The following is a 511,643-nucleotide window of genomic DNA, read 5'->3' on the forward strand; positions in this document are numbered from 1 at the left end:
GCAAGGCCTGGTGAGGGCTCGAGGCTCCCTCAGTGGCTCTAGCCGCTCAGAACTGAGGCTCCGGGACGTGGGGTTTCCCCTCACTCCGGGGTTGGAGGCTCCTCTCTGCAGCCGCTCGCCTCGGCACCTCCGTGCCTGGCAAGGTCCTGGAGCACATTCTCCAGGAAAGCTTGCTGAGGCACATGGGAAACAACGGCGTGGATGGTGACAGCCAGCACGGCCTCACTAAGGAGAAACCCTGTCTGACCAATTTGGTGGCCTTCTGTGATGGGGCTGTAGAATATAGTTCTGCATGGCAAGCTCTGATGTAGGTCTGAGGGGCTGTCTGCAGTCCCAAGGGAGGCCAGTCCCCCCCAGTAGACCACTCCAGCCTATGGGAGAGCGACCAGCAGTCATTCTGCATTTCAAGGATATGAACTAATGTGCTGGGGGTACTTGTTGCCAATCTCTAAATCTCTGCCAGTCTCTATACAGTACCCTTACGTGATACATAACCCGAGGGTTTTAAAACTGTTCTACACAACTGAGTCAGTTACTTGGTTTTCCTGACTGCTGCAGGGGAGAACTGCGCAGTCCACAAGGTTTAAACTGACTTGAGATCAAATATTGAACTACCAGGAGCATGGAATTAGGCAGCAGTCAGTGAAGTGTTGCATTCAAGTAGTAATACAAGAGGTAAACCCCCAAACTAGACACGTGAATGTTAATAAACACAAGCAAGTGTCTAAACACCCGGTGAAACAAACGCAGAGGAGATTTCTGAAATTCGCCTTTCCAAGATGAAGACCCCACCAGAAGCAGCGCAGCAGCAATCGCCACTTGGTGCATTGGTAAGGAATGGTGAGGAAATCCTGTATGCTGTCTACATTTCTGCAAAGTTCATGCAGAGGGAACCAACCCCCCTTTCTTTCACCTCTGGTTTTGACACAGGCTGTACGTGGTATAAAAGCCTTTACTGATACAGTACGAACATACAGATTAATTAATATGGACACCCCGCAGCAGTGCTCGGCCTGTGGCCGCCATGGGCAGGGCCATCCTCGTGGGCACAAGCACTGCCTCAGAGCCAGCATCCCAAAGGCCTTTCTCTAAGGGATGGAGCACAAAGGGGCAGCAGCAGGGCTGCGGTGGGCAGGGCTGTGGAGGCCCCATCACCCCCGTGTCATAATGCCACCACCTGCCAACACAGCATCACAATGCTCTGGGGCAGTATAAGGCAGCATCCTCCCGTGTCCCACTGCCAGAGTGACCGGCTTTGCCACCAGGACAGAGCTGGCAGCCCGCAGGCAGCCGAGAGGAATTCCTTGAGGCACCAGTGGAATTACTTGGAGGGGCAGAGAAGGGAAGACTGCCCGAAGCTGCTGGAGGCTCTCTGCTGCAATTGCGGCTCTTGGAGAGGCCACACTCACAGCTTATCAGATGGATGGATGGATGGATGGATGGATGGATGGATGGATGGATGGATAGATGGATGGATGGATGGATGGATGGATGGATGGATGGATGGATGGATGGAAATCCTGCGTCAGCCTTTGGGGAGATTGCCATTCTCATCTTTTGTAGAGATAGTGGGAGTAGCCAGAAGAAATGGGATCCGCTTATGGCCCAGTGCCCTCCCCCGGTGCTTTGGAGCTCCTACTGCCAGGCACAGGAAGGGTTCTTGTCCCTAGGGCTGATGGGGCCAGCGGCATTTTGCTGTTGTTGGAAGCCCCTGAGATGGCTCCAGGTGGAGGCAGAAAAGGCAGTGCCAGAGTCCCCTTGTCCCCTTGGAGGCATAACCAGCCCGAGGACCAGGAGCCGGTCTTGCTCACATGCTCAGGGAGTAGCCGATCGCCAGCGCTGGGGTCAGGAAGGAATTTTCCCCCGGGGCAGATTGGCACTGGTCCCCGGGGGTTTTTTGCCTTCCTCTGAGCACTGAGCATGACCCCTTGGCAGGGCTCCTCTGGTCCTGGTGCTCTGCGTTATGGCCTGGTGCTCATGCTCCACGACGGTGGCCCTCGTGTCCTGCAGCTGGGGGGGGAAGGGCTTTTTTCTCCCCAGGGTGGACCAGCAAGTGTCCCTGGGGTTTTTTGCCTCCTCCGCAGCCGAGCACAGCCCCTTCATGGGGCTCCTTTGGGCTACTGTAGCCCAAAGGCAGTGGCTCGTGCTCCACGCAGCTGGCCCTCATGCCCCGCATCCGGGGGGAGGCAGCCTTCTACGCTCCCAGGGTGGCCCCCAGCGTGGCCCCGGGACTCGCTGCTGTCCTCTGTAGCATTGAGCACCACCCCCTGTCAGGTCTTCCCTGGCCCATTCTGGCTGGCTTCTTGCACTGCTCTTGTGCTACCGCGGCACCGCTCTGAAAGATTTAGAAAAAGAAAATATAATCTAAACTAAACTAGACTAAAATGAACTAAACTAAGCTAAACTAAACTATTTTTATTTATAAATAAATAAAATACACTTTACACCTGTAAGCTTTCTGATTTGTGTCTTTGAAAGTGGTTTTGGTGCTGAAAACCCCTTGGCTTTTCAGGTAAATTGTCTCATTGTTATACAATTGATTGTGAGTGCAGGGACTGGACTAGACTGGCCTGGAATGCCTTGGAATGGAATGGAACAGAAGAGAATGGACTTGAATGGAATGGAACAGAATAGACCAGAACAGCTATGATATGTTATGCATATATTTCTGCATGACAAGCTCTAATGTAGGTGCGAGGGACTATCTGCAGTGCGGGTCCTAAGGGAGGCCAGTCCCAGGCAGGTATTCAGGCCTATCAGAGCTGAGTCTCGTGTACGCTGCTTTTCACTTTACTCCAGTGTTGAAGGCTCCTCTCTGGAGCTACTCACCTCAATAAATAATTTAGAGGAGGCAATATTACTAAATATTATTAAAAACCTTACACAACAAACCCCAGTTGTTTATAGTGGGTGCTCAGACATTTGAGATATCAGGCTAAGTTTAAGGTTTGAAGAGTTTGTTAACTTGGTCTTAACAAACATTGCCCCAGAGAGTGTGAAATGGATTTTGTAAGTGGGGAGCCGGCAGGTGCAGAGCTCCCTATTGCCAGTGGTTAACACTGCAGGTGCTGCAGGCAAGATGATTAACAGGACTTTGGCTTTAGGAATGACAGGTATTAGTAAAAGCCAAACTAGAGACCATGCACAGCCAACCTCTCATCAACTATTTTAGAACAAAAGTTCCCACATTCTCCACTCTCAGTAACACACATTTGAAATTAAGCAAATATAATTGATTTGGGGGAGAGCTGGGAAAATCACATACATTCAGTGGTAATCAAAAGACCCATATTGTAAAAAGCTGGTTCTTACAGGGCACAGAGCACTGAAATGTGTGAGTGGTTTCAGCTATTCCAGTGGGACATCTTTATATTTTAAAAAATTATTTGTACAACTCTAGCAAATCAAAGCTAATTTTCATGATGTACCAGCTTTCCAAGGTTGTCAGGTATTGTGTCAGTGCCAGCAGCTGGGCATTACCTGTCCGCATTGGTTTGGCCTAAGTATAAAGAGCCCCTAAGGCCATTTCTGCTGTTCCTGAATTCACTTGTATTTGGCTCCTTGCTTTGATAAGACTGCCAGGAACAATATCACAAAAAATATTTAACATGAACTGCAAATGTGCATAAAAATTAGAAACTGCTCTCAAAATCACTTGAATCCAGCAAAGCAGATGTACAAACAGGCATGACTTTTATACAAGAAAAATCAGAACAAAACCCATTTTATGTTGCTAAATTCAGCAGCCCAATAGCATGGAGGAGGCAGCTGCAGTTCTGTGGTTCCAGGGTCAGCCAGCAGCATGTGTTTGCAGTAGGCATAGACATGTACACATACATATACAGCCCCTATACACATAAATATACATGCCAGCCAGCCAGCTCAACCAAGGCAGAAAACACAGCATGCACACAAGTACTAACAGCCTCTTTCTGTTCCCCTCTGTGGCTGACCCAGATGAAGTGGGTATATGTGTATATATATATGTAAAGTGGGAATCTCTCCAGTAGCTGAGCACAGTCCAGCAAATAACCTCTGATTCTGTGCTGGCACTGCGGCACACCAGCAGCCCTTGAGGCCTAGGGCCCATGCTACTGGCTGGTACAGACTCCCCTAATACAAATAAGTACACACACAGAGAAACACAGCTCTCACTCCCATCTCCAAACCCTACTTTCCTCTGGCTCCCAAGCCACTTGCCCTGCTGGCACCCACATGGCCCTATGACCCATGGTTCCACTCTAGCTGCTGGCACTTAGACCCCCATACACACAAACACAGAGGAAGATAATTAGAAATGGAGCTGAATGAGAAGCCAGGACTGAATGGACTGATTCAGTGCAGGGCATGGTCAGCGTACAAATGTACTGACCAGCAGCTTGCTTATGTGCGACCTTTTACACCCTTAAGCCCTGTATTTTCCCACCCTTGTTCCTCTCCAAACCACCTTGATTTCCCCCTTTCCCCATCTTTGGTTTCACTTCTAAACATCTTATATTAAAGTCTTGTACTTGGCTATTGCCCTGCTTTCTGTAGTGAGTCCCATACAGTCTCCTCTCAGTCTGTAAGGTGCTCCAGGGAGCCTCTCATGTCAACTCATGTGGTGGATGTCACGCCCAGCTCAAGGGGTGGTTGCCCTTCTGCAATGCCTTGGGGGGCTCTAGGCAGGACCCCATTTCTCTGGTGGGTTGTTGGGGTGCCCTGCTGGTGCTGGACATCTGTGATTTCTCAGTAGGAAACCAGTTGTAAATGGGCTGATGGCTCTCCTGTAATGTGCCTGGAAATACCCTGGGCTTTTCCCACCCACCATAGCTCCTCTGTGCTCCAAAAAACTCCACATGTGTGCAAAGAGCAGCTTTTTATGACACAGTCTAACAAAACCAATTATCTTAGGTGCAGTGAAAGAACTATATATGCATTTGTTTGAAACTGAAATCCAAATCAGGAATGTTACTGACCTCTCGCATGTTGTCATAGGAGGCCCCATCTCTGCTAGCACCTAGACTGGTAAATGATAACCACTGGTCTGGTCTCCCAAATGCTCTGGAGGAGATTTTTCAGTTTGCTATGCAATGCCAAGTGCAGAGAAAAATAATTTGCCATGTAGAAAGCCATTCCTGTCCTAGTGTGGAAGATTATCACAATATAATCATGGACCACTGGTAATAAGGGAATCCTGTTGGAGATTCAATCCTCAGTAGAATCTTGGCTTGCAAATATTCCTTTTGCTTCATCCAACTTTCAGTATTGAAGATTAAGAAAAGCTGCTGAAAAATGCATGTACTCAGAGAAGGTAGCATCTGAGCCTGTTCTTCCCATACTGAAAGAACAAAGATCACAAACCTCTCCTTACCACACTTCCATTTCTGAGTTACTGCATTCTTCATAAAGAGCTTATTGGGACTTCCATGTTGCCGATGTCCTGTGGGAGTCTTCAGGTAGCATTCAGTTTGGCCACTCCATCTCCTACCACTATGTCCTGGGTTTAGCAGTAGCAGTCAAATTTTCTCCTTCTTAGTAGCTGATGCAGCACTGTGTTTTGACTTTCAGACTGGGAACAGAGCTGATAACACTGATGTTTTTATTGTTGCTAAGTAATATTTACTCTGACCAAGGACTTTCTGAGTCTCATGCTCTGCCAGGGAGGAGGGGAGGCCGGGAGGAAGCAGAGACAGGACACCTGACCCAAGCTAGCCAAAGAGGTATTCCATACCACAGCACGTCATGTCCAGGGAGGTAACTGGGAGTTACCCAGAAGGGCACGCTCTCTTCTGGGTTGGGCTTGTTTCGGCGAGCGGTATCGTATTCTGTTCCCTTGTTATTTCTCTTATTATTATAGGTGGTAGCAGCAGTGGATTTGTGTTATAACTTAGTTACTGGACTGTTCTTATCTCAACCTGTGGGAGTTACATTCTTTCGATTCTCCTCTCCATCCCTCCGTGAGGGAGAGAGAGACTGTGTGGTTGGGTTTAAACCACAGCACACCAACAGAGTGAAAGTCAAGCCAGACATGGAAACCTGCAAAAGCCAAAGTAGCCATGACTCTTCATGCACGTTTGGTGTCAGCAGCACTGAGACCCACAACTCCCCACATACAAAAGCCCCTGCTTGCTCCCCCAGGAGGGTGGCCAGGAACCCACTATAGGAGAACATGCCTGAAAAGCAGTGGTCAGCTAATTCAGAAGAATGGACAAGGGGCAAAACAGATAATTTTGAAAGCTTTTTCCAGTAATATTTTTTCTACCCTGCTGGTGAGTACACATTTGCATCACTTACTGGTTTTCAGGAAGCTAATAAATTGTTTCAAGTTTCCAAATAAATCAGTTCTGACACTATAAAGGTTTGTGATTTTTTTTAAGCTCAGATCATTCTCCAGATAAATGCAACCACTGAGCTGGTTGAAGGGAGTCTTTAAAAGGACCCTGTAAATACAAAACCAGGCATTAGTATTATTTCTGGAAGGCATGCTAAGGCACATGAAAAACAACAAGGGGGTTGGTGACAGCCAGCACGGCTTCATTAAGGGGAAATCCTGGGAAGGAATGCCATCCAGAGGGACCTTGACACACTTGTGAGGTGGGCTGATGCCAACCTCATGAAGTTTAACCATGCCAAATACAAGGTCCTGCACCTGGGTCAGAGCAATCCCAGGCACAGCTACAGGTTGGGCAAAGAAGAGATTCAGAGCAGCCCTGCAGAGAAGGATTTGGGGGTGTTGGTTGATGAGAAAATCAACATGAGCCAGCAGTGTGTGCTCGCAGCCCAGAAAGCCAACTGTATCCTGGGTTGCATCAAAAGGAGCATGACCAGCAGGTCAAAGGAGGTGATCCTGCCCCTCTACTCTGCTCTTGTGAGACCTCACCTGGAGTATTGTGTGCAGTTCTGGTGTCCTCAACATAAAGGACATGCAACTGTTGGAACAATTCCAGAGCAGGGCCACGAGGATGATCAGGGGACTGGAGCGCCTTCAAAAGGAAGACAGGCTGAGAAAGTTGGGGCTGTTCAGCCTGGAGAAGAGAAGGCTGCATGGAGACCTCATAGCAGCCTTCCAGTATCTGAAGGGGTCTATAGGGATGCTGAGGAGGGACTCTTCATTAGGGACTGTAGTGACAGGACAAGGGGTAACAGGTTCAAACTTAAACAGGGGAAGTTTAGATTGGATATAAGGAAGAAATGCTTTACTGTGAGGATGGTGAGGCACTGGAATGGGTTGCCCAGGGAAGTTGTGAATGCTCCATCCCTGGCAATGTTCAAGGCCAGGTTGGATGGAGTCTTGGGTAGCATGGTTTAGTGTGGGGTGTCCCTGCCCATGGCAGAGAGGTTGGAACTAGATGATTTTAAGGTCCTTTCCATCCCTAACTATTCTATGATTTTATGATTTTGTCTAGAGGCAGATATGCCCTGTTTACTGAGCTTATGCAAAGGAAATGTATTTGATACCTGAGCTGGCAGAACTCTAACTCCAAAGAGGAATTTGCTTTGGGAAAACTGAGAACAGGTAAGCCCTGTGAGGGAAGTGTGAGTGAGGTTTGTATTGAATGGTTATCTTTTGAATCAAACGCAGGATACAGCAGGAAGTTCAATACACTTACGCCTTTTTTTTCCAATGTAAGGTGGAAATTCCACCTGTCATTAAAAATACAGTCAGATTTAACTGTAGAGAATCCTTCCTGACACAGGTGCATTGAGCCATGAAATAATCTCCAAAGGGAAGAAGTGGAAACCTGGGGTGCTTGGCCTTGGATAAATATAGGACTGTAGCACACTATCAAGAGCAATTCTGACAAAAAAGAAGATAGGTCATCTGTTCCTATAGTGCTCAACTGTAGTGTCACCCTTTATTTTTAGGAATCTACTGGATCATTAGCTAAGTCAAGTGAATAGTATTATACTGAAAAAGCTCCAGAGGTGAACCAAGCATGAAAAGAAGCCACAGTGTCTCCGGGAGCTGGGGTCTTCCCCTCCTGCCAGTCAGCACCAGTCCTGGTAGCATCACTCAGGTTCTGTACAACCCACCCAAGAAGCACCTGGCACTCAACAAGCAAACATGGCTTTTCAGTGCCCCGTGAGATGGAAACTGATGGCCTCTGCAGCTTGAACAAGCTGTCCCCGTCATAAGCAAAAAATACAGCCCCTGCAGTAGCACCCCTGAATTTGTCCCAGAGACAGGGACTGAATTGTTAAAGACCTAATAGAAACAATGTAAATTGGTTTAACATGAGTTACAACATGATGTATGAACCTTTCTGTACAAGCTTTTTCTACTTCTTCTGCATGTATACATACAGGATGGGATCAGTTGCCCAGTAAAGCCACTGAAATCATTCTTACCAAGGAAATGTAGCATTTTTAGCTTAAGTTTTATCTAACTTATCCTCCAGAACCTGCAACAATTGCTTCTAACTTCACCTGAAAGCATAAAAGATTTATTGAACAACAGATTTCAATGACACTTCCCTGCCCCCCAAAATATGGGTTTTTTATTAACATCCCTACTTCCATGGGTAGTCTCTGCTCATACTTCTTATAGGATAAGGACTTTTTAATCCTGCAGAGGCGTAGCAAGATTGTGCTGAAATCTGAAATAAGGAGCTGTGTTTAAAAGGCTGATTACTCACAGAAATTTATACTATTTCACTATCAGCTGAAGCCCATAGATAAAGATAAGACCTACTCTTCTAAAGATATTACCTTGCTCTTCTCTAGCATTTAGGGGTTGGTACAAAAATGATTGGGTTGAAAATCCTAACACCTTCACAAAACAGGCAGTCACCCCAGTGAGCTGTGATGGCTCCTGGCTTTAAAATCCTGGAGCATTTTAATGCCCTGTGGTTATATTGTGAACTTCCCTTTATGCTTTCAAGAACTAAGTTTTGGGCTCTTTGTCATTTCTTTCAGCTTGGCAGAAAGATCTTAGATGTGCTCTTCATATGAAATTTAAATGGCTTAGCAGGTGTGAACAAAAGGCTGTTAGTAAAAGCTTCTGAGCCCAGAGGGTTGTTTGCCAGTGTTTGGCTCCAGTGAACAGTTTATTGAAGAACCAGGATCCCCGAGTGCTTTTAAAAGAACAGGAGCACATGTACACACATTACACTTTGAAAAATAGTAAGTTTTTGCCTGAGTGTTTTTATGGACTGAACAATAATAACCTGTAGGTATTTTCTACATTTTATTGAGCAGTTCTGTACCTACTGGAGTCAGAAAGGTCTTTTCATTGATTTTAGTAGAGGTTGGGGTTAATTCTTAGTAAGGAAGAGTTACGGCTTTTGGTTGGTTGTGGCTTCACATAAAAACACCTTGCTGACAATGGCATTTTAAGTTACAGTGTTGCAAAGAATATTGACATGCATTTTTGCAAAGTGTCTTCAACAAAGAAAAATAACTTTGCATACACCAGTAGCGTATAGGAAATATATCTTCAGAACTCTCTCTCCAACTGTCAGTAAGTGTGATCAGCACCATGGTCTTAATAAACACATGTAGATTTTCAGCTCTGTGTATGAATTGGACACTCAAAACCCTGAAAAGTTTAGGTGCTGCATAGATAGACAGCTCTACTAGTGTTTTTTTCAGCCACAGAGAAAAGGACATGACTGGAGGTTTCTAAGCTCTGCACTCTCTATGCTCTGGACTCAAAATCTCAAGCTAAAAATTTCCCCATCTATTAACTGGCATTAATTAATGCTATCTGTTTTTATAAATATATTCAGATGGTTGATTTTTGAGTATTTATAAAGCATTTTGAAGACAAAGCAGTATGCAAATGTTTAATAGAGTAGGATTTCTGGGCCTTTCCTATGCAAAGAGGAACCTGTCAAAACTGGTGTTTATACAAAAGAGGCCATCCAGGTGATCCCCAAATAGTGTTACCACTTTTTATTTAGCAGCACAGAACATGAACTCTGTCTTCTCATGAGAATATTAATATCTCCGTACAAGGCGTCACACATAACATCCACACAGGCACTTGACCAACCCTCAGTGTTCCAGTAGCTAAGCAAAAATTAAGCATTTTTGGTCTTTATTTTCCATACTCAGTTTGGGGCAGTGCTGGACACAAAACAGAGAATTTGAAACTTATTCGTGGATTCATGGAAAATCTATGGCAGAGCCATTGCTGGTACAGATCTCCAATGCCTAACCTGAGCAGTCTACAAAAAAACAGCCAACCAAAAAAAAAAAAAAAAGGAAAAAGTGCCAATTCCAGCCACCTCTGCAGATTTTATTAAATATCTGGTTTCTGGGGGTCGCTGTGGTATTTTTTGCCCTTTTTTTTGGGGGGGGGGTTGCTTAGAGAGGGTTAAAAAAAAGGCACCTTACAGATTTGGAGAGAAGTACAGGCCTATTGAAGATTTATTTTTTGAGTAAAAATTACTTGAGATATCTTCAAATTACAGAAAGTGTTTTGAAATATGTTTGGCATATCTTCAATACATTTTTGACAGCTGGAGACATGTCGGATAAATTTTTTGTATCAATTTTAAATATGACTCCTTCCCTTTGTGGTTTCCTGAGCAGGGCGTACTGTAATTTATTTTTAAATAGGTGATTTAGGTTTCTAGATGCTGCTAAAGGAATCTGAAATAATTTTTTGCACCCTGCTGCTGTTCAAAGAAAAGGACACCGAATGCATTTAAATATATTTGTGAAAGATTGATTCCCCCAATGGAATTAAACATCTTTCATTAATTATTCCTGAAGTTTCACCTACCAACAGACCATTTTCTGTTGAAAGGAAGCAAAACAGTTTGACTTTCCCTGACAGCAAAAAGCTTTAACAGAACTAGATTGAAAACAGACATCTCACACTCCTTACCCCCCCAACGTCTACATTACCAGAAGAGCGAGTGCTAATAACCGCTTTTAATGTGAACATTAGAACCCGGAGTTTCGTTTAAACAGCTGGGAAAAGAAATCAACAAAACATTTATTTTAATAATGGTTACCTTGAATTTTTTGTCATACTTAATATTTATTGTAAGTGACAGACTTGTTGTCTGAATTTCGAATTAATAATAAAGCAGTGGCACTGAATCTATTTGCCTGTTTTTATTGGAACTGGAATATCAGCTGTCATGTAAAATTACATACAAAAACAAGCATTCCCTTTTTCTTAAAAAAACAACAAAAAAACCCAAATATCAGCTATCAATGGGAACCTCTCTGAAAGGACAGTCTATTAAGCATAAAATTTTATTGGCCTGATTTTGGAAACAGCTTCAGAAAGCTGGTGAACAAACTTAATTGCAATTACTTCCACTCTGTGTATGAAGTAGAATCTAAAAGCAAAGTGTTTCTTCAGGAAAATTGGGTTTCATCAAAGAATAAAGGGTCCATATAAAATGCAGTTAACACTTGCCAACATATCAGTTAAATTGATTCTAATTTCCTACCTTTTTCAGAGCATTGTAGTTATCATTATTATTTTACTGTATGAAAACGTAGATGTATTTATTTGCTGCCTAAGTGATCTGCATCTATTCGGGCTCCAGGTGTTCCTTGCCATTTCTAAAGAAGCAGTATAAAGATTTCAGTAATTGGTGGACCTCTTTTCTTGGAGGGATTTATTTGTGGGGTTTTTTTGTTTGGGGTTTTCTTCTGGGTTTTTTTGTTTATTTTTGTGTGGGTTTTTTTTGGGGGGGGGTTTATTTATTTTTTTGATTGGTTGGGTTTTGTTGTTATTTTGGTTGCGTTTTGTTGGGGTTTTTTTTGGCTTTTTTTTAATGCACAGGAGATGAAGGCATCTGGAAAAGTCTAACAAAGCTGTGGGGAAAGTAAGATCTGAAATAAAAAAAGGCTAAAGGGTCATTTTATTAGAAGAGGCAGCCAGAGTTGGGCTGATACCTGTCACAGTTTCGTCCTGTGGGAGAAGAGGATACCCAGGGAGTTCTCAGTCTGCCCTCAAGACTTGTCACCTCTAAGGATGATCAGGAGGCCAGGCCTGGTTGGAGGCCAGAATTCACCTGCATTACAGCACAGGCACAGATAGAGCTAATGCTCTATTCCATGTATGTGTCGTTCAGGCTTTGTTTTTTTTTTACTTACTGGCCATAAAGTTATTTGATTTCACAAAAGGGTCCCAGTGCTCTTCTTCAGAACAACCTATAAAAAGACTGGAGAAACCCTTTTTTTTTTTTTTTAAGAACCCATAGGTTGCATTTAATCTAACTTTTATAGTGTGTATATTATCCCTTTCCTATTAAAATACTCAATCCAGAATCTAAATTATGGGTCTTCTTTCCTATTTTGTCTCTTTTTCCAAAGCTAGGTAAATCTCATTACTTCTCATGTAGAGGTAACCTACTGAGCAGCACACACTACATCCATTTCTTCCTGTAGGCAGACTTGCAATATGGAACATATGTTATGATCCAGCCAAGGTCCTTTCACCTTGTCCTTCTCCACAGACTTCATTTGAATTATCTAAGATTTCAAACAGCCTGTAAGGAAACATCCTGGGGCTCTCACTTTGGAGTTTAAGTCCTTCTGCCAGCCTTTCATCTTGTTTTCAGTTTGTTGCATCTACATTTATTTGACATCCAAGAGCATTTGTGACCCTTGGGCATCTCCTTCAATGTGTTCCTAGCACATGTTCTCATGGGTGAAGCGTGGCAGTTGGACCCTTATTCTTCCTTCTCGTCATCATACTGCTAGCGACCCCAAACACAGGGTGCTGAGAGCCTGTGGGGCACTACAGCATCCTGGACCTTCTGGTGCTGAGCATGTTGTGATGTCTATCAAATAAACAGCCAGCATGAATAGATAATTACATTTTGAAAAATGGAAGTCTACAGTTCCATTCACATCTCTCTGAGAAATGTATTTATAAGTGCTCTTGTAGAATTATGTCAACAAATTAATGCAAACAGACTTGCCATGGCTAAAGGATGAAATCTGAAATCTGCAAAGCCATCACTTACACCAAAGTCCATTTTACAAACAACATATCTTGCTGCACTCTACTCGTCTACAAAATCCACCAACACAGTATGGCTGAAGAAAAACTTGCCAAGGAAGATTTACTACATTATATGAGAGAAGGGGAAAAAAGCGTCATCAAACTTCTCACAGAAGAGAGAGTAAAACAATATCAAAACAAGCAGAGTTACAGCAAAAAAACTGCCCAGAGACTGAAGAAGAGTGCTGAAGAAAATTTGCTGATTCCTGTTTTAACACACAGCTGAGAATGCTGTCTGGTTTCCTGAAACTAGCAGATAACCAGAATCCCTTGCTCATCCAAGTCTATCTAATGATAGGCACTCATCACAATGCTGCTCCCTGGGTTTGGCCTCTCTCCTTGCTTGGACAGGAGCAAAAAAGAGTAATCAGCACAAGAGATACTTGTAATTTGAGATTTGAAGTGCCTCACCTTATTTTGGGCAGTTATAGATTTCCCAAATGTGCTGGGTTCAGCAGTAGCAGTCATTTTTCTCCTTCTTAGTAGCTGGTGCAGTGCTGTGGTTTTGACTTTCATCCTGGGAACAGCGCTGTTAACAACAACGTTTTTAGTTGTTGCTAAATAATGTTTACTCTGACCATGGACTTTTCTGCCTCTCATGCTCTCCCAGGGAGGATGGGAAGCTGGGAGGAAGCAGAAACAGGACACCTGACCCAAACTAACCAAAGAGGTATTCCATACCATGGCATGTCATGCCCACTATTTAAACTGGGAGCAGTTACCCAGAAGCGTTAGATCACTGCTCGGGACAGGCTGGGCATTGGTTGGTGGGTGGTGAGCGGTTGTATTGTCTTCCCTTGTTATTTCCCTTATCATTATTATTGGTGGTAGCAGTAGTGGTTTTTGTTATACCTTAGTTACTGGACTGTTCTTATCTCAGTCTGTGTCAGTTGCATTCTTTCAATTCTCTTCCCCATCCTTTCAGGAGCAGGGGAGGAAAAGGGAGTGAGTGAGCGGCTGCCTAGTTCTGGGTTGCCAGCTGGATTTAAACCATGACACCAAAACACTGTATTTCTGAATTCTGTCTCCAGGCCACGTGTTTTAACCCAGCACCTTGGCAAAGAGACAACGCCTCTCCACTTTCATCTGGACACCAGGTATGGGAATGTTACTAGAAGCTGGGTGTGGGAAAACTTTTTCTTCCACACCCCCTTCACTAATTAATATTTAAGCCTCATTCCCAAATCACTTCACAGTAGAAAATTTCAGGAACTGACACAACCAAGTCAGTTACACCATACAAACTGGAGTACATATGCCCAGATATTTCTATTTCCCTTCCCTGAACACCTAGGATCTCCTACTGAGTTAACCGACCCCTCGCATACACTGTTGGGTTGATCCTTTTCAAATCAAACACACCTAGATACATGACTAATCAAACTTCTTCCTGTACTGTTTCACATTGCTTTTAAAGCCTACAGACCCTTAAAGAATTGGAAGGGAGCAGGTTTTTCACTTCCTCCCCATCTGAGGGAAGCACTGAAAGGAACAATAAAGCGGCTGCAGGCTTTTCACTTTATAACTAAGTCATTGCCATCCTGCTTAACACACTCAGCAGACTTCAGCGAAGGACAAGAAGTTTGCTTTTAGAGGCGCAGCTGATCCTGGCCTAGGTGAGATCAGAGGGTGGGATTGTGTTGGTCCAGACGTTTAGTGTAAATTTGAAACTACTCCTTGAATTTTCTGCTGAAAAGTTGAAATGTGTTATGGAAATAATACCATGTCCAATGTCTGCTTAGCTTCAGCCTATGCTAAGATGTAGGATGACTTAAAAAAAAAATAAATCAGTGAAAACAAGAATTAAAAAGCTGAAACCAAACCAGCAAAACTGAGTAACCTAAACTACATTTTGAAAAGGGCAATATATAATATCCATTTGCTTGGATCCCAGTAATGTACAAAGACCACTGGAAGAAAAGGAAAACCAAACAGGTTAGTACATGGAGTCTAGTCTGAAAAGCACACTGTCTTGAAAAGATATGAATAACTTTCTTTGTTAAAAGTTTGTGTGTCCTGTGACAAGTCCAGAATTGAGACCTTACCATCAAACCCAAAGTAAAGAGCAAGATCAGGATATCGTGATACTGTGATGAGTCTTTGCATGGTTAAGTGTGTGTGTTACTTAAAGATGTGGAAAATGCAGGCTTGCATATCTATACCATCAAAGTAATTGTCATGATAGTCTCTGTTTTTCCCAGGGCCATCCGCTAGTTCAATTTTTATTTTGCCACGCTGGACTGTAAACACAGAAAACAACTTGCAAGGCATGTGCTCCTGCCCTACCCAAGTTTTGCAATTTCTCCCAAATGCTAAATGATATATGGCTCTGAAGCTGTTTAATTTATCTAGCTGGCTTATGCTTTCAAGACACTCAGCATTCTTCTCAGTCTTGTAAAGCTTCGTTTACAGTGGCCTCCCTGAGGCCATAGTTAAGCAGCTGCCTCTCAGAGTGCTCTTCCAAAATGCTTCTCCTCCCACCCCCCAGTCTCTAATGTTGCTTCTCACAGTACAAATTTTCTTCTTCTAAGAAAGCAAAACCAAACCCAAACAGTAATTATGTTAAAAAACAAGCATCAGAAAGAAGCCTGCTGTGTAGCATTTGGCTCTAGTGGAGCAGGAGCTGAGATCATGCCTGTGAAATCACACTTAAACTATAATTTACTGTCATATTTACTTCTCATTTGTTGCTCGCCCTCAAAACTAGGATAAGGATGATCTGAACAATAATGTCCAACAGTGTTGTTGTCCTCCTTTTCTTGATTAGCAATGACAAATATGTTATCACAAAACCTTCACCTTGTGGGTTTCAAGGCAGCTAACTGCAGGAGTGCAAAAATCAGGTGGAGTTCATAGGTCATAAAATGAGGTGTGTAAATTGATTCTCAAGTTTCTTGCCTGTGCTAAGCCTGTTTTTGGGAAATTATTATCTTTTAAATCTTTCATGATGCCTACTCAGATCTATCCTTTATGGAAGGAGCTGCTCACATAAACTATTTCTTTCCATGATACTCTCCCTTGCTCAGTATTTTTCATCTTCAGTGGCCTAAACTACCTGTTCAGCCTTGCTTGAGTACTAGGATGACATACACACAATATTTGAAACTTTTTCACTGACTGGGAATTCAGGATTTTTCCTTCCTTCCACATATTTTATAACCACATACTTTTTAGGAAGTTCCCATCTCATCTAGATCTTTATAGTCTCCATCCTGCCTATTCTTTACATCCAAAACCGGTGCTTTCTGTGTTGTTGCCTATATAACTAAGGAACAAGATTCCTATCTCATTCTGGTCCTAGCCAGTTCATTGATTATTTTATTCTCTTTCTCCTGCACAAATTTAATGAATTCCGATGTACAAAAGAAAAAGGCCTGTTCCTGAACCTCTGCGCATTGTAGCTCCCCCCAAACGCATTATAGCATCCCTCATACCAGTACCTGCTACCTTTAATCCACATACCAACAATTTACTTGTATTTAAGGACAGAGACTGCTGCAGGCTGTGACTACTTAAAGGACTGTAATCTCAGAAAGGGTATATGTTAGGCAAGGGTCTTACCTGAAGTAAACAAATTCCTGAAAGGAAGGCACACTGAAGTAGAAACAAAGCCTGTACTTCTTCCGTGCTTTTTTATAAGAAACTTTTAAAAGCCTTTGCCACAGACAAAACCACACAGCTATTTTCTCACAGCTGTAATTACAGCTCACTGTCACACTAGCTGAACCAGCTCATCTCGCTGGAGGAGAAATATTAGAAGAACCTATACTATGTTTAGTGCTTTTATGCTCCATTTTTATTCTCATTCCTGAAGTTGACCTGTGAGAACTGCTCAAACACTGCTGTATTTCTTAATGCAAGGTAAGCTGGAAACCTTGATCATTTCAGAAGATGAAACTAAGCAGCAACCTATTTATACAGTTTAAACTGCTTCAACCAATACGGTTTTTTGCAACAGAGAAGGTTGCAGCAGTGAAACAGAACTTCCTAAGCCTGTGCTTTCTACCTAACTCAAAATGAAGGCATACACCCATTCAGCAGGTGGCTTCAAGCATTTACAATAAATATAGGAAATGTTGTGTTGCTAATCTGTATTATCAGCAAGTTCCATAACGTTATCCTGAAAACAGGAAAAAAGGCTATAGTACCAGGTAGATAGTTCAGAGTGTGTGTCCAGATGGGCTATTTACTGTGCCCGCTCATGGATACAGCAAGTGGATCAGAAAGACTAACAAAGCCTAAGCAGTGAGACTTAATGTCCTTGACTGGAAATTAACTGGGATTTCACCTGCTGGAATTAAGAAAAACAAATGTCTTTCAAAACTTTTCTGAAACTTAACATAGTTCAGCACTATGGCTGCCACAAAAATCAACCCACTCTGGTTACCTCAGGAGAGACACTCTAAAGACACTGTAATCTCTGGTTTCATGGTTGTTATTGAGGTGCAAAAAAGACAGTTATCTTTAAAATATCAGGACTTGGCAAATCATTGTATTGGTTCAGTTACTATTCTACAAAAGATTAGACACACAGAAGAAAGACAAAAGTTTTCCACCATGAACTGGAAAGAGCTCACACCGGTTTGCACCTGGCAGGAAAAGACATACACTTATCACAATCTCGAGCTACTGTGTTTTGCCAGATGCCGTTTTTGGTGATGGTTACCAAAAACCTCTAGCGTATTCCAAAGCTTGCAGAAAGATCATGTTTTGGTTCCATGTCCAGAAAAGGTTTGCTGCTGTTTGTTGGTTTTGTTTTTTTTTCTTTTCTTTTTAAACACAGACTTCATTTTTCTGTTTAATTAGTGGAGATCTGAAGTATCGTTGAGCATATGGGGATTGCAAAATTTTCTTGATATAATTTGTGAAGTCAGGACTATATTCTGATCCAGATGGAAGCTAGAGCAGGCTACACAAGATTATTGAAACCAAGCTGTTGTATTTCAACAAGGCCCAAAAACATCTGTTCTTTGTTGGCCAAGACACTGTTAATAAACATTATTATTATTAAGCAAGCATCCTATTGTGCCTGCCATCATACATGTCAATTTCTGCATAAATTAGGACCCTAAACCAAACAGCAGGGAAAGAATTAATTTCTGAGAAGTGTGGGGCAAAATAATGTCTGTCAACCACAATCTCATATCATTCCTTTACTCAGTCTTAAAGAGAAAGCACCCATCAAGCTTAAAATAATTTAGAAACACTTCTATATTGTCAGCACCTCAAATTTTGTTCAAAGCCTCTAGTTAAAAACTTAATAAAGACAAGGTTTTGCTGCATAAAGGGAAATTTATGGGACTAAGCCTCTGAATAGTCTGAGTCTCATCCTCAGTACACATAATCTGTTTCTAGCAGATTATTCAACCCCAGAAAGTAAAGACTTAAGTGAATATTCACAGATACCCTTGACTATTCTGGATCTGCAGAGGTTACAAGACCTTTGACTGTTTAACAAAGGAAGAACACTAGCAATAAACCACCACAAAGGTTCTTTTGTGAGATTAGGATCACTTAAACTCAATTCAGACCTCAACACCGCAGAGGAAAGTACAGCAGAAAATGAGTTACTTTTCAGTACAGAGCAGTGCACTACAAAAGCAGCTTTTACATTTATTTCACTATCTCAGGGTTTCTTCTGACACAGCAGCAGAATGAAGCTTAAAAGAAACCCTTTATACAGTCATTTGTCAGCCCAGGTGGCCTGGCCATGCAATGATCCTGCAACATTTTTTCTCAGGCTCCCCCTTCCTCATCCTTTAACATATCAATTAACTTTGGAGGCTCAATGACATAGCACTTACCTACCATTGCTGCCTCAGTTTGCTGCTTTAGACCATTGATTTTGGAGTTGTTAACCCTTTTGAAAGAGCATACTCCTGCAGTAGCTTTTGTTTTCATATTTGTCTAAGGAATATTGTGTCTCTTAATGTAGTACCTTGAGCAAGACAAGAATGTACCATAAAATACATAACCCTCTTATCAGAGTGACTTCCTGAATGAAATAAATCCCAGTATCTGCTTGCATATACTGAGGATGTTAAGTTTCAAGCTTCAAACTCATGCCTGTGACTAGTTTCCAGGAAAGCAAAGCCTCCCTCAAAACTATTGCTTCCTGATGGCAGCATTTACTCAGGAAGCAGGAAATGTAAATTCCAGGATCTCGTTGATGAGCTGTTAAAAAACGGGCTCTCTTCACACCTCTTTCTGCTGGAGCAGGGTCACTATGAACAGGGAAGGCAGATTCAGAGTGCTAAAATATACAGACCAAAGAGAGAAGCCTCTCTCCAATACAGGCTGCTGAGGTTTCCTAGCTCTTGTTTTTGCAAACTTTAATCTACATGATACTACTTTACACACTTCCAAGGATTTTGGGTACTCAATGCCTGATATAGTCCTTCAGTGCTGGATCCTAGGATCTGGTTATTTAAAGAAAATTCACATAGTTTGAACACATCCTTAAGCTACCTCTTTGACTACTGTTATATAGAAAATTAACCAAAGCCATCAAAGTGACACTCAGAACTCCTTCTACTAGCAAGTACAGACACGAGGACACTGGAGTCATCTCAGTTTGAGAGCAATGAATACTTTCTGACACAGAGCAACTATGTTTTGGGGAACTTGTACACTTCTTTGGTTCCTTTCTTGATGTGACATTAGATCAGTTTCAACTTCTTTCATTCCAAATTTGAATCGTCTCACACTCCTCCACGAATGAAGTCTTTCATGCCTTTTCTTTGCTTTCTGACTTGATGCCCATTTGCTCTGTCTGTATTTATGGCTTGAATTGGTCCAGTCTTCATTTTATGCTGCTGAGGAAAGCAACTGAATGCCATGGCCTCATAGAGAAAGCTGGGAATGTTGCAATACTGACCCAGTGAACATCTTCAAACCTGATCTGTTTACCTTGTTATTCATATGTAGGAACTAACAATGGGCAACAAAAGGAAAAGACTTTTTTTATATATCTGGAAGAGGTGGAGCTATGCAATACAGATGGAAACATTGAAAAGAAATCCAAATTTCTCTGAACATTTTGTTGCCATTTGTAGTGTTGGTTGGGTAACTCCATGTGTCTGAAATAAAGGACGAAGCTTAGGGCATAGAGATGACATGGAGTCTTCTCAAATACTGAAACACTGGAGTGAAAAATAACATAATTTCCTTTTGAGGTTTTCCTTATCCAAATATGTCAGTCTTCCAAGACAAGAATGATTCCTTAACAAAAACAGTAAGCGAGAGGGTATCAAAATAGGAAATAAATTAATCTTTAAATAAAAGTTTAATTCACTCTAACTTTACAGAATATTTCAAAGCACCATATTATTTTACTGTCAGTTCTAAAAAAGACAACCAGAGACTGGAATGATCTTAGCTGGTAAAATATAGGAAACCTTGTGAACAAATGGATACAAGCTAGGTGAAAGCACAGTCATATTTTTGTACACAACAACTATAATCAGAATCTGGCATTGGTTTATTCAAATTTTGCTTTCTTGGAAGCAAAGCTTACATGTTCGTAAACATCAAATTAGACATTGCTTAATTTTACAATTTGCTGAACAAATACTTTCTTACCCTGAAGAGCATATATAAAGCCATCTATCTGTCTTACAGTTCTCCTGTTGACCTCTGCTTCAATATTGTTTTAAACAATTGGTTCATTTACAATTCTAATGGTGCTTAAAAATTTCCTCCAATATTGTGCAAGTCATAGGCAAGTCCATTTTGATGAGTGCCCTTCCTTACATAGTTTTCTGATCAGTACTTCACTAATGCAACTGTGAAAAACTATACATTTTCAGGAAAATGTTTTGATTTTGGTCCTGTAATTAAAGACCTTCTATAACCGAGTTGTTACATGGATTCGGATCACAAGCATGTACACAACAAAACCACTATACCAATATTTCTTGGTCTATGCATAAAAAGTATGTCTTCTACTTACACTAAAACATACAAAAAATAAACTACAAAAATTGTTTACACTTGATTTTCAGCAAAAAAAGCTTTCTTCAAGAAAAATGATTCTTCTTTTTCCAGCCATCAAAAAAGGAATGCAAGTAAACAATAAATACATGTGCTTTCTCCATATAGACATATTTACACTTGAGTCTTTGGCTTATGTTTAAGTTTCTTTATAAAGATCTTTATGTGATCCAGCCATCATTGCACATTAAAACAAAATAAGCCAGTTTTTTTTTACTATATATAATATATATATGCAACACTTGAAACGTATAAAGAATGAACCTTACTATCAATTTGCACTGTTATTGTACTTTAACATTGTATCAAAAGAAAAAAAAGGAAAAATAATACCATATAGGAAATATTGATACATGCAACAGATGGTCGCTCTACTGTAATTGAGAGACGGCTGCATATACAAACACTGAAAGTCCTAATTTGGGCAAATCTCTTCTGACTCTGGTTTTCATTAAATAGTATTTATGTGGCACTAAATGTTGATACTGTATACAAGCATAGAAACAGATTGAGTTCTTTTATTAAGATACACAACTTCATAAGAAAAATACTTTGCATTTAAAATTTCAAATCCCTCCCCCCTTCCCCCCAAATCTTTCTTCACAGGATCAAGAACTGTTGTCAAAACAGCTTAATGAGATTCATGTATTTGGTGAACTTTGTCACATCCATTCTGACTATGAGGATTCCAGGTACTCCAGTGCAACATCGTAGCAGAAGCGATACTGCTCCTTTAAGTGGAAAGAGAGCAAAAAAAAGAGAAATTAAAATTCTAAAGTTTTAGCAGGAATATCTACAAACAATAGTCTTTGCTAACTACTATGCAATTTTAACTTGAAGCCTGACATATGTGTTGGTATTTTTTCCCCTGCTACACAAGTGAATTATATTTCCAGCTCCAACTTAAAATCTCTCCCTAACCAACAAACTGGAAAAAACCTGACCATGAAATGCAGTGATTTGCTTCTCTGATTTTTAGAGCTTCTGAACTAGTTTATCAAACATGAAAAGTTCTCCTGTCAGTCAGAGCATTCTTGCAGTAAAAGCACCTCAACTCTGACATACCATTTATACCCAAGTTAGCTGATATTGAGCAGTTAACTAGTGCCTGCTGCTTGTGCAGCCAGCAAATGGTTGGGGAATACTGAGCTGTGATGTGGGGCCCACAGCCTGTTCATACAGTCATGACGATGTCAGATACACATTCAAGAGAGAAGTTAAAGCTCAGAATTTCATTGTGGTTAGTCTTTCTCCTTAACAAGGCTGCTGTTCAGAGTTGAAGGGGGGGAGAGGGAGGAGGAAGGCGAGAGGAGAGGGTCTGAAGAAGAAAAAAAAAGGGAAATTAATAAAATCTCTATTGTCCTTGTGACCTAACAAAGCAAACTGCTTTCGTGATTTATTTTTGTTTGCAAAGGAGGCTAGCACAATGCATTTGCAGGAAGTGGTGAGGATATCTTAAAGGCTTTATTGCGCTGCTCGTTTTTGTTATCTGATTGTGTTGCTGAATGTAGGGCACACAACAGTGTTATATATTGGCTTTCCTGGTTTGTTTTCTAACTAAAAACTCAACAGCTGCCACTCTTCAAGAGTACTGAGTAAAAACCCACACAACAGAAACACATAACTACGGAAATTCAGTAACTGCAGACTAAAGCTGCAATGGAATTCAGGACTATTTTGAAATGAAATATAAGTTTACAGACCATTTATAAGAAACACACACAATCTACCTTCGACTCCCTTTACAGTGACACAAGTAATTTTCCATTGATCTGACCTGTTTTCCTCACAGCAGTGAACTGAAATTCAGGCAGCAATTCGCTCTGTTGTATCTCAGATGTCTATGGTACAGCAGACTGCAAAACATTTGCGGCAAACCCAGCAATACCTAGACCAATGTCACTGCTGCTACAGGATGCTCTATCTCTTCACATTTTAACCATCTTCTTAATTTATGTGCTGGCAAGGGCTGGAAGCGATGCACAATAACTAAGCAAATAATGCCACAGAAGCTACTTGATACTAAGCAAATAATAACACCTGGAAAAAAGGGCAATATGGGAAGATATAGCTACCTCCATTTTGCTCAATATGCAAGTTCACAAGGTCAGAAGCAAATTTCACTATGCATAAACTGCAAAATGTTTGTAATTTCAATTGGCATCCGTGATTTTTATGCTGTAGGCAGCCATATGGCTGAAAAATGACACTGGCTGCTAGCAGTGCGAGAGGCAAATGGCAGAATCTCCCAAACACTAACCTGCTTGCACATACAAATGCAGGAAAGAAAAAAATCCATTTGGAAGAATTTTTTTAAGGACTTTCCAAAATGTTCAGTTTTCATGACTGAAGGATTGATCACTTGGGTAGATATTTATTCATACTGTATGCATAAAGACTGACCAGAAGAGTGAAGGTTATTTTGAGTTCTGGCAATGCACACAGAAATATTTAATCTTGTGGTTTTGCTAATTCAGGCTTATACTGTTTATTAGTTTACTGTTTATACTATTTATTTTTTAGGTTAACTATTGGACTCAATCATCTTAACAGTCTTTTCCAACCTAAATGATTCTATGATTCTATATATTCATTTGCAACATACTATATCCAAGTCTTTGATTTTAAAGTTCTGAGGTAACATTTTGACTACTACAGATCTGAGTAACAAATATTATCATTATTCAATACAGCTTCCAAAGCAGCAGTTGTCATTAAGAAGCAAAATATTCACATCTCTAACTACTAATCTAGACTTTACAGCTCATTCGTACCCAGAAGAAATGCCGTAATGTGCGAAATTTCAAGATGCTTTGTGTGAGCACAATCCACTGCAAGGTCTCTTCAAATAGATTGGGTTACTTTGGGAGATTAACATGCATTCTGTTAACTCAGAATGTTTTCAGTGAAAAGCATGGTACCATTACAAAAGGAGTAAAATGCTTAGCCTGGCTGCTCATGATACTGACGTGTTTACACTCAATAAATGTCGCCTTCTTCTTGTGGTACAAACAGGTTTTCTTGGGTTTTGTGGGTGCAGGACTGAGAACACAGCTCACACAATAAGAGAGCCTCTGGCTCCCTGGCTGTTTGCAGTAACCCCGATGGGCTGGTGCTTACCGGAGTTTCTACCATGTTGGGCTTACTATTCCGTAAAGTCTTCACAGCATGGAAAACGTCCACCACATTCTGTCTTTTTACCATCTCAACCACAATGCCGATGGCACAGAACATCCCACTCCGGCCACCACCGTTTCTGTACACAAGGAAAACAGCTGGTTAAATGTCACTATGGTGCAAGAGAGCATCCAAACCGCACTTCTGTTCTTTGCTCTGTAAGCATGAATGATTTGTGAAGCCCCCACAGGGAGACTGGGCTTTAGCAATCTCCTTGCGGCTCCAGTGGGTTTGGTCTGAAACATTTGCTGCCTCTGACCTTCCTCTCAATTACTTTAGCTTAATTCTCCCCTTACAGCCCACCATGCTGCCCAGCTATGCTATAGCCAAATTTGCATAGACATTAGAAATAAAAACCCAAGTTCAATGACGAGTACATTTTCCACTTATATCTCATTTAAATTATCCTATCGTATGAGGATTATCTAGCCAGAGTAATGCCAAGGCATCACTGATTTGATATCTTCTTGACCTTTGGGGATACTTCTGAACTATTTTAGTTGTAATTTCAAAGAAATTAAGGTAGGTATTTCTTCTTGTTAAGTTTAAATTAGACAAAAGGTTCTGCAGATAATGAGCAGAGGAGGGCAGAAAGGGGACACAAGTTAATTCTGAACGTTGAAACAGCCTTTTCAAAAAAGTAAGGAGAAATTCAATTTCTAAGTAAGTTTTAAACTCTATATTTAAGTAAGGTAGGAGAGATATTGGTCATTCTCTGCTTAGGGAGGAAAAAGATGTCACCTTTTCAAAACTCCCAACCCAGCTGCCATTTAAGTATCAGACTCAGATAAACAGCCAACAGTCATTTACCAGCAGTAGTTTTAGCATCATATACTGTTCTATAAAACTTTTCTCTGATTTTGTGCATCCATAGTTTTCAGACTAAAACCCTCAAAATATAGTGTGCCTTCCAGAAAAAATTCAATACACAATATGCAAGAGATACACACACAATAACTATTTGGCATTTAGAATAAAAGACTTCCTTATTGAAACTGTACAGGAGAAACTGATCTGTACACATTTTGTACTTGAAAAACATTCCAGTGTGTACAGGAGACAATACACAGTATCATTGCAGTATTATGTCCAAAATACTCATTCACATGGTACCTTAAACTAACAGACAAATCTGAAAGTTGACCAAAAGCCAGCCTACAGTAGCACTTTTTTTTTAAAATAAAATAAACAAGGGCATGTGCAGAAGAATGTAACCATAACAACACCACTTGAGCTAATTTAGAAACATTTATTTGAAGAGTAATTTGACTTTGTCCCAGTTACTCACAGGCAATGAATGATGGTCCGGCCTTCCCCTTCTTCACATTCCTCTTGCCATTTTTCAACCTGGAGAATTAACTTTAAGAATGATCTCTTGGAAGCTGGCACATCTCTGTGAGAAGCCCATCCCAAATACTGGAATTGCTGCACCATCAGATAGCCCTCTTGTGGCTGAAGAGAAACCAAAGAGCTTTAGGTCAATATGGCATCTTTATATCTTGGTTTAAAAAACCAAAATATAAACCTGACATGAAACCTAAGTGTTTATATTATTGTGTGCATATATATGTGTGTGTGTGTGTGCTAGTGAGCAAGCGTTGTCTGGTACTTAATTACCGACTTAAATCACAACAATTAAGGACAGATTCCAAAACGTATGTACATTTCATGGTAGGGTTTTTATTAATTTGTATCACTTGAGCTCAAGGAAGGTGTCAGAAAAAGGAAAAATAGAAACTACACTGAAGGCAACATCACAGTTTATCAATTGCTAATGTAATTTATGATTATTCTAAATGGAAAACATTCCCTAGATTCTAAGTGTCAAGGGGTTTTATCCTTAACATCAATAGTCAATTAAAAACATCACTGTTAAATTCCTAGACCTACAAAAATTAATAGATATACCTTTTGGTTCTTATGCATGAATTGACCGCATTATAAATAAAGAACAAGTAATACTGGTGAAAAAAATATTACTCTTTTCCTTGAAATCTTCCCTTTTTTTTGCCAGACTATGATAATCATGACAGTCTTGCTGCCAGTCTCTGAGCCTTCCATGTGCTAGATGCTACACAGGGGGAGCTTTGAATAGAATTACAATGTCACAAGAAAGGCCTCAATAATTGGAACAATAAATAGTCTATTCAGTTCCTTGGAGCTGAAGAAGACAAAGAGGAGTAGGAATATGGATTTTAAAAAGGAAGAGCAGAGCAGAGAGATATTCAGAAGCAAGACAAAAAGGTGAAAAGGTACGTAAGACAAAGTAGAGGAGTAGAAAAGCAAAACATGGTAAAAAGAAGAAATGGAAAAAGTGAAAATAAGAATTGGTACTCCACTCCCCCCTCTCCCCCCCACAAAAGAAACCCAAAACCAAAAAAAAAAAAAAAAAAAAAAAACAACCCAAAAGAGGAAGTCTCAAAATATAACAAAAAAAAATGCTATGGAGTAATATTTGCCAGTGTTCCTACACGATAGTTTCCTGCAATTTCCAAACAAGGTATGAAGAGCCAAAACTGTTTTTCTTAGCTCTGAATATAAGCAAAATAATTTTGGCTAAAATGCTGGCTACACAAAAACTTATCTCTGAACTTGAAAAATCAAAATTTGACCAAAAGAAAAAAATCCCCTGTGCTTTGTATACATATCAGTTTTCCCCATAGCTATTCTTCTACACTAATGAAAGTTAAATGTATACTCCAGGTAGCAGTTGGTGATGGGCAAGTTCAATACGGGATGATTGAAAGTAGTTTTGGTAAGTAAAATGAGGATTGCTGGTTAACTATACATAAAAAGGTGGCATGAGCATCTGTAACTCTTTTCGTGTAGGCAACATAAGTGATTTATCATGGTGATCTAAAGGAGAAGATGCTGTGTAGCAAACAAGGCTTGAGAAGATACTGCAATAGTGTGATACACTAAGTGACAGCAAAAAACCAAGATGGTGCAAAGTGTGAAAGAGCTGACAAGAATCCAAGACTGGCACTGTAAATAGAGTTGAAAAAGAGATGATAGGTGTAGGTCAAGGCACAGTGGTGCAGAGCCCTTGAGAGGCAGAGATGCTTTCAGAGTTTTTTCACACCCTACTTTGCAGGGTGCCACAATCCTCCTTTTATGTTATGGTTCTCACATTTGAGGCTGAGAAGGTGCTGTCTGCATAATCAGCCTCAGCCCTCCTGTCCCTGATTCTGCATGGAAAACATCTTACAGAAGCTGTGTATGCCTGTCACTACATGTTCATTACAGAGATACTTCCATTTCTTAGACACTAGTACTTATTTTTGATATCTGTGATGTTTGACTGACTCTTTGGGGTAATGCCTTAAGAACATGAGTATTTTACTATTATTCAAAATTAAAAACCACAACAGCCTAGACAGTGCTGAAAATACATATATTTTTTCCATTATATATTGTTATGATAATGCTTACTCTTGTTAGATTGCATATCCTGAAAATTCGGCTTATGACGTCGCAGTCCATTGAACATGACATGCATTCAACTTGGATGGGACCGTACCGCAGTATCCCTTCCTCAGGCCAGTACTGTGGGCAGCCCTGTGCCAGGCATAATTAAAAGGTAAGTTACAACTTGAGTGCTGCCTTATTCCATTGCAGACATCTCATCTAACCTCTACTGAGCAACTAGTTTTAATTGCCTTAGAGCACAGAATAACTGTAAAGTCACTGCAGTACTCTGCATTTTGATCATGTAGTGGATCCAGAGTGATTAAAGCATGCAATGGTACATGGAAAACTTTAGCCACAAACTAACCTGTGCTAAGTCGACTTCATTTAACATCACGAGAGACGTACAGCCGTAGTCATACACTAATCTCCAGAAATCTTTCACAGTGTTTGGTAGAGGATGTTGTGTGACAATAAAAGCTGCTGGCTGCCTGTAGCTCTGTAAAGGCAAATGATTTTATTAGCACTGGTAGAGGAAGCACTTAATTACTTCTACTCTAACACTGAAACAGAAAAAAACATATAAATAGAACAAAGCTGCAACATCAATTACACCAGACTTCACCAAAGCTGTTAAAAATACATTACTGTATCCAGTAAGAAGAAAGAAGTTACTCTGTTTAGATCTGCCTTCTGTTCATATATGCATGGGCACTGAAGATGTTCTTCAGGGCCCTGCTGAGCTGGGGCTCAGACAACTCTGCTCCAGGCACTGCACCTAGGAAAGGGAGCAGGAAACCTTCTCCCTGTGTTACAAAGAGGGGCACAGAGGTCTCAAAAGGTCACCCCATCCACAGCAGGTTACACATGAGGTCTGTGACTAAACCGGGTACTAAGTTCAATTCCAAATTCTATTTTGGCACCAGAGCCACAAGGTCTAAACTTCATGATTACTGGGGCCCATTTGCATCAGAAAACATAAGGTAAACAGCAAAATACTATTTCCTGTCATGACGGCAGATTTTATTCTCTGTATGTTGCATTACACACAACTGCAAATAAGGATTTCCAGCCGTGCATTAGCTGAGCAGAAGGGCTAATTCCCTGGAGCACACATATTACAAGCAACAAGCAGAAGAGTAGAGAACAGTTTTTTGCAGGCAATTTTCAGCTAGGCACGGAAGAGTTTTTGTGTAAAGGAATATAGATATGAACTGGCAAGGAAACACCGACAGGTTAATCAGAAACAGAATAAGATGGTGAATATTCTTGTAGGCAGATGGGACTGTAAGTCACCGGTTTGAAGATGAAGTGCTGGGACTACAGTATGAGATGCAGAGATCCCTGTGTTTAGCACCCATGCTAGTACCAAAAGCAGTTTGGCTGTTTTTTGACTGAAATGAATAGACTAAATTAACCTAGGAGAAAGATATGACAGTACAACTAAACCATATGGAAACTTGCTTGTCTGAAAACTGATGTGAGAGATCTTCATGTGCAAAGTATTGAGACTTTCTAAAAGAACGTAGCATGAGGCCCAGAAGAAAATAAATACAATTATTTTCACTCTTCTATTTGCTCTAAATTGTGAAGATAACAAAGTAATGTCTTTCAATCATAGAATCATAGAATAGTTAGGCTTGGAAAGGACCGTAAGATCATCTAGTTCCAAACTCTCTGCCATGGGCAGGGGACCACGTCACCCAAGGCTCTGTCCAACCTGGCCTTAAACATTGCCAGGGATGGAGCATTCACAGCTTCCTTGGGCAACTCATTCCAGTGCCTCACCATCCTCACAGTAAGGAACTTCTTCCTTATATCCAATCTAAACTTCACCTGTTTAAGTTTGAACCTGTTACTCCTTGTCCTATCACTACAGTTCCTAACAAAGAGTCCCTCTCCAGCATCCTTATAGCCCTCCTTAGATACTGGAAAGCTGCTATGAGGTCTCCACGCAGCCTTCTCTTCTCCAGGCTGAACAGCCCCAACTTTCTCAGCCTGTCTTCCTATTGAAGGCACTCCAGTCCCCTGATCATCCTCGTGGCCCTCCTCTGGAATTGTTTCAACAGTTCCATGTCCTTTTTATGTTGAGGACACCAGAACTGCACCCAATACTCCAAGTGAGGTCTCACAAGAGAAGAGCAGAGGGGCAGGATCATCTCCTTTGACTTGCTGGTCATGCTCCTTTTGATGCAACCCAGGATACAGTTGGCTTTCTGGGCTGTGAGCACACACTGAAGCTGGCTCATTTTCTCATCGACCAACACCCCCAAGTCCTTCTCTGCAGGGCTGCTCTGAATCTCTTCTTTGCCCAACCTGTAGCTGTGCCTGTGATTGCTCCAACCCAGGTGTAGGACCTTGCACTTGGCATGGTTAAACTTCATGAGGCTGGCATCAGCCCACCTCACAAGTGTGTCTTTAACATCAATACTTATTTGACATCAGAAAAAGGAGCCTGACAATTTTTTTCTCTTTGTTTGCTAAACTTTCCTAGTGCAGGAAGCCTACTGGTGTAGTAGCATCTGTGTTTTACTTCCTAGATCTGCCTCGGGAGCAAAGAGGAACAACCAATATTGATTCTTCCCTTGTATTTTTTTAAGAAATAAAACATGTACTAACTGATGGTTTTCTATCCTTAATCCCTATAATTTCTAATCATTCGCAAAATGAGAGAATGCACTGAGATGATCAGGTTTTAAAAAAAAATAGGCAGGAGATCTGCTGTCACAGTGGAAAGTAGACACCTTCTTGTGGGAACACAGGTACAAGCACATTGTGGAAAGGGAAAAAGCTTCCATTTCGGTTTTGCTATTGAAAGTCTCCTTTCTTCGCCTAGCAGAAGGGTCCCTCTCTCTGAATAAATCAGTCATAAAGAAACAGAAGAAAAATGGCAAGAAAAAGCATTTATTGCCTGAAGTTTTAACCCTGTACTTATAGCCTTGTTATATGCCTGCACTGTAATATATTACTTTTTTCCCCTGCTGCTTTTCTCCTTTTGTTACTACCATTTCTCTTTCCTTACTTGTCTCTGATTGCATATAGCATTGCTAGGTTCCTGTTCCTGCCTGCCACACACTGTTACATGTTCAGGGTCCTCCTGCCACCCACACATTCAGCCTGAGCTGTCTTCTTTTCTCCCCAAACCACACTTGTCTCTGTACCTGCATTGGTTGGTCCATAGCACATCAATTTTATCCAGGTGCTTAATGTAATTTTAACCGCAATTGCAAACAATTTTGGTTGCTACCAAAATTCTGCCCACTGCTTTAATTCATTCATTCAGCCCCAGTGACTCCCCAATAGATTGGTCTCACACATGCTACTCCTCTATTTTTCTGGCACAGTAGCTAATTGTGAGATTAGGCACTGCATTTTTCTAGCAGTTCAAATGTTTCCTGAACTCGCTCAGGCAGAACTCCAGGATGAATACACCATTCAGTCCTGATGATTTCTGCTGCTTGTCATTTTATTTCATCATCTCTTCTTGACACTGCAGTTTGTGACAGCACTTCATTTCTGGGGAAGAGGAGATGATCCTGGAAATCAGCCCATTTAAGTATATACTGTTAAGGTGGCTTTGGGGACCTAACTTTGGAAAAGCTAGTAGCAGGCACAGGCAGGCATCTGGCAGCACATGCAATGAACTGCCTTATCGATCAGTCACCTACAAGCAGGTTCACCTCCACTTTTCCTATTAATTCACCTTTTCCCCTGACAATACTTTTGTCACTCAGACTTCAGCTCTATAGAGCTGCAACTCAAATTACGAACAACAAAAATCCCAACTCTATCCCCAGACATGCCAAGGAAACATTTTCTTCCCCTATCCTGCCTCAATAAACATAGTCTTTTTGATAAAATAGCAGTAGTAAACTCCTGCTCACGGAGGTAATATTTACTTCCCAACAAACAGCAGATTCCTAAGATCCTGTTGAGATGTGGAGGACTGTGGACTAGAACTTTATATAATGGTGTTGAAAAAGGGAGATTTCTTGTAGGTCCCACGAGGATGCAAAAGACTAACAAACCTTCTGATCAAGCAACAAAAACTGGTGGTGCTTCTTACGTATTCCCCCCATCCTTCTTCATTAGGACTGTTTTAGCGGGCACTACAGTAAGAAAGAATCACCCTTTCTTAAACCAGCAAGTGCTCTCTCTCATATTACATAGCCTTTCATGGCACACTACACAGACAAAGAAGATAGTCTCTTACGTCCATAAGAGCAGCATTGATGTAGTTACTGCTCTCCCCATCAATAGTAATTAAGAAAGGCAGACATCTGTCAGGTGGCAGCATATCCATGAAGCGATTCTTGTCATGGTTCCTTGGCAAGCAGGCTATGCTGCAGTCCTCCGCTTGCAGGCGAGGGGTCACAGAATTCAGGGTCTAAGGGAGAGAGGATGCTCACTTTACCACTTTGAACTAACACAATGGACTCGAGGGTCCCCAAGTTTCAATATAAAATATTGCAATATCAGAAAAAGTGAGGTATTACTAAGAAAATATTAGCAAATAAGAGCTCCTATCTTTTTTTTGGATGTGTTGGGGCTTTTCAAGCAGGCGTTAAGCCGCAGGTGTAAAAGGCAATCTGCATACCACTGAACCGATTCCGCATGACACCATCCTTTCTGAGAGGAACAGAACAAAGAGGATTCTTTGGAGCCCTAAAGAGTTATGCCTTAGCTGTGCAAATGTAAGCCAAAACTCTCTGTGGTTCCTAATCAGTGCTCTTCATTCCAGACCAATACTTACTGCAATTTTATTCAAAGGAGGATAGTTTATTCAAAGGAGGATAGTTCACATTTAAACAACTTTGCAAAGCACATAAATATAGGCGCTTTATTTTGTGGACTAAAAGTAAGAGACTAAATGCTATAAACATTATATAAAACCCCTCTCCCTTAAAATAAATTAAATGCATCTAGAGGCAAAAAAATTGTTGTCACATGAAGAGTTAGCAGGAACTGTGAATACCTGAAACTCATCTTTGAGATGCGAAGAGTTTGTCTGAGAGTCTATTCTAATCATATCAAAATAAGCAGCTTTGAATTCGCAGACAGGAATGGCAGTTTCTCCACACAGGCAAGCTTCTAGAATGGCATCATGAATAAAGATGTACTGCTCCTACCAAATTAGGCAAGGAAACAAAAATTATAGCCGTTTAAAACCAACAGATCATTCCTTCTTTTAGGATAAACAGATGTCCCACACACTCATTCAACATAGTGTCCACCAATTAATAATTAAATAATACTTCACTAGAAACACAATCTTGTCCTAATTGGGATGCAGTCAACAAGGATGTTTGCATGACCAATCTAAATTCAGTAAAACTTAACAGAACAGCCATAGCAATATACTTGAGTTTTTCAGTTTTCTTGTGATGCCTGTGGGATTCTGCATATCTGACAGTGGCATGTTGGCTTTATTTATTTATTTTTTTAATAGCTTTCAGTCTTATTGTACTAGCAGAAAGTGTAAATTGCTTCAGGCATTAGTAGTGTGATTAGCAATTATTTGGCACACTGCATTCTCCTAGGTGTGTGCAATCTAGTACACTATTTGTCTGATAGCTGGCTATAGGCCGGTAATAAATTCAAGCATGTTCCAGCAGAAACAGCATTTTGACACTTTTTTTCCCCAACTTGTCTTCAGATATCTTGAGTCCCGAACACTTGCATTACTGTTTCAATCAGATCTCCTGTCAATTCTTACACAATGTCTATTATATTTACTCGCTTTGAGAGTAATAGGTGTAAATCATGTCTGTGCAGCACATTGCTAGAACTGCACTGGCTTCATCTAACTGTTGTGGATGCCAATAGGTTATTAACAGCACAAACTTAAATATGTGCCTGTAACAAGAGCACCTGTCTAGGGACCATGGCCATATTCTGGCCTTACAGCTTCAGCTCTTTTACCCACATAGCTGTGGACCTACTGCTATCACTGTTGTATAAATAACCATCACAAGAACTTGCTGCAATTACAGCTTTATTTTGCTGTGTAAGTAGGAACCTCTGAGAGAAAACAAGAGGTAAGAGGCAAAAGGGAGGGAAAGAAATAGAAGTAGGGGTGTTAATTCACATACAAAAGTAGATTAATCTGGGATGGTTAAAGCAGTCACACTGAAACACTCCACTCCATGCACTTCCCAAAGGTTAATAGCCCTATAGCAGAGGTAGTTGATAAGGAACATTTATTCAGTTGCCACAGGTTGTAACATTGAATAAAAACTGCACCAAATTACTTCAATATGCCTGGCTGCCAGCTGCAGAGATTTCCACGTGGTCACAAATGAAATAACTCCTCAGGTAGATGCCCATATGGAGGACAGAAGTGGCAAACCACTTGTCTTAATTAAAAACCTATGTTTCTGTGGAGGACCAGTGATATGCAGGTGGCAGAATGGGAGCTGTTATAGCTTCATCACTAAGGCAGTGGTTTTACTGTGGAGTTGCTGAAGGCACGACAAAAGACAAAAGGGTAGAAAAGGAAAAAGGCTTGGCAATGAGGTCTAGTAGTAAAACCAGACAGCATGTAGAACATGTAATGGTGATTACCTGAAATATCAGATAACGGTGATTGACAAAGAAAAAGGTTTGGCAATGAGGTTTATTAATAAAAACAGACAGCAAATAAAAACAGAGGTGAAAAGGGAGACTGAAGTGGACATAAAGTTTCACAGGTAAGTCAAATTATGGACAAAGTGATTGAAGAGAGTCTAAAACTAGCAGCAATGTGCTGAAATTCCAACTTTGAGTTCTTGGAATTGCTGATACCAGAGCTAGAGAGAGGTAACAGACAGGCTTACTGTAGGGTCCTCCCTAAAAATATCCTCCTTGCTTGCTTTTTGTCACAAAGTTAGGTAGGCATTTCTTGGTGTGGAGACTCAAGGAGCTGGCACCATCCTGATTCTGGGTGCTGTTTGTATTAAGCAATGCTCCCCAGTGAAGAAAACCCCTCAACAGGGCCACTACTTGCTCTTTGCAGAGTAACAGTTAAATTTGATGTATTTCAGAAAGCATCAGTTGCTTTGAAGGTAAACTACTGTACCTCTGTCTGTACCATGTTGATGCGACGAGACCGCAAGGCTTTGACACAGTTGTAGATATCCACAACACCTTCTCTTTCTGCCATGTCTAACATGATATCAATCACAATATAACAACCTGTCCGTCCAGCACCAGCACTAAAAAGAATCAGTAAATACTGTTAGGAATAGCCCCAGGAAAGCACCCACAAACTTTATAAACCCATCACTGAGAGCATTTTTATTAAGTCATTCAATTCTTTCATCAAACCACTATCTAATTTTTATCTTCTCCTTCCTTGCATATTGCCTTTAAATCTTTTGATGTGCCCCAAACAACCTATTTCCATCAGATTTGATCCACTAAGAAAAGACTGTTTCCTTCTTTTATCACCCAGATCAATACTTAACGTAAAAAAGAAAAGTTATTTAAACAAAAATCTGGAGGATGATTAAACTCACACTGTTCAAAATATCACAGATCTTGTTTTCATTTAGTAAGACTAAGGAGGATTTTGACGTGATATACTAGAATAAGAAACGCAAGTCTACGTTTTAATTTTACACATTTAACAGTATCCAGAAGAATCTTTCTTGATTTGTTTTGGTTTTATATACAGCTACTGACAGGTTTTGCACAATGAATTTTTGAAATCTTTAAAGGCTGCATAACTTTATCCAGTGAATGTAATTAAACATTTGACAGTGCTAAAGAAAATTCTATTTGTCAAAGAAAAACAGAATTCTTTTTTTGTCCCAACAACACAAATCTTGCAAAACTTTCACAGAAAGAAAACATTCTGTATCTGTTGCCATTAACCTCATTCCATCTTCCTTCACCTACTTGTTTACTTCAATTTAACTTAATAATCTGTTCAGACATTATGTGCAATACCAAGCTATCAAAGCATCTGAAATTCTTGAACACTGTCACAAAATTGTTGTAGGGTGCCTAATATTATAGCCTGAAGAATAAAGAAAATCTCTAGAATCTGGTTATTTCCAAACATTGCTGTAGACAGCCAAATCCTACTGCAGGGTGAACTAGGCAATTTGAAAAGGGACCAACAAAAACAAAACACTTCAAAATGACGGATGCTTCACAAGAGACTACTATCAATAATCACATACACAGCTGTGGAAAAAAAATCAATCTACTTCTTCTGTACACACCTGCAATGGACAACAATAGGCCCTGCACTAGGAGGGTTGGATAATTTGACTCTCCGTATAAAGGAAAGGAGGCCTGTGGCATTGTAAGGAACTCCATGATCTGGCCAGCCAGTGAAATGAAACTGTTTAACTTCACGGATTTCATTGTAGCCCCTCTGTAAAGGAAAAAAAAAAAAAGAAATTCAAATTATTTCACAGACTAAATGTTGCCTGACTCAAATAATGATAACACACACTGATAGAATCTACATGCTGTTTCGTTTCACCACTTATTTAAGGCAAAGACCATACAAAGCTTAAAAAATACAATTGTACCATATACACTGCATTAACAGGGTTTGTTCTTTGATTAAAGTGAGATAGACTCAGCAGCATTCAGAGCAGAGTGAATGGAGATGAATGACAGGTGTGACTCATAACCCAGTACTAGAGATCAGCTCAGAAGTGTGTCAGAGGGGAGGGTAGCAGTCAACGTTTCTGGGCAAATCTGAAACCCCACAGCGCGATGCGTGTTTGGATAGTGCTGGTGTAGTGTATTACATCCACGGTGAGGTAAGGTTGCCTCCACTGTAGACCTGCTAACCAGACAGAGGAATTTGATACTATACAGGCACATGCACAAGCATACCCTCCTTCATATTCTTTGCTACCAGGAAACAGTATTTTGCCAAGCCCTTCCAGAATGCACTTACCCTTCCCAGAGTGAAGGTCCTGACGACATACTCCGCAAGTGGCTCCATCTCCACACAAGTCACTTTGAAGTCCCCATAAACTTCTGTGTCATCAGGCCAGTACTTGTAACACTTGACCTAAATACAAAATGGGAGCATATTTTACAAAAGAGGAAAAATAAAAGCTTGAGGATACATTACTGCATGTACTGCATTACACTGCATTTATTTCCAAAATGACCATGCACTCATGTGGCTTGTCATGGCTAATGGCTGTTCTGTTAAGTTAAGCATTTGCTACAAGGAGTTTCCACTGCTTTACACAGCAGTACTTAGACGCCAAATTAATTTCTAAATGAGCACTTATATCTTTTTTAGTGCTGAGCTATGGAATACATTTCCACTTATCTTAAACTGGGATGCATTTCATATCAGTAATCAAACTGTTGCACGTAATCCCAGGTACTTTATATTACTCCCTGTGGGATGTGTTACTGCTAAACTGTGAATAATTTCCTGATTTCTAGCCACTGATACAGAAGCACATTTGCTCACCAGTCCACTTACTCTGCTCATCTGAGTGGCAATATACAAATCTATTTTGCTGAAATATGATTTTTGGATTTTTCACCACTCATGAAAGCATCTTCTTTAGAAACTGGCTCTGGTTTTACACAACACCATAACTGCAACAATGTCTGTGCCCCTTCCCGTCCTCTCAGGATGCAGGGCTGTCCTTCACAAGACTCTTCTACATTCTGCTGACAGTATATCTTGTCGGCAGGCTTTTCTTTAGGCTTGTAGCATTAAAACGAAACTAAAACTTACTCTCCCAACTTCCACTAAATTTGTGACCATCACAACACAAGCTGATTGCTCCTGCCATATCATTCTCCAAAAGTCATACACAGTCTCATGAACTGGACCTGTAAGATAAAAAAATCCAGGTAATACTCTGCAAAAAAAGAAAAAAAGAACTGCAGTCAAAGTAAATGCTAAAAATAAAATTCAGTGCTTTTCAGAGCTGATATATATGAACACCCTTGCTCAAAGATGAAACCTTCAGGAAACCACATCATCACACCATCACACCAGTTTCCAGACTATATTGTTATTTATAACCAAAGCTGAATCTTCTCCGTTTAACTGAATTACCACTTGAAAGAAATTAATAGCAGTGTTCCACATAGCAAAACACCAGAAGTTGCAAGTAGCTTGAAAACGACAAGGACACAGCAACATATCACTACCTCTAAATTGCATTTCTAGCTTTCATAGAATCATAGAATAGTTAGGGTTGGAAAGGACCTCAAGATCATCTAGTTCCAACCCCCCTGCCATGGGCAGGGACACCTCACACTAAACCATATCACCCAAGGCTTCATCCAACCTGGTCTTGAACACTGCCAGGGATGGAGCATTCCCTACCTCCCTGGGCAACCCATTCCAGTGCCTCACCACCCTAACAGTAAAGCATTTCTTCCTTATATCCAATCTAAACCTCTGCTGTTTAAGTTTCAACCCGTTGCCCCTTGTCCTATCACTACAGTCCCTAATGAATAGTCCCTCCCCAGCATCCCTGTAGGCCCCCTTTATTTATTTTACACTTGTTAAATATAATGTGTTGAGTGTGAGTTTCTTCAGATGTTCACTGAGAAGAGGCCCACCAGAGTGAAGGAGGTCAGGAGGATGTGTGCTACAGATTGTGTGCACTCACCATCAAGCTCCTGGCAAAGTGGCAACCACGAGTAGGTGCTGAGCCATAAACTTCCCACTGAAGGGTGTTCAAATTAACTGCCTTTCTGTGAAGCAAATTTTTAAGCTTTGCCTCCTGCTGTGCTGCACAAAGAAGACACAGCCAGTTGAGTGACAAAGGCTTTTACCCTGTTACATTCATCTCAGAAACAGCTTCCTGACCACAGTCCAGCAGTAGTATAAACACTGCTGTATATAAGATGTCTGAAGACTCAACCATATTTCTCCACATGCCAGATCGAAGGGGCTGCATGCAAAACCAGCAATATATTTTATGTCCTTTACACAGTATTATATAAGGATATAAGGAAGAAATTCTTTACTGTTAGGGTGGTGAGGCACTGGAATGGGTTGCCCAGGGAGGCAGTGAATGCTCCATCCCTGGTAGTGTTCAAGGCCAGGTCGGATGAAGCCTTGGGTGATACGGTTTAGTGTGAGGTGTCCCTGCCCATGGCAGGGGGGTTGGAACTAGATGATCTTGAGGTCCTTTCCAACCCTAACTATTCTATGATTCTATGATTCTACGATTATGTGCAGATTTACGAATATAGACTTAACTGTCACAGACCTGTTTAGACAGCACTTACTGTCTGTGCTCTTACTTTTATGTTCACATTAACAAAAAATGTGGACAGAAATTTGAGCATCTTACTTTAAAATAAGCTTTTAATTTGTCTTTCTTGTGTGGAGCTACAATCAGCTGAGGGCACAAATAACAGGATATTTCCAACCAACTATCTGATTATACCCACAATTCAAATAATGACACATCTAAGTCTAATTATTTTCACTTTAATTCATAGCCTCTGATATTTTAGTGCAATCTTAGACTTACCTATTTGTTTTCCCTCATTGTTAGGAATTTTATCAGAAATACAAAATGAGTAATTTCCATAAATTCAATTTTTTCCTTTAACTCCTCTTTTTATTCGCAGGATGTTATATGATAAAGGTTTCGCTCACTTCTTCCTACAAAGAGGATTTGTCCTTCTCTGGCCTTACTTCACCCAGATTTTCTGAGATAGTGTTTAATTTATCATGACTATCTATCTTCACTGTCTGTGTCCTGGACTAAATCTTAGATAGTAAAATAATATACTGTAATACGGAAAGAAGAATGCCTCAAGGCAGGCTGAAACTGTTCTCTTCCCTGTCCGCATGCTTTTTTCTCTATTCATCTTCATAATTGGGAATCATAGTAGTAGTTTCTGACTTTATCAGCTGAATTTATCACTGAAGGATTTGTTCAATAGCTAATTAACATGATAAATTAGTGCAATTTTAGCATTTATTCACAATCCACCTGAATATGCTATGTTAATCATACCACAAGATGACAGCTCACAATATTGGATATGCTTTATTTTCATCTTACTTCCATTTTACCAAAACACAACTTCACACTATAGAGAACACTTGTTCAGTTTGATTAATGCTGGCAGATTCTTACCTTGGGTTGCAATGTAGTGACTTGGTCTCTGATATCCCTAAAACAGCAATATAAATTGGTTTAAGTACCATATTACTAACAAAGGGGGGAATATAAAAGCATAAGTCTACTACAGAATTCTTATCTCTAGACAACATTTTCAGAACAAATCAATATTTAAGAGCAGCATGAAGCTCAAAACCTAAAAAACTGGTTAATACTGAAAAGGTTCAAATGACAACAGATAAGATGGAAATAAGAATATCTGACTTGAACAGACATTGTAGCATAACTAGGAGTACTCTAGATGGGTCCCTTTGGCCTAAAAATTCGTCCTCTATTGACATTATCTCCCCAGATGAACACATCGGGGCATCTATTTAAAATTTAGTAAAAATTGTCATAAGATTATCTCAGTAGTTGATCTGTGTTCCCAGCTTATCCAATATGAAAAAATACACACCTTTTGTCTTATTTTAAATAGAGATTTTAAGACACAAAGTGGTATGTACCAGAGTCATAACTAATGGGGACAGAGCTGGACACTGTGCTGTGTGCACAGAACCAAGCTCCTACTGCCGTGGAATCTTCCGCAAAATATTTTGCACTACTGCACAAAATGGCCATCAATTAGACTGGACATAATACACACAAGTATATACACATACATATATATATGTGGATAGATAGATAACCTTACACACCTAAGCCTTTCCAGTTAGCTGGGTCTATGCCAATGCAAACAGTACTCTACAGCACTAATTGGCTGCATATAAACTACAAGACAAAGAGCTGCTGCTCTGGAGGAAATAACCCAGAATACATTTTGACCAGCAACATTAGCTACAAAAAAGATACTGTAGTTTAGCTGGTGAGAAGACAGCCCAGAATTTTACAATGTGCAAATGTTAAAGAAATAATTCCAATTATTTTCTAGGTTACAGTTTTATTAGGTCACTTGTTTTAAGTATTGCATTACACAGGGGCACAAGTCCTTGGATTCTTGGTACTCATAAGATGCTACTAATGCGAAGGATTTCAATGTACCCAAAGATTTTATATTTTTTTCTATGGATTGCTTCATTATCCTGTCCAGAGTGAGAGCACCTTCCCCTGATGCTTACAAAAAAACTTTTGAGTATCTTACCCTTGGCTTTACAAGAGACCAAGATTACATGAGACGACTAAAAAAATTTCTCCTTGAGTCCTTCATATCAAGCGCTATTTTCAAATTATGAAAATGAAACCTGTGTTATACTGTTTTACACTCAGCAATGCTTTCAAGAAGAAGGTAAAAGTTTCACTTTACAATTGCAAAGTGTCAGTTTTAACTTGTTGCTTTCCTGTCTGGTTATAATAAGATTCAATGAATTTCTAAACAAGAAAAACAACATCCTCAAGGAACTATAGAATTATTACCAATCTGGGAGAATTTTCTTGTTTAAGGCTCCAAGCAAAATATCACGAGCCTAACACTTCACAGAAACTGCCATGTTAAAATACCTAAAGCAAAAGACAGCAATATACCTGGAGCTAAATCTTTGTATCACGGAAAGTTAAGAGAGTCTATCAACTAACACTGGACAGGAAAAATTAGTAAGGTGCAATAGTAAAAAAAAGCAGCCAAAGCCATGTATTTTAAAAACACTTTTACTAGCTTTTCCAGTATCTTTTGATTTACTTTGGAATGACTTTGAATACAGCAAATTGTTTATTGCTAAGGCATTCATCAAATGAAGTTATATTTTGTTAATCAAAACACCTGGCAGAATTTGTTTAAATTCCCTGTTTGTATTTTTTTTCATTTATAATTTAATTTGTATTTTAATCAAAGTGTGAAATTTCAAACTTTAGAGGTTTTCTGCAGAAGCAAGTAAATTTCTACGTTAACATAGTTTTATATATATGTTTGTGTATATACTCTGTAATACCTAAATTGCTGCTACAAACAACCAAACAAGCAAACCCCCACAAAAGGCCATCATCCCTCCCTTTTTGCCAAACATATATTACGACTACTTCACAGGTACATTTTCAGACGAGTACAGTACAGCATACAATCCAGCTTCTCACATACAAATGGGAAGGGGAAAATAAAAACTAGTGGCTAAAACCACCATTGAAAAAAAGAGTGAACAGCAAACTCTCTTTAACAGAGATTCACCTGACTTATCAGTATTTAATAAAATACAGAGCTATGTTACAAGGCTAAATTATCTTTTCAAAACAGGTACAAAAAATATTCACACAAAAGGAAATCTTTTAAAGGAACAGATGAGACAAAGTAGATGAGGCATGCATAGTTATCGACTGATAATAGAAGAGGAAAGTAATTAATAACAATATCTATATTAAATATTTACAATAGGATGCCGTTATTCACATATAGTGGTACTTACATCCCTGTACAGCCAAATCTACAGCCCAAACCAAAGTCAGATGTGAAAGAAAGCACAACAATGTCAGTGAGTACTAGGACGTAGAACAAGGAAAGTGTACATTTTGTTCTTAATAAAAGAAAGCTTTCAATAAATTTGTAGGCATTACATGCAATAATTTCACATAGAGAAGCTGGCAAGTTGAGAGGGAGAAAGCTGTGCAATCCACTCACATCTATGTAGTTGGCATTAATGTAATCTGAAGATGGATCATCTTCAACAGGTTGCAAAATCACCCTGGAGTGGTCATCTGTAAAAACCAAGTGGTTACAGTGCCTTTTTGAAGTGTGATTTTTAAGTAAGATATTACAGTCAGTCATCAAGAAAACCAAAATCAGCTGGCATAAGTGTCTCACAATTTACAACCCTTAAATAGTGTTTACAGAGAAATACTAAGAACCATTTTGTCTGAGGTCTCCAATTACTTCAAAAACATTCACTAATCTTCATTAAGTGTAGCTGAAAGGTATCACGCTGTTACATGTGGTTAAAAAGACACAAAGAAACCAGGTTACTTGCTCAAAGTCCCTTTCAACATCAGCTCCACTGATGGTAATCTAGAAAACCAGAAGTCCTGATTACTGTTTCCTTACGTCCGACCCTAGATGGCTTCAGTTCATACTGAGACATTAAAGGTAAGGAAGTTACAACATAGGGGTTAGCAATGCACTTGGGATTCCATGAAGAAGTAACTCTACGCGTTCAGGGACTTCTCCAGTAGCTTCACTCCTGTGTGTTCAATTACATTTGTAAAATAGTAACAAATTGCCAATTAATAGAATTAACATCCAAATGAGTACTAGCTTGTCACTGTAATATGCTTACCACAGCTTTCACAAGAGAGATGCAAATGCGAAATTCAGCCTGAGTTATAAAAGGAAGCAAGTTGGAACTGTGAAGGACAAAACAAAACAAAACAAAACAAAAAAAGCTGGAAAAACCACCTGTCCTCCTTCTCCGCTTGGAGTATTAAGCAGCTATGCCACCGGAGACTTGTGAAGAGAGAGAGAACATGACACAAGTAACACACGACTACAGCTATCGCTCAAACCAAATTCACCGATACTCACATGCTATAATGTTTCCATAGCGGTTCTTTGTTCTGTTTTGATCCTTCTTAGCGACATCCCAAGAAGCTGACTGCCCCTCAAAGAAACTCTATAAATAAAAATGTTCCGAAAGAAAACATTCTGACCATTAATTTATCTCCAAAAATAGCAGTTTAAAAGACCTGCCCTACCATAAAGTAAGTTCAGCTTTGCCTGTCCGCTCTGGTCACCCAGGCAGTACCATGGTACAGAAATAAATTTAAAGTAGACAGGAGTCTCTGGAGTCTCTCTCCCTCTGATTGCTACAGGTCAATGGGCAATTCACTAAGGGACTCCAAAGGGATTTCAAATCCTGGCATCGCTGGAGAGCTAAACTTGCTCAGACATCCTTGCTAGGGAGGAACAACAGCAAGCTGAGAAAGCACAGGAAGACCGATCACCGTTCTTACAAGACACAGTAATATATAACATTACACTACTTTCCTCATATTGCTCAGTACAATGGCTTTTCTACCTACAGAGCCATTAGGAAACCTCCTCTGCCAATATTCATTGTTTATGCTGTTTTTCTTCATATCCCTCCTTCTAGCCACTAGCAAAATTATTCTACATTTTTGAACTCGTAAGAAAAGTTTGATCTCTCAGTAGTGATAGAAGCAGCTTTATTCCTCCTTGGCTTTTTCTTCATTGCCCGTAGATATTTTACAGCTGTTGCAGGTTTATGCTATTTTTTCCTTCCAGATGTTCTGTTATCCTGATCTGGGTAAGTTACTTTCAGAAAGTACACAGTAGCCATGGAAACGAAACTTGAATGCATGCTCAGAAGCCCAGGCCAGAGCAAAGATGCTATGTATGGTAACAGAAGAAGTAGTAAGTAGGAAAACACCTGATGTGGCATCAGGGACCACCCTCCCCCCCAGCAGTGGTTTACACTTGGTCTTAGCCCTGAAGTTAGGCAGAGCATAACGAAGCGTATTTAAGTAAAAGAGAGGAAAAGAGAATAATATTCTTTTAAAAACCAGACATTTATTTATTCCAGTTTTTATGTTACAGTAGAGACAGCTGCAGAAAGGAGAGAAGGTTGAAAACTGAGTCAGAAGAGGTTACTTACTCAGAGAAAACTCATTTTAAACCTAGCTCTATTGTGAGTGACCTTGACAGTACAATTCCCATCTTTACTGTGTGCCCTGCCTGATATTCTAATCCCAAAGAATCACAATAGATTCAGAGATCAGAAGCAAAAGGAATCTGTACTCGTCTTCTATACCTAGTGCTGGGATTTTTTTTCTTCTGCTTTGGCATTAAAGTTGTAAGTAGACATGCTCAAGTCTAATTGGAACTTCAAGACATTATTAACGTGACATGTCTTTACTGCTTCTCAGCTGGAGTTTATTCCCAGTACTGCCCTCCTGAGATGCTACAATAAATCATGACAGTGCTTCCAGTCAGTGCTTCTTGCAAAACGAACCAGGTTAAATCTTTAACATAATACAGATTTGCACTGAAGATGGCTCAGAAACCTCACATAAACTAATTACAAAATTTCAACTAGAGAGCAGCAATAAAAGGGTGTCAACTTCTTACAATATGTCAAAAAGATTCAGCAGGCCATGTCTTCTTATACCCTAAGGAATACACGTTCTTTTCTCCAGCTACTTGTAAAGGCTCAAACCATTGGACTCCATTCATTATTTCACTTTTGGGTTATAAGTACAGGAACTTTATGCATGCTTATCCTTATCTCTTTTTCCCTTAAACCCATGACATTTAGTTGTATCCTTTTGCAATGCAATGCAAACAAAAGGATCTCCTTTTCCAGGGAATTTTTTCCTAGCAAAACCCCACTACTGAAGATCTCACCTCATACTCCTCTTTAAAGCCATAGCTGTCAGAGGTCTTCATTAGGTTAATATGTTGCAGGAGATCAGCCACCCTGATGGCAGGATGCAGCTGCCCGGTCTGGTACGGGGATTCTGTGCCTTCGCAGAGGTAACGAGGGACATCCAGGAGCCGGCTGGACTCTGCTGTCACACTGTGATTTTCATCTGTATTTATAAGAAACCAATGCATTAGGTACCTGCGGAGCAATAACACCTGCTGCCATACATATCACATCTATTTTCAGCCTCTTCCTTCAAAAACATGTCTGATTTCTGAAAGCGCAAAGCGCTTACTCTCCAGCACATAAATACCTTGAAGTACATAACAGAATTTAACTGCAAACACATACAAAAGTTTGCAATTCTTCATCCTGCAATAAAGATGTCTGAAGGGCATTTTATTTGAAGCTACAAAACTTTATGACATTAATGTACTTGGGAACTCCAGCCTCTATCACTCAAAGTAACTTTTTTAATGGCTAACATGTATCAACAGAAATACTACACCTTGAGCAATAAATTAGAATAAGTCTGTAGTGGTATCAGCACATCATTTGTCTAAAGCCAAGAAACAGTAAATTGATATCCCAGTAAAAAAGAGAAGCAATTATTCTACCACTTCAGAACACCACCTCTATTTGGGAAGACGAATCAGCAGTTCAGAGCAGTCATTTTAACTGAGGTCTTTTAGCAGAGAAATGAAACTTGAGTATGCTAATTTCTGCCCCTTTTTTTGCTCTGTACAGACAAAGTCCTTTCTAGTGCCCTGTGCTACACACCAATTCTCTTATCAAAACCAAAGGTAAAACCTGCATGAAGTGATCACATTTTGTCAATCCCTCTTATTGAAATAGCTTTTTTAAACAATTAGGAACAAGAATTTCAAATGTATTTACTGGGAAAGAAAAATCGTAATTGAAACCTTTTGGGGAAAGTAGCTACTGAAACGAGAAGTGGGGAGCTGACTACTCATTTTCTTTGCAAAGGATCAATATTAAGAAGTAAAATACTTCAGGAAAAAGAGCACCCCCAAGGACTGGATTTTCTAAAATTCCACCAAAATGCAAACCCCATTAATGCCTTCTGAAATGAGGTCTCCTAGTAAGAAACCCAATTCTTTGAACTGTCACACAAGTTGATAATTTCAGTACATTTATGTCCCACTAAATCGCCTAATAATGTGAGTGACATGCAGCAGTCACTTTTTATTGTAGTGCTACCCTTATTAAATCATACACATTTCAAACCACCTCAGAATTTGCAGTCTCCCCCATTCCTCACAGTATACTTACCAGTAATAGGCACTTTAACCCATTGAAGCAGCAAAAAACAATGAGTGAAAAGAACATGAGAAGTTTATTTCAGGACTATATTAGAAAATGACTAAAAAAAATGACATTAAAAGTTGTTAAAGCTTCACAATAGGTAACAATGAGAGCCATTTTAAAAATATTATTATGCCATCAATGTAATGATAGGAACTTGAGAAAAGTAAAATTGTCATACTAACTTAGTGCTAATGTACACAGAATGAAGAGTAGCATTAATAATCTATACATGAAGAAAAAGAAAACTAGTAGAGCTACAAAGTAATAAGAGCTTCACATAAAATAACATGTTCTATAATTTATAGGCTATAAAATTTTGCTAATCTCTACATAAAACAGAGAAAACTGTTCTGTGATGCTGGGCTAAGCAAAGGCTATATGAGGGTAAAGTAAGCCAAATGATCTAGTTCCAAAGGAACATGCTTAGAGGTACACAACCCATTCTACATGGTATGCCAAAAGCTTGTCTACTTCCTTCTGCTATTTCAGTCCATGCAATTAAAAATCATTACCTCTTCCAACTAGTATTTCTTTCTCTATACCAGGAGGCTATCATGCTCCGAACACCATTACTAGTTTATGGAAATGCAGACAAGAACTATTAAACTGTTCTTCAGCTCATTCCTTGTCCTTACTGATCACAGCTGCTCATATCTGTGTCTGCCACAATGTAGTGGCAATACACTGATCTTTGGAATATACTTACAGACTAAGTGAGCTATTAGGAATAGCTTTACAAGTATCACCAGAGAGCACCTATATAGCTTGTAGGTGTTTGAAATAAGGCTAAAAGAGACAAGAAGATCAAGAATATCTCAGAAGAATTTCAGGAAAAGCCTAATTTTCTGTAAGGCCACTAATATAATTTCAGTAAGTATTCAGATTTACTGAGTTTAACCCTTTGATCTTTCAGGCAATGGTGCTGTTTCACTCATAAACTTCTAAAACCCCATGGTTAGATTTCCTTGGGCTCAAAGTGGTAGGCTCCAGCATCCAACTTCTCTGATACACTATAAACTGTCTAGGACATTACTGTAGTCAAGACAATGATACCTGCAATGTTATCAAAAGGAAATTGGCAGAATACGGCTTGACAAATTTCCCCATGGTGAGTATACCCAGCTTGACAAAGACCAAAGACTACTCACAAGTAGGTATTTGTTCTCAGTCCCACAGGACTTCTTTACACGAAGATTTACTATACTTTCTACCAACATTTTTACCCACTATTTGCATAATAGGATAGAAAATACCCAGATAGCATAGGCAGAGGCCACAGATAAGGCATCACAAGCACGTCACAAGTACAGGATCATATTTCAAAGTGATCTTGATTATTTGGGAGACAATGCAAAAATCAACACAGTGAATTAAACAGGGAATGCAATATGCTGTGTGTAGAAAATATATCAAATAAATATCTACAAAATGGAGTAATGGACTGGGTAATGATAAGCAGGATTTTAACAGGTAACTGAATGCAGGTCAGCAACATAAGCACAATAAAAAAAAAGGACAAAATACAGTTCAGGTAGCAGGAGAACTACAAGTAGGGCATAAGGGTACCTATTCCACTCAGCTCAGCATTGAGACTTCTGAGAACTGTACCTGATTTGGGGTACCACAATTTAAAAATTTGTCCTATGAACTGGAAAGTGTTCAGAGGAAAAGAATGGTAAAGTTAGAAAACATGAGCTGCAAGAAGATGAGAGAAAGATCTGGGCTTAACTATATGAGAGACAACCAAGTACATGTGAGCCTTTCAGTGGGTAAAAGACTGTTCTAAAAGGATAGGAGTGTGTCAGTTCTATCTATAAGTCTCTCAAAATAAAATGGCTCAATCCACAGCAATGAAGATTTAGTCTAGATGAGTCTAGTTTGGAAAAACTAGGTGTGAGCAGTAATAACACTCAGTAGTAACACTCAAGACAGTAGTAACTAATACTGAAAAAATGGATCTTTGAGTCCCAAATAATACTCATATGGAATGGAATTTTATTTTTATATCAATTGTCATAAAGAGTCTATATGATACCTATAATGTTGGTTTGCAAAACCAGAGGAAGGATTAGATTATCTCTAGGTCCCTTTAAGATTTACTTCTAGGAATCTAATTTTCAACCTTAGTTTATAATGTCCACTTCCTGATGTTTGGTTTTTATCAGATGAGGCACAGAAATCAGCACATGGCCACATCTGCTGTTCTTTTTAAGTAAGTACAAAGTTGAAAAGCTGATAGGTTAAAATAAATCGAAATACATACTTAATGTAGGTATACAGGAATATTTGTACAGAGCCTACAAATGAAGTTGTTGTTTCTTCTTTGGTATTATGGAAGTTTTTCCCTTTTCAGTTTCTATTTTCATTCTTGTTAGTTAGAAAATTGAGCTTTGGGTGCCAAATAATGCTAATATGGATCTGAATTTTATTTTTATGTTATCTCTCAATAGAGTTCTAGTTTCACATGTCACTTCATTGGAACCCAGTTTGAATGCTCTGGGGAGAAAAATTTTATCATTTTCCATTTACCTATTTCCTCATTTCCTCTTCCATTAGCAGTGACTAGGAATAACTTTCTAATGAGAAAATAACATAATTTTTATTCTAAGAGCAGTGTCAGTTTAATTCTGAATTGCTAATCTGAATGTAGAGTTATATTCTGACAACAGCATAGTATCTTTCACATAAAACAAGCTGTTTCAACGTTCAGTCATGCAAGGAGGTGAAACTCATGCAGGAATGGATAATGAAGGACTAGGGTCCTCACCTAACACAGCTGTCGGCACAAGTGGATCATTGGGCACTGTAGGAAAACAAAGCTCATGAAGAAATACATTACCCTCAATTTGTGTATGTTTAAGAATAAAAACAATACACTTCAGAGTATAACCAAGTGATAACTAAACCCCATTAATTTTACTATAACAGAAAAACAGAATGAATACACAGTTCCAGAATAGAAAAAGGAATGAAAGGCAGTAATTTTGGACTTCAGAAATGCAATGATAAAGGCAAAGAGATTCTTACTGAAAGGAGAAAAAGAAGACATTACATGCAATTTAGTTTCTGAAAGGGTTCCTCCTTCACTATTGTTCTTTTGCTTCACAATAAAGGTTCGCTTTCATAGAATCAACTCCTTTTCTTTTAAACCCATCCTCTCATGTAATACCTGAATAGCTCATCTCAAAATAAAATGGTATTTCTTTAAAACCTTCCAAGTAATTTAGAAAAATTATACACATATTTACAGTTAATAGCTTTTTTATGTGCAATGCCAAAAGATATTACTCTTAAGGAGCACAGGAAAATCGAAGATACTTAGGTGCAGATATTGGAATAAAATTCATAGATTTTTATCATTTGTTATCACAACAAATGATAGAACTGTGCAGAGACAAAAGTGTAATTTTGGACAGAAATGTCTAGAAGCCACAGTGTGATTTTGTTCCAATTTGGAAACAAATTTAAAATACCAACATCTCTGTGGCAAAATTGAGACCCAGTACTCAAGTAAATTGCCTAAAATCCTGCAAGCTTAGAGAGTTCTTTGCCTCAGCACAGATGATAGTGAGGAGAACTGAACCCTCCAACACCCAAAAAATTACATATTTTAAACACTGGAAAACAGTGATGCCAAAATTCTTTGCCAATCAACCAAGACGGCTGTGGTGGCTGTGACTCATAGGCTCTTAGTGTCATGTCAGCCCATCTAGAAGACTTCCCAAGTGCCTGGCAGCCCTGGTTCTCTAATAGCCATGAAGGCTCCTGATGGGTACTTTGCCTGGGATCCATTATAACTTAATCCAAATCAAACTGTCTTCGCAAACCTGTCTCCATAAATTTTCATGACAATAAGACATCAAACTTTGGAGAATTTTCAAACAGTTCCAGCCAAAACTGTATAGAAAGACTCGTAGGCTGATGCTGAACTCCTATTTGTAGCTTGTTATGAGACACTTACAATGTTATTAGCACTGTGCAGTTTGGTAGGCTTCAATAAACTGAGCAACAGTCCCTCTGCCAAAACCTACTTCCCTTACAACAATCAGGAAAGAACTGACAAGCCTTAAGGGATGTATTTTGCTTAAGCATGATAGGCAAGAGAAGGGAGATGGAGTGCCCTTCCCAAAAGACGGCAATTCAAAAGCAGCTCAGGCTGCCCAGATCTGTTTAAAGCTGAGCCACAAGTCCACATGGCTGGGAGAAGGTCATGTTCCCACCAGCTCAGTGGCAGAATTGCAACTCTTTGGTAACTTATACACTTGTTTTGAGGTATCCACTAAGTCTGCCAGTGGAGTATCTTGCTTTTGCGCAAGGCACAGTGCAGAAGCTGGGAGTTATATCCAGCAAGCAAGCATGCTGGGTATTGTAGTAGCTATAACCCAGACACTTAACAGTCAGAAATTCAAACTGCCAAACTTTGTCAAAATGAGACAGTTGTCAAGTCTATAAAAAAGGAGTACAAATACAGGAAATTTGTAGATATATTAACAAGCTTGTTCCTAAACTTCACAAACAGTGTCGACAATTGTCAATGTTTCCTTCTAATGTCCTTACTGTCAAAAGAAATAAATTAATTTGGACCTCATATTATTATTCATGACAGACATGGCATTATGCAGTAATATTTAACATGTTGGTATTAAACATCCCCATGAGGGAAAATTCAATTTCAGATTTTAATTGAGATATTCTAGAAGTATAATATTTTTCCTAGAGCAAGTATCAACACATACTGAAGGTACACATAAATATCTTAATAATTGGCCACAGACCAATAACAATAACATTTGAACAGCCCTACTCAACCTTTGGATTTACCAGTATTCCTAGAAAACCTGGAGCTTACAACACTTTTCCTTAAAAGGTAGAACTGTTACCCATATTTCTTATGTTCACCTGTCCTTCTGATTATCTATCACTGTTGTACTTACATCTGGGGCTGAAGTTATGAGAGTCCATAAACGTGATTGAAAGGGGATCCTCTGCATGCAGGGTGCTCTGGTCAGCATAACTCCTATCCATCGCATTCACCATGTGTGTCATCTCCTGGCGAGTGGTCCCCATGGCATCCTTGCGCTTCTTCGCGAGTTTGCTGCCCAGCCAAAAAAAAAACAAACCCAAGCCACCTTAATATTTCATGAACACTCATGTCTACAGCAGTCATTACATATAATCCTGAGTGACTGAAAAGTTTGGCTGATTTTCCCAAGTACAACTTTTCCAGCATGAAGTTGATAAAACTATGCACACTGATATGAAAGAGTCACAACTGTGTGTTTTCTATACACACACAAATGCAGTAATGGAAGTGTCAACTTCTGTACCCTGGTAATATTTTATTTTCCTGTGGAGTAATTACACTAATATAAACAAATTAGAGAATATAATTACATTTTAACTGAAATGATAAATAAGAAGCATCTGTGCATGCAGTTTTATCAACCATCTCCATTTAAATCGGTGGTTTGATTTTATAAATGGATAATTCATTCCCCTTGCTTGCCTTGTTGGGAAGAAATTATTTAGCCTTCTAAATTACTTTGTTAGTAAAAGCCCCTATGAAATAACAAAAAAGACATAATTATTCAATATGGATTCATATTACCTTTTATTTTAAAGGTTGTTCTTCCCATTCAGTACACAAGATACAGCATGATAACAAGCTTCATTCCTCATACTGAACACTGGTTCTTTAAAAACCAAAAAAAATCCCCTCATCACTCTACCCTTTCATGAAGTTTGGGAACATCTTAAATTTTTGACATTAGCAGTCTTACACTCTGAATTTGTCACCATTAAGCAGCAACCAAACCTGTACAACTAAGCCCCCCAAATTAATAGCCAATGCCTTAAAGTGCATGCTTCAGAAATATCTCTCAATTCTTATCTTTTGAGGAAGAACTGGAAGTGATTTTCACTGTCTTCAGAAGTCAGACAGAAGCAGGTGATATAAGTTAATTATCACTTAAAGCCTACTACTTTTAAAGCATAAGTAAGAAGTACACAGAGCAGCATGAAATAACACCTTGGTTCTGCAGGAACCTTTGACATACATTAGACTGTTCTGAAACCTCCCTATTTTCACCTGAAGCTCTGTCTGCAATATAATAGGTAGACAACCTGCTTATTTGGATAAATCTGACACCAGGTGGGAGAGAGACAATCACTGAAAATACTGGGTTCTTGAAAATGTATGTTTAAAACAGCTTAGCTTCACAAGCTTTTCCTGCATAAAATATCACCAAATACCCTGTTAACTCTTTAGACAGTGCTTGTCTTACATTTATCAAACTAAAAAACCTTCTTGATCTTCCTCTATTCTCCAACAACTTTTAATATTCTGGGCCGCACTCTAACAAAAGACAAAAAGAATATTAGTGTAAACTATCCATCCATTTACTTCTCAAGTCCTGGGAACCATCCACCAGAAAAGACCTACACCACTCTCCAAGACAGGAAGCACTTCATGTTTTTGCATATTTAAGAAAATGCCTAATAGATGTTTGTTTCTTAACTTAATACCATTCATTCACAATAAGGGGCCACAAAGTAGGATATAAATGGAAAAAACATTCATGAGAATAACAAAAATTCTTTCACTCATCAGACTCATCTCCTTATTTTGTTCTCTCTTTCCCCTCCCCACGTTCTTTTCCTCATTTACAGATAGACTAGTTGGAAAATTACTACTCAGTAACCACATTGCTACAAAAATCCAAAAGATGGTCTCTAAACCTATCACTTTTTTCATCAAACCCTTGAGGTGTATATGAGGTGCACATGTGTGTATCAGTTTTCCGTGAAAGCTAAAAAAAAAAACCCCAACAATGACATTTGGATGCTCCCTCTAAATTTCTTGATTTTATACATTTGCTCCACACATTCCTATTAACTTAAGAGAAGTTGATTTCAGTGATACTCTGGTCGAACAAATGAAGACCATTAGAATCTCCATAAGTGAAACTGCTTGAGGTTTATAATTGGCTCCCAGTACTACCAAAGCTTTCACAAAATTGGCATTTCCAGTTCAGACTGTTTGTTCAAGTTTCAAAGCCTTGCAGATAGTCTCTGTATACTGAAGATCGCCTTTTTCTAATGCCGTCTCAGAAATGTAACAAAAAGACTATTACATCTCATCTCTAGACTATATTAAGCCCTTCTTTGAAGCAACACTTTTTAACAAAATTTTCTAGCTATGCTAAATAAATCAACAGCTATTAAGGCTTTCAAGTTATTAGCTTATTACAGTAGCTGCTTTCTAATACTTATGCTCTGCTTTAACTCCTAAAAAGGCCTATTGTGTTGCAGCACCACAACACAAAGCTGCTGGGAAATGAGAGGGGGCAGCTTTATTGTTCAACTGCTCCTGGCTCCCTCGGGTTTGAATTCTTCCTCCTTTCCTTTTTTACCTTCCCTCAACTCAGCTAAAGACACATGTAATCTATGCTTGAGTTAAGCTAATCGTTAGGTTAAAGTACTTGAGGCTGGCAGAAAGTGTAAATGAGTCTCATTGTCTGCTAAAGGATCCAGTTGGGTGAAACTGTGAAGGTGGGTGTTTCAGTGGGAGCTGGAGGGGAAAAGTGCTCCATCATAGGATGAAACTGTGTGGCAAATTATCTTGAGCTGAAGCAACTGTTATTTAACTAGGAAATGATAATTTGTCACAATAAACTGGAGAAGGGCAGCTGGCTAAACCAGCTTAGTGGTGGGGGTTTCAATTTATTTCTTTTTCTTTTTAATTTTTAAGGTTTTTTAAAGAATTTAACTAAGCTGTTAAAAAATGTGGAAGTGCATAATTATGAGACACCACCAGTTCATCAAAGCACTTGAGTGCACTTTTAGATCACCTCTTAACTCAAGGGCATTTATTTAAAATTAAGAATGGGTGCAGCTGCTTTGCTCAATCACAGCCAAAACTGCCGCAGCACTTAAAAAAACTCATTTGGCAAACATGTATTAGAAAAAGCCAATTTTGCTTCAGTGAAGCAAAACTTTATGCAAACCAATGTCATAAAGTGAGATCCACACTTGAAAATGTGTATGCAAAGCAACTCACAAGCAATAAATGCATATCACTTCACAAAAAAAGTATTTCTGTAAAGCAAGAAAAGAGTTTGGTACCGCAGAGGCAGACATATTGTTGTGCCATTGGCAGGGCAGAGACCTATTTAGAAAAGTTTAGCATCTGCCTATGATCTGTGTAGGCAAATTGGTGCACAGGATCACTACTCATCTGACATGTTAAGAATGAACGATTTTTGATTTACAAGCAGAGTTCTCTCGCTGGGAAATGGGAAAAGAGTTTTTTTTCTTTAGTGTTATGTGTCGCTGTGAATCATAATGCAAATTAAATTATGATTACAATAAACTAAGATGATAGTTATGGGAAAAACTGTAGCAAAATGTGAAAGTCTCAATATACAGTTAGAAATACAATATCCCTTTAAAAAAAAAAACAACAGGTAAGAATAACAGGAACTATACAAGAAGTCTTTCAATCCTGAGAATAAAGAAAAGTAGCTTTGAATAAAACTTTAGGAAAATTATAGGGACTGTTTTTCTTTTTTAAAAAGGGATACTGCATCTTTAAAACATGTAAAATAGTAAGCCACCCATGTTCTACTTACAGATAGTAGGAGTAAGAATAGTAGCTCCTCCTGGCAAGCAAATCACAGACAGTGGAAAAAGAGAAGCAATGGTGAATGAAAAGCGTGACTCTGTCACATTCAATAAAGCAGAGAAATGTGCGTTAAAAAAAAAATTGGAAAATTCATGTTTCTTTGGTTAGCATTTCAACTTGCTCATGCACAAACTAGCCTTACTTTGCCATGCAAGTAAAAAAAAAAACAACACACTAGCGTATAAAAATGTTTTGTTTTTAGAAAGATCACTTGAGAAAATTACATGCTGAAATTTCATCTATTGCCAAAAAAATTTGAAAATTAAATGGGTTGTGTATTTTCAACATGCAGTTCAGCATAATATAATGATTACCACCTAGATGCCATGACAAATGAACAGCTGTGTACGAATCTTGTGCAGTAAATAGGCTTTTTACTTTTCAGTTACAAAAATTAAAGATTCCATTAATAAATACATTTAATCAGAAAACAAATTTCATATCATTCATTTTAACATCTTTATGAGTACACAGGTGTGTATACATATATGTTTGTATGCATACTGTATGTAGCTATATGAGTACACACATGTTAAAGAATGCACGTTCACAACAGATATGTGTGTACTGACATATACACCACACATTTCCTGAATGCAAACATATGCTTCTGTTTTAAAATCTTAACAGTTGGAAATGCTGATGTAGTCATGCTAAGCATTAAAAACATAGAAGGTAAACAAATGGAAGGAAATGAAGGACATTTGGAAATAGTCCAACAATGACTGAAAATAAAAATGGCATTGCTTGTTAAAGATGCAGTATCCCTTTTCTTAGCTGGTTTGATTACTCCAGTAAAACTCTTTAAGAGCTGTTAAGAGATTCCGGAAAACTTCAAACCAATTTGTACAGAATGATCAGGCAAAGCCTAAAACATCTCAAGCTCATGAACAAAACTGCTTAGTACTCCATTTTTCAATAAAATGTAATGCTGCATTTAACCAGTTTGAGATAGTGATGGCTGTGTATACGACTTAGGAAACCAATGAAAATGCTGAAACCATTGTTTTATTGGCTTTTCAGTGTAATAAGTTGCAGTCAATTCAGGTACCAAAAGGGATACTACATAATGGATCACTGGATATGTACACTACAGAAGATGATTCAAATGGATTTGGTTTTCAGTCCCACCACAGCTAAGTGTGTTGATGTATGTGTGAATGCATCGGGGTTTTTACATCTGTTCCTGGCTTCATGATATGAATGGCCCTGATTCACTAGATGGACTGAATTAACTCAAATATACAAAGGTTTTCTATGCTTTTTGTAAAAGAACTTGACTAAAGCTGGTATTAAAAAAACCCTGTCCACTTTCCCTTGGGCTTGGGGGAAGGGGTGAATGGCACACCTATAACATACACAATACACAACCAATTAAACTATCATGATGAAAAATTGCCAAATACAAAATGTTCATTAAACAGGTTAATTTTGCACCTATTTTGAATACAAAATAGTACAGAAGTTTATAAATGTTGTGTGCTTTAGAATGATAATCAAGTATCATTCCTAAAAAGGTACTGCCTTTACAGGTTCAGAGGAAGGAAGGGGAGAAAAGGGGAAACTTTAAACTATTGTTTCACAGACATAGTTGAATTGCTTTCATCAAAAAACTCAACAGTGAAAGTAAAAGTCTGAAAGGACTCTGAATGCAAGAGGTAAAAAGGATAGGAAAAATACACACATTGAATTTTAGGCCTTTTTGCTTGTTTGTTTTTCGTTACTTGAAAAACTAGCCAATCCCGTCTGGAAGTGACTGACATCATAAAGTGGTACACAGTCTCTCTCCCTCTCTCTCACACACACACATGCACACACAGTTTTCTATTAGGCATAAGGGGACCACTGCATCATGCACTGAGAAGGTGATCCTCCCAGCACATACCCCGCAATAAAGCTATAAAACATATTTTTTTTCCTAGAAGCTGAAAACCAACATTTTTGTTTGTTTGTTTTAAAAAAGTTGAAGTTGTGTAAATAAAGTAAATTGTCTGACTGTATGTCATTTTTGCATAGGATGAGTTGGACCTTTTGCGTATGTGTTAATTCTCAACCACAGAGGTAAACAACAGAGAAAAGTAAAAGCACTTTTGGGAGAAATCACATATGTAGCTAACTAACACAGAACACTATAAGCATACCTAATGTTTCTAATGCAGACGTTTCTTCTCCAAGTTATATATCTCCAGGGATAATTGTAAAGAGGCAATAAATTAAAAAAATCTAAGGCAAACCAGTAATTATAACATATAGAATGATCTTAGGTACAATTTTGATTTTTTTTTCTTAATCTTTATAAATAATAGCAAGCTGCATTTCAGAAGAACAGTCACAACATTTACAAATATACTTTTCATTAAGACTTCTGCAAAAGGTAAGGGAACACAATGCACACACCACTGGAAAACAAAGCTCTTGTTCCACCCAAGAGAAACCAGCTTGTGTCCTGTGAAGGGGACCCACCAGGGAGGGTGTACACAGAAAAAGAGGAATTGTTTCGATGCTAAAACTATGGATTTATAGAGCCATGTTATGAACTTTTATGCCAGGTTAAATGAGTTGCAACTACTGGGAAGTTGAGACTTTAAATACTGACCGAGCAACAGGGTAGCACAATTTACTATAGGTAGGAGCATTTGATGTGGAGTTAGCATTGTACAATGCCAGAAGATGGCGATATTGCTTACTAAGAAAGCACTGAAAAAATGAGAATTCATTCAAATTAATACACTTTAAAACAATTTCATGCACTAAGGACTCACTAGATAATTTTACAGTGATGTGCTATGACTTTTAAGAAAAACTCCAGGTTTACAAGAGCATAAATAGAGGTATAAAATTACATTATTTTGCAAGTTGGATAACCTACAGATACAAACAACTCATTAGAGCTGCATATAGAAAATAAAATTCTATTAGGTGATTATAACATGAAAACCACAGTAAGTTATTCTTTTTTCATTTGATTAGGAAAAAAAAGGTTCTATGAATTTCAATTCCACCTATTCTAATATTTTGTACATTCCTCCAACTGCAACTTAAAACTAGTTGGAAATAATTAAGTATGAAAAAATGTATCATTATTGGATCCCAAATATAAAGATATACTCTCTTTAAATCCATCATAAAAATCACAGCAAACCCAACAGGAAACACAAAGAACTTATCAAAAAGATGATGTGAGCTACTGGTCCTGAAAATCCTTTTTTTATATTTTTTAAGACCTATATAGTTATTGTTTGAGTTAGAGGAAAAAAAGGAAGAATCAGCACAGACAATTTTCTTACCTTTTTTTGACGATCAATATGACAACAAGGAGAAGTAGGATGAATACCAGAATTCCAGCACTTATTCCTGCTATTTTCACCACTCGATCCGTTTGTTTAGCTGGATCTGGAATCACCTCAGGTTCTTCTGTTGCTGCTGCTAAATGAATTAAAAAAGAAGTTGCTTAAATGTGTAAGCACTAGGGACAAGATCATCATCATTGGTGATAATTTCCAAATATGTGTTTTAATACAGTAGCCAAAATATAGATACATGCATCATGTCTTTATATGTCTACACATATGTATATAGGCATACTATAAATTTCAATCTACATGCCATACATCTGCAACAACAAGAATATGACTATGTATGTGTATACAGCTGCATATATATATATATATATATATATAACTTCATGGATCCAGAAGTGTATATGCATCTGGATTTCCAAAAAAGTTATTGTATTACAAAGCTGAAGACAAAGCAGAAATAATCTATCAACTAAATCACTGTTACTTCCTTTAATGTTCTTTTTGTCAGGTATTAAATGTGGAATATTTAACACTGACTACGGAGATTACATTAACTCACAAGCAGTAAATTAAACTCTCTTTTCCAAGCTGCAATCAGCACCCTAACTCCAGTCCTCTCCTTCACCCAATTTCAGCCCACCGTTGCATATTAATTCACCTTACAGCATCTGGCCTGCAATCTGCATTCTACTGGGAATTTTGATTCTCCAAATAAGGTCACCCATAAAACCAAGCCTAAATTCAGCAGCAGTTTTATTTCTGTTTATAGGCTCTGAGAAAAGAAAAATTGCTGTTCTACACAGAGATGAAACCACTCCGTAACACAGCTGAGCTTGGTGAGGCCACAGGTTACAGCATAGAGGAAAACAGAATATATGTGAAAGTGCACAGCCATTCAGTCTGCACTTCTTTGCATCAGAGCCTGGTGTACAAAGGATCAGGAACATAGCGTTTTCCAGCCTGGCAAAAGTATCAAAAAATATAAATAGGTTTCAGCCAGGGGTAAAACCCCATGAGGTGTTTACTTGTAAAATAGGACACAGCTCTTCAGCTCTCTAGTTCTTACTTTCTAAGGCTGTGGCTCAGCACTTCGCCTCTCCCCTGCTCACAAGCACAGATGGGTACATGTGCTCTTTCTCTTTCTGACCCTCCTTTTGCTCTCCACCCAGCATGCAGCAGGTGCCACTTAACCTCTCCCCCCTCACAGCAGCTGCAAATGGAGTGGTTACAAGCTGTTGGTTGGTATCATCATGCCTATGCCATTACACAGAAAATGTCCTTCACTCTGAAACCAGGATCTGTCTCAACAGACCACCAAAACAAGCAGAATGAAAAATAAGGTAAAGCCCCACCACAGGAAAACTACTGCTCCACAGGCCCTTTAGAAAGCCAGCAAAGTCAGTACGAGGGATTACTGGTATCTAATACTTTCTAATTTTAACCATTACTCTGACCATTTCTGTTCAGGTTCCATATGCAGGATGGATCATGCTGTTGTTTAAAATCACTCTATTACTTGTTTCTGTAACCTTTATCTCAGCAGTATCTGACCCACTTACAAACAACTTACCCTCGAAACAACCTTCTGAGTTAGGAACGTGCTCTCTCTCAGACACCTCTGTGAGAGCTAGGCAGACAGTGAGAGATCTGGCAGTGCTTTAATCATAAAACATAATCATCATCATAAGACTTCATCATCATAATCATCTCTCTCCCCTACAGCTTGAACTCTCTGCTAGAAAATACTAGATGCTTCCTACTTTGTGTAAATATATGCTTGTATCCATACTTGCATATATAACATGTGTGGACTTAATACTGTATTTTGTTTGTATTATGTGTATTGTTGAGGTGTCTATGGGTAAGAGTCAGGATCAGGTAAGTGGTGTCCGCATGAGTAGCTGCATGCATACAACACATACACGCAAGCTAGAATTAATGCTGGACACACATATGATGCTGTCTAATGGAGGAAATGAGGGGCATGACTTTTGAGGTGAAACTGAAAGAAGGTGTTTGAAATTCTCAATTGTTAAAATGAATCAGCTCCCAGTCAACTATTATCTGGGGTTGGATATGACAAATAAGAATGAACATTTGATGAGAAGTAGAGCCAAAAGGCCAATCAGTAGAGTCAAAAGACCAATCAAAGCTAAAATGTAGATAGCTGTATATGCCAAGGGGAAAACAGCTCATGTTTGCTGTATATGGTACTGAAAACCAGCAAGGATGTGGGAAGGGCAGAGAGGGAAGCATGCTGGAGTAGAATAGTCAGTGTCTGGAATTGCCATGAGTACAACGCAGGTGCACCTGTGTAGCTTGCACCTTGCAAAGGTAAGAACTATTCAAGCTGCAAAATAACTAAAGCTTGAGCAAGAGATTTAGTTCTGTGGATGGAGATTTAAGGCCAGGTCTTTGAGAAATTTCAAAATATGAATCAGAAGAATTCATATGACCTGAAGACACACTTCAAAGCTGAAGGCTCAAAAATACATCCGAAAGCTTTGAGCTTTCATCTCACTCTTCCCTGCAGAAAGACAGAGCAAGACTCATTGACAGAGCAAACTTCAGTATAGGTGCTTCCTACTGTTTGGCCACTTATAATGTTATTTCATTCAGAACAGCTACTTTAGAAAAACAACTATACATTTCTCAGAAAATCTGAAGGAAAGGTTACTGATGGAGTTTACCTATTCGCCTAACTTTGGCACTGGTGTTTTACTATATATATATATATATATATATATATATATATATATATTCTATAAGAAATGACTGAGTTTGGATTATCAGTAACTGTTCAAAACTGACCAAATTTTTCACTGTTGTTTTTCCAATAACAGTGGAAAGCCAGGATGATATCAACTGCTTGCCCATTTATTCTGGTTTCCTTAGATTAAGGGGTTTGAAGTAAGGGACAGTAACTCATTCCATGAACTTTAATGCTGATTATGAGACAAAGCTGGTGCCCACTAGAAACATATCACAAAGTCCTAAATTAGTGGAGAAAAACTATATTGTATGGAGATAGACTAAGTATAACAAGTGGTTGAGCATCCTGTATCCAAACTGCTAAAAGCTGTAGGCATCAGCTGTATCAACAGGAAAATTTGATAGAGGATTTCCTGTATCAACAGGAAAATAGTTTTTGATGTAAATGAAGCCAGGATTATTATAAGTATGCTTTTCAGCACCAGATGATATATACATTCTCTAGACTGAATGTTACATTTGAGGACTATATGAAAGCAATTACAGATATAAATCACACTGTAATCTATTATTTATGTGTATGTGCATTGCATACAATAAGGATATTATTTTGAGGAAGCTACTGAATGTAGAATAAAATAATCTAAGGAAATGTAGGAATTTTAAGGTAATTCATATTATTTGTGCTTTAATTTTGATAAAATGTATTGTAATAAGCACGTGTGGCTTACGCATACACAACCAAAGGACAAAACTACAGAAACCTTGTGCTTACCTGTTAAACTTACGGATATAAGTCAGTGTCTCCTGGTTACTGACTGCAAAAGGACTACAGCAGGAAGAGAATTTTTGCTGACTGAGAATTTGCTCCCTCTATTGTCTATAGGACTGTCAGGATTTTTCTTTCTCTGAAGTGGCTTTTCTACAGACTGAACTACTCGTTTTGCCAAACAAATCAACACAACTAACCAGGGCATCACCAAGGGCAAATCATGCCTAACCAAACTAGTGGCCTTCCATGCTGGCGTGACTACATCACTGGACAAGGAAAGTACTACTGATGTCATCTATCTTAAATTCTGTAAGCTTTTGACGTGGTTCCCCCACAACATCCTTATCTCTAAATCAGAGATACAGCTGCTGAAAATTGAATTATTGTGATGGAGTTAAATACTGTTTATTTCTAAAGAAGGTAAAAATGGTCTGAAATTATAAAGCCAAATGCTTTACTAATTCCTATCATTCCTTTTCAGTAATCTAGTCTTGCAGTCTTTTCTTATATCTTGAATAGCAGACTGTATTAAAGGTAATTTACCAGTATTAAAAGGTAATTAAAAGGTATTTTATTATTTTGAGAAAGAACCTTGTGTGTTAACAGAATGATGATTGTACAAAAATGGACACTGTTGGCTATTAATTCCTTTAGCCAGCCTGACTGCAATACACCTTAAATTAAGTGTTAATTTTTACAGTATCCTTGCATACTACTGTCTTTCATAATTTGACCCTGTCAGTCTAAGAAGGGATAATCCTTATGTTTTCAACCAGTGCAAACTCATCTTGCATAAAATTTGCAAAAGCACCTGATCTGAAACAGAGTTAACTATATTCCACCTCCCCCACCTCCATATGAATAGCTGCCTACACAGATTTATGAGCTAGACTGGGAGGAGAACACTAGGTTTAGCAACTTATCCACTCACCTTTCTTCTGAACTAATGAACAGTAACAGCAATCATATTCCACAGTGCCATTCACAAAGTTCATAAAATAACTCAACCCAGTGATTCTGGCTCTGCACATTGCAAATAGTCACCATATAAGAAGTAGTTCTTGTTTTCATAGATGCTGAAGGACAATATTAAATCAGTTGACTTCCATGATCAATAGCATGAAGTTCAACTGTGAATAGCACTAAATTAGACTGGGGTTGCTAACACTTTCAGGGACAGTAAAATTCTAAACAGTTGGTGAGGTAGAGTACATCTTATTCTCACAATTTCCCAATGTACTAAATTCCTCTAAATTCTTTCATCATGTCTTTAATCAAATATACCTAAAAATCCAACACCCACTTCTAAAATTGAGCATGCATAATATTTATACTTAATTCTTAAGGTCTACTGTGGCATAAGGAATCCAGTCACAGCACATATTGCTTTCCTGTCTTCTCCTTCCCTTCTGTGGGTCAGAATTTACACACAACTTTGCAAAATTGTCAGAGAATTTTAGACTCAGCACAAAATCTGTTAACCTATACCTTCCCAAAGAAATGGCACTGGAATCAATATAATGATGCTCTACTTGCTCATCCAAACAAAATTATTCAAGAAGAAACTTCTGGTAGGATTTTGAAGAGTTGCTTGTATGGTACCTTTTAAAAAACAGACAGCCTTCTGAAAGACAGCTTTTAAATCAGAGGTTTTGAACAAGATTTTATGCATCACATTCTTACCATTTCATTTGACTCTCTTAACATTCACAGCATTTTATGCTGGGTTTCTTTTGTGTAAGCAAGGGAAGAAACTCTGTTTTATGCATGATTAAAGCTGCTATTTTATTACACTGCATTTTCTTTGAATGTTAATTTCTGTTTATGGCAGATCTTTGAATTCTCACAAACTGGTGTTATTGCTGCATAGCTTGATATTCAAAATAGCTCTGCTTGAGATAATCTGTTCTGCACCTTTGTTATGTGGCATTCAAAAACTTTTAATTAAATCCAGGAATGACGTCTGAATGAGTTCAACAAGGTAACATCAGGATAACATCAAGTGAAACTGGAGTTCTATAGCCAGCTCTGGAGATATGACAGTCTACTACCTGAGAAAAGGGCTCTTTGAAAAACTAAGTGAGATTCTCTGATGAATATTTTCTTTTAGACTTGTCTGCCTGTGTTTTAATCATCCATCTAGAAAGACCGTTCCATCTCGAGTTTTGTTTTGTTACTGCTTTGCTAGAATGATAATCATTGTGCAATTAAGGAAATTTTTAGAAGCCTGAAAGTTAATTAATAAATTCAAGTTCAGAGAGACAAGATCTGTAACCCCTGTTAGCTTAATTACATAAAAAAATAAAAAAAGTCTCAGCTGATTCTATTTGATGAAAACACTTGAATGGGCTTTTGCAGGGATGGGGGAGATGGGATGTGCAACTTGTTCACACATTTCCCCATGTGAGTCAGCTTGGTACACCGCTGGCCTCCCTTCAAGATTTTTCTTTTTCAAGTTGAAAGCTGGAGATACGTTTACTGGGAAAGGAATCCCCACAATTCTCCCTTCTCTATGTCTTCTAAAGAGCTTCTCTCTTGGAGTACAGCTTCTGGGAGATGAAGGCATGACAGAAATTCACTAGGACATGGGTAAATCTAAGCTGTTGCTTCCAGGACTCTAAATTACAGCTTTTTAGGGTAGCATTGTTAAAAAGAAAAATTGTATTTGATTATGAACCAAAACTGATTCCCCAAGCTGTGCTTTGAAGTGTCAAGTTCATCCCTGTCACCATGGTAACCAGGGTCCATGGCTGACCCAAGAAGAAGAGTTTTAACAGGCTCTGCTGGTGAAAAGAGGGGTATCTGGCACCACCAACCTCTTTTCCACACCCATCCTGAAGGAGGAGGGTAGTGAGGTGATGCTTAGGTAAAATCTGCTGCCTCACTTTGTGTTGCAACATACTGTGCCCATCTTTGTCCCCACATGTGTCTCTCGCTGGGAGAAAAAGGGAGGTGTCACAGAAGCTACCAGCTATGGTTAACAAAGGGAGGTCCTCAAGGGCCCAAAGCTTTGTGATATTATAAGTTAAGCCCTCATACAAACAAAATTAGATACCACTGTTCTCTATATAAAAGGTCATTGCTGCAGAAATGGATAGACACTGTTTCATGGGCCCTATAGCTCCTTCTGAAAGAGCTTTTTGATCCCTCTCAGAGGATGGCTTATGTGCAGAAATTAAATAAATACAGCTTCAGGCTGGCTAACCTCTAGTCAGATTTAGGGTGGTACAGGATGCGACAGACATTAAGCACAGGAAGTCTCACAGATGATTCTGCATAAAAATACGGTACCAGGTAAACAGGTGACCACCTCTTTACACACCCTGGTTCCAAATAATGCAGAAAAATATCCTGAGCTTATGCTACTGGATGCTTTTTAACTTACAAACATGCAGTTCATAAATATTTATATGCATTTTAATTGATTAAACAAACTAGCACAGCATATCTATACAATAATGAGGATGTTACCTGGAAACTTCAGTATAGTATATACATTTATATATAAAAGACCAGTTCCTGGCCAGTATTGTTATGCTTTCACTATATGTTGTTTTGATAAGTCAAACACAGTAATAATAATAATCATAATACTAGTACTACTACTACTACTAATAAAACCCGCAACAATCCCATCTTCACTACTCTCCAGGACTTTTGGTTCAGTCAATTTACTGGTACTACTTTGGTAGGAAATAACAAAGAAAACAATCAGGTGAACTAAGTGTCTGCTGCTACTATGGTCTGAAATAAAATTAATGAGAACTTACTCCTGCAATGTTACACTGAGAAGCAATTTAAATTCATGACTACTCTGAAAACACTAATGTTCATGAATTTATAACCAATTAGGAAAGAGTTGATCTTAAAAGGTTCAGAAGTATCAAGTGAAGAAAGTGCTGAATCTGTTTGCCTCACTAGCTGTCAACCCTTGGACATGTGCAGATGACCAGAGCCAAGGCAGGAACAACGCTGAGGAGACAATGTACCAGCAGCACTCTGCCTTCCTGCCCACAGGTCACACTGAAAGAGTAGATTAGTGCCTTCAGGGCATTTCTACTACATCTGCCACTGAGACATACTATTTGTGTGTGTACTTTGTAAGCACTTTCCTATCTTTCAAGTATGCAAGGGTAGGATTCTGTTACAGGGAATGAAAATGTTCAGTTCATCTTACAATGTACAGATTGTACAGCTTTTGATTTGGAAGTTACTATCCTCATGCATGAAACAGCTGTTTATGTAGACATAACTATGATAGTTTTAAACGAGCTGGCTCAGTGATGCAGCTGTGTCCCCAGGACACAGAAAGCTCTGGGTGAATGCAGATGTCAACTGTGATGAGGTATTATACATCAGGGTGTAAGTTGAAGTTACACTACCGTCTTTGGGTTCAGTTATTTTGACTGAGCAGGACACAAGATAAAAATGTGGGTTGAGGATTCTGAAATGTCTCCTCTCAAGGGAAAAAGCAAACTCCAAGGTTAGAGAAACACATCTCTTCCCTCTCTTGCAGCAGCACCACCCAAGAGAGGGGAGAGTCCTCCTGGCTGGAGCCCATGACAAAACCCAGGTGGCACAGCTATACCTCTGGAATTGTCAGGTCCAAAACATACAGTACAAGTGACATCAACACTGTTGAAATCTACCCCAGGGATAAATTAGAGTCTATTCATTATTCTATTTGACACCTGAAAATCCAAGACACAAGTTTTTTTCTCCCTTCCCCTTCTGGCATGCCTTACCCCCAAATCAAATGAGAACAAATATTTGAAATTAATCAGAATACAGTATTTCAGGGGCTTGGTACTGTGTTTTTTCAATCTTTGAAGTTCCCTCTCAGGTCATCCATTCAAAATTGTCACAAACAGTGAAAAGGCTACAGATTTAGCCTGAAAAAATCTGAATCTGTGTGGAAACATAGATTTTCAGAAGGCTACAGGGTCTCCTAAAATATGAGGTCCCATAACAGCTGCATGTTGGAAATCCCTAATGCAATCTTCTTTTAATTTGTAATCTGGTTAATTTCCTGTGTCTTGGAAAAAAATCAGTTTTCAGAATAAGACTTTCTTGAGCCACTAGATGTGCTTCTTTCAGTAGCCAATATGGAAGCAGAGATCTAAAGACTCAAACCAAATGCTTATTACACATTAATGCTTTCTACACATGTAGAAAAACAGTTGTATAAATACATAACATGCATGCTGTAAAGTATTGCAGTGAAACAATGCAATCTATACAACTATTTCTCTCTGATTTTCTAGAAAAGGGCATTGGTTGGGAATAGCCCCCTAACACTGACCCAACTGATCACAACCATTTAGCAACAACTTGTTGAATGGATTGTTATCATTTCTTAAGGTCACTGTGGGCACTTCCTAAGTACAAAGGGTCTGTTGTTAGATCTGTTGTAGCATTTTTTCCTGAGAACCTACAAAAGCAGTCAGCCTTCTGGTAATGAGATAATTTATGAGGCATTTTAAGGGGAAGAAAAAAAAAGTGTTAGCATTTGGCCATGCTACAAATGAATCAACTTTCAAGTTCTAGCCTGATCAAACAGCCTGCTTTCAAAACCATGTGTTTTTAAAAATAAATTCTCACTTGATATTAGTTACAAAATTTCAACTATGCAAAACACCGCATTAAGAAATTATCTGGCTTTGACAATGACTCCTGTATGGCTTGTTAGCTCAGAATTGAACCTGAAAAGGGAATTACTGCAAAAGCAATGTTTGGTAACAAATACACAAAATGCCTCATCTTTATGTGCCTTTCCACCAGGTAATATTTAGGAAGGTTAGCAGAAGAAGTACATTATAATGATTGTTATAATTTATATAGGCATACAACATGGTCTATGGGAAAAATATTACTCTCAAATGTCAAGTTCCATTTTGCTATATTTATTGAAAATAACATTCTATGAATAACTTATGCTAATTAAAGCAACCATAAAATAGTGAGAATTTACTGGTAGTGTAGGAGTTGCAGACTTATTGCAGACCTGTGCAATTACATTGAAGGAAGCAAGGACAGCTTAACTCTCCTCCACCACAAAACTGCAAACTCTCAACCCAAACTATACACATACTAGCTCAAAAAGCAGAAGTTGCCAAGATGAAAAGTTATCTTAGATCAAAGGCAGTCAAATACATGGAGAATGGAATCAAAAGACAAAGGCAATGAGGAGGAAAAGAAATTGTGTTTCCTTCATCCTTTCAAAAAACCCCAAATCCACACGTGTTAAAGTTTTTACAGTGCTAAAACTAGTCTTTAATAGTCTGATAATTTATCTTTAAAATCTTCCCATTTGAAGAGCATCTACTTTCAGAGAGTTACACAGGTCAAACTCTAGAGGTTCTCCTGAATTCCTTAGCACTATGAGGTGTTCAAGAAGCTTGGGGTCTGGGAGTACCAAGGAAAGGCAAATACCCTCTTTCAGAACAACTGGGTATCACCCAGCTGCACACTTCAGTGGGTTGAAAGTACTGTCTCATCCATTACTCTAATTATGCAGTTGTTCCTAAATCTGCTTATCCAGATACATCTGAAAGGTCTTCTGTCACCGCTTTAAGCTAGACCACCTGATTTTGCACTGAAACATTAAAGCAGTGGTGCTTATCCACATTAGTCTACCAGCTGCAACGTGAGGGCAACAGTCTGGCTGACTGAAAGCTTTGACATCTTCCGCTACACCAATCATTTACAACATATATATGTTACCTAAGCCTTAAACCCTGTGTAAGAAGTCACAAGCCTGTTTATAGGCTTGTTTACCACATTTGTCATCTAGAAATGCAGCTGTAATGGCACTGCAACAACATATAGTGTTGAAAAGAACACATTGATGTTTGCAGCTCTGGGTTGATTGACATTGACGACTGAGTTCAGATGAGGACCTGTAATGACATTAAAAGCCTTTTGTATCATGTCATTGGCTGTCTTTCTACATATCCCTATGTCACTAATATTTTAAAGAAACTTGCAAGCAGGAGGAAGAGGTGGGAGTCCTGCAGACCACAGGAAACACATGCCTGCAAACAAGGGGACTGTTGCTGTGTACTGCCACTTTCTGAACCTTTGGCTTTACTTTTTCACATTTTTGTCCTTTCATACAGAAATCTTGCTTCCTTCAAACCTTGAACTCTAATCAATTTCTCTTTCTGAAAGAAGTAAAAGACTTTTCGTTGTTTCCATTATTCAAGTAAATACACAAAACTGTGATGGGGGAAACAGATGTAATACAGAGCCTTCAAGATTCAAGTTAGATAAACTTTCTATATCTGTTACTACACTGGTTCATAAACAGTAAAGAAGGAACAGTTTTGAACTGCACAAAGCTTACTCTGTCAGAAGGCAGCCAGGCTATAGGAAAATCAGTTCTAGATTGTATAGTATGCAGAACTAAAACAAATTAGTTTGGAAGTAGATCTGTGGCCCTCTTGGCTGCATGTTTTTGTGGGTTGTAGAGCATTTAGTTGTTTTTATCCAGAGGATGAAATTAGCTCTCTGTATTGGATATGCCTTGGGCTGTTGCTTTCCCAGCTAGCTTCTCCAGGAAAATAAAACTGCATCAAAGGAAAAAAAAAGAATGTCTAACAAAAGCTTCAAATTCACATGGAAGTCAAAATAAATAAAGCCAACTATAACATGCAGATATTGTATTACAATTTATGTAATGGGTTGCTGACAAAGAAGATTACTGTACTGGTATTTATGATTTAAATCTGGTTTTAGGGTTTTCAGCCAGTTGTGATCTGATTAAAATATGACTGATTTGGAGAAAATCACCTGAAACTGAAGTAGTGCCAAGAACTCTTGCAGATGAGATGGCAAAAATATCGATAATGAGGCACCGAACTTTGCCTAACAATTACCAAAATGAAATTTGTATTTTAAAATAAGAACAAAAATTGAAATAAACTGACATGAAACCAATGTGCTCTAGTGATCAGAGCCACAGGCTAAGACACACCTGTATCTATCTCATGTAAATTGTCCTTTTGGCAAAATGTGACTTGTGATTTGAAACACACAGGCCACTTCACAGTGTGAGCAATGTAAGTGGATATTCCTGACCATCCACAGCAAAAATGGCCTTTCTTCTCTTCAAGGAAGTGAAAAATGGCTTTACTCGGTGCCTAACTTGATATGACTTTGATGAATGACTCACTTCAACTTCTTATTCCTTAAAACCCAGGCAGTGTTTTCTATCAGCTTTTTTAAGAGACAACTAGCCAAATTTTCACTTTGGTAGACAAAGTCACCCTGACATATTCAGACAGTATCAACGTAAGAGATGACTTTCAGATGGCTTAACACCTGTTATAAATCAGGTACACCATCACATTTTAACTAATCTTTGAAAAGAAATGTATATCTGGGGAAACGTATTAGCTCGTAGATGCAATCACAGTATCTCCAGGTAAGACCTCCTCTTGTCTGATTCTGGTGTAATAATAAGACTACTACTACATGCAAACATTACACAATCCAGTAGGATCATGTCTGCTAATTACAGAATATCCAAAAAGTAAAATGAAATACAAAACTGTTTGCATACCTCAAGTATTTAAAAAATAAAGTGGAGAACAATAACATATTTCTGAATCAAATGCTAAATAACTTGGTAGTACATTAAACTTTGTGAGAAAACAATAAAAGCATTTTTTGATCACTAGAACACTTTAGAAGGTAATTTTTTTTTTTACAGCAGGACAAAATGCTGAAAATGAAAAGCAAGAAATAAGCCTGTAACTGGATCTAAAATCACATATAAAACTAACTTGTTTCCTCTGTACAAGAAATACAATTCTTTGTAATTCTACAGCGGTTGAAGGTCAACTGTCTTTTTAATCCCACTGACTGTTTAGGGGTAAATATACCTACCATTACTCCACTAAGAAAGGAGAAATGATCTAGTAATCCTTTAGTTTTGTAGACCTAAGAATTTTACTCAATGTAACCAGTAAAAATAAATGTTCAACTCCGGGCTCCCCATCTTGCACCAGGGTTGCCATGTTTCCTCTCAGCTACACATGTTATTCTCTGTGGAAAATATTTCCATCTGTTTTCGCATATAAAGGCAAGTGCAACACCCTGTACTTTGGATGGTAACACCACACCATTGTACAGCATAGGATAGAAAGCACCTTTGGAGAAAACAAGGAAGGAGAAAATTGATCTTGTTGCCATCTTCAGCTGCCTTATGGGTGAATGGATGCAGAGTAGATACAGTTAGACTCTGCTCAGAGAGATGGACAGCAAAGGGACTAGGTGCAACTGACATGACATATAACGAGGGAAATCCCAAAGCAGACAGAAATCCCCCTCCCCAAAACATGAGGGTGGTCAAACACTGGGACAGGTGCCCAAAGAGAGACAATCTTGGAGACATTCAAAAAGCAGCTTGACAAGTGTCTGAGCAACCTAATTTAACTTCCAATTTAGATCCAGTTAAGCTGCACATGCTTGGAGTAAGGGTTTGACTAGACAACTTCCAGATGTCCCTTCCAACTGGAATTATTCCACGATTCATACTTCATACATGAAGACACCAACTAAGACTGTTCATCTCATTGCTCTCAGTAGTCATTATTGCCTTGTTTTCATAAATAAATAAATACATGAAACAGTATTCTCTGAAATGCAGGGAACGAAAATTTAACTTTGTATGACTTCCAGTTTCAGTATTTCACTTATATTCACATTTCAGGCTGTTTTTTTGAGGCTGCTGGAATTCCAAAAACAATCTTCTAAGATTCAGAGCTGGCTCTTAGGCACTTTTTAAAGTTGACTGGAGCTGTAAGCATCTGGCCCTGAGTATTTAAGAAAAAGCTCATGCTCTGCTTTGCTAAGAGATTCTCAGTGGCCACTGATTGCCTGTAGACTGCTCTTCAGGTCCTGCCTCTCAACCCAGCAGAGAAGATACATTAGATGAGTTAGTCCTTGCTTACCAGAAAGCATCTTGATCAGATGAAGTTTCTTTAACTGAGAAATGGGATAAAAAGCACCCTTTCAAGCTGCTATTAATATGGCTACATACTGGGCAAAAGAGCTTACTGTCTATAGCATATGATTGCTATCCTCCCTGAAACACTCTCCTCATTTGCTTGTGGACCTCCCCCTAGGGGCCCCCCAGGGCTCGAGAAACCCTGCTATAAGAGAGAGCGTGGAGATAAAAGAAAGCCGATTCGGGGTTTAGTGGCAGAAAAGACAGCTTGTGGTTAAAGGAGCTGCCCTAGGTCTGACAGGAGAATGAAAATACAGAGACATGGCTAGGGAAATGAGATAGGACAAGACAGAGAGCTTGGAAGACAGATATGCAGAACAAAGAAAACACAATGAAAAAAGAATTGGACTATTAGGAAAACAGAAAAACAGAACAGAAAAAAACCCCAACACCCAGCAAAAATAAGGGAGCGCAAAACACACACACACAAAAGAATGAGTAATCGCTGACACAAAAAATGTTGACTTAAATCTGAGTGATACATATGAACGAAAAGCTGAGCAAACCCATCATGGATCTCAGGGAGCAAAATAGGTGGCTTCTTCCTTTCCATCTTTCCAAAGGCACAATCCCAGACCTGTTACAAACATTACTTTGCACATTCTAGGAAGATTCTCCCCTGCGCTGGTTAGCAATGGAACTCCAGATGGTACTACACATGCTGCCACCGCACAAAACTACAATGTATCTCTGCATAAATTGTCTGCCTTTCTGTGAGATGGGCAGAACAAGAGCATAAGTAGTGTTTAAGAACATAAATAGTGTGACAGATCCTGATTGAAATGCACTGTCAGATCTGCACAAAGTGATTTAGAGGTCAACCTCCTTGTGATACATATTACCTTGGGTCATTGCTACTAAGTCTTCAACTTTAGCTGTAGCAAATAAGGTCCCGTTTCTTACCCTGCAGGTAAAAACAAATCAACTAACCAAAGTCACTGAAATGAGTACAGTAGTGTTACCTTCTCCATAACAGAAAAATATTAATGCAGACGTTATAATTTAACCTTTCTCCTCCTCAAAATCAAACAACTACTGCCTCAAACTATTGCACTGTTTCTACACTCGATGCTACCTATAAGGTTTCTAAGTCTGTATTTTTCTAAGTTTAAAGAAATTATTTCTCAAGTAATCTTTACTAACAAAACAAATGAATAAAAATCAGATTAAGCCCAAATATAAGCAAAGCAAGGACCATGTGACCACATCACTCTTAAAATTTTTTTGCTATTAGTATTGTAAGCACAGAGCCATTTTTTTAAAAAGAGTGAACATTTTTTTTTAACTAAGAATGTTCCAGTTTGCTTCAAATATTTTCTACATTCAGTTGTTCTCTTAAGACCTGGGAATAAAACAACTCTGCATGCATCTGAGAGCAGACCTTCAGATGAAATCAGTGGGCCTATGCCAGGATGGGCAAAGGGAGAAGTGGTTCAACCATGCTTAATAAAAACTACTAAAAGAAAAGCCATATTTCAAATCATCTTCTGCTTCACCAAATGTAGTGAATAAAGATGACAATTTAAGGACTTTCAGTTTACATAAAGCAATACCTACTGAAAATTTTTTCAACAATTTGTTAGATATATTGGCTTTAAACTCCCAACAGTATCACACACACACACACACACACACACAAAACCTTATTTTCATTCATTTACAGCAAAATGTATTTATGCTCACAAACAAAAAAAAATAAAATTAAATTATTAAGCTTTCATAAATACTGCAGGTATTTATTAAATAACTTTCATCACCAGAATATTTTTCTTACAGCATATCAGTTTTCTATCTGTTTACTGAATGCTTGTAAAGTCTTTTTCAAAAAACAGTAAAATACATGAAATGTTTTACTGCATAGCAATACAGTAACTAAAGTTAATTCTCACTCAGCTCATTGACTTAACAATGTTTACTTAGTGGATGTGAGCTCAAAACAAGTTTCATTGCATTGAACCAGCTTACACTGATCTTTACTTTTGGCAAGGGTAAAAAGTACCATTAATATTTAAGAAACTTTAATTACAGTTGCTGAGTGAAATCCCAGTAACAGCCAAATTCATACTTCTGAAGCAGCCAAACATTCCTTATCCTGTAAATCCTAGAAGAATTAGTTTTTTATACTGGCAGGTACTCGCTCATCAAAGCCAAATATCCTTCTCCCATAGCATTGCCACCATACATGTGACCCCAGCTGACCAAAGAGATATTCCTTAATATATGATGTTGTGCTCAGAAATAAAATCTGGGAGTTTCATTTTTCAAATTAAGCTTGGAGACTGTCTGAGCATTTGACTGTCTGTGGGAGGACATGAGTGACTGCTTTTGTATCACTTTTTGAAAAATAAATAAACCTTTTCCTTCACGTCTAAACTATCTTTAACTTGGCCCACAAGTTTTCTTGCTTTTGCTTTTCTGACTCTCTTCCCCATTCTGCTGGTGGGCAATGAATGAACAGCTGGGTTGGTGATAAGTTGCTGACTGTGGCCAACTTCCTCCAAAAAGTAAAAAAAAAAAAAGAGCAAAAGTGAAAATAATTTGAAATCCTAAAAAACAAGAGGAAACAAAACCCCTTAGTACCATTGGCCATTTATATTCAGGTTGGCCATCTAAAGCCAAGGAAGTTATTTCTTCTTCTCCAATTAACATATTTATGAAGCTTCATGCAGTTAATTACTACATTGTAAATTGCATGACACCTCTCTTTCTAGTTGAACCTTTAAGAGTCTTTTCAGGTATTAACTTGAGACAGAGCACTCCTATTTAATAGCTGAAAGAGCTGAAACAGAAAATAAACAAGCCTGGGGTTAACAAGAATCTCACACTTGAGCTATAAATGTTCACAGATAAAGGTAATGTTTGGCATAACTCTTACTTTTGACAGCATCTTTTTCCCCCTCCTCATTCTGGTGCTTTTACACTAAGGTAAGGTAAGGTCATACTAGATTTAGCAACCAAAAAAACAAGCAACCTCCACTTACTGGCACTTTTTCACACCATTCTTTTTGCTATACCTATCGTTCCTCCTCCCCCAGTTTTTACACAGTATTTCAGACATCTTAAGATTAAATGATTTGAATCACAGACTTGAAAGGTAAAGCACTCCAGTGTACCACTACTTTTTTTTTCTCTATAGCAACAGAGGATGAATGAAACGGGAATGACACAGTACTCCTTTCATACACCCTTCTTCTTCCAAGAGCATTCTTTTTTTATTCCCCTTGCTTTCAATTCACCCCATTCACAAAGGATTAGCATAACACATCTTTCTATGCTTGTAAGGGTTACAGCTGTAATCGCTTCGCCTCATCACTTTACTTAGAAACCCTGTCTCCAGAGGAGTAATTCGATTACTCATGACAATCCAACTTTTGCCTAACTAAATAGAAATCCATTATAATGCTGTGCTGGTGCATCAGTTTACTATGAGTGGATGGCGAAAAAAAACCAACCCAGCAACATGAATAGCTGGTGTGAAAGGAAGAAAGCAATTGTTGGCTAACAAAAGGCTACCAACAAAAGATAGGATGACTAGCAGAAATTCTTAGACCCATGGGCAGGGCAGCCTTCAAACCTGCAATGACCTATAACTTTTAAAAGTCTTGGGTTTCAAATGGGTGCTGAAAGTGTAAAGTTGATGAGAGCATCCAATTGCTTCCATCTGACTAGTCTTTGGCAGGTACTGGGCAGGTGGGTGTAAAAACCTGACACAGAGCTTTTACAGACTGAGAAGTCAACACCATCTTCTGCTAGAGGAAAATACCTCTATACACACACGTTAGTACTTACAATGGCTTCTTTTGCTCTCTGCTTTTGAAATTTGGAATGTACATGAAGAAATCTGACTGCATGCTGCTTCAGAATAAAACTAGTACCATCCTTAGAGACTGACAGTGGATAAGGATAAAAGAAGAAAAAACAAAAATGAGGACAACTGGCATCTCCAAAAGACTTCCAGTTGTCCATATGCCCACAAGCATAAATCTAAGAAAAGATCATGCTGATTGTGGCACAGAAGGACAGCACTTGGGGCAGAAGCACAGATGCCAGGATCATGCCTTCTATTTAGAAGTACATCATTTTCTTTTATTTTATATTATTTCTGTAGAGTGATTTAAGATGCCCAGATGTAATGAGATAAGTTCTCAAAGGCAACATTTGTTATGCCAAAGGTTTAGGAGCATTAGGATCTAGCTGACAAATCTTTAGCTGTTAGACTGGCTTAGGTCTGTTTTCAGCTTTCAGAGCCCATAACTATCCTCTTGATTTTTATTTTTACAGATTCCTAAGGATTGCAGCACAACATATGGGTGGCATTAAGGGCATTAAGGATTTATGAATTTGTATTTTTATTATAAAACCACATGAAGACTGAAATATATTTGGGGTTAACTGCAATAAATATACTACTTGTGGTCAAATTAAACATTGATGTGTTCATGTCTGCGTTAAGTAGAAAAAGAGGAAACATCCTGTTTACAGTAGCTGAAGAAAACATTCTACACTCATGAAGAAAGCCATTCACTGTGTTTACTTTAGTCTGCTTTCTTTTTAATCTGGAATTTCTTTTTATTTCAAGTCGTTGCTCTTTTACATTCTTCTAGGCACTGAGCCTTTATTGTGATGTGTATGTACTTTACAGTGACTGGAAATCAATAATAAATCTGATACTGAGTCTTTTCATCTTGAAAAACTTAAAATATCCCTAAGACAACATCTTTCTTCAATACTACTCATTGGAATTTACTAATAATCACATTGTTGGATGAGAGTGAAGAATTTGAGTATGTGGAATAAAACCAGACATTAAAGTGAAAGTCCTGAGAGCACAATAAAAACCCAGTGGGTTATTGTTATTTTCCAAATTACTGTTCAACATAAACATAGCTACAATAACTATGCTCACTCTATACAGGCAGACTATCTGTATTTGTTACATTTATTCCATAGTTAAAAATGCTCTGATCCTAATAAGATGTCCAGTTTGAAGAGAGAAATCTACAGCTGCACAGAGAAATGTGGCAAGATCCAGCATCCAGTTTTGAATCTATAACATATACCCAGAAATGCAGCAAATTGTTCAGGTACAGAACATACATTCACTCTTGCCTCCTGAGAATTGTGATTTGTCGTTTTTTGATTGCTAAATATGAAGTTACAATATTATTTTTTATGTGAGTGTGCTGTTAAAGAAATGAACTATTTTTTTAAGAAAAATAGTTCTGATACACTGCACAGAGAGCACAGGCATGGCTGGGAAAGCCAATGCTGTATATCACAATGGAAACAAGACCTTTCTCCTTAATAAAGAACTCCCACCGGAAAGGCTGAAATACCACGTACTAAACTGGACAGTAACAATAATAAAATGGAAGCAGCAGTGGAAAGGCCTCAGCACAAACATGAAAGCAGACATTCGTATTTCATAGGTCCTACCCCAAATCAGAAGAAAGTCCTCAAAGCTGTTTAACAAAGCTAAGTAAATGTTGTGGGACTGTAAATACAAAAAACTAGCTATCATGCTTATAGATAAGGTAAACATTTTTTAGTGTTATGAGAATATCTTTTTTCACTTTACTGCATCTAGTTAGACATTCAAGCAGGAGACAAAGACTATATAGTTCTCAAAATTAATGTTACACAAACATCATCAGGACAGAAAAATGGCTTAGAGTATCTGTTCTCATAAAAAACTGATTTAAAACACAGTAGTCAGTTTCAAAGCTGGCATAAGAAACATACTTTACATCTGTGCTTAGCTTCCTGTTTAAAGATGTTTCATTTATGTTTCTGTCTCAAACATTTATATACCACAGTATAAATTGGTTCAAACTACCTAGCCATGTTCAAATAAGGACAGAAAACCACAAATATTTACAATCAGCTTATCCTGCATGATTATATTTCCCCTTTAGCCTAACAAATGTTAAGACAATTTGCTGCAAGTCTTGCATTTCTTATTATGCCGTGGCCAGCAATGGCAATGACAAAATTTGGCTTGAAATACTTCTGTATTGGGAAGGGTTCAAGAAGCCTCCATAAATGGCTGAGTATGCTGTAGAGCTGACATGTTTTGCTTTGAAGAGAGGTTGAGCAAGGAGCTGAAACACAGAAGGAGTAATATTTTAACAAATGTTATCACTTGATAAAAATCAGCTCTCAGTTGGTCTTATAGTTTCGAAAAACTAGCCTAGTGTCTTGTTCAGCTTACGGACACATTCTAATTTCCCATGATCTCAGCATGAGTATCATGGGATAAAGGCTTGGTGGGAAGAGGGGCTCAAGAAAGCTGGGTAATATTTAAGGATCACGTCCTCTAAGCTCAGGAGTGATGCATCCCAGTAAAGAGGAAGTCGGGCAAAAACTCCAAGAGTCCTCTGTGTGTGTGAAGAAGGAGCTCTTGGACAAAGTTCAGCACAATAAGGAAGCCTACACAGCATAGAAGTAAGGTCAGGGAGCCTGGGAGGAATGCGGGGAAATTGTCTGAGCAGCCAGGGATTAGGCTAGGAAAGCCAAAGCTCCAACTGAATTAGATCTGGCCAGGGATGTCAAGGACAACAAGAAAAGCTTCTATAAGTATGTCAAGGATAAAAAGAAGACTAAGGAAAATGTGAGCCCTCTTTGGAATGAAACAGGAGACCTGGTTATTCAGAACATGGAGAAGGCAGCAGCTTTTTTGCCTCAGTTTTCACCAAAAAGTGCTCCAGCCACACTGCCTAAGTGTCAGAAAACAAAGCAGGGAGTGGGAGAATGAAGAACCACCTGCTGTAGTAGATCAGGTTCAATACCATCTAAGGAACGTGAAGGAGTACAAGTCAATGAGACCCAGTGAGATGTATCTGCAGGTCCTGAGGGAACTGGTAGATGAACTGGCTAAGCCACTATCCCATTGTATTTGAGAAGTCGTAACAGTTCAAATTCTACTGAGTGGGAAAGGTGAAACATAACTCCCATGTTTAAAAAGTCAAAAAAGGGAGACCTGGGGAACTACAGGCAGTCAGACTCACCTCGGTGCCTGCAGAGATCATGAAGCAGATCCTCCTGAAAGCTAATGAAGCAAATCCAGAGGAGGTCCACAAGATGATCAGAGGGCTGGAGCACCTCTCCTGTGAAGACAGGCTGAGAGAGCTGGGGCTCTTTGGCCTGGAGAAGAGAAGGCTCAGGAGAAACCTTAGAGAAGCCTTTCAGTACACAGAAGGAGGCCTGAAGAGGTGCTTCATACAAGGGCATACAGGGCTAGGACAAGAGCTTGAAACTGAGAGTATGAATTTAGATTAGATATTAAGAAGAAATTCTTTACCGTGAGAGCGGTAAGGCACTGTAACAGGCTGTCCTGAGATGCTGTGGTTGTCCCATCCGTGGAAATAAGACCAGGCTGGATGGGTCTTTGAGCAACCTGGTCTACTGGAAGGTGACCCTGCCCATGGCAGGGAGGTTCAACTAGGTGATCTTTAAGGTCCCATCCAACCCAAAGCATTCTATGATAATATGAATAATTATAGCAACCAGGTTTCTACTGTTCTGGCAGCATAACCCCACCTCAGCAGTGCCAGGGGCTACATCCTGTGGTTGGGACCCTGATGTTTTTGTTTGAGTAGGCCCAGCTATGCATAATGTGCTACGTATCAGCCCAAACAGCTTACCACCTCTATCTGTTGGCTGGTGGCAGATGAGGCAGTACGCAGTTGCTATAGGATCAGGCAGCAATGGTACCCAGGTGACTGTTCGTCTTCTCCTCTAAACTATAGGCATTCATTCATACAAAAGTGTATCAGGTCCAACAGCTAGGTCACCAATCAGCCATTAAATCTTGAAGTCCTGCATTCTCAGACTATACTTGAAATACAATGCAGCTATGCTGTCTCTTTAGAAGAAGGGCTCTTGTCTTGGGTTCAGCTGGTCAGGTAGGGCTGGGTATTGGTCAGTGGGTGATAAGTGGTTTTATTCTCTTCCCTTGTTATTTCCCTTATCATTATTATTATTGGTGGTAGCAGTAGTGGTTTGTGTTATACCTTAGTTACTGGACTGTTCTTATCTCAACCTGGAAGATTCACATTCTTTCAATTTGTGGAGCAAACAGGGCGGGGAGTGAGTAGGCAGTTGCGTGGTTCTGAGTCACTGGCTGGGCTTAAACCATGACAGCTCTGCTGATCTTTTCTTATCACAAACACAAGATGAATCAGAAAGCTTGCCATGAACAAGTCTTTCTGCAGCTGAACTTCTACAAGTCGACTGTCCTCCAGATGCTGCAGCACTGTGTGCGTACAATTTATCACACTACATTATGATCTATCCAAGCACTACAGACATCCTCAAGCAAACCAGATTGTTTTACCTAAGTAATTGCTTGCATTTATCCAAAACAATTCCTTGAATAGGTTATTTAAAAAAAAAACAAACATAAAAGACTTGCACTTCCCCAAATGATTTGGAAAAATACTTTCAGCTGGTTCTGTTACATGAGTATAAAATTTCACTGTCTAAATTTCACCAGTAGCACAAAAAAGGGACACCCAGGAAGTTACAATTTCTGTTACTCAATTATCTGCACACACAAATTGATTACACTTTTTGAGTCTGAGAAAACTCTTCAATTCCATTGAATTTAATCTATATTAGTAAAGTTATTTGATTTGGCTAAGTAACATCATGCTTCAGAGCTTGTAGTGAGTGAGCAGTACCTTTTTATACAAAGACAACCAGATTACCAGCTTTCATATTTGGACAAGCATATGATGAGATTCAGTTTGCCATCTTTCAGCCCCTAAACTGCCAGCTACTTATGTAGAATGAGGATTACTAAATTCTGTTCAGAAGCAAAATACTATCTTGGCAAATTTATAAATAGGTAGTGACTGCTCCAAATACCCACCAGTCTTTCCCATCTTAGTGTGCAGCATGGTCTAGGCTGAAACACAGAAGTGGTTGGTGACAGCATCAGCATGCTCAACAGTTCAATTTACTGACCAAAACCCCAATTTAACCCTGATGGTTAATACCTGATGGCTATTTATGGGGACATGTGACTTACATTCCTCAATAGACAGAGTAGACCTTTTCAGTATTTTACAAACCTTTACACCATAGCAAGGAATAGTAACCCTTTCCATTAGGTGTACAAAAGGAAGTATTATGAAAGATGAACACATGAATGAAAATCCCTGTGTAAACATTATGGCTCAGTGATTCAAAGCAGAATGGGAATTAGCTGACAATCTTTCTAAATTTTGGAATAATATCAGATACTAAGCCCTTCAGGATTAAATCTTTATGAACTACCAGAAGCAAGAAACTCTAAAACACTGTGAGAAAATCTGTTTACATCTGCAGAAAAGGACAGCATGTTAAATTACCAGGCCTTATAAAATTTGTTACAAAATTTTAGGGAATGCAGCACTGTCACTTCAAAACACAAATGACAGTCTCAATTCAATAAACTGGGAAATCAGAAACAGACCAAGGATTAATTTGAGATTTGCTTGACTACGTATTTTCTATTGTAATGGGTCAACAAAACAAGCAGACACTTCAGACAATCTGGACAGAGTCAGTGTACACAAAAATTAACGTTCATGTTACAAAATGCCTCCACTTGTGCAAACAAACTGCCTTCCATATGTTAAGGAAATTTTGATGCCAGTTACATAACTGTAGAATCCTACCCTCTCTCTCATATGGAAGGAAACTCACCCTTTCACTGTCACCTTTTCACTGTCATTAAAAACACGGCTGTAATAGCAAGAATCAACTACTTCAACAGCTCCATCAAATAGTCAACAAGTTGTTTTTCCTGTCATTGTCTAATGGTCCCAACAAGAAGATATACATTCAGAAAATGTTTTTAAAAATGTATCTTCATATCCTAGAATCATAGAATAGTTTGAATTGGAAGGACCCCTAAAGATCAACTTGTCTAACACTCATACAGAGACATCATGAACCAGATCATGTTGATCAGAGCCTTGACCGATCAGAGCCTTGACCTATGGGACCTTGGAGTTTCCAGGGATGTGCCACCCCTCTGGGAAACCTGTACCACTGTTTAAAAAAATATGTTTTATGTCTTCCATAAGTAGCCACTTGGAATGGCAAAATCAGAAATGCAGTAACACCAGTGATGGAAAGAGAGTGTTTATGATGTTTGTTTTCCATCAATACGTAAGCAGCATCATACACTGTTGCGGAAAGAGGCCCATTTTTATGATACTGTGAAGTGCACAGATATAATCTGTTTCACTACCATATTCATCATACAGAACCATTCAAATTTTATTTGCATGTTATGATGGCATAAGTACCTACACTGCCAGTGCAGAAAATCTTCACATGTAGTTTCCCACACTGATGACACATAACTGAGGATTTGCCTTAAACTTGCCCATTAACTACCTCATTATGCTACCTCTGAGATTTTCTCTGCATTTCAACCCATAGAAACTGGCTTTGGACAATCTGTTGTCTAACAAGAGAACTAGGTCCGGCATAACTGGACATCCTGTAATCTTGCTCCAGTGTTGACGACATGACAGAAATTTAAGAGTGTAGCATTTAATCCTGCAGTTTTATGGCAGCATAAGAATGAAAGCAGTGCACTGGAAATGGCTTGAATGCTTGATGCAGAGACTATATACGGTCCAAGTTTTGTAGCCATACAGAGTGGCAACAACTAATGCACAACAGATGTTTACTTTTATTTGAAGTCAGATGTCTCTTATTTCAGACATGCTGCTTTAATGTCCTAAATACTATACTGGCTTTTGCTATTCCCTACATAACTTTGTTATTAACTGTGGTGTTCTGAAAAAAGTATGTTGCTGAAGTAGCACCACTGTTCTCACAAATTTCAGTAGTGTATTGTCAGTACAGTAGTAATGCCTCAGGATATTTTCCACCACAGGAAGGTTAGAGCAGGACCTCTTTTTCCTCTATGCTAATGGCCTGGCCAAACCACTCAGCAGAGAGACTAAAACAGTCAATAACATGTACTTTTCTTACATACGTGTGAATAACCAACAGTCATCAGCAAAGAGCAAGTAACAAGTCTGCTGATACGGGACCTCTGATTTAATGTTCAGGTTAAATATTCTGGCATCTGTATCGTATTGAATGTAGTTACCTTTCCCATTGACTCAATGAAGCAAATGTTAATCAGAAGTGGCAAAGGATGCAATCTGTTTTGTGACTTCCTTGACAGTAAAGGGTTCTGGAAATCCATTCTGATCAAGAATCCTAATCACTGTGAAGTATACAGAGAATATTCACAGTGCTTTCCAGACTGCTGAATTGTCACAAAAGCCTCCATACATTTCCAAAGTCAACAGCATTGAAAACCACATGCAAAGGTTGTCATTCTGTTCCCTATGCTTAGAATTTACCTGGCTACAAAAATCTCCCAAGATTAATCTCTTTAATGCCTGTAACTGCATCCCTCTCTGACAGACAGATGTGAGATAACCACATGATTTCTAGAAAGACTATCCTTCCTGCGATGTCCATTTGCGTAACTTTCTGGTCAGGGTCCTTCCAGAAGTAGTGTGGTTAGTACAAAACTTCCCATTAGAGCAGAAAGCAGTTTGCGCTCCTGAACTTCAGAGCCATTGTCCCAAACAGCTGACAAAGCATCAATCTCTGTATCCAAGTAATTTGGCAGCAGTGCCAATCAACCATACCAACTTGCTCTGTAACACTTCTAACAGTGTTTAGGAAGTGCTACTACACTTGGCAATGCTGCTCCCTGTTTCTAGATGACTAGCTGTAGAACTTAGCACTCTGTCAGAGCTGACAAGCAAATAATTTAATAAATCCTTGTATTGTTCATGACAACAAGGTGGAACTTCTTATCTAGTTAAGTGTTTGATTAGATATAGAGAAGCACAGTGATGCTGATTTTAGGGCTGTAAACCATTTTCATAAAAATTCAATAAGTATTTTTCTGGTTTAGATGTTGCTGAAGTTCTGCATTCTCTGGGCATCATTCTTTTCTGAGACAAAGTCCTGTTTGTCCTTTCTATCCAGATGCACAGTGGGCAGCTTTATTGCTCAAAAATACTTTGTCTTCTATTCAAAATATCTCTCTATTAGGCGGCTGCTAATGCAAAGATGGATAATTGCAAGGATTATCACCTCTGTGCTAAGGTGTTACACACTGATGTTAACATTTTGCTTTTTGTAGTTGGACTGAAGCAGTTTTGACCTTATCAATTTTTCTAGCAGTTTTAAACATGACCTCAAGAACCTTTGGCTGCATGTGAAGATGGTGAAGCCTACTTCCCATTTACTTTTCACCAGTCCTCCAGCATGTACTGTCTTTTCTACCCTGCTTTCAGAACTGCTCATGCAATTGTTCTAACCTAGGAAACATTCAAAATTATTTTGATTATGTAAAGTTAGTTTGTTCTGGTGAATATAAGTGAGACCAATCATTTGTAACAGGGATAGCAATGAGCTGCTGACAGGCATTTTTTCTACCAGTTCTGTGACCACTAGCTGTACATACTCTTCAAGAATTTAATTTTCTATCTGTGTTGCCTTATGTGTGATCTACCGACATCACCTCCTCATTATAAACTATCAATAACATCATCAATCTGCTGCATAAATGATTTCTACTTCATCAGCGCCAAGTTGTAGCGTAGGGTGGAAGCTGCTACTATTTTAACACTGAATGAGTCCATGATGTCTTCTGTAATGACAATGCATCAGAAGTACAGGAGAGTGATGAGTAGCCAGGGCTCAGAGCAAACCACCAGCTACTGGAGTGACATTCAAGTTTTCATTACCACTTCCAAAACAAGCTGGGACTTTATTTACAAAATTCCAAATCTAATAAATGTGTGCATATTAAAATCTCCCAAACTGATGCACCATTTCATGCATGACTGTATGTGACCTCATTGGTTTGAACTGTAATTTCTGTCCAGACACTAACAATGGTAGCAAGATACCAGTATGTAGGGATATTTCTAGCATCGGCAACTGTTTGTTTTATCAGGTATAGAATTCAACCTACAAGCCAGTGATATGTATGGCAAAACCTACCCTGTCATTCTGTTTGAAAACTACTGACTGGATGTAGACATAATTAGTAATTCCTAGAGATTGCTTTCTCCTCCTTTCTTTGAAAAGATGAAACAGCACTGTCCCTTAACAGGGCTGCTCTAAAGCTCCACTGCTGCACAGAGAAGCCAGATTCTTGTTGTTCCTGGGCCAAACATGCACACGAGATCGCCTGTAACAGACTGTTGGAGGCAGCAATCTCTGCCTGTTCTATCTCATGCACTCTTCTACACCAGGCACTGCAAGGGGCCATTTTATCCAATACTACAGTTAATAAAAATTGAAAGTAGACATAGGCAGTTTGTGTGAAAACGAGCGCAGCCCTATCAGGTGATGATAGGATTTATTTTCTTTAAACACTTGTAATTTCGTAATAAAAAAAAAGAAAGTAAAGACATAAGAAAAAGCAAGTAAGAAGTGATGAAACAGAAAAAAAAAGAGAAGCTAACATAAAAACCCCAACCCAAGACACTGCAGTATTAGCAAGTGAACAGCTTAATTCTTAAACTATTATAAAGGGAATTAAGGATTTTTCTGTTGATTTAGATGTATAGTGGGTTTTGTAAAACCAGTAGATTTCTACATTTATGTTTCAATATTCTCTAACAATGAATGAAAAGCATTTGACACAATATTCATAATAGCTGAAGAGACCGAAGAAACCAAGCACCTACTAAACCAGCATATATGTTAAGATGTTGATCAGGGAATGTATCAACATTCATTCTCTAATATTTAAATATAAACTAGAATCCTCCACCTGAATTCTTACTTTTAAGATTCTTATTCTTTAGGAAACCTTTAAGGTTCTCAAGATTTCAATTGCTTACAGCAGCTGCACAAGGTAATTTATTAAGTATCTAGACCAAAAGAAATACCAAAACATTTCAAAACTCAAGGAAAGATAATATATATTATACCTTTGGATGCAAAATTTCTTCATTCAATGACTGATTAAAAAAAAACAAACCCAAAGCAACATTGAAGTGTCTCATTAGGGTTTCCTCTTGCAAACTTACCAATTTAAAAAAAGTTAAGTTTCAAAACTAAAATAAATTTAATAAAAGAATAAAATACAAAATAAAAGAATGTTTGCATGTAATAAATTTATTGCCTAAGAAATGTATCTAAAAACAAAGCTTTCTAGTAAAGCAATTAGATTTATTAATTGTACTTACTAGATTTACTCCTCCATGAAAAACCAGTCCTTTTCAAAACATAGTACTAAACCTATATTCCTGGCGGCTTAGGAAAAGGGTTGGAAATGTAAAAATACTTCTGATCATAATTATTTTCAAATACAGTTAAAGTAAATAGTTCAGCTCAGGCAATGTCATAAGCATATCCTTTGTTTCTTAGAGATATCAAGTAACAAGGAGAAAAGGGTATTTCTCTTTGGTGCCTTATAATCAAGATTGGGAAACACATTCTCATGCATATCAATCATATAGCTTACCAAATAAACGCTGTTGTTACATTATATTCTATTTTACTAAAATAAAATTTTGGCCATTGAATTCCATGATTTTGCTATTATCTGCACATATATGAAAATACCCACATTATAACTTTTGTGTCTGGAAATCTGGAGGCATCCCTCAGTTTAGTACCTTTTTTATAACTACCATCAAATATTCCATCAAAGGATCATTCAATTTTTTATTTACAACTAAAGGCATCACTTATCAGAACTACCATATGTGGTTACTCAGTGAGCCACTGCAATTTCACATACAAAAGAGGAAAATATGCCATACTAATATTATTCTTCCATCTTTGGAAAGCTCAGCAAATCAGTTAAAACCTCCTCTTTGTGAGATAGAAGACATTATGCAAAAGACCACTGAAGTTTAAACTTATTAAATAAATAGCTTCTTTCTATAAATTACTAGAAAAAAAGATGTGATTTAGGCAACATCTGCATCCGTCTCTAAATTCATATTGCCAGTTAGGTCTCAAGTGGCTATTATGATGGTACAGCTAAAGTCATTGTAGGAACATTGATCCAACCGTAACAACAGTGAGAGAAGTTTTGTTTCATATACATTTAGCATCTGACATCTTCCCTTTGTTTGGGCATTAATCAGTAACAGACAATATTTGAGCATCCTGCCAGGAGGTGATTTAACTTTCACAAATTTCCCTAAGAGAAGAAACATCATCAAGAACAATTTCAAGGAAATAATTATGGTCTAGACAGATTTATGACTTCTAAAGACCTAATCCAAAGCACATTAATGTCAGTGGAAGGACTCCCATTGACATCAAAGGCCTTTGGATCAATCCCCAACTGCTGTGGGAATGAATTCAGAGCAATAATGATGGTGGACTAAATGCACACTTGCAGTTGAAATGCTACCACCCAGACCTTTTTATTCCTCAAATCAGATTAAAAAGTCATTTTCTGCTATTTCACAATTACTTCCAGATGCTCATCATCTCAAACGGCATTTTCATCCATCTGTATGAACCAAACGTGCACAGAGACAGAGAGGTTCTTCTACGCTGCCTGAACTAATACTACAAATTAAAACCACAAGGGAAAATAATTTTGGAGGTGATAAAGTTCATGTTATAAATGAGAATGAGAAATTTTGGGCTTCTTTTATTCCTTCTAACTGGAGCTGCCAGGCCCACCACCTCTTTATTTACTGCCAAAGTACATTCTTTCTGATTCATTTTTCAATATTTTTCTCTAGTCTCCTAAACAAAACAAAAGAATACATGTAATCAGTGTAACTCTCAAACCTGGCAGCCTACAAACTGTCAGATATGTCAGCTTCATATACTCACTGCTTGGTAACAGCTCTGTTGTCCCTTCTGTCCTTTAAATGCCGAATAATTTGAAGCATCCTTCTTTTCTACATTAATCTAGTTTCATTCTCTTAGCAGTTGGTAACATTTTAGACTGTAAAATGAAATGATGTCATGTGCAAGTAAAAACCCATTCAAAGTTTCACACAGCCCAAGATGTGACTGATCAGTCATAAACATCGTGTTTTACTCAGAAGTGCATGCTTCGAGAGTCACACATCTTTTATTCGCACCTCTATCGATGCTTTGGTTGAGTTACCACACATTCACTGTGCTATGAGCATGCTATGGACCAGTTGAACTTTGCCTTACCAAATTAGTTTTAGAACTTTTGTTAGAAAATTATATATAACACTTTTTTTGTCAAATAATGCACATTTCTCAGCATAATTCTATCATCTTTCCATACCTAATGAATATCTGAACTATTACCTATTACCTATCAGTCTCTCCACCCTTTTCTGCACTTAGAAAACAGGAGTTTTTAAATTCTTTTTTCCTTCTTCAGTTACTATGTGTGGGATTATTAGTGACTGGGTAATGCTCATAGCTAGCTTCAAAAAGTAACAAGTCGGAGAACAATTTTTTTTGTGGGTTTGTTTTGTTATGGCTTTGGTTTTGTGGTTTGTTTTTTTTTTTTCCTTTTAATTGATGCTGATAACTTGTTACTGAGAGGATCTGAATGGGAATGGAATTCAGGTTAACCTCCTTGGCCAATTCAGTCCAGTCTGCAGAAGGGCAAAAGTCATAAAATCATTAAGGTCTTGCAAACTTTGTGGAAATAGGTGTCCAGATAAAGGGGGAATCCTATTATCCTAAATCATGGCCATCAAAGAATCATTCTGGCATTCATACTTCATCTGCAAGTACACAGGAACTGCTCAAGAGACTACTTTTTAATCTGGTGCTGTTCCAATATTTTCTTCCATGAAAAATTAACCCAATGTATTTTGATACATCAGACACTAGTAAGTCTCTCAGCTTACTCTAGAAACATTTTTTCAAGACACACCAAAAGCAGCAACATCCTTCAGTCATGGCTTGGCACCATCTTTTAGATGAGTTCACACTTCAGTGCATTTTGTTATCAGAAGCGCATGAGAACACTGCACCTGGAATATATGGACTAAAAAAGTCTGAGCACTTCAATTTAAATTTGCTGACTTACATTAGCTTGACACCAATAAAAAACTATTTTGTCAGTTCTCAAAGGTAGGGAATGGGAATCCATGGGAAGGGTACATGCAAAACCCTTATATATTAAAATCTACGTAAATTATATTAATAGGAACTGCCTAAGCAAACAGAAAATTACTCAGGGAAAAAACACTATAAGGAAGTTAAATTAACAAGATCAGAATTTCAGGGACATGAACTGATCCCGCACCAAATCATGACATTACTACTGTATTTTTTCCCATCTTTACATCTCATCAGTGTGAATATACACAGTAAATTACACCCGATGTTTGACTGACGTAAAACGAAAAAGTACCTTTGCAGCTAATACTGAACTTCACCATCAGGGAAATTTTGTCTTGCTTTTACATGCACCTTTAATGTTATTTCTCCCTTCCCCAGCTCTTTATGATTTTTAACACCTTTTCAAAATGTTCAAAGCAAAATTCACTGTATCCAGCTGTAGGCTGCTTCAATCATGGGAAATGAAACAGATCTACAGAATGACACACTGCTTTTATAACTGAATACAAACTTTAGACAATTTTATGTATTTTAAAAGGGTATGTTAGCTTTAATGGGGTGTATTAGGTAAGGTGAGGTAGTCCTCTTTTCCCTATAAATATATAACAAACGTAAGCTGACATCTCTCAGGTCAGTGACTCAAAGAAAACTTACATGCTATGAAAAAAAAACAGCACAACCAGATGAACATATACATACACAAATATGTTAAGTATACTTTTCTTTAAGTAAAACAAATCATGGTATTATTTTTACAATGAAAATATGGGAAAAAAAATTCAGTGTTAACTTTTAAAACATGGTTTAGAATACCAGTGTAACTCATTTGAGAGGTATGAATGTATGTAACTTTGAAGCTATGATGCCCTATTAAATGCCTTCCTTCAGAGCAAGAAAAAGCCTCTGCTCCTGAAGTTGCCTCCTCCCACATTTCACATTGACTAAAATAAATTCAGAGAAAGCATTTTGGGTTTTAGTTCCACATTCAAAGAATATAGTACTGATATATAAGGCATTACTTCAGGAAAACCTGTCCTTAGCCAGAGTGGCAAAGGCAAGATTTATGTCCGGATGGTAAGAAACCTGCTGCTCATTTACCTCTTCCTTCAGACTACAGCCATTGGCGTGAATGTGACTGTTACGGCAGAGGGAGGCATAAAAGCAACCACCAACAGGACTATTGCTCTTGAGAACATTGCTTTGAGATCGGTGGGCAGAGTACAGTTAAGTAAAGAGTAATTTCCTCATAAGACAGGTGAATTCTTTTCCTCTTTTGTTCTTACTATCCAGAAAATTCATGAGGAAAGTTCACTGTTTTGCCCTTCCTCAGTCCTGCAATAATTTATTTTTTTCTGAGCATTTCAAGACTATCCTTTGACTCACATCCTAGCAATACATGTTTGTGGTACATAAATACTTCTTTATACAAATGTATCTTAATTCAAACATTTAATCTTGCCAGGTGAACATAAGAAAGAAAATGCCGATGTACTTTTCACGGAAGACTTAGCTCAGAGTTCTAATTTCCTGTTTTTATTAGCTTACCTCACTAGATGAAAATTTAACACGTGTTGAGAAGTACATTTTATTTGCTGATTTCTCAAGAAAATGCTTGGTTGCTACACCTCATTAGAGGCATCAGCTTTTAATTGGAACAAGTTTTAAATTGAAAGAAGTGATTAATAAAATGGTGCTGATGTGCTGCTACAGTACTTTAAATGCCTGCTTGCTCGTATCTAAGGTTGTTTTTATGCTGAGTATCAATATGCAATTAGAAAAGATAATATAAGTAGTGCTGGGCCTCTGCAGAGTACTCCTTCAGCACTTGTAAAGTCCTCTCTTGTTTATGCTGCCGAGGTCTATCAAGAAACTCTTATGTTGACACAATCAAGCAACCAGAATGAATGGCTATAAATACAGTCAAAGCAAGATATAACAATAAGCAGAACAACTAAGTCCTCATTTGAAGATGAAACAGCAATTTTGAGTGAGCAGTATGTGATTAACCCACTGCATGTGGGGTCAATATGATTTATTCTCACAGTTATGCATTCAGTCTTAGCCCTGGGCCTCACTTGCCATCAAAAACACAGGCCTTCCTCAAATCAACCCTCCCCTATGCCTAGCTAACATTCAGAGCTCTCTCTTAGGAACATTAACTATCATGTCCTTCATTTAAATTATTTCCACCCACCCCTGTTTAGAAATAATTGTTAGCATAACAAACAGTTCAATCAAGTGCCCTTGCTAGTCTCCAGTCCATCTATCTGCCACTTGCAATGCTCCAGCAGCCTAAAAGCAAACCTCAAAAACCACAGAGGAAAAAAAAAACCAAACCCCCAAACCAAAGGGGTGCTTATTTTTTTTAAATCATGAGTATTGCTAGAACATTATTCTTTTGGTCCAAGGCCAAAGAAAAAGAATCAGTAGACCCTTACATTTTAAGAAAATCAAGTGGCTCAAAATAGAGGAACAGTTATGGCCTTGGTTCAAACATTTAATACAAATGTCACATTTCATTAAAAAAGCTACTTTGAGGAGGGACAAACCTCTTACCTTTGGTAGCTATTCGCACACATTGAGTTTTGGTTTCCTGTTGAGGAGGGAAAAGTAAAGAAAACCATTAGATCCAAGTTACTTTTTCTTGCCCTCCCTGCTCCATAAATTCATCTTAAGATCTGATGATCAGCTGGGGCAACCCAACAAGGTGGCTCAGGGCTCTGGTCTTAGCAGGAGAGGAAGGTGGGAGATTTTGCCTTTGAAAACTAGATGAAACTGGGACATAGGTCTGTATTATTCAGGATAATGATGGGAAGAAAAGGTGCAAGACAGACCAAATGTAGCAAAATTTACGAGTATTAAAATCTAATGGAAATCATGCCATAAGAATACAGAGAGAGGGTACAGTGAAATAAAAAAGAAGGATTGGTGCTCCTGTTTATGTCATGGCATAGAAAACCTGAGCCAGTGTTGACCTCTGAGAGTAACATGCAGTAAAGAAGGTACATTTGTTCAGCTCTGTGTTCAAACTTGTCTTACTGCATCCTGACAGTCTTGAACAGAGGCACCTGATGCACATTGAAACATACTCCCTTATGCTTCTGAGTATGGAATGAGCACAGAAACAGCCCAGGTACTCCTTAACATGACACAGTTAATCTACAACCTATATAACCTGCCCAGGAAAGACAGTGATTTGACAGTGAAGTGCTTCAGAAGTTGCACATGCAAAGACAATTTATGTTTCCTACTTTCCCCCTCCTCCTTCAGAAGTTTGGTCAGCAATTGAAATAAAGAAACGGAGAAATGACTTGCTTATGCACAGTTTGGACAACTTGAAAAGATGAGGGTCAGTCACAAATGGGCTTTCTGACCTTTTTTATAAAATGTACAGTCAGTTTAAAGGCAAACATACTGAAATAGCATAAGGTTGAGTGAGAGGATGCAGGTGCTGTTGTATTAAATAACTCTAAACAATATTATGTAATTAGAAAATATAATAATGACAGTTTCATTCTATAAAACATGCTCCCTCAGTCCTGCAGTCCCCAGCACTCCATCCCTGAGTTCATCTCCTGGGATTCTCTCTCTTGAAGATTCTTGCACAACAGGCAAAATATGTTGGTGCTATTTTGCAAACACAGCCCATAAAGCACAAGCAAAGCTGTGAGTTGAGGCTTCCCATAAGTGCTCCATAGAGACAATTTTTCAATCTAAATGAAAGCCCAGAAAATTTTATCAAAATAATCTTACCTAATTAGCACTCTTCCCAATTACTGGATTTACTTGTCCACTTTTGGTCAAAATGTCTGTGAAGATCACAGCATAACCCTCATCACAATCCTACAGCATATTTCAGAGCATAATTTACTTTCCCTTCATGATTTAGGTGCTCCCAATAGTTTATAGTAAAGCAACCGTTTAAACTTTCTGCAGCTTAGAGGTTATCTTACAATAACTAGATCCCTGTCCTGGAAGAATGCAGTGCAAAGCTTCTCAAACCTCCTCCCAAATCCCTGTAGAAACAGAAATCTGATCCAAAGTTGTAAATCATACCAGAGAAAAACATTTGAGAATTAAGCTTGATCACAACTTGAAATCAAGTTAAAGTAAAAAACTGTATGTTCTTCCCTTATCTTCTACTTATCTGTCAAAATCTAAAAGCCAAAATAAAGATTTTTTTTTGTATTTAATATTTTTATTTTACTCTTCCCTCTCATTTATTTCTTCAGGAATGAAACAAATTCCCTCACAATTTAGTCTGCTGGAAGCCAACAAAAGCAAAGGGAATTATTTCTAGCAGGTAAGGGAAATATAAATGAGTATGGAGCAGTTACCTTTTAGTTTGTTTTCTTTGCTTCATACAGGTCTATAGCTAAGAACTAAAAAGAAGGTATTGTCTCTTCTGTCAGAAAAAAAGCATACAGTTCTCAAGCAGCTCCAGTACAATTTAATTACCTCCTCCTTTGTCTCCATTCGACTTGATGCATACGCAGTTTTCGTAACTATAGGTAGAAGGGGAGATTTTCTTTGAAAGACGCCAAGGCAAGGTTGCCTATTAGCCAGGATTTGTTCGATCACTGCCACGACCCAAATGTAAGGACGCTTCTCCTTTCTGATGGGTCTGGTGTGAAATAGCAGCTATCAGTCTGGCTGTCCTTTCCAGTTCCTTTCTGACCTGCCTGGACACTTCATATAGAGATTTCTATGGACAAATGACTGCAATTTGCTATAGTTTTCTAAACTATAAATAAAAAAAAATCACACAAGGACCGTGTGAAATGTGAATGGCACGCTGGCATGCTGTCACAGCATGGAAGGGATTACAGCCATGTCACTGCCAACACCTACGACATCCAACTCCAACAGTCCTCTAACTGTCACCATGGCCATGTCTTTGACTCCTTGCAGGAGAAAGGTGTGATTGGCGCTTACCTTCTCGACGCTGCTCATGGCCTGGAAATAGATGTTGTAGCCTTTCCGAGGAGCCAGCGGTGGGTTCCAGAAACCCTGGTAAGTCCTGTTGTCACCCACGGTAAAAGGGACTGGCTCTGGCAGGTTTCCAGGGGGCAGCTCAGCAGCAAAGTAATACGGTGACCCTCCGCTAAGAGCAGTCTGATAGGTGACAGGGATTTGGTAGCACTCCATGGCACCCGTTTCTCGCTTTGTTCGGTGTGGGTGCAGCTCCTCAACAACAATCTGGTAGGCACTGGTGAGACAGGAAAATCAGCATAACCTTAAGGTCACCTGCTAGGGTCAAATTTGTAGTCTCCAAAAAGACTTATTATTCATAATTAATTAATAATATTTAACTCAATTGCTTTCTGTAAACTTAAAAAAAAAACAAAGAAAAAAGAAAAAGACAGCAGATGTGTGGATGAAGAGAAGAAACAAAGGCTTGAAATATAACAGAGCTATTTAATTGAGCCATTGGAAAGAAGCAACATTTTTTTTTTCAGGAGAAACAACAATGCAAATCCATACAACAGTAAAAACAATAATCCTTCTAATAACAATATCTATTTTTCTTTTTTCTAATGAAGAAACTCAGTAGTGAATCTGATTTTAATCCACACTAGATTAAACTCTTGGTTAATCAGAAGCAACTGAAGTTAGCATCTTCTTTTGAAACAATATTAGATAAAGCTGAGCTTCAAGGTCCAACATAATGACTACCTCCAGGTTGTGCCTGAAGCACCAATTTGCAGTTGTCATATCATTACAGACAGAATATGCTGACAGGCTTCTCGACCTCTTGACCTTGCTGTGGCTTCTATCTTGGCTCAGAGCTATGCAGATCTAAAGTACAAGTGACATGCTGCGATACAAGCACAGATGGACAGAAATCTGTCCATTTCACCAGAATAGACTGCCTCACTCCTCTACAGTTGTCAGTGATAAAACATTACAAATTGCTGAAGCAGATGGCATTTCGCCCATTAAAATGCCATCCCAAATTCCCAATACCTCTCTTGAAATGGTCCATGGTTTGGTCACTTTTCAAAATCACCTGCTTAAAATGGAACAGGTAATTATAAATATTCTTTTTCTTTAGGGAAACTACATAACTGCAGGTTGTTACCGACTCATTATCAGCTTCCTCTGCTGTGCAGAAGTACAGAACTTACATATTGAGAGCAAGAGGCAATTCTACAGTTCATATTTAAAAAAAAAGGAGATAAAAAAGAGGGGTTTGGGTTTTAAGAACTATACGTACATGTATGCACATATGCACAGATGTATATACATGCAAACAATTTCTCATTTTTACGCAAATACATCTGAAGACCTTATAAAGATTAGTATGAAAATATGCCTCAGCAGGTAGACAAGACCTGTCAATCCAGACAAGACCTGTATTCAATACAGTCAGCAGAACTGCCTGTCTTGTTTTTTTTAACACTGTCTAAACAAAAATAGTAAAATGGACCAGAGTTCTCGTAGTGCCAGTGCTTTGCTGCAGGGACTCCGAAAGGCACAGAAAAAGACAATCCTCCTTCTTTCAGAACTTATGGGGCAGCATTAAATTATTTTGTCAATTTTCTTTGCTGCTACTGCCCAGAAAACCCAATAACTGTAGTGGCAGAGATGAAGTATGATACTGGAGAATGGAAGAGAGGAGAGAAGAAAAAAATTGGAAATTAGTTTCATGTCTTTGTTGAGCTAAAAGAAGAAGTTAGCATTCCCTTTTCCTAGCACCTAAAACATTAAGGAGGAAAACCTCTTTTTTCCCTTTCAAAGTGTTTAAAAGGAATATACAAAGTCACCTCATTTTTGAAACTCCAGGTAAAAAGAAGATAAACAAAAAAAAAGATGAATTAGTTCCATGGATCTCTATTTCTCATAAACTGTCTGTGAACTGAGCCTGGTTGTAAATCACCTACTGTGGGAAACTCTATGTATTAACCATGTCTAATTAATGTGGCCTGTACCACAATTCACTTCCACAAGACCCCTGAACACCCAGAATATTTCTATGCTTCAAAATTTATGTACTAACAAAATCCCCTGAAAGCATCAATATTTCACAAACTTGTCAGGATATAAAATATTAAAAATAACTTTTGTTTATAACATCCAAAGGGAAGAAATGACTACTGGCACTGTCATTCCCTCCCTGGCCTGACTGTGGACCCAGGCAGGGTTAAAACTCCCAAACTGGGCAGCCAACCAACTGGTGAGTCCTGGGAACACAGACACTGCATCTCTGCTCCCTCCATTCTGCAGTCGTCTCTCATGAACTGCCAAAGGACTGGGACAGACACAAATTCTGCTCTGTGAAGTGCCAGGGGAGCAGGAAACTTGTCATCTGTGACACCTGCCAACTTCAGAGGAGAAAGCCAGCAGGGAGAGCAGAAAGGCAGGCAATGCCTGTGCATGACAGAGGCAACTGTCCCCTGGAATAGCCCAGTTTGTCACACCTCTGAGAAGCAGAGCTCCACCACAGCTACCAAATTAAACAACATCCACTCTGCCCTTCCATCCTCCCTACCACATTTTATAGAATAAGGGGTAAATGAGGTGTCTTTTCCTTAAGGGTCAAGTCTCTTTGGAGACAAAAACAAACCAAAAATCATAGATGAAGGGCATGACTGTTATATATCAGGAAAGTCTCTTTCAATAGCATTCTTTAAAAACATGCAGCAGTTTTCAGTGTGATAGAAAAGGTATTACAAAATCTTAAGCACGAAATGATAAAATGTGAAGGTTCTGAAAAAATTTCAAATGAAAGCAATTTACATAAAATGTTTAAAAAAATAATGCTTTTGGTGTCCCTCCATCTGAAAAGCTACAAAATGTGGAAAATAAGAAGTAGATGTACACATTGTAGCCTTCTACATTTATACAGTTACTTCAAGTTAACACAGTCTTCAGAGGCTTTACAGTCTCCACAAAGTCTGCAAGGCTTAAAGTTTTTGTTTGGGGAGGTTTTATTGTTTATTTTATTTTAGTTATTTATTTTTGTTTATTATTATTATTATTATTATTTTGACAAAGCCTTTTTAAAAATAAAAGATGTGCCTATTGTTGTTGGAAAGGGGATCTGGCTGTATTTTTTATGCAACACTACAGGCTAACAAGACACGGAGGAATACAGTCATTTACCTCTGAGCCCTTTATGATGCCATCTGTTTAAACCCATTTACTAAATGCTATAGGGCCCCAAAGCAGCACTGTTACTCTGTGTACTCTTAGTAGTGCTCAGACACCCTGCTGTAAGATGTGAAGACAGAAGCTAAAGTTAAATTTGTAACTTCAAAAGCAGGGTATTCACTGTCTGCAAATGTGGTCTGATGTCAGCCTATAAGTGAAAGTTTAACAACTATGTACTCCCTATTTTTACATATTAATAATTCTAGCTTCAATGATCTTACATTTTCTACACACTTTTTGTGTAATGGTGGGAATTCAATTATTGAGAAAGCTTTCTTATGACTGGTGCTGGGGGAATTCCTACAACAGCATTTTTTTTTTCTGGTCTTTCCGTACAGCAAGGTAAAAATAAGAGAGAAATAAAGAGGGAGAAGAGAAAAACTTAGATGACAATATTCCTTCACCCTGGTGACTAAAATAAATTCTAAGCTATTATGAAGAGTAATACAAATTTCAAAACCTGCTACATAAGTTATTGGGATCATAAAGGCCAAACAGTCACCTAAGGCAGCCATGTACGCAGAGAAAGACATAGCAGGTAAAGAGCTCCTCAGATGAGATTTTGCATGAAGAATTTCTTTTACATGTCAAAATCAACCCTTTTTTTTTTTTTACTCAAGAAAACCTTCACAGTACCTCCCTATTGACCAAACCCATTACAGACAGCTGAAGGAAGCCCCTTTCAACAGATCTTCCTTTTCACCTCTCACTAAAAATTCAGGCTTCCACAGGGGTGTAGCAGTGAAAATGTTGTTTGTACTTCAGGCCTAGTGGTGACAAAGCATCTTCTCCTTTGACAGGTACCAGGCTGACTGAAAGCCCAAGTTACAATCCCAGTTCTTGGGATCCTGACTGACAACTAAGTTTTAGCTGCTTCCTGCCATGGTCCACTTAATTAGTCTTGTTGCAAAAGGAAAACAATCTGATTTTGCATATTGAGGTGTCACAAAAAAAACCTTTACCAATCAAATAAAACTAATTTCATAATTAAAAAGTTGTCTATCCTGATTCTGATATACACTGTAACCTGCATCTGCAGTAGGATTTGAAAACAAAATATTGCTGTTCTGGTGCTCAATTAGAATCCTTCAGAAGAACTACAACGACAAATCACATCTTCAGATGAATCAGTGAAGCACCATTGATTCTACTGACTGGTATCTCATCCACAAGATTGATGGTGAAACAGTATGTGCTTCAGAGTGAGCCTGAGCCATACAGCCCCGTCTCCCTTTGCATTTCTAGTTTGTAACTTGGTTTAAAACTCCAGGAAGCCATAAAAAAATGCTAGACATTACATGGTAACACTTGACAGGGAAGATATGATTAGAGTCATGTTTAAACTGCAATGACTATGGCATCTAGTGTCTTAAATAAATGATAGACAGCTGCATATAGATTACACTTGAGTTAACGAAAATCCCTTTCCTGGGGGGCTGTACTGATGGAAAGGCTGAAGTACAACAAAATCTGATCATAGCATTTTGTTTGTCAAAGAGAAAGAGCATGAGACTAAGCTTTATTATTATTACTATTATTATTTATTTTTTTCTTAAAACATGGACATACTGCTATTATATAAAATGATCTTTTGACCATCTACAGCTCCAGGGATTAGAGCACTGGGTGCAAACAAACCTTTTCAAAAAGCCAACTGTATTATTCAGTGTCAGGCTGAAAAAGAGCATTTGAGTCCCTTTCACTCAATCACAGCTGCAGGCATGGTGATGCATTTTTTCCCACCTACCTACTAGCACTCATTATGGCAGCAAGCCAGTTTGTAGTGGAAATACAACCGCAGTGTGGATGGAGTAAAGCTTCACTAAAATGCATCATAAAGTTTAGCGAAATGCATTTAATCAATTTAGAATTACAGTGTGCTACATTTATCTTCCTTATTAAGAAGCTGCTGAAAAATACCTGACTGCAGCATGTGTTAACTTCAGGAAAGGGAATGGGACCATGTCTTCTACATTCCCCTGAAGAATGCTTCTTATTCCAAGTGAAAAATGAAACACCTGATTTGCTTTAAGAAAAAAAAAAAAAAACCAACCCAGCTCTCCGGTTATGGTAAAGGACAAATTTCCTTTGCCATTTGATGTTAGAAATTACATGTAATCTCTTAGGTTTTAGAAATTAATTAAAGTGGAGAAAAAAGATGGGAGACAGGAAGAGGAATGTATGCTTTTTTGAGAGCATACTCAAACAGTTATTAATACTCTAGTAAACTATCTATTAACATTCAGTACATAGATCCTTTTTGCCACCTTCACAAGTGCCGTAGCTCATGCCATAGTACTGAGGACACTGCAAGGAAAATTGAGAGAATATACATGAGGTGGTGTGCTGTAGGTTTACTCTGCAGTGAGTTACCTGCCTGCCAGCACAGTGCATGGAAAGCAGAACTCTTCAAGCTAGGTATGAGCAATCCTCTAGCCACATCCCATCATGCTACCAGTTCACAAAAGAAAACCCCCAGGAGAGAAAAGTGGGTTGCGAGACTGACCCCCCTCAAAGTGAGTGGTGGGACGGAAGGTGGGTGCCTGCTGCTGTCTGCATAAATATGCCATACACCAATTGCTGTAAAGAAGATGTGCGCCACTGTCAACAGATCCCCATGGTGTCTGGCAGGCGTGCTCTGGGAAAGCCTATGCACCAGCCTCCTCGGGAGACAACGTACAAGACTGAAAGGATTTGGTATGGTATAGATGAGAGACAGATACCACATTTCTCAAATAGGGACAGTTTTGGTTACAGCCAGCAGCAGGACACCTGGAAGGCTTTAAAAGCACCTACAAAGGTGTACAGTGAGTTTAAGCACCTGTATTACTTGGGAGTATTTTCAGATCACAGGATTGGTTTCTACTGTATCAATCCAACAAACCCCTATTTTAGCAATCCAAGTTCTATACTGGCTGTAGTCCCATCCATTTTATCATTCCTCACACCCCCAAAAATCCTAGGTTTGGTCCAAGTAAATCTTCCAGAAACTATGTATTTCAGAAATGTTTGGGGTTACTATTTATGGATATAAACCCCACCAGTATCTCCTAGAAAAGGGGTGACTTTAGATTATCTTCTATAACAGAATATAAATAAATAACTTGAGCATATCAATCATAAGGGTGACTATATGACAACCATATAAAAATGCTTATAGGTACTTGACTCATCCCTATAACATCCATGTAAAACATACATTTCTGTTAATGGAAACAAACTTAAGAAACAGTTTATTTTCCTATTAGGGGATATTAGGGCTCAGGCACATTACTTGACAGCAGCTGAGCCACAGTAACTGACTTAATGTAACACAGAATGAAATGCATTAGCTCGCATTTCTCTAAAATGTCACAAGGGTAAGAGCATGAAAAGGTTCTGATGTTCAGTAGCTAATTAACCTCCAATTAGTCAACCCTGTCCCTGAACATTGCTGATGCAGCCACATCAGTAAAACACAAATGCAACCAAATAATATCACAAAATTTCTGCACTAACAAGTAGAAGCAAAGAGCAGGATGCGGACTAATCTTTGCAAACAGAATTAAATTATCTCTCAATAGAGTTCAGAAAGGGAAAGACCCCTCAAAGTTAACATAAATGAAACACTTTAATATGATTATAGGACACGGCAAATAAAATTTAATAGCTTGCTACATGATTTCTAGTAAGAAGCATTCTGAGAGGAAAAAGGTCAAATAGTTTGTATTCATCACTATTATTCTCTCATTTCCTCTGAGCTTCCAATTTTGCAATCATACACATATGCTATAGAATAGCTGATGTGAAGCACTGGAGAGGAAGTGTTATTTTCAAATCCACTTTCTGACAAACACCTTTCAACCTCATATTTCAGAGACACTGCGAGAAAGTAAAATGAAATGATAATGGATAGGAGATTGGTCCTGGGGACCCTAAATCAAACAGGACTGCCAGCAGGATGATTCAGGTCATGACTATTAAAAAAAGAAAAAATTCTTTTTCATTACAGATCTATTGGCAAGCTCAGCCTAGCTAAGAAAAACAACAGTAATGTCAAATGAATGTCACTTGGAAATGAACAGCTCTATCAGCTTCCATACAGCATATAATTAACCCCAAAAATTATCTTGATTATTCGGGGTTTTTAATTTCTTTTTCTTACCTGATGGGTGCACCTTTGGCCTGTGCTGGTCTCAAGAGTACAGTTATTGTAGTAGCAGTTTCATTGAGAGATGCATCGACTCCTTCGTAGTCCGGTAAAGTGGGAGCTGATTAATATTGAATGGGAAGGAAAAGAACAAGAAAAAAATCAGTGGAAGCATTTTGAATTTTCATGAGATTATGGCTGTTTGCAATATAGTACAAAGCCACAATCTTCAACAGCCACATGAGTCTCTTTTAATGATTTTCTAGTCAGGCTCAATCTTTTACTACAGCATGAATGGGGACTTCACCAATAACTGGCAACTTTACTGCTCCCCCTCAAATCATGGTACCTATCAAGTCAAACAGGTTTATTCAAGGATAGAACTAGAGGGAGACAGTGACTGCCAAGAAACCCCGAGACTACAAAATCTCATTTTGGCTTCACTATTTCTACCTTACAAAGAACTATAATCACCGTCTTGAAGACCCAGTCTCTGACACCTCTCTTTTTCCTCCCCCAACAATTTAAGAACCTTTTACATATCCTTTTATAGGTCAAAGGAGACCATGCCAATACCAACCCAAGTGCAGGAAAATTGGGCTTGGATAGACATGCATCTGAGGACTAAAACTGTACAGTGGAGTATATTAGCTTGCCAATTTCCCTATCCATTTCTAACAACGCATGGTCAAGCTGCTTATTAATCAGCTTCTGAACCACCACATTCTTCAGCCCAGTATATTAGGAAAAAACAAGATCAAAGTCAAAACTAAAAGCAGTTCAGGAACTGATTCACTAATGAACTGGCTGTCAAGCCTTCATGGCAGCAACCCCCATGTTGTGGGTTGGATGGCTGGTGCTGGTGATTACTTCAACCATCCAACTTTATTCTGCTGCCACAAACCTGTTACAGTCCTTAGTGGTAATACTGTTGCTGACTCCAGCTCTAGCGCAAGGAAAGAAAGAGGTTTTTCTGTGATTCAGAAAATAATAGATATATATTAACTATTAATCATTAACAAGCTTGAAAACTATCTGCAGAGGTGGGTTCTTTTTATGTATCTTTATATCGTTAATGATGCCTGTGTATTTCAAAATTAATTTTCACAAAAAATGTGTTTCCTTGCCGGATAGCAATCATTTCAGTCATAATAATTTTACAATAATGTATCAATAGATAGAAGAGCTACTGAGAGATTGAAAGCTTTGCTTCATTAGTCCCAGATCTGAGACAAACATAAATATTACTCTTATTTCAGGAAATATTATTTTCTAGAAACAGTGTTCATTTAATGTTCATTTATAAAATACCGTTTACACCATGTTCACTAGGATCACAGCAACGACTTGTAAGCTTGTTTAAAATCAGTAATTTCACTCCTCATTAAAATAAAGCTACCATTTCCTGAAACACATTGCTTCCTAAAAAGTGCCAGCTATGCAGAGTGAAACTAGACAACATTTCAGCATAAAGAAAGATGAAAAATACAACAGGCTGAAATTCAGATACAAAGGGTGTCACAGCCTGCCTTTAAGATTTTCTTGTATTAATCATGTTTTGCCGACTAACAGATGCATACTGTGTATAGAAAGCATCGTTGATGGTATTCTGGACAAAATTCCTGAAATTTCTGGGCGGAAAACAATCCAAATGTGTTAGGGTGCCTTATTTCTCAAAATACTGAAATGTCTGGGGGACAGACACGCAAGCAAGCTATTACATAGTTACACCTTTCTTTTTCTTTTTTTTTTTTCCCTCCAACAAAGTGGTTAGAAGACAAGTATGCAAGTACTACACCACCCTTACCCATGAAAATTTATGAAGTGGGATTTACTGTGAAGAAACACAAGGACCAGAAAGTAACCTGGGTAAAATATTAGACTTCAAAACAACCCAGTAGCTAGATAAACAGAAAATAACATTTTCTTTGATTATCTTTTTTGGTGATTTGATGGTTGGAGGTTTTTTCTTTTGGGTTTGGGGTAAGGAGAGTGCTAGTGCTTATGGGTTGGGATGGAATTCAACAAATCGTTCCATTTGACTAAGACATCTACAGCGTTTTACTTGCTACATAAATTCAAGGAGCCTGATTTTTCTCACATTTTGATTTATGCACATGTTTTTGGGAACTGGGTGAAGAGACTATGTGAGTAGATTCCCACAGAAATGGTAAGTGCATTCCAATACATTATTAACTTCACTTTATAGGGCAATAGAAGTTTCATTATGGCAGATATTAAGGAAAATAGCCTACTTTGTGCTGCTTAAATTTTTAAATGACCGAATTCTTTGATCTCTTCCAAGCTCCAAAGTTGTAATGTCATAAAATCAACTCTTTAGTTATAACAATTGACTTATCTTGTGCTACCAACTTCATAAGTGACTATCTTTTTTTTTCTTTTTTTGAGAATACTGAAATTGAAAAAAAAAAAAGCTAAGGCATGGCATTTGACATCACTTTCTTCTAGAGTTCGCAGTGTATTATTTAGACAAATAGTGCCAATCTTGGTGCACTGAAGTAAGTGAATAAAGGCACAAGGAAGCAGACCTATATGAAACTGGCAAAAGAAAATTCACACTTCCCCCTAACCGCCCCAGTTCTGTTATAGCTGCATGCTACTAAGTGGTGTCACCTTGAGTAAGTCAGCATCTGACTTCACTAATCTGCAAAACAAATACAGTACTTAATGACCTATGGAGTGCTGTAAGGCTTAATTAGTTAAGGTTTGTACAGCACTTCATAATCTTTAGATGAAAGTAGAAGATTACAAAAATCAAACAGTTAACCACTACAGGTGTGCAATTTTCATGTCATGCAAGGATTTATCCCTGAACTAATGCTACTCTGGCAAATAAGCTCAAAAAAAATTTCAGTCCTACACTTTCACAACATGACAGGCTTTTTTTTTAGGGGTTTTCTTTTCCGTTCCACACCAGGGCATGATTTTTCCAGTAAAAAAAAAAAAAAAAAAATTCAAGAACATTACCCTTTTTTTTTTCCTGCTCTTGTTTTTTTGTTTTTACCTGAGATGTTGGTTGTCACATTGATTGTAGTCGCTGGTCCAAACCCTTTCACAGTGCTTGCACGTATGAAGAACTGATAAGTAGTACCAGGATGCAAGTGTGAGAAGACATGGTGCGTGCTGTTCCACAGCTTTGAGACAGTCTGCGGAGGTCCTGCAACTGGAACTGCAGGGTCAAATGACCTTATACTGCTATAGCTGACCTGTGAAAAGAATTAATTTTGTAACAATTGCTGCAGTTTTTGGCACAAGCAGATTAGGTTAGTTTAGCTGGAAAGGAAAAAAAGACACATGCTACCCATGGGGGTATCTCGGGGATAGCATGGGGACTTGTAGAGACTGCTTCACTTGAAAAGCCTATGCAGGAGCCCTTCAACTCTCTTTGTTCGTGATTTTAGTTCATGTGTGTGAAATTTCACTGTTACATTGCAGTTACGACATCCCCACCATCCTCCCCACTAAACCCACAACCTTCCCACTAAACCTCTTTATTTTTCCTTTAATACATTTCCCTCTCCTTTTCTAATAATCACATTGAAATGCTGTCCAAACCAAGCTAATAAATTTCAAGTCAGCATTGATATCTTAATGTACTGGCTTTGACTGGAACAGATTTAATTTTCTTCCTAGCACCTTGTAAGATGCTGGTTTTGGATGTGATTAAAACACAGAAGCTTGTACTTTTGCCCTTCTGATTTTCACCCTATCCCACTGTGGAGAAGTGAGTGAGCAGCTGAGCGGGCTGAGTTGCCCACCAGGGTTAACCCACACTATTTAAGGAACTGTGTTAGCAATAATAGATAAATAGATCTAAAGGGTTTTGTTTGCTTAGTTAGTTTCTCTTCCTCCTGTAATTCATTACTTCACAAAATTTTGTCCTCTGGTCCTTTAAAAAAGTGGTGCTGAAGATGATGGTGTTTGTTTCTCAAATCAGCTGTGTTTCCTGCCAACCTCCTGTGGAGGTCCCCAGAAGGCTCATATACTAAAGACACTCTAAATAGAGTATATATGGAGGTTTCCTTGCAGGGTGATACTTAAAGGTTTGACAAAGCTAAAAAAACATTGCTCCAAATCTAATAACCATCTTGCTTTTCATGTAACTTTCTTTTCCAAGAAAGAAGATTTCACAGATCATGGCTGTCATGGCTTTGGAAGACTATATAGTAATGATACAAGATTTTAAAAACTAGCACCTCCCATGTGGATTGTAATATTGTTATAGTCATATAGCCACTTGACAGAGACAGCCAGGCAACAACAAATGCACAATAATTATGATTTTTGAGTATCTGATCACTACACAAAATCCCATAATCTGTAAATGAAAGCAGCATATAATTGAATAGCTGCCTACAGAGCAAACAGCTACCTCTCTTGCTGCTCTTTCCTAGCCCTATCCAATGCTTGTTAGCTGTTTAATGATTACCTCGTACTGAGTAATGATGCCATTTGGATCCACAGGTTCCTTCCAGTTGAGGAAGATCTTATCTTCAAAAGGAGTTCCTTTCACAGACTTAGCAGGTATAGGGCCTGGCACTACAAATAAAATAAAATTTTTACAAACAAGAAATTCAAGAGACAGAAGAATTAGAGAGGTGACAGAACATCCTATTAAAAACAAAAGTGAGCGCAGGTCTATTTTTATTAATATTCATTCACATGCAAAAGGCAGTGGTAGGGAGTATGAAAAAACACTTCAAAGTGGATTTTGTCATTCGTGGTGCAGAGAGAGCATGAAGTTGAAACGTTATCCCCACATATGGTTTTCAAAACTTCGTGCAAAGTCAAATCATCGTGTTGTATAGCTGGGGGAAACAGTTCAAGCTAGATTGTGACTTCAGGGAACATCACTGAATTCTGTAACGAGCGTGTCTTAGGACAAGGACTACATGGTTTTGAAATCCTTTTAAAAAGAAAAATCAAAGGCAAGGAAGAGCCTCTGTTACACAGCATCTTCTAAACAAGAGAACTACTTACAAAATAGTTTTCAGTCACCCCTTCTTATGATTTGTTGTTTTAAAAGAAATCCTGGTTTAAAGAGGGGGCTGGGCACAGGGCAAGCACACCAGCTCAAGCTGCCACTTCTTTCAGCCACCGACATGCTTGTGCTGCAGAAGGACTAAAACTGCTTACTTTAAATCTTTCCAACAGGCATTTTCAAAGCTTTGAACTGAACCACACTAAGATGACCCTACTTTCTTACTTTAAATGGAACCAATATCCCTGGTGTAATAACAAGTCTGAAGTGTCACCTAAGGCCTCTCTGCCCGAGTGATTCACAGGACCTGGTAATCCCATCAGCAGCAGGCAGGAGTGCCTAGTTATCTCTCATTTCAGCTTACAAGATACTTTTGCCTGCAAGTATGGATCCTTTTTAACCACAGCAGCTCACCTAGATTTGAACACATACACGTTGAAAGAAGGCGACGAGGATAAAAGAGTGCCTGAAGAAACCCTGAACCTGTAGAAAAAATTCCCCCCCACCCAAACAAAAAAAAAAAGCCAACATTGCCCAAATCTGCAGTCCTTCAAGCTAAAATGTTACTTCTATTAATATATTGACATATATTTCTCTCCTCATCTTAATCGGCCTATTTTCTTCAATGCAACTGTCAGTGAGCCTCACACATGACATTTCTTGGGCATTAATTATCAAAGCAGTCTGAAGTTTTACAAAGAGCAAAAATAAATTAAAACCCGCTGGATCAAAGGAAGCACCAGGCACTGTGCTAGCAGCACAAGGGAGTGAATGGTCTGTCCCAACAGTGGGATTTATTTCAGTCTACACAGAAGCTATAAATGATGATCTGACCCTCAGTACAAACAACGTAATCTGGCACATTAATAATAAATTCATGGAGTCAAAAAAGCCCATGAGTAAACAGATGAGAGCTTCACAGAAATTGCTCATCCATCTGTCAGAGGAAAACTTAGAAAAAGTTAACTAAAATCATAGGCTGCTGCTTTGCTTCAGTCCCAATACAGACTGGGCAGTGAATGAAGGCTGACACGCTATGACAGCCCCTGTGTGCTGTTCATGGCATTGAGAGACTTGCTGTAGGCAACATTTTGTTTTTCATGGGAATATTCTACTGCTTTGCTTGTCTATATGTCAGACGAGGTATGAACATACTCTCATGCACATATTTTCCCTGGACGTTTTGTGCACGTATGTGTGTGTGTATGTGTGCACATGCATGTGCATGTACATCTGTGTTTGGGAGAAAAAACAGGAACACACCAGGGCACGTACAAAGAATACAAAATGCGATATTAAAGCACATTAAAACATGTGAGGTAAAATGAAACAGACAAATTGCTCAGAACCCTGAAAAAATACTTTTTGTGTGGTGCTTTTAAAGGACGTGTTTCATATTCAATTGAAAGTTTGTGCATTTGAAACTGGCTCTACATTTGGGGGTTGCATAAAGCCTTCTACATTTTCTGTTTAAACACCCAAGTGGGAGAAGCCTCTAGGCTCATCACATCACATGAGTGCGTTTTCTTCTCCTACAATATAAAATTTGATGATTGTGGCAGTGGCAGCAATGTTAAACTGACTGGAAATACTGAATTATCCCAGTTAGTTTCATGCTATTCTTGCCACTGACACGGGAAAGGCACAAGAACACAAGTTAGCACAGTGATGAGCAGCTCACTGCAATCACAGTAAAAATAAAGTCAGAAAGCAAAAGAGAGCAAGCGTTTAAAAAAAAAAGAGAAGAGTGATTCCCCACAAACCTCACCCATCCCTGCAAATGCACAAAAAAATTAAGCCTGGGAGTAGTTTACATTATTTCAGAGCTCAACTGGAATTAAAGAAACAAATAAAGGTTCAAATGCCTAAAAAAAGATAAATAATTGGAGCTTGACGGACATGTTTTCATAGATCTGAAGTTATTTTTTCCCTTTCATTTTTCAGTTCAGCCACAGCAAGAATATCTTTTAATTGCAAAGGGGCAAAAGGAAATGAAGAAAGAGAAAAGCAGTAGCAAAGGAATTTGAATAAGGAACAGAGTATCTGTGAGCAGGCCCATAGATTCATCAGCAAGGTTAGTCAAAATAATGCCTGAACATCCACATTTGTGATTTTATGTCTTCATACTCAGATCAGTATTAATTACAAACAGAAGTTTAAAAAAAAGCTCAAATTAGTAAAAAGACCCCAAACACAGAAAAGAACAACAGCAAAGTAACCTGTTGGTAATACTATCTTGAAGACTTAAACCGTATCTCTCCATCTAGGCAGCCATTGCTGTCTATTCCCTATGACTCCCAGCAGGCCTCCAAGGACTTAAGAAATAATCTTAAATTCCATCTTTCCAAAGCGGTGTTAAAATCCTTCCCTTTTATAACATATTTAGTGAGGACTCAGGTGAAAAAACAGCCAGGTAAACATCATCCTTGAGCTGATAATAGCTTTTGGAAACCTCCTCACAAACAGCCCAAAAGGCTTTCTTCAGACTTGCATTTCCAGAAGCCACATCGCTCACCACATAGCCTCTCTGCCGCCTTTTCAACTCCCATTATTCTTCCTGCTCAAGCTCTTGCTCTTCTCCTTGTACTTATGGACAGTCTATGCTAAATCAAAACATTCAAGACTATTTCAAGTGTATACTAAGGTGAAGTATGTGACTTAAGATTCCCTATCAAGCTAGGTATCTGAATGATTCGAAAAGTATAAGTAGCTGCTAGAGGAAATAGAATCGGACCTTCTGACCTCTGCACTTCCCTTTAAAGAGATTCTGGTCCCACTGATTTTCTTTCAATCTCCTGACCTTGTGAAGTGTGACACCACCATCTGACAGGGACAACAACAGTAAACACTCCTTCTTTCACATGTATTATTCTATGATCAACCTCTAAGTCAAGATTTACACTTATCTGAAGAAGTGAAATCATTTAAGTAGGTTTAACTATATGGGTTTCAGAAGAGCAGGGGGGTTTTGAACTTAAGCAAAGAAATAAACAAAATATTTTTCCCATAAAAAAGTATACAAACATAAAATTCACATGTATACAAAAGGAACATAAAAAAATTCAAAGGGAATTTCAGCACGATTTTCTAGTGGAAACATCACAAGTTTTTCTTTCATGATTTACATGTATCTCCAGAGCCCTTTTAAAGAAGTTATATATCAGTACAGTAAATAGCTGATAATCTTTTCTTTACATACATGTAAGATGGACTTTTATAAATACTATGCATAATACAAGTATAAACCATCAATCTGATATTAGACCAACTCATTTTAGAGCAATATATTTGCATTAAATTATGTCATAGTTACAGATAAATTGTTATTCACAACTAGTGTCACCTAAACCTTGTTCTACACTAACTTAATAGGAAATTTATACTACAATATGTTACTTCTGGTAAAACAATGTATTAACTGACACCAACAACTATAAAAATGAATTTATATTACTTCAGTTCTTCTGCTAGAAAATGAAAGTGCATGTAAACAGAGTATTTTATTAATATTATACACTGTGAAAGCCGTGCAGAGCATTATTATGCGATATGGTAAAGGCTATGTGCAGATATATGCATGGTTACACTGGGAAAAATTCCTCTGTGGTAGTCAAAAAGCAAAGGTATATCAGCAGGAAACTTTGAGCCTTTCTCTGAAGGTACATAATGGTTTTCAGGAGATGGTGACAGTCAATCTCTTCTATTGTTTAAATGTTACAAGCAATTAAAATGGCCCACCTTTCCATTGGCTTTTTCTGAGGGATTTACCATTTGAACTTTATGCTTTGCTACAACTCGAGACTAAGGCTTAAATAGGAGCAAATTTTATGTAATAAAATAGGGGGAAATACCAGAATTACTATTTCTAGTCTTTACTGTAAAAGCATTTTCACCAAAGGTAGGGACAGAAATTACTTTGGAAATTGCTCAAGCTGCTTCATTTACAGCAAAGAACAAAGTACTATTGAGAAGAAAACTGATTGCCTGTTAATAGTCTCCTTTGGTGCACATGCCCTTTGGTTAATGATCTCTCCTCCTGGAGAAGCTGGGCTGGGCTGGGCTGGGCACCCCGAGGGGCAATGGAGCAATGGGGCTGCACCCACAGCCCAGCATGGGTGTGCATCAGCTAGCTGGAGCCACTGCCAGACTGCACAGGCACTGCCCTGTTCACACCTGTGATGGTTCCCAACTCCTTCCAGTCTATATAAAATTACTAATGTAACAAACATAAATGCTCACAATCAAGCTACTAAGTAAGCTGACAGAGACTAATCAGTCTCAGTGAAGGCAGCAATCACTATAGATATTGGTGCAAATATCAACGGAGGTTAAGTCCACAAGTTCTGCATTTGCTGAATTAAGGGATCTAACAGTATTTTAAGTCTTTTTGTACCACATGCTGACTTCAGCACTCCTAATTTCTGGGATTTGGATGTGTTTCTCCATGTCAGGGTGAAATAACCTCACATACTTTACAGCTTTCTAAAAATATGCAAATCAGTATTTGGAAAGTGTTTTCAGATAGTGCATGACTTTGGAATAATGGGAACTTGTGGGACCAGGTGTAAGCCCTCATTCCACTGCAAACTGCTGAATAGCTGCTAATTCTGGCCTATTTGCAGGCATCGTTATGTCAAACACACCATTTCAACAAAGAATCTCATATGCAATCACTTCTTTCAGCTATAAAGCTTCTAATATAGGTACCTAAAGGAAATGAAAGTAGGAAGTTGTTTCAGCCAGAGTACATAATTCTGCGCTTCAGGGCCAATTTTTCCTTAGCTATTAATGTAAAACTTAGCTTGTATTTCTAGTCTCTGCAATACTTTAAAACAGCTTCCTTCGTTTTGTTGTTTGTTCAGTGTAAGCTTAAAATAAATCTCTGCTAATATTTTCAACATTTTTCTTACTTTCTCATTTTTTCTGATGCCTTTAAGAGAAACTGCTCATGTGTCTTTTTACAACTACTGTTTCTTGCTCTCAATGATAATGCCAATAACAAATCTTACCTACCACCTTAAAAAAGAATTGGGGTTATTTTCACAAGCTGAAGGACAAATAGGTTATCCCAGGCTATCCAGGCTACTTTTATCAATGGCAGTAGGTTGGGTATAATCAGTTTTGGTTCACTCCTGCTGAACACATAAAAATTCTTCCCTTATTTGACTACATTAATATTAAATTTTGCCACTGCTAATGAGACATATGTCACTAGTCTTCTGTTTAGATCAAGGACTGAGGTCAATAACTTTAGCAGTGGCATTTATGGACAACTTCAGATTGAAACTGTCATCTCTTAGTCATGGATTTCTCTTTATTAACTGAAATCATTTGCTGATTTTTTTCACCAAGTAGCATTAGTATACTGGGTTCACCTCACATCCTCACAACCTTGTTTAGTCACAAGGCTACGTATGTTACACATTTTTTGAGACAGTTTGCCATTTCAAGCAATCTTTGTCTGCTCAACTCACTGCATTAACTTTTCCCCCAGATGGGCTGGTTTTGTTACTTTTAAAATGCTACCAGTAGAGTTTTAAGTCTTTATTTTTTTCAGAGCTTCTTGAAGCATTGTTCATTTGTTCATTTCCTTTGATCAAAGCATGTTTTCTACATTTTTCCCCTCTTCCCTATCCTCTCTTCTCTTGTATTTTCCTTGGGTGCCAGAGGATTTGAAAAAGCACAAAGAAAAAAGTGTTTTTTGTAGCAAATATTTGTAGTAAATAATAGGGGGAAAGGAGGTGCAGAGAATGGGTTGTGGGCTTTTTTGATGTTTTGTTTGGTTGTTTTTTTTTTTTAAGGCAACTTACAAAGCTTACAATGCTCAATCACAGAAAAAATATTAAATGTCAACTACTTTCATAAAATTCTCCTTCTCAAAGCTGGTGGAAGATATTTCCTCTTTATACATATTGTCAGTATATAAAGTATTACACCTTTTAATTTTAAAAAATAAAACCTAAACATTTCCCCCTTTTTCTGCTGTTGCCCAGAATAGTAAGCCTGCTGGATCTTGCATGAGCAATGGTTAGACAGTTGGTGTCTTAACCCTGCACTGTAGCTCTAGATATCTCTGTATGGAGCTGAATGAGCCATACTCAGAAAGACCAGGGGACCTCATTTGTATTCAATGAGTATGTCCTGTGGTTCAGACCAAAGCACTAGTATACTTTAAGCCCTGAAATGGGTACTTACCCTCCACCAAGAGACCTTTTTAAATTAGTTGTCTGCCTGCTGTTAGCTGACACACTTCCTTACTAGTTATAAAATCACCATTGAACACTTTAACCTTCACAATTTGCTTTCTCCATAGCTGCTCTCTCAGACCTAATGTCACTATTCCTGTTAATCCACTGCTTTCTGCATCTGTTTCCAATTAAAAATTTAGGAAGCATTTATTTGCTTTAATTCCATTCACTGTCTGTTGCTCTTACAAAAGGTCCCCTTGAGTTTGCCGTGTCCTTGTCAATAGGCACCTCCAAGAACATGTGAATGTTGCTGATTTACGCCAAGTGATAAACTTACTGCTGGTTCTTGTACTTTGCTTCGAAATGCCAAACATCACCTTTGCACAGCATGTATTCACCCCCAGATTGCGCAAACCTTTTTCTTCTTCCTTTATCCAATCTTCAAACATTATACATCTGCTGTACAAGCCAGATGAAGCAGCAAGTATAGATAATACTGTGTGCCTGGTTACTTAGATTTCTTCCAAACCTTAAAAACAGTGTGATCTCTCCCCAGAGTTAGACAGGTGTTTCACCTCTAAAACACTCACAAACTTCCTTGTTTTCACCTTCTTTGTGCACAACTTGTTTAAGTGTATCACTCAAGGGCTTTTTATTTTAGTGTGATACAGTTTTCTGCAAATTACTGATATGCTTTAAAGATTAATTCCATCTACCCAAGTTAAACAAATATTTAAACAACCAAGTATTCAGATCTAGCTCTGCTCAAAAAGGAGGCTATTTTCAGACTGGTATTCCTGGACTTTGCTTTCCTGCAGATACTGAATTATAAGCTATTAAAAACCTCTTTATTTCTCAGTCATTGTTACAAAGGTCTAAAGCACAGCTTTTGAATCTTAACCTGTTCTAATTATTTCTTGAACTAGTTCTTCTTGTTGTGTCATACATGGCTCACTTACCACTCGGCACTCTCACAGGTCTGAACATTTTTGGGAGACCTCAACTCAGCTGTGCAGTCTTAAAAAAATGTGAACCTGTGTGAAAAACAACCAGGGATCCTCACTGTCTCACACCAGAGCTTCGCAGAAGTCCAAATTCCTCTGCACTTGAGGAATCCCAGAAGTTCAAAAATGTTAAAAACTCCTGGCAGAAGGCAAGATGATAGAAGTAGAGAAATGAAAGGAAAAATGTAAACAAAATAACAACAACAGCAAAAGGACAGACAGGTGGAAGCATGGGGAAAATGGCTAAAGCAACAGAAGTTTAGGGGAAAATGGTAGAAAGGAAGAGAGACAAGAAAACCTCTTCTTCCAATAGTCTACAAAGTTTTTACTTCATCAGCAGATTTTTGTAAGAAAGAATAGCATTGGAAAGAATACTACATTACAGAAGAGCTAACAAAAGTTTAAGTATCTGTTGCCATCAGGGATTTTAAAAGTTTCTATTTATGACAGGTCCATGACGCAAGTGCACAGCTTCAGATAATCATGTAATACATGGCTATTTCTAATTAATGTTAGTTGCAAAAATGTGGGAAGATAGTGTGATACTTCTATTTCTTTCTCCTAAATTAATCACTGATAATGCCCTCAAATTGCAATTAAAACCATGTTTATTCTGTGAAACTGGCGAAAAAATGAAAGACAGTGAGGCTACATCTGACTACATGTGCAAAGTGCAGGGCACATAATCATTTATCAGACAGATATTTGATTGCTTAGACGTGGGTCTAAACTAGCATCATACACATAAGCAGTCAACCACAGCACTTAAATTTATTACTGCTATACTCTGTCAAGGAAAGATTAAGGTATGAATACACCTTTGATCCTCCAACACAGCTGAAAGCCCTGCACATTGCCTGCATCGCCTGTACTTAGAAATGCATGACAAAATGGACATAAACTTCCAAGTCAACCAGTAGGAAGCAATTAAAAATCTGCATTTTTATGCCTGAGAGTACCACTGAGTAGAGCTCACAAGAAGCTATTTTCAGACCACAAGAATTATTACCACCAATGCCTCTAAATATAGGTACCTCTTAGAATGTATTAATCCCACCAAAAAAACAACTTCTGCTTGAAATAGTTTACCTTAGCAACTTCTGCCCAGTAGGTGAGGCTTCTACACTATTATACCTCTGACACCAACGGTAAGTCTAAACAAGTTCACTGACAGCACACTGGTCTATTAGCCTGAGACCAAAACCTGCCTTGTGTGCATCATTTCCTAATAACAGTCCACAACAAAACCAGAAGACATAATATGTGCACTTGACCCTGCTCTGGGCAAGTACCCCTATAGTGATCAGCCACCGTCTCCACACATCTAACTAGATCAAAGCTATCAGAAACAGTAACCTTTCTTGAAAACTCGGTTAAAAAGAAATTCCATATTCTGTGGATGTAGCATAATTTTTTATTTGTTTTTTTTAAACTTCAAGGAAGATAGCAACCACAAAAACCTGTAATGTAAACACAGATACACAAACAGTTCCTCATGGATTATATTTACCATTCACCTCAAAAAAAGAATAATGCTAAAATTTGAATTGCATGAAATATTCTAATTCTGTGCTTGTCAGTGATCTTCACATGATGCATCTATGTCTCTATAGTTTTCTACAGCTTCTCATAATCTACCTATTTAAAAATACTGTTTCCCTTCTTTATTGCAACAGTAAATATATTCCTCACCTATTTCTTATAAAATTGAAAATAGATGGCAAAAAGTGCCATCAGATTCTAACCTTGACTGCTCTCCATATATAAAGCTATACTCCCCAATCCTTCATCTTACAGGTAAGCAAACACGCTATCTTTTTTAATTTTACCTTTTTATGTCTCTTCAGTCTTACATTAATCTAAGTGGTTTTTTTTGTCATAGCAGCATGTATTTGAATAATATTGTTATATTTAAATTTCATTAAAATATTGACAAGAAAAGCAAACTTAAGTTGCTCTTTACAACTATATTTTAAATGTTATTAGGGAAAAATATCTATTTTAATTTCTTTCATACCAAGATTCATAGCCTAACCACTGAATGCCACCATTAACACATCTACATCTCTGCTTTATTTCTTCCCAACTATGGTAAGTTCAACTGTCCTGTCAATGAAATTTCATTGAAAGCATTTTAAAGAGGAATCATAGAGTATCTTGAGTTGGAAGGGGCCCGAAAGGATCACTGAGTCCCAGGTTGTCAAAATAATAATTTAATATGATAGGTGCCTTTCAAATACTTAACAGACACTATATGCTGTAACCTGCAACATGAAGTATTTGCTGAAGTGGTTTTAAATCCTAAATAGAGTCTTTAAGCACTGAATTAAATATCTATATATAATTTACAGAATTAAATTAATTTTTAAATACTACACCTAATACTGTGAAGACAACCTCACCTAACACCACCATCTGTTTCTCATCATCTGCATTAAGGCATTTTCGGGATTACTTGGAAGCCATCCTCCTTTTTCTTGAAAGAGGGAGACTCAGTTTGACTTGTGCTACATGGACGGTTTCAGCTATATATGCAGGGTGACAGATATAATAATTATATACAGCTACCATTTTGGGGCTAATTAATACATTAATAGAAGAGAACTTCCATCCTTCAGGACACATATTGTAACACAAACAGTCATTTCCTTTCACCTGTCTAGACTGGACTTGGATTTAATTTCCATAACAGTATTTAGACATACCATCTTCATCTGTCTGGATAATGGTCTCTTCACTTTCCTTCCTCCCTTCTGGGTTGGTTAAGATCATTTTAAGGCTGACATTCGTGTAGGGAGGCAGGTGATCCACAACATGCTGAGGTGCTTTAGGGTCCATGTCCAAGCAGTCCGCCTTGCTTTCATTGTGTCCGCAGAAGTAGTGGTAGCATATAGTGACATTGAAAGTGTGGCAGCGAGTGATGTTGTAACCCAGAGATTCCCAATCCACAGCAATGTGTCTGGCCTGTATCTCAGCAATCTTCAAAGTTTTCGGCGTTCTCATAGGTTCTAGAAAAGAGAGTATAATAAAGAAAATCATCATTAAAATTGTTCATCCTTGCACTGAACCATTAGGTAGATGATACCTCTGGGAACATGAAAGTAACAGAGGTACCCAACAAACACGGACTCATTACTAGAAATACCATCCTTTGTACAGGTACCCAGAAGTGAAAAGAAACTGACAGTCTTTTTTCATTTCATTCTTCTTTGGCCTCTCTTTGCAGGCTTCAATCAGTGATTAAGACTTAGCAACAGTGAGAAAAAAACCTGTTAATTAGCAGATGCAAGAAAAGTGACCAAAAGGCCACCCAGCTGTCACTGCTGGCTTGCCTTCTTGAATACCCCCTTACCAGTTTTTTCTTCACCTGTGTAAATTACATAATACATCACAGTGGTAGAGTCAACATTCACCATACTCTGAGCTATCATGTCATCAAGCAATGCTGTATACTAATTATACTAATTACCTTACTGAGCTAGCAGTTACAAAAGTAATGCAGATATTAATTATTGTTTATTATGTAGTAATTAAGTTGTTCATTCAAGCAAACCCATTAGAAATAGTACAAAAAGTGCTTCTGGATATGTATTTGTATCCTGCTTCTTTCAGATCCCCAAAACTTTGCCTCTACATTGTTCTGAACAGGTATCTCTGACCTGCTACCCAAACTCAACTGCTCTACACACATGCAGTTCCACCAGCAGAGTGTGAGATGCTCCCCAAGCTGTCATCAATCTTTCATTATCTCCCTAGTGCATTCATTCCTCATGCAAGGCTAACTTTTATCATTAAACTTAATTAAAATTATTACACAATGAAAATCACGACCATGACCATATATACTAGAATTTCACTAGAAATATATCAAGGGTTCTTTATACCCTGCTAATATATCCTTCTTCAAAGAAGAAAATAAAATGAAGCTCTAGGTACAGCTTCAGTCTTGTGTTCTTGCTGGTGTAAGGTAGAGTCAAGATTGTTCAAGGAAATGAAATATAAGATTTCTTTTTCTGGGCATAACAGTTCTTTGTAACTTGCATTTATGCAACTACAGTCCCAAACAGGCTAACAACCTGCCAAAAGAACAGATGGTATATTGAAATAAGGAAATATGAATCAGTGTAATCTATTCAGCATGCAGTTTGCCAGACAAACTGCAAACATTTAGTTTCAAACATCAAAACAATCAAATTCTAAATATAACATAAAGGTATTCCTAGTAACATGATGAGTGTTGAGGATTAAAAAAAGTGCCTATTTGTTTCCATGATCTACCATTCCCTTTCTGGATTTTGAAAAAGCATGTTCTCTTTGCCCTTAAATGCCGATTTATCATTTATCATATACATGGTGAAAATTACAAATGAATAAGTAGAATTCCTGGACAGTAGCTTTCTCAACATATTCTACACTGTAACAACAGAGGTGTGAACCTGAAAGATGGCAGTGTAAAGGTCCTGGAGAGATAAGACACTTGAAGAAGGAAAAAAATATAAGGGGGTTTATAGAGTAAACAATGGCTGGTGCTTTAGCAAGTACAAACAAGTGTGAGGCAGTCAAAAAAGACAAAAAAGGGGGGCAGCAATGCAGCAGAGCTACTGAAGTTGTTGTTAGGAGTCTCCAAGGAATCAGCATTTTCATTTTAACAATTTCCTCTTTATTTTATTAATCCAGGTTGTGTCTTCAGCAGAGATGAAATGCAAACCTGAATTTAAAATTTACTGGAGCCTCTAATATAAACACAACATAATACATGTTGTCTAGTCATGAAGGCTGAACCTGTTAATGTCTGAAGCTGAGTAATCAGTAACAGAAAATGCACTCAATTTTCATCTTGCTTCTTTAATGACAAGACTTAAACTGCATTCACACTATTCACTTTCAAAAGAGAAAAAAATAAAAGCTTTGTTAATCTTAAAGATTATTTTACAATTCTATGAGAATTTTACAAGTGTGTTACAGTATCAGAAGAGATACTGAAAAGCATCCTTTATTCACCTGTCAAAAAGGAAAGAATGAAAGACAGAGTGCGATCTCACTTTCTCACAACTATTCCGTTCTTTGGCAGAAATTAAACTTCTGCAATATTGAGATGGTAATTAAAGTCTGCAGAGTCTCTCAACAGCTTTGGTAAACTCTGCCAACAGTCCCACTGCTCCTAAAATAATGCTTTAAAAACACAATTTTACTCTTGCTTCTGGGCAACATTCATCTTGGGCTCTCCAGAGGTAAAGACCAATTGTTTTAAACTAGCACACCACAAAACGTCCATCTGTAACGCCTTAGTAGAAAGCAATCTTAAAATAATTATTTTTCTCAGATAAAGCACTGTTGAAATTTTGAATAGGCTTCCCAAAAATCTCTGCATTTCATTAAGAGCAACTGTCTTGATGAGGGCAAAAAGAAATGTTCATCTTCCATTTCTCCCTTTTCCCATTACACATTAAGATCTGTGCTTCACTAAAACACTTCCTTAATGCTACTGGGATTTCATTTCAATTTATGCATTCACTTCTGACCTCTAGATACTTTTTCAGTGCTACTAATCCTGGGAAATCAATTCACATCTTGTCTTTCCAGTTGCAGTTTTCCCACCTTTTTTCTTCAGTCACATCTAGAAGTTTTACTCGAAACGCACGGACATTCAAGCACATGACTCTCACTTCTTTGTTGAATTACTCATGTCAAATTTGTACTCTATTTCAAAGAGGGCAGAAATAAGGGTCTCAAAATATCTGTTCGTTTCTTATCCTATCAGCTGGAGTTTCAATAATAATGGCAGAAAGCACTTAATAGTTTCCAAACATAAATCTACTAATTACCCCTATGAGACAGGTAAATGGTGTTAATCCTTTTCTGCAAGGAGAAAAAGACACAAAAAGGTTAATAGCTTGTTCAAAGCTAAAAAGTGATTTACTGCTAGGGCCATAAGAAAACTGAACTCTACTCAGCTTCCAGGTCACCAGTGCTCTGGCCATCACACTGCATCAGCCAGCAGCAGCAGCAGCAGCAGCAGTTTATTTGCCAATATTAACACCAAGACGCTAATTCCACTCCTCACCTCTAGGGGGGGCTTTCATTTTTTTTTTGGGGGGGGGAGAGGGAGGGGGGTGAGTTTGGTTGCCGGTGGGTTTTTTTTTTTCTTTAGAGCAACTTTGAAAAAGCAGAACATGGCCAGACACTATGTGAATAGCTGAGCATAAGGACAAGTTATTTAAAAAACCTTATGGCTTATGAATTTTGAAAGATTTCTTGATTGAGAGCTTCAAATTTGAGTGAACTGCATATTATTTTACATGAGATCTTGTATTTAAGATTAAAATTTTAGGGAGGAGGTATTCATAATTTATTTTTTCAAGCCTTTTTCTCCAGCAGAAAATATGTCTGAGATGGGAGAAAGTTCCTTTTGGTGATAGCAGAAAGTACTCCGGGCTTCTGCTGTTACAGGAAATTCAATACCCTGTGACTGTATCAAGCTCTTAGACAGCTTCTGCCAGTCAGGATATTCATTTGGTGGTGGTGGCAGCAGGGTGGCTTTAGACCTTCCCAGGCCCCTCTGCTGATGGCAGGCTCCCTTCTGTCAGACCCTTCCTGCATATAGGCTGCTACCACAACCTCTGCTCCGTTCCCACCTCTGCTTATGGTCAGCTTCTCTCTCTTCCCTTTGCCTTCAACGCCTGGCAATACCCAGCTCTGTTATCTTCCTCCTCCTCACCTTCCCTTTATCTCTGGCAAACAAACACTACCAAGCGCCTACTGCCTCATCATAATACGATCGGACTGTTTTTATGCTAACTGAATCAACTAAAACCAGAGGCACTGGGAGACTACCAAAAAAATAAAAAACCCATAATAATAAAAGAGATCTCTACACTAGCACAGATTACTAAGCCTTCATTCCTTATCCAGGAACTGTGTTAAATAAAAGAATTACAAGCACATGGAACTCACTCGAAACAATTTATAGATCACTAAGATTTAACGCAACTTCATGGGATAAAATAAAGAACAGCTTTAGTAATTCTCCAAAGGTTAATAATCCACGGGTAGACAGCAAAAGAGACAGAACCTGTTGACCCCATACCACCTCTCAACTGCAGGATGATTTAATAAGACACTCCAGATAACGGATAAAATTAAATTCAATTTCTTTAGTGTTTGATAAGCAACATGTGATCTGACAGGTCAATATCAGAGCCTCTTTGTAGAGATTATCTTCATTTATACAGAGGTGAGAGTGAAAACAAAAGCCTTCACAGTTTCAAAAGCAGCAACTTTGGGATCTCTATCCTGCTCCCACCTGAACTCCTCGTATGGCATTACACTGACTTTAAATTTCTGTTTTAACCACACTGACTGAAATTCATATTCAGTTTAAGAGTGACCCAGGTTGCCTTCATTGGTGACACAGGAGGCAAAAAGTAATCGGACTTGAAGGGTGAGATAATGCAGAAATTTGGATAAGGTTTGAGGATACTGCAGAGAGATGTGCTGTCTATATTAAATAGAAACTCTGACATTCAGAAGCAAATGTATGATAATTATTAAAGTAGTAGAGTAACTTTGGCTTAAGGTAGTATCCTCATAATTTAAAACATGGTGATTCTTGCAGAGGCTCTCTTAATTATCTTGCCTTGCAGTTTTGCAAAGCAAAAAACAAACCAAACAAAAATGCCATAGAATTATCAATCTGAGCAGCCATTGAACAGCCCCAGACTTTTCATCTATGAGAACATGAGTTCCTCTATCTTGGCTTCTGACCTTTCCAAGACAGGTCTCTTCTTGGCATGTGGAAAATAAAAAGAGGATTATTCTAAGATGTCATTGTGGCTCCTGCTGCTTCCTTGGTTCATATAAGGTGCTACAAACTAAAATGTTTCCAAAACTAAATTAAAACAAAGAAAAAAAATCTATGTTACAGTCCTGCTGCTGTAAAGAATTTTTCAATTCTAAATCCAATTTTAAAAAGACTCCTGATAAGAGCATGGAAAAACGACATGAGTGAAAAACACTGGAGGAAGTGCAACCCAAACCAGAATAGAGCTGTCAAATATGCAGTAAGAAATTTATAAACAATGGTTCCTCACTTGCTCATTTCAGTAGCATTATTCTCAATAATTACATTTTTCATTAGCAAACAATGAATCACATAGAAAGGTTTTATATAAAGAATCATAGAATAATTCGGGTTGGAAAGGACCTTAAGATCATTTAGTTTCAAGCCCTCTGCCATGGGCAGGGACACCTCACACTAAACCATGTCACACAAGGCTCTGTCCAACCTGGCCTTGAACACTGCCAGGGATGGAACATTCACAACTTTCTTGGGCAACCCATTCCAGTGCCTCACCACCCGTACAGTAAAGAATTTCTTCCTTATATCCAATCTAAACTTCACCTGTTTAACCTGTTACCCCTTGTCCTAGCACTACAGTCCCTAATGAATAGTCCCTCCCCAGCATCCCTATAGGACCCCTTCAGATACTGGAAGGCTGCTATGAGGTCTCCACACAGCCTTCTCTTCTCCAGGCTGAACAGCCCCAAGTTCCTCAGCCTGTCTTCATATGGGAGATGCTTCAGTCCCCTGATCATCCTCGTGGCCCTCCTCTGGACTTGTTCCAACAGTATCATGTCCTTTTTATGTTGAGGACACCAGAACTGTACACAATACTTCAAGTGAGGTCTCACAAGAGCAGAGTAGAGGGGCAGGATCACCTCCTTTGACCTGCTGGTCACGCTTCTTTTGATAAAGCCCAGCATACAGTTGGCTTTCTGGGCTGTAAGCGCACACTGAAGCTGGCCCATGATCATTTTCTCATTGACCAACACCCCCAAGTCCTTCTCCACAGGGCTGCTTTGAATCTCTTCTTTGCCCAACCTGTAGCTGTGCCTGGGATTGCTCTGACCCGGGTGCATGACCTTGCACTTGTCATGGTTAAACTCATAAGGTTGGCATCAGCCCACCTCACAAGCATGTGAAGGTCCCTCTGGATGGCATTCCTTCCCTCCAGCGTATCAACTGAACCACACAGCTTGGTGTCATCGGCAAACTTGCTGAGGGTGCACTCAATCCCACTGTCCATGGCACTGACAAAGATGTTGAACAAGACTGATCCCAACACCGATCCCTGAGGGACACCACTCGTTACTGGTCTCCAGACAGACATTGAACCATTGACCACAACTCTTTGCATGCAGCCATTCATCCAGTTCTTTATCCACCGAGTGGTCCACCTATCAGATTGATGTCTCTCCAATTTAGAGACAAGGATGTCATATGGGACAGTGTCAAAAGCTTTGCACAAGTCCAGGTAGATGACATCAGCTGCTCCACCTCTGTCCATCACTTCCATAGCCCTGTCATAGGAGGCCAGGATTTCCCTTAGTGAAGCCATGCTGGCTGTCACCAAGCACCTTGTTGTTTTTCATGTGCCTTAGTATGTCTTCCAGGAGAAACTGCTCCAAAATTTTGCCAGGCACAGAGGTGAGACAGACTGGTCTGTAATTCCCCAGATCATCCATTTTCCCCTTCTTGAAAATGGGGGTTATGTTTCCCTTTTTCCAGTCGTTGGGAACTTCACCTGACTGCCATGATTTTTCAAATATAATGGAGAGTGGCTTAGCAACTTCATTCGCCAGCTCCTTCAGGACCCATGGATGGATTTTGTCAGGTCCCATGGACTTGTGTACATTCAGGTTATTAAGATGGTCTCGAACCAGATCCTATCCTACAGTGGGCCCAAAGTCTTCATTCTCACAGTTCCTGTGTCTGCCTTCCAAGACTTGGGTGGTGTGGTCAGAGCATTTACCAGTGAAGATTGAGGCAAAGAAGTCATTAAGAACCTGAGCCTTCTCCAAATCCAGGGTAGCCACTTCTGATAGCTTCCTGAGAGGGCCCATGTTGTCCCTAGTCTGTGTTTTATTTGCAATGTAACTATAGAATCCTTTCCTGTTGTCTTTCACATCGCTGTTAATATACAGATACTAGGTTCCCTCACATCATAAAATTGGCTAAGATTGCTATATATACAAGCGTATTACTCATTGAAAAGGATTTAAGTTACACATTTCAACACACAAACAAAGTCTGAGCAAGAACTATTTGCATTGACTATGATCACTTCTGCGCTTCTGTGGGTGATATGCTACATGTCCAAGGAGCATCCTATAATTATGTTATGAGCAAAGCTAACAAAAATCCTTAGATACCATGAGCTGTTTTAGAATACCCATTATGAAATCCTTGTGTTTTGAGGATTATTAATCTACAATTCCCAAAGAATTTAGTTCAAACTAACTCCCATTATTTAACTCCATTAACTCCATTATTTAACAATATGCTGGTAATTCAGGAAGACCTGATTTATTCAGACATCCTAAGAATGCCATGAATTCCATTCTCATTTCCCTTATGACAGAGTAATTATTGTAAATTCTATTCAAGCTTTTTGTTTTTCAAATTCGTGTAGTTCATGAACTGCCTAACTTTAGCCAGGGTCTCTTTCCTACCTTTTTATGTGTATTTCAAGTCAAGCACACACAACATCATATTACTAACTGGATCGATACAGACTTTTCATATATTATTGGAATAAGTTATTATCCTGGGTATTCCAAGTGTTGTAGTATCTACATTCCATCGTACTCAGAATGCATAAAAGCCAGGCTGCCTTGTATGTAAATACAGGTTTTGGGTTTTTTTGTTTTTTTTTTTTTGTTCATATCTTGTTCCATGTCATCAGTGTAGAGGCCTGACTTTAGGCAGCCAAATCTGAAAACTTGGGGACTTAATTTTTTTAAACTTAGAAGCATGAAGAGAGTGTGGTAATGAAGAAAAATCAAATTAAGTTGGCAGAATTTGTACAATTTGAAGTAATTTCAGCAGTCTGACATAAAATGAAATATTAACAGTTACATATTTCCATGATAAAAATCTAAGGCATTACTGGGCATCTCCTTTCTCAGATGTGTTACACATAAAGAATACAAAACAAATACAGATGCAAGCATAAAAAGAGTCCACTTTATGTGTACTACTATGTCCATCTTCTCACTATATGAAACAATGGCAGTTATACTGTACCAGCACTACGGATTTATTATATTGCAAATGAAGGTTAAAATACAATTGCATGAAAATCTATGAGCTTTTCCTCTTCTCATTTTATGTAGCGACTGACTTATTAAGCCAGCTTACAAATTTCTTATTGACCACATACCTCAGGGAGCTGAAGAAAACATCTGAATTATTACCTAGATAATCAGTTGTATTACGCTGGTTTCAGTAGCAATGAGGGGATATTCTATATATTTTAGGACGTGCCTTTTTGGATGCAAAGTATAGCTGTCCTTGCTTCAGAGTAGAGATGAATAAAACTCCACTATTGACAATTATTTGTTGATTCCCTCTTGATAGTATGTTTATCCTGTTGCCTCCATGCATGATCAACAGTTTGTGCATCCTTAGCATGTAATCAATAGCTGTGAAGTCTCGTATTAGCTTTAGAGATTAGACATCCCTTGATAATAAATTCTGTTGAATCGATTTCTTCAGTTTCACTTAGCTGCAGAAATCCACTTTTTTTCTGCTCTCCTCCTGTCCCCCTCCCCCAAGTCTAAATTAAAAGGAGACATATAGTGTAGGAGGAGAGCAAAAGCTGGCATGACCTTTTTAAGCTCATTCCTCTGGATGAACAAAATGTGGTGACGTAAAACATGAATCAGAAGGTCAACAAGAATCAGACTGCAAGAGTAAGCACAGGCAAAGCCTAGCATTACAAAATTCCTAGGAAATCTGTCCAGGACTGCAGTGGTGAAATTTGCATAAAGTACATTACATAATTAATAGTGATGGGGACAGAAAGTTAACTTATGACTTACATATTAGTGGCATGAATATATTAAATCAGAATGGAAGACTAATAATCTAAAAATCATATTACGAATATATTAAAAAAGAATATATAAATATATTTTAAGCATAGACATATATACATTTTACCTACCTCAACACTGAACCTAACCATTCAATATCTTGAAGAAAGCATTTATAAACATTTATTTGAATATAAACCACTAGTTTGCTCAAATGACACATTTTTCATTTTTCTCCAATGCACATTCATAAATATCTTTTTATGGTTTTGTTTACAAACAATATATGTAGGTACTTAAGATGTTATGAGTATTATGCAAAATGCCTACGTTGGAGTAGACTGAATAAACAAAATAAGAGTTTTCTGTGGATATCATTAAAGATCCAGTTCCTTTGTCTTGTATATAAAAATTGCAGTCCTCCAAGCCAGCAGACATAAATATCAGCATACAAAATAAAATGACCCAATGTAGAGCACAGTATATAAAAAATAAATAGTAAGAGCAAAAGAGAAACTCAAACTTTGAATAAAGTTAGGGCAACATTCACCTTGTATGACTAAGAACTGAAAACTGCAAGTAGTAATTATAATGCCTACTTAAAACTATATGTGTTATATATATACACAGATACATAGATATTTGCACATACACAGATATTTGTTCACATACGTGTTTCCTCACATACAGATAAAACAACCACCAAAACACATTCTCTCTCTCTCTGCACACCTACTGAAATGTCCTTAACGTGATTTGGCCTTGCTCCCATTTCACCCCATGTGGTTCCTGTAGCCCCTGGGTTACTGCATGAAACCATTTACCTTCCAGCCCACTTCCTGCTACCAGCAAAGCCTCAAATTTCAATCTGGGTCACAGCCCACAGACTTGCTCTTCCAGGGCTGTTTGTATGGTAAAACAGAGCAGTAACTGTATGTTTCATATTGCTGTGGCTCTGCCCCTTTCACAAAATCAATATATACCATTATTTATCATATAATGTATATATTGTATAGCGATACATATCTGTCATGTAATGTATATGATAAACCTTAGCTGAAACATGGAAACACAAATTCATTAAGTGGCTTAAAACCAAAAATGACACTCTGGTCTTAACAGTGAAAAAATCCTGGTGTTTATATCTTTTTCATTCCAAATGACCAAACTTGTAGCTCCTGTTGTACAGAAAAAATTTCCTTAAACACCTGTAAATTTATGTAGTGAATTAGCTTATTTTTTTTTCCATTGATTAATGCATTCATTCATTGACTCAAAATAAAAGCAAACTTGTTCTCATCATAAACACTGACAAAAAAAAAACCCCAGGTGAGCAAAGAAGAATTCATCTGACATTAAAATCTTGAAGAAAATCAGAAACTATTTGCAAAGATGCTCAGAACTCTAAAAATGCTGGTAAGGTACCAAGAGGCAAATTATTTTTTTTTAAATTAGATACCTGATTACGGTAATCTCTTATCACCTTTGGATTTTGATGAACTTTTATTACTTAAGTCACTCAGCCACGTGTGAAAACTCTTCTCAATCTATTGGTCAATGATCAATGCCAAGTAACTACTGAATTGTCATACTTGTCCCAGGGTAAAAAATCCTTTTTGCTTATGCCTCCAGCACACCTTAAAAGCTGATATTTCTTTACAGATATTTTATAAAACAAAAAACTTCCTGTGCATTTTACACAACCCAATTTCATCCCTTGATGTAACTGAGAAAAAAGAATGTATTCTTGAGTAAACAGTCAAAGCACTGTTTACGATTTGCTAATGGAACAGTAGTGAAATTCTCAATAGAAAATACAATCCAAAGTTGTTAAATTCCAGAGGAGTTCTGTTCCCCCTCCTCCCACAGAATTTCTTTAAAATGTTTGTTTTCAGAAAGGAAAAGGATGATAAGGAATATTTGCTTTTTATGTCAACTTGCTGTGCCTAGGCAAAACTCACATGGTATCAGTTCTCTTTCCTGCCATCATCTGGCTATGAAGGTTTGTAAGGCCATTTTGGGAACTGGGACCTAATGCTGCAAACCTTTTGTTCTTGGACTGCCTTCACTCAAAAGTAGCACGGCTCTGCAGAAATGAGCTCATGAGCAACTCTCCTCTACCATGAAACAGGGTCCTTACCACAAAGGATGCAAAAGCAACAAAAAAGCCTCTGCTGTGAACAGACACTAGCAAGTTGGGGAAATGCTCTCTAAAAGAGACCATGAAATCTAAATAATACATTTCCATTTAACATTTAGTTGAATTAAACGCTCTAAAGTAATTGCCCTGCTGCTTTACTTTCAGACAGATAGTGTTTTGCAAAGCTATTACTTCCTGTCTAAGCAGAAACTTGGAAAACGTAAAATAACTCACCCTACGGTAAAAGAAGGTAATTTATTTTAGAAACAATTTTCTCTTTGAAAACTTACTCTGAAGTCTTGTGGTTTATCCCATGATCCCAAGACATAAAAATGCTCCTGAAAAATTATCCCAGAGTATTTTCACTTGACAGTAAAGCTGGATGAGCGATAACAGAAAAAGATGGCAAACCCAGCAGCTTACTGGAAGCAGCAAAAGAAAAACAATTTTAGATGCTGTTGATAATAACTTATCCTCCTTTCAAAAGAAGGTGTTTTTATAAAAATTAAGTAATGAACAATTGATCCTACTTTATACAGAACAGATGGTGTTGCCAAATACAAGCCTACCTTTCATTCACATGCAAATGTAATGGATTAGTTCTTCACTTGCAGGAGTCACCTCTTTTTACTATCTGTTCTCTTATGCTAGATACCCACGTATCTATAATCACTAATTTTACCATGTTCTGACTTTCAGAAAGATATTGTACTAGCACAGTTGTCTTGGCTTTACTGTCACCACAAAGCAACTGTCAATGTTCTCCTCCCACCAGCAGTACTGTAAGTCACCCAAGAGAGTGTCAATCATACCTGCTGAAGTAAATTAAATTATTTTTTTATGCCTATGCTCTACATGCTGAATCACTGTCATCATACAGTCACAACAGAATGCAAAAAGGAAAGGCAGCCAATTAGTCAAGTCAAGGCCATACAGGCAAACACAGTATTAATTTGGAAGTGCAGACTAATTGTTGGACACCAGCATTATGTCTGTCACTTAAATAAGATTTACTGCAGAGTGCAACAAATGCTTGAGAATAAAAAGAACAACAATCTCTTCCTCCTAACTTATACTGAAAGGCTTTAAAATCATGCTGAATGTCTGTTAGGCAATTATAGGGCTAACTTTTCTCTTTTGTTTTGGGTTTTTTTTCATTATTATTATTTTATTTTTCCCCCATTTGTTAAACCCCAATCAAACCATCAGCTCATAGTATTTGAAGGGGGCTAGCCTGGAGAAGAGAAGGCTGCGTGGAGACCTCATAGCAGCCTTCCAGTATCTAAAGGGGGCCTACAGGGATGCTGGTGAGGGACTACATGAGGGACTGTAGTGATAGGACAAGGGGTAAAGGGTTCAAACTTAAACAGGAGAGGTTTAGATTGGATATAAGGAAGAAATTCTTTACTGTACGGATGGTGAGGCACTGGAATGGGTTGCCCAAGGAAGCTGTGAATGCTCCATCCCTGGTGGTGTACAAGGCCAGGTTGGATGGAGTCTTGGATAGCATGGTTTAGTGTGAGGTGTCCCTGCCCATGGCAGGGGGCTTGGAACTAGATTATCTTAAGGTCCTTTCCAACATTAACTATTCTATGATTCTAACCACAATAATTTGCAGGGATTAAGAAACTGCTGTAGAATATCAAGAAATTCCTCAGTGTTGAAGACTATGACTGGTAATGATATTTTTTTACTTATATTCCAAATATAACCGTGTCTTGACAGTTTTTGCATTCCCTATTATGGTCATAGCATTCATATTCATATCCATATCCATTCATATCAACTAGCTATGCTATTCTTTATCTCACACTGGCCACACTCTTCATAACCATCTTCTTTTTCTCTTTCTCCTTGATTTGAACCTTGCAATGATAGCTGCTCTTGCCCTCTCATAGGTACTGACTACTTCAATATTTAGGCAAAATTATAATCTAATTATTAATTTGAGTTGTAATAATTACATGTGCTAACAGACAAAACACAGCAACCAAAAACCTCTAAACGCATGTTTGCCTTTACCAGTAGCCTTCACTTGTTACTTTTGACTTGAATAGCTGGAAGACAGACTGAATCATGACATAACAGAACATTTCAGAAGAATCCAAACCAAAGTCTCTTTTATATCTCCTATAGCACTAAGGTAATACACTGCTCTTTTCAGCATTGCAACAAAATGAGTGATCTGTATTAACTGGTTTTCAGCAAAGGGTGAAAATTCTACGGCAATTGAAGAGGCTGATAGAATATATTATTTTCACAGCTAAGCATTTAAATCAAACCAGTTATTAAGAGGGTGAACTAGTTTATTTAATAATGAGGTCTATACACCAGATATGTCTTCCAGGGCTGTAGAACTGGCTTATATAAGTCACATATAGTCTGCAGGAAAAGGGCACATATACTCTAGAGCACAGGCTGCAATTCAAATATAACACATGAAGGGCTTCAGAGAAAGAGTCACCACAGCCACAGAAGTATCTAAGCAAAGAATGTAATCCATGCTCTACTTGCAGTTTGGCTCCAGGAGTGTGTCCCTCAAGAAACACATCTAGTAGGAATTCATTCCAAAAGGTCAACTACCTAATTAAGCAGGGCATATGAAATGAAGCTGCTGAGGAGCTTGCTGATTGTTTTTTTTGTTTTGGTTCAGTTTTTTTTTTGTTTGTTTTGTTTTATTCTACTCTCCATTTAAAATCAGATTTTTTTTTTCCTAGACACAAAAATCTTCAAGGAGATTTATCTGAAATGTCTGGTTGGTTTCTTTGTTTTTGCTGGCTCTGAAGTCTCATTCTTACTTGTCTGTTTTGATCAGGCTATGACTGAGTAGTGTGATACAAAAACTCCTATTATCTTAGAACGGAACTGAAATACTCTGAGTTATATTTAATTATTTTATCATGATTAACAGATCCAACATAAATTTGAACTTACATAAACATAAAATATCAGAACAGTAAGTTATTCATAGACTTATAAGAAGTTAATTAAATTAAAAAGCCCACAAATGAAACAGCTTTGTCTTTAACAGAACTGGCTGGAGACAGTTTTACACAGCCTGCTGATGACACAGTGGTTTAAAAGCATGATCATAACAATCAGCATTTGGCATTTGAGAAGGGCATGTAATAAAGTCAAAAGATACCATATTTTATTTACAACAAAATGATACTGACTCACTGCAAAGGTGAGGTTGCAAAATTTGTGTTACCTTCATCTCCATTTGAGTATGAAAATTCAACAACTTTCACCTCTTTAACATTCCTTACAAAAGGACAAGAGGATCAGATTTTTTTTTTAATTGTATGAAGTAAAAACAAATGACAGAGCTGTAGCTACAACTATGCTTTGGTACCCCACAGCTGATAATATCCTAGTGTTATGTGGCTCGTGCTACTGCTTGAGCTCAATTTCCCTCAGATAATGTATCTGGATTCCACAATATGCTTCTTTGGTGAAACCAATAACTGAAAACAGTGGTAATTCCTCAGAGAGATATAATTTATGGCAATTGTCTGTTCCCACCACTTTTCTCAGTAATTTGTTCCAGTGATTAATAGCCTCACTGTTAAAGATAAATAATTGTGCCTTACTTCTAATTTAAATGAGCCTGACCTCAGCATGCAGTCATTTGAGGTTCTTGCATTTTATCTTCTCTAGAGAAAAAAGGCCTTTTGTACCTAGTATTGTTTTCCTCATACACATACATACATACTGTATATTCAACTCTCACCTTCTCTTTGATAGACGTAAATGATAGACACCTTTAAGTCAATTTCTGTAAGGCTACGTCTTAAACTGCGACTCTTTTTGTGGTTCTTTTCTCCATTTCTCCCAAATCTTCATCAGCGCAGTGAAAGCACAAACACCAGATATGCGTGCAGTAAACCACTACTGGTTATATTCATAAAATCACATCTTTCCTCCTAGCTATGATCCTGCTTTTATCATAGCACTATGAAAGAAACACTGCTGACTTCTGACCTATGTCCCTCACAATTCTTTTTGTGTTTCTGTACTACTTCTAAATACATGCATTTATTTACATTTGTGTGTACACAGTAAGACATATTATCTATACTATCGTTACTTTATAAACTATGAGAGGAGGGGAAAAAAAGTAAAAATTAAACTCCAAATTTAAATCTCAAAGCAAGTGCAAAATATCAACAACTGTAATGTCATAAATTTAGACTGTGAGCTATCTTGCCTTTGCAGATTCTCACTTAGCAGCCCAAAATGCAAATTTGATTGCAATTTGCAATCAAAAGATGTAAAGGATTAAAAGTAAGCACAACAAGCTAAAGTGAAGAGCAGTAAACCTTATCTACAAGCATCTTTACTAATTTACTAATTTACTTTGGTTGTTGCCCAAAATGAAGACTACGTATACACACATTTGTCTAAATTAAAATATGACAATTAGGGCATTTTATCAACTGCAAAGAAAAATAAAACAAAAGCAGAATAGAATGTCAATGCATTGGAAAAGGGGTTACACCATCTTCCTATATAAACAACACAAAAAGAGAAGTCATGCTTCACTGCAAAGAACATTCATGCAATTTTTTTCTTAAAGACTAGTGTCTCACTGAAAGTCACTGAAGCTTCCCCAAGGACAATGTGAATTAGAGTCAGAGGCCAAATGTAAACATACTTCTCTGAAACCTAATCCTTCCCACTTAATATGCTCCTGCTGCTTCTGACCAGGAAAACCACTGTGAGTGCACTGGTAGTTTTGCCTGGTTTTCTTTTGTGTTTTCAAAACCAAGTAACTCAAATCTGAACAGGCATCAACACAATTAAAATAAAAACAGCCAATCTCCTCCTTTTGCTACTCTATATAAGATTTTTTTTTCATTTTAAAATACCATCTTCTGGCATTATCAACATTAAAGTGTTCTTCACTTTCTCCTTGAACACTCCACTCTTTCCCCGCCTCAACTGGCTCCCTTAACGCTTATACTCCAAAAATGCTCCATCTTGAAGGCTCAGTTGGATTCTCCTACCACAGTTAGAAAAATATTTCCCTGCTCTTGATTTGATCTAACAATGTATTGTGGTTTAACCCAGGACACAATGACATCAGCAACTCCAAACAGAGACACAGCAATTCAAGATAACTCTCTTCCCACACCGAGACATAAATCTAAGGTGTTCTGCATTTTATTACTTGCAAACAAGAAATGCAGTACTGAGATATTGATACATTCACTGTGAACATGTCACAAATGTGTTTATAGTCTTCACAACAATATGAAAAGCATTTAAAAAATCATTATTAATATACTCCAGATTCTCTACCTTCTCTCTGCCAGTGCCAGGATCTCTTCTAATTTCTCAGGGCTTTGAACTGAATGGAGCAACTCTGAAGAGCTCATGTCTTTTACAGAAAACTCAGAAGGGACACAACACACAAAATTATAACTGGGATGCCAGTCTCTCATTCCCTTCAGCCCACCTCCCTTCCACATCGAAATGAGAGGAAATATCTCAGGTCCAGACAGTCTTAGGCTTATGTTGTGTGAAGGAGTGGACTGCCTTCTCATCCATTTTCCTTTAGTCTTGCTGTGTATACTATAAATCAATAAACAAGCTGTTAAATTGATTTTTTATCAAGACATTAGATGCTGAATTAACTAAGCCTTAAACAAAACAGAATTCCAGCAGAGGAAATTTCACAGTCTGAATTGAATTAACACTATCAAAAAACACACCAAGTTTTCACCCTCTTCTATTTAATACTAGGAGCTGAAGTCTAGGTAAATTAAGACAAAATCTCTAATAACAACACACTACAAACTTTCCAAACACCTGAAGGAAAATCTCATGAGTTATGTTACAACTAATTCATAACATAGTATGCAATTACTTTAAATTGTTCTATGTACTTTATCCCCTTCCCCAAATTTCATTGTTGATATATGGGTAGATAACTAACCTTTAAAGAACAGCTTTTACAATTTCTCTGTAGATCATCGGTATACTGAACACTTATTATCACATTTATTAATTATCAGATTTCAGAATCAACCTCTTTTCATATGAAGGTGAGGTATGTATTTCCATCTGTATCTTTCAGTTTAACAGTCACAGTTATCAAATGTCCTGGGAAGCCTCCTTCAACACACTTTCGTATTTGTCACTGGTAATATCAACTCCCCATTTTGTGTGCAAATACTGCAGTTACCCTGTGTGTAGCACACCTGAGAAAAAAGCTAATGCAGTAAATAAGGAAAGCCTCAGAATTACTTCCCTCCCTACCCTAAACAAAAGAATACTTCATAAAAACAATGTTTTGATGAGAAAAATCTAGAGATTTCTTAGCAAATGCAAGCAGGTTGGAAGTTATGTAATAGCAACAATACACAGCATAGATATAGCAATCCATATATTATTATACAAAACTAATTGATTTCCTGCAACAGTGCCAGAATTAATAAATCACTGTTAAAGACGTAATACTGTATTTCTAAAACTGGTATCTTTCGCTGCCAATTCTGTCTCTGAATACAAAAGTAGCAAAAGGCTATTTTCCATTGCAAGGAATCTCTACCTGAACTTTTTTATTTTTTTTAAATAATTACTGGATTTATGAAAGAAACAAAACTACAACCCATATAAGGCAAATACTCCAGTTCAGAATACACAGGATGCAAAACTAGTAAAGTGCTTCCTAACCCTAAAGGAGGGTTCAGCAGACTGACCCAGTGCTAAACCAGTAGGAAACAATTGTCACTTAGCACTGAATTACACAGCAATCCAAATTCTTAAGTCAAGCTTTAATAGGCTAGCTCTATTACGTACCCACTGCATAATGAACCAGCTGCCCTCAACAGTTTATTATCACTTATGATAATAAATGAATAAATTTAAAAAACACCAAATATCTAATTTCATAATCTCTTAGCAGAAAACAATAACAAAATAAAAACCTTACTTGTTTGTTTTACTTTGGAACGCACCTAGCAAATTTTATTTTAAATTTATTTATTCATTCAAATTTTCCTTTTATTTCATATTGCCCTATACTTTCAGGCTTTGTAGTACATAACACACAATTCCTTCCCTTCCCTCAACCACATGAGATCAAATCCACAGCATCACTTCATTTTCACATATATGACACATATGTAAGAAAATAGCAAACTATCAACATTCCTGTTTTGCCTCTAATACACAACTGGGAAATCAAGCAGCATTTGTTAAAACTGTTCCAAGAAGATCTAATTCTGTATGTTTAGGACAGCCTTTCAGTTTGGAAGTATGTCATGTTAAATAAAATCACTTTCAGTATGTACCTTTTTTTGTTGAAATGGTAAATTTCCATGCTCCTTAGTCCAAATAAAAATTGAAATATAAATTTGAAAGTTATAAAAGAAATAAATTATAATATACTCAGCTCACATGTTCAGAGATATCAAAACTGTAAAAAATACATAATCAGAGATGAAGGAGATGAAACATCTGCTGTGACGACAGAGGGACTCAAAATGACTGAGTAAGCAAGAGCAACAAACACACAAAGTGAAAAAAAGAAATCTCTTGCATTCCTTTCACATAGCATTTGTTTTGTTTTTGATATTTACTTCCCAGCTACTCCATGTGAACTATTATTAAATAAAAGCCTTCACATTTGATGTGCCATGAAGCTGCTACAATTACTCTCTGATAATCTTGACAGCTACTGTTGACCTTTTGCCATTTGCCATGATTTTGCATAACAAGAATAATACATATGACATTTTTACTACAGAAAAACTTAGGAAAGAGATAAACATTTTAATGATTAGGAAGGTTTATTTATGCTCCAGGACTTGAGATTTTAATTCCCACTGAGAAAGACATGACTCTGCCAGTGAAACCCTTGCCCAGCACAGGCAGCAGAGGCGTAACTTAAGTACTCCACAGTACCCAGGCCCTCCCAGTTCTTAATAAGCACTGCATCGGGCTTTTATACTGCACAAATGTATGTAACCTGTGCTACAGCATTTACCTGGTACTGCTTACAAACATAGAATCATAGAACAGTTAGGGCTGGAAAGAACCTTAAGATCATCTAGTTCCAACCCCCCTGCCATGGGCAGGGACACAGGTTTCCTACTATATTTCAGCTTATATCAGAGAGACTTGTTTCCCTCCTCCCTTCAACACAATTTCTGATCCCTTCTGATCTCCAGGCCTTCCCTTCTCCAAGTTTTGATAGTTTTAGGTACCAAATATCAAGATAGGTGAATAATAAGGATCAGCCTTTGCTCTTGATTGTTTACCTTATCCCTTCTATCTGTGGAAATGGTAAGATTTTAATAGCTTCTTATTTACCTGCCAATGAAATACATTCCATTTTCCATAGATTCTTTTAGTTCTTTTTGTTTAATGAAAATGATAAAGGCATAAACCAAAGAACCTTCAAAAAATATTGTGTATTGCTTTTGTGTTCCGTGTATGCAACATATCATCTTTGACAAACTTTATTGTGTAAAGCTTACAGTGAATTAACACTTTCTGGTTCTATTAAAAAACCCAGTTACAAAACGAGCATAAACTTACAACCTCTTACTCATTTTTGCTCTTCTGGCCACAAATCATCACAATCCGTACTGGAACCCAAATCAAATTATATGCAATCTACTCTTCTACAAATTAACAACAACAAAAAGAAAGTGATTACAAAAAATAAAAAAAAAAATTAAAGGAGTTCTTCCTACCAGCTGCCTCTTCCTCCCTGCACGCCTGCCTATTTGGAGTTTGCATCTCCTCTGAAACGTCAAAGTGAATTTTAAACCCATTGTAACGTTTGGTGGCTTTTTCTAGAAATCAGATTACACAACACCTGCTCATCTCTTTCCCTCCACTTTCTTAAGTTGGTATCAGGCTGAGGAGCTGAATTTAGCTTTCCAACATCACATGCAAAAGGAAAGTCGTTAACCTCCTTGCAAGTTCATAACTGCCAGTCACTTTGCAGACTACCTCTAGTGTTTAGAGATACCTCATTTCATAATAAAGGGCACTTAACACCTGTAAAGCAATTATATCTACCAAATGTTGTTGGCCTGAAATATGAATATATAATTGCTTCTGCCATCTGTTAATTATACTAGTTGAATCACTTATTTAATCATATACATTTACTTGACATCTACAAACTTTTTAATAGCTTTCACAAATGCTATCCTGGCACTCAGGCAGAACTAAGTCATTGTTTATGCGTCCCACAAGGAAACAACACAGATACGTGAGGCTAGATATTGCAGCAGCTCCACAAGATGAGAAGGTAGCTAGTGCTAGACATCTCCTCAGCTTGTCTGCGTCAGCTAACAGCCAGAAGAACCAACAGGGGTTTCCAGTAGAGGCAGGGGCATTGTTTGTCAGCAATAAGAATGTCTGAAGACCCAAGGGAGAAGAGAGGAAGCTGGCAGAATGGGATGTGGAGGGAGTGACAGTACAACCTGGCTTACTAAGAAAGCTGTCCAAGTATTCCTCAGGTTAATGATTGATGCTGCTGAACATCTACAGGTAAGGAATCCATGCAAAACATTGAGCATTTTGTCTACCATACACAAACCATATCACAGCTTTGGCACTGAGCTTGCATTGTCCTATCTACTCTTTTTAAAGCTCCTACCAGTGTCCAGCTGAGGCTGCTTTAAAACAATGAGGAACTGCTGTGCTTGCGTATTTTGGAGATCAGCAGCCCCAGTTACTCTGAAACTTTTGATGCAGATTTCAGTATCTCTAAGACTACTTCTCTGAGCCATTACAATGCAAATCAGAGTATTGCTGCTAACACAGCACTGCAAGAACAGGTGTCCCTAGTTTAAAAAGAAAAAAAAAAAGCATCAAAGTTGAAGGCAGGTTCTTATCATTTCCACATTGAAATAATTTTTTTAACAGGTAATATTTTCACACATACAGACATATCCTCACTTCTTTCTACCTTGGAGAAAAAAATTAACTTCAACTTTTTCAAAAATCTCCTTTCTATCAGTATATCATTAAAACTAACAGTAGGTAAGAAACATGCATAAAAATTCTTGCAAGCGTCAGGATAGCTGTCATCCCACAGAAATCAATTTATAACCTGGTACAATGAAGTTAGCCCCATCTTATCTCTTCATCTTCCCAGCTGGTTATATTCTACACTACTCAAAACTGCTGACCTTTCCTACAGCTACCTAAAAATTTCCTCTGGTGCTTGAACATTAATCCAGAACTCACAGTTGAACTTTGCTGGCTGTCAAGTTCAAATAGCTGGGACATTTCCAGCCTGGTGTGCCAGTGGTGGGGCAGCAGCACAGGGAATATAACCTGATGGTGCCAGAAGCCTGGGAAACACTGGGACAGGTACAACTCATGGTCATCTCTACCCTACAAGGCAGCAGATCTGCCTGAAAGGGAAATAATGGTATTTTTGATGTGACAAATGCAAATGTAGCTTGCAGAAAATCAACAGCACCCTTATGCTCGTACACAAGTCGAGACATTCTTGTAACAGAAAAGTATTTTTTTTTAACAATTCAATTAAAACCCCAAAGAAATTAATTCAGATGAATCTACTTATTCTACTTTGCAGCTACTTTGCATATCCCCTGATTGATAAATAATATCTATTGAATCCTCTATACAGAAACTGCAGTGATTTATTTTATTGCCCATAACACCCAGAAACTGGCTACAAAAAACAGAACTTTGCCTGGAGCAGGACTACAAATGTGTATTTTGCTTGGAAAGGCAAAAGGCATGCAGTCTCTCCTTCATTTTTAGTGGATATCCTAAATTTCTCAAGCTTCCCCACTTTTCCTGGGAAGTAGCTGCAATACACCATCACACTCACCATGCAGTAAGGCAACGCATGGGGCTGGAGTCAAGCATCAGTTGAAACACATATCCATCCTTCTTCTGAAAGAAGGAGGAAAGGGATTAGAAAAGGCAAGATGAAGGATGCTGTCTTTGAAAAAGTCAACAAGAAGGTACCAGTGGTGCCACTGAGGTGTTAGGGGGCTTGTGAGCAGTGGGGAGCCCCCAGGGAGGGCTGCGCAAGGACTCAGCTTGGGCCCCAAAGTACACAGATGCTATCTTTCTGTGCACGCCACAGAGACCTCAGACACCTCCAAAACCTTTGAACATGCAAGTGATGTCTTTACAGAAATTAGGAGAAAGTTAAGTACACTTTATTGGAATCAATTATGACTATTAACTCACATACTGCAATTAATAAGAGATTAGTAAGTAACTTAAAAAAATGTTGAAAGGATATCTGGGTATAAAACAAAGCCTTAGGCCGTAATTGCCTCTCCCTATTGCTCAGAAGTTCCCCATGTGAAGATGACTTGCTAAACCATCAAACTTTCTCTAGAAAATGAGGAATAAATTGAAGTCACATGCTGTGCCTTTTTCAGCAAGGATTTAAAAAAGTAAGAAGATTTCATGAGGTATCACAAATATATCACCAAGAGCTATGGGCTCAAGATCTAACATTCTAACTATGCCTGTATTGATTTTACCATTTATTTTGATACTAGTTTTCCCTTTTTCTCAAGCAAGTGTCACTTTAAAAGCATGTGAACAGTATTTGGTGAGGACAAGCACAGCTAAGCACTCTGCCAAGGACTATGAATGCTCAGAGGCAGCTGAGAAAGAGAAAAAGGCAATAATCTGAATGGTGGTTCAAAAGGATTAAGATGAAAACTAGCCCAAGGTTGGAGATTCAGGGAAGACATTGGCAAAAATCCGTGCATCACACTAGATAAAGGCAAAGGATCCATTTAAGTACACTTACAGTACACACAAGAAGCTTAAATGAAAGCAGACAAGTTTTCATTACCAATCACCATAGGAATCTTTCATATTGTTAAAGACAATAAAACTGTAAACGAATTCAGGAAAAGTTATCGAGCTCAGAATTGAACTATATTCTCTGCTTAGACATCTTGGTAATTGATAACTGAATTTAATGCTAAACTACTTATTGCCTATTATTTCTTTCCATACACCAAAGCAGATAACTATGCATTATTTTCACATTTGCAAGTCACGCAGGAACATAACTAACCATATCAATAGTGTCTTATACATGCTAGAGCAAAATTATTGATTTTCTACACTGAGTACTCCTTTTTTCCCCAGTATATGCCCCCTCACCCCTTGGCATGGGCTAAGCCATGCTTCTTGTCTGGCCTGGAAAGCTACACACAGTCCAGAGGCTGTTCTGCAGAGAGCCATTAATTCTTAGCATGGGCCTGGATGCCCTGAAGTCTATCTGTTTGACTTTTTGGTTTTTGTTTTTTGGTTTGTTTTTTCCTTTTTTTTCCTGGGTGTACCACTGGGTGTAATGAATTCTATAATTTCCCACCATACAGCTACCTGCCCATAGCACTGGCCATCACAAACACAACAGTGCTACTATTCCTAAATATTTTGTATGGTGAGGTTCCCACTGACTCCACTTGTAGCTAAGAAAAATGAGCAGTTCTGTAGATTGCTCCCCAGGACCCCAGTGCAGGGGCCCAGATGAAATGCTATCAATGGGTGCCTGTGACATACTTCGTTTAATACGACCTGCCTAGAATCACTCTGCAATTTCCAAACAATCCAGGGTTTTGAGAGCAGAGCTCATTTTCTTTCATGAAAAAGGGATTCTCTCTCTTCCCCAAGTCTTTTCCCTTCTTTGCCAAGGAGTCTCAACTTTCTGCAAATCCAGTAAGGGTCTTGCTGCCAAGACACCCCTTTATTAAGTAACTGATTCTTTACGAGACACCCCAGAGCACAATCATCCTCTTCACTGAATGAGCTAAAGATTACCGCTAATGAGACAATTGCACATTATCTCAGCATGTATCCTGAAGAGGAACAAGTAAAAGATTGCACTGGCAATCAAAATCTGGCATTTCTTAACTAACAAAGGCTTGACTTTGACACCTGTGTACAACGAGCTGTGCCATCATGCAGATATTCACAGAATCATAAATAGCTTTTGAGCTTTCAAGTCCCCAGCAGAGACACCTGTAGCTTTGAGGCAATGGGGCAACAGGGAGGGACTAATAACCTAATGCAGATATATGGAACATCAATTTGGAGGGATGTCATACATTATACATCAGTTTTGCAGTTTTATGCTGGCATTTCAGAAACAGTGACACACAGCAATCCTGGACACATTTCAGGCTCACTTCTCAGCTTTCTCTAAATCTGATCCTTTCTTATCTCTCCTCTAGGCTGTCTATGACCCACATCTAATTTTTCCCTTATTTCACTCCTCTTGCCATTATTACTTCTTCAACATAGACTCTTTTGTTTTGACTCCAGGCTTCTCATCACAGTGCTTGCTTTTCTGCCTGCCCTACTTGCAGAATCACACAATGTCTGAGGTCAAAAGGCACCTTGGAGACTGTCTAGACCAACCTCTATGGCTAAAGTGGGGTCAACTGGAGCAGGCTGCTCAGGGCCCTGTCCAGTCAGGTGTTGAGTATCTCCATGGATGGTGTCCCCAGAACCCTTCTGGACAACCTTTATCCACTGAGCACAAACTACAATAAAGAAAATGCGTAAGAAGAAACTTTACTGTTGCGTGAGTTTGTGCCCACTGCCTCTTCCACTTTCAGTGCATACCACTGAAAAAAACCTAGCTCCATCTTTATTCCCCCAATCAAGTATTTCTACACAAGCATAAGAATCCTCTCAACCTTTCTTCTTCAGACTAAACAGTGTCACCTTTCTCAGCCTTTCCTCTCGGGGGACAGACCAGTCTTTGTGGCCGTAGACAACCCATAACCATCCGCTTTCTAGTACCATCTTTGCTGTCTGTCCTAGCTCTATGACTTTTTCTCCTCTCTTAGAAGATCTGTTTCCCTTGGCTCTTGTCCAGCTATTTCCAGCCCTACCCTTGGCTTCTCTGCATTGCTGCTTTCCAGATCCTATTCAACCTACGGTCTGTTAAACTGACCTTCAGTCTCCATTCACTCCCTCATAGAGAGTTTCTGCCAAGTTCTTTTCCCTTTTTGCAGGTTCATCTCTTTTTTCCTTTTTTCACTCCCTTCCCAGGATGTCCAGAAACTACCAGACTATGAAGATCACAGAAGGACACACACATGTCCTAATCTGTTCCAGTGTCTAGATGGAATCTGCTTTCAACAGTCCAGAATGACAGTAGGAAAGATCTGCTCAGCCTCCTACGGTACTGGTCAGCAATGTGTCAATGTAGATGGAATCCACAGGGAATTAGCCTTCGCGTTCTTAACAAGACTGCTAAGATGTGATATTTCAAAAGCTTGCCACTTCAACAGGATTCTCACAGGAATAGGGAAAGCCACTCTCTTGAGACAAATTCCTTGTGATGAGTCAAGTCTTTGCTTGAAAGCTTAGGGACATCATGCTGCTTATGCATTTTGATAAAGACAAAACACATATCCCTCATTCACTGCTTTCAGATATCTCTAAAACCCTTTTAGCTTATTTTCTTTTTTTTTCTATGCAAAAGACAATTAAAATTCTAAACACCTGCTATTAAAAGCGTCAACACAATGTTATACACAACTCAAAACAGGGCAAACAATAAACATTTATGTAAGTAACTGGCAGTAGCAGCCAGCTTGATAAACATAGCCAATCCCACAGAATAGTTCCTGCACACTTGTAGTCTTAAAAAAATGGTTTCCATCTATAAAATTGAGTTTTATCAAGTTTAATCAAGACCTACAGACTTCTCAAGCAGAGATACTACCAACCACAATCCTAAATTGAATGTCATGATCTTTAGCAAAATCCAGGAATGCTAGGAAAGGTCTGCATATTTTTTAGGATGTCTTGTTTCTCTTTTGTCCACGCCTTGGTTCCCTTTAGTCTTTATGCTCTCTGATGTAGGACAAGTTAGTTGAGTACATTAATCACATTTACACTCTGAAAGAAAAAAAAACCCTCTATCACACAAAGGAACCAATGAAGCTTTTCTTCACATCTTTTTATGTGTAAGAGTTTACTGAGTGTCATCAGATAATGACACATCCAGACAATCGTCTTGCCAATCCTGAAAATATAGTTCCACACCAGCTGCGCTGTAAGAGGCTATAATAGTTCAGTACTTCTTTTTCAACACAGTGCAGTTTTTAACTTTACATGATAAGTTTCTGGAGTATATTTGGGAGCACAGAAACTTATCTGTCTGTTTTTCATCAACAGGGAGGAACCATTTCTAACTTACATCACAACCCAGAATATACTCTTTATGAGTATAATTTGATCAGGGGAAAGATAATTTCCAATATCACCATTACAAAGGTGTAGAATGGACTATTCCACACATTACCTTCTTAATTTACTGTCACAATAAACTGCAAGAAAAAAGAAAAAGAAGAAATTCAGAAGCATGAGAATATGTACCTAAGAAATAACGAGGTAACTATTGCTGTTTTCTGTCTTACATAATCTTACAGATTCATAAATCAGTGGTATTCATGGGATTGCAGGTGTTGCACTGACATTCAGTTTTTATCTTTCTTCAAACTTGTATAAGTAAACCCATTTATACTTTTGCCTAAAAATAGACCCCACTAGAATCTTACTCGAGCCACATTTTGGAGAATTCAGTTCTACAATTAATGAAAGAGCAGGAGTAATGCACCAGGAAATATACTGTTCTCACTGGACAAATGTAGCATAGCTTTAAATTCCTAAAAAAGTATGTAGCATGGTTTGGAAGATCCAGAAAGTCTTACAATAATGGGATCTTTCATGTCAGTCATGTACTGTTAAATCTTTGCTCAGTGGTAAGGACAGATTGTTGCTCTACACAGACAAAACAGGAAATACAGTGATGAATAAGACCTACTCCTCTTTGAAGAAAGTGTATGCTACTTTAAAGTAGAAATCTACAATGGATATGTTATGCAAAAGATCAAGTAATCACAGCAGCCATTGTATAATTAAAAGCAGTTCTAATTCTGGCATTCTTTCAAGCAGTGGTAGACAAGCACGTGTCTGTAATGATGGCCATTTTCCAAATCTGAGATGTGCCTGACTGGAATAATTCCTTACCTTGGTAACTAAACATGAACTACTAATGGTAGGGGTTTGAAAGGAAACCTGACCTAATAGAGACCAATAGGAAACTTTGGCAGACTAGGTATGAATTGTGCTCTGTGTACAGGATGGAGAGCATTTAGAAGCACCTAATCAATTAATTAAGCATCACTGTTGAAATCCACTGATTTTCTCCTGAAAGCTGCTCTCACCACTGACCTCTGTACTAGATAACAGCATTCCTATCTCATTGAAGTTGTACCTGAAGAGCTTTCAGTTACTGGGGATAAAAAAATAAAAAAGAAATTTGGCACAAAGCACAATGTCATCCCTTAGGTACCACAGCACAATTTTGTGATGAATAAAACCCCTTATATAGTGCATACATAAGCACACAAGTAACTGAATTTTGTAGAAAGGAGATAATTTCCTTCCTTTTCTCTTACAAAAAACATATAGGTAACTATTTAAATATAAAGAATGTATTTCTACCAGTTCTTGATCATGCCAAATTAGTAACAACTAATGCTGCGATGTTTCATAATAGGATTCAGAAGTTGCAAGTGGTGTTATGAGCAGCTCTATTTTACTCTGATCTTTTCCCCAAAGTAGACAAATACCTTGTGTAGTTTGTACAAAAAATACTTAAATAAATTACTCATTTATGCATATGCATCCTTTCTTTACAGATAAAAATAGGGCTTTGCTCCATTCAAAAATGATAAAGTATTTCTGTTGTTACAATTTACTATGGTAGTTTAAAGCAATGAAAAAAAAAAAAAGAAACAGTAAAACCCTACAACAGAAATTGTGCGTAATTAAAGGACAATTTTACAGATGTTTAAAATCCTACAGTCTTAAAGTGTATTTTTCAAAGGTATATTTCCCATGGAACTTGAAAAAACTAAGGAAAAATAAATCATGACTACTTGGATAGGGGTAAGGAAGGACAGAGAACAATGACGGCTAGTATTTAAGTTTACCCACTGGTTAAACTCTATGTGGTTTTCCTGAAAGTTAATGTTTGACACCAGACTGCTCTGAGTTTTAACATGGATTTATTTTCAGTGTCACTGAATGGCTAATGACAAAGAAACAGGTCTATAACCAGAGGCAGTCAACACAAAAGTGTACAGAGAAATAACTGAGAAATTCTCAGTTGATATTTACAGTGCAACTCTAATGAGTCTAGGGTTGATAGATCTGTACAAATATTTGTAATTATCCTGACCACAGCAGAATTTCTACTTCCTTACCTCAATGCTTTTGAGGAAAAAAGACAATATTTTTAAAAGGGAAACTTAATTTTTCACCTTGGAGTTCCACCAATCAGCCAAAGCATTTTACTGCTAAAATAATGAAGAGCTAGGAAACAGTGATATTAAACAAAGGTCTGTAAAAAAGATGATAAGATTTGATCCCCTCCTTTGGCCTGCTGTTTTAAGTCAAGTATAGCATGTGACATTTGAAGTGCCTGTGGAGCTTTCCCTGTTGACAGAAAATATCATCAAACTACATAGTTCTACATTTTGAGCAAACAAAATGCTGCCTTCAAAGGTCTTGTTACAAAATGATATAAAGACAGTTGTTTTTAATAAAGATGTGACCTACGGAAAAAAAGAAACAGTGTTTCCTTTGTCAATTTTCTTCTCCCTTTCTACTCATCAGGCAGGAAGAACTCTTCCAATATAAAACTGACTCATCACAAGACCAACCACAAAAATCTAGATAACTGCTAGGCTTCTAAAAAATCTAATGCCATATAGTCCAAGAACTAACACATCATCTTCATATTAATGTATGGTATTAAAGGTAACTGGTAGCCAGCAGCTGAAAGGCAAGTAGGAGAGAAATGAAAGTATCAGTGAAGGCATATCATGACTGCGAACAGCTGGGAAGGTCACAATGCTGCCCATTTGATTTATTTAAACTTTAGAGAGTGTTTCCTTTGAAAAACTTGTGTCAATGCAGAGTGCATAGCTATACCCACACTCTATAACCTCTCTGCTTTTATTTCAGGCATGCTATGGTTCTGTCTAATCAAGATAAACAATTCACTCTAATGAAACTTAAGTACATTAGTGACAGTTGAACATGTTTTGCATTACATAACTAGGAAAATTACATATCTCCCCCAGATAGAAATTAACTTCAGTAACCCATGAACAATAATTACAATCAAATAACACTAAAACACAACATGACAAAATGCACCCTGCAATTTAGCTCCTCAACAAAATTACACTGCACCAAAGGGAAGGTATTGCATCACTTAACTCAGTACCAAAGCACCTACAGGCTAACAATGTTCCTTTACTTACTGTAGATTCTTTCAAAATATTAGCCATTTAAGATGGAACAGATGTCATACACATACCCTCCTTTAGGAATTAATATTAATGTAATCCACCTGATCTCTTTACTCTTCTGAAATCTTGTACTGAAACCCAGTACAAGAGAGTCATTTATAGAATCATAGAATAGTTAAGGTTGGAAAAGACCTCAAGATCATTTAGTTCCAAGCCCCCTGCCATGGGCAGGGACACCTCACACTAAACCATGTCACCCAAGCCTTTGTCCAACCTGGCCTTGAACACCACCAGGGATGGAGCATTTGCGGATTCCCTGGGCAACCCATTCCAGTGCCTCACCACCCTTACAGTAAAGAACTTCTTCCTTAAATCCAATCTAAACGTCTGCTGTTTAAGTTTTAACCCGTTACCCCTTGCCTTATCACTTTCAGTTCACAGAAAAGGATGACCCAAATAGACAGCACTATTTGACTGACACTCACTCACTCAGTGAGGATCAGTGTTATAGCAAACCGTGAACTGAAGAAAATGCTTACAGCTCAGTTATTATATTGTAGATGTTGAAGAATAGCAAACATTTTTGTAGCAGACTTATCTCTCCCTTGCTTAGTGCATATTGACTGGAGTGGGAAACCCCTTCATGAGCATTAGAGCATTTAGCCAAGTGGAAAAGCAAATACCAGTTTCTGGTATTTGCTTAAGGATACAAACCCGACTTCTGGACAACTAACTAGCGAGTTAGATTCCTCTGGAAAACAAACAAAAAAACCCACCCCAAAACCACCACCAAGACCTCAAGAACAGGCACCTGCCTTCTATTACTGTCTTTGTAGCATTAAACACATGGAGGATAAATTATCAGCATTTTCTTAGAATATACATACTAAAAAAAAACAATGCAGCTCCTTCATAAGGACAGTGTAACATATATATTATTTTCAGGGCAAAGAACAAATGTCTTATAAGTACAATTAAGTTATATACTTTACATACAATTAGATTAGGCAGAGAAAATTGTCATACTAAAAAATTGTACATACTGGTTTGATTAATTATCCCTTTCTTGAAACAGCTGCTTTACAAGGGAAGGTGCTTCTCTGCTATATGCTGTAGAACGCTACAATAGATACAATCCCTAAAAGACTTTAATGATGCTTAGCTTGAGTGGATTATGGTACACTGGTAAGTTAAAAAAATCACATCCATAAATTGAGTTTGACTTTATTTTAAAATCTTAAAATATTATCATAATATTAGGTGCGCCTTTGAAGGTGCAGAAACTGAGGCTACGAATAAGAAATTCCAATGATGTTTAGCAACTTCTGAAATACTTGCCTTTCTTGGAAGCCAAGCATGCATTAATATTTGTCTTATGGGATAATGAAGTGAATGATTTACATGAACATTATTTGTACACTCAGGCCTGGACTTTGAGTCTGTCTAAAATTAAAAGTACCAATTGCTCTTGCTCTTCCTGATGTCTTTATCCTAGCCAACAAACCTCAGATTTTCTCATAACGGGAAAGAGGTGGGGGAGTGCATAGAAAAGCATAGTAGAAGTACCTGCTGATCAGAATGAAATCATAAAACCTTCAGCCAAAATCAACAACAACCTGCAAGCTTGATATCCTCCAGTTATCACACCAATAGGAGGGTGCAAGAGTAGCTCTCTGCAGAAGCTCAAGAAGCAGCACAAATTCATTCATTTTCAGTTTTAAAATTCAAATTGAGCTGCCTGCAGAGAAGCTGATAAGCTCTCTAGTAGAGTATAAAGTGTACACAGACCTTAAGATCTAGCACAGGTGGATTATGTGTAATGAAGTAAAGGAATAAATATCATCTAGGGTGAACAAATCCATCACAACTCTCACCCATGCAAGCAAAACAAAGCACAAAATGCAGCCAGTTATGAATATAAATATCTGAAAGATTAGATACATATTACATTTACAAGAATGCGCCTTAGAGTTCTGTGTGAAATGGAGTTCTATGGTACACATTATATTTTTAAGAGAACACAAAGCAGAAGGTAAGGAGTTTCCTTCTTCAATTGTTGGGTTAACAAAGAGTGACCAGAAGCAGGAAGGAAATTTTAAGGAGGTGGTTAGCCAATCAGCCATATCACTAAGCACTCCTGTAACTTCTGCACAGCATTTATCTTCAGACCTGTCAGTAAGATCAGTCAATCTTCTTCATTTCACAAGAGTGGAATTCCTCAGAATTAGTGTTAACATCCCCATTTTATACATGACTTCAATGAAAAAAAAATGGGGATTTTTTTTTGGTGGGCTTTGTTTTCTTTTGCTTTATAGGCAAGCCCACAGCAGTCAACAAAGAAGAAATATCAGTATTCATTATATACAATTACTATGTATATGTGTACATGATAACCTGTCAATGTCCTAAACTTCTTTGCACCATGAAAATATCATTTTCATACCAGTATCTGAGACATATGTATCCTATCACATGTATCTAAGAAAATTTTTTAAACTGGACAAAGACCTGCTTCTGCATTTGTATTTCCATATATTTATTTTCAGCAATAAACTACATTTACATAATAGGAAAATATGTAATGTAAAAACCGCAAAAATTCTGGGGGAATTCTGATTAATCAAGTAATGCCAGGAACATACAACAGGTTGTAACCAGCACTGTCAAAGCCAAAACTAAGGGCACCTGACATGACATTTTTCAAGAGGAAAATGATAGGTTTTTTTCAGAAAGGCTTATGGGGCAAGAGAGGGCTGCCTGGGTGGCCTCACTTTGGTTGGAGAAGTCCCATCTCAGTGCTTGTTGGTCTGCACCTCTTCTAGGATAACTCCAAACTAACAAAAGATGCCATCCCATTCTGGGCTGCTTGAATAAATGCTTATTTTCTGCAACTCATACACACATTCAAGGTTGTCATGCACTATCTTTCACATAACACTTCCATCCCTGACAGGGCCACAGCTGTGAAGCAGGTAATAGAGTTAGCAAAGTTCCTGGGTGCTTTGTCCTCTTGGCTTTGCTCCAGTCCCTCCTGAAGAAATACAAAGCTCCTTTTCCTTATCTAAAACCTTTCCTGACCACAATGCCTCCCCCAAAACCATCAACCATTAAACTAAGGTGGCTAAGTCAACAGTGCCCCATGTTTCCTCGTATTTTGACCTCTCTTTCTCAGTCCCTTGCTTTAATCTTACCTTCTAAATTATTTACAGCAAGTAATGTTTGGGTTTTTTTTTTCCCTCCTCATACTTGTACTGGGTACTGCAGAGAGGAGTCCTATGCTGCTTCAGAGGAAAACTGATGATTTTCTGCAAAATGGAGGAGACAATTTCTAAATCTCCTAACACTGGAAGCAAATAAGTTAAAAAGGAAAAAAAAAACATGTACAATTAGTTAGAATAAACATTAGCAAATGTTTTTCACTGTGATAATTCACAGCATATTAGCAAATATTCTAAAGTACTGTCATACTCTCAAACCATTTTTAAAATAGGAATACATTTCAGGAAAAAATTATATGGTAAGTGAGCTGGAGTGTAAATTAGCATTGGCTGTAATACTGTTCCATTAAATCTGTTATTTCAGACTTAATACATACGGGAAAGTTCTCAAAAAACTGGTGCTTCTTTACTGCTACATTTGCAAATGTGTGCTGGGGCAATGACAAGTTAATGACAAGAATTAATACTTTAATACTGTTTCTTGAGCAGAGAAACCAGTTTCATATCGTGTTTACAAAATCTACACACAACGTGCAATTACTTCAAACATGAACATTTTTCAGTACAAATGAACAGCTTGAAAAACATCCACCGGAGGGGCAAAATGGAAACATTCTTCCTGTTTTGTTAAAATTAGCAAATCATTTACTTCAGCTCAGTACCACTGCTATCTTTTGAGATATAGCTCCTGTATGCCTTCAATTTAAGCTGAATTTTAACTCTTGCATACAAATGAGCAAACACACCAGAAGTTCACTGAAAAGGCAGATTGGGCTTTCAGATTCTCAGCTCTGAAGCAGTTACATTTTAGCATATATTAACAATTTTCATTCCCCACATCGATTGCCCTTTTCCCCCCTTCAAATTAGACATAGTTTAATGGAAAGATATTGGCAATACTTAAAAATACCTGTTCTAACATCAAAGTTACTAGATTAAAAGCATCTGATTTTAAATTCTAGAACACCCAAGGAGTAAAAAAAACCCACAGACATAAAAATCCCAAAGAGTTTCAGGATTTGGAGCTGTGGATGGGAGAACTAAGATTGCAAAATTTCTTTTAGGGACTCAAGTTAACTTAGTAGTTTTCATGTAAAGCATTAATAACAACTTATTTTTATTTGAACGCTCAGAAGATATCCATGTCACAGTAAAACATACTGCTGCTTGGCCACATCCTTTTTTTATGCTAGGATCAAAAGTGAGGCAGCACTGAGCTCCCTGTCCAGGTACCCAGCAAGGTTTTCAGCTTTTGCTTCTTTAACAATACTCCTACCACTATGGAGAGTGGCTAGTTTAAAACCTGGCTTGGATTTACACAACTTTTAACAAGATTATGTATGTCTGCCAGGCAGATATAACCTGAATAGTAAGTTGATGACAAATTCCCTGAAGGGATGATAATCATACTTAAGTAGGTATATTACTTAATCATACTTAAGTAAAACACTCATTTTAGCATGTTAGTTTCCTTTAATATGTAGGTTAAGAACTTCTCTCTTCTTAACAGTCAAGCATTCACAGGCTTTCTCAAGTTACCCTGATATATGATGGTCAATAAGAGCATATACCATCTTTATGTTTTGTATCCAGCCTTATCCTTTCTCTTCTCTCCCAGTGAGGCTGTTGTTCTAATATACTTTTTCCACAGGATTTTGGATTAACTAACAGCTCTGCAGCTCAATCAGCAAGAGCATTTGGCAAAGCAAATTATTTGCAGGTGCCTGTATTCTACAGAGGGGCACAGGGGTTGTGCTAACAACCTGGCAGCATTTCTCCCTGATTTCTGAGAGCTGAAATCCCTCATGTCCTTTCCTTGCAGGACAACTCTGGAATCCTACCTCCACGTCTTACATGGGGGCAGAATATCCAAAATACTATTTAAAGACATAGGCTCTGCTTGGCACCAGTTTCCTACCATACAGGAAAGGTAATACACCTTTCCTACCGTACAGGAAAGGTAATATACATACCATACAGGAAATATGACCTCAGCCTTTGATTCTGCTTTCCCTTAAAAGCCCAGGTCAGATGATATTGATAGAACAATTTAAATTGTAAATCCATGAACTAGGTGACCCAAAACTAGGGGACTCATTACCCCTGGTTGAGATAGCAAGGCAAGACAAGTATTTCAGAGACTGATGAGATCAGAAATCTGTGACGGCCAACAGCAACAGACTGTGGAATATTTGGCCAAAGTTGGATTATGTGGTGGTCTGATCTACCATGCATAACTAGTTAAGATTAGTTATGCACTGCCATATAGAAAACTATTACTTAAAATATATGAAGGAAAAAGAAAGAATGCTAGACATCATGAAGCAATTTAGCAACTCCGCAAATACTATAAATGTAACAAAATAGAAGGATATAGGCTGCGGTGGGAAGGGTGTATTTTGCAAAGCATAATGAAGGCAAAAAGGAGACCCTACCCTATCTTAGACATTTTTGTAGTAATCATCAAGAAAACCATCAACACTTCTGAACAAAGACTATGCCTGATTTGTCCCCATGGACCTATTTGCAACTACAGAATCCAAAGAATGACCATAAATTGTATTCCAAAATAACAAAAAGTGGAGAAGACAAGATGGGCTTAAATTACAGATCTCTGATTAAGACAGAGAAAATTCTCAGCAGTCAACCAACACAATAGGTTAAATAGCCTATATATTCATTAAGCTCCACAGTTCTTCCCTTAAATCTCATTCTTTTTACTCTTTAAGCAGACAAATTGGGAAACTCAATGTGAAAATCCTTTGTATAATGCCTTTTCCCATGCCCAGTGGTATATGCATTTATGCAAATGCCATATTCAGTAACAACTGTATATATTAAAAAGGTAGCTTAGGTTTTATGCCCAGAAAACTATAATTCTATCCTTTATGGATCATCCAACCTCCATAACACACAATTTTATTCTGTTTTCAAACTCTACTGGACCAGAAACTATGAAGCCTGCTGAACCTTAAGCCTGATCTGCAGGACCGTTAAACTAGAACATGTAATCCAAGTCAGGCATGATTCCAGCACAGGAAGCTTAGCCTTCCTTTGGGTCTCATTTCCTCCTCTCTTGCCACAACAGAAGCAGATTGCTCATTCTCCTGACTCTCACTTCACAGACTCATTAGCCTATTAACCAGCTGGATCTGATAAGCGGGCTCCAAAACCATGAAAAAGCCAAGGGCATTCTGAAGCAGGGAGGCATGTTTCACCATGTCCCTGGCAGTAGCCCTGAAGCTCAGCTTTTCCCACTATCCGGTGGAAAGGACAAGAGGTGTTGCACAATTGATGCAGGACAGGCAGGGCAGACCAGAGGGGAGTTTTTCTTGCAGCACTACACTCTATACCATCCTGCCAAAGTCTGACATTGATGCTTCAAGTTTATGGGCTACTTCAAACAATTTAGGAATAACAGTTCAAAAGACATTTTAAAGCAACAGTGAGCTGTGCAATTTGAGGCAGAGAGAAAAGAAGTAAGCAGCTCTAGGTGTTAATTTTTGGCAAACTAGGTACAATTACATTTTACTTCTCATATTTTGTACTTTCATAATTGTATTTTATCCTTTTGAAGGTTGAAAGAAAATACTGAAATATCATGAAAATAAAATGAATACCATGAAAATATTGACAAGTCCAAAGAAGACCACTCATCTCTTCCTTTTCCCATGAAAACATCAGTACAGATGTTCTCTGGTAGTAGTGCATGAAGAAAAGCAAGGGAAAAGTCCTGTGGGCATCACCTGAACCCCTGGGTCAGGCTGTATGTCTCTCAAATACCACCCACTGTCTTCAGAAGGTAATGACTGTTAGGATATTTTAAGCAACTAATGTGACAAAATATAGATCTCATGGAACACACTCCTAGTGAGTCATCATTTTAGGTTACTTCAGTCACCATTTCATATTCAAAGTAGAACTGTGATAAACTTTGTCAGTTTGGCATATATAAGGATGGCCAAGGACTAGGACAACATCAGTTCTAAGGCATGAAAACAGATTAGGAGCTAATAGATGCTATTAGCATGTACCTCCTTTTATTAAGTGTGTCTGTATATTCTTCTTTATCCAGGTTGTCATCCAGACAACCCTGACTGGATCCAAAACGAAGGTTTATCCTTTCAGAATCCATTTCTCAGTCCATAAAATACTCCCTTCAACATCTTAAATCTCTTTGATCTTAACCTTGCATGAAAACACAGTTCAGCTGAATTGCTGCAATTCTGCTGGGACTACTCAAATGAACAGGTACAGACATTTTTACTTGCAAAGCTAGGAGGTAACAATAATGCCACCTGAATTTTTAGCATTATCAGAGCCATTGCTAGAGAAATTCTGACAAATGTGTGAAAAAACATTTCAAAAGCAGTTCAGACACTTGGGGCTTTGGAGTCACTCAGGTGCTTTTTCAGCTATCCTACAGCATTTGTATCAAATTCTATACTTTTGTTTTATATGACAAAGACCACATCAAAGTTGCCTGTACCGTGAAAAATAAGATCAGTTAGTAAAGGCTGAGATATTCAATAACAAACAACACAAAAGAGTTTCATATCACTGTAGTCTGTACCACAGTCAAACAGGGGCTTTGAAATTACTTTTCTTCAATATTCTTCTGAAGGTTGTCAAAAACACAGCCCACACAAACTAACAATGCATAATTGAGAAACATACAGGAAAATAGCCTGTGGAATAGATCAGCTAGACTAGTTTCTCTGTTATTAGCAAATACTCAAGCTGCACTGTTGGGTAGCCTTAGAAGTAGCCTGTAAGTGCCAAGTAAATGACTAAGAAATTACTAAACCGTATTCAAAATCCTGCTAAAGGCATTTTGATTCTCAACACTCAAGTGAAAGGTTTTTAGGTTTATTTGGTTTTGGGTTTTCTTGATTGGGTTTTCATTATGTGTGGGGTTTTTTGTTTTGTTTTTAACAGAAAGTATTTATGCATTTTGCCTTCATGTCATGGTTTTTCAAAACCTCCTCAAATGATTTGACAGAGGAGATATTACACATTTTTGCACCTCAGAGTCTGCTCAGCCAGAGGGGAAACAAGAAGAAAGTATAGGGCAATTGCCCTTAATAAAGTTAGAGATGGAAAGATAACGGAAGCATGTTGGAAACAGTCACAGAAAGATTTGTAATTGAATTTGTTTGGGGATTTTAAGGGTTTGAAATAGCTGACAAAAAACTCAACCATTTTTTAATTTTTACAAGGGCAAAATGAAGAAAGTGAAAGAGCAGCCCATACTCACATGCTAACAAAATCTGAAGATTAATAAAGATGAAGAACACATTACAATTTTGAAAGACCATTTCTTTCCAGGATCAGGCTGCATGTATTGTAAATCACCCAACAGGATATAATTAAACAATAACACATGTCAGGCATTAGTTTCTGAGCAGTTGGAAAACACTATAGATTTCAGTCAAAAAAAACAAACCAAAACACAAAACCCCCATGGTTTACTTGTTACTTATCACAGTTTGTACAGCTTTCCTATGACTATGCTCAGCATGCACAATATGTATTCACTTTGCTGTACAGTTGCATGAAACTCTGTGCAATCATATCCTGTAAATCCTTAATTACTTCTTGTGCATAAATCAAGGCCAGTTCTGAAGATGATCCAAAAGACAGAATCTTCTCTGTTGAGATTCCTGTAATCCTTTTATTAAGTTAAGCACTATGGGTGATAAAGTAAACCTCAGCATTCACTAAACATGCACTGACACATTTTTATGGTTGAGAAGTTCCCTGTCCCATACTGTAATCACTTTGCAATTCTCCCAACAGCAGATGGCCAGCCAACCACACTGCACACAGGAAAAAAGACAACAGTGTTTTCTCCATGAGTCCAACCAAGAATGAAAACAATGGGAAGATATTTTCTCCTTAAAATATGCTCAATGCTATGCTTTGGAGTTCCATTTGTCAGAAGTGAGCAGCCATTATTTATTGTAACTCAACCAATTCATATTCTACCACAAAGTTATTACTTTGTATGTTGCAATTTATATGTAAGCTTCCATAGCTCTAGTAAGCTCCTGAAGAAAAGTAACTTCTAAGCAGATTAAGACCATGCAGCGCCATTATTGCAACAGCAACAGTTGAACATGTGCTCTTAAATAAGATCACAGTCCTCTCAGAAAAAGGGACCTCTGAATAAAACAAATATAGTTTTTTATACTGTGAAATACAGGTTGACTGTGCATTTTGGTGAATGATCACTCTGCAGGGATATACTAACAGTTCATTGTTAGCTCAGCTCTGAAATCTTCACTAACCTGAGGAAGGCATGAGATTTTCTTCCATGTAATAAGCACCACTTCTGAAATACTAAGCAGGGTTTTTTAAAAAAAGCTTGTGCTACACAGAACAACTTCTAAAAGCTAGTGGTGAAAACTGCAAATAAACTCTTAAAACACTTTTCCCAGTCAGCTCGTTTCAGCTCCTCCCTGCCCAATAATTCCCCCTGCTCATCAGCAACATTGTTTTACTTCCAGAAAGGGTTTTGTAATATTAACTGAGATTATGCTTACTCAGGTTGTTCCTAAAACAGAATATGTCTCCCCACTTCTCTTTCCCCATGGGAATTTGTAGAGGTCTGCTCTTGTTACATCCCTCCACCTTTGGGTGAAATGCTGCATTGGCCTCCAACCTGATACAAGTCTATCTATGAGGCCACCTACCACAGCTCCTGCATTTCAGAAATTACCCTCACAGAGGTGCTGATGTAACTGTGCTCATGTTGTGTTGCAAACCCAGTCAAACAAACTCATTTGGCTTTCAAAAACGAGTAAGACCTCCACTCCTATACCTTAAATATTACTGACACCAAACTTGGCTAAGAAACTCCACCACCAGGCTGCCTTCTGCATATTTGTCCTTCAATTAACTTTTGCTAAGATGTGTATGATTACTGAACACAAGGGTAAGTTTTATGCCTTCCAATTTACGAGCTTCCAAGATACGATTTTTGAAGCCAGCATATGCATGGGACATTCAAATCCCTGCACAAATCCAGAACTTGGGTGATCTTCACTTTTACCTCTCTCTCCAAAAGCAGCAACATGCAGAAGCTGGATTTCATCACAGTTCATACAACAGCATCCAAGTATTCTTTGCTTTATTGCTCCTAGAGTAGGAGACGGTCTCCTTAAAATACAACAGCCAACACAATCAGAACAACCTGTAGCTGAAGAACTGATTATTTGCTCACTAGAAAGACCTATCTACTGAATTATAGCTCCCCACTGACTGCCTATTCTACAACAGAAATACAGAGCTTCATTTTGGTCTTGGGACAGAGCATACAGTAGTGATAATGGAGAAAAGGCTTTAGTTCCTCTGGGCAGAAATTCACACATATATCACAAGGGTCTGGAGGCAATACTAGTTTTACCTCCTGCCTGCCTGTCTTATTCCTATTGCTTCAGCCTTCAGCCCCTGAGCACCTCTACAACAGAATTTACCTACATTTGTAGATTGGCTTACAGGCTTAAAAAATGCTCCACAACAATGCTTCACTGTCTAATGGGAATAAAGGCTTGCAATTATAAAAGATTTAAAAAAAAAAAAAAAAAAAGCTTCATGGACTAGGTATACCAGAACTGCTGCAGCACTCGGCACTCAATTATGCTACAGCCAGCACAACTGATACTGCACAATACAGGCTGAAAAAGTCTGCAGAAATAATACTTTTATGATGTTGCCAGCCAAGATAGTATTTAAATCACTGTCTGGCTCCTAAATACTGATCCTGGGAAATGTTTCCTCCTGAAAAACACAATGCCATCAAAATTTTGCAGACTTGTCAATGAACACTTGGATCAGTGTATCAGAGAATAATAATTTCAGATGCAACTGTAATGTACAGTCAAGGAAGTAATTTTCTTCTACTGATTTCTTCAGCAGTTTGCACCAATATACTGTGTGTATCAACTGAAGCCCCTCTGAAAGGGGCAGAATTCCAACACAATATATATAGTGACAATACAATGCATGTAGTGACAAACACCAAATAGACTGTGTTGACAACTTTAAAATATTAACTCTTTAGCTACGCTATAACTGGTCCCAGTACATGCTACTAACACAATGTAGTTTCAGAAGATTTCATTCATATACCAAGAAACTCACTGTACAGGCAGACCTCCATTTCCCTTCAGAGGAGTGATGAGCCCTGGCAGACCTCAAGACAGCTCAACTTGGATGAGCATATGTAGACCTAAGCAACTGACCTGCCTTTGATCCCAGCTTATGCCCAGGCCAAGTTACTTTTTCCTCCTCCCTGCTGAAGGTCGAGAGATTTGTGGAGCAAATACCTAGGGAGGGGACAACTAATGGACCATTCAAGGAACATCTTCATCTAAGAAATCTGTTGGAAAGATAAGCTAAAACATTCAGAACGATCAGTTAAAAGAACAGCATATTTAAAAATTACAAAGCCACTTTAAAAAAATATGTCTGGAAGCCAGGAACTAAGCACAAGTTTTTCTTTGCTTGGCTCAACATCAACGGCCTTCCGAATAATAAGATACATGCTCAGCATACTGGGGTAGTTAATAAACCTCAGAGTTTCACAAGGGAAACCTCAGTACCAAAACCATAAAGCTACATAAAAGCCCCGTCCAGAAATGTGGGTTACAGTAACTGCTGTATGGCAAACAGTATAGGGTGATGCTAGCTATAAAGCAGTTTTAATAGTGGCATTTTGGTTGTAACTGATGTAAAAAACCAGCAGCTTGTTGCTGCTACATCAAATACATTGTATGTACATAAAACATACAGTGTGCCTAATGTTCAGGGCAGGACTAGGAAAGTGGATTCTTTGTCTGCCTGATACACATTTCCTTTCAGTGCCCTTTTTTCCCTTCAAGAAAAAAGTTTAAAGTTTGCACAAGTTTCCTTTGGTCAAAAGCAATCACTCCAATGAGGAATTTATTTATTTATTTAAAAAGAAGAAAGGCAGAGAACTCCAAATCCCCCTGTCCGGCCAGGCACAGCTGCAATCCCCACAGTACACACTGTAGATTGTGATTTCTGGACAAAAGATAACATCCACTTGCCAAGTTCTATCATGAATCTGTGGTTTTGTGTTTGAAACTTGCTTCTGCTACATTTAGCCTTTATGCATAATCTTCATTGAATAGGGAAAAAGAGGCAGGAAACATATACTTGAGATTACGAAAGAAAAGCAGCAGATTTCTACACTGTACTGTCTCTGATCTTGCAAGTTCCCCATGTTTTTCTTGTTCCTCAGGAAAACATATATGATAGGGCTCTGAAACAATACATTCAATTCTGGAAAGAAAAAGTACCAGCATAATCGAAACAGCACTTTTCCAGTGCTTAATAAGAACAGATTACAAAAGCATTATGTTCCAGTCCTTCTGACTTTTAGAACAAAAAATCTGAGGGAGCCTCAGTATTCCGTATGGCACCCCTGCCTTCTTACAGAAGGAAAAGAAGATTAGTCACTGTCACAAAATTCTCTTTCAAATACCCGTTGTGCCTCCACCCATGAGTCATTCACATTAACTTTTCAGGACAGAAGGTAGTTTTCCATTATCTCTCTTTATTTACACAGAGCATCTCTTGTGGCCAGAGCAAATTAGGTTTTCTTCTCTTATGACCCTTTATTCACAGCAATTCCCTGGCTGGACAGCAAAAGAAACACACAATGACAAAAAGAACAGGGAGAGAAAGAGATCTCTCAAACACCACAAGACATGCATCCTCTATGAATGAAGCTGCTTGCCAGATGGTCTGCTTGGGAACAAGTGCTGAAACCACCTAGGTTTCTTCCTCACACGACTAATATCTCAGTATTTATCTGTCTCTTTAGAAGATAGTTCCAACGCACATCTTATGAGGCCATCACCCTGAAAGCAGCTTCCCACAATGTACAGATTACTCCAGAAGTTCTTGACTGTGGGCATGGCATGAGGAAATAGCAACGCTGAGAGAAATCATGGCCTTTCCAAATTTATTCAAATAGCTCTATATCTTTGTGCCATTTAGCACCAGATTTCACATTTGTGTATTTTTATCAACTGCTTGAGACTAGGAGAGATTTTCTGATAAGATTACCCAAAAAATCCCCTGGATTTTTGCAAGGAAGTGATAGGGAAAAGCCTAGAGACTGCTTTGCACAGTGATGCTGCAAGGACTTCTATTCATTCTGAAATATAAAGCCAGCTAACCCTTGGATATTACTGCTATTTTCTACTTCGGGGTTTTGTTTGCTAGCCTGTGTATGAGGCAGCATCTATGTTTATATATGGTCTTGTTTCCCTCTTCTGTTTTCCTGTTAATGTCTGGAGTACTTTTTGCAGTATCCCACAGTCCACCAGTGCCCTGAAGGGCATTTCTCCCACTGGGTGGGAGAAATGTTTGAGAATGCCTTCACAACCACAGCTCTGGTCTACAACCATATTTACAGGGAACACCACTGTCCTTGCTATTTTGTGAGACTGGACAGAAGAGCTTGCCTACCTTTCTTTCTCAAGCGTGTAACTACTTCAGTTTTTCTCTATCACTTATCAGCAGAGGTTTATTATCCACAAGTTTTGGTCTACCCACAGCATTGTATTTTGACATATTTGCTGCTTTAGTTAGGGTGAATTGTGCTAACTGGCCATGGTCTGTGGTTTCTATCTAGTCAAAGCCCTTTTTCAACCTGTGACATCCCGCTCCACAATGAAAAATGAAAAAAAGTAGACAGGCAAGTATAGACAAATTCTCCATGCTTCTGCCTTCCTCCTGACCTCTCTTTTGGAGATGCAGCACTTCCTGTGTGAGTTTTCTCCATAATTTAATAGCTTCTTTATGACTGTTTTCTACTGTTACTCTTTGCTGCAGTTGAAGAACAAGGTACTTGAAGTGCTAGCTGTTTCCATTCTCATTAGCTTTCACCTGGGCTGGACTTCTAAGATCTCAATTCTTCTCCTCCTAATATTGGCTTAGTTAATTCATGATTTCTCATTCTATTCAGGATCTGATTGTAACCAAGGATTTTGGGAGAAACAGGCATAATTTAATGATGAAGTTTAACTGAAATCCTGCCTAACATATAACATGACTAGTTCTAGCTAGTTATCTTAAAAGCCAAATATTACTACAAATCAGTAATATTTCTGCTGACTCAGATGCTGACTAGTACTCAAATGCACTAGCAAAGTAGTTAATAATGTATTAAAAGTCACAAATGAATTCACAATTAATGCTGAAATTCCACTATAAGCTGCTGTTAAAAAAATAAAAATAAATAGTTGGAATTGAAATTTCTACATGGCACTAAAAATCACACGTGGCAATTAAATACAGTCAAGTTTTTCAGAATAGAAAAGTGTCACCCTAACATAATATTTCCAACAATCTCTTTTTCCCCCTTCATCAAAGATATTCTGGGTTTGTTTGCTTCTGTTTTTTTTTCTTTCTATCTTTTCTCCCTTCTGAATCAGTCAAAAATGCAGAAAACAAGAACTTCTGTAATACCCTTCATTTACATAGCAATAGCCTGAGAGACTGAACACAAGATTTTCAATTACCAGCTAAATTTATACAGTATGACAGACCAGGGTACTAAAAAACCCCAACTCAAAACCTAATAATAATAACAACAATAATAATACACAAGCTCCCTTACCCACATAACGAGATCCATCATTTGGGAATAACAGGATAAAAACCAAAGACTATCTTATCAATGTCTGATTTCCTTTTCTATGTGTGTGAGCAGTATGTCTTATGATTAAAGCCTTATTTTGAAGGCTGACAATAGTATGACAGATTCTAGAAATCCCCAGTTTGTACACAAATAAAAGAGAAAAATGTTTTTCCCAGTTCTCCCCCACCCTACTTCTCCAGATATGCCTACTAGATAATTATGTGTTTTATAATCGTAACAGGAAGCAATTTAAAATACTACTACATTTTGCTTTGTATTTAAAATGATATAGTATCCTCATTGCTTGCTGGGGTATGTTATAATTATTTAGCTTAGTAACAGCCATTTTAAAAAGTGGATCCATTACTTATTCAGTGACATAAGACACATTGTTCGTTTGTTAAATAATGTTTCTTTTTCTAACTCCCTTTTTTGTTTTGCTTTGGTTTTGTCTTCACTGTCATATTGTTCTTAAAAACTAATGCATTTGTCTAAGTGCGAAACAATACAGGCTCATGAGCCTGGCATTACAATTTGCATTAATCCTGTATAGTAACCAGATTTCCCCACACTTTCATAACTTCATCTAACAAATAATTTTAAAATTACCATAACACAAAGAACTTTCCAAAAGGCCATTACAATCTCTCAAGAACTGATCAATAAAATTATATGCACTGTTTAAAAATACTGATTTCTTTTCAACATATGCAGGGCAATTTTTGAAGAAATCAAAGACTAGGTGAAAGCAGATTTGACATTCATGACATATATTTCCTTTCTGATGACTACCACTTTGAAAATAGGTTTTCACTGTTCTTGGTTTACAGGACTTTTCTTTTAGTAGCCGTTAAAATACTTGCACATAAAGCCATGGCTTCTTCTTAGTAAGCAGAAGTCCTTCACAACAATTTAAAGTTCTAAGACTTCAAATAGCATGATTTGACCAAAAGGGCTATAAAATCATAATCATTACCCAGATGGTCTTAAGATCTCTACAGAGAAAAGCTGCAAATGTTAAGACCAAATTTCTTTTTGGTCAGACCCCCTTCTTACTTGCCAGGCTCTCCATACCGGAGTAATAAAATATCCTCTGAGACATGTCACATTAATGAACCAATTAACTATCAGCCAGAAAGTGACTGTAGATCTATGGAAGCACTGACTTTACTAGTTGACCACTGTTTTGGTGGTCACAGACCAGTGTTTTGGTGGTCATAGACCACTGATGGAGCATCTCCAATGAGTTAAACCAGCATGCAATCTCTGCAACTGCAATAAGGTTTACAAAGAGAGCTATGAGGAAAATGATCTAGTTGGCTAACATTTCAAATGCTGAGGCCAAATGCTTCTTTTCCCCAGGTACATGACTTCTGCTGCTGAAAACCCCCTTAAACTTTACCCTAAATTCCCTCTCCTGCTGTCCCACAATCTCCTTTTTCCCACAGCCAGCCTTGAAATCCAGGTTCACACAGGTACAAGCAATCCCCTAAAGCACACGGCAACAGCACAAGCAAACAGCACAATTTTGCAGGCAAGCTCAAGAGTTCAACACCAAATCACAACTTCCCAGCCACAAAACTTGTTGGAGAGGGACTGACCAAGTGGGAGAGCTGCTCAGCACTGGCATGGTTCCCTGGGGAGAATAAACCTTGCAGAGCTCATGGCAAAAATATCCAGGCCCAAGTGAAATGCTGAATTTGGCAGGGAAGACAGCAGAAACATAAATATTCTTTTTGGATATATATATAAGGCTTTTCATAGCATGCGGCAGGTTAAATCTTCAATCAGAAACATGGAGAGACATGGTCCTGAGTCACAGGAGAAGGCTTCCCCCTGGAAAAGAGCTCATTCTCCTCCTCTGTGTCTCCAGGTCCTCTGAAAATTAGCAGTGTCAGTGAACTACTTCCTGGCTGTGAAACAGGCGATGTAAACAAGGTAGAGTAAAATGAAACAAATCTCTGTACAGCCCCAAGGAATGCTCACACACAGCACTGTGAGGTATTTTCAGTTCAAAAGACAGAAGAAAAAAAAATAAAGAGGGGAACAAAAGAAGGAAAAATTAGTCTCAGTAAAATTGAAGTAAAACTTTTTCTCTGGATGTCTCAATATAATTGTTGCCAGGTAGGTTTTTTTTTTCTCCTTTAAAAAATTTAGCTTAGCTCAATTTCAAAACAAAACATAGTGTCAAAATCAAAGAAGTGGAACCATTTCATTTTGAAATCCCTGAAATAAAATATTTAGTCTCCCAATATTTCTTCTCAGCTAAAACTACTGGATGAATTGCATCAAAACAAAAAAACAGCTTTGATCAATACAGTGCTGTGTCTTTCAGTTAGTACAGTATTTGCATAAACAATTTCATCAAGCCTTACTATGAGTGCAATTGAGACCACAGAAATCAGTCAGTCTGCCTTCTTGGTAATTTGCTGGAGGATGCAAAATGCACCATTGCTTAAACTCAAGGACAAGAAATTGAGTGGCCAAAGAAAAAGTGACATTCCCACTGGTCCCCCCTGCTCTCCCCTGACCCGCCAATGTGGCACCGCTACCGGTGTCTGCTTTAACTAGCTAAAACAAAAGGATGGAGAGTTTTTATGAGGAAAATATTTGAAATGTTCTGCTTTTCCTTCTGAGAGAAGGACAGAACCAGAGCCATCACATATAGTTGTCCTGCTACTGAAGACTGCCGGATGAGCCATGAGGATCAAGGCTAGGAAAGCATCCTCTCCTAGGAAAGATTGAAAAGGTGCAAAGTCACAAAGGATGCAATTCCCTGGAAGCATAACACAACCTAAAACTACACTGACACACTCCAGCCTATGGCCAGTTTCACGTTCTTTCCCTTGGGTCATGTATTAATCCCAAGAGACCAGGTAAATCCAGCTGAAGCCTGGTGAGACAGCAAGGCTAGCCTTTAAGCTGAATGGCCCAAGTTGAATTTCTGCAGCCAGCCAGCCAATCTTAATGGACACAAATGTCAGCATGGATCAATGTGACCATCTGTAAGGAGGACCAGTTGCCTGTTTTGGATAGAAGGCAACTTTGCTCAGAAGCACAAAATGAGCGTATGCTCCCTGCAGACAAATAAGCTGAATCTGCACACCCGTCTCACACAGGTAAGTTAGCAGCACAGCTTCTCGGGTGCCCAAATCCTTGAAACAAAGCAAAGGCATTTTGAAGCAATTGGTTTCTGGCATGAAACTTCTGCAGAATAACAAATGGCATTTGGCTTCATAATTAACAGTTTCAGGGGCCTTCTAGAATATGAATCAGAAGGAAACAAAATTTGAATAATGCATTAGTGAGAGTTCATGTTCTAGTAGCCCTATGTGGATTGTCAGTATGTGTTCCAGTAGCTCGTTATGATTTATCTTCATCAGCCATGGGCTGAAATTACCAGACTCCAATTACTTTGCTTCCCGTGTTCAAGAGAGAAAAAAAAAATATTGTCAGGCCTACCACAGGAGATGGTTTAAAATGCCCGAGGTAAGGAAAGTAATCTACTGTTCTCTGACATTCACTGCCTGAAAGTCATTCACATTAACAACCATTCAAACTTGTTTAGTGCAAACCAATTGCTTCTATTTTCCTCTTGTCAGTAACATTAGCTTCAATTCAAATTTAACTCTTCGAAGATTTAAAAATGTAAAATGAAATTTAGCGAGGCTTGACAGGGACATGCAAGGGTCTTGACAGAACACACTGTTACGAGATCTATCTTCCTTAATCTGTTAATTTTGAAATTTCTATTTTCAAGGGAAAAAAAAACCTGGTGATCTGCACTTCTCTCACTGTTTCAGGAAAGCCAAGAGATTTATGCTGATATTTACCAGACTCGCATCTTAATACTACTCCTAACACAACAAGGACTACAGAGGCAGAAAAATAGATGCACTCAATTTAAACTAACTAATTAAGCAATTATTTATGAGCACAACTTGAGGTTTAGTTATGCAGCAAAATACATTTAATAACTTAATATCCCATTGCCATGAATACTTAGACTTGTATAACAGGCCATTAACTTCTAAGCACTTTGGGCTTATAAGGTTAATGTCTACAATGAGAAGGGGAAGTAGGTTAGATGGTTGAACAACAGTAGCTGTCACAGGCTGCTCAGATACACACCAAGGAGCCTGGTTTTCATCAACACTCTTTTTCCATGTGACTCCTACCAGAAAAATGCTTGTATAGTTGCTCTTATGGTTAAATAAAATAAACAACCTCCCTCCCCCCGCAAGACACCCACCCAGCCTCACTGTTTAAGTATAATGTATCTAAAACCAAAACACACAGTAGTAGCATTACTAATGTCAATTCAGAACAGGCTCCAAAAGACAACTTTTCATACGAGTTGAGGAGAGAAGAACCACAAGAACAGAGGGGGAAAATTAATTTTTGTTTTCTTTGGTATTGGTGAAATCAGAAAGGAAAGAAAATGTATACAAGCTTGTGCTGGCTGTGATAAATTCAACCACATTTCAAGCAAATTAGTACTGTTATAGTCCTTTGTGTTACAAATAATTCAACCCAAGAAAAAGCCAAATTATCTCCCACATGCTGCAGAAATGAAAGTTGTAAATCTCGGTATTACACAGTTAATTGTTTCTAAGCACTGTACATTCATTATTTTTAAACTAGCAGTAGAAAAAATTACAGACAATAATTAACTTTGAACAGTTTGGGGGGTAGTAGCTGGTTTACAGGCTAAATCAGATGGGTTGATATGAGCCTGATGTCTACAGCTTACATATCACAGCTTGTTACACAAACATGACATTTCTTTACCCAGCCAAACAACCCTCTAGTTTTGGCAGCTCATGTCAAGACAACAGCTCCCTTGGGAAGACTCACACTTACCTTAATGCAGGAGGCTTGGCATCACCATAACATGTCAAAAATGCAACAGGGTAGTTCAAAGTTACAAAAGAATTTGACCTATTGCCTTATATTAACATTAATATTACTATTTTACTGGTGGATTCAGCATACAGCTGGAAATTAGAACCTGGACTTATAATTTCAGTTTTAGCATTTATTCCCGTTGGCCTCTACAGCTCTCTCCAGGCAGTTTCATCAGAGGTAATTTTATCATGGAATTTCACATTTCATGACCTAGCCAGAATATACTTTGCAGATATATGTTCAAGGTAAGGAAAGATAATCAAAACCTTGGCACTGCCCTGAATGTACTAGAGCTCCAGCAGTTAGTTAATTAATGCCTGTCAGCCAGCAGTTCTCTCCCCCAAAATCTCCACCAGTAGAATGAGCAGATCTCATTTTCTTTAGTGAAAAAGTCAAGCAGCTTGGATTAAATTGCCAACAAGGGGGATTTCAGTTAATATGCATGGATGGCTTTGCACAGAAGTAAGCAAAGAGGCCTTGTGTGATGTTTTTCACTCTCCTGTCTGAAAGGAAGCCTGGGGAAGGCAAGGTGGTATCATTCATGATAGATGCAATGGTAAGTAGTTGAAGGACAATAATACTTTATGTGTTATCTACATGTAAAGCAAAGTTTGCAGTCAGCATACAGCAACAAAATAAAATTGTTGGAAGAACGTTATGTAATGTGAAACCTTGTTTGGTTTTAAGGAAAAAAACTCACCAGTATTTGGTAAAATATTATGAAATAAAATTCTAATTAGTCTATACAATTGATATACCTCCACACTTCTGAAAAATAAATGCTTCGGAGGCTCCTGGACTGAGGGCTGTTCTAAGTTAGGCTGTCTCAAGCACTTATACAGGAAATCCCACATTACTTCTTGCATTACAGAACTCTGGGACCATTTTCTGTTGATCATAGATCACATTGCTGTCATAAAACTTTGCAAGCATTCTAGCTCTTTGGGACTGGAAATGGAGAAAATGGAAAGAAAATATTTTTGATTAAAAAGCATGAAGTATTAGAGTATTTAAATTCTCACTCATCAGATACATTGGTATAATAATATTGTACAGTACTTCATTGCTGATTTTCTACTCTTTCTAGGCATCAAATATTATTACTTGTTACTGGTACTGGTAAGTTGATTATTCCAACTATTTTTATGATACTTGGGAATATGACTCAAAGGTATTATTTAATTTTTATTTTATTTTGGTTTTAGTTTGCTATTTTTCAAAGAAAGTTTTGTCTTTCAAAAGTTAGGCTTCTAGCACGGAAAATGACAGCACTCATTTATTATCTATATCACATTTGCAGTAATTCAATCTGTTCTTTTTCAATCAATCTGCATTGTTAGTTTCTTGAGATAACTGAACTTTGATGTTATTCTATACCCTTGTTTCAGCCCTTATTTTCTGCGGAAATTGCACTGTGGCAATAGGAACTTTAGGAAAAACAAATTAGTTATCTTTATGACTTTCTTCCAACTGCCTGAACTAAGTTATTTAGAATGACAGCAAATGAGGTTTTGGAACTTATCAACCTGACATGGAATTTTTACAATTATAAGTAGTGGAACCAATGGTTTTTCAGGAGCATACTGAGGCAAACTTCATCATTGCATATATATGAAAACAACACAGAAATAAAATTCATACCATTATAGAGTATCTTCTTCCTAACAGGAAACATAGGATAATACCCCTCAAGAATAATCCTAGTGGTGCAGTTTCTATGTTTTGAGAATGCATGCAATTTCCTGACCCAAGGTTTGCATGCCAAAAGCTGAAATGCTGCACATTTTTTAATATTAATAATAAATCTGAACATTCTACCCAAGGAATGCAATATTCTCTAAATACTAAGTCTTCTGGCTAGTCCAAATATAATGGTATTTCCAAATAAAATTTCAAACTAGCAGATCATACCTCATGGCACTGTTCTGCAGTGAGGTTATCCCCATTAGCTATGGTTATATCAAGAATTCTGTTACCATTGCAGAGCATAAAGTGTCTTGACAGGCTTATGTCAGATTTTAAGCTAATCATGCGGTTTCATTCTATTAATGCTTAAAGCAAGACAAAAATAAGAAAAATCATGTTACTGAAAACTCAGTAAGTTGTGCCTTGAGAAGCCTCTTCTCATTATTTTAAAGAAGTGATGAACACATAACTCAGAAATCAGGCACAACTTAAGATACTCTGACTGAATAATGAACCAAAACAGTCAATTACTGTTGAATATTTTAATTTGAATATGGTCATTTCCTTATTTCTTTTGCAATAGAAGTTTATTAAACAAGAAACTAAAAGGTTGGCCTTCCATCTTCTTGTAGTAATTCGTTTTTTTCTGACTTATCACTAGAGGACAAAAAAACCCATATAGAAACAAGAAAAACACAACCATAAAATTACAGGTATTGCTAAGACACTTTGTGGCAAATGATACATAGAAGAATACAAGGGGAATAAAAGTAGACACTGATACTGGTAGGACAGAACTACAGTCTTCATTTGCTTCACAGTAGTCCATATCCACACCTGTACTTCAATTTCCAGGTTCAGTATCAGATACTTAACTGGAAATTGAAATACTGATACAACAGAAAGGTGGAAAGTGAATACCTGAGGGCTAGACAGCTGATGTGAAGTGGCAAAGCACATCCAAATTCATTGCCATTGGCACTAGGGAAAAATCGCTGAAAGGGAGAAAATAAAGTACAACAGCCTTGCATCTTCTGCTTTGTGTTTTTCTTTTGAAAATACAAAAAACAAAAATACAATGTCCCAGAAAAAACACTAACCCTTTCATCATAAAACTTTACCTTAACTTTTATCTTTCAGAAAAAGGAGACAAAGGATCGGGAGCTTGGGATAAGACCTTCCCAAAGACATACTTCCTTCTAAAAGCTGGAAATTAAATATTTGAAGTGAATAAAAGACTCTTAAAAGAAAAAAAATATAAGAAGGCAAGGAATGTTGAGTAAAAGGGAAAGACTGTGTGCTAACATACATGCTTGAGAGGAATATAGGATAAAACAAAGTGCAGATGGTTTTATCTAGCATTCCACTTAGGACCAAATATAGCTGAGTAATACTCAAAATGTGGAATATTCTCAATATTGTAATTAAAATTACAGCAACAAGGAAACAAAGGTATACAGAATTCCTTCTATTTAATAATGAAATATAGAAAGCCAAATGATTTTAGTGCCAATTACATTAACATACTTGATAGCAAACATTTTTCAATGTGTTTTTCAACTTAAACACTAACTGAAAGAGTGTGAAAAAACACAGCCTTATAGGCTGTCATAAGAAATAGCTTGAAGTTAGCACTTTTACTTTATTACAAAAAAGCATAATATGAAATCCATTCATTGTGTCCTGTATTAGTGCTTTGCTTATTAAAAAATACTTTTGTATTTCCTTTGTCAACATAAATTAGACTTGCACATCTTTTCTAACAAAACCGTTAAATTAAATTTAAAGTAATGCAAAATTGGTATTACGCTTGTGTGCTTTGCAAGTATAATGCTAAACTGATGGAGCTTCTACACGCCATTAAAGCACCGTATTTCCTTTTTATTTTATAATGAAACTTTAAAAATCAAAATAGCTCTTAAAAGATGTTTTCAATAATCTGCAGTAAGAGCAACTGAGCTATCAATTTGAAATAAAAAAGAGCAAATTTGCATCCTGTCTATAAAAACCTGAAAACCTGCAGCCACCCTTTATTCATTAAAAATCAAACAGCAGAGAGAATGCTACCAGCAATTAATTTTGAGCATGGCTTACATTATCATTTCAAGGTCAGGTTTCACTGCCCATGCCTCAGTGGGAGCTTGGTTTTGAGGAGATCACTAAACACTACTCGCAAGGGAAACATCATTAAACATGTGGTTGGAAAACTGAAATTACATGCAATAGCAACAACCGAAAAACTCTGCTAGCCTGGCTCGACCTATTTACCCTTCAGACAGAAGCAGGTAGGTGCCTTTCAGTAAGCTTTCACAAGCCACTAGATACCACCAATGGAATACCTGACTCTACCCTTAATAACAGTTTGACCATCTGACCAGAGATCAGAAGACTGGTTCAGTCCTGACAATGCCAGATGGGAACACAAAAGAAGTGACCAATACTTCTGGGAAAGATTAAAAGCAGAACACTCAGAAGGCAAATTATTGCACCAATGGGGATGAGGGGGAAGAGAAAGTACAAGCAGTCTTGGCCTCAGCAGAGATCAGCAGTGATCTTGACACAAGGAAATCCAATCTCTTTGATATCAGTGGCCAGGATATCGAAACACTCACTCATGCCACAGGCATAATTTACTATCTGTAGCAGTTATTTTAGGTCTTCTCCAAAATCCTCTCCATAGACTTAAAAATGATGAAATAAAGTAAAAAATAAAAATAAAAAGGTAAATTCTTTCCCTCCCCATCTTTAATTTTCAAACTGCATTTATTTATAATCTAGAAATCTAGACGACTTTTTTTTTGTTTGTTTTATTTTTGCTCCTAATGTAATCCTTTGACACAACTGTTGAGAATAAGTAGTTCTTTCTCTCACCATATCCTCTCCTTACAATGCAGGGGTTTCTAAATAGTAAGGTGAATTCAGGTTGCTGGTCTAATTTATATACCCCTCTCCCATGACCGATTGAGACTAAGACGTGACTATGATGCGGCGATGACAATTTGGAAAAATGCACTGAAAAGAAGCGGCCATTTCTTTGCAAATGATACCTGGCAGGAACATTGACCTCCTTTGTCTATTTTTCCAAATTCATAAAATATTGCAGGAAAAGATTTCTTTTCTCCTTCAAATCTATCATAATACACTGGGGGAGAGAAAACAGTTCTAACTATCTGACTAGTTATTAAATATGTTATAACGTACAGAAAAATGTTTCAATAAGCTGAAACATTATTTTTTTTACAAAGCTATCAGAATATTTTCTTGAAATCAGTATATAAATCTCCACACATTTATGTGTGTGTTTGTGTGCATACACATGGTTTTAAATCTCAAACAAAGATTTCTCTATTTTGGTCAAAAATTTTTTTAAGAAAACATTGCCACCAACACCTGTGAATGTTGCTGGACATTTGCAAGCAATTGCTGGAAGCAGTTAGGGACTGCAAGTTTTCAATTCAACACCAATGAAGGCCAAAAAAGCTAAATCTTTTTCATGTCCTTCAACGCAGCAGAGAATATGGGTCTGCTTTTCTTTCTTTTTTTTTTTTAATTTATAAACAGCTAAGCAAGAAACACGTATTTCACCATGACTCTGTCAGGAACTGTTCATGTTGGTTTTTCCCTTTATGCCTCAGACAACTTCCATACAAAAGGTAGATGAGAAAACATACTACTCCTCACTGCCACATGCTGTTTCCTGACTCCAGCTTTCAAGGAGGAGCTGCTCCTTGTCTCCTCCTGCCATTCAGTTACAGCAGTGAACTTCAGACTCTCAACAGCACAAGAGCAGCAAGGATTTGCAAGGACAGGCTAGTTCTCACGTCATGCAGTGCTTTGATCTCTTCCCCAGCTTTCCCCCACAAATGATCTTAGCTGCTAAATCTGGGTCTCACCACCTTCATCTCTTCTTGTCCCTTCAGCCCATGTGAGCTTTTACTCTACGCATCCTTCCCTGAAGGACCCTGGAAGCCAGGAACTACTTCCTCTGGTTACTGACCTCATGGAGAAGGAAAACACAGTCGGCCACCTTGCCTGAAAACATGAGCTGAACTATGTGGCAGAGAAGCAGCTGGGAGATGAAAGCTTCAGTTGCTGTGTGATGGCAAAGTCTATCAATTACTTTATTCTTAAGAAAATCTAACATAGCAGTGAGCATTTCAAGACCTCTCTTGCTCTTCCCTCCATTTAATTTTTAAATACAGGATACATTTAATAGAAAATGCTGTACTCTTCTGCAAGGACTTCAGATGATGCTGGCATAGAAGAGGGTGGGGAAGAAGTGTTTTGGTAAGCAAATGCTGGCCTCACCACTGCTGAGATTTGCTCTGTCAGAGTGTAACTGTCAAGGGAGCAGAAGGATCCTTCAAAGTGAAAGGCCTGAGGGCCAGCAGCTACAGAAGATGCAGTCTGTTAATACTCAGCATACACACAGCAGTACTACCAATACAAATGCAGAGGTTACCGACTGCTACAAAGAACATGATTTACAGATGCTCCAAGAACACTACAAAAACAGCAAAAAAAAAAAAAAAAAAACAACAAAGTAGGGATCAACCAGGTGGGTAGTGACTTCACAAGTCCAAAAGATAAAAAGTCACAGGGAAACAGACTTGATCGTGTCTGGTCTCACATCTAAGAGGACAATAGAATTGGGAAAGACATGTTGATAATAACAAAAAATAATTCTGTAGCTTTCTTAGAGTTGGAAGGCTAGTTCTCCTAATACAATTTATCTTATGAAAAAAGGTGAAGCTTGCTACATCGAAAACTGGTACACATGCTTTAACTTAGCTAACAAACGTCAGAGTAATGCTCCAAAATGTGCAGACTCAAGCAATTTAAGCGTTTGCATGCTTTATGCATTTTTAGGCAAATAATTCTCTTTTAAATGTCAAAACACATTTTTTATTAATTTTATTTTTCTCTAACTGCCAGCCAAAACTTTCAAGTTAAAGAATTTGAAGGATATTCTTGTCTGTTTTTGTTTATAGGAAATTATATGCACAAAAGCTATCTTACAGAAAGAGATCAAAATGAAGTATTCCAAAGTTAAGCAATACTATCTTTGAGATATCAGTAACAAATTTAATTCAATTTACTTATCCATATGCATTATCATGCTTAACCACATGATTTTCCTTAAGGCAACATGGAAAGATCTATACAGAAATATACGTCAACTAAAGTAGGTAGCATAGGCTGAAAAAAGCGATAAATACAACTGTATAATTTTCTGGTACTCCTTGTATACTCCTTGTATTTTGCTATATTGCAAAAAGGTGTATGAGAGAACACACATTAGTAACAGCTGTAGAAGAAACAAGTGCAGCCGCGTCGGTGTCTTACTGCATAAGCCCTCACACACAGGTTGTACTTAGAAGTGCACAGTCAACTAGAAACTCATCAGAGAGCATCCTGAGAGGTTTGCCTGTTAAGCTTCTAGTGCTTATCACAGTATTAACGTCATAATCTATCATTTGATTCAGCACATGCTAGGGTAATTTATTTGTCACTTTTCTAAACTCATGAAGTCCTATATAGAAAAAGTGTCCTCAATTTGCTCAGTAATTCTAAAAAACAAGCCAGTTACCCTAACTCTAACAACTGGTCTTGTGGTTGCAGCTAGAAAAGCCTACACTACTGATTTAAAATGAAAAGAATAGGAACACAGGTATACTAAACACATATTAAGTTATTAGAAAATTATTCTGATTATGCATAAGATATTAATTTAATAAACATTTTCCTCTATCTGATTCAGGTCAAGTATTTTAAATTTTCAAATCCCTGAAACTTGATAATCATGAGTTGTTCCACCACACCACAGGTTAAGAAAAAGCAGGAAGTTCCAGGATGGCACAGCCTATTATGGGATGATGCCTTTTGTTTTCCTTATTTTTATAGATGATGACTTAGTTACATATACAGAAACGTAACAGTTGCAAAAGTAGTATGTAATTGTTCAGAATTAAAGCAAGTTTGCTATAAAATGTATTTCATCAATATGCAGAATATCATAATGACAGTGAATATTGTTCAAAGACAGGACTTGACTGATACAGATTGTGCACTGTGTAGAAATTCTCTATCAGCTATTGCAAAAATAAGTTCCCACAGAGAAGGGAAAAATAAAAAAAAACCCCAACACACAAAATTCTGTTCTGCCATAAACCCCAGCATACACACACACTGCTGGAAAGACAGCAGAAAAAGAACCATTGACTCTCTCCAAGCTTTTATGGCAATAGTACAAAGCTAACAGGCTACTCGGTTCAGTCTGGAGAATGGACTCAAAAGAGGAGGCAGTCTGAGGTATAGCTTAAGGTTTCACAGGCTTCCTAACCAACAATAACTTATAGGCTACCAGAAACAAAGCCTCACTCTTCTAGCATATTCCAGGCACCTCTGCAGCCAGCTTCAAAGGAAACTGGATAACTATTTCCCCATTTCAGTCAGTATACAAAGCCCATTCACTATATATTAGCTGAGCTCCAGCAGAGAAACAACTTGACAAGTCAGAAGCTGAAGCAATATGTGTCAAAGAGATTGAATTCCACTTTTATATTAGTACAGAAAAAGACAGTGCATGATTATTGCTTGGAGCATGTGGTTGTTTAGGGGATAATGCTAGCACCTTAACACTGAGAAGTAATGGAAATTGTCTGTCTTGTTCTCATTCTTTCTGAGACAGTCACTTGTGATATGTCTTGTTACACTGCCAGGTCATTTCTCTCTTCAGGCTCCTTAAATATCACCTGTCCAAGTTGACAATACATCTCTCCAATGATGACATTATGCTTTGTCCCTTGCTATATAGCTAGACACTCACTTTACCAAGGATGAAAAGTTACACTTTACTTGCAGAAATTAAAACATTAGAGGCTGGCCACTATGTTAGAGCTTTGCTTCCCAATGCTGCCTATCTGCAAGGACACTCAGCCCCCCAGCATCAAGGCATCTTACTCTGCAGCAGCCCAGGCTCCTGTCATCTTTTATGTTCTTGTTTCTCATAGATACAGATTACTCCTAACACGTTAAATTCAGAAAGATGGATTCTATTGATAAAACTTTAAACAAACCAACAAAAAAGCATACACAATGACTTCGATGTTCTTTTAAATGCCACCACATCCACTGAAAGGAAACTCTATTACAGAAGTTGCACTGCTTTGAGTACCCCATTTTCTCTCACCACCAACTATTCTATGCAGAAAACATCTCAGCAAACACCACCCTAAAAAGACAGAACTTCAGAACCAGAGAAAATGGTTTCTTCATGAGCTGCAAAGCTGTATGATACTTAATTCCCACTACAAGTCAACACCAGCTGGAGTAAAGCATATGATGAAACACAAAAAGGATGGTGAGAGTAATGATAGGATACTTAAAACCAGATTTTTGCAACCTGAGGCTGACAAAACTATATTGTAAAGGCTACAAGTTTATTGTTGATGTTCCTTACTATAATTGCTACATATTTGTTTTCAGGCCTGAGTTACTGTCTAGACTGGCAGAAGAAAGCATGCCCATCATCCTGAGAGCTTTCCACGGAACTGCTGAGGCAGAATACCAGCTCTCCAGAGGCTAGAAAAAAGCCACACATGGGCACATGTGTGTTCACTGAGAAAATATGTAAATTATCTAAGAGATCAGTTTTAGGAAAACAGCATCTGTAATAGAAGCATCTGACATTTTCTAATTTAAGTCTGTCCACAAGGCAGACTTTCAGAGTGAGCTGAAAGAGTACGACTTCCACAGAATCTGTTCATTGTGAAGCACAGCAGCCCAGCCGAAGCCTCAACCTTTGGAACTCTATAGCATACCTATTTCCAAGAGATCTTTAAATCACACAGAGCTGTCACAGAAATCGCTGTACAGATTCAGAATTCCCACTTTAGATTTGTAAATCCTTTCTTAAACATGGAGACAGAAAGCTGATTTGTGAAGGCAATATTGAAGAGTTGTAGCACTTTTGTTTCCACTGTTGAAATCAGATCAAATTAACACAGGGGGGAAAAAAGCAAGTTAACGAACTGCCTTTATTTAAAGCACACAGCAACTAGGAAATTCAGGACTAAATAATTCACAGTAAGAAATAAAGATCATGGTTATACAAGTTTGTTGAATTCTATACAGAATTACTGTTCTATGTATTTTTTTTCCTCATTGTATAAACTATGGGTATATATGCTCTGAATACGTCCAACACTAAAGTGACAATGAAAAATACCTACCATGTTAATTTTCTTTCAAATATGTGTTCACCACCTTTCCACTTGCCAGTAGGCAAGATAAATCATATCTATAAAACTTTATTTGTTTCTCTTCTATATAGGTTGTCGTGGTTTAATCCCAGCTGACAACTAAATACCATGCAGCCACTTGCTCACTACCTGCCCCACCCCAGAGTGATGGGGAGGAGAACTGGAAAAGACAAACCCCACCAGTTGAGATAAGAACAGTTTAATAATTAAAATAAAGTAAAATATATTATCATCATTGTAATGAAAAGGGAGGTAATAAGAAGAGAGAGAGGAATAACACCCAAGAGAACCAAGCGATGTACGATACAATTGCTCACCACCTGCTGATCGATACCCAGTCTGATGCACACAGCAATTTTGCACACAGCAAATTCCATGCTGCGTTATGGAATACCCCTTTGGCTAGTTTGGGTCAGGTGATCTGTCTCTGCTTCCTCCCAGCTTCCCATGGCCCTACTCACTGGTAGAGCATGAGAGACTGAAAAGTCCTAGATCAGACTAAGCGCCACTTGGCAACAGCTAAAACATTGGTGTGTTATCAGCACTGTTCTCAGACTAAAGCCAAAACATAGCACTGCACCAGCTACCAGATGAACCCAGGACAAGGTTCTTATGCTATATTCATCACTCTATAATCTGTGAGACTTCTAAAAGCATATTACCCAATGTGAATAATTTCTACAGCATATTATATGTTCATCCACTGTTTAGAAAGAAGCATCTGTACTTTTGCATCTAAGCTTTAAATTGTGTTTCATGGCTGAAGGGAAGGCATAGATGGGGTTAGAGGGTGGGTACTGTTGTGTTTAAAAAAAAAAACACAAAAAGCTGAGCAACAGTAAAAGAAAACTTGGTAATGGCGATGTAAAAAATCTTAAGGGTGAAGTGGCACACACACACAAAAGAAACATGTTCAAGTAGCATGATCCTTAATTATGGCTATTCAGAGAATAAGAGACAAGTGCTAAGACAGTAATAAAAAAACCAAGTTCAGGAATAAATTGGTCTCCACTGATTTCTATGCAGTATGATTGTTGCACTCCCCCTACATTCCCCAGCCCAGTAAGCATCAAGTGAACACCAAAAGTAGACTCTGTAAGGACAGACACAAAGAAATGTTGGTCACGCTAACAGCTGAAAGCAGAGCAGTTGCTCTTTATTTTCAAGTGGGTGTGTGTGTCTGACCACTGGACCACAAAAAATTACATCAGTAAGAAAATTTGTCAGTCAATAAAAATTTATTCTCTAGCATGATCTTCATTGTACTAAATTCTAATTACAAACTACTTAGCTGTGGAAAGCATTCAGTCAGATAAAGCAAAGATCTCATTGCAGCCAGCACAACAAGAGAAGTGTTAGCTCTGAAAAGAAAATAAATTTTAAAAGTCACCAGGTAAATGAACATGAGAGAAAACACACACATTAACCCTGTTTTCCAAATGGCATCAAGATGTGAACTGATCTGTCAAGGTGATAAAACAGCCACAAACAAAGCATTTTTTCGAACTGCCGTTCAGTGCTGTCTTTGAATGTCACTACTTTAAGGAAGTGCAGGGCAACTGAACTAGTTTGCTTATTTGTAATCATCTTAGCAGCTACAAGTTGTAAACTGTAAATGCAGCACATTCTATTCCCAGTAGGTGTCCATGCTCTGACATTTCAGCCTAATTGGTAGAGTTCATTTTGCAGACAAAAGAAAGTATGCTGTCAAATATAGTTTCACCAGTCCTTCACATCGAGCATAATTCTCTAAAATAAAGCTAATAAACTGCAAAATGTGTGCTTATGGCACTCTTAGTATTTGAAATGTTTAATTATCTGGATGATAATTAAACATGTTGCCATTTCCAAGAGTAATGAAATAGCATTCAGCAATTAATGACCCGGGGGGTGGGAAAAAGGCATAAAATGAAATAGTTTTAAAAGGTAATATGAAATGAAAAATATCACTATACAAATGAAATGATGGACTGATTATGCACTGTCATTGGAGATGTGAAACAAGGAAAGTAAGTTTCAACCACATGAGAAATCATTGTCTAAATCACGTCTGCATCTCTAAAAACAGTATTAATTCTGGACATCTTAACAACAAGATCTTGCTTCCAGATTTTAAATTTCTGCCAAGATTCTTTTATTTTTGTTTCCTAAATCCAACAACAATCTATTCCACAACACCATCTTTTTAATTCTATAGAACAGAATGCTACACAGATTTGGGGAGTGGTTGGAGAGACAGGAATAAAAGGCTTAGGTCAGAATGAAAATAATTTGATAAGCAATTTCAAATATGCACTTTCAAAGCTTTAAAACATTCTGTAATACTAAGGAAAGAGAAAGAAATTTTGCTCTGATTTACACAGCCATGGACTACAAAAGCACTTTTCATTCCAGCACCCAAGTGACACCCCTAATAATCAGTTTTCCCCACACAGTGTCAGCCCATGCCTAGGGCCAGAGCCCCTCATTTTCCCACTCTGTATGGACTATTATATAATATAGTATGGACTATTTTGTTTTCATTATACTGCAGCTGGCCTATGTGAAACACAGATTACCATCGCTCAATTCAAAGTACTTTAAATTAGTAATCTAGTTCTTTCTGGGAGTGTTTTTTACCTACCACTTTCATGATATTTCGCAATTTGCCAGCTTTGTCATAGTTACATTTTCTTTATAAATTATGTGGAACTGTTCCTGATAGGACCCAAACAGAAATGTTTATTTAATTAATTAATAAGACTGGTTTTAAATATATCAGCCAGTTCTTCTCCATTTGAGTTGATTTTATTCTGGTTTCTTAATCAAAATGTTTTATATCAAATCAAATGCATTAGAGAAGAACAATATTGCCTTTATTAACAAAATACGTAATCTGATTTTTAAAAATCAAGTTACTCTGACAAGATCAGTATTCCATAAACCTGTTGACTGTCTTTAATTGCATTACTTTCTTAATTTCTCATTAATCAGCCCTTGTATTGGCTGTTCCGTTATTCTGTTTGGAATTAAAGTCAAGATGACGAGCTTTTAATTAATTGGTTGATCCTGATGCTTCATGTCAGTATTTTTAATGTTTGTTTTTAAGTCATGTGGAACAGATTTTTTTTCTTTTTTTTTTTTTTTTTTAACCAGCAAACAAAACTATGTAACAGCAAGAGTCTTGACAAGCCATTTTAGGATTTTTGACCTACTGATTACCTGAGGTGCAACTTGACATCAGCTGCCACTTAATATGATCCTCAATTTATTGTTATAATGGAAGCTATTTCATTAGCCTACCATACAAAAGCATCACCTGGAACATTCCCCATCTCAGCACCAGCAGGAGGATTTACTGAGAAATAAAATGAAGAAAGTGAAATTCACACAGTTCTACCTCATACAGTCTAGGTTCAAATTAGGAGGAAAGAATTAAGCTGCCCATTTTAAAAATTAAACAATATTGAGAAAACAAAAATCAAACAAGGATTAAATGAAAAACAAGGATTCATGTAACAGAATAAAGCCCAAAGAATCAATACCAGTGAGAACAGGGAAACCTGTCCTAAACTTGGGGGGATGTTAATCTCAAATTTATCCAAATCTCACAGCAGCATGAATAACATGACATTTCCCTGTAATGGCTTTGGAGGAGAAAGATGTGGAGGAAAAAGAATAATGAATGCATTTGGGAAATCTCATCAGTATCCGTCGCCTCAGCACAGGCTGCTGGTACTGCATTCCTCTTCCACATCACCACTCATGCTTCTCACACAGCCCTCCCTCCCTACTCCATGCTACTCCAACAATAGTGCCAAAACAATAGCAAAAAATCAGCGTGCTTCTAAAACTGCACATCCACATCCTGCAATGACCCTAGTAACTTTCAAAACCTGACTAAAATTTTCCCTGCCTAATTCTTAATAGTGAAAAATGCAAGTACAATAAATAAAAGCCAGTCCTATAAAAGTATGTTTTATTCCTGTACTTACTATTTCCCATACACTATGAAAGTGATATTACGCTACTAAACAGTTGAGAGACCTTAATTATGAAAGCAAACTAAAGTATCAAGCACACTAATGAATTATACTAAAAAATATTTAATGCAGTTGAAATTGAAAATAGAAGTTGCAGTTGAAAAATTATCTCCAGTCTTCTGAAAGGATAAGATTTTCTCAACTTACAGTCATGTTCTTCAGAAGTGAACACAGACCAAAAATCCGTGTATATCAGTCCCCAAACCCTGGAGAAGGCATAATCAGGCTCTGAGTTATCTGGCCCAGGTGCACCCGTAGCATTTTCAAGTGCTGCAATATGAATTATTGCCCATGTCCATTCTTTTACAGCTGGAATGGTCTCCATCGATTAATGTACTACAATACATTTTCCTGCCACAGACAGTGCTCCTCTTAGAAGTGTGATCTATTGACTAGTTACATGCATTTTGCTTATATCCAGTGGTCTCAGTGCTTTGGTGTGCTCTGCCCTGGGAAAAGTTGCTCAACAAGCTTAGGTGAGACAGGAGATAGAGGGATCGCTTGTAAGACAGGGGGGCTCTGGGTGGTGTTGGCAGCTGCTTCTTTTCCTCCCCCAGCCTCTGTCCCACAGGTGAAGTGATATCCTAACCTAATGTCTTTTACCAGAAAGACAGCTATCATCTTTGACTCAAGGACTTCCCTCAACTTCATGGACTTTGCACTGAAGGCCTGACTGACCAGTATGTTAGGTGCCAGTGACCATAACCACATCTCGCTGTAGGTAACTTGTCCCTCCCTGCCCACAGGTAAAGACTTCAGAAAGAAGGCAAAGAAAGACGTGCACACAACAGAGGCTTTGTGAAGTGGGCAGGCCGCTAGAAAAAACTATCTAGGTCTGCTACCTTAACTCTCAGTGAGCAGTGTGATTTACTGCTGAGCTCATCACTATACAATAAAGAACTAGCCTTGAACAAAGCTTATCCCAAAAATGAAGCACAAGAAAATTCAGGAAATCCACATCTCATTGTATAACACAGCACTTATATAACACAGCACTTGCAATGTCATAGGATGAAAGTTTCCACTTAGCACAGAGGCAGCTTGCAGCTGCAAACACAAAAAAAAAAAAAGATTATAGTAAGCAAGGCTGAATATGGTGAACAAAAAAAAGTTGAAAACTAATTTAGTGGAGGTCAGTGTCTGAACTTGCAGTTTACTGCCAATTCAACTGAGTCATCTGCATTGTGCTCCTTTGAAAAAGAGGATAACATGCTTAATTTATGCAATCTGACAAAAACTTGGCTTAGACAGTCTTCCTGGTCTCCTGCTAGGTGAGTCAGCTGTGCTACGGTCCTTTCTTATGGATATAACCATCATTAGGATTCTATATGTGGTATGGGTATCCGAACAGTGGCAAGCAGCACAATAAGCAGAATATGCTTGTGTGTGCCAGCCTATAGTCCAAATCGGATAGCTCTTCTACAGGATGCTTTCTCAATAACAACTCTGGTATTCAGCCCTAAAGGGAATATGATGAAGTTCATTAGTCCAGACTTTCTCCATTGTTTAAATACCTTTTCAATTTTTCTTTCTTCGTATCGTAGCCAACTAGTAAGCCTATATGGAACAAGAGCGGTGCATTTGCTATCTGATAGCGAGCTCTTAAATGTTTCCAATTACTACTTGGCCAAAAGCCCAGAAACAGTCATGAATGCCAAACACATTTGTAAAAACAACAGCAACTTATAAATATTGGCATAATGTGAGCCTTTCTGCAATGACAAATGTAAAATAATTTTTAAAAGTACCACATTCATTTAGTTTCAAGTCGTTAATTTTTAGTTTATTCTAAGAAAGTGTTCAACTTGTAAAGAACAAAACCATGAATAATAAAAACATGTAATTTAAGCACTCAAAATGTACTTAAGCTCTTCTTGAAGCTATATTTTAAATATCTAATAGCATCTACTTGGAGGAGAATAAAAGGTAAAGATAACTATTTTGCCATAAAGATAAATATTTTGTCTCTGTCCACTTTAAAAAAATATTGAAAATTACACATATATCTCTATTTTTATTACTATTTATTATCTATTTAAATAATGATTTCAGATTCACTACTGCAAGAGACACAAAGAGCACAGTTTATCCATTCAGTGTCATATTTTCCAGAACCCTTCTGGGATGTTGACTGTACCCAATTTTACAAGCCCCTTGCCTCACATACCAACATCCTAAATTCTCACGTAGAGCACACAGCAAAGCCTATAAATCCACTTCTCCACCTTGAACTCCCCACCTCCATTCTTTAAGTGTAAAAGGCAAACACCAACCAAAGACGCACTATATGCATCCCTCATTGGCACAGACAGATTCTATACTGCACCATGCCTTTCACCCCATTCATTTTAAAAATCAGTTCAATTTTTATGTAACTAGAACAACATCTTAGTTCTCCAGATGGGCATGCAAAGTCACTTTCTCAATGGCAACATTGCCAAGGTCCCTTTGTTAAAAATCTCAAGAAAATGAAAAGCCAAAACCCAACCTTAAGCTTGCTTTTCTTTTTCAATATTTCTCCATGCTTTGTCTTCCCTTTTTTTTTTCTCTGTTTTTCTAGAGATGAATTCAGCAGTATCCTGTATTCTGTGTATATTGATTTAAAAATTAATAAATGTGCAAATTGTAAACAAACATTCTGCACTTGAAAAAGGCAGGCAGAAAGCTGCTGAGCTCCCAGGCCTTCAACTGCAGGCAATCACATGCCAGCACTGCACTGCACCGCTGAAACAGCATCTTTACTGTAATGCCTTGAGGCTGGCTGTTACAGTTAGGTCTCTGTGACAGATAATGATTCTGAACAAATTAATGTTATTGTTATTAACAATAACAACAATAACAATAATAACAGTAATCATAAACCCAATAACTATTGTTCTGTTCTCAGCTTTGGTAAAGCTATAAAGCTTTCCCTTCTCTCATTATCAAAACCAAATAATACAGGCAGAAGTTTCCTAAAATCAAGTCATTTTGAAAAAAACTAAAATCACATAGGGCTCTTTCTCCAACTGCTCTATAATTCTCCAGGTTTTACAGAAGAAAAAAATAAATAAAGAAAAAAAAAAATCACACCCTTGCACTCAACTTCAGTAAAGCAGGAGCAAGCAATTCCACTGTGTACATATATTAAGCTCTGGACAGGCTGAACTATTGACCTCCTTTGGCACTAAAATATCAGTTAATCATAAAACTGAGCTGTAAGCTGTTACTCAGAAGCAGAAGCCAATATAAGAAAATAACTTCTAACTTACAGTTGATAAAGCAGGCTAAGTGGACAATCTTATATTACCACATATTTTCTATACTCCCCACACAATCTCCAGTTGCAGAAGATATGCTCAGAAGGACAACACACTCCAAAGCCACAGAAGCAACCATAAGGAGTACTTCTGATTAAACTACTACCTTCTGCCTTTCATTTTGGTTTTAAAGTCCTTGAGAAGTCAATAATTTGAGCAATGACACCAGGCAAGAGATGTAGTCATACTGAAATAAAGCCCAGGTGCCCCATGAGGACTGATGGGGAGGAAGGAGCTTTCAGTATCAGCAGCTTGAAATTATTTGTATTTAACCACACACAGGCAGAAAGACCACCCCACACTCAGCACTGACTTGCAGTTGTGCTTAGAAATGGAATTACAAAGCATACATCTGGCTATTAAGGAGGATAATATCAGAATATAATGTCTTGCTTCACATGCTTTAGTCTTTTAGTCTTAAAATGACTTAAAAGCTGTTTAAAAACATTCAGTGGTTTCATATAGTTGACTGCTGAGCACTACCTTTAACTGCAGATTGGTAAAACAACACACAAGTTTTCTAGCAAATGATGTAACTCAGCTTCAGCGTAGGACACCTTACCTGGGAAATGCCGGGTACACAAATAGGCTGCCAGAGGACTTTTAACTAGTGGAAGAATTATCTCTTCATTAGAAAGCAATTTTGTTTCATGTTAGTGGAAACATTTACTAAATGAGTCACCAGACACTGGTTTTGCTATAAGGAAGGAAGAAAATTATCTAAATACTTAATAATAAAAGCGCATGTCTGATACCAAGATAAGGACAATCATTGCTCAAGTCATTCAGAAGTAGGATGTATCTCCAGCAAAGCACAGGCCAACTGATCAATAATATGTTATTAAGAAATGTCGCAAAATTATAAATACTGAATGAGTTATGGAAAAAAAATCATTTTGAATCTTCATTTGAAAACAATGCTAATATTTGCTTAGATATTAAATAAACAAAGAGCAGAATGCCAAGCTATTCTTATTGATGTATCAGTGAGTTTGCTCTTGCTGCTACTTGGAATGTAAACATTAAAAAACTCATCAGATCAATGTTCATTAATGTGTGGGTTTTAATCTGTATGAAGCACGGTCAAACTTCAAGCTGAAAATTCATTTATTTCCCACCATTCCTTTTGACACTGAGCAGATAATCAATTATAACTTATTTCAGAATTTGAACTAATACGTACAAAACCCATGGAAAGACAAAATTGACAAAGAACATTGACACAAAAGAGTGTCTGTCTGAAAAAATAAGTGATCTTGTCAGAAACAAGAATTAGGAATAATTGAAGAATCTCCAGAAAGAAGATATTGCTGCAGAGATGTCATCTAATATAGCACAGTAAATCACCTGCCAGTCACTCGTACAATACCAGCCACAGCAGAGACTGCACGGTGAGCTATTCCATTATTATCTTTATCTTTTCTTATAAATCTTCTCTTCAGAATAAACTAATTTTTATGTACATAGTTTGCCTTCTATGAGCAAAATATGAATAAAAATATATATAAAAACATATATACATTCATATTGACTTTGGCTTGCAGTTATCTTACAGAAACCCTGGGATAACATTGTGGAAAAGGATCTGCTTCATTTTCCAGACAGGTGAGGAGGCAGCAGGGCAACTTGGTGCTCAACCTAGTGCCTTCTCTGCCTCTTCACTGGTGTTGAGCACAATCCTTTGGTCTCCACAAAGTCTTGCTGATACACCTTTTTCTAATTGAAATCACTTAATAGTAACATTTATTTGCCTTCGCTTTCGTGGAATAAGAAGAACTAGTCTTGCTGCAAGATAAACATCTGAAAATTTTATTAATGTTAAAATAATGCTGGTCTGGAAATTCAGATTTGTCAAGTATTTTTTTTATCTGGTTCACTTCATAGTGGATTAAATTAAATTGAAAAGTTGTCCCAAGCCAGACTAGATTTTGGCACCTTATATGTGAGGTTCAGGTTAAAAACAAAAATAAAATCATATGGACCATAACTTTGTTTCCCACAAGTATCTCCTAAAACTACATCACATAAATCATGAGTTCCTTTCTTTTCTTTTCCCAATAAAAAAGCTTTAGTTTCTCACAACCTGGGTAAGTTAAATTATTTTTTTTTCCCAGTGCTTGAAAAAATAACCTAAACATTTGGGTTTTAGAATCATAGAATCATAGAATAGTTAGGGTTGGAAAGGACCTTAAGATCAACTAGTTCCAACCCCCCTGCCATGGGCAGGGACACCTCACACTAAACCATATCACCCAAGGCTACATCCAGCCTGACCTTGAACACTGCCAGGGATGGAGCATTCACAGCTTCCCTGGGTAACCCATTCCAGTGCCTCACCACCCTAACAGTAAAGAATATCTTCCTTATAACCAAACTAAACCTCTCCTGTTTAAGTTTGAACCCATTATCCCTTGTCCTATCACTACAGTCCCTAATGAAGAGTCCTTCACCAGCATCACTGTAGGCCCCATTCAGATACTGGAAGGCTGTTATGAGGTCTCCACGCAGCCTTCTCTTCTCCAGGCTGAACAGCCCCAACCTTCCCAGCCTGTCTTCATACAGGAGGTGCTCCAGTCCCCTGATCATCCTCGTGGCCCTCCTCTGGACTTGTTCTAACAGTTCCATGTCCTTTTTATGTTGAGGACACCAGAACTGCACACAGTACTCCAAGTGAGGTCTCACGAGAACAGAGCAGAGGGGCAGGATCACCTCCTTTGTCCTGCCAGTCACGCTCCTTTTGATGCAGCCCAGGATACGGTTGGCTTTCTGGGCTGTAAGCGCACACTGCCGGCTCATGTTCATTTTCTCATTGACCAACACCCCCAAGTCCTTAGCTCAGCCTTTTTAAAACAGAAGCTGTTTTCAAATTTCCACTTTCTCAGAACAAATCCTAAACCAATTCAGTAGAATAAAGCAATGCAATGCTTAAAATTAGATCACAACAACTGCCATCTTAACTGAGATGGACACATGGATCTTTTTACCTCACAGGAAAGACAGACTAAATAATAAATAAGTTCACAAATTCCAAAAAAAGTGCCTTAAGTTTAGTCTTGATTCAGCTGTATCTCAGCTTCTGACAGTACTACACCCAATCTCAAAAAAGACTGCCTAGTGCTGAGATTTATACCTACTGACCCAGTTCGCATGAAGTCCTGGCTTCTGATGCAAACCCTGACACTGTACCTGGAGTAAACAAAATGAGTGGTCATCCACGCTTAGATGAGAACTTGAACAGTTGTCCTACTGAGGTCTGTCACGAAGTTGGGAGAATATATTTGATTTATATTTGTTTTATATACGTGCACATATACATGACACATGAAAATTTGCAGCTGCAGCTCCTCTTACTACTTTGATGCAGCTTTGACTAGATGGCTATTAGCACTCTTTCCTAAATCCAGTTATAGTGCAAATTTTAAGATACTATCAGGCCCTAAAAATCATGAGATTAGGAGGAAAAAAAATGAAACCCTCAAATTAAACAACACCCACAATTTAATTTCTGCTTATTTGCCTCCCAGTCTGATGTTCAAATCTACATTTATTCCCCCCCCTCCCCCCCGCAAGAAGAAGATGTAGGTATTATCTTTCTTCTTATGAAAGCTGTTATTAAAATAACTTCCTATACTTTTAGCAGGAACATCATACAACACAAATTTGGAAGAGCTTAACCTTCTATTGGCCATTCAGGGGCACTCCAAAAAACACAGGAGGCAGAAGGATTTAGCACAACATGATTGTAATGGTGATAGTCAAAATGGAATAAAAGTCTACTCACATTTGCAATTATATTTTAGGAGTTAGAGATGTTTTTAATTGTATTTTAGTTCTTTGGGATTCTGTCAGGCCATGCATATCCTCTTGGAAAACAAAAAATTACTCAGAAGTACACTATATTTTTTTTGTTAATAAAATTCTATTTCTTAAACAGATGTCTTTTCCCCCATGCAAGTATCTTTATGTGCAAGTTTACTTAAAATGTAAGTGAAAATATCCATACATAATCATATTTTCACTGAAAGAAACCCAAATTTTCATTGTGAAAAAAAACAGACGGTTTGTCCATTCCTAGAAGGATGAGGTCTCCTTCCTTGCATGAGAAGAATAAAAATATTTTCTTACCTTTCTAACATCCCACTTCTTAACCTACCCTCCCAAGCTTAGCAAACAGCAACCTAGACAGTGACCAGGCAAAGAAGGGGACAGAGCAAATCCTCACTGATGCAGAAACTTGGGGATCCTGGGGCTGCCAAAAGAACCCATTAAGTTCTGCTACAGGTTGGTTAAAGCCAACAAACCTGTTAACTAGTTAAATCATCAGAGTTTTGTTTGTTTGTTTGTTTTTTCCAAAGCAGCACTCACCAGCACATTTGGTCCTGGTGATGAGTGGTGGTCCCGGCTGCCCAGTCCCACCTTCTCCTGGTCTGGTGAGCAGGACCCTGATCTCATACTCAGTGTCAGGATCCAGGTGCCATAGCTTGTAAGTCGGTGCATTGACAGCATGGGTTTCAGTCCAGGTCCCAGATGTCATTCGGTACTCCACTTCTTTCAGGATAATGGGTCCATCCCCAATAATTGAATTGGCATTCAGCTGAATGAGCAAATATGTGGGCCCAACGCCCAGCAGCTGTGGGGGTGCGATTGGCCGAGGCGGCTCTGTAGGGAGATAAAGAAGCCAGTGATAAAACAAAAGCTGTAAAACCCATTAAGAAAAGGGCTCTTTCCACAGAAAGTTGTCATGTTTTGGTCAGCATCAATTTCAAAACTCAAAATCAAAATCAAACTGACATCAGTGAAGAAGAGCTGAGGAAAATTTCCACAGCTGGAAGTGAATGGTGCACCACTGGCATCTGCCCAATGCTATTTTTTCCATTTAAAAATCTCAGCTAGGGACCACAAAATCCTATCTGATGGATATATTGCTAGTTCTTAACATTTTTTTCTGAAAAAAAAAAAGAAAAAATCTGGGTTCATGCTCATTTATCTAATTTACTATGGCAATAACTTGAGATTTTCAGATATATAACTGATTTTCTTTTATTCACAGAAGCAACATATGTACTTTCCTTAAAGAAACAGTTTCAATAGTTGATACACTAGCCCCCCACAGGATAATCTAAAAAATAAGTATCACTGCAGTTCATCTGAAACCCACCAGATGCAGGTAGGGTAAAAGATACAGATTCCTATTACAGGCACACAGAATAATAAGAACTGAGCAAAACTGGCATGAGAATTACAAAATACAGACATGTAGTAATGACATATAATATTTTGTTCTTTGGTAATTTGCTACTGATTTAGAAACTTAAACAATAGGGTGTACGGTGCCTTTTGTCTTCCTCTGTTCTTATCATCATCTGACTGCCTAAATATTTCAACACAGTTGCAAAGTAAAAAGGTAACAACAGACCAAACAGGAAGATGAAGTCTCCCTTACCCTGAAAAACGTTTGCGTGGAGAATCAGCACATTGCCTTAGTGTGATTTATTTTAAGAAACAAATCACAAGCAACATCTACTTTTCTAATAAAATGAATCCAGTGATAAACACGGAAGGTTCATTTTCATTCCAGATGGCTCATATTTCAACTAATTTGTTGCAGTTAATTAGGTAACAATGCTAAATTCAATGCACACAGGGGTTTCACGCAGCAGTGATGCAGAACTAACAACGCAGCAACTCTAAGCAGGTAGAAGGGATCTGATGGTCAGCACACTAAAAATATATTTAAGCCCAGATCACAGAATTTCCCTAGAGTGGGGTCCTTTCTGATCACCACTTCCACCACCTCTCTATGAAAAAGAAATTAAGATGCTGAGGCACTGAACATATTCTGCCTCTTGGGAATGACCTCGCCAGTGCCATGGACAGAGCCCATGGGGGGTGGGGGAAGTGATGATGATGGGGCTTGCAGCAGGCCTCCAGACCTCCTCTGCCATCCCACCCTCTGCATGGTGAAGTCTGGCTAACAACTCTCTAGTTCTACATATCCAACAGTAAAGTTTCCCCTCCAGATGCTAGAGCTGGCTCCCAACAGTGTATTTACCAGTTCTGTAAGCACCTGAGTTTTCACATATTTTAGCAAAAAGAGTTTCTTGCAGATTTTTTCCTGGATTACCTGTCATGCAATTCAGTTTGGAGACCTGGGAAGCCATAAATGTGCCATAGTGGCTGCAAGCAGAGCTGATTTTCTCTTCCCAGAGTGAAAAGGTAAACACTCTCAGTTGTATAGACCCCAAAGCAGAAATAGGAGCAAAACTCTACAAAGTATCTCAATTAATTATTAACATGTTTTACCCATTTTTGCCAAGAAATACGCATATGAGCTAATTTAGATCCCTACCTGCATCAAAGCTCAGAAATGCATCCAGCCTTAATAAGGGCCATTTATTTGCTGTGAAACTAACACATTAAATGTCAAACTAATGAATTTTAAGGTCAGTGGATATTACGGCAGAAAACATAAATGTTGATGAGCATGATGCACTACCAAGTCTGAGTTATAAGCCTCTAAAACATAAGGCTATGTTTAGAAGTATACACTTTGATTAAAAGCACGATTATCTCAAATAAAACCTCACATTAATGAGACTAATATACCATTGCATATTCAATTTTTGTATTAAGAAGTAAAGCACATTCTTATATTAGCATATGCATTTTGGTTTTAAGCTCTTGAGGACAAGGAGACTTATTTATAAAGTCTCTCCAAGTTCCAATAAATTATGCATGAATTTTAATCAGTTAGCAAATGAACAAGTAATTGTTCTGCAGCATTATTAATATTCTTCATAATACAATACACTATCAGAACCAGAGGTGAGGTGCAACCAGAAATCCCAAAAGTACACTAAGTATCAACTGAAGCATGTAATCCCAATATACCAGGATAAACTTTTCTGATGTTACCCAATTAACTTTCTATTATTCTCATTCGTTATTTTATAACCACATATATCAAATATTCCCCAATTATAATTTGAAATCACATGACTTCTTTTTATATATACAGCAACCTGAATATTTTACAGTTTAAAATTTGCCATTGGTATCTAAAAGACAACACAAAGCCTTTATTGATGTTTCGGTTGCCATTCTCACATCAAATACCACACATATGAACAATACTCCTTTTCCAGTGCATTTTTAAATACAATTTATATCCCTCAAAGAACTAATGTTGCTGGCTGTCCACTCTAGGACTCTGGATCCAACTAGTAGTATATAATAGTATTAGTGTCCTGAGAAGACAGTCTGCCAAAAATGAAAAACCTCTTACATGAGGTCTGAGGGGGAAAAGAAAAAAAAAGAGGATGTGTGAAAGGGAGCCCCAGACAAAATCACCCCTATCAGAAGTTTGGTCTGGTTTATAAACAATATAAACACTCAATTTCAGCTAAGTCAAGCTTGGAGTTCAGAGGCAGCATTGCAGGTAGCTGAGGCTCACCAGTCATCCATCTCAGCAGCTTCCCTCCTGCCTGGTCCTACCAAGGCACTCTATCTGCTGATGGCCACAACTGAAACACGTTTTGTGGCTTTTTGTCACCCATACCCTGCATGACGAGTTTCATTTCTTCCTTTGCTAAGCACAAAACTTACAATTCCTATTCCAGTGCAACTAATTTAATTACCAACTAGTTTTTCTCTCTGTTTTTTCACCACTGCTTAAAGGTGTTAAATCTGATGAAATCTCCTCTAGTATGCACGAACACTAACATCTCAGGAAGACTATATAAAAGGACCACTTATACATCTGCAAGACATTCCATTAAAGAAACTAATGTATTTTCATGCACAGCATTTTGCAATATTTGGTCAGTTCTGGTTTTGACATAAAATGCCCACAGCTAAGTTAATAAAAAAATTAAGACTGACATTTCATCAGCACAAAGTTCCCATTCTGCTGAGCTCCTAGCAGTACATTGCACTCACATCAGTATGTATATGACACTATATATTAAATGTTCTGTGATATTTAGGCCCCAATGACTAGAATAAGCATGCAGCATCAACCCCAGCTATAAGTCTTCCTGCAGTTAAGCAGTTGTGTCATATTCTTAATATTAAATATTGGATGCAAATAATTATTTGTTCATAGACAGAATAAACAACCAGGAAAGGTCACTACTGTTATCAGTACAGTAACTAGTAAGAGTAAAACTTCCTATATTCCCAAGAAACATGCATACTATGTTGCTTAGCACTATTTACCCAGCCTGGATGAGAATAGCCATATGACAATTAGCCTTCAAAACTAAACACCTCCTGAATTTAAAATTAAGGAAGGGTATTTTGTTAGCATCTTAGTGGTAATTGTGCACAGTTAATTATCAGCTCAAAGCAAATTAAAAAAGACCTAAATACAAGCACAAACCAAACCAGAATCCTGTAAGTTGCTCCACTTAGGAGGAAACCCTGATAGTCATGTTTTGCTGAGCATAAAATGTACCAGTCACAGAAGACTGTTGCTTTACTTACAGCAGAAGGGAGGAGAGGGCTTGGTCACCAGAAAGCCTGAACATGGAAGACAGGTGCATACCTTCATTCTTGTCAATTTGCATCCCACCTCATTTCCTCTTCTAGGGAAATTTCTTGCAAAGCTGTTTAAGTATGCCTGCACATCACTTGCAAGGACTCTGGGTTTCTAGCTGAGGTTCAGCGCCTGACCTATGCTGGCTGTGCATAGTTACAGTACAGCTTTTGTCATATGAAGCCCTCTGGGACCAGGGGCCCTAGGGAATGCAGCCTGAGGCACATAGGCCAAGAGGAAAACTCTTACTTGCCAGGAGCTATACATCTGCAGAAACATACTGGTGCTTCTGTGTCAGGCATCAGATTGCATACACAGTTGCTGTGGCAAAGCTGTGTCAGAAAACCTACGACATGGAGCCAGAAGAGTGTGGGGAAGCAATGCAATACTGCTTTGGTACTCTTCCTGTACTGAAGATTACATATGGCTCTAGAGACTCACGTGTTTTAAGAAAAACATTGAAAAACTGAAGAAGCAGGAATATTTGTTTAAAAGTTGGAGGAAATACATGAGATTTAGCAGAAAAAAAACAAATACTAGCAGGGAAACAAAATTCTCAGTCTTAAAAAAGCTGAAATTCAAATATGGTATTAAGCCACAAATTTAACAATGAGAATAGTAATTGAAGAACAATAACTGGTATTACAGTAAAAAATTCTGCATTCTGTATCTAAGTTTTATCAGTCACGGCTGGATGCCTTCTTACAAATTATATCTTAGGGGGAAAAAAAATGGAAGACTGCAACAATATATATGGCTCCAAAGAAGTACAACTGAAACAAATTACGTGGCTCTGAAGGTGGTCACAAAATGGGCTATGAAAAGTTTGAGGATAAAAACACCATAGAGACTTTCAGCACAAGCACTGGGTTCCTTTTATTTTTAGAAAAAAAATAATTCCACATGTGGCATATATTTAATGTAAACCAGAAACATTATTTTCACTAGTTGTCCAAAACGGTTAGGAAGTACTGCTCTGCTAGGGAAAAAAAAAAAAATAAATCAGAATTTAAGACAAAAAGGTTTATTTTGGACTTGCGCCTGCCTGAAAGGACACCTGGCTGTCTTCTATGCTGACAGCAGCCTGACAAGACCTGTCACCCTCAGTGCCAACAAAAGCTGTATTAACACAAACAGGCGGCTTTGCCAAGGAAGGGAGGAAGCATTACAGAAAGCAGTACTTGGGAAATTCCTCTATTCTGTTAAAAAAGCAGGTTAATGCAGAGGATTAAGAGATCCCAAGCTGAAAGCACAGATCTGAGGTATCACAAACTTTAAGAGTCACAGAAAGATTCTGCAGTTTATTTTTAAACTTCCAACAAGATCTCAAGTTTTCACTTTCTCTGCTTAACAGACTACACTCACAGCTCAGTCTGTCACCCTATACGTGTCATCTCTAGTGAGTAGTTCGGTCCTTAATGGTTTTGTTGTATAACACACAGAAGACAAATAAAAACCCCACAGCCCATGTATCAAAGAGATTGCTCAAAACACTGAGGATAGTTTATTAGTATAAGCTGAGTACTCTGCAGGGCTTCTGATAGGAAAGAAAAAAAAACCCCAACAACAAAACAACACACTCTTCTTCCATTTTACTTTTCTGCATTCTTAAAAGCATACCTCTAGATGTACATTGCTCTGAGACCTTCTAACCATTAGCTAAGACTTCACATGAGAAGTCCAATAAACAAGAGTTACATCAGGACAACCTTAACTAACCAATTCAAAGATGTAAACACACACACATCCTTAAGTAGAACAATGCTGCTGTTATGGGCTCAGCTCATGGGATTCTTGCTTGCACACCATATACTGGTATTTCATTCTCTCACCTGGACAGCCTGCATTATTCTTGTGGCAAAGGAGGAGAGTAAGGGTAATCTTATTCTCATCTAGATTTACTATGCATCAGCTATAGAGATTACTCCTGCCCAAGACGCGATGCATCTGAAAAATGACAGAATAATGAAGCAGGTGCACAAGCAAGTCTTCAATTGTTGTAGGGTTGCTTGTGGAAAAGGGAGGGATTGAAGTGAGAGGCAGCTGTCACAACAGCCTCTTTTTTTCCCAAAAGTTACACTTTTTAATACCACCTCCCTGCTCCCCTCAGTTGGGTAGAGTGTACTGGTTTGGCATGTACCAGCTAGGCATGAGCCACCACCACCCAACTCATGCTTGGTCCTGTATCTCACCTCCAGGTGAAAGATACCCAGGCACAGTGGCAGTCAAAACCAGTCTTGCACAGTAGAAGCCCACCTGCAGGCAGTGCATGTTGCAGAAGCTGCAGGAGGGCACAATTGCTTAAATCAGCTGTAACACACAAAATAACACACAAAGACTTCGGAGGAGCTTGAGAGTCAACTCTTCTGCTCCAAAACCAAATGCTGGTTGCAGATTCATACAATAAAACTCCCATCAGCTGCAAGACCTTTGGAGTTCTCAAGGCTTGGCCATTCTTCAAGTTTATTTCCCTAAGCCACTGCTTTGTTCATAAACTTATTTACCATTTTTAAAAGAAATTTTGTTTGTTTGTTTGCTTGTTTGTTTTCCCCAATGGTCAAACACTTGTCTCTGTTCATCAAGTTTAACCCTTTTTAAAGGCTGCTTTATTTTTTTACATTGTTATCTTCTTCCTGATAGAAAAGTTTCTACTGCTCCCAACTTTGCCTTCTGCAGGTAACTTGGAGGAAACATTTGTGGGTTATGGCTGATTGTGCAAGTTAACATCTGGCCCTGAAAGTATACTGATGAGAAGGCAGCAAAATCTTGTCAGCAAATAACTGACTTTAACATATTACACCATGTTATGATTTCACATAGAAAATTATGTAGGAAATGGTAGGTTTTAGTTAGGGTTCCAAATAGCCACAAGCCTCCCTTTACAATTTTTTCAAAAACAATGAAAAGCTAGTTCAGACTTAGCTGCCATCCTGTGACCATAAGCGATAGTGGTTGCTTGGAGAAGCTCATACAGTTGTGATCCAGTATTCTGCCACAAAATTTTTTCTCCAGCTTTTTTTTTAATTTTCTTTTTAATGATACTTGTGCAGACTTAATTCTTGTGGCTCCAGAAACATTCTCTCTGTGATTTTAAAAAACTGCTCAGTATCTGGCACTAGTTGTTAGTCCTCAAGTTGAGACACAATACATAGAAAAATATTACATTTTAATTAAGAGACTTAGTTGTCTGGAACTAAAGAACTCATTCTAAGCAGTAGCTTAGTGACCAGGTCATATCAAATGAATTATCCAATTCACTTCAGAGAGTCTGCAAGACCATTTTCATTGCCTTTTATTACTTAGAATAAAAACCCTGAAAGAATGCATTTTAAACAAACATTCAAAATAAATATCCATAACATAGGGAGATTCGGGTTATTACCTAAAGAATCAGTTACTGGAGAAAAACCAGCAACAAACAGAAACACCAATTTGAACAGTGAGCTCACAATGTTGGCATAGGTAGCATACACACATATTTCACTATAATATCACCCCTGAGTCTGCAAGCAGATATACTATGTCACAAGTTCACCTCAAATTACTGATTTGCCTTTGAGCACCTGCCTAATATATTAAGTTTGTGTGGTAAGTACAAAGTTTGCAAGCTCATGCAGCTAAAACATACATAATTTAAGTGACATTGCAGTCACTGACCACTTGAAGTGCTGAAATAAGAATTATTTCAACAGTGAAAACTGCTAACTTCTGCATAGTGATTTTATATCCTATGCATCACTGTGGCATTTTATTCACCTTGAATTGAAACTCCACTGCATTCATTTTATTATGTTCCTTTAAATAAAAGGAAGAGTGTGCTGCTTCAGCATTGTCAGAGGAAACTGTATACAAGGTTAATCTCATGCCCAAATTACATGTAAAAAAGGTCTTTCTAAAAACTGGAGCATGTCATCCCTCTACACAATTTATGAGCAGAAAGCATGTCTATTTATTGAATGATGGTAGGGCGTGCTACTCTGGGAATCAATTAGAGGAGTATGACATATTTTGTCAAAAAGATTGCATTGTGTTAAAAACATGTATGCAGTACACTCCTACAGGAGAAATGAATAAATGCAAGAAAAAGAGGTGCCTGTAATGAGAAGACATTCAAATCCTTAAAAAAAAAAAGAAGCAAAGCTAGTATAAATGACTCAGCTATAGAAACATCTCAGGCAAAGATTTGATCACAATGACTTCATTATTCAAAGGTATCAGTAATTCCCTTGAGATCTCAACATTGAGATTATTGTTGGAAAGAAATATTTTAGCTGCTTCATTGTCAAGAACTAGCAGGTTAAGAACAAAATTTGATGCTTTCTTCAGAAACTGTTATTTCCTACGAAATAATTACTCTTAAGTCTAAAGGCTTTGCAATGGGATATTGGACAATACTCCATTCTGCATGTACATCCACATGCTGTAAATGATGAAAAGGAATAAAGCTAGAGATTAGGGAAAAAGTGTCCAAAGGACAAAATATTATTTTAGGGACTCCAGGATTTTCTTTTACATAGTTATGTAACGGGAATATAATTTTGTTTTCCTTCCTGCTTCAAGTATATGGATTTATTTATTTTTCCTTTCAAGTTTGAACTGGCCCAATAAACTAAAATTGCAAAGAGTTTTGCATTGATGTTATACCTTTGATACCATAGTCACAATCACAGTTTACTGCCTAAACAAACTAAGCACAAAAGCTTTCTCTTGGACAAATGGTACAGTGGCAAGTTTTTAATCAAACTCAAGTATTTCAAACATCCTGCAACAAAACTAGAACATTTCTGTAGAAGCCAGGGGGAAAAACAAAAAGAAAAAAGAAAACAATCACAGATTTATGCATTATTACCTGTACATTTCTATAAAACTTGAAAGCTAAACCAACACATATCCACCCAGCACTCCTGAAGTTTGGTGAAAGCCATCCATCTTTCCTGCATGAGACTGTTGATAACAACTTGGAATGACCTGCATGCAGCCCATCTCTGTTTCTTCAGTAACGTGGAGCTCTCTTCAACTGACAACATGACTGTGACACCTGGGAGATACACACTTTCCTGTGCACCAACTGACTCTCCTGCTGGGGTGTCTTCTTGTTCTGGAACACTCCTGTATGTCTTACTTTGGAGGTCATGTTATACCTGGCCAGGACTAATCCAAATTTTTATCATCAGCTTTTCTGCATGCCTTTTAAATGACACAGAAAAATGTTTCATGCACTGCTATGACAGTATCATGGCTAGGCTGAATTCAAAATTCTGTCATGCTCTTTAAGTCCAATGGTACACATTGCTGCATCAGAAGGGTACTGAAATACCTGTAGCTGAGAGGAATGGTTGGCATGGCTTCAGCTTCCAAGCATTAACAGTTTTAATTAATAATAATTACAGAAACTTGAAATATTTAACTGGTAAGTCATGCACATATCACCTTCCTAGCCCTCCCCATCATCTGTAATATACCAGCTCACCTTGCACCTGAGACACTATTAATATTCCAGAACTGCTCACTGTCATGCAGCACCTGTGCAGGTTTTTAAATATAACAGCCAAGCACCCACAAGCTGTTTGCACACCTACAGGGCTACATGCCAAGTCACTTGGTACTCCTATCCCACTACCTTGCACTGTTCTCCCTCAGCTTTACCTGGTCAGCAGCACCCTGGAATTCACCTAGGCAGCCCCAACTCCTCCACCTGTGTCTATTTCTTTCATTTATTATTGAGGCAAGGCTGTTTCAAATGCACAGGAGACAGAGGTGAACTTGAAACCTTCCCCTTAATACTGGCAGGACATCCAGGAATGCCTGTAGAACAGGATAAATGTCCCCTTCTCTGAAGTTCTTCCTCAGGTACCCCATTTCATTGAAATTAAAAGTGTTCTGACAGTATTTCTATACTACCATCTGTCCTGGGTTCAGCAGTAGCAGTCATTTTTCTCCTTCTTAGTAGCTGGTGCAATGCTGTGTTTTTGACTTTCAGCCTGGGAACAGCACTGATAACACTGATGTTTTTAGTTGCTGCTCAGTAATGTTTACTCTGACCAAGGACTTTCTGAGTCTCATGCTCTGCCAGGGAGGAGGGGAAGCTGGGAGGCAGCAGAGACAGGACACCTGACTTAAACTAGCCAAAGAGGTATTCCATACCTCAGCACGTTATACCCAGTATGTAAACTGGGGGCAGTTACCCAGAAGGGCTAGATCACTGGGTCAGGCTCAGGTCAGGCTGGGTATCGGTCGGTGAGTGGTGAGTGGTTGTATTCTTTTCCTTTGTTAATTCCCTTATCATTATTATTACTGGTGATAGCAGTAGTGGTTTTGTGTTATACCTCAGTTATTGGGCTGTTCTTATCTCAACCCATGGGAGTTACATTCTTTAGATTCTCTTCCCCACCATCCGGGAGCACGGTGATGAAGAAAGCGTGAAAGTGAGTGAGCGGCTGCGTGGTTCTGGGTTGCCAGCTGGGCTTAAACCACAACATCATCAAAGGGAAAATGGATACAATTTAGTATATGAGTTACACACTCATGATTATATAGAGATTTGGTGTGTGCTCAGACTATTTAAGTCTATGGGGAAAATGACAGAATCCAGCAATTCTGAGCAAACTTATTTTCTGAGGGACTGTTTCCTTGCTCAAATCCTTCTATTTCTATTCATAACCTTTTCCAAGGCACATTTAATGTTCCCACCAGCAATACCTTCACATTTTTATTACAGCATGCCCAAATATTTCTTGCCAAAAGTGCCAGAAGGCAGCCCACTGGAATGACAGATAAGAGGCTAATTTTGGGAGGCACTGAGACACTTCTCTCAATCTATGCAATGAACCAACAGAAACCGAAATGGAAACCCACTTGATTAATTTTTACACCACAATCTTACATCACAGATGTGAAGTACACATCACCTAATGGCTACCAGAAAGGAGAACCCTGCTCCTCTACTTCCCATCATCAGTGTCGCTTGCAGTGGCACACATCTACTCTACATCCAAGGCAGTTTTCATTTAGAACTGATTTTGGTGGGGGTGTACATGGAGGTTTCCTGCCTTTATGGGTCCCTGAAGTAGCTCTCAGTGGCTTCAGACAGGAGTCACTGTATGCACAGAAGAAAAAGCATAAGTCCAGGTTCTTGACAGAGAGGAAAAGGGAGGGCAAAGATTGAGACTGCCTTTCAGCAGGAGCTGGACACTGCATCTGTTTTGCTTTACCATGAAACCAACTTCAGAAAAGGGCAGCAGTGATAGGGGTAGCCAAAAGGAACCAACATTCTTGCCATAGCATCTTGACTGATGGCAAGAAATACATATAAAATTAAGGGAATAGGTAACAAAGCAGCTGCCTACTTTCTTGTTGCTGAACGGATTTTAACTGTGCTGAAAAACCTGGAAGAACTTTAAAAAAACCCAACAAAACCATGAACAAAAATCCTCACACTTCTCCATGCTAGTAACAATTATGATATTGTTATTATGTTTTATTATGTTATATATTTCTTCAAAAGAATGAACAGAACATAATGATTTCTTAAGAGTTTTGACAACACAGTGTTGTGAAGTAGAAATGGAAGAGTGAATGGGGATGAAATTTTTACATAGTCAGTGGAGAGGGGTGATAATTTCATTTATATTAAAAGATCATATTCATATAATCACTCCTGAGAGTTCACATTGATTTAAGGGCTTTTTTTTTTAGCTGGTGCAACAAAAATGGGAAATGAGAATATTTGCCTTTGTGAGAAAGCAGCACACTAAACAAATGGAAAATAGGGTAACTTTTGGCCCTAAAAGGCATTAGACTAGTTTTATGAGAGTATTTTCATAATCTACTTTTCAGGTAGAGCTGTTTTGATGAAGAGTTTGAAAATGTGTATATTCTCAAGTATGACAGCGTTGCTGTGAAGAGGGTTTTCTTGTAATTAAATTGACACTCAGTGCATTGAATTCTAAATTCAGTAAAGGGCATAAAAGCATAGACAGCTTAAAAAAAAGAAAAGAAAAGAGTATGTGGGTTAGATGATTTGGATTACAAAATATGTTCTTAGGAATAGCTTGTAAAAGGTTTTTAGGAGTTGATAATACCCTACTATCTTCGTTGTGTTGCAACAAAGATTTAAAGTATCAATATGACAAAAACCTACCAAACATTTACTCTGGAACTGCAACTCCCTAAGTACAGGGACAGAGTCTAAATTTTGCATCTTATTTCTATTGACAAACATTTGATTTTCTGTAGCAATATTTATGTGATTAGTGTGACTGCTCAAACTGAGAAAAAATCTGACTAGGAAGCCTTTCTTGTCTCAAGATAAATGGACCCATTCAAGTGCAACCTAACTGGACAATCAATAAGAGCCAGCTCAAGTGTCTGTAGATCTACAGCACAACTAATCCGCAGTGCTTGATGTTCAGTCATTAACAATTAAGAGCTAACCATACCTTAAGATACGGTTGTACACCACATCTATACCACTCATCTGAGAGTCAGAAGCTCTTCCACTCAAGTTTGTAGAAATGTTCCCTCACAACAGATGGACAACAGGATGGCAGACCACTGAAGAAGCTTGCCTTTGAAATCCAGTCAGCACTGGGTGGGAGGATAGGGCAACACTGTTGTTAAATACTGTGCTTGTCACCTAAAGAGTATCACCCCTAACAACCCTCCAGATCTGCCAGTTTATGTCAAGACATCTGCCTATTTATGACTAGGTTTCAGCAAAGGGCAACACTGGTGACTGAAATCAGGGAACATCCTCATATGAGAAACAGCTTGAGGAGGGAAGGGATCTTCACATTGGAAAAGAGATGATCTAGGGGTAATATTGTGACAAAACTGTTTAAAAATCACACACCAGAAAGATGTTAGGATTCGTTAATCTTCACTTTTTCCAAAATAGCAACTATAGGCCATCCAGTGAAGCTAGCAGAAGGCAGGCTAAAAGAGACAGACTGGCAGAAAGAAAGGGTCTTCATGACAAAAAAAGGTGAAAGTGTCATTGCCAAATGATTTTGTGGGCAAATGAAGGTTACCCTGCATTAATCAGACAACTGCCAGGATGAGCACCATTGTTGAAAGGAATCAGATGCTGAGAGGGTATGAGGGGAAATGTCACATATGTTTGTTAAGCATTTTCTCCTCCCAGGAACTCCTCCTCTGGCCACTGCTTAAGAATCCTGATTTAGCTGGTTCCTTTGTTGGAACACGTGTGATTGTCCCTTGTTGCGCTCTTGTATTCTGTTAATTTCTCTTTACTTTAATTCAGGAACTTTGACACTGAATGGCTAAACTGAAGACAGGGCTATCAATTATGGGGTAAGATAATTGATAATTTTTATATGCTGCCCTAACTCAGGCAACTGAGCTGATTCCCACCTTATCACAGCTTTATACCTAAAATAAAATTTGTTTCTACAACAGTCACATTGAAAGAAAAAAAATCATTCTTTCTGCTACCTTATTTTAATCACTGTAAGTTATTTTATTAATTTTTTGATGATCAAACCTGAGAATGTTCAGTTTATTCTACTACTGCATGTTTTAATTCTTGAAAATTATGCTAATCAACATCTTTCAGGCTGAACTAGCACACTGAAAGTTCAGTAACTAGTGTTGTGTATTCATGTAAGAAAGGCAAACAAAATCAACAATGCTACAGAAATAATGAGGTCAGAAGAAATTACTAAGGCAGAAATTGGATGGTACAGCTTTTCTTTCCAAATAAAAGTTACACTGCTGATAATATAGTTTATAATAATATACACCATTATGGAGATTGCTACCTTCAAAGATTACATAAATAAGCTATGTTATTTATTAAATTCAGATCGCTTGTGCACATGGGCATTTTCTCTAAGGCTATGTTTGCTTGTTCTGCAGGTTGAACCAAGCTGTTAAGAGCACATTGCAATAGTACTGGTTGACAAAAATAAATCAGATTGTCACCATATTGCCAGTTAAACAAATAGGAATAGTGCCTTAAGAAACCTTTAGATTTTACATAAGCATTGATAACAAAAGCATGTAACCATGGGGAACAAATGTTGCATAATTTTATCAGCAAGCTCTGTTGGCATCAATACATAAAGCTAGTAGCACTTTTTCAGGAATTTTAAATACCACTTTTCACGAAGAGAAGTGAAATCATGACACTTCCTGACAGATCCCAAAGTCCTGCCTCAAACTTCTGATGTGTGACCATTCTTTGAAGGGCTTGTTTGTTTGCTTTTAAATTATTGCAAGGACTAGGAAACCACTCTTGTGGGACTTCCTACTCTTTTGATAAATGTGATTTCACAAAAAAAACCCATGAACAGTTCTGTCAGCTCAATCAGAGGACTGGTAAATCTGCCCCATTAAACTCTATTTAGGCTTCTGCCTCTGGATCCAAATAATTATCTTGCCTGCTTTCAAGAAAGCCATTGCCTATTTTTCACCTTCCTTACCCACCCTTTAATGGGAAAGACAAACTGGGCTTACAGAAACATTCAAAATAGGTACACATACCTTTTCCCCTAGCATAACAAGACACAACGCAGCATTTTGACATTTAAAAAAAATCCCCTAAACCTTTCCCTTTTTATTTAAAATAGTTTTTCTTTCCAAAATTCACTGGAGTTTTACTTCAAGAAGTTAAATGGTTTGGCCACTGAACTGAGAAGTCAGAGATCATCTAGATATGCATCTCTAAGCTCTCCCCACTGACATGCTGGCTCAGCCTCTTTTCCTACCTTCTGAGCATGTTTCTGGATACAAATCCTTCTGCTTAGTGCCTACATCCAGCCAGTGAAAATTCAGGGGCTTGGTGACCCCTGAGCACGAACCTAATTCTGGCTTTTTCTCCAGTCCTCAAAACAATCCTTCTCTCAGGGCCGCACAAGTGCAGGAAACCCATTTTATTGTTAACTTCAGTTAAAGCCGAGAATATAGAGGCACCACAAACCAATCTCACAGACACATATTTTATGCCTTTCTCAGTGAAGAGGCTTAGAAATTGAAAACAGAGCAACTCCACATAAAGGAAAGTGGAAACCCTTTATGAAATGGGTTAGATAGGCTTAGGTTGGGATTGGGGTTTTGTGGAGGAGGAGAAGATGGGGGTGTGCATGGAGCAAAACACTCAATACAAGTTGAAGAGGTTAAGATAAAAAAATTGAACAATTAATTCAAATTCAGCTGCAATAAAAAAACATTTACAGTGGTATTTTCAAAATTATATGTTTTGGCTTTTCACCCTCCTTGTACGTGAAGCATTAGATAGTAACATGGGGCACTGAGAGCATATTTCAGGACTGTGTCTATAGAGAAGTGGCTTATTCTGATTTAGTCTATCTCTCAGCATAAGGACATTCCACAACCATTCTTGTCTGACTGAACTGGGACAATGATTTGATCAGAGACTTCCCATTTCCCCGTACATCTCCTTACCCTACAGGTTCAGGGATTCTTAAAAGAGTTGCTTATCATGTTCTCCAGAGGAAAAAAACCCTAGCAGCTGTAAAATTATTGTTTGAATGTTGGATGAAGAGACAAACACAGGCTTCAATCCACCTTGGTGAGCGCCCTCTACACAAAACCGCAAATACTCCCAACTCACCTTTTCTTTCGGGGTGTGAAAGGCTGCATGGCCACATTTCCTTCTCATTTTACTATGAATGATCAAGTTTCTTTTTTTCTGATGCTTGAATAAAAAGCACTTGGATTTAAAACAAAAACTACTCTGCAGTGAGTTAAATTAGTATAAGCTAACTGACTGAAAAAAGAGATTTTCTGTTACTTACATCCCTAAATGGTTAACATAATACAGATGTAGTAAGAGCAGCGTAATTATGTTGGACCTGCATTGAGTCATCCCATGTACATATTATCTTATGAAAAACTTCCTCCCGTCCCATCGTCCCTTTAATGTATGAGGGAAAATAAACAGTCAGCAAGTAAAATAGCTTGGTGGAACTCCTTTAACTTCCTCTTACCACATGCCAATCCATGAGTGTTGCTGGGGCTTACAACTGTTAAATACCTTAAAAGAAGATAAAATTACCGGTTGTCTATGCAGCCTTTCCTGTCAAGCCAAAATGTTTTGCCCTGCTGCCTGCCTTTGTTTCACAGTCAGTATAAACAGTTCCCCTACTGGTAAGTATTCTAACCCTGTGGTGTTTATACTGTCTTTAGCCTGAATTATTTATCATTTCTTTCTCTACAATATATAAAAGAAAAAACAGGTAATGGAAAGGGGCCAGTAACATTGCTGAAGCTCAAACTACTCTTTGAAAACACTAAAGCGACCTAGATATCTTCCCTTTGATACGTTGTCTAATTTTTCTCAAGTTATTACATAAGTGCTTTTGCTCATGCCCTATATCATTTACACCATATATTAACTGTTTAAAAAAAAAATCAAAACAAAACAACCCACTTGTAATTCCACCTAAGTGTCTTTAGTAGCACTTTCCTCATCCAGGTTCATAATGCTTCGCTCTTCAGTGTACTACTTTTGCCTTTGTGTTGTATTCTTTCTTGTCTGAATTAATTACACCTTAACAGTGCTCTCTGGTTGCCCCTCTCCTTTTAAATGTCATTTTGAGCAACATGAATCACTTCTAATATTGGAATCAGCCACTTCTTCTTCAGCAGAAGTATATTTTTAATTTAAACTTGAGAAATCATTGGACAAGAGCGCATTTTTTCCCTAGTTTTGTGGGCTTTTTTTTCCCCTTCTTTTTAAGACTTTATTGTAGGTATAAAAAAAATTCAAATACACTCTATAGCAGTGTACTGATGGGTGTATAGCTGTTTGTCTTATTACTCATTTAGCTACTACTGGTACAGATACACAGATGTTCGTTTTCCCGCACTTTAATTACATACAAATAGTACTAGCACATGGCATTAGGATACCATAGAAAAACCACTCCAAGTATTATTGTATTTATGTTTTTAAATGTCATGATTACTATTCAAAACCTGAATTGGACACAAGACATTTTGCTTACTTTCCATAGCCTTCCTTTTCCTTTTTTACTTCCTTTTCTTTTTGGTAGATTCTCTCCTTTTCCATGCCAAGTCCAATTGTTCTTTTTCTTAACAATCCAAAGATGAGGTTTACTGGAGATTTTTCTATTCAGTGCTATTACATTAAGGCACATCATTCTGGTATCTAGTTATCTCCTCTACTATGACAAGATAATGTGGGCTTGAGGGAACATACTAGTATCTCCTGTCAGCCCCCTCCTGCTACATCAACTCCTCTAAGGGCATGTTCATACAAGGAAGCTGCTATAGAAAAAAACCCCAAGACAACGGGTATTTATCTCAGGAACCATTCCACACCACATTTCCCTGTAGGCACAAAGATTTCTGCAGTACAGTGTAACACACTTTCAAAACAGACTGAAGATGCTGTTTCACATTATAGCTAAGCCAACCTAAAATAACCAAATCATCGTGGAGAGTGAATTATCACCTATACCCTGGTCTTTCCATCTTTTCCAGACTACTGGTTCTACTATTAGAAAGCTACCATGACATAAAAATACACACTTCTTTCTACAGTGTCTATTTTTTGTCAGTTTAGACGCCAGTCAGCTCACTGCAGAGTGGGGCAAGTACAGTTTTGGTAGAAAAGTAGCAGGAATAACACACTGTTGGGAGTGGGAAAGGGAACAGAAAAATAGAACTACATCTTTTGGGGCACCTGCTGTATCATCAGACACTGTTCCACATATACAGCCCTTGAAAAAGCCCTACCTACATATATTTCAGAAGGGGTCCAACAAATAAACAATTCATGTATGAACCTGCTCATGAGGCACAGAATCAGTCAAAAACAGACAGTGCAAAATATTCCTTCACAGATCAGGAAGCTTCATGAATTACGGCAGTGTGGACATGCATCTTTCAGAAATCAGGTTGAAGCCAGACCAGATCATTACTTTTGGCTTCAGCTCCTTACTGAGGGCAAGATCCTCCGGAAGATCTCCTCTGTACCCCAATGCTGAGAGTCAAAACAGGACTCTTGCCATCAAATGATCGCTTCAATGACTCACTTTCAATCACCTAAAATTCCAGAATCCTGTGAAATTTTTAATCCCCCACAGGAATCCTGTGAGTTCTGCTGAGCAGGTGATAAATCCCAGCAAATTTCAATATGGAAACCTCAGGTGACAAACCCCTGGAAGTCAGCAGTAGAACTGGAAGTGCAAAAAGTGCAAAGACACTGAACTGACACTCACAGGAAACAGATTGTAGGTACCTGGTCCATTAATATCTGTTAAGTGCCTGAGAGCTCAACTTAGTCTCATTTGCTTCCACTTGGCATCTGCTTAGTCAGTTGGCCAGAAGGCTGTCTTCTTGCTGAAACATAGTTCATCTTAATTATCAGAAGTCCTAATGGTGCAAATGTCTTAGGGGACAGTCTCCTTAATAAGGTGACAGTTTGTGCATACCATCTACTGTTTGGCAGACACTTCCCCCTGTCCTCCCCGCCTCCTTTCTTTTTTTTTTTTCCATATGCAAGCAATAACAGCTCTACAAAACACTCAGCTTCAAAGCACGAACACTCTCCTCGTTTCATTACATATTTTTAACAAATTATTTGTTCCAGCCTGGAAGCACTGACATATGATTAAATCCCTATTTTGGGGTTTGTTTTTACATAAAGGGCAATAAAATTTGGTCAAAACAAAACATGAATTAAAGTGCTCTTATCTGTCTGCAACTGCAGAAAGTTGCTTAGTGAACTTCTTGAATCAGCCACTTGGCATGGCCTGAATAAAAAGCAAACCTGTGCTCTCTCTCTCTCAATCAATTCTTTAACCTTTCACATTATTCAAAGAATAGGCTAAAGCTGCTCCTGAAACAACTCAAAATAAAACAGAAGGATCACTCAGTTTCTAACTGTGAAAATGTCACTGACAACAAGTGTAATTTGGAGGGAAAAGAGATGTCACTCGGGCACAATTCCTTCTGTTGCAAAGTCCACATACTTAGAGTTCAAGTACTGGAGGTGCTCCCAGGAAAAATAAAACTCATTAAATATTTCTTTAGGCAGCCATGTTGAATGAAAAATGCAGGAGGAAGGTCAAACAGATCCCTGAAACAGCATTAATAAATAGCTGAAGTTAAAGAACTTAAGCGGTAAAAAGAGAAAAATGAAAAGGTGGAGGCAGGCTCTCACATAAAGACAAATCTCAGGAAAGAAATCTGTAAGCCTAAAGTCAAAATATATGTTCAACATGCCTGCAGCCAGCCAGAAGGTTGACATGGTCCAATCTTCTTCTTGAAGTATTCAACTATATTGCTTTCACAAAGCCCTTTAGTAAGAGTTACTCTTTCTAGTAAAAGAGACTTTTTAATCACCTTTCAATAACCTCTTTGCCATTTGCTGCTGCATTCAACCTGACAGCATTTTCTAGCAACCAGCAAGTAGGGCACAAAAAGATGGAGGAATTGAATCACATTGTAGATAGTCCAACAGAAGGCCTACTGGTGCAAAACTGAAAAAAATATAAAAAGAGGCAGTGGCAGAAGCGAGGACTAAAGCATGCCATACTTGTGAGAACTAGCAGAGAAGGGTATTAATGGCAACTCGTGAACATGCGTCATATCACTTTGTTAACTTGCTGAAGGAGAGCCAACACAAGGAGTGAAGAGGCATGAGAAAACTCGTGAGGCAAGTCCCTCCCCTGCAGAACTAGAAATGAGATGCTGAATTAATATGATTCCAACCGAAAATTAGCATCAAAGCTGATTCAGTTGCACTTTCTTGAGTGGAAGGCTTGGTTTGAGAGGATGACAAACGGGACTCTGCAGGTAGCAATGAGCTGGCAGAGTCGTCACTGGAGTAAGATTTGAGTCCCTTGCTTCAGGCAACAGACTAAAGCTGTTCCTGGAACAGCAGGAAGAGAAGTATCTTTGCAGAAATACTGATACCAAGTTTGAAGCATGGCTTTTTTCCTTCACAGTTGTCTACTTTACCAACTTGTTTGAACATACACCATGTTTCACATAACTAAAAGCAAAATGGAGGATAAGCACCACAGATAAGGACTCTGGCTTATCCAGTATGAAAATGCCAAGCAACACTGATTTCAACTAAGCTGCTTTAACTTATTAAAGAGCTGAGCAGGAGTTGTTGCTTCCACCATTATTATACTTGGAAAAATTGTGCTGGGTTCCCTAACTCTTTTGTCTTCAGACACCGCAGAGATCAGAAGTTGGTCCGAGGGCAACCTCTGGTCTGCAGATCACCCTTAGACTAATTGAGGGTATCTGGAAATAGATGCTATTTTCCTTCTGCCTATATTTTGAACTCATGTATTTCCCCTTGTTGTGCGGCAGGGGCAGACTAGAACGAGGCAAAAAGACACAGAAACGCTAGAGGATGTTTCTGGCTGGCTTTCAACAGGAAAACTCTTATACTGTAAGATGACACAAGCTTTCAGCTACAGGAAAATGAGAGACCTCTTCTCCTCTTCAGTCCACTAAGGTGACCAAGAGCTATGCTGCATATGCCCAAAGGAAGAAACTGTGCCACAACCCCACATATTAACAAAAAACAAGCAAGACCCACTCTACAACTGTACCCTGGAAGTATCTGGCACAAAGCACAACACAAAGCAGTGCTTCACAGAATGCCGGACAGCTGCTCCTTTATATCCCCAAGAAAGAGAAGAGGAAAATATTCACATGGCTGGTAATGTAACCCATAGATCACAAGCTTGATCACACTAAATGTATCTTGTTTCCTCTAGAACATGCAAGTCACCCAGTCCAAGACAAGTGAAAAGTCAAAGAATAAATCATTAGTCAAGACATTTCCAACTGCTGTCAACACATTTCAAAGTCAGAGTGAAGATCAAAGCATTAAAAATCATGAGACTACAATCTCAGTTTTTAAGCCAAAGGAAAACATTTGGTTTACGCATATCTCCCTTCAGAAGCAGTAGCCTTCACATCTCCAGTTATTAAAAACCACAACTTATGTTACCATGAGGATGTCAATGTAAGAATAAGAATAAAACCGAGAGTTAAACATAAACTGTGAACTGCAACTTCAGGTTTAAAAAAAAGAAAAACACCCCAACAACAAAACCCAAAATAAACAAATCTCCGACAAAGCACTAATCACACTAATCTTGATTTTCCAGGAAATGAGTAAGCTGGTCTACAGACAGCTTTAAAAAAAACATGTATGGCATTAACACTTTAATATTCTTCCTCATGTCCACAAACAGGTAAAGGTTCATATGGCTTACAGGATCTACTGCAAAACAGACACGAGGAGTAAAACGCTAACACAAATACTTGAAAACTTGACTAAAACTTTCCACCAGGTTACAGAAATTATCCTAAAATGCTTGGCAATTTCAAATGGAGCTTGAATTCAGTTAAGCTATAATCTATTTATTTAGGGGAAAATCTAAACAAAACCTCTAATTTGACCAAAGCATTTTTACTGTTATTTATTCAAATTAAGTAATTCACACAAAATTAGGACTATCATTCTTAGTAATGCCAGAACTCCTCATCAGATGCTGACCTTACTTTATAAGCCTTGAACCAACACCATGCAATATCTAAGCCTTTCAGATCACATTGGTTAAGAACATACTTTGTGCTCAAATCCTCCTTTCTTGGAGGATAAAGGTAATGCATGTAAGTTCACCATTGAGAGATTTTCCCCACCATCCTTACTAATCCTCTTTATTAGACTGTAAGGTTTCTAATAAGTCAATTCTAGGTAATTTTTGATTCCTAAGAAGGTATTCTTACTTTTTCCTAACACACTTCACTGAGTTTTCTCTCTGTTTAGTCCACAAGCTCATGAGTGGAAAATTTCTTTCATTTACTAGTAAAGAATCCAGGAAGTGAAAAATCACACTTATTACCATGTATAGATATCAACTGGAATGGTAAACTTGAAATGTTTGACAGTACAAGTTCCGCTACAAGATTTAAGAGTTAAATGACTAAGAAAATAACTACACCGAGTAACTACATCCAGTGCTACAAAGCATTTAAAAATAAGTAAGTAAAATAAATAAAAAAAAAATCACACAAGTTTAGGGAAGAGTTGAAAATTCAAACTTCAGTCCAACACCACAGTGTCATCCTTCCTCTCAGAAGAGGTAGGGCACAGATTCTGCCCTTAGCAACATGCACATACCTGGGGAGCAGGGGAGAGAAACACTGATTTTCCTTGTAACACTCCTTAAATCCTCTCTAAGACATGCCAGTTTGCAGTTCCATATCAGTTTCAATGACAAGCTCTCTAGCAGACCAGCACATCCAAATTCAACACTGCAACTCAGCAGGAAGAAATCTTCCCTTCTATACGTAGCTAGGCTCCCCTCTTCTTCAGGAGAGGGTGATATATTTCTCACTATTTTTTATATAATTCTGAAAATATGCTTTCTTCAGCAGTTAAAATTCAGGGTAATCCTTCAATATGAATTATTAAACAAGTAAATATTTCAAACTCTTTAAGAAAGAAAAAAAAATTCTATCCAAACTATTCTAGGTAAACTTTAAGTACTCTCTTTAAAATCATCCTAAAATAACTCCCCAACCAAGATGATAAAGGTCACTAGTACATTACAAAGCATATTTTTATGAGATAAATTCCATTATAATTGCAACAACTATTCCAGCCACAATTTAGACATAGAATCCAATTATCCATTTCATTTTCATTTACACCTCATGGGCTAGATCATTTATCACGTTTCATGATAATGATCAGAAGGCACATGGAAAGTGATTTCTGGAGGTAACAAATTACCTACCATATTAGCATAGCTTACAAGATCCTGTCAACAAGTACTATGCATAAATATGAGGTAATTAAATTTACAATGTGCAGGAGCATTTGATATGCCACTTGCTCTTCTAGCAGCTGCCAAAAAATATGGGTTACTAAATTCAACATACCAGTTTAGTTACTTAAGTACAGTAATTTAGCTCTTCATAACACATCAGGAATCATTATGCCACTAGAACACCAACAGGTAGAGAACATGCTGTGGGCTTAAGATCTGGAGATGAATCTCTCATCTTCTGGTATTATTAATTCTTGCCACTGAACCATCCATCACGTCTCCAAGACAGCTTGGAATGATAGTGCCGGACCCTCACATTACTACTCCTTGAACTCTGTGTCATCCATCTTTTACATCATTCCCCATTTGCAGGTAAGTATCATCTCCCTGCTACAAAACTGAGTGTGAACCTGCAATGCCTTTAACCTGCAGTGCCACTCTAGCAGTAATTGATTTCTTTTTATTGCGGAGATGGTGCTCAGTAAAACTACGTATGGCTGCTCAAACTGGGAGACGGTCAGGACAGTACTACAATGCAAGTGTCTTATGCCTTTAGGAATATGACCCATTTGCAAGGAAATATTGCTATATTTTCATTGCTAGCTATTTTATAGTGCATGTATATTTATCAATATATAAAATTGGTATAGGATATGCAGTTTGTGTTCCTGCAGTTCATCTACAATTTAATAGCAAGATCCACTCAAATGCAGCTGAAAATTAATGTCAGGGGTGGCTTCACTTTGTATTTTTGCTAGGTGATTCAGTATTAGAACACTATTAGGTCTTTAAATACATACTAAAGCACACAGGAGCACCTGCATTCAAAAAAGAACTCAGATTAACTCTACATTGATCATGGCACGACTTCACGAGCATGATGAGTTGTGTACCATAAACCAGCCAAGACTAAGCGTTTTAATTCAGCTTCATCTGAATGCTGTTATAAAAGTTTAATAAATCAAAATGATCAAAATGCCCCCAGTGGCAGGTTGGGATTCAGTTTCCAATTCAAATTCCCTTTAATATATGGCTTCTCTGACATCCTGCATTTTCTGCCGTCTATGTTGAATTCCAAATGCACTTCTCATCATTACCATGCATCTACTCATCGGCACACTTTTTAACAACCCTGAACAATACACAGAAACATCAAACCTAGAGAGGTTTTCCTCTCCCCCAAACTGGAAAATGATGGCAGATAAGGGAACTTTGTATACCCTTAAGTAAATATTTTCTTAACCTCCACGCTAATGTCAATGGCATTTAAACTGAGACAGACCATCCTGAGCTTCAGTATTCAAATACAGCATTTGATTTAAACAAATGTAGAGACAGACCAGATACTGGAAAGGAAATTATCCAAGTGAAATACAACAGTGGGGCAGGTTGGGCAAATCTCTTAAATGAGAAAAATCACATCTCTGCAAATGATCTTCACATCATTGTACTTGGATAAAATGCACATATAAGAAACAATTAAAACCCCTTATTTCCTCCCTGAAGTGAAACCTGCCGAGAGCTTTTTCTTTGCCTCTTTCTTATTTTTGCACTGCCTCCCATCAAGCCGAAAGGCAAACAGGGATCCCACTATTCAGTTATTATATTCTAATTTCCCAAATGCTATATTTACTGTTTGGATTCACCTATCTACTTTCCCAATAGGGAGCCACATGAGAAAACGAGAGAGGTATACAACACCTAAAAGGCAAGACCATGCTCAGTTATTATTATGCAGTCAGTTATTAATGCCACATCTGTGGTAACACTGGCAACACAATTTTGAACTGGGCTGAATGAAGCTGCATCATATCTTGGCTTTGGCAGAGCAGGTGATACCCAGCTTATGCTGCCTGTAAGGGAGCCGATTATACCTGGTTTGCCACAGAGGCAGAAGACCTCAGAGGACCATTACCTAAACACAGGACTATGCTGTCTGGCACAGAGGTAATTCTACAACTGTGAGCAGCCTGGTCAAGTTCATTGCAGGTCACTGATTCCCATTATGGTCTTCCACTGATTTTGACTGACCCTATTTTACTGCCAAATCATGAAGTCTCCACAAGACCTGACAAGAACAAGTAGCAGCCCATTGCCGTTCAAGCAGGGGATGGCCTTTTTCCTGCCATCCTCTGAGCTCCAGAGTCCCAGCCTTTCAGCCAGCTCTGATGAGCTGACTGCAGTCCCCAGTAAGGCAAAGGTGTCCCAGCCAGGCTGAGATGGAGCAGCTAGATGCCCATTTTCTTTGTTGAACCATCTCACAGAAGTGACAGATCCCTAGAGACAAGAGAAGAATAGTGTGAAGCTAGGAGCATGGGAGAGGAGCAAAGCCTCCCTTCCTGCCAACAGCTGCCTGACCACCATCACTTTACCTGAACACTAAACACAGTAATTCCTTAGAGAAGTTAAAAGGACTTCCACAGGGTTTGCTGTCCCATGTGCTCTTATACAGGTGGGATGAAGCCTTTCAGAAAACACAACAGGAACTGCTGGCTGCTTGGACTCGCTAACCAAAAGTACCACAGAGCATCAGCATCCACCACAGATATCAGGAAAAAGTATACAGCATGCAAAGAAAATGGCAAATAGATGTTGTACCTGGCACTGAATTAATTAGTTAATAATGGGTTATTTTTAAGCTATGATCCTTATATAAAGATATTTGGCAGTTATGTAAAACTCTATTGAGAATATAAATCTATGCTTTGATACAAGAAGGTATCCATTATCCACTTTTACCAGTGAATGATAACAGGATTGAGTTTGGTTAAGAGAGGATCTCATAAGAATAAAGATTAAAAAAATGCATTATACCAGCTCAATCAGCTTGTACAGTCACTTCTTTGATGTAGCCATCAATTTTGTATATTGTTAGTACCCGATAAACTCTTTTGATAGGGTCTGTGGTTTCCTGTGTAGAATAAACAGCATACTTTTGATAAGAAGCAAGTTAAGATGACCAGTATCCTCTCACTGACTCTGTATACTTTGCTCATCTGTGCTACACTCATACATCTTTCTGAAGGAAAAAAACTAAGGAATCACAGAATCCCAAGGGTTGGAAGGGACCTTGAAAGATCATCTAGTCCAACCCCCCTGCAAGAGCAGGGTAACCTAGAGTACATCACACAGGAACTTGTCCAGGCAAGCCTTGAATATCTCCAACGTAGGAGACTCCACAACCTCCCTGGGCAACCTGTTCCAGTGCTCTGTCACTCCTACAGCAAAGAAGTTCTTCCTCATGTTAACGTGGAACCTCCTATGCTCCAGTTTACACCCATTGTCCCTTGTCCTACCACTGGATATCACTGAAAAAAGCCTAGCTCCATCATCCTGACACCAACCCTTTACATATTTGTAAACACTGATGAGGTCACCCCTCAGTCTCCTCTTCTCCAAGCTAAAGAGACCCAGCTCCCTCAGCCTCTCCTTATAAGGGAGGTGTTCCACTCCTTTAATCATCTTTGTGGCTTTGCGCTGGACTCTTTCAAGCAATTCCCTGTCCTTCTTGGACTGAGGGGCCCAGAACTGAATGCAATATTCCAGATGCGGCCTCACCAAGGCAGAGTAGAGGGGGAGGAGAACCTCTCTTGCCCTACTAACCACACCCTTTCTAATGCACCCTAGGATACCATTTGCCTTCTTGGCCACAAGGGCACATTGCTGGCTCATGGTCATCCTCCTATCCACCAGGACCCCCAGGTCCCTTTCCCCTTCACTCCTTTCCAGCAGGTCAACCCCCAACCTGTACTGGTACATGGGGTTGTTCTTCCCCACATGCAAGACTCTACACTTGCCCTTGTTGAATTTCATCAAGTTTCTCCCTGCCCAACTCTCCAGCCTGTCCAGGTCTCGCTGAATGGCAACACAGCCTTCTGGTGTGTCAGCCACTCCTCCCAGTTTAGTGTCATCAGCGAACTTGCTGAGGGTACACTCGGTTCCCTCTTCCAGGCCGTTGATGAAAATATTAAACAGCAGTGGTCCCAGCACCGACCCCTGAGGGACTCCACTAGTCACAGACCTCCAGCTAGATTCTGTGCCATTGACCACAACTCTCTGCCTTCTTCCTTTCAACCAGTTCTTGATCCACCTCACTACCTGATCATCAAGCCCACACTTCCTTAGCTTATCTATGAGAATGCTGTGGGAGACAGTATCAAATGCCTTACTGAAATCAAGAAAAACCACATCTACCACTCTACCATCATCCCTCCACCTAGTCACTTCCTCATAGAAGGATGTAAGATTGGTCAAACATGACTTACCCCTGGTAAAACCATGTTGGCTGTTCTTAATGACCCCTCACTAATACCCAAACTGAGACTGTATTGCCCCCTACTTAATAGACATCTGAACCACAGATTCCATGGAAGCTAAAATCCTATGCTAACACAAGATACCTCTACATCCACTCTTCCCTGATACTCTGCCCCAGATATCAGCTTCTGAGCACAGTCATAGGCAGGACATGGGGCTACAAGAGCTTAGCTTTTGTTCTGATCCAGCTCAGACACTTTAAAGTTCAGGGAATGCAGTAGGAAGATGCACATCAGCACTGAAAATGCTAGCTTCTGCTAATGAGAATATTATTTTAGACTATATGAAGCAATACAAAAGTCACGTCTTATGAGATAAAATTAAACATGTGCTTTACCTGACATGTTACAGATCTTCCTGAAGAACAAATCACAGAACTACCACAAAACAACAGTTCATGTTAAGGACTTCAAGAGGTTTACAAAGGAGGTAGAAATGCTCTCCATCCAAACTAAGCCAACACTGCAGTGTAAAGAGTCCATCACACCGAACAGGAGACTGATCTGTCAATAACTGGAAGGTTTTACTTTTAGTGAAAAACCCAAACATATACACATGAAAAGACTTCAAAATGAAAGCACCTTGCCCCTCCCTTGGAAAAAATAAACAATCAAACTGACTGCTACAAAGCATTGTAGCATTTCATGTTTAACATGTCCATTAAAGATATAGATGATGGGACAGAGGACCCTCAGCAACTTTGCTGATGACATCAAAGTGGGAGGAGTGGCTGATAATGCCAGAGTGCATGCTGCCATCCAGATGGATCTCAGCAGGCTAGACAAATGGACTGACAAGAGCCTCAAAGTTCAGCAAGTGCAAAGTCCTGCACCTCTTATGCTGCCCCAGGCATCAATATATTTCAGGAACCACACGACTGGAAAGCAGCTACCAGAAAAGGACTTAGGTGTCCTAGTAGACACCAAGTTGAACATGAGCCAGCAATGTGCCCCTGTGGAAAAAAAAAAAAAACAACACAACAACAACAGAAACACCCAAAAAACACACACAAAAACCCCAAACAAACAAAAAACAACAAAAATAAAATAAATAAATAAAAAATCCACCAAAACCAAATAAATCCCAAACCAAAAAACACCAAACAACCAACTAAAAACCCCAAAACCAAACCAATCAAACAAAACCCACTAATGGTATCCTGGGCTGCATTAGAGAAAGTATTGACAGCTGGTCAAATGGTCAATTGAGATGATTCTTCTGCCCAGCACTGCTGGGTCCAGTACTGAGTTCCTTGGTACAAGAGAGACATGGACATACTGGACAGGGTCCAATGAAGGGGCATCCAAAGATGAAGAAGGAACTGGAGAATTTCTTTTATGAGCAAAGAAAGGTTGAGCAAGCTGGGACTGGTCAGTCTAGGGAAGGCTTAGGGGGATCTTACCAGTGTATGTTAATACTGGAGGGAGGGTGCAAAGAGGATGGAGCCAGGCTCTTTTCAGTGGTGCCCACTGACAGGATCAGAGGCAATGGACAAAACCTGAAACTTGAAGGGTCATCTGAACATCAGTACATGGCTGTTTGCTATGAGGGTGACTGATCACTGGCACAGGCTATCCATGGAGATTGTGGAGTCTCCATGAATGAAGACATTCACAAGCCACCTGGACATAGTCCTGGGCAACCAGCCATAGGTTGTTCTGTTTGAGCGGGAAGGGTTCGACCAGATGACCTCCAGAGGTCCATTCTAATCTCAACCATTCTGTGATCCTGTCTCTTCAAATGTAATCCTGGACAGCTACGACTGTTCAATACAGAAAAATGCAATTGAGTCTATTCCAAAAAACTGTTACCTACTGCAAACCTAAGTCACTTGGCTTCTCTTAAAAATTCAGTCAAAACTATTTTTTTCCTGCATCTCTAGGAGAAGCGACCTTCCTCCACTTTCAAAACAAAATAAACAATGCACCCATTAATTACACAACGTTGGCTTAGTTAGCAAAGGAGATGAGCAGACCTTGTTTGAACAGAAAGAGACAGAAGAGCTGTCTGAGGAGGAAGCAAGGCTGCTGGTAGATGTATGAAGTGCTCAGGACTCATATCCAGTTCAATTAATTATTTATGAACATACAGACCTACTAAGGTCTTTTCCTATATTCTTGTTTCCTTCTTCTTACGTAAACAGATTTGACTTCAGGGTGACATCCCCTCTTTACCTACTCTAAGAAACAGGATTGAAAACTGGAAGATTCCTATGTTAAACCTGCTTAAAGAGGGTAAGATCTTAATATGGTAGAGAAATTAAAAAGCAGAGGATGCTACAAAAAGATAAAGTTAGTTGAATCCTGGACTCTCTGAAGAATGCTTACACCTAAACATACCCCAAAATATAACTTCGTGAGGTTTAGAAAAACCTCACAAAATCCTATCATCTTTCCAATTGGTGCAAAGTCAGTAAGACATTGTCACTGCTTCTCCTACAGGGATCCAACCATTAGAGAATTAGGCTTCAACTAGTGGGATACAGAGTACTTTTGAAGGTGGTCTGAGTGTCCAAAAGACTAACAATATTAATATCTGTACTGCAGGAATGCACCTTATGAACCAGGCATAGCAGCCACATGGGCATTCTGACTCACAGCTAAAATGTTTGCATACTCCTGTAGAAATCTGGCAATGGTCCAAAGGGGCACTTAACCAAGACAAAGATATAAAGCCCACAGATTTCAACAACGTGGACTGTGGAATCTCTCTCTCCAGTTTCTCCTCTGCTCTGAAATTCAGAGAATTCAGAGAAACACGCAAAGACCCGGCTCAAGACTCTTCAAATATACAGTCCAAAGCCCTATTACAGATTACCACTGTTTTATGGAGACTGAATTTCTGAACACATTACAAAGTATTACTAATAGCTGACTTGTCTAGCATTTCTGATGTGGGCGATACGAGCGGAGGTGAAAAAAAGCAAAATCTATTATTCATCAGATAGAGAACTTAGTAAAGGACAAATATATGGTAATTTTGCAAAAAGAATTAACTTATTTACAAGTAGGGAGTATATATTCAGACTACCTGATGCATCTACTTCTACCTGCCACCTATTGCTCTCCTTGGCTTATTTCTAAGTCTGCTATTATACTGAGCAAAAAAAACAGGTAGCAAAGTCGAGGACAAGCATCCGGAGCAAATCCAGAGATTTTGTTTTTTTCCCAGACAAAACAAGTATTAGTGAAATTCAGAAAGTGAATTTCAGTCCACAACTTTCTGAAATGAAATATTGCAGAGTTTTCTTGCAAGAGGTAAAAAGAATGATATTACTACAAGAAGTACTTGCCAGGGGCAAACTCCATCTTCACAGTATTCTGGCATCACCAGAGACCAGATGAATTGCTGGTTTTTCCTATATAAAATCCCTAAAATGATTTCAGACAAGAAAGGCAGAAATATCAGTGCCAGACTTAATAACAAGTGCTCCTCATGGCAAACAAAATCCAGTAAGGGAAACAAAGAAGAATACGATCAAAACCCCTCCAAAATCCAAACCTAATGACTTCAAGAAGAGACTGGTTGCTATGTCTAAGTAAATTCTAGAAATAAAATAGCTTCTTTCATATTCACAAACTCTTACACATAGGTCAGTTTACCAAAACTTGTGATTTCTGGAATAACAGCCAGAGACAGTAGTGAAAAACATGCGGAAGAAAACTGTCTTTCTGTTCTTTTCTGTTATCTTGGATTTACCAGGGTCATGAAGACAATTCCATATTGGAACTATAAATCAAGGTGTAGGTCTCCCCCAGCTTTGACCCCACCACAGAAGAACTGTTTGGGTTGGATGAAGAAATATTAAAGAAAAACTGCATTCACTTAGTAAAAACATTAAAATAATGTCATACTTTATGACTCAAAATGCAGAAAGTTATCAGTAGAACCAGACATATGGCAGAGCTATTTGCAGATTATTAACAAACACTACAATTGATTCATACATTTTGAGGGTTTTTTTCCCCTTAGTTTTCTCTATCTTTAACACTAGCCTACATAACCAACTAATCTATGTAAGATCCACTACAAAACATAGCACACACCACATTTCCTGCTGATTTTGCAGTATTTAATAGCATATTATTATGTTCTGTTACTCTGCTAACAACATGTAGCTACTTCAAAGGAAAACAAACTTGGGAAAGCATACAAACACTTTACATAAAGTATTTTTTATTATAGCATTTGACAGAGTGTTTTTTTTCTGACAATCAGAGCAACAAACTGCTGTTTCATGAAAACAAAAAGACAGACTTATCACTCACATGGATCTTCCAGGTACATTGCAACCAAAGAAAGTGGTAATTTTATTCCTGCAGGACAACCTGAGTACAAGACATTTCAAACAGGTATAAACTGAATTTGTATTAAGAAGTTTTGCTAACAGACCACATAAGAATGCAACTTCAGTTTCATCTTCTCCTGACAGCTACTTTTAACCAAGTTGATCACAACTGCTGTGATAAAAATGACCTTGTTTCTTGATGCACAAGATCACTTCTCTTATAAATATTGCCAATTTCAGACAAATATTCCAGTAGGCATTTTTAAGAGCTCTGAACAATGACACAGTACAAGAACTGATTACAGGGTGAAGTCTTTACTGATTGAAGAGCAGTCTGTTTGGTACTTGAAAAATCTACACAACTGTACATATCAAGTACACACAAGTCAGGGCACAGGTGATTTCTTTGGGCACTTAATTTCTACTATTCCATGTTAAGTAACAAAAGGAGAAGAAAAGACTTGAGAGCATGATACACTTGTTGTCAAAAGCAATAAAGAAACAAATAAAAAGAAACTGTCAGTGTCTTCTTGTTCACCCTTACAGATCACAAATACTGTTCATCCCAGCATCTCCCTCAAGTTCCAGAGCAGACAGCTCTGAAGGCTTCAAGACATTACTTTCCCAGAAATTGCCAATTTACTGGCCACCAAGGGAAAATATAAATAGAAAATTAAACTGATGGACCTATTCAGGATAAGTCAACTAACAGTAATGACAGTACCAGGCTTCCTGTAAAAGGAAGGGGAAAGGGAGAGCTCCTTCTACACATATCCAAGAATGACAGTAATGCCCTAGAAACCATGTAAAAAAATCAATACAATGAAGCCACTGAGCTGGGAATTGAAGACCAGCTCTAAGCAAAGGTGAGACATTAAATCATTGGCTGAAACTACTTTTGGTAAAATATCATAACTGAATTACAAATTCTATCCTAGTCTGATTTTTCTTAAAGAAATTAGTCAGAGTAACTGAGTTATCCCTTTCAGGGTCTTCAAATGTATACCATCCCTTTGTAATAAACATCTGCAATAATGTTTAGAACTCCACTGACAGTAATTCTTCTTTTAAAGCTCAAAATGAAATAATAATATGCATTATACCACCATAAACTTCCATTGTCAAGACTACCTTAAGTACTATTGTCAAGACTACCTTGAGTACTGCCAACCAGAAAAGTGTCACATGCCTTTGCATCCATATTATGTTACCACGTCTGTACAGATGTAGAATATGTAACGAACTCATCCAGGTACCTGAACACCCAGGTTTTCAGTTACAGGGCAACAACTCCTGCTCCTCATCCCTCTCTCTCTAATAACCAGTGTTGTCAATAAAGTTTGGCTTCTACAAACTGAAGACCTTATCATTACTCAAAATGATCTGGAAGCAATACTAAAGCCATGACAAAGTAAATTGTGTTTCATCGTTTTTTTCCCCCCTCCTCTGGCTGTGAGAACACACAGATCAATACTCTTCAGCATGAGAATTCTGCTGAGAAATTTTCATTTGTTACAAACAGCAACAAAAGGGCCCCAAGCATGCCCTGTCACTTTCAGTTTAGAAGGAAATGCACTAATAAACTCATCCCCCAGGGTCCTCTTTGACAATGGGCAATACTATGCCAGCTCTTATTAAAGGCAATTCGTATCAGTGGCCCAAAAATTTCCTTTAAAATTATCATCTTTTGTATCCATGTAGCAGGATGTCAGCTTTAAAGTGCCACTGAGATATAGGACCTGTCATTATGGTTAATTTTCAGTACAGTTTTAACACCAGGGTAGCTTATCCCTAAGGGTATGGGTATGCTTTTTTGGCTAACAAGATTTATTTAGTGATAATCCAGACAAACAAGAAAATATATTACTATATATTGCTTTTCAAAGATAACAGCAAGCAATAAATCATACTATAAAAACATAAATCTTTAATCTTTACCATGATGAATATATTTGATATATAGATGAATATATTTTTACGAGATTAATTTTTTCTTTAATTTAGCATTCTAAAAGATTTTTATATAAAAACACACACAGTTATACATATATATATATATATATAAGGAGATAGGGAAGGGAAGGAGGGAAGGAGGGAAGGGGGGAAGAGGGGAAAAGGGAAGGAAGGAAAGGAAAAAAGAAAAAGAAGGAAAGGAAATGAAAAAAAAAAGGGAAAGGAAAATAAAAAAAAGGAAGGAAAGGAAAGAAAAAAAAAAGAAGGAAAGAAAGGAAGGAAAAATTTGGGGCTCCTGATCCTAAAAGCACATAAAAAGTAAAATTAACTGTAGAATATGAAACCTATATAGCTCTTATGTATATATATATAGATAGATAGATAGATACATATAGATAGATCAAGTTTATGTTTAAAGCCATAAAGATGCTATTCTCTATCAAATGGCCTAAGCTTCACAGCAAGACAATATGCTGCATTTAAAAAGAGAGAATTATGAAGTTTGATACTGTTACCTCTTTTTTTTCAGAGAAACTGTTTTAAACACCATTTTATTGCTCTATTATACTAGGAAAAAATTAGAAAATTTATTGGATAAATACATCAATTTTCCCTGCTTTTCTAACAAAAATAAAAGTCTGCTTTCATGCTATAACAGAACTAATTTAATTTGTTAGGATAAAGACTATCTTGTACTTTGCTAGACAAAAGGTACATCTAACAAAATAAAAGAAGAAGCTGTTAACATTGTCTAAATCTTCATACAGCCAGCAAAGCCCATTTTTATTGATTTTATATAGAAGGAATAAAATCTAGTTGACCTCAATCAACTTGTCTCTCAGGGAAAAGACCTCTGCCAGCAAATGCCAGATACCAAATGCCTTAGAGCATTTCCTATGCTACTTTAATTTCTACAAGTGGACACTTGCTTTCCCTGTCCTAGATCCAGATGCAGTGGCTGACTCCAGATGCTGTGGCTGATTCCAGATGCCAACTGCCCAAACAGCCCATTGCTGGACCAATGAGTCAAGCAAAAGCCCATTCTACACCTTAATTCTTTGTCTTCCTTGGCCAAAACGTCCTCCACCCTAGGCACAGCAGCACCACAGACAGATTTTGTACGCTTTTTTTTCCCCCAGCTAAAATAACATAAAGCCTCGTAACAACTAAGAGGAAATGGGCAGTTTTGCAGGTGACACAGTTAGGCAAGGAGAGGCTTAATAACTTATTCCAGGCCAAACACAGCAAGTAACTTTTGGAAGTGAAAACTGAACTCTGATATTCAAACATATCCTTTGCCAGTCAAGACTACATGCTTCCAAAACACAAAATGCATAAATAAAATAAATCACCAACCCATCATCACAATGCACAAGCTATGGCTGCATCATGAAGCAGGCTTCAGAATGAATACAGAAAAAAAAAAAAACCCACCCAGTATTTCAAGTATAAAAGACATATTTCTCTTTTTCTTTTTTCTATTTCAGAGGTTAGAAATCATCACAGAACATCTCTATAATGCACAGTCCTTGGGAAGGTAAAAGTTTACAACTATTTTTATATATGTGTCTCCCAGGTAACAGAACAATGTATTATTTGCTGTACTACCAGTCTGCTCAAGGTGACAGATTTTAAAAGGCAACGTTAACTAAGTACAGTGGAATCTCTCTTACCTGTAGAAGTACTTATGAAAAGCAGTTTTCACCTTAATTTAACAAATAGCATCCACAGAAAAGCATATTGGCATGTTACATTTGCATTGCAGGATCAGGGGTTTTACACACATTCTACATAAAGCAATTGTAAGAAGTTTTGCAAACCAGTCTCTCATTTTACAATAATTTCAGAAGCTTCACAAGGGTATATTTGCATGATCGTTTCAGATGAAGGCATCTGTAGGATACACAAATGTTCTTAATAGTGCTATTAAGAACATTTAACCAGATAAAAAGAAAGCAATAAGAAGTTTACCTCGAACAATAAGTTGAGCAAAATTTGACACTCCAGAACCTCTCTCCGACTGAGTTACACAGCGGTATAAATCCTGGTCAGTTTTTGTCACCTCTTGCAACTTAAATGTAGCAGCAAATCTTCTGTGATTGATATTTTTAGTTTGAGCAACTGGAATGTCTTCTCCATTTCTTCTCTGAAAATAAGAGTAACCAAGGTAGAGTTATCTCATAAGAATTAAGAAAAGACATTTATCATGATCATCGTACAAAGAATACATTTAAAAAATTAACAAACAACAATGCATTTATCTCACGCTGCATTTCTGTGGTAGAAGAGCTCAGTGTTGAGGTCCAATCAAGAAACAGGCAGTACTCAAAACCATATCAGAATCACATTTCAGAATCAAGTTTGAAGATGAAAAGCACCATCAAGCTTTCACACTTTCACAAAACGTAACTATGACATACTCAAGTGCCACTGCATCATAAGTGAAACCTTCCTAGGAGAGCCCAGCAGTAGCCATTGTACTCCTAAGAAAATTCATTCAACTTCAAATAAGACTATAACAGATTTAACACATATTGTAAGAAATACTTAAGCCTGGCATTGAGGGATTTCACAGGTTTTCAACAGCTCTTTATCAGCAACCAGCCAATGTTTTCTTTTTAATGCTACCTTTTATCTGTCCAAATTCAATACCTTCTAAATTTGTACCTTTGCTATACACCAACTACCACCTATCTACCTGCAACTAGTAGAAATAGAAAGGGGAGGGAAGGAAGCTTCTAAAGGAGTATTAATACATATCTCATGTAACGAAAGCAGCTTAAAGAGTTCTGAAAATATCACAGCTACCACGAATCACTGAAAGTATTAATCTGTCTGGAGCTCTAGGGGCAGGGTGAGAGGTCAGTAAGGCAGAAACAGTTTGAGCTTCTTTCTGACCTTATTACCATTCACATTAAATGATCAGTTTTGATTTTAATTGAAAACCAGAGCCTCCATCAAAAGTTAGCATTAAGAAAAAAATAAAAGTAAATCCAGAAGCATGCACCAAGTAAACAAATGTTTTTACTGTTCTCTCCCATGGATCAACCACATGTTATTCCCTGACCAGAATACAGTTTCTCAGCTTTGCTCAGTCACCAGAAAGATATCATAATTTCCTTCTAACTGCATTGCCTGCTCTGCTTGATACGTAGCCAAATGTGACCTCCAAGGACTTTTTTTAACTCTAATCAACCCCTGGAATGAGAAACTTCATTGAGGTATTAAACTCTGAGCTTTCTGTCTAATACAACAAGTGCTACTGCTGAGACACAGAATTTAATAATCTGAAAGCCTGTGGCAAAATACATAGGGGAGAAAAAGGAGATGAGTTAATGCTGCATGTGTATATTAGCTGGCCTCCTGTCACAGGCAGGAGTACTTCATAATACTCAAACACTTCATTTTACATCTGCCCTCTGTGATCTTAGCATGAGTTAGTCACTCTCTAAACAGTTTTGCAGTAGATTAGCCAGGGGTTCAGCACTACTTCAAACTCACTGAAACAAATATTCATTTTAATAGTTAAAAAGTTTAAACAGATGAATTTCAGATTCTATTGTCTTTTCTTGCAGGAGTTCAAAGCACCCACCCATACATCACTGGAAGCCTTGGGGGAAAAAGTTCATTTATAAGAACCTGTCAGATTCCAGTCATGAGTATCCACTACAAAAACCACCCCATCACCTTTACCAGCAGCAAGCTGTGAGAGTATTACTTCCTCATTTCATGAAGACTCCACCCAGTTTTTTCTCCCATAGCCACCCTTTTTGCCATTACACCAGAAACAGCAGGAAGCCATTACGCAAGGGTAAGCTCAGCCTGTAGAGCTGTATTGGTGAGATGCAGAGAATGAAAATAGATCTCCAGAAGAAGATGGTGCATGAGATCCTTCCAAAAAGTACTTTCACAGCTTCTCCCTCAGTCACCATTCTGTAACGACAGAAGCTGGAAGCTATTTGACAGGGTGTTCACAGGGCAAAAGCAGTGGAAGTTGGGCACTTGGAAACCTGGATCCACTGTAGTGCAGCCAAGTCGTCCTGACAGGCACTGGCTCTCTACTCAGCTCTATGAATATCTGCCTCCTATTTGGAATTAAGGAAGTTTGCTGATGCCCGCAAAGACACCTATAAATGAGAGCCCTTACTGAACTTCAGGGATCAATGAAATTATTAAAATACCACACAAATGAGGTGTGATGTTAAAGGCTTTATTTCAGTGCTGCTTAAGCTGCAACAAAATTATTTTGGGGGTAATGCACCTCTCCCTCCTGTTAACTGGCAGCTTCTCATAGGAAAAGCTAAATCTGAAAGCAGGATTTAAAAGCTACTTTCCCTCTTTCCTCCCAGTTTTGACCAAAGGCTTGAACTCTCTGGAATGGTAACTTGATATAAAACTTGAATCTAGTGCCTTGAGCTAAGCAAAAAAAATAAAGCTTATGGTACTTCCTTCCTCTTGTCCATGCCTCCCACAGCATGTGCTCTCATGTGTACCTCAACCAGACAGCAAATGGGTGTCAATCTCACCCACTAAACACAAACTTGACGCATAATTGTTAAAATTACCAAGCATCATATAATAAACAGAAAGCAAAAACGATATGACAGTAGACTTGACAACTAACCCATGTAATGTAGTGATTCTTGACCATCTATGGAAAGAAAAACAAATAGTAGAGGGTTTTCTGAAATGAAAGACAGCCTTCACTAAGTCATGTTTTAAATTTCAATGCCAGGTGCTTACTTTTCAGCGGAGAATCACATCCAAGCTTGCTGTGCAAAATAATTTACACTCTGAAGCTCAGAACTTGCTTACTTAAGCTCATCTGTACTCTTCATGTTGAGAAACAAAGTGAATTGGGCTCCTACTTAAAATGAAATATTAATGCACTTTCAGAGCACTTGATCAAAACGAAATTTAACAAGCTTTACAGCTCTACTCCAAAACAAAACCTAGGATTTTCTTTTCTATTTACATCAGTAATTTCCTAACACTTTATCTTAGAAGGCTTAAAGTAGTTGCTCAGATTTCTCTGCATTAGGATTTGTTTCTTGGACTCCAAATGCACAATTACATTTTCAAAGTCTATCTTCATGTACAGCTTATCAATTATTTTTTTTGCACTAAAATGATGAAATGCTCAAACAGAAGAGACTTTTCACTTTAATGTTGAAGAAAATAACTTGCATTCATTTCAGTTCATATTCCTTACACTGGTAAGCCGTTAGCCAGTCAGAGTTCAGCTGCACTGCTACGATCTCTTAATTAAATTCTTCTTTTTAATGTCAAGGCATTACCACTGATTTTAAAGGAGAGGGAAGAAAGGCAGCAGTGCTCTTTGCTTATTAGAGGTTTCTGGTACCTACTATTTCAATTTATGTCCTGCTCACACTGAACAGAGCTTCGAAATGCTGCTCAATTAGGTTTTAAAAATTCAATTTAAAATTAATGTGGAGTTATACTAATAGGTAATGGCTGTACCCCGTGTGATCCTTGGTTTCTCCAGTCCCTTGCTGTCTGATTTGATAACCCTGAATTGCTCATTTAGGAGAGGTCACCACCAGGCAATTCTCCTTTTGTGGAAATAACTCTGGGCTTCACAAAGAACTACTCTCTATAAACACTTCATTAAAAGAAATATAAGCATGTGGAAAAACCTCTTTAATTCTGGCATTTCAGGCATTTAAAATTATGACCTTAAATAAATCTGTGTGACTTCAAGGTTATTTTTAATTTGATAGGAACATTATTTTTTTTTTCTTCCATGCAGTGAAATAAGATCATCTATATTTTAAACAAAGTCAACAGTAAAGTCTATGCCACTTAAAAAACAATCACAGGCAAATTAACCATTAGCCTTAAATTTCTCTCTTCTGTCTTAGGAAAGAAGACAGGCATTTCATAAACATGAAACGAAATTTTAATGGATTTTCTAGTACCTGAATGGAACCAGCAGCATCTAAAGCCAAATGTCTTATCTTATTGGCAAGATTTATTTGCGTTTCTAATTTCTTAATACAAATTTAAAACTTATCTGCATTTCTCTCTCAATTCTTCAGGTTGAAAAGTGGTGGGCCTTGCTTTTTTGTTTTAACAGAAGTAAGACACCATACCTTTCTGTGGTGGTGTTCCCGCTAAATTTTCCTGAACTCTACTTTTTCATACTAGTGATTTTTATCAGCCTGGACAGCTCAACCTTACACATCCTCATCCCTTTCTTAGTGTAAACACCTTAAAATAAGTCCTCTCCAGTGCTAACAATTACAGTCAACTCTGGTTGCCTTCTCAGGGTCTCAGCTAGATGCCAGGATGCCTCCAGAGACAAGAAGATGTCAACACTTCGGCTGCAGTGACACACACGTTACTTTGGCAGCAGCGTCCATTTCAGCTGTCTCCCACTGTCTTCCCTCCTCGCCTTCACTCCAGTGCTCATGCAGAAAACTGACCCAGAATAAAAAAAATACCTTCCTGGAAAACATATTCCCTCCCCATCTATTATCATCAGCAAACGAGTTAGTTCGTGATCAGATTCACTGCACTGCCACAAAGAGTGGAGAGGGCAGGATCCATGCTGAGAGCAGGGCAAAAGCTGAAAGTCTGTCTAAGCAACTCAGTCCCTCAAGGTGCAATCAAAACTTCATTGGACAGCAGAAGGGCTGGAAGGAGGATGCCCCAAGCAGCCCACGGAATTACGCCTCTGCTGCCCCTGAGGAAAAGGGAATTTGTAAATAACATGCTCAAAAACATTCCTGGTTTTACTCATTGTTTTAAGGAAGAAATATCTTTTTTTTTTTTTTTTGCAAGAGGGAAGATGGTTGAATGTGGACAGTCTGAATGCCAGCAAAAAAATGATATCTGCCAAAGATGTTTTTTAAAAATAAGACAATGTGAGGGGCATAAACAACACAAATAACTATACTTTTAAAATTTTACATACATGTAGCTGTCTGACACTTTTCAGCACACACAACGTATGGTTTTACAGCACTTCAGACATAACTTCCAAATGGAGAAAAATCTATATTTTATAAAAATATATTTATTATTTTTATTTCATTCTGTCACACAAATGTATCAATAAATCCTGGGGCTTTAATTAAACATACCAAAACCATGATAAAGCATGGCAGGTATTTATCATAAGAAATGATAAATAAAATTTTATTTTTTTCCCCACCTACAAAAGAGTAAAAGACTGAACAAGTGGGATTATTTTCTCCAGTCAATCTTATTTACAAATGGTTTAAGCCTAACAATTTTTTTTCAAGCAGAACATGAATTGGAACTATAGCTTAAATAATACACCTAGACAGTCTTTTCTTCTTGGTACACAAAAAGGTGAAATAGCAATTTCTTCTGTTTGATCAATTTCTAAAGAGAAAGCATGCAGTTGGAGTTTAAGGGGTTTTTTTTTGGGGTAGGAAATTAATATAGCGTGCTTTAACTTGCTGGTCTCCCTACATGCACAGCAGACCAGACTAAGACTCCACTTTCCAATGAAATACACATTCATTTATTAGCAAGACCCACAGCACAGATTTTCCCACACAAACATATACTGAAGATCTTGAATAAATGTGACAGGCCAAATTTTATCCTGCATTGCACTGCAATACAGAAAAATCCATGATTACATTATATGTCCTGGTTACATGCACTGCTGCTACTCAAACTTGTCCACTTTGAAGCAGTTCAGTTTCCCTCGCCCTGCACTGAACCTCCTACTGAAGAAAACAAGGTTGCTCATGAAATAATCTAATTGAGAGCCATCTGGCCCTTCATAGGTGACATTCCTAATTTATTTTATTATAATAGAATCTACCGGAGGCAAAATAGCAAAAGTCATGCAACAGTGATCCTCACCATTCCACTACACAAACAAAAACGACACTTGCTTTTTCTGGATATTTTAAAGCCTCTTATTTTGAGCCTAATCTAATGTATGCCACAAAAAATCTCTATTAAAAATTATAATAATAAAGAAGTTTTTCAGAAAGCTATAGTTCTTCAATGCAGTGTTGTTGATTTAAAAAAGAAACCAAACAAACAAAAAAACCCAACCAACACAAAAAAAACCCAAACATAATTCATAGAATTCTGGACACAGTGATTAAAGTTCTATACCACCTTAAGTGGTGTATGCTGAGCTACAATGTTCATGCTGCAGCTCAAAACCAAAAAGACAACAATGAAGGAAAAAAGTTACAAAAACACCCCACTACTGAAGGCTAACACTACATGAGACGGTTCCTCAAACAATTCGTAGCAGATGATTTCACCCTTTTCTAAAAGCAGCCAAGTATACCAGCCACTCAAATTCTGTAGTTCATTAAGTCCTGCAGCTATTTGAGGAAATCAGGCCTGGCATATCAATCACCCATCACACAGCTACCAAGGAGACACCTTGAATGCAGGTGTTAACAGACAATTTTCACAGAATTCAGTGGTCAAGTAATTGATACCACCACATGTTTTTATAATCATCTTTATTTCAGGTGTTTTGTTTACATGGGTTTAAGCCACTGGCTGGCTGAGGAAATATTACCAGGACTACATAGAGTGTAGTCCAACACAGCTGGTCTACCTGTAAGCTACAAAACAGCAGCCTGAAAAGGTAGTGCCTGGTATTAGAGGCAGTGAGCTCCCCCCTGTCACCACCACAGGCACAGGCAGTGGTATCAGCAGAGCACCCAGCACCAGATGGTCCAGACACCATGGGAGCAGCAATGTCCTGAGGGAAGACCCACAAGGATGACGACCCCAAAAGCTGCCGTGTAAACTACATGACTGGTAGCAACACAGGCTGGAGGACTTAGTTAACTGGGGCAGAATTAAATTAAAACCAGGAGGATTACAGTATTTCATGTTGCTGAAACCTAAGATGACCGGTCATCTAGGGAGAACTGCCATATTTATCCAAGAAGCTGATAAACTGAGGAGGTAGAGAAAGTTCATTCAGGGTTAAATAACATAGATAGCATCAAAGGTGAATATAGAGTGAAAAAAACAGAAGGGGGAAAAACACCTTTGTGAAACAAACAAAAAGGAGAATCTCAAATATGAAGTTATGACTACTGTATTTTTCATTGGTGAATAATCTTTATAACCATGTCAAAGTCAGCAGTGGGCGATACAGAATAAACTACAAGTTATTTATAAGGAGCTTGATATATCACTTTGAGGCAGCTTTTCATAAATCTTTAAAAAAAAAAAGTGTTTGGAAAACCAGAATGCCTATCACGGAACATAAATATGATAAGGTGCAAATGCAGGTAAAATAGACAAGTCATAGCAAAAGAGGAGCCCTGTCCTCTATGCTTCCCTACTTTGTTACTCACCTTGAAAAAAACACATTTTCTGTAAATAAAAAAGAAAAAAAAACAAACAACAAACAAACCAATGACGAGACAAATAAGGGAAGTGAAATTTCTGTGCAAGCCTCAAATGCAACAGAAAAAGAACTTACACGCTGCTTGGCCATTGTCAGTAATCAAGCTAAAGGTAGGATGATGTATACTTGATCAGCATTTTACCAGCTGAGGAAAGGTTTGGTATAAACAGCCCAATTAGCTGTACTTGTTTTGGGCAGATGATGCTGATAACCAAGAAGTCTGCCATCTGCACTGCAGAAGGCACCTCAGAGGTTCACACACCACTCCCGCAATCTGGGGATAAGAGCAAAACCAAAGCTATTGGTCCTCTCTGCTCCTGCTGCCTCCCCAGAACAACATAGATATGACTCTTCCTTAAGGCAAACAGACCTGACTTAGTTCAGCACCAAGAAACACCAAACTTCAAAGCTGACTAAAAACAAAAAAGGGACAAAAACTCCCCATCACAGTTCCACAGCTGAAACCCCATGGGTGCTAACAAGGCACCTTCTCTGAAATTTCTCTAGGCCCCACAAAAGAAAAAGCAAAATAACTAAACTCTAACATTCAGGGTGTGTTCAGCTTCCTTTAATTTTCAGGGGCCATAAAATTTGCTTAAATGAACAAAAAACATTCTGCAATGTAATGACAGTTGCAAATAGGCAGGTGCACTGTAACAGCATTTTATCATCAAACTAAAGAAACAGTATCTCAAGAGTTAATAGACTGTATCAACATGCAATGGGATCTCAAAAGGCAGTTACTTTAGAAAACTAAGAAAACTTCAAAGTAGAAAAAAACCTTGCAAACTAAGTAAAACAAAGTTAAATTAGATATGACTCCTATTACATATTTTTTTCTGAGACCATGAGTGAGCCTCCCAACACTTCACTGCAGCAAAATGGTTTAGCTCAAAGGCCCACAGCCCATACTTAAACCCTCCTCCTGAATACTGATCAATGCCTTCACCTTCTGGGTACAATGGGAAGAAAGGAATCATATGGCACAACTTCCTTCCTCTGAGGGGAAATAGCGTCCTTCCAAAAAGCAAGTCAAACCATTTGATGTGTCCTCAACCCACTGCCACAGACACATATTCTCCTATAGACTCTCCAGTCTAAATTCTTGAAATATTACATTGGTCCTGCAAAATGCATCATCTTAGGATACCATCTGCGTGTGCCCAGTCCAAAGACTTGTTAAAGACTACACATACACAGCATTTAGCAAGAAAAAATGAATGCTAAATATCAAATCACACTCTGGGGCAACCAGCACCAAACCCAAGATGCTGGTAAATAGGACATGAAAGGTTATGGCAGTTCCCTGAACAAAGCATGCAGGACACAGCCAGTTGTTTGAGCCCGAAGAGACAACTGCGCAGATGCTTGTTCATCCTCTGGTAACAGTTGGTACCGCTGGGAGGTCAGCCCAGGTTTTTACAGCAATTTGCATTTTATTTTCCATAATGCTGTTTAATTTCACTTTTTCAATTATTACTCTCAGGCAATTGCTTTAATCGTCTGTTATCCCACAAGGAACGACATTTTCCTCTGGCGGAGATACGGGCTGCATCAGACTGCATTAGCTGACGAGCCTCTCCACGGGCAAGAGCAGGGCTTCCTTGCCAGGCTTGGCAGCCCAAGTGGAGCGGCCGTTAGCCAGCACCCACAGCTACTGCTGACAGATTGGCCCACTCACCACCACTCTGATGGCAATCTGCACAGGATTACCATGCATGTGGTACCCCTTTGAATTTCAGATTCGCCAAAGCAAATGGTATCGCTGCAAAACCATGGTAAAACACATCCAACTGCAAAGCCAGAACAAGCCGCTTTTCCTAATCCAATGCTATGTTAATGCAAAGCTCAGCAATGATGGATGGACTCATTAGTGCCGCAGTTATCGCCATCTGAACCAGGTGCCAAGACATATGGTTTAACAGATGTTCCAGCAAAAAGCCCTGTTCTCCACACTGTGCAAGTGTCCAGTTAAACCGGACATCGATAAGACACTGAAAATCGCATTGGGCTTCTGGGAGCCACAATTGTTCCCAGCTCAGGAAGCTGTTAAACACAGCCTGATTATGCACAAAACCCTATTGCTCTGATATCCCAATTAGATTCACAGAACAAATGCTAGACAATACGTACATTGCTTTCTGGAGTCTTTGTGTACCCTAAAGTTATTATATTCATCCAATCCTATTTCTCCACTTTTATAGTAAGAAACAAAGCTTAAAACTGTGGAAGCTTTCTGCACACAGAAATTTCCAAATCAAGTGGGGAAACAGACCATCTTACAGCCCACTCCTGCATTTTCATGTTTAGCATGTCGTGTGCATGCTATCCTTTCAAATATTTAATACTAAACATATCCACCCCAAGCAGAGGATTAACGTGCAGAACTTGTTTGCCAGGTTATTTGTTGACGTAGTTCTATTGGAATGAATGGCATTTCACAGGGGAGAAAACAAACAAACAAACCAACACAGAATAAAAAGGGGGTCCTACTTATATTAATTCAGCAAATCAATGTGCACAATGCAGCAAGATGCACTAAATGCTAATAAACAAAAGAACATTTATTCTTTAAGTGTCTTTTCAAGAAAAGATAATTCATAGGCTTTAATAAAAAGACCAGCAGATGTGGGTAACAACTGATGAGTTAGGATGTCTACACATTCTATATTCAATCTTTTAAGATTGCATACACACTTATGTTTACCTCCAACAGAAAAGATTTTTTTCAGCAAGAACTCCTGCTAACTCCTGATGCTCCTAAGAGAGTAAACTAAAGCATGACTAGTGAAAAAAGGCTGGGTTACCACCTAGGTTTTGGGGACTCCTACCATACAATCTAATTGCTTCAGTGTGTAGTGGCAGAAAACTGCAGCTGTTGGTGTGTGACATATTACAGTGGAAATTTTAAGAGCAAGTGAAAAATATGGAGAAAAAACCTCTACACCATTACATTCAGAAGTGGATGGCAGGGAAAAGAATACTACACACCAAGACCGAATGTATTTCAGAAACAACATCAATGCTCACTTTAAAACAAAACTAAGGACTTTGAAATGTTTACAGAATTTGCTAATACTTGCAGATCATAAGGAGAATCCTTCAGCTCACAATTGTAAGAGATTCAATATTAGATTAGAATGAAAAGGTAAGCAACAACAAAAAAAACAATTCAAGTGCTGCAATTCTTGCTCCCATACCTACTATTAACATTGTCACAAAAGGTGTGTTTCAGATCATCTTGTTCAACCAGTTAAATCTCCTTATCTGTGCAAATATTTGCTTCATATTAATGCAGCTGCAACTTTTAAAGACTTCTGTTATCTTTCCTGCTTATCTTTCAATGCCAGAGCTCTGACTGTCCCAGACCTTGGTCCAGTGGGGTTGCAAAATGCAGGGGTGGGAGGGAAGGGGTATGAAAGAAGACAAGAGACCAGATGCAATCTGAAAACAAACAAGAGCAGAATCTGCAGGCATGAAAGTCGGGAGAAGTTCAATCCAATGTTAATTCCAATTTGTCTGAAAGGTTCACAGGCATACATTCGTAGAAAATGGAGTTGATGAAAATACTATCAGTGCAGTAGTAAACAGGAAAAAGAGTGTTGAAATGCTGTGCCTATTTTTATACATTTATATTTTCAGACAGACAAAGATATGTGCATTTTTATATATATATATACTGAGAAAAAGGTAAGCATAGAAATAAGCACGCACATAGAACATTTTGTATATGATCCATGCCTTTTCCCAGTAACTATATAAAAAAAAACCCCAACAAAATAATTAAAGCTTATATTTGACCTTATAATGAGACAGGCTACCAAGATCAACTTTTACTTAAGTACAGGCTGTTACCATTTTTCCCTCTTCCCTCTTTCTAACCAAACATCCACATCTTTTTCCACCTGCTAGCACTATTTATACAGCTAATTCAGACATAAATCAAGCTAAAAAAACCCAACAAAAATCAAGAAATCAAAACACTACCAAACAATCCTCCCCACCCCAACAACAACAAAAAACCAATTTGGGACATCTTTCAGGCAGATAACTCTCCTACACTGACTTACTGGCTGCAAAAGCTCCAGCATCAGTGCAGAGAACCTCGCTGAAGCAGCTGTGGGACTGCATGACTGAACACAGGATAGGGTTGCTGCTATATTTTTTTCCTTCTACTGTTGCTGAATTCACTTAGCCCTTCAGTGAAACAAAAGGCTCAAGAGCCAGAGAGCACTGGTAGAGTCTGTGATGAATCTGTGCCTGCACATCTCTATTACTTCAACGCAATAAACGAGATCTTAGATTATTTCAGATACAAAAAAGCTCTAGTGTCCCAGATTGCACCTCAGATCTTTCCTTACCAAAGAAAGTGTTTTAATAGCAAATTGTTCACCGCATTTTCTTTTTATCTTTCTTTTTTTTTCTCCAAAGAAATGTATTTTCTCTTTCAATAAGGACATAACCAAAAGCTATTTTCTCTAACACAGTCTACTTGGAAAACGTAATCTTCCCCACCCCACCCCCTTCATTTTTCATTTTTGCACTTTTTTCTTCTTTTTTTTTTTTCTTATTTTATTTTCCAGTGGCCTTTTATGTTATGAGAAAAATTCATTCCTGGAATGTTTCAGCTCAGAGCTCTCAAAAACAATTACTTAGGCATTTGATTTGATCTGCCAGTTCTTCCTTCCTGGGTATTTCGGGCATTATGAGTCTCTGGTTCGGTCAAAGGTTAAAGCGAACCTTTCCCAAGTCACACTCCTGAGTCTCATGAGGCCCATACATATCCACCCCTGGTTTTAAGGAAAAGGAGTAAATTCACTATTACCTGTACACAACAGCAGTAACTTGCTGTGTTATCTAAGGAAGAGAATTCAGAGAGGGAAGATTGCCGATTCACCCTTATGTTGGGCAAATAGAATGGAGTGCAATAAGGAGATGGGAAGAAAAAAAAGGCTCATCTTTAAATTGGTGACAATTTGGCACTGTTTAAGGGAAAACAAAAAGGAGAACAGAAGTTCAAATACATACTTTTATCAGCAAGGCACTTAATAAGCACAAGCAAGCAAGAGCTACAATTTCAAAGGTACCAAACCATCCACACCAAGAAGTCAACCACATCTGTGATACACAAAACAGACCCAACAAACCACCTATGAAGTATAGGGAGGGACAAAACATACGTTTTCTGAGATTTTCTGGCTGCTAACTGGGCTTCTCAGGGGAGTGAAAGTTAGACAGAGCTATCTGTCAGAGTTATCTGACTCTGAGCAGCGAGCAATAGGGAAGATTTCCAGCTGACTGTCTCCACTGAGTCTTTCCAACCCATGATCAACTGATGGTGGTGCTTCACGAGTTTGCTTGGTATGCTCCTATTGCTGTTGTCCTACCTTTGATATAGTAAAACCCAGTTCAGCTTCATTTTGTGTTCATTTTGTACTCTGTTTGACAAGTCTCTGAAATCAAGCTCCTCTTCCTCCGTGAATGCATTATATGGATTCATATTATATTTAAACAAATTACTACTCAAAGATGTGGAGTACAAAATCATTCCTACTGCTATGATAACTTTACACTAAACACAATGCAGTTACTACTAGATTTACATTCCTTTTTTTAATGTTGCAGCGTATTTGTCCAATAATACATACTGCATATTGGATTTTTCTAATCTCATTCTATGAAAAACATCTCTTCAGAATGTTGTTTCTCACATGCCTATATGCACTCTCTATTGAAGGAAAAATCAAACAGATTGAAGTAACTGATTATAATTAATTTCAAAGTACAATGCTTCCCCAAAAAGTATATACTTTACAGTCCTGAAAACACACAGATAGACACATTTAAAAAAAAAAGAAATTTTGAAGGGCATATTTAGATATCATTTGAAAGGAGTGTTGGTGCTTAATGTTTATACATAAAATTAAAGCAAACACATAAAGGTACACATACAACTAAAGTGAGGTTTTAATCTTTTTTAAGTGGCAAAATTTGATTTTTTTAAGGAGTAACTGTGAAACTTTGCTATTCTTCTACATAACTGATGGTCTTAACTGTAAGCAACCCCATTCTCGCACAAAGGAAAGTAGCTTGTTGGGGGGGTGGTGGTGTTTTCTTTATTTTTCAGTGAGAATGGCTATTTTCTGGTTTTAGCTATCTCTTAGATTCTATCATATAACATACTACTCACAACTACACACAGATAAAAGTTGAAGTCCCTCCTATTATGGAGACAAAAGACATGCAACTGTCCTTTTATGTTGTTCCATTAAATATGCTGCTGAGTAGAACTGATACGCACATAGAAATACAAGCCACATCCCTCCAGCCACCTGCTTGGACAAAGAATTAGTCATAATTTATAGGATAAAATAATCCTCAGAATTTATGACAGCTGTGTTACATCTGCATTTTGCTAGATTCCAAATGCCAATTATTTATATGTAATGATAATAAATTTTGATAGAAAAAAAAGATGATTTCCAAGCAGAGAAGGCCCACAATGCCTTAAACACCAACCCTTCCCCCACCTTACACATCACTTGTTCTAATTTTCAATCCAAGCTTTTTAACATTATTAAATTGATTACAAGTTTCTCCATTTAACAGAGATAAAATTTAATTTAAACTACATACATGCAGAAGAAGAAAAGGTGTAGAAATTTAAATATTTCACCTCCAGAAAGCATCTTGTCCTAAATAGATTTGCTTGAGTTAGCCTTACCTGGAGCCATAATTTGTTATTCACTGCATCTCTCCCCGTAGCAATGCATTGAAATGTAGCATTCTGCCCTGCATTGACCTCTACATCCCCCAGCCTCAAGAAATGTGGAGATTTATCTGCAAAGGGGTAAAACAAAAATTACAAACAATGCCTGTTGCTAAAAAAAGGTGCCTGCAACATTATTGTCTCCCTGAAGATGCATATTATAATGACCTTTAGCTAAAAAACAGAAACAGAGGAGAGAAAATTATTTGTTTTATCTCTGCTCGAGAAGAAAGATTGCTTTCAGTCCTTGCCCTTCTCCCCCCTGGTGATTCTACTAACTTTATGTTATACATGAGTTTTAATAAAATCTTTTAATAATAAAAGCCAGGAGAAGGAAAACAAATGCCAAAATGTCAGCAGCACTTTACAAAAATTATCCAAAGACTTTGAATTCTAAGAAACCCAGCATACTGAGAGGAACCCAATTAACAGGACTCTACTCAGGCAAAATATGACTGTACTGTCTGAATATGTTATTCAGATTGTTTGCAATGTAACTTGGAGCTCTGTTGGTTTACTAAATTAAATCATCTGTGCCACTAAATATAGTATTTCAGGAGCTGAAAAATCTGTTTCTCACATTGACAAAGCCCCTAGACAAGCTCAGTGGCACTACCACCGGAAGGATTTATTAGATGTAGGAAAGCTGACAGACATATTTGAGGAGTGAGCATGTTACACAGGTCTCACCTATCCCTCTCTCAAGAACTGCGTATGAAAATTGTAGCTGAACTGTTATTTTTTTTTCTGCTTACTAAAAGCCAAACAAAATAAAAAACCACACAGACACACACACACAAAAACCAAACACATACTGAAAAGAAGACCCAGCACATTGGAACACACAGGATTTAAAAATCAGTAACAAAAAAAATCTGAATATTGTGTCATGCTGATAGTCCGCCGTCATGGCTGTACTCAAGTGCCTTTCGTTTTGGCACTTAAAAAAAAAATACAGAAAGGAAAAACAAAAAAAATGAAAAAGAAAAAGGAAGGGGGAGGGGAACCAAAGTAAAAACATCACACACCAGGGTAAAAAAAGCAAAAAAAAAAAAAAAAAAAAAGCTGAGATGGCTGAAATATAAAGAGGTAGCTCACTCAAATTGGGGTGCTTGGTAGTTTCTGAGAGCTATGGTCTTAAAAGGTTTGGGGTAGAAAAAAAAAGCAAAATTTGAAGTTGTCAATGCAATTTTACTATTTGTCATCATTTTGCAAATTTGGGTTGGGGTTGTTAGATCTTGATAATTTCAGAGAGTACTTAAATAACCAGCCATGAGGTACATCATAATGAAATCCTGTTTTAGAAAAGGGATAGACGTCTAAGATAAGATCGGAAGAGTGGAACAGAACCAAATTACCAAAAAAAAAATGTGATAAGTGATAAGAGATGCACAGTAATAATTTCTTCCTCACAATTTCTTATTTATAGAATATTCTCACTATTGCAACTTGTGTTTCTGTGTGCAGTTTTTCCCCAGGACAAAGCAGGAAAAGGCAAACATAAATGCCTGAAGTCTGTCCACAAAAACAAAGCAACAAAACCCAACTAGTTCAATAGCCAGAAGCCTTTTTTTAATAAACATCTGTTGTGTCCATTTGGAAGGAAAATCAAAAAAGAACAAGAGCATGAAATCTGATAAACCTGCTACCTCCTACATGCATCTGCCAATTCAGTTTTCTTTAACCAGTGAGTATATACATTAAAACTCATCTTGATTATGCACACCAACTCTGGCATGAGTAAAAAGACACTCAAGAATTTCTGATTTTGCATTCCCATATAATTCTGGCAGACAAAGATTTTATCTAGGTAGATCACTGTTGCAACACTACATTTTCTTCTGGAAGCTGCAACTAAAATACTATTGAAAAAACAAAGAGTATCAGTGATCGAGTGATGAAAACTCACCAGTCTACAGCAATATCAAATATGTCCTGAAAAGACAGAGAAAAATGCAGCTCTTAATCATTACTTACCACAAGGGTAACTCAGAACCTGGATGTCATCAATGGCAATGTAGCCATTTCTCCCATCTGAGACTTCAGCTTCAAATATTACCTGTCAAAATGAAAGAAAAAATGTTTACAACACTCATTTCTACAGAATTCCCACAGTGGCAAGCGTGTAGATATAAGACACATTGCCTTTTTCATTTAGTTGAAGTTCCTGAAAGGTTTGACGACTGAACGGAATATTTATTACTCAATGTATTGCAGTTCCATACTATTCATATACACGACTTGCTTTGGATTTGCTGCTTACAGCACACCAGAAGAGCATGTTTATTACCTCAATTAACAGCATACTGCTTTCACTCCACTAAACATATAAACATGATTCAACCCTGAAAAAAATGCCATCACTTTCAGATAGGTTCGACACTGCAGCACACAACTGATCAACCAATTTTAACAAAATTTATATTCTTGTCAGGGGTCACCGTATAGTCCACAGTCTTCTGTAACCTTCTGCAGCATAATTGTACAGGAAAACACAGTAGCACAGAAATAGTGCAGCACTCCCCAGTGGCAATGAAAAGAACAGCTGTAGCATGAGATTTATGTAGTAGCTGTTAACTTCATTGTTGCAAGGCAATGGGGAAAAGTGCTGTGTGTGAAGGGAAAGAAGAGGCTGTCTTCACATCCAGCTTTTTGTCCTACCCCATATGGACAGTAACAACAAAGAATTGCTCTTGAACTTCTCCAGAGCACAGAGCTGTCTTTTACTACATATGTGGCAAAACACCACCAACTGACAAGAACAAATTTATTGTCAAGATTCATGTATGCATGGGTGAAAAAAAGTAGAATGTAAAAGGAAAATTATTAAAAGGAAAAAAAAAAAAAAGATGAAGCACAGATGCCTAAAAGGAAGATGTGAAAGAGGAAAGGACACCAGTAGAGAGTGAGCTAAGAGATATTATATAAACTTGCAGCCATGATTACCCAAAAATAAGTATTTGTTGGGGTCTTCTTTGAGCAAGGCAACTGCTCTATATAAAATCTTTTCACCTGCTTTACATATCTCATTCTAAGGGACAATGTAAACAATCAGCCTGTAAGTGAGGAGGAGAATGAAAGCTGTTCACATCAAGTTATCTTATTGGGAAATCTTTATGTCACCTTGCTAGGAAGTAATGATGACTATACTCTTCAGTCTCCTTTTGGACCTCTGATTCACAAAAAACGACCCTCTTCAGCAAGATACCTGGCATTTACACAGTTTAGCTCAGAGTATTGCATCAGGAACACTTCTGTACGCTTATGATCCACTGACTACATTTCCTCATCCTTACCTCCCACCTAGATATGAAATGCAGCTTATCTCCCACCAAAAGTGGCAGGGACCCCAGGTGACCTGTTTATACTCAGAACTAATTTCACAATCTCAAAGGGAAAACAGGAAAACTTCAAAAGAAAGGTGGATATGGGCACATTCATACAGTTCACAAGGTCCCCCAACTTGTGCTTTGACTGCAATAGGACAAAACCTGTGAGGGACATATACTTTGATAGTGTCAGGCTACAATCCCTCTTCCAGCTTCTCTGGAAGTTCTTTCTGAGTTTCTGGCTGCACTGCTCTTCACTTTTTCTTTTTTTTTTCTCTCTTTTAATTTTATTTGCACTCCAATGCTCTTAAATTACAGAAACAGTTTCATTCTCTGCTGCCTCCTGCCCCTTGGCCAAAAACAGCTTAATGGAAAGCAATTTAGTGTCTGGGATTCCTACTTTTATTCCCTTGTCCAATGACCTTTCTGACTATTTCACCATGCCCACCTTCAGAGAGCTGGCATTTGTTTCCAGTAAGGAATTTCAACATGAATATCTTTAACTATTTAATAATTTGGATAACCCCTCTTTCTTTTTTTTTTATTATTATTGCTTATGTGGTGTGGAAGACAACCCAGAAAGAAATATTATAATTAAAGTCCTTCTGATAGACCAATTTCTTTAAAACAAAGTACAGTTCTATTACATACACAAGGTCTGAAATCACATTGTTTCTCAAACACCATTTAAGAAATTTGAGCATCATTGTTAAGAACTGGCCTAAATATATACCTCGATTTAAACTGGATTGTTATTAATTCATTTAGAAGCAACTTAGGTCCAGTCCAGTGCCCAGGGAAACTTGGCTTCATGTGCGTCCTTCCCCTCTGTGTTCATATGCTTCTCAACTGGGGGGAGAAAGTTACCTTTCATGGGACAGAGATGGCAATTAATTTTTTCTACCTTTTCCAGAATAATTTCATTAACACGCACACTCCAAAAGTAGGAAGTTACCAAAAAAAAAGAGAAGTTTACATGAAAGAGTAAGATTAACACACGAAGATCCATGAGAAGGGAAAAAAAAAAATCATGAAGAAACATGGAAATGCCAGAAGCCTACACAATGTTAAAGAGAGTAATGCTTATGAGGTAAGTAAAAAGAAAAAGTTATTGAAAAGACATAGATTAATAACTGGTAAAAATACAGCTATGAAGCATTAATAACTATAGACACTGCACAGCAAAAGGTGCAGATCAGTTGAAAAATTCTTATCATTCTTTAACTTGATAACATCTGTTCACACTTAAAATGGGAAACTGACAAAGGAAGTTGTATATACAGGGGAAAACAGCACTTTAAAATGCTGGCAAGTCAGACCAGAACACAAGGTAGTCCTTTTCCTCACATACGCACACACTACTTGAGAAAAATAAGACCTGAGTTCTTCCTTTCACTAGAGAGGTTTATCTTAATAAGACTCCAGTGCTTTGGGATTGAATCCTCTATTTAGCCTGCACTGCTGTTCAGTTTACAGTCCTAGAAAGGATGGCCTACACTTTAATTTTAGCCAGAAAACATTAGTTGCCTGTGCAACTATAAATGTCCTTCTACTTATCACAGTTTAATTGCATGCTCATCTAGTGCACTTCTGAGAGTTGTTCACTTCCTTTAATGCAGAGGAGAGACTGTTTTTTGGAGGATGAATTGGACTTCCACAGAGCAGGGCAGTGGAGACAGCTATCCTGTCTCTTTGTACCAGCATCAACACAATGGGAAGTGTTGAAAAGCTCAGGTAAATCAAATGTTATGCAAGGGAATTAGATTTGATCCCTGATTTTTTTACACAGTTCCAAGGTAATACTCAAATAGTTCACTACTTCTCCAGATAAAATGGCATGTCCTTTTTTATGAAATGCCTGCAACTGAAGACACAGTGTCAGAATCTCCTCAACTGGAAATGCTACTGCATACTTAGCCATCCCTAATGCAACTCTTGTCCATATACTGGTCCATTTTCCTTCTAATACAATGCAAGCTTTTAGTGAACACCCCTCCCCATTCTGGGAAATACATGGGTTTACTGCTGACAGCATTAAGAGACATTTCTCTTTGTCTGTTTTCTACCTGGCTTCTTTTAATGACCCAAATCAGTGAGAAATTGATCCGAACCATCCTGCTATATTATTCAAAATTTTGTAGACCTCTACGTCCCAAGTGATGTTATCTCAAATTTAAAGAGTCACAGATTATTCAGTCAATCTTATATAGAAACCATACCATTTTCTCTGATTATCCTTCTCATCCTTCTCTAAGCTTTAACTGCACTATATTCTTTGAAGATAATGAGAGCAGAGCCGGCACACAGTAATCAAGATGTGGATGAGTCATAACTTATACAACAGCATAATAACATTATCTAATTTGTCCTGAACTTTCTTAACCATTCTTAAAACTTCATTTACTTTTTTTGACCACCACTAGGCTTTAAGATGACATTTTTATGAACCCCCTGATCTTGCTGAAATGTGCCAATGGCAAGCTTTGAGTCCATCATTCTGTGTGAGAAATTAGAGGTTTTTGCAGTATTCGTTATTTTGTATCTCGTTATCTACACTAAAACACTCCTGCCATTTTATTGCCTTATCATTCACGGCTGGCAATACTGTGATGGTCCTTCTACAGGTCCTCGTAATCACATACTGTCCTTCGCTATTACAAAGTAGCTTTCACCTACAGCCTTTTGACTTCACATTGTTCTCTGGCCCTCACTGTGGTCCTTTATGAAAGCCTGTGGAAAAGCACAAATTTTTACAGCATGCCTTGGTGACTATTTCTGGGCATACTGACAATTTATTCATACCTTCTCTTTTTCCTCTTAATCAATTAACTGTCTATGGAAGTATTTGTCTTGTCATACAATAGCAGCTTAGTTTTACTACAAGCTTTTGCAGAGGGACATAGTCAAGCACCTTTTGAAAACCTAAGTAGCCTGTATCAATCAGATCACACCCATCTATATGCTTGCTGACCCCTCTAAAGGATTCCTAGGTTAAAAATTAAGTATATGACATGCAAAATACAGCAAAAAAGAGGAAAAAAGAGGAAATTCTAGTAGTTTTGTGTCAAGCACTGCAAAATAGCACATACTTTGTTTTCGCATCCCAGTTCTAAAATGCAGATGATGACAATCATTCCTCACCTAATATTATTCCAGAAATAAATGTTTGTGGACAACTCTAAGTACTCGACAGTTCTTAAATGAAATGGAAAAAGTAGTAACTATTAGAGCAGAGACCCCTAAAAGGATTTAGTTGCCTAAGTTTGATGCTTAAGAAATACTCAAACTTTCACATTCATACACTGCTCTAACAATGTTATCACCATGAAGACTAAGCCCACAGTTGCAGTAATATACAAAATAGACAAAATATATAAAATATACAAATAATATACAAAATAATATACAAAATAGGACTAGCCTCACTAAATTTTTTAATTTTGTCAGGACCCAAAAATTTCAGTATTCTTATCATTAGCTCATTTGCAGCAATAATCAAAATTAGCATTCCCAAAGCATGAATAGCCAATTCAGTATAAAATGCAGTCAAGAAAGAGGGAGAACAACTCTGTAGCCCAAAGCCTCCCCCTAGAACATAATTATCCCTTTTTCCTAAAGTTTTTCTAACAGTTGTTTTCTTTTGAACTATACACCACTGTCACCAAACAGGGTATTTTAAGAACAGTTTGAGACTTTGCTTGTCCTTCCTCCACTTGACTAGTTCTGACTACTTGCGATACTGAAAAAACCAAGAATCTCCCACAGTTTTGACAGCAGTTCTGTCAGACCATCATATATATGAAGCAATCATCCATACATCAGTCAGATAAACTGAGTATTAAAAGGTTTAGTTACAACAGAAATGTAGTGTTTTATTGACTATTTTTTCCTGCTAAGCTATAATACACATCACACATACAACTCTAACATAGAGAGAGCACTGACAAGGAATTCGAGATGGAGGAAAAAAAACCCAAACCAATTAAGTAGTTAGATCTTGTAATTGCCACAGAGCATTCAGTTTGCAACATTTTGTTCAGCTATAGGAGGGCTTCTACTAGCTAAATTATCTGAAATCAAATTTGTAAACAGATCAGTTTCAATGCTTTGGTGGAAGTGTATATTAAAGAGCTGTAAGTAAACAGGAAGTATCATGTTTGTGGTAAATAGGAGTACAACAAACCAAAACCCAAGCAAACAAAGCAAAAAATGAACCAACAAAGAAGCCCACAACCCAAACTTCACCTAGAGTATAGAACTGCTAGAAACCTTAGGCTCTTTTCTCAATGGTCCTGATGGTGTGCATTTGATTTTTTTTTTGGCATATGCCACATCATTTCTATTCATCTTGTGAATAAAACAAAAGAAGAATAAGTTACTTAAATCCAAAAGAAGCAGTGGAGTTATACTGATATATACTATGTATTTATATACTTCATACACACATACTTCATTGATTAATTTTATGTTTTGTCAAAGCACAGTAGGGTTGAATCCAGATATACCTGAACCTAGTACTTATATTAGAAGTGGTTAAGGCTGAACGACACACAGGAGCAAGTTTGTTTTGTAGTAAAGACTTTCTGCAGATGAAAAACCAGGAACAGCAAGACCAACTATAGACAAGATAAAATACTAACAAATCCTGTTCATTGACAAGCTTCTAGTTCTATCCAATAAATATGAAAATAGTATCATGTTACAAAAGAAATACCGACTGTAAGCTAACTGAGGGAAAGGGACAGGTAACCGAATTTTTACCTAACGTAAAAATTTTGTTGACATTATAAAAAGCATTTGCCTTGTGAAAGTTATATATAATTTTGCTGAACTAATTTAGAAATCATAAAAACATAATTACTTCCATTTGCATACTTAAGTAATGTTATGAAGCAAACTTTGCTGCTGACAGGGCCCAGGAGAATTTCCAACACAGCAAAATCAAACATTTGGGTGAAAACTTTGTGAACTCAATTCTGCCAAGCTAGCTAACACCCTATTACTTCTTTTTTCCTCAATAACGTATCTCCTGCTATTGCAAGTCAAAGGAGTTAAGGGTATCTTCTCAGTAATATCTTTACCAGCAGAGTTGATCAACACAGACTCTTTGACCACCACAGAACCACCCAAAAGGAGCCCTGAAATACAGCCCAGCCCACCCATCAACAAATTCAGATATAAGTTCTATATTTCCAAGATTCATCTCAGTTCACGCTCTCTGGTGAGGTACTACCCAGAAAACACTCCTACCAAAGGTCCCAAAGACCCTTTTTACCTTTAGGTAAAAAAAAAAAAAAAAAAAAAAAAAATCTAACTAAATCACACTCATCTCGCTCCCCCTAAAAAAAACCCAAACCAATCCAAACAAACAAAAAATACCCAAACCTAAAATCTTTTCTTTACATGTAAGCAAGAACTCTAGGTGAGCTTTAGGCGAGCTAAGTACTTTGACATACATGTTACAGGAAAACACATAATTAAGGCAAAGCATAATAAATCTTTGAAAAGGACTGTATGAGAGTTAGCTGATGCAGAGAAAGCTAGAGATTTGACTCAGCAACCCTGAAGACCCCTATGTTAGTTAGGAACACCAGGAAAAACCTCATACCCTTCCATTTATCCACGCTTACTTAAGTTGCTTATGCCAAATGTTTCTAGGCTCATGCCTAGAAAATGTCTGGATGAACTACCACACACAGATGAGTTACAGCTGCTCTGGTCTTGGAGCAGTAATAGTTTATCATCTGGGAATACTTACAGTCTTACAAAAACCCACTCTGCTCTTGATTGACTGAAGAAGTTGAAGAAAAAACATCCTTACATAGTCTGTAAACACCAGATCTTCAACAAACCAAAATATTTGTTTAAGAGTGAAAGTTCTTAAATTATTTCAGATTTAAAAATAGTATCAACAGTACATGCAAAGTCATGACTTTTAGCCATGGGAAACAAAAAACCTTGATAGCACTGTAAATCATGACATTTAAAGGCTAAAACTCGAACAGCAGCAGCAAGAGACAAGTTAAGAATCAATATGAAACACTTGATATTTATTTTTCTGATAGACAAAAACTTTAAGAAAATACTTTCCAGTATGACAGCAGCAGTCTCTTTAAGCATAGAAATCTGCTAGGAAAAGTAGCAGTAAAAGTCTGACATGATGCCATTGTACTTGTGGAAACCTAGAGCAAAGGTCAGTCCTTTTTGACTTTCAGTGACCTTTGGGAATCCCCTATCATGTGGGGAATTGGGGCTTTTTTGTTTGTTTGTTGGTTTTGAGTTTCTTTTATGTTTCTGTTTGATTTTTTTTTTTTTTTTTCCTTTTTTAATTGATGCTCCATCTCAAACCATATATATTCACAGTGAAATTACTGGTACATCTGAAGACACTCAGTAATCATAACAATTAACCCTTAAAGTAATGTCTGCATGAATACTATACAGATAAATAAATACTATACAGATAAATAAAATTCTCAGTTTAGCAACCATGGGATCTTTTCCATACTCAATTAAGACGAAAAACCCAAAGCAAAACAAAACAAACAAACAAAAAAACCCACAAAAAAAAACCAACCCAAAACAACACAAAACCAAAAAAACCTAACCAACCAAGAAGACACTTCATAGAATAAAGTCTGTGAAGAACTGCAAAAAACAAGCTATGCAGACAGACTAAAACCAGCAGACAATATTCATAGGTTCATTGTTGCATCCTACATATTCCTTGGTAGAACAACTTTTTCCAGTTCATCTCAGAGAAAAATATCTAACCCTGCTTATTTTCAGAACAGCAGCCAAAACAATTTGAAGCACCTATGCTGAGTCAAATCCATATCCATGCATTTGCTTGATCTAGAAAAAGATGCTGTAAAAACCACTTTTTTAATTCCAGCAATCGACAACCAAAGTGTCAACAAGTGCCATGCTTTCTTTTCCCTCCCTTTCCTGCTCCTCCGTAATAAAACTCACATCAGCTATAACTGAAACTATTACTCTCTGTGACTTCCTCCAAAAGGGTTAATACTCAACCTGCTTGAAGAACAACCCCTCCCAGAAAGGAATTAAAGTGTAAAAATACACAGTGAAAGGACACAATTTTGAATGAACACTCATTCTTGTAAGGGATCCATTCACAGTAGAGTGCAGAAAGATTATGAGCTTTTTCAAGGAATAAGAACAGCACCTGGCGTATTTCAGAGACATATCCTGACAAAAATACTTTAAATAAATATTTCTTTTTAAAGCCCCGAGCATGGGTTCTTGTTCATAAGAGAACAAAGAACTGTTGCAACTCAGCAGCCAAAGCTATTCAGCTATTCTAGATTATGACAGCGCTAAATTAGTATGTCAGGAAGAAAGCAAACACCAAAAAAAAAACAAACTCAAGCAAAACTGCACAGTAACCCCATATCCTCTGTCACTGTGGACAGCATGGAACAACATCAACATGTCTTAACTCAGAAAAGTTTGGATAAAATATGTTCCAATATAAACAGAGAGCAGTTTAATGTACACAGTTTAACAGATATTTAATGTATAGAGATCAAATACTGCCAAAAAAAACCAAAAAAAACCAAAAAAACCCCAACTTAATAAAAAAGAAAAAGTAATTCAAAGCAATGGACAACTTGTGTCAATGGTACAGTGGAGTACAGTGGAGATACTCATTGCATCAGTACCTACCTACATTAATACTGGAACTAACACTGTTTGTGAAGGAAATTATTCTGACACATTCTCTCCAAAATATCCTTCAAGATGCAATAGTTCTACCTGCAAATTCTGTATCATCTTATCTTCTCTAGTCTGTATTCATCACAATACACTGGTGCTGGACAAACACAGAAGAGCCATCTGTACAAACAGCTTAGGTCTAAGGATACAAGACTATGATGTCAAAACATTTCCTTGCTCTAAGCCTTGCAAAATATCCAATAAGCTGAACTGAATTTTGCAGATTTCAATTTAGCAGGGGATGTCAAGGGCAACAAAAAGGACTTTTCTAAGTATATGAGTAACAAAAGGACGACTGAGGAAAATGTTAGCCTGCTGCTGAATATGACAAGGAACTGGGTGACAAAGGACATGGAAAAAAATAGGAAAAAAATGAGGTACTGATTGCCTTAATCTTCAGTCTTTTCTCGTAAGATTGACCTGAAACGCAAGGACCCACAAGCCAGGAGGAAAGTATAAAGCAAAGAAGACATGCCCAACGAGCAGTATATAGTGAAAGTCACCCAGATGGAAAGCAGTTGCATAAAAGGACCTAGGTGTCCTAGTAGACACCAAGTTGAACACAAGTGACACATGCCCCTGTGGCAAATGCAGCTAATAGTATCCTGGGATGCGTAAGATAATGTTGCCAGTGGGTTGAGGGAGGTGATCCTTCCTCCCTACCCAGCACTGGTAAGGCCTCACCTGATGTTCTGGGTCCACAGCTGTACACCTCAGTACAAGAGAGACATGGACATACTGAAGTGCATCCAACGAAAGGACATACAAAGACAATGAAGGAACTGGAATGTTTCTTCTACTAGGAAAGGACAGACAGAGAGAGCTGGGACTGGTCAGCTTAGGGAAGAGAAGGCTCAGGGGAGATCTCACCAATATGCAGAAATAGGTGAAGGGAGGGCGCAAAGATGATGGAGGATGCAGCCAGGCTCGTTTCATTGGTGCCCAGTGACGGGATCAGTAGCAACAGACACAAACTGAACAGGGGAGGGTCACCTGAACATCAGGAAATACTTTTTCACGGTGAAAGAGAACAAGTACCGACATAGGCTGCCCACAGAGGTTGTGAAAACTTCATCCTTAATGGAGATATTCAGGAGCCATTTGGACACAGTTCTGGACGAGTGGATCTTCGTAGCTCTGCTTGAGCAGCAGGGTTCAAATAATTAAATCCCCGAAGTGCCTTCCAACCTCAACCACTCTGTGAAGTGCTATTTGTGTAAGTCACCTGGACTACCTGACTCAGAAAGGTTTGCTAGTCCCTTCCACTAGCACCTAATAAAATGCAACCTATAGAAAAGTTTTGAGCTATAAAAGATTCTCCAGCAACCATTTTTAGCCATGACAAGCGGCATCCAAAACCACTGAAACTTAATAGTTGAAGTCCATGGAGAAGGAGAGACACTTTCGAGGGACAATGCAATATATCTCAAACCATCTTGCCCTATCCTCTGTGCTTGTAGTGCGAGCTCACAGAGACTTGGTTGCCAAATGCCGACCTCTGAATAGCCATAATATGGAACATTTTTCAAACCCAAAGCCCCAGATCTATTGAATTAATTCCCATTTGTTTCCATGTGAGAATCCAGGTCTAAAGGATCATGATGTCCTGGATTATGGAACCGATACAGTAATTCCTAAATTATGTTGTATGCTCTTTTTGATACTTTCTTGCTTGTTTATTGCACCTCAAAGCTCTTCTGTGTTTTGGTTTAATGAACCAGAAGTTTAAGAGAGCAGTCATTACTACCTTTTCTGTGATAAATGTATGTTTATCAGTAATGACTACAGACCCAAGAAAGCCACATATATATATGAAGGATAATCATAAACCCATAACTTACATGGAACAACTGCATGAAGGCAGCACATGCAAGTTCTCTAGAAGCACATTACAGGAAAGAAATTAATTATAAAATGCTTTTTCTCACAATAAAGTAATAGAATGCAAGCATGTCCACATTAATTCATTGTTCCATACAAGTTTTGCATAGATCAGTTTGACAAACAACAGTTTTACTTCAGTGTAAGTAGCATAATTCCCACATCGGCTAGGATTGTAGAATAATGCCAAGCCATGCCTAATAACTGGTCTGACCTTTTTTCTGTTCCTACCACAACTGAAAAAAATAAATAGCTCATGGTTAGCAAAGTGACAGCAAAGCCTATCAAATTCACATTTGTGAATGAAAAAGCAAAGCATGTGGTTCTCAAGAGCATTATGCATTGAAAATAAGAGAACCTGAAGAAGAAAGAACTTAAACCAATTTGTGCTTCAGTATATATAAGCTAATATCTCTCAAAATATTAGAATACATCTCCATGGATACAGGATTGTGCCAACCACTTTTTTTTTTCTTTGCAAGAACATGTTAATTAAAGAGAAAACAAAAAATAAAACAAAACAACCAACAAAAAAAAAACAACCAAACAAACAAAAACAACCCAAACTCCACAGAAAAACAGAATCACCAACCGAATTAACCGAGTTAACTGATATCCTCATACCTGTCATGTCTAGGGTGTGCATTTGGGACCAAGTTCTGGCAATTTTGCTTTGAGAGGATCTATGAAGATAAAAAGACCTTAAGAATGCCTCTACATATACCAGATACACCAGGCCACCAGATACTCAGATTCAACTTCAAAAACTCTCTGAAAATTCTGAAAACATTAGACCAGTAACTCTGAAACTATTTAAACTTTCACTATTGCTTTGTTAGATGCAATACCACATGCTGTACTTAATGAAACCAGACAACTCAGATTAATTTCCTAATTTCCTACTTAAAGCAGAAACTTGCATTTAAGATCATGAGTGAAATATTTCTTTTCCAAAGTATTTCTGCATCAGAAATTAGTAGTAAAGATGATGAAGCACCAAAAGTAATGGCTATAGAATCTGTCTGCAATATCTAGAAGATAAGCATCAGTCAGGAATGATACAGATCTGGTTTACCCCACCACTAGACAAGGCTAATACATTCTATTAACTCAGAAGTTTTCCAGATACATTTTTCTGGGATATTTTCAGAGCTGTCAGGCATTCTATCATTAATAATAATTAAATACAGAATCTTCGTAGTTTCTCCTACTTATTTGGAGCAGAAAGCTATAGCTCTTCAGTAGTTTGAAGTGAGAAGTACAAAAGAGCTAGGTGCTATTAAGTAGCTGAACAAATAACATCAGATAAGAGTGGAGAAGACAAGTTACTAACAAGCCAAGTCAGGCACATCACAGAAAGATACAAACAAACAAGACGGCGACTTGGGAGCAAAGAACCTTCTCTGTCCCCCTAAACGCCTTACCTCGAACATACCTACTAAAATCTTATTAGCCCTTTTCCCTTCTACCTTCCCTCTATTGATCAATCTGCAAAGAAATCTGATACATCAACTGGCCTTTGAGCAAACAAACTGAAATGAAAAGTCAAAGAAAGGAATGCTAAATCCTAAATTCAAGAGAAAAGGGTCTTTTCATTCTGAAACAAATTATTTTTAAGTATTGAAGATTTATTCTAATTCTTTGCTCCTTCTATAGGTGTATACCACATAAACTATTTCAGCAATTTTGGCTACCAAAACGAATGATGCTTATCGTCTCTGGTACTGCACATAAATTTACCACGCTTCACAGAAAGAGGTAAGCAAAAATAGACACTGCCAGAATGAGTATTGTCTCTTGAAAGACAGAAATAACCAAGAACCATTTCATGCTCACATCTTTTGCACTTTTTCAGGGTAAAGCACCAACCTCTTTGGAAATTGTTCAGAAAAATAGCTATGAAGCACCAAGTAATTACTATCTTGAAATAGCTTAAGCTTTATAACTAGCATAACAAACGTCCTACCATAAGCTTCTTTTAATTTGAGACATATTTTTAACATTCCTATAAAAAATTCTAACTGATGGATTATTAAATGGCAGAAAAAGATTGCATAGATGAATACAAAACTTCCACTTACAAAATTACAATTTTTGTCTATAATAAGCAGATGAGAGAAGGACATCCTTACTAGTAACTTTCTGAAGATAAAACTTAAATCCTCAAACATATTTTACAATCTCTGCTCTCAAGGTTCATCGTTCATTATTGTAAGCCATGGTAAGTTATTAAATGCTGTGCTACTGGCCATTAGAGAGAAGTACCTGTATTTAAGCTGGCCTTCTTGCCAACAGGGGCTGGGGGCACTGCTCCACCAGTGGATCCAATTACATTTGCATCATAGCACACTGCATTAAGTTCAACATGGCACTGATCGCTTACATGATATTTTATAAGAAATGGAAATTATGATTCTTAAGTGGGAGGAAATTAAGGGTTGCAATTGAAATGGCAATTCCCTGCTCACCAGATAAAGGTTTCTGGTGTGATCAGATCTTCAGTGTCAAAAGTGGTGTAGTATTTCAGACAGGCTCAGTCAGTCATGTGTCAGCTAAAGCAGCAAACCTTTACTACTTCCGTCAGGCAATCTAGGACCACAGAATCACAGAATCATAGAACAGTTAGGGTTGGAAAAGACCTTAAGATCATCTAGTTCCAACCCCCCTGCCATGGGCAGGGACACCTTGCACTAAACCATGTCACCTAAGGCCTGATCTGGCCTTGCACACTTACAGTGGGTGGAGCACTCACAGCTTCCCCGGGCAAACCATTCCAGTGCCTCACCACCCCCACAGTAAAGAACTTCTTTCTTATATATAACCTAAACTTCCCGTTTAAGTTTGAACCCATTACCCCTTGTCCTATCACTATAGTCCCTAATGAAGAGTCCCTCCCCAGCATCCTTGTAAACTTGTACAGCAGATTTAGCTCATTGACCAGATTTACTTTAGACCTCAAATCCTGACATTTGAGCACAGAAGTTCTACCTAGATTTAATTCTCTTAAAACAAACACCACACCCAGCTTATGTCTTTTAATTAATTCCATGACATTTGCTAAAACTACTTTTGCACCTTTTGCATAGAGATCAATAAATATGATACAATAACTGCTATGGCCTGCTCCTTTACAGATGGTAAAGAGAAAATGTTTCATTAACTAAGACTAATGTCCCAAAACACTACAAAGTATTCAAAGATTACCTTTATAAGCATTTGTTGTGGGAAATTAGAGGTGTACCTTGGCAAAGCTGACTTTCATTTCGATCATGGCAATCAGTGATAGGACAGGGCTACTCAAAGCATGTCTATTCCCTTCCCCTCCCCTCCCAGTGACTACTGTTCAATAATGGCAAACACGACAAATTGAGTAATACTCATTTTGTCCTTTGGCACATACAGTTATCCTTGGCTTAAGTTTAGTCAATCCAGTTGTCCTGGTTTGAGCAGTAGCAGTCATTTTTCTCCTTCTTGGTAGCTGGTGCAGTGTTGTGTTTTGATTTTCGGGCTGGGAACTGTTGCTGATAGCAAGTATGTTTTGAGTTACTGCTCAAATGTTTGGTTTGTCCAAGGCCTTTTCTGAGCCTCATGCTCTGCCAGGGAGGAGGGGAGGCCGGGAAGAAGGAGGGACAGGACACCTGACCCAGGCTAGCCAAAGAGGTATTCCATACCATAGCACATCATACCCAGGATGTAACCGGGAGAGACCCGGAAGGGCTGGAGCTCTGGGGGGATGGAGGAGGTATCGGTCAGTGCTCGGCTGGGCAGGGTGGAGTGAGTTATGGGTCGGTGGCTGGTGAGGTGTTGTATTCTCTTCACTTGTTATTTGCTTTATCATTATTGTTTGTAATAGTAGTGGCAGTAATGATTTGTGTTATACCTTAGCTATTAAACCGCTCTTATCTCAGCTCGTGGGGGCTACATTCTTTGGATTCTCCTTCCTAACTCTCCAGGAGCTGGGGGGGTGAGAAGGGGCAGCCTGCACGGGCTGTGTGTGGACTTAATTTAAACCACAACACCAGTGCAAAAAACAGAAGTCAAACATCACAGTTCTGATAAAAACAAGTGATGAATAAGGACAATACAAACTAAAAGAATGGAAAACTGTGATCCATCTCTGCTGTAAAAAGGTCTTTGGATGGGAAAAAAATCAATGTATTTGTGGAACAATAGATTCAGTGGATGTCAGAATATCTAGGTAACTCAGGTGCTATTTATCTTGTGCCTGAAAGATGTGCAGAACAATCCCTTACTAACAGTCATGACTTCTTTACCTCCTTCCTCTTTAGCTTTTACTACATTACTGTAAGTCATTGAATGCCTCGATTCTTAAATTCAGAATACAGTTCTGAGCTTGTTACAATGCTTTCACTGTAAGCTCAGCAATTTATTATGGACATGTCCAGGTAATAACACACGTGTGCATGAGCACACAGAGGATTTTTACCCTTACGATCCTATTGCTACTCTCTCTGATAACACAGAGGGTTTCAAGACACGGTAAGACATTTTCAAGAAAGATTTATGAGTTTGTCCTAAAAACTTCATCCACACACTAAATGAAGATCTAGAGAAGTATTCTGTTCTTATCACTGTTCATGTTTTCTTATATTCAGAAAGTTAACATGTAGCATATAACATTTGGGAACAATTAATTTATAGTGGGACATTTCAGAAATGTCTGATTTCAACCCACAAAACTCTTTACATCTTACATCCAAAGAAAACTTCTCATGAGCACTAGAAGGTAAGACTGAGGTAAACAAAAAATCATCAAGAAGTTCCAGGGCTTTAAAGCACACTTGGACAAACTTCAAAGCCCAGAGATCTATTAGCACCTCTTATATGGCCTCAAATACTATCTAGCCACTATTATAAGTTAAAGAAATACAAAAATAGATAAATGGGACATATTTTACAATGCTATTTTTGATCCTTGTGAAAGAAACTAAATACATACTTATCAGGTACCAAAACCAGACAACTGGTATTGTAGAACAGTACTTAAGTGCAATGGAAACACATAAGAAATATAAAATAGCTGCTTTGTAATTACTACACATTTTAATTTAAAAGGAGAAAACCCAGAAGTACCATGAAAGTGAATGCTCCCAGCACGGACACAGCATGCCTATTTCTATGTAGCTTTCCTTCAGCACACCTTGTGCCTCTGTGTGATTCAGTTACTACAGCATCTCATGCTTTTACTAGTTTACAGAGCTGTAATGTAAATCATTTCACTAAGTAGCATGCAAAACACCAGTTCATTCATCCTGAACATATAAATATTTACTAGGTAGTCTCAGTTGTTTAATTTTTATTTAGTTTCAAAACTTTCTTCAGTGAACAGAGGAGCAGCCAATCAAAAGATAAACCATTAAAAAAAAGGGGGGGGATTTTTGGTTTGGGGGATTTTTGAAGGGTTTGGGTTGGGTTGGATTTTTTTTTTCTTTTGGGGGATTTTTGGTGGGTTTGTTATTTTGTTTTTTTTTCCTATTCCACCTCCTCCCATTTCCAGCAGTGCTTTTACTGAAAAAGAAAATAATTATATAAAAATGAGGGGATTGGATAAAAATATAAAAATTGTCATTGCAGCAACAGTTCTTAAAATTCATGCAATGTGAAATCAAGCTCATTCAGCAGTTAGCTGAAATTAAGTTTCTCAGTGCACATGGCCTCAAGAAAGGCATTAACGAATAGCTGTGGCAATAAAATAAGGCCAGTTCACTTGATAATTTATTATAGGCAAACCAAAGGGTCATACCCCTTTTCACAAGTTGGTTAGTGGCCAAACCTGTTATACTAAGTCACTTCATGAGAAAGATATTCCATAAAAAAAGAAAAACAACCATTATATTCAAGATGATGCCTTCATATGCAAGTCTTCTCAGCTCATCAAGTCAAAGTATTATTAACATACCCCAAAACATCTCCCCCACCAAGCTTTCCGGATTCTCTCCCCTTTTTCTCTTTCTTCCCCTTTCAGCGAAGGATAAAGTATCTTTTGCTATCCTCTGAAAAGTTCTCCAAGGATAGGAATTTTGATTACTTCCATTTAAAATGTTCCACTTAATTAATGAAAAGCTGTGAAACTTCTATCCAAGGCTACTGACATATTTTTCAAACAGATACAGGAAATCTTATTACATAGACAATATCTTCATTTGTAAGACAGTACAGTAAAAATAAAGCCAGAAGCTGAAAGTGTCCCACACCTGAAGCAGAAGTCTGAAATAGAAACTTTTCAATTACTTCAGGAGAAAAAAAAAAAAAAAAAAAAAACCACAAAAAAACAAAACCAAAACCACCCCCCCCAAAAAATACACCAACAAAACAAACAAAAACAACCCCCCCCCCCCAGCAAAACAATATTCTTAAGTCACATAAAAAAAGCCCATCCTGTTTTACTGCCCCTTTAATTCACTGAGGCTGCAGCCTGTGTATAAACATTAAGCATTTTTATTAAAAAAAGAAAGCATGAAATCCTGCTTCTTAACTACTGCACAATATTTTCTCCTTGGAAGGCAGAGAAGTCTTGTAATTCATCATGTGTGGCTGTCCCTGCCAGCAAAGTGGATACTTTGTCTGGTCTAGCCAATAAGAACAATTTACCTCAACAACATGTATCTTTGAAAAGTGTTTCTAAATACTTCAGTGAAATAAAGTCTTTAGTGTTCACTGGGCAACTTTCTGACTGCTTGAGCTACCAATTCACTAAGTGACTTCAAAAAATCCGGTAATTACACACATCTCAAAGAACAAAACACTCCACTTCTAAAAGACAAAATAAAACATATACAAAACAAAAAGCCATGTGTGCACTGTATGTTTGAACAGCAGGCAAGGGTTTATTGGCCATTTCACTGTGCTGTTAATAAAAGCCTCTTGCTAAGCATAACAAACTTGGACAACTACAGCAAAACTTCAAAGCATTTGAAGACTTTTTCCCTTCTCCTACATTGTCTTTTGCATCACCTGTTGACACATCATAAGGATGACCACATTCTCAACTTCTTTCTCAGTGCTGCACAGTTGCTTATCCAACACCTCCATTTACAAACAAATCTTAGGACCCTTTGCCCTTGTCTTGGATAAGTTTGCAACAATTGCTGGTTTGTTTTCTAGTCCTATCTTCCCAAACTACACAATTTTGTACAGAGGATCTTTCACTTGGAATCATGAGATTCATTGTATTGTGGACCATTAAGCCTTCCTTGTCCTTTTACTAATCCTCATTCACTCGAGATTTGAATTACAAGTTACACAAAGACTCTTTTCATCTCCTCAAATATTCCACCTGCAAATCAGAAAAAAGTGAGATTATTTAACATACTTTTTAAAGAAACCTATGATATCACATATATATATAATTGTTAGGAATGCACTTAAGTCTTGTTATGACAATTGAGCAGCTCTTAAAAAAAGATTTCTGTCTGTGTTTCAAAAATAAGCACTAAACTACAGGTAAAGCAATAGTCTTTCTTAGCCTAGATCTAGCACACTTTGACAATTTGAGATAAATGCACTGAACTTAGCTGTGGCACTAACTCTATATTGATTTTTTTAAAAACTTTGCTATATACAGATAAAAAAACCAAAACAACAAACAAACAGAAAACAACCAAACAAACAAAACCACACCAACAAATAAACAAAAAAAAAAAAACCCACACAAAACCATATCAGGAATGCAGAGGAAGTGATCAGATGGTGCTACTGTACCAGCAAAGAATCCAAAAAGTGCTAAATTTCTCCCTTTTAAAATGAACGCCAATCTGCCAGAGTTATTGGGTTCAACACTAGTATGAGTAAAATTGTACAGACTGAAAAGATTTATAGAACCTCTACAGAAAAACAGCTAGAAAAGATAACAAAAAGGAAAGCAATCACATTGATGTGAACCCTTTCAAAAGTAAGGCTCAAGTAAAAATCTTTAAATAAATTCATGCTTGATGCACCAGATCACTTATGTTACCAGAAGTGCATAATTATTCTTGAAAATTAAGAGTATTTTTAACATAAAAGAATTCACAGGCCTGTATCTAAGACAGCAATTATTTTATCTGGTAACATTTACCTGTAAGTGATACAGTTTTTACACTGCTATATATATATATATATATATATATACATATGCATATTAATGACCACGTTATCAGTTAAGTGACTGAAGTCTGTTCAGTTGTTGAGATTTAAAAGCAAGAGCAAAACCAGAATCTTATTCTTTAAAGAATAATACTCTGTCTGGAGTACCACCTACCCAGAATTATTCCTCCTTACCTAAGAAGGTCCAATGGGTACACTTCAGAATACACTCCAGCAAACAAACTAGTGTTTATTTTACTACCATTCTTTTGTTTGCTTCAGTCTTTACTTGGCAATATCAGGCTGTGCACATTTCTGTACACTTCTTTTAATTCACTGTCATTTACATTACATATTTTCCCTTTGTAAATAAGCTACTTGCTGCTATAACAACATGCCTGCTATGAATCAATAAAATATAAATCTATTTTATACAAATCAAAGAGCCATCACACATCAATTACTGTGAAGAGCACTGCCTAGCATTTCCATTTTCAGCCCACCCATGAAGATCACACACAGCTTGTACTCTGTAACCTCATATGATGCTCAATTCAAACACATTTGTTACAAATACTGATTTTTAGGAGTCAGCCAGTGCTTTGCACCTTTTTCAAGTTTTATATTCCATGCATAAAGAGTTTTTTGGGGGCTTCATTATTTCCTCTTGTCTATTTTTCACTTTTTCATGCAAGAGAATAATTAGTTAATTTTTTCTTCCCTGAAAGCTCAGAGTCCTTCTCCTACAGGTAAGAGCAATTGGCTTTGTCCAGGTATTGAGAGCTGGATACAGGACAAGCTGTGCTTGCAAAATATGTCCCAGGCATGATATACTGCATCCATACTGTCAGGATGCTATGCAAAGTGGAGACTGGGAAATTAACAAAGTTAAATGCACAAATGTTGGCATAAATGTAACACAGCCCATAACTGAATATCCATCTGATACTAACACAGTCGCACAAAGAAATGAATGGAATTATTTCTGTAAGTAATCATTTCAGAAAGATTTCCTCCACTGCTTTGTCTCATACAACCTTATATAGGCATCCGGTTCACTCAAAATCATTCACCCAAAATTTTCAGCAGCAAATAGTTGCCCTTGGGTGACTCCAGTAGCAGTGCATGAGACGCCACACATGGAATGCTGGGACAGTACAGGCTTTTACCATTCCACCTACAAACTTTGCCCATGAAAGGGAGGAAGAGAGACAACATTACCTTCCAAAAGCTTTCAAATCCACATAGTTGCTTTTGAATATCCAAGACCTTAGTCCAACCATCCACTTAAAGCAAGATAACTTCAAAGTTAAGGCCACAAGCAACCCGATTATGCATTCAAGTTTGGGAGATATTCCACCACTCCAGGCCACCCACTTCACTGCTTAACTACTCTTTTTTCACCACTACATCCAGTCAGAAACTTCTAACTGCTACCTCTTATCCTTTTAGCATGCACTTCTCAGAAGTATTCAGCTTCATCTTCTCGTTAACATCCTTCAGGAAGTAGCTCCAAGGTCAACTCTAGGAACATTAGATATTTGTATTTATTTGGCTTGCAGCTTGCTTTTTCACAAACTTTTGGAAAGTATGCTACGCATCTATATGCTTATCCACATGCACACATACTTCATGAAAGCCAGTCACAGAAAAAGAGGGAGAACACAAAAACAAAGGAAGCCTGTCATCCAGAGATTTCTGATTATTAGGAGGAGAGATCCTAAGCTCTATTAATTTTTTAATAACATGTGCCCTTTTAAGCAGCAGCTTGGTGGTTTCCATCTTACAGCTAATGAGATCTACATTTCCTTAGACAGAAAATGCTGACAACAAGATGACAGTGAGAAAAGCTAACGATACTTCTACTTTTTTTTTCCCCTTCTTGGTACTATTATTTATGGAACGCTAAATGATGAGAATCCCCATTCTATTGCATGCCCTTTCACAGTCAAAGATTGTTAAAACAGAAATCCAAAAACTATAATCCTCAAAAAGACATCTTCTTTAATGTGATAGAGGAAAACTTTAGGAACATAGGATGACACTTGCCAACATGGATAGCGTTTGACACCTGAAAAACCCTTTAGAACTTAGTCTGAAGTATTTGAAAGTTTAATAGGTTGAGAGCAGACAACTTTGCCTTTACTCTACATTTGCCTAACTTAAAACCAAAAAAAGTACGCTAAGTTACACTCACTTCAATACCTATGGCATTGGTCTCTCTTACCTCTCTAAGAATGTCATAAATTTATAAAAGATGGTATTCTGTGTCGTGGTTTAAACCAAGCCACACAGAGCTCGTGCACTCACTCCCCCCTCTTGCAATTTTAACATTGCTATTCACAATTTGACCAACATTAAATTTATTCATAAACCTATGAGTCAAACAACTGTTATTAAAGTTACCAAATATAAAACAGTCAACAATAACCATAATGAAATTGTTCCATATTGCATACTAAAAATCTTGATATGAAACTTTATGTACTATAAATGGTTAGAAAATCCTCTTTTCTCCAACTATTGTGAAATAAGCATTCAGCAAAGCTACATATTCACCATTTTTCCTGCTCTTTAAGGAACTTTTGCTATCCTGAAAGCTTATGAAGTTGTTTTCCTTTGTTCAGTTGTCTCTTGTTTTTATTTTTATTTTTTTCAAACCACTTTGCATAGCTGTATGGCAGGCACCATTTCAGAACAGTCTAAAACCTGATGCTATTAGAACTATTCCCATGATGCTTTCTGCTTCATTATTTATGTATTATTCCTCTCTTAGCAATTCTTAATTGTTCTATTTTTCTTTATGATTACCTTTTTGAGTAATGAGATTTCACAGAACTATCCAATGACACCAATATCTCTTTCCTCCTGGCAACAGTTTCTTTGCCATCATCTGTGATCATCATGAGGTACAAATTATTAGTTGGAATTCCCCCTCAAAGCCATCATTCATTCTGTAATATATTTGTTATTAAGTTTGTCTGGCTTACTCTTGTCCTGGAAGAGACACACTGCTTCAAAGATAATTTTAGTTTTGAGTATCTAAAATAATTTTATCTGAAAAAGATTACCCCTTGCTTAACCATCCATTTTCTATTTTATTGTGAAGATGCTGAACTGCCTGGCTTCCAGAAGGGACCTTTTCATAAGTCCAGTATCCGCTTTTCCCTCACTTTCCTAATCTATGACCACAAATTTCATTCCTACAAACAATTTCCTATTTTATAGGCCACTGACCTGTAAGTTGTCCTTTTGACATATTTCATAAGCAAATTTAAGACTTGGCTAAGAAACTTTAGTAAAAACTTTCCATTTTAAATCCCTGAAAATATCAACTGAATCATCCTTACACATTTCCTCACACAATTCATTCCTGAGAACTCATGGATCTATGAAGAATAACTTATTTCCAGAAAGTGGATGAAGACTTCAGTATACTCTGTTTTTGTAATCCTAACTCTTGTTTTAGCTACTTCTACTGGCTCATAAGGTGCTGCATTTTGGATTTGTAAACAAAACAGTGTTGATAACGCAGGGATCTTTTAGCTATTGCTGAGCAGTACTTGCACAGCATCAAGGCTCTCTGTTTCTCGTGCTGCCCCTCCAGCGAGTCGGCTGGGAAGGGGAAAGAGGTGTGGAGGGGGCACAACCAGATCAGCTGACTCCAGCTGACCAAAAGGATATCCCATGTCATATGACATCATGCTCAGCAACAAAAGCTGGGGGAAAGACAGAGGAACGGAGGGTGGGAGGAAGGGAAAAAAGGAAAGAGGAAAAGAGGAGGGGGAAGAGGTGGTTTTATTTTAGTTATGACTGTTTTGGCTCTGGTGTATTACTGGTTTACATTCTCACTCCCTTTTATATTACTGTCATTAGGACATGACTTGCACAGTGTAAAAATTGCCTTCTTCTTTATAATATTCACTTATTAAGCCTCTGGTCTTAAATCACAACAGGTTTTGGCTTTAATGGTGCCGGGATATTTTCAGTCCTCTTAGATTTATTCTTCCTGACTCCTCTTACACAAGAGTGTTGTTCCATGTTATCTGCAACTACTTTAACCTTTCAGCTGCTCCTCTCAATGTATTTTTTTTGTTTTGCTATAGAAAGGACTCACACGTGTGAGACAGCTCCTATGGCCTGCAACAGGATTACCCCTGTGAAACAGCTATGAAGAGAAACATAATTGCAATTTTCCTCTGCTAGACAGAGATTTCTCTTTGGTAGATTTCCTAACTAATTGCCTCAAGAAATAACTATTTATAGATGTGAAACATTGCTCTTCACATTGCACCTTAATATTTCCCCACCAATTAGTATTACTGGCTTAGTATATCCCATTAACAATAACCATCCTGGCCAGTAGAGTCCTAGCTAATATTTCTCCTAATCAGGTTCACAGTGTCTTCCACTTTGAGTGGGTTCCCTGAAGAAAAAAAAAAAAAAAGAAAGAAAATCTCAATTTTCATGCTTTTATGGGGCTGACTCAACTTTAAGAGCCTGATGTTGCCCTGTGAATGAACTGGTATAGAACTTTTCTGTACTCCTCTGATGAGTTATTTGCTTAGGAGCAAAGATTCTTTCAATATCTCCGTAAGGAAAGACAGAATATTACTGGGATCTTTCTTAAAGAGATTTACCTTTTTCCTTTTCTGCATATCTCACTTCTTATTCATTTTTTTCCAAAGGAAATTAAAAGCAGAAATGAACCTACACATTCAGCAGAACAGAAGATTCTGAATGTAACCTGTCAGAAGACTTGGGGGAAAAAAAAAAAAGACACTCATCTAAAGTCACACTAATTAAAAAAAAAAATCCCCAATTTCGTGAACTTTGTCTTCATTTTAACAAAAACAAAACCAAAAACCACCAAAAAAAAAACAAGCTATCCCCAATTAAGTATTCTTTTTCTTGGTTTTAACAAAGCACTTATCAACCAAACACTGCAAGTCCTGGTTGCTATGACAAAGATTATAATAATTAATGTGGTTGGAAGCAAAATAAAAACTGCTGTACACTGGAGAAGGTATTATAACAGGCCACAACGATAAAAGGTCAGAAGATACTGTAGTGAATAATAATTAACCTCTCTTAAAGGTCCCAAGAGTATCTGTTTTCCAGTTTCTGTATTCTCTAATGTTCCTTGAATCACAACTGAAGCTTAAACTACGGACTTGACATCTCATCTACCACAAGCAAGACAAAACAACTGTCTAGTGCAAAACTCTGGTTTTCAATCCTTCAAGTATTCTTCGAAGAATGCAATTTCCCCATATTTAGCAAATTGGCTTCATCAATAGGAGTTGTCCCTTTACATTCTGACATGAAAAACTTACTTAAAGCTTTTGAAAACTTATAGAAGCAGCCTTTAATTACAGCTTATTCCATATCAGCTTTCCCATCTTTCCTATGTAGTATGTGCTAGTTCCAAATACCTTTAAAGGTTTTAAGGTTTTTACAAATAATTTAAGCAATTAAATGTTTGGGGTTTTTTTTAATAGCCATATTTATATAATAGTGGCTACTATTAGGGTAGTTACTAGAGGGTAGTGATAATTTGAGCATCAAAGTAGAAAGTGAAGACTACATTTAGAAACAAACAGCAAATTATTTTTCCAGACCAATATACACAATCTAGTATTAATTTGACCCAACAATTTTTAGAGTAACCAGACTGCACTGAGAGGCTTATTGAAACAGTGAGCAAGGTTTTGAAAGTGAGCACTCTTAAGATAAGCAATGACTGACACTGATTAAAGGAATCTCTGTGACACAGCACACATAAGAGGTGGGCTGGTTTTAAGTTAACACAGAATGATCAGTTTTTAATAAGTAAATCCATGAAATCAAGTTTTTATTTTCAGTACCTCAAGAACAGATCCCTGCTTATTCCAAAACCACTGTGAAGAAATACCAAAAAAATACAGATGCTATTCTTACAGTTATTTTCAGATCCCTCATACATATGGCTTTTAACAAGTGTCTCTATTGCAACGATCTGTAGTTTTCAAGCTTTTGATCATGTTAACAAACACTCGGGATTCATGGATATGTAAACCTAAGTGTTTTAATTGGGCTAATTAATTGTAACACACAAACTTCAAAGGCAAATAATAAACCCCCAACTTCCCTGAAATTTGGGTATCTGCCAACATTTTACCAAGCAGCTGACACTATTACCACCTTCCCATCAGCAAGGGCATGTTTCCCTCTTATTCTCCCTGATCCTGCCCACAGATTCCATGGCCTGCCTTCTGCCAGCATCATAGCTCATCAGGTGTTCCCAGAAGCCAAAGCAACTCTGCTCCACTGATTTTTATTGCAGTGCTAGGTTTTTCTGCCAGGTTGATGGTTTAAACCAGCTGGTTGATCCAAGAAGTCCCAAAGTGTGCAGAATGCAAGCAGTGGCCTTACACAGCCACAAACAGGACAGATCCTCACCAGGCTCCAGGGCAAAAGTGCCCTTTCCTCTTCTCCAGCCCTGTTTTCTTTCATGTAACCTGTGTTCATGCAACACAGGTCTACACATGAAGACAACAACTGTGTTAAATAAACTAGAATTGTAACAAGCTTACCTTTTCAGGGCCACAATAAAACTGAACTCACAGATGAAGAGGCTTCATGCTTCCTTATGACCAAGTAGCATTTCCCCTACTACTAAACACCAGGAAGTTTTCAAGGATCAAGGAGATCCCGGCTGACCCACACTGGGCGTGGTGATGAGGGGAATATGTTCATAAACTCACGTGAAACCACAGGCAGACTTGACTGCCTCATTTTACAACCATGCCCCAAGGGCATTCTTGCTCCTTCAGCAGTGAAATTATTTTGTTTTCTCCAGTTCAAACTGCAGTTCCTGAAACCTGCAAATGTCAGTCTTCTGACAGTTTAAATCTGTGTGTACTGCTCTCCTGTAGATGTTCCCCACAAGGCTTCCTGCTCTTCAGATGAGAAAAGTGGATGAATGAAGTCCTCCAACGGAAAAAATGAAGCATTACTTCTCTGAAGATGTGCTGTAACTCATGCAAGAAGCTGAGCAGAGAAATCACTGAATGTTTCCCATCCTTTTCATCCAGTATCATATACTAAGCCCACTGTTAACCCTAACTTCAAATGAAAGAAAGAGTTCTTATCGGGAGAGAATAATAAGGTAATATAAAACTGAAACACTTCAGAAAAAGCAAATACCTAGTGAAATAGAAAAATATTGAGAAAAAAAAACCCAAACACGGAAGCCATAGGGTTCCCAAACCTCACCTCTGGGAGCTAACCCTACTCAACTTGCTTAAGAGTAACTCCAGCTCAAACTAACCTAACCTAACAAGATAGCAATAAACATCAGAATTATTTGTCCTTTCGTGTTACTGTTACCCTCAATACCTCCCAAATGTTTCTTACTAAAAAAGCACTTATACTTCCAAATTACTAACGGTCTTAGATATACTTTCAAAACAACAGCAACAAACAAACAAACAAATAAATAAAATAATCCCTAGTTCTTTGCTGGAACAGATGTAAAAAAAAAAAAAAACCCAAGCACACACACGCACACACACACACAAAAATAAAACCAAACCCAAAAACAACAACAAAAAGAAACCTAGCCAAAACAAGAAACCACAATCAACAATCAAAACCAAAACACAAAACCCTCCAAGAATCTTCCAAAATTGCATAGAATTTCATCCTGCAATGTACAGAGGTACAGAAAAATGACCCTTTGGGTACAGTAACTGAGGAAGAGATTACTTGCTCAATACATTAAGGAAGGTTTTCCTTCATATTATTACAAAAATAATTAAGGGTTCAAGGTTCTGTAACTCCCTCAAAATTGTTTAAAAAATACTGTTGTGCAGTTAGTTAAGTATTTTAAGGTCTTCACAACATCAAACTAAGAGCTTCTCAAATGGACAAAGAAAAAAAATCACTTAAAATCCTGATTGACGTTCTGTTATTTAACATTTTCCAACTCTGCAAAGGCATGAGAATACTAAAACTTCTGTTGGAAGCAGAGTGCTTGAAAGCTCATTGGCAGAGCAGTTACATCCACTTTTCAAGAACACATGATAACTCTCTCTGGTTTCCCCAAATAGAGGAGGGAAGAATGCAGAAAGAAGGAGCAGCACACACAATATGTTTTTACTTCCATGTGCCATCTGTTAACAGTTTCAGCTACTTGGATAAACATGTATTTATAATCATCAGGAAAGATTACAGTCTTGTCTACATGCAGTTACAGCTGTCCACAAACAAGTCCAAGGTGAGGGCATTCTTACAGAGCCTTTAGTTAAAGAGTGCACAGACATACGATATTTTGAAATTATAATACCCAAATAAAAAACTATTCAGTAGTGGGTGCTTATGAAATAAGCTAAATATAAAACAATCCACACGATTCATCACGATAGGGTCTACCTATATGCTGGCCACTATCTACACAACGCAGAATCTGCCAGCACAGCCTTGTTCTTCAGAAACTGGAGGGAGAAGAAATTAAATGTCTAACAAGCGTATCTATGTAGACAGATACAGAACCTTTTTGCTGTTACGTTTCAAGTTAATTTAGGAAGTTGGATTAAAGCACATCTCTATCAAAAGGTTCTTTTATCTTGAGAAAGTAATTTCTTTTTTACTGTAGTTCAGCTGCCTCTTTGGCAGACAAACTGTAAAACCTTCGCAGCTTCAATGAGCTCAGTTTAGCACCACTGTCATCTTGGATCCTTCCCGCCTTGGCCTCTTGAATAAGTGAAAATAATCTGACCTAAAATGACATGATAGCAGACTACCTGTAACTACACACTGGGAGTAAAGATCTTTCATTTCTGGTGGAAGTGATTTTAAGATGAAAAATGGCAATTGCAGCCTTCTGAGAATTTTTTAGTTTTCTCCTGAAATTGCTGTTCAGCAGGAATGGCAACAAACCTCACAATGCACAGGGCACTGAAAGGGTAGGCTTATCCCTAGTAGGAGGAAGTCAATATGGCCCCGACTTGCAAAGTCAGCTTCTACTGAAAACAGCTGAGAAATGCCCTGTCTGGACCAGGATACTATTTTTAACATGTACATGTTCAAAAGGAATGCAAAAATACCTGACATACCTGACTACATAGTAGTTTAAAGCATATACCTCCTAAGTATAAATTAAGTTTACTTCAAATGTTCATAATTGGGGGAATTACAGTACTAGGTTAATACAAGTATAATTGATTTTTTTTTATTTTTGTATGACAAATAATCACTGAAGACACCAAAAAAGTTAAGCCTCAGTGCTGCTGACATTACATGTGGCAGTATTAGCCTTGTTCCACAGACTTCAGTTCCATGTAGCAGCTGGACATACAAATCATACTCATTTTATTATCAAGTAAAACATCTCATTAATTCTCATTGTTTACTGTCTAAAAATGCATGCTAAATTAACAAAAATCTTCAGCATAAAGGTTGCTATAGTATTACAAGTAACCCTTTTATTCTGCACTCACTACATTTGTAAGTGACTTCTTGGACGGACTAAGATGTGCACAGCACAGACTGTGTCTCCACAGTGATGCTAAGCAAGCCAGAACTGCTGGCCATGTTATGAATGTGAATACAAGAGGCTGAACACAGTGAGCACAGAGGACATTGGGAACTTCTTGAACTTGCAGTTCCACAGTAGGACAGTAGTTGTCTGTCAGTGGTCACCTGTTCTGCATTTTGTCTGTGTCTTATTGCTGACTTGGGTTTATGTACACCTAAGTTGTCAGATTTGATTTCACTGAGAAGGTGCCAGTAGACCACTTTTAACACATTGCATACAAATATTCTGGTAACTTAACTTAATCTTTTCTGTGTAACACTAACAATCTAGAGCTGCTACAGTGACACATTCAGATACTGAATTTGTGTTACCAAACACTCTAAACAGGATGATATCAATGACAGATACAAAGCTGCAAGACATGACAAAGATTAATGGTGCACGAAATATCAAAATGAGCTATCATGCATTAGTTTGTAAAAACTGTTCACATTTCACTTCAGGAAATGCATGTCCTGGGATCCTGCAGCTAACCAGAAGAGACAGACCAATTCATGTTCAAACTGAGTTTCTGTTACTTGTTTTCAGAACCACTGTTTTCCTTGGTCTGCACCAGCCATACCATGTTGGCTCAATATCAATCATCCTTAGAAAAGACATTAACAACCAACACAATACCAACAGCTTGTTTACAGGAAAGGAAACAAGTCCAAAAGAACAAGTTACTCCTTTGAGAAAAATAGCAGACTCATTTGTAAAATTAAAATACTGAATGCTGTAACACGGGTGATGAATTTGCACATTAGGTAGATGATGTCCAGGACAACAAAGTAGAAGAAAGTTGCCTGAAGTCTGAATCTTCCATAATTCCATGAGGTGACTCATGCTGCCTACAAAGCTTCCACTAAGCTTGGTGGAAGAGGTAACATAGCAACTCACAATCCAGGGGTGGAGGTTTTCATTTTAATTAGCTTGGGAAAGAAAACATGAACGAAAAACTAACATACCATCTTTAAAGTTGCCTGTAATTACTGCTACCTGCCATGGCAATAAGGGTAAGCAAAGAGGAAACGCTATTACCACTGCTATGTGAGAGCTTTCATTGTGGAAGTCACTGGATATGTCTTCCTAATGCTAAGAAAATCAAAGCTTAAGAACATTTGCTAGCACAAAAGGCAACAAGTGAAAGCATAAAGCCCACTAATAATAATATCTGTATTTTCTCATAAAGCCTGGAAATCCTAGCTTTATTTTAAATAGGGTATGCAACAATTCTCCCCGAAGAACATCAGAAGAGTATCAATCCTTTCCTGAAAAACACCAGAACACTATCTAGACTACACACTCATTCAGCACCCTTTTGTCACAATTTACTTGAAAATACTATACACAAAAAAACTACATAACTTTATTTCCTGAATAATGAGTATATTTCTGCAGGCAATCTCTATCAGTTTTGCAAGCAAATTTTATGCCTATGCTCTAAACAGCCAACTTCATTTTGTAACTATATTACAGAAGAGATAAAACAGCTCCTACAGCTCTAAACTTCAAACTTTAATTATATCTTAAATATCATCACTGTGGAAGTAAAGGAGGTAACACCTGGAAAACCTTCAATATTAAATAACATAGGTAAAATTACTTACCAACTTGAATCACAATATTTATATGCGACTAAAAGCTCCTTTGTACATGATGAAAATTTACTACACTGAAAATTACAGTAATTGAACTAATAAAGATGAAGCAGTCAAAGCCACATTTTAACAACACAAACTGTGTCAGCTTTAATAAACTGATTTTAAACTGTATGAGTGATACCAATGGAAAATCAGAAGTCCTTCTGTGGTTGCAAAGTTTTCTTGGCTCATTTTTCAGATGTTGAACTCCAGCTTCACCTAGCACTTTTAGAGAAGTGCTAGGGGAAAAAAAAGAAAATAATTTTTACACAGTCAAGTTCTATTTGCAGGTGCACGCCTTCCCTATGTGATCTTTGGAGGCATAAAGTATCTGACCCTATTCTTGGTCTGGAATAAATTTACCCTACCAAACAATCCTCAAATTATTCAGCTTCCCAATTCATATAGTTTGACTTTGATCTAATTTTCCATTTTTATGAAAACAGTACTTGATTTTATTACATTTTAAACAAACATTAGTTACAAATTCTTTTTCTGGTTTTGCTGGTTTTTTTCAAGCAAACACGATAAACCTATTAACTACACTTAAGGAGGCAGATTCTGCTTTGATTTTCACATAAATATTTTGAAGGCAAATACCTAATTATTAATTTTCTTTTGCCAAACATGGATTCTTCCTAGAAATACTCATGTCTTGACTTCCTGTCACTGTCAGTGCTCCAGAGTTAACTAGCAATTAAACAACGCCTCGAGAAATATCTGTTGCCTATTCATGTCTCAGCTACAGCAAGTTGCCACTGAAGTATCATCCCTGCCTTTGGCTTCTGCTGCCAACGAATCCAGCAGCTCCTCTTCTGCTGATCCTCACATTTGGAGCCTTCACTCCAACTTATGCCTTATCCCTTCCAAGCCCCTACAGCATTTTGCATTTGTTATAGGTTCAGAAAATTCCCTGAACACAAATGCCAGAGAGCTGCCTGAAGTGAAGTCAAGCCTCCAAACAGCACTGGCACTAGGTTTTCACCCAAACACCTCTGTGAAAACAGCCTTTCAGATCTTAAATGAAAGTACAGCTTTTTTTTTCCCCACAAACCAACAGGACTGGTCCACTGAGTGCAGCATCAAGGCAGAAGTCCCAGGCAGTTTTGCTGCAGCCCTAGTTGAGCAGGTGCAGGTCACAGCATCAAAAGCAGCACCATGCTGACCTACAGACTAAAAAGTGCTGACGTATCTATTAGCTAAAAAGCACTGGAGCCTCCTGGTTCCCCAAACCACTCCCTTGCCTCCCCTTTATTTTTGCTGTATGGTTTGGGTAGGCTTTCTTCTGAGTGCTTGCAATTTTTTAGTTTTTAATTATTTCTCCCCCCCCCTTACTGATAAAAGCAAGAACCTGCTCAGGGAGGAAGCCAAGGAGCACTAAGGGGAAGAAGCAGCATTTGCAAAATGACACCATTATTTTTCATGTGCTGTGCTTTACCCCCATCATAGCCCAAAGTATTTTTGACTTAAACTTATCAGAAAAGATTGCTGTGAAAGTACATGGATTTGGAATACATTAAACAAATATTGCCTGTTACATGGAGCTACAAATGTTTTTCCACGTATTTTGTGTCAGAGGTGTTCTGTAGCAGGGACACTGCTCTGCAATCTGAGACATACACAGCACTTGCAGAACCAGTTTTAACACTACAATAAACTTACTGTAGCAAAATTACTATGGATTCAAAAATAGACAGGCTAGTTTTCCCAATTTAATTAACAGTCTAATTAAACTGGAGAAGAAAATTACTTACCTTCATTGTGACTTTGAGTAATATTATAACCCTCTCTGTTTATTAAGAGTATCTGTATCTGGATTACACTGACATTTTCAGATTCACAGAAAAAGAAAGTAAGCTTATTGAATGTATTACTGATCCTGCCACTTCTTTTTGAGAATGAGCAAGACATATATGTGCTCAAAATAAAACACTAACTTTAGAAGCAGAAACATGTGGCCTGCTATGATGGGGCTATGGAACTGATGAACAGGGGTAGGGCAGTTGATGTCATCTACCTGGACTTGAGCAAAGCGTTCGACACTGGCCCATATGACATCCTTGTCTCTAAATTGTAGAGACATCAATTTGATAGGTGGACCACTCAGTGGATAAAGAACTGGCTGGCTGGCCTCACCAAAAGAGTTGTGGTCAATAGCTCAATGTCTGGCTGGAAATCAGTAACGAGTGGTGTCCCTCAGGGACTGGTGTTGGGATCAGTCTTGTTCAACATCTTTGTTGGTGATATAGACAGTGGGATTGATTGCAACCTCAGCAAGTTTGCCAATGACACCAAGTTGTGTGGTTCTGTTGATACGCTGGAGGGAAGGAATGCCATTCAGAGGGACCTTCACATGCTTGTGAGGTGGGCTGATGCCAACCTTATGAAGTCTAACCATGACAAGTGCAAGGTCCTACACCTAGGTCGGAGCAATCCCAGGCACAGCTACAGGTTGGGCAGAGAAGAGATTCAGAGCAGGTCTGTGGAGAAGGACTTGGGGGTGTTGGTTGATGAGAAATTTAACGTGAGCTGCCTTCGGTGTGCGCTTGCAGCCCAGAAAGCCAACCGTATCCTGGGCTGCATCAAAAGGAGCATGACCAGTAGGCTGAAGGAGGTGATCCTGCCCCTCTACTCTGCTCTCGTGAGACCTCACTTGGAGTACTGGGTGCAGTTCCGGTGTCCTCAACATAAAAAGGACATGGAACTGTTAGAATAAGTCCAGAGGAGGGCCATGAGGATGCTCAGGGGACTGGAGCACCTCCCGTATGAAGACAGGCTGAGAAAGTTGGGGCTGTTCAGCCTGGAGAAGAGAAGGCTGCATGGAGACCTCATAGCAGCCTTCCAGTATCTGAAGGAAGCCTACAGGGATGCTGGGGAGGTACTATTCATTAGAGACTGTAGTGATTCATTAGGGACTGTAGTGATAGGACAAGGGGTAATGGGTTGAAACACAAACAGCAGAGGTTTAGATTGGATATCAGGAAGAAATTCATTACTGTTAGGGTGGTGAGGTACTGGAATGGGTTGCCCAGGGAGGTTGTGAATGCTCCATCCCTGGCAGTGTTCAAGGCCAGGTTGGACAAAGCCTTGCGTGGCATGCTTTAGTGGAAGGTGTCCTTGCCCATGGCAGGGGGATTGGAACTTGATGATCTTAAGGTCCTTTCCAACCCTAACTATTCTATGATTCTATGTATTTCAGCACACATTCTCATTACAGATCTGACCACAGCCAACAAGGTCCTCAAGCATGAGTATTTTTCAGTACACTCTGACCACACATAATATCCTTAATAAGAGGGGGAAGAAAATAAAGAAATAAATAAATACAATCTACGAAATGAAAGCTGTACTGTTTGAATTTCGAAAAAAGAAATGTAAAACCACCAAACAACCCCTTTCTAATCCGGGGGGCAGTTCTTCAATCAAAAATGTTCAACCTAACTGATGTTTCCGTAAAGCTGCAGCCAAAGAAAGTGTATGTGTCTGGTTTAACTCTTTTGTTGTGAAAGAATATCCACTTAACACATTTTTTTTGTTTCAACAGGCTATGCAGTATTTATCTAACATACGTAAACAAATAATATATTAAAATGCATGCCATGTTCTATTTCACTGAGGTTTCTGAATCAAGAGAAACATAAACCTGAAACTATTCACATAACTTCTTGAAAAATATTGTTTATGCTACATGTTATACTTTGGGAAATTAATAATAAATCAACAGTTGAGTAACATAATTCAGACCGAATTCAATGCTACCAAGATAAGCACATCTGATATTACAGCCCCTTACAGAAAAACAGACAACTGCAGCTAAACTCCATTCCCTTTCATTGTTCAACTATATATGTTGTTAAGATCTCATAACTAAGTCCAGGACCAACTGTTTTGGTTTAAACCAAGTCCCCCAACTCCCAGAGAGTTAGGAAGGAAAATCCAAAGAATGTAGCCCCCACGGATTGAGATAAGCACAGTTTAATAGCTAAGGCATAACACAAATCACCACTGCCATTAGCACTACAAATAATAATGATAAAGCCAATAACAAGTGAAAAGAATACAACACCCCACCAGCCACCGACCCATAACTCACTCCACCCTGCCTGGCCGAGCACCGCGTGCTCCCTCCTCCATTTTCCTCCAGAGCTCCACCGCTCCAGCTCTCTCCCAGTTGCATCCTGGGCATCACGTGCTATGGTATGGAATACCTCATTGGCCAGCCTGGGTCAGGTGTCCTGTCTCTCCTTACTCCCGGACTCCCCTCCTCCACCTGGCTGGAGCACGTGCTCAGAAAAGGCCCTGAACAAAAACACCCGAGCAGTACCTCAAAATATGCTCGCTATCAAGCAACTGTTCCCAGCCTAGAAGTCAAAACACAGCACTGCACCAGCTACAAGAAGGAGAAAAATGACTGCTACGGCTGAACCCATGACACCAAAGATGACACTTTAAGGTTAATTTTTAATCTTACAAAAACAAAAGCAAAAGAATCTGGGCACATGCAAACATGTTCATTTACATACACAAACTCCATCCCACCTATGCCCACTGTCAGATCTGTTCACCATTGTTGGTTAAAATTGAAATGTGCCAACCATGAAAATTCCAGCTTCATTCTGATTTCTGTGTGAAGTTGCTGAAAAAGCAAACTTATATCCTGTCAAGACCTATGCTAGAAAGTAACCTGCAAATGCATTGCATGCTGCTTGATATTTTAACCTGCATCAAAAAAAACCCAACCCAAACAAACTAATGTAATCTGATAACTTACCACAGTTTTTAGCACATCACAAAATGGTTTAGTATTTTAGTTTATATAGGAGAGAGAAAGAGGTGGTGGGGGTGGGACGGGAGTAGTGGTATTATTACTCATTATTATTAATCATTGTTTTATTTATGTTGAACAAACACAAGTTTCTTTGGGTTTGTCTGTTCTTCACAAGTACAAGCACAGAGTAAAAGGCAGCACATATGCACTCTGCCAAAGGACCAAAGGAGAAAACCAAACACCACACCCTGTTCTGCTGCCCTCCCTGCCCTTCTGAAGGCAAATCTGAGATTAAGGGAGGACCTCACTGCTCCTTGGCTACCTCTCCAGACACACAGCACGGTGGCTGTGCTGTACTGAACCAGAATTAGAGAAATGCCAAAGTTCAGTTCACCAGCACTCCACATGGCAATTCAAGTGCATCACTGTCTGAAACCGATTTTTTTCTTTTCTTTTTTTTGAGACACAAAATCTGTGAAAGAGTAAACCAATTGGAAATGCAGGTCCACAAGGGTCAATTTATATTTAATACAAAATAATTCAAAAGAAAAAAGGGGAAAAGAGAGACTTAATGCAGGTTGCAACTGCATTAATTTTATTATGGTTAGAAAGTTTACAGTAATCACCCAATCATAGCAGAGAAGATGAGGGTGAGAAACAGAGGTTCACTCACTTGTGAGAGGAGTATGAACATGAGCATGTGTGACTTTAGATTCACAAAAGAGAGAAAAAAATCATCAAAAGAAAGGTTATCTGTTTCCATTCCCACGTTAAAATCCACAAAGTTAGTGCACTTCAGGTTTGAGTGTGTCCCTTTTTTTTTCTGGGGGAAGGGTAGGGAGGGGAGCTGCATTTTCACAACTTGCAATTCTGAAGTTAACCAGTCAATCCCAAAACTTGAAGCTAGTCAGGTCCAACCAAGTCAACTAATGATTAAAGCTATCAAAGATGCTGGTGAGGGACTATTCATTAGGGACTGTAGTGACAGGACAAGGGGTAATGGATTCAAACACAAACAGCAGAGGTTTAGATTGGATATCAGGAAGAAATTCTTTACTGTTAGGGTGGTGAGGCACTGGAATGGGTTGCCCAGGGAGGTTGTGAATGCTCCATCCCTGGCAGTGTCCAAGGCCAGGTTGTACGAAGGCTTGCATGGCATGCTTTAGTGGAAGGTGTCCTTGCCCATGGCAGGGGGTTGGAACTAGATGCTCTTAAGGTCCTTGCCAACACTAACCTATGATTCTATGATTCTATAAAGTTACATGATACAAGTGTAATGCATGCCCAAAGGACAGCTACATACGTTCTAGGTAGAAAGTACTTTATTATAGGTATTGCTTGTTCATTTCTCCTTCTCTTCAACTGCTGGCCAAGCAAGCTAAAAATGCTCAAGCAAGCAGCTCCTTTAGGTATCTGCTGCTGCTGAATCTGGCACAACCACTGTGTTGCCTCCCTTTCCTAAAAACCAGTGACAGAAACCAGCATCTTTTTTTTTTTTACTTTTTACTTTTATTTAATTTTTTAAGACTTCTCATAAAATCATTCAAATTGAACAAGTGAAACTATTCTATAATGCTATTCTAAATGTGTTTTCCTTGCTTGTAAACAATTTCATTCCATAAACAGCAGCAAACTTCTACTCCTTCCAGGTGGCCTATGTATGTGTGTCATATTTGGAGAACTAAAAGCCTGCAGCATTTGAATTAAAATAAAATACAGCACAATAATTACAAAAAAAAAGTTCCACTGTTTAAAGATGAAAATTGCCAAGTTACTTTCCTCAAGCAGATAACGCCTGCTGAGGAATGCACAACCTGTGAGATACATTCACTGTCTGGCAAGCATAGCAAAGACTATGGCTTGCTGTAACTTTCAATTTTCTTATCCAAGCCAAAAAGTTGACTCAAGACTGAAAATTAACCTCATGAATTTTCAATAGGTCACTCACACCCAGGCATCAAAGAGGTGCATACAACCACCACAATAAATACAATGTTCACACTGAAGGACAGTAAAGTTACACCACCATAACTGCATGAATTCCTCTGTTCTGCAATAGCAGGGATGCCCCCTCCATCAATATAGAAAATGCGTCTTCACTCTGCCTTGCAGTTGTCAAGCACTATTGTACTGGCCCAGCCATGGCATGGGTTTCCATTTGCTGTTGCTTGTTTGAGAGACAGGCAGAGAAGTAGTAATCCCAGTGTGTGCATCAAAGAAACCTCTGCAAGCAACTTTAAACCCTAAAACCAAAAAAGTTTCTAGCTACAGAACCTATTACAGTAAATGAATGGTATATGAAAAGGTTTCATGGACCACATGCAAAATACTCTAGAAGACCCTGAGGCCACACAACAAAGCAAACAAAACCAACAAAACCCACACACACACAAGAAAAAAAAACCAAAAGGCACACAAACAACAACAACCACCAAGAAAAAAAAACACTTAAACAACACACACCAGAAAAAAAATCCAGCTTGGCTCACAGGATTGCACAGGGTTTCTTCTAGGTAGCCAAGGTACTTTGCTGATGTCATCTGCTCCAACAAGTTTATACAAATTCTTTATTCTTTTAAACCTCTGGGAGTTACACATCAAGACATTTAAAGAAAGTAGCAAAGGAGCTCCACAACCAAGAGAGAGGGCTCTCAAAGAAGAAAATTAACATATCTGCAAGAACTACAACACAACAGTTCCTAGCTTTGAGCCTGGAGCACTATCTGCCTGATTGCTCCACCACCCTGCATCCCATAAAGCAATTACTAGTTTGCAAACTTACCATTACTTCCTTAGAGACAGAAAATTATTCTAGTTCAGATGGTGCTTCAAAATATCTATAACAGGGGTACAATTTATTTCTGGCAGAAAGAGGGACAAGGAGGGTGGGGGTGTCTATAAAATGCTTTACAATATCTTTAGACAAAGGAGAAAATTCGACAATACAATATTATTTTGTTTGCTTATTTGTTTAAATACATGGAAATGCATAGTTAATCAGAATGTAATCCTAGTGCAAAGTGATCGATACATATCTTCCCCCATCTTTGAATTTTGAATGTTTTTTCATTCACATCAACCATCTCAGGTGTTTTCTCAATGTCACCATAAACTAAGTCTAAACTAAAAAGTACCACCTAGAGGGTAGAGAGAACTATAAAGATACAAGGCATTTATTTCCCTATGAGGAGGTTATATCATCAGTCAACATGGAATTCCTACTACATGCTGCTCTGGATGAAGGAAACCTTTTGACTTTACTCCATGCCTCAGGCTTGATCACCATTTAGTATTAGAAAAAGACATACTACAAGAAAAGAGAAAAACTGTAAAAAAAAAAAGAAAAATCAAAACAACCAACACGCATTATAGTGTGCACAGACTCAAAAAAAACCCCAAATTCTTTTACAGCGTTTCATCTTGACCTAAATAATGAAAGGCAGGGAATAACAGGAAAAAAAAAAGGGGGGGGGGGGGGGGGGGGGGGGGTGTTTAGAAATTCAAGTGCCTGCATAATTCTCATTATTGGGTGGGAGAGGAATGCAGACATCTAGCAGCATACAATGCTTCACATGAAAAATTACAAAACAATACATCTTATCAGTGATGAACTGATGAGTTCAGACTTGTAAGTCAAGGTTGCTGACTCTTCAAAGCCTATAAATTTGGAGGCTGATTGGTTTCCAATTCTTGAATTGCAGAGATTTTAGTGAGCTTCTTGATAAATGATTCAATACTGCAGTATTATACTTTTATTTACTTTCACTTGGGATAGTCTGGAAAACCCTAGAAGAGCACCATTCATTACACAATCTTTTCAGACCCTGTATAATGAAATAAAGTATTATCAATTTCTGCTTTCCTTTAACCATCTACTTCAGGCATCTATCACTGATTACCGCCATAACACTCTTTCATTCATTTCACTTTTCACGTGAATAAAAATGTATTTTAAGAAGAGTCAAGAGGAAGAGTATATCATTCCTAGGTCCTCAATAGTTTGATGTTCACAATTTTTCCTCAAAAGGAATAGGATCTTGCAGAAGGCAATAAAAATACAACAAAATCTAAGCTTCTTACATAAAAGTAATTTAGTTTTCCAACTAAAAAAAACCCCAAAATCCTAAAAAAGAAAAATCTCAACAAAAAGAATAATTCCGAACTTCTTTATTTACACAACATGACTTAAGTCAAGCTTGTATTTCTAAAGAATTGAATCAGCCACTCTGAGGTGGTTGATTAGCAATAACGTGTTTTCCACTTCACTACCTGACAGCGCCTGCGCTATGATGGGGAGGAGAATGCTACAGGCATTTCATAATCTTGGTAATCAAGGTTAATATAAAATTTGCATACTACCTTGCTGATGAGGGAATGTGGAATGTTTCCTGGAAGAGCCGTGAGCTTAAAGTCACATATATTTCATCAGAAATTAAGCACTGGCTAAAAATATTACATATTTATCTCAAAGTAAGTCTTCATGAGTTTACAGCAGACAGTTTTCCACCCAAGACTTCTGGGTAATTAAAGATCATTTATAACATGGACTCATGCATTAAATTAACCTCCTAATCTTTCATTGCCTTTGGAAATGCCAACTTTCTTCTAAAACTTTGTCAACTTACCCTGAAGATAACCACTACCTGGTGAGAAATAGTGAAAAAAGTCAAAATGCTCATCAGCTTCATTGACACTACATTATTCAATGGGGAGAGAATTGTATGTCTTGTATGTATAGCCACACAATTCCTTATAATACTCCAGTGTTTCAAGTATGACGTTTCTAATCTATTTTTAAGTTCAGATCATACATTTAACCAAAGGAAATACAGAACATGGTAGGAAAAAAAAAACTACTCACAGATTGTAATATAACAGAAAGCAAGAGTAGAAAAGACAGCATTGAAAAATTAAACAAAGGAAAAGGGAAACTTAGAAATGTGTGCTATTTTCTGAAGATCTGCACTGTTGCTAAAATTTCCTTTCTAGATATACAAACACTTTATCTTCAAAATTGTGCAAATTCATTTTTTGTCTTCAGCACAGGACTAAGGATAGAGCAATGTAAGCAATTTCTCAGACTCCAGAGTTCTTTAGCCTGTAAAAACCAAGGTGCCCAAAGTAACTGCTTTTAGGCCGCTGCTGGAATGGAATTCTTGGTGTTTTGGGATGCCCCTGCTTGCAATGGAGAAGTATAGCCTGCGTCACCAACTTGGGCAAGGCTGGCAGTTTTAACCTTATTAACAATAATCTCTGCTATTTTTAATTGTAAAAATTCTTTGATATTAATTTGTCATACTTGCCCTTCTTTTATTGTATCAGACCCCAAAACAAATTAGCTATCTCCAAAATATGCTAATAAAAATTAAATCCACCAAGCTAGGAAAGCTATTCTATACATCTCCATATGATAATTTAAAAGATACTAAGAAAAAAAAGAAGGAGAAAAAAAAGAGGGGGGCAGAGGGGGAGACCCAACATAACATAACAGCATATATCACCAACATTTACTTGCTTTCCCACTATCATGATTCACTTATCCCTCAGGAAATTCCTGTGCTCACAATGAACTCTGGATGGAAAAAAAAAAAGGCACATTGTGGCTAACCTGAAGAACATTGCTGAAATGATGCCACAGACCTGAACTAACAGTCAAAACAAGCATTATCATTTAGAAGAAAAAAAGAAAGAGCTTCCATGAAATATCCAGTACTTATGGTGGGACTGAAAACCTGGAGGCTGGGAGCTCCCTTCTACTCTGCACACTATGATTTTCCAGTTTGAAGACTGGAATGAGACCATATTTGTAGAAGTCCTTTGAGAGCTGTAAGTGCTTTGTGATCTACAAAACTAATTATTAAAACACTGCTGGTAATCACCCTGCTGGAACTCAATCTTTCTTTGTCCTCACCAAATTGATAAGCATCTTGGAAGAAATGAGACAGAAATGTGACAGATATGCTTGCACACTTTCATGTTTATCCTAACAGTTAAAAAAGATGGTGTTTTGTTTGTACTAACAAGTCTTGGAGAAGCAGAAAGAAGTTCATTATAAAAAAAGCACTTCTCTGTAACTCTTTAATAAACTGTATAAAGAAAGTCAGTCTTTTGATTAAGCACTGTCTAGCAAGCAACAGTCAGGAAAATGCTTCCCGGTTTACAAAGGACTTCTGACAAGAAAGTAACATTGTTCCTATTTGGAGATATTTCCAAAGGGGTCCAAGTTTTCAATCATTAGTGACAGCAGTAAGCAGTGAGACAGTTAAAAGTGCTTTTAACTAATGGAAGATACAGAGAACAGAAGGAAAAGGAAAGAATCAGATTTATAAACCATTTCATTGTATTTTAATGAACTAGGAACAAAACTGTTTATAGACTTCACCTCAAATTCTTTAAAGCCATGAAGTATTCTCAAAAGAGTTATTTCACAAATGATATGCTAAAGAGTGATGAACTTGTACAAGGAGCATTTTGGTGATTTATACTACTTACCAAACACAAGCTGTTGCAAATTTAAGGGCTAAGGGAGGTATCTGTCTCAGTTTAATATTAAGTTGGTTTCTTTAACTAAAAAGTTAGCCAACCTTTTACTAAATAATCTTTATATCTCTGCTAGAGCAAAATTCCAGCCACACACCAAAGCAAAGTTCTAATTCACATTTTATTTCTGAGAATGCTTATAAACTCAAAGAATTTAAATGGCTTAATTTGTAAATTTTACTTTAAAAATATACCTAAAAATATCTACTACCCCAAGTTAGACTGAAAGGAAATGAGAAGGGGAGAAGAGCCAAGAGAAATAGGTTTAGAGCTGGTACTGGCAGATGAAGTTAGTTTTCAGTTCTACAGCCAGAACAAACTCTTTCACAAAATACAACTAGACTGGGTGGGTAAACACAGAATATAAACATTGCATTTAGTCAGTTTAGGAATACAGAAACAAATTAAGTACACATCTACTGGGTGAAGCAGGAAAGAGGCCTTTGGCCTTTGGATAAAACTTCATAAGTTAGCTGCTCAGGCCAAAATTCTACTTGCCAAAACATCTTTTCCTGGTCACAAGGAAAGGTAAGAACAGGGCAAGCATGCACATCACTTGTGTGTGCCCCCCCAAAACAATTCTCTGCTCCTCCAGCTGCTTTCAGCTCATGAGACTTACTAGACTTCTTAGCCTAATTACAAGAACTTGCCCAGCATCTCCTCAAGCCTACATTCTACTCTGGTATCCAAACAGTTAATTCTGAGAGACTTTAATGGGTCTAGAGCCTGCTGTGTGACCTATCTCCATTTGCTTCTTTTCAGTCTTCTTCCCCCACCAGAGCAAAAAGGCCCCTAATTCTTGAACTGGAAGAGGATTCCCCCTCATGATGGTGACAATTTTGCAGAACTCTATTATATCCCCCTGAACTGTGTCTTTTTTCCACGTCAGAGAAACTTGACCTACTGAGCACTGCCTCTGATGTACACCTACAGACCACTCCTCTGGCTCTGAACTCTTGCTTGTGCTGGGCTAAGTCATCTTGTGGAAATCCTTCTCATAACTTAATATTCAAGACTTACACAGCAAGTTTTAACATTAACTCATTTGACTGCTTTGTCAAATTACAGTTCTAAAAGTTTTCGAATGTAACACTTTCTACAACTTAAACTAGTCCCAAATTTTATTCATCAAGTATGTCTTTGGTATTGTTTTCTGTATTCCAATAAATAAAATCCTGTGAAAGTATCAGTCCTTTGAAATGCTTTGGGTTTTTTTTTAAAGAGCTTCTTTGAATTTGCTTGATGCTACATACTGTTTCAAGGTTAGAGAACATATAAAATCAAGGACATCTGTCTTATAAACTGCAAGTGGGAGTTTGGGAGAGTGGGTTTCTTCTTAAATTGGCCAGTAACTCAGTTCTACACAGTTCACACAGGCTGTATGTACTTCTGTTCCTTCCACTAGCATTTCTGCACACAGCAGAAAATGTCTACAGGTCAACAAATTTATGATAGTGATCTGATATCCAAAAAGGCAATAAATTATTGTATTTCACAAAAATTCTGCTCCCTACTTTATCTGGCACATGGCCCAATTGTACACAGCATTAGAGAAAAAGTTAAAAAAAAAAGAAAATTTTCCAAGATCTTTGAGCAATTTAAACTTTTATAAATCCTATGAATCTTCAACATTAAAATAAAGATTCATTATCCAAATCAGAATTCACAATTCAGCAAGAAAATTATTTTGCTTCTAGAATTTTTCTGCACTTTTTAGAATGGTCACTCATTGTTAGCCCTCCTGAACTGATAGAAGAACTTCTTCTTGGTATGGTTCAGTATTTTTATTTTGCTATCTATATACCCAAGTGTAACCATCACTTTATCAAGCTGGTATCCTAGCCAGCCTCTTTGTGAAACTACAGAGCACCATTACTGTATAACAAAGTTTTAAAGAACCATAAAGAAACAAATAATTCATTTTTTACAAGTTTGAGATTTATGGTTCCATTTCTATCAGTTTCTGATCAAAGGTTACAAAAAACAGAGAGCTGTAATATAAAACCAAAACCAGAAAGCCCATAGTTCACTTTGTCAAGCAGACCTCATCACGTAATCAAGGAAGGACGTGACCCTGGGAGAGCAAAACAAATTTACTGGGTGGGCGGAATGACAGAAAAAGTAGGAAACAACAAAATAGGAAAGCAACTTCTGGGAGACCATGTTTGAAAACCAAACAAAAAAACAAAAACAAAACAGAAAATATGAACCCAGATTCAAAAAGCATGACACAGGTAGCAAGTGAAATGGAAAATGACTGTGACAAAAGCAAAAATGAAGACACAGCCCTTAGTTGATGGATAATTCCTACTGTCCAAAACAAGAGAGAACTTGGGGAAATGAACAAAAATATTAGTCAAAACAACACACCCAGACAGGAGTAAACAGCTCAACTAAAACGTGTTACACTAGTAACAAACACAGATAACAGAGAGACAAAACTCCCAGACAAAGTTTAAACAATCAAAATCCCAAAATATTTTTTCTTTGAAGCAAACTTGAGGCAGGTCAAAGGTGGCATATTTCCAACTGAGTGATAAAAAAAGGACTCCAGAACCAAGACGGATAGCTATTAAACTATACCCTCAATCCCAAGGGATTCCCTAATCAAACATTTTTTCCTCAACAGTTTATCCACATATTAAAAAAGCAGAATAGAAAATGTGGGTGCCTTGTTAGCAGGCAAGAGAAGACAGACCATATCATTACAGGACTGCCCAAACTCCCCTGAGTACAAAACATGATAGCTGAAGCACTGCAGGCCCCATGCTTGGAGAAACCCACATGAACAGCTCTAACATGGAATTAACATTAGAGTTTCATGTCATATACAGCATAGACACTAAAAGTTAAACCACGGCAAAACCATGGACTATATGGACTAACAGCAATATTGAAAAGCACTTCTTTGGTTTTTCAGCTTGAAGTTCTTGAACAACAAATAGGCTCAAGATTGGAAGTGTATTCTGGGGGAGGTATAATCATGATTTTGTCCTGCTTGTGAACTCTTCTACAAGCTTCCACTTTTACCTACCATCATAGACAGAATATGAAGCTAAGCAAAAATTCAGTTTGATCTAGTAAGGCTGTTATAATAAATGTCACTTTTTTCCCAGAAAATAAAACAACAGAATACAGTTAAAGAAAGGCAAGTAAATGGATTATTAAAATAATAATAAGAAGAATCCCCTAAGTGAAAGGAAATGTTAAATTCATCAAAAAATGCATAAACTGTATCTATACTGTGTACTAGAGTGGTATGCAAAAAACACTTAGTTTTTCACAGGAAGCAATAAAGGCATAGCAGAGCACAGAAATGCTGTTTAAGAGCTCATGAGCCTAGGTGCAGCACTTCATTAGTAGTATTAACATGGCCATCCAGTAACTTCCAAGTCACCATATGAAACTTCCTTATAATGTAGCCTGTGCTATTCAGCCTACTAATCTCTAATCTCTTTCCTCACTTAAAGTGAAGGAAATGGTGATGAACTTGACCTGATTAACAAAGTACATGCAAACAGTTATGCTCCAGTCATCTTTAGCAGTGACCTTGCTTGTACAGGCAGTGATCCAATTCCCAGTTTAGTAAAGAACCATTTACATCACGTTATAAAAAACAGTGCATAACTCCCTAAGTGCTAGCTAAACTGGTCAACCAGCAGGAAGATCAAAGTGCCAAAATCACAAACTAGAGCTCTACAGCAAAAAACTCTATGAAAAAAAGATTTCCATGCTGAAGAATAACTCAAGTCAAAACTTACACCGAAAAACAAAAACAAAGAAGAGTGATGTTGACTTTGAGACCTCAACGGACCACTGAAAACCACAAAAATACCAACCCTGTTTATACAAACAAGCAGATGTGCAAAGACAGCATGCAGATTTCCCCTCTGATTCATAAAAGCAATTGGGCAAGTAATGCACAAATCATGATAGGTTGCATTAACAGTTCTCCAGTCCTACCCCAGATGAATTTTTAATTTAAAAATAAAACTGTGTTACACGATTTCAATATTCTGCTGGATGACCAAGCAAGGAGAAGAATGAATTTAAGCACAGCCTATAGAGAGATAATGTGAAGGCTGTAACATAAGTGAAAAATGGCCATGTTGCTAAGATAAGGCCCCAACCACCAATCTCGCTGTCAAGCCTGGCCATCTGTCAGCAGAAACCTGATTTACTGCATATAATACTGCTATACTTGATTTCTACTATACTGTTATAAAAGGCTCCTGGTTTTTTTAAGCACACCAAAAGCTAATTTCTAGCAACAGTAAAGGGTTAATAAAACTCATCCTCAGCAGCCAAGCCCTATGGAGCCAGGTTTCAGAACTTTAAATCAAATTTCACCCAGTTTCAATGTCACTGACAGATTTAATTCTTTTATAAATAAAATATTAAAACCAGGGAAACAAAATCCAAAGAAAACCATAAAATGACAGTGAATTACACCGGTTTTACCACTTAAGTAAGGCTGCTTGTATTGATGGAGTTTTTTTTATGGAGATTATTTTGATGGCAGACATTTGGAAAGACCTTTAGAAAAGGCACTTTAAGAAACATTCCTAAAATACCGCTATTCAAGAAAACCATACAAACAAATAAACAAAAAACCAAACAAACCAAGCCATTTGCTTCATTTGGTAACTAGTCTGGACATCCAAACTGTTTGCAAGAGCACTAATGACCTGAACAATCCTTAGACAGGGGCCTATAAGCCCTATGTATAATGATGATATAACACCTCATGGTGTAACAACTCAGATGAGTGCATCTAATCCAACTCTTCCTCCTCCTTCATGCCAGGACAAAAATGCCTGTGTATGAGATTCATCCTTCACATCAAATACCCACTGAGCAAAACAGCTGCAGGTACTTTCTCAGGTTAATCAAACAAATCAAATAACAACATCTAGTAACAACAAGACAATTTTTCTCTCTAAACAACAGCCCTACACTGCAGGTGGTTTTGTCCCATAGCAAGCAAACAGGAGAAAAGCACATCCTGAGCAGCTGCTCATTAGGTGAGTACCATTCTGCTTGTACAGCAAATGAAGTAAATGTCACATGGAAAAAAAACAAAAAGCACAGTTTACGGTCATGTAATTAGGTAACATAGGCATATCCAAAAGAGGAGGGAAGACAGATACAAATTGCAGTTCCACAGGCAATTTATTTCTGGGAGTTTATAATTTTTGATGTTCCTGGATTTATAACCTTACCATTTCTTTTAATGAGGCTTTTTTCCAGCCTATTTTTTTCCTATTATACAATAACAGCTTTGAATGATTGACTTCTATAAAAAGGACCCATACCCCAAGTAATTATTTATTCTAAGCAGAAGACTATTTAAGGAGACTGGAAAATACTCTATCAGAACAGACCAAAATGAACACAAACTGTACAGGGCCTCACCAAAAATATAATAAAGTGGTGAGAATTTATTACAAGCTTACCTGATATTCATTGGGCCAGAAAGTGCTGACAGCCAGCTCTGCTCTAAGCCAGTCTTTGCCAGTGGAACCAGTAACATTCCAGATGGGATTAGCCAGCGGCCCTTTGTTCACCCTAACCAGGATGTTCAAAGCACCCGGGTTTACGCCATTCTTGCTGTACAAAAGGTAGCTGAAATCGATGCAGTGAGTATCGTTTTCTTTCATTGTTGGAAGCTGGAGTCGAGTCTTTTCTCCGGGGTCATGGTCTGAGGAAATCACTATCATATACGATCCTAAAGAACAGGGGAGTGGGAAAGGAAAAAAAAGAAAAAACAACAGAACAGTAGTAAGACAAAAGATAAATGCTAGGAAACTGATTGTTCACTATGAGAAAAGGATGGAATGTATATGTTTTCATATCCCAAAATCTAAAAATTCAAGTAGCAAGAAATCCAGCAAGTTATAAAATGCATAGAAGCATCACTGAAGTAGAATCTACAGAAGGCATCTATCCAGATGCTTGCAGCTACAAAACTTTACTCTTTCCTGGTTTTATGGATCAGATCAGATAATTGGAAATACGATCACAGACACACTGAATACAAATAAGGGGAGGAGCAAAGGATCATCATTATTCTGAGGTCACTGAGGCAAAAATTCTCTCAACTTGCTCTACAGGTTCCCCAAAACTGACTAATATTGAATAATAAGGTCAACATTCCTCAATGCAGCTTTATCACACCTTTTCCTTCCCAGAAACAGAGGCAGACTTCAATTTCAGATACATTAGCATACCTCACTTAGGACACCAACATCTGTCCTGAAAAGCTGGGTTTGCTGCTCCGTTTGCCAACGGATTTGAGGGGATAACAGAACCTTCTATAGCTGGAAGAGAGCCCATTTGCAAATTTATTTTACAAATATACAGAAGGCAGAACAAGCTGAGCCTGTCTGGCTACAAAAGCAGAAAGCAGAAATCAGATGTTTAAACAGGTTATACAGGACGTAATGGAACAGTCTGTTCTGCTGTTGTGCAGTAAGGACTTTAAAAACAGGGTACCATCTATCCTAGACCTAGAGCAGCCCCATTTCTAAAAGAGTGAAAACTCCATATCACGTACTACCTCATGAATGAGTCCAACAGAACAAAGCTTCTGAGACACAGCATGCCAGGCAAAACTTTACAACTGGGAAATCCAACTCGGTACACAATCTGAATCCTTCCAGCAGGAAAGTTTCCTAACATGAACTTAACTACCCTCCTCCTTAATGATTCCAGAAGCTTCATGTTGACAGATTTTTCCTTCTACTTTCAGTCCTAAACAGCACCACAATAAGGAGCCCTCCCTCCTGAAAAAGAATCAGGTGAAATCCATCAAAAACACAGTTAAAATAGCCTAAATTTAAAAGATCAGATTTGTGAGTGTTTGCCCAAGTGAGTAGTCTCACACTAGTTCAGAGTATGTACATGGAGTGAGCATTTACTGGTGAAAACGTTTCTCTGAAGTATATATTTGTATAAATTATTATTATTATGTATGTCAACTTTTGTGCCTTTTTTAGGCAACAAGGAACTCTTGTGTTTTAGTATGTCCTCAACAGCTCTATTAACCATTCTGAAAACTGTTGACAAGCTGTTGCTCAGTAAAAGATGAAAAGTTATGTGTATGGATTAAGTCGTCTGTGTAACGTGGTAATTGACTAGCCTCTAAGCAATTCTATACTAAAAAAAATAACAAAAGAAAGAGCAATACTATATAATGAAAGCAGCTCTTAAAGTACAATGCCAATATCTTTATTTTTAGTATTAATTTTATTATTACTAGTACTATTTTTAGTACTCATCTTTAAAAAAAGAAGTTTAAACAAAATTCTATTGTAATGTAACATAAACAACTAATTCATATTTAGAATTACATGCGGAATCTGTCATCAGATTTATTTTTAGTAGAGAATTTTGCAAAGTATTTGTTTCTGACAATCTCTTCATTACTACCCATCATCATTAATACATATTATTATGATTCCTTTGTGCTTATGGTTATTTGAGGTTTGTGCTTATTAGAAGTCTTAAATGATTATGGTCTAGTCTGCAATCAATTAACAATTGCATGAGAGCTGCTCAAAACAAAGTGTTTGTAAACCAATTTTATTTATGCCCTTGATGCTAGAAAAAAATCTTAGAATATGTATGTTTAAATCATATGCTCTTGTAAGCACCCGATTAATTGTGGTTGGCACACCAAAATAATATTTTTAAAGCTATGTTTATAAACACCATGCACATGGCAGGGGAGATTGTGCATCAACAATTTGTGGGGTTTTTCCACCCTAGAGTTAGAACAATGAAAAGGATCAGGGGAAAATGACAGATTGCTTTCCACATTGTTAGCACTGATTCTCCATAGCCATTTACATTGCTTCTTCACCTTTGTTACATTTATCTTGCAAATATTGTTAAAGCAATACACAAAAGGAACTGAATTTTTACTACACAAAACAAACATTTATTTTTAACATAACTTAAGCTGAGATCAGGAAGCAGATAAACTCTCCAACTTTTCCTGAAGGGAATCTGAGAGGGGAAGGAAGGAACAGAATATAAGAACTGACCTTTGCAGAATTTTTGAAATGCTTCTTTCAATTTATCTCAAGATAAAACCATTGGGGAGGAAAGAAATATTGTGATCAAAGTATAACAAATAAACTAGAAGTATTTCAAGGTATTATTCCTATAAAGGTAACATGGTATAGTCTTTGGAATCTCCAACATCTATTTTTCTGCATATCAACACATTTTATAGTACTTCACTTTTTCAGCCTCATTTTTCATAATTTAAAAATACTTAGCAGTAAATTTGCATATATCTATCTACATGTGTTATTGCCACAGCATTTCATGAAATTCTCAAAACATTCATAAGCCATTTATCACAAAGCAGAAGTATCTGGTATCTCGCAAACTACTTCCACTCCAATTTTTAAACTTCAGAGGTAATATGTCATCAAGGTACACAACCTTGCTCCTTCCTCAGTTGTCTATGTACTTCAGGAAAATCAGAAACCAACAGCGAAAAAACAAAAATATATATAAAATTTATACTTTGAAAACATGAAATTATTTTCTTACATCTCTTATTAAAAAGTCATTCTATTTGCAAATAAATGCTGTAGGAGTGACAGCTGTATTTTTCGCCCCCATTCATACATACTTGTAATATCTTAAATCAAAACTTAAAAACTTTAAGCAAATCTTACGCCCTAGATAAACTCCCTCTACAGTTTCTACAGGGTCTTTTAGAAAAGTATTTCCTTTAATATTGAAAACTGTATTCAGTGGGCAGACAACATTTATGTTTACGTACAAATGATGAAACACAGGCTTAACTTCATATGGAAAAATAGAAGTAACACACAGAGGAAATAAATCTGTAATACTGTATTATTACCAAATCAAAAGTTTTCAATTAATTGATGTCCATGAGAAAATGAATATGAGCCGGCTTCCGTGTGCGCTTACAGCCCAGAAAGCCAACCGTATCCTGGGCTGCATCAAAAGAAGCGTGACCAGCAGGTCGAAGGAGGTGATCCTGCCCCTCTACTCTGCTCTCATGAGACCTAACCTGGAGTACTGGGTGCAGTTCTGGTGTCCTCAACATAAAAAGGACATGGAACTGTTGGAACAAGTCCAGAGGATGGCCACAAGGATGATCAGGGGACTGGAGCACCTCCCATATGAAGACAGGCTGAGAAAGTTGGAGCTGTTCAGCCTGGAGAAGGCTGCGTGGAGACCTCATAGCAGCCTTCCAATATCTGAAGGGGGCCTACAGGGATGCTGGGGAGGGGGACTATTCATTAGGACTGTAGTGACAGGACAAGGGGTAATGGGTTGAAACTTAAACAGCAGATGTTTAGATTGGATCTAAGGAAGAAATTCTTTACTGTTAGGGTGGTGAGGCACTGGAATGGGCTGCCCAGGGAAGTTGTGAATGCTCCATCCCTGGCAGTGTTCAAGGCCAGGCTGGATGAAGTCTTGAGTGATATGGTTTAGTGTGAGGTGTCCCTGCCCATGGCAGGGGGGTTGGAACTAGATGATCTTAAGGTCCTTTCCAACCCTAACTATTCTATGATTCTATGTATTTAATAAAGAGATGACAAACCAGCAAAGAGGCCACTTCGCAGAGGTAACAAACAATTTGGCTTACTATTATTAGTAATACTGGCAAGCTACAAAATCAAGTTGGTATGCAAACCTCAGCAAACTTCTTCAAGCAACAGGGAACAATTGCCTAGATATTTAATGTTAACACAGTGAGAAATAACAAGAGGACAGGCAATTACATGCTAGATGGTATGTTATTACTGGACTTGGCAGAAATGCTAAGTACAAATGAGGGAAATGTTCAACAATCTTATTAATACTTAAGATTAACTAACTACTTGAGAATTTCAATGAGAGTTTAGAGCAAATGTTAAAGCTAACTGTTCAAAATGGTGCTTCAGGCTGGAGCAGGGAATGGATGAGAAGGAGCAGCAGAGATCAAGTGCAATGGATTGACCCAGTCTCCATCTCCTTGTGCTGGAGGGTGGGGTGGAAAGGAAGTTATTTTTTCACAGAGTTCAGTCTGTGTTGCCTGTGACAGTAACTGGTGATTTATTAAAGAAGTGATCTCCCCATCTTTGTCTTAACCCATGTTCTTTTCCACTTTTTTATTCCCCTTGTGCTGTTGCAGGGAGTGAATAAGGAGTGGGACAGGGCCCTGGCCCAGGTCAACCCACTACAGTTGCTGAAAACCTAGAGTAGCAGTTTAGACAGTGTTAACTAACTGCAGCTAGACAATGCATATACTGTTTTATTAAATCCCTGTGGAGATAGGGTCTGTGATTTCCTCCATCTTTACTAGCTTAACAGATCAAGCATGAGCAAATTTCAAACACTACATACACATATTCTTCCTTTGCAAACAAGAAAGAAAAAACAAACAACTGACCTGTGCTCTATTTCCCACTAAACTTTACAAGATGAAAGTCAGTGAAAGTGAGTTACCTCATTAAAACCCCAAATGGTTTATAAATAAATAGCATCCATATTTTGTGGACTGAACGAGAAACTTCACATGAAAGAGCAAAACTTTGCATTTTTCTTCTTTTTAAAAGACAGAAAGGATTAATTCTATCTGTATATGATGCTGTAAGAAATTAGAGTTGCAAAGAATCCGAAGTCATGATTTACACCTTGACAAACAGCCATTGCTATTAACTACTCCTTTTACTGCTTATTTTTTAACATGCCCAAGCACAGTTTTTATTTACTCTGGTAGTAGGGCAGTTACAAAATGCATCACAGCTCATCAGTAATGTTTTTCTTGAAACATGTAGTTTGACGTTGATTCTACTTCACCGTCTCCATAATTCCCGACAGAATATTCCCTATCCTTGCAAGTTTACGATGTTTAAAATTCATAAAGCACATTCGCTTTCCCTCAACACACTTGTGTTTTTTTCTACTTACACATAGCTTACATTTCTCTAAATCAAACTGCACCCTTTCATTTTTGCTTTTCTTTTCTTAATAGTCTTCTATTTATTTGACAGTTAATAGCTCCTAATGTTATTCCTGTTGTAAAGGCCAACTGAATTCTCTCCTGTACAGAATAGAAACATCAGAGTATGAAAGAGCTAAATAGCACAGCCTCCTAAGTCTTTACCCAGCTCACACAAAGAGTAACACATTAGGATCTGACTTTCAGGAAGATTTTCATGCGTATTCAGCACTTATTCATGAACTCTCTTAAAAGTCATCTACACAGATATGTAATAAGAGACAGACTTTTCCACAGCTTTATTATTAAATATATCTGTATATTCCTTGTAGCTTTCAGTGTTTTATTTTGATAAGCATTGAAATTGATGTCCTAGCTCAGTGACAAGGACAGATCACTTCAGAATAAGTGAATTCCTTAACTAATTAGTTGTGAAAAGCCTTAGTTTTTATCCCCTAATGAAAACCAAGCTTTCTTATCATCTAGCAGTTAATTGCAGGTAAGGAATCATGCTAAGATTAAAAAAAAATAGTAATAATCCTTAAATAAAATATGCCTGCTGTAACATATCAATGTGGCAAGATCATTTTCCTGAGCAAATTATTTTCTCTCACTTCCTTGCTCCCTGAAAAACTGGCTTCTATCTGAAGTGTGAAACTTGCAATTTTCAGCAGGCATGTCTCTGACTCCTGCAAATCCTCTTTCCTCAAAACAAGTATTAACCATCAAAACATCTCCATTTTGAGGGCACACTGCAGTAACTTCCCTGCGTGCAAGGGTGCCCCTTCAGTTATTAGGACATAATTATGTGATCTTTGGGTGAAAAGTTCTGAATTTCATATTCAGTGAGATTTATGTGCACAGAGGTGGATTCAACTTCGTGGTTTGCTGATAAGGAAGCGGTGGACTGATATATACCCCACCATAGTAGGGATCAAGAGAAGATGTTTACGTAGATTCACAGAAGATCAGGTGAAAAGAAGTCTTCCTCATAAAGTTAAAGCAATGGGTTACTTTTACTTCACCGCAATGTCAATGACATGAGGTAGGTAGTCGACGTACTTGCATGCATTAGCCTTAAGCTCACGACTAGGTGATCTTTTTTTTATTTTTTAATAATGCCTCTATAACCTTACAGTCCCCAGTTAGATTTCAGGCAATCTTTATGAAACAGTGGACAATGAAAATGAAGAAATAGGCTTACAGCTGGAAGTAGACTCCAAATAGAAGTTCTGAATCGCCCATATTAATTCACAGAAAACGTACATCCCCCACACTCCAGTATTTATGCTTATTTTGTTCTTCATATTCCTGTCATTATTATACAGGGGGCCCTTTACACGTATTTCTTTAATTAGCAAGAATGAAAATAGAGGAGGCTAATGATAAAACCTCAAAAGGTTGCAAGAACAATCTTCTTTTCAAAAGAAAAAAAAAACAACCAATGAATAAATTAAATATACTCCAGGTAAACCTCCATCTGCCTGGGAGTTTTAAAAAGAATCCTCAAGCCATTATAGCCTACTCTTCCTCTTTCTCCTTACATTACCCAACACAGTTAATATCTGCCACCCTAGGACAGAGAAAAAGCAGTATGAAAGAAATTAAGATGAATTGGAGACAATATTAAGTTTTATAATTTTAATGCTTGCACCACCAGTTCAGTTTCATGCCTTAAGTGGTGTATCTAGACTTAAATGTAAAGACACTATAATCCCGTTTAAAATGCATTGCTTGATACACACACAAAATATGCAGTATCATTATATCCTGATTTGCCTATCAGTCAGCTGCTTTCATTCACAAGAATTAAAAAACAATGTTACACAAGAGTTCTCAAAAATTTCTTTAAAAGGCTACACTTCAGAGTATCGTTACACACACTACAGCTGCTGTATTATTCCCCTTCAAATTTTTGAAGGCTTGTTTCAATTCCTTTACAGAATGTCAAAATGAAAGGCGAAAAAAAAATCAGGACAACCAATTTCAACTTGGCTGCATATCTCACTGTCAATGTACCACAACTCAAATGAAAGTCAAGACAAGACTCTGAATTTACCACAAAAATTAGAAACAACAGAAAAAAAAATCAGCATGAAGACATGAGAATTTTTTCTGGGGAAGGAAACCTTTTTTCTTCCCCTCCCCCCCCTTCCAATAAAGATGAAGACTTATTAAAATAACCATATAAACTACACCATGTAAATAAAGGCAGAATACACACTCATTTGAACAGAAACTCAGATTAACAGACTGCAATATCTCTTCAATTTTGCACAGACACTGGAAATTCGTATGACGAGAAAATGTGTCTTGCCCTCCAGCCTGTACTTGACAATGCCAAAAGCACTGTTCGACAGCCATGTCATGAAACTGGGATTCTCCCATTTTCCACACCCATGGAGGCCAAGTAACAGGGAGACATCTTGACAAGGCAGTACAGAATAAGGCCAATTCAGGCAAGATAAATAAAAACAGTACTAGGTCAGAGATAGAATTAGCATCAAAGGTAACAAACACATTACCAATATTCACACCTAGTATCCTACTTGCATGATACTAAGGTTACTCATGACTCATTCCATAGCAACAAGAAATGCTTGTCAATTAAAATAAAAACAAAACAAACAACAAAAAGAAAATAAGAAAAAAGTTTCAAAGGTATACTGGTATTTAGAGCAAAGTTTATGAAGAAGTTTTGACTGAAAATCATTCCTCAGGCTAGAAGCAGCTACAAAAATTCTGTTCCCCGTACTAACATTTTACATATGAATAAACATGAAAAACATACACTTCAGAGGTGTTTGAATTTCTAGTTTTCTCATACATAACACCAGCTCTCTGTGGATTTGTGTTTGTACTGATGAAGAGAAAGAAAACATGACGATACACCAGTTTCTGAGGTATGATAATTTAAGTCTTTTCTTCGCTTTTTCTTGTGATGGATCTTTAGCAAATACATAGGCTTTAAGCACTCCAAAATCTAAGACAAGAAAATGTCAGCAACTGAAATTTGTAATGCAAGCTTGCAGCACCTGTACAAAAGAGTGTTTATCTTACGACATGCTCCTTTGAACAGTCTCTTCGAACAAAACATTCAGAAAATGACATTTGATATGGTGCATCAGGCAAGCTTATGAAAGGACAATGTCACTGAGTAGTAAGCTGCATTTAAGTAACCAAAGGGCACATGGAATAATTTCATATTTGCTTGGGAATTAAACAAGGTACTTGGTCACGAATTTGTAACATCAGTGTGTATGAATGGATGGCTAAGACAGAAGTAACAACAGCTCCGAGTTGTCTGAAATTTTATTGCAAACCCATAAACATCCCATGGGTGGTGGCATGGTGACTGCAAGAATACTTCTCAGTCACCCAGAGGCTGATCTGGCTGCTCAAGGAGCAGCATACATCGGTCAGCTATCCATCTGGAATAAAATGCAAAATTTCCATGAAACTTCCAACTCTAGAATAATATCAATTCAGTATGATGCTATCCGATTGGGATAGCAGATAACTGGGTACTATTCATGCCTGCATAGCCTAAAGGCAGTAAGATGTTCTAACACACAGCTGTTTCCAGAGGGGCAGCTGACACTGCCAAAGCTCCTGGGAAAAATCAGTTCCATGGAGATATAGACATCTTACACAAACACAACTTCACTGTATGAAATACAGGTGTAAAAAAGAATTGAAATTCATTTTGCTTCACCATTGCTATAAACTGCTCTGATATTACTTGGCTGGATAAGATGACCATTAATGCACAGACTTTTCTCTGTACATTCATTTTGTTCCTCTCACTTTTGTGGAAGACCTTTCAGGATGGTAAACCAATGCTGGCCATCTGTGTCAACCTACTGGACTACGATGACACCATATCAACACTACTACTGAACTAAACTAAACACTAAAACAGACCCTCAAGCCAAGGGACATTTAGATTTTTTCAAATACTGATTAAAGCGACACACTTTACTGAGGTTACAAGCAGACACAGGTGATGCTAATGTCCTCTATGGGGTACTATTTATTTGAAAAGAAATCAAAGCTAGATTTGAAAATACTAAATTATTCTAAGACAGACAGTCTTATAGAAAATGTGAGCACTGAGTATTTGTGTAAGTATTCAGTGTACCGGGCATTTGCTGTGGTGAACAAAAGTGAGTCCACAGAGAATTCACAAATGTCAGCCACGGCAACCTGAAAGCTCACTGCTGTTCAAACACACAATGCTTTTCCTCCCACCACATAGATACACCTCTTGTCCTCCTCCATCTGTGCTCATCAATCCTGCATGAGCCAAATCTACACCAAACCCAGCAAAAAACGACCCAGATCTCCTGTCCTGCTCTTAGAGGGGCAAGGGGACAGAAAAGTTTCATTTCTTCCCAGGTAACGGAAATGAACTGACTCCTGGAATGGCCCAACAAGCACCAAAACCAGTTTAAGATATAAAAGGAAACTGAAGCTATAGTACATATATAGACAAGGTTTATTTCCCCAAGGTGGGAAAGGTAGTTAAAAGTAACTTCTTTCAAGTATCTGGAAAGTCTTTAAAGACAGCTCAAAAAAATAGCTATAGAATTATTTTTGTTGTCAACTAAAATAAAAACCCCAACAAACCAAAAAATAAAAAACAAAACAAAACAAAAAACACCACATAAAAAAAAAATACCGGGGGGGGGGGGGGGAGGGATGGGAAGAGAAGGAAAAAAGGAAAAAAAAGAAAGAAAAAAACAAGCCAAAAACCCGAATACAAACAAAACCTGAAGTCTCAAACTCTTTTAGGGGTTTTTCTAGCTTTATATTTTAACTGAGAAGGAAAATATTTCTGAAGCAGCATTCATCTTCAGAGTGTCTTTAACTCACTAATCATTCTCCCAAAAGCAACAGTATTTAAAGGACATTGAGAAGATACTTATTCCTATCAGCTTAAGACACTGAAATTTAAAACAGAAATTAAAACAGTCATTCCCTGGATGTGCACGTGACAGCAGAAAAAAAGAAGTAACAATCTGCTGAGAACACCACACCCAAGGATAACCAACAGTTAAATAAAGGCTCAAAAGCCATAATCATTATTGTATGTGACAGCAGATTACAATTCCTATTACAGACCTTTCAGAAGAGGAAATTATATGCCCTGTATTTCTTGAAAGTAATCTTGGAATTTATTTAAAGCATGGGAGCTTATAAAATAGCTTCATTAGATTTTAATTTTTTTTGGTAACTGGAAGAATAATCATTCCTGTATTTTAGACTACTTCTTGGCACCAAATAATTTTTCTGGCTCTGAAAATAATTTTCCTCAGAACACTGCTTTATCCAAGAGCAACCTGAAGAATCATCATCTTTTTTTCAGATTTTATTCCTCTTATAGATGTAGGATGTACATGTAAGAAGCTGTAGATCCCTTGATTAAATGCTCAACACAAATTAAGAATCAACTACGGATAACAGTTACCACAGAGGAGAGTTCTGAAGAATATAGAATGATCTCTAAATAATGGAAATAATACCTACTATATGCTCAGAAGATAGGTCTACTAGCAAATTGCTACTTATTCTTCAAAACATCACACAGTCTCTCCTCTGAAGTACATACCTTACTTTGTAGTGATTCAGACTCCAGCTGAAAACCAGGAGTCATGTCTTCAGCAATACATCTGCAGTGCTATACAGTGGATTTAAGTACTTGCTTAAGAGGAAAAAAAAACCCACCAAAACCAACCCCCAAGCTTGAAGTTTATTATTTCTAAGGGAGTCTTTAATCTGTCTTCAGACCATCAACTACACATGGTTATATTTGTAAAATAACATCTTAAGCAACGTAACAAGTGTGGTACATTAACACTGAATGCCCCATAAAGCTCTGAATTTTATATGGAAAGAAAAAGGCTGAAAAAAAGGAACATCTACAGACAGCTACTTCTGGAATTCTTTGGATTTTCCAGTTAATGTGATGTTGATCTTACAAGCACAAGCAGCTCTATAATGCATCTCTATGATAACAATAATAAATAACGCAACACCACCTAAAGAGAACAGTCAAAATGCATGGATCCTACATATAAAAAAAATACACTGAATAATCCTATCCAAGAATAGGATGATTCATAATCCATCATATTAAAAACCATGGAAACAAGATTAAAATCCCTAAATATCAGCTGTGCACCAGAAAGAATTCATACAGGCAATAAAAACAACAAAAATCTATGAAAAATCCACCCAAAACACAAAGTTTTCATACTCTAGGGAGGCTTAAAAAACACATTAGAAACTTGAGTTCAGAAATTAGAATTCTTTCCCTCCTAGATGCTAGAGTTCACAGTTAAAACAGACAAATGGAGTTTATGGTGTGTGACAACTCTGGTCATGCTTCGCCTCTTGCTAACAGCCCCATTCCACAGGCATCAACTGCTCTTCTCTCCCAAATACTTAGACTGATTAGCATTAATACATGAGATCCAGAGTAATGGTTATAACCTGTACTTAGTTTGATGTCTGATTCATCTCCATCGACCATGATGGAGACTAGGATGCCTAAGAGGTCACCATATTTTCCATGTGAATTAGTTATTTTAAAATAAATTAATAGATAAATAAGCAAGCTCTCCCTATAAACCCTTGTTTCTCAAATTATATTAGAAGCTCAATTGGTTTTACACTCTAATACACACCATCTTTCTTCCACAGGGAAATACTTTTGAGATGGATGGAAACAACCCTATCTATTATAAAAATCACTCATGCTAACTTACTAGCATTTTTTATAGAGTTTTGAAAGAAATAATTGGTCTCACTACTCAGCAATGAGAAGAACAGCAAGGAAAAAGGGTGCATGTAAATAAGGACTGCTGTTCTAGATAAAATCTTAAGTTCACACCTATTAATGGGGTTTGGTGATTTTTCTTGTTTTTGGGGGGATTTTTAATTTGTTCACAGAAAACATCTCAGTTTATGAAGATCAGCATCTTCCCTCTTGACACCACATTTTTCAAGTAATAAAAATTTGAAGCAGCTTTTTGCTTCCAAACAGCTAGTTTATACATGGTAATGCTATTTAAATCCTCTATTTTGAATACTTAAGTTCAAACTGCCAACAAAATACACTAGAGAAATTTATCCAAACCCATAAAACATTCCTCTATCTGACTGAGATTACCAGGTAATGCTTGACACCAACTAATGTGATTAACCTAAAATTATAAAAACCTCAAAATTTAGAAATCTATCAGAAGATGTACCATATGACAGATTAGAACCTAGTCTCCATTTCAGGCAACTTGTAAACTTCTAACACTAATATTTATTAGTTGAACAGTGCACTTAATTAGACCTAGGAACTGAACCTATGTTCCAAACGCAATTTCACGCAAATTTCTTGTGTGATTATTTCACATTTTGGTTCCTCCAGTGCCACAGTACAGACACCAGAGTACAAAGTCATGAAAGCAGCTATTTAATTTTCTGTTTTGGTTTTTTTTTGTTTTTAAACTACAATTAAGCTTTTACATAAAGGCTTTGTGCTTGTACTTCCTAAACGAGCACATAATTTATCCTGAGCTAAGAATATCATTTCAGTCTCTAAAACTTCTTTTCCAAAATTAGAATTTTCTGAAACCATAAAGGAAAACTGAAGTTGTTAACACGTGTGAATTATAGTACTGCCTTCAAATGTTCTGAATGTCCAAATAAGGTACACAAAGTAGTAAGAAGTAGCTGAGAAAATTAAGATTAATCATATAGTATTGTCTTCCAATACTAAACTTTTTTTAAAACATCTCTATGAAGGAAATATTAAAAAAAATAAGAAAATGAGCACAATTGTTCAGCATTACATAGTAGTTTAAAAAAAAAAAAAGATAAAATATTTATTTCCACTTATGTTTTACCTGCCAATCCTCCTGGGATTAATCAAGGGCTAACCAGAATGCATTCCCTATACAGAATGCAAACCCATGGCAAACAGGGGAAGAAAAAGAAATTTAAACTCTTTAAAAAAAAAAAAGATAGAAATAGACCATAAAGTCTGTGTATTGCTAACTAACAGGTTCCTTTCTCACATACAAAAGACACACAACTTTGCCTGGCATTTATGTACATAGAGGTATCTCAGAGGGGAAGACCATGATAGTAGCTCCCAGAACACTTATGGTTCTGCTAAGAGATGGTTATTAAGAACTCAGTTCCAGAACTCACTTAACATTTTTGCTATCCCCAAGCTCAATCTCTCTTACTACAATTCAAGATTATTACTACTTAACCTACCACCAGCTAACATGAAGATTAGGTTACCAACTTCTTTGTGCCAACCTTTTAATTTCTGAAAATTTCAATTTCCTCTTTCTCTCCTGTAGGAAAGATGATCCTAATTTCTTCAGTATTTCCAAAGACGATATGATGCTATCTAGCGTCCTGTCACTTCTGTTGCTTTCCTCTGAGCTTTCCCAGAATGGGTATTCTCCTTCTATGCTCTAAAGTGACTACAAGTTCCTTGTTCCTATTCTTCTAACCACACTAAGAAAAACATAAGAACAGCCGCCTTTTCTACAACACTGTAATAATGTGGATTCACATTTAATTAGCAATTCACAGGAACCACAAAAAACATTTGTGCATATCTACTGCTTCATCTTGCCCTCATGCTGCTAATCATTCCACCCAAGTGTAGTTGCAAGCCTGAACACTTTCACCAAATAACTTATTTTCCATGGTTTTTCAATTCTTCTTGATTAGTTGTACCCCAATTCATCATAATCTCTTTGAACCCCAGTCTACCTTCAAATAGGCTGGGAGGCTCAGTAACCTGGATACCCTCAGCAAGTTAAAAGGACATTTCTGTTCCATCATCCACAGCACTGATGAAAATGTTAGGAATGGCTAGACTCTGCCAGTATTTTCCAAGCAGCTTTTTGTCTACTGTAAGCAGTTTCAGTTTCATTGGGCTGTTTCTTCCCTAACCTTAACAGAGTAAGCATCAGTAAGCTTAGGTTAAGATCTATGGTATTCAGTGCTTCACTCGCTTTTCCTTATACAGAGAAATTAATTTGCACTTAATTAATTGTTACAGAACTTCCTTCACCATACTCCTCAGAATGAGTATTTTTGCTCACTACCACATAAAACATACTGTAATTTTGAGAGGTAAGGAGCTAAAGTTCATCAGCTATGCTAGACAGAAAACACCTTTCAATGCCTAGCCCTGCACTGTCCAGGTCAGCAGAAGGAGTAGCTACTCCCTGGACTCCAGGGGTCAGCAAGGACACCTGCCCCCAGGGCGCACACAACTCCATCCAGGCCACCAAGACTGGCCAGGCAGCCATTCCAGCCACCCAGACTGGCTGGATTGCTCACCCCTGAACCTTGTATCACCTCCACAGCTCTGAGACACAACCCTCCTAGTACACCTTTGCAGTATGAAATGCTGGTGCTGGAAAAGGGGGCTGCACTTCAGCAGCATTTGCAACAGGATGCTGAGGTTATGGCTGCATGCCTCAGGCCTACACGCCTATCCTTTCTTTTTGGAAGGAGAAATCTTGCTGATATGATGGCAGATAACATAAGGCACGACCTGAGAAAGAGTGCAGCACCCACACTGCCAGCTGAGTAGTACTCAGAACTGCACCTCAAGGAGTTTGGGGAATGAGATCAGCTGACAGCACAAATATATCAGGTTTTCTTTAGGTGCATCTTATTAAACTACAGACTATGGTATGCAGGGGAAGAAATCCACAGCTCTGGAAAATTTTTGCCTCTATTAAATAAATATTTACTGCTACACAGCTGTTTCCATTATGAGTGGAATTGATTGATTGGTCCATCAAGAAAAAAAACACCTAACAATAGAAATTAGTTACATATAGTCTACTGTACATAAGAATCAATCCTTTGGGTTTGAGGGGCTTTGGTTGGCTTTTTTGGGCAAGCTGCTAGTAACCAAGTGTGTGACTGCATGTGGAGAGAGGCAAGGTGGAAAAGGATTTCAGTGCAAAAAAGCCATTCTATCTACAGCTGCAATCTCCATTTCCCTCATTCCCTTCTCCAATGCTCTCATTTCTGTATGTATGTTTAATATAATTATAAATAAATGCCTAGAGATTTAGGGACCCACATCAACAATTAGGCTGTAGAGCTTGGGTTGGTGTAACTGCTTTGTCTGAACAAAAAGCAAAACAATAACAGTAACAAACAAACAAAACCACAGGAAAAAAACAAACCCAAACAAAACAAAAAACTCCAACCCAACTTAGATACCTTCTAAAGCTAAAAATATTTTTTTAATTCTATACAGCTCGTAAAAACCATTAATTTCTTTCAAAGTCAGGTACTAAATACCATTTTAGTTGTAAATCTACTACAAAACTGATAGGAAAAAAATTATACATTGAGAGGTGCAAGATATATTTTGAAAGAAGCACTTATTTTTTTTAATATAATTAAGCATTTTTGTAATATGCAACATGGCTAGGGTGAGGCAAAGCTTGCAGCAACCATATGGCTCAGTCATTTAACAAAACAGGAATTAAGATAGTGCAGGTGGCTATGGAAGTATTCAGTGATGTTTAATTTTAATGAACTGATTTGAACAATGTGTGATAAAAATCAGCATATAAATGATGCATATTGCTAGAATTATCAAGAGATATGTGTCTCTCCTGCAAGGCTAAATAGTTCCACATAAAAGGCACCTTCAAAGATTTTGGGTGTACAGGGATATAGGAGGACGAAGAAAACAGAAGGAAATGAATGCATACATTGATTGCACCTAATATCTATACCTACGATAATACCAGACAGCTGTACTGTACCTAAAACAATTACTCCAAACTCTGTCCTTAACGTTACGCTTCTCTTCTGCCAGGACTTACTCAGTTCTGTGTGTCTCATAGCAACTAATCATCCTAGTGTATTTTTGTAGTTTATATTCAGAGAATATATTAATTTTTAGTAAATTAGCATTTGCTTTAAAATGCTAACACTTTCATATTACGTGATATCCAATGAATCAGTACTTTCCATGAAAAAAGGAATGATAGTGTCATCTAAACCATGCTACTCCAGTTCAAAATCACAGCTAGGCATAACTTTCTGGAAGGAAGACTACCAACAGACCATAATTTCTAATATCTGCCACAATTTCTCCTTTAATTCAAAGGTCAGCAAGAGCATTTGCGACTCTGAGTGATCAGTGCCTTATTGTCTTTATAAAGCACAATTACCTGGACAGCTATTTATCATCTCTAACAATTAAAAAAAATTGCTCTCATCTTAAAAGCAGCAAAGGTTATAAAGTTTCACCTCCAGTCAAAGCCTTAAAAATTTGATTACTTACTCCAGACTGACAGGAGAATCACATTGGTATGATAAGAGGATTCTACACTGATAAATCATAACACTACTGAAAGTGCCTTGCTGCCAGAGAGACTCACTTTAAGCAGAAATTTCCACTCGATGTAATAGTGAGTCATATAAAAAGGCTCTTACTGTTACCCTTTCATTTCAAACCAAACACACACCAACCTGCAGTACCCAAAGTAATGAAAAGGGCTGGAGCAATCCTACATCGCCTCCAAACACATAATAGTCCCATCAGATTCAACAGAAACAATCTTCATCTTTCATGAATCATTTTGAATGCTGTGTAATTAAGCTGAGGAAGGAACAAGACAATAACATACATACCTACAACACAATTACATAGGCAGACACTACTTCAACATGGCTCTGAATTATTTCTGAGAGTTAGCCAATTTAGTAGGCAAATTTAATACTACACATTTCTCTGACAGGTTTATTCATTTCTATTAAGGACAACTCATCACTGTGAGATGAGTAGGCAAAAAATCCTTCTTCCCATTTAAGCCCTTTCCAGCTAACTAGTTCACACTCCTATGGCAAGAACCTTATTGCCCAGAACAAAATAAATGCTGAGGGGGAGGAAATAAAATAAATAAGATCAAATAAAATAGAACAGAATAAAATGGAATAAAATAGAATGATTATGAACAAAAGGCAAATTCAGTAGAAGCTACCATATAAATACGGCTTTCATCACCCTGAAACTCTCTATTAAAAAAAAACCCAACCAAACAAACAAAAAAAAAACCCACATCAAACATGCTGGTGGAAAAAAAAGTATCACAAAATCAGACGGGAAAGCAGAGATGAAAATTTTTATAAACATGTGAAAGAAAAACATAGCTAGACACACACACACAAAAATAAAAATCCAACGACACTTTGTTAAAAGGGCAGCCATCAGGCAGCAGAAGGTTAGCCACCGAGTTCTACAGGACCAGCCCTAGAATGCATTATAGTACAAAAAAGCAGTAGTACTCTGCAAGACTGCTTGTGGTAGAATGCTGGGAGACATCTCAAAGTAATGGAGAACAAGAGCATTACAAAGAAAGGAAAGGAAAGTAACAGGTGAAATACAGTTGTAAACCAGGTAATGTGAGGAATTAGACTTCAGATGCAAGACTCCAACAGCTGAAAAGACAGAGGAGGAGGAGGAGGAGCGAGGTTCAAGAGAGAAAGCAAGCTACAGTTCAAACAGTGCTAAGCAGCATACAACTTCACAAAGTGCAGCTACACATTACGGTTAGCTGAAAGATTATGCCACATGATCATAAATTCCTCTTAAAATAGATCTTTAACTGAATTATTTTGCACATTAAGCCTAGGAGGATCTTTTTCCCCAAACAACATGTACTTGGAACATTATTTCAAGAGTGCCAGGATATGCATTTCTTATACATAAATCTTGCCCATGTTTAAAAAGCAAAACCTTCCACTTTCAGGCTCCCAATTCAATAACAGTATTGTTGCTGTTGCAAATATCTGGCAATATAAACCTTTCAAATACAGCATCAATTTAGTGACTTCAATACACTTAAGACCAATATCTGCCTCACAAAAAACACTCTCTATTACTTTAATTTCAGTAGAGATGTCATTAAGTGAATAAGCAATAAAAACAAAGTACTTAAGGGGGTTTGTTCCACATAAGTAGGCACACAAGCAACACATAGAAGACTAGACTGGGAACAACTCTTCCAGTCCTTGTCTGTGGATAGCTAGATAATTAGGCCTCCAGACTATGAAAAGCTTCATATATTTCATAAACAGTGAAAATAGCCTTAAAAACCCCAAATGAGCCCCACTCAGGGCTCTCCTTGACCTTCCCTGCTGAAGTACTGAATGGAAGAGAATACACCCATTAATGATGCAGACTTTCTAAAGCTCCCTGTCCCTCTCCTGTACTTGTGGAAAGGCTGTGAAAGTAACTACTGAAGGGCCACCAAGCTTGCTTTGCATTGTATTATTTGAAGATTAACATGACATCTGGAGATTTTCTTTTATTATTTCCCTCTCACTAAACTTGTTTTTAGCTCTCCTACAAATCTCTAATCTGCTTGTTCAGATTCAGATAAGCAACGCCTGTAACATTCTTGTAGATGTATTTCAAAGGTACATAGGCAATTGAAAAGTTTCATTTCTTATTCCACTTCCAGCTCCATTAAAAAAAAGAAAAAAAAAGAAAACAAAAAAAACCCTCAACACATGTATATCTGTAATGGGCTTAGCTGTAGAGAATATATAAATGGAGGGTATGGATATCCTACAGAGGAGAAGGGGGGTATATAAAGTGATTAAAGCTCTTGAAATAAAATCACAAGGACTCCCAGTTTGCCTTTCCAGTGTCTTACGTCTCTTATATTCTTATATCATGATTTGACAATCATACCAAATAAAACTACAAATCCAAAATGTGAAGGGGCAGAGAAAAGAAAACAGTGTCTAGTAAGTAGAAAAGGCCAGAACAGAGGCCAGAAAACAGGAGCTAACTGGACAGGTGGGAGAAACTGGCATTTCACTCAGAAACAATTCTGAGTATTAGGGGTTTTAATAATACTTCTGAGGTTTTAGAAAGACTATTCACTCTTTTAAGTGCCAAGGGAAAATAACAACACAAAGATGACCCTTTTCTTACACATTCGATGCAATCATGATGTGTAGTATTAAATGAATGCTATGAAGCAAACTAGCATGCTACTGCGTTATGACTGTTTTCCTTTAAAATGTGCAATTTTAAAATTGTTATTTAAGCCAGATTTTGAGGAACTGACATTGTTTTCTGGGATTGAGGAGGGGGAAGGTGCACAATGAGGGTGGCTGTTCATTGTAGGTTTTTCAAATAAAATATGCTTTATACTCAACCCACATTCACAAGAAATCCCCATATCAGTCTTTGGATGGTAGGTGGGGGTGACAAAAACTAATTTTTCATTCCTCCAACCTCAACCAATGATACTAAAACACTACCAATCCTTTAAAAAATGCTATCACCCACCTTTTACCAAGAAAAAAAATAAAAAAATCAGCGGCTGTGAGAACACTAATAACAAAATACCTGAGAACTGCAGTTGGAAAAATGGACAGCACAGCACAGTAAACACAGCCCTGGCACCCTTAATACTCTTTGTTACTGGACCTTCGGCTATTAAAGTGACCTTTCCCACTTACTCCTAGACTCCCTTTTGGTGAGGCAAAGATAAACACCTCTTCTACCACTGACAAAACATCAGTTTTATCTTCTATTTTCTTCCTGCTCTCCAGAATGTATGTTCTGCTGCCACTTTTGCCAAGCAATGTTTCGCCATGCTGCTGAAGTGATTCAGTCTGCCACAGATCCCTCCTGGCTTACACAAATCGCACCAGGTCTCTCACAAAAAGATTTTGTTCATGCATACTACTTCTCTAATTCAGCCTGCCCCATACAGTGTTTTTCTTGTGAAGGAAAATGCAACATAGCACTGAACTGGGCCCCATGTATTAACCTTGAACTAATCAAATTATTAAGAGCTCTGGTAATTTAATAGGAAAGTAGACAAATAATAGGCCATATCCATCCAGCCATACAATGCGTAAAAGACTGCTCACATAAAATTTTAAGATATTTTGCCAAACCTGGACTCCCTGCTTAATTTAAACTCCTGAAAAATATCCAAGATTTTGCCCTTTCACGAATATCTAAGAAACTGCGCCCCCTGGGAAGCAGGGGCAGAACAACACCAGCAAGGGGTGGCAACAATTCACTGAAAGCAACTTCAACATGCATTTCATGGCACACCCCATTGATCAAGTCTATAAAAACTTTGAATCTGAAAGAAGAGCTGATAACAACTTTATCACTGGTTAATGTCTTTTTGCAAAAACAGCAGAACTAAGAACCTGTGAAATGATCACTTGTAAAAAAACCAATTACTATCTAGCATGAACACCCTCTAGTCTACTACAAATGACAAGTAAGTATAAAGCTTAAGTTTTTCAAGTACTCACTGAATACAAAAAGCTATGTATTTTTTTTAATTACTTTTTCATACAATTTAGTACTTCCAATTGACCAATCAATATGTTTTAATACGATAAGAAACAAGACAAATCCTTCAAAGCACACACACACATATATCTAAAAGCAATGACTTGCCTGAGCTCATATATTTCTAAGCAAACTTACTAGAGAATTATCTCCAGTGTGTTACTGTTCTGCTTGTTAGTTCTATGTTTAAGATGGTTGCTAACAGTTTCCCACATTTTAACCAGACACTTTCCCTAGTCCATGAAACTCATCTTAAAAACATTTATTTAGAAAATGAATTACAGGAGAATCTGAGGGGATATGCAATTTCCATACATATAAAGTTGCTCCTTAATCTAAAGAAACAACAGTCTCAACTTCGGGAAAAACACAGTATGGGGAAAAACAAGTAAGGAAACTAAGAGATAAAAGACGCTCTTTAGGAAGATCATAAAACTTACAAAGGAAAGACACTACTTTTTGTTCGCTTATTTATTTTCTCAGTGCAATCGAAGAGGCTGTATATACACAAAAAACTTCACCATTTTTGAAAGTCTGTAGAGGGAGATGCCTAAGATATGCCTAAAATCTACTATGCACAGCTCCAGCTACCAGACTTCACTCTACAGTTAACAATGCTGAGATTGAAGATGCGCCTCTCTGGCATTCCTAATTTCAGGATGTGTCTGGTGCTACCTAAATTTTCAATAAGATGGAGAACATACTCATAGACAGAAAAACAGTATCCAGAGAATTTTTCCCTATAAGCTCTTAATGCGATTATCAAACCAAATAGTCTGTGTAGCAAAAGGGAGACGTAGAAGTGTAGAAAGGGTTGCAAAACCACAGTTGTCTGTTCACAGCTAGATAGCTTGCTAATACCTTTTTGTAATTTTTTCATAAAATATTTTTGTCTGAATCAAAATTTACACCTTAAAAGAATGAAAAACAAAGCTGAATGTTGCTTTCCAGTGCAGAAAGAAGAAGAAAAGGTAAAAAGAGAATGTTTTTAAAAGTACTTTAAAAAATAATGATGTTTTGTTTCAATTACATCCTGTTACCATAAAAAAGTATGTTTTAATCAATTCTAGACAGAAAACAGTACTCTTGACTATATAAAGATGCTAATCAGTGATCCATACTTTTTTGATTACTCAACAAGATTTCTTCTAATTCAAAGACACCACAGAACTATGTAACGTACCACTCAGAAAATAAATGACAGGCTCTTTCATTAAATTAAAACAGCCTCAGTTTCCTTCTGAACTTCTACTTCAAGAATCCCTAACCCAAGATCCTGATGGTCTTATGCAAATCAATGATCACTAAGCAAAAAAGGCTCTATACCTTTTAGAAGGCATATCCAAACAGTCCTGTAATAACCCATGTTTCCTCTAAAGAGCAGAATATGAATCAGTTCTCATTGTTTAACTGTAACTTCAGCTATAACTGTTTAACTGTACAGTTAAACTATACAGTTTAACTGTAATTTCAGCTATATCTGCTAGTTCCTAGCCTACCAACTGCCACTAAGCCATGCAGCATGAAACAGAGAATATTCAGGTCCTGTTATTACCCACCACAGAAACCATCACAGTTTTATAGTAATTTACATCCCTATTGTTTGGAAAAGAGCAGAACTTGGAGGAAGCTACTTAGAGAAGCAGCTTCGCAAACCATTTTAAAACTATTTTTAATATTAATAACCTTGATCAATTTATGGGCCACTCCACACCAGATCCACCTCCTGGTAAAATTGAAAGTTGAATACTAATTTATCATGCCAGCACCTCTGCTTCCCATAGGTAGTTTAGAACCAGCCACTTTCTTTCAAAGTCATTATAGGCTAGAGCAGGAGAGAGCAACAGGCAGCAGCTTCTGAAATAATCTCTTACTTTCATGAAGCATTAAAAGAACATAGCAATTGTGACACTGGCTGTTTGGATGTTTAAGGAACAGCATAAGAAAATGACTAATCTTTTCCCAGGTTCATTATTTCAGATAGCAGATCAGAAATTCATGAGCCACACTTTATAATCAAACTCTTGTGCTAAGAGTCCTATCATTCATTAATTCATCCAGAACTTCCATCTGTCAAAAAAAAACCCCTTATTACCTGCCAACATACATATCATCCTTCATTATGATATGTTTTCACTGTCCCATCCCTTTACTAGTATTTTAAGAAAAACTATTCTGTATTCATATATACTGTTTTCTCATGGTTGTATGTAATGTCTAACATATGCTCTCTCACGTCTCTTGTCCAAGGGACTGTACATTACTTAAACACGTAATACATCTCCTGCATACTCACAATAATGGGGTAAACTACGGAAAGCAAATGCTATGCAAGAAGGTTTACAAACTTCTACAAAGCTAAGGCTCTTTCAAGAAGCAATATTTCTGTGTCATAGAAGCATGTCTGCAAAGCTAATTCTACTAAAATTGAGTTGTACTGGAAGATCACACCACATATGCAAACACTGACCATGTATATACTGACACGAGTAGAAGAGCAACTCAAAATTGCCTAACAAAAAGGAGCAGTAGCAATTGTTGGAGTTCCCCCCCCCCCCCATTCAGCAAAATAAGTTCTAATAAAACCAGTCTATATACCCTGCACTGCGTAAGGTCCACATGCAGCACAAGACTGCAATTTATTTGAAGTCTACAAATGCTTTCCATTTTCTCATCCAGCAACTTTCACAGGCACTTTTTACAGTGAACAAAGACTTACTCCATAGTTTGGATAACTAAATTTATACATTGTGTTTCAACACACTTTAAATACTTTCTTTGTATTTTCCAGCCAATGAGATTCTTCTACAACACTCTGGAATAACCTAGAGATTTAAACATCCTAAGTAACTGTATTCAACATGGGAATTATTTAGTTCCAGAATCCACTCCATTTAACAAAACATTTCTAGTGTAGAACAGCAAAGGTCACAGGATATACTTTGGAAATCCTACTGATAACTTTCCCCACTGTGAGACTGGCTGGTTTTCCTTCTTCCTGCTCCAGTCCTTTTCAATGTCTAGCACCAGACTTGATATCTTCCAGTGTCAGTAACGGTCAGGATATGAGCTGATACTTGCACAGTTTCACACCACAGTTTCTTTTGAATGTCTGGAACATTATTTACTGCTGCCAGTGATCCCTTGCAATGGACATTATCTGCTATGAGGACTTCGTACCTATAAACACAGCCATAGATATTCTTATACAAAAAAGTTCCTCTACTGTGTATGGACGATTCAAATAACATATTCAGCTCCCCTGTGATAAGGTGGTCTGTTAATCCTTCAATATCTGTTTTCCCCAACAGCCCCATCTCCAAGCTCTTAGTTTGTGACATCTCACAAAAAGTTAAGGGTTTAATTAAATTCTAAGCTTTTAGCAAGTTCCTACTAAAAATCTGTCTTGTACAGCTGCATGAAAACATTACATTTAATGTTCCAGGATTTGTACTCTTTCGTGTTTTCTCACTGATACATAATTTACACTCCTAATACATTTGACAAAAAAAGAAGACCTTGAGCATTACCTATAAATTCATTCTTTAGTTATGGCTAACAAAACTTGGAGTCACAACTCAAGCCCTCTCTTAGGTCGTCAGTTTTCTTTCCAGCTTTATTCCCTACTTTTCAAATTACCAGAAAATCTGATGACACCATTTTATGCATGCATACCTATGATATATTAAACATCACACCAATAGCAATTTTCTTCATCTTACTGTAAATACATTCTTATTAGGAATACAGGAGACCAAATAGTTTTCATTACATTATACAAAATAACACTTAATGAATCTGGACTCTGGAACATTAAGCATTTGCTTGTCCTTGCCATGGCAGGAACAAATATGAATTCAACAGTTCAGTGACATCAGTAATAGCATGCACAAATCACAAAAGAACATAATTCTGTTTTCTTCAATACTACAAGAATTTTACGCAAGACTTGAAAAATTTGAAGTCCACTGCTTTTCCAAGAAACTTACACAGCTCAGTCCTTACACACATGTGGAAAAATGAAGGGTTAAAGAACTGAAGACACACCACTATGGAGTAATCTGAGCTGCAAAAAGAATTAACTACACCTGTTTCTTAGTTTCTTAGTCAAGAAAAACTTGCCAGCCAGTGAGCAAGGCAGTGCTCCAAGTGTCACAAAAGTATTAATTCAGCGGGGGTAACAATTTCTCAATTTCTGAGATGGGCAGAATGACACTTCTCCCATAATATCCAGGGTTTTGCACAGCTCCTCCTGAAGAAATGTAGAGGGCCTAACCTAAGCATATCTTTGGAGCAGTTTACTTGTGTGGTCTTCAGTACCTTCACAGTCTTTCCAAATAACTGAAGTTTCATCTTGCTTAAGCCCATTTAATAAAAAAAATGAAAAGTTCTGGATTACAGCAACTACCTTCCCTTACTTGTCTCTTCCCTCTTGCACAAATGATGCAGGAAGTTCTTTGTATTACATCACGTATGAAAAGGTAGAACTCTGCTTGAACAAATGAAAAATAAAGCCTAAAAGGAGAATAGCCTCAAGGCAGACTATGCATATGTCACATTATGATCACTTCAAGGTGGTTTCTAAATAGTAAATGTGCATGACACTATTACTTTTATTATTATTTAAGAAAACTTAGTAATATTTATACCAAATCTTAAAACAATGCTTTGGCACACTAAGTTCTTAAGACACAAGGAACAGTGAAATCCTGCTATGAAAAAAGCTCATTCTGAAAATTTTTCTTCACTCTTGGAAGAGCTGCATCTCTAGTATATTTAATTTCTCATATAAGCCGTTACACAGACTTTCTGAAAAAAATGGTTTCAAGAGGTGGTGGGAAAAAAATAGATCTATTCTCCCTTTTGGGACAATTACGCCAAATAACTACATGATGCACTCTGGTTATTATTTCTGAGCATTTCCAAAGTCTTTCCTAAAAATTGTCCCAAGAGAGTTAACAGCATTGAGTTTGAAAAGTTAGAAAACTCAATTATTTAAGTCTAAGCTAACAAATAGGAGTAGGATTGATATCTTTGTATCTGTTCTAGGTTTTAGGGAAAAAAAACAACTAACAATAAAAATTGCTTGGGTACCAAAATCACACAGATTCTACCTGTATTTTATGCTTTAGGTTTTTTCCATTCAGTTTTATTTTGTTGTTTGGCATAGTTTTACAGAAATTAAAATATACAGACTTTACATTGACAGAGAATTTCAAATACTAAATATTTCAGGAAATATTTCAAGACTTTAAAAAATATTGAAGAAAAACAGATAACAAAAATGCAATCTATTTAGGATTGGCAGCACTGTTATTATGTAATTATGGATCTAAAATGTTAGTTGCCATAACAACTTGGAACAGTTGTGCATCCATTATAAATCTTTTGCTCTCTTTTCATATGTATGCTTATTTTTAACCCTGATTTCCTCCTGATGCACTTTTTGCTAGGCAACTTCATTAGCTCAACTCCTACTGTGTCAGATTGGCAGATACAATTGCAGGCATTCCCACAGCAAAACAAACATACTATCTTCACACAAGCTGCCAGATGTGCCATATATCTTATAAATGTGGGTTTGCACCTCCTTTAATTATGGTCTCGTCTCTTGAATAGCAAAAATATTCTCCAATTTCTCCATCCTTTAATAAAGTGCTTAAAGATTTGAAATTACTATATCATGCCAGTTAAAGGCACAATGCATTGCAATTTATGCATATACCTAATACAATATGGCACATCATAAACCTGAAACTTCAAAAACACTAAAATTAAATACCTACACCTTCTGTAATTTTACAGACTTGCACTATCTCAGAGTAGATTAAATCTTTGAAAACTATTTTACAGCTATATGAAAAAAAAAAAGTCAGGCAAAGATTGAAGAAAATGTGAACAAATCTACTCTTCCCTCCTCTCTCTCATAAATCTCAAACATTGGCATGCATGCTACCGATTTCTACAATGTTCATTATAATGAAATGCTGTAGCAGTAATAAATGTGCCTGTGTTGCCCCCAGAAACTATAAAATTAACACTGCCAACATGAGAAATCCATCAGATCATGCTAAAGTTGTGATTATTAAAAAAAAAAAAAAAGTAGTGGTGTAAGTAATGTGTTTTGCTTGAGTTATACTTACTGTGAGCAATACTGCCTATACGAATTGGGAAAATATGAGAATCCTCATAGCTGTGCAACACTTAAGAAGGGAAAAGTTTTTCCAATGATCTTCTAGTTTCACTCCCAATAAAAGTGTAGAAAAGAAAAAGTCTGCTTCCATATATACAGACCACAACAAGAAAAGAGCTGGAGAATACTTTCAGAGCTGGAATATTCCTTTTTCTTGTTGTTCTTAAGCAGTAAATCTTATTTTAAAAGTATTCCTCAGTTACAGAAAATCAAATTCAAAGATTTCACAGAATAAGAGAAGGTTGAGACTGGAAGGGACCTCTAGAATCTAGTCCGACCTTTTTTTTATCACAGCAAAAGATGTTTCCTGATATTCACACAGAACCTTCTGTGGTCCACATTGTGCCTGCTGCTTCCTGCCTGTCTTACCATTAGGCATCACTGGAAAGAGCCTGGCTCAGTCTTCCTTACACATTCCCTGCACATATTTGTATATATTGGTAACATTCCCCAGTTTCCTAACTCATTCATGCACAAGACTATACATTTGGCCAGGTTTTTCAAAGGTGTTAACTCAGTACTAGTGTTAGGCATTCCCAACAAAAAATCTAGAAAAAAACATATCTGCTTCCAGATTTGGTTCAAGACTAAACTACCAGACGAAAGAAAGCCCATAACCCAAAACAAAGCATCATATAATGATTGTATATTTAAGCAGGCTGTAAAGAGAAAACCCTTGGGTAGAGGAACTTTTAAAAGCAGTATTTGCTTTTGGTAAAAGCATCTGATTATTTTCATTGGTGATCTAGCCTTTTTTTTCATTCAGCTGTAGAAGACCAGCTGTGATTTTACAAAGCTCAAAGCATCAGGAGACTCGGCCTTCATTGCACCAGTTTTACCAGAACAAAACCTTAGCCAGAAAGCCATGCAGGGTCTCTGTTCTCCCTCATTACAATAGGGCCCTGAATTTCAAATCACACATATTTGACCTAAATTTTGTCATGTACCATGGAAACATTAACTCTCCTGACGCTCTGGCTTGAAAGCAACAGGAGCAATTCTTCATCATTATACATTGTCAGTCTTCTGTAAATAAAAAGCAAACAAATAATCCTACAAACCTACATACTCCTTATTTACATTATGTTCCAATGTGCTCACCTACTCATGGGAAGTTTCATCTTCAGGACTTCCTTTCTGAACAATTAATTTGGTGAACAATTTCTCGACTTATATTTCAAAGGTCAATTAAGAATTTTGTAAATGCTGGCATTTCATCAAGTTGAGAAAATATTAAAACTTCAGTCATTACTTTTTTGTTTTGTTTTTATAAGCGATGAAAGCATATACAAAAAATGCTTGTTCTTTTGCCTCAGGCTTCCTTAGTGTATCACTTAGGCTCATTTAGCACAAAGGAAGGTACCTGTAGGTGGGAAAGAAATGAAAGGAATAGTAGAATCCTTCAGATCTTGTATATATGCAATAATGCAAAGCAAACAAACTGTTTGTAAAGCAATGAGGTCACATGGCTGCAGCTTTGGGTGTCCTTTTATTGTATGACCTTGTATATTCACTGTAACGGTATGTAAGGTAAGTGAAAGCATTTCATGAGAGGATGAGAGGGAGGGGGAAGAGCCCGAGTAAAAAGGGAAGGGGATGGCTAGCAAATGACAAAGTACAAAATCAACATTTTTCATCATTTAGGTGATGAAAGAGAACTAGAGATAGTTACCATTTTAATTAACATAGAAGGTCAATGACAAACATCATTATATGTAATTTTTCTTCCTATTATAAATTTCAATCAAGTACAGAGGCATTAGAGAAGCATGCAAATTACCATAGGTTTTTTAAAATATTAAAATTAACTTGCTTATTTAATGCCAAAAATATTCAATATCCTATCAGCTCCAAACATGGGAAGCATTAATGTATGTATTTCAAGTTCAGATCTTCGATCAAAGTTGTCAGATCTTACAGAAAACTAGCATGCTGATGGTATTGCAGAATGAAGACTTCATTGCAGTGAATGATGAATTAAAAGCAACTTTTGGTTAATGCTTAGCATAAAGCACTCCCTAATATTCTTGGAAGCTACCTGAAAGCAGACTGGTATAGCAGCTGAATTAAGTAATGGAACATACAAAAGTGTAGTGTTCCACAATGAAAAATACTTTTAGTTTAGATCATGCCTTTGTTTTATTTCTCAAACTTTATTTCAAAATAAAAAGTTTTAAACAAAACAGTATTTATGAAACCTGCCAAATAATTTATGCATTCAGTCCATCAGCTTTAGATCTTGTAATCCTGTCAATAAAATTCTTTCACTACTACTTCCAGTTTTATATTAACTCTGGACTTTCTTTTTCTACATAACTGTCCAAGCTCAATTAGAATTTGAAAGAGAAGTAGATCACCAGATAAGGAGTTTTTAGTCCCAGGTTTACAATATGTTTGGATGAAGGGATAGAAGTACACAATAGAACTTATTTTCAGTTGATTCTTAGACTTCAGTTCCTTTAAGTCAATTTTCTCCATTGTAACTCCCACATACCCTCAACAGATTTCAGTACATTTCTAACCAGTCATCCTAAGTCTTGAAGTGAAGGAAGACAAACAGATTGTAGAGATGTAGCATTCTCACATCCTTAACAAAGCTTTTATACCACTAACTTAGGGACATTTCTTTTCATTATTTGTTCATCTTTAACAGTACTAACACAGTGACCAAAGAGAATCACATTCTAAAGTCTACATGATCTCTTCTGCAAATATGCTGCAGTATCCTGATCAGTTATCTATAAGATTGTGAACAGGTAAGTTATAAAAACCCTTACATAAATCTTCAAAGCAATTATCATTTTCTAGACTATTCTTAAAGTTTGGGTTTAAGTTCTACAAGATTCTGGCTTCCAGAATCTTATGTGCTTTCCCTCCAAGAAACAAAGGATTTACTTCATTATTTTTACAACATCTTTTTTGTTTTACTTCACTTTCAAAATAAAAAAAAAATCAATGCAGTACACCTGAAGAAAGTATAAAATAATGTAACCTACTTCACACTTGAAGAGCATAAGGATTTGTAATAACCAAATTTCATTCAAGTGTTAGATTCAGTAACCTATTCATTATGGCAGCGATGCACCACACTACATTTCCTTCCTGTTCAGTAAACCACTGCTGAATAAAAGATGAATATTGAATAAATACTTTCCTATTCCCCACTCTCACCAAAACACACAATTGCCACAACTATCATGATGGCAAAGAAAACACTTGGTTTGCTACTCTATCTTAAAAAGATTGAAATTGCAAATTATTACTAGCTCTAAAACAGACCCTATATTTTACATGAAAGCTCCAGAACCAAGAAGCTAACAGTACTGCTTGAGCAGCTTTGTATAGTTTAATAAGCAGTTTCAGATTATGTTTATTAAAATCTTATCAAAACATACCTTAAATATTTACAAGTTATAAAATAATATATCTTGACATAAATATTGCAGGTCCTTCAAGGAGGTATGCATGACTCTCCAGCACTGCTGTGACCTCCCACATCTGGGGAATCACACCTGTAATGGCCAACTACACTGAATCAAGGAGAGTGGCTGAAGCTGTATAAATTTTCAAGATGTGTATGGCTCCAAGAGTGATCACTGCTAGAGCATTAGGTCCTGATGTCACTCCTAGCACCTACTTGCACACACATGACTGAGCAGATGGGGTCATCCCCTGAGATCTCAAACTAGAAGGAGACTTGGAGTATACAGAACCTGTCTCAGTGTAGCTGGGAAGGAATATGGAGGGGACAGTTTGTTTTAGGAGACAAAAGGGACAAGTTGGCCGAGTGGAGGAATATTGGGCTGCTAAGGAGTGATCCTGGCCTAGGGAGATGGTGCTGAACTCTTGGCCATGCCACAATTGTCTAGGTTACTAATGTGAAAGTTTTGGGCGTCCTTTACAGACTTTAAAATGCTGCCACACTGTTAATATATAAAAATAAATAAATGAATAAATACATAAATCTTTCCACCAAGCAACTTCCTGGAAACTGAATAAACTAAATTCTTCCCAGTCAGACAAGGAAAGGCCTAGCTGCCTTCAGGCTTTTGCATTGCAGCTCATTACTCAGCTTGCACCTTCACAGCACATACCCATGCAATCACTTCTCCAGACTGAACAGATAGTTGTTTTCAGATTGCACATGTGGAAACTAATAAATATGTAAACAGACTACAAAAACAAGGTCTGAAGTAGGCCAATTACAGTCAGTGAAAACCAAAAAGTGACAAAACTAGCAATAACAACCAAAAAAAAAAATCTAAACCTAACCAAAATTGTTTAAATGTTAGCTTCCCTCGCTGTGGAAAGAACTGTTTAAAATTGGGCTGAGAAAAATTCATGGAACTTCTGCTTACAATCATTAGATACTACAATGCCTTTGTTGGGCGAGTTTAATAGCTATCACCAATTAAACCTTTTCCTCATGCAGGCACTTTCTAGCCATTCTCACAAAAGCTGAAATGTTTTTCAGATTGACTGAAGAGACCACCACTCCTCAGTCTCATCAAGAGGCACTTTCTGAATCTTTAACCTTGCTCACTGCTCTGTTCCCTGTTCTTTTCTGTATATCAGCATTTGGGTTTGAAATAGGCAATTGCAAGGGCAAACACTCACTGCAAACATAACTGCTTCTGCCCACCATCAATACACACTGCAACAGTATTTACATCCATGCTTGGCTGTAAGACTGCCTGTGATCCCCACAGTCTTCTGAGTCATTGCTTTTCAAGCTGCAGTCCCACAAATACATTTAGTCATAAACGGCTGACTGAACACAGGTACCAAAACAAGGAATATCCTGTGAATAAAACACTACCTTCATAGTTACCTTCATAAAACAAACACAACAAAACAAACAAAAAAATCTACTTATGCTACCAACCTTTAAACTTCATTCACCCCATGATACTTCTCTGCTGACACCATATCAACTGCCTCCCAAGCAGCTTATTTTTAATGGCACCAGAAGTTTTGCCATGTTTCTAATCTTCAAAAAAATGACAACGTCTCATACAATGACACCATCACATCAACAAGCTCATAATCAGATTTAAAAAAATTAAGCATAAAAACTTGGAATAATCTATAATCTTAAAAAAAAGAAAAAAACAACTATCTGATCTTAAAAAGATAGCTACAAATGGTTTGGAAAAGTCTTGAATCAAGAGTTTGATACAAAGGGTCCTGCATACAAATTATACTGTTCCACAGATTTAACATGTATTTATTTTTCAGCAGTTGCCATATGATATCCCAGTTAGTAGTGGGATAAGAAAGTATGTTACTACCTGAGTTAAGGAGTACTGTACCCTGCCTATTCTTGAGCAGAACTCTCAATGCACTCAGATCTGTACTATCATTATCCAATACTGATTTGAGACAGGCAGAAACCCACATAATTTTCCCTGTATGTTGTTCAACTTGCTAGCCTATTTTTTTCCTGTTTAATTTTATTCATCTTAATTTTCTAATCATTGATTTATGCTCGTTCTTAATCAGCATCCTGGTATACCTGCTTTCATGGAGTCACAGAGTAGTTCAGGTCTGAAAGGATCTTTGAAGGTCATTCTAGTCCAGCCCACTGCTCAAATCAGTCTAAACTTCATGGCAGACCTATCAGGTCTTTAACATCTCCAAGGATGAAGATCCCACACTATCTGTAGGCACCTGCTCCACTTGTCCATTGAGATAGTAGAAAATATTTCCTAATATCTAACCAGAATTTCCCACATTCCAGCTTGCACACATCACCCTTCATCCCGCCACCATTAGAAGAGTATAGCTCTACCTTCTCCATATCTTCCAATAAGCCAGTTCTAGACAAAGTCTCCCTTCACTTTTCCAGGCTGAACAGGCCAAACTCTCTCAGCCTCTCCTTGGATGCCCTGTGTTCCACTCCCTGATGAGCTTGGTAGCCCTTTGCTAGAATTACTCCATTATGTCCATGTCCCTCTCATACTTGGGAGCCCAGAACCAGACACAGCACTACACCTGTATCTTACCAGTGCTGAGCAGTGAGGAAGGATCACCTGCTGCCCACTGCAGCCCAAGAGGCTGTTAGCCACCTCTGAAGCAAAAATGAATTGCTGGCTCATGGCCCACCAGGACTCCCAGGTTCTCCAAAGCTGCTTTCCATGTAAGTAGCCTCAGCATGTGCTGGTGCATGAGGTTATTGCTCCTCCCCAGGGTAAGAACTTTCCATCTCCCTTTATTAAATTTCACAAAGTTCCCATCAGGGCATTTCTTCAAGCTGCTGTTTCTGCAACCTGTCCATGATCCTCCAAGCACAGCCCTCCCCTCCAGCATACTGATGTTAAACTGACAACCAGCTGGACTCTGCACCTTGGATCATAACTTTTGAGCCTGGGATTCCAGTGACTTCTTCATTCATCATCTTTCAGAGACCATATCTCACCAATTCAGTGATAACTAAATTATGAGAGACTGTGTCAAAGGCCTAGATAAAGCCAAAGCATACAACACATACTACTTTTTTCTTGTCCAGCTCATACCACAGAAAGCAGTGAGGTTGATCAGGTATGAGTCACCCTTTTTGAACCCATGTTGGCTGCTCCCACCAACCCTCTTCTTGTCTTTAGCATGTTTTGAAACTGTTTCTACAATGATCTGTTCCATCATTTTCCCAGAAGGCTACAGACCAGCCTGTAGTTCCCAGTACCCTTCCTCTCATCCTCCTTGAGGATGGGTGTGATACTGACATTTTCCAGTCCTGAGAAGCCTCCCCCAGGTGCCATGACCTTTTGAAAATAACAAAGGGCAGCCTCACAATGACATAAGCTACCTCTTGGATGCATCCTAGCTGGTCCCACAGATTTGTACATGTACAAGTGATTAAGTCATCCTCATCTCCTGCAGGTGCATCCTCCCTCCCACAGACTCTGCCAGGTTATAAAACCTTTGAAAGCCTCTAACTTTGACAGCTGAGGCAAACAACGCATCAAGTACATCCCCTTTTCCCTTCACACTAGGTCCAAAATCTCACCAGGCAATGTGCCCAATCTTTCCTTAGCCTTCCTCTTGCTGCCAGTGTATTTACAGAGGAAGCCTCTCTTGTTGTCCTCCATGCTCCTTCCTTGCTTCAATTTCAGATGAGCTTTGGGTGTCCTGACTCCATCCCTGCTTAAGTAGGCAATGTATCCCAAATAGCCTGTCCCTGCTTCTGTCTCTGTGTGCTCTTTTTTTGTGCCCAGATTCAGTCAGGATCACCATGTTCATCCATGATGACTTTCTGCCATGCCTGCTCAACTGTCTGCACAAGGCCAGCAGTCCATCCCTCTGCTCCAAGAGGCTGTCCTTGATTAACCAGCTCTCGTGGGCCCCTTTGCCCTTCAGGGCACCTCCTAATGGGATCCTGTCAAGCAAGTCCCTAAACTCTTCAGAAGTCTAAGGCTGTAATTCTGCTGTTCATCTCGGTGACTCCTCTCAGGATCTTAAACTGAAGTCTCATGGTCATTTCAGCTGCCCCCAACCATACTCCAACAGTTTTTCCCTGTTTGTGAAGGCAGCACTTCTCAAAGTCTATGACTGTGAGGCCTTCACTAGCTGCATAATGAGGGCTTCAGCTACCTCCTGCTCCTGATAGGCTGTAGCAGACACTCACTGCAATATCACCTGTGCTGACTTACCCTCTGATCCTTACCCATAAGATATCTACTGTTTCGTAGCTTTGCTTCTTTCACTCTTCTTAATCAAAATTTTATATAATTTCTTCATATTATATGGATATAATTTTATATAAGTATAAATTATACATGTAAATTAGTTTGTATAGATTATGAGTAATATGATTTTTTTAGAAATGTAAGTAAATTTGTATGGTAAATTTAAAAAGGTTTTTTTCCTTTACACGCTAGGTCAACTGATTAAATTGCAAAATCTATTTATTCTGGAAGAAATAATCTGATTTTGTTTTCTTTTATCTAAAATATTTCTTTTACACTTTTGCCTATGATTGCTTTAAGCTATGGTAACCCAACCTTATTATTGACTAGGCTACATTTTCTTCATGCAGCAGTTCTCTTTGTGCAGTCACCTGCTCCTAGGTAACCCATCACTTTTTAATTGGTGATAACCTCATCTTCCTTATATGCTTAATGAAATACAGTGGAGAACCTTTTACAGCTATGCAAAACAAAACACTCAGAGGGTCTGAACCACATGCCTGAATGAAGCCTCCAAGGAAGCTGTTTACAAGGTTCTCCACATTTGGTTAGGGCAGTTATATGCAACTGCGTATTTGTCTGACTCACAAGATAAACAGACTCATCTCTGAGAGTACTGACAGGCCCATGCAATGAAAAACTTGGGGCTGACAGGGTGGAAATTAGATTATATTTATCACAAAAGTCAAAGCACAAGCTGCCATTTACAGCTTACAGGTGTCATGACCTAACAGCTCCCTGCCTGCCTCTCTTCTCAAGTTTATGCCTCTCCTCCTTCCAGCTCCTTCATTCCCTGGTGCTGCTTGCTCTGTTGCTTGTCAGACCTTTCCATGAGTCAACACAATTCACTAAACCAGCTGAATTTAGAAAGACAACAGCTACATTTTCCCTGTGATAATGAGTTATATCAGCTCTCAGTAAGCTCTGATGAGTAAAGCTAGCTAGGGAAGATAGCTGAAGCATGAAGGCAAGAGAGGAGAGTAAAAAGGAGCACAATAATCCCTTTACTCAACATTAAGGAACCAGGTTGGCTCACTGTGACCTGTGATGCCGCAGCCTAATTGGAAAGTTATATTGGCTTAATAAGTACCTGCAACTGCAGTCTAATTAGAAAGCAGAGCTGTTGCTGCCAGTCTGGAGGAAAGTGATAAGAGCCCACCTAGAAAATCTGGAGCCAGAGCAACCTGCTCTCAAGTGACTGTAACCAAAAGTCACAAAGAGCATGGGAAGCCATCTCTACTGACTGTACAAGGGACACTCACTACTAGCACTGCAGATGTCACTCAGCTGCATGTTTCCTTTAAAAAGTCCACTAATTCAGAGATCTCAAAGCAATCCATAAGCTTGGCAGAAACACACACACAGTAGAAGAAGCCAGTAGAATGTAAAAGCTGGGTTACCAGATGTCAGCTATACCAAAGAGGAAACATCAACAACAATAGTCTCTTGTGTTTGAATGCCACATGCTTGCTGATCATTCATAGCAGTTAGTTAAGAGAAACCAAATGCACAAGAGAAATGCTCAGTTCATACTGTTTATTGACTTTCTCTAAAATAATATGGTATGTCTGATTCGTGTTTATACATGGCTAGGCTTTCTTCCTCAAGGGAGTTAAATATGGTTTGATCCAAAATAGAACAAATAGCTGTTACATCCTGACAACTGCTTTTCAGAAAGACAAAAGGAGGAAGTTGGTTTTTTGGTGGGGTTTTTTTGCGGGGTTTGTTTAATTGGGGTTTTTTTTGTGGTTTTGAGGGTTTTTTTGCTTTGTGTGTATGCGTGTTTTGTTAGTCTTTTGGGGGGAGTTGTTGTATAAATCAGACATCACCTTCATCAGAGGACCATATAACTTTTGATATCTGGGCTATCTGAGCCTGTGACAGCTCTAGTGAATCGCTTCTTGAATGAGATAAGAGCCCTTTAAGGGGTGTTGGCAGGGGGAGTGTTATTTTTTTTTCTTCTCCAAAATAGACACTATGTAAAACAGATATCAAAGTTTAAAATGTGTTATCTAATTCAAGTTTTCTTGTTTGCTAATTTTAACTATGGTTTAAATCTAATAAGAATCCACCCATCTCTGGACAGAAGCAATATATTTTGGAATGAAAAAAATGCACTACATTGTAAGAGTAATATTTTTTTCTTAGTTGGTCATGTTCTTCATGGATTTAGTTTATGAATAACATTCTAACATCTACACTAAAACATATTTAAAGGAGTTTTTACACTTTTAAGTCCAAGAGGAGATAGGAAGAAAGGAAGAAAGCTTTGGATGTCACTATATCTGTGTCAGCAACATTACCCATGCTAATGATTAAGCAAGATTCAGAAACAAATGCAAACATCATATACAAGGGAAAGCAACACAACTGAATCTTCTTTCACAAATGACATAAACCTGCTTCTTCTCTGATATATCCACCTAAGGAATTGTTCTTCACAACCAACATACTTGCAAATGAGGTTTGTCACCCCCCAGTGATAGATCTGAGTTTTCAAATATGTCTATATGAAGAGGTGAGAAAGGGAACAAAATAATCCCAGAAAGTACTGGGGGAGAGGGAAGACAAGATATGAAATACGTCTTACTGGTCATAATCGCCTTGATAACAGCAATCCATGCAAGTAATGACAGAAATGCTCAAACTGAAAATCTTACTTTTTCTCTGAATACATTTGCTTTTTTTTAGTTCACTGCACCCTAAGAAAGTTTGAATTTTCTAAGTCAACTCAAAATCTCTTCTGTAAAATACAGTTTTATTATTACAGAAGCTTTTGCCACTATTAACAAACATCAGTGATTGCTGCATCAGCATGGACCTGCAGCAAAAGCACAAGGGAACATAAATTACTGAGCAGCAAAATTGTTAGACCTCAAAAATCAATACTTAAGCAGAAACAAAAATCTCAGGCACTGTACATGAAAAAAAAAATGTGCAGGAAAGCATTATCTCCCTTTGTTTTCTTGCTATTACGTGGCTTACTGAATTTCACTTGTTCATACTTCTAGGTTTTTTGTTTGTTTTTACAGATATTGCTACTTGCATTGTTGGGGTTGTCATTGCTCAGGTTATAGATACATAGATAATTCAAATACAGGATTTATTAAGAAACTGGAAACTAGTATTAAAAGTGGGATTGGGAATACCCTTACTCTGCAGTGAGGAGGAGGGGGAGAGGGCCACCTACACTTACAACAAATTAAAGTGGCCATGCAAACATAAAATTGGTTCACATACACTGTCTGCCTTTTATCTTCCCTGTTAAAGCATGCAGCCAAAGGCTACAATGTCACCAGGTGTGCTGACCCCACACCATGGTCTGGAGGCAGGAACACATGAGCTGTGCCCTGAGCTCTGAGACAAACAAAGCCAGGTGAGAAGCAGCAGTGTATCAGCTTGGGTCTGGCCACGCACTACACCCAAAAGATAGCCAGAAAACTGAAGCAAGGCAGTTATCTGATATCTTCAGAAGGGGAAACAAATAAATAAATACACACACAAGCAGGCTGAGAGTGAAAAACATGGTGAAACAATGGCACAACAGGCAGATATACTCAAAAGCAGGTCTGGCTTGCTCTTCTCCATGCAGGGAAGCAGCAAGGCATCAAACAAGCACTAACTCCACTGCATTTCAGGCCTCCAGCTTTCCACACTCTAAACACTAAACACCTCAACCTGGAACAGGCTACCAGGGTGTTATTTAAACCCTGTTTTCCCTGTGACTCTGAAAGACTAGCACAGCACCATTCTGCTTTTTGTTCACCCTTTATAATGCTATCAAAATAGCAGCTTCAGGAAAGCCTCCTACTGACATTCACAGTTCCCCAAACCGCAGATGACTTCATATAAGCAATGAAATACTTCCACTTGGAGTCTGGGCTCCTAACAGTGGTAAGAGATGAAAAGAACTGAAGAACTGGACATTTCTTGCCCTCACCGACAGCGTTGCAGTGATTGCCGATACCATTCGAACACCTTGTGATATATATATTGTAAGCTAGAAAGCTGCACCATGCAATAGAAGGCTGCATCAACAGCAAGAATACTATTATGAATGCTCTGATGGTACTCAGCACCGCAAAGGTGTATTTGCCTAAGACTAACCTACTACTTTAGAACTCCTACCTAGAGCTAACAGATTTCTTCCCTTGCTTTAATTTATTACTCCAGATTCAGAGTAATAAACTAGTGCTTGAAATACTGAACTAGGGAAAAAAAAATATAAGAAACTAAGGAAGAGATGGAACAGTTTCTCAGAAGGCAGCATTTTATACAGTTTCCACTAGAGTTTGGTTACACTACACTCAAAATAACAATCTGACAGATTTCCTAGAATAGAATTGAGATAAGCAAAATGTACTCATTTGACACACACAAGCCAGTAAAAAGAGAAGCTATTCAAGACCAAAAGAACTTTTTTGGTGTCTGTATTGCATGGAAGAGGTATGGCTGAACAACAGCATTATGATTTTAAAGAATAAAAAGAATTAAAAAAAAAAAAATTCAATGTCCAAAATATCACTCTGCAGACGCAGGTATAGCAGCAGCTGACCTGGAAGGTGAAGTTTATTTTATGCAAATACAGCCCAAATCTTTTTAAATATTCTTTCACAATGCAAATTAAAAAGAAAAAAGCCATCTGTGTCAGTGAATGAAAAAAACACATAGATGTTACAAACCATTTCACTTGCTACAAAAAGGTTACTTTTTTTAACCCAGTGCCTAAATTTCCTGATTTTAAAAAGATGGTTTTTTAAAATGTACAGAAGCACTGCTACACTGTGCACTATCTATAAAGTCTTCCCTGTGCCCCTCCTTTCTCCACTTCATACCAAGTGAAGTGTGCTTGAGAACAACAGGGAATCCTTGGAATTAGTCAATAGATTGATTAGTACACTGTACTGAGCAAGCCAAATAGGATGAGGATGTTAACAGGTGTTCCTTAGGTAGACATTAATTGCACTGCACTAATAAGTTAGGCTCCTTTCTGTTAAAGACATCAACAAATAATACAGACAAGAAACAAACCATAAGGCTTACTAAATAAGAAAAGCAGTAAAATACATTTTTCTGATCAAGGAAATATAAAATTCAGTGTAAGTCCAGCTCTGTATTATATTGACAAGTTAAATGTAAAACAAGTATCACAATTTTGGGGGCCAAGGAGTGTTCAAAGACTGAAATATCTAAGAAATAAAATTAAAAAAAAAAATCTCCCAGTCACCTTAAATAAATCATATCCACCCAATCACATAAAGAAATGTAAAAGAAACAGAGACAATCAGAATTTCTTAGCAGCCCCAAACACAGATCCAGGCTTTTCCAATTTATTTCGTAATGTAATGATCCAAATAAGCTTTCAATGATCAAACTTCAAACCTTCCTGAACTGCATTTGCCAATTCATGGACTAGTCAATAAATCCCCTTGTGAACAGTTTCTCTGATCTATTGCCTTTATACTGGCAATGCAAACCACACAGCAGCACAACCATGAAAAGTCACCTCTCAACTGCTCAGTGGACTGGTGAACATTGTTAGCCTGTCTGAGCCCCACAAAGCATTCTGTTTGAACTTCACACTTCTGTAGTGCAAAACAGCAAGCCGGTGCATCCTATGTGGAGCAGCATCTCCATGGAAGAACTCAGAAACCTGGGACATATTGTCAGTTCATTGAGATCCTGTCTTCTCAATGCCTCGAGAAACACACAGCTTTCAGCAGACACGGCTTCACAGTTAACTTTTGTCCAACTGTACCCATACATATAATTTAAATTTATTCATGGGTTGGTGGCTTCACTTTTAAAGGAGAAAAATGCAAGTTTAAGTGAAGTAAAAGGCCAAAAGTCTCATCTATATGACCTCTACATTATAGCTTTTCTTCCTGAGCCACATTCACATAAGATCTATATTAAAACACAAATTTCACGACCTTCAGGCTCCCCTCTCTCATCTACACACATCATAAAAACTTAGGCTGGTCCTGTGCTGAAATTCATTTTGGGTCACACAGATGACACAAGCTATTTCCTTTCTGTACAGGGCAGAACTTAAATAGTGCACAACTGACCTTCCGGATCACAACAAATACTCAGTGGTATTTGTACAGGAAAATTCAACTTACACACAAAACCAAGGGTGTAATTTTCATATTTCTTTCAGACATCTCAGCTCCCATGGTCCTCATCCGTCTCACCAGTGCAACAGCTCTTTTTACAGCTGCACAATGAACTGGGTTAACTGACCCATGCTGTACACTACCCTCTCCACCCCCATCCCCTGGGTTATTATTTTCAACCCACACCACTTCACAAACACATGCACATAAGAGCAAATGGAATGAGGCAGCAATGTGAGAATGCCTCCAGGAACCACAAGACATGGGAATGTGCAGCCAAAGACATTCAGCCTAAACACATATAAAAGAAATTACTATGAGAGTGTGGCTTAAGATTACTTGTCAACACACATCCTCCCATCTCCATTGCCTTTCACCATGTATGTAATGGTGTATTTTTCAGGACTGTTTTCTCTTGGGCTTTTTTTTTTGTTTCTTTTCTTTCTTTTTTTTTTTCAATTGGAGTAATAAATTTAGTTTTATTCTTTAAAATGAAGCAACATGTAATGTCATATATAATTTCTGCAAAGTTAAAATTCATTTCCACACTGCTTTTCACTGCAAAAGATTTGCAAAACATGCTCTAATACAAAGGAACATCTTTAGAATCTTCATCTCTTCTCCTTTAGTCATGCTAGATGAAAAGCATAACTAAGGACTTCCCCCACTACTGTTAATACATTTTTCTTAGATTTCTAGAAATCCAATTAAAAAAAAATTAGCATAGGTCCAATCCAGGCACATTATCCATCTGAGAGATTGGGAACAAGATGTCCATCTCAGCACGTCACTATTGTCCACTATAATTTAGCCATTTTTCAAATTGCATTTGTATCCAGGACGGTAATAGCCCTTACATTAAAAAAGCCCTTCATTAAGTGACTCCCTGTCACGCAGACAATTACAGCCTCTCATGCCCTGACCCTGCACAGCCTCACAATAATGCAGCTTTCAACAGACAAACCAAACAGGGTAAATACACCATCTTCTCTATCTAAAAGTAAAAACATCAGTAAATATATTATTAACATGGGTAAAATCACCTCTTTGCACATCCCCAGCAATATAAGAAAGTGCTATCATTTATCTTCTGCAAAACAAAGTTTTCCACACAATGAACAGTTCCCTAAAATAACTGGGAAAAATCTATAGCCAAAATTGGATTTCATCTTATTAGCATTCTCTAATTTCTATCTTGTACAATATAATGTAGAAAAATCATATACCTGAAAACAAAATGCAGGCACTAAAGCATTTACTTCAACATACAGATGCCTTTTTTCAGAAGTACAGAGACCATCAGGTAAATAACTTCGACTTTATTTTTTGTCACCATGTCTACAAAAACATAATACTTGGTTACCAGCCTTGCCTCACACAAAATGCAAATCCACAGTTGTGGAACTATTTCTACATAAGGAACAACTCAATAGTCTTGGGACTTTTGTGCGTGTATGTGTGTGTGTTTAAAAGGCATTTAAAAAACCTGAATGAGTTGGAGAAGGTGACTAGGAATCACTTTTCCTCACTACCTGTACAAAAGGCCAGCATATGTCAAACAGAAGTCACATTCATGTACAAAATAAGGAAGAGCAACTATGTCTTCCCAACAAAAGCTGGCACTCTGTTATAGGACATAGCAGAACACTAGAAGTCTTCAAGGAGCCCGCACAGAGTAAGACAAAGCCAACAGGGCAAAAACATTAATTCATTGAGAACATTGCCAATAAGGACCATTTCTAGTTGAAGAAATACGTAAATGTCAAACCGCTGGAAACTGGGAAAGCATTCAGGCCATGATCTCCACTCATTTGTTCTACCTATACATTCTTTCCTGGGCACATGTTACTGGCTACTCTCAAAACCACCAGATCTTCAGCTTGATCTAGCACAGTCACTTTTACATGCTCCTAGGAACCTAATGTTGGATGTCAGGTGCTTTCCAAGGTTTTAATACGTAATCCAAAGGTTTTACCATGTAAGTTGCAGTTCAACTATTTACAAGTTGGCATTTAAAGCTATACACAAGCACCTGCTCTCAGCATTGATTCCAAAATTAATCATTATGCGCTGCATTTATTTTTTCCCCATACAGAAGATAAGTGGCTTTTGCCTCTGCTCATAATTTGAGAAATAGAGTGTAGGTCAGTATATTAAAAAAAACCCTGAAGTTGCATTAATTACTCAGAAGTAATTACACTTGCCTTACCAGTAGTGTTTACTATTCCCATACCTGCAAAGCGCTTTCCGTTAGGATAAGTTTTCACATTTTCAAAGCACTCCAAAGCACATGCCATTAGGTCTCAAATTTCCCATTATTTATCCTTCACCAAAGCATAGCATGGAATTAAATCCCTCCTTTGAATCAGAAGTAAAATATGAAGTTAATTGTCAAATTTTTCTCCTATTTTTCCTGTGTCCTTTTCTCTCTCTTTCATTTTATTTTTTTTTTTAAATAAGACTTTCCAAAGCTATTGAAGACTAAAAACTGACATTTGAAAATTGAGTATGATCCTTTATGACTACAATGGTTCTGGGTGAGTCTGTTTGAGCCCTGAAAACCACATATTCAGCATAAGGGCGTTATCTTTCTAACATGCAGGTAAAAGAGCTCTCCTTCCAAGTCAATATGTACATATGGAATATGTATTTCTTTCACTAAGGTCAAGGCCAGGACATTGTATTGGATTCCAGAGAGATGTAAGAGACAAAGGCTCCAAACAGAACAAAGGTGTCCATGAAGAAGACTTCAACACATGCATTAAGGAGCTTTGTGCTTAGCTGAAGGATTATAGAGCCTGAGAAGATTTAAAAAAAAGAGAAAACAGTCCCTACTATACCACTTCAGTTACTGTGACGCTCAATTTTTCTGGGTACCACTTCCCTCCTCTCATTCTCTGACTGAGCAGGAAGAAGTAGGCTGATTCTGATTCCTAGGAGATCCCTGGCTTCTACAGATTAGAAACCCCAGCAGTTTTCAAAGTGAAAACAGCAGTATTTTAATTTTACCTATTCCTTCGTTACCACATCTTATTCAACTTGGATAACTTCCTCATGAGCAGTGAACTGCTTTCTAATCTACGGTCTCAATAGTAATCAGGTATGGTCAGCAATGTTAGAAAAACTGCACAGCAGATGATTGCACTTTGTTACTTCCCATTCTGCTTTTGCCTGAACCTCTTTCTGGTCCACTTCCTGCAGACCTGCCAGAGGAATTTAGCACTCGTTTTAGAGCTGTTATATTCTTAGACTTAATTTATAAGTGTGCTAATTTCAAACCACAAAAGGGCTTAAGTATTTAGATACAGCATAGAACTTCAGGATTTGAAGATTCTGAACTTTTTAAGTGCAGCTCATCAGATGGAGACTGCACACCTTTAGTCTGGACCTCAATTACCAAGCATCCAACTTTTAAACCGTGGTCCAAGAAGCTTAGAATTCTAACCAGATGAAAGAAAAACAATAAACAGAGATTTTTCTGTATTTGTTTTGGACTATCTTGAAAGCATTCTTTTATTCTGCTAGTTTTTATTGAGCAGCCACAATTTGACATACATATGTGAACTTCCTCCAAAATACATAGAGCTTCCTCCAAAAGAGTCCATGTGCTACCCACATCAACAGAAATGAGTCTCTAGCAGAACTGAATGGAAATCAATTGCCAACAGAGAGTGCTGTAGCCCATTTAACTCTGAAAACTGCATGACAGGTGTGTTATTTGGGAGAAGCAAGAAGCAGCTATCTTTTCATATCAATTCATTTGAAACAATTCCTCAAACTGCTGTTCTTCCTATACGAAGTGTGCCTGAGGTCTGAGAACACCAAATTTTCTCATAAAATGGTAAATCATCAAGATCATCACAATTAAGGTATCTCCAACCACTTTAACAAGCCACATAGAATCTTAAAAACACAATCTGGAAAGTAACTAATTTCAGCCTTCCTAGCGGAGATACTAGTTTAAATTTGTTAATGCAAGATCATCATGAATGCCGAAGCTTCAGGGCTTAAATATACTCTTCCACATGCAAAACTGAAGTACTAGGCAGTCCATTAAATAGTGTCTATCTTGCATAATTAACCAATTTTGTAAAATATGGGACATGATGACAGGGGCTCATATCAGTGACTCCAAAGCAGGAAAAACCCAGATAGTTAGCAGTGAAGAAGTAAAATTACATACACTTACCACCATTAATAATGCACACCAAAATACAAAAAGCAGAAGGAACGGTGCAGAGGTTAGGTTACTCCTGTGTGGCAACATTTCCCACTCCTTCTCCATACGTACCTCAATTCTCAAAAACTTTTAGATACAAATAAAATAGCCATGACCTTTTTTCCTCCTCTGCATGATTAATTACTTAATGTATTATTAATTGGAAAATGTAGCTGAATTTCAAATGCTTTCATTTTCACAGCATATCATGCTGTCTGGGAAGCGCCGATTAAGCTGTTCATCAAAGGTGAGCAAGCAAGGTCATGTAGGCTGTACCTCTTTAGTTATTCATTACCTGTCCTAAATAGTAATTAACAACTGCAATATTTCCATAAATCAAAGCTTTTCTGATTACTTTCAGATGATGAGCAATTGCAGGGAGGGGAAGGAAAGAATCAGTGTATGGTGGTTTTGCATGTATCATTCTTTTAATGCATACCTGAATAATGGAATCAAAGAGGTTATGGCTTCCCTTTCTCCCTTCCCTATGTCCCTAAACTTTAAAGTGGGATTTGATCTAAGAAAGTTATTCAGTTACCAGGATTGTTATTTTTATAATCTTTGTTTCTTTTTATAACCTCTGTTATCAAGATTAAAGTGGAGATCACAGGGTATGACCTTGCGGCCATATTCAGTGGGGCTCTGAGTTTCGTAATAAGCTTATCCATTTAGTATCTATGGAGTTTCTCACCTTGAGGCATCTCAGGCGGTAAATAGTGAGGCTCTTGAGCACTGACATGCACCCAGTCAAAGTCATCATACAAGTCTTGGTGGTAGTCACAGGGTCCAGGACCATCATCAAAGGTACATCCTCCTAGGGAAGAAACTTGTTATTAGTTTATTTAAAAGCAGACCCCTTCTAAGAATCAAGCAGAGGTATTTCTTCTGGGCACACAACACAACTATGGAGCCCGTGCAGCCTGTGGTACAGTTCACAAGCAGCTGACCCATCAGCATTCCCCTCTCTTCTTTGCAGTGTCTCTGCTTCATATAACCATTTTCCCTAAAAAGCACCTTCTGTCAGAGCATGAGATTACAGGCTGAGTCACTCAGTCCAAGTGAAACCTGGGCCACTCTCTGTGTGACAAAAAGTAACATGCTTTTAAACCAAGAGGGAAACAGAAAATAATGGACTGATCTCAAAAAGTGAAGTGGAAAATCAACAACTCTGATGCACTGCACGCATAAGTAGTCCAAATACCAACAACAAGGATAAATACTGTGCCCAAAATAAAAACAGTGAGACGAAATAATTAAAATTACTTAGAAATGAAATAATTGCTGCAGAATTAATTGGATAATCTTGCTTTATTAAATCAATCTAGCATAACAGAATACAAATTAAAAACACTTTTTCAGGGTCACACAAACAACGGATAAGAAAACCTTGCAACTAAAGTTGTGAGGAGAAGTAACAGGAAGAAAGAAGAACGGGAGAAATGTAAAGGATGGGCAGAAGGAGAAAAATAAAACACCCAAATTCCCGTATAACACAGTAATGCCTGCCCTGTCTCATTCAGTAATTGTTTTAATTAGATTCTTAACTAAGGACAATTAACTAGGCTGTAGAAAACAGAGCACAAAACATGATGATCATGGAAAGAGATCAAGGTTTGAGAGAGAAGAAACAAAGGAATCAAAAGAGCCCAGACAAAGAAGAAGTAGAGCATAAACACAAGAAAATAAAGATGTCATGCATACAACTCTGTGGCATGTGTTATCAAAATCATGGCACACAGTTGTCCTGACCAAAAATAAAGGCAATACCAGGACAGAGTGAAAGAGAAATACAGTGCATTCATCTTTATTTAGGCAGTATCTTCTTAATTGAGAGAAGTTATGTAAAAACGCAAGAATTAGCTTATAAACAACTATTGGAAATCAGGTGAGATACTTGTACCCTTTTCTTGTTCTCAGTAGTTACAGCATAACAATACAATTAACAGCTGTTGTTACAAAAAAAATTCTTGTTAAGAAGACACTTCTAGAGTAACAGGAGCATTTGTGTTCACCTTATTATCTTTCTGAATACAAAGTATGGGATGAGTGCTGCGAGGCCCAAGAGCAAACAAAACCCCTTATTATGATAAATTCTAGAGTGTCACCATGAGTCACTGCCACTGCACCAACTGCAAACACCCTCCTTTGCCTGCCAGGCTCTCACCAGCCCACAGGATACCCCACACGATGGGCTGGATGTGGGAAAAGGACTGAAGACTGAAGAACTACAGCCTGTGCTCATTTCTGCTCTCTACACAAGACATACACAACCTAAAACTAGGACAGGCCAAAGAATAAGGACAGGAGGAATAGGAATGTATGTCACCAAACCGAGGATAAAAATACTTTTTACCTGCCCAAAATGTAATATTCAAATGTCACATAACAGGAAGAAAGTTTGTAAAAACAGTGCTCATATCTGGGGAAGTGGATGTCCCTTTCACTAAATTTCATCAGCAAATCTAGACTGTGTCCCAAACTGAGATTATATTTCACCTTTAATTAGAAACAATTCCCACAGTTCTACATCAGAATCTGTTATTTTGAATAAATGACAAAACCCAAGTTTTAGCTAATTCTACTTAAGCAAAAAACATTGCCAAACTCTCTGTCACTGCCAGAACCACTTGTAAACCAGTGTTTTAGCTGGCAAGGACAACACCAGGAGAGAAAGAAAACTATACACTGTAGCAACATTTCTGCTAAACACTTGTGCCATAAAACCTGAAGACTTCATATGCAGCGGATCTTAGCAAAACTTTCTCAAATGTTGCCCTTTGATAACACAAGCACAATGTCAACAACAAAAAAAGCCCCAACATGTCAGTCACTAAGCCAGTTACTACATCAGTATCACTGTCAAAGACTGCATGACACAAGAAGAGAAATACTTGTGCATCAAAGAAACACATATGCCTTTAAGAAGTCCCAACTCCAATGCCCTGTTACCACCGAGACTTCTCTAATTAACATCTATTATGATCAAGCCAGAAAGGCTTAGAACATAAATCTTGAGGTTTGACTTAACTTAGAATACACTGCTATGATCACTCTACAGCAAAAATGAACATTTCCCTCGACACTTAATTGATAAATGAATAGCAGTTTCCCTTAAAGGGAAGTTATCACTGTCTGCTGTCCCAGCACCAAAATGACATATGGCTTTGAAGCACATGCCTGTGGGGCACCCATTACCCTTTTTAATGGTTTAAGTGCCCTCAGTATATAAATTTAAACTACCAATGAATCTTCCAGACTCATTTGGAAGATGAATGTGTTTAATTGCTCATCTTCATGCCCACTATTAATTTTAGTTATCAGGCTTCTGATTAGCAATAATAATGTGCCTATTAATACACAGCAAGCAACCAGAATCTGCTTGTGTGTAGCAGCACATCATGTCTGCGCCTAGAGAACAAGCAAGTGTCCATCTATTGCATGGACTTGAGCAAAGTTTATCAGATTATTGACTCATTACAAAATCCACCATGTAACTGCTTAAACAAATGGCTTCCTCTCATGAAGCACACCACCTCCTCTCAGCAACATATCATGACATTTCAAGGCAAGACAAGTCATTTACACACCAATGCCGTAGTGATTTATCCAGCATAACACAATGAGACAGACTAAGCATTTTAAATCCCTGCAGACTACTTATGACTTAAAACAGGAGCAAATTTGGATCTCCCCTTCTCTGTTTAACAGCTGACCTCCTGCACACTATTTTGGTAACTCTGGGTACTAAGAGGCAAACCTAAGTGTAACATGCAGTGTGGGAAACTCAAAGAAAGGAGATGGTGGGTGGGTGAAACCTGCAGTGATGTATTTTGTTCCCAGTCATTTGTTCAAAACTATACACATTTTAAATTAACCCTTAACCACTCAAACATAAACCATCTGACAGAAGTACACTGTAAGTCAGGAGCTGGTAGCACCCAGTCAGCTACTGGGTCACTCTCCACAGTAACGTAATAATGTTCAGGGAAGAAACTGGATTGGGCTTCATAAACTTTTAGTACCTTCAAATCATGATCAGTAGCTGAACAGAAATACAGATTCCTATCTTGTCATCCAACATTTTGACAACAGCCTGGTAACATCTTACAAATGACAAGCTAGAAATCTCCAACTCAGCCATTTCTAACTTCCTCCAAAACTCAAAAGGTACTTCACCTAACTTGACTTAAGTGGTTGGTAGTATCAGCAGCATGTTCCTTTAGCTAGCTACAGCTGATGGATGCAATTTATCTTCGATACTATGCTGCTCCTGGAATTTATGCATACCTACCAACACACATACCATGCCGCAAACAGCAATTTGTGCACCTCTGCTCAACCTGTCAGCTGGAAGCACAGAGCACTGACATTCAAATGCTCTTGGCCATTGCAGTACCTAAATCCATGTCTACCTTAAATTTCTAATCTCATGTTTCAGAAAAAAAAAAGGTGGCAGAGCAGCAAAGCAACAAATCAGACTGGTCTGACCTCAATAGCCTGATGTGGGCTTGGAGACCAGCATGCAAGGCAGCCATTACCTCCTCCCTTCAAATGATGCTGCCATCAGGACATGGCCCAGAAGGGCTGGATGGAGACAAGCAGCATGCTCTGCTGAGGGGCAGCACCAACCAGAGCCATGACCTGCCACACCTCTGGTGGTGGCGTTACCCACAATTAGTTTAAAAAGAAATATCAGGTAGTCCATCAAAATTAAACATCCTATCAACAGCTGGAATTGTAAGGTAGAAGGACAAAAGGGATTTTAAGCCTGTACGATCATTTTGTCAAACTGTTAACTGTATCTTGGGTCAATCAAGTTTGTTCAGTTGCTGGGGAAGTATTTGGGAAACATTTACATTCAACAAAAACCAAGCAAATTAGCAATTCACTGTTTCCATTTCCTTTCCCCATAAGCTTCACTATGTTATTAACTTCAACTTAAACACACATAGAACTCACACACATTCCACTTGATATTCTGCTAAAAGATAAGTGATAAATCATGCTAGCCTCAAAAATTGCCTACATGTCCATTTTCATTTATGAAAGATAAAGAATCTTAAATGTTCATTATAAAAAGAAAGATATTAACATCCAACACTGAACTCTCGGAAATTAAAGCTCCACTAAATAAGGTCATTAAGTTTAAACTAAATTTATTCTTGAAATTAATCTTAAATGCCAAAGATTAATAAACTTAATAAAGATCTTGTAGTCGAGGTTTACACATCACCTGTTGTGGTGGCTTGACCCTGGCTGAATGCCAGGTGCCTGCCAAAGCTGCTCTACCACTCCCTTCCTCAGCTGGACAGGGAAAGAGGATATATGAAAGGTCCATGGATTGAGATAAGGATAGGAAGATAATCCACCAATTACTGTCACTGGCAGCACAGACTTGACTTGGGGAAATTAACTTAATACAAATCAAATCAGAGTAGGATAATGAGAAATAAAAAGTAATTTTCAAACACCTTCTCCCCACCCCTCCCCTTCTTTCCAGGCTCAACTTCACTCCCAAATTCTCTACCTCCTCCTCCCAAGCAGTACAGGAGGACAGGAAATTAAGGTTTCAGTCAGTTATCACACATAGCCTCTCTTGTTCCTTCCCCCCCCCCCCCAGAGGAAAGACTCTTCACACTCTTCCCCTGCTCCAGCATGGGGTCCCTCCCGCAGGAGACAGTCCTCCACTAACTTCTCCAACATAAGTCCTTCCCACAGGCTGCAGTTCTTCATGAACTGTGGGCCACAGGTTCTGCCAGCAAACCTGCTCCAGTGTGGGCTCCCCTTGGAGTCACAACCTCCTTTGGGCATCCCCCCTACTCTAGCACGGGGGATGCCCAAATGTGATGCCTGCCCATCTGTGGAACCTCTATGGGCTGCAGGGGTACAGCTGCCTCACCATGGGCTGCACCATAGACTTCAGGGTCATCTCAGCTTTGCTGCCTGGAGCACCTCCTGCCCTCCTTCTGCACTGACCTTGGGTTGTGCAGAGCTGTTTCTCACATACTCTACTCCTGACTCTGGTTGGAGTTGTACAGTTTTGGGTTTTTTCACCTTCTTAAATATGTTATCCCAGAGGTGCTACCACCATGGCTGATGGCTCAGCCTTGGCCAGCAGCAGGTCTGCCTTGGAGCCATCTGGTGTTGGCTCCATTGGACAGAGAGAAAGCCTCTAGCAGCATCTCATAGAAGCCACTCCTGTATCCCCTCTCTATCATCTCTCCCCCCCTCCCTGAACCATCAAAACCTTCCCATGCAAACCCAGTAACACCTCTGAAAAGCTATTTGAAGATGATTGAATTTAAAGACAGATTACATTTTTAAAAATCTTACCATGATATTTCTTCAGCAGCAACATTCAGAACTGACACTGCTCTGTGACTTCAATTTACCCTATATCCTTTCATACCAACCCAGAAATTAAGAGCTAAACAGATTTTCCCCCATCAGGTTAAATTATAAAAAAGCTTAAGACTAAGAGAAGCATGTCAGCAACTCCCAGTTATAATTGGATGTATACTACAACTTTATGCTGGACTCTCATCAGCTCAGGACAGACAGGAAAACTGATTCAGATTTTGAACAAATTATCCTTAACAATTAATGTGTTCTCACACTTACTATTTAAAATAGAAACAGTTGCAAACCAGTATTACATGAAATTTAAGGCATCCATAACATTTATTACGAATGCCATTATAGGGATGATATACTGGAGTTCTACTGTCTTGTAGATAACAGACACTACTCACATCACCTAAAATATCTGTATGTCACTTTTCTTATTTGATTAGACCTTAACAACTCCAGTGCTCTTTCAAAAACACCCCAAAAAAGTAACAATATCTTAAAAAAAAAAACAAAAACCAAACAAACAAAACAAACAAACAAAAAAAACTATTAAAGGCATTCAGAAAACTACTAAATTGTAGTAAATTAATCACCTATTGATAAAAGTAGCTGATGAAGAAATAGCACACATTTACTGGCCACACTTTATAACACCTTTACAAGAAAAAAAATAGCACATTACTTTTAGCATCAGGGTAGGAGAAGGGAATGGCTAGCATTCTCTTTTCTGAATCCATAGAATATATTTCTTTGGCTTCTGGCACACTTTCTACAGAATTAATAATACAGAAAAAATAGTATCAAGAAAAAAATAGTATACCAAATTATATGCAGCAACAGGAACAAGGCACTTATTTTTAAGTCTCCAACAGTATCTATCCACTAGAACTCCCACAAAGTTTCAGAAACTAATAAGGGAAAGCAATGATAGAAAACTGCATCTTCTGGATTTGGGGTAGGGGTAGAGAGAGAGAAGGGAAACTCTAGTACCTTCTTAGGTTTCTGAAACAAATTGATTTTAGAAGTTTTTGTCTTTGCTTATTTTTATAAAATGTAACATTGCAAAGAATATTTTTATCCATAGAATGGCATGTATAGAAGAACAGTTGAAAGAACACAATCTTTCAGTTTATTTCCAAGATTTGTTCTTGCATCCGATTACTTTCACTGTTATGTAAAAGGCACTAGTGACATCTTAAATTTTACACTCCTTAATTTTAAGGAGCTGGTTATAAGCCCAGAAATTTGTTTGCTAAGAACAAACAGATCACCAATACAGGAGAAAAAACATTCAGCATGAGAGAAGAACTACCACCACACAACAAAACTTTCTACATCACAACTTTTTCCTTACACAAGGCTCAGTTACCAATGGTTACTTTAGACCTCATATGCATGAAGGTGTCATACCAGGAACAAAACACTCTTTTTCTCATTCAGCTGAAATGACTAGTTGGAACAATCTGCTCCTTTTATTCAACAGCATGCTTTTATTTTTCTCCACCACCTGCTGTAAAAGCATAATGACTAGCTCTAAATCTATCAAAGTAGATAGCTCCATAGTAAGAACGCAGTACAAAATTACATTTACCTGGAATGTCAGGTAAAAGTCCTGTGAAAATTTAATTTTTCTCCTCACACTGATTGGTGAATTCAAAGCTTGGAGAGCATAAAGGTGCCATAGCAGGTCTCTTGTCAGTCATATATCCAGAACAGGTCCTGCTTTTAAAATTGCCCACCTACTACATTAATTTACCTGTTTCTATCACAGCATGCCTCAAAGCACAAGCTGTGTTCATCTTCTAAAGGTACTGCAGTATTTTTGTTATGAGCATTTTAATGCTCTGTTATCAAGGTGTTTTAAGATGCCTATAAAGAATATGCTACGAGTTGGTGTTAATGCATTTGGAGAATAAATTTTAATGACCTATGTTAAAATGCTTATGTTCAGTGATACCAGTTGAAATGTAACTCTGAAATAACCTTACTTAACCTACAGCATCCAAAGAGGCAGAAGGTCAGAGACAGTTTGTGGCGGGTTTTTGTTTGGGTTTTTCTGTTGGATTTTTTTTTAAATAACCACAAAAACAGCTCCACTTCAGGAAAATGACAGATTCTCCTTCATTATGGGGAGAATTCATACTAAAACTAAAAATACACTATCTTCCTCGCAGTGGCATCTTATTTTGTAGTACTAGGATTCAAAACTCAACTGATTATAGTTAAGAGCAATAAAAGCCAAGCAAACTCAATTACCTAGAAATACCTTTTAATTTTTTTTTAGCCCTGTTCCCACTATTAGCATGTTTTAACAACTGCTTTTGAGTATTAACCTGAACATGGAACTTCAAATCTCATCGAAAACACCAATGGTCTGTAACACCAACAGCTTAATAGAAAATATAGCTGATTATTCCCATATTAGCTTTATTTTGTTTTCATTGCAGGGCTTTTGTTGGTGCTGGTAGAACACCTGAATACTCTAAATATCCCTATAAATGTAAACATTTCAGAAAAAGAAGGAGACAAAACCACTCCTATTTTGGGAAAGCATGAAGATTCACAATTAGATGTGAATGGCCATGCAATTTATTAGATTTCTCTATTAAATTAGGTTCCTTCCTTCTATGCCAGGCTTGAAAAAGGCTTCTTCATCTCTGATTTCACTAATCTTCATATTGACAGGCAACAGGAAATGTTTCAATACTTCATTTAAGCACAAAGAGATTCAACAATTTCACAAAATTATTAATAGATCTTCATTACTATACATGTGTCAACATCCAGAAAACACCAAAGCTATTTCATATTTCAACTCATAGGCTGCAAGCTTTATTATTCCTTCAGCGCACTGAGCAGAATTCTGACCAGTTGCACCAGTGATAAGGAGTTACACCATTTGAATACAAATAACTGGGGGGATGAGAAGAGAAATCATGTACTCAAGATTAACAAATAATTTCATGACTATACCAATAGTGACTAAAACACTGGCAAGCAAATTCTCTGACTTCAAGGACATGATTGAGAGCTCCAAAATGAAATTAATCATCACTTTGAATATTTATGGATATGTGGTTTACAATGCTGCTTCTGAAAACAACACCTTTTTCCAAGACACTGTTAGTGCTTATTTATAGAAAATGTTATGTAGATATCACAGTCTCTGGCATTTCTCCTAAACATTCTCACAATATGCTGTTAAAAGTTAATGGATAAAAATGTGATTAAACTCCGCAGGAGTGCAGAAGACAGTTCTACAACCACTACATTAAATCTCAGTTTTCTACAGATTGAGAGTGCTATGTTATTTTGTAACCTACAACAAAAAACAAAACCAAAACAACAACAAAAAACACACAAAAAAACACCAAAAAAAACACACAAAACAAATGGAATAAGAAAATTTATAGCTAAACTTTTATATGTACTAATCATATCATCAATTCAAAGACAAAGCCAGGCCTCCTAACAACTATTACAGCTACCCTATAAAGCTACCCTATTACAATTTTGACAGCTTAAACATATAACAAGGGAAAAAGCAAGTTATTTAAAATTTGTTCTAAGGCCTGTCAAAAGCAAGAATTTCCAGCTGGACAGTAAGAGCAACCATTCTGAAAATAAAAGGGAGTCTCATTTAAGGGCAGCAAATAATCCAGTTTACCACAGCATAACTACAGAAGCCGCACAAATGAGGAAATGAGGGAACTGCGTTTAAATTATATAGACTCAACTATAAAAAAAACTTAAGGAACAGGGAAACAAAGAGCTCAAAAAAATATGTCAAACGTAAAAGCTGAGGACTTCCTAGGGGGAGGTGAGCATAAGACTGTGCATAAAATTTTAAATGGTCATGTAAAAGGAGGATCAAATTAAATGCAAGGAAATGGAAATTGCTCTGATGTCAAAAATGACAAGCTGTTACAAAAGGTCACTTCTGAAGCCACAGAAAGAAATAAGTCCTATAAGGCGGAGAGATGACTGAAGAGTTCGGTCATGGTGTATAAATCCAGAGTCATAGGAGGATGACAAGAACCTCGCAGAAGGGATCTTTCAAGAAACAACATCAAGGTACAAGAAGAATTAAGCTACCAGTGAATCGCAGAATTCAGGCACATGAATGAGAAGGGTAACATGCAATACTGAGTGCAAAAATACATCTTCACACACAAGCATTGCTGAACTAAAAGCCTAATCCTTTTGTATCAGAAGTGCAGCTACTGCTCTAGTTTCCCGTTTCATAGTAAGAAAATAATCATTAGCATTTTAATATCTGCCATATCTTTTTATGCAATCCAGTAATATTCCGATGAAAGGAAGGCTAAACCCACAGGAAACAGGCAAGCTACCCAATTTAAAAGAAGATCTTTTGAGATACAGACCAACAAATAACAGACTGCAGATGTACTGGCCTACATCTGCAGATCAGAGAATAGTTGAGTTTTGAGGGGACCTGCTCAGGACATCTGGTCCAACCCATCTGGCTCAGGCCACCTACAGACAGTTGTGCAAGACCATGGCCAGACAGATTTTTAGTATCTCCAAGGATGGAAATTCCACAACCAACTTGGATAACCCACGCCAGTGCTCAGTCACCCACACTGATGTTGAAACCATTAAATGTTTTGATGTGCACAAATCATGCATGTAAGCAAATAATGTGTCTTCTCTCCCATCACATTTAGTCCTCAACAAGACCTCAGATGAATAAACAATACAAGTCATCACAACATTTTGGACAAAGCCTACTGATATGTCATCAAATTTAGTTTTATTCGAGCAATAAAGAAACAAAAAAAACCCAAAACCAAAAACAAAACTAAAAACAAAACAAAAAAAACAAAACCAGAAAACAAACAACAAAAAAAAACCTCTCCAGAAAAATTGCAATAGGCCTGTAAAATTCTAGTAAGAAATCACTTGTTTAGAATAGGCATATTTACAATAAGAACTGTATTTCTACTACAATTTAACAAAGAAAATGTTATTTTGTGTCTCCCCAGGGAACTGAACTTGAGGACTTGAAACTTGTATTTTTTATTTGCAAATCTGCACTCGAGTTTCAATAGAGGTTACTACTACAAGAATACTTACCTGTATTACAGTATTTTTCTAACAGATTCAAGTTGTATGTAATCTCTCCACTTCTTAAATAGAGAAACACTCTCATTGGGGTGACTTTGTGAAATGGTGTAATAGATAAGCTTGAAAGTTAGATCAATCCTACATTACACTGTGAAGTTTTAGTATTTTGAGGCCAACCTCCTGCACATGTCCTGAAGGCACACTGTGCCCAAAGTGCAGGAAGAAAACTATAGAGAAGCATGATTCATACAATCTTACCATTTCAGCACACAAGTGAACTTTTATCCCTTTATGTTATACACTGCACAGAAATCAAGTACAAAAAAAAATTACAGCTGCAAACTGTCCTGACAGCATACCACTAATAGTCTCTGAGCACATATTTGCCAGTAAGTCTTAAGATTTTAAGAATAAATTGGCATTTTCATTAAAACATCCGTTTCATGCTAAATAGTAGTTATAATTCAACGGTCAGATGTTATCAGGAAAAAAATTTAGACAAGAATCCTGAACATTTCTTTGCAGCATTATAAGTTACATCCAGACATTATGCGTGGTTTTGGTTTTCCATTTCCTACGGATATAGAAGAAAAAAGGCTTAGAGAACATCCAATAAAGATGATCACAGGATGCTAAAAGTATCAGAGATAACTTAAAAGAGAGAAATTTTCAGCCAGAGATGACACAAGTATATTTAGTAGCATGACATCCACTTTTTGTGTTTGTAAAAACATTACAGGGCATTGTATGTCATGATCAAATTAAACAGCAGTGTTAAGCTATGGAACTCCTTGCCACAGGATTCTATGGCTGCTACAGATATTTGGTGTATAAGCAGAGAGAACAGAGGATGGACAGGATCACTGGTACCAGCTGAAAAACACTAATGAGCAACTTTGGCTCAGGTATGCCACATGCCACTAAGACAGTATTTTGGGAAAGCAGACCTACAGACTTGCCAGTGAATAGAAAAGAGTATAAAATCAAGGTCTTGGATTGACACATTGTACTGAATAAGATGAACATGTATAAGATCCACAGCAAAATTAAGACATGACTATTTGTTGTTATTAAATTATCTCAGAGAGCAAAAAATGGGACACTGCAAATATTATATTGAATGGAAGAGAATAAGACAGAATGAGTAACAGGAGGACTAGAAGGCAAATCAGTAGTGAAGAAGTCTAAAGAAACAATGTCCTGAATACACATTGTTGTAAGTAGCCTATCTGAAGGCTTGTACTGGTAACTCCCCATCACCCTACCACATGAAATCGCTGACTGACAAGTTCAGGGAAGCACATATTGCTCTCTGTGAGGAAACAGCTATACACAGCTCTGAGAATGAGTCAACGATGCACATATACTCCTGATGTGATAAAACAAAAAGATATAAATGCCCTAGTTTACTTGGTCATTGTCAACCACAAATGCATATACTCCCTAGTAACTATGCTTTTTTCCTTAAGCAGGACTTCAGAGCTTGGCAACTGAAGCTGCAATCAAGCTAGACTCTAGGAAAGATGCTGCATTTGATAATTCACTTTTCAGAGGACTGAAGTATGTTTTGTGCTCCTCATATCTAAGGGGGAAAAAAAGGAAGAAGAAAAAAAAAACTCTTACACTTGCACTAGCTTCTCTTTTCAAACTAGACAAGGCATTTACACATTCAGCTAGAACTTGCGCAAATATTACATGCCCATGTTTTCACTACATCTTCTCAGTCATCCTTTGCTAGTGTATTCACAAAAATGTGTATATGATAAAGTATTCATTTTTTGGCATACTACTATCCTACAAAGGAGCGGTTTGCAACTGAAAGGAGAGAGACAAAAGCAGGGCAAGCTTCTATAAAATATCAGTCAAGTTAAAATTCAGACTATATCTCATCTGAAAACAAAAACCTCATGGAAGGAGGAAACATCTGAAGAGTTCATGTTTTTTAAAGCCAGGAGAATCAATTAGAATTGTTTCAGTGGGCAGTGTGTGTTCTGATGTTTGCATTAATTATTACTATACATACACAAAAAAGAAAAAACAACACACCCAACCATTCTACAGAAAGAAGCATTCTTCTCTGACCATTTCTTATTTTTCTGTATTATCAAAGCAAGCTACAAACTGGCTCCGCACTACCAACTTATCTTGAAGTTCAAATACAGAACACAGAGCAACAGTCAGAAGAAAATACTTCAAAGACCAAAAGCCAAGAAAGGCATAGAAATGTTTAATACTATATAAAAATCAATATTTAATAACCAACACATAATCTGGATGCACTGAATAAAGCAACAAGCATAATGAAAAAACTGCTGATTTTGAATTCAAACACTTGAGTACCATAGGATATTCAGAATTTATAACAACCTCAAGGTGTGACCAAAGTTCCCCACCATCCCCCAACTTTTGCCGTATCACAGTCCACTCCACAAAAGTATGAGACAGTGGAAAAAGAGAAATACTTTGTTCCAACCACAGATCAGTAGGTCAACCACAATTTCATAAGGAGCATGAAGTGACAGGTATAGACTGTTGAGAATTGCTGGTTTAAGGTCATATACAAACTTATGTCCCTTACTGGCATGGCTAAGTTCTGTCCTCCTTTGATCCCTGTAATTGTGAATATTTGCATACACTTCAAAGGAAGAAAGTTGGACTCCAGGTCTTCTCATCTGCACCTCATCTCTGGGCATCCTCATCTACAAATGCATTTGCAAACATTTTCTCCGCAGGACTGACTGATCTAAAGTGGTCTTCTGCCTAAACTGAACCTGCCTGCCCTTCTGACAACATTTGGCTTTCATAAGCAGTGCAACACAGTCAGAACCCTTTTACTCTTTCACTCCAACCCTGATCTCAATTCAGCACCTCTTTTCTCAAGTATTACCGACACCATCATCCATCGTTCACATCTGCATTCAAGCCTCTTCTTGTGTCTTTCACTCCACCTATGCCTGAGTTTTGAAGAGTAACTAAAAAGCTTCTCTGAGATAGACGTTCTGTATAACTCTCTTCCAGCTTTTATCTCCCCTTAACCCAAATACTTCAGCATTTCCTCTCTGCCCTCGACAAATGTGTCTTCTCCCACTCTTATCTATTCACAGTACTGCTGAAAAGACTCTTTACAGCCCATTGCTTTGGCTGCTGTCCACTTCCACTTCCTTTCTCTCTTTTTCACAGAACAAAACTTATTTTTGTAACCATTCACTCTTCATGGCCACTTATGGAAAGCTAGCCAATTCAACTTAACAGAACTCATGGCAGTGACTGTTAGAACCCTATTCCTTTGTGGTTGGATTTGTTCTCCTGTGGTTAAGATGGTTAAAACAACCCAGAGGGTTAACAGTCAAGAAGACTGAGCAGTCAAAGAAGCACAAAAAAAAAAGACCGTAAGAGTCTACTTCTAGAATAAGGAATAAGGCAGATGTGGGCAAAGGGAGACAAGAAAGCTCTGAGTGTCAAGCATGGCCAAGCTGGCTGGCTAGTTTCCTGCTTTTGACTGCCCATAGGTCATTAAAAATATTAATAATAATAATGATTAACACATTAAATAAATAAAAAAATAAAGCAACCCACTCACACTCTATCCCACTTGTCTAAGTTGCCAGCAACTACTTAGACTCAGAATGACTGACCTGGCAAAGGCACAAGTGTTTTAAGTAGCTAGAAAGCTGCAACTGCTCTTTAGAGAGAGATTTTAAGTATAGCTTACCCTGATACTATCTGAGTCTGAGCACAAAGAGCCTACTCAAAACCCGTAGCCAAATTGAAAGGCCAACAAGCTTTATTCTGCAGTCTTACACTGCTTGCATCTCCTACCAGATACAGATCAAAGGGAATGGAAACAGACCAACTTCAGCATGTTTTTGATTAGCTGAAAAACAGAGAAACACATTGTCATCACCTTCTCATACAAGATAACTCATGGTAATGTTTACATATGTTTAATGCCCACGTATCAGATTTCACAGAAGGTACATAACTCAATAGTGACCAGTGTGTCCTTGGGTGGCAAATCTTAGAGCAGATTCTCCTGGAAGGCATGCTAAGGCGCATGAAAAACAAGGTGCTTGGTGACAGCCAGGATGGGTTCATTAAGGGGAAATCCTGCCTGACCAATTTGGTGGCCTTCTATGATGGGGCTATGGAACTGATGGACAAGGGTAGTGCAGTTGACATCATCTACCTGGACTTCTGCAAAGCTTTCGACACTGTCCCACATGACATCCTTGTCTCTAAACTGGAGAGACATCAGTTTGATAGGTGGACCACTCAGTGGATAAAGAACTGGTCGGATGGCCGCACACAAAGAGTTATGGTCAATGCCTGAATGTCTGGCTGGAGACCAATAATGAGTGGTGTGCCTCAGGGATTGGTGTTGGGACCCGTCTTGTTTAACATCTTTGTTGGTGACATAGATAGTGGGATTAAGTGCACCCTCAGCAAGTTTGCCAATGACACCAAGCTGTGTGCTTCAGCTGATACACTGGAGGGAAGGAATGCCATTCAGAGGGACCTTGACACACTTGTGAGGTGGGCTGATGCCAACCTCATGAAGTTTAACCATGTCAAGTGCCAGGTCCTACAACTGGGTCGGAGCAATCTGTCGTGGTTTAAAACCAAACCCGCACAGCTTGTTCACTCCTCCCTCCCTTGCTCCCCCAACCCCTGGAGAGTTGGGAAGGAGAATCCAAAGAATGTAGCCCCCATGGGTTGAGATAAGCACAGTTTAATATCTAAGGTATAACACAAATCACTACTGCCACTACTACTCCAAACAATAATGATAAAGCAAATAACAAGTGAAGAGAATACAACACCTCACCACCCATAACTCACCCCACCCTGCCCGACCGAGCACCAACTTGATACCTCCTCCATCCCCCCAGAGCTCCAGCCCTTCAGGGTCTCTCCCGGTTACATCCTGGGTATGACGTGCTATGGTATGGAATACCTCTTTGGCTAGCCTGGGTCAGGTGTCCTGTCTCTGCTTCCTCCCGGCCTCCCCTCCTCCCTGGCAGAGCATGAGGCTCAAAAAAGGCCTTGGACAAACCAAACATTTGAGCAGTAACTCAAAACATACTTGCTATCAGCAACGGTTCCCAGCCCGAAAGTCAAAACACACACTGCACCAGCTAACAAGAAGGAGAAAAATGACTGCTACTGCTCAAACCAGGACAGAATCCCAGGCACAGCTACAGGTTGGGCAGAGAAGAAAGAGATTCAGAGCAGCCCTGTGCAGAAGGACTTGGGGATGTTGGTTCATGAGAAAATTAACATGAGCCAGCTTCAGTGTGTGCTTGCAACCCAGAAAGTCAATCATATCCTGGGCTGCATCAAAAGGAGCGTGACCAGCAGGTTGAAGGAGGTGATCCTGCCCCTCTACTCTGCTCTCGTGAGACCTCACTTGGAGTATTGTGTGCGGTTCTGGTGCACTCAACATAAAAAGGACATGGAACTGTTGGAACATGTCCAGAGGAGGGCCACGAGGCTGATCGGGGACTGGAGCACCTCCCATATGAAGACAGGCTGAGACAGCTGGGGCTGTTCAGCCTGCAGAAGAGAAGGCTGCGTGGAGACCTCATGGCAGCCTTCCAATATCTAAAGGGAGACTATGAGGATGCTGGGGAGGGACTCTTCATTAGGGACTGTAGTGACAGGACAAGGGGTAATGGATGCAAACTTAAACAGGGGAAGTTTAGATTGGATATAAGGAGAAAGTTCTTTACTGTAAGGGTGGTGAGGCACTGGAATGGGTTGCCGAAGGAAGTTGTGAATGCTCCATCCCTGGCAGTGTTCAAGGCCAGGCTGGACAGTCTTGGATGAAATGCTTTAGTGTGAGGTGTCCCTGCCCATGGCAGCGGGGGTTGAACTAGATGATCTTAAGGTCCTTTCCAACCCTAACTATTCTACGATTCTATGATCTTAAAGTCCTTTCCAACCCTAACTACTCTATGATTCTAATATGGCTTTTCTGTCTAGGACTGACTGTGGTGCCCATGCACCACCACACCTTGGTCTTGTTCTTTATATAGTTCAGTTATATGCAAAACACTTATCTTCCAGTGCAAATCAGCTTCACTCAGTTAATTTGGCAGACAGCATTACATATGCAAGCTCTAAGAGACAGCCGTTGTTTCTGCAATTTATGAAAGGCTGACTACTGCAAAAAGGCATGGAAAAGTTGAGTCATGCCATCACCATTTTGATTCCATTAGCTCAAATTCTTGCTTGTCCATAGCCCTCTCACTAAGGTGAACAATCCCTTTCTGGTGACAGAAATAATCACCTTTAAATGAGGATAAAGATCAATAATATTTTGTAAAACTAGACCTGTTTCTACAGTGCAATGCCTTTGTAACCAGCCACTGTGTTCAGTGTCTACAGGAACAGCTCAACTGAATTTAACAGTCAGTATGAGTACTAGCCCTCCGCATTTTTTAAAGCTCTTATCAGTGGCACCCTTCAGTCCATACAGTACGGTTATCTATGCTGACAGTATCTGCCTGAGTACCTAATCTCAATCCTTTTCTAATCCTGAGGGAACCAGGAATTGCAAACTGGCAGTTACAGCAGACTCTTACTGCAACTGGCATATTTTCCATCTCTAGTAATGCTTTTGTGACTTCGTAGCAGAGCATTTCCAAAAGAAAGCTGTACCAAAAGAATCTACATCTGCTCTCTCTCAGCATCACTCTCAATAGGTCTCTCTGACTTACCATGGCCATCTGATAAAATTGGATGCAACACCCTCCCCCCTCCAAGCCCCAAAACCACTATAATAGTCTACACAGCAGCAATATTGGATCTACCCTGGAATCACTTGTGCTCTCTGGACATCTGCTCTTGAGTGCTTATACTCCACAGCCTGAATATCACATACCACTCTGGGCCCACCTACCTTACATGTAGTTAGCTGTCATGCAACTCAGCACTACTATGAATGTCATTTCAGACTACAGATGGCATCTCTACCCCAGCTGCCACTGCTGAGTCATACTGCTTTGCCATTTGCTCACTTTGAATACGCATTTGCTAAAATTGTCATAAAGATTGAAAGCTCGTTGACTTATTGTACCCAGATCTGTTTTGGTATCAAGCCTCAACTTTTTTCTTACTGCCAGCTTTGTCACATTGCTGTTTGTGATAGGCAACTCACTAGAAGAGCATAAGAAATCACTCAGTAACCAGGTTTTTCTCTGCCTCACTACTTCAGGATGCTCCCAAAAAGCCTTTGTGCCAGACAGAAAGGCCCTTCATCCAAGGAGGTATCATGAGACCCAGCTGGGTTCAGCTGAGTGGAGAGGCTGGCACATCTGCATGCAGGTATGGGGAGCAGCAGGCTCACAGAAGACAGGCTTCATCCAAGAGCAGTCATGGGCTAATGCAAGAAGTCAGATTTCCAAAACTGCTGTGGCTTGGTTTTTGTACATACATCACCAGTACTAATAAAATTTGAAATGTGATTACCAGAAATATTTTGCTACCTCCGTCAATCCACTCAATACTACTCAATTCAATCCATCAACTGAAGAACGAGAAAATCCCAAAGAGGAAAAGTGCTAGAAATAAAAAGTATTAATTTGTTAGTTAACAGGGAACACAAAAAGAAAACTGACTGACAGGAAATATTTTAATACCTTCAGCATTCAGTCAGAAAAAGACCCAAATGCCCAAACGCATCATGGTACTTTGTAAAGAAAACGTTTGGCAAGGCAAGTGTTCTCAAATATTATTCAAGACAAGTGACTATCACATTATAGTTATGGAATTAATAGTACAAAAATCAACAAGAGAGAGTCTTCACTGACTCTGAATCGAACAGCAAATAACCTCTAAAATTAGGATCCCATCTAATCCTGCAAACTCTTCTTTCACAGAAGTGAAAACGCTACTATGATACAGTAGGTTTTATGAAAAGCAACTTTCACCAGGTTAAGGCAAGGCAATTCCCCATCCTCTTTATGTTTGTACACTGTACAGGGGAAATGTAAAAGTATATAATAGCTCTACACCAACAAAACCAATCATACTTTTTGGAAATACTGAAAGACAATCAGAAACAGGAAACAAGCAGCAGCTAAGGACATTTTTCCTTAGGCCAAATAATTTTCAGTATCAATGCGACTCTAAAGAAGATTCCAAATTTGTGGTTTCTTACCCTTGAGAACAAGCAGATATCATCATCCTTTGCTGCTTTTAGGTCTAGCAAACAGAAATTGACAACTCCAGCTTCAGAAAGTAAGCACAGAAGGATCCAATTTGAATTGGTTATATATTATAGATACATTAATTATTTATGTTTATTCAATCACCATTTTAAGATCACCTTTAAACCTCCTGCTACGGATTCATATACTATACTAATTGCTTCAGTTTCATCTTTCTTTCCTCTGAAGAGGAAATTCCTATTAGTAGCTGTAGACCTTGAAGAGCAGAAGGCATATGAACTTGTTTGTTTGGTTCTTTTCAAGTCTCAACATTCGTTTTGCACTACTATAAAACCAAACAAGCCCAACAACCAAAAAACAAAACCTTAGACCTTAAGTTTCCAATTTTTCCATTTAATCTGCAATTTGCAATTCAGAAACTTATGGTAAATTTATACTTTTAGGCACTTTAAAATACCATATCAGAGAAGCTGAGCACCAGAAATCTAATGGGAAGACAAAAAGCTATTAAAGAGCCTGTAATTTAGAAATTGCAAACAACATCATCATCTTCAAAACTCACACAGTAAGCAGCGATGATAAATTATTCCATCTGGCCAGTGACTTATGACCCAAAACTTCCACCTCACTGACATCCAAAACTCATCAACGAATTACCATGCAGCAGTCACAGTCTGAGGTGACCACAGGAATACCTCTGGTTTAGACCTTTACACTGACATTTCAAAACGTTATTTCATCATGAAAATTAAATGCTCTTACACTTCTATAAAATGCAAGCACCAGTGCTCTACTCAGTAAGCAGCTACCTGACAGCAAGAAACTAGTATAAATTTTGAACAAATATACTACTTGGCCTATGGGAGGGAGCACTGAGCATTGCTGATGATGCAAACAATTCAAGGAGGAAGTGTCAGCTCAAGAAGAGTAAAAAACGAAGGAGCAACACTGGAGTGACACATTTCTGCCCCAGGACAGAACACTGTCACAGAGTCCTCTCATCAGCTGTGCCTGAAATATGCAAAAGCAACATGAAGTAAGCTTTAGCTGTTACTCAGGATTAAATACAGTAGGAATACGTAAGTGCAGACTGATGCTAAATTTACAAGAACTTTTTAACACAGTTTTTCCTTTTGGTTTTTGGTTGTTTGGTTGGTTTTTTTTTTTTACTTAAGATGTTATTTATACAGGGACTATTTACACACACATTAATGCTTCTAATGCACAGCTTTTTTCAACTCCAGCTGCTAAAAATAGACATGAATGGGTAGGAGGGAGGTGCTCCTCTAGCTTACTTTAAAAGGATAGGATTAAAGGAAAATTAAGAATAAGTATTAAAATGTGAAAGAGAAGGACAGCAATGAATAAGTATCAGATGTTATACTACTTCTTTTTTTTTCCCCAGGAAAAGAAAATTTTATACTGAATTCTTTTTATATAAGCCACCAACACAAATGAAACAGAAGGAATACTCAGAAAAAAAAAATCAATAAGAAATATTTCTAGTTAGAACCACTGCTAATTACTTCATGACAAATTATCATTATAAAATATTAAACTTCCAATTTAGGGAGCAAGTTTTAAGTTATTCAGTGCCTAAGACACAAGTTACAAAAGTAATAAATAGACTTAGTTAAGTTTAGGCCAACTCATTCATATGAAGAATTCTTCCAAGTACTGCTCGGCAGAAAACACATTTTATAAACCCTCCTAATATACATGGAGTATCAAGTAGTTGTAAAAATCCTGTATTTCCTTTGTTAATCAAATATATAATATTTGAATTAACACAAATATTCAGAAATACTGCTACAATTATATTTCAATAAAATAGAATACACCTGGGACATTGGAATAAGACACTTTTCGTAGCACTGACAAATGCCGCTGCTCAACATTTCACTCCCCTTACTCTGTTGCATAGGGGGATGGAACATCTACTGCTTTCCTAACTGATTTTTAGTGTAGAATGGCATTACTCTCTTCTTTGGGCTTTACTGCAAAAGCCATGAAAATATTCACCTACCTTATTTGAAATACTCTGTTCCAATTCTTTCTACTCAATTTTATTTTCATGAGAACCAAGTACAGTAAAAACTAGAACAGTTCCAGTTTTATTAAGCACTAACTGTACACAGTTGACTGTCTTCAGTAATACAGCATTGTTTTTAAAAGACAAATTTCTTCTTACAGATCCATTTGTTTTCAAAATCTCTCAAGACTGGTAGACAGGATCTGCTTTCTGAGGAAGCTATAAAATAGGGTGTATTAACAATTTCTGAACAATTAAGAGTTCTGTCTCACAGTTCACCTCTGAGCCCTTGATTCACATCATGAGGTTTGCTGCCTTCAACTAATGCAACAGCTCCTTGCTGGGCCACTGCTGTTACAAATCAATTTTTCTGGAGTGTCAGAACATTAAATTTCCAGTGACTATGGTCCCTGCCACATTTTCGCCTATGCATCAGCCATTAATAAATGGATTCTGATTTTGCTAGCTGAGAAAATGATTGCTTGAAATTGACAGAAAAACATGACCTTTTTGTTTTGTTTGTATTTTTAAGGTACTATGTAATATTTATGTATTCTTATACAATTAGGATATTTGCATATCCTGTCAGAAGTACAAAACCTTCCTGAAAGAAAGTGAGAAAAGGAAGTTTCCACAACATACAGGAGCATGAATATAATCACCAACTTCACCACACACTCTTCTGGTTGGTAAATCAAAGCAACCGACTTGTAATTAAAGGACTCAAATCCAACTTACTCTACACTTAGCACTTCCTTCTTGCCTACTAAGCAGAGAGAAAACAGCACAAATTTGGAAAGGAAATGAGCACCAAGGAGTAATCATTCCTTTCTATTAAAGTTCCAGAATTTCTCTTTCATAATATATGAGTTGACAAGGGATTTAAAAGCTTCAATAGCACACATGCCCCTCTTACAGATCTCCCCAATTTGACTTTATCTTCCAAACGCAGTACTTGCAATTCCCTTTCATCTTATGTGTCTGTATGCTAAGAATTGTAATTTTCCTTCTATACTTTATTCTTTAAATAGCAGCAAATGAAGTGCAAAAATACAATAGAGACTACCTATGGTATATTCTGTCCTACAAGCCAAACATGGACATCCAGAACAACAATTTCCCATCCTAGAGCATGTTAGCAGCTAACATTAGCTTTTGATTAAAAAGATTAGTACAGATTTGGCCTAGAAGTGAAGATACATTGACCTACTGCTCACATATAGCAAGGAGCAAGGAAGAGTTTTCACGTATGGCAAAAGAGATCTTATCTACATGTTTTGAAGACATTTTGAGAACTATAAGTGTTTGATATTTATTATCTCCTCTCCAAAAGATATTTTTGTGTTTTGAACTGTGATGAAAAGCAAGCTCAAGTCTCTCAGCAACTCTACATTAGTACTTTTCCAATTGTAAAAGTAAAGTTTCAAAACTTCAGAGTTTTAAGAAATGAGGGGGGGTGTTGCTTGGCAGAGAGGGAGGGGTCTAAAAATTAGCTAGAAAAAAAAATAAATAAAATTCTAAATCTAAAACCTAGAAGCAACAAGAATAAAAGTGTCCAATACAAGACCTATAGCTACGACTTATTACAAGTTTTACTCTGACAGTCAGTGTTTGAGGAATGAGACCATAGAACAGCTTAGTCATTTTGGTTTCCAAGGCAAGAACTTGGCTAATAAAGAACACTGAGCCTAATTATGGCCTTTATAAATTAAAATGCATATGGCTAAAAAAGTTTTGTCACCATTACCTGAAAAATGTCTACTTTTCCATCAATGTGCAAATCCCACTAATTACTGAAGTCTACAGTCTTTGGGTTTTTTTTTAAAAAACAAAGCTAAGTCCAGGAAGGCCAGTGAAATCTTTCCCTAACAAGAACAAACATAAAAGACTCCCTTTTGAATATGAAGAAAAAACTTCCTATCATCAAGTAAGTGTTCCAGTTACTGCATCCTAAGTAACACATACAAAATTAATCCCTGCTTCTCCAAAAGCAGGTGGGCTCCTCATTAGCTACTTATTAGAGGGATGAAACTGCCTCTGTCACTTCAGCCACTTGCCCACAGCCTTAATGCCTCCCTGTAGGCTCTCCTTCAGCTTCTGCTGTTTGGTGCAATCACAGAACATCAAGGTTATGGAAAGCAGTGATTTGTCAGGCTCACTAAACACAGTCAGCCCATCCACACTGGGCAGACCGGGATTCGCTCTACCCCGGCTCCACAGGAGATGCGAGTTTTCCCTGCCAGCACCCTAAGCTGCTGGAAAGCTTTGTAACTGTGTTAATATGGAGGCCAGCCTGAATTAAAAAGCCCTGTTTGGAAAGAAATTGTATTAGCCTAACCCCAGTACTGCGCTTGGTTAGCATAGAACCTTGGCAAGATCTAACATGAAGCTCCACCTGCACAAAGCATGCTCCACCATCTTGCTGCAAAGTTTTCTGTGGGCATACTCAGTATTAGTTATCTGCATACAAAAAACTGCAGCAGAGAGCTGTTGTCACTTCTCAAAAAATGTAACATCTTATACTAGAAATTAAAGCAGGAAAAAAAGAAAAAAAAAAAAGGAAAACCAACCACATTCAGTTGGGATGCAATATGTTAAACACTCCTGTCAAAATAAGACATAATTTTAAATGCTTAAGATGAAACTATAAGGCCAGTAAACAACCATAGTTTTACAGCAGAGCCTAGCCAAAAATATTTCAAGCCACAGTGACTTTTTGGGTTTGTTTTTCGTTGAGAAGTAATTGAGAAAAAGCCTCAAAAGTAGTGATGCATCCTTGCCATAAGGACTTGCCATAAGTATCCTTTCCTGTCTCACCAGAGCAAAAGGCCAATGTAACACAGAAAACTGGCCAGATTTACATGAGCAATGACAGTGGAGAGAAGTGAACCCTGACCTGCCAATACAGAGTACTGTGCTACCAATTAAATATCAGATTTATGAACAAATCTTTCATCAGAACAGTTTTGCAGGTCTGACCTAAATTCATATGCAATTCAAGGCAACTGAAACTATATTTAGTAGCAGATAAATGTATCAAATAGACATCTTCTACATTGGTTTACCAAATTACAACTCTCAAATTTGTGCTCACACCTACAAATCATTTTGACCTTTAAGAAGGCAAGCTTGACAACAACATACTGTACTGAAACAAGAAGATATAAATGCAAAGTGATATTAAATCTAGAGTTGCATATGAACAGCTTTAAGTAGAACAAGAAATTCCTAATACATTTGAAGAGCAATAAGCAGTGTATTAATACTGCAGTCTGGGGATATTTTACTAAGCTATTTCAACAGAAAACAGGTCAGACAAACCAGTGCTATTTGAAGAAAAGAGAGCATAATCTACACTACTGCCCCAACCAGTTTCAAAACTGGTTAGAAAATTCTCAATGTATACAGTCCCAAAGGCAAAATAATCCATCTCAAATGCCCCGAGAAGAAATTAAATTGCTGATATTCAAGCTGCTGCTTCTACTGGCACCAGCCAGAGACTCCCAAATCCAGCCCTGCTGATACATGTCATGAAAATAGACAAAAGGTTCTAATGACTAACAACAAAATAATGATGCAACCATTGGAAAAAAAACATCAGAAAAGTCACTATATAACAGATTAAGCATAAAGAAATAAAACTGCACAGGAGCACCTTATTTCAATTTTATAAATGTAATATCTATGCCTCAAAATAAGCTTTCATTCTTGGAAGGGAGGGGGAAAAGGCAAGGCAGGAGATGACTGACAGCTTTCCACATGGAAGAATTCAATTAAAAAATTAGTAATGCCCTATTGACAACCATAAAATTTAAACTGTACAATTTTTGGACTTCATCATGGTTTTCAAAAATAGCCTTTCTGGTAATATTTCTTAAATAACATGTCTAGAACTGCAGCACATAAGAAACAGTTATTAAACTGGCATCTGCACAGCTGACAGTCTCTTGTCCAATGTACTGTCACTACACATATGGCAGCAGATTTTTTCAAAGAAAAGACCACTTTTACAGCAAATAATCAAATTTCAGGGAGCTGAAGTATTTTGATAGCCACGACACCGCTTGAAGAACACAGGGAAATGAAAAAAAAAGAACCCATCACATAAAAGATCTTTATTTTATTTATTTATTTAAACTTTTGCTCTATATCAAAACACACTTCAAATATTCAATCGGTACAGTAGGCCTTAATCGAAGTCCACTACATCTTTGTCTTCATAGTTATGTAACTAAACCTTTCCAACTATAATTACATTTCCTTCCACGAGATGGTTCTAATCATGTTGGATGAAGAAGCCTTTCTTTGACATTCCATCTTTGAGTAAACCAGACTTACTACACAAAAGTGAATCTGATGGTAAGGATTCAGATTAACCCATGGAAAAGACTATAAAAGGAAGCCTACACAGGTTTAATAATATACTGAAATTATAATCACCTTAGCATGGCAAGTCTCAACATTATAGCTGTGCTATAGCTTTGTGGTTTTAACATCTGGTATATAGCTGTTGGTATACAAGGCTACCTTATCTCACACAAACTACTTCCAAAAGCAGCTGGAAAACACAGAGTTAAGTGATCACACAACAGCACCGCCTATAACACAAGTGTAAAATTTAGGAGCATTCATTGCAGCAGAAGTCATAAGATATGCAAAGAGGCTCACAAATGGAAATGCCCACCTGGAATCACAACAGATTTCTGCTACAGTCCTGCCAAACACTGCTTCATCTTGGCATCATTTTCTGTATTCCCATCAAAAGTTTACCTCCTTCTACAAAATTCTTCTGGAATAAACCTGCTTACTTTACATATACATAAATGTTTTTCAACTTTATACCCATGTTTCACATTACATGAATGTTATTTTTCATTTATATGAAGTCCAAAAGTTCGATTTACTACATATTTTCTCCAACAGATTTTCAAATGACTAAGTAGCTTTTACAACAGTTTCAACTTCTCAGTGCGGATCTGCTTGTTTCATATACACAAGCTCTTGATTTTGGAATGACAAGAAAAGCTGGTGAACCAATAACTGATTACTCAATGCAACACTGATATTTTTTTCACTTTTATTCAGCATATGCATCATCTTCTCAGTCTGTAATTTTACATGATTTTTTTAAACTATCCTATCAAAAGCACTGAAAGTGGTTACCACATTCATTTAAGGGTACAGCAATGTAACTTGTCAATAATATTAAGAGATATCAATCAGTGTCAACAGTGCTATTGGTAGATACTCCTGTTTCAAAAGGAAAACCTCCAATATGGAAAAACACTGAAAATATCAACATTAATGTCTTCCTTAAAATAAAGCTGAGGATTGTTGATAGATGCATCTACTCTACCTATGGCCATGGTATGTATAGTCATTTTCGAGAACAGACTCAACAAAGAGTACATAAGATCCAAGCACTGAAAACACTTCATTTCTAAAACCAACAGTCTTTGAAACCTGCTTGTGAAACACTAGCATGCTTACTTCTTCTAAATTCAAAGGCTTGCCTAAAAAGTAAAATGTAAAAATATGACTTTAGTAACAAAAAATTATTAAATTGCAAAGGTCATTTTCTCCTTCCTAGTGGCAGGGGACAGCAGGGATTCAAGGAGACAGGTTGCCTGGAGGGGTAAAAATGCACTCCAATCTACCATTAGCATTTTTGCAAAGCCTGCACTCTTATCAGCATCTCTTGATACTGGCTGTCTCCAAGGCCTCAAAATAATTGACTGCAAGCTATGTTGTAAGAATCATGTTGTGTCAGCTCTGTGATAAACTGGCTAAAGGGAGAAAGAGGGCTATGCACACACTACACAGCTTGGGCTGCAACCTATGACTCATTAAGAAGCTATTCAGCACTTCTAGAGCAATTCACATGAGAGGCAAAGAAAATGGTTGTCTTTTGAAAGCTAGGATTATACTACCTTACCACACTATTGTCAATCCAGTCTTGCACTATAGCAAGCAATCTTCTTTCAAGTCTATTTGACCTGGAATTGTTGGGTTTTTTGGTAACTCTTAGCAACTATTCATAACATTCTTAGCAATGACAAAAAAAAAAGACAGAAAGCGAGTTCAGCAACTTAAAGCACAGCCCTCTACACAAACCCCATGCCTCTTTAGCTACCTGTGTAGCTGCTGGCTCACCAATGAGGCCCCCAGGTGAAAACAAGGTTTATCAGCTCCCAGTTTTTCACCAGCAAGTTCATTACATTCACATTCTCTCACCAAATGATTTAATCTTAAAACAGATTTTACTTCCTTTGATCCAGTTCAGCACACTGGGATTTTACCACCAGACACCTGACCTAGAAGACTAACGAGCCGAATGGGTTCACTGCAGGCAGTGTACAGACAATCACCTCCCACTGCCCAAACCTTGGGATGGGCCAAGAGCATTCAGAAACTACAACAGCTTTGGTACACAAAGCCCAAAGTTGCTGAAGCAGCACACTACTAAGCCTCATATTCAAGTTCTTCATTCACTTTCCTAGATGCAGTTCCTGGAAATTGAAAATTTTCAGCCTGATCTCCAGAGTATATCCTAAGAATTTAGGAGAAGACCCGCACTCAGAACAATAGTCCTGATCATGTATTTTTGCTACTGTTTCTAGCATGCATCTTTTGTTTGGGTTCAATAAAATAAACAACTATTCTGCAGCTCAAACCTTAAATATAACACATTATTGCTAAGTTGCATATCTTGAGTTTAGAGTAAGGGATTTACATTAATGCAGGATAAGAACAATGACGCCCAGAATATTACACATGTATAAGTATAGATACGAGTGCATTTATATGTATCTAATTGTCAGATAGATATCTATACACACAGATTCACACATTTCCAACTTGCACTTTACCTTCAATAACAGAATATTAAGAGCTATGAGGCAGGACAAAACAAGACTCTAATCATTTACCAAAAAAATCACTGTCAAAAAGAACAGTTAACAGCAACAAATTAGCAGTGACATTGAGTTGATTGACAGAATGTTTACAATTGGTATTATCTATAGATCATTGAGGTGTGACTGAAATTCAGAAGACTGATTCCCTGGATATCACTGTTCTAAACAACCAGGCTAGTTCTGTGAAAAAGAGTTCAAGATCCAGCACACACATTGTCATTGATTGACTAGTGCATTTGCAGGGCACTCATTTTAGTAATTAGGGTGGGAAGTCCATTAATATACTATCCATTAAATAATGATCTGTAAGCCTAATGGCTAATTAGGAGTGGGGGGAAAGGGAGGAAGATTTATTGTGGAGGGCATTCAGGTACAAGTGAGCATCTATAGGAAAAATACTGAACATGCTACATAGCCAAGGTCTATTTTATCATATAGAGTTTAATATATAATCATTTTGCCTTACTTTTCTTTTCTCTCTCAAACACATGCCTACTGAGAAGAAAAAACTAAAACAAAAAAACAACAAAACCACCCAACACCCCATACAAAATAATCCAGCAAAAACATGCATTTCAAACACAAGAGTTCAACTAACACGAGATAAAACTATTGTCAAAGCCCAAAATTGTCTTCATATATTTAGGAGAAGTTTTATAAAGCATTGTAAGATCAGAAGATTCCTTTGTGGGTATTTTAAATAGCCAGCATTTCAAACACTCTTACCAAAAAAGTGCTCAAAAGCACTCTGTACAGATGTTCAGTATTCATTACGCATTTTTATGTCTTTATGCATGGTCTATTATAGATGAGAATTGGCACAAACCAACCAAGTAAAGACAAAGCCGACAAACATTAACACTGTTTCCCATGCTATGGGCAATTATACATCAATAATCCTGTACCAGTATGATTTGGGACACAAAGGGTAGTGAGGATTTGCAGCACTGCCCAGCTGTATGCAGCACTGCTCCCTCAAACTCTTGCCTCTCTGGCCCCAGGGCATGACCATGTCCTTTCTCTTTCCAGCCCAAAGGAGGACACAGTCTTGTGTAAGGGATGTTCGCTGTCCACCTCAATGGAAAAAGCAAAGCACAGCCACCACACCTATGATCACAACAGCAACATCGGCCGTGTGAGGGGCCTGAAGATTACACTGCAATGGAAAAATAAAGGGAAGGAGGGGGACGGCACAGGGTCCCCAGATTACACGTGGCACCTGTCCTTAACCCAATTCCTGTTGCCTACTCACCCAGCAGGGATGGCAGCACCTCAGCAGCATATTTGGTATTGGTATCATGGAATAATCTAACTCAAAACTGTGATGGTGCACCACCACTTCACAAACTTGTGTAAGCCTGACAATGGCAACTTGACCTGGAAGCCAATTAACCACATCATCTGTTTCTGTGGTTGAATAATCAACCTTCTACATTAAAATTTTACTCTGAAGAGTAATGCAGGAAAACAAAGGTGTACTTAAGCCAGACTATCATCTCTGAGCAAATTAACTCTCATCAGCTAAAAATTCACTCAAAGCCTACCTCCCATCCCCTTAAAAGCATGGAAAACTTTCCAACAATTTCTGTCTATGAACAAGTTCTCACACACTAGGCTGTCTCTTTGCAATAGACTAGCAAAAAGAGCTGTGACAAAGGACTCCATTCAGTACAATTCTAACAAAAAAAATGTTTAAGTTTAAAAAACAAACAAACACACAAAAAAAACCCAAAAACAAAACCCCAACCCACAGGAGAGGAGAACCTGTTAATGGGGAGAAAAAAAAAAGAAAAATAAAGAAAAAAAAGATAACAATTGCTGCTTTGCTTACTGAAGAAGGCTCCACGATTTTCAACTAAATAGAATAAATTTTAACTAAGAATGAAAAGAAAAACAAGTCCCAAAGTCCCATGTCAGTCTCCTGCTGCTAAGAGCAAAGGGAAACTAGAAGCATATCTAGAAAAATATCATTCTTATTTCAATAATAAGAGGTACAAAACCGATTTTATCTCTGACGTGACAGACTACTTTTTCTAGTTAAACATCCAAGTCCATGTGACTGTGAAATACAGTCCTATATTTTGGATGAAATTACAATAGATAGTATTAACTACAAATCAGACTTGACCAACTCTGTGTATATGCCTTCCGTATTGCAATTAGTAGATCACAGAACAGCAAACAAAATAAGCTAGTTAAAATCTGCTGTGCTCACATTAACTGTAACAGCAAATAACAGATTTCTCAAGGGCCTATACGAGCCTTTCCCAAGCTGAAATATGAATTAAGGGCTTATAGCATCATATATATTTCTTCATCTTTCATATGTATAGGATTACCATTCATTAAACACCTACATATTCAAACCTGAGAAGAAAGTCCTTTAAGTCAGAAGGGTCAAGTCATAAGCTGCATATGAGGACACACAGCTCTGGCATGTGTCCCTCCCAAATCCAAACAAGAGAGAGAATCCTTGGAGTGCTTCTTTTTATATATATACTCACATACATATTAACACTTCATATTAAATGACAAGCATAACTGTTTAATACAGAACACAGAGTGGTTTGTTTTATAAATGAAGTGAAGTATTAGAAGTTTCTACACTGACAAAGAAGGAAATGCAGAGGAAAGGTACAAAGTACTAAAAAGAGTATCTTTGTCACAAGGGACAGAGTAAAGCAATCAACTGCCAGTGTGGACAAAGGGAGAGAGAAAGGGAGAAATAAAGGCTTTTAGTCTGTATAAAATCAGAACTGTTGTTTAGTCCAAGTCTGCTTTAAAATACTCAATTAAAAAAAAAAGTGCATATTGTAACTCCCAAGCTAAGCCCAGGTAAGGCATGGTTTTGTATGGGGGAAAAAACATAAAAGTATTTTTAACAGTATTAATTTATACTGATATCAGTATAAATTCATACCAACAGGGTACACATGAACACTGGCATTTTTAGAGAAGATGACTAGCCACCCAAAATTGTTTTAAAAGCTCACCATAGCCTCAAGTATTTTAGAAAATACTGCAAGCATACAGTATATATCACAGAGGCAGCACAGATATTTTCCACAATTCTAGCAAACTCTAATATTAAGCTAGCAGGCATCAGAATTATTTTCCATCCTGATTTTTAATATATTTCTTATTAAAAAGATTTTTTTTAGTCCAAAAATCAGCTGGAAGGAACCAGAAACTGGCAAAGTGCAATACAGAAAAGTGTTCTTGAGAGAACATTAAGTATAAGAAAAAAAAATTAATTTTTTTCCTATACTAAGAAATTCAAATAGCATATTTCTTCATTTAGAGAATCAGCTGTGTTTTGAAACTGTCCTCTATTTATCTTTATACAGTAAGTGATTAAACTTGTGAAGATGTAGCTCTGAAACAAGGATAAAGAAAAGGATTTAAGAAAACCTGTGATGAGCTACTTCTTTCCCCTGTAGCAGGTAAGCAACTCTATCACTTTTGTGTACACAAAAGTCATCCAGGGTAGCATTTGTTTCACATTTCCTACCTAATATGCCTGAAGCTATAATGAGGGCAAGCACCAATACACATCGGCCACTTGCAATTTTTAAGAGGGCATCATGGGTGAAACACCCTTGTCTACACTAAGGTTGCAAGCACTGGAGCTCTGCCAACAGAAACTTCTGCAGAAATGCTAGTACAGTTGCAGAGCCTCCATCATCTTGCCACATAACCAGACGAGACTTGATCCAAGAAGAGGAATCCACATGCAATTCCTGACAACCCAACAAAGCAGAAGTCTCCAACAGCCTTTTCTGCTACTGCAATTTACAATCTGGACTTCCCAAAGATCCCTCTGTGCCAGGAGGGCGGCTGTGGGTGCACAATGTCCCTCTGTCCCTGGACTCTCCTCAGCAATCCCCTCCAGTATCCATAGCTTGTACCCTCCCCTTCACATAGAATTGCCATTGCACAAAGTGACAGAGGAAGCAAAACACGCACAGGCCTGAATTTTATCTATGATGATTAACGTGACAGAAGCAAAGTACCAAGTTACTGAACAAGCATAGAATACTTTACATAGCTGCATAAGGAAGAAAGGCTTGTAACCAAGCAATTTTGCACTATGCCAATTATGTGCAAGCTGTCAAACTCAAGTACTGAGAAAGCTTTAATACAGACAATAAATAGCAGAAGGCTGGTATAGCTTGTGATAGAAAATAAACTGGCAACCCATCTACTTAAATGCAGTTAAATTTCACTTTAAATTAAAAGGTTTGAAATTAGCCACATTTCACAACCCTGAAATTACTCCTTCCTTTCTCCACATCAACTTTAATACCTGGCCTAGCTTGTAAATAAGCAAATGCAAACCAAGAGTAAAAAGTCCAGTAAGAACTTTCAGAGGAGTCTTGTTCTACTTAAAAAACAGGAATCTAATCTACACTTGGACAGTGACGAAATCATACAAAACCGGCAAAGATTTTCCAGGTGAGCTCAAATAACCAGGTTTACAAATTCTATCACCCACAGTCACTATTACATTAAGTTTTATTTCAGGTATACTCATTCCACAAGGGGAAGTCTGTGCAATATAAGTGCTTTCTAAACAGAGCTCTGTAAAATCTATCTTAAACCAGACAGAACGGATCAAACTACATGAAGAGCATCAACAAGACTGGCAGAGAGAGAGAGGGAGAGCAGGGGTTTCATCTTCACTGAATGCTCATCTCCACTCAGATTGCTCAGCCTGTTAAAAAACATGCTCTATGAAGAGAATGCCAAACTGAAGGGATTGACCACACTCACATTGTCCTAATCCAAAGTTTGTGAGAGCAGAGTCATAGGCATAGACCTGCTCTACTTCCACAATCTGTGTACTGCATTGCAAACTGTGACCTGACCTGAATAGGTCCTTCTCCATATCCTAGATATTGTTACTTCACAAGCACCACCCTACTAGTCTCTTATATTGTCTTTGTATTTCAAAAATATGCAAGAAAGAAAAAGCATGAACCAAAACTTTAGGGAGAGGGGGATATGAAGACATTTAACTACATCTTCATAATTTGACAGTTATCTTTCCAGTGCAACAAGACATACTGTTTCAGCAGCTTCTGGCCAATAATCAAGGACTGAACTGAACAGGTAGTAATTCAGAAAACACATGAAGACATCCAAATTGAATTACACAAAGGTCAAGAAATAATAAGGAAACTTGTATTATCATGACTTTATCACAACAAAACAGGCTGTGCCTGATTCTGCATTAGGGTAGGGGTTATCCTGGTGCCAGAATGGATACCAGCTGGAGCAGGAACATCTTGGTGGGCTCAGCCCCTTCAAACAAGACACTGACACATAGAGAACATGGAAGAATCCCTCACCTAACAAGCAACTTTCCTCTCTCACAAAAGCTGCCCTCCATCACCACAGGAATTGTCACAAAAAAGAGCCAAAAGTCTTCTATCATTGCTATTAATGTGAAGGATTCTGCAGAGCACCTTCCAGGAAAGAATTGTAAATTTCTGTGACACAACCTTCTCACTTTAACTCTGAGTAGCCTCTCCCCACTCTACCTCCGAGGTGTGCTGTTCAAACCTGGGGACAGGAAGGAAGGATAATTTAAATTCACCCTCTGACAGCAGCACATGTAAAGGTTTCATCACCAGTTTGTAGAGTGACATGTAATTTCTAACTCACTGTATCTCAAGTATTTTGACTAAAAGCAAGTCATTGGAAAAACAAAACATGCCCAACTACACACTCCACAACACTTGACACCTTTACATCAACATTCCCAGGCATCAGCTAAAAGCAGTATGACACTACAATTTTTAAGCATCTCCAAGAATAAAATGTGATTTCCCAAATCCTCCCGTTTACCTATATTTATTACATTTTTTTTCTTAATGTAAGGATTTCAGTTCATACATGCTGCTTGACAAGCAACATATATGCTATACTTTCAGTAACTAGCTTTCAGTAACCAAAGATAAAAGGTCTGGCTTGACTACATGTTGTTTAACTCAAAGCAGTCCTCCACCTCCACACACACAGTCCTGCTAAATCATCACACTGCTTCTAAGTAATATCCCTTGCCTACAGTTTCACTAGCCCAAAAGCAGGCTATGCAATTTCTGACAAGGAACACAGCAGAAGAGGTGGGGAGAAAGGCTAACCCACTGCCACCCACCAAAGGAAAAATAAAGCTCTTGCTGCAAACCATTTCCCCTCACTTTCTGTCAAGAAATTAGATTCCCGGACCACCCCCTGTTTTTTTCAACTTCACTAAAAATAAACAAATATATTGACTGACAAATATCCCAGGAAATGGTGGTGACCAGATAGCCTGGATAACTATTTCTTCCTCCAGGGAAGCAAAATCAGTGCACAAGGGTAAACCATAAGAGGCACTGTGATGGAGCACTGAGAAAACTCCCATACATCAGGCAAGCAGGAAATCCTTGCTCACCATTAATTCAAATTTAAAACAAGGCTGAAGCAGCTGAATGTCATACTACTCAATGAAATTAGAGTAACTTAATGAAGTCCATCACTACACAGAATTGTTAAAAAAAAACAAATACTGCTTCCTCCTTGTATGCATATGCATATTGGCCTAAGATGCTGAGAAATCAATATTAGCAAATTTTAGCTGGAAAGGTTTAGTGACTTCCCTTAGTTCTAAAATTCTCCCAGAAAATACCTAGAGGTGAACTTTCAGCATGTTTGCTATTAACTCAATATAAATTGTTATGAAATGTTGTCTAAAAGAATTACTTCTTTTTTGTTTGTTTTTTAAGAAAAATCCCAAAAAAATAGGAACAATCTTGTTTCCATGTTCACCACGGAGAAAGAGAGGGGAGGAAGAATCACCAGTAGGGTAGTCTCACCTCTTGTGAAAGTAAGTCAAGACTGGACTGATGTACTTAAGACAATTTTAGGCTCTTCAAAACAGAGAGAAGCTTTTGTTTAAGTGAATTTTATATGAAGTAGCTATGTACAGATAAAAGTTTTCCTATTTGTTGAGCTGAATTCAATACCAGCTTGCACTGCAGTATCTCTTTCCACCTCCTTCACTGTCTCTCTTCTCTGTTAATAAGAGAAACCAACAGATGGAAAATAAGTTTTAAAAATAGTTTTTCTACGTACTCTGAAAAAGAGTGAAAGCATTTGGTTTTGCAAGATAGAGGATGATATAAAAAGAATATGAAAAATGCAAACAGCATTCAAAATGTGAACATGTGCAATGTTGTGCTTTTAAGCCACTCTAACAGAAATCTGCCTCCAGCCAAAAATAGCAAGAGCATCACTATAAACTACAGCCATTCAAACCAAGATTACTATGCTCTACCCACCCATCAAGCTGCTTCGACACAAGATATTTGGAAAATGAAATGCAAATTCCCAACACAAATCTTACATAAATTAAATCTGTACAGATTCTTCTACAGGTTTAAAGTGGCTTTAATTCAACTATTAAACACTTGCCTAAATTAAGTTTAGGAAAGCCTTTTAGCAGCAAATGAGTACATGCAAGGTTAAAGTACTCTATTGTTTGCTCAGCCTGAAGCTAACACACAGAAATTAAATTACAAACTTCCCTTTGTTATGCCCTGAGAATACTTTTAAAATTTCCATAAATAGGTATATCTACTTTCAAAACACTATGAAATCGCTACTAAAGCCCCTAAGGAAATTCTGACATCCTGCCAGTTACTAAGAATGACTGTAAGACCAGTGCACTATCTGCAAAGACAACAGATGCATACACAGGAACAGAAGGAGAAGGTAAGGGAGAAGTGCTTGTTTTTCTGTGTTAGAAAGGTAGGCAGTACTTTACCAAAATGCTTGCAAGGCCAGATTATTCTTTTATAGTTTCTCTTGGTAAAGCTAATGGTATATACCTGGCTTGCATATTACCTCTTCTCCCTCCCAGCCCAAACTTCCATGTAATACCTTTCACATTCACTCTAAAACACTGTGATCTCTGTAAACCCAATTGCTTTTCTTTCTCTTGTTGATTCATCCATTTCATTCTCTATTCCAGACACCCTCCCATATGAATCATCCTCTTCTGATTTCTGTCTCAAAAATATCTTGTTGCCCCAATTGTCTGCATTTCTGAAGTCCTCCCAAAATATAACATCCTTATTGCCTTCCCTCAAGAAACAAAAAAGTATATGTACTCTCACACTCTCTACATCACCATCAGTTGGTTTTAATTTACAAAATTCAGTGTAACGACATTTTTAAATCTAATTAGAATGAGGGCTTGTGATATACAGGTGTCCTGTGGCACAATCACTCACTCCAACCCACTCCCTCAGCACCGCTGCTCAACATGTCATTCACAAAGCAAAGGGGCAAGAAGGAAGAGATCAACAGTCTCATGAAGAGCCCCTCCCAACTGTTTTCTGTGCATGCAGAGATGGAAACCACATTGTCATCATAATTGTAATTGGAATTGTTATAAACTATGAATAAGAAGGAAGTTTTTACCCCACAGCTGGTCCATCACATGTTTTAAACCAGCAGACGTTGTACAGAAAGGCTATGTTACATTTGTGCCAATGTCAAGAATGGAAGATTGGCATCGACATTCCTGGCTTGGTCTTCCATTTTTTGAAGGCTTAAACTGGCTATAGGGTAAAGGGTGTCTGATGGGACAAACATTTTATTCAGAAAACATTAATTGCTTCTGAAACAGAAAAACATTTACAAGTATTTCATGTTTTAAAACCAAAAGAATTCAAATGAGTCAGACCATGTGTAATTTGAAGAAGTCTGACTTCTACCCAGGATCACAGCCAGCTGGCCTTTCCCATATTTTGGAAGAACTCTTTTACCCTTTCCCAGTCTCTCAGGAAAGGGTGACAGTGCACTGCTGCAGGTCCCCAGACATGAAAACAGTGACAGCCCAATAAAAATGAGAGCTATTGCACTGCTTTACATAAAACGGAGTAGTCCTAGACTAACACAATCCCACCCCTGTTATCCTCTTGATATATGATAATCTCAGATTACAAGCACAATATATTTACTGAATCAAAAGCTGTCTACTCAAAATTCCTAAAACATTTTGGCAGGGGAAGGACAGAAAGCAGAGTGTTCTACCTATTTGATGCACAATCATCGAAAAGCTTCATTGTTTTCCCTTTGAGATACACCTTTAACAGAAAATGAGAACAAAAGATATATAGCACAAAAGATCAGCACTCACTTTAAATCTGAACTAAAGTTTAAAGATACTAGAGATTTATCACCAACTGATGTGAAATCCCTTAAAAGGGCCTTAAATAATCTGTCCTATAGTTATGTCCCAGCCTGTTGGAGAATTCCTGGCAAAATGGAAAATCCCGGTCCATTTCTAAAGTGAGGAATGTTTGTAAATTTAAACCTCCTAAACATTTTCTGCTGTCCATATGCTGATGTAAAGATGCTGTATAATACTGGTAAAAGCAAGTCTACACCTGCTAGCTGCAGTAGATGACCTCTATTTTTCTGGGGCCACCCTGGCTTCCAAGCACAGCTTTGCTAACTTGAGCAAAGCTGCACAGGGACAGAGTAATTTTTTGTGAAACAAGCTAAGCATTTTATGATGGACATTTATCACACAATTTAAATCACTTCCTCTGCAGGCAAACATATTTAACTATGAAGTTGCTACTGTGACGGTAATTTTGTCCTCATGTTAAGGGAGTAGGAGTAAGTAAGCAGATAAACTAAGCAAGGTAAATATATCTAAACAGTAACTAAATGGAAACATTTGTTCCAACCATCTAGTACACATAAAGAGCAAGCAATAGCTACTAAAAAGGAAATACATTGTCTTCAACTATGCCCTAATAAAGGCCTTCAATGAGTGCTTCCATTGCAGTCACAGTTTTCCTCCTCAACCGCCCAAATAATATCTTTTAAGATAAAAAGACATCAAATAAAAGTGACTCTGGAATTGCCCTTCAGTACCTCCAAACTCATGTATTATTTGCAAAGCAGCATGTTTGTCTTTTGAAAGAGACAGCCAGGGTATTTGTTCCCCAAATGGTGACAGTTAGTTTCAGCTTGTGCCATGGCAAAGGGCATGGCACAACAAAACACAAATCAAGGGCAGGACAGTTCTTCAACCTTGAAAGTTTGCCTGATTTTTTTTCAGTCTGTCAAAAAAGACATCTGGTTCCCTCACTGAATTAATAATATAGAGTGTTTAAATCAAGAGATTAAACCAAGTTCAAATATGTTTGCAAGATGCATTTAATTAATAAAAGATTAGCTAAGGATTAATCCTGATCACTCCAGCCTATTCATTTTACTCCTAAATGAGTTCATCAATACAAGCAACAACTTACATAACCCTGTTCAAAAAGGCATGGTGAAGAAAGCACCAGAATCCTAAGAAAAAAAGTAGCAGTGCTGTTCAGTTACTGCAGAGGACTTACTCTGGTCCACAAAGTATCTGTTGTCTGCAATCAGACGATTCTATTCTTTGCACAGAGAATACAGCTAATCAAACAGGTTTCCTTTTTTACTATAAGCCTTTAGTCCATACACCTTCAAGCAAGAAAAGTAAGGTCACTGAGTATTTTCCTGTAGGTTTGAATAGTGGAGAATTCTAAGGTGGTTTTTTTTTTTTCATTTTTTGGGTTTTTTTTTGATCTAGGTGAGTTTCAAAGCCAGTCTTTCCAATTAAACATATTTTTTATTCATAAAAGTCTTCATTTGAAACAACTACATAGATAAAGCAGTAGAAAATTTAATAGCTAAAGCAGGAGCAAAATTCTTTAACCTAACACATATCCAGTCAAAAACTGGGCACTTTGGATTTGTACAGTAGTTTGAGATCTGCAGGTTCAGCAATAAGAAAACAGAGTATTTGCAATACTGAGATCAAACAGAGGGAACTGATTCCTTTCCTGAAACTCTCTGTAACGTGTTATGGTAATACCTGCTGGGAAAACCCCTCCTAGAACATCAGGACTAGCAGGAAGACACTCAAACACCTCTGCTTTTCATGCTTCTCAATGCCAGAAAAGGATGCAAAATATATTTCTTTAAATCTTCCAATAGACTTATACAAGTAAAAGTGAATATAATCACTATTTCTCACGTTTCTATCCTTGCAAAAGAGGAAAAGTAAAAAGAAGAATTGCATATCCTCCCACACCTGACTTGCATTTATACATAACTGGTTTTCTATATAATTGGGTTTATTTATATGTACACTGAGTGCATGTGTATATTAATTAAAATGTGCACGTACAAATATGCATTTATACACACATTTTGTTAAACCAAAAGAGGAGCTAACTTGGAATGATGTTTAACCTAAATCCAACTATCCTGACTAAAACTAGGTACATAAACAACAGCTAGTATTAAAACCTTTTCACATAATTCTTACTTTTTGAACTTTCAAAAATCTCAACAGCATATTTTTAAACTATATAACTCCTTAAAAATTAACAATATTTCATGGAAGGAAAACTACATTCTTACTCTTTCTCCCCTTGTCCTATTTAACCCTTAGTCCTTCATGAAGGACTAATGAAGTCAATAAAGCAGAGTGGTAGACTTTAACATGTTCCTCCATTACCCTCAAGTGCTCTAACCTGCCATGCCCACCCAGGAGCAAGGTGTTCAAAGACTACAACCAAGCTAAAGAAAACAGGCAGCTGCCACCAGCTGCAGCAAGGGACGACAGTTCAACCTTAAGGCTGCTGCTTGCATCCTTGGACTCCCTTGCCTGTTTGGGAGCACTCAAAAGTGGATGATATTTTCTCAGTAAGTGGTGCCAAGAGACTGCATCCACTCACGCCTGCCCATTTCCCATGGCTGCAAGAAGAAAATGGATTATTAAACTAGGAGGTTGTGTAACACTGGTAATCTCTCAAAAGAAGCTATGACACACACACATTCATGATGGAGGGACAAAAACCTACCACATTCCCTCAGCCAGTTTTAATAGAAAGGCTACCTAAAAGGCAACTTTAGAAAATGCTACCCCGCAAAAAAAAGTATAAACTGGTGTCCTAATGGTGTTCATTTACAGCTAAATCTTTATTAGGTTAAGTCTTTTACATTTCTTAATTATTTTTATTCCCTCTCCTTTGGTTGCTTTCATGCAAGGAAACATGCAGGTACATTCTTTGGAGAAGGAAGTTTGTAAGTCACATTGTGAACTATCATCTGGTGTCATTTAGACTACAAGCTGAGGGAAAAGAGGGAAAAAAATTACAGTGAACATTCCTGAAGCAGAATTTTAAGTTTTAATACAGAGCACCACCAAAATACAGCCTTCCTCACCCACTTCCTCTCCCAGGAAAGAGGGGGCAAAAAGGAGACTTGTGAAATAAGGCTTAAATTTAGATCAGAGGGTTATTTTGGTTTGGGGTTCATTTTGCTGAAAAGAAAAACCCAGCATACTGAGAGACTTTATACACTCTCAAGCGGATAAAGAAGGGCACAGATTCCTGCAAGTAAACAGGAGAAACTAAATCCTCTGAAGACAGGCAGGAGCTGCCACTGCACAACAGAAAGCAGCTTCTATCAGCAAAGGTAAATAAAACCAATGTACCCAACCTCACTGCTTCCTGGGAAAAAGGACAGAAAAATCTTAGTGGAAAAAAACCCTGCAAAGCAATTACTTTTGCTACATTTTCTACTCACCAATACTGTCTTTTATGAAATATATCTGAGAAGCCATTTTAAACTAAACCAACCAAAAACCTGAATTACTAACTCACTGATAGACCAGATACTACTGATTTAGGACAAAAACATGAACAGCTGGGCTTGAAAAGCAAGCATACCTGTTATCTTTTCACAAGGAAGTAAAAGTGATTCAAAGGACTGGGAAACAAATGAACAAAAATTGAACCTTGATGCAATTATAGATGTACTTTCTTCCAATATAACCCTTTTTTTCCTCCCTTCTTGTTGCCATTGCCTTCCACTGTTTTAATTTTTCAACCAGGTCAAGCCAAATATAATCTAATTTATTGCTTGTAATTTTTATGTGTAATTGCTCCTATCCTTTTTAAAATATCCCAACCAAAATAGGTTGGAGAGCCATAAACAGAGATGAAAAGTGAACGAGTTCAAAACCCAGAACACATGGGGTCAGTCAAGAAGAGACCTTCTACAGACCCTCACCATCCTCCAACAGCCTCCCAATGTGTATGACAGGAAGACACAAAAGGAAGGGGGATCTCTTTCCCACTCACTCCCCAAGTTATAGGATTGCTGATAGCCAGGAAAATAGAATGCCTGGTTTTGATTCCTTCACTCTTCCAGATGAGCTTAGTACAAGTGTTGAGAAATAATTCAATAAAATATTTTTTTCTTTACAAGCTACTCAATAAACAAAAATATAAATAAAAAAGTACTGCAATTGGAAAGGAACTATAATACCCATACACTTCATGCTTTTGCATAAATACATTATGAGCCCTGCCAATTTAAAAGACTATTCTTCCACCCCCCACAACTACTTCCTTTTATCTTATCAGAAAAATAGCTCTTCACTGCTGTAGGCTAATTACACCATCTGTTTAGCCCCAGTACAGTAACACTAAGACATGGCACATTAATTCCTTAACCTTCCCACATGGAACTGCCTTGTGTTGCCCTCATACTCACAAAAACAAGGGGCTGGGCAGAAGGAAGGGGGAGGGAGGTTTACAGGGAAAAAATGTCCTCATATTATTTGTATTCCCTCTTCCTCCACCACAGCTCTGCTGCCAGGCTTCACAGGGATTTAAGCAATCTGACAATTTCTCTCTACCTCACCTCAGTACAATAGTGCCAGTTGTCAGGATCAGCAATGAAAAACATCAATCACAGCAGCACACAAAGGAGGAGGCAGTGTCTATGCAAGTTTGCACTGCTTGTCCTACCAAGCAAGCTGCCTCTCTCCACAGTGGTCAAAGACGGCTGAATCCAAAGTTAGAGCCTTCTTCAGAAAACAGAAGAAACAGAACCTTGCATTAAAAAGCAGGATTTCTTCAGCTTTTTGAAATTAAGACCCACACACACATAACTCTTCCACCTCTCCAAAGCAAACACATCTTGGACCATCCACCAGGAGTAGGCACAGCAAACTGCTGACTGTCACTGGGGTGGGAGACACTACCCACTATGCACCACACATTCTGCTGTGCTGAGAGAGGTCTTCACAAGATCCCTAAACCATTTTTTTCCTCCATTTCCCCAACCTCTCCTCCTTCTTACCCCAACTCTTTAAGTAAGCTAAAACATTAAGGATATTACCACTCTGAATGCCTTATTTAAGTTATTCCCAACTGAAAATAAAACAGCAGCTTTAGGGTGGGAACCACTGCAAACTCAGGCAGACAGTGCAGGACTTTGTCCAAGCCCTGCACTATCTTGATCAATGTCAACAGCCTTTTTTCATTAGTTTATCCCTTTCTTTTGGAGACCCCCCCCTCCCCAGATCATAGAATCACAGATTTATACAGTTGGAAATCACCTTAAGACCATCTAGCTCCAACCCCCTGACATGGGCAGGGATGCCGCACCCTAGACCATGCTGCCCAAGGCTCTGTCCAGCCCAACCTTGAACACTGCCAGGGATGGAACATTTACCACTTCTTTGGCCAGCCTGTTCCAAGTGCCTCACCACCCTGATAGTCCATCAAGCGATAAGGTTATTTAACCTCTATCTTCCAGATAAAATTGCATAGGAAACCATTTACCCAGCTGAACACATAAAAAGAAAGGGGAGACAAAAGACATGAGAGGGCTGTCACCTCTGCACAACAGCAATTACAAGCAGCTACATAGAGCAACCTCTTCGGCCAGCAAAACCTCAGCAAGGAGGGAACACTTGTCTGCATCCTTGCAACTTGTAAGTTTTCTTCTACAGCTCTAAATGTTAGAAAACTTTCTTCCCTTCCCTCTTGCCCCGTAGAAGCACGCCTGCATTGATAGTGTGATGATACAAAACCCTTCCTACAAAAACACATTCCAGTCCAGGAATTGTTTTCATTAGAAAAAAATACTTGCTACTGATAACCATTAAGATTACACCAAAGGTGAAAGGAAAAATTCTTAGACATTTAACACCACTTTGCATTGCTCAGCCAGAGAGTTTTATTAACAGTTATTTATAGATTCCCATTTCTGCTGTATGTTACATGCTTGGGCTTTGGTTTGGATTTGGGGGGGGGGGGGATATTTTTTGTTATTGTTTGTTGGGGTTTTTTAGCTTTGTGGTTTTTCGGGTTTTTTTGTAAATAAGGCATGGTGGAGGCTGAAATGAGAGAAATAAGAGGATACTTCACCTTAGAGAGCTTGCTCAAGGACATATTTACATTCATCTATAGAACAGCGAGGGTACAGGTCACAGGGAACAAACTGGGACACAGAGGAGAAAAAAAAAGCAAAGGTGAACTGAGGCAAATTATGGTCGATCTCCCTGCCCTCAGGTCCCATCAACAGTAATCATGAGGAAGTGTGGATAGGATAGGGACAAAAATAAAACTATTCTTTCTTTGCTGAAGTATTACACTTGTATCTTTACTTATTTCAAATTTAAAAACAAAGTACAAAGCTATTCTTAGCATTGTATACAGAAATTAGAAACATTTTCATCACTATTTCTCCTGAGCTTTTTAGTGACAAAACTACTCAAAATGAAATCAAGAATAAAAAAGCAGTAAGTTACTTCATTAGTTAATTGCAAGTCGAGAAATTATAAACACTTGGCCAAAACCATCCAGAATTCATCCCACTCTTTAGTAGTACCCCGCCTATACAGAAGAAACCTTAATGCAGTGACAGCTCAGTGAAACTACCCAAGGAGCAGACTGGCTCAGATTCAGGGACTCCTACACAGAAGGTCAGGGATACACTGTGCAAGACACACTTCATGTAGCACTGTACTTGTTTCTATTCTCTGAGGCACTTTTCCTATCATGGAGATAAAAATGTAGAGCCAAGCATTCAGTGCTATGACAGCCGTATCTGCCCTTCCAGCTAATGGAAAAGTACCAAACATCAACACTAGGCCACAGAGACGAGGATCTCACAAAACTGCTGACATTTAAAGTGTTCCTTTCCCACTCATGGCCAACAGCAATTCCAGGGTAAGTCACTGAATAACTTTATTAATCAGGTAATCCATTAACTTTAATTGTAGGCCAGAAAGTATGTAATTCCTATTTATCAATTCTGAAAACATATTCTGCAGACTCTCTTCATTTTCAAAGTTGTTTTGATACCGTAAGCCCGAAAATTCTGCCAGATGATCCTCAACTGAAAGCCAGTAAGTGTTGCAAAAATAAGTGTGCTCCATAATGTAAAAGAAATTCTACTAACCAGTCTATCATCTTCTCTTACCTCAATTTACACCACAAATCTTTATGCTTAACACACAAATGTAAACAACAATATTTATATTTTACCAGGAAAATAACAGTTGCGTTTGTTGTAGGGACATGCCTCTAAAGCAATGTGCCTTTCCTAGATGTACCTCCTATTTGCTCACAGAAATAGTCCACACACAACTCCTGCATACCAACATAGTAAAAAAAACCCACAAAGAAACCCAAAAAACCCACCAAAATAAACAAAATAATAATAATAATAAAAAACACCAAAAAAAACCAAACCCACAACTTTTCCCCTCTCCCTTCTGAGAACACTGTCATCCAGATATAAGTGAACTGAGGCAGTTTCCTTGTCGCATAAACTGTAGCTCATTAAAGCAAAACTCACTTTAGTCTTACACGAAGAAAGGGATTTATGGCTTGATGAGAAACAAATTGCCAAAAAACCCTCTGCAAACTTGCAACCTAATTAAACGCCTTCTGTTACACATAGCATGAAAACTACCACCACTGCTTTTTATGCCTATAAAACCACTCTTCCTTCTAACTGTTATTTACCTCCCGTTGGCTAAGTGTAGAAAAATGCTGGCATGCACCCTCTAGGATTTCCATAAGCTCCTACAGACAGTATAGCTCTGTGCATTGCTGCTTTTGTGCTGGCTTGCAAAGAAGCATATCTATATCCCCAAAGAGAGGAGGTTGTTTCTGAGTGGCACACATCTCTGACATTAAAAAGGCATTGTCAATAACTTAATTGCCTTGTTATGTCAAATGTAATACACACCAAAAGTTAACGACATAGACTATTTCCCTCACCCCAAAAGCTCACTAGAGAAGTCAAACTTTGGAAAGATAACTCCCTTGAAACATTTGGCAGTCATACAGATGGATTAAGTAAGTATACACGGAAAGCTAAGCACCTCTAGTATTTCATTTTCTCCCCACTACACAGAACCATTTTATCAGATGCAAAACTTAATTTTAAAAGCAAGTATCCACTAACATTTAAAATTATGTAAAACAGAATTCAAAACTATTAAAAACAGACAAGATATTTCAACTGTACATAAACACTGTAAAGTATCAAAAAGTCAGTGAACCAGAAAATAGAAAATAAGAGAAACATGCTCAAAGTACATGTTTTGATGCTTTTCAAGATCCTGCACATGAAGTAAAATTCTGGCTGCTTCAACCGCAAAATTTCACTCAGTATCTGTCTGCTAGGATGTCACCAAGTCTTTGAAAAAGGCTCCTTTCACAAGAGGTACAATAATTAACCACAAGTTTCAAGGCAAAACACAGAAAAGCACTTCCCAAATTTCAGAAGTCCTTTGCAGAATTCAAACACCTTGATTAAGATAAGGCAGGAGACAGTGACTTAGTGTGGGCATCATAAAATTGATTGGGGACTAGTAAAGTAGGGGACAACAACAGTTAATGTTAGATTAAGTTTCTGTACAGAAGAGTTCTCTAATAGGCTTGTACTGTTAGCAGTACCATAACTCCCAAGTATTAAAAGACCTTCTGAAGAAAACAAACCTGACTTTCCTTTTAAAACAGCCAAATGCATGCAACCTGAAAAAAGAGATTTGGTAACCTGATGAGAGTCAATCTAACCTAGTAACACTTCCTGGGGGCTCAGAAAGGCCCCCAGAAAAGACTGCCTTTGAATACTCCAAAAGTTTAAACTGCCAGTAGTTGGGAAAAAAAGAAAAAAATTACAAAAATAGCATGACAGCTAAGTACAGCAGAGACTCTTCCAAGAAGCAAACAGTCAAAATCACCTTCCAGTAATCTAGTGGAAAAATAACATGACAAGTGTGACAAAAACATGTGAATTTACACTCTGAAAGCAAATCCTCACATGAAATACTGTCCAGATGCAAGGCTGCTTTAAATTACCTTCTGAGAAGTCTGAATTTACATCACAGATGTAGCTACATCAAGACTTTCTAACACCCAATTTTTCCATACACATTACAGGTTGCTCTTGAAGCCACACACCACCCCTTCTGCTATCACCACTACCCTTCTTTGTTCGCACCTCACATTTTCTTACACATGAAGAAACAGAGCTCTCATAGAGTTAATCTATCCAAACACACCGACCAGATAAAGGAGAGGTTACAGACATCCAGGAACAACACGTTTAATGGTCACTTGAACGTTTTCACTGTGTTTTACAAATCAACCTTGTACTTTAAACAACACCCCCTGTGAACATTTTAAGTACAAGAGGACTATCATAAGTCCTTCTACAGACAGCTACAACTATCATACTATATTTCTCCACATATTCTCAACACATCACAAATAACTTCAAAGATACTTCTTCCAGGTTATTTTCTGTCTTACAGATCTCCTTCCCAAACCATTCCCTTGGTAGACCACACAGGCAATGCCATTTTGCATTTGACTGTGGAAGCATCTCACTGCGTTTTAAACCCGTGTTTCCAAATAAACTCCATTTCACAGAAGAAATAATCAGGGGTACTGCTACTATCCCCTCCACAGAATCAGGCACAGCAAGTACAGTCCGAGACCTTCCCCTCATCTCTTGCTGCTGCTGCTCAGTAGCTTCTCCACTTCCTCTAATTCAAGCCTACCTATTGACAAAAACACTGCTGACTTGTACTTCCCTGATGCCTAAATACTGAAAGCAAACCCAGTCAGGGCTATCAGAAATCTCTGAAACAGAAATCACCATGTACCTTTAAATAGATTAAGAGCAACCTAACCCAGCTGTATTCAGTGACTGGTAGAACAACATCGAATGCAGCATCAATGCAATATCACCTTATCCCACATTAACCTTGTTTTTATAAATGTGCATGTAAATATTCAGAATTTCTATCTGACTTGCTCTTTTCCTCTCCCAATGAAGAACACTGTACCTAGTACTACCTTCACAGGCCTAATCACCTGTAAGAACTTTTTTTGGCCAAAGTACCACTTCAGCTGTGACAACCAGGATACTTTAAAATTTGAAAACCTGTGATTCTAAGAGCCTCAGTTTATCCACAATGTCTCAGACTGACAATTTGGCCCAATAGTACTTCTATATACTAAAACATCCCCCCCCCCCAAAATAAAAAAAAAGTAAAAGAATTAAATCAATGCTATTAAAAATTGTTTTTAAATATTTAGAACTAGACTCTGATCTTAGTGATTTTGGTTCATTGGTGGTATCCCATGATACCAGCGAAGCTCCTAAACATAAGATATTACTGTTTAATAGCTCCATTAAACATGTTTCTAGATACAAAACAATTTTGTGAGGCCTGGGGGAATGCAAAAAGAACGGGAAATTACACTATGTGTGAGTCAATTATGCTATCTGTGAGTCAACACCAGCTCTTCTTCACTCTCTAAATATCTCCACAGAAGACTGTTTCATAACTGCATTCTGCCTTGGACTTTTTGACAGCCCATGATCATTAATTGTTTCCTCCTCTTAGACTTGAAGGGGAAAAAAATAGAGGAAAATTCAGTTTTTAATAGTCCATTGTAGGTGGTATATGAAGAACATAATATGCATTCAAACGATACTGATTTAATCTATGACAAAAGCTTATTATAAGGTTGGACATCCCATTATCCACTAATGTTTATGCAAGCAGCATTTTTAATTTTAATTTAATATTCCCAGTCATGAGAGTGACAGTGACATTATTTATTCTTTAAAAACTAAAACAATATGGGAACAAAAGCTCCATGTGTGTTCATGCTAATGCAGCTTCTGGGAAGAGACTACTTACAAAACCAAGAGGATGATTCAGCCTCTTTGTGTATTTGTTCTTTCATTCTTCTGCAACTGAACATAAATTTGGATTAACCATTCCAGCATTTTTCATTATCTCATTTCCATGTCATGTGTTAATGACTTTTGGACTACTGAACCAGGACAACATTAGCATCTGATCTCAAAGTGAAAAGCCCAATATCCCATTACCTGTGTCATAGAACTAAAGTTTCATAAAGTAAGCTTCATGAAAACTTACTATAAGCAAATTACACAGAAATTCACAATAGTTTTGTGTAGTTGCTTTTGCCTTTTGAAAATAAAGTCTCAGATTTTTACGCAGTACCATGATCTTATCATCCATGTTTACAAAAAAAGACAATTTCTGAAGAGCCTGACAAAATCCAAGCAAGACAGAATCACAGAATCCAAGACAGCAAGTATCTTCCTATTTATTTAGATGTGTTATGAGAATTAAATGTCCCAAACTTCCTGCAGTAGTTATCTTGGAGAAACTATAAAGCACAGGCGAGAATTGGTAGCCTCATTAACCATTTCTCAATTTTACTTAGCAACCCCACAAGAGCAAATAATTGGCTGTCAAACTAACATCACATACCAATTATCCTTTGAAACTATGTGACAAAAGTGAAATAACTGCAGTCTACACAAACAGAAGGTTCTGCTTCCTAAGGTGTTTTCCCAAACTATTTGTCTTATTCCTCAAACAGTTCCCCAACTTCTCTGAAGTCACCACATTGAAATGCAATCAGATAAATTTAGATGATACTTTCTGTGTTTCCAGACGATGCATAAAGCCATTAAAATCCCTATATCTACCACTTCTGATTTCAAGTTTGCAATATTCCCTTCACCTTGAGCACAAAAAACCATAATGGAAATAACACAGGCTAAACTTAACAATTACTACAGATCTGAATAATTAAATTGCCCATTTTATCAGGAAAGTGCCAATATCCTTTTTTGTTTCTGACTGAGATCACATCTTAAATCCTTCTTAATCTGAGATGTGATGAAAATATATGAGTATTTACAACTATCCTAAACACTCTCACAACTTGGCATCTAAAACACTGATAATGCCGTCTCTCCCTCTAGGAGGTCTGCAACCAATCTGTCAAGCATACCCTATTTCTGCCAATCTTTCTAATCAAGCAAATACAAAATTCTCAATTAGGTGATCTGCCAGAATATCTTCTAATGCATTAGTTGCCAAATTTGAATAGAAATAAAACAACACTGACAAGCATTCAAGCCTGTCAAGATCATATACCAAAGCTGCATTTCCCCATACAAGACCTACACTGTAGCACTGGTGAAGCCAACAAGCATAAACAGATACCATCCCCAGAAAGGTTGCCCTGTTCTCTGACACTCATGCTTCCACTACCATCAGAGAAACTATAAAAATGAGCAGGACAGAAGTTAAAACCACCCCCTTTTGGCAGCAATACTTTGGCAGCAATACACAGTACATGCAAACAACAAGGTTTTATTACACAGTAAGAACAGAAAACATCCTTCAGGTTCCTTCCACCAGTACTACCATATCCCCAGTAAATTTCCTACTCCCACAAAACTTCCTGTGTTGGGTTTGTTGTTGTTATAAAGAGGAAAGGTCCACTTACAAACAAGATAAATATTCCCTTTTGTAGCCCTACAAGTTCTTTCATGTTCTCCATTAAGAGAAAAACACAAGTCCTGTACAGGCAAGTATAGAACAGTAAAATCGTCCAGAAGATAATCACTAGGAGTAGACATCTCCAAGAAGAGATAGTGAGGAAGGTGGCCTGACTTCAACATCTTTGTTTCTACATATTCTACACTTGGATTGTGGACTACGCATCCTACCTTCATGACTGGCCTTTGCCTGACTGTTAATAAATCACTTAAATCTTGTTTCCTAATCTATACCACAAGGACAACAACAAAATGTGTGAGTGCTCCCTATGCCAGATTTTCTTTTTAAAAAATCTTAATATCTGTATTTCACAGGTTTAGTGCAAGAACAGCCAGGTCAAACCAAAGGATCTGAGACTTGGAAAGTGGAACTAACAGCTGGAGATTGTATTCACCCAACTGTGATGAGTAGTAGCCAGACTAGTCTCCCTGACTCTTAATCCACCACAAGAATTAACAGACTTCAGCCTGGCTGAGGATTCCACCAGAGACACATATTAATTCCTTCTAGCAAATATTACATTTGTGTAGAAGGGCACATCACTTCCTAATGCAAAAGAACTTTTAACCTTTCCCCAAAAGACTACCTTTAGTCATGGCTATTTTACAAATGGAATCAGACAGCCTCCTTGCTCAGATAAACCAAGTATTAAAAGGCTTAACTGCACCGGGGCCAGATTGTGTGAAGTTTCCCGACTCTTGCAAAATTATCAGTTCAACAGCATTGATGCTGTATTAAAGATTCCATGAATTTTAAAAGTGCATTTTTAAAGCATCCATAGGAAGGACAAGCCCATTAATGACATACTAAAAAATTTATTTTTTAAGCTCCTAAGCTTTTAGCTTGAGTAGAGAAAGGGAATCTGATTCACTAACCAACAAATTAACAAAAGACTAAGAAATACAAAGAGAAAACTCTATTCCAAAGGACAAATCAACATTTCTTGGTTTATGGTTTCTCCATCTTGTAATAGGCACATAACCCATACACATTATATTCAAGTGTGGTTTTGACCTGTATCTAATCTTTTTCTAGTAAGAAATAAATATATCTACACAGTCAGGTAATCATGACAGATATTTCAATTCTACTGGAAAATATTCTGCTAATTTTAAAGAGTTGAGTTATACAATGTTGAAGGAAGAATTCTGGTTGCAGGATTATTTAAAATGTTCTAAGCACTATTTCTAGAAATAGAGGAAAGTTAAACATAGCTAGAAGCACACTGCATAAAACAAATATATCACTGCACTGGTGCTATGAATAACTGGTAGGAAACACTTTTCTCTTAGCATCTTCAGTCAATGCAACTAGCTGTATAGAGCACAAAAGCAGCAAGGAAAAAGGCAGTTTGGCAAGAGGGAAAGGAAAAAAAAAAGAAATCAGTGAGCTAACTGCTATGTTAGCCCTTAGCTATTAATAAAATAGCCATTAGGACAGCTTAATAGTTAGCTATTCTTCAGCTATTGCTCGATTAACATAATTAAATAAAATTCAGAGTGAGTGATTAAAAATCTCAACCCAGTTTGAAAATGACTTGAATACAAAACTTGAACTTAAATCTCAAAGTGTATTTTTTTTCCAGGTGTCTTCCTTCTTCCCCTTTCTTTTATTTCCAGGTGAAAAAATGTTCACTGCTTCTTCACAGGCAGAATGCTCCCTGCAAATCTGAACACAATGACTGATTTTACATACTAATGTGATGGATAAGACACTACTTTGGGGTGGGAGTAATCGGGGTGGGGGGGGAAGATCTACAGTGATAACTGCTATTTTCAGGCATTTCAATTCAGACAGGGCTTGGTATTTTTTTTTTGTTTTAAAGATTATTTATATATACATCTCAGATGCAATTGAAATCAAGAATTTAAAGCTAAGCCTTAATCCATAGGTAACAAATTAACGCAGTTTGTTCCAATGTATTTACATGAATATATTTGCTGCATTCAGGGTAGAAAAGGACATGAGAAAAAAGAACTAGTATTTGAATACAGAACACAAAGCTATTTCTCATGACAAGATTTCTGAAGGTTGCATGAACTTTTCAGTGAGTCTTCCAGTATCACTCTAAAAATCCATATCTAGAGGTATATTTTCAGCAATGCATCCAATTAAAAAAATGTTCAGAAGTTACTGAACAAGTTCACAATTGTATGTTTGTTGGTTGTTTGGGATTTTTACTTGAATCAAGCTATGACACCAGTTATATAAAAACCAGAATTTTTTTATTTTACTGATGAGTCCTCTCACCCTCTAGTTTTACCTAGAAAATTCAGCATGGCAGGCAGTTATATTTGTGATTTAATCACCTGTTTCACCTGTCATATAACACAATAAGCAATCTTTTTATATCATGTTGCAGTACACAAATAATAAACTAATAATGTAAGACTCCATAACATCAGTGCACCATAATAATAAAAATAAATTTATATACTTTATATAACATAAAGTATATTAATAATAATAATAAAAAATAGCATTCAGTCAATCAACATTTTTACCCATTATTCCCATTTCACTTGTGTTTTTTAAAAGATGGTTAAAAGTCATAATTGGAAGAGTCTCCTATAAAGTACAAATGTAACTTATCTGGACTATCTAATAAGATCCTTTCAGTTGCAGGGTACATAGAGCTTACTGAAGCACACATCTACATTTCCATATCCTCAAGACTGACAAAAGCAATCATCTGTAAATCACAATTAAGTGCTTGCTACTCTATAGCATGTTTTGCTGTACTGTGCAGCCTAACCCTCTTACTGAAAACAGTCAGTCATTCCTGTTTTCCATTAATTTGTAGACAGGAAAGATCTCCTATATGTTACATTGAGAATTATACCTGAGTCTTGGTCCAAGTTCAAAAATCTCAGCCTCACCATGTTTTAAAAATTAGATAGATACCTTGCCCTTTTCAGAAAGAGTAGTAACAGCAACACAAATCTTTTGTTACTTGCATGGCTGAGGCATACCTGATCACAGAACAGATACACCATTTTCAGCTGTTTCATTACACTGCTTCCTCCATTAGGTGACAAAAACCAAACACTGGTGACAATCCTTAGAGATTGCCTTTGGAACATGTTTAGTTTCTCTGGGATTAAGTCTCGCAAAAAAAAATACCACCAACCAAAAACTTCATTTTGTATTACAATCAACCGGTTTATACAAGAGATCAAAGTACAGTATGCTAATTTTATGTTGTTTGGCTACTAAGCACCAAATTTTTTTTCATTTTTTCCACAGTGACTAGCAGAGAAAGTTCAAGAATTCATTCTTGCGCTGCGGCGTGCTGTCAGCCACTGTCAAAACAGGCCTGGTACTCCAGTCTGTTCAATGTTCTGCTACATGCAACAAGCATTTGGAAGAAATTTTTCTAAATAGACATGGTAAACTTTATCTGAAAGTAGCTACAATTTCTCTCCTAATTCCACTGATTCCTTCTCCTTTTAAAAGAACCAACTAGATGGGACACTCCATAAGATGCAGATGCTGTCCCAGTCATAGAAGAACGCAACACAATCACAGAATAGTGTAATTCACCTGACTGCACTGTAAACTGAAGTGTAGAGTGTTTTGCATATAATGGGCAAATATAAAGGTAGGTAACCCAAAAATGAAAGCCAACTTTTGGTAGCTAAGGCTTAAAACCTACAGTCACCCTAATTGCAATAATTTTGTAATATGTTGAACATATTTTCTCAAATATAGTGAACTACTTTTTTCCATTGAAATAGTTGAAGTGACAGATACCTGGACACCCCACCAGCAAACATACTACAAATAATTCTTGTAGGACTGCACTGTAGGACTTCTTTTCTAGTAAATAGGACACAGGTTTCCAGGGCTTCCACAACTAATTCCAGTTATAAGTTTGCCCTATTTCATTCATGGTTTCATTAAAATCTATGCAACAGGTTTTTAGCAGCTTTGAAGACAACACTGATGATTATGAGCAGACTAACACAAGCATGGCATACACTGCTGTGAAGTCTTCCCCCACGGGTTAAAAGTCATGCAGTATCTCCCTCCTCAAAGTTACTCACTTTGCTGCTACACTTTAAAACACACAGATTTGTGAGTCCACTAACTACATGCTTTCTCCAGGTTTATATGAAGCAAACCTTTCTCATATTAAGTTGTAAGACCAAGACTTATTTCACTAATAATGAGAAGAGACTGCAACAACTTAGTTTACAGGAAGCAGAAGGTATGTCCTACCATAAAACGTTGGGTGGGGGGAACACAACTCTAGTTTATTCATCTCATGCCAAAAAAAGGAATTCCTAGCATACAGGAAGATAGCCTGAGGTCTTGCTTTACTCCTCCCCCCCCCCCCCCCCCCCCCCCCCCACTATTCACAAGACTTCTGAGGATGTTCCAAATCAGAATGAACAAAAACCTGCTAAACAGTTTGCTCCTTGCACCTTAAGGAGTATGTCACAGGACAAAGCTACCTAGACAACAGACCACAGCATATACACACCAGTTTCACAACTCCATGGTGTGTGAATATAGTGAATATTGCTGAGATAATCTTTAGTTTAATACTTTCATTCTCCTATCTGACCCAGAAAGACTGTTAATAACGTGTTAAAGAGCCACCTCACCAGCTTAAAGGGTAGTGCAGCATTACCCTTCATCACAGTTTGACCTCTTCATTTGCTTGTGAAAGCATTCTGTAAGCAGCTGCTCTTCATGGTAACTACCGCCTTTGAATGCCTCTATCAATATGACATCTTTTTATCTCATATCTTTTAACAAACTTAAAAATCCTTTTACAGTGGACTCTACCCTCAAGGTCTGAGTTTAAGCTGCACCCTCCTCGTTAACTATAATTGCTCTCAGCCAAAACCTGTTTTTCCCCTAGCACCAGAGCTCCACTAGACAATGCTGACGAGGCATTTGCGGACTGAAACACCCTGGCAGGCTCACTCCAACAGCGTAATGCTTTAAAGGTATTATTGCACAGACCTGATTAGTTCAAAACACTGCCTGAGCATGTGTCCTGTCTCCCTAGAGGCACATCAGAGGTCACAGAAATGGGCCTTCAAAGTTCAAGCTTGCCCTTATTAGCATGCAGCTCTGTGTCTCAAAACCAGCATTTGTTCTATTTATATCCCAAGACTTCTTGCATGCACTGGATGAAATCCTCTCCCTATATAACCCTTGAAAACAACAGTTACTACAAGCATCAAGAAAAAAACGTTTCACAAATTGCTCATTTTGATTACAGCAGCCAGACATGAAGTCAACTCATGCCTACGATATATTTCTGGCCTCCTCTTCCGCACCATACATTTTCAGAAATTTTCCAGTCATGTCTCAAATACATACTCTTCCTTTATGTTAGCAGCCACTGATAAGAGTCCTCAGCTCAAAACTGATTTTACTAATAAAACTTCCCTATGGGCACTTTTACCTTCATGGTCTTTGCTTCTACTCCCTAAATTTCACCTGGCCTAGGAGCACCCAGGAGACCATCTCTGAGCCACAGAAATCTTTCCAGAGGCTTAAATGCATGTCTCCCATTTTTAACAATTTCCAACATTTCGTAAAGAAATTACAATCAGTCAGGGTTAGCATTCAGGTTTTCCTACTATTTTTTTTAACCAATTTAATTTCGCCACTTGCAGTTTTGCACACACCTGCCTGTAAATTAAGCTTGTTTTCTCCTTTATCAACATGTTGTGAATGTACCTTATCAATTGCCAAATTGAATTCCAACTTAAATTAAACTAACGTCTCTCTCAATATTCTTCAAAGCCTTGCCACTAGGCATTTGTCCCCTCAATTACATACTCAGCTAATCCCAAGAAGCATGCCAAAAACTAGAAGGTTTCCTTCTCCTCTTGTCTCCTAACCTATCACTACTCCTTGTACAGTTTTCAAAAGGACAGTAACTACTTCAAAGGTGGTGATGCTCTTTATGAAGTCATCAGCAAGATTCATGTTTAGAAGCTGTTGAGAAAAAGATTTGGAAATTACAATTAACAAACCAACCTGCTAAATGATTTTCCTACTTCTTAAAATAACTTTAATGGGGGGGAGAGGGATGGGGGTGGGGTGGGGGAAATCTCAAAAAAAAACCCTTAGGTTTGGAGTTTTTTTACCCAAATAATGACTGCAATTCCAGATAACCATGCAATACTCCTAATACTGCCCTGAGCTCCCTTTACTCCTTTTGACAAAGCAGATTCTACATGAACAAGCCTCAAAACATACACTAGAGGTAAACAGCAAGTTCGCAAAGAGGCCTGTGGGCCTTAGCATATCATATGAAGTATTCACTAGCAAGTTTTCAGGATGATAACTCACTCTTCCTTATAGTGTGGAAAAACAACAACAGAAAGAATTGCCAAAAAAAATAAACCATATCACTTAACTTTTACAATATGTAGTATATTTCAACTTCAGTTCCTTCCTACCTAAGGCTTCCCCTGTAACACAGGGGGCAGGTAGCAACACAAATGCAGTAGCACTTCTGCTTTAAAATTGCCCTAAAATGGTGTCAAGTTTACTGAGTGGAATATAAACTTAATTTCCAAAGTGGATCGTAAGAAAAGCTGTACAAGACAACATAAAGCATTTGTGCACAGAGCTACAGACATGTTACTCTTGAAGTATCATTCTTTCAAAAAATGTAAATACCAGAACCAAACCTAAATCTGTCCCTCTTGTAAGGAAGTTTCTTCACTGTGTTTAGCATGTCAGAAAATACACAAAATCAACTGCAGCACAGCATTCCACAGCTGCCTGTACAAAGGACACACAGTGAGTGTTAAGCATTAAACCAACACAAACAGCAAATCGATTTTCCAGAAGAGCCTTTTAGAGCATTTCAGAACTTCAAAATGGAGGGAAAGAGGCGAGAAAGGCACAAAAATTGAACTGCTTTGCTCTTCTGTAGATATGTGATTCAACACCAGATACAGATGACAGAGAAAACATAAGACATTACAATTACTAAATAATAATAAGTTACACTAATTATGGCTTTGAATAGGAAACTTTCAAAAATCCCAGGAGTCAAGCAGCTATACTGCTGAAAATACACAAGTAACACTTCTGTGCAAGTTAGGACTGCAGTTAGCTTGTACATACTGTTTCTTGAAGTGGGCAGTGAGATGCAATGTTGTACCAGGTGTGTTTCAAGAGGGAGCCTCTGCCACCGGCCAGACACACCTCTGTTTTATTGACAGGGGTATGTCAACTTCAGACGGTAAAATCGTATGCAAGATCACCCTTGCCAAGCATGCTGTGGGCTTGTGAAAGACAGGGCCAAGAACCATTATTCATACAGCACGAATTAGCTGCACAGGCTTATAAATTGGTCAAATAAAATTTAGATTTTTGTGACCACATGAAGATAGGAGTGGGAGGGGAAGAGGTGTTTCACTGCTATGCTTCCCCATTCAAATTCCCAACTTTCAGTTTCATCAGCTCTTCAATACAGCTAATAGGCTTTCCCTAATTTTTAACATCTCTCCAGCTTCACACCTCTAATCCATTAATTTCTATGAATCTTTGGGAGAAAAGGATGGCCAGGAAAATGAAATCTAAAAGGTTCCAATTTTGCAAGTGATGGATAATGAGTTTAGGAGACAAACGTTCACACAGCCTTAAATAAATCATTCACTAACTGTCTACACCATATTCTAGCTTTAAGAGAATAGACTTCTTAAAAATTCAGACACACATATTGCTAATTCCCACCTCTCTTCTCCCTAGTTTGGGCTAGTAAAGCCTCAGGACAAGCAAAACAAACAGAACAGTTTAATGTAAACAGCGTTTAAAGCAGCGTTTCTCGGGACCAGACGTGAGCGAAAGAACAGCCATTCCTCGCAAGAGCCGTGACAAGGTTTCGGGCAGCTCCGCGCGCCGCCAGTCTTCGCGCGTGTTCTCTACCGCCACCTGCCGGCAGCGACCAGGCTTACGGAACGCAAAGCGCTCCTCCCTGGGGCGGCGGAGGAAGGAAGGGCAAAGGGCATGGGACATTGGAGGCGGTTTCAGAAAACTCCATCGGAGGGAAAACTAAGCCAAACCAAACGAGAAAACAAACAAACAAAAAACCAAAAAAAGACCCCACCACAAATACTGAGTATTCGAGGAAGTTTCAACTTGGGGTTTTTTATTTTTTTTAAAAAAACCTCTTTTGCTTTCCCCACAAAAAAAAAAAAAAAAGGAAGAGGCTTAAGGCATCAGGATAATCTATCATGCTGAAGATACACAGAGATTCAGCGTCTGACAAGCTCAGGCCAACCAATTCCCAACAATATGGTGAAAAAAGAGTGTAAAACGGCAATAGTGTCCCCTGGACCGTACTAGTTCTTAATGAAATGGGAATCAATAAAGCAGCTTAATCTGTGTCAAAATATAAAACTAGCAAGTACCTACAGAACTCCTGTTCCACAGAAAGCCTAAGCTCTGCAAGCTGGTGAGAGCTCTCCTGGACATTTACCCATCTCCTGACTCTTCTTATCTTTGCCTTCCTCAAAGTTCCAAAAGGGCCCCCTAAGTCTTCACAGGTTGCCCAACCAGGAAGGGGTATCACAGACTGACAACCTCTACAGCTTTCAATCAACTACATGGCTATGTGAGCTCATCTGGCAGAAAGTTTAAACTTCATTGTAGCAGGCAGCGTATCCCCCCATCCACCACTCAGATAACTCCCAGCTAGTTGGAAAAAGACAACCTGGAAACACCAGTAAGCCCTTTAGGTCCACACTCAAAAATGGCTAGAGAAGAAAAAGGTACTTCTATGCAAAGTGGGGTGAACCAAAGCATTCACCTCAAATCTTAAGGCTTCTTCTCCAATGCTTTTTATCATTTTACTTCTTTGCACGTGGCCACTGATAACTGGCAAAAGGGATGCCCTTGTGCAAATAATCCAGGCATAGCTTTGAAGAAAATTGCTGCATATATGAAGCCTGAAATTCCACACAAGACATGGAAGTTCAGGGTCAGAAAAATAACACATGAAATTGCATGCGCTATGTATAAAACCCCAGAACACAGTTATTCTGATACATTTCTTGTGGTTGTACCTCACTGTACTTAAGACTACCACCCAAGATTTTATACCAACAGAAAGAAGATAGAATTCACATGTGCAACACCTGTGAAATCACACTATTTAAACATCTGGCAAAACATTTATTTTGTGGTTACATTTAAAGTTAATGTTGCATTTATAATTAGTGCACATACAACTACACAGAAGAGCTTTTCTCCTAAATAAAATAAAATAAACAGCTACTATCAGAGGAAAAAAAAAAGCCACAAAACCAACACAACCAAAACACAAAAACCACACACAACCAAACTAACCAAGGAACAAACTAACAAACTTTCTGAATTTATAAATATGGCTTACAAGCATCTGAAATTGTCTGACATTTTCTACCATCTCCAACATAGGCTGCATATGGAGACAGATCTTATAACAACATCACATGTAAAATAAAATGCAACCAACTAACTTTGTTAGAACAATTTACATGCACTTGCGTGACACTATGCTACCAGCAACTCAATTCTACATTCCTGTCCAAACAAATCTAATCTCTTCCTTACAACAAGCCTCCAGAGCCTTCAAGTTGATTTTACCCAAGAGTATTTCTGGGCTATCTTTGGAATGCTTGCAAGGGGGTGGTGAGGGACCAGGAGGGAGTGGAAGAAACACCAGCAAGTAATAAGCAAATAAGGATGGAAGTTAAACCTCATTTTGGATGCTGACCAAAAATAATTATGCTGTTCCTTGTAAATTAGGGTTATACTTGGCTAACACTGACCTTCACTAAAACACTTACAAAACTAATGCTGTCCTGTAGATCCAACCTCTTTGAAAAATGGCCATTCAAATTTACAGGCTCTACTGAAACAACAAACAGCATGCATACAAATTCCCTCACAAATTGCTTTGCTAGGAACATTCAAAAGGCTAAACAAGTTACAAGTTTAAATATGTGCCAGGTTCGCTCTTTGCCTCTACTGTCACCACTGCTCCTAGAAGTCCTCAGACTTTGTACTACTGCTCAGAATTTATGAAACACGGTAACTTGAAATCCTTATCCCATTGTCTGCAACAGAAGTTAAACTGATGAGTCAAAAGATGCAGAACCAAGAACATAAAGAGCATGTTCTCAAAGAGTTTCTTCCACAGATTAAGTGCAGCAGTCAGTGAAGAGGAAGATTACTTTTTCATTGTTCTCAGTTAGAGGTTTTCCCTCTGTTGACCCAAAAGAGAGAATAACTGCTTGTGATGAAGCACAGTACCAGCCTATTAATCAGAATTAGGTATTTTAAAGTGATTACTTTTCAAAAAAGATAAATCGTCATTCCTCTAAATTCCAAAGTTTGTTTGTAACCACAGCTTGGAAGCACATACAATTTCATGTTTTCTATTACCTCAAACACAGACACTTCGCACTTGTAACATGGGAGATTAGAAAATGCTTTTGTGTAATGTAAAGTGTGATCAACTTAATTTCTTTTTTTCTGCCATGCATTCTGCTACTCATTAGCAGACATTCTCTGGGAGAAGGTATTAAACCCCAACAAACCTTATTGAAAAACAGGGAAATTATAACATCAGATTTCATAGCTTTCATAAAGCATTCAGCCATTACATTGATGGCTGCGGGAACATTACAAATAATTTAAGCAAATCCTACTGGTCTCGCCCCGCTTACATGACTTGAATAAAGGGATCTACATAGATTTAATGACCAACAAAAATTAATTAAACAGGAAGGGTGAGAAAATGCAGGCATCTATTCTGAGATCTCCCAGAAGCATTAGAGTAATACCTTACTTAGTAGTAGCAGACAATATTGTAGAACAGGGCCCTTACAAGGTCTAGAACCAACTTTGACCTTTCAAGAAGATTCAAGATGAGGACAGCCTAAAATTTTGCCTGTAGAAGTAATTTTGTAGCCAAATAATAGCTAAGAATGTCATATTTAAAATGCTTGCTGCTCCATCTACCCAGACACTGACCTCACCGTCTCCACAGCCCTTTTGCAAACATGGCCCAAGATCAGAGATCCCGTATTCTTCAGAGTCTGACTGGTAGAAAAATCAGTGTTCCACAGTAGCACTGAGTTAACTAACTTGGAGTTAGCCTTCAGTACATATTATAAGGACTAAACTGCAACTAAGTATTGTGTCTTTATACAGTTATGGGCAAAACTGTATTTAACATCAAATTAATATACTATTGCCAACTGTCACAAACTCAACCAATGCCTCTCAGATACACAGTGCTCCCTACCCCTCCTACAAGGACAGCTACAAAGACCATACTAACAAGCACAGCAACCTCTCTAAGCTATGTTTATGTCTTCCCAGAGAATCCCTTTATATTCCAAAACTGCAAATTGGAGATGAATGACTCAACCATGAAAATAAGTCAACACCACAGATTCTAGCTTGCGTGACAATGTAGAACAATAATATGAAGTCTTTGTACTGCTTGTTCTAGATATAGCCAACACTACTCAAACAAAAAGAAAAAAGAAGTGGAAAGAGTTTCAAACCTGTACCTTCAACTCCACTTTACCGGTTTCACTAAGATCATAGGGAAGTTTCTATATAAGGATTCATTTTTAAATGCCTTTGAAGCACAAAATCTGATACTGAGCTTAGGTATAAGGACGTGAAATGCTAAAATTCAGATTATTAACTCAGAAAAAAAGTAGTTTAAAAAAAATGTTTTCTAGGAGCAGTTTGTCAAAATCAGATACTTACGTTTCATATACTCAAGGTGAGTGACAAAAGTTATTTCCTGACTCAATTTTTACATAGTAAACTTTAAAGAACAGAGTGGCCACTGCAAATGGCTTTTTTAATTTAAAATATAAATAAATAAAATACACAACAAAAAGCCTCACAGCTCTAGTAAATGCAAATGTAGTAACATGTTAATGGGCAATACGGCTGCTGGTAATACAAAGTCTGCATAGAGCATTCCCTAATGACACATTCTGGTTAATAGGTCTATCAAGATTACTTGAATTCGTATCACTTGTCTGCTTCAAACCCCTTCAAAAAAACAGAATGTCACAGATAAGAATCCTACCACTAGAGATGGTCACGCTATCTATACTGGGCAGTTAAAAAGCTCTGGGATATTAATCACATAGCACTATCCCTTCCTGATCACTCTAAGAAAAATAAAGATCTGTTCAAAGTGTTACAGTTACAACCCAGTTTGCATCTATATCAAATGGTACATGGAACCCATAAAATAAAACTGTGATTAGAAGCAGCAGACTATACCCCCACACAACACTGTCAGGACCAACAATTCAGAAAACAGAGCCTTGAAATCACAATGAAAAGAATAAATCTGCAGACATTAGATGTTGATCATTTACATATTTAATGCCACCTAATAATACTACACATGTAATTACAGTGGAAGGATATAATTAGGATGATTTATCTAGAATAGGTAGCATTTTCAGCCTCATAAAAAAAGGAGGTACTGACCTACAATGGCAAACTACAGATCCACTTTTATGAAAATACTCCCTGGTTTCAAATTTCTGAACAGAAATCACTGTAGAAAGCTTCAGATGGGATTTGTGCCATCCAGAAAGATCTCAAAGTTATCCTGAGTCAAAAAAAAAAAAAATTTTAGCCTGGCCTTTTCAAGTCTTTCAGCATTAAATTAATAACACCAGTAACAGACTGCCTCCCTCTTCACCTAACACTAAAGGAGGACTACTTAGGAAAACAAAAAAATTGCAATAGGAAAAATGCATCCAACATGCTGGCATACTAACTATAGCAGGCTCATGTTTATAAAAACATTTCCACGAGCTATGCAAGGAAAGTTACAAACAGCCTGTAAACTACTAAATAACTTATAATAAAGGAAGCATATACATTTTAAGTTGAGTCCAGAAAGGGAATTCCAAATCATGACCTTTAACCACTTTAAATCACGGGGGGGGGGGAAAACCAACACATCACAACTACAGCCATGCAAAAGCCCTTTAAGGTAACTTTATAACCTTTTTGGGTAGTTGAAAACAGTTATTAATAAAATGTCAAAGAGGCCACAGGAGACATAACAGAGGAGCTATAGGATGTTTCCACAGAGGAGGCTTACAGAGGGTACTGGCAATTTCAGATGGTCAAACCAGCATACAGCTGAGTATGGGAACTCACAATTTGCCGGTGTGTGTCTAGTCAATGAGCATTGTGCAGTGTTTCAGGATGAAATAAATGGAATAATTTCTCCAGAAGTGGATGGTGGATTCTGGGGTATTTCCAGTCTTTTACCTGGAGCAGTAACTGTGGGGAGCCCAAGGACAAGGAGCAGGCACTTCACAATTTCTAACCAACAGCAGACAGTCAGTCCAAGCTAAAGCAACATACCTGGTCTTAACTCTGAAGCCCTAAAAAGCTACCCAGCCATGTTTGATGGGAAAGAAATTGAAAGGGTTATTAGCAAACAGAAGGATAGATGAAAGGAAGCCCTAAGGGCATATTTTAACATTCATCACCCTTACCTAGTGGCCACACTGAGTGACTTGGCCTCCACCTTTCGATGAGCTACCAAGGCAAGAATCCAGAGCTAGCCAGAGCTCAACCCCACACTCCGGAGTACCGCTGACCCTGCTGCCTCACTGCAGCACAACACTGCTCCTGGCCCTCCTTTCCACCTGCTTGGCACCTTGGGGAATAGTTTCCTGCTGGATTATCAGGCTGGACTGGCAAACCAGGAACAGACAGGTTCATGCCAAGTAAAGAAGAGGCACACCAGGGAAGCGTCAATTCAGGTCAGCTGGCAAAGAACTGATTTCTAACCTTACCTCACTGAAAACCAGGAAAAGAACTGCTTGCCATCTTAAAAATTATAATAACACATTTGGGTTAAGATATTTAAACAACAGTCAAAATCCACTAAAGCACCGGGAAAAGAAAAAATACCTTTACTTCCACATTCCTTTCATAGAAATTAAGTAGGCTTGGAGACACAATTACCATAACCACCTACCTTCCAGAGCACTAAACCTATATGTAAAGTTCAGCCCAAACTCTATCCCATGACAGCCTAAAGCTACCATGAGTAATCATCTTCCACAGCTCACAAACCAGTAGCTTCAGCCAATCTCTTCCCACTTTTTTTCCAGACTCTTTTACTGGGAACTTGGTTACAATCCTCAGAACAGGTTGAGCAGGAAAGTCACAGAAATACTGAAGGGGACGGGCAAATGCACAAATCCCTGGTCTCCAGGCAGTGCCATCCATACCTACTGGACTTTCAGAGGAACTCCAAGACTCTCTGCACCTGCCTCCAGATGACAGAAAACTTTAGCTATGCTGGAAGCAACCCTCCAACCAGTCCCCAAAAACCACTATAAAACCAGCTGCAAATTAGGCCAGACAAATCTATAATCTTACAATGGATTCTAATTTACTCTTATTATCGCAAAAAAAACCCAGAAACATAGCCCCTGAATATAATTATTTCAACCTGCCAGCATGAAATGTAACCCTTTCACTCTATTCATAGTTTCTCTCATGATTTCCCTAATGTTTGCATTAGCAAAAGCAATTGGAACGAGTGCTCAAGAATTAGAAAACTAACTGGGGCGAGGGGAAAGATAATAGCCACCAAACATACAGAAAATTAAGAGAAAAAATATATAGGGATATATACATGGACCTTTTGACCACTTTTAAAATGGTCCTTGGATCATATAAAAAAGTAGTGAGCAAAATCAAAAATTTGGTACAGAAAGAGGCAGATATAGCTTCAGTGAAAACAGGTATAGCAATTTTGCAGCATTGCTTTAGCAGTGCTGGAAAGATTTCTTGTTTAATTAAGGTGTTCCTAGAAACAAAGAGGGAAATAAAGCACCAGTCTTCCTGAATGTAAGCATGTATTTTTAAAGTTTTTTATCTAACAGTGTCAAATGCTGTATAAAATTGCCTCTTTCTACATTAGAAGCTTGCATTAATCTAGCCTGAAAACAAAAATATTCACACTTCTCATCTTCCCCTCCTCGTTCAAGATAGAAGTATGTAATATCCATAACACATATGGCTCTGCAATGAACTGTGACTTCAATGTACTTCCTTGACAATGAAGAAAGCCCCAAGGCCCTTATTTGTAAGAATAAAGCAGATCATACTAATCTGGCTCTAGGAATTCAAAGACTGGTATCATATTGCAAGTGGCTACCCACTTGAACATAATTTCTCCTCAGGTTTTTCTTTCTACTTGAACTGCCAGCAGTGCTAATCAACTCATTCAAGCAGCACGTATTACCACCACAGAATCCAAGGAAAGCTCTAGATCCTACATAGAACATTCTCCAATACACAAAATCACACAGAATTTAAATTTAATTGGTTTTGAGATCACTCTAAATAAACCAGTTTCCACTAGCAAGTTGGAAACCTACACACTGTATTTGAAATTATTTTACAAATGCAGTCTTGAAGGCTTGAGAATTTTTGTTTTGCTCAGAATAGGAAGCCAAAAATTGAACAGATTTTTTTGGGAACAAGAAGAAAGTTTCAACTGGAAACCACAGAGTTTATGTTAATTGCTTTGGGTAGTCCTGAAGTATTCTCCAAACTGGGTTGCTTAACTTCTTAAGCACAGTCATTTTAAAAAGATCAAGCAAAAAAACATCCTTTAAAACTGAAGCATTCTCCCAGAAATTCCAGGGAACTGGAACTGTAAAAGTTTCAAGTATGTTTAACAAGATGTAACACTGCCCGTATTTTAAAATGGGACTCAAAGGTCTAAGCCAACAAATACTGGCTTAACTTTTTGGGGGGTGGTTTTTTTCTCCTTTAAATCCTTCACAGAGTATTATGCCATGTATCTGATCAGAATCTGATGCCTGCCTAGCTTCATACTTCTTTGAAATAATGGCAAGTGGAAAAACAAAAAAAAATTAAAACCCAACACAAACCAGAATAAAATTCTGGCCACCTTACTAAACACTATCTCCTTGCTTTGGTGCTTCCACTGTTCATTGGCTTCTCATTCTTTCTTCATTTTCACTGGTATTGTGGATTTCCTATTTAAAAAACATTTCAATCATAATTATTCCTATTCTTTTGAATGGCACGGAGTCATAAAGAGTGGCGTACAGCACAAAAAAATACAGGAAAAAAAGCTAAAACATCTGGGTCAACTATGTTTCAATGAGAAATGTTGCCAGCAATCAGTGGGAGAGAGGGGTTTTTTCCACATCTAAACCTCCTGATCTTTCTCAAGGCAAAACTTTAAAGCAAGAATTTGGTGGTTATCTGCATATTTGTCTTCACAGTGCATTTTTTACAACACCAGTTTTCCAGAGCATGCATCAAATTCCTCATTAGACTGAAAATGCTGCGTGCAAATGGGGAACAGAGTGACAAAGCAAAAGGACATACAACACATACATGGAATACAAAAGTGCGAACAAAACACTACAATCTACCAAACTCTACAGTGGTCTTAGCATTATGTAACCCTCAACTGAATGCATTCTAAATGAGGGACTATTCTGTCAAATATGGTAAACATGATATCAATTGCAGTTCTAACAACATTAAGTGTGATCTTTACATGTAGTAAGAGTTCCATGACAGACTGAATCTTGCCCACAGAAATTTCTGAAGAATTCTGTTCCAGCTAAGCAAAAGGAAATTCTTAATCTGCTCTTTCAACCTTCCAGTTAAGCAACAAGCAATACAACAAGAAAATTATTGATTTGGATATTAAAACTACACTGAATCCACACTAAATTGTGCATATGCTAAAAAATTTTGTACCAATCTTATACAAAACAAAGACTGGAGCTTTGGTTGCTGTAGGAACAGCTCACAGTTTTGGTACAAGGATAGAATTTGATGATCATAGAACAGTTAAAAGTTGAATGTTTTTGGTAAAAACAAAAAAAACCCACAAACAAAAAAAGCATAATTCAATAATTAGCAAGCCTTAGCTGTGATACCACCTAGAATGAGCTTCTATCTGAACTAGTGAATTAAGTCACTAGGCAGGTAGATCAAGATGTCAAAGCATGGTTGAAGTTTACGTAATGAAAGGGTCTTCCTTTAAATATAACTAAACTAGACACCCTACACTTCAGCAACAGAAACTGCTTCTGCTCCAAATTCTAACTTAAAAATAAAAGTCAATTTATCATAAGTTAAAACCAATATAAACAAACTACTCTTCCAAAATACCACATATTCTGAATATATTAGCTCAAAAAGTTTTGACAATATGAATAACACTTGTTTCCCAAATATTAGTTTACATCACATCAAATGCACATACACAAAGGGGCTATTCTGTGGGTTGTTCAGTTTTGAAGGTTTCAGAGAGGGCATATTTTCCTTGGTAAGCAGCAGCTTGTTTATTGGGTTTTAACCATGAGAAGGTTGCCTATAATAACTTCAGAGCACACAGCTTCAAGGAGTCTTAAACTAATCCCTTTCAGAATCTGCCAACACAGCACACTTGCCTGCTCCAACTCCCGCTGGATTTGGTTAAAGCAGATGAAGGAGTTAATTCCCTTCTTTGCTGAGCAAATGCTCACAGAAACTGGGAATGGGAGCCAGGAGGTCACTGCCCAGCAGATCATCTGTGACCATCACCCTTTTTGGCAGGAGCCATGCTGACAACTGTGGCACATAAAAAGTGGGCCACACTTTTCTCTGTGATTTGGATTTTGGCTTCAAGCTCTAAAGAGGGTTCCTGGAGCTGACAGTCTAGGATAACTTCTTAAACTGCTCCAAAAGAGATCATCAGATGCCTCAGGGACTTTAACTATATCATTTCTGAGGCTAAAGCCAATCAAGTCTCAGTGAAAGCACTGCACAAACACGTAATGCACTCTTGCTAATAAACCTTAATGCCATACCTTTTGTTAAGTGACTGTTCTGTTGCAGATACCACTTCATACTTATTTCCTCACATTTCCTTTTTGATAACCTGAAAAGTGCTCTTGTCCTGAAAGCGACTTGGTCTACACCACTCAACATAAATAAGCAAAATACACCACCTGACTTCATTCTTCTTCTGAAGTAATCTAGTTGATGAACATTAGAAATGTACCTCCCTGATATACCAAGAAAGAAGGCTCCACAGGGCCCTCAGAGGCTTTCCAACAGAGAAGGATAAAACAGGGGATGAACATTTATAAAAGTGATTTGAGTTTTTTGTCCAGCAGAATAAGGAAGGGCTGGATCACACATACTCTTTTGCCAAGATTAAAATCAATTGTATGCACCCTAGGATGACATATTGGAACAATGAAAATTAGTCAGAATTAACTCTAAAGTCATTTATTTCACTTTAAAACACTTGTGTAGCTTTTTTTTCCAGAATTAGTCTACTTTAATCCAATTTACCGTAATCCATTCCTAAGGTGAATTATACTAAACTGAATTTTAATATGTCATTTTAATACTGAATGAAAGCAACCCACACAAGTTTAACATGATTTAACTAAACTGTTTTAAATTAATTTTTAATTTGAATGTAACATATGGGTAAGTCACCACCCATGCTTTGAAAAAGGGCCTGACAAGATGAGCCATTGTATCTAGAGACACACTGCTGTGCCAGGCAGAAAACATCACATAAGGTGTCCGCCCTGTTGGAAAGGCAGCTTCTCACTTGGCCACTTCCTTAAAAAGCAAAGTGTTAAACAGGCATGAGGGTTCCACCTCAACAAGTATTGCTAAATACAGTTGTAAAACACCTTTCTTGTGGAACAATGGAAATCATATCCAAGAATCTGCAGGCACCCTCTTCCTAGTAGAGCTATGCTTACTGAAGAACAGAAACAAGTTCAACTCCAAACCCTGTGCTTTGTGCTTGACTTTAAGGGTAACTTAAGTCTGTGAAGGAGTCCACATTAAGAACCATAAATCTTGCCTAATTAACAGAGTGGGGGGGGGGATGGGGCAGGGGGATAAGGGGAACGTGTGTGAAAGGAAGTATTTCTGCAAACACATTCCTCATCTGCAACAAAAACTTCTGGAAGTTCTTTGACATCAGGTCAGCCGTTGATACATCACTTTGCAAAAAAAAAAAAAAAAATTAAAAAAAAAAAATCCAGTCTGACCTATGAGAGCAGGAGCAAAGGTTATAAAGGTTATGAAAAAGTCTCTCTGGGGCAGAGACCACACAGCCATTCTGCCAGGCTGGAGTGTTTTCAACCTGCATCGACCTGTTCCACACCCCATAAAATTGCAGGCTACAGTTCTAATAGAACCAAAGAAGTGTTGTTTGTAAGGCATCTCCAGAGGCCATCTAGGCCAAATAACCCCCTCAAAGAAGAACTGTCACCAACACTATAACATGAGGCATGGCTTCTTTCTAGCTAAGACTTGGAAACCCCCTTGGACAGGGAATCCCTAGGGCACCCTGTTCTGCTCAATCACCCTTGTCCTTATGAGCAATGCTTCACAGAAGCCAGTCAGAGCCTCTCTAGCTGCAATTTGTGACTACTCCCCTTTGTTGTATCATTTGGTACTATCAAAGTGCTCTGTCTTCTTCATAACTGCCCTTCAAGTTCTTGCAAGCTTACTGTCCTACTCTTCATCTTGAGACCAAACAAGTCCAGCTCCCTTCAGGTGCCTCTTACAGGTCACACCATCCAGGCCCCAACTGTCTCAGCTTCTCAACACACTTCCAGTTTCCCCTCATCCTGCTTGACCCAGAAGAGGGCAAGAGTGCCAATGCCTAACAAAATACTCCAGACATACATACCTCACCAGGGCTGAGCACAGGGAGACAACAGCTTCCTCCAGCCTGCTGGTCACACTCTTCCCTCTCAGTATGCCATTCACTTTGTTCAAACATACACACACAAAAAAAACACCATGCTACCTAACATCAACATCCAACATCAAGCACCACCAGAACTGCCTCATACTCAACAAAGTATCAATCTCAGATCCCTTTTTGGCAGGGCTGTCACCTAGCCAATATCCAGCCTGCACACAGGCACAGGTGTATTCCTCCTCCTGAGATCGCTCCAGTGCTCCACGCATCCATGCACTGATCTTCTGGGTTCAGATGCCCTTCATGCCACCATTCAGAAATAAACAATCAACCCCAAACTATTCTGATTTGCAGTAATATACCACGTGTCATGACTACTGTAGTAGAATAACGAGACACCACAATTCGTTTTGTAAATCATGCTGTTTCAACAACAGTCCCTGTCAGAAACAGGAGCATTGGTCACTCTCCTTTTAAAAAAATGGCATTGAAAATGAAAAGACAGCAATAAGTGGTAAAGCAGGTATTGTTACTGTAACACAAATTACAATTATGCCTCCCTTCTGAGCGCCCAGTAAAACTCACACCTCTGAGAACTGATATTCACATGACTTATAGTAAAAGTAAAGCTATACACCTAAAAATTGTGCAGCTAAAAACTGGAGGGAAGGGGAAGGGGAGTATTTGAGAGCTCTTCTCCCACCTTCAGATTTTCCCAGTGTACAAGCAAGTATCTCTCATCTGGAATTGTTCTTAGAGATCACCAGTTTGATATGCCAATACTTCCCTCACTTCTTTAGTGAAAACGTGCACTAGAAGAACTTGACAAAACAGGGGCAACTAATCTTTAGAGTCTGGAATGTTAAAAAAAGTGTCTTTCAACTGATCTGTATTTCTAACCTGATTAATCCATAATTTGAACTGTAATACTAATATTTTGAGTAAGGGCTGGCTCAAAGTCAATTTCTGCAGACATTTCAGGAAAAGCAAAGGAACACATTTGTTATAATAAATCAGAATAAAGTTTAAGGAAAACTAAGCATAAGCCTACACCTACCTTTTTTTTCTAAAAAAAGACTGTTTTAACATTGAAGTGTTAAACACAAAAATATATTGCAGTTTTCTAACAGATAAACACAGACTATGGAAAGTTTTCACTTCCCTCCTCCCCAAGGGAGATCTAACCTCTGAAACTGTGCTTTCAGGAGCTGTTGAAATGACAGAATTAGAAAGAACTGTTTGATATGTCAATAACAACATCGATCCAACCATTGCTTCAGCAGAAACCTGATCTGCTTATTACTTACTGTGTAAGAAAGAGGATTAAATATGAGAAGAGTGAACTTACCACAGTCTGCTTTGTAACATTAATAAAATGTTCAATAGTAGTTTTGTTGCTAAGTCTGCTAAAGTAAAATATTCAAATGGCCTTGGAAGAATCTGTTTGACAACAGACTGAAATAAAGTCAAGACTATTTACTATGCAAGTGCTATAAGATCACTCTCTTGGTATGGAGAATGCATGCTTATCTTCTTTACAAATCAGATTTTTGTTATTCTGTGTGATATTAATCTCCATGGGGTGGACACCTCTGTGAAGGTGCAATGGTTCATCTCTCGGTCCTGGTCAATTCTTGTTTAATCTTATTTCCAGATCAGATTTTTCACACATACGGAGATATTAATCTCTATAGGGGCAGATATCTCAGCTGGCCTTAGCGCACAACTTCCCCCCCCACACACACACACCCTTTCTGGTCGATTCTATTTTAGTTCTAATTTCCTGTGATTTATATTCCTCTTTCAAGTTTAATATTCTACTTCACTCCCTCAACAAGTCTCCTCTCTCCCTCCCCTGCCTCTTTTCAGAGATTTTCACAGGAAAACTGGTTTGACCCCTTTCACCAAACATTTCCCTTAAAATCACTGTAGGCGTTACTGGTGGTGTTGCCAGATGGAGATGTTACCAGTGTAATTATTAATAGGCATTATTACTGTCAACACTACTTGCAAACGTATTGATAATGCTTGCCTTATTAAGGACTAGTTTTCTCAGCCACATTTAATTTTGAGCAGCCTTGCTTCATATAAAATTTCACTTGTCAATTTCAGGTTGAGACAATCCCATGCCTAGACAATGAACCAGGATATATGTTTAAGTCAGAACGTAAGTAATTAAAGTCTACTGCCTTACCACAGATTTTCTGACAGTCACATATCTGAGCATATAGTCGTTCTGCAAAATGAGGGGTGTAGTACAAACAGATCCCACAGGAACATCATGAAGACGAAGTATTTCAGATTTCTCACATACAAGTCTCATAAGGGGGCAACAGATTAGAGGATGAAACCAGAGATCCTTAGCCTGCATGACACCTGGCCTCAAACATTTTGAGACCATATCTTTGCTCTTAATATTGAATATAGAGCATTGCATGAATACAGTATTTAATTTCACTACCTAAACAAGCTTTCCATTTTCACTGCAAGATTTGCTTCCAAGCACCAAAAATGTTATCACTTTCTCATCGCCAAATTAACGTGTAATGATCACCTTCCTCTCCTATTTGCCCACTTGAAAAACCTACCTGTCAAATGGTTAAATCAAAAACACACAGACACACATGTTCATAAAAAGGGCAGGAGACATTAATTCAAAAATACCTCTTTCAGAGAACATTTCTCTGCAATTTTTTTGCCACACTAATTTGATACACTCTAATGCAGGGAGCCTTTCTAAAGTCCTGCACAATTATTTTTTTTAATAGACCCTACCTGTGTTAGGAATTTGGTTCCAAGCAGCAGGAAAAAAAAAAAATGAATGCCCTGATTGCCTCCATTTACCAGGCACTAGTTTGTGTATGAGAACTGTGCCAAGAAACATGAACTACACCACCACATTCAGAGAAGAGCAAACCAAAAGCTCCACTTCTGAAGCACTCCAACACTTCACAGGGAAGCTTGGCTCGGAGTTAGTATACCATGCACAGCAAAATCCTTAAGAACAAAACAGAGCAAAGACACCTGGCCTACAAGAAAAGACCATCTAATCTGAAGTAATGCTGCCTGGCTACACCACATGAAATGTTCCAAGAGCCTCACTATTTGCAACTCTTCAGTTCAGTGACCAGCATCTATTCCACATAGTTGCTTGCCAATGTAGATACAGCCATAGTCTTCAAAACAAAATTGCCCTGCCAGTTCCTAGTGTCACAGATGAAACCATCAAGGTCCTTCTAACTTGCCATAGCAGCTCATAGGAGCTCAAGAGCAAAAAGGCAGTGCAGTTAAGTGTGCAGACAATCCTAGCCAGACTTAGCCTTATTTTGCCTTTGGAAATTATTTTTTCAAATATTTCTGTTCACAGCCATTCAAATTAAAGAGCCTAAATTAAAAAAGGAAGCCTTCCTACTTAAGAGAATGGATTACAGTCCTCCAGTAACAATATCTTCTTTGCCCATGCACTTCATCTATTACATCATGCCAGAAACTGTAAACTGTGTCTGAGAACAAAGTATTCTGTGTCTTAGGTAAACTGATCAATCATATATGAAAGAAACCAAAAATACACCAAAGAACCTAGAAGTATTTATGTATTTTACCATGTATAAACACATTCCTCAAACAGCCACTGGGTCCATTTATGAGCCATACATTAATTACTGAACATTTACATAGAAGATAAAATCATTTGTAGTTTATCTTATATACTGCTACAGGCAAATCCTCTTAATTATAACTTATTTAGACAGAAATTTGACATGTGCAACTCTAAAGTTGTTAATGTTGTTACTCTTTACTTTTTCCCTTTCCCCCAAGTTAAAAGAAATTCTGAGGTCTGTTCCAACCTTTTTTTTTTTTAATTGGGTTCTGAACCTCAAAAGTGTAAGGAAATGGCAACTTCACTGCATCTAAGCATAGCCAGAGTAATCTTCAACACAAAAAGACCCCATTTTGCTTAAATACTGAGGCCAGTACTGCCTTCTCTTCCTTAATTCTTACACAAAGTAATGTAAATCTAATCAGATGCTTGATTACTATAGTTGGGATACAGTAAAAAGGTGAGAGAGAATGTAAAAGAAAGGCAGGAAGGGTACTGTGACAAAAAAAAAAAAGAAAAGCAGAGTCATCTTGAATGCAAAATTTCTCAGAAAAGGATTAGGAAGTCAACAGAAACCAGTTTTACCTGCATTCCTCCTTGATGAGGCCTTTTTAATACCACGACCTGAGAGCTTAAAAAAAACCCCACACCAGTAAAACAAAGGCTGAGCAGAAGCAAAGAAGAAACTGGAGCATTATCAGGAAAGTTACCAAAACCCCCAACTTACAGCTGGGAGCCTGCAAAGTGAGGTGTTAAGCAAGAAGGTATTCAACCCACAGGCTAGTAAGCTGGTTTCGTTTTATGTCCTGTTTAATCTGGCAATATAGTAAACATACAGCATGAGTGGAGTGGTTTGAAATTTTAGTTATTATTGCCCACACACCTACAATTGCCAGGGTCACATGATAAGGATAAAACATAAGTTATTCTGAAAGTACCAAAAGCTGAAGAGCAGCAACAAGCATGGCTTAACTTCTTTTGATTCTCAGTCTACATTGTGCATCCTAGAGAATAAAGCCATTCTCCTCACTGATGGCACTACTCAACACATCAACTTCAAGACTTTTGCAACATATTTACAGACCTTTCTGCCACTTTTTATATTACACCTTCTTCAACTTTTTGTTTCACTTGCTTAGGTGCAAGACTGCCATCATCTCACGTCTCAATGCTCAACCACAAGACAGTAACTGATGCAATGTGGAAGAACATCAAAGAGAATTTGGGATTTTTGTGGCTTAAGGGTTTTTTTATTATAAAAGTGTGATCCCAGGATCTATTTCTTTCCTCCAACAAACACAAAAGCAGTTGTTTTTCCTTTGAGAGAACTCCTCTAAAAATAATTATATGGATTTTGACACCATAACAAGAAAAAAAGTAGTGTATTTATGCCTCCTCTATATTTCATAAACCAAAGCAAGATCATATTATGTTCTCGTTTTCAAAGTAGTATTCACAGAAAAAATAACTCAGGAACTACTTGCCACTACAGTTTTGCTGCAAGTACTGGGCACATAGTGCCCAGGGAACAGTATTTAGCAAGAACTTAACAAGGTATCCACTAGACAATCAACTTCAGTACTGCAATGTACCTCAAAAGTGAATCGAATTGTTATTTTATCTGGGAGGTAAACATTTACCAACTTCACTCACTTGTTCCTGTGTCCTCTAGGGACTGCCTAATATACAGACACACTAAAATAGAGCATTTGAGCATTTTCTTTGGCATTTGCTTCAGTTCCTGGTTGCCTAGTGGTTTGTTTTTTTTTTTTTAAGTTTAGGCTCAAAATGAAAATGCTTCAACATCCAAATGCAGGGGGGGTTTGTTTTGTTTTTTAATCATGCTCTCGCTTCCATTTAACAGATTTTTTTCCTAATTCTCTTAACTTTAACATCATAGAATAAGACTGACGTATAAATTACTTAAGGTCACTTTCAGGTGACAAGTGAAGAATAGGTTTTTTAAAAGAGTGATGGCCAAAATTATTTCCCTGAAACACAAAACATCCAATGCCTGTTTTCATTCCCATTTCCATGCTTCAACAAACAGAGAGAGATGTTTATAGTTAGCATCTGGATACTATCACTATGCAAGCAAAACCATCCAACAGATTATTTCAGTATTCCTAGGGTCTGTAAATGTCATTATTAATCACAAATGCTACTCTTTCAGGTTCACAGCCTCATCACATAGACCATAAAGCTCAGACCAAAGATTTTCATATACATGGTTTCTGTCAAATTGAAAGTAATGTACAGTCTCCCCTCTTCTGAATGCTCATAAAGAACATCTGTGCAGACTCTCTAAACGAGAGCATAATCTTGCTCTTCCTAAATGCTGGTCACTTAACACAACTCCTTGCTCACAGTTCACAGAAACACCAATAAATCACCAGAAGAACTGAACATTTGGAGTATAAACTCAAAGAAATACAGATAAGTGAGCTAAAGGGAACAACAATCACCACCAGAGAAAGCTGTTTAGTGTATCTACTTCAACATGCTTAAAACAACCTATAAACTGAGCCTGGTATTTACTGCTGCTGTGCAGACACAGGATACACACAGACAAGGAACTTGCTCATCCCTGGAAAGGACTGCAGACCTGGAAGCACCTCATGCCTTCATCATGACTCAGAGGAGCTTTCACCCTACCCTGTAGTATTTAACCAAGTTGGTATACAGGAATTTCAAAGGAAAGAGAAAGAAGGGAGGGAGGGGGAGAGGGAAGGAAGGAAAAAAAAAAGCTGTGAGAATACCACACCACCTAAGAAAGCAACATCTTCCCACTTCTGCAAGACGAATTAAAGCATTAAGCTAACTTTACCAAAGAAAAAAGCTAAACAGCTAGGCTATCAGCAGCACCAAATTCAGTAACTACTAACAGAACTGTTTTAAAAGTATTAAGAAATTAACATTAGAAGGCAAAGTAATTTGACTGACTTCCCACTGCCAAGTTTCAGCCACCCCAGACAGGAAAAAAATATAATTTTTACATTCCATGACATTACACTCATCTACTTAGTCTGTGTTTAGCAGGGAAATTACAGTCCTTTTTATTACCAAGCTTTATTTCAACTGCTTCAGAAATCCAAATCATCCTATACTAAAGGTTTTGTTGTCACCTGGAAATAGTCTGTCCTTATTTTACACTTGTATATGCATGTACATTATAGCTTTATGTATGTAGCAAGGGGATGAAAGGTTTTCTTGGGGGTGGGGTTGTTAATATTTGTCATACTATATGAAAAAAACGTAGCAAGAAAGAGGAAAGCCAACCCCACAGAGATATACAAATGCAAGAAACGTAATATAAATAGACCTTTTGCACTAAACAAGACCAAACACACACACAAAGTATTCATGTGCTGAAGAGATGGCAGGCATGTGGAATTATCACACAATTGCTCTTATTCTCACAAGTTGAGTCAGGATGGACTACCAGTAAAAACTAACTGCGAAGAAACTACTTGTTTGGCTTTCTGAATAGACTGAGGAAAAGACCAAATAGATCATTTTATCACATTTCTGTTGTGAAAAAGAAGAAGGCTCCTTTCACTGGAAATTTTCTAGCCTGAAAAATCTGAAGATTGAATGCCCCAAACAATGCTGTAAAATGAACAGAAACCAATGTAACTAATTAAACTAAAAGCACATTAAAAATTCATGAAAAGTGTAATAATTTCTGCTCATTTACCTCTTCAGAGTAAGGAATTTCATATACCTTGCTGCTCTACAATCATGAGACAAAAGCCAGAAGAATGCCATAAAACTCTTCCAACAAAAAACAAGGAGAGACAAGAAGCTTACAAAAGGGGGGTGGGAATGAAGGTAAAAAGTATAGTGGAAAAATTACAATCCACTTCTTTTATCAGGGAAAGGGATTATGAGATGGTTTGGTGGTTCTGAGTTTGCTTAGAGCTTTTTTGTTTATTTAATACTATTTTTAATCCAACAACATTATGTCTTCTGTTAAACATGACAAAAAAGCGTGGAAAAGTTAGTACAGCAGTGCTTTGGCATACCATCTTCTACAAATATAAAAGAGCATTTTTTCAAAGGAATCAGAAGTGAAAAAAACATAAAACTGCTTTGAGTATCTCAGATGAGTAAGTTTTAACAAATTGTCCCTTTAAAGCATTTTAAGTATGATGAAAGCAGTCAGCACTGAGAACTTATCTCTGCTGTATGAAGACATGAACTCCACCACATTTCTTCAGTGGTACACAGTATCACAGCTGATAAGTACTTTCACATTTACAAATAACAGGCAAACGGGATAACACTAAGAGAACCAAGACAACCGTACTCCCCATTTTAACTTCCTCCATCTTAATGCCATGCAGAGTTGATAAAGATCTAGTGAACTGATAAAATATCAAATCAGAGCATTTTTATGCTCTGCTCAACAGCTATGTTGACAGTTCTCTGCCAGGTCTTAAAATTTTATTTCTTCACTGTGGCGGAGAAGACAAAAGCAGCCTAAGAGTTTAGCACTTCAGTACTTTTTTTTCTTTATTACTTAAATCCTCAAATCATTTTAAAAGCAACAGGTATCCTAAATCACACCATACCATTCACAGATAAACATGACTTGCATTTGGGAATAAAAAACAACCTAAACAGTAATTCAAGAAGTCAGCTATCCACTCAAAACTTTCATTCTGAGCTGTTTTAAATTAATTTGAACTACAGCCACAATTGTTCTTTGTAATATTTTTCTCTTCTAGCTAATATTCATCAGTCATTTTTACTGTTACAGAACAAGTGTTTACAGACAAAAGAAAGCATACAACTCCACCTCAGAATAAATTGAGTAACCAGTGTGTAATAATTAGGATGAACATACCATAACTTAATTGCAGCAGAACTTGGTTTTGAAGAATATAACAGTGTCTCATAAGTCACTAGAATAAAGTTCATTACATGGTAGTTGAGAAATTATTTATTTTGCTATTCAATTAATAAATATAATCACATGTTTTTTGTAAGTAGTCGCAGAAGCAAATGACTTTCTTGCAAAAGGAAAGGTCCAATCTTTCATACACTGGCTAACAAAACTAACCTTATATTACAAGCAGTATAGAGAAAAAGATTTAATCTTTTCACATCACCAATCCTCAAGGAATTAAGTCTCTCAAATCTTTTACTGAGGTATATACTTGGTGCATTACCATAAATACCAACCAATTACATATATGTACAACCTTCTTAAAAAGAACAAATGCCTGACAAGCCCATGCACAGCACTTTCTATCTTAAAACAAGTTTTTACATGTTGAAGTTAATTCATACTTATGGAAAATACTGATTTCTCCCCTGCCCCAGACTATTAGACCAGAGAATCTCTTTTATACCTTGTTATACCTTATATAATTCCAAAGGTTGGTGGTACGTTTGAGATTTTTGTGTGTGTGTATTTTGGAGTGTTTTGTTGTTTGTGTTTGTTTTTTTTTTTTGTTGGCTTTTTTCTCCTGCCTACCACTGAGTAATTTGGGGGAAACAAACCCAAACAAATCTATTAGCAAATACAGCTATGCTGGCAAAAAATCCTAATGTAGTCCCAGGATTTAAACCTACAGGAATATAAATTTACAATTATGACTCATTCTGCTTGAGAAAGCAAACCAAAGTTATCAGTACAAGGTTGCCCCATTACTGTAACATTGCTATGATTTCTGGGAGGCACCCGCTGGCAGTGGCCAGCACTTCCCCCTGCTCTACAAGGAGACTCAGATGTTTTAAACCAGAGATCAGCATATCATTTATATGTCATGCTATTATTCTATAGCAAGTCCTGCTGCTATATGCTTCTTACCCCCAAATACAGTTATGTATTACGGATGTTTCAACAAATACACTCACTAGAATTCCTGATCTACCCAATGCTTTAAGGATACATTGTCCCTGCTGAGGTCCAGTTCGGCAGCCCCAACTCTAGAACCACGTTATCTATCAACAGCAGAAATTCTCAATTAACTATTTTACAGAACTTTTTGTTCACATTTCTTCAAATAAAACAAGTTACAGCAATATGCCATTAGATCATTGTTTCCATAGTAGGTATAATATTAGATCCCATCTGATATTTTTAGGCTGTCAAGGCAAAGATTTAGCCATGACAGGAACCACAGAATAGATCTGGTTAGATCAACAAATAAATGGTTACTAACTGAAATTCATATTTTGTTACTAAAAACCCCAACTTCTATGGAAATTAAATTTCAGTAACACAAAGCAAACCTAAAGGCCTATATTGTTTCAAATTCACTGATCAATACTTAGCTTTTACCTTTCAATGGACAAATGCAGCTTATTTACAGAGAACAATGTCAGATATTAAGTCAATTAAAAGGAGCTCCTTAAGCACATTCTTTATAATGGATAATTTTAAGCTTATTCCCACAATTTTAATGGTTATTGAGCCCTTCAGCATTCAGAAGGGGAAAAAAAAGGGATTTAAAATAGTTTCATTTCACCATCAGCTTTTCGAGTCTGAGGGTACATTGCTCATGTGCTGAGGGTTTGTGCACTCACAAAAACCCCTACAAAACAGCTATTATTTTGTCATATTCATTGTCTTAGGGGCATGTAGCTTCTTTGCTTGTTTGTTTCTTTGTTTAAACACAGCATTGAGTTGAAACAAATACTAATAGTCTCCTTCTAGAAAATATTTCTGCATGTTTCTGTTAGTTTCTAATATTTATAAAACTTCTAGAAAACGCAAACATGACTTTCAACTATACAGCTTCCTGGTTAAGAGTAGAGTCCAAGTGACTTTAAACTACGTTGCAAATATGCTCTATAGGTGACTTCAAATTTGGTAGTTGGCACAGTTTTAAACGATGTATAAAGTCACCTGTAGTCGAGGCTCACCAGGAAGCAGCTGGTCAGGAAGGCTGCTATTACCATGAGGTAATAGCCTGTCTGACCTACAAAATGAGGTGCAGCAAGACGTTATACTCAAGTCAGATACTATAAAATTCTCACCAATGCCATTTACCACTCCTCAACTGGGTCACCCTGGCCTTTAGAATTCATTTTCCCTCTTCTACCCTCATCCACATGTTTCATGGACAGTCCTATTTAAAAACCCCACAGGATGGGGAAGGACAGATCAAGCAGGGAAAAAAGTGAAACTGCAGAACCCAGCTTTAAACCGGTTCCTGCTGCACCCCAAACTGAATGTCACAACATCCTTTAATTCTAGCCTAGTATCTGGGTGTCACCTCCTCCAAGCCCTTTACCCCTTGTCATCACACCTGCTCTCTACTAAGTGCCATTAATAGGCCACTTACTGTTTATACCCTTATATAATAAATGCCTTAATTATCTATTACAATGAAAGAATATATTTAAGCTCAGTTTACTCAAAGATGCTTGTCATGGAAAGATACACTAGCACTGAGTCATCAGTTTCCATGCAGTCAGCCAGAATGCAGCCACAACCACCGTCACTCATCAGTCTAACCCCTCCAGCTCCAGAATGAACACCAGGCCTCTCCTCCCACCCCTCTCTGTGCCCTCCTGCCTCATCTTTGCACTTCTTTGGGTGAACAAAGCACTGCACAGCAAACAGAGTACAGCAACAGCAAGACTCAAAACAGCACAGGTTCACCTTATATAAGCTGTGGTGTTATTACAGCTTGTTGTCAAACTGAGCCATCCCACCACCAGCCCCCATCCTCCTATACATCAAATTTATGTGGTCACAAACTCAGGGATCAAAGGAAATTAACCATCTTTCTTCCCAGAAGATTCACATAAAGCTAAATCAACTCACCCACAAGCCACATGATGACCAGATCTAGCACAGGCAAAGACCTGAGAGGCATGAAGTGATGGAAATGCCCCCCTCTGTGGCAGCTGTAACTTAAAAGTGGCTTAATGGCATCAGCAGATTGTGCCTGGCACTCCAAATCAGAGTGCACACTTCTTGGAGCGGCACTACAAAGGCATCTGTCCATGACAATAATGAACTATGACAGATGAGATCCCATCAGCACGTGAAAACATGAGGTATGTCCTGACTTACTCAGTTATCAGGACTAAAGTAATAGTTTTGGAAGCTTCCTATTACACATTCAACAGGATTTGTGTTGCAGAAGGAAGACTAGGGATTTCACCAAAACAGATCCTAATGAAAAGCAAAGCTGACTCTTGGTGACGTATCTAACTCGCAAGAGGTTAGATGAAGAGTCTTCCAGCTGAAGAGGTCATACAAAGGCATCACAAAGATTCCAGAGCAAGAAGCAACTAACTAGGCAGCAGAATTGCAGTTCTCTGCATGTTAATTCAGCTATTGTCAATCTTTATGTGCAAGAGGATAAACTCTTTTTAATTTGCTTATCTTAACAGCATTTCAGAAAGAGGAGACAGACTACAGTGCTAAGTATCAAACAGGCTAACTCTCCCAGACATCCAACACAAGGTCATGGGTCCTTTAAGAGCCTTGCTTAAATTTCCACCTCATCACACACCCCCCTAAAAAGGGCTGGCTAAAGACTCTCCCCTTTCAGAGTCCTGCTGTCCACTGGCACAACCACCCCACAGACCATCATTTAAACACAAGATCTCAGCTTTTCAATAATAAAATAGATAGTTCCATAAAAGTGTCACTTCACAACCAGGAGTGGAACAAATGGTCAAAAAAGCAAAGCAAATGCCGGGAACTATTTCACTAAAGACAGGGAACAGAATAGAAATCATTATTAAGCACTATATAAATCCTCTCAGATACCCTGAGCAATGTAGAACTGGAACAGAAAGAGAAGGCTGGTAAAGCATGAAAAGAAGACATGGAATGGTACCTTCACAGCAAGTGGCTACAAATGGACTTCTCTGACTAGAAAAGGAATGGTTGAGGGAGAGTGGGAAAATTATGTGTGACAGAAAGAAGGTAAATTGAGAAAAACCACTAATCACCTTTTAGTAAAAGCGCTAAGAGATAGTAAATAAAACTAGTAATTTCAAAAAACAAAGGACCATAGCTTTTTCACATAACATATAGATACATATAGATTCCTTGTCACAAAGTGAAGAAGGCAATAAATGCAATACAAGCTGAAGATGTTAGCAGGGATGATCACGGTTACAAGAACTGTCACTGTGGACAGACAGTACTCTGAGGAAATCACTCACCCTGCCAAAATCCCTCCCGAGTGCCCACCATCAGAGGCTGCATACTGGGCTAGGCAGAGCTTTGCCCCAATCCTGCACCGATTCCTTAAACCCCTCCCTTTTTTTATTTTAATTATCTCAAATGGATCTTAAGTAAGGGCAGGACATCTGCCTGTTTACACACCACTTATGTCGCTATGAAACTGATCAAGCAGTACCCTGATTTCTCAGACAAAGGGATCTAAGCAAGCCTCCTGGGGTCATGTTCATTCTGGGTGCTTTCAGTTCCATCTGAAACAGCTAAGTGCCACTTTGATAATGTATATATATTTTATAATTGTAATACTGCAAAATATAGAAAACATAGAGAGATGGGTGATGGCTGAACCACACGTGCCATAGAAGAAGATGGATGTATAAAGGAAAAGAAAACATTTGGGAAGGAGGGGGTAAAAGCAACAAAATAACTTCACTTTTAATTCTGCTCTTCTATATCAATGCATTTGTCAATACATATGTCAATACATATCTCAATACATTTTAACAGTTTGGTGGAAAAAAATGCTCCTGAGAAATCTCATACCTACACACCTACCTGCACAAGTGTTTCTTGTATATCACATGCAAATTGTGGCACATTCAAGGATAAAATCTCACTGAAGCAACTTTTGCTCTTCTAACACAAAAGGGCTAATTTGAGTTTAGTTACTAAAAAAAAGTATTTTAAAGCATTTTCAAAAAGCCCTTAATTTCTTCTGCTATATGATTACAAGTAAATGAAAAATGTTTATTACATTTTTGTCTATTTCTCTGTAAGTATATTTAATTACAAAAATCCTTATAAAACAAATAACATCATCTACTTTATAATACCAAATTTCTGTGTTAGATTTTCTCTCAAAGACAGACTGTAACAATTTTATTGGGGGGGAGGGGGGTAGGGAGAGGAGAGAGGGTGTGATGTGTAGATTAATACAGAAATATTTACTCTTGCTTTTTCATTTGTGACACTGTAACTACTTTGCATGAGAAAGTCTGAGGAATAACTACTCTAATAAAGGACTTGAAATTGTAAAACATACAGGCCTCCTTTTTACACTTAACTGTCCCTGTGGTCTGAAATCCCACAGTTTTAACATCAGGTAAGCTGATGAGTTTCTAGAATTTTTATCCTCATATCTTTCATTTTGTATTAAAAAAAAAAAAAAGAAAATAAATAAATCACACAGTTGCAAGTATACCATGGGAGGCAGGGTAAGGCACATTTCCATCAGCTAACTGGCAAGCTGGCAATGTTCTTAAAAAAATTAAAATATTTTCTTTTTTCTCTCAAAATTTGAAGACGTGTAAACTGCTTTTTTTTAATATAAGTTTAAACTGATCTGGTTGTGAAAACAAGCTGAACTTGTTCTTTATCAAACTGTAGGAGTTGCAGATGAAAGGAGGTGCTATATAAGGAATAGCTAGACTTCAACAGAGAGTGTGCTGCCAAAACATTTTGGCCTAGATTCTGACAGGCACTCACCCAAGTTGAAGGGTCATGGAAAGCAGCAGTGTAAAGAAACAATCTACAGAGACCAGAAGACATTACACTGTGGATTATGGTTGGGTTTGGGGGGGGGGGGGGGGGGGGGGGGCAAGGGGACGTGGGTAGAGAGAACCTGCTTAGGGGTTGGGGTTTTTTTTGCCATTTGAGATCTGTGGGGAAACAAAATATACAGTGTTTCAACTTTGTGCAAAGAGGGTGGAAATGATACACAAGAACAACCTTTAAGAGAGCAACAAATTACAAGATGTATCTTACTCCTTTTCCTAACTTGCCGCTGTTCCTTCTCGCCTTCTCATTTGCTTTCATGGAACATGTTATGAGGAAGAAGGGATAACAACCGTCGCACACACACGCTCCTGAAAATGGCCAGCTTTCATGCTCTGTAATTTGATTAGACCCTTAATAAACATATCAAAAATCTTATGAAGAAACTCAGGATCTGGCTAACGTTCACACTCAGGAGTAGTACAAAGCATCATCAAAAGGAAATATAAATCAAATTACACTGAGAGAGAGATTTGTGAAAGGTCCAGACTGAATTAATAGCTTCATTAATGGCAAAGAAAAGATAACTATTTAAAATTCTTACAATATGATTACTGATAAAAGGGAAGTTAGAAATGGGCTAGATTCAGTTTAACATGGAAAAGTACAGGCCATTAGATTAAGGTGAGGAGGGGGGAAAGGCAGTCAGGAAAATGCTTGAAAAACAGTACTGTTAAACAAAGGAGATGACTGTGAAGAAAACAGATGCTCCTGTGTGCACCAAACACAGAAATATCTCATTGTAGGCTAAAGAGAGGCCTTTGATGGAACAGACATGTGAGCCCCAACACACACTTCAGGGACTGGTTTAGAATAAGGAACAAAACCAAAGTTTGTGGCACATGTCAAAGCCAGAGCCTTCAAACCAAGATTAACCATAAGGAAGCATTCAGCAAGGGCATAGCTCTACGTGTGAAAACTGAACATATTTCCGAGCACCATACTTTAAACTGAGTACACTGAAAGCACCAGATACTAACAAATATATTTCTCCAAACATTCAAGAAAGACTGAGCAAGTCTCTAATTAATAAACCTCTGACCGGTGCAACACATTTTTGATGCTTGGCAATATAAACTAAAGTCTCTAGCTGCTGACATGCTAGACAAACACACACACAAAAAATTAATCTCATGTTTCCTAGATACAATTGTTAAGCTCCTTGACAAGCTTCACCTACTCCGGTCAGAAGGACACTGAACATTCTTTTCCACTTACCTAACACATACCCCACAGTACCAACCTGGCTTCTTGTACTTGCAACTCTAGCAAGGGCTGCGTGACACATTTTCAGCACAAAACACCATGAAACACATAAGTTATCAGAACTTCCTACTCTTCTTATGCCAGTGAACAAGCTCATAAGCAATATTTACGTAAGAATCGCCTTTGGTGTTAACATCAGCCTGACAAGTTACAGCAACACAAAAAACAGTGGTCTGATTTTAGTACGGTTTTGAATTAAAGATGTTATGCTTGGACATATTTTATTTTGGCTATTCCTACAACATACCAGCGGCATGTATGGTGCATTTCCCTTCCCTTGATAAAAGGCTTGCAGGCACTTATGTAATTTTACAATTCTGATACGCAGACATTAAATGATATACACCAAAGTCAGACATATAGGAGGGATGTAATCTGTTCAGACCAACACAATTTCTCTTACTGCTTCAGCACATTTCTTAATCGACGACACGTTTCAAATGTCTCAATTAAAAACTAATTCACAGGAGAACTGCGTGAAGGAAAAGGGGAGAAAAGCGTCCTAACTACACATCGGTCCTTATGAAAACCATGCTTCCAAGTCTCCCAAGTGTAGATACTTCTATTAACAGCCGTTTTCAACTCAGTTATCCTACAATAAAGGCTTTGAACGCGTCCAGTGCAATTCCAATGCTATTTTTTCAAATAACAGAGCCTGAAGTCTACTTCAGCTAGCCCTTCGCTTAATACTTCACACCACAAACAAGAACACGTTCACGATACAGCTTCGCCACAAACAAACGAAGGACGCTTCATAAACTACAGCGGAGGAGTGAGGGGGTTGTCAGGGTCCGTAACACGAGCCCCCACTACCCCCCCTTCCTCCACCTCCTGGAGGGACCGCCCGCCCCAGCCCCGCCGAGAGCTTTGCCCCAAGGCTCCCCCGGTGCCAACAACTCACCGCCGCACCGGCCGCAGCTCACACCGCCCGGCCCCGTGGGCTTTTATTCTGCAACACCCCACGGCGCGGGGGTGAAAGGAAGGGGTGAGAAATTCGTGGGTTTCAAACAAAACAGACACCAACCACATATGCTGCCTTCCCCCCCCCCCCCCCTTTCTCGCCCACCACTCTTTTTGTAGGGGGGTGAAATCCCGTCAGCTGCCGGAGGCCAGGGCCGCGCCTCCCCACGCCGCGCCCCGCTCGGTAGGGGGAGCGGACAGAGCACCCCGAGGGCTGCGCCCCCCGCGCCGCGCCGGGCAGGAGAGCGCCGGGAAAAGTTTGAGCGGAGGAAGGGGCGGTAGCAGCGCCTGCCCCGCCGGCAGCACCGACGCCACCTGGGAGGCTGGCTTGCGGGGCGAGCGAGGAGGAAGAGAGGGAGTTTGTGAGGCTCCTGAAGCCCGCGCCCTGCTCGTCCCTGCGAGACCCGCGCCAGCACCCTACAGACACCCGTGGGTCGGCCTCCCCACCACAACGCGCCCTACAGAGGGAAGGCTGGGGGGTGCTGAGAAGGGGGAGAGCAGCCCCACCACCGCTTCTCCGGGGCGAAAGCCGAGTCCCGGTGCTGTGCCACCCGCTCTCCCCCCTTTGCTCTCATCCCTTAGAGAACACCCCGGGCGCGCGCGACCCCGCCCGCCCTCACCTGAGGGCCGAGCGACAACTCACTCACCTGCAGAGAGCTGGGCCCTGGCCGCCCCGAGCAGGGCGGGCGAGCAGCCGGCCAGCAGGGCGAGCACCGCCAGCAGCGGCAGCGAGGCGGTGGCGCCAGCCCCCCTGCCCATGCCGACTTGCCGAGAAGTTTCTGAAAGAGGCCGGGGCTGCCCCAGCCCTCGGCGGTGGCAGCGGGCGGAGCTCACCTCGCCCGCCCCTTCTGCCCCAGCGCCTCGCCAGGAGACCCCCGCGCCGAGGGGCGCCCGCTGGCCCCGGGGCCGCCCGCTGGGGCAGCCGTCAGCAGCGCGGCGGCGACGGTACCGGCTCTCCTCGTACTCCGGAGTTACTTTGCTGCTGGGAGAGCGGGGAAGGGAGGGAGGAGCCGAGCGTGCACGTCCAACCCCCGCTCCCCGGCACTTGGCAGCGAGAGTGTGGGACTCCGGCCCGCGGCCCCGCACGGGCGCAGCGACGCACGGCAGCGCCTCCTGCTGCAGGCGCGGGGGCCAGCACCGCCTCGGAGCGACACAGCTCGGCTCTCCTCTCCTCGGCATGGCAGGACTCAGCTCTCCTCCCCCCGCTCCGGCATGGCACGGCATGGCACAGCCTGGCTCAACGCGGAGCGGCTCAACGTGGCTCGGCACAGACACGTCGCGACTTGCCGCCCCTGAGGAGGGGAATCTGCCGCCCCTGGAGGAGAAGGAGGCGGCGAAGAGAGGCAAAAGGGAGAAAGCACTGGCCGAGGCGGGCTGGCGGACGGGCGGGTGGGGAAGCCGGGGCCGGGAGCACGGCCGGTAGCGGCGGGTCCCGGGAGCTGCTTGTCCCGCCGCCTCGGATGGGCTTTGCCGGCTGGTCCTGCTGGTATAAACGCGTTATGGACCGGGTGGCGAGTGTTGCGCTGTCATCGTGCCTCAACCAGCCCGGCTGTATCTTCGAGGCAGGGTTTGTGGGGATTTTTTTCTTTGCTCCCCTTGCTTTCTTTTTGGCAATTCTTGTCTGGCTTGTGGTGCCAGCAGAGTCTCATTGCTCAGAATTGAACTGGTAATAAACAGTATTGCCCTTAATGCTATCATTTCCACATGTAATAAAAGACGAACCCTTCAGACAGGTCTGTATGCAGCTATACGACACCGATACTCGTGAGTTGTGAAGCAGGATCTTCTCGACATATCCAGGCTCCAGGTATGCCATATAATACAGGCCTTTTTCTGTGTCTCCAAAAGCACTGCAGGTCCCTATGCTTCCAGGGCTTAGAATCCTAAAGAGTATTTGGAATGACAGATAAAGCAAGAGCGCTGGAATTTCGGTTTAAACAAGAATAATTTCCTCCAAATTTTTTAACCCGTGTTTTATTAGTTTTTCTTTTTTGCATGGCAACTTGTAATTAGAGATGTTGTATAATGTTTACAACAGAACCTGAAGCCACTGGAAACTCACAGGTTTTATTGCAAACTCGAAATTCAATCTGGGTTCATCAAAGGTTTGCTGTGATTCAAAATCCTTTCCAGCCAGTGTCTGGCAACTGATAGGTTTGCCTCTAAACCCCTCAAAGCCTCGTGTTTTCACAACAAAAATGTGAAGCAAGACAGTTTGCTTTATTATACAAACTAGCATATACTTCACACACAGACCCCCCCAAAAAATCAAAACAACCACAAAAAACAAACAAACAAAAAAAAAGCAACAAAAAAAACCAAACTGCAAAACCAAAAAACCCCAAACCCAAACACTAAAAAGCTCTACACTTGGACACCTCTGTACTTCGTTTGGGTGGAGTGGCTCAAAAACAACTTGTATGCATACTGTGAACTATGAATTGATGTGCTTCAGTGAACACTGACTCTTTGTTTGAACTTCGAGAAGGATGGGAGCTGTGTGAGGTGGATCTTGCAACACCTGGTGTTTCGGGAAAGATGGGTCACATTCTGGGTCCAAGGAAGCATGAGAAATTCTTCTGAGAAAGGTGAAGGAAAGAAGTGTACCAGCCTGGCTTCTGATGTGTTAGGCTACATTGCCATTTCTGTTGTTATTTGAAAACTTTGACTAAATAAGATTAACCAAGTTGTCTTGGTGTAGGGGTGAAGAGTACACAGGTGTCTGTCCCTTGTGCTGGGAGCTATAGAAGCAGTGAATGAATAGTTGTGAAGGGCAGGGGAGAGGAGGACTAATGCTTGCTTTCTCTTGAAGGAAAAACTTCCATGAGGAAGGACTGCCTCCATGGCAGTCTTGCAGGTACCTCCCATGGTCAGCACTGCAGTTTGCCATGTCCAAAGTGTGAGAGAGACTATTAGGTGATGGTGGATGTGCAGCACCAAGTTGCTGCTCCATTTCACTGCTGTGAGGTAATGGGTCCCACTGACCTACAGTCACCTTGCTCTATCCAGATAGTTTCTGCATCGTCCAGTGGGTGTCTCTTGGGATTTCATCCTTTCCTGTTACATTCCTGTTAAAAAGCAACAGAGATATTTTTTTTATTGCTATTCTTTCCTTGACTGGAGAGTTCGAGCTTGGCAGGCATGGAAAAGATGCACACATGATCCCACTTTTCTTTCAGGCATGTACCTGGAAAACTGTTATGTGTAATTCACTCTATGTGTCCTACTATGCTTGGCACCCTGAGAAATACTTAAACTTACCTGTCAGGCTTGACATCATTTTAATGTTATTTATTGATGATTTATTTTTGTTCCAGCTTTTACGTTTTTAGATCTCTAAATGTTTTACAGTCTTTTGCATTTTCAATTAAGAGCAAAAGTTGTTTATATTACTGTTTGCACATCATTTTAAAAACTGAGCTAACAACGTGTGTATTAACAGTGAGCCAAAGATAATAGCAGAAAGATGGAGACACCCAACAGTAAGGTATTTCCCTTCACCCTGCAGGGTATTTGGAACCTGAGGAAAGTACAGTGTTTATCCTGATAATTATAACCTCTAAATAAAATGTCAAATAAGTCTCTGTCAAATTCAAGAAAGTTTGGTTCTGGGACTCTACGATGTGCCTCAGCCCTTTTTGCATTCACTGTTAAAACTTTCCTATTATACATCTAGGTGTTGCTAAACCCATCATAACACCTTTTTTAACACAGGCTATCATTTAATTTTGTTCATAATGACTGACAGCTGTCTAGAATAATACAGAATCTTACAGTAAAATATCTTAAACTAGCAATATTCCAATGCTATATGGTAGAATTCATATCTAACACGGTATTTTCCCATGGTATTTGAACAGTATATAAAATGTAGCCAAATATGTATTCCTAACCAGTAAAATATTTTCCTCTTCTTCTTTTTTTTTTCCCCCAGAAACTTTTAACTGTCCTCACGTGCAAAAGGGACTTGGAGAGATTTAAATAAAAATTTTCTAGCCACTACTTTCACCCAGCTTTTCACCCCTCTGCACTTTTGCTTCTTATGTGAAAATCTATTCGCTTATTTTATAAGCCTTAGTAAGATCCAAGCCCTTGAAGATCTGGCTGTTCAAGGATGTAGATCCTAAAGAAAAATGAGAATTCTATTGACTCAGATTTTCTTGGTGTTACCCAGTCATGCTCAGGCAGTGTCTCCATTGTATTTTGACTTCTGTGAAAAAAAAAAATCTCCATAAAATGTACTGCAAATTTTGATTAAATGTGTTATTGTCTAGTGCTCACAGAAGCTTTTATAGAGCATACTAATTCCACAGAGAACCAGTAGCCAGTGCTTTTGTCATAACAAACCATGGACACGTTGACTGGATAGGAGACAATGCTGAGAGTCTTACTGATGCCTTTGAACAGTCTTCTTTCACACAGCTGCTTTTCAGATGCAAGTGCAAGGCATCCTAAAAAGGATGGAGTTTCATTACTGCATATCATGTGTGCACAGGTGAACTAGATAAGAGCTTCCAAACATGAGCAACTTACATTCACCCAGCTACTTGTGGCACATGGTGAGAATAGGGCATACAACCTGGGAACTGCCCTCCGCCTGCTGGTCCGCAGGGGCAGCTCTGCAGCTCACATTCACAGAATCCCGAGGTTTGGAAGGGACCTCAAAAGACCATCTAGTCCAACCCCCCTTCAAGAGCAGGGTAACCTAGAGTACATCACACAGGAACTTGTCCAGGCGAGCCTTGAATATCTCCAACGTAGGAGACTCCACAACCTCCCTGGGCAACCTGTTCCAGTGCTCTGTCACTCTCACAGTAAAGAAGTTCTTCCTCATGTTAACGTGGAACCTCCTATGCTCCAGTTTACACCCATTGCCCTTTGTCCTATCACTGGATATCACTGAAAAAAGCCTAGCTCCATCATCCTGACACCCACCCTTTACATATTTGTAAACACTGATGAGGTCACCCCTCAGTCTCCTCCAAGCTAAAGAGACCCAGCTCCCTCAGCCTCTCCTCATAAGGCAGATGTTCCCCTCCCTTAATCATCTTTGTGGCTCTGCGCTGGACTCTTTCAAGCAATTCCCTGTCCTTCTTGAACTGAGGGGCCCAGAACTGGATGCAATATTCCAGATGTGGCCTCACCAAGGCAGAGTAGAGGGGGAGGAGAACCTCTCTTGCCCTACTAACCACACCCTTTCTAATGCACCCTAGGATGCCATTTGCCTTCTTGGCCACAAGGGCACATTGCTGGCTCATGGTCATCCTCCTATCCACCAGGACCCCCAGGCTCCTTTCCCCTTCACTCCTTTCCAGCAGGTCAACCCCCAACCTGTACTGGTACATGGGGTTGTTCTTCCCCAGATGCAAGACTCTACACTTGCCCTTGTTGAATTTCATCAAGTTTCTCCCTGCCCAACTCTCCAGCCTGTCCAGGTCTCGCTGAATGGCAACACAGCCTTCTGGTGTGTCAGCCACTCCTCCCAGTTTAGTGTCATCAGCAAACTTGCGGAGGGTACACTCGGATCCCTCATCCAGGTCGTTGATGAAAATATTAAACAGCAGTGGTCCCAGCACCGACCCTGAGGGACTCCACTAGTCACAGACCTCCAGCTAGATTCTGCCCCATTGACCACAACTCTCTGCCTTCTTCCTTTCAACCAGTTCTTGATCCACCTCACTACCTGATAGCCAAGCCCACACTTTCTTAGCTTATCTATGATGATGCTGTGGGAGACAGTATCAAATGCCTTACTGAAATCAAGAAAACCACATCTACCGCTCTACCATCATCCCTCCACCTAGTCACTTCCTCATAGAAGGCTATAAGGTTGGTCAAACATGACTTCCCCTTCATAAAACCATGTTGGCTGTAACATTCTCCAGACCTCCTGTCGTAAGAGCTAATGGCAGGTTTGGGTGATAACAGAGAGCCATGTGGCATTTCCCATCCTGAGTCTCCTGTTCTTACTTAACGACCCTTCTCAGCAATGTTCACTTTTCAGCCTAGGACTTCCTGTTCTTTACCCAGAGATAGGATAATACTTTTGTCTGCTTGGCATTTCTGCAGTTTTAATAAAATAGCCTGTGATTTTTAAAGAGGAGCACATTCCTAGTATTGACCACATCCTGGTTTATTTTTTCTTTGATCAGACAAAATAGTTGACAACTGAAATATAGCATGGGAATAGCCTTCAAGGAGTGAAGCATAGCCTTGTCCTGAAATAAATTGTTTTACTGAATTTCATCCTTCAAAATTACATTGTACTGTGCATTCCTTATGTCAGGGTATAGTCCAGAAAGAAACTGATCTTTGAGTTTGTCTAAACATCAAAGAAACTTTTCTGTAAAAATCTCCATGTTAAGAGTCTTGTTCTGTAAGACACTATTTGGCTAAATGGAGTCTTACCAAGTGTGCTGGTTGATGAAAAGGCTCAACCAGTAGCGTGTGCTTGCAGCCCAGAAAGCCAACTGTATGCTGGGCTGCATCAAAAAGATCATGGTCAGCAGGTCAAGGGAGATGATTCTCCTCCTCTACTCTCTCTCCTGAGATCCCACGTGGAGTACTGTGTTCAGCTCTTGGGACCCCAACATAAGAAGGATGTGGACCTGTTGGAGTGAGTCCAGAGGAGGGCCACTGAGATGATCAGAGGGCTGGAGTACCTCTTCTGTGAAGACAGGCTGAGAGAGCTGGGGCTGTTCAGCCTGGAGAAGAGAGGCCTCTGGAAAGACCTTAGAGAAGCCTTCCAGTAACTAAAGACAAGCAAAATTACCTAAAAACATGAAATCTGGAAAGAGACTTTTGACAAGGGCATGTAGTGATAGGACAAGGGGGATGGTTTTAAAATCTACCCTTTAATCTAAAGGTAGATTTAGATATTAGGAATTAATTCCTTATTGTAAGGGTGGTGAGACACTGGCACAGGTTGCCCAGAGAAGCTGTGGCTGCCCAATCCTGGAAGTGTTCCAGGCTAGGTTGAATGGGACTTGGAGAATCTTGGTCTAGTGAAAGGTGGCCCTGCCTATGGGGGTGATTAAAACTTGATGATCTTTAAGGTTCTTTGCAACCCAAACTATTCTGTGGTTCTGTGATAAAGCAAGGAATGTCTTTTGGCAGTAGCTAGTAGGTAAAGCACAGTATATTTATGGGTGATTATGAATGCGTTAAACTCCTCAGAACTATTTTGTTTTAAACAAGTTCTTGCAACACATTTTCTGTATGTTTGGGTTTAAGCAAATACATCTTTCTGCATTACCTAGAAGCCTTTTACTAGTTATCTTCTACCCCCATTCTGTTTGTCAGTTATGTTCTTGTATTCCTCATTAGAAACGTAGGAAGAAACATCATTTTTTTGAAACTGGGAAAGATACCAACAAGATGTAAGAAGTTTCTGAGGACTTTGCAGAGGTGCATTGCTTTTCTGTACCGATTAGCCAAATTCTTTTAGATTATTATACTTGTACCTGCTGCTTGCAACAGTTCGAAAGCATGTGGAACTTTAAAGTCCACAAAACTAAAGCTGAGCTTGAACTCAGTTGAAGGTTTTTATTCAGGGTTTGGAACAGCTCCAAAAGGGCACTCAGTATGCCCTTCAAAGATTCATAAGAAACTGGGAGAAAAATGGACAGACAGCCTTAGGGGGTATGTTGCCACTGAAGTACAGCAGAGAAATTGATCCAAAATGGAGAAAGGTTGAGTCAGATGAGGTCTTGCAGGTGTTAATCTGATGCAATGAAAACCAGAAACTGATAGAAAAAGGATTGTAAAAGCATAATATATAGATGGGCCATCTAGAGAAATCATTTTAGCTGTGGCTTTCTGGGCTAAATAGTTCACTGTGATCAGTAGGATAAATCAAATAATATTGCTTCTGTTCCCTTACTAGGTAAAACTGCATATATCTGTGGCATAATTGGGTAAACATGCACATTTAAAATTCAGTGAGTAGGATGTTTGTAAAAAATTAATAGATGAAAAACAAATTGAAAATAAAATCAGTGTTGTCCAAAATCACACTGCACTTTTCATCCAGCTTTTACCTGGTTTTAGTGTGCACAAAGCAACATGGTGATATTTTGTACATAAAAAGAAATGTAGAGTTGGGCAATTTGGTCCTAAAAACCTTTAAAGAGCACACAGTTTGAGAACATAGTCAAATGATAGGCCTGGAAACACTTAAATATCTCTTTCCTAGGCTTTTTTTACAAGGGTTAAGTAATTTGGAGGTCACAGAGGAGGCATCTCATACAAAACAGACATCAGAAATGCATTTGTAAACATCAAACCCTGGCCCCATTACTGACAAAAAATTCGATGACTTTATTTGAATGGTGTGGTTCATCTAGGGAGAGTAATGACATGCAAGTTGTCCATAGCCTCAAGACCTTTCACAGTGCTGTTACGTCCAGTTGTACTACATCCAATGATCAGTTTATTAAGGGGCCTTGGAGGCAAATTAATTATTTAGAAGTACAATAAATTGAGAATTCAGTCTTCCCTCACTTAATGGAAGTTGCATTCTTGAGATTACTATTATATCCTCAATACCAGGCATTGCTGAACTCTTATCTGAAAGAAGACTTATTTGAGAAAACCTTGAAGTGAAATAAGTAAAGCTTCTAAATCAAAAATTACTTTTAAGTAACACAGATCTCTGTAGTGTTTAGCATGTCTGCTGGGATCGGTAGTGATTTTGTTTTGCTTAATGCAGGCATAAACGTCCAATATAGGTTACTGCAAAGCCTGTTACTGAAATTAAAAAAAACTAGGGTTGGCTTGGGGGAAAGCAATTACTCTTCCTGTAATAATTGTTGGTGTTACAGTGGTGCACTCAAAACTTTTATGAGATCCGAACTCTTACATGTTTCCGTCTCTTCTTGTTAATTGGAAATTGATACATGTGAGGGTAACTGATGAGACTGCCTAAATATAAAATGATCTAAGGAAAACAACCCTGAGCATAAACAAGCACAAGAAAGTGACAATATAAAACACATTACCCAATCCTCCGGCACATTTATCCATTAAAAAGGAATATATTCGTGTTCTTGCTGTTAACTGAGAGATGGCTATGATTTGAATAAGAAAAAGGCTTGAGAAGCCCAGTATATGATTCAACCCTACCTTCACAGATTTTAATGATAGCCAGGAATGAAAATTGAAATCTGCAATCAATCAGGCCATACTCAAGGGAACAAGAATATGATTAAAGACATTTTGAGTTCAACATTATACTCACATTTATTTTTGCAATCTCACTGGCTACCAACTGAAAGCAAAACTGGGACCCAGCTATGTGCACTTCATACCTATGGCTACACTGCTGATCATTGATAGCCCACCTGAAAAGGAAAGTTTGCATTCTGGCAGGGATTTTCTGGCATTACCTGCAACAGGGCAGGGAAAGATGCTAAGCAAAATATAGCCCTCTCTTCTTCAGCCTACCATGTAAATTTGTCAACTGGGTGAGGGATATATGACCTCCCAAAGAAGGAGGAATGTATATTGAATTATTTCTTCATCTTATATAAAACTGAGGAAATGGTAATGCTCTGAAGATAATTCTGCAGAAACAATTGCTGAAAATTCATGGGTGCCATCCTCTCTGTAGTTTTAGGCAGATTTCATCCCTGAGGGAAATTAATGGAGTGACATTAATACATACTCAGCAGACTCACAAGTCACAACTGACATCTGGTATAGTGATTGCTCGTGTCATTCCACAAAGACTTTCTCTATTAGAACAGTCTTTCATAAGCTGCTACTAAACTTTTCTTCCAAAGTGGAAAATCTCATCAGATAAATCTTACAAACTCATAAAGACTTTGTCTCTGGGGTCTAACAGCTATTTTCTGGTTGTGCTTAGAATATTATTGCCTCACTTCTGTGTACTTTAACTTTAAGATTTCAGTGTGACTTTCAGATATCTACCATAAAGCCCCAAATTTCCACTTTTATGTTCCTTTATTTCAGAACTGAAGTATTCTCTTCAATTCCCAATTTTTAAAATAAGCTACTAAAATGGAAAAGTCTACCCTCTCCCAGAATAGATGTGTATATATCTTATCCAAAGTAGGTTTACTTCTGCTCAAAGAGTTTGTCGGCAGTTGAATTATCGTTCTCTCTCTTTGCTGAATGGCAAGTGACTCACTCTGAATTACTGTATGTCAGGATGCTGGCACCATGTGTAAAGTTAGTTTTCAGATCTAAATTTAAAACTTTCATATATCCATTTCTTATATCCAGTTTAAGTTGTGCAATACCTGCAGTATGTCTTCTTTCTCTATAATAAGTTTATATGAACAAATCAGAAAAATTGAAGAAAACAGAATTGTCAAAGACAATGCTGTCTGAGACAGGATACTGTAATACATTTAGTAGTAATTTTATTAGAGTCTGGAAAGTGTTGAAAAGTAAAATCTCTGTAAAGCAGAATTAGTGGGGTTTAACAGAAGACTTGTTATAGAATTTGTGGTTTCCTGGAAAAAGGTTCACACAGTCATTTATGTGAGAAAGAGGTTTTACCTGGCCTAATTGTTCATTTTTGTTTTAAAAATAGATCTTCACTTGCAGGACCAATAGATCTTTGCTTGCAAGGCCAAACAAAATGTCTTTACACTTTATGTAGAATAATCTCACAGCTTTTACAATGAACTTGGTTGCTTTTTTAACTCTCTTTGTACTGGGGTGATTCTTTGTTGTTATGGCTTGAGTTGAGCTGTGTTGTTGTCCATTTTAGCTCAATGATGACCAGCTAGGGAACAGAAAAACAGTTCAAGAATAATATGGCAAATGCAATGCCAATCTTCGTCAGCTGTGAAAAATATATTGTGGTAATTTACCATCCTTTTATGTGTTGTAAATAAGCCCTTATCTTTTGTTTCGCCTAACTCCTTCCAAATGCCACGTCCTCCAAACAAATCACAGTCCTCAGGCTCCCATCAATATTTGCTTGCAGACTGAAATTGTTTGTGGATCTTCCTTTAGCCTAGAAGAAAGTAGTTTCTCCAGGTTCAGCAACTGAATTGGTACATTTTGCTGTTGCACTCTGCATTATCCCATCCTGTTCTTGAAATGCAATCTCTTCAGCATAGGGGCATTTCAGATACAAACAGGAACCCTACATCCTTATTGTGCTGATAGCAATAGTAGCACTGATGAAGTTTGCAAGGCGATGTTCCTGTCTAAAGGACTCCTTTTTCACCTCAAGCTTGGGTTTGGTAGCTTATTATTTTCCTAAGTCAAAACTGCCCCAGGAGACCTGAGGCAATCTGTAGGATCTCAGCCTTTTTTTCTCCATGTTCCAGTCTATTCCTCTCCCTTCTTGGCTGCTCGTCCTCTGGAGAAGAAGGGCAGGGTTCTCTTCTAGGCTCAAACACTTCAAAGAGATATTTAAGAATTAATCTGTCCCCAGAAATGTGTATCATAGTAACTTCCAGTGGACCGGAATTTGGGGCTTTCTAAGTCAGCAAGATTTTGGTCTCCAGGAAATTCCAAAATGCTTTTAGGTTCTGTTCACAATGATTTGGCACATTTGTCCAATTTTTGGTATCCAAAAGAGAGGTAGTAGCTAGTTGTTTGCTCCCCTTACAGTGCCTGCCTGAGTGCCAGCGCTTAGTGACCGTTGACTATGTGACACCAGTATAATTATAGCACTAGCAGCAACACCACTAAACCAACAATATCACTAAATCATTTTCCAAGAGCATATGATGGACAATGATGAAGCAAAAGAAGAAAACTATGAATACAAGTGATGTTTGTCTTGGAGAAAATCACTAGTTTATACAGCAGGAAGAAAAAGACAACAATTATCAAACCCTCTGCAGTTTCTAGAGATGAGGGGTTAAGATCCTGATGAACTCCATCTAACTACAGATTTTATTTGGACTTAAGGTCTAGTTATTTGGTTATTTTCTTTATATAATCAACTAGAGCCCAATCCAGCGGCACTGGCTCTCTATGTGGTACTGTGAATAGTCTCCCTGAAATCAGGGCCTCATTCATTTAATGGCTTGCTAGATTGGGCCAGATCTTACAACTTCCTCTCCGCCCTTCTTTCTGAGGGTGTTTTCAAACAATTTGGATAAGAAAAATTTATATTAAAACTCCCAAAGTGGTAAAAATACAAAGTACCCCTAGAAATTGCTGAGATTTCAAAAATTAGCTTTTAAAGACACTGAAAGGGATGATTTGTTTGCTTTCTGTGTAACATGGTCAGTAATAGTGTCATCCAACAATACCCTCTGTTAAGTGACCACACTTTTGCTCAACTAACCCAAAGGTCTGAAAAGATATTCAGTCTTTATTTTAGTAGAGTCTAAGTCTTTAACTAACACTCTGCTCATAATAGTTTTCAGTGACTAATCAACTTGATTTTGAAAATGTGTCCAACTTTAAGTTCTAAAAAGTGTTCTTGACAGTATCTCTCTAAATTAGTCTTTGCTTTTGCCTACACTAATTATTGTTTTATCTATATACTATAGATCTCAGAGGAGGTTGTCAGTAATAAAATTATTCAAAATATATTGTTAGCAAGCACTTAAGCTAAAATTAATTTTACTGTAATTTTTTAATCATCAACTGTCAGGGATTTGAGTCATGCCTGATTTACAATGAAATCTGCATTTCTGACACCTGGAGAAGATAGGTTATTCTATAATTCTGTGATTGACTTATACTAACAAAGAATACTCCAACAAGTCCTTGGGATCACAGAGTGGAAGCCTACCTATCCAGTCATAAATTATAAGCAGTCTCATTAATTTTTTTTCGGGTGAGCACATGAAGGGGTTTTTATAACCACGGCTGCTATAAGGCAGGTAGAGTGCCTAGCAGCATGCACAGATTCCAGAGAGGTTTGTGATCTTCTCATCCTGCTGTGTTCAAAGTTTCAAGGATTGTCTTGAAGCGAATGTTTGATGGGTAGCATACAGTGCTCTTCCAACCGGCACTGTGAGTCATAGCATTGTATATTGTACCAGTTTATTCAACTTCCACAGACTAGCATATCCCACACAGAGACCTAAGTGTTTCTTTTTCCTTTCTCTAAGGACAAACTTTCTGATTCTACTTTATTATTCTTTATCCACAGCTTGTGAAGTGGAATGGAGTTCCAAATGGGGAGCTTGTGACTTGACTCTGCTTCTCTTTTTTTTTTTTTCATGTGGAGAAATAAGCCCTGATTAATGATGAGTTTCTGTTCACAGTGTTCTTTCTTTTAAAAGGCAAAACCTGTTCTCTGTATGTGTGGAAGATGACAGATTGACAGCCCTGGGAGACTGGAAGCCCTCTGTTTATCCCAAGTACACGTACAGCACAACTAGTAAAAATGCAACTTTCTACGAGCTACCCAGCCAATGTATTTCAGCCCTGATCTACATGGCCAGGGAAACATTCAGGACTCTAGAGGTTATTTTAGTTATCTAGGCTATGTGGTTCTTTGTCTTTGCCAAAGCTACTCACCACTGTGATGGCAGTTTCTGTGATCTAGATGTCTGAAAACATCAGCTTTCATTGAGCAGTCATTACATGGTAGTGACTTTCATTTAGAACTGATCTGGTCTGAATCTGAACTGTGTTTCATAGAGAAATGCCTTAATATCTTGTTTCCTATCACCTGAGCCTTTCGGCTGCTCTGAGTGTCCTTTGTTTGAAAGGAAAAGAAAGAGAGATTATATTTTGAGTTTGTTTGACTGGGAAAAGGGTTCTTAGCTGATGATACACGAGGTTGATCATATTCATTTCACTACTTTAGCACCTCTTTGAAACTGATAGGGATATGCCATGAGTGGCATATCATATTTTTGTGACTTCTTGCATGGCTATACATTTCTGTGAGTTCAGAAGAAATAGCTAGGGGAGAAGCCTGAGCATGTGACAGTGAATCACATATTGAATGAGTGGTTATTTGCACACTGATTATTGCAAGAGATTTTCACAGATTTAGATTAGGAGGATTATAGATGGTAAAATGCTTTAGTACCATTTTAGGAAGTGATACACTGAAGATGTAAATGAGGAGATATTCTTAATGATCAGTTTTTTGGCACATTTCTGTTTCAAGGAAGCCAACACAGCATTCTGTGGTGGGGATAGGAAAAGGAGAGCGTTGGTTGGGCATATGGCTGTCTCAGGACAGCAGGCATCAGTGAGGGAGAAGATGAGATTGAGGTAGGAATACTTTTGTGATCAAAGAGAAATAGAAGTAAGGAAGGAAAAAAACATGCAGAATAATGGTGACCAGAGAAACTCCCCAGGACCTTTTTTTTACACCCATGCCTGGCATTTAGTGCTCAGAGAGTGAGTTTAAAATTATGTGACTGTGGTGAATTTTGGTCAAGAATCTGCTCAAGAAGCCCAAATAAAATACACTCTTTATTTCTTTTTTTCTTTTTTTTTCATTTCTGAAAAGGAGGTTCTGTAGAGGCTTGGTGCAGGGAATTCAGCAGTTGCAGAAATTACTGAGGGGACATTTGGTCTTTGTGAGCATGTGGTGAAGTGCTACCTTGCACTACTATGGTGGCAGTATATGATGCAATTAACAGCTCATGTTTCTCCCCTGTGCACCCAGATACTGAGCTCTTTGAAATCTGATTCAAGAGATCTTGCTGCAGTTGCAGTGTTCTAGGTACAATTCCCCTGTGCTTTTATAACACTGTAACTAATAATTCAATGCTATTTTATCCCCCAAAGTCCCCAAATTTTTTTTTCTTTTTTTTTCCCCCCCATTTTCTACAAATAATGTTTGTTTCAAAGTCGTGAATATTCTCCCCATGTCGATGAAGGTCTGCCTAACACTGAGCTCTGTTATTTCTGTATTTCCACAGTGAAATCTAGAGTACGACAGCAATTCCCTCCATCTTCGAAGACAAGAAGGGAACTCATACCCCGAAAAATTGAAAGACTTTTGGCCATTGAAGGTAATTTAGAAAATCTTTCCATCCAGCTCTAGAATCTGCACAAGCCCAAACATTTCACTTTTATGCCTAATGGAGAATCTTGATGCTGCTTTCACGTACTGTGGGATTTCGACAACATTAAGGAACTTCTTGGGAGCACATTTATTTACTCACAAGAAGTGCAAATTCAAGGTAGATGGAGTTGGTTTTAGTAAGTTTGCTGAGGGTTTAATTCATCGGATACTGCTTTTTCAATGGCTTCCTGTGGAATATGCCAGATACAGGCTGTGAGTTTGCTTTCCTACCAAAAGGGTGGTTTTTTTTCCTCCCAGAATGGCCAGTATAAATATCTTCATGCCTCATCTATGAACAGCTTGTCCTATCAGGAAAATCTCTTTTCCCAGTAACCAAGAAAAATATTTGCTGTTCGCAATTTCATGTGCTATCATGTGATAACAAGACTGTTATTTGGAAGAACACTGTTGGTTTTCATTCTTATAATTACAGTGATTACTTAGCTGTCTGTTGAAATGTTCTTTGGTCTCCAAGGCCATTTTTATATAAAGCCAAACTCAGTAACAAGTATTTTTATGTCTTACTTGAATTGCTATTAACATATGAAGTTCTTTTGCTATTTGTAAACTTTGCTATCAGTTCAGTTAAAATTTGAAACATAAATTTAGTTCAACTAGCATCATCTGAAGTGTATGTACTTCATTTTTACATTCATTTTGTCAGTTATACATCCCCCATACCATATGGGATAATACTCTCAAAGAGAAGCTAAATCTTTTCTGCACAGTAATTGTTTTCATTTCTATTAAAAGAGAAAGGCACAAATAATAGGTACAGTGAAGGCATGCAATCTTTGGCATGTCACTAAATCCTTGATGTCTATTAAAACCCCACCTAAACTTGCAATTCCCTTGACAGAGCACGTAGGAAGGCCTTTCTCCATCTGCTGTTTTTGCTGATGAGATGCCAAATGGCTTTACAGATACTCTCACAGAAAAGGAAGGAAATGCAATTACAGGAATCATGCTCTTAAAAGCACCATTTGGGAAAGAAAAAAAAAGTGATTTTATATATACTAGATCAACTCAGAGAATGATTACAAATGATGTTCATTTACAATAAAAAAGAATAACTGATTTTTGTATATTGGTGTATAAAAAAGATGGTGTTAGAAATGTCCATCATTCTCTGCTAATTCAGCTATCCTCTTGCCTTCAAACTTACTGTTTAGAACAGAATAAAAAATAGCTTTTATCAAGTTTAAACAAATATAGAACTGAATCATATTATTTTAATGAGAGGGCCACAACTTTAAATGCTGTGAAAATGTTAAATCACAAAATCATCATAAATATTTGCCTCAACCTCATCTATAACAGCTTTACACAATGGCATTGTATTGTTAGATGCATGCATGCAGATGTGCTTTCAAAACAACAGCAAATTGTTACAAAAGACACTACTTGTTTTGCTCGTTTGTAAAGCAGTGGTATAGAATTAAAGCATTTGCTTAGAGACTGAAATGATAATTATACCTTTTTTATGGTAACATATCTATACCCTATATCTGGAGACAAGCAGCTGACGTCTTTCAACATTTTTGTTGACTTTTTTTTTTTTTTACACAGAAATAAACATGACAAACAGGGTTCAAGCAGTTTTAGACTGGGATTTCTTTCATATTCACAACCATTTGCTGTAATTGAAGTGCAATTTTAAAAGCATCAAGCTGCTGAAAGAGTGTCTATGAAAATAAAACTCTTTGTGAACCAAAGGTGATACATTTCTTCTGTTCTCGAATACAGGTGTAAATTGAAACACAATAAAACTAGCAAGAGCAAGCAGGGAAAGAATTAAAACACTATGTCTTTGTTGTTTCATTATTTCCTTTACTGTGGAGTGCAATCAATGCTTTACAACAGGGTTAATACGGTCTCTTCAAACATGCTATTATTCTTTCAAAATAGCACAATAACTTTATTAGTTATGCTGTCTGCAGTCTTTCCAATGTGACAGGATTGTGTGGGTGTTCAGATTGTAAGTAATTTTCTTGGTGCCCTCTGTTGGAGTATTTTCTACAACTGCTAACAATAGCAGCCAGCACCACACAGCTGCACAAAATTGGAGTGGTGGAAGTTCTAATTCTAATTAGTATAATTAACACAAATAAAAAGATGTCCCACACTGAGAGACTTACTGTTTCTGCTTAGTACTTACTGAATATTCAGATTCCACATCTGCCAGTCCTTTACTATTCAAGTAAGATTGTAGTGGGTGACTTACTTCTTTCCAGCTTCAGTAACATTCAGGTGCACTGAAAGGTATTTTAAAACATAGCCTAGAGACTGATCTGGAAACCAGTTGTTACCATTCTTTCTTGTACTTTACCTTTGGGAAACATCTGTTTTGTAAATAAATAAATGTGTGTAAGCATTGGCCCCTCCTTGGTGTAGCAGTACCTCCTGCTTTTGGTTTCAGATGATTTCTGTGATCACAAGGTAAGATTAGGGATTGCTTCCTTTACAAAAGAATCAGTGTTGAGCAAGTTCAGAAATAATCCATGTGACCAGCTATACTACTGCACCAGACACCTCAGTGGTCAATGGCCAGCCTCAGGGGTGGGGGAAGAATGCCAACAAGCTTATTTGCTTAATTTGAATTAGGAGACCTGAATACCCTAGTGTCTCATTTCAGAACTGTCTCAGATCCCATGGTGCCAGGACTATCTTCCTACGTAACTATGTCAACATCCTAATCCTGGGAAATATATATATATATGTATATGTATATTTTTTTTTTTTAATTTTGCTCAGGTCCTGGAATTCAAATCCCCTGCATGTCACTGTCTATAACCCAGGGTCCCTGTGTCCTGGCAGAACAGTCTTTCATTTGTCTTTGATCATACATATCACTGTAATAAAAGGCCAGAAAGGTCAGGTACTTGCTTACAATGAGAAGTACCTAAGCTACAGTAGCTGCATTTGTGTAGCGAAGTGTTACTCAGCACTACTTCCCTATGTAGAAGAATACTGAGTAACATTCAGTATTACTGAAGAGAATTGTTACCTGTATGGCTGGTCCCAATGGACAAAATACAGCAGAAGTCATAATCTAAGAGGGGATTAGTTAACAAAGACACATTGGCTGGTGCTTATGAAAATGAAAGAATTGAAGAGAATATAATCTTTTGCAACTAGGCTGGTGTTGGGCTGCCTCACCTGCCAAAGTCAGAAGTGGTCATATCTGCACAAAGTGGTGATTTTTCTATTCCTTTTCTTGTCAAGATCGAGTCAATCATCATGTGACAGACCATCCATGTGTAAAAAGATGTATGTCTGGTGGGAGCTGATGCAGAAACTGCAGAGAGGTTTATTGGCTTTGAAAAGCAAGTAATGTTCCATTAATACTTCCTGTAAAGGACAAGGCCCAGATACCTTTCAGCTGAGCTGTAATTAGGCCATTATTTGAAGTCTCAGACACTGCAGCTGATAACGATGTCTTATTCTAAATTGCCATTTCATCTTTCAGTCTGGCTCAATGTTTGGATATAGCACTGAATGAATCACTCATGTTAATTAATCATCAATATATTAGCTGCATGAGTTGTTATTTATTATTTTTTCCCTCTATTTTGGCCTCACCTCAGATATCCATTATTAGTAGTAATCTGTTTCATAGAAGCAACCACTTACAGTCAGGTACAGTATAAATATGTATAAAAACACAGACCCACAAAACAGATAAATGAAAGATGTAATTAATAAATTAATAATAAACCCTTTCTGAATCTCTGTAACAGCTGCTAATTCTCAATACAGGAATTTTATTTCTACAACTTACCTATCCCTAGGAGTCCAAAGAACATGTATGTGGTCCTAAGAACATGTATTTCTTCAACAATTTTTAAATTAAATGTTTAAGTATAACATTTGTAGTAGCTCTTTTCATATAAAAGCATCTAACTTTGACACATAATTATTAGGACTGATATGTCACAAATGTGCATTGCTCAATTATAATATTCTGAAATATTTATTTGGGGTCCAGTAATTCATCTGTGCTTCTTTCCAAGTGTTTCTTACATGATCACATACCCTTAAGTAGTTAGTAAGAATCAGCTGATCTGAACTGGAATAAGTAGTCCTTGGTAAGTGTCTCCTAAAAATGACATATTCTGCAAGAACTACAAAGAGAAAGCTAAACATACACACAGAAAGATTTAAACATACAAATGTATTAAAAGTGCACAAGCATCAATGAATTAGTAAGTATATGTTCTCATACATACATTCTTACTGAGAACTGAACAGAACTTGGGAGTGAGAAACCGAGATGTTTGCAAGAGTCTTCTGAAGGATGTAAATGGATAAGACACTACAAAAAATCCCTGAGAGCTGGAAGAGAAAAAAAAAAAAAAGCTTACCAGGTTTTCCAGAGGGCTGGAAGAAAATGAAACAACAGCGAGCAACTGAAGTTAGGAATACTGAAATATGCAGGCAGAGTAACTGCCTGATAGACTTTTGGCTGTTTTCTGCTGTGGAGTTGAACATCCAGTAAGGACTGACGGCCTGGGTGCTGGTAAGAAAGGAATGAGATAACTCCCAAAGGGAGAGTTCTGGAAAATTTCATTTAGGATAAACAGGAAGGCAAAAGATTGAAAAGACTGGTTAAGGCAGACAGAATGGAACAGGAACTGGGGAGACTGCAAATGTCCTATAGCTGCAGTGAGCTCTGGAGTGATGGGAGAGCACTGGATGCAGAATTGCCCTTCTAAAGCACTAGGAAAAGAGTCTGTTAAAGTGGTATTTTGTTTATGGTTAATCAAGGGAAATGCAAGCCAAGTTCTGACTGATTAGTCCTGTCAGAAGCCTGGCTTCTGTGTGTCAAGTATTTGCACTTCGTTAATCAACAGAAATGCCCTGACAGCATAGGCTTTTGTGTTTGTTTTCCCTCCAACTGGGTGATATCCTTGGTCTAAAGGAGATAAAAGTATTAGGTAAGAAGTGTTAAAATTCATTTAATTACACTGTATTTAAACGTGCAGTTAGCCTGATAGAGGTCATAGAGTTAAAAAAAATCTATCAGATAAACACAAAACATTATTGTGGAGTTTTCTGGTTTTTACTTTCCTTAAGTGGCTGCTTGCATGGATCTCTGTCAGGACATAGTAAACTGGAGCAAAGAGATATTACAACTTCTCAGTACCTGCTAACAAGTACTGCTGAACAGTAACAGAAGATAATTATATGCTCACTACTTCACTGCTTTGCAAAGTCATTCAGGTAAGTCTTATCTGACAGTCACCTGAAGCAGACCAGTTTGGAGGGAAGCAGGTAAGGCTTGTCCCCTTGATCCACGCCACCAGCTCTGCAGAGTTCCAGGAGGTGTCTTAAAACACTTACCAATTTGAAAGTGAGTATGTGTCTGTGTCTTACACAGTAGGTGTGTTCTTCTTCTTTCAGTCTTGCTGTAGCCAGTAATAAATAACTTGAGTCAGCAGCAGTAAAGATAGAAAAGTAAAATTGTAGCTAGTATGCTGATTTGCAGCTAGGATGCAAACCCTGCCTTCAATCACATCTGTGTGAAACAGCTCTGCTATCCAGCTGCCATCACAGTTTTCTGTTTGGGAAAGGAAAATACGTTTCTGTATCTGAGTTCATTTGAGGTACAAGCTCCAGAGGGGACAGTTCTATCATTATGTTTTCTGAAAACTTATGCCAATCACCAGTAAGACTTCAGATGTACCAGTAAAACTCATTATATGGAATGTCACTGTACTAAATATTTGGTGCATGACTTCTGTGAAACAAACCTATTTTTTCACCTCTTAGGTTTAGATGCAATAGACGTATGCCTCTCCTATAGCTTCACTGAATATCTACTGTCGCATAAAACTGATCAGTGGATTCTGTTGCTTCATGGAAGAGAGAAAATACTTAACTAATTAAATTAACTAACAAAGATTGTGAAGAGCCCTGAACTTTCCAGAAATGAGGTTTTCATGTTGAGAATTACTGTATTATAGGCAGTAGTTTTAGAATGATCATAGAAGTGTGTCTCATGGTTCTTTAGTTGAGCTGGTCACAGAATTTCAATTTTATTTATTTATTTATTTATTTATTTTAATTTGTGGTTTCACAAGTGTGTCATTTAAACACAACACTTTGAGAAAGGGTCTCCTATCATTATTAGCACAAGCACTATCATGGAAGAGCTCTAAGATCAGTTCTGTTTTCTGATGACTCAAAAGGAAGAATTACACGCATCTGAATTCAGAGATTTCTGAATAATCTAGATATTAAACTTGCAGGAGAGATGTCATATGTCTCATGTTAATAATATAGCAAATGGACTCATGCCTGCTTTCTGAGTTAAAATGTACTTAGTCCAAACATCATACCACTCACATGAAAAGATTCAGTGGTTTTACCCTGTTGGACTGTAGTCATATTTTTAAAGACACAGTCCTTATATTAAACTTTTTTTATAAGCTGTAAGTATTAGGACAAGTGTAAGGTCTTGCAACTAGGAAAGCATAATCCAGGAGTGCAGCACATGCTGGGATTTACCTGCCTGGGAAGCAGGTCTGTGGAAAGGGACCTGGGGGTCTTGATGGGCAACAAGCTCAGTATGAGTGAACAGTGTGCAGCTGCAGCAAAGAAAGCCAACAGGATGCTGGGTTACATCAGTAAGGTCATCACCAGCAGAACTAGAGAAGTCATTATCCCACTATACTCAGTGCTTGTCAGGCTATACCTGGACTGCTGCGTTCAGTTTTGGTCCCTGCTGTGCAGAAAAGATGTGGATAGGCTGGAGAAGATCCAGAGAATGGCTACAAAGATGATCCAAGGACTGGGAAGCCGTATGAGTAAAGGCTGAGAGAACTTAGTTTGTTTAGCCTAGAGAAAATAAAGTTTAGGGAGACCTTATGACCATGTTCCAGGGTGGCTACAAAGTAGATGGAGACACCCTTTTTACAAGGAGTCACATGGAATAGATGAGGAGTAGTGTGTACAAGTTACTTCTGGGGAGATTCAGATTGGACACAAGTGGAAAATTTTTCACAGTGAGAAAAACAGCCATTGGAATAATCACCCAGGGAAGTGATGGATTCCCCAGCACTAGACATTTTTAAGATTCAGCTGGACAGGATGCTGGGACATCTAGTATAAACCATGCTTTTGCCAAGAAAGATTGGATCAGATGATCCTTGAGCTCCCTTTCCAAACTGGTATTCTATGATTCCATGATCTCAGAGCCTTGTAATGAGTTAGAGGCATGTGGTGTTTCATGCTGCATCCTTATTGCAGGAGAAAACAACCCTTCCTTCCAAGATGAGATGGTCTAGGACAAATGTACAAAATGTACTAAACAAGTGCAAACAGGTCTGGAGGTAAAAGGAAGTAATGTGTCAGATTGAACATCGGTTACCCAGCTGGTTTTGAGGATACCTTCATATAAAAGAAGTACTGGAACTGCTAATATACTTTGAGTTCTGGTTTTCACATTCTCTGGAGAGGAAAAATAACTTGGAAACAAGCTATTGGAATTCCAATAGTTTGGAATCAAGTTCTTGATTCCATTTAAATTTCTTTGAAAACCAGAAGTATTTGCAAAATACTCTTCCTTTTCTAATTTGAAAGGGAACTCTTTGCTTATGCTGCTATTCCTTATTTTGAACTCCCAGAGACTTCAACTCTTTATTTGCATGTAATTTCTAATCTTTTAAAATTATTTTCCCATATAAAAATACCTTCAGATTGCTAATTACAAATTGTAGAGTGAAGCAGGATGGCATATTGGTTTATTGCTGCTCCTGCTGGTACTTGTGATGAGATGCCAATGACAGGCTGCGTAAGGTCTGTGGTGCCCCTGCCCCCTCTTTCTGTCACTGCTGATGCTGTAAAGGGAACCCCCAAGTATGTCTGTATGTGGCACAGAAATGTGCTGTCCCCACACCTCTACAGACTCAGTGCACCCCCAAATGTATAGGCACAGATGGTCCTGAGGTCAGCTGGTGTAAATCAGTGCCACCCACCTGCAGACTGCATGAACTTGCTGTAAATAGATTCTGTGCATTGTATCTCTGTGGCAGTGTGAAACCACATACCTGCAATACTGGGGATGAGAACTTAAATCTATAAAACTCAAGCAAGTAAAATTAAAGTTATAGTCACTTGCTCCCCTTGACATACAAAATATGGTACTTCATTACATGTTTATTTTTAGTGCACGTACAATGCAACAAGAGGGACTTAATGTTGCTATGGGAACCATAATTTTGAATTCCTGACTTTTTAGGCTTTTTTTTTTTTCCTACTATGTTTTATTAAAAAAAATGTACTGAAAGATCATGGACAAAGAAATATTGGATAGGACTCCAGTCAGTGAAACAGTGATATGATTAGCACCAGGGATAAAGCAGTAAACCTATAATAATGTCATTTTTAAATAGTAAACAAAATTATAACTGACATGATGAGTGTCAATAAAACTAAATGGATCTGGCAACACAATCCCATACTGCTGCATATAGATGTCTCAGATTTTATATATTTGCCACAAATTTTATTGAACTAGCACCTGAGCATGATCATTTTTCTGCCAGTCTGTCGCAATGGAAAAACAAATAGCTATCCAAATGAACAGAAAAAATGGATCTATACTCCTGCATGGAGATTCAGCCCTAGCTGCTGATCATGGTAAAAGGTTAATTTTTTTATATATGTTGATTTTTTTAAATAATGACTTTTTTCTCTCTCTCAAAAGATATTTACCCTGAGGCAGTTCTAGTCTGTCTTTGTCATGGAGTCTACACTGTAGCCTGTAAAGAGAGTGTTATGACCACAGTAACATTTTGTAGCTCTAGAAAGATAAAGACACAGCAGTAGATATGTTAATAGACACTTTCAACTTATTATTGCTCATTAAGGAAGAGATTCTTCTTTCAGCTGTATGTTCAGACTGCCTGGAAAATGAAGATTTCACTGTTATCCCATGGGCCTTGGGGAAAAAATACCTGACACCTATAACTTGTCTCTAATCTCTTGAAAGGAAGGGGCTGATACTGATAGAGAAGGTTCATTTCTGTACCTTGATTTCCATTGAGCCATAATCTCTGCCTGACATAACTCCATCTGTGTGAATTTTATGCCTTATACAGTTAAGAGCAACACGAAAAAGGTCTGGCAGGGTATCTCAGAAAATGTTTACAAACACTGGACAAACATGCAGCAGCCTTGATGTGCCTATAATGCTTTGGCTGGTTTCTAGGAGTTTCTGAAACACAGCAAATAACTATTTAGAGTAAACAAGCCATTTTACAAACTATTCAAAACATACTAGTTGATTCATATATAGTGGATGGGTATAATACGCAGGTCACAGAAAACTAGTGCTTTATTTCTTCTGTGCTTTATTGGATGGTGGTGTCATCAAAGAACATCCCTGGCAGGGGAAAACACAACTTTAATATAAAAGGATACAAGAACAAGATATGCTCAAGAGTTAACAGCAAATACACATGCTTTGTTTACAAAGCTCAAAGATGCATTATAACATCTTTCTGGATAACAATTTATTAGCATCAGAGTGTTATCTGGGAGAAGATGCAGGCATTACATGTCTGTACTAAACACTTCTTTGAAGGGTTTAAGTCATTTGCAAAAGCTACTGAGGCCTGAGATCTATTTTGGCATGTATGCTGTAGGCTGAGTACATAAATAATATACAAATAATATCCAGAACTGTGCTTATCTATTCACGTTCTCTATGAACAGATTTCCATGTGAACTAACAGTGCCAGTTTTATCTGGTATAATGCTGAAGTAATCTACTGTAATCATTCAAGATACCCATGAATTGTGGCCACGCTTGCTGTCTGACTTTTTCTTTCCCATGGAGGCTGTGTAGCAGTGTCTAACCGCAGCTAGCCATGCGGTCTTGTTTGTCTCTGAAGAACATCCATCTTAAGACTGTACTTTAACAAGCCTGGGCAAGATTTTAAATTCTCTCTCCCAAGAAACTACTTTGTGATTGATCTGTTCTGTTGCTGTTGCCTTTCTCTTGAACAGCATAACAGTTATGGTTTTGTGGTAAGCTACCTTTATCAAGAAATAGATCAAGAATCATTTGCAGGTATTTTTTAATAAGTCTGTTGATTAATATATACTTAGAAAACTGGTAGGAGTTCCAGCCTCCTAGTTCAGTATATGCTGTTTGTTAACACTTCTGCAGCAATATCCAAGGAGTCAAGGATCACTAATTGTTATGAGTGCTCTCCAGGAATGGGAAACCCTAGATAACAGACTGTTGATGGATGGTATGTTCTCAAACTGATGCCTTGAATGCTGGTCTGCTACCCTGTTGGTGGTGCCACCAGTTTCCTTTATCCTTGCACACATCAAAACAATGTGAAGAAATCACATGGCCTCTTTTAAAATCTGATTAGAAGCACCTGACCACTTGGACTAGTTCCTATTGATTAAAAAAAATGGCTGTATAGAAGGGTTTATTAGAGAGCTCAGAGCATGTTAAAGCAATACAACTGTTTTTCTATGCACTGTGATCCTTTTCTCTTTCATCCATAACCCGAGGTCCAGCCTCTGCTACACTGAAGAGCCTAAGAGAAAGTTGAACAAAATGCTTCTTTGTGCACTCTCCCTTCAGCTCTGGCTCTGCCCTCTGTTCCAGGATCATGTTTGTACACAAAAGCATACACATCATTCATAGTGGCAGAAGCAAATCTGGATGAGCCGGGTCCCTTGTGGATGTGGAGCCAGAGGGCATGATCAAGCATGCAGCTGTTGACTGATGGCTCATTCGCACAATGTGAATCTGAAGTAATTCTACTAGATAGTTTAAGTTACTGTTAAAAGAAAATTGCTTGGGTTTTATTTGGGTAATGTTCCTGCTGGAAGGGGTGTGCATAAAAGTTTTTGCATATGAGAGCACTGAGATACATAATATTAGTGTGATCATGATGTCTTCTTATTAGCAAGACAACTTGTCCTTTTTTGTCAGTGAATTGCAAAGATCTGTCAAGACCCAGTTTAATCTACTCCCTGTAATAGGATTTGTCTGTAGCTTGAGGAAACAGAAGCTTGTAATACATAGGGTTATTAAGAGTGGGATGTAAGCTATTTGAGACTCGTTAATAAAATATAATATCAGTATATTCAATGAATATGGAAAGAGGGATCTAAAATACTTTTCGTTACAGCCTCTAAGTGTCTTGGGAGAAGAGAATGATACCAATTAAAACAAGGGGGAAAAAGCAATCTCTCTCTGAATTCTAGCCTTCCTTAAAGTTAAATATTGATGTAAGCTAGAGTTCAATTCAAGAATCTCATTGCCCCTGCTGTAACCATTAAACTAAATCCCATTCCAAGACAAGGTTAATGTATTTAGGGAACCTTGCAAACAACAGCTTTAGTTGCTTTCATGTACAGCCATGCATAGCCCTTTTGCAAACAAGGCAGTTTTGAACAAGGAAAGATACAGCTGCCAGGAGGTACAAAGTATTCTGCCCTGTGAATTGCCTCACTTCCTATGTAACAAGCTTTGAGACAGATAAAGCTATTTTCAGTCCCAAACCTCACTCACCTTCTCCCTCTGTGCCTTGACAGGAAACACAAAAATCGAAAGCTTTAATTGCCTCTTTTTAGAAGGTGTTTCAGTGTCTGGGGCAAGCAATCAACACAAAGCGATTGAATTTTTTTTGTGGATAGAGCCATTAGAACAGAGCTGTTTCGCATGCTCCTGAGCATTAAGGTACACTATGGTATGAAACAGACTGCTTTATACCATTTCTGATCCTCCTCCACAAACACAGTTATGCCTGTCACATGTACAGTCATACCCCTTTTATGGGAAATGCCTGGTACTAGAGTAACTTAAAATAAACTAAGATTGGCATCTCTTAGTCAATAACATCTTTGCAGCCCCTATAGTACATCAAATTCCCTGTTTACTTTGCTGATTAATATGACCTCATCTGTGTTGTATCTATCTGAACAGGTTAAATACTTAGATTGTCAGACACTGCCAAAATGTCACTAAATCTATTGAACTGAAATCACAAATAAGAAACTTGGGGCACTTCTACTCACTTGAGGTACTCTACAAGTACTCCCTGACTGTGGTCTTCGAAAAGTACCATAGGGCAAAATGTAGGTTTTAAAATTAAACTTCCTGGTTGCCCTAACTGGTTTCCTCTGAATACAAAGTCTAGATTGAGGTCTCTGAATGCCTGACTCATGGGCTGTGCTGACATGTCGGATACAAGTAGTCCTCAGTTTGCAGAAAAAGAGAAGGGGGAAGTGAAAGAGGTAAATTTTAGTTTCTATTTGTTTGGACTGGGGCTGTTTTAGAAATGGCTTTTGGTACCTGCGGAGTTTCGCAGGAATGGCAAAAATGCAGGATTAATTTTGGTAAGATTTTTTTTTGGTTTTTAATTGAAAGAGAATTATTGGGTGGTTGTCACTATGAATGAAAATTCTCTGTGGACAATGATAAAAGAATTAGATGAAACAGAAAGGGATTTTTCCCTGAGGAATTATGCTTAGTTTAATGACTGAGAATTTGTTATTAATTAACCTAAGTTAATCTGCAAAAACAAGGAAGTTGAGCTCCCTCTGTAAAGTTGTTTGCTAAAGGAAATAGGCCTGGATATTATCTCATATAGACAGAAAGGAGAAGGAGTATAGGTCATTTTCCCACTGATTATATGTGAGACAAAATCATATAGTAAAAGCATCAGAGAGAAATTTAGGCCAGTACTGACTCAAATATATTCCGCTGAGGCTTTCTGCAGTTCAGGAAGAGTGTAGTGTGAATTCAAGGAGTGCAGGACTCCCAAAAGTGTTTGTAAACTGGCTTGTGGAGAGACAGCAGATTCTTGGGGCCTCACCTTATCCCCTGTCAGGAAGCATATTTGTGTTGGGAACTGTTGCAGTGGTGAGACTGCTCTTGAGGCTTAAATTGGACCTTACCAAAGAGCAGCATATCTTTATCCATTCTCCTTCCCTGAAGTGTCTCAGGTTACTCCTCTGAATCCTTCCTTTCAAAGCTAATATTACCTCTTTTTTATTAGAGTACGTGGAACAAAAAACATCTTTTTTTATTGCTACTCTGGTTTGAATCCACAAGGTTTTGCTAATGATGAGAAACATAACATCCAAAACGTTTCATAACTTCCTGAAGAAATTTGAAGTCTGTAATTTTCAGTGACTTCTAACAAAGCAGAGAACTGAACAGATTGAGAGCCCCTCTCACAGAGACTCAAGGAGCACAGCACTGAGTGGTGCTTGGGGGGTGCTTGCAATAAAGGTTACATGCCTGTAACCTAGGGGGAGCAGCAGCTCTAAGATGCTTGGGTTCTCTGTACAGTCACAAAACTTAACTAGAAGGAAATCTCAAAGAGAGAAATAGGATTTATCCTTTCTTCCTTTCACAGAGATGAGCATTTTTCCCAGCCACAAATACTTCTCAAATGGCAGGGACCTAGGAACCAAGCCCATCCCTTTCCAAGTCAAAGAAAGCAGAGAAGTGCCTTTTCCCTCCTTAATAATTCTGATAACCAATGGTACAGTGATGAAGGTAATCACTGGGGACAGCATGAAGCGTACAGATCAGTCCTTTGCCTGAGATGAGGCAGGAATTTGAAGGTTGTTTCAGTTTCTCAACTAAATATATTAACCACAGACTATAGGGCCATCTAAGAATCGTCTGGAAGCCTCCTTGACTAGGAGATATATGTGTGCTCTGTCAGACGGGCTGCAGGAGTGTGTGCTCTCTGACCCGATGCATTTCCACATATGTGCACAAGAAAAAATCTTCAAAGAAGAGACGAGGAAAGGCCCGTTTTAGAAACTACCATAGAGTAGTGAGAAACCTGCTTACTGACAAAAGACCAATAGTCAAGCAAGAATGAAAGTTTTCTGTGCATCTTAAGAATGTGGACTCATTGGATGTAAGGAAAGAAGTTAGCTTCTCCTATTACTGCCAGGGATGTGGTATATATTCCAGCGTTGCCGAGTGCAGCCATAGCTGCCAGTTCCTCATGCAGATCAAGGCTGTACCAAGATTTGTGCCTACTTTGCAGGTAAATGCTTTAATGGTGCTGATGATGTAATTAGAGGGATCATGTCCTTCTCTTCTTTGTCTTTTGCTTGCATTAGACACAATCTCAGAAATACAGCATCCTAATTAGGGGCAGTGGACACCTAACTTTCAAATTCTACTGAGTTTTATGAAAAACTTTGCCAAAGACTTTAAGCGGATAGGATGAGAATGTGTTAATAATCTTAATGTGTAGAAGTTGAACTAAGTGGCACCCTCAGGCATCCTTAGTTGACTAAGGTGGCACCCTTGGGACTCTATTGAAAGAGAAATTAAAGTCTAAAATGTGGACTTAAAACCAGATAAAAAGCAATGGTTGGGCTTTTTTGGTTTTTTTGTTGTTGTTGTTTTATTCGTTTGTTTGAGGGGGAGGGGTTTTGTTTGTTGTTTTTTTTTTCCAGAAGCAAATTATCCTTAATTAATTAATTTTCTACTCAAAATCTGAAGTGTATCTCCCCTTATATGGTCTCAAAATGTTGAAAAAATTTAGGTAATGAACTCCAGTGTTATGAGGAAAAACAAGGACTGACAAGGGAAGACATGAACAAGGTGGAAATGAAGTTCTGCAAGTGAGACTATTTCTGGTTGCAAATTATTTTAATAAGGCACACAAGAGAGAACCTGTTCCCAGTGTAAGGGTGGAATGTCACTACTAAGCTTACTGTGTCTTACTAGACCTAGAAGCTGCTAAAAGATTTTGTGGTATTTTGACCAAATCTTGTATTCACCTAGTCCTTGTATAATCTCAACAGCAGGATTGCAAAGTGGTTGAGAGTGCAATCCTGTATGTTTCAAACAACACCTATGAGCAATGAGCCTGTGAAATCAAGTTTCCTAACTTTAAAAGGTTAAACCTTCTGTTGACTTCGCCTTTCCAAAACTTTCAGGACTAAATAAGAGTCTATGATCTGCACAGCTGCAAAGGAAACAATGCTCCATGCTGGTTTTTTAATTTTATTTGCAACAGTAGGTAAAATAGACCTATCTTCATGCACACGTACACACATGATGATAGGCACTCTTTTAGTGAGGTATCACAGATCATACATTAGATGCACTAGTAACAATACTAATAATAATGAACAAAGCTGAGCAAAATTAATCCACAGGGGAAAAAAAAAGTCCTACATTACAATCTATTATTCTGTTGACTAATCTATCAAAGGAAGCAGCAGTTGCACCATTTGAAATTACATAGGCCATTTTCCTTCCCATATAGGATCAATAGGCATATAAATAGCTAGGTTACACTTAGAAAATGGGTTTTAGATAACAAAGATGAAGCTGAAAGTTGGACCCATTGATATAGCAAGTGCCAAGACACCTTTAACTCAGAGGTACATTAAAAATTACACAGATCTGCAGAAAACAGTAAGGTAAGAAAATCTCTATAAAAGTGAAATTTCTCTCTACTATTAGATCCCTTTGGCAACAGAGCTTCACTTTGTGAATGGTGCTGTGGCTGACTAAGGAGCTATTTCCTGCAGGATTTCTTCTTGACAGCCTGAACTTTCCCTGTGTTAAATTTTTGTACAGACAGTAAATACTTTGCAGGTCATTGTACAGTAGCTTGCCAAATTCTTCCCTCTTCCTAACTAAAAGAGATAAAAAGGTATCTGTGGTATTTTGAGAAAAACAGTTGTAGCCCTTTTTCTCCCTCTACAGTGAATGTTAGGAATTTTTCACCCTTATTTTGATCTTCCTAGATTGCTGCAGTTAGGAGGTAGGTTGTGTTAAGCAAGAAAAGTGTGTGTTGTCTATTAGACTGTACTGGCCAAGTGCTGCCTTCCTAAATTCTAGAAAAAAAGAATCCTAGAATTTAAACCCAGCATAAGTATCTGCAACACTGGCATAATAGTGGTGGACAAAAGTAAAGTTGGCTTCCTCTCAGTGATTACAGTCTCTCTTGCATCTCAGACACCTCATGGTAAAGAAACGGAGACCACATCAGCGGTATGTAGTGTCAGGGAGAGGTGGTGTCAGGGAGAAGACACATAGTGTTGCTCAAAGACAGCAGCTGTTGAAGCTCTAGTGCTAGGTCTCTGTGATAATCTGGAAGAACCTCCAAAATGAAAATTAAAAAAGAAATAATAATAAAAAAGAGCATTTGTCTCAGAATCCAGGTACACAATGCATTCTGTGAGGGACTTTGGGTTCCTGCTTTGCAGTCGTCCTCACCTCATCAAAGAATGATAACAAAATTACATGATATGATGTGGCAGTCCATTATCTCTTCAGTAGAAGTGCGTGCATAATGGACACTCTCAGGTGAAGCCTGCTGTCTGAATCTTGAAATGAGAGGGTGGGGAGAAGGAAAAAGAACATAGAAATACATGTTCTGCAGAGAAAACCTTATCTTTTATAAACACAAAACAGAAATGACAAATGTATTGAGCAGACTGACAAACCCATTTCTTTGTACTTGGCCACAGACAAACTTTAAATGACTGTAAATGTAAATTCCATACATTAAATAGATATACACTCAGTGGTGAAACTGCACATTCAGATATGAAGCTCAGTCTCTTTAATCCTAATAGATTAGACTTGAAACCTCTTACAGCTCCTATGAAAACCAGACTGTAGCTGAGGAGAGGTGAGAATTGAGCTAAGAAGCCTGTAATTCCTCTAGTAGCACCAGAGTCCATGGTGCAGTACCCAGGCTCAGCATCACACACCAGGGCAGCTGCATCCACACTCGACATCCACCACTCTGAGCTTCTTTTCCAGCCTTGGGCTTGTCAAGTACCAGTCAGAGATCAACACCTGTGCATAAAAACCCAAATATTTTTGCATGTGCAGATATTTGCAGACATAGTGCAGAAAATTCCCATTATTTTGCATAATTAAAACTCCTGCTTAACAAGCACTTGTTTGCAGTTTTGTAAACTTCTTTGCTTTTCATTAGTGCAAAATAATAAGGACTAAGCATGTGCACTTTTGACACATTTCATCTCAGGAATTCAGCACTTCACAAATATTAATTAATTTAACATCCCATTTGTTTATCAGAAGCCTTTAAACATTCTCAAGACATAAATAGTGCTCTACTGTCAGTGCAGCTTGTGGCGGTGATTTCATCTAGTGCACCTGGGATTAATCATTCTGTTCCAAACAGGCCACAGCACATAATTTGTTCTAATATATATGTTTGACAAAGATGACATAAATTAATATCATTCATTATTTTAAGTGGCTTTAGACTTCCTAAGTGGCAGAAGCTTCCTTGTAGGTTATTGTTGGTTTAATTTTTTTAATAATGAAGTTGCATTAAAGAAACTGAAGGTAGAAATTATTTTTTGGAATGTAAGATACCTTGTATTTTAACATGTCAGGAAGGAATTCCTTGAGTTTCTAATGAGTTACTGCAGAATTAAGTGCATCAGACTTTCTCCCAGATTAGTCACTGCTTTTTTGGTGATATCCTTTTATACTGGTTTCAACCAGATTAGGGTGGGATTTGATGCAGTATATCCTCTTCTCAGTGAACCAGTTGTTAACATATACTTAAACCGTGTTGCTTAAGAGTGCCTCTAAAGAAAGATTGCCTTGAGAGTAAGCTTAAGGTTCAATCTGTGCTCAAGTACTTTGATGAACTTTAGTACTTTAAAGCATTAAAAGATTTTGACAGGAATCTAGAAACTAGAAGGATTCAGACAAGTAACTAATTGCATTTGAGAAATGGCTCTCTTGTAACAAGCACAGGTCAATAAAAAATGCATACTGAATCTTTTTCAGAAATTTGGTACCAAAGGTAGTATAATTGTGTGTGATGGACAAAGCGTAAGACTCAAACGAGAAAGCTCAAGAAGAAAATCTTGTTTCAGAACAGTTTCTGTGCAGACCTCCTCCTAGTCTTGAAGGTACCCAGTACAGTGGGCCTTCCTGTCTTTCTATTGACTGGAAATAATGCGGAGTCCTGTACTTCTGCTCTGGAGCATCCATGTCCTGCATAATGCAGACTGAGCCAGGTTCAGAGCAGAGGTACCCCATTATGCAAGATACACTGTGGCAGGCTGGGAGTCCCTCAAAAAATGTGGCCTCACTGGTTCAGAAGGGAGGAAATTTCCTCAGGCCCTCTCCCACAGTTGCATACTTCATCTGCCAACTGCAGAGCAATGTGTCCCCAAACCCATAGGGACTGTATGCCCACTTGTGTAATCCTCACTTCCACTAGCAGTGCATGGGGGACACAGCTGTCCTAGCTGGAACATCCAGGCTCTCTAGCCTGGTCAAAGCACTTCCTTGAGTGGTGGGAGAGGTAGGTCTGAAACCTCTAAGTGAGGGGTTGACCCAAAATGTGTCCTTTCCTAAGAAACTGGGTTATTAAAAAAACAAGTAGGTGCTTCTTTTTGTGGAGGTTTTGAGACTGTGAGTCCTGGTTAGATCCTGGACATTACAGAGATAGGTATTTCAGATACTCCTTAGGACTCAGTGGCTTTTGGTATACAGGCGATTTCACGTTCACTGTATGACGTTTCTTGATAATCATTTGGGGTGTATAGTGATCCTGTGGATGCTAGGGAGTGGAGTTCTGGGTACATGTGTGTTGCTTTCAGGCACCTAAATAATTTTTAGACCCAAGAGTCTGAAGCAACCTTCTTAACATGTCAAGTCAAATTCAACTTTGTATCACAAAAATTGAAGAGGTAAAGATCAACAAAACTGCTAGAGCGAGTGGAAGAAAAAGTAGGAAACAACCTATTCGAGAGTTGGGGAATATAAAGATAATTCTTGCTGAAGGAACAGAAACCATTTTATGAAAGTGCTCTGATATGTTTGAAACTCCATTTCACATAGAGATAGCAATCTTGATTCTCAGCTGGTATAAACTGGCAGGGATACATTGAAGCTAATTTCCTCCAGCTACCAATCTGGCCCAGAGATATCATCTACTGCTATCTATACTAGTATCATCCGTACTGACATCAGGATGAAAAGCACATATCTGAATATAGCTTGTATCTGTCAAATACATGGAACTGTGCTAACATACAACACAAAAATTACTAGTACATAATAATATGAATACCGATGGCTGAAAATTTCTGTTTGCATGATAATGCACTGGTTATGTTTTTGTTTCTGTTTTTAAGAGGTGTTTTCTTCAAACTGGTTCATAGTCACATTAGCTTCATTTATAGACTTTTTCCAATGCAAGGTAAGAGCGTATTCCCTCCTACTGAAGGCAGATGCCTAATATACCTAATATACTGCTCCTGCTTCATGCAGAGAGGATAAAATACATAATGTAGTCAGGGAAATCCTAGTTAAGTGTGAAAATGGTGCTGTTGTTTTGGCTACAAAAATGATATGTTTTTCCTCCTTTAGAAATTAAAAAATTTGCCACCAGTCAGTCAGAATGTGAAGGCTAATGTAGACAAGTGACTGGGGTTTATTGTGCAACATCTTGTCAACAGTCTCACAGAGGCTCACAGTTCTCAAAATAGGTTTTGTACAGTGTCTTGTGGAAAGCACACACGTGCGTGTACATATGTCTGTGTGCATGTGCAGGCATGTGTACCTATTTTCCTAGGGGAGTTCTACAAGACTTCTGCATGTTAATATAAGTTCAATGATGCCAGCCTGCAGGAATGCAGGTCTGGAGATGTGGAGTTCGATGGTACCAGCCACATGACTACTGCCTGAGGTGAGAGATTCCAGTAATTTTCCCTGCTGTTATAGGAAATGTCGTATGTAGTTCCAGTTTTGACAGGTTTTGCTGTAATTGGTATTTGGCTATTGGACACACCTTTTGCTGGAACAAGGCACTGCCCCTCAGGCTGTGCTCTGACAGTCTGCAGCAGTGCTGCTGCCTCTGCTGCTGTGTTTCAACATCTGCCACCATTCGGCACATGAAATGTGTTCTGTTCTGACGTGTTTTAAAGTGGCTGTATCACCACTGCATTAGCATTTGGAATAATATTTGAAAGGCCTGAATGCAGACAAACTCTCAAATTTGAAACTAATTTGGCTTGAACAGATTTGGTCTGAAGATAGCTATAAATATGAGCAGTCAACTGTAGTTTAGCTTTAGCTCCACAGGTACTTGAAGTCATATTCATTCTGGCATTAAGCAACCCCCACTCTTCCACTTGTGAGATAAGTGTGAGACATGTATAATAGGTAGTTCTTTAGTGTGATCTGGCTCTTTTTAAAAGGTAGATTATAAATAGGAAAGGATTTTTACTAGGTTCATGGTGTTAAAAATTTGACTCTTAAAATCACATCCTCTTCTGAAAAATGCTGACCTCGGAATATGATTAGCTGTGTTATATTCCTCTCATATCTTATTTTAGGAAGTCCACAGGAGTGCCATGGGTGTGGGAGAGTATTCTTTTACGTAGCATGCAAATTTAATTTCAAGATGTGTGCTGACAGTCTAGATTTCTCCTCTCATAATAAAACAAAGTAATTAAGTTTAGAAAACCTCAAATACTCTTTTTACTTGATCTTTAGAGGTGCTGAAAATACTTTTATAGTCAGAAATCCACCTTCTTTGCCTGTGCTGAGAAAATAGAGCGGTAATGGCCTTCTGTCCTAGTGTACCAAAGGCTAGACTAGGTAGTACAAAAATGTTGGACATTTTGTCTGCTCTTTAATATAGGTTTAGACCGAGAAGTTCAGACACGCTATTTATTGTAGCACAGTTCTTCATAAATTCAAAAACTTTTTTTTCTGAATAAGGCTGATTGATTAAACATACTCAGTGTTTAGTGTCATACTCAGTACTGTCTAGTATGTAACTGTTTCTATCTCAGGCATTTAAAATGCTTTATATACTCCATTGTCTACAGGCTAATGCAAATAAGTTCATGTTTTTGATGAAAGACTCTTTCAGATTTTCCATAGAGTTGTAACAATAACCATAATTTCATGATGGGAATTTGAACCTTTGTGAATAAGTGATTTGTTTTTTTTAATTTTTTGTTTATTTTGGTTTTTTGTTTGTTTTCTTTTTTGCTTGTTTTCCTGGTCCTACAGTGAAATATAGGGGATTTCCTTTTGATAATTAATTTAGAAATGTAGTAATTAAATTATTAATTAAAAAAAATATTTTAAAGTCTAGGAAAGACAATTTGAACTTCAGGACCTACTGAACAGCAAAAAACTTCCTATGGAAATGAAGATCAGAACTTAAATTATAAATCGCATTCATCTCATAAAAAGTTCAGTTATCGGTGCATATCAGACTCTGTGCTACTAAGGTTTTAAATAAAATAACATGCTAGCAAAAAAGACCCCTGAAGTAGTGAAGATGTAAGTGACCTCTTTACCACCTTTCAGACTGTGGGAAGTTTTTCAACAGCTCTGTGGCAGCCCAGGGGCAGGTTTTCTTGGCTCCTGAGAAAAAGATAGTGGCCTGCAGAACTGCAGAGTCTGACAGGATCTGCCATCATATTTGGTCCTTCTCCCTTTTTCATTAGTGATCCCTTCCTCAGTGCTTCACTCCTGCCCCTTCAAGCCCTGCCTTTCAGGGTAAAGAACTGAGAGGCCAGAATGCCAGAGGCACTGAAAAGCTGAGTAACTCAGCTTCAAGATGAAGAAAAGACAGAGGTAGATCCACTTTGAACATGACTTCTGACTTGGCCCTGCTTTGTGCAGGAGGCAAGATGACCTCCACGGTCCCCTTCCAACCTAGATTGTTTATGGCTTTATGTTTTTATGAAAACGGAAAAAACCCTTTTGCATTGTGATTCATTTAAAAAGCATGAACAGTTTTCAATGTAGTATCTATTTATAGCTGTTGGTTATTCTCAACAGTGAAAAGAAATTTCAGAACATTTCTACCACTCAGTTCTGCAGCCGTGGATTATTGGCAAATATTTCTCTTTTGGCTTTGCCTCTGAAAATCCTCTTACTGTATCGATATATGGAAATCAGCTCCCGATGACTGAATAAAATGAAATACATGTGTCCTTAAGCAAGACCACAGTGCTCCTAAATCACGTGTGTAATTTTAGAGCCATTTTTTCTGTTATGCCATTAGTGGAACATACGTGACCAATAAAGATACACTGAAGTGCTGCAATTTATGAATTGATTGTTTGAAGCAGCTACTAAGGCTACCATTACTAAGGTGATTCATCTATAGCAGCAATATAGCAAGCACCTGGTAACAAATGCATAGTGGTAACCATTGCATGACAAATAATCAAAGAAGTGAAACTGTTTACAAAGGAATACTGAATGACTCAAATTCAGTCCAGAAACAAAAAGAATTGGTTCAGTTTGTCCTTTGAATTGTAGTTTAATAAAAGAGACAAAAACGGCTGAACAGAAGCAACCTAGTAGTCAAACTGTGATACCTGTACTTTCAAAAAGCATTTTATTTCACGAATAGTTCTATTAATTTGGTATAACAAATAGGAGACTACCACAGTTCAGTTACGAGCTTGTATGTTGAAGACATGAGGCAAGGTTAGCTTTAGTATCACAATTTTTTCAATTGGTAACTCAGAAATAAACAGTCTGCTCTCAACAGAAACACTGAGAAGATCAGGATGCTGAATTTCATTGTGTATCCTGCTTTTTAGTCAGCTCACTATTACTTTTAAAAACTTGTAGTCTTCTGCAGGCTTTGTGCGAAGAGAAAATAGTCACAGACAGCTTTTCTTTTGCTTGTTGAAAATTAGTATTAAGAACTTCTACAATATAGTCTAGACAGGAAATTGCCTTGTCCTTCAGCAGAAAATTGATTAAGCAATTCATTGTATCAGTCATCTAAGACACTGCATTCTTTGAAAATTTGTTTTCTGTGGCTCTGATAAAGGCAAGATCTATAGGTCTTCTCTTCTAAGTAAGTAGGTGAGTCATTTTAGGCTCGACATTTCACACACGTTTTCTTAGGGCAGCAATTCTTCTCTGTGGCTAAGCCAATTGAAAAAAAACATTAAGCTTACCTGATGCTTATCTGTAGGGTGCTCAAGATACAGGGCAGAATAAGTCTCGTATAAAGAACTTTCGGTACTTCTGTTCCTCTTCAGCTCGCAATCAATGGCTTTTGTTCATGTCTGAAATGTTTCCACTTCCCAAGAGACTGCTTTTAGTAGAATCTGAATCTCCCTGAGGTATTTGCTTTTCATTGTTATCTATTGATTTTCATCTAAGTGCGTAGGTCCCAGCATATGTTTTAACTCTGCAGATCAGCTCAGAAAAATTCCTGCTTACATGATGCATTCTTTTTATGATGAATTAATGTTCATATGTTAATCACAATTATCTGACTTTAAGCATTTACAGTCAGAATGTGACATAGGTGATGCTAAAAATGTGCTTCATGGATTCCAACCAACAGAAAAAAAAGGAAAAGTCAGAGAGTAAAGAAATACAGCAATTTATCCAAATTACGACCATGAGGAATTCAGTGAGCAGGAAAACATGAGCAGAACAATAAATGAGCTTGATGTAAATATATGACATAGCAAAAAGGAAAGCAATTAATAAATCAGTCTTTAAAAGGTACTGAAGAAAGAACATAAAAAACAGTAAAAAAAAACCCAAAACCAGTGATTTACAAAAGGAGTTTGTCCTGTTTTCTCCCTAGATAGTTTTATCTAGAAAGTGATTCTGAAAAATGCTCATAGAGGTAAGCAAGTATTCTTCAAAAAACTGAAGCCATGTCCAAGCAAACAAAAGAGAACAGAATGTGGGAAGTGTCAAGCATAATGACATAAGTCACAGGCCAACAATAAACGTTTTAGGGACTAAACGCTTAAAAACTAAGAGCAAACACTTCCTCAAAACCACTGGGAGAGTCTCCTTTAGAGTCATTAAGGCCAACTGAGGTATCAATGAGAAGATAAGTTACAGCAGAAGAAACAAAGGGATCCTTGCACATTTCCTCAGCCTGTAAGATCTAAGAGATTCTCCAGAAGTAGTCTTTAGGAGGATGTATCAGAAGATCTGTTTTAAACTGAATTGCCTGTGGAGGAGGTTATAGAACAAATTGTGGTTTAACCCCAGCCAACAACCAAGCACCACACAGCCACTCGCTCACCCCCTCCAGGGAACAAACTGCCAGGACCATATGGTATTTACCCAAGAGATCTAAAGAAAATTGAAGATGAAAAAAATAATTCTAATTTACATGTGGGGTGATAAACTCTGTACTAGCTGCTACCACTCAGAAGAAAAGTGGTCTTAGATATTTAGCACATAATTCCATGAAAATGTCAGTTTTGTGTTAAGTAAAAGTCAAAGAAGCAACTGCAGAATAAGACAGAATGTTTAGGTGTTACACTTGTTCTTCAGCATATGAACCCCTTTGCAAACCACATGCCAAAAATCAGTCAGTCTTTTTTCTTTTTCAATTTGTTCTGATAAACATTTTACCGCTGTTTCCTTACCTCTTGCTTTGATATGTCCCTGTGCTGCTACAACAAGAACTAACCAACTAAATAAAGGAGTAGAGAATTATTACTGCAGGAATAGAGAGCTAAACTGCATGTCAAGTTATGTTCATTTCTAAATACTGTGCTGATTTTTTGGTCTTCTCTCCTATTTCTCATCCCCGGAAGGCACAGAGCAGAACTGGAAAAGGTTCAAGAAAGGACAATAACAGTGATCAAAGAGATGAAAAGGCTTCTATAAGAGGAAGAACTAAGTTGTTTAGGACTGTTCATCTAGGGAGAGACAGCTTAATTTTGTACAGGTATTATAGTCTGGAGAAGGTAAACTGTCAATGACTTTTTTTCTGCAAAAGCGTGTGAGAGCTCAAATTATATTTTTGAGGGGTAGGTTGAAAATGAACAAAATTAGTTATACTGTGAAACTTTCCCACAGGTTATTTTGATATTAAAATTGTACAGCAGTTCAGAAAGCTAATTAAAGGAAGAAAAATCCCCCAGATACTGTATGCATAAAGATAATACCTCTTATTCAGGAATTTGCTGAACCACCAGTCTCCGGAGATTGAAAAAATATTGTGTGAAAATATTGGCATATTCTGCCTCCATTTCTACATTGTTACTAAGATGTCTGCTGTCAAAGAGGTGTTACAATTCTGGATAGACTTTTGATCTCATACAGTAAGCTATACATATAGTCCCTCATGTGCATATAGGAACAGCCTGTACAAGATTATAAGGGATACCAAGGTTAATTTCTGATGTTCCTTATGCCTTCGTATGTAGACAGAATCTCAGTCAGAATCTACCTTCCATTTCTTTTAGGTGTAAATATGGCTAGATTTTAGGCATGAAGGGAATGGCATGGCTACCACTAATATTTGACCTGTCATGAAAGCAGACTACTTGATCTGATTTTGAGGAAATAAAAAAAAAAAAAAGAAAAAAAAGAAAAAAAAAAGAAAATAGTGTTGGTCTGAAATAACAAATTATTATTTTGTATTAATTGCACAGAACATCATGAGTCTGAAGCAGTGTGTGAAATTCTGTCTAATTTTCTCATAGAAGATAGAGCAAAACGAAAATATTCCAAGATGCTCATAAGTAAAATCCACACACAGGAATCATTCAAATGAAGGTGAAAAATAAAAAGAAATAGAAAATTTAAAATAATTCCTGTAGCTGGATTTTTTCAACATGCAACATAACTTCCTTTAAAGCTTAGTATCTGTAGACATTATGCATTACAAATTAAAAAAAAAAAAAAAAAGGAATTTATCACTGCAATGTTGTTGCCAAATTAGATCTGGGATTTTAAATTGTAAGAGGTCCTTGTGTGTCTTACATGTGGCCATTTTCCACCCAGAGTTTCTGATGAAGTTAGTAGGAATAAAATGCTTCACAGTTTGCACTTTGCTGATGAGTATTTGACTTTCATGACAACCCTTGCTTTTTAAGGGTTGAAATGAATGCAAACTATTACCTTCCGCTTGTTGCCTGAGACCCCACAGGAATTAATTGTATAATTTTTGGTTTCTAGAATCAATATTCAAACAAACAAACAAAAAACCTAGCATGAATGGAAACTTTGCTAGCAGCCCCCAGTTGCTGTGAATAGAATTACTGGAGTCTGAGCTCAGTTTTTCTCCTCGGAGACAATCCACATAAAAAAAGAAGTTGCTTGAGCCAGTAGATAGAGAACTGTATCTTAAGGTCCTTTCCAACCCTAACTATTCTATGATTCTATGACAATTTAAAAATATGGTATTATAGGAAGAATGAATAGAATATTTGGGCAGGAAATAGAAATACAAGATTCCTTTCTCCAACCTTGAGCAAATCTCTTACTCATCTGTCCCTGTCTTCTTCTCTTGCTTTTTTTGCCATCTTTATATTTATGCCAGCAGATGTATATTGTCAGCTATATAACTTCTCCTCTGCCCTTCAAAAATTCCCTATAACTATCAGGATGCAATGGTTCTAAATTAATACAATCACCAATTGGTGTGGCCAGAGCTCACTGATCCAGAGAGATTTTACCTAGCCACAACACACAAGCTAGTTACAAGTTTGTAGCCCAATATAACATCAAAATTAGGTTTTGAATCTTTCTTTGTGGTTTGGGCATAACTGGTGGCAATAAACATCAGTGTAGTAATGGAGAGAACATGTTCGTTTCTGTTTGCTGGACATCATGTTTTCTGAGTCTCAAAGGTGATAAGCAGGCAGCCTTTCTTTCTGAGAATGCCTGGGTACTTCCAGGCAGTTGGGAGATTTTCTGGATTCACTCAATTTTCTGTAGAGCCTTCTCAATTGAATTTATTTTGTATTTCTAACCACAGCCCCCATGCCTCAGATTTACTAAAGAAAAGGCAAACAAAAGCAGTATCATCTCCCTTTTTCTGGGAAAAAAAAAAACAAAACAAAACACCTCTGTGGTGCAAGACATGAAATTTTCTTTCAAAGAGAATTTCAGTTTTCATTTTTTTCCTGCCAACTAATGTCTGTGTAACCCCAGAGGACTTAATTTCACAATGATGTTAGTTTGACTCATTTCATGACAACTGTTTTTTTAAGTTGCTTTTAAAAGATGAAAGATTCCACAAAAGGTGTATAGCTCTGGCAACAAGCTAATAGGGAACAGCCTGCTGCAGCCCAAAGTATATGACCACTCACCAATCTAACAGTCCTTCCCTGTTGGTATGATTGGATTATTTCATTGGATTATTTCCCAGATGGCATTAATGTGTTTGTAGGACACATTCAGTTAAAGGGTCAATGTTTATTAAAGCTGTGGATATTGCATTTGCTCCGAGCATGTAATTAAAACAGCAGATTGCTCTGTTTTGCCGTTCACACCGTAGGCTGTATCATAATACAGCTATGGATGATTTTGTCACCTGTTTTTGTCAAGAGCCTTAAAATAGGATATATTTTGGGCTTCTTATATGAAACTAAATAGTATTTTCCCATAAAGCTAAGGTTTTCTAAGATTATGATTTATAATGTAGGGAGGGAAATTCCATATTCCTTCAAAGACCTCTGCTTTGTTTTCTGGATTTGTTGTACCTTTCTCCCACCAGAGCTCCCTGCTTCTGCTACTTAATTTGGGTGGGAAATCTTCAATGAAATAAATATGGCCTAGGTTTTTAATTTCTAAATAGATGATACTGTACATAGCCATTCCTGCATAAAAATAAGATTCTGATCATCCTTTTTAATGTGACCAGTATTAGTAATACTCATTGTCTTATAGTTACTCCTCCTTAAAATATCAATGGTGTCTAATCTGAGAAAGATACAAAATATTTTTTTCTTATCTACCCTGTTTTATCCAATTATTCTGCACTTTACATTATATATTCTATGACTGTTTTACTCCAATGGTGATTTAAATTATGGTTATTATATATATTATGTACTATGTATTGGAAATTAATTACTGAGATCAAGCAATCTTTTATCAATAGCTTTAATAACATTAAGCAGTAAAATACAGTAGTACCAGGTATTAAAATTATGTGTTCATTGCTCCAATACTCCATTTTTACCAAAGACAGTATTCAAAGGCTTTGTTCCCCTCATGTTATTTTTAGAAGAAAGTCTAAGAACCCCAGGTTCAGCCAAGAAATCTTCAGACCTGGAAAATGAAGGCAGAAAGACTTCTTGGTTTTCGAAGTAACTTTTTGCCATATGTCATTAGGAGGCTAGATCTCTTCTAAGAGCTTCTTCCAATTGTGCTGGCTTAGTGCTATTCTATAAGCTTACTATGTCCAATTACCCTAAAAGAATCCTCCTAATCAGGTATTAGACTAAAATGCTGCATTGACAGAAAGGCTGGAAAGCAAGTAAGAAGTTGCACGTGCTTCAGCTGATGGCTTTGTCAAATAACTGCATTTCTAACCTCTGGAGTTAAGTTGATGAAGTGTCATTGAAAATCAAGGCCAGTCTTTCATTCCCAGGTAAGCAAATAAATTAGGCCTGCAAGTAACTCATATTTGCGTTGTTTGATCTGCCAGATGAGCCTGGATGAGCAACATTCAGGGAAGATTCTTTGCACTAGACATTTGTTTAAGAAGTATCTTTCAGAGCTGCTCATATTATTTATCCTAGGAGTATAGGACCTCTTCAGGACTTCTGATCCAGCCCCTCCCTCTTTGAGATCTGCAGCCTTAACAGATCTCAAAACTCTTGCAATCTGTGTCCTCTCATCCTATTTGGTGCTGCTCCAAGGCTCTGAAAATAGCTGTGCTGTACTCCTGAATTCATTGATGCATCACACATGGGCACAGAGCTTAGTATGGCCATGTTATGGCGAGATTGATTACAACATTTCCATAATGTTGATCTTTCCTTTTCTTATTTTTTTTCTTTTCTTTTTTTTAATTATTATTGGGGTGACTAACAGAGTTTGAGATCATGATGCTTAACTGATTTGAATTGGTATTTTAGAGCCTGATCATCTCACATATCTCATGCATACAGCCACTGTGAAATTTAACCTATCAATCAACTCTGACTGGGTTTACCTGCAATAACTAAAGCAGACATATTTTATTTGGTAGCAACATGTCTTGTTTTGCTTGACTTCCATTCCTACAGGATTACAGTTGGGCCCACAATAGCAAGATGTATTACTGGTATGATAAGAAAGATGATGGGAACATTCACTTTTTCTTTTTTGCTTCACACTACCAACAGTGTTGACTGGCCTGTTAGTTTAGTTACCTGTTTGCACACTGTCATGTAAAACCAGCACATTGAACTAGCACCACTGAACTATGAGAGAAGGCTACCCACTTACACTTCCCTTGTCCTAGTTGCTGTACCAGGTTATAAGCAGCCTTCAGAGGCTTGGAAAAGCAGTCTCTTTCCTAAAAGCTGCTGAAAAACCACAGGAGTGAGTTATCATGTGCAAGTGAGAGAGGCAGAGACTAACAGCAGAAGCAGAGAGTGAGGGGATATCCAAGAAGAACTGGGAGCAGACATCTCAGAGGACTTTAACTGTGATGAAAAAGTCTTTTTTTGGGGAGCAAGGAGACACACTGGAATTTGTTGAAACCTGGTAAGTCTCTGAGATGCAGAACTGAGGGTGAAACTGAAGGAAGGTCCACCCAATAATGTCACCTGGGGCACACAAGAAATTTGTTTATAAATCATCTGTTTCTGACCTACTTCATTATATTTATTAAAGTTCATGTGTTCCAATAAGACAGCTTTTTGGAAATCAGTCCTACAGGAATTCTGGGAACACTCACAAAAATGTTGACCCATCTTTGATTTGGATTGATTTAGGTTGATCTACCTTTAAAATTTGACCCATTTCAGATTCCCAACACATCGTTCATAATAAAACTTTCTCCTGAAGTGTAATTAACAAATCTGTACCAATGAGATTAGTGTTGTCTAATAAAACTGATAACTTAATGCCTGCTCTGTGCTCCCATCTGATGCCTCATCTGGCAAGACATTCCTCTCTTTAGCCTTCACTCCTAGGATTAGTTAGCAGCTGATTAAATCTCAGGAAAGCCTTTTTATCCTATGGATTGGGTGCTACCCATGCTCCCTGCAAGCAGGTGTGGGAGCAGATATATTCTGTTGATGGAGGGTTAGGCCTTTGCAAATGTACAGATTGTTATGAGTAGTAGCACCAGAGATGCAAGTCGCAGATGGCAACAAGGGGATGCAGCTGTCTGCATGAAGCTTAGTATCCCTGAAGCAGCTGCACTGGGAATTTGGTAGATATAGCATGGCTTATGTGTGCTGAGTGTTCTCCTTTAATTCTTCTACCTTCATGTTATCTTTACTTATTACATTATTATTACAAATTATGATCTTTGCTACAGCACTAACAGTATCGCAACCTGCTGACATAGCTTTATGTTCTGGGTTCCTGGCCTAAGGTAGGCTACACTACATTCATGGGTAATTACTACTTTTCTTGTATTTTTCTTTTTTTGTTATAAATTTGCTTTCCACTATGAGTAGGAACATTTTTATGGGTCTGAAGAGCCTTGTCTAGGAAGGGTAAATAACTTTTTAAATGGTAGCCCATGACACAGGGGCTTTATACAAGGCTTAATTATTGAACTCAGGTCCTTTCGAATCTGTCGATGAAGCCAGAAGACAAGGGTAAAAGATAAACTTAAAGGACTATATCCTTAGACACAAGAAGGAAGTTCTTTAATGTGAGGGTCCCTCACCACACTTTTTCTCCTCCTTTCCTCTTTCTCCTTTTTTGATGCATTTGCTCTGTCTTAAACTTCTCTCCCATGTGTTTTTTTTCTTTTATATCACTTGTTACTTCCCTCTATATCTAATTATTTAGCTACTACATTTTCCTGAATCTCTTTCTATTTCTGTCTTCAAAGACAAAAAAGTTAAGTGGGAAAGGAAATTTTAAGTTAAATATTTATGCTGCATAATGGGCTGCTGCTGTGTTTTATACCTTCATGTTATCCTGGTATAAACTGACAGAGGAGATAAAATAAAGGATGAAGGAGAGAAAAAAAGAGGTGCTGACTGTCAGGATCACCATGAAGGCATGGTATAGCGAAGAGTATTAACCTAGAGCTTCCTTAGGATTCCCTTTTGGGCTAATCTGTGCTCTGAGCATTGGCTTTGCAACTGTGAAATGAAGGTTATTGAAATTTCCCTACCTCAAAGAGACAGTGTGAAGACAAATATATTAGGAGTTTGAGGGGTGACCAAATAAAAAATGTAATGACACCACAGAAGAATGGGACACAGTCACTTCAAAGTGGCAACAGCTTGACAAATACTTAAGCAGTGGACAAAAATACATAAGTGAGGTCTCATGAGAGCAGAGGGGCAGGATCACCTCCTTTGACCTGCTGGTCACGCTTCTTTTGATGCAGCCCAGAATACAGTTGGCTTTCTGGGCTACGAGCACACACTGAAGCCAGCTCATGCTCATTTTCCCATCAACCAAGAGCCCCAAGTCTTTCTCTGCAGGGCTGCTCTGAATCTCTTCTCTGCTCAACCTGTGGCTGTGCCTGGGATTGCTCCAACCCAGGTGTAGGACCTTGCACTAGGCATGGTTAAACTTCAAGAGGTTGCCATCAGCCCACCTCACAAGTGTGTTAAGGTCCCTCTGGATGGCCTTCCTTCCCTCCAGCGTATCAACAGAACCACACAGCTTGGTGTCATCCGACAAACTTGCTGAGGGCGCACTCAATCCCACTGTCCATGTCACCAACAAAGATGTTAAACAAGACCGGTCCCAACACCGATCCCTGAGGGACACCGCTCATTACTGGTCTCCAGACTGGAGTATTGTGTGCAGTTCTGGTGTCCTCAACATAAAAAGGACATGGAACTGTTGGAACAAGTCCAGAGGAGGGCCACAAGGATGATCAGGGGACTGGAGCACCTCCTGTATGAAGACAGGCTGAGAAAGTTGGAGCTGTTCAGCTTGGAGAAGAGAAGGCTGCATGGAGAACTCATGGCAGCCTTCCAGTATCTGAAGGGGGCCTATAGGGATGCCAGGGAGGGACTCTTCATTAGGGGCTGTAGTGACAGGACAAGGGGTAATGGGTTAAAACTTAAAGAGGGGAAGTTTAGATAGGATATAAGGAAGAAATTCTTTACTGTTAGGGTGGTGAGGTGCTGGAATGGGTTGCCCAGGGAGGCTGTGAATGCTCCATCCCTGGCAGTGTCCAAGGCCAGGTTGGATGAAGCCTTGGGTGATATGGTTTAGTGTGAGGTGTCCCTGCCCATGGCAGGGGGGATTGGAAATAGATGATCTTAAGGTCCTTTCCAATCCTAACTATTCTATGATTCTATTATTCTATGACAGTGTCGAATGCTTTGCACAAGTCCAGGTAGATGACATCAACTGCTCCACCCCTGTCCATTATTTACATAGCCCCATCATAGAAGGCCACGAAATTGGTCAGGCAGGATTTCCCCTTAGTGAAGCCATGCTGGCTGTCACCAAGCACCTTGTTGTTTTTCATGTGCCTTAGCATGTCTTCTAGGAGAATCTTTTCCAAGATTTTGCCAGGCACAGAGGTGAGACTGACTGGTCTGTAATTCCGTGGGTCATCCATTTTCCCCTTCTTGAAAATGGGGGTTATATTTACCTTTTTTCCAGTCATCAGGAACTTCACCTGACTGCCATGATTTTTCAAATATGATGGCCAGTGGCTTTGCAACTTCCTTTGCCAGCTCCTTCAGGACCCGCAGATGGATTTCATCAGGTCCCATGAACTTGTGCATGTTCAGGTTCTTAAGATGGCCTTGAACAAGATGATCTCCTATAGTGGACCTAGGGACTTAATTTTCACAGTCCCTGCATCTGCCTTCCAAGACTTGGGTAATGTGGTCAGTGCATTTACCAGTGAAGACTGAGGCAAAGAAGCTACAGGGAATCTCAGCCTTCTTCAAATCCAGGGTAGCCAGTTCTGGTAGCTTCCAAAGAGGGCCTGTCTTTTATTTGCAATGTAACTGTAGAATCCCTTCCTGTTATCTTTCACATCCCTAGACAAGTTTAATTCTAACTGGGCCTTAGCTTTCCTAGCTTGGTCCCTAGCTTCCCATACAACATCTCTGTATTCTTCCCAGGACACCTGTCCTTGCTTCCACCTTCTATAAGCCTTTTTAAAATTATTTTCTTATTTTATTTATTTTATAAATAAACACGTGAAATTCCTCAGTTTACTTGAAAGAGATACCTTAGTTGAGCCTATATTTTAATTTTAGAGTAATCTGATTGATTTAAGTCTTCATCACTACAGTCAGAACTAAGAATTCAGGGTTTGGTGTTGACACTGCATTCCCTATAAAACTGAACAGTCGTTTTGGGCAATGCTTGTGATATTCTTGATGAAAGGAAACAGGTTCTTTTATGCATAATTTTTCTGGAAAAACAAATGAAGCAAGACAGTTTGAAAATGTTTTATTTCAACACATAATTTGTTCCTTAGCATTTTCTTCGTGTTCATTATGACTATTGGTTGTTTGCTTTCAGAATTAATTTTGATAAAGCACCATCATATTACAGTGAATAATACAGGATTGGCCACAACAGATTAATACTGAGTCAATCTTTCACTTTTCTAGCTTCAGTGATTCTAATGATTGTTAACATAAATTCAGTGACAAAAATTCCTGGTAGTCATTTTACACATAAATGCACAGCCTCCTGGTTCATACCTGGTAGTAATACCACCTTTCTAGAGTCCCTTAACATATTCTATAGATGGTATTTTAATGCTAATTGACAGTTGCAAGTATTTTATGTACATTATTAATAGAATTTTGCCAGTGGAAAGGGTCAGGAATAAGTCTATATCTAAAAATATGCAATTGTGTGTTTTAGGAAATTAAATTCAATGAGTCATCCTTATATCATGAGTATTAATTTTTGTCTTTGTCATGTGCTGAGCCCCACATTCAGGCTGGAACTGTAGGGTGTGTAAGTCTATCTCTGCCTTTTTGAATAAGAAGGTTCATTTAATCTTGACCCCAGAAAATAATTTCTAATAACAATGTCTGGCCATAGCTTTAAAGGGAAGCACATACAGCTTTTGTGTCCCACAACAATAGCATACTTCAAAATTGCTGATTGCTGGCCACAAAAAGGGAACGTTAAACTGTATTGTATTTCTTAATCTAGTGGCCTCTGCTGAGTGACTTCTTGGGGCTTTGCACTTGAATAACTTTCACTTTTGTGCGTTTACAGTTGTATTTACTTGTTAATCATAGCTCTTGCTGTTCCCTGATGTTAACTAAGACTATGTAAATGATTAAATAAGGACAATAAGAGTATGTCTTATAAAAAATGAACCATCTCCCCTTGTTGGAAAGATCTCACATAAGTTAGAGAGCTCATGCCCTTTCACAATCATTTCCTCACAAAATCATTTCCTCATACAATATTTTGTGTGGGGAAAATATCTTAGGCTTGAAAGGAATAGACATTGTCTTCTTGAAAAGGCTGAGAGAAGAAAATGAAAAACACTGATGAGCTAGGGAATTTCTAAAACTGCCATACAAATAAAATGCTTATCCCATTTCTAAGCTTTCCCATTTCTAGCAAATGCACTGAGGTAATTCCAAGAATTTCTGAACAGTTAGAGATAAAACACGCTAAATAAAAGTGGGAGATGGGAAAAAATGGTGAATCATTTGTGGGGAGTTTTTAAGTAAAGTAGCTGAGACAGCTTTTACAAAATTCTCTGGACAACCTTCCTCTGCTCTCAGAGATTTATATAGGATAAATAGAACAAATATTGCTCTGAATGTTTATTTATCTGTGGAACTTCTTCACACACAAAGTAATGACACCCTTTCATTGTCATCATCCAGTAATAATTTTCTTCTGACTGTGTCATAGGGATAATAACAAGCCTTCAGTTACTTGAATGAATAATGTATTTTTGTCATTCTGTATAAAAATAAAGACTCCTTAAAATATGTACCTCCTATTTGTTTCAGTACAAATCTCAATATCAATAAACTGTTGTGGATTTGACTGCAGAATTTGATCCATTGTACCAAAGAAGTGATACAAGTTCTAAGAGACTAGTTATTTCCTCAGTTTTCTTAATATTTTTGTAATTATGCAGTTAATGTGTTCTAATAAAATTTTAATCACTCTTCCACACTTCAAGCATACATTAGAAGACAAAGAAAGTAACAGGGTGACACACAAGGTTTACCAGAACTCCTCCAAAGTTTAATTGCATGGTACTCATCATTCAGCAAATTAGCCTTGAGAGGTCACTGTTGCTCACACAGGACAGAAGTGTTAATGTTAAGATACTACATAGAAAAACACTTCAGCTATGTGGCTACTACTGGCCTTTTTACTCTATAATCCAGTCTTAATGTTTACATGTAAAGACTTCTACATGTGATGTAGTAGAAGTTTGAGTGAAATTGTTTGTAGTGAAAATGTAAACTTTATTTGTTCAAATCATTAATTACCTAATATAACATAGATTTAGTACAATAAGACGATATGTATTCATCAGAGTACTCTGATTAGATTGCTTCTTCTTATAATGTGTTATCACTAATGTGAAATACATTACAATATTGATCTTTTCATTAAGCCAATACCTTTAAAAGCTAAAGATCTAGCAAGTTTTACAGGAAGTTAATTGTGTGTCTGTTTATTGAACTTGATTTACTTCATTGAGCTTTTAATATCATCAGATAAAATATGAAGATCAAAGAAATTTCCTGCCTAAGGGGGAAAGTGAACTGCATATTAACTTTCTCATGCTACCAATGGGGCTTCTTGTAAGCCAACCAATAAAATAACTGCATTGCAGAGGCATGAATCTTTGGAATTAGACTTGCAGAAAAGCTGCAGTCATTGGCTCTAGCTTCTTTCAGAACAAATTCCCTTTTCTGTGACTGTGACCTGTTAGGATGCCCATTTTACTCTGACTTTATTTGCATTTGAGCTCATGATAAAATCAGGCTTTCAAAGCTGTTGTAAACAGTTCTCTTTTTGCCTACTCATTTAAAAAACAAGTGGTAGAACTTGTCTTACATAAAAAAATTGAATTCACTGATTTATTCTCTTCACACGTTGAATTACATTCTGCCAATAATGTGAAGTCATACCTCATCCGTTTACAATGATAGCTCTCACAAACTCAATCATACTATCATACTCTATCATATCTCGATTTGATAGCTTGGCCACTGAACAGTATATAACCCTGTGAGAAATTATTGTTAAATTGGTGGGATCATTTGCAGCAACCATTTTAGGATGTCATGTCATGTATGAACAAAACCATATAGGATTAGTTTAAAATTATTTTCATGATAAACCACTCCAAAACGTTTTTTCCTCTCAGTATTTTAGATAGGGGCAATTTTGTACTTTTTGGCTATGAAGGTTATTTTCCAATTTGCTTTGAGCCACATACTTATACAGTTAAAACATTGATGCTGAAAACATTTAAACATATACTTATTTTTGCCTAGTGACAAAATACCTTATATACTGACTAAAAGAGTAAAAACATTTACAAGATTTAGGCTTTATTTGGATTTCTGGAAATCTTTTTACACTCCTCCAAACACTGTGAGCAGCCTTTTTATTGAGCAAACTATGCCTGCAAGGCTACAAAGGAAACCCAAAGTAAAAACAGAGATATCTGCACATTTCTCTAAGATGGATAGTTTTTTCCATTTAAGTTTTAAATGGAAGAGGGAAGGAAGAAGAAAAGTCATAGCAGCACCTGTTGCACTGCCTGTTAAACCCATCAACACTGCAAAATGTGGCATGAACATGGCCATCAGCAGAGTTAACAGGAGAAATGAGCCTCTTACACCCAGAGAAAATAATGGAGATCTGTATTTGGAATGGTTTCCTCTAGAAATACAAGAATACACAATTTCTGTGGCTGCAAAGAAGGGCAAAGGGTAAGAAAGAAGAGCCTTGGCTAAGAGACACAAATTCACTAGGGTTTCAAGAAATGAAGGCAGGTTGTCAGTAATAATTTCCTTTGTCTTTTCACCCCAGGTCAAGAATGCTGTCAGTGCAAAGGCTGTTTTCAAGACACACGCAAAAAAGTGAGTCCAATTCATCATACAACTAAATTCCTCTGGGTTTTTCATGTTACTTTCAAGTGTGGGAAGAAATATTTGTGAAGTGTAACTGAAAATTATAACCCCTACAGAGACCAGGAATTCCTCAAACTCGATGGAGAGTCTGAATTTTGCCCAGGACCATTGATGTATTTGTGTGAGACAGTAAGTCATTACTACAAGTATTATAATAAAATGGACCAGGGAGCAAAGCTGGCTGAGTTTGGAAACAATTTTGAGAGTGTTGATAAATACACAAGGCAACAGTGTAACAAATGCAATTACAGACCAAGTTTTCGCAGTCACTGGTACATGTGGAAAACTATATGACAGCAAGTTTGCACTAGCAATCAGATACAAAATACATGTCATGATCAGTTCCATCACCTGGGTCACATTGACAACTATGCCACCTAGTCTGGGAGGTAGACTTTTGCAGCAGGCATTTGCAATATCTTCGTATGTGTCTCTCACTCTTATCAGTTGTCCATCTTCATTTTCTTCATAGAGGCAAGCGATTAGAATCTTGCCTGTGTAACAGCATATTGCTGCAGCCAAGATAATAAGAAGCAGGCCACTGTATCCACTGTGGAGAAGAGCATATGGCAATCCTAGGACAAATATTCCCTGAAGAAGAAAAAGGAAAGATAGCACAAAATCTCTGAAGCAGAACATTTATTAGAAGGCACACTCCCAAACCTGACCTCCGTTGAACATTGCTTTTACCTAACTGCATGGTGGAAGTACTGCTACATTCAGCTAAGGAAGTAACAATCATAAGAAATGTGTTTATTTATGAGAAATGAAATTATCAGGAAAAAGAACTGTTCTTATAAACACACATATAATGATAAGCTAGGAAAAAGAGAATGTGACTGAATGATATAGTTAGGTTCCTAGTTAATATTTAACACTGGTGTGATTAGAAGCACTATTTAGAAGGTTCATAGGCAGTTATTCAGTCAACATGCATATTAATGAAACAGGTTCAATATCCATAAAATGAAGCAACAGTAGCAGCATTTGTACAAGTTTAATTCAAATAAAAAATAATACTTGTCCTGGTTTCAACAGGGATAGTTTTATTCCTAGTAGCTGCTGCCGTGCTGTGTTTTGGCTTTAGTTTGAGAACAATGCCGATAACACACCAATGTTTTAGCTGTTGCTAAATGGCTCTTACTCCGATCAAGGACTTTTCAGTGTCTCATGCTCTGTCAGTGAGGAGGGACAGGAGAAGCTGGGAGGAAGCAGAGACAGGACACCTGACCCAAACTAGCCACAGGGATATTCCATACTACAGCACATGATGCCCAGTATATAAACTGGGGGCAATTGGTCAGAAACCTCCCATTGCTGCTTGGAAACGGGATGGGTATCGGTCAGTGGGTGGTGAGCAAGTGTATAGTGCATCACTTGTGTTCCCTGAGTTTTGCTCCTCATTCTTTCTTTTTCCTATATTATGGTTGTTATTGTTGTTGTTATTATCATTACGATTAAACTGTTCTTATCCTGACCCGTGGGTTTTATCTTTTTCCCATTCTCCTCCCCATCTCACTGAGGGGGGAGGAGTGAGCGGCTGCATAGTACTTAGCTTCTGGCTGGAGTTAAACTGCAACAGCATTGTTGATAAATCCAGTAACGATAGTTGTCTTCTGTCTAAATATTTTTAACAGACCTCTGGAAAAAAATTGGCATTAGAATGACATCACAGTTTGCCTGTTTCCTCTGCAGCTTCTGTATGCCACATGCAGCCTTTGCTCTTGTTAAGTACCTTACTAAGGTGATTCTTCTCACAGCTGAGATTCTGGACTGTGAAAACTTATTTAGGTGTTTAAAAATACATATAAAACACACAGATATAATTTTCACTAAACAGTTTCTGAAAGAAAAAGGATTATACTTGTTTTATCCAGTAAAAAAAAAAAAAGTGGCATTTCAGTTTCACAAAACACTATGTATTTCTTTGGGGTTGTTTTTCCCTGCTTTCTTCTCTATATTTAAGGACAAATGACACATTTATGTGGTTTCATTTCCATCAGCACAAGACCAACAAAACTCTTGAACAATAGCTACTCATAAAAAGATCTAATTTAAGAAAGATGCTTCTGTGACATTTCTCTTTTTATGTTACAGAACTGAAATTAAGCAATACAAATTAATCAGACTGGCCAGGTTATGTTTTGTTCTTGACGACTGAAGAAATGTAGGGTGGAAACAAAATACGGTTAACCAGTTCTACAGAAATTTTAACCTCAATATTTCTTACAGCACCGATGACATGATGAAATATGAGCATTTGTTCTCATGTTTGCTGTTCCAGCCTGACAGACGACTTGATTTGGATCAAACCCACCCAAACTGTGTCTTTTTTTCTGACAAAACCTGAGCAACCCCATCTCCTCTGCAAAACCCAAGAATCCTGACAGAAACAGGTCCCCTCACAGAAGGGGCAACGTATTCTTCTCCAGCTTCCTGAGTGAGTAGTGCCACTGCCTGCTTTCAGGAGCCCAAGCAGAAGAGGTGAGTTTAATGGTCTAAATCCTCATTGCAGAATTTTCCATTCACAACTGTGGAAATGAGGCTGTTTGGCAAACAAGTGTTTGAGGCATGCTTCTGTCTTTGGTGTTTTCCATGAACTCCTCCAGGTTTTGTATCCAGCAGACAGTTTCTGTGAGGGCAGTTTAGGAGCCCAGCTCTGCTGGAGCTCATCAAGAACAAAGGTGTTTGTCTTAGCTTTGCAGGGTTTATAGCTAGCACCCCAATTCTAAGTGATATAAGGAATCCCAGGCCTGACCCATAGGGAGGGCTCTGAAAAGAAGCAATTTTTCAAGCAGTAAATAATCACTGATGTGTTCAAACTATTACCCTATTCTTCCAGCCATAGAATAGCAGTGCTTTTCAGGCAGATTGTGGATGAGCATCTGTCAGAAAAGAAAGATCAGAAATCCCTACATTAAACCAGTATTTTTTTCTCAAAGTCAGTGAGAAAAATGAAGTGCCCATCATGTGAATGAGCAGCATTGCCTATTTCATCCAGGCTTCACTCTAGATGCAGGTATCTTCAGCTTTCAGCTGAAGTAGAGCTGGAAGAATCCTACTAAATACATGCCCTAGTATATTTTGATCAAGAATTCTATGCCTTTATGTACTGAAACAAAGTACCTCAGTTATTATTACTGATTTAATAATGAAGATATTGATTAAATACCTTTTCTGGTTGTTTTCAAAGACCTCATTTACAGAAATGCTTTTCTAGCAGATCACAGTCACAGGTGCCATTTCATTTATGAGCTAGGATGTTTACCTACATAGCTTGAATCACCCGAATCTCCCCACTCCAACTGCTTGGGTCCACTTTAATGCAGGTCTCATGACCCAATTAGCTTGCAGGGTAATTAACATTTCCTTTGACATGAACTTCACAGAATTGTTCAAAATTCAACCTTTCTGCCATCTAGCAATCTACTTTGTTAAAAAGACAAGATATCTGGCTGCATCCAGACTGCAGGTAGCATACATGTAGCAGTAGCTTTCGATATCATGCCATTTATAATCATGACTTTCACTGACTGACCTAAAAAACAGAACGTGATTTATTTCCTATGAAAACATTATTTGGAAAACATTTACATAATAAACTGAGTTTAAAAGCATCACAAATAAAACAAGTCTGTGAAAGAATCATGAAGATAAAAGCCACAGAGTAGGCTTCCATATTAACATCAGAACAGTGATGTTTTCTCAGTTTCTTGCAGGTTGTAGCAAACTTATGTTATTTGTTCCGTACTCATAGCATTATTATTTTTCCCCTTAACCTGCATTTGGGAGTTCAAACGGTATCTCTTGACCCAAAGGGTCACTGTATAATTAAACCACAACTAAGTGTCAGCATAGGCCTTACTCATACAGTGGCTTAACTCCCCTGCTGAATTTAGTCTACCCTCAACCTAAACCAAAGCATAAGTCTTCCAGAGACAATATCACAGACAGCCATTTACAGTCCTCTCCACAGGTGTCTGCTTTCTCATGCTTAATTTTCTGTTTAATCAGAGCATAACATAATTCTAACCTCTAACATTTCCTTACTGTTTTTCATATCATATTATTTTATTTGGTACCTAACACAGACTATAGGATGATAGAGGTGGGGTTTTTGGGGCTGGTTTGAGGTTTTTTTTTTCCTGTCTCCCAAATTCAGACCTTATTAATCAAACCCATTTTTGCACTGTATATTTTCTTTCTTAGAATTATGGATCAGTGATTTCCAATTCCAAAGTTAGTTTAGAATTTCTAAATTGAAACATTCTACAAAAATTGTAAGGTTTCTTTTCAGCTAAGGTATTTGACATAATTTTCCCAGAGTCTGTAAACTTCAGCTTTCAGTTAAAAATAGAAACTGAACACTGTGGACATAACTGGTTTGAAGCTTTTTGGATACAGAGCATCATTAGTAGAGAGAAATGGTAGAGCTCTGAACATGCCACGTATGTAGTGACAAAATGACAGTGCTTTTCCTGCCTTGCCAGAAATGTTTTTCCATACTAACAAAAAAAAAGGGAAAAAGAAATGAAAAAAAAAGCTTCATGTATTAGGATGCTATTAGATTTCTACAAAATAGCCAAAAGTTAGATATGGCCATCAGAGCTCAAAGAACAAAAGGTGCTTTATCAGATTTCAAAACACATTTGGGATTTGATCTTCTTTTCTTACCTTTCCAAAAACAATACTTTCTGTTAGGACCATTTCCTGAGCATCACCAAATTTAAGAAGTTTAGTTTCAAAGAAAAAGTTATCTTTAATAAGCACGTATTTTGCTGTTAATATGACACAATGCAGGCATCAAGCTGTGTTCCATGGTTTAAAGCTGCTCAGCAACCTTAGAACATTGCTTAAATTGATTTATCTGTGGAAAAACTGTCCTCCATAAAGAAATCCTTTCATGGATTCTGCTGAAGGTAGCATTTGTGTCCCTCTCATGAGGAGTGACTGTATAGAGAATGTAGACAGAGGAAATAAAAATTTCACCAATTCTTTCCTAGTGGAAGAGCAACACCGGTAATTCCTTCATCATTTGCGAATGCACATTTGGTCCAACCTGTCTGCAGCACTTGCTCTTATTGAGTCTTCTGATCATGTATTCTCATATCCAAATTGTGGCACAGACAGCCTTAGCTGTGAGGCATCAGTTAAAAATGAGCAGCAAAAGGAATTGTTTCTTAAATTATCTCAGAGCTCTTACTACTCTGTATGGTAACTGCTCCTGTCTCGTTTTATTTCTAACCATTCTAGTGCAAAGTCAAATCTGTCACCTCTAAATATGATGATCTGTTGTCCTGGGTTCAACAATAACAGTTATTTCTCTCCTTCTTAGTAGCTGGTGCAGTGCTATTTGACTTTCAGCCTGGAACAACCCTGATAACACCGATGTTTTTAGTTGTTGCTAAGTAATGCTTACTCCAAACAGAATCGCAGAATCACAGAATCCCAAGGGTTGGAAGGGACCTCGAAAGATCATCTAGTCCAACCACCCTTCAAGAGCAGGGTAACCTAGAGTACATCCCACAGGAACTTGTCCAGGCGGGCCTTGAATATCTCCAATGTAGGAGACTCCACAACCTCCCTGGGCAGCCTGTTCCAGTGCTCTGTCACTCTTTCAGTAAAGAAGTTCTTCCTGATGTTCACATAGAACCTCCTATGCTCCAGTTTACACCCATTGCCCCTTGTCCTGTCACTGGATATCACTGAAAAAAGCCTAGCTCCATCATCCTGACACCCACCCTTTACATATTTGTAAACACTGATGAGGTCACCCCTCAGTCTCCTCTTCTCCAAGCTAAAGAGACCCAGCTCCCTCAGCCTCTCCTCATAAGGGAGATGTTCCACTCCATCATCTTTGTGGCTCTTTCAAGCAATTCCCTGTCCTTCTTGAACTGAGGGGCCCAGAACTGAATGCAATATTCCAGATGCGGCCTCACCAAGGCAGAGTAGAGGGGGAGGAGAACCTCTCTTGCCCTACTAACCACACCCTTTCTAATACACCATAGGATGACATTTGCCTTCTTGGCCACAGGGGCACATTGCTGGCTCATGGTCATCCTCCTATCCACCAGGACCCCCAGGCTCCTTTCCCCTTCACTCCTTTCCAGCAGGTCAACCCCCAACCTGTACTGGTACATGGGGTTGTTCTTCCCCAGATGCAAGACTCTACACTTGCCCTTGTTGAATTTCATCAAGTTTCTCCCTGCCCAACTCTCCAGCCTGTCCAGGTCTCGCTGAATGGCAACACAGCCTTCTGGTGTGTCAGCCACTCCTCCCAGTTTAGTGTCATCAGCGAACTTGCTGAGGGTACACTCGGTTCCCTCTTCCAGGTCCTTGATGAAAATATTAAACAGCACTGGTCCCAGCACCGACCCCTGAGGGACTCCACTAGTCACAGACCTCCAGCTAGATTCTGTGCCATTGACCACAACTCTCCGCCTTCCTCCTTTCAACCAGTTCTTGATCCACCTCACTACCTGATCGTCAAGCCCATACTTTCTTAGCTTATCTATGAGGATGCTGTGGGAGACAGTATCAAATGCCTTACAGAAATCAAGAAAAAACTACATCTACCGCTCTACCATCATCCCTCCACCTAGTCACTTCCTCATAGAAGGCTATAAGGTTGGTCAAACATGACTTCCCCCTGATAAAACCATGTTGGCTGTTCTTAATAACCCCCTCATCCTTGATATGCCTAGAGATGGAGTCAAGAATAAGTTGTTCCATCACCTTTCCAGGGATGGAGGTAAGGCTGACAGGTCTATAATTACCCGGGTCCTCCTTCTTGCCTTTCTTATAGACTGGTGTGATATTTGCCATCCTCCAATCCTCAGGCATCTCTCCCATTTCCCACGATTTACCAAAGATGATGGAGAGTGGCCTAGCAATGACCTCCGCCAGCTCCCTCAGCACCCATGGGTGCATTCCATCCGGACCCATCGATTTATAGATGTCCAGATTGCATAGCTGATCCCTAACCCAATCCTCATCTACCAAAGCAAACTCCTCGTTTGTCCTGACTCCTTCTGGGGCTATAGGAATCTGGGGCCTCCGGGGAGAGTCTGCAGGAGTAAAGAAAGAGGCAAAGAAAGCCTCTCAGTACCTCTGCCTTCCTTATATCCTCTGTCTCCAGGGCACCCACCTCGTTCAGCAGTGGGCCTATATTGCCTCTTGTGTTAGTTTTATTTGCTATGTATTTGAAGAAGCCCTTTGTATTGTCCTTAATCCGACTAGCAAGATTAATTTCCAAGGAGGCCTTAGTTGTCCTAATTGCCTCCCTACATCCTCTAACAACTGCCCTATATTCCTCCCAAGTGGCCAGCCCCTCTTTCCATAATCCATAGATTCTCCTTTTCCACTTGAGTTTGCCCAGCAGCTCCTTGTTTAACCACGCTGGTCTCCTAGCTCCCTTACTTGTTTTCCTACCCATTGGGATGCTCTGATCCTGAGCTTGGAAGAAGTGGTCCTTGAATGCTGACCAGCAATCATGAGCCCCTTTATCGCCTAGTACCCTTTCCCATGAGACTTCCCTTAGCAGTTGATTGAACAGGCAAAAGCTGGCTCCTCGGAAATCCAGAACTGTGGCCTTGCTAGGTATTCTATTCCTCCCACACAGGATCCTAAACTCCACCATCTCATGGTCACTGCAGCCAAGGCTGCCATTGACCATCAAACAAGGACTTTCTCAGTCTCATGCTTTGCTGGGGAGGAGGGGAAGCCGGGAGGAAGCAGAGACAGGACACCTGACCCAAACTAACCAAAGAGGTATTCCATACCACAGCATGTCATGCCCAGTATATAAACTGAGGGGAGTTACCCAAAAGGGCTAGATCACTGCTCTGGTCAGGCTGGGTATCAGTCCATGGGTGGTGAGGTGTTGTATTCTCTTCCCTCATTGTTTCCTTTATCATTATTATTATTGGTGGTAGCAGTAGTGGTTTGTGTTATACTTTAGTTACTGCACTGTTTTTATCTCAACCTGTGGGAGTTACATTCTTTCAATTCTCCTCCCTATCCCTTAGAGAGCAGGGGAGGAAGTAGGCAGGGAGTAAGTGAGTGGCTGCGTGGTTCTGAGTTGCAGGCTAGACTTAAACCATGACATCTGTTTACAAAAAGGCCAGCATGGGAAAATAGCAATTGCACAGTTGACTAGAGGAGATTTTTTTTAAACAGTCTTTTATCACAGCTCAGCTTGAGAAGTGTGTTATTTGCCATCACTCCATCCATCCACTTATAAGTAGGGACCCCCAGGCTTGCCCAGCAGGCTGCATCTTCCTTTGTCTTCCAAGACATTTGCAAGACATGAGCATTTTACCTGTAGACTAAGGATGGAAGCAGACTGTTCTTTGTCAAAGACTGAATACATGTGCCTGGGTGGAGGTGCTTGTCAAACATCCAGAGTAGTCTTCACCGTAGGCAGCTGGTCCTAGAAAGAAGAAAGGGCTGAGGGCTAAACTGGTGACCAGGCTTTGAAGAAATGTCAAGGACAACAGCAGAAAGGGTGTGTAAGGAAAGGTCAGTCTCAGCTAGAAGTTATTTATTATCCTTGTCAAAATACCCCCAAGCAAAAACCACCAGGTAACAGCAGCTACCACCAGAATTTACCAATCCACCTACAATAGAAAGCAAGCAGATCAGGATTTCAAAATTACATCTGCACATTAAAACATTATGGAATTTGTTAATGGTTTGACTGTAATATTTGAACTACATGGGAATGTTTTCCACATTAGCAAGGCTGGCTGCCTGTTTAAAAACATTAAATGTCTGGATTAGTGTAGAATGCAAAAAGCGTGCCTTCTGCCATAATACCAGTCTTTGACACCACTTTACCTCAGAGCAAGCACCTCCTCAGGGAATAAAATGTGTTTAGAAAAATGCAGAAATTAGCACTGCCAAACACTCTGAGATGATATAAAAATTCCATAATGTTCAGTTTAAAGACTTCTTAGTACCAGGTAAAAAAATTCATTTATAGGCTGGTTTAACCTGTAGTACGAGACTTTGGAAAACAAATCAGATTGAAGGTAATTACAACATAAAGATCAAATCATAGTCAGAGTTGAGACATTCCAAAAGACAATGAAGTAAGAACCTGAACATACACAAGTCCATGGGACCTGATGAAATCCAGCTGCAGATCCTGAAGGAGCTGGCAAAGGAAGTTGCAAAGCCACTGGCCATCATATTTGAAAAATCATGGCAGTCAGGTGAAGTTCCTGATGACTGGAAAAAGGGAAATATAACCCCCATTTTCAAGAAGGGGAAAATGGATGACCCGGGGAATTACAGACCAGTCAGTCTCACCTCTGTGCCTGGCAAAATCTGGGAGCAGATTCTCTTGGAAGGCATGGTAGGGCACATGAAAAACAAGGTGCTTGGTGACAGCCAGGATGGGTTCATTAAGGGGAAATCCTGCCTGACCAATTTGGTGGCCTTCTATGATGGGGCTATGGAACTGATGGACAGGGGTGGAGCAGTTGATGTCATCTACCTGGACTTGTGCAAAGCGGTCGACACTGTCCCACATGACATCCTCTTCTCTAAACTGGAGAGACATCAATTTGATAGGTGGACTACTCAGTGCATAAAGAACTGGCTGGATGGCCACACGCAAAAAGTTGTGGTCAACGGTTCAATGTCCAACTGGAGATCAGTAACGAGTGGTGTCCCTCAGGAATCGGTGTTGGGACCAGTCTTGTTTAACATCTTTGTGGGTGACATGGACAGTGGAATTGAGTGTGCCCTCAGCAAGTTTGCCAATGACACCAAGCTGTGTGGTTTGGTTGGTACACTGGAGGGAAGGAATGTCATCCAGAGGGACCTTGACACGCTTGTGAGGTAGGGCTGATGCCAACCTCATGAAGTTTAACCATGACAAGTCCAAGGTCTTACACCTGGGTTGGAGCAATCCCAGGCACAGCTACAGGTTGGACAAAAAGGAAATTCAGAGCAGCCCTGTGGAGAAGGACTTGGGGGTGTTGGTTGATGAGAAAATGAACATGAGCTGCCTTCAGTGTGCGCTTACAGCTCAGAAAGCCAACAATATCCTGGGCTGCATCAAAAGGAGCGTGACCAGTAGTTTGAAGGAGGTGATCCTGGCCCTCTACTCTGCTCTCGTGAGACCTCACTTGGAGTATTGTGTGCAGTTCTGGTGCACTCAACATAAAAAGGACATGGAACTGTTGGAACAAGTCCAGAGGAGGGCCACAAGGATGATCAGGGGACTGGAGCACCTCCCGTATGAAGACAGGCTGAGAAAGTTGGGGCTGTTCGGCCTGGAGAAGAAAAGGCTGCATGGAGACCTCATAGCACCCTTCCAATATTTGAAGGCGGCCTACAGGGGTGCTGGGGAGGGACTATTCATTAGGGACTGTAGTGACAGGACAAGGGGTAACGGGTTGAAACTTAAACAGCAGAGGTTTAGATTGGATATAAGGAAGAAATTTCTTTACTGTTAGGGTGGTGAGGCACTGGAATGGGTTGCCCAGGGAGGTAGTGAATGCTCCATCCCTGGCAGTGTCCAAGGCCAGGTTGGATGAAGCCTTGGGTGATATGGTTTAGTGTGAGGTGTCCCTGCCCATGGCAGGGGGGATTGGAAATAGATGATCTTAAGGTCCTTTCCAACCCTTACTATTCTATGATTCTAAGATCTTAAGGTCCTTTCCAACTCTAACTATTCTATGATTCTATCTTCAGATCCTTTCCCACCCTAACTATTAATATTTCTATGAAATAAAATTAAGTAAAAAGCAATACTAAAAAAACAAAACCCCAAAAAACCCAAAACATTTCACCTTAAATCTTATTCAGATTAGAAAACAAGAAATTAAGAAGAATTTAACTGAAAATTATTCAGTTGGTGCAGCTCTCCTATATGCAGAACACATGCTAATATGCCAGACTGCTGAATTCGCTCTGATTGTTTTTCTTACCATCTGTAGTTACTCTACTGGAATAGTTCTTTTAAGCGTAACTGTTTTCCCAACTCTGTATTGGATTCCCTGCATGAACATGGGTCAAGCATACAAACTATACTGGAAATCTTCCTTCATGGATCTTCTTGGAAGTGCAGGGAGATAAATTCAAGAGCCCTGCTTCTCAGTACACTTCCACAAAATAATTTTGTTGTTTAGTGTTTCTTATAGTTTAAAATAAATCATTTTCTTGAACTGATGCAAGTCTGTGTTGGTGTAGTATTTATGTGAAGATACAACTTTATCATCACCAGATTAAAAATACAGCAAATCCCTTAATCTTATGTCACAATAACATAACTACTTGTTTACTGTCCTCCATGGCATTCTCCCTTCTGAGACATTCCTGTGACCAATGCTGATTTCGTATGTATCTTCTTCCAGATGACTATGGACTACATGGAAAACCACTGGATCAGATGCCAATTCTTCTACTAGGTAGCCTGCTAATCCTAGTAGAAACTAATTCCTTTGACATGTTGACAGTTACTTTTTGGGGATCTGTAACTTAGGCAGTTGATAATCCATTTGAAATGTATTCTATTGGTACACTATTTTAAAATCAGAAAGTTGTGTATTAATGTGTCAAAATTCCTTTAAAAAGCTTAAATATGTTATCTTTCACTGTCTATATTACAATCTCATCAAAGAATTATGTCAAGTGTGTTTACTAAGGATTATAAGGACTCTTTCTTCAAACCCATAATGGTTTGCATTAATTATAGTCCTAACTTTTTATTCTGTACCAATTAAAGTCTGTATTAACAATTGCGTTTTCTCAGGATTGTTGCCAGGTTTCACTAGTTAGGATTGAACTGGCTTTTAAAATATTGTAATGATATCCACAATCTTCTGAATATTCCACATGTAATAATGATTGAATAAGACTATTGTCGGATCAGATGTATCTTTTGTTACACCTCCCAAGTGCAAACTTTCTGGGCATTCTGCTCTCAAAATATTAATGAGATAAATTTTAACATCCATTTTAAATAACAACTGTAGTTATCCAGTAGTTAATTCTCCAAGTCCAAGCTTAGAAAAAATAGGCACCTCAATTTACATCTCACACCGAAGTTAAGAGAGATTGTTAGCACAGCTGAGACTAATTTCCTGTCAGATATGCCTGTTTCTTTTTCTGGGCAAGAGAATATGTACACTATGTATTGTAGTTAACTTTTAAATGTCTTCTGCAGAATAGCATGATTCGCATCTTGAAAAATTACAAAATGACCTATTGCTCTCCTGTACTAAAAGCACATCCTCCTGATTTTCTACAGAGACTATTTATGAAGTTGCATTTTTTGTCAGAGCTAAGAACAATTTTAAATCCTTCTACTGATTATGTAGGAAATAATTGTAGCAAAATTCAGTGAGAGATCTTAGAGAAGTGGAAGGTGATCTTACATTAGAATATCTGTTTTTTTTTCCCACTCTCACATCCACATACTCAACAGCACTGTGGTGTGTGTCCTAGTGGCTTGGTGAAAAACATATGCACCAAGGAGGACAAGGCATGTAGGCAGTCAAGGGCTCACCATGTCTGTGTTGTTCATCTTGACTAGTGATGACCAATGGATTTTGGATTTGCCTTCTATAGTCTTGTGGAATGGGTTCAGGTTTGGACCTTTTCTCATATCTTTTCTCATCCCTCAAAAATATTAGGCGAAATTCCTGAGTTTCACAACACTGTTGCTTTCCTTACCAGCATGTATTACGAATACTGCCCTCTACTTCATTCCTATAATACTCATCTACAGGTCAGTTTTTCTACCTTTCCATTTGAAGGAAATCACATACATGGTGCTCTGTAGCATGTAATGCATACTTTCCCTTTTAACTTTATTCTGCTGTTTCTCCTAGCACTTTTAGACAAGTATAGACAGTCACATATAGAGGCACACTCTTCCATTCATATTTAATTTATACAACTATTAGTATTTCTGTTTAAAATTTTTACACTAACCCTACCTAGCTTTTTTTTTTTTCCCTAATGCCTAAAAATTGTTTTCTGGCTGTCTTAGTCCCTGGGAGATGTGTCTTTTTTCCTAGTGTCTTTTTCATTACTATAGCTCTTTGCTATGCTTCATAGTTAATAATTTACGATTTTTACTTTCATCCTCTTTTTCTCCCTTTTGCTATTTTTACAAATTTATTTTAATTGATATATTCACTTCACACCTGAAGTAGGAGGGCTTGTAGCACTTAGGCATACTATTTCTTAATTATGAGATGTGGCTTCTGGACATCTCATAAATTCTTGTTAAACAATTTTCAAATTGGTTTCACAATTGGCTGTCTGTATTTACTCTTCTTAAACGATTATCTCTCATAATTTTCTCCTGGTTTGTAAAACTCACTCTTTCTGAAGTACAAAGTATATATATTACTGTTCTCTGTTTTCTCATATGAATGGAATTAGATCCAGTGGTCTGTTCATCTTCATTCAATGCAATGAGGCTCAGAACAAGACTACTTTATGCTAGGTTCAATACCTTTCATGTTAGATAATTATAACCTATAATTTTTAGAAACTCTACTGATGTTTTACTACAGAATGCACACAACATCCAGCATAGGTCTTTAAAACTGAAGTCAACAAGAAAAATGCAATTTTTTCTTGTCGACAATAGCTTAAACTCAGATTAACATCTCTCTAATATATAGTGCCACCATCACTTCTTTCACCTACTCTTTTTCTGTAAACCTGCTTCAACTAATTATTATTAATTTCCAGTGATGTAAATCATCCCACCATGTATTTGCAATATCAGTTATATCCTATTTCTTCTGAGCGGTGAGAATTTCTGGTTCCCTAGATGTCTACCCAAACTCCTGGCACTTCTCTACAGGCATCAGGAAAAGAATTCATCTGCTTTCCCACTTGCTTCATGTTTTTTTTTCACAGCTCAGCTGAGTTTGAATTCAAAAATACTACAAGCTGTTCTGTGGAAAACTTCAAATATTGTCCATGGCCTGTATGACCTTAGCAGCAGATCAATCTCTTTGAATGTCTCTTTCAATGTCAGTGAAAACTCTTCCTTTAACTTCAGGGATGGTTGGATTAGACCCCAACAATCTTGTTTTTCATGATTTTTCTTATTCTTTCTCTCTGCCGATGCCAACCTGGTTTAGCTGCAGGGAGGAAAGTGGCTAAGGAATTTATTCTGTGATTAATGCCTGCAATCACCTTATATACCGAAAGAAACTTTAGAAGTGTTTTTATGTCAATCTTTTCAATCCCATAAGCAGATCATATGGCAGATAGACTGCTCAGGAGATGTTGTGATAAGATAAGCAAGTAAAGAAGTTGCATGGGCTGCTCTGCAAAATGAATGTGCCCATTTGACTGACAGAAGCCACTCATTCTATTCTCCTTTTGGTGAACAGATTAGTCTCTAAAATCTCTTACAGATCAGGAAAGGGAACAGAGGAAAGAAAATATCTCAACAAAAAAAGAATTGCTCTATGGAATGTGACAGCTGATCCTGTTGGCTTTGCTATTTGTTTAAATATTTGTTCTAAAACAAATATAATATGCTTGATACTTAATTCTGCATGGTTTGATGCAAAATGTTAGTTTGCATAAATTCAGAGCTGACTGCAATAATGCACTAAATCACACAAAGTAAATCTCCCAAGCAAATTACCTTTTAAGAAAATATATTTTTCTTGGTCCCAGAGCAGAAAGCAGGCTTTGGTGAAAGAGTGAGGGCTTTTATTATGGGTTATGTAGCTGTGAGGAAAAATAGATAAAATAAGTAAGGCAGTCTGAGGTAAACCGAACATTTTGAAAGCTATAATGGTAAGCAATATGGACTCACTGGCTGCTTACCTATGTCTCACATTATAGCTCATCACACATTCTCAGGTTTTCACCTGAGGGCAGGCAAGTGCTCAAAACATCCAGTACCGCAACATGCAAATGAGCTTCCATGAAAATGTGGTCAAATGCTTTGAGGGGAGGGAGAAAGGGAACTTTGAGAGACTAGAAGCAAAGCATTGGGAAGCCAAAGAGCTTCATTTGAGTGTGAACTGACATAACAAAAGGAAGAGTTGAAGAGCATAGAAAGTTCAAACTTTCTGGCTGGAAGAAAGCATTTAGCTTGTTAGGAGTTTTTCTTGAATGCTGGCTATATGGGACAAGCCACAGTTCTTGTTACTTTTGACAAGTAAGGCTGAAAAGGAAATTGATAAAAAACCCAAACGCGTATTACAAAGAACTTTGCCCTGGAACAAACCTTATGCACCTCTGAGAGGTGAAAAAGAAGATAGGTTACATCTTCTGGAAGCTGTTTTATTTTCAGAAAACTGGAACGGGATTTGTCATGACTACATGCTGAATAAAAGGTGACTGAATCCTCCCCTGGCTAATATTATCCTGTTCTTTCTTCAGCACAAACCCAGACACTGATTTTAGGTGGACTTTTCCTCAAGCAAAAATGGATCCCAGAGAACATCGTATAAAGGGGAAATCTGTGTTAGAGCACTGCCTGGAGAGAATACACTTAATAGCCTGGATGAAAGATATAAATAGTGGTATACTATTTTTCTTTTTTGATCTCTAGGAATCAGTAAACTGATACCAAGTATCACAGTATATTCTTCTGAGATATGTGAGAAAAGATGCTGTCTTACAATTTGGCTGGATATAGACAGCAAATCTCTACTGTCTTTCCTCTCTTAACCTAAGTTAAACTTCAGTGGCACTCCTGGAGGCTTCTGCCTTTAGGATAAAAGATGCAGCAACTGATTTTTATGGATGATATTTTAACATGCACAGATAAAGATGAAGTTGAGGTAGCAAATGAATTCCCATAGTGGAGGTATCTCCTATAATGACATTAAAGATCACATCATTCTTAAAATACAGCAAAGTAGAATAATTACCCTAATTTCAAGTAGATTAGACAAACATTTCCAAATATGTATAATAAAGAGAAAAACTGAAGACCAGAAAAGAAATATGACTGTGTTTTCTGGCATTCCCTGAGTAGTGAGCATAAAAGCAAAGTTATTTAAGGTCTTCTTTAACAAAAAAATAAATTGTGAATGTAGTATATAGTTATGCATTGTGAAACCAGGCATATGGCATATAAAATGCATGCTGAAGATGCCTTTTTGAGGTCTCTAGATGTAAAATACTTGAAGTATTATTACTTGAGGAGATACTTATCATTCTGTTTGTACAGACTATGACAGAGATTTTTGACCTCTACTGGCCCATGAAGAGAAGTACTGGAGTTATGAAATAAGTCATATTCCTTTTCTGTGGGTTTTGGTTTCATTTGGTTTGGTGTTTTGGTTTAGTTTGTTGGTTTTGGGTTTTTTTTAATTTTATTTTTCTTTTCCTCCTTTTTTAAAACGTATTTTCTTGGTCTGCAGCCACACTGGAAAAACTTCAAGACAGGATGCTGTCTGGAAACAACAGCAGAGGATCTCTGGACTAACAAACTGGGGACCTTGATTATTCCTAACTTTTAAATACAAAAATCTATCTTCATGAATAAACATTCTTATTTTATTATTAAAAGAAAGCCAGTTTAGTGATTGCAGTAAAAATTTGTGCATTTTTTAAATAGTTTTTTTTTCTTAACCTGATCCATTCTAACAGTGCAGGGAAAACTCAGCTCTATTGGATCTCTCCTTTGTTCATACTTCAGTGTTGTGAGCTGTAGTGATTTCATGTTTGAGAAATGTATTTTAAGACTGCATCTATTTTCTGTTCTTTTCTTCTAAATAATTTTCATTTCTCATTCAGATTTTTAGGCCAAATCCCGATTTATTCATGAGGTGAAATGGATGGATTTTAGGTGAAAACTCAATGACTACTACTAAAGTTACCAAAGTGACTGCTTGTTTTGCTGTCTTGTACCCAGGGAAATATCACTTCTTAACATCTATGAATTGGATTAATCTCACCAAACTTCTTCTATTTAAACCAAACATTTAATGTATGAGTACACACAGTAACAGAAAAGACATACATGACCAATCTACCTTGCTTTGGTGCATGCTTATTAGGAATGGGATTCTTAACTTCACCTGTCTAAATACAGCAAAAAGTAAAGCTAACCTGCTACATCTGGAAAAGCAGTTACTGGAAATGATGGGTAGAAAGAGGGATCACTGAAGGACTATTCATTCCAACAGTATAGGTCATTTATTTTAGGATTTGTGAATCTCCATCAGACGTCTATCATTCTATGTCACCTGTAGTGTCAGATGAATTCCTTTATGAAGGCTGTGAGGCTGTGAGGTGCCCTGGAAAAGCAAAGGAAGAGCAGCAAGCTGGGTAACTTGGTAACGTGACTGTACCAGGAGAGCCAGAAACAGGGGGAAAAGGTGTCACCAGGTAAACTGGAGAATACTAGAATATCAGGCTGTGAAACATATGAGGTAGAACCAAGGGGTAGGAGAATACGATGAGCAAGAGGCTTTGAGGAAAAAAATAACAGGATTTCAGAAATATCTAACTATAGGCATAAGTAGAAAGCTAGAGGGAAAGTATGCATTATGCAGCTGATCATCCTTTCTGATTGGAAAAGGAAACTTTCAGGGGTGGAATGGCAGCTGCTCACAATTTAGGAGACAGTAAAGAGCTTCTCAAATCCCATCCAAGCAGCAGAGGGAAGCCTACAGTTTTCTTCAGGTATTTTATTTTTAACTTGAGATGACAACAAACAAAAGTACAAAAGGAAGAGCTCTGAGAGCAGCTGGCTTCCCAGCAAAAGTGAAAAAAGTCAGCAGGCAAGCAGAAGCAACAAGAGCAGGAGTAGAGAATTCATTTTAAACTCCAGATCCCAATTAAATCTTAGAAGAAGAGTTTTAAATCCCTTAAGGGAAGGTGGCTGAGGAGATATCATTTTGAGTTGCAAAAATCATGAAGACAGCGAGACAAGGGAACAGCTTTAAAATGTGGTGAGATAGAATTGACCTCAGTGCCAACTTCTAAGTAAAATACAAACACTAAAATGAGAGAATTAACAGTCATTATAAGCAACAAAATAAGATCACTTCTTATAAGGAAGATAACTTTCTTATAAAAGGAAACTAACATCACATTCTTATGCCCAGATTTACATTTTCCCAAGCCTCAGTAGAAGTATTAATAGTTTCTGAGATATCCAGATTTAATCTGAAATAATCAAACTACCATGGGTTTTAAAACAGGAAAAAAAAAAAGAAAAAAAAAAAGCCCTATTTATCAGGGAGGAATTAAACTAGCCTGAATCAAACATGTTTCTAGAGGTGAAAACAGCAGCAAAATCCCCTGTACATGGAAAAACCCATGTACAGTAAAGGCAAAGGCTGAAGCTACCATTGCTACTGACAACATAAAACAACTAAAAAAATGCTTGCTCTAGGGACCTACAAAACATAATCTACTGGTGCTGTTATTTGTGTCAGTTCAAGAAATGGACTGAGAGAAATCAAAATGGATAGCAGAGTATGTGTGTATGAGCTGAAGTGAAAGTTTCCTCTGACTCTCATGTTTACATTTTTAAGAAGTAAGTACTAAATTTGATTTTTTTTTGGTTAGGTATTCAGTGAACTCAGTATTGTACATATGGCAAAACTAGTGCCACTGGCCAAGATTAGAGAAACATTGCCTTCCAAGAAACATGGTGTGTGTGGGGAGAAGAGGGAGAGCACATGCAAATAGAAGTCAATATTTTTTATATAGCTTTCGGGCAAAATGTTTCATACAGCTTACTGTGCTAAAACTGGGTTATAATGTATCATCTTCAGTACCATGTGTAATCAGTGTTTAGGGCTTTTTATTTTCTCAGATAGCTCCATTTGCTCATTCAGACAGAGCTTGTGCCATTTCAGTGAATCTCCTGCTGTCAGGAATTACACACATGGAAGTAAACTCTAGATTAACCATCTATGAGTTTTATGGAAGAAGCTTTACCATTTGGAAAGTCTGTTGCAGAAACATTACTATTTCTGATTCTACCCGTACATTATAATAATTCAGATGTCCTTAAAAAACTTTCAGCACTGAATTCTCATATACACCTGCAGATGTTGAGCTTTATTTCTTTGATACTTGTCAACTTTTATTCCTTCATGAAACCTAAGGTTCACCTTTTTTATAAAAAAAAAAAAAAGAACCTCTGTCTGAAAATTTGCTAATGGAAGTGAAGGAAGTTTATGAAAACCAAGAAAGGAATGCTGACAAAATATTTTACTTTCTGCTGCCTGTCACTATGTTCTTGCTGTCTTGGGAGGAATGTTACCTTCGGAGAAATTATATGTCTAAATACAGTTTATTAAAGCAAATTTACTGATGTTACACACCTCATAAATCTAAGAATAGGGACACAAAGAACACTTTAAAGAAGAATATTTTCCATCAGTGATAGCTGGTTAATGGTATGTGCTATACAAAGGCGCAAGTGTACAAATTATCTCAGCCAGAGAAGGGTGATAAATAAATATAATAGGTAATTTGGGCTTCGTTTTGAAAGACAACTGTCAAACATACCAGCACAACAATAAAGTAAGCAGATATAACAGATACAGAAGTTCAGAGCTGACTAATAATAGTGTTTTTAAATCCCTTGTGACTTGTCATGAATTAAAAAAGGAGAAATTATACCATCTGTTTTCATTCAGGTTGTTAAAGATGATCTCAGGGATTGAGACCAAAAAACATGGTAGGTTAATTTATTTTAGTGTAGTAGGAGCATACACCAGCTATTCCTTTCACCTGAGGGAGCCAGAGATCCTTGTTCTGCAACAAGTGATAGCACATTAAGTTTTCCCATGGAATAAGTGATCATTGTTTTCAGGCAGCTGACAGATACTTGATCCGGTTTGGTAACATTTACTATTTCAAAAGGTATAATTTTCACAACACTACTATCCATTTATCCTTGATATAATGGTTATGTCATTCTCTTTCTTGACCACCTGGATTTTTAAGATGGAATGACCATTTTAATGGCTGAATATTCTAAAAGTACTCTTTTCACATTTGTCTGCTTATTTATCTTGTGGTCAGCCACTACAATGGGTCTCAATAGCAAAGGGAATCCATTCTATACAGGAAAAAAAAAAAGAAAGGAAATTGAATCAAATGTCAAACTGGTGTATCACAGGCCACCGTTGAACAATCATTTTGTAAAGAGTTTCTGTAAAATAGAAACATTTTGAGATTTCCTTTCAAAATTGTTTTCATTATTGGAGCTCCTGGAAGTCCTTGATTGGAATTCCATTCTGTAGGGCACTGGGCAAGCAAAGTACAAAAAGATGGTCTCTTCTCCAAAGGATTAAAAATCTACAGTGAAGATAACAGGAAACAAATACAGGCAGACAGCAGAGTCAAGAAAACCTTGAGTTAAGAGAGTAAATGGTGGTTTCAACGTAGCTTGTGACTGAATTTTTCAGCAAGATTTCTAAGAGAATGAGAAGAGTGCAAATAAATTATCTTCATACACGTTCATAGGAATGATTGTTTAAGTATTTAACAAATTGTCAATGGTAATTGTAGCTGGAAGAACAGAGATCAGAGTTGAGAGATATAGAAAGCTAAATGGTAGATAGTTAAAAAAAAGATTATTAGTTTACATTTGATTTGATGGTTGCAGTGATGCTTGCAAGAGCTGGTGGACACATGAGCTATGGAACTGCAGGTGGGTGTGCACAGGGAGAGCTTGGCAAGGTCAGGGAGGAGTGTGCTATTCTCACCTAAATGGGAAATTATTAGAGCTCAAATGGGACTTTTAAGATCATGGGTAGGAAAATCAGATCATGTATTAGTGAGGTTTTACAGTAAAAATAGGCAGAAGTAGGACATAATTGAGTGTGAAATTTAGAAAGAGTCCTGACTGAAGAATGGTGCTAGATGATAGGCCTGCAAAGCAGCAAGGACCAAAGATATTCACAGGTGGTAAAGAGAGGTTGATATGGGCAGACTCTGTATGGAAGACAAGTTCCTTTTATCTGCTTCCACTGACTGCAGAACAGACAGACCAATATTTTATGTGGACAGCAGGGGGATCCAAATAAGATGTGAACTTGAGTTGGCCCAGGAAAACACACTCTGCTGTCATTATACACTGCTGCAGGCAGTGAATGGTGTGGTGTCCATCAATCAGCAGTGTTTGCAGCAGCCCTCAGATCCTGAGTCTGCTGCAAGTGATGACCTCAGGGAGGAAGGCATAAGGCAGAAGTTCAGGAGAGACCACCAGCATTTGTTTTGTTCCTTGTTACGGACAACAGCATAGAGCACAGGAAGCTGGTCATGAACTTGTGTATTAATTAATACTTTTCCTTATGAAAAATTCTTGCCGTGAAAAAAATACAAATATAGGGGTGTAGCATGTGTGTGCTTGTAGTTATCTACCTACCAATGCAAAAGTTTTTTTTAGGCAAAACACCCCCAGGGCAGGCCATCTCCTGGATGGTTTGAAGGTTTCCTAATGATGAGAGAAAAAGAGGTCTGGGAGGCAGATGTACAACGTTCAGGTTTCTAAAGTGTTACTTGCATATACCATTTATTTTATATATGTCATGGGAGAAATGCAAACTGACACACTCTTTTTGCAAATATATGTAAATGTGCCTGTGAATAATACCTCTGTCACTCAGCTGGGTGTCTTTTAAGCTGATAGTAGTTGGCCTTTGAAGAATGGCAGGGTTTAAAGCTCTTGGGTCAAGATGTGCTTTCATTTCATTCATGTAACTGTATTTAAGTTTACTGACATAAAATAGTAGAAATACCGATGTCCCAACAAAAAGTGTCTATTGGCAAGCCAAATTTGTCAGCATGCCAAAGCAGCTCGCAAATTCCAGTCAATGCAAAGGTTCAAGTTATTACTGGCTAGAAAGCACTGCTGTAAGAAGAGTTGAGCTGATCTCTCCCAGCTCCTCCATAGAACCCCACATGAGGACCTTGTCATGCAGTCCCTGCTCTGACTAGTTCAGATCTAGGGAAAATCCCTCTCGCTGTGGGGCAAGAGGAGAAGGGCAGGAACGAGTAAGTGGGAGGATCGCCAGTGTGAGGCCCATGCAGTATGCAGCTCCCAGCTCCTGCCCTTCGAGCAAACAGTTGGCTGGTCTGCTGCTTCCTGAAGCTCAGAAAGCAGCCACCTGCCCAGCAAGCGGAGGAGGATCCAAAAGGCTGCTTGGTGCAGAGATGCCCTGATTGTCTATGCACAATGTTCAGGTTTCTGAAGTATTACTTGCATATATCATTTATTTATATGTATCATGGGAGAAATGCAAACGGACACACCCTTTTTGCAAATATATGTTAATGTGCCTGTAAATAATACCTCTGTCACTCAGCAGGGTATCTATTAAGCTGATAGTTTTTTTATGTTAAAAATATTTGGACAAAAAAATATTTGATAAAAAACCTTTTTTGTGTTTTAAAGCCTATTTTTTATGTTCAAAAATGTGATAAAAATATTCCTATTAAAATATTTAAAGGTCCTCAACTCTCTTGCAACTCATCTATTACGAAATTTTGGGCCCATAGTGTGGGTAAACATAATCTGAGGACTGCTTTAACTTCTAAAGATTTTTAATAAATCATTTTAACACCTAGAAGTCTGCAAGAATTGCAGTGTTTTGTTCCATTACTTGTGTAACCCATGTACCTGTTTCTGGAATGCTTCAGGAGCTAGAATGGTGCTCTTTGAACCAATTGTTCATATACTGGCACTGTCTGTATGTCCAGGGAATAATTTGTGAAGTAGTTATATCACAGCTCCTACTTTCTGGCAAATCTGACACAGAGGGCCTATGGAAACTGATTTGCCACTCCTAACATTTCCATAATTGTTACAGTAGAATATGCTGATGTAAATCCATTCAATGCTCCTTCCATCTGTTCATTGCCCAGGTGGTGTGACAAGCAACATAAAATGCAAAACCTACAAAACAACAACTTAAATCCCATGAGAACAATCCAAATACCTCTTCCTGGAACAAGAAACAAATTTTAGATGATTCACCTCTCTATGTTTAGGAGTTTTGGCTTCACAACCTTTTTAGTGTCTGCAGCTGACCAAGGAAAAGTGGACCGATACACTGCATTCTCTAATAAGATTTGTGGGAATGGTGGTTACTTTTGTAATTCAAAATCAGTTCACTGCACAGTGTTTTTGTGTCAAATAAAAAGATTTCTGTAAAGTAGGTATAATTTTGTTGTTGCAGGATAACACATTTTTGATATAAAGCTTCTGTGATAAAAAGTAGGTTTGGGAATAGAGAGATTATATATCCTGTATGCAGCCTTTTCTGTGCTATATGAATATGTGCACAAAACTAAAGAAATCTGAGCTGAAATAAAAGGTTATATGAAGCAGTGAAGTATGTCCGTTATCTTTCTTTTTTCCTTCAAGAGAAAATTCAAAGAGAAAATCAAACCACACACATTGGCAACAAAGTTTTCTACCCCAAAACACACCTTCTATCAACTGCATCTCATAATGGTGACATTCTATCATAGGAAAAACAGATTTGAGTTTAGATGACTCTCACCAGGCTCTAGACTGTTTTTGGGTCTTCAGTTGTGGCTATCTGGGTTTCTGGTTGCAAACCTATGAAAAATAAATTTGGCCAGTACTGCAGGTGCATTTCCACTAAAACCATACTAATTGGCACTTTTATGTGCACCACAGTAGTCCTACAGTCTTGGAATTTTACTTGTGCTGTCATTATTTGGACTAGCTCTATTTGGAAACTTGAATTACTGGTCTTAGGTTAGACACTAGCATTGGTCATCTCCTTTTAATTCTCAATACCACCTCTTGACCTGAAATGCAGAAGTTTGTTTCCCTCAGACATTTTAGTCTCTACGATTTAGTTCAGTGTGAGATTTTAGCTTCAATGTATAATTCAAGGAACTTACTGCTCTGGGCACCAGAAGGGATTGACCTTTGTTCTCAAGTCTGGAAAATAAATACTTAAGATCAAGTACTGCAGTCAAGATCTAAGTGTCTCTTTAGTTAAATGTGACTAAATTATTTAAGGCTGAGGATGAGAAGTTTTGTATTGCAGTACATCTAGTGACCTGGTGGAGAAAACATTTCACTTTGTAAACACACAAGGGTGTACATACTTATAGTCAGAAAATGCTTAAATACTTTGTCAGTAAAGCTTAATGGGAGGGGTGTTTAGCCACCTTAAAAATATGTTTGCCTTTATATCTTCAGGGGCATATCTGCTAATTCTGTTTCTCAACATGACTGTGTTTTCCACTTAAATCTTTGGGAATTGCGGATACTCAAAACTCTAAATATTCAATCTATATTAGAGAGTTGAGTTGAACGCAGGTCATTCACAGGAAACATCATAGAAAAATAAATATTAAGTATGAGATATTCTCAAGTGAATCTTTTAGAGTTACATAAATAAAAATGAGCCAAATTGGAACCCAATATGGAAATGTATCCAGCACACCGTGAAGTAGATACAGATATACACTTTTGGTTTTAAAAATGGTCATTATTGAATTGTTGAGTCTTTGAATATGTTGAGTCTTTCCTAAGCTAATGTACAGTATACAGAAAATAAATATAATGTGCATATTTATAATCGCTACTGTAAGAGGTTTTGATTTATTATTGACACAATTTAAAATAATTATTAGTAATAGTAATTGCATTATTGTTATTCCTCGAAGCATTCACAATAGACAAGCTCCCTATTGTGTTATTCTGATCATGGAACAATAAAATTGCCTCTGCTGTAGGTATTTCTAATTTTGTACAACCTAATCTCTGTAAGGGACAGGAGACAAAATGTGACTATACTGGGTATCAGATGCACATTCAGTATGCTTTGATGCGCCATGTTCTACCAACCATCCAGGGAAGAAATGTATGCTTGTATTACACTGTATTTTAAAGATTGTATATGCATCACAATACCAAAAGCACTTTGGAACTGCCTGATAAGGTGGCTGATGTTTTTGCACTTTTAAACTTATTTGTACTCCTGAGACCTATGTGGAGATAGACTCACAATGGTGCAAATTACAGTTATGCTGAGTTGAAGAATATTTCACTTATCGCCATTATTTTACTTCTTCCCTTTGTCTCTCTTGGTTTTTCTCCATTCTTTGTTGTCTTCTACCCCTTCTTAATACTCTAAACCGAATGCTTTTTTCTTTTACTTTTGATTTCTTTTTCTTGCACAAACATTCTCCATTCTATTTGCAACAATCTTCCTACATGTAGCTGCCAAATAAATAGACTTTATTGTCCTTTGGTTCTGCTGTGAAATGCTGTGCCATTAGAATTTAACTATCTATCTTCTTCCTTTGTGACTGTTGTTTTGCCCATCTATCCAGCACTACTCTACAAGTTAGCATGATTTTTGTTCTGCCTTTTACTGCTATATACAAACAAATGAAACTTGCATTACTCTGCCAGATGATGCCATTCATGTTCCCTTTTGAATAAACTCAGCTTTATGGTCTCTGTTCTTACCTAGATTAACCGGATACAGGTTTTCATTTGCCTGTACAGTGCTGGAATATGAAGCATGCTTCCCTGGAAACTTTAAATGTCTGAAGCAATCATTTACACATACAGCATTGTCACCAAAAGGGCATATATTTTCAGTGGAAGTTAAAACCGAAATAAAAATCTATACCTGTTTGTTTGAAAATATTCGCATTTAAAACACTTTAAGAAAACCCTTGTATTCCATTTCAGAGACCAAAAAAATATTTTTTTCCTATAAGAAATCTGGATTGCAATATAATCTCACTTTTAGATTAATTGTATTCACCAGAGTAACAGTTTAGAACACTTCAGAATTCTGCTGAAATGTTTACCTCTAATTGCCATGCAGAACACTTCTGCCATTTCCGCTGGGTAGGGCAAAAACAACTGCCATTTTAGCATAGATTCTCTTCACCAGTCAAGAACGTTTGGATTATTTTAATCATTCTGTTCACAACTATGACTTTCTATTCAAAGCTATTCATAGAAATTTCTTCAAACTGTTATTTTTTCCTGACAGATGCCCATTCAATAGTCTCTCCTTTCTCCTCCTCTCCCCCCTTTCCTCTTCCCTTTCTCTGCTTTCTAGCCTTGTTCCTAAACCAAATGCCAAGGTATTTGGAAATAGGAGAAATACATACGTGTGTACATATGTGTACATATTCACATACTTGCTTACTCACATATGGGTACATGGTACATGGTTTCACAATGTGTTGTTGGGACACTTCAGTTGTACTGTTAACAAAACTGCAGCTCCTGTCCTCAGCCTGCCATAGGAGCAAAAACTCCTAAGCTGTAGCCAACTGCTTTTTTAATGCTGATTTCTAAACTATTACACCAAATGAGATCCAATAGCAGTATGCAGCACTCAGCATGCTGACAATTTTTACTAAGACTGTAGTTACTGATCTGTTTGGATAATTTAGCTTAAATTTGTCCTGGTTTTAAAAAGTCAAATGCATGTTTGATTATGTTTTTGCTGTCTACTTTTAACTGGAAGCTAGAATATTAATAATTAATATGAATTGTGTACATAATGACATTCAGGAATTTTTAGGCATTTTGATGTTTTTACAGAGGCATTATTACTTTTTTTTTTTTCAGAAAGGAAAACAATAGGTGAGAGATAACGTGATTTGCCAAAAGGTCATACAGCAAATATTGACAAAATTGACTTCTAGAATGAAATCTTGGCTTTGGTGAAATCAAAGGCAAAGCTCAGAGAGACAACAGTGGGCTCTCATCCCAGACTCCTGTCCTGACTAGATGCTGCTGAGAAAGACTTCAAGATAAAATGTGTTACTAGAATGTAGTTGGGGTATTTTAGGACTTCGCACTTTTATTCACAGCCGAACACTTTCTGAGTATATTACTGTGCCCTGTTATTGCACTGGCTCTCATGTGGTGGAGCTCATGTTTGAAAATACAGCTGGCTTAGAAATATGTCCTTTTTCTCCTCCTTTGCAGAGCTGATGGATGAACTAGATACATAAACAAATATTCATCAGCATAATCACAGACTTGTGTGACACTGGAAAAGGTATTTTTCTGTAATTAAAGTGGGATAAAAAGTTGTTGTGGTTTAAGCCTAGCTGGTAACTCAGCACCATGCAGCCACTCACTCACACACACTCCCCTCCAGACAGGATAGGGAGGAGAATAAAAAAAATGTAAACCCCACAGGTTGAGATAAGAACAGTTTAATTACTAAAGTAAAGTATAGTACTACTATTAATAATAATTATAAGGGAAATAACAAGGGAAGAGAATATTAAAATAAAAGGGGAAAAAACCCCAATAAGCCCAAGTAATACATAACTCAATTGCTCACCACTTGCTGACCTATATCCAGCCCAGCCTGAGCAGTGACAGGTCCCTTCTGGGTGCCTCCCCCAGTTTATATACTCGGCATGATGTGCTGTGGTATGGAATACCCCTTTGGCTAGTTTGGGTCAGGTGTCCTGTCTCTGCTCCCTCCTGGCTTCCTGTGCCCCTCCTCTACTGGCAGAGCATGAGAGACTGAAAAGTCCTTTATCAGGGTAAGCATTACTTAGCAACAACTAAAACATTGGTGTGTTATCAGCATTGTTCTCAGACTAAAGCTGAAACAAGGCACTCCACCAGCTACTGGGAAGGAGAAAAAATAACTGTTACAGCTGAAACCAAGACAAAAGTGTTTAAGTAACAGTTACTGGGACTAGACGTGTCTGTGGATACTGCTTTTTTCTACCATGTCAGACAGAAAGCTAGTGGTAATCATAGAATTATTTAAGGAAATGAATCATGAGAAGTGAGAAAAAGAATCTGAAATATTTAATGCTAAATTTGAGGATACAGAAAGATACTAAAACTCCACATAGATTTCTGGGACCAAATGCTTTCAGTCTTTTCAACCTGACTACTTAGCATTGACAAGTATTATCACACTTCTCATGCTTCATGATCCAATCTAAATCTAGCCTAACTTACATGTCAGTAAATATATGTCTGACGTCAGTCTGGATCTTAGTATCCTCTTTTTATTAGATATTTACCTTGTATTTCTATCAAACATCTCTATCACTGCATTCAAATATACTTACTAAAGATAACGTGTGCACTTCCAGAACAGATGCCATCATCACCATTTCAGTTTTACTTGGTGTAAATATTTTTTAAGCTTTAGCTAACAACATATCTATCTTTTTTCCCTTCAAAAGTTTTCCCTTTGAAACTTTGATTTTTTTTTTCAGAGTGCTAATCTTTCTTCACAAAATTCTGCCTAGCAGAATCTTTCTGCACAAAATTAGCAGAATCTTGTGCAGAAAGGTTGAAATATGTTAGTGATAAATTTATAGAAACCTTTTAGAATATTGGGAAATGATGGTACAGTTAAGAAAAATAAAGCAGGCTAAATGACGACCAGGTTTTTCAAATGTGGTTGTAATGACTGGGGAAGTAAAAGGTTACCTGAATGGCATTTGTTACATTCCATCCTGCTTCCCAGCTGGTGATCAGTTTGACCTGGGCATGTGGCAGGGGAGCTGGGGACTTGTATTCTGGATCCTGGTGGCAAACATCAAGCTCAAAGTTCACAGGTCCATCTGATTCCTCTGTCTCCTTGGTGAGAGCTCTGTTCAGTTCATCTCTTCTAGCAAAATTCACATGCTCTTCATCAGTGTGTAAACAGCTGTCCCATCTCACCATTCTAAAAAAGAGAGATGGTGTTTCCCTAAAGCAGTTGAAAAGAGATGAAAAAGTCTGCTTCAGGTGAGCCATCCTGAATATTAAAGTAAGACCTTCCTTACATGTATTTATTGTTTTCAGCAGCTGTATATTGTTAATCCATTTGTTAAATGAACCCTAGTATTGTAGTTTTTTGTCTTTTGTTCATTTATTTGTGCTGTTTTCAAATGGCAGCTAAGGAAGTATCTCCAGGGTCTTCAACACACTGTCCAGAGTACTCTGCAGTGAGATTTCGGAGTCTGCAAACTGCAATTTACAATTCAAATCCTTTTTCCTTTTACCTATGATATCCATGAAGATCAGTCATTCATGAAGCATCTACAGGTAAATACAAGAATCTATTCCTGGAAATTATGCATGTTTCTAATACAAATAAATAGTTCTGCCAAAAGGAAAAAATGCTTCATTAAAAAATGGAGTTGATGGACTGACTGCTAAATAAATGCGTGTAAACAAGTTCACTTTTCCAGATGTGAGAATTTTTTACAGTGTTTTAGTGTCTACAGAGGTCAGTAGAACTTTAAAAATGTTCTTAAAAAAGCTCAAAGTTGCAAGAAGAAAAAAGTAGCTTGTTCATACCTGTATCTGGTTCACAGTTGCTGGTGACAGCCAGAGGAATGACACAGAGCTGTGATTCTGTGTTTACTGTATGGATGTAAATTGTGATACATTATGGTTAATCATACTGCAAGTCCTGAAAATAAAATTTACAGAAGTATCCTTTCCTTGCATGGCCATGGACTTTGTGAAAGAAAGGTAAAGAGAGAGAGTCTGGTTGCACCGTTATAGAATTATTTATGCCCATTTTCTATGGTTGTTTCCCATACCTGCCCTGCATTCCTGTTTTCACTGTTTCTTTGATAAGAGTACGGGGGTTTAACAGCTAAATTTCTACTTTAACAATTGAATAAGTGATACAATGCTGCTTATCATGCTGACAAACTATTTGCTTATAAAGGGTCTGAATAAGATCATGTGAGTTCAATTACAGTCCTTACTTGCACCAACATGTCCTTTCTGTTGGCTGAAATTTCAGGAATTCTCAAATTTGTAAGTAAGTTTATATTTTTGAACTAGAATTCTGAACTCGTGACTCTTCTGCCAGATACAGATGAACTGCAGTCTCACTAGGAACTTTCATTTTTCAATTAAATGGAAATAGGTCTTGCCTATTTCTTTTTTATGTGCTCAGGATTAAACAAACGTGCAAACATCTCTATTTTGTCTTTAATGACCAGACACTGAAATTTCTCTTGTTCTTATCACATATTAAGTTTTCTGAAGCTCCTCATGGTTTATCCATCTGCTCACAAAAAAAAAAAACAACAGAAATTTCAGTATTTCAGAAATACTCCCAGTACAGAATCATGTTCCTGTGCCTGCCTTGGTCAAGTCTCATCACTGATACCTGTATGTGCCATGTCCATGGGTTTATAGCTGGATGCTTTAGAATATTCCTTTTACACATCGTGAAATCTGCTAATGTTGACCTGAGCTAAACAAGTGACTCTTGCTTGTCAAAACATCCATTTATTGGTATTACTCAAGGCTGAAGTGGATGTCATGAGACATTTCACAAACACATCATGATCACCTGGAGTGATCTGGAAGGTGCTTGAGAACACAACTGTGGTTTTTACAGTAAATTTTGACTTGAGTCTTTTGAGTCTTTCTCATCAAAGCCATTCCAACAGAAAGCTTCAGGCACATTTCTGAGGGGAACAGCTCTACGATAGTGGTTTATATACTGCTTACATCAAGTAAACTTATAGAGTGAAAACAAAAAAAAACATAATAAATTATAAATAATATAATAACACAATAAAAAAGGATATTACAACATTGATTTTCCTAACATATGAAGAATGGTCTAAGGTACACAGTTATTCTTGAGCATTACTTGCATAGATGTTTACATTTATGGACAGAAACATTTTGTTGTCATTGACTTTATTGTGGTTGAAAGGTGTAACCTCACAGGACACATAATTAGCATATAAAAAGACTTTTTTATTAGTTCAATATAGATAAGAACCAGTTAAAAATCCTGAGGAACTGCATTACATCGAAGGCAAAAGTTGTTGTTCATTGTAAATGATGCATTACAGAAGAAATTACATTGTCTGGTGTTTGTAGAATTCTTTTTCTGTCTAAAAGAATTTCTTGAGACAGCGATCAGTGCTGCTTGGTGCCAGATTTTTGTTTTGTTGTTATGTTCGTTTGTCTTCTAAATTTGCCTGTTTTTCCTTGTAAATTAGTCAGGGTTTCATGCAGCTATCTTAAGGGAATTGTACGCAAATTTAGGAACAGAGATATACCACTTCATATAGAACCATTTAATTTGCCTGGGCATGGTCACAGAGGAACTATCCAGTTTTATCTGGGGCCCTCTGACAACAGTGGAAAGAGTGCCATTTTCAGATCTCTTACCTGTAAGACACATCATATCTGGAAGTCAGAAAAAGTAAACAACAGTTAAAAATATTCTTTCAGTTACACGAAAGAACTTCAAAATTAATGTAAAATCTATTTCAAAAAGTAACTCTTAGTTGTTTTAAATTCACTGCTTTTTTATTTAGTACCAAATACAAATGCAAGTAAGTCTGTAAGTTTCAAAAAATATCTGAATTTTACTAAAATTTTTATATTAGATCTTCCAAGCTTGGTAGACTGCTGGGACTATCTGTTTCAATGAAACATCATTATTAATCTCTGACATACAGCTCAGGACAGCAGAGATTATCATTGTACAATATTTATTATTATTTATTTGTAATCCTGTTTAGAGATCCTAGCAGCCACCTTTGGATTAAATGTCTTAAAATCAGATAATAGGAGACAGCTTCTTTATGAAAGGTTTACAGTTTAACAAGAGAAGACAGACAGAGGCTTGGCAATCTGGCAGTCTATCATTCTTTGTTGTCTACTGGGAATGGATTTTTCATTCTATGTATTACCTGCAGCTTTGATTTTGCAGTCAGTTGGACAAATTATGCTCTTAAGTTACACCACTGTACATCTACAGGCTGTTTCATTGATGTAAATAATGAGCAAAGGAAAATATATCAAATCTGATTCTATTATTGCATTAATAACTGCTGTCTAGATGACTGCAGCAAATTCCATATTTATTGTACTCCTTCCAAGCCGTCAGAAATAAATAGTAAAGGCAAGAAATGAGAACTGGACTCAGATGAAGGGTAGTCCAGTTCTTCACCTTTCCCATGTACTTCTGCTAGACATTCTTTCTACAGATGTTCCTTACTCACACAAGCCAACATTATAAGTTTAATCAAACCTTATGTCTTGTCTTAGGGAAAAACTTCCTGATTTATGGTAGGCCTGTAAGTACGATTATCATTGTCTTCATCACCTATTCACCTATATCTATTTCAGTACCTAAATCGGGATTTTCTCCTTGTAAAGCAGCAGGCTGTCACTGTGACTCTTAAATTTGACAAGGCTGAATTTCAGGAACAGGAAGAGTGGGTGGAAAAGCTTGGAAAAGACATCTTTCTTGGTCAGTAGGATTTCATAGTGAAGCTGCTTATGCCTGAAGGAATGAGGTCTTCAGAGCTGCTGCTTGAGTTGGCCATGTTTTCTTCAAAATAGGTCATGCACTCCAAGGACAGTGTTTCAGAACAGCAATGAAAAGCGGGTCACCAAAATAGTTTCTCAGCCTTGTATGCTTCCATGCTACACAGCAATGCATTTACAGATCTTTTTATATAATGTTTAATCCTACCTCTTGTTACAATCTCACTTTCACTGTGAGACATGGGTTTGGTTCAAGTGCTGGGGTAGCAAGTACCATATTGTGGCTGCTTAGCATGCTCTTTCACAAGGGAGACCTCCACTAAAAAGGTACCTTAAGTAGTCACTATTCTTAGTCATGAAGCTAGCTTGGGCAAATACAGCACTTGTATTCTTTAAGACATTTTCTTTAGAATAAATGTCTTCTTAGAGGATATACACTGATATTATTTCCCATAATGGAATCATCTTACTATTAAAGGGTGTTTTCAGTCTTTTCATGTCAGTGCACTAAGCTTATGTGCAAACCTGGATCCAAAAGCATGAATATTTCAGTTAGGCAAAGAGAGAGAAGAACCGTGAAGCTGTACAGTGGAGTGACCAGGAATGCAGGTGCACTACTGAATGTCCATGTTGTACAATTTAGGTACATCCTGGCTATCCCACTCTCTGGCACAAGCTCAACAGTGTCCTTTTTGGTAAAGAAGCTGTTTTATGGTATTAGTCTAGCTTTCAGTACTGTCTGAATGATTCTAAACTAGAATATAGATGACAGCACAAACAAAAAAAAAACAAAATAAAACCTGCAATAAAAATGTTCAGTTTGACAGGCATATCAAGAAAAAATATCACAGGCTATCTATCCAGCCTTTGTCTTGCATAGGTTAATGCTGACTGATGAGTAATTTTTTTTCGTAGTGAAACACAGATTTCGGTAATGTGCATCTTTAATACAAACATTGCAACATTTTTTCCCACTTGTAAATGATGCTTCTTAAGAATACTCAGCTTTCTTACCAAAATTCATCTTCTCTAGGTGCTTCTTCCAATTGTACAGATTTGGAAAGCAGATGCAGAGAAGGAATAGCACATGATGAAAGATAATGATGTTATTAGTTGATTGAATGTTTGTGGAAGGGCTTCTTCACGTTCACTTACATTTGTTTGTACGCTTGTGTTAGGTTTTCTGTATTGTTGCTTGCTCTGTGAGTTTTACACTGATAAATCTTTGGATAGTTATTACAAATTATGCTCATGCATGCAGATATACACAAGTATATGACTGTAAATGTGTGTGGCACTTCCGAAGTACATGACAAATAAGATCTCTTTCATAAGGAGATAAAGTCTATCTAGATAGAAATCAATTAGTGTGATACCGATTTAAAACAAAAAGGAAAGAATGGCATGGTTAACACTGAGCAGATCAGTACCGGAAAGTTCCTTGAGAAACCTTGATCATTGATCAGAAGTTTTAGTGGATCATTCTTGTCAGAGAAGGAGCTATTCAAAGCCTAAGGGATATGAAACAAATTAATTTAATAGTGGAGGGATAAGAAAAAAAAATGGTAGGAAAGAGGATTGTAAAAAGCATACATCTGCATGGTGTAAGAGAAAATAAGAACAGGCAGAGGTACAGGAAGGAAACTGGAAACATCAAGGGTTCAAGTGCAGGATGTCGCAGTATGGAGAACTTTGTTACATATTTACAGAGAATATTTCCTATGATGTGCCACAAAAATCTCCATATGTAACTAGAATTGTGAAACTTAATATGAATTTCTCAAAATTACTATATACTAAGATTATTGCTATTTCTTGCAATAGCAAGACAGAGAGTTTATGGTCTCCAAATTAAGCTCAGAAGAGATGCAAACACCAGAAGTAGGCATTGACCTTAATTCAGGCCATTTGTACACAGGCATTATGGTGTATGCCTAGCTGTATAGAGGTGTATTTCTTCCCATCAGCTAGGTCACTGAAATCATGTTATCTATGAATGTATAGTGTTATGGATCTAAGATGTCTGCGGATCTCAAAAAGAGACAATGTAGTCTTGTACCTAATGGAGAAATGTGTTTTCTCTCTGGCTGAAATAGTAAGTTACAGATTGGTGAGCTGCACCATGGTTTTTGTGTTATACAAATGGGATTTCTCTGAGCAGCAGAGAAACTTTCTGAGCTACCCATTTAGGTCCCTTTCATATACATAGCAGAATCTATGCTCTCAGTAAACAGTGATTAAATTTGGCTTTCAAGTTCATCAACATTTTTGGCATTTTTGCTGGTAATCTGTGCCTTGGTTCAGCTATGTAAATATATGTAAATTAAAATAACCCTATTGCTAAATGTTATAGTTGAAAAAGATTCATTTTTTAAGGAAATAGGGCAAGATTTTAAACCTACTTTATTTAGAATTAGCTTGCTCTCATTGATTTGGAAAGTTAGATGTTTACTTTTCTTAAATTATAGCCTATGGATAATAGAAACTTGATTCTGTGTTCAGGTGTGGTTTTGATGATGTGCACTCTTTTCTGTATGAAGTTCCACAGCAAGAATGAAGATGAAAAAGAGATTCTGAGTAACTGTCTCTTACATGGAGATCACTTCTTGAGCATGGGATGAAATGGGGGTGAAAATATGTGATTAAGCGGTAAATGGCCAAGGTTATGATGCATAATGGAGCTAAATTAAAATTACAACATCAAATCATAAATAGTATTTACAACTTTGAAAAAATATGTAAATTTTTTCAGGTTTATTTTTTAAATGGTTCTTGGAATATTCCATTCTGTAGAGATGTACTCATTTCACAGAACTAGAAAAGGATCTCAAATTGTGCAGAATATGCCAAGCGTCATGCAGTTCAAGCAGAAACTGTACTTATACAATGATTCAATGGTATAATTCTTTTACTGGACTAATAAAATAACAAAAATTTCATGTTCAACTTGTGCCTCCTACCATTATGACTAGTTAACTCAGTTTTGTTCTTGTTCTGCTAAATTTAAATGACAGCTTTACAGAATTAAGTATAAATTCATATTCTAATGTTAGATGGCATGGTAAAAGAACTATCAAGTCCATCACACTGCCCTTTAATCCAGGAACCCATATATTAATAGTACACAAAAAGACTACTAAAGTCTGTCATATTTTAAAAAATTCAGTGACGTAGGTAGTGGACAGGAGATAGATACTAACATCCTCCTCCATTTCCTTATGAAATGAACTGTGAAGAGGAAAAGATCACGAGGTTACTGATTGGAAATGTAGCATCTAATGAAGTGATCTGCCACTCAGAGTGAGGGATAGGAAAGCAATAAAGCATATCAACAGATACAAGATGAATTTGATGGCTACAGTCCAAGTTGAGACCGTTGTTGAGAAAAAAATTGTCACGATAATAAAGACTAGCAGATATAAACAGTTCCTTATGTAGCACATAAAATTATTATGTTCACTTTTTTAGAAATAACTGTGATGTGCAACATGAAAACCATGGATATTTTCGTACATATGTTCCACAGCATAATAGCTTTTTTACTTTGCCTTCAGGAAAGAAAGCGTGTCTCCTTCAGAGCTGCAATTTTCTGTGTTTCTTTGTAGTCTCACAGGCCTATCTGTATTGTTTCATCAGCAAGTTCTGCTCCTGCAGTTCTCATCTATAGAATCTGTACTCAAGAAGTCATTCTTAAGAGGAAGAATTTCTTCACTACTTATGTCTTCATTAGAGGTATGGTCTTCAAAGAATCCTATATAGGAAGACACAGGTGCAATTTATATGTATAGCATTATTGTTACCTGTGCATTTAATTTAGTGTTCTGTGGAAATTTACTTTTAGGAGCAGTTGCAGTTAACAGGGGAGGTGACTTAGTGCTGAGGGTCTTACAGTCATTTGAAAACAAAATATTTTACTCTCATTCTTAGTGAGATACAGTTTAGACCTTGAAGGATGATTAGGTAAACATTGCCTAGTCCTGTAACTTTCCTCATATTCCCTTATGTCTGATTTTTTGATACAAAGTTCATATATGTAGATAAATATTGAAATAGCAGCCTCAGAGCACAGTCATCCATCATTATAAGTATATATGAAGAAAAGAAAGAACTGCCTGTATCACCGTCCTTTGCTTTCACAAGTAAACAAATGCTCTGAGGTGCTAAACTTGGTTGTATTTTCCAACAGACATTAAGTATCAGCACTTCTCCAGATTAGAATAGACAGCATGCAGTAATTAAATCAGAATAATAGAAAATTTTACAGGTGGTTAAATTGGAATATGTAAACAAAAGGTGCAGAAAACATCTCAATAGACCTCTGTTGTACCTTACTATAAAACTGCTCCGCTTTCTAGGTTAGAAACATATCAAGCTTCATAGGTGGTTTATCCCTTCTGGTTTTCCCTTTCAGCAATGATCTTTATTCAAGAACTCAATTAAAAACCAACATCTTTTACTTCCTTTTCTCATCTTCGAATCTTTTTTTTTAAAAAAACAAACCACCATTTCTTTGGGAAGTGACAACATCCAATTACAAGAAGCAGGTCCTCAGCCTGACCATACCTCCTGCAGGCAAGGACACCATCTCCTGCCCCAGCCCAGGGAGAGGCATCAGAACCTTCCTTTAGCCCTAGACCTGGATGGCCACATCTGCCCTTCAGAGCTCCGAGTCAAGGCCTCTGTTGTGCCATTAGCTGTTCCAGCAGATGCTAGGGACTGTACCTTGTGGCATATGCCCAAGCTTATTGTGCAGACCTGTGCTGTTTTGAGTGGCCTTCCAGCTCACTTCCATCCCTCCATCACTCTTATGCAGAGACTACTGCATCTATTTGCTACTACTTACTGCACTGTAGTGTGGTAGTTATACATATCTTTTGCCGGCACTAGCTCAGTGGGTGTTTGACAGTCTGTAATCAGGAGTCAGCTGCAGACAAAAGGTCTAAGCATCTTTTGAGCAGAAAAGGTTAGCAGAAGCAGACATTTTTACAAACTAAGTTTGCTAGAAGCAAAGCCTCAAGTACTCACACTTTTTCAGCTGCAGTAGGCACCCCAAAATTCTTAGACAAATTCCAGGAAGTCTTCCAACCATCCCCAGTAATAAAATAAGCCCAGAAATTGCTATGTAAAGTGCTGTATCTGTCAATTGCCTCTGCTGGATGGATCCTGGGCAAAGAAGGTAAAATTTAAATAAATTAGTATTACTTGTATAGCCCTATAATGCTTATTTTTTTTAGTAAGAATGAGTCTTCTGCTTTATATTTTACCAGAGTACCTGTTAAGATATTTATTTAAGCTGACTATCACAAAGGGGTTTTGCTTCTTCTACATGAGCAGAATGCCTGAACATTCTGCTTTTCTTAGCACTGTTATAAAAATCGTGCAGAAGACAATGTTGAGAAACTCCTCTCCTACATTAAACAACTCAGATGGTTTTTCCTAAGCAGACCACTATTAATTTTCATAACTATTTCAGAAGATTGATTAATGCATAAAAATGCATTTAGTCAAGTATTTCAGGTTTCAGCAATTTTGCTTAAAAAAGCTTTATAATTTTCTTCTTGAAGAAAGATCTTTAATTACATTGGAGCAATGGAGTGGGATTTATGCATATATTCTAATTATGTACTAGTAAAACTGAAAAGCTCTTCGTTAAAACCATGTGGAGAAAAATCAGACACATGCCAGCACTTCATTACTGAGAACTGAAGAGGAATTGTGCAGTGGCTTATTATCAGTATTACATAAATAGAAGGGCACTCTACATATTGCATATGTCGACACAGTCTTTTAGATTGAAAAATAGGCTGCTTTTGAGAAAACAGAAGAGAATGCAAATTAACTGGGTTAATTAAACCAAAGCCATCGATTCTACATAGGGATATTAACACCTTACTACCTGTTTAGTAGAACAAGCATAATAATGAACATACCCTAAGTTATATCTGTATGGACATATATATATTATTCATATACATATCCATATTTTATATGAAGAATAATATGAAAGATCAAGGTTCATTCAAGTATAACCTAATTAGATATAAGTGATAATCAAATAGTATGGTTAGCTCATATAATCGTTTATAAGAATTACATATCTATAGCATCAGCAGAATATATTACATGCTTTCTGTTTAAATGTTAAGCTTTTATGATGAAGGGTTTTCTCTTCTTGTAAACAAGAACAGCTGGTGCACTGGCTGTGTTACAACATACTGTAAGCAACACAACAGACTTATTGTTACTTCTAAGATTGTATATAAAGAAGTTATTCACATTTTAAACACAGAATTACTAAGTACTTCTTGCCAAATTGCAGACCTTAGTGAACAATTCCCTTTGAGTCACGAACACGTGACTTTTCACTTCTTAGGGTCAGTCTATAAGATGATAAAATGATTAAGACTCATGAGGGGGCTGGGTATGTATAATATCCAGCTTCTGATTCCGAATTCATAGAAAGGGGCTGAATAAGTTCTGAATCTGAGCAGGGCAGGGAGGATAGCAGCAGAAGTTAGTAATGAGAATGGAAATAACAGTGTGTCCCTATAGTGAAACTCACACTTGGCCAACACTTTCTTAATTATCAAGATCCTTTGTGCTATACATATACCCATAAAAGGGATACTGCTTTATATTCTAAGTGAACCAGCCCATTAAATGTAAAGAGAATTGACATAGTGGTTTGGTTATGGGGAAGATTTCTTGTGGCTATGTGTGTAAAATACCTAGTTCATTATTTGTTATGTAAAGAAGCATCCTGAATTATGCATAGCACACATATCACTGCATGATTAAACAACATAAATAATTTCCTAATACTTGCAATATCTCATTTCTACCTCTATTAATAAGTATTTTCATTGTGAGATATTACTGATTTTTTTTTTTGGGTAACTCTCAAATAGACACATACATATGAGAGACACTATCATCATTTCTAATCTTCTCTTATTAGGAACAAATTTCTCATGTACTGTTTCTTAAACTGATCAAATTTGGTACAGCCCTGGTGGACCTTAATACTTTAAGCATTTAGCCATGGCAAATGAGTTTCAATGTTGACTATGAAGGTAAGAACTGTCACACAATAAATATCAATACAGTGGGGTGTCCGTTATTTCAAAAATTTTGGGCATCATAAATATGGCTGATATGTCTAATGCTGATGGGATGTGACTGAGAGACCATAAAGTGTAGTGAGCATCTGTTTCTTCTTTCAATTACTTATACTACTCATGGTTTTATTTTTCTCTGGATGTTGGAAAGAATGTGTATTTGTCTAAAGCTGAGAACAGCTGGACATGTTTTCCCATTGGAACATGATAATACCATCTTAAGTTTCAAATTGAGGGCCAGAAATAACCAGACCTAGTGTTAAGTCCTGGAAGAGGGACTTGGATATTGAAATCAGTAGCTTGCTGTCGATCAACCCAGAATTTGGAAGATGAAATCACACTACCAGTAAACATTAATGCTTCAATTCCTTTCAACCAGGATTGTGAATATCAGCTATGACATTCAAAAATGCCCCAGAAATTAAGTATGGATATGAATGAAGCTGTAAGTCCCCAAAACTATTTTTGTTAGGACAGCCATTGGAGCAGTTCCAGGATAATAGTGTAAATTTATATATGGATCTCCGTGTTACAGTTGTTCAAGTGCCACAATCTACTTGTAAAATGCACCAGCTTTCTAATAAGAACTGTCAGAGAGCACCAATAAACAATAGGCTGTGCCAAAATGGAAGGTGAGGTAGGAGTTTGACATGACAGAAACTGAAGCAAAATGCAACCTAAAAAACAGGGACCTCATATTGCTTGAAAACACAGCTGAAGCTAAAAGAAGACTAATAACTGGTAGTAGAGAAGGTGAAGCACTTTTTCCTCAGAATAGGATTTAGCACATCTCCTAAATAAGCTATAGCTCAAAAGTTATATTGAAAATTACATAATTCCATGCTTAATATGCCAACTAGAATTAAGAAAAGAGCACTTAAAAGTTTGGAACTACTAGGCTGGAACGAGAATGATAACTTATTAAGCATATTAATTTTTCTTCTTGAGCAATGAATCTTAAAAACCACAGTGGTTTGTCAAAATAATTAAATTCCATTTGCTTTTCAGATACAAATGCCTCAAAATCTTGCTAATGTAATCCTTGCTTGCTACTCAGAAGCCTAAACTTTCATACTTGTAGTTTCTAAAACACATTTCTTCTTTCCCATTTATGAGGTAAGGCCAAAAAAAAAATCATTGTTTTACTTATACTGATTATAACCTTTATCATTGTTGATGCTGATCCTCCTAAAAAAAATTAGGTTTTCAGAATCAGGTTCACATGTAGCACAGGGATAAAACAAAGCCAAATTCCCTTTATTTTTTAACAGTGCTAATTTCACTCTGATTGTCTTTCTTTTGTTTTATCAACCATTCAGGTTACCGGATCCCATGGTTATAAACAGAAAAAGGCCTGGTGATTTCAGGTGACATGTCACAGAATCACAGAATGGTTTGGGTTGGAAGGGACCTTACAGGTCATCTAGTTTCAAGCCCCCTGCAATGGGCAGGGACATCTTCCACTAGACCAGGTTGCTCAAAGCCCTGACCAACCTGACCTTGAACACTGCCAGGGATGGGGCAGCCACAAATTCTCTGGCTAACCTGTGCCAGTGGGCAGTTAATAAAAAAGTTTTTTTTTGCTACCTTTCACAAAACTTCTGCTATTTCTGCCATGACATTTCAGTGCAGACCAAAAGCCTTTATACATTACTGTAACAGCCCTACACACAAAGCCCCCCAGAAATTTCAATGTCAAATCACACTAAGGAAATCCTGAAAGTAGTTAATCATACTGATACACAGCTACACCTCATAGAAAAAGACATTATCTTTTCACAGTCCTTATCGAGGCTCTTGAGTGTAACCTGCCACACAACTTCCTAAACAGTAGGCTGCCTGTACTCAAGGCTAGCTCTGACACAATGCAGGCTTATAACTTTGGGTCATATGGTGGTGACAGTGCTGCATGTGCTGGGAGAAGCTCTCCTGGCTACTGCACAAGGGAGAAAGAAGTTAAGTTGAATGTCTTATCAGTAAATCTCTGGTCCTACTCTTAAGCATGGGTGAGAACAAACTTTTTCAACAGGAATCTGCTTGAAGAATCCAACCCCAGTTCCCAGATCCTAAGCCAAATATATTTTGATTGAAAAAAACCATATGGCTTAACTTAGCATTGACAACTATATGCACCCAGCATTCATGACCAAATTCCAAATTTATAAGAATCTAATATTTTTAACATGTTGTTTTATTTACTGTTTTTAAAATTATTTTAAACCAAGCACCTAGATAAGTTTTTCTCTGCAATCGGTAAGTATATAAATAAATATATATATTTAAATAAACAGTTTCAAAATGAAGCTGATATTCACAGGAAATCACTCATCTCCAGGAAGAAGGCCTTCTAAGAAAAAAAATATTTTGGGACTTTCAACAATGTTTAGGCTGCCTGAACAACTCTTGCTGAGGGTTAAAGCTAGCATGGACTGCACTGCATGAGTGCAGCACACTATTGAGAGCATTTGGCAAAGTCATACAACATATTTTGCAATAAATTACTAAGGTGGTAAATACATATATTTAAATATCCATCAAAGATCTCAGCTGTTAAAAATCTGCTTTGCTAAAATTCAGGGTTGTTTTTTTCTTTTTCCTTCTTCCCACCTCTTCCTTGTCTTACCCCTCTTCATTCATAAGGTCTACAAGGTAAAGGTTGTCTCTCATTACAGCTATATTTTGTATTGTCTTCAGTTATCACATTGTCAAACACTCTTGACGCTGAATAATTTAAATGGGTTTGTATCTATATTGT

The 511,643-nt window shown here is 38.1% G+C and overlaps 2 protein-coding genes across 4 annotated transcripts; both read right to left on the bottom strand.

Annotated features, from left to right (window-relative positions):
- Positions 1 to 20,415: 20,415 nt before the first annotated feature.
- On the bottom strand, positions 20,416 to 418,477 carry PTPRK (protein tyrosine phosphatase receptor type K). Of its 3 annotated transcripts, XM_034060345.1 has the most exons (32): positions 418,203 to 418,477; positions 331,628 to 331,750; positions 285,805 to 286,076; positions 238,784 to 238,865; positions 236,762 to 236,877; positions 222,618 to 222,792; positions 187,103 to 187,396; positions 116,029 to 116,331; positions 105,580 to 105,689; positions 104,155 to 104,356; positions 101,145 to 101,250; positions 93,782 to 94,055; positions 91,403 to 91,439; positions 58,263 to 58,401; positions 51,227 to 51,387; positions 49,060 to 49,095; positions 46,257 to 46,268; positions 44,945 to 45,129; positions 43,106 to 43,193; positions 42,209 to 42,285; positions 39,619 to 39,655; positions 37,242 to 37,339; positions 36,435 to 36,551; positions 35,743 to 35,897; positions 34,593 to 34,728; positions 32,511 to 32,660; positions 31,749 to 31,922; positions 27,903 to 28,034; positions 27,560 to 27,685; positions 25,416 to 25,579; positions 24,071 to 24,206; positions 20,416 to 21,681 (listed from the first exon to the last, which is right to left on the bottom strand). In XM_034060345.1, exons 1-32 carry the CDS (start codon positions 418,312 to 418,314, stop codon positions 21,628 to 21,630), a joined length of 4,383 nt encoding a protein of 1,460 aa, XP_033916236.1. In that variant the 5' UTR covers positions 418,315 to 418,477; the 3' UTR covers positions 20,416 to 21,627. The 3 variants fall into 3 exon arrangements, with proteins under 3 accessions (XP_033916236.1, XP_033916234.1, XP_033916235.1); XM_034060343.1 differs by lacking the exons at positions 46,257 to 46,268; positions 49,060 to 49,095 and having other exon boundaries at positions 418,203 to 418,476; XM_034060344.1 differs by lacking the exons at positions 46,257 to 46,268; positions 49,060 to 49,095 and having other exon boundaries at positions 21,375 to 21,681; positions 58,263 to 58,398; positions 418,203 to 418,476.
- A 50,514-nt stretch (positions 418,478 to 468,991) lies between these two features.
- On the bottom strand, positions 468,992 to 498,194 carry LOC101881500 (vesicular inhibitory amino acid transporter-like). Its single transcript, XM_005154813.2, has 2 exons — positions 497,958 to 498,194; positions 468,992 to 470,143 (listed from the first exon to the last, which is right to left on the bottom strand). Exons 1-2 carry the CDS (start codon positions 498,192 to 498,194, stop codon positions 468,992 to 468,994), a joined length of 1,389 nt encoding a protein of 462 aa, XP_005154870.1.
- Positions 498,195 to 511,643: the final 13,449 nt, after the last annotated feature.

The sequence above is a fragment of the Melopsittacus undulatus genome, chromosome 3 (assembly GCF_012275295.1).
Source record: "Melopsittacus undulatus isolate bMelUnd1 chromosome 3, bMelUnd1.mat.Z, whole genome shotgun sequence".
NCBI classification, from domain to species: domain Eukaryota; kingdom Metazoa; phylum Chordata; class Aves; order Psittaciformes; family Psittaculidae; genus Melopsittacus; species Melopsittacus undulatus.

Bases quoted from the DNA above. Each gene is read 5' to 3' on its own strand.
- PTPRK (XM_034060345.1), bottom strand. From the start codon at position 418,314: ATGGGCAGGGGGGCTGGCGCCACCGCCTCGCTGCCGCTGCTGGCGGTG. The intron at 236,878-238,783 runs GTAAGTAATGAT...ACCCCTTTGCAG, and splicing joins GGTTCTGAGTTACCCTTGTG to ATAAATCTCCACATTTCTTG. The intron at 39,656-42,208 runs GTGAGTGGATTG...TTGCTGTTTTAG, and splicing joins TTAATGCCAACTACATAGAT to GGATATCAGAGACCAAGTCA.
- LOC101881500 (XM_005154813.2), bottom strand. From the start codon at position 498,194: ATGGTGAGATGGGACAGCTGTTTACACACTGATGAAGAGCATGTGAAT. The intron at 470,144-497,957 runs GTAACCTTTTAC...TTTCTTCTTCAG, and splicing joins ATGTAACAAATGCCATTCAG to GGAATATTTGTCCTAGGATT.